Here is a 576716-nt window from a genome sequence, read left to right on the forward strand (position 1 = left end):
TTGAATTCTCACTTTTTTAAAAAAAAATTTTACAAGAGATGTTCTATTCTCTTTGGCTTGGCTTCAAATGATTCTTTCCTTTCTTCTATGTAGCCACTTCCTCTACTCTTCCTTAGTACCTCTCATCAACATATCAAGCTCCAGTAATAACAAAGTTGAAAGCTTTCGTCATCGCTTGGAGCCGGATTCTGCTCTTCTGTGTTCCTTTTCCATCCTGTCTACACATGTATTTCCCACCTATCACTTCACCAGTAAAATAGTTATCTTCTCATTTACCTCCACTTTCCCCACAATTTTTTTCTTATCAGCATGCAGGCTTACCTACTTTTCTGTTTTACGGAAATGCTTCTATCTTGGTTTTAGGCTAATCGACTTTTGTTTTATATCCTATGTTCTCTATTTCCCTATAAATTACCCTCCTCACTGTCTTAAATTCCATCATGATCCTGGCTCTACTCTAGTATCAAAATTGCAACAGAAAAATAATATTTACTGATTACATTGCATCTCATTCAGACCCCCGTCTCTCTTCTCTCCGTTAACGCCAAGTTAGAAGGGTGGCATGTACTCACTACGTATTCATTCCCCCAGATCACTCCAACCTGATCAACAATTGCCTCCACCACTGCACTGAGGCAATCCCAACTTAGGCCACCAATAACTTCCTCACTGATAAATCTTAATGCTAACTTTTATTTCTTATGTTCATTAAAGTGTCCACCACATTTGACATGATTCTCTCTTTACTATTCTCTCCTCTTGTTTTTCTGTGATTTCTTACAACTTGTATTTTTCTTTTTCCTTGTACTTCGGTATTCTTTCCCAGTGTTCCTGTTTTTCTGAATTGTAATCGCCCATTCTGTCCCTCTAATGCAATATGGTGTACATCCAGATTATGATTTTAGCATACTTCTTTTCTTCTTGGATTCAAGTATCCTCATTATAAAATCTAATCTGGTGACTTTAAATGCATAAATTAATTATGTACTCATAATTTAGGTATATATATATGTATATATATCTGCAGTTTAGAGCTCTCTGTCTTACTTTGACTGCTTCATGAATATCTTATTTGTAAATTTTACCACTGTAATGACCAGAATAGACATATTTCCCTATGGTGAAGCCAATTTTCCCTTTGTTTTTTAGTAAGTGATATTACCATCCAAGGCGATGTGCTTAAAGAGAACACTGAGTGTCCTTCCTCTGTGGGTCCTCGAAGCCCTACAGCTTTCCTCCAGTATTTCCCAACACCTTAATTTCTCCCTTTTGTCCCAAGATCTGCATTTTTCCTCAGTTCATGACGTCATTTCACCGTGTCATGTTCAACTAATTCCTAAATGAACTCTCTCATTCACCCTATCCCTTTCATTTGCAATACTTTTCAAATAATTGTACTAAGCTAAACATACTTAATTCATTATACATCATTTTTGACCTCCCAGAATGGCATTGAAAATATATATTAATATAAATGGAGTTTATAATTTAAACTTTTTAGATCACCATTTCTCCTATAAAGTTAATGAGCTATATTATGCTTTCACCATTTTCCCCATCATTTGATAAGTCTTGATTTTTGCAATGAATCCTTAAACAATACCTAGCATTTGACTAATTTTATAACAATTGGTTGCACTTAAAAGGATACTTTTTATATCCTGTACAAATTGCAAATGTTTAGCCTAAAACTAAAGATGGCATTCTACTACTAAACATGGATGAATCTCATTCTCCTTGAAGGACTGCATGTCTTCTATTATTATTTATATACCTTGTATTATCTGATATTGAATAGGAGATACAGTTATGCCTCAGTATCTACTCAGGATTGGTTCTAGGACTCACATTTATACCAAAATCTGCAGATTCCCAAGTTCCTTATATAAAATGGTGTGGCATTTGCATATAACCTATACTAATCCCTCTATATACTTTAAATCCTCTCTAGATTGCTTGTAATACCTAATGGGATCTCAATGTTATTTAAATAGTTATTATACTGTATTTTAAAACTTTTTACATGTTTTTTCAAACATTTTTTATCTTTGGTTGATTGAGTGCCCAGATGGAGAACCCATGGACACAGAGGGCCTACTGTAAAAGGCACCCAAACTGCCTGCCTGACTGGGATTTTTCTTTTCTCCTCTTTCAAAAATAAACCAAATTTGGTTCTTTGAAAGGATTAGTAACATTTGTAAACCTCAAGACAAATTTGAAAATAAGATTTGCTAAATTAAATAATGGAAATATAAAAGAGAACTGAATATTGAATAGATATTAAATAGAAATACTTCTAATAGTAAACTTAAAATTGATAAGTGAGTAATTTCCAGGAATGTATAGACTGCCACATCTTTTCAATAAAAACATAAACCTAATTTCCTTATCTTCTTGACAATATTGAATCATCAGTTTCATTAGTAGACACCAAAAATTTCAAATACTCAGTCAATTTTATAAAATAATCAAATGAAAATAATCTTAATCTTATAAAATTATTTCAGTATACATAAAAGAGGAAAATGCTTACCAGCTCACCTTATGATTCTGGTAAAATCTTTGCCTCATATTCTCTAGATGCTTGTTAATGACTAATGTGAATGAAGAATAAAATCTTAAAATCCTAAACTCACTGTGCCAAAGACAAAGTTAAGCTTGGGAATTGTGTCATGCAGAAAACTGCCTTCTTTTTGTTCCCAAACAGATAGCTATGATTTTACACACTTAGTTTATCTTAACTAAAATGTAGATCTACTGCCAATGAGACTAGTGCATAATAATCGACTCCCCTCACCCCTTTCTTTTCATATGTAAAATGTAGATTCACTGGGTGCTAATCAAAGTCTCAGAAGAATATAAAAACTTGCCTCAGTGCCTACCCTCCGCCCTCTTTATTTATACTTATCTATGTATGTTTTCGCTTTCACTTTCCTCCTCTAGCTTGTTCTTTTCCCTTTAAACATTGAAGTTTCCAAAACCCTCTTTGGAAAAACACAGTGCACAGATCCTGCTGTAACATGTTTTTCTTTTTCCTAGGCACATCTTCAACACTTGAAAAATAATCTTGAATCAGTTGAGATCTACTTCAGTTACATTTTGATTTACACTAGTAATCACACTCAAGGTAAAAGAAAGGGGAAGAGAGAAAAATGAAAGGGATACTGGAAATCATGCCTATCCCCTTTTCCCAGAAATTCTGCTTTCTCACATGCCCCACAGAACATTTCATCCTAGGATTCACTGGCCAGCATATCAAAATAATGTCCTCTAGCCCTCTCAAGTTGCAAGTGATGTTGGAAAATCCTGTAATGGAAGAGTCACCTTAGATACAATAAAACTTCAAGCATATTTGAGAATATTTTGGCAAGAAATGAAATGCAAATATTATAGTCATACCACCGCCTCTTCCATAGTCACCAAGCTTGAAGTAGAGTTAAATTAAACATTGTAAATGTGATGCCGTTTAATTATGCCTCCACCAAAGCACTTTGATATAACAAACAAAATATAAATTAATTCTTATTCTACTCAAGTGGACAGCACCAAAACATAAATATAATAAACAAATTGTTTCAACAATACCTAGCCAACCATTATTTATTTATGTATGTATTTATTTATTCCTTATACATATATTTGCTAAGTGCATTATAACAATGACAATAGCTGGTCATTTTTAGTGTCCACCTAGTGACAGACACTCTTTACACTTTTTGTATATAATATTTTAGCAAACAACATATTATGTATCTTTGAAGAGATAGAAAATTATTGGGCCAAAAGCGGCCCCTACATTTCTACGTCAGGTTTCTTCATATTATAGTGGCGTTAGCAGCAGCAAATCTATATAGGTCTACAGCAACTTAATTCTTCCCTCTTCGAAGGAAAGAATTTGTCCAAGGGCATAAAGCAGAATGAGAGACTGAGGCAAGTTTCCGAACAGGAGTGACCGTTTATCAAAAAGTTTTAGAACAGGAACAAAAGGAAGTAAGGTACACTTGGAAGAAGGCCAAGCAGGCAACTTGAATGTTCCAAATATGCCATGTAGTTTTTGACTTGGGGGTATTATACAGTGGTATGATGCTGGGGTTGTATTTCTTCTTCCCTTATTCTTCCCTTGGGGTGGGCTATCTGCACAGGCAGTGGCCTGCCAGCACTTGGGAGGGGCTACATGCACAGTGTGGTTATGGAAGTTGTGTGCATGCTCGTTTGCGGTGTTTTTCCCTTACCAGTCGAGTATCCCTAGAGGAATGTCATAGACCAGTTAAACTCCACCATTTTACCTCTTAGTGCTCATGCTTGAGTCCACTCACCTCACTCCTGTGATCTATCAGAAAGTTGCTGATCACTAGCTTCAGGTGTTTCTTCTTCTATGGGGAGACTGTCTTTACCTACCACCAGCTATAACCAATTATTATTTTAGAGAGACAGTTTAACAACCACCTGACCATCACCTGATAGTCACCTGATGTTCCTGGGGGTGGAAGGGCACCTCCTGGTTCATGTTGGCCTATCTACCTACTTTAACAGTGGGAGACTTCATCTCATCATGTTAATGCATTTTCTGGCAATAATTGAAAACCTATTTATTTTCCTATTATTGGAAGATGATGTGATAATTGTACTCTGGAAGATTTTTCCATGATAAATTCACATATTAACTCTTTTATAATTTTTACCTATGTCCTGCTACCAGCAGCATACTTATGTTTGCTATGGCTGTAGACGTCACTTAAGAAAGATTTCAAAAATCATGCCCCATTTACACAGGTATGAGTAAATATGCTTTTAAGTAAAATAATGCTAAATTTCTGGAATTCTGGACAGAAAAATATCCTACACATCTTGAGAGTTTCTGATTAGATTAATATAAATAAAAATATTTTATTGTAAGAGTTTAGTAATTGTTAATTGCTAAATGCTTACTCATTACTTATTATTAGTGTTCATTGAATGTTTATTGCATAGCAGGGCTATGATAAACCCTTTAATATATTACTTCCTTTGATTTCATTATTCCATCTGGACTTGAGAGCAAATTCATTTATGGTGATTCTTTTCAGCAACTTGTTGTAAGTGACACCAGTAGGAATGAGGAGTGACTGTGTTCCCATACTGTGGTCACTGATTCTGCTACTGAATTCCTCTCCTAAACACAAATATGGGCCAGCTCTGCCTAAAACTAGATCACCATATCATCTCCAGATTTTACAGGGAAATTCTTAGAACCTTTTAATGTCTCATTCTACACCGATCATTGGTCATTGGACGCTAAGAAAACCCAAATTTAGGCAATGTACTTAATTTTGGAACATGCCTTTTTAAAAGTATATAAAATATGCCATTCCATCCCTCCATGAATGAGGTGACTGTGTAAGGAGTTTGGATGCACAAAGTGCTGCTGTAAATCGAATGGTTTACTTTCCTCTCTGTCTTTATCTTATTAGTGAGAGCATAGTAGAAATTCCAGGAACAGAACAGAGGGAGCCAAGGTTTTGTCTATATTTAAATATTCAAATTAAAGTTGTCCACTTTACATCTAATTTTTTTTTTTTTTTTTTTTTTTTTTTTTTTTTTTTTTTTTGAGATGGAGTCCACTCTGTCGCCCAGGCTGGAGTGCAGTGGTGCAATCTCGGCTCACTGCAACCTTCACCTCCCGGGTTCAGAGACTCTCCCCCTTCAGCCTTCCGAGTAGCTGCGATTAAAGGCACCTGCTAAGATGTCCAGCTAATTTTTGTGGTTAACTGCAGTCTGAAAATAAGTGAGTGCGGTACAATTAGATATTTTGAGAAGAAGAGCACATTCACATAACTCTTATTATAGTATGTTGTTATATTGTTCTGTTTTATTATTATTATTGTTAATCTCTTACTGTGCCTAATTTATAAATTAACCTTTATCATAGGCATGTATGTATAGAAAAAGAAAACCTAGTACTGTATATATAGGTTTGGGTACTATCTGTGGTTTCAAGCATCTACTGGAGACCTTGGAACATTTGCCCTGCAGACAAGTGGAGAACACTGTATTTGTTCTCATTTCTCATAAGAGAAAAAAGTGGCTCAGAGAAGTAAAATAGTATGACCAAGTTGAATAACTTGTAAATACAGCCAATATTTGAACTTACCTCTGCCTAATTCCAAATCATATGCTTGTCTGTAATAGTATCTTTTTTTTTTTTTTTTTTTTTTTTTTGTGAGACGGAGTCTCACTCTGTCACCCAGGCTGGAGAGCAGTGGCGCTATCTCGGCTCACTGCAAGCTCCACCTGCCAGGTTCATGCCATTCTCCTGCCTCAGCCTCCTGAGTAGCTGGGACTACAGGTGCCTGCCCTCATGCCCTGCTAATTTTTGTATTTTTAGTAGAGACGGGGTTTCACCATATTAGCCAGGATGGTCTCGATCTCCTGACCTTGTGATCCACCTGTCTCGGCCTCCCAAAGTGCTGGGATTGCAGGCGTAAGCCACTGCACCTGGACAATGTAGGCCAATATAGGACCGGCGCGATGGCTCACTCCTGTAATCCCAGCACTTTGGGAGGCCGAGGTGGGCAGACCACCTGAGGTCAGGAGTTCAAGACCAGCCTAGCCAACGTGGTGAAACCCCGTCTTTCCTAAAAATACAAAAATTAGCCAGGCGTGGTGGCCCATGCCTGTAATCCCAGCTACTGGCCAGGTTGAGGCATAAGAATTGCGTGAACACGGGAGGCAGAGGTTGAAGTGAGCTGAGATTGCGCCATTGTACTCCAGCCTGGGTGACAAGAGTGAAACTCTGTCGCAAAATAGTAACAATAATAATAACAATATATTTATTGTCCTTATTTTTACATATAAATTGAAAACATTTAAATATATTTTTAATCTTTCTGCATGTTTAGAGTCTGAATTACTGAAAAATGATTTTTTAGATATGTTTGGATTTTTTATAGTGTTTTACATGAAAAATACATGTGTACAGGCTCTACTCTCCTCCACAAATTCACAATGCCTTTCAAGTTAATAAATAAACTATATAGTTTGATGATTTTAATTGTCAGTAAACTACTTTTTCTGAATAGTTTTGGAAGTATTAAGAACTCTTACTCAGAACCAGATAAAAACTATTGCTAACAACATCATGACTGTAGTACTTCAATTGAGCAGATGAGATTTATGCATGATAATCTACCTTAAACCACTTTAATTTTTTATTATGACCTGCCAAACCCTGTTGATGACAATATAATATTATTTTCAGCATTCATTTATGTTTTTTAAAAAAATCTTTGTCCTCTTGGACAGGCATTACTTTATATCAATTCTGCCTTGACTCCTTAAGTAGAAGTTTCTCTAAAGAAAAACAAATCATCAATCAAGATTATCAGGAACAGTCCCTCAACAAATCAGAAAATTGGATAATAACAGGTAAAACATGGAATAGGTTTATTTCCATTAGATATGTTCCCACGTTAGACAGAGTCACAGTTAAAATGTAGAACTATTAGCATTCACTAGCTGCTCAAATCACCTCCTTTCTATTACAAAACTGTGACTCTAGAAACCAAATGTGTGGATTGCTCTTCTGTTTTCTGCTTAATGACTGTGCCAACATCGGGAGCATTCATGCTTTTCTTTTGGAATGAAATAACAACAGTTGCTTTTCATGTACTTCTTGATGATTTGCCAGACTGTGTAAACCCAGCCATTTCTATAACTTCTGGAGAGATAGATGTGTAAAAATTCTGTCTTCAGGCATCTAAATGATTATATAAAGGTATTTTCAGAAATTTTCCAGGCTTGCCTTCCTTTGTGGCTTTTATTTCTCTGTATTCATTTTTACATCAGAGTCCAAAGATCATCAAATGTTTCATGTAACACCAACATAAAATGATTCTGGTATTCTGTTGAATATATGAATTTAGAGGCTCAATTTAGTGTATTTCCTTATGGAGCTGACCCGTAATTATTTGCTGAAGAAAACTTTTGGATCTGCTGATAAGAACTCCCTTGGCCCACTTTCGCAATATGGTTGAATAGCAGTCTACTCAGGGAGAAGTAATGGTTAGACCCTTCAATTCTCAAAAGAGGATTCAATCATTCACGCAAAAAATATTTATTGACTGCCAGCCATATGCCAAACCCACTGTTCAGGTCACTTGGATCGTATCAGTGAATAAAAACACAAAAATGTTTGCTCTTGTGAAGCAAATCAGAAAGACTGCAGAAAGTTAAAACAAAACATTGAATCTGCAATTATTTTGCAACAAAAAACAATCATTTCCAGGTATTTCTGAAAGCCTACCTTCTCACAGTAGCATATTTATAAAAAGCGTGGTAAATAGAAATTGTGTTTATATAGGTTTTTTGTGATTGCCATAACAAAATAAGAAAAACTAGGTGGTTTAAACAACAGAAATGTATTATCTTGCAATTGTAGGGGCTAGGAGTCCATGATCCAGGTGTTAGCTGGATTGGCTTCTTGGCTGATAGAAATATCACTTCAATCTCCTGTCATCTTCCTATGACACTCTCCCTGTGTGCTTCACATAATCTTCCCTCTATATGTATCTGTCTCTGTGTCCAAATTCTCCCTTTTTTTTTGTAAAGATACCAGTTATATTGATTAGTGCTCACCACAATGACATTTTAACTTGACTAACTACAACTGCAATGACTCTATTTCAAAATAAGGTCACATTCTGAGATACTGAGAGGGAGGGCTTTAACAAATGAATTTGGGTGAAACAGATTTAACCTATAACAAAGTTTATTACAGAATGCCTAGATTAGGATTGAATCAAACCCTCAGACCTATTTACTTCAACCATATAAGTTGTTACCCTCCATCTCTGTTACACTTACCATATAAAAATATTGTCTTAGAATACATTTTGACTTTATGGCATTTTTAAAATTTTCATTTTAGGTTCAGAGGTACATGTGCAGGTTTGTTATATAGGTAAATTGCATGTTACAGGGTATTGGTATGCAGATTATTTTGTCATGAATTTAATAACCATATACCCAATAGGTAGTTTTTTAGTCTTCTACTCACCACCCTTAAGTAGGCCCTAGTGTCTATTGTTCCCTGCTTTGCATCCATATGTACTCAAAGTTTAGCTCCTACTTATAAGGGAGAACGTGTGGTATTTGGTTTTCTGGTCCTGTGTTAGTTTTCATGGGACAATGTCCTCCAGCTCCATCCATGTCACTGCAAAGGATATAATCTCACTTTTTGTGGCTGCATAGTATTCCATGGTGTATATATCCAGTCTACCATTGATAGGCATTTAGATTGATTTTATATCTTTGCTATTGTGAATAATGTTGTAATTAACACACTTGCACATGTGCCTTTATAGTAGAGTGATTTATATTCCTTTGGATATTTATCCAGTAATGAAATTGCTTGGTTTAATGGTAATTCTGTTTTAAGTTATTTCAGAAATTTCCAAACTGCTTCTACAGCAGTTGAACTAATTTACATTCCCACCAGCAGTGCAGAACTGTTCTCTTTTCTCTACATCCTTGCTAGCATCTATTATTTTATTTTATTTTTTTACTTGTTAATAGCTATTCTGACTCCTGTGAGATGGTATCTCACTGAAGTTTTGATTTGCATTTCTCTAAGAATTAGTAATATTGAGTATTTTTCATATGCTTATTGGCTGTGTGTATGTCTTCTTTTGAAAAGTGTCTGTTCTAATCCTTTGGGTATATATCCAGTAAACATGCACACGTATGTTTATTGCAGCACTATTCACAATAGCAAAGACTTGGAATCAATCCAATGCCCATCAATGATAGGCTGTATAAAGAAAATGTGGTACATATACACCATGGAATACTATGCAGCCATAAAAAAGGATGAATTCATGTCTTTTGCAGGGACACGGATGAAGCTGGAAACCATCATTCTCAGCAAACGAACACAGGAACAGAAAACCAAAAAACGCATGTTCTAACTCATAAGAGGGAGTTTTACAATGAGAACACATGGACACAGGGAGGGGAACATCACACACCAGGGCCTGTCAGGGGTCAGGGGCAAGGAGAGGGATAGCATTAGGAGAAATACCTAATGTAGATGATGGGTTGATGGGTGCAGCAAACCACCATGGCACATGTATACCTATGTAACAAACCTGCACGTTCTGCACATGTATCCCAGAACTTAAAGTATAATAATAAAAAAAGAAAAGTGTCTGTTCATGTCCTCTGCCCACTTTTTAATGAGGTTGTTTGTTCTTTGCTTGTTAATTTGTTTAAGTTCCTTATAGATTTCGGATATTAGGTTTTTGTCAGATGGACAGTTTGTGAACTTTATTTTGCATTCTGTATGTTGTCTGTTTACTCTGTTGATAGTTTCTTTAGCTGTGCAGAGGCTCTTTAGTTTAATTAGGTCCCGCTTGTCAATTTTCATTTTTGTTGAAATTGCTTTTAGTGTCTTCATCATGAAACTTGAGCCAGGGCTTATGTCCAGAATGGTATTTCCTAGGTAATATTCCAGAGTTCTCATAGTTTTAGGTTTTACATTTAACTATTTAATCCATCTTTTTATAAACTTTTATTTTAAGTTCAAGGGTACAAGTGCAGCTTTGTTACATAGGTAAACTTGTGTCATGGGGGGTTGTTGTACAGATTATTTTGTCACCCAGGTATTAAGCCTAGTACCCATTAATTATTCTTTCTGATCCTCTCCCTCTTCCCACCCTCCACCCTCCAAAAGTCCAAAAGGCCCAAGTGTGTGTTGTTCCCCTCTATGGGTCCATGGATTCTCATCATTTAGCTCCCACTTATAAGCAAGAACATACGGTATTTATTTTTTTGTTGTTGTTGTTACATCTTGAGTTGATTTTTGTATATGGTGTAAGGAAGGAGCCTAGCTTCAATTGCATATAGCTATCCAGTTGTCCCAACACCATTTATTGAGTTGGAAGTCTTTTACCCATTGCTTTTTTTTTTTTTTTTTTTGTCAGTTTTGTAGAAGATCAGATGGTTGTAGGTGTGCCTCTTTATTTCTGGGCTCTCTCTTTTGTGCCACTGCTCTATATGTCTGTTTTTGTTCCAGAACCATGCTCTTTTAGTTACTATAGCCCTGTATTATGATTTGAAGTCAGGTAACGTGATGCCTCCAGCTTTGCTCTATATTAATTTTGTATCCTCAAATTTTGCCAAAGTTGTTCATTAGCTTGAGGAGCTTTTGGACAGAGACTATGGGGTTTTCTAGGTATAGAATAATGTCATCTGCAGACAGGGATAGTTTGAGTTCCTCTGTTCCTATTTGGATGCCTTTTATTTATTTATTTTGCTTGATTGCTCTAGCTAGGACTTTCAGTACTATGTTGAATAGGTGTGGCGATAGAGGGCATCCTTGTCTTGTGCCAGTTTTCAAAAGGAATAGTTTTTGCCTATCCAGTATGATGTTGGCTGTGAATTTGTAATAGATGGCTTTTATTATTTCGAAGTATGTCCCTTTACTACCTAGTTTGTTGAGGGTTTTTAACATAAAGAAGTATTGAATTTTACCAAAAGCCTTTTCTGTGTCTGTTGAAATGATCATGTGGATTTTTTTAATGTAATGAATCCCATTTATTGCTTTGCATGTCTTGAACCAACCTTGCATCCCAGGGATAAAGCCAGTTTTGTTATGGTGGATTAGCTATGTAATGTGCTGCCGGATTTGGTTTGCTAGTATTATGTTGACAATTTTTATACCTATGTTCATCAACAATATTTTCCTGAAGTTTCCTTTATTTGATGTGTCTCTGCAAGGTTTTGCTATCAGGATGATGCTGACCTCATAGAATGGGTTAAGGAGTGGTCCCTCCTCCTCAATTTTTTGGGATAGTTTCAGTAAGAACAGTACCAGCTCTTCTTTATATATCTGGTACAATTTGTCTGTGAATTCTGGTCCTGGGCTTCTTTTGTTTGGGAGGCTTTTTATTCCTGATTCAATTTCAAAACTTGTTATTGGTCTGTTGAGGGATTCAGTTTCTTCCTGGCTCCATCTTGGGGGGTTTATGTTTCCAGGAATTTATCCGTTTATTCAAGGTTTTCTAGCTTGTGTGCGTAGAGGTGTTTCTGCTGGTCTCTACTGGTGTTTTGTATTTCTGTGGAGTTGGTGGTAATGTCCCCTTTGTCATTTCTAATTGTGTTTATTTGGATCTTCTCTCTTTTTTAAATTAGGCCAACTAGCAGTCTATCTTATTTATTCTTTCAAAAAAACTAACTCCTATATTCATTGATCTTTTCTATGGATTTTTATATCTCAATTTTCTTCAGTTGGCTGTAACTTGGGTTATTTCATGGTTCCTGGCAGCCTTGGGTGGGTTTTCTGTTTCTTTAGTTCCTCTAGCTATGATGTTAGATCGTTAGCTTCAGATCTTTCTAACTCTTCAATGTGGGCATTTAGCGCTATTAACTTCCCCCTTAACACTGCTTTAGCTGTGTCCCAGAGATTCTGGTATGTTGCATCTTTGTTCTCATTAGTTTAAAAAAAAATATTTCCGCCTTAATTTGATTGTGTACCCAACAGGACTTTGACTTTTGACTCCAAAAGTCATTCAGGACCAGGCTGTTTAATTTTCATGTAAATCTATAGTTTTGAGGGATCTCCCTAGCATTGATTTCTATTTTTATTGCCATGTGGTCCCAGAGTGTGCTTGCTATGATTTTATTTATTTATTTATGTTTTGAATTTGCTGAGGTTTCTTTTATGGCTAATAGTGTGGTTGATTTTATTGTAAATGTCATGTGCAGATGAGAATGTAAAACACATTGTTTCGGAGTGGTAAATCCTGTAGATGTACATTAAGTCTATTTGGTCAAGAATTGAGTTCAGGTCCTGAGTATCTTTGTTTTCTGCTTCTGATCCAATACTGTCAGTGGGGGTGTTGAAGTCTCTTACTATATTGTGTAGGAATCTAAGTCTCTTCGTAGGTCTCTAAGAACTTGCTTTATGAATCTGCGTGCTGCTGTTTTGGGTGCATATGTATTTAGGATAGTTAGGTGTTCTTGTTGAATTAAATCCTTTACCATGACGTAATGCCATTCTTTGTCTTTTTGAGAGCTTTTAGAAAAAAGCAAAAACAACTACAAAGAACCATATCTTTGGCAAATGTACCACAAATCATTGGGGACCAATGAGATGGATTCCTCTACTTTACAAATCTTTATATATATCTACATGTTTGACTCAAAGGTTACAGGTGAGCCTTCAAATTACAAAATAGCAATAGAAACACTTAAATATAAGCATGAGAAACCACTCATGTTCTCAATCCCATTTAAATTATAACCAAACTCAAATTATATCATTACTATCCCACAGATATGCATTATTAGATACTATAAGCTAAAAATCATATGCCAACAAGTATAAATATATCTTTTGTTTAAATTAACTTTTTTCAATGTGAATATAACATATATCTGCATGATCATTGCAAAATAAGAGAAATACAGATGTGTCTGGGGCAAACATTTTGTCCCTATTCTTTCTCTCTTATTTCTGAAAGCAGTTTAAGATATACTAATATTAAGCGTTTTAATTTTTGTGATTAGTTTTATGTGTTTGTATTTAAAAATTATATGTATAAATGTCTATATACACAATACATAGTGTTTCATAATATTAATAGTGCAAAACCACTAATTGTCTTTTTCAAGTAGCAGAGTATGTCCTGATTATTCCATTTAAAATATTTAAATGAAACTATTCCATTCTTTTCATCAGCTGCCCAGTTTCACTGTCTTTTTGTTTAAGATCAATTGGCTTTAAAAAGCATCTAATATGGTTTGGATTTGTTGTTTCCACCCATACCTCTTGTCAAATTCTAATACCCAATGTTGGAAGTTGGACCTGGTGAGAGGTAACTGGATCATGGGTCCAGATTAATCATGAATAGTTTAGCACCATCTTCTTGGTGCTATTCTTGTGATAGTGAGTGAGTTCTCATGAGATCCGGTCACTTAAAAGTGTATAGCAAATCCCCCACTCTCCTGTTCCTGCTCCTGTTATGTAAGAAGTATCTGTTCCCGTCTCAAAAAAAGAAAGACAGAAAGAAAGAAAGAATATGTTAAGTACATAATCAGTGTGGTGTCAGAAAGTAGGAGACACAGTTGGAATTAATTTCCTGCTTCCCAGGGTTGGTCTGTCTTTCTATCTCTGTCTTTCTGTCTGTCTTACTCACACAACACACACCCCGCCTACACTGCTATCTTTACTATACCACTGGTTCACAGATGTTCTGGAGTGCAGTGGCGCAATCTCGGCTCACTGCAACCTCCGCCTTCCAGGTTCAAGCAGTTCTCCTGCCTCAGCCATCCAAGTAGCTGGGATTACAGGCATGCGCCACCACACTCAGCAATTTTTTGTATTTTTAGCAGACACAGGGTTTCACCATGTTGGCCAGGCTAGTTTGGAATTCCTGACCTTAGGTGATCCGCCAGCCTCGGCTTCCCCAAGTGAACACTTAACATACATAAAAGTTAGTACTGCCCTTTTTCTTCTCACCCTAATGCCTGTGCTGGTCAGCCATGGAGCTTGTGGTGATTATACATGCTCCTCCTCCACTTTCTCAGAAATCCACAGAAGCCTGGCAAATGAACACACCTATATGAGTGATGCCTGTTATAATGAAATCAATACACTTTTAATAAAAGTCTTAACATCAAAGTTCAAAAAAAAAGGAAAAGTATCTGTTCCCTCTTTGCTTTCCATCATGATTGGAAGCTTCTTGAGACCTCCCCAGAAACGGAAGCTGCTATGCTTCCTGTACAGCCTGCAGAATTGTGAGCCAATTAAACCACTTATTAAATAAATTACCCAGTCTCAGGACTTCATTACAGCAGTGAAAGAGCAGATTAATACAGCACCTATCTTAGTTTCATTTTCGTAGAATTTTATTGTTATATCATCAAACAAAAGCTTATTTGTGTTTATCATTTATTGCCCCAACTAATTTTATGCTTAATATTTATCGTATGTTTACTATTTAACATGCTGTCATTATAGTAAATGACATTTTCTCTTTTTTATTATTTTCTTCTTGACCCATCAAGTAATTTCTAAAAATTCTATTTTGCCTCCATTTCTAATATATGGTAGACATTTTATAATCAAAATGCCAAATTAAATGAAAGTAAACTTTTACTTCCAGGTCTCCAAATGACACTCCTTTGTGTGTTTAGTTAGAAAAATTATATTCTAAGCTAAGATTATGTTTCTGAGCTAAAATTCTGTTTTAATTTGTCTTATTTTTACATTTTTTTACCCTTAGATTCCAGCATGTTATATGGTTTCTTTAGATTTAACTGCAAATTTCTCTGATTTTTGCTTACTTTTTTTTGCATTTTTCCTCCCTATTATGATCTTTTCTGGTTTATTGTTATACTGAGTAGGGTTTTTTCCTCTCTATCATCTTCCTCATAAAATAAGGTGTGTGTTTTTTTTTTAATCCTTCCATAACAAAAATAACTTTCTTTGTCCTTTTCATTTCTGGTATAATACCACAAATGACATCTTTAGGGAAACAATTATTTTTAGCTGAATAGGCAAAATTAACTAATGGGACAGTCTAGTGAGGGTAATGTATTGTACAGGTGTAAAAAGCTTATTCTAGTTAGACATTGAGAAATAAGTAAGTAAAGATAGTATATTCAGGAAATATGAATAAAATAACAAGATCTTACACAGAAGAGAAAACATAATTAAATAAAACCCATAAAAAGACAAGGCAAGGAGAAGGGAACAGACAGGCAGAATCATTGCCTCCTGTGTATTTTTCATTTTCCCCTATGCCTAGTATTGCTTACATAAGCCAAGAATACAGCAGGAGTGTTCAGATACGACTTTAGGTGTGTTCTTTACTCTTCATGGTTCATCAGAGGAATAGCCTCAGATATATTATGTATGTACTTACACCAACTGCAGTTGACCAGTCATTCCATTTTCCAGATGAGAAAATTGAAGTTCAGAACTACTTAACAACGACTACTAAGTCATCCTGGTGAGTGGAAGATCAGCTACTCAAAGCAGTACTATTCTTAGAAAAAGCAGCACTCTTCTTAGAAAAAGCAGCACTCTTCTTAGAAAAAGCAGCATTTAATATAAACTTTCACTTCCACAAGGTCACATAATATAGTTTCAAACAACAATTCACCTTCCATCCTTTCTGCAGAACAAAGCCAACATTTGATGGGAACTCTCATGTTGCCCAGTGAGATCAGTAGCTTACTGAATAGTTGGAAGTTTGGGGAAATCCTGTAACTAAAGGAGAGCAGGGATATGTAATGTAACATCAGATGAAATGGAAAAGTCTGCTTGAAACAAATTGTTTCAAAATATGAGAGGTCTGTTGGACTCTGCCTGTGGCTTGAAGAATTGCTTGAGGAAAAGCGTGGTGATGAAAAACGATGTTAGTTCTTTCTTCAAGAAAGGCTCAACAAGTTCAAAACTGAAGTCAAGCCATTCTTACCAGAGAGGTTTCAATCAGGGAGTATGTCAGAGGTGCTTGGATGCAGTCCCTATTCTCACCATCCTTTTTTTTCAGTAAAAGTCTTTTATGAATGATACAGATGCTGAGGAGACTGGGGAACACTGTATCAAAAGGCTTCAAGTGTCAATATACTTGTTATTCAAACTTTAAATCTTACTAGTTACAGTGCAACCTCAGTATACTGCAGTAAAATATATACTCAGGAATAAATAAACAACCTTCATACAGGCATGCTGTTATTCCTATTTATTAGTAGTTCTATATAAAACTCCACCTGTATTGACATTTCACTATTTATATAACTCATCATACGTATACACACATGCAAAGTTCAAGTGGTACCGTGGCTTATCAAATGATTGCTTGACGTGGCTAAATAATAATGTTGTGAACTTTGGGGTGGGAGTCATACATTGGGACTTGGGGGAAGTGAAGCCTGATACCTAAGCCGAAGGTAAGTTTATCTCTGTGTTTTTGTTTTGTTTTTTGTTTGTTTGTTTGTTTGTTTTGTCTTGTCTTGTCTTGTTTTTAGTCAGATCACACTCATCCAGGAAATGTACCTTTTCTTGCAAAAGAAGGAATTAAGTATTCTACAAGACTAGAAAGCTCAGAGAGAATACTGAACAGAAACAGAGAGTGAAGGAAGAGAAGTTCAGCCACAACAGAAGTAGCAGCTTTCTGTCCCACAGAAAAAAGGAGCCATGCATTTTACACAACATAACTGTCTTAAATGTCAGTATGGTATGTACTAGAGAAAGCTTTAATAAAATGTGTTACTTCAACAAATAGGGATTAAAATGTTCAGGGACTGAAATCAAAACCCTAATATCAAACAGAAGTGGCCATGTTGATGGAGATTGCTAGTGGACAAAAACACAGCCATTGTGGAAGACAGTGTGGCGATTCCTCAAGGATCTAGAACCAGAAATATCATTTGATCCAGCAATCCCATTACTGGGTATATACCCAAAAAATTATAAATCATTCTACTATAAATACACATGCACATGTATGTTTATTGCAGCACTGTTCACAATAGCAAAGACTTGGAACCAACCCAAATGCCCATTAATAATAGACTGGATAAAGAAAATGTGGCACATATACACCATGGAATACTATGCAGCCGTAAAATAGGATTAGTTCATGTCCTTTGCAGGGACATAGATGAAGCTGGAAACCATCATTCTCAGCAAATGAACACAAGTAGAGAAAACTAAATAACGCATGTTCTCACTCATAAGTGGGAGTTGAACAAAGAGAACACGTGGACACAGGGAGGGGAACATTACACACCAGGGCCTGTTGGTGGGTGAGAGGCTAGGGGAGGGATAGCATTAGGAGAAATACCTAATGTAGGTGACGGGTTGATGGGTGAAGCAAACCACCATGGCATGTGTACACCTATGTAACAAACCTATATGTTCTGCACACGTATCCCAGAACTTAAAGTATAGTAAAAAAATTTTTTTTAATTATATGTGCTTAAAAAAAATAAACCACAGAGGATGCAACAAAACCTGATTCATGTGCAAAATGACTAAATAGGAGAAAAAAACACACATACATAATCAATGTATATCACTTGGGCAATTAATTTTGCTAAGTCCCTCTACTGAGGGCTTGGACATTAAAATTAAACCAACTTTATATATAAATGATATACAGTTAATCTGTTTTTTGTGTGTGATATAATTACTGTTTTGTCTGTGTATACATGTCAACAATTACTGATATTGTTGCAGCAGTTATTTCTAGTCATTGAAAAGCACCTCCTTTCATCTATTCTACAAGCACTTATTGAGCAATTATTAAATATTTTTTTGGAAGACAGATGCTAAATTCTATGCCAAGCAGACCCTAATTTATATTTTTTTAAGATTTCAATGCCTAGAATAGGAAAAGAAAGTAAGCAATATCCTTAAGGAGATGTTGCCTTAAAATATGTTCTGTCATAGTGGATAATATATTTATAGTATCAGAAAAATCCTATTTTAAAGGTTAATGGGAGAATTTTATCTCAAATTAGACACTCAAGAACTTAACTAAATTCCAGCTGCACACACATAGTAAAATTCATGAATGATCTCTTTATACATTTTAAAATCCTAAATAAATGTTTGGCAAAGAACGCTACGCAGTCATTTTAATAAGATGATTCTAATACCTTGACTTCTTTTCATGGTGCCTAAATTCCAAATAAAAGCAAAACATTGCCACAAGCATATTAAGAGAAAACACTGCCTTTTAAACTGGCTCTGTGGCTTTAAACTGAGAAAAAAAACCTATTCTCTAATATATGGTTTGACATATTTTTCTGCTTTGTGAAGCACTGAAAAGTAACAGAATCAAAGCATACATGGTGAGTTTTGCCTATACTGTTGAGATTTGTTAAGACAAAATACTACTTATTAGAAATGAAGGGGAAATTAAAAACAACTTTTTGCTCCCGGTGCAGTGGCTTATGCCTGTAATCCCAGGACTTTGGGAAGCCCAGAGGGGCAGACCGTTTGAGGCCAGTAGCTCGAGACCAGCCTGGCCAACATGGTTAAACCCCATCTCTACTAAACATACAAAAATTAGCCAGGCATGGTGGAGTATGCCTGTAGTCTCAGCTACTCGGCAGGTTGAGGCAGGGGGATTGCTTGAACCTGGGAGGCAGAAGTTGCAGTGAGCCGAGATCGCGCCATTGCACTCCAGCCCTCCAGTCTGGGTGGCAGAGTGAGACTCTATCTCAAAAAAAAAAAGAAAAAAAAAGGTTTTATGTTTAAACCAAGAGCAGTTAAACTAATGTATTGATCAGTTAACAGCATCAGTAAAACCAAGGGCACCAAACTCAAAAGAGAGACAAGTTGGGGATCATGGCATTAGAAAAGACTCATATAAATGGACAGAGCCAAAACAAAAGATGAGCTTATTGTTACAAAGATCTGCTTATTACGGCATTGTGGCAGTGAGGAAGAGATAAGGAGTAAGATGAAGAGTAGATACATTTGATCAGAAACTTAGCTGTAACATGGCAAAGTCTTGAAACTTGAACTTTATTTTATTATTGTTTCCACCTGAGTTTCTGGACATCCACTGGGACATGTCAAATTACAAAAATGACTGACTACTACTGGATATTTAGCCAGTGGATCTGCTAGTAGAAAAGCTCTGTTACACGAAGAGAAATAAAACAGCCCACAACTAAAACATCTAATAAAAGTAAATCTCCATGGATCAGCCGCAATCATTTCTAATACACAAAAAATTGATGTATTAAGTGAAAGAGTTCAGGTAATGGATATGTCAGAAATTTACCATTTGATTCACTTGGAAATATTCCTGTCACCTTCTAACTAAAAATCCCAACTGAGTTGTTATTTTGGAATGACAACACCATGCTGTATCTCTTGCTTTTAAATTAGGCTCCTATAATTCATGTCTGACTTGCTTATTTTCTTACTAGATCAATAGAATAGAAGTAATTCTGGAGCAAATGTACTCTGTAGTCTGAATGTATGGAATTCAAAGCATGTTTATTGAAAATTTAGTTAGATTCAATATGTTTTTGGTGGATAAACTGGTTTGGAATTCAATATTGTTAATATGAACTATTTATAATTTTGATTATAATTTTTTCACATTCAGTTCATCCGTTTGAGTAAGATCAATTTCAAGATACTATAAAACTGACTGAGCATTCCTTTAAAGGCTTGAATATGTATTCTCTTTCCTTCTAAATTTGGCTGTGCCATTTGGAGTTTTATACTTGATATTCTGTAAAATAAAATTGAAACATCTTTAGCCATCTGGTAGTTTTGTGGATAATTTAGCATATATCCACATGTGGCAGTTTATTGCAAAGTAGTTCCTATTAAACAGTGATCTTTAAGTATTGGAACTCTATTTGTAAATACAAACCCTTTGTAATTATCTATCTCCAGTTGTCCATAGGCTTTACTATATTTGAGGTAGCTACAGTCAATGAATACATAATTTGAGATTCTTTCTTACTATGAAACTTCTGTTTCCTACATGTGATAGGTGCAAATGGTTAACCAATAGATCCCTAGTTGCTGGAACCAAGGGGTGATTTGTGAGGAATACACAGAGATGGCTTTTTATCAGGTTGTACTTTGATTAAATTTGCTTTTCCATTGTCAAAAGACTTTGCAGCCTTTGTAAACTCTTACAGCCCCTTGGTAACTCTGATAGTGAGTGAGACCTGAGTGAGAAACAACCTAAAAAGAGCTAGTGAGGCCATTCACAATGGATAGACAGTAAATTCACTGTGACATGTTTGATCATATCTAGAGTAGAAAATTTTTTAAAAGTGATGAGCAACAAAAAGCTTCTGAAATATCAACCGAGGAATTACAGGGACTTATCATTTTTCCTAATGAATAGAGAGAGAGAGAGTGAAGCAAATGGCCATTTTATTGTCAATTGCTCTAGCAGTAGATCACATGGAGTAGTAGAGCATAACTTACTGGATAATTATGACTGAAAATGAGGTTGGAATAAAATCCTTCAAGTGATATTAGGAATGGAAGACTTCTGCTTAGGAGCATGAATATGGACTTGATACCAGAACCACACTGCATATTCCTTGTAGTAAAAACAGCTATGTAAAAGATAAGGTATAGATATGCACTATATCTATATATCAAGCTCCATATTGAATATCTATATATCTATAATATCTCCATATATATATATATATCATGCTCACCTATTCATCTGCAAACATTTCTCACCAGTAATCACTAGTGATATCACTAGCACTGTGATTATATTAATAGAGTGGAGTATGTGTGTATGTGTGACTAAGGGTGTAAATGTCCAGTGACTATCATGACTATTGATTAAGTAATTGAAAGCTCAGAGTTTAGTTACCTAAATATCTCAAATCTTCTAGGAGTAGAACCAGCAGTTGAAAGCAGATGAATCCATGTTTTTTCACGAATATACAGACTTTTTGATGTATGTATGTGTATGTGGAGGGGGGGAAGTAATCATATAAAGGCATACTTATCATTTTTGCATTTTTGTCTTGGATAGGTATAAATATAGGTATCTGTTGACCTTTGAACAACACAGGGGGTGGTACATTGTCTCCTGTGCAGCTGAAAATCCACTATAACTTCTGACTTACCCAAAACTTAACTACTAATAGCCTACTGTTGACTAGAAGACTTGCCAATAACATTTAACAGTCAATTAACATATATTGTATATGTTATATGTATTATATACATTATTGTACAATAAAGCAAGATAGCAAAAATCTAATGTTACTAAGAAAGTCATGAGGAAGACTATATATATATGTAGAGTCTATAGAAGACTATACAAAGACTATATAGAAGACTATAGAAGACTATATATATATATATTATTCATTAAGTGAAGGTGATCATCATAAATATCTTTATCCTCATCGTCTTCATGGCTAGTGGACTTAGGAGGAGGAGGAAGAGAAGGTGTTGGTCTTGCTTTCTCAGGAGCAGCAGAGGCAGCAGAAAATTCATGTATATGTGGACCCAGGCAGTTCAAACCTATGTTGTTCAAGGATCAACTGTATGTTTGTGTGTATATATATTTCTCCCTTATGTATGCACTATACCTATATATCAAGCTCCATGTTGAACATCTATATATCTCCATATCTATATATCAAGCTCCATCTATTCATCTGCAAATATTTCTCGTGAGTAATCACTAGTGAGATCACTAGCACTGTGATTATATCAATAGAGTGGAATATGTGTGTGTATGTGTGACTTAAGGGTGTAAATGTCCACTGACTTTTATGACCTGTATATATTTATTTGCAATAATGATGAAGACCGTTATATATGATTTAAAAAAAACAAATAAAACTCTAAATGCAAGCAGAAAAAAAAAATTATAAAATGAAAATGCAACTGGATTAGAAATCAGACGCCTGGGGTTCTTACTCTACTTGCCAGTTGCTAGAAAGATAAAAACAGAAAGAAAATGGCAATAACAAACCCTTACAACATTTCCTGAATATTAATATACTACATTGTCACTCATTAAAAAACAATACTTGTAAACAATGGAAGATAACTATTTATAGGCATCGTGGCTTATACTGTTGTTTTGGGGAAACTAGTGCTTGGAATTACTATAAACATTCTTTTGTATATAGTAATGAATGCAGGTTCAGTCCCTCGCCGCTTGCAGACTCTAATTAACAAGAGTGGCATACATTAGAAAGAAAGTGACTTCACTAACCAAAACTAGTAATGGGGAAGTAGCCAGATTCTCATCCAAATTAACCATGTGTCCTGTTCTAGAGGCTATCTTGGGGTCCTTCATGGACTTAGATCTTGGGCTAGCATCATCTCAACAATGTCCAGGTTGATGACTAGCCACATTGAAGTAATCTCAGGAATTTTGCAGCCGAGTCTCTAGGCTTGTTCTGTCTGTCTCAAGATTAGCCCCTGGAACTTCTAGGAAGGCAAATAATTGGATACTAGCATACAGTCAGATAAATGTGAAGGAAGTATATATGGTGAGAAAGGGAGGGATGTAGAATCTATTTTAAGCCTAAAGGAAAAGGCTTCTGCAGTTTACTTCAAGGTTGTATGTTGAAACCCAACAGAAAGGAAAAAACAAGTTTTAAAATGCATCGTGAGGTAAAGCTGCCCAGTTACATATACATAAATACAAAATTATAATTATTTGTGTGTCTGTGTGTATGTGTATTCTTATATATATTTGCATATTGACACCAAATTTGCTTTTTAGGTAAAATACATCTCTATAAATTATATATTTAATAGAATATTGCTATAAAGTATATTGATTTATAAATTTGCTAGAAAAGGCTCTTAGATCTTGTATAAACAAAAAATATGGTTTGATAATTAGGCAACTATATTTTTTAATACTTAATAAACTCCAGGTCCCCACATCTTTAGTGTATTAAGCATATCTGAATAAACTTAATTTCCTTTTATGGTAGTGTATAGGAAATAGGCCATAAAATGGCAAATTGATAAATGTTCGTTACATTTATTTGTATGGATATCTAAATGAGAAAATCTTTGTATCCAAAACAGGATACAACTACTTGAATACAGGGAGGTAAAATTCTAGAAATGAGTTGAGGTATAAATGTTTATGTATTGTCTAATGATGCAACATTATATTAAAATATGTACAATCTGCCCAATCAATTAATTTGAAATTTGGGGGACTATACACAATATCAAAGCAAAGTCATTAGATTTCCAAACCTAAAACTTGCCGAAAAAAATTACTCAAATTCATGCTTTAACCTTGTTACTGCTGACCTTTGCCCACAGAGCCAAAACTCTGAATATCAAATCTTTGACTACTGAGAATACTATATTAAAACTCCTTTGCATGCCAATCCATTTTATTTCATGCATTTGAACTGGAAAGTTTCTGGTTTATCTGACTGAAATCTGGTCATCCTGCCCTTGTTCAGTTAATAGAGTTGAATAATTTATTTGGCTTTCAATCTCCTGGGAAAAAAAAAGACAGCTATCCTTTTAATATTTTCCAGAACTTCTAGGGAAAATGCAGCTATATTTTTCCATAATTTTATACATGCCTTTCTATAATACATCTCCTCAACAAAACATGCTTCTCTATTCTTCCTGGGAACATAAGTAGATACAATTTTTCAGGATTTTTACAATTACACATAATAATATGAATTATTTCTACCAAATTAAATTTAAACACATGTGTTCATGCTTGTGTTCTTTTGCATTTCTCTGTGCAAGAAATTCTTTAGCATTTCTCTGTAATCTTCTTTCCTTCTAGATGAATGAAATCGGGACAACTATGGTAAAATCATAATTATAAATTTAAGATGACAGAGCCACTGTCATTCTTGGTCCTTGAATAACTGTGTCCAGAAAAGTAGTTACCCCTGTCAAATAGTACAATTTTATTTTGACTGTGAAAGTTGAAACTATTTTTATATTTTATTTATTATACTTCTTGTAGGTTATCTGTTACAGCAGCATGGATTATCCTATACAATAACAAAACTATTGGATCTCATTTTCATCTTATCCTCATTGTGGAATTTTTAATCTGTAAAATATTCCTTAATAAAAGAATAATCATATAGAAACAGTTGAACTATAAATTTCTGCAACTGAAGATGAAAAGTAGGTTTAATAGTATCAGATCATAAAGATGATCAACTAGTCCATCAGTGAATGTCACTTACGTTAGATATAGATTTGTGTTTTACATATATTTACCTGCATACCAGAGATGATATTTGCAATATCTTACAATTTAAAAACTTATCAGAGATACTTCAACATTTGGGTAGATAAAGTAGGTCATGGCAGGCCAGTGCTCCTCCTGCAAGAAATAGAAAAAATTGTATTAATTACAAATACACATGCACACACGCACACACACACATATATATGTTGTATATGTATATACACACATGCAAACACACACACATAATTTGAAGGTACCATAGTGAAACAAGATAATCTTTAATTGTAGATGGAAGGTACATAGTTTCATAGTGAAATAATGATCTTCTGTCTCTTTTTTCCCATTGTATGGGCATTCTAACTAGTGAAATAAGTAAATTTAAAAGGTTATTAAAGCCTTACGAACTGAAATACAACTAAAGCTCCTTTTAATCAAACAGTGCGATTGGGTTTCTAAAAAATGTAAAATAATCTAAATAGATTATTACTTTTAATAAGTCAGTTTAGTAATGTTGCTGGATATAAGCTCTCTAAAAAAATCAATTTACTTCTATATACCAGCAACAAATAGTCCAATAACAAAAAAAAAATACGATGCTATTTACAGTAACATTAAAAATGCAAATCCATCTAGGATAGCATAGCCAAATACACTTTTTCCCTTTTGCCTCCTAATTTAGTAGATTAGTTTTCAGTAGTTTTAAACACAGATGTGAAATAATCTCAGCCTATAGGGAACAACATTAGTGGGCTTTGCTGACTTGCAAAATCTAATTTGTTATACAGATGAGAAAATTGGCAAAATCACAAAAATTATTATAAGCGTGTTGCATTAACCATTTGATTTGGATGGCATAACCTTAGTATTTTACTATAATCGGAGAGGCAAAGTGTCAAATCAGAGTGCTCACCAATTACCAGAACATCCATAGCAATTTATTTTATTTTTAATTACAATTTTTATTTTAAATTCAGGGAGTTGTGTGCAAGTTCATTACAAGGGTACATTGGATGATGCTGAGGCTTGGGGTGTGATTGATCCCATCACCTAGGTAATAAGCACGGTAGAAAATAGGTAGTTTTTCTAACCTTGTCCCCTGTTTCTCGTTCCCCCCCTTTGTTTTTTATAGTGATTAGTGTCTATTGTTTCCATCTTTATGTCCCTGTGTACTCAAGGTTTAATTTCAATTTATATGAGAGAACAGGAGGTATATAGCTTTCTGATTCTGTGTTAGTTTACTTAGGATAATGACCTTCCAGTGCATCCATACCTCTGCAAAGGACCTAATTTAATTCTTTATTATGACTTCAGAGTACATATGTATATATGTAGCATCTCACCCACTTTGTTCATTGTTGCCAAAGCTCACTGATTCCACACTTAAAAACTTGAATCCAATTTTAAGATTTTTGATCAACATAGTTGAGATATACTTTACATAAAACAAATTGAAACATTTAAATTATCCAGTTTGATGAGTTTTGACAAATGTATGCACCATGTCACCACTACCCCAATAAATACATAAAATCATTTTTTGCTCCAAAAAGTTATCTTTTGCCACTTTGCAGACAATTCCCTACTGTCTTGCACTCCCCACTCCAGGCAGCCATTAATTTGATATCTATCATCATAAACTGATTTTACTTGTTCTAGAACTTCCTATAAATGGAATCATAGAGTACACATTTTTATTTATCTAGGTTCCTTTGCTCAGCAACTTTTTGTGATTCATCTCTGTTGCTGTGTGTATCATTAATTTGTTCCTTTTAAATTCCAAATAGTGTTCTATTGTATGGAAGTACCACAATTTTTATTATTTATTCAGCTACTGATGATTTGTGTCCAGCTTACAGCTGTCATAAATGAAGCTACTATGAATAATTTTAAAAATTAAATACTAAGAAAAATATCTGATAAAATGCAAATATTTACCTCAGAAACTACATAACTTTATTGGTAGAATTAAAATATTTTAATAAACAAAGAAATATACCAAGTTCATGAATTACAAAACTTGATATTGTAAAAAGATAATGTATTTTCCCCCAAATAAATATACTTAACATGATTCTTCATCAAATCCCAACAAGCATTTGCTAAAATTTACCATCTAACTCTAAGTATATGGAAATGTCAAAGACCAAGATTAATCAAGGCAAATTACAAGAACAAAGTGGGAGATCAGACACTACCTGATACCCAGACTTATTATAAAATTACAGTGTATAAGGCATTGTGGCATTGTTGTAATTGCTGTAAGCCTAAATACACTGAGCACTGGAATAGAATTGAATCCCAAAGACAAGCACATATATGATTAATTAATTTACAACTAAGACAACAGTATAGTGCAATGAGAAAAGGATAGTACTTTCAATAAATTTTTCTGGAAGTATCATTGGGCATCCATATAAAAAATGAATCATGTTCCATACCTTACACCATCCATAGTAATACATTCCATATATATTTAACATGTAAACATTAGAATTAAAACTAAAAAGCTTTTAGAGGACAACATCATTGTGAACTTGAAGTAGACAAATATTTTTAAAACAGAAGAAAAGCACTTTTTCTAATTAAAAAAAAAACAGATAGAGTATACTGAAAATAAGCACTTCAGACTATGACAATAATATTAGTGAGATGCAAGCCACACAGTGGAAGGCAATCTTTATAATATAGCCATATTTAGTATAAAGAACATGCATAAATCAGTTTTATAAACCAGATAAACCAATGGAAACTTGGCAAAATTTTAAACTTTTGAAACTGCACATAAGAGAATGTGGAGATGGCCAGCAAACATGAAAAAATGTTTGACTTCATTAGCTTTCAGAGAAATGCAAATTTTTCCCAAAATGCAATACATCTACATCCTCTCCAGAATGATTAAAATGTAAAAAGATGAAAAACACTAAACGTTGGCAAGGTGGTAGAGCTACCGGAATTACCATAGTGTCAGAGTGTAAATTGGTTCAAAATAAAATTCTACACCTATGATAATGTAAACCAAGCCAGCTAGACTCTTTGAAATGTTCTTTGGCAATATTTACTATGGTAAAGTTAAAATTATATATATATATATTATATATATGCATGCACGTGTGTGTGTGTGTAAGCCTGAGGGCCAATTGATTCTACTCTGGATTTATACCTCATAAAATTAAGTTCAGATGTTTACCAAAAGACAGGTATTAGAATGTTCACATCAGTAGTATTGCAATAGCTTTAAATTGAAAACTTCTAATATTCCAACAAAAGTAGAATGGAAACAAATGTGGCATATTCACAAAGGAGAATATATAGTACTGAGTATGAGTTACCTGCAACTACAATGACGATGATGAATCTTTCAAACATAATAGTAATCAAAAATTAACAATGTGCATAAACAAGTACATAACTTCTTTGATTCAAAAATACACATTAGGAAAAACTAATCTATGCTGATAGAAGTCAGGAAAACGGTTACCCTTGAGAAGTAGTATTGACTGGACAGGAAATCAAAAGGCATTCTAGGGTGTTGATGGGTCTGTTTATCGATCTGGCTCCTAAGTATATAAATATGTTCAATTTTTAATACCTCATTTAATTATACATTGGGATACATGTAATTTATGAGTGCTTGTTACAATCTAATATAAAGTATAAAATTATTATGATAGGTTATTTAACTGAATTATTTAAGTAAATTATAAAATGATGTTATAACTTGGTTATTATAATTAAAAATACTATAGCCCAATAAGCCAACACAGGCAACAGGCAGAAAATGAGAAGCGGAACACAGTTATTGTGATTTACTATACAGTTATATTTAAAACATAGTATTTCTCCCTTTTTACTTGGAAGATTCATTTTTTTTGCCATTGTCAAAAGGCTTTTTGTCTGACAATTACTGTTTTTAAATATTCAAGGTTTGAATCTTTGTTGTATCTGAAAATCAAAGAAATGCCAACATACATTCTCTCTGCTTCTAGAGAAATCTGCATTTTACCCAGTTTCTGTAAAGTATGTGATATTTTACCTTATTTGAAAGGTCACCATTTAGCCCACCACCGTTTTATATATTCTGGAAGAAGATTCTGGAGTTGGAGACACAGGACTTTTTTCTTCATGGCATAGCAAGAAGCATGAGCTTCATTCACATTGGCTCACCTTTCCCCAGATCCTGCGGGGAGCAATTCAGAATGGTCCTGGAGGAAGCTGTCTACACACAATGAACTTGTGTCACAACCAAGGCACCTTGAGTTAGAAAAGCCTTAGTGTTATAAAGGAACTGTTAACAAACCTGCTCAAACTTTGCCTTCAATGTGTTATTGTCTCCATTACTCTGGACAGCAAAATACCTTCTACTCCAGACATGCATTATCTTCATCTTCCTAGGCTGACTGCTATAGAAATACACTTGAAGGCCGGGCGCAGTGGCTCACGCCTGTAATCCCAGCACTTTGAGAGGCCGAGGCGGGCGGATCATGAGATCAGGAGATCGAGACCATGCTGGCTAATACGGCGAAACCCCGTCTCTACTAAAAATAAAAAATAAAAAAAATAAAAATAATAAAAAAAATTGCCTGGTGTGGTGGTGAGCGCCTGTAGTCCCAGCTGCTCGGGAGGCTGAGGCAGGAGAATGGTATGAACCCAGGAGGCGGAGCTTGCAGTGAGCTGAGATATCGCCACTGCACGCCAGCCTGGGCGACAGAGAGAGACGCCGTCTCAAAAAAAAAAAAAAAAAAAAAAAAAGAAAGAAAGAAGAAATACCCTTGAAAAGAAAGCTAGAAATAAAATAAAGTCAGTTCCTCTGCCTGAAAATTGAGCATAAATGCAAAAGATGCATATGGGAAATGGCATCCAAAGAGATTTATCTGAAATAGAAATAAAATATGAGTAAATTTTACCAAATTGACTTGAAAAATGAACAACAATATGACACAACTATTTCAGAGAATAGAAAATGCTGTAACACTTGCTAATTCATTTTTTGGAATTTGGCATAGCTTTGAAATCAAAATCTGGCAAGGGCATTACAAGAAAGGAAAATTACAGGTCAACATCACTCATGAACATATACATTTATATCTTAATTGAATCTTGGCAAAACAAACCCAATGATATATAAAAAAAGGTGCATCACAGCCAATTTACATGCATTCCAGAAAAGCAAAGCTGATTTAACATTCAAAATTCAGTGTAGTTCAACACGTTGTCATAATAAAATAGAAACATTATGTGTGCCCAAGATATGCAGAAAGAGCTCTTGATAAATTTGAATATCTATTCCTCTCAGTGCTGATGTCAGAGATGTACACTGTTTCATAGTGCAGAAATAACTTGAGCCAGAAGGGTTTAGGAAGGAGGAAGGACAGCATTATTAACTTTTCAAATCCTTCTCAAATATCTAATTTGCCATTGGTTATTTCATAATTGAGTATGTTCCAATAGTGCTTAATATTTGTCAGCTTTCTTTTCTTTTATCTCTAATTTGTGGTTCCAGATGTAGATCTAGATATAGCAAAGATTAACTGGGATAAAATTCTTTACATGGGTAACTAGATAGAACTGTAAATTGTAAAAAAATCACTAGATCTAAACATTTAATAAAATTTAAATTTTGCATTTTAGATACTGAATAAAATAACCTTTATTTAAATAGTTTATATTTTTATATTTATTAAGCACAATGCCTACATGTTTTAAAACTTATACAAACTTTGAATGTCTTAAAAAATCTTTGTTACAAATGAAAATATATTTTACTTTAACATTCTGTTTATTAAAACTATATATAAATTTAGAGTACTGTGAATAAATTTTTTATCTTTTTGATATTTTAAAATGAGTAAGAGTTGATTATTTTTGTCTACTTTCAATTATATAAGATACTTTAAAAACAATTTTGCTTCTCTGAAGGCACACTTGTCAAAGATTTTATTTGTTTGTTGAATCTATTTTTTTAAATCAATACATAGATTATGGCAGGTGTGATCCTGATTTGTCTCTTGATGTGAGGCCCACAAGTGTTATGGGAAGGCTTGTTCTTTATTCCTCAGTTGTCCTTTTCCTTATTCCATGACACATTAGTAGCTGCTAAGCCAAGATAGAGGGGCTTAAGGCCCCATGCAACTTATGAATACATCCAGCAGCCTGACCAGTGAACCGTTTTAAAAAAAAAATTCTTTATTAATTTTTATTTTTATTTTAATAATTTTTGGGGTACAGGCCATTTTTGGTTACTAATATGGTTTGGCTGTGTCCCCACCCAAATCTCATCTTGAATTGTAGTTTCCACAATTTCCACATGTCATGGGAGGGACCTAGTGAGAGGTAATCGAATCATGGGGGTGGGTCTTTCCCATACTGCTCTTGTGATAGTGAATATGTCTCACTTGAGATCTGAAGGTTTTATAAGGGGGAGTTTCCCTGCACAAGCTATCTCATTTTCTCTTGTTTGCCGTTATGAAAGACGTGCCTTTCACCTTCCACCATGATTCTGAGGCCTCCATGGCCACGTGGAACTGTGAGTCCATTAAATTTCTTTTGCTTTATAAATTACCCAGTCTTAGGTATCTCTTTATAAGCAGTGTGAAAACACACTAATATAGTTACATAAATATATTTTTTTCTTTTTTCTTTTTTTTTGAGACAGGGTCTTCCTCTGTCACCCAGGCTGACACAAGCTTGGCTCATCCAACCTCTACCTCCTAGGATCAAACAATCTTCCCATCTCAGCCCCCTGAGTAGCTAGGACCTCAGCTGCATTCCACCACACCTAATTTTTTCTTTTTTTTTTGGTGTGGTTTTTTTTTTTTTTTTTCTTAGAGATGGGTTTCACCATGGCTAGGCTGGTCTCAAACTCCTGAACTCAAGTGGTCAGCCCGCCTTGGCCTCCCAAAGTGCTTGGAATTACATGTGTGAGCCACCATTCCCAGCCAGGATAAGTTCTTTAGTGGTGATTTCTGAGATATTAGTGTATTCGTCACCTAAGCAGTGTACACTGTACCCAATATGTAGTCTTTTATCCCTCACCCCCTCAACCATCCCCCTTCAGTCCCTGAAGTCCATCGTTCTTATGCCTTTGCATCCTTACAGCTAAGCTCTCACTTATAAATGAGAACATACCACATTTGATTTACCATTCCTGAGTTACTTTGCTTAGAATAATGGCCTTGCGCTCCACCCAAGTCACTGCAAAAGGTATTATTTAGTTCCTTTTTATGGCTGAGTAGTATTCCATGGTGTATATATACCACATTTTCTTTTTTGTTTGTTTGTTTGTTTTCGAGACAGAGTCTCGCTTTGTCGCCAGGCTGGAGTGCTGTGGCGCGATCTCGGCTAACTGCAACCTCTGCCTCCCAGGTTCCAGCGATTCTCCTGCCTCAGCCTCCCAAGTAGCTGGGACTACAGACGTGCACCACCATTCCTGGCTAATTTTTTTGTATTTTGGTAGTGATGAAGTTTCACCATCTTGGCCAGGATGGTCTCTATCTCCTGGCCTTGTGATCCACCTGCCTCGACCTCCGAAAGTGTTGGGATTACAGGCGTGAGCCACCACTCCCGGCCATTTTCTTTATCTGCTCATTGGTGGATGAGTATTTAGGTTGTTTCCATATCTTTTTTTTTTTTTTTTCTGAGACGGAGTCTCACTCTGTCGCCCAGTGGCACGATCTTGGCTCACTGCAAGCTCCGCCATATCTTTGCAATTGCGAATTGTGCTGCTATGAACGTGTATGTGCATGTGTCTTGTGCATATAAGATTTCTTTTCCTTTGAGTAGATGCCCAGTAGTGGAACTGCTGTATTGAAATGTAGATCTTCTTTTTGTTTCTTAATGAATCTCCATACTGTTTTCCATAGTGGTTGTACTAGCTTATATTCCTGTCAGCAATGTAAAAGTGTTCCCTTTTCACCACATCCATGCCGACATCTACTGTTTTTCAACTTTTTAATTATGGCCATTCTTGCAGGAGTAAAGTGGTATCTCATTTAGGTTTAAATTTGCATTTCCCTGATAATTAGTGATGTTGACCATCTTTCATATGTTTGTTCGCTATTTGTATATCATCTTTTGAGAATTATCTATTCACATCCTTTGCCCACTTTTTGATAGGATTATTTGTTTTTCTCTTGCTGACTTGTTTGAATTTCTTGTAGATTCTGGATATTAGTCCTTTGTTAGATGCATAGTTTGCAAATATTTTCTCTCACTTTGTGGGTTGTCTGTTTATTCTGCTGATTATTTCTTTTGCTGTGCAGAAGCTTTTTAGTTTAATGAGGTCCCATTTATTTATTTTTGGTTTTGCTGCATTTGTTTGTGGAATCTCAGTCATGAATTATCTGCCTAAGCCAATGTCTAGAAGAGCTTTTCTGATGTTTAGTCTAGAACTTTTTTTTTTTGAAACCAAGTCTCACCTTGTCACCAGGCCGGAGTGCAGTGGCACGATCTCGACTCACTGCCACCTCCGCCTCCCAGGTTCAAGTGATTCTCCTGCCTCAGCCTCCCGAGTAGCTGGGACTACAGGCATGTGCCACCATGCCCAGCTAATTTTTGTATTTTTAGTAGAGTCAGGGTTTCTCCATGTTGGCCAGGATGTTCTCAATCTCTTGACCTCATGATCCTCCCTCCTTGGCCTCCCAAAGTGCTGGGATTGCAGGCGTAAGCCACCACGCCTGGCCGTATTCTAGAATTTTTATGGTTTCAGGTCTTAGATTTAAGTCTTTGATCAATCTCAAGGTGATTTTTGGATAAGAGGGATGAGGATCCAGTTTCATTCTTCTACATGTCCTTGCCAGTTTTCCCAGCACCATTTATTAAAGGGGGTATCCTTTCCCCACTTTATGTTTTTGTATGCTTTGTCAAAGATCAGTTAGCTGTAAGTATTTGGCTTTATTTCTGAGTCCTCTCTTTTGTCCCATTAGTGAACATGCCTATATTTATACCAGTACCATCTTGTGTTTTTAACTATAGCCTTGTAGTATAATTTGAAGTTGGGTAATGTGATGCCTTCAGATTTGTTCTTTTCAATTAGTATTACTTTGGCTATGTGGGCTCTTGTTTGGTTCCATATGAATTTTAGAATTTTTTTTTTCTAGTTCTGTGAAGAATCATGATAATATTTTAATGGGAATTGCGTTGAATCAGTAGATTGCTTTGGGCAGTATAGTCATTTTCACAATATTGATACTTTCCATTCACGAACATGGGATGTGTTCCCATTTGTGTCATCTATTATTTCTTTGAACAGTGTTTAATAGTTTTCCTTATAGCGATCTTTCAACCCTTGGCTAAGTATATTTCTAAAGAAGTACATTTAGAAATTTGAGTTCTTGATTTGATTCTCAGCATTGTTATTGTTGTATAGCAGCACTACTAATTTGTGTACATTGATTTTGTATCCTGAGACTTTACTTAATTTGTTTGTCAGACCTAGGAGCTTCTTAGATGAGTCTTTATAATAAGTTTTCTAGGTATACAATCATACCATCAGTGAACAGTGACAGTTTGACTTTCTCTGTCAATTTGGATACCCTTTTTTTCTTTCCCTTGTCTGACTGCTCTGGCCAGGGCTTCTAGCACTATGTTGAATAGAAGTGGGGAATGTGGGCATCTTTGTCTCGTTTCAGTTCTCAGAGAGAATGTTTTCAACTTTTCCCCATGCAGTATGATGTTGACTGTGGGTTTGTCATACATGGTTTTTATTACTTTGAGGTAAGTCTATTTTGTCTATTTTGTTATGGTTTTTAATCATAAAGCAATGCTGCATTTCTTAATTTTTTTATTTTCTTTTTATTTTTTTTTTTTTGAGACGGAGTCTCACTCTGCCGCCCAGGCTAGAGTGCAGTGGTGCGATCTCGGCTCACTGCAAGCTCCACCTGCCTGGTTCACACCTTTCTCCTGCCCCAGCCTCCCGAGTAGCTGGGACTATAGGCACCCGCCACGACGCCCAGCTAATTTTCTGTATTTTTAGTAGAGACTGGGTTTTACCATGTTAGCCAGGATGGTCTCAATCTCTTGACTTCGTGATCCACCCACCTCGGCCTCCCAAAGTGCTTGGATTACAGGCGTGAGCCACCGCGCCCGGCCAATGCTGGATTTTAACAAACGATTTTTCTGCATCACATAGTTTTTGTTTTTAATTTTGTTTACTTAATGTATCTCATTTATTGACTTTCATGCATTACACCATTCCTACATCCCTGGTATGAAACCCACTTGATCATGATGTATATTATGTTTTTGAGATGCTGTTGGAATCAGATTCAGTTAGCTAATATTTCTTTGAGGATTTATGCATCTATGTTCATCAAAGACATTGGTCTGTAGGTTTTTTAGTTCTTGTTGTTATGTCCTGTCCTAGTTTTGGTATTAGAGTAATGCTGGCTTGTTAGAATGATTTAGGGAGGATTCCCAATTTTCCTATTGTTTGGAATAGTTTCAGTAGGATTAGTACCAATTCTTCTTTCAATGTCTGTTAGAATTCATCTGTAAATCTGTCAGATCCTGCCTGGGTTTTGTTTTGTTGGCAATTTTTTAAAATTGCTGACTTAATTTTGCTGCTTGTTATTGGTCTGTTCTGGGTATTTATTTCTTCCTGATTCAATATAGGAGGGTTGTACATTCCCAGGAATGTATCCATCTTCTCTAGATTTTCTAGTTTGTGCGTATAAAGGTGTTCATAGTGGCCTTGAATGATTTTTTGCATTTCTGTAGTATCAATTGTAATGTCTCCCATTTTCATTCTAATTGAGCTTATTTTGATCTTCTGTCTTCTTAAACTCATTAACAGTCTATCAATTTTGTTTATCATTTCAAAAAACCAGTTTTTGTGCCATTTATCTTTTTGTTTGTTTCAATCTCATTCAGTTTTGCTCTGATTTTTGTTATGTCTTTTATTCTGCTTGGTTTGGGTTTAGTTTGTTCTTATTTCTCTAGTTCCTTGAGGTGTGACATTAAGTTTTTGATTTGTGCTCTTTCAGACTTTTTGACATAGGCATTTAATGTTGTGAACTTCCTTTTAGCACCACTTTTGCTGTTTCCCAGATGTTTTTGATAACTTGGTCAGTATTTGTTTATTACTCTTCATTTCAAATAATTTTTAAATTTACATTTTAAAATCATTATCAACTCAAAATTCATTCAAGAACAGATTATTTCATTTCCATATATTTGTGTAGTTTTGAGGGTTCCTTTTGGAATTGGTTTCCAGTTTTATTCCACCGTGGTCTAAGGAGATAGGGTTTAGATCCAGGCACAGCCTGCACACAGAGTTCTGACCTGCCCCAGGTCATAAACTTCCCCACAGGGACAGCAAGCAGGGATCTCTGTGTCTGCCAGCAAGCCTGGGCACCCAGCTCCTGCGCTCACTCATGTTTGCAGCACACTTCCCACTTGCCCTCAATTCTGTTCAAGGGAGTTTGTCTCCACTTATGGTTTGGCCCTGTGTCCCCACCCAAATATCATCTCAAATTGTAATCCTCCTGTGTTGAGGGAGGGACCTGTAATCCCCACGTGTCGAGGGAGAGAGGTGATGGAATCGTGTGAGCAGTTTCCCCATGCTGTTCTTGTGATAGTGAGTTCTCATGAGCTCTGAAGGTTTTACAAGTGTTTGGAAGATTCTTCTTTTCACTTCTCTTACCTGCTGCCATGTGAAGAGGGTCCTTGCTTCCGCTTTCCCTTCTGCCATGATTGTAAGTTTCCTGAGGCTCTCCCAGCCATTTGGAAATATGAGTTAATGAAATCTCTTTTTTAAATAAATTACCCAATCTCAGGCACTTTTTTATAGTAATGTGAGAATGAGCTAATACACCACTCAAAATTATATCACAAAATTCAGCTGGGAGCTTCTTTCACCCTGCAACCCCTCCCTAAGCTTGTTGGCTGACTTCCTCAAGGACTGTTGTGAGACATAGTCAGGAATGGTTTCCCTGGACTCTTGCTGGAGGCTGGGAATGCCTACAAGGCACTTCCTGCTGCTGCTTCTACTTTTATGTTTCAAGATGCCCCCTAAATTCAACCCAGCTGTGGGTAGGTTGTTATGGCCTTCTCCCGTGCTCTGGATTTTCAGATTCCTTGGTGAGGATGTGTGCTCAGAGGTAGGTTCATCCTATCTCACTCTCTGGAAACTTAAGAGTTTTCTGCCTGTCTCACAGAGCAGGCTGCAGCCTGCTGTTTCTTTCAAAGGGTCTGTGAATTCTTTCTTAGGCTTTGTCTGAAAGAAAGTCACAGTAGTTCCCTTCTTAGTGGAAACATTTCATTTAGTACATCTCAATCTCTTATGATGGTTTTTTCTCCTTAAGTGTTTCCACAGGGATTCTGTAAGTTATATAGCAAGGGTGACCTAAATTCCAATTTTCCGAAAACAGTCCTAGTTTGCACCTACTATTTTCGCACAATTAATAATACTGTTGCCATTTTCTCTGAAAAGTGTTCAGTTTGAATGATTACTTATACAGCTCTTTTAAATAGGAGACACTATATTCATAAGTGCTTCATCAACATTTTCATTCTAGGTGGTTTCCTTTATATGTGGTAACTTCATATGAACATGCACATGAGTATCATAAATATTAAGCCCATGATTAAATTTTGGGATGGTTGTCCTATATGGGGAAGAAGTCTTTATTGAATCAATTACATAGAATCCAATGCCTTGCCTATTCTCTTATTCTTTTTTAAAAGTGATCAGTCCATTTTGGGATGGTTTGTACTATGGGCAATATCTGTGAATGAAGGTAAGATATTTGTGAGCATTTTTAGTGCTGTAAACTATCTACAAATTTTTTAGGATCAGAGTGTATAGCTGTAGCATTTATTTGGTTCATGTGTCCTAATTAAAACATGAGTCATGTCAATAGTGACTTAAATTATTTTTTTCAGATATCAAATCTTCAGTAGAGATCCACATTGAGACAGAAATGTAGGTGCAGCCAAAAGCAGAACTGTTCCAGATGAGTTGACAGCTTTGCTTGTGAAATTGATCAAGACCTCAAATATCAAGTATGGTCCATGATGAGAAATGCCATTTCCATTTATCAAAGGAACTGTCTGATGAACATAGAACCATTATGGGAAATGGCTGTCATTTGGCTAAGTCATCAGTCTCTTTTTAATGAAACAATTTGCTTCACTATTCTCCATTAATGAACTAGCAGTTGTTGTTTAACATCAGGCAGAAGCACTCAAGTTCAAAAGTCAGAGGCTACACATATTTGTTTTATTCTTGTGCTCAGTGGTTCCAATGAGCTCTGCCATTTTCACAGATACATCACATTCCATTGCTTCTGAAAAAGAGAGGGGTCCCAGGACAGAACTTGTTTTCCTGCTTCCTAAACTTTTTCCAAGGATTCTTGCTGTAAAGGTCTCCATTCAAATTTGACTGTTTGATAAAAAGACTTCAGTTACCTCTCTAGATGTGACATGCAATGTCTCTAATATACCAAAAATAAAAAATAAAAATAAAAAAATAAATCAAAAGCTAAGGATTTCTTTTTTGCCTTGTTATGCACAGAACCAGTTTAATGGTTCATGGAATGTCTTTGTTGAGTGTAACCCAGTTAGTCCTCAAGAGAAAATTACATTTTTTTCTTTCCATTGCCATCCAGCTTTTGTCAACTAATTTGATGTAGTATGCAAAGCCATCCTAGTTTTCTCAGTGGGGTCTCTTGTAATAATGTAATCAATATAAGAGAATGCTTTAAACCTACAAATACTTCCATTAGAAGGATTTGGGTTTTGTAGAATAAATGTCTCAGGTTGTATATTGTGAATTTTATCTATTAATTCTTTGGTGTTACAGCTATTGTGATATCTATTTTTATTTTATGGCTCATTTATATACCTTTAGTATGCATCTATTATAAATGTTTAGTCTTCCTATTGAGATTTAAACAATCATTTAAAATTTTCATAATCTCTATTATGTTTGCATTTAATTCTAAAATAAGCAGTGCCTTATCTGAAAAGATTGTTGATTCTTGATTGTGTATTTTAAAATGGTCTTGAAATTTTCTCTTCGTTGGCTTAGTTTTCTTTTTTTTTTTTTCATAGTGTACTTAAAGGGAAGAGGCTATGGTGCATTGATGGGATTGGTGGTTATTCAGCCTGCTTTTTGTAAGAGTGGATAAAAGTAAGAACTCCTGCCTTGTTGATCTTTCAATACCAGTCCTAGCTATGGACGCTTCCTAACACTTATGGCTATTATCAGATTCCCAGGGAACTGCCTTTTTTTTTTTTTTTTTTTTTTTTTTCTGACCCAGGGTTATATATTCAGGGTTTGATCTAGTGGTAACTGTGGGAATTTCTGTCCAATGCAAAGGTGGCTATGTGGAGCTTCATGGGACACTACTTTGACTTTCCTAATGAGTCCTCTCCAGATGTCAAAATCTTTCATCCTAATTTGTAAAGCATTCTTGGTCAAGTCCACTGCTTCTAGCACAGCTTTGCCTATGTCTAGACTGTGTTGAGTTCAATTTATTTAATCACATCTTGCCTATTACTCTTATATGACCATTTATAGTATTGTCTATGGTCATTTTTCCTTCTTATATTCTAGTACAATTATAAATTAATAATAGTATTCTAGGCATTTCAAAGATCTAGGGCTGAAGTTAAATTTATAGATTGTATTTAGCCTATCCTTTTGAAAAATTAGCTTTTGAGGTTCTTCTTTTGAGGTTAATCCTATGATAGGAAGTTGTGTATGTGAGAATATATAGGTATATGTGTTTGTGTTTGTGTGTGTGTATGCCACTTAAAAAATTATCCTGTTCTTTGTTTTACCCAACTGTTCTATCTCTATCGTTCAGAGGCTCAAATTTGTCTTTTTCTTTATTCCCCTGTTGCCTTGTATTGTCATTTATTGTATCTATGCTTTCTCACATTTTTTTTTTTTTTTGAGACAAGAGTCTTGCTCTGTTGCCCAGACTGGAATGCAGTACCGTGATCTCGGCTCACTGCAGGCTCTGCCTCCTGGGTTCAAGCAATGCTCATGCTTCAGCCTGTCAAGTAGCTTGGACCGCAGGCATGCCCACCACACCTGGCTAATTTTTGTATTTTTAGTAGAGACCGAGTTTTGCCATGTTGGCCAGGCTGGTCTTGAACTTCTGACCCCAGGTGATTCTCCTACCTTGGCCTCCCAAAGTGCCAGGATTACAGACATGAGCCACCACTCCCGACCTTATTTTCACAATTTAAAAATTATTTTTCTTAAGTTTCTTTTAGTGATAAGGGAGCTGTCTCTTGAGTTTGGAGACCACTGCTCTAGACAAATGTTTTCCAACAACAAAAATAAATAAATAAAAATAAAAAAAATAAAAATTACTTTTCAGCCGGGCGTGGTGGCTCACGCCTGTAATCCTAGCACTTCATGAGGCCCAAACAGGCAGATTTCCTGAGCTCAGGAGTTCGAGACCAGCCTGGGCAACATAGTGAAACACTGTCTCTACTAAAATACGAAAAATCAGCCAGGCGTGGTGGTGGGCACCTGTAATCCAGCTACTCAGGCGGCTGAAGCACGAGAATTGCTTGAACCCAGGAGGCAGAGGTTGCAGTGAGCCGAGATCTTACCAAGACACTCAGCCTAGGCAACAAAGCCAAACTCGGTCTCAAAAAAAGAAAAAAAAATACTTTTTTTCTGTTCTAAATTATGAAACATTTCCTTAATGTTATCATGTATGTAACTGTTTTATGTATTATTCATATAGATTCTAATATGTGCTTTTAGGGTAATTTTAGGTTTTCTAATTTAACTAGTCATATGTATTTTTAATAACTTTCTATTAGGTGGCTTCCTTTTTCATAGAAACATGTACTTGTTTAATATTTTAAATTACATAGTGCTTACCATCATTTGAATATCTTTGGAGCCCATCTAATTATAATCTATTAAGGTTTTTTTGATAACTAAATTATTTATATTTAACCTTAAGTAAGATTTTCTGAAGGTTAATTTTGTCTCATTTTGTGTTGTTATATTTCTTAAATATATAATAATCCTTAGTGATTATCAGTTCATTAGTACAGGAAGCTGACAAGGTTTCCTCTGCACATGTGCAAGTCTACCTACTAAATAAACTTCTTTGTCCAATGAGAGGTTTGCAGTACAGCCATTTTGAAGTTCAAGCTTTGAAACAAAATGCAAGAGCAAGGACCAGAGAAGAAGGCTAGGTGGAGACCTTTTACACCCATCAAAGTAAAGAAAGTTTAGTTTGATTGAGTCTTTGATTTTTACCTTCTCTTACTTCCCACACGTCTGCTGGGAGGTCAAGAGTTGTCTCAATCTCTGCTCTGTTTCAATATTTTTCTCTATTAAAAACAAGAGCCTTTTCCAAGAAGTTTATTCGCTTTGGAAAATAGTTCTCCAAACTTTCAGCAAGAGAAAAACTGGCACTTCCTCTACATCTAGTAGACCTGCTGTCCCAAATACAAATCTTTTAATTAACATTTGATCACCACAATGGTTCTTTCCTAGTGTTTTGCATACATAAAACAGGGTTTGTATTTTAACCTAAACTCTTTGTAATCTAAGAACATTCTCCAAGATGATATGGGATATTGTTGAATTAGTTCAGTCAAGAAATGGAGGCCATGTTAACCTTGTTTAAGGTATACACAACTTGCTTTTCCTCTCTTTCTCTTGAAAATACAGACAAGATACTGATGTGATCTTACATTCAAACAATTAGAAAATGGGTCTTGTACCATAGAGTAAATACTTGTACCTAAAACATCTCCAACATCTCTAACATCCATGACATGATTAAATGAGCAATATAAGTATTTTGTGACCCAAGCAGGGCATTCATAATTGGAAGTGGGCACTTTCTACAAGAGAGTTATTAATTCTCCTTACAACAAAGGGAAATGGTGAACTTTCAAAATGTATGATTAAAATAGGCAAAAGTGAAGTATGAAAACCAAAGTCCTTGATATCTATATTCTGGTTTTCACCAAATAGTGTTGGAACTGTCTCTAAAATTTCTGTTTGAATCCATGAACCACGTAAGAAAGTATCTGCATTCTGTATTGGTTTTTTTCATCTAAAATCAGATAACAAATGGTCTTGATTTTAAACAAGATGTGAAAACATTCTATCATATATTGGTAGAATAGAGAGGAGATTCAAATGGACAGAAGTCAGTATTGCCAGAATAAGTTATTTGGCTCAGTTTTTTTCAGTAAGGAAAAAAAAAATGACACCCTTCTAACACTCACCTAGCTCTGATAACTTACAATAAAACCACATTGAAGGAGTTGTTGAACTTGTCCTAAAATAATTTAAATTTGAAAAAAAATCATGTTCAAGTCTTCCTAAAGTTAAGGTTATGGTTTTGTTTAACAATAAATTATGTTTTTGAAGTCAATAAATAAATGTAGTTTACTTTAAAGGCCTCTATATTATAACACATTATCCAAAGTAAAATTTCCTTCCAAATGGTATGTTTTAGTTAAATTCTAGTACTCTCTTGATATTATGTGTCTGAAATAGGTAATGAATTTAAAAATTCTAGAGTTGGAGTACGATTGTGCTTACAAGTATAACAGTTACAGTTTATACAATAACAATAATGTTACCATTGCATAAAATTCACTTCATCCTATGCAGAATGTCACTAATTATTTTTGCTACTTTTATGAAAAATATTATGCATATATCAGTAAACAGAATTGTATAATGAAAACCCATGTCCCCATCATGTGGGTTCAATAATTACAAACTCATTGCTAATTTTGGTTTATCTCTACCTCGAGACTTTGCCTCTTATAATATCTGAAGTAAGCCACAGGTGTCATTTCTTCTACAAATATATTAGTTCACATCACTAAAAGGTAAAGATTATTTTTTAATATGCTCAAAATTTCACTGTCACACATGGAAAGATACCAATTGTCTGACCTCTCTGTTTCCTGTAAATTGTACTTGTTGTACTTATATCTCACCTAGAAGCTTGACCACATTTTTCCATTTTTTATTTTTCTGGCAAGTCTCCTTCAGTAGACAGTCTTTTGTTTCCAATAAGAGTGACATGATTCCTGATCATCTTTCTTTTTGTTAAGTTAGCTGCTGTTGATGACTAACGATAGATCAATTCATTAAAGTTTGTGTAATTCTGACATTACTACTATAATATTCCTCCCTCCTTTATAGGCTGAAATATGCTGTAAGAAGAATTTTCCCATCTGCTATTTGGTTACTATTACAATATTGTCTTTTCAAATTGGCTGTCAAGCCCATTTAATACATGGCTAGTAGTTTTTGGCAATTTCCTTGTTATCTTATATGTTTCCAGGGAGCCCCTTTTTCATTTGGTGAAAATTCTTATCTAAAGGCCATAATTTGAATGTTTGGTGTTCTGTTTGCTATTTGGTTGATCACTTATTCTATCGTTTATCCATAAATGATCTATTATTTTATTTAAAGATAAAATACATGAGCATACACTGATAATTCCAATTTATTACTAATTTTATTACTAAATAGTATTTGTCGACTTTGATCTTAACATATATTTTCCTCCATGTTTAAAAATTATGCGCTTAACAGCATCAAAAATTATAGATTTACTATTTCACATAACTTTTCATTTTTGTTATATCTCAATATAGCTGAGTTTTATTTTCTAATTTTAAAATATTGATGCTAATTTTTGTTTTTTCAGGTTTTTTCCATCATTTTTGGAATCCTTCAATGGGTATACATTCAAATTACTATTTTAAAAATTACTTAAAGCACTCCTACTTTGTACAAATATACTGCCAACTAGTTCCATATTTAGTTTTGTTGTTTCCTTTCATTTTCTAAGTCTTTGGATAGTTTAAATTCAATAATTGTAAATATATAAAATATTTAACAGACTTAAAAGCAAAACCTGTAGAAATAAATATTCAAGAAGACACTTCTTATCCCTTCTTTCCCTTTATATACAGTTAATTATTTTCTTTTTTATATTTATGGTTATTATTTGCATTTTTATATAAACACATATGAATACTTTTTTTATATTTTAACTATCTCCTTATGTACCCTTACTTTTTTACGTGGTGTGTGTTTGAAGGAATAGGCTGTTAATCATCTCACCATCAAGGTCATTGCAAATTATCTTGCCATCAACACATTCAAAAGAGTGTCTATCACATAAAAGGTGCTTAATAAATGTTTCTTTTCTTCAAATGACTGAATTGCTAGACAACTTATGTAAAATACGTTATGTTGCAAGAGGTTTTATTAAGAGTTTTCAGAGGATGTAAAAACCCTTCCTCACCCTCTTTTTACAACCAGGATAAATTCAGCCAATTTGGTGGCCAAAGTGAATGGCTCTCCTCACTGGGCTTGGCAGCATTCCTGTACGTAGGAATGAAAACATCTTCTGGGGCTGGAAAAAGTAGTAGTTTGACCTAGAGTGGGAGAGTAACTTTGTTCTCTTCTAGGACATAGTTGAAAATATAAACATAAGTAAGAGATGCCAGAAGAGAGGGTTCACCTTTACGAAACGACTTGGGAAAATTATGCTCGGAACTGCACTGTAACTTTTTTTAAAATAAAAAATTTATCTGAAATAAGTTTAGATGTACATAAAAGTTAAAAAACTACTGCAGATAATTTCTGTATACGTCTCACACATTTTCCATTAATGTTAACTACAACTTAATTTCAGACTTTGATTTTGAAACATTATTATGTTTTAAAATCTTTTTCTACAATAAAATGTGTGTTTGTGTGGCCGGGCACGGTGGCTCACACCTGTAATCCCAACACTTTGGGAGGCCGAGGCGGGTGGATCACGAGGTCAGGAGATCGAGACCATCCTGGTTAACATGATGAAACCCCATCTCTACTAAAAATACAAAAAAAAATTAGCCGGGCGTGGTGGCGGGTGCCTGTAGTCCCAGCTACTCCGGGAGGCTGACCCAGGAGAATGGCGTGAACCCGGGAGGCGGAGCTTGCAGTGAGCCGAGCCGAGATCATGCCATTGCATTCCAGCCTGGGCAACAGAGCGAGACTCTGTCTCAAAAAAAAAAAAAAAAAAAAAAAAAATTAAATAATCAGGGTATATAACAATCATATCATATATAACAAGCAGTGAAAATTTCTTATAAAATGTCAAAAATAAAATTAATTTATAATAAAATCTTACTTTTCCATTTAATAATGATATAATGATCATCCTATTTATTTATATCATAGATTCCAGGCTATCTACACTGCCTCCTTTGTCTATGAGCCAAGACACTTAATGTGAGCAGAAATTATATATTGGGAACATCTCACGCTCTATCATTTATGATTTTTTAAAATCCACTCTCTTCCAATAATACCTGGAAAAAATATATCTTTATTTTCAAAGGCTGTTTGTATATAAGGTGCTGTGGCATTTTTTTTATATGTAGTCTCACTCTGTCGTTGAGGCTGGAGTGCAGTGGCGCGATCTCGGCTCACCACATCCTCTGCCTCTCGGGTTCAAGTGATTCTCCTGCCTCAGCCTCCTGAGCAGCTGGGACTACAGGAGCTCACCACCAAGCCCAGCTAAATTTTGAATTTTTAGTAGAGACAGGGTTTCACCGTGTTGGTTAGGCTAGTCTCAAACTCCTGACCTCATGATCTGCCCTCCTTGACCTCCCAAAGTGCTGGGATTACAGGCATGAGCCACCATGCCTGGCCTGATATTATGTTTTTATACAGGCACAGCTGCTATATCTACCACTTATCAAATCTCTACTCCCCTTATAATAACAATAATCTCTGGCTGGGGATCCAGTAGCAGTTGAAAAAGCACTCAAATAATTTTGATTGAAAGACCGATGACATAATTTGAACAAAAAACAATGGACAAAAGTGCTCAAATTAGCAGTAGAAACAGAACATCATCACATCAACTCATAAGCATGTTATGTTTTCTTTTTATAGCTTCAAAGGGTACAAGCGTAGATTACTACATGGATATATTACATAGTGGTGGAGTCTGAGATGTCTCCTCAAGAAAAGCAAACGTATATATAAAGGATACTCTTCACCAGAACAATTCTTTTTATGAACAATTCCATTTACTTGGAATAAACAATTATTAGGAAATCCCTTTCCAGTGAGTAAACTCTGTCCAGAAATAATCAAAGATTAATTCATAAATGCTTTGATTGTTTTTCTTCCCTAATGGCGTTATACCACAACATACATAAACCTAGGACTATAAATATATATAATACATTGACTGTATATATATATACACACACACACTTGTATATATATACACATATACATGTATATGTATGCACACGTGTATAGATATACATACATATACATGTATGTATATACATGTATGTATATATACACGTGTATATATACATGTATGTATATATACACGTGTATATATACATACGTATACATGTATGTATATATACAAGTGTATATATGTACATATATGTACATATACATGTATGTATATATATACACGTATGTATATATATACACGTGTATATATACATAAGTATATGTACATATACATATATACACACGTATATACACACATATGTGTATATAAGTATATACATACATATATGTGTATATACATATGTATATACACGTGTATGTATATATACATTTATATAGGTATATATGTATATATGTATCTATACATGTATATATGTATCTATATACATGTATATATGTGTATATATGTATATATGTATCTATATACATGTATATATGTGTATATATGTATATATGTATCTATATACATGTATATATGTATATGTATACATGTATATATGTATATGTATACATGTATATATGTATATGTATACATGTATATATGTATATGTATACATGTATACATGTATATATGTATATATGTATACATGTATATATGTATATGTATACATGTATATATGTATATATGTATATGTATACATGTATATATGTATATGTATACATGTATATATGTGTATACATGTATATATGTATGTGTATACATGTATATATGTATGTATATACATGTATATATGTATGTATATACATGTATATATGTATGTATATACATGTATATATGTATGTATATACATGTGTATATATGTATACATGCATTTACCCTATTTAAAACCTTCAAGGAATGTAGCTCTCTTAGGACACAGATAGCCTTTGCTGACCTTGCCATGTCTGAGAAGAACTAAGATGAAGGTTTTTAGGGCTGTATGACTACATTCTTAGCATTGCAAGCATTACCAAGATTAACAGGTATTAAGTTAATCAGGTGACAGAATAAATAAAATTAATGTTAAGATATCAAAGATATAAAACATACTATGTTTAGGTATAAGACTTATAAACTTACTTTTTCAAATATATTAGTGTTGTCCACCCGGAAATAAAGCTATAATATCTAAGACACAGTCTTGGAGTTATTAAATTTTTCCTGGACTAAGACTTAAATTCAGTTGTGAGCCCTGTGTGTGAATGAATAGCAAGCAATAATTGACCCAAGAGCAGACCAACACCTACCTGAATGCCCTGCAAATTTGGTATATGAGTGAAAAGCTAGGGTTTGTTTTCCATGGAAAAAACCTCACAGCAGCAACAAATCCCAAACTGAGAAACAGTAAGTGCTTCATTAATGCAATCATGGCAAAGGAGTTAATATTGTGGTTCAGTTTCCTTCGCTTCTTCTTTACTAAAATATGTGTGTTGCTTTTTAATGTCTTTTGTTTGATGTTACCATAGAAGAATTTGTCAAAATTGTTAACTTTCTTCCTGTTTGGTCACACCCTCCTTACTTCTTTCTGTACTTTTCATTTTTCTAATGTGGTTATATGACTATATTATGCAAAGGTTTTGAAAGACTCTGGAATTGTGAAGTTCTGAGAAAACTTGTATATTATTCTCTCACTAGCACGTACGATTTTATTTCTTAATGTTCTTGTAATCCATTAAAGATGTCGAATTTGAAATATTAGGAAGTCTCATTTATTACTTTTAAAAATTCAAGTTTTCAAACTTATTCTTGACATTCTACTGCACAAATGGTAATAATAAACTAATCATTTTGTCTTTATGTAAAAAATCATAAATATTGAAGAATCATAAAGTTATGGCAAAATGTAGTCAAAGTTTCAGAAGAAACTCACTGAGTGTAGCATGTATGACTCATGTGTAAAATACCTGCCTCTGACTACCGATTGCAAAGACTGAATTTTCAAGACCCTTATTAGGTAAATTTAAAACAAGGAAATCTGGAAATGAGCATATTAATGAAAGAACTACAGCTTCTAGATATGCATTCTTAGGAATATCTATTCTCTTTGATACAGATCATTAAATGTTAAAATAAAAATAGCTTAAATTGAGTGAAGTCAGAGAAGGGAATGGGAAAAAAAATAACTGTGAAATTGTTAAGGTGTGTACTAAGTTAGGGGCCACGTGCATTAATCAATCTTTTTTGTTACAGCATGCAGCTTGTCTTCAGGCAAGTTACTTATTCTGTTCTTATTAAGTTCCTTGAATTCTATTCTCCAAAACCTCATGTAACGAAAGCTAACCATGAAAGGGAGACAGTATACCTAGACAGTCTTGTTTCCTGGTTTCAGTTTGATACACTTTTCACTACCTCATGCTGCTTAGTTATCATTGTTTGATCACTAGGCAATATAGCGTCTGTCATTAGGCATTTGGCCATATATATCGTATGGCTTGTATTTGTATTTGGAAGCTAAGTTAAATTTGAATTGAAGTTAGTGATGTGGAGAACATAGTCCATGGTAGAAGAATGAAAGTGTTTTTCTCTAGCCGAAACACCATTAAAAACTGTGCATTTGTTTCACTATTGACTTTCAGTTTCCTCTTGCAAAATTAAAAACAAACAAGCACAATTTTTTGCCTACCTCAATAGCTGTTAATCAAAAATAATTTGGGAAGTTGTAAGGAGCTAGAAAAATGTTATAATTTTTGCTATAATGATTATATGACATTTTATATAACTTGTTATAACCTAATGTATTGTAAAATAAGGGATAGAAGTAACTGGGGTCCTGAAAAGACATAAAATACAGAATCATTAGAGCAGTCTCTAATATACATGTATATATTAGAGACTTTTGTATAAATATACACACACAATGTTACATACATACATTTATTCAATAAAATTTTTAATGAATCGAATTATATGTGATTCTACACAGAAGTCTATAGAATAACATTTCTCATTGTGTACTTCCACTCTTATGGTATCCCATTTTCCTTCAGAATGAGTATCTTCCAAGCACTTGTGGATTAATATTGTCAATCCTTGAAATCACATAAAATGATATCTCATACAAGTTTGACTTATTTTGCCAGGGAGCCAAGTTTCTTACCTGTCATGATTTAAGTGCCTTGAATTCTATTCTCCAAATGCTCATGTAGCCTAAGCTCACTATGAAGAGGAGGGATGATATCTGAATGAAATTAGCTTTGGTTGACAGTGCATTACTTTCTAACTCTTCCATATGCTGTAGTGATTCCGTAATTATTCCAAGCGTTGGATTCCAAGCGTTGTAATTATTCCAAGCTGAATAATTGGATATATTATTTACTGACATTATTTTATGTCAGTAGTGAAGATATTCAGTACCTTATACTGAGAGAATTGTAAAAATGTAAAATTGTAAAATATCTAACTTCCTACTTCAGTTCATTTTCTGCCAAAGGTATGGCTAAACTCTAGTAAAAAAAAATTGACATTTTGATTGCAGTAATAGTTTTAAGAATATATGCATACATCAAAACTTATAAAAATTAACATTTTAATTATGTGAACCTTATTTTGTGTCAGTTATGTCTCAATAAATTTGTAAACTTAAAAAAAATCTGTAGCCACTTGGAACCAAGTGATGTTGAAGTTCCCATGGCAGTGATTGTTGGAGAAAACAAACAAACACAAAAGAGAACATAACTACGTTTATTTTGTTTCAAACTAAATGATTTCTTTCAATTCATAATCTGTATATACTCTAAATGAGGACACATTGGTTCTGCTCTCCCAATAAACAAAATTATTATTGTTTGCCCTTAAGGAGTTAATTGGCTCATTTATTTAGTGAGCCTCAGTAAGAGTACTTGAAGAATACAATAGTCAAGCTCAGTCTATTTTAGGTTGGAAAGAAAAAACTTTTTCCTTTTGATCTATGAATAATAGAATTATTTCCTAAAAGCTGACCAGAGGACACGTTTTTAGAGTAGATTAATGTCTAAATACAGAATACAATAAAAGACATATTTTAATAGCTATATTGATCTATAACTTCTATTTAATAGAATAGCCACTGGCCACAAACATGACTATGTAAATTTATATCAGTTAAAATTAAATATACTGAAAATTCATTTTATGGTTTGTACAGTAGTTACATGTGACTCATGGCTGCTATATTGGAAAGCATGGATTATAGAAATTTCAATGCTCAGTGAATATTTTATTGAGCAATACTATGATACAGTATACATAATCAATTACCAGATAAATTATTGCATCATTTATTTTATTTTTTGCTATGTTACGATGTGAAGACAATGGCTGAAGCTGTGGATTCAAAGAAGAAAATATTAATTTATCCATCAATTAAGAAGTGAAAGGAACAGAGCTTGTCTTTCCATCAAAGCAGTGTTCAAAATTAATAGTAAAAGCCAAATGGGATAAAAATATTGCTAAGGGATTAATCACATTTTTTAAAAATAAAACTGCTTAGAAACCAAACCAAAAATATGACAGTTGATTATATGCTTCCTTCATGCATACAATGCCCCAAGAGGTATCTTTCTATGCATTATGATATAGAATTATCTGCCTGTTAATTTTCATTGCTATAATTAGTTGTTGAAGGTCAAGTGTATGTAGAATTCAAACATCAATTGCAAAATGACTAATCCATATTCCAGGTAATATAGACAGAAAAGTATGAGAATTATGGTTTTTATTCAGAATAATACCTTCTTTTAGTAGTACTACACTCAAAACTGTTGTTTTCATAAAAGAAAAGAAGAAATGTACTCATTTATCCCCAGTAAACTTGAGTCTAGCAATACGATTAATCTCTTTTTTCCATTAATAAGTTGTTTCCAGATTTGCTCAGATGTTCTACCTGGAAAATCAAATTATCTCAAACAAAGGCAGTTTTTTCCCTTCAATTCTTACTATTTTTTCTTTTCTTTTTTTATCTGATCATACTTTCTCTATATTAAATAGCAGACTCAACAATGAGTGTTCCACTCATTTTCCTAATAGAGTTCACAACTAAAATGAGAGTTCTTACCTTTATTTGTAGTGGAGAGGATTTGTTAAGTTATATCTTTTCTGTTATTGGTTTCCTGAAAGTTTTTATTATGGAAGACTGCTGAAGTTCATAAAATTCCCGTTTATCTTGTTTGAGATCATCATGCTTGTGTGTGTATATATATCTTTTCGTAGCTTGGCCCTAAGAGAGCCAATATATTGGTTTCCTGTCATAATCTCTGTTATCTCTGGCACCAAGTAAGCCAAAGAGAAAGAAACTAAATGGATTCCTGAGGTATCCCTTATTGTAACACTGGTAGAGGGCAACGAAAATTTTTGCATTTTATCTTTGTGTTTTCTAAGAACCAGGACTAAACACAAAGAAAAATGTGAAATGTCATATTAAGGCAGCCAACTGTCTTCACATTATAACTGATGAATATTTGATAACCAAAGACTGAGGAAAATTTGGTAACAAAAGTGAGATATTCTTTAAGTGTAAAACATACAGCAAGTTTTAAAACTATAACAAAAATAAAATTGATATGCTATTAATTTTTATGTTGATTGCATATTGTTGTAATACTATTTTGATATATTGCACTAAATAAAATATATTATAAAATTACTTTTATGTGTTTCTCTTTACTGGTTTTTAATGTGGAAACTAAAAAATATTACTTGTCTTCCCATAAATGTATATGCTCACATTTATAAAATTATCTAACATCTTATTTCACACCGTGTTTGTGTTAGATAGCACTACTATAAAGAAAGAGCTAAATATGATGCCTGAACCAAGAAATTTGTTCTGAAGAGCCTATATTTGCATGTAAATGATTTTGATAATATAAGGAAATGTAAGCAGAATCACATACTTCCTAGAGCTACAAATTAATAACCAAAACCACAGCACAAGTAGATAAATTTAGAGGGTGGATCGTTACTATTAGTATCTCCAAATTAGTGATCTGTGATACCAAACAGCAGTGTCTACCACCTCAAAGAAAAATTCAAAGAAACAGAAACCATCAATGAATAAGAGTTCCAATAACTCTTAAATGCTAGTCAAAATATTGTCGCGATAAGAAAGAACAGATGGAAGAGAGAAACAGTTAAACAAATAGTAGAAGACAATACCCACAAAATCAGAAAAAGCCCTTTAATTTGAGAAAGTGAAATTGTGAAAAGCCAAGCAACTTTAGACATTTTTAATAAGCATCCTGAATTCAAGAAAAGTGGACAAGCTGCCAGAAATAATAATTACGTAATGAAAACATAAAAAAGAAAATACTTAGTTTCACAATTCTCACCTAAAATATTAGAAACCGGAATTGAACAGACCATCCTTTAAGGTCATTAATGAGAAGAAAAAAAGTACTTTTTATATTATACAACCAACCACTTTAGATATATAAGACACTGCATTTCTTGGACAAATAATATATTTTCTTACATATCCATAGATTATTTAAAAGAATGTTGATTGTGCCACTTGTATACAGTTTTTTAATATCAAAAATTAAAAATATTTACAGTTTAACATACCCCTAGATCATAGGATAATAAGTGTAAAACTATAATAATAAAAATATGACAATGAAAATATATCTCTTACAGTTCTGAAGGCTGGAAGCCCAAGATCAAAGCACCAGCAGACTCAGGACTCAGTTTCCAAGGAGAGACAGGTTTATGGTTCATAGATAATGCCTGTTCATTGGGTACCAACATGGTGGAAGTGGCAAGGCAGCTCTCCAGGGCTTCTTTTATAAGGGGGCTAATCCCATTCATGATAACTCTGCCTTCATGTCCTAATTAATTCCCACCTAATAATACCGTCACATTGGTGATTAGGTTTCAACATGTTAATTTTGGATAACAAAAGTATTCAGACCATAACTGGTTCCATAGCAAATATGAATAATACAAAACACTGATGAACAAAATCAAAGTTCTCAATAAATGGAGAGAGATTCTGTGTTCATGACTTAGGAAACTCAATCTTTTTAAAAAATTTTAATTCTTGCCAAATTGATCTAGAAATTCAACATAACCTGCTCCCAATCCTAGTAAACCATTTTGTAGATAAGTACAGACTGATTCTAAACTTTATATTAAAAACCAAAAAGAAGATGAATATTGACACAGATTTATACCCATTACTAAATTAACTCAAAATAAATCATAGGCCTAACAATAAAATGAAAGACTATAAAACATTTAGAATATAATAGGAGAAAATATAGGTTACCATGAATTTGGCAATGTATTTTTATATAAAAAACCAAAAGCACAGTCCGTGAAAGAAAACATTAATAATCTGGACTTAGTTTTAGTTAAAAACTTCTGCTCTGTGGACAGCATTGTGAACAAAATGAAAGACACAGATTGGGTAAAATATTTGCAAAACATATACCTGATAAAGATTTGTATTTGAAACATTGAAAAGATCTTTTAAAACTCAACAATAAGAAAACAACATCCCAACTGTAAAAATGGGCAGAAAATTTGGACAGATATTTTACCAATGAATATACAAGATGAAAATGAAAGGACATGCAGAAAATACATGAAAAGATACTCAATGTCAGTGTCATTAGGGAAATATACATTGAAACAACAAGATACCATTAGATACCTATAAGGACAGCCAAAAATCAATCAGTAAATAAAATACACAATTCCGTCCAGGATCAGGAGTCAGGGACCTCTCATTTATTGCTGGTCAGAATGTAAATTGACACAGCCACTTTAGAAGATAGTGAAAGTTTGACAGCTAAACATAATTTTCCAATGCAATCTAGCAATCATGTTCCTAGATATTTGCCCAGCTGATATGAAAACTTATGTCCACACAAAAACCTTAATGCAAATGTTTATGGCAGCTTTTATTCATAGTCTTCAAGTACTGGAATCCAGCAAAAGAGTCTACAATACGTGAACAAACTGTGCTACACCCATACAGTGATATATTTGATTGTAGAAAGAAATTTGTTATCAAACCATGAAAAAATTCATGGAAAATATATTACTAGATAAAAGAAACCAGTCTGAAAAACCTCAATATTTTATTATTCCAATTATATGACATTCTGGAAAAGGCAAAACCACAGAGCTAGGGAAAAAAGATCACTGGTTACCAGGGTTCCAGGGAGAGCTGTTTACTAGGTGAAACATAGCATTTTCAGCACAGTGAAACTATAATGTGTAATACTCTAATGGTAGGTATATGATACTATATATTTGTCAAAACCTATAGAATTTTACAGCACAAAGTGTGAATCTTAATAAGATGCTAATTACAAAAACCACTTAGGAAGTTCAAGGAATCCACGGATAGAATGTTGAATAGATAAAATAAACTAGCATTACTATAAATGTATGAAGCAATCTCCCTGAGGCTCAAGGGGATAAAATTTGCTGACTGACCTAAGTGGCTTGGGAAAGGTTTGAGTTTTGTAAGACAAAAGGCAAAAGATACTGCTAAGCATTGTACTCTGGATAATAACGCTGTTTCCTACAGGTATAGATGTTAACAATCATGATATTGCAATTCATGTGTGCTGGAATTAATCAATTAAGTAAATGAATGGCAATAATGGAAGTCAGATTTCTCATTGTCAGAAGGGGAGTTTATAGCTAAGTAAGCTAGGAGAATAGACTGATCCATGTGGTCATGTATCAGACTAGAGACAACAATGTTAACTTATTCCCTTAACTTATGTTAACTTATTTTGCCTTGATAGAGATGGTTACATATATGTATATTTATGTATATGTATATATAAGTACATTATTATTTGAATGTAATTTCTTTTTACTCCGACACCTGAAGGCTGTGCAGCAATAGCATTACAGTAGGAAAGAGAATACTTTGAGGCCAGGCGCGGTGTCTCATGCCTGTAATCCCAGCACTTTGAGGGCTGAGGTGAGCGGATCACTTGAGGTCGGGAGATTGAGACCAGCCTGGCCATCATGGGGAAACCCCTTCTCTACTAAAAATACAAAAATTAGCCATGTGTGGCCACGTGTATCTGTAGTCCCAGCTACTCAGAAGGCTGAGGCATGAGAATTGCTTGAACAGGGAAGAGAAGGTTGCAGTGAGTGGATTTTGCACCTGGGTGAAAGAATGAGACTCTGTCTCAAAAAAAAAAAAAAAAAAAACCTATCACCCAAATCTTGGTTTCTGATACTATTTTACAATAAAAGAGTCCTTGAAAAAAGTGCTAATGCTACTACAGATATAGGATATATACAAGATGGGTATGGAGCATTGTGTAGAACCACAAATAATTTTTTTACTAAAAATTCTCCACAACAAAGCAAACACATATCAATTGTGGAAGGCCAAAAGCACACAGAAGCCTGTTGAGAGAGAACTGATGATCAAAGGTGGAACAATTTGAGGAATGAAATAAATAGTGTTAGATTATAATACAAATTATAAAGTAAATATCATAAAATTTGCTGATATAAATAAATGATTGAATATATAAACACATGGGAGAGAAAAGACAAATTCTCATAAAGAAGGATTCCAAATAATTTATGTATCTCCTTTATCTTCAAGAATGTAGAGTATGACTCATTATTTCTTCAATATGGGCTTCCTTCCTAACAGTATAGTACAGAAAGATATAAAAGAGAGTAAACTTGCAGCAGAAAAACCTATTAAGTGCTACCTCAGCCAAGCACTCAAGGTCAGTATCAACCATGGTTAAGTCATGTATGTCCATGTAATATGGTTACATGGGTAACAGTGATATGGGTAACAGTGACAACAAAAAGAGTCAGCATTTATGTTTATAGCACAGAAAGTCAAGCTGTTGGAGAAACGGGAAAATGGTGGCCATGTGAAACATCTTCCAGGAGAGTTTCATGTTGAAATGACCACCGTGTATGACCTTAGGAAACAGAAAGATAAGCTATTGTCCATATGAGTGACTGAGATGGTTACACCTTTGCTTTCTGATGGTCCAATGTATACACACTTTGTTTCATGAACAAAATTATTTAAAATATTGTATAAAATACTTTCAGGCTATGTGTATTAGGTATATCTGAAGCATAAATGTATTTCATGTTAGATTTGAGTCCCCTCCCCAAGATATCTTATCATGTATATGAAATATTCCAAAATAAGAAAAAAATTCTGGTATCCAAAAATCTCTGGTCCTAGGTGTTTCAGATAAGGAATTCTCAATCTATAGGTATATACCCAAAGGATTATAAATCCTGCTGCTATAAAGACACATACACACGTATGTTTATTATGGCACTATTCACAATAGCAAAGACTTGGAACCAAGCCAAATGTCCATCAGTGATAGACTGGATTAAGAAAATGTGGCACATATACACCATGGAATACTATGCAGCCAGAAAAAAGGATGAGTTCATGTCCTTTGTAGGGACATGGATGAAGCTGGAAACCATCATTCTCAGCAAACTATCGCAAGGACAAAAAACCAAACATTGCATGTTCTCACTCATACATGGGAATTGAACAATGAGAACACATGGACACGGGAAGGGGAACATCACACACCGGGGCCTGTTGTGGGCTGGGGGGAAGGGGGAGGGATAGCATTAGGAGATACACCTAATGTTAAATGACGAGTTAATGGGTGCAGCACACAAACATGCCACATGTATACATATGTAACAAACCTGCACGTTGTGCACATGTACCCTAAAACTTAAAGTATAATAAAAATAAAAATAAAAAATAAAAAAAAAACAGATGTATTAGTCTGTTTGGGTTGTCATAACAATATACTACAGACTAGGTGGCTTAAACAGTATCAATTTATTTTCTTACATGTTTAGAGCCTGGAAGCCTAAGTTTAAGATGCCAAAATCTAGTACTTGGTGAGGGCTTTCTTTCTGGCTTGGAAATGGCTGACTTCTCATTAATGTATCCTTACACGGTGGAGAAAGAGTAAGAGAGAGAGGGAGTAGAGAGGGAGAGAGGGAAATATGGTAGATGGTCTCTCTCCTCTTTTACAACGACACTAGTCTCATCCTGGGGGATCTACCTGCATTAACTCCCAAATGCTTCATCTCCAGATACAACGCATTGGGGCTTAGGGCTTCAGCATATAAATTTGTGGAGGATACAACATTCCGTTTATAGCAACAGGAGAACCAGAGTGTGAGATATATGAGAACCCTCCATAATATTTCCACAATTTTCCTATAAATCTAAAAAGTGTTCTAAAAATAGTTTATTTAAATAAAAATGACAAATCAACTGTGAGAATATTGTAAAATAATTTTTGAAATAAACAATATAGTAATACAAATGAGAACTCAAAGGATAGCTTTCAGAGAGGGTAAACAAAAATGGTTACCCTCACACATAGGTTGCCATTAAAGAACTAAGGGATAAATTGGAAAACCATTATCCAGAATACAGAACAGATAGATAAAATATAAAAACAATATTAAAGAGTAGTTAAGACACTGGGAAGTGAAAGTGAAATCTAAAATACAAGAGGGTAAGGTATAAGAAATACAAATAAGCCAATATTTGAAAAGATAATTAATGGTGAATACATTTATGTAAATGAAAGAATAAATTATCATCTTCAAGAAGCATGGCAGGTCCCTAAAGTTATAAATACAAACATGTTTACAGGTAGATACATGATATGCAAAATTCAAAATTTATAATTCAGGAACACCAAAAACAAAAATAAAGAAGTTTAAAACAGTCAGAGAAGAGCAAGTTATTACAAAAAAAAAAAAAAAGCCACGCTGAGTGTGAACTCACTTCTAGTGAGAAGCAAGAGAAGCAAAAACACAGAGAAATATTGCATAAACAATATCAAGTCAGTACATTTCCATTTCCCTAACTAGAAAAAAAAAAGGTAAAACTTTGATTCTAAAATCACAGCAAAATCAAGACATACTGAACACAAGTCAAAGATAACTTATCAAAAATAAAAATCTTTTAGAAAATTGATCCCAGTAATATATTTAAGTTTCAGTGATTTTTTTGTAAGGAAAATGGCCAACATGGGGTTAAATATAAGGTAGGTATTGTGAAAACTCAGACAAAGATTAAATATGACCAACAGAACAAATTAGAAGTAAATATTGGGTACAGGACAGTATAAGTTGTTAGGATAGTAATTTTCATAAAATGTTCTGAAATTTATGCCAACAAATAATAATTTTTATTCATTTTTCAACTTCGTTGAGCAAAGCATACATGTTACAGGTCAAGAATGTCATTATATATTTTTGAAAAAGTGAAAGCTATGATTTCTAAATATGTCATATAAAATATAGCAAGAAACATTCAAAACCAAATGGAATTAAAAAGATATTACTATCATTAACAATAATTAAAAAATTAAGATTGTAAAACTAAAACCAAATATGACAAAAATCACGATATGCTGTTGATCAATGTTGCTTGTTCTCTTTTTTTCGCAGATGAATGAACTTAGTAATTAGCTTCAGGTTGGTATAGTTTTGTGACTTATTTTGTTTGATAAAATATGAAAGAAAGTGAAGTGTGCATGGAAGTGAATGTGTAATTATAAGTATATATAATTTACAAGATCTACTCATAACATATAAGGGCAAAAAAGTGAACGCAGAAGAGCATAAAATATATCACTTAAATGGAGAGTAGAAAAGCTATGTAATATGAAACAAATTATACTTTAAAATAAAAACCACTACTAGAAACAGAAAATGTTACTATACACAAATATCCAAATTGAAGCTATGATTCTAAAACTGTGTGTAAAAATGTAGTACAACATTAAAATATATGTGGCAAAATGAACAATATTACAAAGAAATTAAAAAATACATAATTGGAATGAGAATATGTCCACTTGTGTCACTACTTGATTTTTTAAGCAAAAATGTGATTAATAATTGATATCTTTGGAAACACTTACTCATGAGATGAAGAATGCACAATGTTTTTAAGATAATTCAGTGTCTTTCTAAAACAGAGCCCATACTTTGCACAGAATGAATTTCAAAAAAAGGTAAAAAATGCTATAATTCAGACAAAATTATTTGCCCACAATGCAAGAAAATTAAAAACATAAGGCAAATACAATTAACAAATGAAGAAAGTTTAGCAATTATTTTTTAAGTTTTGATTATCTCTTTGTTCAAGAGAAAAGCCTAATGGCAAATGAAGTTGTTTAAAAGTGAATCGTGATGATTACCGTACACACAGTTTTGGTGCATATTGTGGCAAAGATTAAGCGCTGTCTGCCGAATATTCCTGCTCTCTTTTCCAGAAGGTTTATTTTTGGTAAATGGCTACATAATCAGTGACATTTTACACTCTTTCTTGCCTCTAGGTGAGCATGATCTCACCAAAATACCAAGATCTCACCAAATGGAATATGAGTGGAAGTGATGAAGCAGTGGGTCACTTTTTTCTCCATGGAAGCAAAGGATCTTTGGTGAAATCAGAGATATAAAATGGAAGGTAGCTGGATTCATGAACCATTGCTTGGGGGAGATCCAACTACAAATCAGGGCGACTTATTTAGATTACACCCAAGCAAGAAATAAACTTCTATTCTGATAAACACTGAGATGTAGGCTCCTGTGAGTTATAGGAGACACTAATGACTTAATGAATATAAATGAAACAGTTACAAAGAGGTGGGGGAAATTAGTATCCTGGTTAGTATTAGAAACTAAGAAAATCTGAACATATTAGCTGTTTCAAACTAGGTATTTAATAAAAGTCAATTAAAGAATCAAAATAAAGCAGTAAGAAGTTGAAAGTGTGTGAAGCTGAGAATAGGAATCAGAAAAATTTTTAAAAGATGTTATGTCAAAATTGATATGTATTGTAATGTATTGATTGAAAAGTGATAAAATTGACAAATTTCTTCCATGTGTGAGAAAAAGAAAACAGAAGAGGCTTAAAACATTTTAGGATAAAAAGGGAGAGCTAAATGCAGAGGTAGTAGATATTGAAAAAATAGTAACATAATAATAATATCTAGTAACTAAAAATGCTTAAATGTTTTTACAAGAAAAAATATCGGCCAGGCGTACTGGCTCACGCCTGTAATCCCAGCGCTCTGGGAGGCCGAGGCGGGCGGATCACGAGGTGAAGAGATCGAGACCATCCTGGCCAACAGGTGAAACCCCGTCTCTACTAAAAATACAAAAATTAGCTGGGCGTGGCGGCGCGTGCCTGTAGTCCCAGCTGCTCAAGAGGCTGAGGCAGGAGAATGGCTTGAACCCGGGAGGCGGAGCTTGCAGTGAGCCGAGATCACGCCACTGCACTCCAGCCTGGTGACAGAGCGAGACTCCGTCTCAAAAAAACAAAACAAAACAAAACAAACAAACAAACAAAAAAAGTGGAACAGTTTAATTTTACAGAAATTGACTAAAAAAGAATCAGAAAATCTAAATGTGCCTGTAAGCATTGAACATGTGACTGTAGTTAGTACTTTCACTCTTGTTTTCTTTAGGTCATTCCTACAATATAAGCCCAGATAATATTTCAGATGAACCCCAAGAAGTTTTCAAAGAACAATTTGTTTTAATCTATAAAGTATCTCAGAGAATAAAAATATGCTAAAAGTCCCTAAATTCTATTTTGATGCTAGAATAACCTTGACACCACAATTAGAAAAAATAGTGTGAGAAATTATATTTCACTCATGAATACAGATATAAAAAATAGGGCAAACATATTAGCAGATTGATTTCATCAATTTCTATTAAAATAATGTATACTATTTGAGTCCTTTTTAGGAGTGCAATGTTTTTATAAACATTAGAAAATGTGGCAATTAACAGTCTGAAGGAGGAGAACTCACAAGCCAGATACTGTTGGTGGCCCACCTAGATTCCCTTTACTGGTGGGTGCACTATTTCAAGCTGTCGTGGGTGCCTTTTTTGCATAATTATCTTTGACATGAACCACTCTTCTGGGAGATTCCTGAGAACTCTCCAATAGCAGCAGATGACTGACTAATACTACTGTATGAAATCCAGAAACAAATGCTTCAACTAGGGACAAAACATTTAAAAATTCAAAAAAGACTAAGAAAAAGAAAATCACAGAATACCTAAACTATCATTCACTTGAAATAAGGTGCAAAAATACATGCTGCAGAAGTTGTAAGCAAAAGCAACAGTCAAAAGAGTGGCTACCTCTGGGAGAATAGAAGTTAATATAATTAAGGATATGCTCAAAGGGAAATTCAAATATATTATTTTATTTTTCTTAATTCATACATGCATACATAATTAGTTATAAAATTTAAGTGTATTTTATGACTAAATAATTAAACTATTTCATCTGATTTTCATCAGTGGTAGTAGTTTCTGTTTGTTTGTTGATTTGTTTTTCCTCTAAAGACAGTTTCTTCTTTTCTCTGTGGAATTCAATGACTGCGCTGACAATAATCCAGCAGCAGCCATGCTTTGTAGATTGATCTACTTTATGATAATACATGCATCTGATAAACAATAATCCCAATTTAAGTTTGAGAGCTCGTTGGAGAGATTACAGGGACTCTATAATAACACTATGTCATTATACCATAACTAATAATGAACATCTAAGTATAAACACTCAAACATCACCCCATATGTGAAAATCCTGACGTAGACTAGGTATGATGCAGAATCTAGAAGAAAACCTGGCAACTCCTTCAGATTCTATTTTCTCCTCCATTCTAGCCACAACTTATGGATACCTGAGAGGTAATTTTTATTCGTAACTTTTTAATTGTGATAGGGTTTATCTACTGCTATTTTTCTAGATTAAAATATTTTGAAATACCTCAAGGTACTTAAGGTCAGGGTTTACATTTTTCAACTATCTTTTCCTGGAAAAGCTTAATGTTCTCAGGAATGCAAATATATATATATTCACAACTTCACATGGGATGCATCCAATACTCATATGGGACTGATAAACTTTGCTACTGTTTCTATGTTTGCCTTAACATGTTTTCTATCAGAAGCTATGACCTGGACTTCAGATCTAGCTGTATGTCCTCAGACTGATGATTTATTCCTCCTATACTAATTTGGTTTTGATCCCTGAAATTTTTCCTCCATATTATATTTGGGTAGTTTTACTTCTTCTGCCAATTTCTATCTGAAAAACTAACAATTGTGAACTTCCCTAAGAAGAAACCCATACTAAGTCCCTTTTCCTGTTACCAAATATTTGTCTTCTAAAGGTTATACAGAAAATGACTGCTATTAGTCATTTAGTCTCAATTGACTAAGTGTTTTGTTGCAATCATTTGGGCAATATAAAGCATTTATTTTCGTGTTTCAACTCTTTGGTCTTTTTATGCCTCTTTTCTCATTTGATTGGCCAAACTGGCCTTCGTTGGTCTCTGTGCTTTGTGGTAGGCATGTATTCTTATTTAAAAGTGTCACTGAACAGAAGGAAATAAGTTTCCCCAATGCCATTTGAAAACAAAAAAAACAAATAAAACAAAACTCTTCAACCTCAAATTTTCTAACCTCTTTTTCTCTACCCCCGGCCTTAAACTTCCAGGCATGGTCCCCAGCATTTTATAAAACAATTCTTTATTTACTTCTCTTCCCTACTGTCATGGTCTGTTTCATAGTAAATAAAATTGTTATAATCTTTATGTTGAGGATAAACATTCAGTTCTTCTATTTTTAAACTTGTTCTTCAAGAAATTAAGTATAACCTAGCTAGACTGTTGATCATCTTTAAGAAACCACTGGTAAAAATAAGTTATTAAGCGCACCAGGGAGTGATACTCTTAGAAAATGGTGCAATTTCACCAATACTCTGATTTTTTTCTAAGTAATTATTTTTAACATCTTCAGTGGTCTTCTTGGGATAAGAGCTGAACAAAAATTTGACAGAACAATTCTTTAAGTAACTGAAAGAAAACAAATGTAGCTAGTGAAGCAGACTTCAGTGGGATCTAGGAAGACTTGTAGATGTCAAAGTTGTTCATTGAAACAAAGTAAGATTTGGAAAGGTTGAAGGCAAAGATGTGGAATTCTGTTATTTTACTTACCTTGTGATTTCTGCCTTTTCAGTAAACAGGGCTAAGCTGTCATTTGACAGAGAGGGGCTGAAATTTCTTCAAAAAATATAATCTTATTTCTCATAAGACCTGCTTTAAGTCACTGTGTGCTGACCAAACGTACTTCATCAAAACAAAGCTATGTTCTATGAAAATAAATTATGTCTTTTTCTATATGTGGAATATGAAGTTTTATTGCCTGGTGGGTGAAACCATTTTTATTTTGTCCAAATGGTGTTTAAAATAGGAACATATTTCTTTGATTAAAACTGAAGAACAGACTCAAATGATATAGAAGTATGTTTCCTTGAACATGCAAAATATAGTTCATGACTAGGCTCATGAATTCTCTTTCTCTTTAATATTTACAGTTTTAACATATCCCCAAATATTATTGCTGTAAACATTTCAATTATATTTTTCTTTCTTTCTTTCTTTCTTTCTTTCTTTCTTTTTTGAGACATGGTCTCAGGGTCTTGCTCTGTCACCGAGGCTGACGTACAGTGGTGCAATCATGGCTCACTGCAGCCTTAACCTCCTGGGCTCAAGCCACTCTCCTGCCTCAGCCTTCTGAGAAGCTGGGACTACAGGCATGCGCCACCACACCCGGATACTTTAAAAAAAAATTTAGAGAAACAGGGTCTTACTATGTTGCTCAGTCTGGTCTCATATTCCTGGGCTCAAGAAATCCCACCACCTCAGCTTCCCAATGTGCTGGGATTACAGGCACGAGCTGCCTAGCCCAGCTAAATTATATATATATATATATATTTTTAAAGTCCAAGAATGAATTTTAATTTGCCTTTAAATAATTATCTCAAGTGGAACTGATTTTTATATACATGCTAAAAAAGAGATGAAATGTAAAGAGCATAATTTATAACACAATTCTAATTTGTCTGATTTTATATTTAGATTTTGTCTTACTAAGTCTGAAGGAAATTCAATACATATGGTATAATTGTAAAATTTATACTTTCCTTTGTCCTTCGCATGGTGAAAAGATGAATCAAATGACCTAATCCTGGAATGGCTTGTTTTCCTTGCTTACACTTTGCAGACAATTGATTACTTGTTAAATATAACCAAAGTCACAATTTTTTGAGGCTGGGAAAGATTAAGGGAGCAATAAAGAAGCCATAATAATATAGTTACCAAATTTGCCAAAAACTTTACTTTTTTCTGTGTTTCACACAGACAATTATATCTGATATTCATAACAACCCTGTGAGGTCAATATAAAGATATTATTTCTGTCTTAAATTGAACGGAAGTGTACACAATGTTTAAATTAACATTTAAAGGTATGAAATTAGTTATAGTCACAGATCCCGGACTACAAGTTCTGAAGCTCAGACTCCTATACCTTTTTTCCCCTACAACCCCTTTTAGGTAAAGATTATTTCTATTAATATTATCCTGCTCCATATTTTAATTCAAGACACAGATTGGAATCAAGAAGCTGAATCATGACCTGTTTATTTTCAAAACTGTTTGTCCTAGTAAACATTCTACTTTTCGGTATTCACTCATTCTCTCAATCTGAAACTGAGACAGCCAATGGCAAGGGGGATGCTAACTTAAGACTTGGCAAGGGAAAGAAGATAGTGATGAAGGTTGATGGGAAGGCACAGGTGAGAGGAGATGCCTTTCCACAGCTGGGAAATAATATTCTGGGGAGAAGTTACCTCTGTAAAAATTAGAAGAAGGTTTTGCATTGTACCTTAATCAAAACTAGAAGATACAGTTTTTTATTGTTGTTTTTGTTTTGGTTATCTTTTTTGAGACAGGGTCTTGCTCTGTTGCCCAGGCTGGAGTGCAGTGGTGTGATCACCACTCACTGGAGCCTCAGCAACCCAGTCTCAAGCGATCTTTCTGCCTCAGCCTGCCAAATAGCTGAGATTACAGGCGTGCACCACCACACCTGGCTAATTTGTAAGTCTTTTCTCACTTTCTTGCCCAGGCAGATCTTGAGCTCCTGAACTCAGTATACACTTCTAAAGTTTTTTTTAATTGTGTTATTTTATTGGTGTATCATAAGTCATCTACTTACCATTGTGTGCTCAATGTTGTAAAATTTACGTGCAATGGAAAAGGGAAAATATCACTTAGGTGATGAAACTTGGGAAATTTATTCAGTGTTAGGACTCCTGAAGAAACAACTTTGCAAATTTTCTTTTACGTAAAGAAATGGGCATCTGTAAATTCATACATATTTTTTAAAATTATGGTTATAAGTAAAACTTTTATAACATGGTACTGAAAATGCTTTATAAAGAGTAAAGGACTATTTTAATTTCAGTTATAATTTTAGTGGCTTACAAAATGGATCATCAAAGCCATTTTGATTTTTAAAATTTCATGTGAAATTTAATATATTTCATATGAATAAAACTTCCCCCCCAGCTATCTTTGGAAGACTAAAAGCAGGATTATTTACAGAAGATTAGAAATATACATTGTTGTGAAAGCTACAAAGCCAAACCACATCATTAAATAAAACCTCAGGCTCACAGGAAAGTGACTGTCACAGAGCATTTTTATGAACGCAAATTTTTTATTACTTTTTGGTGAGGAAGAACATGATTAGTGACAAAGGGTAAGAAACTGAGTTGAAAAATAAAAACTCTGAAAACAACATGATGACTACTTTCTATTTCTGAAAAACATTTTCTTGAATTTGTTCTGAAAAATACATGAAATATAGAAAATGTTCAAACATAGCTTTCAAAGGTTGTAAAAAGTAAGCACGTAAAAATGAAACAAGAAAAAGTGAGAAACAGAAGATATAAAAGTTGGAATTTCAGGCTAAGTATACCTGTTATATTAATAAATCATTGCATCTTCATATTGTATGATTGATGCTTTTTGAAAATAAGTCTGAATGTAAATTATTATATAATGAAACACAAAAGTATGTGATATTTGTGTTAATGTGCATTAAAAATAATTTATTAAAAATAACAGATGTAGTTATACTAAGGCATCAATTTGGTCTTTGGTATATGAATTTTTTTTTAGTTCAAAAATATGTTTATATCTAAAACAATGATTACAGAAAATAGACACATTTATCCAGTTAAGAATAAATTTATGTGAATAAATGTTGCTCTTAAAATTGTCTCTCTTCATTTCATTTTTGTTAAGATGAACAAATTAATAAAATTCTATTAATCCAACAATCTAAGCTGAAATATATAATAAATATGCCGATACCTAGAGAAGTTAAAAAACTTCTCTAGGTATAGTCCTAAAATAGGTAATTATATTTTAGAAATAATTAAAATAGTCTAATATTTTCTCTGTAGGTACACGTAACTCTAGACTCTTGAATATATTGTCACTGACAGGTAGATGCTAATGAAAAATGCAGTTTTCTAAAACAGAGATCAGGCCACGGTCATATTCCTGTTTGGTGATAAAATAAACTCAATGACATTGGCTAAAGAATGAGTTTTATCCTATCTAAAATCTCAATCCGACTTCTCTTAACATCTCACTTAATTTCCATGCATGAATCCTCTAATCCATATCAAATAATCTACATTTGGATATCTTATTAAATGGTCCTCTAGGCTTCTACCTCCTCCTGCAGTTTCCCCTGCCTCTTGCATCACTCCTTGGTCCTACAGGATACAAGTTTACTCACACAGTTTTAATATGTTCCTCAACCTTTCATTTCATTGTATCTATCTCTTTTAGAACACTTTTTACCACTTTTTGCTTTATGTTGCATTGTTCACAGCTTTTTATGTGCAGGTTGTAACTCTTAAATGAGGTTTTAATATCATTGATGATGAAAACTATCGCCAGGACACTTTTTTAAACATCCTTCTGAATGTCTGGAACAGCAGCTTGCATCTATTGCATATTTAGAACACCTTGCTCAGTTAATAAATGTTAGGATGTATTAATTTCGGTTTGAAACTAAGGCATTTCAGATGGCACTTTGAAATTGCCAGTAGGTAATTTAGAATAAGAATTTGATGATTGTTGACATAAGAAAAATGGCCTTGATACAATTATTAGGGTAACTCTAACTATTATTACCCATTTAAAAATTTTTAAAGTTAGTATTGGTGAGCAATAAGACTAAACCATGTGATGAACCTATTATAATCCATAAATGTTACATGCCTTCCTCATAGGACATAATTCCAAGAGCCCTTCAATGCCCATTTTCTCTATTCACTTTCACCTAAGAGTTTGAGAAAAGAATTATTACTAAAATAGTTTTTGATGTCTCTGAAGTGTTTAAGGGCAAAAATATTTCATTTCCATGAACTTAGCAAAATGTATAAATGCAATCCATTCCTCCCTTGACTAACACCTTTTTTCCATTTTTTCATCTGTGCTTCAAAGAATATGTTGTTTTTTTCTGAACTCTTCTTTTATTAAAAAAACTGCATCACTACATCTTCCATTGGTACAAGTCAGAGTAGTATATATATCTTTAAAAGAGTGGGAACCTGGTAAAAAGCACTGAATTTAATATTTTCATTTTAAATTTATGTATTTAGAAACTGAAAAAGGGATTGGGTTCTGAGTGCTGGTCTTATCTCCAAATGGTTGTGAGTTACATTTGGCTGTAAGGTTTATGCGATTTCTAATCCTATATTGGAAAAAGATTTAACTTCAGCAGATGAGGTTGAAAATAAAAATTTCAGTGGTATTGTTTTCTTCAGATAATATTTAATTTGGCTTGAATCCCAAGGGGTGAGAGAGAGAGAGAGAGAGATAATTCAAATTTGAGTCATATATTTCCCAGGAACTATTCTGAGATTTGACCTATTTGTGAAACTGGAAGCCAAGTAAGTCAGTGGCATAACATACATAAAGGCTAAGTAGAATTTGACCTTGAGACATGGGAGTTTTCCCTCTTTCCATAATACTCAGCTCTAGAGTCCCAATTTTTGAAAAGCTGATCAACCACTGTCCACACTAATAGATAGATAAAGACTTACACCAAATGTTTTGCATTCAAACATGTTCCATTAACATGCTCAGTTAACTGGCACTTCTTGATGACTCTGATATGAGTTCAGATATATTTTTGTATCCAAAATATATATTCAGCTAAACCAAAAAGAAGACACCAAATCAGACTTACGAGTAAAGTTCTGTAAGAAAATGATGATTAATTTTGTATTAAGCTTGTTGCATTGCCAAAAACAATGGACTCAATACACTTCCCTCCTTCTACCCAGATTTCTGATCATTTTCTCTGCTCTTTGTGTAAATACATCTGAGCTGCAATCAACTGACATCCCAAAAGATTAGACTGAGCCTGGATACAAAATAAAGGCCAAAGGTCATTAACTTCTAGCTGAGTGTTCCATATGCTGGGTTCTACAAGTCTATATACATCAGATATTTGGATCACATCAATATCTAAATCCCTGTTTTGAATATCATTTTATCCTCCAGATATTGTTCAAGAAGATATGTGCATATAAGTGTGTCCATCTATGTGGTTAAATGAATTAAATTCCTCTCAGAATATTTTCCTTCTTGTACCATGTTGTAGAAAAGTCACAACCTAACTCTGTATGGAGACTTATCTTTTCCCCTCCAATCTTTTCTTCATATCTGTGTTTGTACAGATTTGTCATAGGAAGAATATCTTATATAGATATTTAAGTAATTTCTGCAAAATTATTAATTTCTCAATGTTTGCACAAGGAGTATTTTCAATTAATAAATCCTGCTAAGAAAAACCTTGGATAAGAATACTATCATACTATCAATTTTTTTAAATTTAGCATCCAAGATTTTGTACAGGGTCTGTATGTAGAAGAGTATCTTATTCGAAGGAAGTAAATTGATTTCAAAGCTATATTTTATTTATGTCTGTAAATAGCAACTAAGGCTTCCAAAATGTGCTGGAACACATTAATGACTTGTGATTTCATATTTGATTATTTGTGGCCAGCGAAACTCAAAGTCAACAAACTCTTGGCTCATTACACTCTAAGGGAACTATTTTCTAATGCTGATAAAACTAGAGATTTTAAAGTAAGATATTGAGTGTTCAATGACTCTGGTCAATTTGCACAGCATTCATATGTTGTTACTGTTTTTTGGCTCAAAGAAGCAAAACAAAAAATATGAGAAGCAATCCATACTTATATAATTGCTTAGTTTTAGAGTTTACATAAAAATAGTACTTGGAATGCTTTCATTAATTTTTTTTAATCTACATGGACTACAGATGCTCCATTTTGCGTTATTATTTAGATTTGATATAAGGGAGCTTAGAAGCACACATTAAAAGTTATTTTAATGTGTGATTAAAAGAAGATAGATCTGAAGTGCCTAGTTTTACAAAATCAGAGAAATATTTTGGTATTCAGATCCATGCAGAGGACCTTAAAGGTTACATGAACTGTTAAATGTATACACACATTTTATTTTTCAAATCCCCATCTGTAAATTTATTGTGTAAATTTTTTTAAAATATGTGCTGAAACATATTAGTGATATGTGATTCCATAGTTTTCTTCTATGGATAGTTTATCTGAAGCTTAAATCCAAAAGCCTCATGGAATTTCAAAACCTGACATTCCTGATACTCTTTGCAGAGAAAAGTCAAAACACCTGTACCCACAATAGTTGCCCATGCTTTACCCTCCTTTTAGGGTGAATGTAATCCAGAAGTAGCATCATCAGAGCTTGTATATCCAGAGGTTACTCCCCACACCCCTCAGTGCCTCTTCAGATTTAGCCTCACACTGGAACACACACCATTATGAGATTAAAAAGGATAAAGCAGCATCTGGAAAACTAAAATGTTGCAAAAAGCTTAAATTACATTTTATTCCTCAGGCTTAAAACACAAATTGAGAATTATTCAAATTAAGCTTACTTACTTCCCATACCTCAAATTATAATATGATAGCACAGGGCAATTGCAAACAGAGGTAAAATCCAAAATTTTGCACATGGGTAGAAACAGACAGAAAATGTCATATAACTTTTGGGGACACTAGATAATGATAAATTTAAAGAGCAAAGGAAAAACTCCAGTTTCAACTAATTCCTATTTCATGTATTTAAGAATTCCAATATTTCTGAAATATATAGATGTGGCCAGTTTTAGAAAATAGGACCATTATGGTATGAATTCTTACTTCAAGACCAATAGCAACAACAAAACATTATCTAAAACAATTTGAAAAAAAAAAGCTCCACCCAAATTCTCAGAAATTAGTTTATGAAAATATTAAAATAATTGGAATTGTGTACATATATTTAAACAGTAGCTTCACTGTTGAAGATTTCATGAAATTCTCCCATGATAATATAATATTTTATGTCAGATGCATGTAAATATATATTTATAAGCTAATGAAACTAGAAAATTAGATAAGCGTCTGCAAGCTTTTATGCAATTGAATACTTTGCAGCTGGCAAAGCATTTTACAGATGCTCATTTAATCCTCACAACAACCCTGTGAGGTGGGCAGGGAAGTCATTGCCATCTCTACTTTGTGGTTTGGACCCTGAACACAGAGACTTTTGGGAACATATCTGAGGATAATAACTGTGAATCTCCTTTTTTGCTCCTAGTCCTACACATTTTCCTGTTGGTACCAAACTAATTATCAGTGAGATGGAAAAAATCTGAACCTGTGTAAGGAATAAATGTAAGTCAACTATGATTCTATGACATTTACGTTCATTGGAGGATAGTCTTTCAGACTACATTGTTATTGTGTGAGGTACTTATTTTTGATTACTGCTCATGTTGAAAATAAGTGAATTAGACTGAAGTACAAACCAGCCAGCAAAATGTTTGACAATTAATTTTAAATACAGAAATGATCAAAATTGCTGATTTAAATATAATAAAACAAGTGGAAAAAAAGGAAAAAAAAAGTTCCCCAACATTTGGCAGAAGATAAGGTGTGTGGCTATTTTTAAAATTAAATTATTCCCTGACATATCAGATTTTCATAACATACCTTAAACTATTCTTTCTGTCCATTTAAAAATAGGAGTATCCCATTAAAATAAAAGGGGGTGTACGGGATAGAGACAATAGTCTCGTGCTCAGTACAGCACACAACCGGTGCACTGAAGTTGCATACATTATAGTGCAGGCAGCAAATCCCCATGCTCCATCAGTTTCGTATGGAGAAAAGAACTGGGGAGGGCAAAGGGAAATGGTACATACAAGTCCATGATAGAGTGGAAATACCTCATGTAATATAAACACAAGACAAGGCTAATGAGATCTGTTACAATAACAGAGTGTGGTTCTCAAGGGTTCACCCAGAAAAGTGATAAAAGAGGTTGTGATTACCTTCACAAGTTTCCTGTATTAGTGTTACCACCCCATAAGTCATAACCACCAGTGATCTTGAGCCTTTCTGTTTAGTTTTGCTTTTGAAAAAAATAAATCACAAAATATTGAACAAATATCATTGTTTGGCTTAATTCAGGTATTCTTAATAAACAGTACCACAGACTTTATTGAGCAATTGAAAATATACACAAGGAACAATAACTTTTTCTTTGTATTGTCTTTTTTTTTTTTTTTTTACTTTCTTCCAATTAAATAACCCAGTTTCAATCATGAAAAGGGCACTTGTTTCTACAGGAGCTGTGTCCAGCTTGCTCAGTTCCAAGTACTGTTTCCACACTTCTTCCTTGTCATTGCTGAGGTTGTATCTCCACTTACTCAGGAAGCAAATTCCACAAGTTTGCAAGAACTGACCCCCTAAGTTGTTCTTTCAGATTCTATTTCTCCATAGAGTTCAGCTAACTTTTTAAACTCGGGTCCCCAGTCTCCAAGGTAGTGATAATCCTGGTCTGATTGTGTCGTTGCTGAATCCAGCGAGCTGATAGACCCAGCTTCTGATCTCTGACCCTCATAGGCATAAGTCTGAAGAGAGTCATAAGGGGGAACGCTAGGGTCTAGGTCTGCTTCTGCCAGTCTTTGCTTAATAAATTCCTGAACATCTATACTTTCCAGGGTGGACAATGTCTGGTGCCTGGGAGTGAGCTTCACTTCAGGTCTGATATCTCTCCGGTACTTGAGCTCCTCAGCAGCAGAAGGATTCCTCAAGGCTGTGATGTCAAAGGCCTCCGTGTCTTCCTCTCCACCTCCTTCATCATCATAGGTGACCACGTTCTCCCGTACATCCTCTTCTGAAATGATCAAGGGCTCTTTTTTGCTGCGCCTCAGGGTGATAAAAAGTACCACAATTGCTGAGGAAGAATGGAAAAAGGATGAAGAATTAAGAAAACAGGAAGGAAATTCTTAGAGATTTTACAACAGCAATTTCCCATTTTCCCATTCATCATTAACCACATTCCAGAGTTAGGCTGGCATTGCAGCACAACCCACTCTGTGCTCTCTGAATAACACCACAAGGTACTGTAATGCCTCAAATAATGTAAAAGATGATTACCCCAGGAGACATTGCGAATTGCTGATCTTCTATAGAAAACCACAATACTCTCAGTTTGCTAAGATGTAGGTTTCTTGGCTCATATTTCAGTAAAACCATTTAGTGATTAAAGTGAGATAAACACATGATGAAAAAATAATATGAAATTTTAACTCAAAAAATAATGTAGTGAGCTGCTCTCTCTATAGATATTTAATCCTTCTAGGTAGATACACTAAAGATGTTTTAAGTTTCTGGAATATTGGAAGAAGGAGCCTTAACGTTAAACCCTTTACATTTTGATGCTTTGTAGAAAATCAAAGCAGAAATATTTTAATGTTGATCTCTTTTGTCAATTATCCTTTAAAATTATAATATCATGCATTAATAATTGCATTTTCCCATTCAGGGGCAAAATAATGTTTCATTATTTGTACACAACTTGTTTCATAGGAATTTTTTGATTTATGAATGTTCTTTATATAACTTATTTATTTAATTCTCACAGCAGAGCTGTGGCTTTACTCTATTTTTAACCCATTTATGCCTGAGGTTGCAATTTTTTGTGTGTGAAAAATCAGACTTTGGCGATAACCTTGAGCAGTAAGATATAAATAACTCCCACAAGCTTAGTGTTCCAATAATGGAACACTAGGCATAAATGAGAATGAGGAATCTGAGACTCAGGAAAGAGTATCTAAATAACCAAGATCAAAAGATAAGATCACACAGATGGCACGTGGAAGAGCTTGTACCATAATGTGATTTCTCGCATCACAGGTAATGATATTTCTACTATAAAAATATTCTACTTCAGTATTTCAAAGACATGAAATAATAAACTGAGTGTCCAATTGGACATGTGCCTTAGGATAGCTCTTGCTAAATATGGTGGATTAGTCTTTATTTGCAATAATGCTGCAAACATTAGAAGATGTGATAGAAATGTGTCTTGGGAACTTTGCTTTGGCCATTTATCAATATTTTCAACTGTTTCTATGTGATGAGATTAAACTGTTACTAAATAGAAATAGTTCTCTCACATCAAATTTGTTATAGGCTGTGTTATTAGGCTGAGTATTATTTACTTCAGCTCTATAGACTGTTCTTTTCTTGCTCAGTTGATATTCCAGGCTTTATGATAGTGATAATGATGCCCATTAATATTTTAAACATTCTTTACTTCATAATAATCAGGGAGGTACATTCAATTGACATTTAAGGTTGTTGTATTTAGCAAACAAAAATAAATGGCAGGATTCTCTATTAAACATGAATTTGAGATCAATAACAGCACACATGCACACACACACATATGCTTCTCAACCTCCAGTGAGCTTACATTCCTATAAACCCATTTGAAGTTGAAACTATCTTAAATCAAAAATGCATTTGATACACATAATTTAGTAAACATTATAGCTTAGCCTAGCCTACCTTAATTGTGCTCAGAACACATTAGCCTATAGTTTGGCAAACGTATCTGACACAAAACATATTTTATAATAAAAGTATTATAAATAATTTTGAATCAGAATTCAAAATATGGTTTCTACTGAATGTATATTGCTTTCACATCCTTGTTAAGTCAAAAAATCTTAAGTCAAACTATTATTGGTTGGAGACCATCTGCAACACACACACACACACACACACACACACACACACACGGTATTGTGTCCCATAAAATATTTGAGATACATACACACAGGCAAATATTGTGCTAAGCACACATGCATATGTTCCAAATATTATTATATTATTCCATGTGACATATTTATGTTACATATACACATATATACCTATATATAGATATAGATATATTTCTTATTTATCTGAAATTCACATTTATCTGGGTATACTGCATTGTGTCTGGCAACCTTGATTATATGTGAACTTCAACAAGTGGTTGTGAAGCAAACACCAGGTTATCTAACTCTGATAAAGAACATACTTTCCCCCCAGGAACTGCCCTTTCACTGCTTACCTCTGCAAAGTAACTTTTATCTTTCCTTTTATCATTATTGTTACTTTGTTCTTCTTTATAGCTTAACCATTTTAATGAATACCTCTAATCGATATGGACTAGTTTTATCTGTTTTAAAAGTAGAGAAAACTTGAGGAAGAGGAGTAGATTTTAAAGCCAGAGATGGAAAGGATAATGAGAGAAAGGGATGGTCACTGTGCACTGGGAGGTACCCAGTTTTTCAGAGGAAAGGCAAATGGGAGACTATGAAGGAACCAAAAAGACAGGAAAAAAACATCTGTAGAGAAGGTCATAGAACCATCCAGAAAAGTGTGAAATGAAAAGATATTCGCATTGGGAAGGTAGTGAGAAAATTCAATGAGGGTCACTACAGCAGACATGGGAAGCATTGAATTACTGTTGTTTAAAATGAAGTGGTTACAGAAAGCTGAAAATAAAATGCTGATGCTACACATGTCCTGATCTACAAATATTATGCACAGAATTACAGATTTTCCCATATATGTTGCCTATACTTCAAAGACATTACTTAATATATGCCTTTATTTTGGGGTAAAAAAGGCTTTTGCTGAACATAGGAAATATGCATTTAATAACTCCCTGTGTATTTTAGCATAAATCCACCTCACAGTTTTCTCATCCAAAGCCCCAAACAACATCCTCAAGTAACTCAGTCCACTGTATTCAGAAGTTTAGATTTATCATGCACGATAATATATATTTCTGTTCATCTTTATAATTAAATGAGGAGGCTGTTCTAGATCAAAAGACCTATTTATACAGACTGCCTAATTTATTATAATACAATTTCTTACCTTCGCCAATAAATCAAGTTATTTTCTTTTATATTGAATCAGTTGGTGGTTGATGTCAATGGAATTTATGTGCAGGCACAACAGGGAATATGTCATCAACACTGCCATATAAGTATGGAGGTAATTTACATCCTTCAATATTTGTGCAATTTTTCAAGCTTTGCATTATGTATCATATTCACTTAATGAAATACAGGAATAATCCTGGCTTTTTAATTATCATGGCATATAGTTTCTTATTTCTCAAAAGTTAAGAAAATAATTCAGATAAATTATGATTCAAAATACAGAGACCATTTACGTTTGAACATTGAAGGTTTACATCTACATTTTCCCCAGAAAAGGTAGTATTTGCTACCTTTCTGGATATTATTTGCTAGTATTCAGTGATTCCTACATACCTATTTAATAAAAGGAGATATATATCTATATATATAAAATAATCAAAATCTAAGACACTTTTGAGTGAAAGGGGATATAGTTTATAATTATCTCAGGACATCAGGGCAAACGCAGACATAGGATCCCTCTAGTTAAAGGTAAATTAAATCAACTCAGAGAAAAATGTTGTACATTGCATTCCTGATGAACTTATTTTCATTCCTGTTGGTTCCACAGATATTTCTGGAGCAGATGGCACCAGGTAGATAGTCCATAAACAATTCTCATGTAGACAAACAAAAAAAAAATCTCTGTGAAAGTGGTAATGTGACAGTGTGTTAAGTGAATTATCCTGAACAGTAATAGCCTCACTAGGAAAATAATTTTAAAATATTTTTTAGAAATTAACTTATGGTTACTAACAACACCAAACTCCTAATTGTACTAGAGAATATGTCTTACTGTTTGAAAAACAAATAAAATGCTTCCAAAAAATCCTAAGACCAAAGTATGTTTAAAAGAATGAGTGCAGATAATAATTATACATATAAACAGTCAAATCCTTATGTAAAAACTGACAGTCAAAAGAATGTATTCAAATGACCCTGAAAATCTATCAAACCATACACATTGGCAAGGTACCTCTTCTTATAGTGGGTCATCTGGTAAAATACAATATGAGATAACCAAGGCAGTGTTACAAAAAAAAGATATATAACTTGTTTTTCTTTATATAAAATAATAAATAATTTCTGATATAATTTGAAGACAATTTTAGTTGTATAACTTGGATTGAAACGAATAAGCTGTAATATTTTTTAGATGTCTTTAGTCTAAAATAAATATTTTATCCTTGGTTAGTAAATTTTTTTTCTTCTGTTCAAGTTTGGGCAGAATTGTAAACGCCCCTGAGATTATCATTTTATATCATAAATTAGAATAAATTTGTGGAGTTTTATGAACTAATTTTAGCATCAAGTAATTCAAAATTCGGGAAACATTTTTTGTATTTGTTTTCTCATAATATATATTTTTTCCTGCATATTACGTATCATTCCAGTGCTTGGCATACTAAGTGTCATAATATAAACTGTCATACAACTTGCATTTGAACCCGTTCCATACTGAATCTCAACATACTCCTCCCTAAGTAGCTCGCATAGCAGAATCTTTTAAACCTCAAGTATTATTTGATTCTTTGTCATACCATCACATGTTGGTACTAAATATGCTAGAATTGAGGTGGCCTGAGTCAGGGAGGTTATTTTGATCAGCTTAGGGAGTGTGACTTGCCACACTTGGGAGTGGCATCTCTCTCTGAAAACTTTGTTTTTTTTTTTTTTTGAGACGGAGTCTCGCTCAGGCTGGAGTGCAGTGGCGCGATCTTGGCTCACTGCAGGCTCTGCCTCCCGGGTTCATGCCATTCTCCTGCCTCAGCCTCCTGAGTAGCTGGGATTACAGGCACCTGCCACCACGCCCGGCTAACTTTTTGTATTTTTAGTAGAGACGGGGTTTCACCGTGTTAGCCAGGATGGTTTCAATTTCCTGACCTCGTGATCTGCACACCTCAGCCTCCCAAAGTGCTGGGATTACAGGCGTGAGCCACCGCGCCTGGCTGAAACCCTAGATTTTTAAACCAAGGGTAGCACACAAAACCATTTGAAATCGCTCAAATGAAAAGCAGGCTGATCTTTATCTCCTCACCAATTCCATCTTCTTCTCTTAGTTCACCACACGTTCACACCAACTCCATTCTGATCCTCATTTATCAGGAAATTTATATCCAATATTAGGGAGCAATCCATGCCTCACGTATGGTGGCCTCACCTAGGTCACCTGCTTTTATGTGAGCTATGGACTGAAAGGGTAACTGGAAGATGTTCCAGTCAGATCCCCACTCAATGGCTTATGCCAAGTGTGATCAAGGTTTACCTTGCCAACTACTCTAGTCACTCTGGCAAGAGATAGGGTAAAGTTGGGAAATAAAAGTCAGGCCTCTGGGAGGGAGAGAGGACTTCAGCTACCTCTACTGTCACAGTAAATTCTGATTGCATCATAAAGGTTCACTCTAAATTCTCTTCCATCCATCATATGCAATAGACCTGAAAAAGGTAACCTCAACAGACAGTAACTCAGCTCGTAATGTTTATATCTATCATTTAAAGTTAGCCTCTTTGGTTGACAAGCACCATTCAACGTATACACAGATGGATTCCGACCATGTTGTAAAATGTTGAACCATATGCAATCTTTAATAAAGCGAGAATAAGCATTTCAAAATTCTACAGAATGACTCTAAGGTCCTTTCAACTGAAATGTCATTCTCACAGGTTTAGAAATAGAAACAAGAAAAACTGAATGTGTGGCTTTAGATCACACAGTTATTGGCAAAACTAGAGCTGGATTTGTACAATCATTGTCATTTTCACAAACAAGAAGCTGAGAGGGAAAATTTTTTAATATTAAAATATTAATTTTACAATTTGTTAAATATGCTTTTAGAGCATCTTTTCACCAATTCCATCTTCTTTTCTTTGTTCACCACATGTTCACACCAAACCCACTTTGATCCCCATTTATCCGGAAATTTATATCTAGGATTAAGGAGCAGTCCATGCCTCATTTATGGTGGCCTCACCTAGGTCACCAGCTTGTATGTGAGGTATGGACTGAAAGGGGAGCTGGCAGAGGTCCCAGTCAGATCACGGCTCAAATATGCTTTTACAGCATATTTGAGTTTCAACTAATAAAAATGAAAAAGTAAACACATCATATAGTAACTTTATTAGTCCTGAGGGATATCATAAAATTTACAAATGTTCTATTACCCAAATAAGAAAACATTTTCACAAAAACCAATTAAAATGAAGTATCGTTCCATGAAAACATAAAATATTCTTTCAATAATGCACCTCAATATGTACCTAGACATTTAACACATTAATTACATTTTTGATATTTATCTTAGTAAACAAAAATAGTTTTATGATGATAAACGAGCTCAAAATTTGAAAATAACATGCTTCACCTAAGTGATCTACTTTTAAGCGTAAGAACGCTGGAAGAACTCTCATTAAAATCCCTGCGTTCTATTCTCTATGACTTCAGTTAGGACTCTAGAGAGATCCGGGGTAATTGTTGTTGTGCAACCTTGTTTTCACTTTCTGGAGTGTTTGTGCTCTTTTTCTTTTCAAATACACACAAAAAAGAAGTATGTTAATATCTAAAGAAAATAGCAGTTCTGACCAATAAATATATAAAGTTTATTTTATTTATTTATTTATTTATTTATTTGAGATGGAGTCTCGCTCTGTCGTCCAGGCTGGAGTGCAGTGGTGCCATCTCAGCCCACTGCAAGCTCTGCCTCCTGGGCTCACGCCATTCTCCTGCCTTAGCCTCCCGAGTAGCTGGGACTACAGGCGCCCGCCACCAAGCCTGACTAATTTTTTGTGTTTTTAGTAGAGACGGGGTTTCACCCTGTTAGCCAGGATGGTCTCCATCCCCTGACCTCGTGATCCGCCCACCTCAGCCTCCCAAAGTGCTGGGATTACAGGCATGAGCCACCGTGCTCATCCATATAAAGTTTCTAAAGGTTCTTTTCCTGACTTTCCTCTCCACCATACATTTACTGTACATATTTATTTTTTATTTATTTATTTATTTATTTTTGAGACAGAGTCTCACTCTGTCACCTGGGCTGAAGTGCAGTGGTGTGATCGTGGCTCACTGCAGCCTCCAACTCTCATATTCAAGGGATCCTCTCATCTCAGCCTCCCAAGTAGCTTGAACTACAGGTGCATGCCACCATGACGAGCTAGAAATGACTTGAATGCAGTGAAATAGTTCTTGCTCTGGTGCACCAAACTTCCATCCTTCGTTTTGCTAAGTGCAACTGAGCATTTTGGTGCTCAATTTATTGAACTTGTAAACATCTTTTGACTTTGTTGACAAGATTTACTACACAGCATACTGCTCGTTGATACCCTCTTTTCCCTCGACGTTTGTGATATTATACTTTACTTTCTTCCTACTCTCACTTCTTCACTGTCCTCTGCTATCTCATCCTTCCTATTTAGCAATCACATTGTAGTTTCTCACTGTGTAATCCCAGTCCATTATCTCTCTACATATATTGTCTTGCTGGGCAACTTGAATGAAGTGGACTTCCAATGTCCTCTAGCTCAGGGTAGTTCAGGATCTACATTCAGCAACATATAAGAAGTTATATTTGATGCCATTCTAACTCATGCAGGTATCTACATTATCAAAGATCATTTTTCTGAGTCCATCGAAAGTACCTAGATATTATTCACTTTTCCTCAGGTCTGTTATAAGTATGCTACTCTAACACGTGCTATGTCGAAGGGAGACAAGGGCAGAGTTTTCCTAACTGGTTTGCCTACATGCCCTCTTGTCACCAGGAGTTCTATTCTCCATTTCATTCACAGTCATCTTTTGCAAATTGAAGATTTTATAATGGGACTCTCTAGCTTTAAACCTTTCTTTACACTCCTAAAACAAAACTCACCAGCTTTGCCATGTCCCATAAGTCTCTGGGTGCTCTCACCCTTTCCTACAAATCCCTTCTCCTTTCCAAGCTCATTATACTTTAATCTCCACTCCATCTATACAAGTTATTTGTCTTCGACCCCAGGAACAAAACAAGGAACATATTTGTGCAAGAATACCTCTTTCTCAGAAAAACAGCCAATTATCTTTTCATGTATGTCAGTACCATAAAAGGAATAAAAAATAGGCTGCTAAGAGAAAGAAAAAAGACTTTGGACACAGGTCCCCACTTTATGAAGCAGAAAGATTCCTTACATCCATCTTTCTTGTTATTACAATACAGATTTGCTATATTGTTTCAAAGAGCATTCTAAAGAGTTTATAGTTATACGAGCTCCTCCTGTAGCTGTGAAAAGATTTAGATTATTACAACAGATAATATAAAATTAGAGAAAGTGTGTTTTTTAATAAACTGTAATGAAAATTTCAAATAAAAATTTTATTTTATTTTATTATTTATTTATTTTTTTGAGACTGAGTGTCACTTTGTTGCCCAGGCTGGAGTACAGTGGCGCGATCTCGGCTCACTGCCAGCTCCGCCTCTCAGGTTCATGCCATTCTCCTGCCTCAGCCTCCTGAGTAGCTGGGACTACAGGTGCCTGCCACCACCCCTGGCTAATTTTTTTGAATTTTCAGTAGAGACGGGGTTTCACTGTGTTAGCCAGGATAGTCTCGATCTCCTAACTTCGTGATCTGCCCGCCTTGGCCTCCCAAAGTGCTGGGATTACAGGTGTGAGCCACCGCACCTGGCCAAAAATTATTGTTTTTAAGGGAATATAATTAAATTCAATAAAATGTAATATCCCTCTAAGACCAAAACATATTTAGTCAGTATGTTAACAACTAGCTAACATTAATGATTAACTAATTATTGTGAACTAGTAGAAGTTTCTACAAGGTATCTATTTTTTATTTGGTTTTCAGATTCGTTGTGTTTTATGATTTATTCATTTATATATTTAAGGTGTGCAACATGATGATGTTTTCCCAATAATAGTTTTCACTATTATTACACAGTGAAATGCTTAGTGTAGTCAAGCAAATTAATGTTTCTGTCATCTCACATAGTTACACTCTTTTTTCACGTGAAGGGGAGAAAGCACCTAAAGTTTACTGTCTTTGCAAATTTCCAATACAACACAATATTGTTATTAACTAAAGTCCTTTTGTTGTATATTTGATCCCTACATTTGCTCACCTTATGACCGTGTGACCCTCACCCTCACGCTGAATGAATGGGTGACCTCCTCTGATCTCAGAAGCTAAGCGGGCTGGGGTCTTGGTCAGATTCATTTAGAATGATGCCGCTTAGATTCTTGCAAAAAATTTTTAAAAGCTCTTTCACAGTGGGATTCTGAATATTTTAATATTAATTCTTTCCAAAATATACACTTTCAAAAGCTATTTCTTTCTGATTTCATCCTTCTTCTGTTATTTCAGTTCTTTCAACACATTTGAATCTATCTTGAGATTAATGATAGTATTGAGAAAATTAATTCATAGGAAATTGGAGCAGCTGTTTCCTTACCCACATTATGGATGCTTAATCCTTAAGATTTGTCAAAATGATTCCCTCTCATTCAGAATTGCCATCATGCAAACTTAGGGTTTAGAGTGACTTACCCAGGAGAATGAGAACACAGAGAAGAATAGCGATTAAGGCTCCTGTACTCAAACCAGCCGAGGACAGGAAGGCTTCTGCATGGCAGGTCCGCACGCGCCCATCTCTCTCGCATGCACAAACCCTGATGGTGAGGGTGCTGCTGCTGCTGAGAGAGGGGATTCCACCATCAGAGATCATAATGGGCAGATAATACACATCCTGAACAGTTCGACTAAATCTCCTCCGCCTTGTCAGAATGCTGGCTGTGTTATCTATGATAGACACAAGCAAAACAAAATACACTTAGTCAAGCCGCCATTCAAGATTCACATTTCCTTTAATAGATAAAACGGGGATGTGCATCTTTCTTGTTTCAGTTTATGAAATGGACAAGGGAACACGAAGGGGCAATTATTAACGAGAAGCTAATATTGGTTCTCCAATTGAGAAACCTATTTAGAAAAATTAATACAGCCACACTAAAGGTGAAGGAAAACAGTGGGAAGACAAAGGAGGAGGAAGCAATGAGCATTTTGGACATGGACCTAATAGCTACAAGATTTAAAGGGATGTGGACGGCCTGAAGTCATACACTTAGGGTCCTATACTTTGAAGTGAGCCAGTGAGACTTTCTCCAAACCTAGAGGCTCTGAATATATGTAATAGGAGCACAAATCTGTATTTTTAGCAAACTACTGAGGTGAAGTTGATGCATAAACAGGTATAAGAACAACTGGTTTAGATAATATTTCTATGGAGACAGTACATCAAGCAACAAACTGTTTTAGACTTAGCTGTGATTTGAAGCCGTATTGTTTGACCATGGGGAAGTTAATGATGAATAAAATAGCTAATCATCTTTTTAAAAATGTGTTTATTAAATGCAATGTACTATAATAAATGACTGCATGATATGTTGTGTTCAATCTATAAAACTTTATGAGCGACAGGGTGCTAAATTCTTTAATTCATAGCTGAAAATAATTTTTGTTATAAATACTAATTTAAAAGTAAATAACCCTAGTCCCAGAGTGTTAGTTGCCCAAAATCACAAACCTAGTAAATGATAAGGATAAAACCTCTATTCTGGAACCTTGCTCAACACCACAATGCCACATTGCCTCATCTCCAATTCACTGCCAAATGGTATTGATGTCCGCAGTGCGTATAGTATATGTTTCATTGTACTGTTATTCCTCGTCCCTGAATGCATAGCTGAAAACCCACATGGTCCATACTTGGATGTACTGTTCAGATCCTTTCATAAAATTACCTGTTGCCGTAGCTATAGATTGCCACCTGCCCCCAGGTCACACTTCTGGAATAGCATATAACTAACGACTCACTGCTGAAAGGTTACAAACGTTGGGCCGTCCCCCTTCCTGCACTACTGACAATACTGATGGACAACTTTAGCTCCAGAGCTTTTACATGGGGTCAGCCATTAAGAGACATTAAGAGTGAATGGCAGCTCCATTTGTCACTCTACCCAGTCATTTTTCCTCCTCCTGTGATCCACAGATGTTGATCCCAATGGCATACTCCACTGACACCTGCACTCCAAATGCCAATTCAACATCTATGAGTTAATTATTTTGCACTAAAAAGTAAGTGGGTCACTAGACAAGTACAATTAGGACTTCTTTTTCTCTTATCAAATGTCTTTTATTCTGAAAATAGAAATTATATTTTATGTAGGTATGTTTATAACAGTCACAGTGCAATATCCTAAAATGATATTATCTATTGTACATTGCTAAATTAACATAATAAAAAAGCTAACTAATTTTTTAAATATTCAATGTACTACACATAATAAAACAAGAAAATATGCATATACATACATATATGATTGAGTTATTGAAAATCAGAAATAAATAATCTAATGAGAAATTGAAGATTTTCTTACCTAGTGAAAGAGGAATTTTTAAAAACTACATCAGCTGTCTATTCTTTTTTTTTTTTTTTTTTTTTGAGATGGAATCTTGCTCTGTTGCCCAGGCTGGAGTGCAGTGGTGCGATCTTGGCTCACTGCCAGCTCCGCCTCCCAGGTTCACGCCATTCTCCTGCCTCAGCCTCCAGGGTAGCTGGGACTACACTTGCCCGCCACCACGCCCGGCTAATTTTTTGTATTTTTAGTAGAGACGGGGCTTCACCGTGCTAGCCAGGATGGTCTTGATCTCCTGACCTTGTGATCCGCCCTCCTCCGCCTCCCAAAGTGCTGGGATTACAGGCGTGAGCCACCGCGCCCGGCCAGCTGTCTATTCTTAAACATGTTATAGGATAGAGAAAGAAGAAGTGGAGAAATGACATCATGTGTATTATACAATAATTTATCAGTCGTGTTTACTCTCCCAGAAAACCTGACCTTTGTGGGAGCAGATCTATCAGCTGTAGGATGTTGCATCATAATTAATAGAAGTCTCTAGTCTATGGGAAATGTGTGAAATAAGTATTCACGGGCACAAACATGTCTGACAATCTCACAGCTGCTCCTCTGAAGGAGAGATGTGAGACACTGGTCCCTGAATCTCAGGAAACACGAATAATAACATGTGAAATGACAGAACATGCAGTGTAGATGGCGGCTCGTTCATGGCTCAGGCCTGGCATACATCTCATATTAATAATCTTGAAGCATGCTATTTTCAGGAAAACTATTGGAAATGCAATCAGAAACAAAACAAATGCCAGAATATGTTTCTAGTGCATTTTAAGTCCTGAAATAGAAATCTCTAAGACATAAAGCCATAAAAATGTTCATTCTTTTTTTTCCTGTTAAAGTTTTGACTTTTGAAAAGAAAGGATGATTCAGGAGGCAAAGAGCTTCCCACCTAGAAAGGCTTAGCACAGCAGAATACTGAGCTCTTGACAAGGGATATTCTGTACCTCCCCGGAACAGCAAAAAATGTACTTGGCAGAAGGCTCACTGAACTTGAAAAACAAAATTTTGAACACTGAGGAAGAACATGAAAGGAAGAAGAAATACATATATTATATAGAAATATATATATTATATAGAAATATATATATACACACATACATATATACACATACACACAAACACAACACAAATACACACATGTACATATATATGTGTATATATTAGACACAATAAAATACGTCTTGCTGAAACTGCAAAATTAGGCAACAAGACCGATAACAAATCTCTAACACGATATACAATGGTTAAAAAAGAAATGAGGGCCAGGCGAGGTGGATCCCAACACTTTGGGAGGCCAAGGCGGGTGGATCAACTGAGGTCAGGAGTTCGAGACCAGCCTGGCCAACATGATGAAACCCCGTCTCCACTAAAATATACAAAAATTAGCTGGGCGTGGTGGCGGGCACCTATAATCTTAGCTACTTGGGAGGCTGAGGCAGGAGAATTGCTGGAACCTGGGAGGCAGAGGTTGCAGAGAGCCGAGATCATGCCATTGCATGCCAGCCCAGGCTGTCAGCAGCGAGACTCTGTCTCTAAATAAATAAATAAATGAGATATTATAGAAAGTCTCAAATGGCATCCAAATGAATAAGAAAAATTAATATAGGCTGAATAAAGAGCAGACATAGCAGGATAGAACATCTGTGGATGAGAAGTGCTAATTGTCAATGTCAATCTCTAATAATGTGCACCATTATTAGAGTTAATTCTAACTCTCTATAGCTTGGATGAAGACAGCAGATTATAGAACACTTGGAAGCCAAGCTAGTAAAGCTAATGTATTAGATTAAATTCCAGGAGATTTTGTATAGCTAGAACAAAGAAATTTAACAATAAGACATGAAATAAAGATGCAAGTTAGAGGGTAGACTTTGGAAAGTATCACCTAGGGAGGATCTTGAATAGCAGCTTTATTTTAAAATATAGATAGATGATTGATAGGTAGGTAAATAGGTGCACAGGTAAATGATAGATAGATTAGATAGATAAATATAGACATATGGTCATGTCTATAAAGCTGTCAAACAAGCCAAACAATCTGAGAGCATTCAATAAAGATAAGAAATTTCTGCTTCTCTTTATTGAAAGGACAGCTGCACTGGAGTACTGGGTATAGTTTTGGGGTCACTACATTAAAAGTGAAATTTTAAACGAATAATATGTGTTTAGAAGACTTTGGGACATTAAAAAATAGTTTGGAAAATATTTCACATGAAGAATTAACAGAATGTTTACTTGTCGTATATGAATTTTGTTGACAAAAGGGTCCCTGAAAATGTCCAGAAAATTTCGGAAAACTTTTTAATACCTTTTTCATTATAACCAATATGTTCCTAGTATTTTCATAAACCATACCCTTAGTTTAATGCAGAAATAGTTTTGCATATATTTTAATATTTAAAAATAGATGACAATGCGTTATTTATTTTGTTATATGATCCCATTTCTTGTTCAAAAAGAATATGGACACAAATAGGATGAAGCAGGGAGGTTGTCACACACATATATAATATCAGACTCATGCCTACATTCTAATAATACCCTGTGATGACTGTGAAATAATTGAAATTTCATTTATTTGAAAAGCAATCATAATAATAAATATAATTTCTCCATCTTTCTAGCAATAAATATTCCAAAGACGTTTATAATTGGTAATAATTTTGTGGGGCTATTTCACAAAAATATTTGTCATAAAATACATTGTTAGGTAGTTGTGCATTCAACTTCTGTATTTCTACAGGCCACAGAATATAGTAGTAGAATACAAGTCACATGTTTCTGGAGATCAGATGTAGTTTTCTTGAGCTACTATTACGTGTCTCTTTTTTCGTTCAATAATTTGAAAGACCTTGCAGGGTAGACTTTAATTTTTGTGTCACTGTAGTAAACTATAATACAGTTCAATTTAAAATAAGGCATGCCTTTAAAATAGGTTTTGGGGCAAAAATAAATCCTATTTTTTAGTCCGAAATTACCTTATAGCTTAGAAAATATTAAAAAGTATGCATTTTTTGAAACTGAAATTATCAGACACCTATGTACTCTCAGTTATATCAGCAAATTTCTTTTTTGATAATGCAGGCAAAGATATATTTTATTTCAAGCATAGCCTGCCAGACCATTAAAGTAATATTTCCAAATCTATCAGAACAGCAGAAACGTTTGAAATCCTCAGATGGGGATCTCTAATTAGACCAAAAAAATTTTTGATGTGTATGAAGAGAAAGCTAGGAAATACAGCTCAACTTCCACCAGACAAATCAATAGGCATGGTTTCATATTGTTTCTGAGTTTTTTTCAGTCTTGCAGCAGAAATAGAATCTATTCATAATTTAACCATTATCAGAGTGCATGCATCAAACAATGGTGTTTTGCATTCCCGCAAAGCACCTTTTCCATAATCGGTACTTGATTAATAATGATTTGAACTACACTCAGCAGGAACTTGTCTTCTGTTACAGTTTTATTATATTGACATGGAGAAAGAAATTGAAAGCAAAATGAACTAATATATCTTGTAATACTTCAGCAGCATGATCTCTTTATGCTCTCTAACGAAGGTTTATTTCTTCGTATTCTCTGACTTCCCTTTCTTTGAATCTTATAGTGGCTTAATCTCCATTTTCGGACTCTGGATTCTGCTTGTTCATCTAAGTTTGCAAACATCCTTGTGGCCTTACTTGTCTTTCTGCCAAACTACAAATGCTGATCCAATATGTCATTATGTTCTGATTTGCACCCTGGAATGTCATCCCTTTGACCATCTGCCACACTCCTTCCTACTTGATAATCTTAAAATCCTGGATAAATACAATGTCCATTGTCTATTTCTGCTTTGGATTCACAAATAATGCTGATACAAATGATAACCATCTTAGCTGATTCCACCTAGTATATAGAAAAATTTAAAATAAATGTACTTATTTTATAATCTCTGAGGAGATTAGTAATCAATCTGTTAGTGTTTGTTCTTTTTTTTTCTTTTTCTTTTTTTTTTTTTTTGAGACTGAGTCTCTCTCTGTTGCCCAGGCTAGAGTGCAGTGGTGCAATCTCGGCTCACTGCAACCTCCACCTCCTGGGTTCAAGCGATTCTCCTGCCTCAGCCTCCAAAGTAGCTGGGACCACAGGCACCAGCCACCACACCTGGCTAATGTTTTGTATTTTTAGTAGAGACAGGGTTTCACCATATTGGCCAGGCTGGTCTCAAACTCCTGACCTTGTGATCTGCCCTTCTTGGCCTCCCAGAGTGCTGGGATTACAGGTGTGAGCCACCGCGCCTGGCCAATATTCGTTCTTTTATCAGATGCTACACAGTAGCTCTTCTAAGTTTCTTTTGTCCTTTTTCTTCTGAGCTGTTTTTCCACTCTCGGCATGAAAACATCTCTTTCTGCAAAGAAGCTGCCATCTATTACCAAGATTTAAAAAAAAAAAAAGCATTTTACGTTGTTCAATCTTTCTTTGCCATTACATCTGTATATTCAAGACTGTATTTCGGGCTTTACAAAATAAGCACAAATACACATGAAACAACTATGTGATTCTTGAAGAATATCAGGAAATGTGCTTATGAATAACACAAATTTGTTGAAGTGTTAATTTAGAAAGGAGGGAAATGAAGAAAAAGGGAACTTTTAAAATAAAGTCCAAGCCAAAATGTAAAATAATTCATAAACATATAACAATAATATAATAACAGCAGAAGTAGAGACAAGAACAGCTGTTTTTTTAAACAAAAATAGGAGTATAAACTCCAAGAGAAAACCTCTACCCATTATTTATCACAAATCTTTAATAAACAGTATTTTTTTAGTAGAGAATGAATGAGTTAAAGCAGAAAAAAACTACGTTTGGAGTCACTAGATTTATAAACACTAAATAAAAATTGTAAGCATAAATCCTTAGAGAGTTTTAACAAGTGAATGTATAATTCTATTTTTAAAATAGTTTTTCTTCACCTGCATTAATGTACATGGTGGAGCAGGTGACTCCTGTAGCACCATGTGGTTCTTAGCAAGGAAAGAATTAAAGCAGAAGAATGGAAACTACATTTTCACAAAAGGAAAGCAAGTGACATGCAATGATAAAATTAGTTATATATATATCATATATCATACATATATATCATATATATGATATATCATACATATATATCATATATATGATATATCATACATATATATCATATATATGATATATCATACATATATATCATATATATGATATATCATACATATATATCATATATATATCATATATCATACATATATATCATATATATCATATATCATACATATATATCATATATATATCATATATATCATATATCATACATATGATATATATATATATAAATCTTTTTTTTTTTTGAGATGGAGTCTTGCTCTGTCACCAGGTTGGGGTGCTGGAGTGCAGTGGTGCGATCTTGGCTTACTGCAACCTTCACCTCCCGGGTTCAAGTGATTCTCCTGCCTCAGCCTCCCAAGTAGCTGGAACTACAGGCGAGCACCACCACACCCAGCTAATTTTTGTATTTTTAGTAGAGACAGGGTTTCACGATGTTGGCCAGGATAATCTCAATCTCTGGACCTCATGATCCGCCCACCTCAGCCTCCCAAAGCGCTGGGATTACAGGCATGGGCCACTGCGCCCAGCCAAAATTAGCAATATTTTTGTTTTGTTTTTCTACTTCTATTTTTTTGCTTAGTGAATATGAGTCAGTTTTCTTTCATTCGTGAGTAGGATTAAAAAGGTGAAAGGTGATGTGGGCTGGCAAATCCATAAGGGGAAACATAATTTTATATATAGGTAAAACAACAATCAATGTTTCTATGTTTTACATATATATATAAAACAACAATTAACAGAGTTTGAAATAACCAGAGAGAGAACAAAGTGTATCTTTCTACCTAAAGCAAAAGAGCCACTAAAATGGATCACTACAGTTAATCCACAATCTTTTACCTTTTAGGGTCAAGATTGTATACATGCTCTTTAATTTCTCACTAGTCAAGCTTGAGTGTCTGCATTCAGGTAAAGGATGGTGTGATTCTCTCAAGGTGCATCTGGATAAATGTTAGTATTTGACTGATAGGAGAAAGGAGAGCCACCGCAAAATAAAATCCATGTGTTCCAACCTCGTCCCTGACCTTAGATAACTGACTCAGATATCTAATGACTTAGATAACAGTTGCAGCCACATCCATTAGAGGATATATGAGGCTTGATTTGCAACTTAGGGCGGATTATATGTGCGTTATTTTGTTTAGGAATGTGAGGAATCACTAAATGGTCTCTTGAAACCATGTGGATAAAAACAAAATTTTAAATGGTTATATTCTGTAGAGAAATTAAGCATATTACAACACCAGCTGTGAGTTCTTCGTTGAAGGACAAAAATAAACTATGGGAATGTTGACTGCTACAAATCTGGCAATGCCAAAGAAATACAAGATAAACTTTAAAAAATTCCCTTGATTTCCAATGTGTATCAAACTACATACCTGCATTTCCCTACCAATGGAGTATGAAATTTGAAAAGACTCCAAAAGACATCTTTCTAACAGTTACATAGTCAACACTGAAAATATCCCTTATTGTAACTTCTATGCAACATAAGCTTAAAGTTACATCTTCTTTCACCAACCCCAAATAGCCACAAGAAAAAAAAGTTTTCCTGTTTCCTTTTAAGTGTTTTGTTAAAAGTTATAAAGCAACTCATAAACCTTATGATCATTTTTAGAAGAACGGATGCTGCAAAAAAATAAAAAAAGTAATAAAGCCAAAGAAAACACTAAATCTTCAGAATGCCACCAACAAAGTAATAATGACACTCCAAGAAATCTTGTTTCATAGGATTAAAAAAATTAATTTCCAGTGCATTTTTTCTTGTTTTAGAAACAATGTGTTATGTTGACTCATTTATTTTTAAAGAATTCAAGTATCTATGAGAATGGAAAATACATACAAAAAAAGAGAACATAATAAAAACCGATGTGAGTAGTAGATATTCCCGATAGCAAATCATCAAAAAATAATAAGCATTTTCAAATGTAAAAGACAAATGAAATGTGATTTAGAACCCTGTAAATAGAGATAGAAATGCACACACAATTACTAATAATCTTTTGCCCTAATAAAATCTGTAAGATTTACAAATGTACCTTACAGTTAGAATTAAGCCTAAGAATTAGGTTGGCAAATCTCTTTACATCAAATAAAGCACATTCCCTCAAGAAAGAGCACGAAGATCTTGAAACAGAATGGATTTATCTTTGTAGACTAATGATGGTTTCATATTGGGGGATTAGGTTACACTTGCATATTACAAATGAATGAACATGGTTACTGTATTCCTGGAAGTCTGGCTCAAGCCTATATTCCTAAATTTAGTGATAATATGGCCATAGTTTATTCGCTATAGATGTGAAGTTAAGCAGTTAAAACTATACAATGAAATTATTTGATGTTAAAATTAAAAGTTGACATCACAATTTAAAGAGAAGTAAGAAAAAACTACATTTTAATCAGAAAACATTTCATACTTTTTTGTTGTTTTAGAAAATACAACTTTAAATGCTCTAACTTAAAAATTATCTTTGAACTCTGGTTTTTAAATTTTAAATAAAGTTATGTTATTACCAACATATTAATTAACAATAAAAATAAGGTCAATATTAAGCAAAATTATGTATTTTACAATATATATTATAAAAGAAAAACCCTTCACTTGATTATTCTGACTCAATGTTAAATATTTAATAAATTGGGAGAAATGACTTTCCAGATAAATATGGAAGATTTCTTGGAACAATTTTTTCTAGCCACCACAATTTGGTACTAAAGCGACTAAAGAATGAATGCCAGAGTATCTTATATTGGAGTACAGAATAAAGCACACTGCTTAGTCATTAGTATGTTCTCATGAGTGAATTAAAATGCCATTGAGTCTCTTCTTTGCTACATTTCCCTCTCTAGATTTTTCCAACCAAGTAATTGATGCTGCATTCTGTCATCTCTATGTTGTTTTAATCCACTACTTACTGAAAAGTAATCTCTGATTCACTCTCCCTGGTGGAACAAACTCCATCCTTAAAGTCAAACCATGTTCTACCACTTTTAACAATACAATTTGTAGTGATCTGTCTAAAGTAGCTCACATTTCACCTCCATCAACTGTAAATTACATAAGTACTTTTCATATCATCCTCATTTCCCCAACTAGACAGCAAGCCCGTTAAAAGCAGGACCTGTGTCTTTGAATTCCTTGAATCAGGACAGTTTAAATAACTGCTGTATACCCAGCAGACAGTATATAACACTGAAAAAATTAACTAGCAGAAGAAAAACAATGTTAAGAACTGTCTACAGAATTTCTCTTAAGAGGAAAGGCATTCTTTCCAAGGAACATAAGGAAGGGTGATGATAAATAATAATTTGATGTGAGGCTAGAGTGGTACATGCTGGACAGATAGCTTAAAATGTCAGCTCGAGGGAATCAGGGTGTGTGTGTGTGTGTGCACGCGTGTGTGTGTGTGTGTGTAAAGTGTTTGTCTTCATTTTGAATTAGGTCCAATAAGTGAATATATTCATATTGACAAAATGCAAAGTGCATTTAATAGGCATTTCATAAGAAATACTATATTTTCTATCAATTTATCATTGTTTTGATATGTGATTATATTCAACACTTCATTGTTTCTGATAAATGTTTAATCACATTAGTTTAGATAAAGTTTATTTTACACTTCACCTTTGAAAACTGTTCATTCTTATTTCATCTTATTTTCATTTGGCAATAATAGCTCCAACAGTTACACAGTCAATGTTGGAAAATCCCTTATTGTAACTTTTTGCCAAATGAATTTTATTATAAATAATACAGTTGTTGTTTTCTGTAACATTCAGTATTTTGAAATACCATTGCTTAATTGCCATATGAGTGTTATCTTAGAAAAGGATTCTTTTATTGTAGTTCTTTCTTTCAAATATCACTAAAAGAAGATCAACTGGCTGTTCACTTCTAATTTTACAAATGAGTATTTTGACACTATCTACTACTTTTACAATTTAAATTCACTGTGTGGAAATTTGTAACATTATTTCATCATCTGTCAAGTTAGAAGATTTTCACTCTTAAATCTATATTTTTCTTCAATCAGGATAATTTCTTTAGTTATTTCATTATTGTTTTTCCATCCATTTATTTATGTTTTAGTTATCTTCAATGTGCCTATTATGATTCATTACATTTCATGTGTGTTTTCAAATTCTTTATTGTTTCATCTCTATGTACACTGATAAAATAATAATTGCCTATATATCTCCATTTTACAAAAGAGAAAACAGAGATCCCGTGAACATAAGGATGTGGCCATAGTTTCACCTATAATTAGTAGAGAAGCCAGGTTTCAAACAGTAGCAAGCTGTTTCTAGAGTCTAACTCCAAAACATTCTATTTGCTTCCCTTTTTGAACTTTCTGCTCACCGATGCAGTTTTTAATAGTGTCCATTTGAATTGTATCATCTTATCAGATTTTTTTAATTTACAGTATTTTCATGTTAGCTCAAAAAGTCTCACTTAGATATATAATCACGTTCAATATGTCCTAATTCACAATAACTGCCTCTGTCCTTGAACTAACTTGACCCCTGCCATGTCCTCTGATCTTTCTCTAAGAAAGGTGTTTTGAGCTCTGATTCCCAGAGATTCCTCCAACATAGTAAGGGATAGTAGGTAGAATTGAGTCAGCATCTAAATATCTTCTTTTAAATTTCAAAGTCTCTCTGCCTTGGAGGTGACTTTTGGGATCCATCCATAGGTCAAGTTTATTTAGCTGTCCATGTTATCCCAGTTAAGATTTGGAAAAGAGAATGAGTTGGAAATCGATTCTTAGGCTATAATTTCTGTCACCTGATATCCCTTTTCAGATGGCTACTAAGCTGGCCTTTCATTTCCCTGCAGTCTATACACTCAAACTTTCATTAACAGTTTGTAGTGTGAGAACACAATTCTTTGGGAAGGATATGTAGCAGGCATGTAAAAGTAATAGAGGCAACAAGTGCCTGAGAAACAGGGGATATTGGTTGAAATGGTGACTAATCCTCAGAAATTTTGGAGAGAAACTTGGATTTGCTCGGTACATGAGATGGGGTTTTAACCCAATTTAATTAAATTTGAAAGAGCAAATATCTGTAGCATTCAAAGGAATATCCTGGCAGCAATCATCTTCATGATAATTAGACTATCATTGAACAGCATCCTTTCTCTAAAAGTCCATTTATGTCCCAATTACTTAATGAAACTTTTCTCAAACAAATGGTTCTTCATTTATAAAATGTAGGTCTAGGTAAAATACGCAGTTTTTGATCGACAAATTCTCCCACTAAAAACAAAGAGAGAAGCTTAAAATATCAATAAAATCTCAGCCGGGAGCTGTAGTTCACATCTGTAATGCCAGCACTTTGGGAGGCCGAGACGGGCAGATCACCTGGGGTCGGGAGATTGAGACCAGCCTGATCAACATGGAGAAACCCTGTCTCTACTAAAAATACAAAATTAGCCGAGCATGGTGGCACGTGCCTGTAATCCCAGCTACTCAGTACGCTGAGAATTGCTTGAACCCGGGAGGCTGAGGCTGCCGAAAGCGTGCCATTGCACTCCTGCCTGGGCAACAAGAGTGAAACTTGTCTCAAAAAAAAAAAAAAAAAGAAAAAAAAAGAAAGGAAGGAAGAAAAAGAAAAAAAAAAGAATATCTCCACTTATGGGCATCAGAAAACTGCTGAAGTGAGATAACTAGAGGAGTTAATATTCTAGAGAAGGCAAAACTGTGGAGATGCAAACCGTTGGTTGCAAAACAGCCTTTCTTCTACAGGTATTTACTTATATTAGGAATTAAGAAGAGGCTGGGATTCTAAGCTGGGGACAGAGAAACGAGGGGAGTTTTTGGAAGTTTCCTGCATCTGCAATTAAATTGGAAATCGAGGGACATGGCTGATTTTCCCTAAAGACATTTGTTACATTCAAAATTTAGGTTGAAAGTTAAATTGGGAGTTTAACAGAATGCTAAAACTCTAAGCTGAAAAGCCCTGGAAGACAAAGAAAAGCTTTTTGTTATATCTTGGTGTTGAACAGTGATTAAAGCTAAGGGGCACTGTGAGTGCACAAGGAGGCTCTCAGTCTAGAGCCCTAGAGGGTCGTCCTCTAGAAACAAAGACAAATCAGAGACAAACTGAAACTAAACAAAACTGCAAATCAGCTGTGACTCAGTTCAGACTCCCAGTGGATTAAAGTGAATACAATCCTCTCTAATTGCTTACCAGAGAAATGGTGAATACTCTGTTGAGAAATATACTATCATTTGATCTTCTGTTAGTGCTATAGCTTGAATGTTTTTGTCCCGTCCCAAATTCATGTGTTGGAATCTTAGTCACCGACACAATAATGTTGGGAGGCGGGGCGTAATGGGTGGTGTTTAGGTCTTGAGAGCTCCAGTCCCATGAAGGAATTAATGCAACATTAAAAAGGGCTTTCAGGCGGGACACATTGACTCACGCATGTAATTCCAGGATTTTGGGAGGCCAAGGCGGGTGGATCACTTGAGGTCAGGAGTTCAAGACCAGTCTGGCCACCATGGTGAAACCCTGTCTCCACTAAAAATACAAAAATTAGCCAGGTGTGGTGGAAAGTGCCTGTAGTCCCAGATACTCGGGAGGCTGAGGCAGGACAATCGCTTGAACCTGGGAGGCGGAGGTTTCAGCGAGCTGAGATTGCGCCACTGCATTCCAGCCTAGGCAACAGAGTGAGACTCCATCTCAAAAAAAAAAAAAAAAAAAAAAAAGGCTTTCAGGAGTGAGATTTTTTTTCTCTTCCACTGTCCTGCCACATAAAGAAAAGTGTTCCTTCTGTCCAAAGGTGTCATCTTGGAAGCAGAGACCAGGCCCTTACAGACAACAAATGATCTTGGACTTCCCAGCCTCCAGAACTGTGAGAAATAAATTTTTCTTCTGTACAAATTCTCAGTCTCAGGTGTTCCACTATAGCAGCACAAAGCATGTGACATTCAATAAAAAATTCTATATATATCAAGAAATAAGACCAAGTGTTCCAGTCCTGTATCCCCTTTCCCCTACCGCCACCACAACAACAACAACAAAAAAAGGCAAACAAACAAAAAACTGGCATTTGTTCTGGATATTAGAAAAGGCTGACAATGATTGTAAAATCATTAAGAATAAAATGCTAAAGAAAATGTTAAAAATAAAGAATTTCACTAGTGATTTACATGTCTATAAAATAATCAAATGGATATCAACCAAAGCTGTATGTGTATAGACCACATTTTCTTTGAATGGATGTATTTGTTCTCATAGGACTGTTGCTTGCTTAAGCAGTTCATTAGCTCCATGCTAGTATTTCCACCAATATATTCCCAGCACATGTCACAGTAATAAAACCTAGGTCCAAAATAAAGAAACTTTAAAAATAAACATGATGGAACATTAAAGAAGACATTTGTTCTGCAACGTTCAGGTGAATCATCAGATTCCAAATTCAAGAGGGTTAGAACATATGTCGGGAAAGATCCCATGGGAATGGGAAAGGTCTGATAAAAACATGGAACACTGTGTTACATTTAGTTACTCAGCAAAGCAGATTTAGATATTAAATAGGAGAATTTCATCAGAGTATAGATGGGCGAAGATCTTCTTGGTATGAGGAAATTAGCTACCTTATGTGATTCTAGGCATAAACACTGCTAAAGTATTCTCTGGTATGAACTTAGAATGCATGCATTAAGAAGTGATAATAAGAACATAGGTGTTTTTACAATAGTTGCTGGTAGAAGTTACTTCCATAAAGTGTCAAGAAATGCAAAGGGTGTGAGCTGAGATCCTACCTACTTACACGCTAGTCAGTTAGCCTGACACAGTGTTATAGATGCTGGAAGAAAACACAAGCCTCCTGAGTCAAAGCTCCTTTACTTACATCACAGCAAGGAGCCTAAGTTCCTCTTCAGATTTGTTTCCTTATACCTTAAGGTGAAGAGGAGTGATGTGGAGGCCCCAGGTGGTGTGCAGCACACAGTGGGTTTGTGCCTCAGCTAAGGAATCTTAAATTTAGGGAGCCTAGATCTTTGATAATAAATTGTAAGAAAACATGCCCAATCTCTGTATCAGAGAGTATCATTATCCTTATTAATACTATACATCAAATAAGTAAGTCTTTTCAACCTAAGGAAGACACTGTATCTTCCAAGGCTGATTGTTATACAAACATTGCAGAAGAGATAGTCTGGAAGAAAATAAAAAATTAATGCTTCTGCTCGCAAGACATGAAGAAATGCAAGAGTTTCATGAGAAATTATGCCCCAGCATGAATATCCTGAGGAGAAGAATTGAAGATCTGAAGAAGTCCTGGTATTATAGTTCACAAAGGGAAACTGTTCCGTAGTCTTAAGGTATTTTACAATAGTTACAATTAAAGATGATTGATACCACTGCACTTCCTTGCTCACAATCCATTATCTACATATCAGCCAAAATATTTCTTTAGGAATCATACTACATCACTCATGTTCAAAAGTTAGTTTCCATATCTTCCATTGAAATTATGATTGATTTTTTAAAGAAACAAAAACTGAGATTGACTTCTCACAGCCTAAGAAGTCAAGCTGGCTATAGACTGCCTCTCCAGACAACTCTTTAATTTCCACTTTTAATACTTATGTTAACTTTATATGGAACTTTAGCCAGTCCCTTAAGCTCACTCTGCTACTCTTCCCCATACCTCAGGGCCTTTAGGCTTGCTAAACTTCCTGCCTATAAATTTTAGCCATTCCCTCTTTTCTTGCTAAGCTTCATTCATCATTCAGTTGTCAAGTTAGATATCTCCGTCTTTAGGAACTAGTCCTAATTCCCCATTTCAGGACAGACACATCTCTTACATGCTGGTTGAGCAGTATGTTTATTCTTTGCTCCATTGCAGTGTGTGCAAGATGTCTTTGAGAACAATAGGTCCTGACCACGCCTGTGATGAGATCATCACTTGCCACAGAAACCTACAGGAATAGTATTTACTTGCACGCTGGTTGAATGAATACATGAGCTCCAATTTTGTGCCTGGAAACATGCTAAACTTGTTTTAGTGAACTCTGTCCCTCATGTAGAAATTAAAAGAAAATATTAGATTTGAAACACATTATTATGCCACATTTGTTTCAGATTTCTTTTTAAGATATAAGACATTACAGTTACAGTCTTTGCTTTCTATCTGATCCCACTTCTTTTCTACCTAACTACAGATTCTTTCCCAACTATAGATTTCAATTGTACTAAATATTTATACAATTCTATGTAGTTGTTCAATAGCTATAATTGTATATAATATATGTGCTATATATACATTTGTGTGCATACATATAATTAAAATTAAAATTTCTGAACATATATATATAGCTACATATATATCATTAAATTTCTACATCTCTCTACGTGGTTCTATATAGTTCTCTATATATGCCATAACTATAATTTTATTTTGATACGAATTTTCTAATTTTTTATACATATTTATTTTCTTTTACTGTTGCCTCATTTTGTCTAACCGATTTATCTTTTTTGTAAATATGTTATTAATTTATTTCTGTATTTTGAAGTTACAAAAGCATTTTTGTCGTAATTTATGCATTTTTCATTAGTCAGAGCAAATTCATTTTTCTGATTTCTTTCTCAATTCATTCACTATCTTAAATTTTTGTTTCTCAGGCTTACCATGAACAACAATATGCATCTCTTTCTCTCTCTCTTTTTTTGAAAAATCTGTTTCTGTGCCCTTGCTTTTTGTCATATAGCAATTTGGGAGATGTCACTAAACCAATAGCTTTCTGATCACTCATCTTGGTTTTGGGGCTATGTCTGATTTCTGTTGTTTCTCTCAATACAGACTTTCATGTGAGAAGTAGGCACAGAAAGTAATAATTTTTTTCTAGATTTATTTCTTTATATTTTGGGGCCTTGTAAATGTCAGTTAACTTACATAGGCACAGAAAATGATAAATTTTCTTCTAGTTTTTTTTTGTTTAATGTTCTGTGGGCATGTAAATGTCACTTAACTTACATAATACAAAGCCCAAGCACACAACACCCTGCAGTCCAGCATTTTCTGACTCTTATTCCGTTGTATTTTCTGGTTCTTATTCCACTGTATTTTCATTTTAATTGATCTCCAGAGTACATGAATAAATATATGTATGTAAGCATGTGTATATGCATATATGTATACAGTTTGGTAGGGCTATTTTATTTTTAATTTCATCTTTATACAGTATTATCTATAATTGCTTTGTCTGTGGAGGCAAGACCATTTGATTCTAATATATTTATATATGGTATTATTAATTCTTCCAAGGGTACTAAGTCAGTGATTGTAATCATGGAAAATGGATTTAAAAACTGAGGCTCAGGAGGTTTAGGGGTTGAATTTATGGAGGACAACCAAGACTGCTAAATCATGTTTAGCTAAATCAATAAACTTGAGTTATCAAGTACATGTTTTCAGCTATGTGTTAATATTTCCATCCAAAAGAATTGATGCTTTTTTTCTATCCAAGATAAATTATTTCTGTTATTTACAATTTCAATACTCAAAAATTATAAAAATATTCTTACAAAAATTTTAAATATCTTTACCACTATACAACCATCCACAGATTTCTCACACTCAAGCTACTATAGCTGATGTAAACTTCATTTGCATAGTTAAATGTTAAAAAATGTACACACAAATTCTTTTAAAAGCGTGTATGTATTTTTTAGGAGAAAACCTATATGTGTGTTGACACTAGTAACGTTGTCAAATCACTTAATTAAGACATTTCAAATACAACAGGTAATTAGTGGCCAGGCACGGTGGCTCACACCTGTAATCCCAGTACTTTGGGAGGCCGAGGCAGGCAGATCACCTGAGGTCAGGAATTTGAGACCAGCCTGGCCAACATGATGAAACCCTGTCTCTACTAAAAAATACAAAAAAATGGCTGGGCATGGTGGTGGGCACCTGTAATCCCAGCTGCCTGGGAGGCCAAGGAAGGATAATCACTTGGACCCAGGAGCTGGAGGTTGCAGTGAGCAGAGATCACACCATTACAATTCAGCCTGGGCAACAAGAGCGAAATTCTATCTTAATATATACAAATATATGTAATTACAATTACATATATATATATAAACATATATATATATAATTACATATATAATTACAATTACATATATAAACATATATATAATTACATATATATAATTACAATTATATATATAATTGTAATTTAATTCACAAATTCCAGCTATAATAATCTTTTATGAAGAAGTTTTCATTAAGAATGTGGGATTTGGCCAGGCGCAGTGGCTCGTTCCTGTATTCCCAGCACTTTGGGAGGCTGAGGAGGGTAGATCACCTGAGGTCAGGAGTTCGAGATCAGCCTGGCCAACATGGTGAAACCCTGTCTCTACTAAAAAAACAAAAACAAAAACAAAACAAAACAAAACAAAAAAAAACTAACCAGGCATGGTATGAGAGCAAACCTCCCTCTCAAAAAAGAAAAAAAAAAAAAGAATGTGGGATTCAATAATAGCAAACTTATTCTGTTTTTCTAAAATACATTCAGAATTATACCTATGTAGGTTAAACAGCCTGAATTGAACATCTCTTCAAATCAAAGTCAAATTTTCATTGTAATGTTATCAAATTTAAATTATTTTAAAACATAAATTTTTTACTGGAATAAAAAAATGCAACTGAAACATAAGTACATGGATCAACATATGATTCCAATCTCCTAAGGAAGCAAGTTAAATAACCTCTGCCAAATTTTACAATTCTTTGAAATATGGAAAAATATGATTTTTTCACAAGTTTCACATATTTAATCATACTAAGTATATTTGAATTATAAGACAGCCTGTTCTAATGTAAGTAAATGTACAATAGTCAGTTAAATGCAATTTGTCATACACAAACATGCACAAATATTGATTCCCATGAGCAGAGCTGACATAGGGCCACTTAAAATGTGAGAGACAATTAAGCTTTAAATGTTCATATAAATCTTACGGCTTTGTGCACATTTGGATACTTTGTTATATTTAAAGATGTTTAGGGAAAATGGGAAAAATGCTTTTGGCAGGTTGTCATTTAGTGACTTGCATTTGAAAATCTTCTCCCGGAAGTGAGGAGAAAGGGAATTCAATGTCTACTTCAAAATGTATGTGCCACTGTTTTCTGCATGTGATTCTGAGGCAAGTGTTAAGTTCCAAATAGCAGCATATTCAGATAAACATAATCAAATATATAGTTTGGAGAAAGAAAAAGTTGATCCTAATCAGAAAATTGTACATACCATATGGCTTAATGTTCCCCTAATGTATGAAGAATGACTTATATGGAACCTTGAGAAATGTACCAAAGAGGACATCTAAATAATGAAGAAACTTCCGCAGTTACTAAATTATGGGATTATTTTTAACCACACAATACAGAAGGCTAAATAAAAATGATTCAAAAATTTCCAAAATACGCTGCATACTTGTGCATATCTTTCTACCCATATTTTGGACAATGCTTATGATAACAAGAGGAAATATAATTTGTAAAGCACATCTTGATAGCCTTGCTCATACAAGATGATTGCAAGCATTGCATTTCCTTTGGTAACTGTCTCTAGGATATATTTTTCATTTTTTCCTAATTTGAACATTTTCTACCTCCAAGCAGTGGCAGCAGCTCTCATAAACAAGTTTGTCAGCTAAGATTTCTCTTAAAATTTGCCCAAGAGCATATTACATGTACATTTCTTGTTTAAAGAGATGCTTCTGAATAAATTCAATGAAAGTTATTTGTACATATGGCTCAATTTTAAATACAAGCTATTCACAGATTATAACACAGTAGCATCAAACAGACTTTGAATGCTGATTTGCAAGATGTTTGTGAGTATATAAGAATAAAGCCTATTACATATAAGGTCAAAGCAGAAACCACATAGATAAACAAATATGTGTACATATGTTCACCTTCATTGTCCTTCAGAGTGAAGTTTGGATTTACAGGCAGGCGTTCATCAAGAAAGAAGTTAAACCTTGGTCCATTGGCAAAATCATCTTTATCAGTGGCACTGATGGTGTGAATAATCTAAAGAAAAGACAAACACTAAATCGTAAATTCAATTTTGCTTGTTCTCTTGATTTTAATTACATTGTATTATTTCTGTTTAAAAATATTTTTAAAAGATCTTTTCTTCCTACTTGAGTTATTTTTTCAAATTCAGGTTATTAAACGATCAATTAAATTGCTATACCCTACATTAGATTTTAGGAAAAACATGGTATATAATTTTTAAAGATTCATGACACTTTATTTTCTAGCATTGCAAACACATTGATTTTTTTTTTCTTAATCAGCCATGGTACTGTGGGGTCAATTAGATGCAATGTTTTCAGATGAATACCTGTTGGAGGAGACATAAAGTATTGTTTGCACAAATATAAATATCCCAGTGTTGATTCAGAATAGCTTATCACTGTATGTTGGTCTAAGTAGTAAATGCAAGAACAGTGGAGTCTTGGTTTTATTATTTTTTTCAAGAGGGCTTCAAGATCATAATCTTGATCTTGTTACAGACGAGGAGCCTGAATCCTGGAAGGATGTATGTTAGAGACGAGGAGCCTGTTACAGACGAGGAGCCTGAATCCTGGAAGGATGGTGATGTGCTCCAAATCTCTAAAATAATGGCAGAGGCTAAACAAGACCCTCAGTGATTTATGAATAACTTCTCCTCTCTAGTGCTCAGGAGAAAGCAATTCTTTAGAATCTGGACTTAATGTACACTAAAAAGCAGAGTAAGTTAGAATTTATGGTGGCCCAAGAGAAGAACATGCACTTCAATAAGTATGGCCAGTCTGCTCTTAAAAAATAAATATCAAAATAAACAGACAAAAGGATATTTTCCTCTTTTGAAAATTATTATCATAATGCTTAGGTGTCTTCATTCAACCCTTTCCTTAGAAAAACGAGAAACAAAGAGAGAGAAGATAGAGCTGTGAAAATAGTATTTCCTGCTTCTAAAATACATTGTATCCATTTTAGAAAATAATATCATTTCTTAGAACATTATACTTAATTTCAACTAGTTCAATATTTTACAAAGAAGGTAATTCACCAAAGGATATCACAGTTAAAACTAAATTTCTCTCCGTGTTCTGAGCCCATTAGTTTGTCAGAAAGATGAGGAGGAAAATAAAAGTACTGAGAAGTGGGGGTGAGTGAGAATAACACCAGAAAAGCGTGTGTTTTCTTTGTTTTTTTTGTTTTGTTTTGTTTTGTTTTGTTTTAAAGCATGTATTTTCATGAAGTGACAGTGAAGAAAGTACTTCAGGATATAGAAGAGATCAACTTCCTCATTATGTTTACTGGGCTCACTCTTTCACCTCCTTTCCATCACTGCTCAAAAGATACAAGTTTAGCAAGATCCTATGTGCCCCTAACCCCTGCCTCCCACTCCAAATAAGTCTCTATACTTCTTGATTTCCCACCATATTTATTTATAAGCTGAAAATCTTATTTTTTTTTAATTTGAAGTACAACTAGTCTCTGGATAGATTGTTTTTCCCCTTGTTTTCACTTACAGTAGGGGAATATATTGATGGATAATGAGATATATTGTGACAATTCCAGTGCTGCCTCATCTGAGGAACATACATACATTGGCTAGACATTAGTTACTTAATGTAAAATTGAAATTAAATGTCAATATTTTAAGTTTTTTTAAGGGTTAAATAAATATTTAAGCAGGCATCACATACTCCCTCACTTCCTCCAACACATACAAATATATAATGTTACCTCTTTTTTTTCCCCTTCTGTATAAAACAAATGTTCTCTCACCTTGCTCTTGAATTTTAGTGATTCTCCAGTGTGTGACCCTATTTTCTCCATCATGCTTCATAACATAGTGATACATTTGCAAGTTTACTTTTTATCCAAGAATCGAATTTTGGAGTAGATTGGTGAAGAACATTTCATTTGAGTTAACTGAGCTAGTTTATGATTTCTGTTATCACTGCTGTGGGAGTATTATTTTCTTTACTGTTCATTTTAGTTAGTATACAAATTATTTAAATTCTTTCTTAATACTTTTACAAATATAAGCTTATTATATCTGTTAAACTCTGATGTAATTCCTATTCTATTGTGTTTGTAAGGCATCTTTTTCACTTTTATACAGACAATTTCAAACGCGAATTAAACAGGAAGCTCACATATGACAATTGTGTTTTTTTTAAAGAAATTCCTAGTCTCTACATAAAAATGAGGATTTGATTATCATGTTTTGTTTAACAATGTCCCAATCATCTTGAACTCTTATAGAATTGTTGATAATGTATCGAAGCTTATATTTTTATTAATCATATTTCTGAAAAAAAATGCTTCCAAAAACTAGAATGTCAGTCTGACTTTGTCCAAAATTCTGTAATATTTGCTTGGTCTGGCCTTGTATTGGCATATTCAATTTTTCTGTTTTACAAATCACCTTGTCTCTTTCATCAGGTAATAGAATTTGCATTCATTGTTACCTTAGACTTTGTTTAGAAAATATACCTGAGAAGTTAACATGTTTATGGTTTTTAGAAGTTATAAACTTCTGGCAGATATCTAGATAATTGCCAGGTTTCTATCACCAATATTTTCTATCCCTTTGTCAGAATTGTGATTTATATCCACTGTGTTACCTTGCTATCTCTTTGTCCAATTGCTTTAGTAATGTAAAATCCCTAACAATATCTTTTTTGATTCCTGTGTCTTCTAATTGAACCCAAATGTTATTTATCATATATACATGATGTAATTAGTGCAGAGAATGGTTATTCATTTTGAAAGATATCAAATAAATGATATTACAAATTTAGTCTACATTACAAAAGCAAAGGGTGAAAAAAATAGACAGTTGCTATTTATAAATAATTACTGGGGAGTATTTTTGATATCTACAAATAAATGTATCCACTTTTAAAAATATACTTTCAATTGTCTGTTAATAATAGAGTACTTAATTAGGGAAAAGTCAGTATCACAAATATATAAAATTTGTCTAATCTAATACCATAATGTTAGTTTTGGCAAATGAACTTGCTTGGCTTGAGCATTTTACAAAGAAAGTTCTTTCTTTCTTTTTTTTTTTTTTTTTTTTTTTGTGGCAGAGACTCACTCTGTAACCCAGGCTGGAGTGCCAGAGGCACCATCTCTCCATCTCAGCTCACTGTAACCTTCACCTCCTGGGTTCAAGTGATTCTCGTGTCTCAGCCACCGAGTAGCTGGGATTACAGGTGTAAGCCACCATGCCTAATTTTTGTATTTTTGGTAGAAATGGGTTTTTGCCATGTTGGCCAGACTGGTCTAGAACCCCTGGCCTCAAGTGATCTGCCTGCCTCGGCCTCCCAAAATACTGGGATTACAGGTGTGAGACACTGTGCCTGGCCAAGAATGTTCTTAACTCAGAAATAGAAAACCAAATACCGCATGTTCTCACTTATAAATGGAAGCTAAACAATGGGGACAAATGAACATGAAGATGAAAATAATAGACAACAGGGACTCCAAAAGGGCAGAGAGTGGGAAGGGGCGAGGGTTGAAAAATAACCCGTTGGGCACAATATTCACTAATTGAGTAATGCATACACTAGAGGCTCAGTCCCCACCAGCATACAACATACCCATGTCAAAAAACGCCCATGTAACCTCTCAATCTAAAAGAATTTTTTTAAAAATACATAGTGTCCTGTTTAATCAATGCATCTGCTTCATAATATAATCTTTAATAGTATCTGCATCCATTTATTTGATAACATCAACTTTTGCTATTTAAATAAGCTTGATTTTTGACAGTAAAGAATCTCTATTGGCCTAGTTAATTTTTTCATGGAAAGTTATATGGTTAATAATTGTATGTGGTGGAAGCATAGAATGTTATGCAATAAAATTTCTTTTATGTGCTATTTTTGTACATTTATTTCTAATGAAAGAAAGAATACAGATGAAGTTTAATATGCATAAAATAGAATAGACTCTTTATTTTTTCAATGTTTCCACTTTTGGCATATCTAAATTTTTCTTAATTCATTCTACTTTGGGGACTGTCTTCAAATTTCATGCATGCATGCCTTTCTTTTTGATATTTTCCTCAGGCAATATACTAAAATATTTTTTTTTCAGAACAGGAAAATACACTAACTTAGAGAACTATATTGTTGCAGTTTACATTAGTATCACGATTTACCTGAACTCTGCTGTTATATGGGGCTTAAACTTTCATAAAAAGCCAATCTCCTTGCCATAGCTACACGCTGATACGTTTGGATGTGCAGCATTCATAATAGAAATATCCGTAATTCGAAAAGCAATTGTCATTGAAAGAGGAACTGTCACACAGCCTGGCAATACAAACACACTTCAGAAAACTGATTTCACCACTTGTTGTTTAAATAGAGTTTCTTATTCCAACTCTGCATCAGAATGCATCAGATTTCTTCAAAAGGGTTTTCAATATATGGTTAAAGGAGTCAAACACTATGAAACTAAAGAATACAGATTCAGGCCATTTCACTCTGTAATGGGTTAATCTCACAAGCAGAGCACATACACTGGTAATGATTTGTCTAAATGTGGGTGCCACAAGCTACACTTACAAACAATCTTTTCTCCCATCAATTAAAGCTTAAAGTTATTTTGGTGGAAGAGGCAAAAACAAATACACAAGCAACAGCATAATAAGTTCAATTATCTTATAATCACACCTAAAATTATTCAATGTTAAAGGCAACAATTGTAGCTAAATGTATAGTGTTTTAAAGTGCAAAAAGGAGTAACCACATAATCAACTTACAAAACTTAATCAAAATATTAGAAGTGTAGTAATGTCAAATGCTAAGTGTAGTAATTACCTTTTTGATATGGTTAGGTTTTGTGTCCCCACTAAAATCATGTTGAATTATAATCCCCATAATCCCCACATTATAATCCCACATAACCCCCCACCTGGAGAGACGAGGTAGAGGTAATTGGATCATGAGGGTAGCTTTCCCCTATGCTGTTTTCCTGATAGTGAGGTCTCAGGAGATCTGATTTTTTTTTTTTTAAACTGAGTTTTGCTCTTGCTGCCTAGGCTGGAGTGCAGTGGTGCAATCTCAGCTCACTACAACCTACGCCTCCTGGGTTCAAGGGATTGTCCTACCCCAGCCTCCCGAGTAGCTGGGATTACAAGCACCCTCTACCATGCCTAGCTAATTTTTTGTATTTTTAAAGAAATGGGGTTTCGCCATGTTGGGCAGGCTAGTCTTGAACTCCTGACCTCAGGTGATCTGCCTGCCTTAGCCTCCCAAAGTACTGGTATTACAGGCATGAGCCAATGCACCCAGCCGATCTGATGGTTTTATAAGCAGCTTATCCCCCATCTCTCAGCACTTCTCTTTCACGCAGGCTTCTGAAGAAGGTGCCTTGCTTCTCCTTGGCTTTCCCCCATGATTGTAAGTTTCCTGAGGCCTCCCTAGCCATGCTGAACTGTGAGTCAATTAAACTTCTTTCCTTTATACATTACCGTGTCTCAAGAAGTTCTTTACAGCAGTACAAAAACAGACTAATACAGTAAATTGGTACCACGGAAAGTGGGACACTGATATAAAGATAACAAAAAATGTGAAATTGACTTTGGAACTGGGTAAGAGGCAGAGGTTGGAACAGTTTGGAGGGCTTAGAAGACAGGAAGATGTGGGAAGGTTTGGAACTTTCTAGAGACTCGTTGAATGGCTTTGACCAAAATGCAGATAGTGATATCTAAAATGAAGTCCAGGCTGAGGACGGAGATGAGGAAGCTGTTGCAAACCGGAATAAAAGTGACTCTTGCTATGCTTTAGCAAAGAGACTGGTGGCATTTTACCCTTGCTCTAGGGATCTGTGAAACTTTGAACTTGAGAGAGATGATTTAGGGTATCTAGTGGAAGAAATTTTTAATAGCAAAGTGTTCAAGATATAACCTGGGTGTTCTTAAAATCATTCAGTTTTATGCATTTCAAAGGGATGGTTTGAATTTGGAACTTATGTTTTAAAGGGAAGCAGAGCATAAAAGTTTGGAAAATTTGAAGCCTGACAATGAAATAAAAAAGACAAACCCATTTTCTGAGGAGAAATTCAAGCTGGCTGCAGAAAGTTGCGTAAGTATCAAGGAGCCAAATGTTAATCACCAAGACAATGGAGAAAATGTCTCCAGGGCATGTCAGGGGTGTTCTCGGCAGCCCCTCCCATCACCAACCTAGAGGCCTAGGAGGAAAAACTGTTTTTGTGGGCCAGCCCAGGACCCTGCTGCTTTGTGCAGGCTTGGTGCCCTGCATCCAAGCCATAGCTAAAAGGGGCCAATACACAGCTCAGGCCATTGCTTCAGAGAAAATAAGTATCAATTGAGCCAAGAGCAAGGGCTGGGTGTTATTGGCCCAGATTTGCAGCAGACTACATAGGTAGCATGGGACTAGCAACCATTGTTGTGCCACATTATGAGAATATACTTTAACCTTAAAGCTTTGAAATGATCTTGAAATTTAAAAATACAATCTACATGCTTATTAAATGAATTTTTAAAATTATAATTAGTCAGAAAACAATGTCTGATGCAAACATAAGCCCATGTTTAGTTCTTTAAATCATATTTCAAATGATATTTTTAATTTACCAATTTTTAGATCTCTGAGTAATCTAAAAATCATGGAAATAAAGATCCATTGAGGCAAAGGACCTAAGTTTTAAGAGTTGCCCTCTAGAGAGACAGTACTTGAGTGCTAACAAGGGTAACATTTACTCTTAGGTGTCTTGTTTTTAATGTAATGGCAAATGGTCTAGTGTTTCAACTTAATTTTCTAATTGTTTGTGGTATGAGAACTCTAAATAACATGTTTATATTGACCTGATATTTAGCAAATTTGTTAATGTCATTCAAAAATTCTACCTGTGTATAGCAGCATTGTCACGGTTGTTGCTATTATTAACGGGTGTTGAATTTTCACAAATGCTTTGGATTCTCCTGATTAGGTAGGTTTTTATTTTTCATCGTCTCTTTTAAAAATACTATCCTTTTTTGCTTTATATGGTTTACAAATATTTTATTTACGACATTTATTATATCTATGATCATGCAGAGAATAGCTATAATTCCACTTATACCTTTTGATGTTAAAGTTACGCTGGCATCATAAAATGTGTACAAAAATGATGCTGCCACCCTTTTTCTGAACTCTTGAGTACCTTTTACAATTACTCTCATGATTTTTCTTAAAATTTTAGTAGAATTCACCATTAAAGCCATGAGAAGATAATTTATTTGTGGAAAGGAAATGTTTTTATTTATATATTTAATGAATTTAATAAATACAACTTTAATCAGTCCTTATTTATTTATTTATTTTTTGAGACAAGGTCTCACTTTGTTACCCAGGCTGGAGTGCAGTGGCAGGATCACAGCTCACTGCAGACTTGAGCTCCAGGGCTCAAAGGATCCTCCCACTTAAGACTCCCAAGTAGCTGGGATTATAGGCATGAGCCACCAAGCCCAGCTAAATCTATTCTTGTGTCAGCTTTGACAAACTTTACTTTTCTAAAAATATATGCATTATGTCTAAACTTTCAAATTTTAGTAAAAGATGACATTGTAATATACAATTGGCTTCTGATATCTGTAAGGTCTATAGTTACCACTTCTTGATTTTTTCCTAATATTCTTCATTTGTTCTATTTCTCTCTCTTTTGTTTTTAACAGTTTACCAGGGACTTATCCGTCTTTTCAAATAACTAAGCTGTGAACTTTTCAATGTTTTCTTTTGGTTCATTTCCATTTCATTAAATTCATCTCATAAATTGTTATTCTATTTCATTTAGATTAAATTGATTTATTTTTCTAACTTCTTAAGAATAATGCTTAGGCTTTTAATTTTCATTATTTTATCTTCTTTATTATATGCATTTAAAATTATAAATTTCCTGTTAGTTATAGCTGAACTCTTTCCTAGAAATTTTTATATGGACTTATTTACATTATCATTTCATGTAACTAGTTTTTTCATTTAAGTTTGTTTTTCTTCATGGAATCTTAGGTTACTTAGAAGTGCATTCCTTTATTTGCAATATGATTTTTTTTTATACTTTAAGTTCTAGGGTACATGTGCACTACATGCAGGTTTGTTACATATGTATACCTGTGCCACGTTGGTTTGTTGCACCCATTAATTCATCATTTACATTAGATATTTCTCCTAATGTTATCCCTCCCCCCTCCTCCCACCCCATGACAGGCCCCGGTGTGTGATGTTCCCCACCCTGTGTCCAAGTGTTCTCATTGTCCAATTCCCACCTATGAGGGAGAACATGCAGTATTTGGTTTTCTGTCCTTGCGATAGTTTGCTCAGAATGATGGCTTCCAGCTTTATCCATGTCCCTACAAAGGACAGCAACTCATCTTTTTTATGGCTGCATAGTATTCCATGGTGTATATGTGCCACATTTTCTTAATCCAGTCTATCATTGATGGACATTTGGGTTAGTTCCAAATCTTTGCTATTGTGAATAGTGCTGCAATAAACATACATGTGCATGTTGTCTTTATAGTAGCATGATTTATAATCCTTTGGGTATATACCCAGTAATGGGATGGCTGGGTCAAATGGTATTCCTAGTTCTAGATCCTTGAGGAATTGCCACACTGACTTCCACAATGGTTGAACTAGTTCACAGTCCCACCAACAGTGTAAAAGTGTTCCAATTTCTCCACATCCTCTCCAGCACCTGTTGTTTCCTGAATTTTCAATGATCGCCATTCTAACTGGTGTGAGATGGTATCTCATTGTGGTTTTGATTTGCATTTCTCTGATGACCAGTGATGATGAGCATTTTTTCATGCATCTGTTGGCTGCATAAATGTCTTCTTTTGAAAAGTGTTTGTTCATATCCTTTGCCCACTTTTTGATGGGGTTGTTTGATTTTTTCTTATAAATTTGTTTAAGTTATTTGTAGATTCTGGATATTAGCCCTTTGTCAGATGGTTAGATTGTAAAACTTTTCTCCCATTCTGTAGGTTGCCTGTTCACTCTGATGGTAGTTTCTTTTGCTATGCTGAAGCTTTTTAGTTTAATTAGATCTGATTTGTCTATTTTGGCTTTTGTTGCCATTGCTTTTGGTGTTTTAGTCATGAAGTCCTTGCCCATGCCTGTGTCCTGAATGGTAATGCCTAGGTTTTCTTCTAGGGTTTTTATGGTTTTAGGTCTAACATTTAAGTCTTTAATCCATCTTCAATTAATTTTTGTATAAAGTGTAAGGAAGGGATCCAGTTTCAGCTTTCTACATATGGCTAGACAGTTTTCCCAGCACCATTTATTAAACAGGGAATCATTTTGCCATTTATTGTTTTGTCAAGTTTGTCAAAAATCAGATGGTTGTAGATGTATGGTATTATTTCTGAGGGCTCTGTTCTGTTCCATTGGTCTATATCTCTGTTTTGGTACCAGTACCATGCTGTTTTGGTTACTGTAGCCTTGTAGTATAGTTTGAAGTCAGGTAGTGTGATGCCTCCAGCTTTGTTCTTTTTCCTTAGGATTGTCTTGGCAATGTGGGTTCTTTTTTGGTTCCATATGAAATTTAGTTTTTTTCCAATTTTGTGAAGAAAGTCATTGGTAGCTTGATGGGGATGGCATTGAATCTATAAATTACCTTGGGCAGTATGGCCATTTTCAAGATATTGATTCTTCCTATCCATGAGCATGGAATGTTCTTCTATTTGTTTGTATCCTCTTTTATTTCATTAAGCAGTGGTTTGTAGTTCTCCTTGAAGAGGTCCTTCACATCCCTTTTAAGTTGGATTCCTAGGTATTTTATTCTCTTTGTAGCAATTGTGAATGGGAGTTCACTCATGATTTGGCCTTTTGTTTGTCTGTTATTGATGTATAAGAATGCTTGTCATTTTTGCACATTGATTTTGTATCCTGAGACTTGGCTGAAGTTTCTTATCAGCTTAAGAAGATTTTGGGCTGAGACAATGGGGTTTTCTAAATATACAATCATGTCATCTGCAAACAGGGACAATTTGACTTCCTCTCTTCCTAATTAAATACTTTATTTCTTTCTCTTGACTGATTGCCCTGGCCAGAATTTCCAACACTATGTTGAATAGGAGTGGTGAGAGAGGGCATCCCTGTCTTGTGCCAGTTTTCAAAGTGAATGCTTCCAGTTTTTGCCCATTCAGTTTGATACTGGCTGTGGGTTTGTCATAAATAGCTCTTACTATTTTGAGATACATTCCGTCAATACCTAGTTTATTGAGAGTTTTTAGCATGAAGGGCAGTTGAATTTTGTCAAAGGCCTTTCTGCATCTATTGAGATAATCTTGTGGTTTTTGTCTTTGGTTATGTTTATGTGATGGATTACATTTATTGATTTGTGTATGTTGAACCAGCCTTGCATCCCAGGGATGAAGCCATCTTGATCTTGGTGGATAAGCTTTTTGATGTGCTGCTGGATTTGGTGTGCCAGTATTTTATTGAGGATTTTCACATTGATGTTCATCAGGGATATTGGTCTAAAATTCTCTATTTTTGTTGTGTCTCTGCCAGGCTTTGGTATCAGGATGATGTTGGCCTCATAAAATGAGTTAGGGAGGATTCCCTCTTTTTCTATTGATTGGAATAGTTTCAGAAGGAATGGTACCAGCTCCTCTTTGTACCTCTGGTAGAATTTGGCTGTGAATAAGTCTGGTCCTAGACTTTTTTTTGGTTGGTAGGCTATTAATTGTTGCCTTAATTTCAGAGCCTGTTATTGGTCTATTCAGGGATTCAATGTCTTCCTGGTTTAGTCTTGGGAGGATATATCGTCCAGGACTGTATCCATTTCTTCTAGATTTTCTAGTTTATTTGTGAAGAGGTGTTTATAGTATTCTCTGATGGTAGTTTGTATTTCTTTGGGATTGGTAGTGATATCCCCTTTATCATTTTTTATTGTGTCTATTTGATTCTTCTCTCTTTTCTTCTTTATTAGTCTTGCTGGTGGTCTATCAATTTTGTTGATCTTTTCAAAAAAACCAGCTCCTGGATTCATTGATTTTTTGAAGGGTTTTTTGTGTCTCTGTCTATGAATTCACCACAGTTTGCTTAACCATTCACCTATTGAAAGATGTCTGTGTTGGTTCCAGTCTGGGTTTATTATAAATAAAACTGCTATAAATAATTGTGCACATTTTGTTGTATAAACATAAAATTTCATATTTCTGTGGGAAATGCCCAAAAATGCAGTTCTGAATTTTATGGTAGTTGCATATTTAATTTTTTGTGAAACTGTCAAAATATGTTTCCCAGTAGCAGTGCCATTTTCCACTTTCACCAATGATGTAGAAATGACCTAATTTCTCCAGAATTTACCACAAAATTTAGCTCTTATGATAGGCCTGTAGTGATATCACATTGAGGTTTAATTTCTATTTACCCAATGTAAATAGAAATAATTTTTTAAAAATATGTGGAATATCTTTTTATATGCTGGTTGGCTCTTTCTACGTCCTTGTCAGTAAATGTCTGTTCTTGTATTTTGCCCATTTTCAAATTGGATTTTATCTTCCGTTTTTATTGTTGAGTTTTGAAACTATAGGACTATAAGTAGAAACTCTGCAGTTCGTCTTTTTTATCATTGTAACAGACTTTTTCAAAGAGCAAAACTTTTAAATTTTGATGAAATTCAATTTATCACTGTTTCCTTTTATGGATCACGCTTTTTGGGGTCAAGTCAAAGAATGCTTTGCTTCATCTTAGGTCCTGTGATTTTGATTGTGGTATCATATCTTTTTTCTCTTGCTGCTATTAATTTGCTAATGTTTTACTTTAGTGCACTGAGGCAAATTTACCTTTGTAGGCAGTATGCTTGGTGGTTTTGTTTCTCTTGTTTCTTGAGTGTTTATCTTGATATTTCCATCAATTTGGAATAACTTTCAGCTATAATCATGTTAAATATTATTTCAGTCCCATTCTCCCTCTCACACGCCTCTGAGAATTGAATAACTTGTGTATTACACTTGCACGTCCCATATGTCTCTCATACTCTTATTTATATTTTCTTTTTCTTTCCATGCTTCAACATGGATTTTTTAATTCTGACCTATTTTCCAGTTCTCTTATTTTCTCTTGCACTATGTCTAAGCTGCTGTTATTACCAACAGTTGAGATACTGTATTTTCTTAAATTTAAATTTTCCATTAGAATGTTTAACATTTTTTTCATCAACTGTGCTTTCGTAATGTATTTCAAGAACATTATGTTAGGATATATGCATCCATTTTTAACAGAATTGAAATAAAATTTGCTGAATATTTAATAATATATTTATACTATAAAAGTATTTACTGGTTTTGAAATCAGTGCATAGAACACTAAGCATATAAAATAATAATCTTAATATTTTAAGTGAATAAATTATATAAACTGCACAATGCTTTCAAATATAACTTTACTTTGTCCTCATTCATATTTCTAATTTTCTCATGGGAAATGTTAAATTAATTAAGTAGGAGGCCATATCAGTCTGAGGCTATCACTGTATTTTTAGTTTCTGTGTAACAAAATGCTACCTAAATATGTTTGATGGTTAATATTGAGTGTCAACTTGATTGGACTGAAGGATGCAAAGTATTGTTCCTGGTGTGTCTGTGAGGGTGTTACCAAAGGAGATTAACATTCGAGTCAGTGGATTGGGAGAGGCAGACCCACCCTCAATCTGGGTGGGCACCATCTAATCAGCTGCCAGAGAGGCTAGAATAAAACAGGAAGATGGAATAAGACAGAAGATGGAAGAGCAGACTTGCTGAGTCTGCCGGCCCTCGTCTTTTTCCTGTGCTGGATCCTTCCTGACCTCGAACATCGGACTCCATGCTCTTCAGATTTGGATTCTTGGACTTACACCAGTGGTTTACCAGGGGATCTCAGTCCTTTGGCCACAGGCTGAAAGCTGCACTGTTGGCTTCCCTAATATTGAGGTTTAGGGACTCAGACTGGCTTCCTTGCTCCTCAGCTTGCACACGGCCTACTGTGGGACTTCACCTGGTGATGGTGTGTGAGTCAATACTCCTTAATAAACTCCCTTTCATATATACATCTATCCTATTAGTTCTGTCTCTCTAGAGAACTCTGACTAATACATTATGCCAACTAAAAGAGACCTAATTTAGGAATATAATTTTAGTAACAAATAGCTGGGTTTCAGGCAATTACAAGACAGCCAACTGGTCACTAATGCCCAAATAAAGCAAACACCTAGCTGCAGCCGGTCAGGTAATTTCTCTACTTGGCTTCTGTGTTCAGCCTTTGAAAGCCTGTTGCTCACACTGCTGGATGGAGCTCTTTAAACTTCTTCTGATTGTGAGTGTAGTCCAATTTGTTACTCATTTTTTGCTTAAATAAACCCTTTTAAATGTATTATGTCTAGAGTTTTTTATTTTAACAACAGTGAACATGAAAAAAGCTTTATGTTACAAAGCCAGCCATTGAGATATACATATATTTTTCCCTGACGGTACTAAAAACAAATAGGTAATGATTACTTTAGCAAGCCCCACGATTGTCCCTCATACATAAATACAAAAAAGGATGCTTCTCAGGAGCATAATTTCAGCACAAGTTTCAAAATGACTTGGCATGATTTGGGAAGGTATACTCATTTGGTTTCACTAAAGACAATAATAGAGTACTTTTGACTCAGAAAGGGCATATTTTGACATATACCCTTTCCACTTCTGGATTCATCCATAGCAGATAGATTTTAAGGTGCTGCTCCTGGAATGCATGCCTTCCTGTAATCCCTCCGCCTTCAGTGTGGGTATGACCTGTGTCTTGGTTCTGAAAACAGAATATGGCAAATGTGTTGATGCATGACTCACTTGATTACATTACATTATATGAGGCTGTTTTGCCTGCAGGCTTGCTCCTCTTATTTGCTTGATGAAATAACTGGACATATTGGGGAGGTCCAAATGGCAAGCAACTGCTGGTGGTATCTCAGAGATACGGGCAGCCTTGAGGAGTAAAGGAAAGTCTTGACTTTCTCGGGTCTGTATCAGAAAGAAACTGAATGCTCCCAACAGCCCTATGAACTTGGAAGAGATCCCTGAGCCTCGGGTGAGAAAACAGCCCTAGCAGACACCTTGATTATAGTCTTGTGAGACTCCTGCAAAGACCCAGCTAAGCCATGCACAAATTTCTGACCTATAGAAACTGTGAGATAATAAATACATTTTGTTTTAAGTTGCAGATTTTGTATAATTTCTTATACAGCAGAAAAACAAATGCACAACCCCTTTCAGTCTCCTACTTGCTCTATTTGCTATAGGCAACCAGCCTTCCAAATTGCCATGCTTCTTTAACTAGATGCACATGACATCCAGCCTCTTGCCCCATGTTCCAGATCCATCTTCATTCTCACCACCATATTAATACATATATACTCTTCATGTTTTTAAAATTGAATCATCGTTTAGCATCAGCATCACTCAATCATCATTCCTGTGTCACTCCTGCAGATCCTCCAAAATAGACAGAGCTAGTCCCTCTGACACAATCAAGTCCATCAACCTCATTAAGAAAAAAACCTTTGCTATTTCCTCCTCACTTAAAGTAGGGTTGGACATAAAGCATTCAATATCATTTTATTGGTATAATTCGTGCAGCATTCATGAATGAATTCATTTTTCTGAGTTACATTTCAGATCCAAAGAAAATTCAATTGCTATGATTCTCCAAAAATTATTTGGTACTTAAAATAAAGCTTTATGAAATTATTTCCACTGAGTACAAAATTACACTGTGGGCTTTGGGGGATTATACCTAAGAATAATAAAAATAAAGCCGCTTGCATTTATTCCATTCAAATGAGGAGGAAGGAAACAATTAACTTACCTGGCCAGGCTTAGAATTTTCACATACAACAATATCATATTCCCTGGCAAGTTCGGGTGGATTGTCATTGACATCCAGAACTCTAATACCCACTGTGACATGGCTCAGCAAATCAGGATTATCTGCAAAATACACAGGAAAGTATTTAGTATTTCCATGCACACTTTAGAGGCTCGGTTTAAAACAAATCTCTTTAATACTGTAGCTTGTCACTGGTTCCATGTGCCGTAGCAGGACTTTTGGCAAACGACAACTTTATGAAGGCGCTGTTTGCTAGAACTCATTAACTTACAGGAAAATGAAAAATGAACACCATGGCATGACATGAATGCCAAAATGATATTTTGTCATATCAAGGAAATTACATGTTATCAGGAACTTGAGTGGGAGAAAGTTGTCAGAATTCATTGTATGCTGTCAGAGTCTACAGGATGAACAATTGGTTTCATCATTAATCTAAGAAAAACACAGCAGTTGGTAAAAAATAATTACATAATCTTTAAAAAAGTTTAATGTTCAAATCTAACTAAACTCAAAGAAAACAAAAAATAAATTTCTTTACACAAAGAATCATTTTCTTATGGCAGAATATATGTAGTGTGTGATGTTAAGTCACACTCGGGGAAAAATAAAGAATAATTGAAATCAAAATTTAGCATGAGATTCATACATGCAATTTACATGTAACTCTCGTAGATATCAAAATATATTCAATAGTTTCAAAACATCTTAAACTAAGACTTTTTATCTTTTCAGTGGGTTTATTAATTCTGAGATGTAACAAAAACGTAAATGTCTGGTATATTTTACAAGTCCAAGCTAGAGATTCAGAATACATAATGAACAAATCAAATCTCTCTGTCTGGCTTTCTCTTTGCTAATGTATCTGTCATTCTCTGTAGCAATTCAAATTTAAATTGTAACAACATACTAATACATTAATAATAAGACTAGTAAAAAGGATACAACAATATTGGGAAAAAGGGAATAAATACTTATAGAGAAGTTATTCATGATAAATACTTATAGAGAAGTTATTCATGATAGTAAGAAAATAGATAGGTTAAAAAGTATCTTAAGTAGCTCTAACATAAATAGAAAATCTAAGTAGCGCTGTATTAAAGTAACTAGAGAAAATAAATTTTTCAGTAAAAAGTTAATTTTTGCAAAGAAAGAAAAAAATTTGTCCCAGATTTTTTACTTAAAGAAACAGGTAATTACAGTCTACACATTTTTCCCCTAGAAAATACAAGAAAGAGGAAATATTTCAAAATTTTTATTTATTTATTTATTTATTTTGCTTGTGAAACTTAGGAAGCAATACTAGACACTACTACTCAGGACACATATTAAGTGTCAACTACCTAAACAAAATAATAGTAAACACACTCCACTGAGTTGTTTTTGATAATTCTTGATCAATTTTGTCCCAGGAATGTTTGTTTAGCTCAACAATAAAAGATGGAAGAGGTACAGAAAAGAAGTAAATTTTTATAAAGATACAATGAAAGTTATTCATAAGTTAGTGAATTAAAGGAAGGATGATAAAACATATACATAATTACTCAAGAACATATTAAGAAATACAAAAAATAAAATGCAATATTCATATATCCTAAAAACCATCCAATAAAACAACAAATGACAATAAAAATTGCATCATACATCATTCTTAATGGTGAAAAATCTAAGAATTAAAGGAACCTATGAATAAATCTAACAAAGTATATGAAAGACCCATATGCAGAATACTTTACTGAATTTCATTAAAAAAGATATAAAGATATTAAGAGCCATATTATGTCTGCAGTTAAAGAGACAAAATATCACAAATAAGGACATACCGTCCAGATTGATGGTATTTTCAATGTAATCTAATACAAATCCAATGAAAGTTGTTCATAGCAATTGAAAACTGCTTCTAATATTTATAAACACTAAGATAATTCAGACTTGTATGAAGAAGAAGAATAAAGCAGAGTTGCACGCCAGGCGTGGTGGCTCACGCCTGTAATCCCAGCATTTTGGGAGGCTGAGGTAGGAGGAACACCTGAGGTCAGGAGATCGAGACCAGCCTGGCCAACATGGCGCAACCTCGTCTTTAGTAAAAATACAAAAATTAGCCAGGTGTGGTTGTGCATGCCTGTAGTCCCAACTACTGGGAAGGCTGAGGCAGGAGAATCGCTTGAACCTGGGAGGCGGAGGCTGCAGCGGCTGAGCTCATGCCACTGCACTGCAGCCTGAGTGACAGAGCGAGACTCCTTCTCAAAAAAAAAAGGAGAGTTGCTGTACCATTTGTCAAGGCTTACTACACTTAACACTCTATGACTATGTCACAGGGATAGACAAACAGAACAGAAACACAAAAGAGAACCCAGCCAAAGACCCACTATACATAGAAATTTAATATATGGTGATGATGGCATTACAGATCAATGGTGAACATATGGGTTAACCAATAAATAGTACAACTTGTTATTCACATAATAATAATAGTAGTAGTAGTAACAATAAGAATAATGACATTGATCTTATGTTACACTTACACAAAAACATGTTTTAAATTATTAAAGACAAGTATATAAGGCAAAATCATACATATTTTGGGAAAAATGGTTAGCATTAATATGTGCACTTAAGTTACATGCACAATTTCAAAATACAAAATTCACTAAAACAAGAAGGAAGAATTGATAAATTTGATTGCACTAAAACGTGATTTCTTACTCAGTTTCTCCAAATATATCATGAAGAGGAAAAAAATTACAATTTGGGTGAACACATTTGTGGCACACATAACTGACAAAGGACTTGTATCTGTAATATATAATTTAACGTATTGAAACAATTTTAAAAGCCAACACAATATAAAAATAGGCAAATATTAATGGCCAACAGTTAATAGAAGAGATAATATAAATAAAAAATAAACATGAAAAAAATTCAGTCTCATTAGTATGAAAAAAAGTAGGTTAATCAAAATAAGTTAACATTTAACATAAGCCAGACTAACACAATACTAAGTTTGGCAAGATTTCTCCAAATGCTGGATTGAATATAGACAAAGAAAGGTCTATAAAGTTAACTCATAAGGAATAACTTGTATATTCTCATGCTCTAGATGATGTAATTTCTCTGATTTATACCTATAGGAAAACTCTTGAATATACATACTATCAGTAAAATTAATGGCTACAATGACAATAGGAAAATAAAAATATTCAACAACTCCTGAATGGATACAAAGCTTTGATGCATTTATGTCATACAGAAAATAAATAACAACACAGCCACTATGTGAAGCAATCTTAGAAACAAATTGTTGTTCTCAGAACTGTGTCAGAAGAGTGCATTCAAGTATTGTAAAATTTTGTAAAAATAGAAAACAACACGTAAAAGTAAAATTATATTGTAAAACTGATAAGATAATGTTTAGGATAATGCTTTTGTAACTCTAATTCTTAAGTACAGAGATGTGTTAAAATCTGTTTATTATTGTATTTTGCAACATCTTTGTAGATATCAAGAATTACATTATATATGTTAAAAAGTTATAAGACATCTTGAAAGTAATATATTAATACCTTCATATATAATTTATATTGGCATGGTTAATAATGGATTATCTACTTATAGTAAAAGATAATATGATGCTTGTATATTATTATATTAATTATATATTATATTGATAAATGAATATATACATTAAATTAAATTACTTGCTTTAAATATATGTTTACTTATTATGAAAATGCTAAAACTTCTTTTAGAAACTAATATTGAGTATCACTTTATTTTTTTATTACATTATTTTAAAACTAACATAATAGTCAAAACGCTTATTTTATAAATTATAAAAAATTGAAATTGACATAGTTTAAATGATTTATCTCAGCAAAGGGTTATATTCTACTTCTTTTGACTCTCTATTACCACTACATACGTATATAGTTTCTATTCTACATATCATAAATGATTTTCTTATGTATTCCTGTATCTCCCAATTTTAAGCAGACAAAAGCAATCTGTTTTAAAAATCTGGGGTAAGAATAATTTTGTAAGCTCTAGTCATAGGTATCAGCAACCTTACTTGTTCCTGAGTAAATAACTCTCTGCTCTTTTTCTTTTTTTGAGACGGAGTCTCGCTCTGTCGTCCAGGCTGAATTGCAGTGGTGCTATCTCAGCTCACTGCAAGCTCCGCCTCCCGGGTTCACGCCATTCTCCTGCCTCAGCCTCCCGAGTAGCTGGGACTATAGGCGCCCGCCACCATGCCCGGCTAATTTTTTGTATTTTTAGTAGAGACGGGGTTTCACCGTGTTAGACAGGATGGTCTCCATCTCCTGACCTCGTGATCCACCCGCCCAAAGTGTAATCCCAAAGTGCTGGGATTACAGGCGTGAGCCACCGCGCCCGGCCAGCTCTCTGCTCTTTTTCTGAAAAGGCAGGGTTAAAAGTAACTCCAGTGAAGTAAGAAACTGTGTTTTCTATGAAAGGATTCTGGAAAAACCATATCTTGAGGAGGAATTTGAATAAAAGAACAAGCAAGCAGTTGACTGCTATCAGCTGTCACCTCTCACTGTCCTACCTCTGCCTTGTTGCAGCTTTCCCCTGGGACTGGAATGCCTTTTCCTGCATTCCACACTTGGGCACAGGAAGCTAAATCCTTCTACTTCAAGATTCACTCTTTCCATTATGATCCAATATTACTTTACATCCCTAATGTACAATCACTATTCTGTAACAATGATTAAAAGCATAGCATTTGGGATCAGGCTAATACCAGTTTTGTCTATAGACCTACTACTATTCAGTGTCCTGTAGGAAACCGAATTTAATCTTACCTTATTAAGCATGTGACTCATGATACTGCCTGCCCTGTCAGGGGCAACCACAGGAATTACGAAAAACAAAATGTTAGAGTAAATTTAAAGTAATTTCTGGTGCAAATTCAATAACTGCTGTCTGTTACTAAAAGTAGGATGATGTATAAAAATGTGGCTGTGATTTCAGACAATTAGGGGTGAAAACTCAGTATCACTTTATAGCCACTCGCAGGCTTCTTGCAGAATTCTGGTATTTTATGATATGAGATATTTCTGTATTTGTGAACTGAAAACTACCCATGGGTCTCTATATACTATTTCTTGTGTCCTTGGGTCAATATTTTACCCTTTAAATGTCAATCACTCTACCTATAAAATGTAAACCTATTCATGGGATTTACAAGCATTTTGCTAAGGCTAAAATAGGATAATTCCCTAAGGTCTTAAAACAGTATTTCTACTATTGTTATTATAATTTTTATTTTTATGCTTCATTTCTGGAAAACAATTTTCATATTCTTTTGACAGCAGAGTAAATAAAATATATTGAAATCATACAAACATAAATATAAATCATATTCTCAGCACTCTTCAGGAGCAGAACTTCAATAAATTATTTGCAATTTATTGATGTGCCTTAATTATTTAATTTGTAAGCCTATAATAAGAGTTATTTAACTTGCCAAGTTGTGTTTTTGAGAAACAATTAACGTTAACTATGTCAACTTTATAATACTGAGCCTGGGAAAAAGCAGAATTCACATCTTAATAATTTCTGAATATTAAAATAGAAACAAAGCCAAAATATACGCATGTATTTTCCAGCACCAACTATGCTATATAAAAATCATCTGTGCTTTATGCAACATTAATACAATAGGGACTCATGTCATCAGAGTGCCCCCTCCAGAGATAGTGATACAGAGAAAGTGCTATTCCAGTGCAAGTGGAAGCTGTATGCTACAATATGTAGAAGATCTTTTATAACTTGAGAAACAATACATTTTATCCAGTGATTACTTTTGGAAAGACTGATATGTGCATAACACTATGATGGGCTCTGGAGAACACAGAACAACAAAATATGCCATTCTTCCAGATTTCCCACTTATTGACATTGAATGGAAAAACTAAATACTAATTTTTTCTTAAATATCATGACTTAAATGTTTAATTTACTTTTAGCCCAAAGCCATTATTATTTAAATATGTGCCACCCAAACAATCTAAATCATGTCTATGAGTGTATGCCTTCTAGGGAATTTGGTAGATTTCTAATCTGATTATTCATATTCTAAAATTAGTATTAAAAATATTTGTCAAATATATAAATAGGTTAGTATAATATTGTAGATTATTTTCCTAAAAATGTGCTTTTATTGCTTTCATTATGAAAATTCACTCAAAATGAAAAGCCTTATCTACTACTATAATAACAATTTACAGGGAATATGAACTTAAGTAATCACAGTTATAGCTATCTAAGTTTCATAAATGCCCATGAGAATAAAGATGGTTTATAAATTGTATTTTTGGTCTGTCTGATTCAGATTTCTATGAAAAGATTTCCTTATAGGAAAATTTATAACAAAAATTACTCTCACTCTTTTGAATACTTACCGTGGGATGATGCTGGAACATTTTAACGTGCTTGGTTAATGTTTTGTTTGTTAACAAATATGTTTCCATTATTTTCTTTAATAAATATGTAACAATAAGTTTTGCAAACAGGTGATCAAATGAAAACAAACTTTCCACTTAAGTGTATTTGTTTGATTTGAAATGAGAGTAGTTTTTCCATTGTAAAATCTTGTATATGAAAGTCATATTTAAGTTTTAGGTAAACAAAAGTGAGCTAAATCAATTAATATATATTATAAACTACTTTATAATATTATTAAGTCTACTTAAACAATAATTTATGTGTAAAACTCTCTCAATGCCTGGTACATGCTGGTGCCACTAATATGCCTCTTTTTCTCTTTATTTTTTATGTATTATTTAAATATCAGTAAAAAAAGAAATCAAATATTGTATCCAAAATAATTTGCTATAATTTATTCGAAAGGTGTATATCATATATAATAAATTACTCCTCAAATATCTCTTTACTGTATCCACATAAAAAGTTTTAAAATTAAGCATTCTGTGAATTTTATGTGATAGAAAATTAAACCAACTCTGTGTTTAAGGTCTGTTATTTCATAGGAAGGAGCATAACACATGTGTAGAAATATTTCAAAAATTACAAAGCATTTAGAAACACATCACACAAATCTTATCCCATATATTTATTCAACTTTTGTCAGTTTACAGTAAGTGCTCTCATTTATTACATAGTTATCATACAAATTCTAGATTGAAGTGAATTATTTAAAATGAATCTTGACTCTTTTCAGTACATTATTTTGTTCCAGTTGCCTATAAATCCTCCAACAAATCCTTATATATCATTAATATTATTACCTGAGAGTAACATGAGTTAGCTTTAAAATTAAAGCTGTGCCTTTGCTGTTAAGAGCGAACACTTTGTTCCGTTAACCAGAACTACAAAGTCAAAGTAATTTACCTCTAGTTGAAAGTAATTACATTGAGAGAATGTAAGAAATTTTACTGATTATAAAGTAAATGAAAAATATGTATTCTATTCTTGTGAAAATGTCACAATTGGCCCACTCAATTATATAAGAAAATCTACCAAATATAACATTTATTTTCTACTTTTTGTAATCATTCAGTTTTAACATTTTTTTAAATATCTTAGCCTATTTGTGTATAATGCCTGTGAACTTTTCTATCTTTCATCTTTATAGAGTATATAGGATTTACCTTGTGGTGAACTTTTATGCTGTCTTTTGCACTTATAGTTACAATCATATTTTTAATGCTGCTTAGAACTTTACTAACAAAATGGATTATAAGTTTATTCTTTCTTTTTCTGGGTGTGCAGTCTAATTATAATAAAAATTTCCTTATCAGATAGAATCAACATCAAAAGTGATAACGTTAATTAAAGCAAAACAGCTACTATGTAAAATAATTAATAAAAATAATGATATATATATTTTAAATGTTTGTATAAAAATATTGAAATGCATAATTATTCATCAAACTGCAGTCTCTCAATGTCAGAGTATGGACCTAACTCTGAGAACAGATTTGTTGCTGTTCAGGGTTAACGCCACCATTCTTGTAAAGATAACACACTGAGTTATTTATGAAGTTATTTATGAAGCCCAAAATTGATTGATTCTAAGTGAGGGAAGAACTTGAAGATTCTTTCAAAACACTAAGCGTGGCAACACTTCTAATTCTATAAAATTACCTGAGATTTTATAATTGACTAACTGTTCTCTTTAATTGGAATATAATTTTAGCAAATGACTTTTATGAAGTCTTGGGAAACTTTCAACTTAGAGTACATTACACAAATTCTGAATCCATTATGTGCGTATATCCCATTATTTTGTTTAATATTTAAATAAACTACATAATTACAATAAGAAGTTTGACTGGTTTGGAAATAGAACTTAAAAAAAAAATCCATCTTAGTCAGGAAAGAGCAACTGATTAAAACTGGCCTGCCATCACAAAGGATGGTAAAATGGAATAAAATATATAAAATAGAAAACAGATAATGCTAAGAATGCTCTCTGGGAGAAGAGACTTACATAAGCTGAGCCCCAGGACTATCTCAGGCTTTGATAATACATTCATTATGACCAAGTGAGGGATATCCTAGGAAAAGAAGACTGGTTGTTTAACATTTAAAAATCAGTGAATATAATTCACTGCACACATTCAATACACACATAATAAAAGTTAACAAATATGACATTTTTAACAAGAAATAAAGAACACTTAGCAAGTTACAAATAGAAGGGACTTTCTCAACCTAAACAAAACTATAACTATGATCACTCTTATCAGTGAATATTGAACGCTTTATCCCAAGGATCAGAAATAAACAGAAATGTAAGGATATATGCTCTCAGAACTTCTCCTGAACACTATCTTTAGGTTTATAGTTAGAGTAAATAGTAAAAGAAATAAAAGTTATGTAAATTGCAAAATAAAAACCAAATTCATCTTCCTTCAGAGCCAGAATGATTATCTATGAAGAAAATACCATATAATATACAAAAAAAATAGAATTATTAAAACAGTTTAGCAGTACCACAGGATACAAGTTCGGTATTTACATATATTTCTATAAGAATGAAAATAAATGAAGATTTTAACATCTAATTTATATAACATGAATAAACATGAAAACAAGTATGTGAAATATTTGTATGCTGAATTCTACATATGTTGCTTTGAGAAATGTTTAAAAGACCTAGATAACTGAAAACATACTGTGTTTACTCATGGATAAAATGCTCAATGTTGTTCATTGAGGTGTCCATGCTCCCAAATTGAAACTTAGATTCAGTGTAATACCAATCAAAATTCCGATATTGTTGAATAATTTGATAAGCTGAGTCTAAAAGTTATATGCAACAAAAACTGTTCTAAAGTAATGCAAACAATTTCAAAAAGAAAGAAGAAAAATGTAGGAGAACTCACACTATCTGATTTTGTGTCATTATAAAACTATAGTAATCATAGCACCGTAGTATTAGTATATACATTGTCAGTGGTACCAATGAGAGTGCAGAAATTGATAAATACACAAATGCTCAAGGGTTTATGGACAAACAAGCCATAGCAATTAATTGAGAAAATGATAGCATTAAAACAAATGGTGGATCCATTGTAAATTCATATTAAAGAAAATTAAACTTGACCCTTACCACTCATCATATATAAAACATGGCCCAAAGGAAACCATGGATATAAATATAAAACCTCGAAGTTTAAATATATAAAACTAATAAAGGAAATTTTTGTTACCTTTTGTTTGGCAAAGAATTATTAGAAAAAGACACAAAAGAAAAAACATAAAAGAAAAAAGCCAATAAATTGTAATTTTCTTTTTTTCTTTTTTTTTAAATTTTATTTCATTATTATTATACTTTAAGTTTTAGGGTACATGTGCACAATGTGCAGGTTTGTTACATATGTATACATGTGCCATGCTGGTGTGCTGCACCCATTAACTCATCATTTAGCATTAGGTATATCTCCTAATGCTATCCCTCCCCCCTTCCCCCACCCCACAACAGTCCCCAGAGTGTGATGGTCCCCTTCCTGTGTCCACATGTTCTCATTGTTCAATTCCCACCTATGAGTGAGAACACGCGGTGTTTGGTTTTTTGTCCTTGCGATAGTTTGCTGAGAATGATGGTTTTCAGTTTCATCCATGTCCCTACAAAGGACATGAACTCATCATTTTTTATGGCTGCATAGTATTCCATGGTGTATATGTGCCACATTTTCTTAATCCAGTCTATCGTTGTTGGACATTTGGCTTGGTTCCAAGTCTTTGCTATTGTGAATAGTGCCGCAATAAACATACCCTTGTGCTTCTCGAGTGAGGCAATGCCTCGCCCTGCTTCGGCTCGCGCACGGTGTGCTGCACCCACTGTCCTGCACCCACTGTCTGGCACTTGCTAGTGAGATGAACCCGGTACCTCAGATGGAAATGCAGAAATCACCCGTCTTCTGCGTCGCTCACGCTGGGAGCTGTAGACCGGAGCTGTTCCTATTTGGCCATCTTGGCTCCACCTCCAATAAATTGTAATTTTCAAGAAAATGTTCCTTGAAAAACTCACTAAATACAGCGTTCATTAAGAAAATGAAAAGATAAGACACAAATATGTGAATATATTCAAAAAAATGAACATCTGATTAATGCATATATCTGCATATATTAAAATCTCAAATTCAAACAATAAAAATCTAAACAACTTCATAAAATTTTGCAAAATGCTGAACAGAAAATCCACTAAAGAAGAAAATGCAGATGACACATGAAAATATTTTCAACATCATTTCTCTGTGGTGAAATGCAAATAAAAACCACAATAAGATGTCACTACATACTTATTAGAATGACGGGGAAAAATACCCTGGCAACATATGCGGAAGACGTGAAGCAACTGCTGATGGTAATGCAAAGTTGTATAGCCAGTTTGGAAAGCAATTTGGCATGTTTCCATAAACTCAAACATGGTATTTTGTTTAACAATCCCACACCTGGCTATTTACCCAAGACAAGTTAAAATGTGTGTTCTCACACACACACACAAAAACAAAATTGGGCTGGACATGGTGGCTCACACCTGTAATCCCAGCACTTAGGGATGCTGGCGTGGGTGGATCAGCTGAGATCAGGAGTTCGAGACCAGTCTGGCCAACATGGTGAAAGCACGTCTCTATTAAAAAAAAATGCAAAAATTAGCCAGGCGTGGCTTCCTGAAAATAATGACTCATAAGCTTGACTCATTAACGCAAAAGCTTCCTGAAAAGAATGACTCAAAGGTGTCCACAGTGTCTACTTGTCATTCTCATTACATTTGAAAAAGGCAAAACTATAGGTAGTTACCAGGAGTTGGAGCTGAGAGAAGAGAAATCACTTTAACTTTAACTTTTGTGGACAAAGGTTGTGGAAAGTGACTAGATGTCTCTGCAAAATTCATTATACTTTACACATTAAAATGGTAATTTTACTATGTAAATTGCTCTCCATGAAAGCTGACTTGTTAATAAGAGTGATGTATTCTGAGGCATTAAATTTGCAGCCAGTGTATTTTTTTATGTCTTTTTTTCAAAATGTTAGACTTCCATTTGACAACATTTTTCTAATGCATCATTCTAAATTTCTTTCCAATGACCTTTTAGTAACAACATAAACTTTATCAATGTATTGCTTCTATTGAAATACTAAATATTATAAACTATTGAAAATATTCTGCATTTATGCTTGTCACTGGGTTGTTGACACCAAGATGATCTGAAGCAGTAGTTAAGAAGTGTCTTATACATAATTTCGGATGATTAACATTTTTATATTTTCATTTCCTCTATCCAGAACTAAGGTGAAAAGAGAAGACATTCCTTATCTTTAACTTTTGACAAGATATTTGTATATGTGTGAGTGCCTGCGTTTGTATCTTGGTTCATTCATTATGAGTGTCATATTTTCATTTATTTGAGAGTATTTGATTTGACTTAGTAGTATGTAGTATCACTTATGATTTAAAAGGCACATTATGACAGTTGGGTGAATAACAAGAAGTCTAAGATTAAGACACAAAGCCCAAAGGAAGCTAAGGTTAGGACCCAAAAAAAGCTCTTAAAATACCCCAGGTAAGGGGTGAAAGTTATTCAAAGTGTGGTGGAAGTGAGACAAATGATAGGAAATAGTTGACTTATAAATAGTTTTTAAAGGTATAGCTGACAAAAGTTTCCAATGGATTGGATGTGGAATATGAGAGAGAAGAGACAAATGACTGCATGGTTTATATAAGCAATCTGGACTATAGTCATCATTCTAAAGATAGATAAGACATCTGAAGAAGATTGTGGGAAAAATCAGATTTTACAGATATTTACTTGCAGCATGTTGAGTTTGAGACCTCCAGGAGGAGATATTAAAGTGGCTAATATGGAATTCAGGGGAAAAATAACATTGCAGCTGCAGATTAAAATTTGAGAGTTATCAAATCCATGAGATTGAATGAAATCACCTTGGCAACAACTCAAGACACATTTAAAGTGTAAAACTTGGTGTCTCACAATTCAATACATAGAGAAGTGAGGAGGAACTAAACAGCATGCAGAAAGAAGAGCCAATGAAGGATGGAGTTAATCAAAAGGATATTATGTCCGTAAGCCAAAGAAAGAATCTTTTTCTTGAAAGAGTTGTTAATTGTATCAAATGCTGATGCTTTGTTGAGTAGAGGAATAGGATTAGGCTTTGGACTCTGGGACATGGAGATTGAGAATGATTGTGCTGAAGTAGCAAAGTCAAGAGTCTTGTTAGAATGGATTTAAAACAGCATGGAAGAAAAGAGAGTACAAACTATAAGCAGAGTAAATTATTTCAAGGAATGAAGGATGGAGTTAATCAAAAGGATATTATGTCCGTAAGCCAAAGAAAGAATCTTTTTCTTGAAAGAGTTGTTAATTGTGTCAAATGTTGATGCTTTGTTGAGTAGAGGAATAGGATTAGGCTTTGGACTCTGCGACATGGAGGTTGAGAATGATTGTGCTGAAGTAGCAAAGTCAAGAGTCTTGTTAGAATGGATTTAAAACAGCATGGAAGAAAAGAGAGTACAAACTGTAAACAGAATAAATTATTTCAAGGAGTTTTTCAGTCAAAAGAATGAGATAACAGAGATGTATTTGGAGGAGAATGTTAGATCAAGAGATGTTTTCAGGTTTTGTTTGCTTTGCATGAATTAATTTTATTTTCAGATAGAAAATAAAGAATGTTTTTGAGGACAGGGGCATGCTTTAGACAGTGAAAAAGTAAGAATTCAGGAAACCGGATAAAATAGAAACAGCATTGTCTCACAGAAGACAAATAAGAACAGTATAAGGTCCTGTGAAGGAGTGGCCAGAGACTTGGCATGGACAGTGCGTTTCAGGAACCTGAAGAAAGCCATATTTATAGATATCAACATCCACTAGCTAGGCTGATAGATAGGATGGCACAGGAATATGGAAACCCCTTTCTGATTGTTCTTATTTTATAAGTTTTTGGAGAAGCAATGTTATCTGATACAATACATGTAAGGAAATTGGAAGAGGTATTAGAAATTTAATGAAAGGAAACCTATAAAATAAACATCTAGCAATGCTGTATAAAATTATTTGAGTGATTTGAAGTTTCTTTTGAATAAAGAAACTTGTTCTAATTGTCCTACAATATGATACTAACACTGGGATATTGCAATTAATAAATCATCAAATGTATTGGCACATTAAGTAAATGTGGTGGATACTGTGATTGTTTCATCAAATTGCTGTAGAACCTACAAAGGTATGAAAGGAGTTAACCATGAGCAATAATAAAAATATAGGCCTGGTGGTCCTGAGTCAGTGTCCACATACCTTTCATTTTGCCACAATAATTCATCCACTTATGGACAAAGTTCATGTATTAAATACATTTTTTAAGGCAGTGAAAGGAGATTAATACATAAAAAAAAACTGAAAGCAGCAACATTTTTAATGGCTATGTAATATGACAATTTATCTCCCCAGGTTGTGAATGAGAATGCATGAACCCAACTTTAGCGTCACTCATCTTATTACCATGTTACAAGTTAACATACAATTTGTTACTTGTTACTATACTACAGCAACATGAAGGAAAAAGGTGACGTTAAAAAATTCAGAAGATGAAAAATCAGGGAGAATTGGAGACAGAGAACTGATCAAAGCAAACTCATAGCTTAATTTACCTATGAACTTTACAGATACATGAGCCAATAAATCTCTTTTAAATTTGAGAACAAATTCAAGTATTTTTACTTGTGTGCTTTTTTACATATAAGTGAAAACATTCGAACAAATTCTGGCAGCCACCTCCAAGACGACACCAATTATTCCAGCCTGGTATTCATATCCTTGTATAATGGCTTTCCATATTTAACAAGGTTTTCCATATTTAATAATATTAAGTACAATATTGCAGAAGTAACAATGTGTAATTTCTGAGGCTAGGTCATAAAGAAGATGGTTACCTTCAGGTCACTCATTCTTGAGTAACTCACTCTGAGTTGGCCAGCTGCCATGACAATCAAGACACTCAGCAGTCCTATGAAGGAGTCCACAATGTGAAAAACTGAGTTCTTTGCCAAAAACCAGCACCAACATGCTAGCTATGTAAGTGAGACATGTTGGAAGCATCTCCGCAGGGCCCAGTCACATTTTGAAATAATTACAGCCCTAATCAAAATCTGGGTGACAACCTCTTGAATACCTCTGAACCTGAATCACCCACGTAAGCTGTTCCTGTATTACTGACCCAAAGAAACTGTGTAACACACTATTGTTTATTGATGTTTTCTGTTACTACAATATGAAGTAATCTGTTATATGGCAATGGATTGATACATATATGTATACACAACATTTCTGAAAAGCATTTCGTTTGATTACTTTTGATCATTGGTTAAGGCAATACTGATTTCTTTCTGTGCTATTCCCTCCACGAGCTAAGAAAAAGTGCCAATTAGGATCTCTTTGTGTGCTAAGGGAAATTGGTAATACAAACACATTTGTGGAAGACATATTGCATACATCAAAATAAGCACATTGATAATAACAAAATAATGTTTATAAGCTACAGGGACTTAAAAATACTCACTCCGAGGTAATGGGTTTTTATATTGCTAGATGCAGCTGCTAACCAAAAATAACTTCATATTAAAAGGCAACAAGGAATACACTCACAAACACTAAATTTCATTTCTATTATCTGACATTAACAGTTGGATTACATTTGAAATTTGTGGATTCTAGTCTTTGGATATGTTTGCATGAGAGTCGAGAAAAAAAATAACCAAAAAGACTCAATGAATAAAGATAACACAAACATTGGTTTGTGGACTCTTATGTATATAATCTTTATAAAGAAAAAGTAAAAAAGAGAGCTGAAGCAATGTATACAATACGCAATTTTTGTTGTTTCATTTGTAAATTCCGGAAATAGCAGAAGCTTTCAGACACATTGAAAGTTTCAATAAAGTATCATCTCCCAAACTTTGGCTCTTTTGGAAATTTATCTATTATACAAGCAATGAATGAGTAGAGTTTCCTTTTGGTGAATTGATCAGGTCAAAGAAATTTTTACATTTAGTGCACAGAACAAGGTTAAATAGGATATTTGCATTAAATGAAGAATAAATTGTGTAGTGAATCATGAAGTTGTTGAGCTGGTATGACGGGTGGAGACACTAGGAGCAAAATATATTTATGTATTTAACAAAATTTACTAACCACATTCTATACACCAAGACATTCACTAAGTATTTGACAATACTATGATGAACAAAGATAAGTTAGACCAGATTTCTAAACTTGACATGGTTACAAGCCCACAGAGGTGAAAAAATACTACAATGAAATGCGATAAGTGTTATACTTAATGCATGCACAACATTTAACTGTGGAAGAAAAGAAACTGTATATTTGTCTAAGTTGTTGAAAAACTTTTACAGTTGTGACATTTGAAACAGTTCTTACCAGTAAATAACTTTGGAAAGAGGAGCAAAATGAAAACAGGTCACTGAAAGATGAAAGGATTATGAAATTATTGAAAAAACCTGGCCTGTTTGGGGACTATGACTAAAAGGATAATACACATTTTTCAGAGGATTAAGCTGAAAACAGAGAGAGCTGAGTCTTGTTAAGGAAATTGATACACGTGGAGTTTATTTCTTAGACAATGAGGAAATGTGTATGTATCTCTGTGCATGTGTTTGTCATAGGATTGGAACTAAATGGAGCTATGATTTAAATCAAATTGTGGTTAGAAACAATGTTTCTTAACCTTAACTTTACATTAGATTCATATAGGGCAATGGTCCTTAAACTTTAGCATGAATGAGAAACACATGTAAGGCCTGGTACAACCAGGGTTGCTGGGCCTCAACCACAGAGTGTCTGATTCACTAGATCTGGGCCAAGGCCTGAAGATCCGCATTATTTGTTCCCATGGAACACACTTTGAGAGCTACTGGTTTGGAATGTAAAATGCTGAAGACCTTCTCCAGGAAAAAATGAATCTCAGAATCTCAGTTGAGCAGTGGGTATGGCACTCGAGGTGATTCAAAAATATAATGTGCAGTCAGGTTTGAGATCCAGATATTGTGAAAGATCACTCAGATAACGGTGCAAATGATACAGTCTACGGTACTGTGATGGTTAATTTTATGTGTCAACTTGACTGAGCCATGGAGTGCTCAGATATGTATAGTTACACATTATTCTAGGTGTTTTTGGATGAGATTAGCATTTGCATCAGGAGACTGAGTAAAGCAGATGGTCTTTCATATTGTTAGTGGGCCTCATTCAATCAGTTGAAGGCCTGACTAGAACCAAAGTAATCCCCCTGCCCAGTGACAGAGAATTCTCCTGCTTCACAGCTTTGCATGAGCTTTTTCTGGTTCTATAGCAGTCTGCCTGCCTTCAGACTCAAAGTGGGATACAGAGTCTGCAGATTTGGGATGTGACAGCTTCCATAATCATGTGAGCCAATTTTTTACAATGAATCTATCCATTCCCCCTCTCTCTTTCTCTCTCTCTTTCTCCATTTATCAATCTATTTCCATATCTCAATATATGTACATATATAAGTGTGTGTATATGCATGTACACATTACACACACACACCCACACATCCTTCCTATGGCTCTGTTTCTCTGGAGAATCCTAATACACAAATTCAGACACATTTGGAATCAGAAGAGAATATGCAGGGCAACCTTTACTTATCCCTCACCTCAAGACTGAATCCATGCATTATCCTCTCTATGAAACCTTCACTGATCCTCTTAGAGTGATTAAACTACCAGTTTTGTAGCCCCTAAAAAATCTCTCTTATCTCTAAAAAATCCTCTTTCTGCAGTAATTTTCCATAATGCAATTATCTACTTACCTTGTCTTATGAATAACACTCAAATGCCACAAAGGCAAAATAATATTCTCAATATCCCCAGTGTCTAAAATACCACACTGACTAGCAAGTATCATTTATTAATATATTCTGTATGAGTTAATTGAAAGATACATTAGGATAAAGATTATAAAGTACCCAATACCAACATACTGGAATGGTAGCTAAAATACAGAAAATGTTGAGAGGTAAAAGAATGATGAACATAGTCAAATGTCACAAAGAAATGAGGGAAAGATAAAAGGTAAAAAGTACTGATAGGTTTTGGTTATTAGGCAGTCACTGATGCGTTATTTGTAGGTCCTAACAAAGAGTTGGAATGAAAATATGCATAATATGCATTACACCAGGGATGCATAAAGGGAAAATTGAGTGATAGCACATAAGTTTGAAGGAAAGTTTACTATCCAGTAAGAATCTCATAGCCATTGGAGAAGAGCTCATCCCAGCTGGCACATGATCTCAGCATTTTGAGACCTTAAGTAGAGAACCCAGTTGAGCCCACCTGGACTTCTGACCTATGGAAATCATATTATTGTCTGTTACACAACAACAGAAAACTAATTCGAATTACCAAATAGCTGTATTATAGATTGCAGAGAGGGAAGATGGTGTTACCCACCACAGAAATGTTCTATAGGTCTTTACTTAGAAAGTACTTTTTCCCAAAAACTGTGATGTATGATGAGAATACAACACTTTCTAGGTCCCTGACCATAGACAGTATCTTGAATTTATCATACTCATAATGTCATCTTTACATTTGTAAGAGTTAATTTACTTCACAATATAAATTTCAAAAATAAATAACAAAATAAACGTTAGTGAGCTAAAATAACCTGACCAACGATTGGGCTCACCAAACATCAGCTTCCCTACAGGGCCATATTAGAATAAGCACAGATTTAGGAACTGGAATATTTATATTGATATCTTGTACGACCCTGAAACAAGGCCTACTCACAAGAAGGAAGGAGCACTGTTTTTCCCTTGCCCTCATTCATTCCTAAATTCTACTGCAATGCCTCATCTGCCCAGAGGAGGCACCTTTTTCCTGTTGGCATAAATCCCTAGGTAGCCTTAAAAAAGTACTTACAAACATTCACTACTAAATGTCACTTCACAAAACAACTGGCTCTTCAGAAACTGTACATTAAGAAGATTTTTAAAAATACAATTTGAAAAAGTATCAGCTACCCTTCCAAAACAGAATATATCAGAAAATACTTGGGTAGCGTGGATGATGTTGAGGTTAAGGTTGACAAACAATTGTACATGGCAATGTTCCCAATGACATTAACAGGCAATTAAGCCAAGCAATCGGTGCATGCATTTCATTTCTAAATACAGTCTCCCGACATGGCTATAACATCTTTACTAGTGCTCTTTCTTTCTATACACCTGTTTATGATTAGAATTAAATTATATTTTAGTAATGCTCATTGAGGTGTTCTCCAAGGTTGTTTTATTACCACCTAAAAACTCAGAACATTACAATTTACTGTACTGCTTTATTTAGTAGATATAGATTAACTCAAACCCCGTATAAAGTATTGCACATAATAAAAATATACCTATATTTTACCAAGTAAATATATAATTAGGATGTTACTTGGTAAAAACAGGCATTTATTTTGTTGATGATTGCAAATAACATAATTTTCATGAATGCATGAACTCATATATATTCATAAATTACATTCTACTTAATTCAAAGATTATTTGGAGTGAGGTAGTGAATAAAAATTAATCTAAAGCATGGCTTCTGATTGAAATGCTTCTGGAGTTGATTCTCTTTTCTGAAGAATTAGCTCAATGCCTTTGTATTAGTCTGTTCTCACACTGCTAATAAAGACATATCTGAGGCTGGGGAGGCCTCACAGTCATGGCAGAAGGCAAAGGAGAAGCAAAGTCACATCTTACGTGGCAGCAGGCAAGAGAAAGCCTGTGCAGAACTCCCCTTTATAAAACTATCAGATTTCATGAGACTTATTCACTATGACCAGAACAGCCTGGAAAAGACAAGCTCCACGATTCAATTACCTCCCACCAGCTCCCTCCCACAACATGTGGAAATTATGGGAGCTACAATTCAAGATGATATTTGTGCGGGGACACAGCCAAACCATATTATTCCACTCCTGGCCCCTCCCACAACTCATGTCATCACATTTCAAAACCAATCATGTCTTCCCAACAGTCCTCCAAAGCCTTAATTCATTTCAGCATTAACTCAAAAGTTCACAGTCCAAAGTCTCATCTGAGACAAGGCAAGTCCCTTCTGCTTATGAGCCTGGAAAATCAAATGCAAATTAGTTACTTCCTAGACACAGTGGGGGTCCAGGAATTAAGTAAGTAAATATAGCCATTCCAAATGGGAAAAATTGGCCAAAACGAAGGGGCTACAGGCCCCATGCAAGTCTGAAGTCCAGCGGGGCAGTCAAATCTTAAAGTTCCAAAATGATCTCCTTTGACTCCATGTCTCACATCCAGCTCATGCTGATGCGAGCCCATGGGCTTAGGCTGGTCCACCCCGTGGCCTTGCAGGGTACAAGACCCCTCCCAGTTGCTTTCAGGGCTGGCATTGAGTGTCTGTGGCTTTTTAAGGTGTGCAGTGCAACCTGTCAGTGGATCTACCATTCTGGGGTCTGGAGGACATTGGCTCTCTTCTCACAGCTCCACTAGGCAGTGCCCCAGTGGAAACTCTGTGTGGGGGCTTGCACCTCACATTTCCCTTCTGTACTGCCTTACAGGTCCTCCATGAGGATGCACCCCAGGAGCAAACTTCTGTCTGGGTGTCCAGGGGTTTCCATACATTCTCTGAAATCTAGGAGGAGGTTCCCAAACCTCAATTCTTGACTTCTATCTACCCTCAGGCTCAACATCATGTGGCAACTGCCAAGGCTTAGGGTTTGTACCCTAGGAAGCCACTGCCCAAGCTATACCTTGGCCCTTTTCTGCCACAGCTGGTGGGACTGGGATGCAGGGCACCAAGTACCTAGGCTGCACACAGCAGGGGGCCCTGGGCCCAGCCCATGCAACAATTTTTCCCTCCTAGGTCTCTGGGTCTGTGATGGGAGGGTCAGCTCTGAAGGTCTCTGACATGCCCTGGAGACATTTTCCCCATTGTCGTGGTGTTTAACATTTGGTTCCTTGTTACTTATGCAAATTTCTGCAGCAGGCTTGAATTTCTTCCCAGTTAATGGGTTTTTCTTTTCTATCTCATCATCAAGCTGTAAATTTTCCAAACTTTTATGCTCTGCTTCCTCTTGAACTCTTTGTCGCTTGGAGATTTCTTCCACCAGATACCCCAAATCATCTCTCTCCAGTTCAAAGTTCCACAGATCTCTAGGGCAGGGGCAAAAAGCTGCTAGTCTCTGCTAAGGTACAACAAGAGTCACCTTTGCTCCAGTTCCCAAAAAGTTCCTCATCTCCATCTGAGATCACATCAACCTGGATTTTATTGTTTATATTGCTATAAGCATTTTGGTCAAAGCCATCCAACAAGTTTCTAGGAGGTTCCAAACTTTCCCACATCTTCCTGTCTTCCAAGCGCTCCAAGTTTCTAGGATGTTCCAAACTTTCCCACATTTTTTATCTTCTTCTGAGCCCTCCAAACTGTTTCAACCTCTGACTGTTACCCGATTCCAAAGTCATTTCCACATTTTCAAGTATCTTTACAGCACTACCCCACTCTACTGGTATCAATTTACTATATTAGTCTGTTCTCACACTGCTGATAAAGACGTACCTGAGACTGGGTAATTTATAAAGGAAAAAGGTTTAATGGACTTAGTTTCACATGGCTGGGAAGGCCTCACAATCATGAAAGAAGGCAAAGGAGAAGCAAAGTCACATATTACATGGTGGCAGGCAAGAGAGGGCGTGTGCAGGGGAACTCCCCTTTATAAAACCATCAGATCTCCTGAGACTTATTCACTATCATGAGAACAGCATGGGAAAGACCCGGCCCCATGATTCAATTACCTCCCATTGGGTCCCTCCAATGACACGTGGGAATTATGCGAGCTACAATTCAAGATGAGATATGGGTGAGGACAACCAAACCATATTAACCCTCATAATTTTTTTCTTGGATATGTTTTTCCATTCATCCCTTTATTTCTTAACCAATTTTTAATGAGTCCTGATTATTTAACTGCCATTTAATTTGTTCTTACATTACTAAGGATTCACAATTGCTAACGTCTGGCTATTTTGAAGATGAAAATAACCAGAAATGATTACAATTGAACTCACTCATGGATTCTTTAGAGAACCCCTTTAAAAGTAATTAGTGAAAGGTTACTTTTACAGAGATATTATGTTGAAAAACTACTACAAATGGAAGCCACTTGAGCTAATATTGCAGACACCAAAATCCAAGTAGAATCAAAAACACTGAAGTGGCCTCATGACTGCTACATAACTAAGGGCAATAGAAGCATGCATAAACTACTGTGCAATACGACCTCACACCCACTAGAATAGCTATAATAAAAAGACATATAGTAACAAATGTTGGTGGAAATATGAAGAAATTGGAAACCCTATTGCTGTCGGAAATGTAAAACAGTGCATCCACATCGGAAAACAATCTGCTAGTTCATCAAGTGGCTACACATAGAGTTACCATATGAGTTACCAGCAATTTCATTCCTAGGCATATACTCAAGAGAAATGGAAACATTTCCACAACTACTTTTACACCAATGCCTATAGCAATATTATTCATATTAGGAAAAAAATGGAAACCAGATGAATGTTTGTCAAGTAAAGAATGGATAAGTATGTGGTATATCAATACAATAGAATAATTTTGGCAATAAAATAATGAAGTACCGATGACATATACTATAATATTCATAAACATTGAACACATCATGCTCAATGATACAAACCTGTCACAAAGGACTACCTATTATATGATTCTTCTATATAACAAAGCAATAGCAGGCAAATTTATAGAGACAGAAAGTCAATTAATGGCTTCCTGAATTAAGGTGAGAGAGTGTGGGGGATTATGAATAAGTAATGCAGAATTTCTTTTGTTGTAGTAATAAAAATGTTTTGAAATTGGTTGTGGTAATGGATGTACAACTCTGTGAATATTCTAGAAACCATTGAGTTATACACTTTAAAAGGGTTCATTTTATGCTGTATGAATTATATATCAATGAAGTTGTTAAAATTTTTAATGTTTTAGACCCTCTGAAAGAAAAACAGAACGTGATTTTACTTTACATGGCACTATTTTCAAATGTGAAGTATTCTTAATCTCTAATATATTCATGGTTTTTTCATGAATACATCAAAACATTTCCTAAATGTATGTATAACCTCTTCGTACACTTTTAAAGTGAGGATAATTGGTACTTTTGGTCTACTTACGAATATGTTAAAAAAACTTTATTGTTATGAAGATGGATTCATTTTCTTAGAATTATATTCTAATTTCATTTAACACAGTCATATCTACTTTATGATGCCAGAAGTATTACAGATATATTTTTTTTATGTTGTTTCCTGAGCTTAGGTGTTTATCACAATGGAATATTCTGGGTGGAGGTAGAACAAGAGTCATCCTCAGCTGTAGATCATGTATTTTACTTGAAGAGAGCCTAGACCTGGCTGTTGAAATTCCAAGAATTATTCTTTTACTGTAAGTTCTATAAGTGTTTTTGAAACTTGAGCAGAGGTATAATATTGACAAAATACTCAATGTGCAATTATACATTTTTCTTTCTTTCTTTTTTCCTAAACTATCACACATATCAAGTCATTCCAATGACTTGATAGTGTAAGTAAGGCAAAAGCAAATGAAAAAGCAAGTCTCCCAATTAGAAGGAGAACCAAATGCCCTTGACTCAAGGATGAGGCATAAGTGTTCTGTGATGCCACTTTTCCATCACCATGCCAGAATTACAGTAAGGAGGAAGGCATAAGACTTATTCATGCTATCTGATAATAAGAAATTATATCTAATACACTCTGCTTACTCTCCTAGATCCTGATATCAAAAATAAAGATTATGAGAGCCCTGCTCCTAAGGAAATTTCAGTATGTCTTCTTGTACAAGTGACATCTTTTACTATGATACATAAAGTAGTTTACCAATTTCTGAAGCAGTGACTGTGATGTTGTACCACGGAGTTTCTTCTCTGTCAAGAACCTTTGTAGTCTTAATGGTTCCAGTATTGGCATCAATGTTGAAAAATCTGTCATCTTCAACATTGTAGTTGATGAAGTATCTAGAGAAAAAAAGAGAAGTTTTTACTTGATGTTATAATGAAGAAAATACAACTGAACCAAGGAAAGTATTATATCTAAATACATTAAAATATTCAAATATACTTTTAAATTCTATATTTGATTACATAGCAACTTTATATTTTTATAGAACTTATATCAATTATTCTTATCTGTCAGTCTTTAATTCTAAGTTCAATTACTAATTCAAAGAATAATTTTATAAGGTCTTACCAAATTCCATGAATAAAAGTAGATAGCAGAAACAGCGATTAATAGTGGAGAGACCAAAAGAACTCACCTCTTGGAAGCCTATAATACGTTTAATGAAAAAAAATATTAAACCTATAATAAGACTTCTTGTTGCTATTATTCAAAAAAATTTAGAATCCTTGAAGTCAGAGATGAATTTATCTTGAAATTTCATTGTAGCTAAGGTTTAAAGATAAATATAAAATGAAAAACAAAACATTTACATTTATTAACATTGTACCTCCATCACAGTTCAACTAAACCCTTGTTTAGTCAAAGAATGAGATACAAAAATAAATAAAGATAGGTTGAATTATAGGCCACAAATTATTTTCTCTCTTCAATTCATGTAATTTTGTAGAATTCTCTTATACTGGGTTAGGTTTCAGCTTACTTTTGTAATCAAATGAGCTGAAAGTGATGGTGTCTGTCTTCTTTCTGGGTCTAGGTTTCATGAGACTTTGTATGTTTCCTTGTATCCTAAGCCACTGCCACAAGAAAAGCATGCTTGGGCTAATTAACTTGTCCTAGCAGGAGAAAGGGAAACACACGGGGCAAAGTTGTCCCAATTAAGGTTCCCAACCTAGCATAGATCAACCTAGTAAATGTGCAGATGCATGATTGAATGCCCCAGAGATAAACAGAGCTGGCACCGAAAGCTAGCCTAATTCAGCTAGCCCTCAGCTAACCCACCAACTCATACAGTGTAGTTAGACATAGCTTTTTTTAAGACCCCTGAGTTTTGAAGTTATGTGTTATTTAGCAATAGCTGATTAACATGTCTCTGAATATATACTATTAAACAATTATCATATGTTCTAGAAAAGCTTCAGACTATTTCTTCAACTATTTAAGGAGAGAAATATTCTCTTCTCTCCTAAAGCCTCCAATGCTTTTTTCTCTTTTTAAATCTAAGCTTAAGTAATATTTTATCTAGACCTGAAAGATGAAATGGACTAATTCTGTGAAAAGTGCTAGGGAAGAATATATGAAACAGAGAAAACCAAGATGCAAACATCCAAATTAAAGAAACAGTTTGAATTGGTTAGAAAACAAATCTATGTCAACGTGGCTATGAAGACTGAATGACATGAATCTCCAAGAGTTAGGACAAGGTAGGACAAGGTATCTTTTGTGAAAGCAATGGGAAGAATTTCAAATTCAAGAAAATAAAAACAGATTTATTAATGTTCTGAAAAAAACAGTGGCTACTTTTTATCATAGACTGTAGAAAGTTGAAAACAATTTATAAAAAAAAATGTTTGTCAACTTGGACAAAGATGGAAAGATAGAAGATAATGGAAAAAAGTGTACAACATACTGTTATATATGAAATGCAATTCATAGCCTTCTTGTTGCAGTGGCGTTAGTAAAGCAATTACATCACAGGTGACTCCATTTGCACATGTGTGTTTGACCTACTATTTAATTGATAGGCCCTTTACTGAGGTGGATAAACAGAGCTAGGGAAAGGTAGTTTGGGAAAAATTAATGATTATGCCTTAAATGCCCATTAGATACCCATGTGGAATAAAAAGCAAAAGTCAAATATGGGTATGGAATTCAATTGTCCTTTCTAAACAGGAAATATAACTTTGAGATGATATATCAGCATAAAGGTAAGGTAATGGGAATGGTATAATCTCATCTGGAACAGAATTATCAGAGAAAAGAAATAAAAGATTGAGCACTAAAGTACACAACCTATTGAGTATAGAGCAGGCCAGTATCTGTTCGGAGATGGTGACAGCCAAAGGAGAGAGGGAAAACTGGGAAGGGGAGTGGCGTGCAGCCAAGAAATGGCTTACCAGGAAGGAAGGAGCTAACAACTGGGGTGAATTCTGTTGGGAGATTGATTGAGGTTAGTGAGGGTTAATTGGATTTGGCACGATGGACAGTATTATTAATAGTTAACTTGTCAAGAATAACATCAGAAAATATATCAAAGGATTGGAGATTTATTACAGTGGCTTCAAGAGTATACTGAATGTGAAGATACAAAGACCATGAGTTAAGACAATTGACTGATATCTTTTCCTGAATGAACAGCAGAAACAAAAGCATTTTGTGTCATCAGAAAAGTGGGTTCAACGAATTATTTTCTTTTATATGGGAAATAAGAAGCATTGTCTTTGCTGAAAGAAATGATGCTTTTGAAAAAGGGGACTATCAAAAATTGTAAAACTCATGAGAAGGTGAAAATAATTGGATTCCAGGGAACAGATGTAGAAATTTCCCATTGAAAGTAACAGGGATGCTTCTTCCATTTTAGTATGAGGAAAAGATGAAAAGCTGGGTAGAAATATAGGGTAGGTGTGGTGATGTAAATATTACAAAATTCATCATACTTTCTAGAACAGACTGTAAGTGGAATTGCAATACAACCAACCCCATGCCTCTCATAGGCATAAGGTGTTAGAAGGGTATGCAGAGCATATTGCTAAGGTGTGAAATCTTCTAACCTCCTGTGGATAGGCATGAACACACATGGCAGAAGATATTAATAGCAGCTTGGAGAATGAAACTACAGAGCAAGGAGCATGCCAAGAAATCTAACTTATCAGCAAAAAACACATAAAAAGAGACAGATCATATCACTTGGAACGGTGTGATCAAAACAAAGAACTGACCATTGTACATTAAATTTTCTAATAATAAGTATATGTTAATTGAAAAAAGTTTAACATAGAAAAGAAATTTAAAGAAGAAAAGTTACAACTCTAAAGTAAATCTTATTCTGAGACACAAAAACCAGATGCTACAGAATAGTGGGAAATCTGTATGTCATTGGGCTTCCCAAAGCATAAAGCCATGCTACAGTAAAACCATTGTACTTTATTCAAATTGAGTCTATACTAGAAAAAAAACAAAATCCTTCTTATAATATCCCTTTCCCAGAGGTAAAATGCTGAGGATGAGGGTTGAACTGGTTAGGAAATGACAGATGTCTTGTCATGTGGAAAGGACAGCATCCTTTAACATGTAGTCAGTAGGCTTTCTGGCTATTTTATTATCTAATGTTAACCTGTCTTTAAGAAATTGTCCATTTTTGGTTACTGTAAGAAAATCAGCTTCTGTATCTGAAATTTGGAGGATTCAAATTTGGAACTTATTATTCAGCTTCAAAGTTGCCTGCAGCAACTATCAGAAAAGCTCAGATTGTATTGCTACATAGATCCCTATGAAATATGGCAGAGCATGTCTCACTTTAGAAATTTGATCACCTTACAACTGTCAGTCTGGAAGAAAATAGGTTTTGTTTTGTTTTGTTTTCTGAAAATATGCAGTCTTTTTGCCAGAGCAATCTCCTCTTTTTTAGCCACTTCACACTGGGCTTTCTAACATAAGTGCTAATATCAGTGGCTTAATATTTTTAGAGTTACACATTTTAATTTATATAGTTTTAAATTATGTTTATATATTAGAAAAATGGTAAGCATACTGCTAGGCACGCATCTTTAGACTCATGTTATTTGCTTCCGAGTTTCCTAAGCTATCTAGCTCTCTAGGGAAAACAACATCCTAAGGGCTAGATTTTGGGCGATGCTTGGATCCAAAGAGTCTTATTCATGAAGTTGCAATTGAATTTTGACTAAAGTAGAACTAAAGAGTTCTGCCTAACCACCTTTGGCTTTCTGCCCAGACATGGAAATAAAAATTCAGAAGTAAATAAAGTGGAAATGTGAGAAAAGAGAAACTATTCAAGACTATTTTGAAGATTAAATGTAGAATCATTCAATGCTAATTATTTAGAATTCAGAAGTGACATGGGTCCATAAAACTGTTAATCAAACAATTAAAAAGAGATGAGAATATTCTCAGTAAATTACTTTCCAAATAATTTTTATAATAAAATCTGTTTCATAAGCCCTAAGTAAAAAAAACTTAATACTTTACGAATGTATATATCAATATTTAGATTTTTTAACAAATAATTAATTTGACATTTTTCAGGAATATTTAGAAAATACAAAATCAAGTAACTATTTGCCTAGGTGACATAGGTCCTAAAAGAGGACTAATCATAAAACCCGTGGAATTGGGATTTTAAATTAAAAAAAAAAAATTCTAGGTACAGCTACCAAAAATGAACCAGAATAAATTGAGGCTAGAAGATTTATAGCCAGATAAGACATTTTAAACAATTCCTTCAAATTCTAAGTTGGCCATTAATATAAACCTTTGAGTATTGGCATATGTGTGAGGCAGAGAGGAAATACTTAAATGTGTATATGAGTTATTTAACAAAGCTACCTAGTAAGAGGTAAGAAAATCTAACATTTAAGGAGCACTTGCAATATACTAGATGGGGTTCTAAGTGCTTTATAAATATTAGTTCATTAAACACTCAAAACAGCTGCATGAGGTAGGTACTATTACTAGCTCCCTTTTGCAAATGAAGAAATGAAGGGATAGAGTAATGGAGAATTTTGTCCAACATTAAGGATATAGTGCAAGAGCTTAAAATACAGTCTAGGTCTACTGAGTAATATTTATCAGCTTTTTTTTGTTTTTGTTTTTGATGAAGTGTCACTCTTGTTGCCCAGGCTGGAGTGCAATGGCACAATCTCAGCTGATTGCAACCTCTGCCTCCCGGGTTCAAACGATTCTCTTGCCTCAGTCTCCCGAGTAGCTGGGATTACAGGCGTTTGCCACCACGCCTGGCTAATTTTTGTAGTTTTGGTAGAGACGGGGTTTCACCATGTTGGCCAGGCTGGTGTCTCTAACTCCTGACATCAGGTGATCTGCCCGCCTCGGTCTCCCAAAGTGCTGGGATTACAGGTGTGAACCACTGCGCCTGGCCAGCTTCTTTGTTTTTAAAAGGAGAAAATTTTAAAGGGGGGATAATATTGTTTGAATATTTTTCCCTTCTGAATCTCATATTAAAAGCGAATTCCCAGTGTTGGAGGTGAGGCCTGGTGGGAGGTGACTGGATTATGGCGGTGGATCCCTCATGAATCCACCTCCATCCACTTGGTGTTGTGAGTTCTCACTCAGTTAGTTCATGCAAAATCTAAGTGCTTAAAAGCCTGAGACCTCCCGTTCTCACTCCTGCTCCCACTCTCACCATGTGACATGCTGGCTCCCCTTCACCTTCTGCCATGACTACAAGTTCTCTGAGGCCAGAGGCAGATGCTGCCACCACGCCTCCTGCACACCCTGCAGAACCATGAGCCAATTAAACCTCTTTTCTTTATAAATGACCCAGCTTCAGGTATTTTTATAGCAACACAAGCACAAACTAATATAATCTTTATCCATTCATTCAGAAATACTCTCATTTGAAAGAGTACAGAAAAGGAATGAAAGATATATATTAAAAAAGAGAGAATATGTCAAACAGTTTACTTTGGGAAAAGAAGAAAATAAAGAAGAAAGGAAGAAAAACAGAGGGAGGGAGAGAGGGAAGGAAGGGAGAGAGAGAAAGGAAAGAGGAAGAAAGAGAAAGGAAGAAAGGGAGGGAGGAAGGAAGGAAGAAAGAAAGAGAAAGAAAGAAAGAGAAAGAAAGAGAAAGAAAGAAAGAGAAAGAAAGAAAGAGAAAGAAAGAAAGAAAGAGAAAGAAAGAAAGAAAGAGAAAGAAAGAAAGAAAGAAAGAAAGGAAGGAAGGAAGGAAGGAAGGAAGAAAGGAAGGAAGGAAGGAAGGAGAGGGAGGGAGGGACAGGCAACTGATTATAATGATGGATGCCAGAGAATTTAATGAAGAGATCAGAGTATAAAATTCGAAGGCATAAAAGCTTCATGGAGGACATGGTATTTGATCAGTTCTGAAAGATGAATAACAGTTAAATAGAGATATGTGCACCAGAGATCATCCAGAGAGTATGGAATTTGATGATTTCATATGATATATTAGAAAAACAGAGAGAAAGAAAGATCTTAGATCTGGTTTGGAATTCCTTCAGAGGTGAGATAGCATGTAGATAGGAAAAAAACAGCAATTTCCTCCCTCCCACACATCAGCGTTCCAGTTAATATGGCTGCCCTTATTCACCATGTTAGACTTGAGTAGTAAGCTCTCTTTTTCAAATAAAATATTCTAAGGTACGAGACGAGGATTGACTAAACTGTAATACCTAGTATAGCAAATGAAAGAATATAATTATTCTCTTTCTAGATGAAAGGAGTACAGACACTTGGTAGAGAAAGATAATCTCTGTAAAATTTTGAAGATGAGAATGCATAGATTGGAAAAAAATGTCAAGAGTGTTTGGATTGTAAGAGCACAGACTTTTAAAGATACACAAAGAAGCAAGAAGAATTAGGGTGAAGGATGTGCTGCTTACCAAGGACAAATTTCCCAATTTTCAGATATCGGAGGTAGTAACCTCTTTCAAGACACTTAAAAACATCTACATTCTTTCTCTCTGTGTATAATAAGTTACAGATTCTTAGCCTTGTTTATTTAGAATGTAAAGATCAATTATAGGAAAAATTATTTCTAAAATAGACCCAGCATATATGTGAAAATTATATTGAGCCATAGTAAGATAATCAATACAGGTTTGAAACCAAGCAAACCTGTTAATCACAGCTGTATCTCTTAGCACTGTGACCTTAAGAGATTTAGTTTCTCTGAGCTGTCTCCATGAGCAAAACGGAGAACCATTTACATAATAATTTTCTTGTGATGATTAAGTGAAGTGATATGTGAAAATCACTTATGCTTGAGGGTTAAATGATAGGCCCTCATAGAAAACAGCTATCACTTGTTTTAAGGCTTCTCAGGAAGACGTTTTTCTCCCTTTCTTTCTTGGGAAGCTTCAGTCTATTTTGATAAGATAGTTCATAAATTGTTAAGTACTGGTTGTTTCTTTCTCCTACGACTGCACTATAAACACAGCGGGATATGAATAAGGGTTACTACTGAATAAACAAGAGTCTCTATATAAACAGCCAGAACTTCAGCCTGTTTCTGAAAATTTTCTGTCAGAAAATTAATTTTTAATTTCCTGCTTAATTCACATAGAGCAATTTTTATTTGGAAAGTGTATGAGACTAAGCTCTTTAACTTCTACCAATAATAACATAGATGTATGGCTTGGCCTCACAAGTGAATAAGTAAGCCAACCAATCAATCAACAGTTATAACGGAGACTCTGATAATATTTCATGCAACTGAGAGTAGTCTTTCACTTCTATTGTAAATATGTTGGTAGCATTAATCATGCCAAGAAATCATGTCTTACCTATCCAGGCCAGTATGTTTTCACATCTAGATAAGATATTCATAGATTCTTAATGTCATCCTTCATATGGATTTCTAATATTATGTTTAAAATTGGTTAGATTTATTTGGGAAATAATTGTTTTCTCTTTATGGTGTGTAGTTGGCTTATTCCCTCTGCCATTGAGTAATATCTAAACATTGAACAAAGAACAAATAAATTTGTGCCTCACCCAAAACTTCATAGAACCATAGTTCTGGAAATAATTTTAAGATGTAATACAATTATTGACTGTGAAAGCCCATCTTTTAGACTTCAGTTTAAATCTAAGAAAAAAAAGTAAAGCAACTACTTCGTGGTATATCTTGTTAATATCCTGTACTAATCTACAAGCATATGTGGTCAAAAGGGTTAATATGAGGGAGAAAACGTTGAAATAGACTCAAGGGCTACTCTTATAATTGTGACACATAATTCAAACCCTATCACCACTACATGTTCACTATATTATGTGTGAAATAAGCATCAAAATGGTATCTTCACTAAACGCTACTGTGAAAGTTGTATGATCAATGATCAATAAGATGTCTCCTAGTTATAGATTAGAGAAAGTACAATTAAGTTACTGACAGCTCAAATTTGCTCAGTGGTCTTTATTAGCCCTCTAACTGGATAAGTCTCATAGGTAAACCTTAACTAATTTCACACTGGCAGATAAATGGATCCATTCATGCCTCACCCACTACAGGAGATCTTGCCAAGTTCCCAATATAACCTACAAATACTGGCTATAATTTTTTATTTCTACACTGCTCTCTGTTCTGTCATTCAAATTCTGCACCATTGCATATCTCTAGTAAATATGTTTTAAAGCGATGATGAAAGTATAAAGAAAATGCGTTATATTGAAGTGAGATGAAAATGTATTATTCAAATTAGCACTTTAGGGACCAACAAACAGACAGAAAAGTTATGACCATAGTAAAAATTCAATCTCAATAATGATTACCTTTACTCAAATATTTTCTTCCACAGAAACTACTTTAAACAAACTATGCAGGTCATCATTTGGCACTCAGCTTCCCTTTGATTATGTTAGGTATACATTCTTGATAATTAATACTCATATTAAAGTGTATTAGAAATGTTATTTTTCATTTCAATAACAACTCTTCAGTCCTCAGTCGCACTTATTTTCATTATATTCTGTCCATTTCACCACAAGAAATTAATTTAAAACTTATATAACAGAAATCTATTTTTACAGTGACCTACTTAGCGAAATGTCATCTGGTTTAAAGTATAGAAGACCTCTTTCAGTTGTCACTTTGTAAATATTTGCAGGTACAAGACATGAATGGTAAAGCAAATTTATTTAAGATTTTGTCATCCAAGTAGTTGTTTTGTAAGTTTTATTGAGAATAATCAATAGTTGGGATAAAGTTTAATCAACACATACCCTGTGAGATATTACAACTTGGTCTCATACTTTTTTTTTTTTTTTTGAGACACAGGGTATTGCTCTGTTACCCAGCCTGGACTGCAGCAGCAGGAATACGACTCATTGCAGCCTTTGCCTCCTGAGCTCAAGTGAGCCTCCCACCTCAGCCTCTGAAGCAGCTGGGACTATAGGTATATGCCACCCTAATTTTTGTATTTGCTTGTAGAGACAGTATTTTGTCATGTTGCCCAGGCTGGCACTGAACTCCTGAGCTCAAATGATCCTCTCGCCTTGACCTTCCAAAGTGCTAGAATTACAGGTGTGAGCCACCGTGCCTGACCTTGGACTCACCTTTAGCTTAACAAAAAGTCACACACCTGAAGTATAGCTTAGATTCACTTTAAAAATTATGATTCTCTTTGCTAACATTGGGAATGCAATTTAATACACAAGCCATACATTGAGAAAATAATCTTTCTAAAAAAAATGAAGGTACAATTTCTCACATAAAGTGAGTATTGTGCTTATGTGCTTAATAAGATGGACAGCACACATGGCACATGGATATTTGTGGATGCTTTTTAACCTGAATCAAAACTTCCATCCAATGAAGCAAAATTAAGCTAAACCTCTTCACATGCAATTATAATGTTTCTTCCTGGTATTTATGCCTCTAAGTAAGTAAGATATCAGAAATTGCATTAATCCTGAGTTCTAGAAATGCTACAAAACCTTATTAGAATTTTTTATTCAGAACCAGCCTGACCAACATGACCAAACTCTGTCTCTACTAAAAATCCAAAAATTAGTCAAGTATGGTGGCACATGCCTGTAATCCCAGATACTTGGGAGACTGAGGCAGGAGAATCCCTTGAACTCTGGAGGAGGTGGTTGCAGTGAGCCAAGATCATGACACTGCACTCCAGGCTGGGCAACAAGAGTGTAACTTCATCTCAAAGAAAAAAAAAAAAGAATTTTTTGTTGTTTTGTAAAATTCACATGAAATACATAAGCCATTTGGATATTATTCCCCTGTTATGGGATACATATGGGATCTACTGATCCACAGAGTATCACTAAGCTAGGGCTAAGGTATTTATTCTAATTATGCACATCTTCCCAGAACATAGGTTCCCTTCCTGGAGCTAAGCCTGATTTGGTCATGAGATGGTGACACTAGGCTCTTAGACAAATTTTAACAAAAAGTTGAAGATTTTTAGAGGTCTTCTGTATCTTTAATGAAACATGAAAAGGTGACCACATTCTTGTCCAGTCTCAATTATTAATTAATTATTTAATTATTTTAGACTTCAGGTTGAATCTAAGGGGAAAAAAAAGCAACTTTGCGGTATGTCAAGTAAACACTTTGGAACAATCAACAAGCACATGTGTCCAAAAGGATTACTATAATGGAGGAAATGTTCAAATAGATCCAAAATCTACTCTAATATAATAACCATGACACAACATTATAACACCCTTATCATTGTATATTCACTTTATCCTGTATGAAATAAGCATCAAAATTGTATTTATACCAAATGGTACATCAGATGTTGTATGACTAGAGCCGGGGAAAATGGTGGAGAGGAGGCAGCTACCATATGGACCAACAGAGCAGCGTGTGGAGACTCACAGTGTGAACTTTTGCTCCAAGAACTATCACAGGAACATACCAGGAAAGCCAAGAGAATCCACAGACTCTTTGGAAGAGGTGGACTGCAGCTGCAGGCTCTGCGGGATAGCTGAGGAATCCTGAGTTGGCTTGCTTTCTCAGCTGGGAGGCTTGTAGCCTGGGGCAAGTTCTTAGCTGTCTCCAGCTTCCTGGAAATAAACTTGGTGCTGTTGGGAGTGAGACCAGCTGTTTGGGCTGTGGGCTGCATGGGAACAAGGTAAGGCCTGGAGCTGCCGGCTTTTTCCCACTTCCCTGGTGAACTATGTGATACAGCAGAGAGAGCCATAATCCCCCTGGGAACATAACTCCGTTGTCCTGGGAACCACACCCCCACCCTCCACAGTAGCCACAGCAAGACCTGCCAAGAGTCTGAGCTCAGAAAAGCCTAACCCTGCCCCAATCTGATGGTCTTTCTCTACCTACCCTGTTAGCCCAGGACAAAGTACATAATCTCTTGGGAGCTGTATGACTCTGCTGACTCCCTGATCCTCCGTATACAACCACAGCTGATGTGCTCTTGAAAGCACTACCTCCTGGTTGGAGGCCAACCAGCACAAAACCAGCACACGTAACAAAAATACAACCAAGGACCCTCACAGAGTCCACTTCACTCCCCTGCTACCTATAATGGAGTAGGTGCTGGTATCCGTAGCTGAGAGACCTGAAGATGGGTCACATGACAGGACTTCTTGAGACACTCTCCAGTATCAGCCCAGAGCCTGGTAGCTCCACTGGGTGGCTGGAGCTAGATGAGAAATAACAATCATTGAAATTTGACTCTGAGGCAGCCCCATCCCTAGAGGAAAGGGAAGAACACCACATCAAGGAAACACCCTGTGGGACAAAAGAATCTGAACAGCAGCCCTGAGTCACACATTTTCCCGCTGACATAGTCTACTCAAATGAGAAGAGACCAGAAAAATAATGCTGATAATATAACAAAATAAGATTAACACCCCCAAAAATCACACTAGATTACCAGCAATGGATCCAAACCAAGACTAAATCTCTGAATTGCCAGAAAAAGTTTTCAGAAGGTTGATTATTAAGGCAATCAAGGATGCACTAGAGAAAGGTGAAGTTCAATTTAAAGAAATCAAAAAAATGATATAAGATATGAATGGAAAAATCTCCAGTGAAATAGATAGCATAAGTAAAAAACAACCACAACTTCTGTAAATCAAGGCCATACTTAGAGAAATGCAAAATGCACTGGAAAGTCTCAGCAATAGAATTGAACAAGTAGAAGAAAAAACTTTAGAACTTGAAGACAAGGCTTTCAAATTAACCCAATCCAACAAAGAAAAAGAAAAAAAAAATAAAAAATGAGCAAAGCCTCCAAAAAGTTTGGAATTATATTAAATGAACAAACTTAAAAATAACTGGTGCTCCCAAGGAAGAAGAGAAATCTAAAAGTTTGGAAAAACTAATGTCAAGATGAAGGAAAGAATCTTAAGAAATATGTGGAAAAACAAACAAACAAAAACACCAGGTAACCTATAAAAGGAAAACCTATCAGATTAACAGCAGATTTCTCAGCAGAAATCCTACAAGCTAGAAGAAATTGGGGTCCTATCATTAACCTGCTTGAACAAAACAATTCTCAGTCAAGAATTTTGTATCCAGCAAAACTAAGTTTCATAAATGAAGGGAAAATAGTCTTTTTCAGACAAACAAATGCTGAGAGAATTTACCACTACCAAGCCAGCACTACAAGAACTGCTAAAAGGAGATCTAAATCTTGAAACAAATTCTCAAAATACACCAAAATAGAATCTCCTTAAAGCATAAACCTCAAAGGACCTATAAAACAATAACACAATTAAATAAACCAAGGTATTCAGGCAAAAAATAGTATAATGAATAGAAAAGTACCCTACATCTCAATACTAACATTGAATGTAAATGGCCTAAATGCTGTGCTTAAAAGATACAGAATGGCAGAATGAATAAAATCTCACCAACCAAGTATCTGCTGTCTTCAAGAGACTCACCAGACACAGGACTAATATACTTAAGATAAAGGGGTAGAAACAGATATTTCATGCAAATGGACACCAAAGGCAAGCAGGAGTAGCTATTCTTATATCAGACAAAATGAACTTTAAAGCAACAGCAGTTAAAAAAAGACAGAGAGACTTTATGTAATGATAAAAGAACTAGTCCAACATAAAAAAAATCACAATTCTAAATATATATGCACCTAACACTGCAGATCCCAAATTTATTAAATATAAAACAGTTACTACTAAACCAAAGAAATAGATAGACAGCAACACAGCAATAGTGGGGACTTCAATATTCCATTGACAGCACTAGACAGGTCATGAAGACAGAAAGTCAACAAAGAAACAACAACCTTAAACTATATCCTAGAACAAATGGACTTAACAGATCTTCAAAGAACATTCTACCCAACAACTGCAGAATATTCATTCTATTCATCAGCACATGGAACATTCTCCAAGACAGACAATATGATAGGCCACAATACAATTCTCAACAAATTTAAGAAAATCAAAATTTGATGTAATTATCAAGTACTCTCTCAAACCACATTGGAATAAAATTGAAAATAAACTCTAAAATAAACCCTCAAATCCATGCAAATACATGGAAATTAAACTGCTTCTGAATGATCATTGAGACAACAATGAAATAAAAATGGAAATTTAAAAATTGTTTGAACTGAATGACAATAATGACATGACCTATCAAAACCTCTGGGATACAGCAAAAGTGGTGCCAAATGGAAAGTTCATAGCATTAAATGTCTACATCAAAAAGTCTGAAAGGGTACAAATAGACAATCTAAGGTAACATGTAAAGGAAGTAGAGAAACAAGAACAAACCACACCCAAACACAGAAGAAGAAAAGAAATAACAAAATCAGAGCAGAACTAAATGAAATTGAAACAAAAAACACACAATACAATAGATAAATGAAACAAAAAGCTAGTTCTCTAAAAAGATAAGTAAAAATGATAGATCAATAGTGATATTAACTATAAAGAGAAGCAAGAAGATCCAAAAAAGCTCAATTAGAAATGAAACAGGAGATATTAGAACTGATACCACAGACATACAAAAGAGTATTCTAGGCTATTATGAACAACTTTATGCACATAAAATAGAAAACCAAGAGTAGATGGATAAATTCCTGGAAATACACAACCCTCCTAGATTAAACAAGAAAAAAAATAGAAACTTTGAACAGACCAATAACAAGCAGTGAGATTGACATGGTAATTAAAAAGTTACCAACAAAAAAAAAGTCCAGGACCAGACAGATTAATGGCTGAATTCTATCAGACATTCAAGTAAGAATTGGTACCAATCCTACTGACACTATTCCACAAGATAGAGAAGGAGAGAACCCTCCCTAAGTCATTCTATGAAGCCAGTATCATTCTAATACTAAAACCAAAAGGTGACATAACAAAAAAAGAATACTACAGACCAATACACAGACCCAGATGAACATATATACATCAGACCCTTATGAACATAATCTAGGAGGGTTGTATATTTCCAGGAATATATCCATCTCCTCTTGGTTTTCTAGTTTACTATGAACAAAGTTGTTCATAGTAGCCTAGAATGCTCTTTTGTATGTCTGGGGTATCAGTTGTAATATCTCCTGTTGCATTTCTAATTGAGCTTGTCTAGATCTTCTTGCTTCTCTTTTTGGTTAATCTCACTAATGTTCTATCACTTTTATTTATCTTCTTAAAGAACTAGCTTTTTTTTTCATTTATCTATTGTACTGTGTGTTTTTTGTTTCAATTTCATTTAGTTTTATGCTCAGATCTTTGTTATTTCTTTCCTTCTGCTGTGTTACAGACCCTGATGAACAAATATGCAAAAATCTTCAACAAAATACTGTCTAACAGAATTCGACAGCATATCAAAAAGATAATCCACCATGATCAAGTAGGTTTCATACCAGGGATGCAGGTATGGTTTAACATCCATGAGTCAATAAATGTGGTACACCACACAAACAGAATTAAAAACAAAAATCACACAATTATCTCAATAGATGCGGTAAAAACATTTGAACAAAATCCAGCATCCATTTATGATTAAAACATTTATAAAAATCACCAAAGAAGGGGCATACCTTAAGGTAATAAAAGCCATCTATGACAAACCCACAGGCAACAGGGAAAAGTTAAAAGCATTTCCCCTGAAAACTGGAACAAGACAAGGATGCTTACTCTTACCACTTCTCTTCAAGCACTAGAAGTCCTAGCTAGAGCAGTCAAATGAGGGAAAGAAATAAAGGGCATCCAATTGGTAATGATGAAGTCAGATTGTTGCTGTTCGGTGATGACATGATCCTATACCTAGAAAATCCTAAAGACTCACGCAAAAAGCTCCTAGAACTGATAAATGAATTAAGCAAAGTTTCAGGATACAAAAATAATGTGCACAAATCAGTAGCTCTGCTATACACTAATAGTGACCAAGCTGAAAATCAAATCAGGAACTCAACCCCTTTATAATAGCTGCAAAAAAAAAAATACTCAGGAATATATTTAACCAAGAAGGAGAAAAACCTCTATGAGGAAAACTACAAAACACTGCTGAAATACATCATAGACAACATAAACAAATGGAAACATATCTCATGCTAATAGATGGATTCAATCAATATTGTAAAAATGATCATACTGCCTAAAGCAATCTACAAATTCAATGCAATTCTTAACAAAACACCACCATCATTCTTCACAAAACTAGAAAAAAAATCCCAAAATTCATATGGAACCAAAAAAGAGCCTGCATAGCCAAAACAAGACTAAGCAAAAAGAACAAATCTGGAAGCATCACATTACCTGACTTCAAACTATATTATAAGGCCATGGTCACCAAAACAGCATGGTACTGGTATAAAAATAGGCACATAGACCAATGGAACAGAAAGGAGAACCCAGAAATAAAGCCAAATGCAGCCAACTGATCTTTGACAAAGCAAACAGAAATGTAAAGTGGGAAAAAGATACCCAATTCAACAAATTGTGCTGGGATAACTGGCAAGCCACATGTAGAAGAATGAAACTGGATCCTCATTTCTCACTCTTATACAAAAATCACCTCAAGATGGATCAAAGACTTAAATCTAAAACCTGGTAACATTGGAAAAATCCTTCTAGAAATTAGCTTAGACAAAGACTTCATGACCAAGAATCCAAAAGCAAACACAACAAAAACAAAGACAAATAGATGGAACTTAAAGTAAAAAGGTTCTGCACAGTAAAAGAAATAATCAGTAGAGTGAACAGACAACCCACAGAGTGGGTGAAAATCTTCACAATCTATACATCTGATAAAGGACTAATATCCAGAATCTATGAGGAACTTAAGCAAGTCAGCCAGAAAAAAAAAAAAATCCCATCAAAAAGTGGGCTAAAGACATGAATAGACAATTTTCAAAAGAAGATACTCAAATGGCCAATAAACATATGAAAAAAATGCAACATCACAAATTGTCAGGGAAATGTAAACCAAAATCGCAATGTGATATCACCTCACTCCTGCAAAAATGGCCATAATAAAAAAATCAATAAATAATAGGTGTTGGCATGGATGTGGGCAACAGGGAACACTTTTACATTGTTGATGGGAATGCAAACTAGTACAACCACTATGGAAAACAGTGTGGAGATTCCTTACAGAACTAAAAGTAGATCTACCGTTTGAAACAGCAATCCCACTCCTGGATATCTACCCTTAGGAAAAGAAATCATTATACAAAAATGGTACCTTCACAGGTATGTTTATAGCAGCACAATTCGTAATTGCAAAAATATGGAACCCCAAATGCCCATTCATCAACGTATGGATAAAGAAAATGTGGTATACATATACCATGGAATACCAGTCAGCCATAAAAATGAATGAAATAATGACATTTGAAACAGCCTGGATGTAATTGGAAACTATTATTCTAAGTTCAATGACTCAGGAATGGAAAACCAAACATTGTATTTTCTCACTCATAAATCGGAGCTAAGCTATAAGGATGCAAAGGCACAAGAATGATACAATGGACTTTGGGGACTTGGGGGAAAGGGTGTGAGGGTGAGGGATAAACACTACACATTGGGTTCAGTATATACTGCTCAGGTGATGGGTGCACCAAAATATTAAAAATCACCACTAAATAACATATTCATGTAATCAAACATCACCTGTTCCCCAAAAACCTATTGATTTTTTTTTTAAATAGGCCAAAACAGAAAACAAGTAGTTGTATGACTAAATGTGTTATAATTAAGTTTGGCCTATGGAAAAAAATCATTTTATATCAGATAATATCTTTAGCTATGTGCTCTTGGACCATTCAGCCTTCAAAGTCTAAAGACATGTTCATCTATGAAAGAATAGAGTTGTCTTAGTCATCTTTATGTCCCCTTGAGTTCTCAAGTATCATGTGTTTATGACATTGAACAATAAAACCATTAACCAATTTCAGTGTTCTAACATCAGCAATATGTAACGTGATACAATTCCAAAACACAGGCTAGAGACAAAGACTTTTGATTTTAAGCAAGAATTTACTTGCTGTCTGTCTCTACTGGATTTGCATTAAATGTCCATAATGGACTGTTTCCTTTGGATCAGAACACAATGGCTGAGTTTTGTTGATGATACATTGAGGATTGCCATGAAGAGAACATTGAAATAATTTTATATTATCAGTAAGGTAAACTTTTATAACTAAATTTGGTCTATGAAAAAATGTTCTTGTATATTAGATATCTTTAACAGGAACACAGTTTAAAACATATTTACCAGTTATTTTTCATCTTTGTTTTCAAAAATTTAAATCCTGCATTCAAACTCTTAATAATTTCTTTTCACTTTCACTCTTGAACTTTGCCAAAAGACCTTATCATTATTTTAAAATCTCTCTTTTTTTTTTGCTGTTATAACATCCAAAATAATTTGGCATTTCTAATCCAACTCATCATCAACTATGTGAAAATTTCAAAAGTAGAGAAGAAAGCAAACAAAAAACAAAAAGAAGTGAATGCTTCCAGTATATTCACTGTACCATTATTTACCAATAAATTCACCTCACCAAGGTCACAATAAATCTCTGAATAGGCTGAGAAAATACTTTTAATACTTTGCATCCATTTCTTTAAAAGTATCCCTTATGTTCCAAAAATATTTTTAAATCTGGCTAAGTTTCCAATATGTTCACAATACATTTGGGCTACAGTTTATTTTATAGGTAGTATCATCATAAGCATTTGAAACAATTATGGAAAATGTTTAATCATTTATTGCCTTAAAGTTATCATTCAAAGAAAACATTCACATCCTCAAAAAGAAGTAAATGCATAGATACATTCAGGTTATAAATCAGATGCAAAAGAGGGAAAGATGGGGCATATACTCATTCACATAAATTCAGCTGCTAAAGCTTCTCATCATATAAGAAATGTTGATTCAGGGACTCCAACTTCTTTTATACTAAATCAAGTAATGTACATCTTTAACTACAATATGGAGAAACTATAAAATTAAGAGCAAGTTTATTACTAAGATGCTAAAGTCAAAAAAAGACTTGCCAGTTAGCATCCCCTTTTCCAATGTGTGGAGTAAACCCATAAAAGGGAAGGCCCCAGGTAATGGCATTTGATTAATGGTTCTCTGAGCATTTATAATATACATTTGTTTCTAATTTTTGATACTTGATTTTTGTAAATGTAGTCATTTAGTTTGTTTGTTTTTATTTTTTATTAGCTATAGTATATAAGAGGGAGCACATTGGGCTATAAAAAGAAAGTTTTCAGAGTAAAGCAAAATTGGATTTGCATTAAAATATCATGTTATCACTCTGAAAACAGAATCAAGTTAGTTAATTTTTTGAACTCTAGTTTCTTCATCCATAGAATGGAATCAATAATACAGACAGTTTCAGTGTTGTAAAACAGTTTATGGAATGATATATAAAGTCCATGGCCAACAGACAGAAGACAATGAATGGTAACTATTTAATAGTCATGTGTCATAAAGCCACATTCTCAAAAGCTCTCTAGCTTCTTGTTTTCAACATGGGATTGCTCATCTCTCAGTAGCTAATCTGTGAAATTCCTGAATTCTATTTGTAATTTGTGAGCAAATGGTGTAGCCTGTTTAAATGAAAGACTTCACTGCTGGTAAACAGCCAGCCTCTAATTTTATTTTTTCAAAAAGGTGATGATTGGAGAAGAAGGTGGAGCAAGATAGCAATAAAGAACCCTACAAAGATTGTCAACCCTGCGGGAACACTGAATTGAAGAACTTTCCACAAAACACCTTCATAAGGACTAAAAATCAGGTGACTGATCACAGTACTTGGTATTAACATTATATTAATGAATGGGGCACTGAAGAGCACAGGAGAGACAGCCTTGAATGGCTTACACAACCCTTCCCTCATCCCCTGGTAGTGGCAGCAGAGCACAAAGAGAGAATCTGTGCACTTTGGGGAGGGAGAACACAATGATTATGAGACTCTGCATTGGAACTCACTACTTCCCTGTTATGGCAGAAAGCAAAAAGGGACGGAACGCAGCCTGCACCTATGGAGTGGGCCTTTAGACCAGCACAGGCTAGAGAGAAATAATCCAATCCAGTGGTTGAAACCTGAGTTCTGGCTAGCCCCACCACTGTGGGCTAAAGCACTCTGGGTTCCTAAATGAACTTGAAAGGCAGTCTGGGCCAGAAGGACTGCAATTCCTGAGTAAGTCTTGGTGCTGTGCTGGGTTTGGAGCCAGTGGACTTGGAGTGCAGGCGACATAGTGAGAAGCCAGCTAGAGTGGTCAAGGGAGTGCTTCTGCCACCCCTCCCCCAACCCCAGACAGTGCAGCTTGCAGCTCTGGGAGAGATCCCTTCCTTCCACTTGAGTAGAAGTGAGGAAGGGGTAAAAAGGACTTCATCTTGCAACTTGGATACAAGTTCAGCCACAGTAGAATAGAGCAGCAGACAGAATCCTGAGGCCCTAGCTCTCAGACAACATTTCTAGATACACCTGGGCCAGAAGGGAACCTGCTGCCTTGAAGGGAAGAACCCAGTCCTGGTGGAATTCATGACCTCCTTACTAAAGATCCCTTGGACCTTGAGTAAGCATCAACTATAGCCAGACATTACTCATCGTGGGCTTTTGATGAGAATGAGACTCAGGTGTAACCCAGGGTATTCCCAGATATGGTGGCTATGGGGAGAGACTCTTCCTGCTCAAGGATGGGAAAGGGAAGTATAAAGGGGAGTTTGTCTTGCAGCTTGGATACCAGCTTGACCACAGAGGGCTGGAGCATCAAGCAGGCTCCTGGGGTCCCTGATTCCAGGCGTTGGCTCAAAGGAGAGCAGTTCTAAACCTGCCCTGGGCTAGAGTGGAGCTAACTGCCCTGAAGGGAGAGACTCAGTCAAGGCAGTGTTCAGCACAAGCTGACGGAAGAGCCCATGGGCATTGAGGGAAGATGGGTGGTACCCAGGCAGTACATACCACAGCGGGAGAAACTCCTTCTGCTTGAGAAAAGAAGAGGGAAGAGTGGGAAGAACTTTATCCTTGTGGCTGGGGTGTCAGCTCAGCCACAGTAGAATAGAGCACCAAGTAGATTCCTAAGGTTCTCGAATCCAATCTGTGGCTCCTGGACAGCATTTCTAGACCTGCCGTGGGCTGTGGAACATGAGAGCTAACATCATTGAAGGGAAGGACACAATCCTGGCTGGATTCACTACTTGCTAACTGAAGAGCCCTGGGTCTTAAGGGAATATCAGTAGTAGCCAGGCATTAGTAATCAGCGGTCTTGGGTGAGATCCAGTGATATGCTCATTTCAGTTCTGACCCAGTGCAGTCTTGGTATTGATGGCTACAGTGATGCTTATGTCACTCCTCTGCTGAGCTCCCGGCAGATCAACATGGACAGAGAAACTCCATTTGTTTAGGGGAACATAAGGGAAGAGAACAAGAGTCTTTGCCTAGTAATCCAGGGAATTATCTTAGATTTTACCCAAGACCACTACAGCAGTACCTCCACAAGTCTTCAGAGTCACAGCATTACTGGGCTTGGCACACCCCCTAATGCAGATATAGCTGCAATGACCAAAGACTTAGATCATAACACCCAATTAATCCCCTCTGAGTACTTGGAAGAGTCCCCAAGAATGACAGGCACAAATAAGCCCAGTCTGCAATAACTACAATAAATGACTCTTCAGTGGTGCTGGGAAAACTGCATATCCATATACACATAATTGAAACCAGACCCCCATCTCTAGCTATAAGCAAAAATCAATTCAAAATGTATTAAAACTTGAGTCTATGAACTCACACTGTGAAACTCTGAAGAGAGTATATTGGGAAAACTCTCCTGGACATTCATCTGAACAAAGATTTCTTGAGTAATATGCTGCAAGCACAGTCAACCAAATAAAAAATAGATAAATGGGATCACATCAAGTTAAAAAGCTTCTGCACATCAAAGAAAACAATAAACAATGGAAAGCGACAACCCACAAAAATGAAAGAAAGTATTTTCAAATTATCCATATGACCAGTGATTAATAACTGGAATATAATTGAAGCTCAAACAAATCTATAGAAAAAAAATCTAATAATCTGAATAAAAAATGGGCAAAATATCTGAATAGACATTTCTCAAAAGAAGACATACAAATAGCAAACAGACATATAAAAAGGTGCTTAACATCACTGATCATCATAGAAATGCCAATCAAAACTACAATGAGAAATCATCTCACCCCAGTTAAAATGGCTTATATCAAAATTACAGGCTATAACAAATGATGGCAAAGGATGTGGAGAAAAGGGAACCCTCATATCCTGTTGGTGGGAATGTAAATTAGTACAACCACTATGGAGAACAGTTTGACAGTTTCTTAAAAGCTAAACACAGAGCTACCTATGATGCAGCAATCCTGCTGCTATGTTTATATGAAAAAGAAAATGTATTAGTCCGTTTTTATGCTGCTGATAAAGACATACTTGAAACTGGGTAATTTATAAAGAAAAAGAGGTTTAATGGATTCACAGTTCCACGTGGTTGGGGAGGCCTCACAATCATGGTGGAAGGCAAAGGCACGTCTTGCGTGGGGGCAGACAAGAAAGAATGAGAGCCAAGCGAAAGGTGAAACCCCTTATAAAACCATCATATCTTGTGAGACTTATTCACTACCATGAGAACACTATGGGGGAAACCGCCCCCACAATTCAATTATCTCCTACCAGGTCCCTACCACAACATGTGGGAATTATGGGAGCTACGATTCAAGATGAGATTTGGGTGGGGACACAGCCAAACCATATCAGAAAGGAAATCAGTACACTGAAGAGATATCTGCACTCCCATATTCACTGCAGCACTAATCACAACAGCCAAGATTTGAAAGCAATCTAAGTGTCCATCAATAGATGAATGGATAAAGAAAATGTGGTACATATGCACAATACAGTAATTCAGCCATAAAACAGAATAAGATTCTATCATTTGCAACATAGATAGAACTACAGGACATTATGTATGTTAAGTGAAATAAGCCAGGCAAAGAAAGACAAACTTCACATGTTCTTACTCATATGTGGGAGCTAAAAATTAGAACAATTGAACCCAAGGAGGTAGGGGTAGAATAATGGTTGTCAGAGGCTAGGAAGGGTAGTGGTGGTGGGGCGGGTAATTGGGGATGATTACTGGGTAAAAAATATAGTTAGAAGGAACAACAGCTAGTATTTGATAGCCTGACATGGTGACTACACTCAACAATAATTTATTTTACATTTTATATATAGTTTATATTGCTGCAAATTACACATCTTGTTTAGAGTTGAAACAGACAAAACCCAGACATTATATTTTCTATGAAATCTGAAGAGTCTTACTAATAATTTATAAAAGGACAATGGTAAAATACAAAGACTGAAGTACAAAAGTACAATAGCAAAATACAAAAGACCGAAGTCAGGAAGCTTTTCACAAATGCTTGCAAAACTCAAACTCCCTTTCATTACCAATTCTACAAACTTGGAGTTAATTGCATTTCAGGGCACATTGCAAAGTACATCTTTTCAATGTGCTTTTCCTTAATTAGTACAAACATTTGGTCCCTGAGAAAGGTGGAAGTATAGGCTTGCTTTTGTTTTTGTTAATGTTTTCTGTTTTTTTATTCACTATTTGCACCCAGAGACTCATGTGAATGACACATTTATGTTAAAATCAAGCATAAATATTATGTAAATTATGCCCCCAAACAGCAGCTATGGAGTCTAATTATTTTAAGGCAGCTTTAGCATGATTCATTTTAGTTCTCTAACCAAAACAAAGCAGAAAGAATATTTCACATGCTAATAGATTTATGCTTCCCTTCTTAGCATTTGGAAACTATGTACCAATCATCGTTGCATCCCAACAACCAGGAGAGTGCATGTTTCATATGAGTGTTCATTTGAGTGCTCCCAATGATATAGGACAATTACTGAGACAATTAGTGACATCATATTTTAATTGATTGAAAGTACACATTGAAACATTCACATGACTATTCATGTATATGATTTGTATATATAGACACCTATCTCTGAAATATCTTTTCAAAATTTCTTCCCATGAATACAATTAGTACTCCAGTTTTACCAATTTGTCAGTCAGTTTGTTTTACTCTACGTCAGGTTTTCTCAACATTAGCACTATTGACTTGGGGCCAGATAATTTCTGTGGGAGTTGTCCTGTGAGTTTCAGAATGTTTAGCACCATCCATGACTTCCACCCCTAGATGCCAGTAACACCCTACCTGCTACAAGCTGAATGCTTTTATCCCCCTCCCCCAAATTCATATAGTAAACCGTAATGCACAATGTAATGGCATGTGGAGGTACAAACTTCTGGAGGTGATTATGAGGTCATGAAAACGGAACTGTCATGAATGGGATTAGTGCCCTTACAAGAAGAGCTTGGAGCTAGCTACCTTTTTCCAAGATGTGAGAATACGAGACGTTGGCAGTCTGCAATCCAGAAGAGGGCACTTACCACAACCCGACAATTCTGGCAACCTAATCTCAGACTCTCAGACTCAAGAACTGTGATAAATAAACTGCAGTTTTTAATAAACCACCAAGACTATGATCATTCTTCTTAGCAGCCAAACTGACTAAGGGAGAAAATTGGCGGGACATTCATTATGTGATGTGTGCTCTCATAAAAAGAAATAGAAGAGTTTGCTTTCTTTCTTTCTGCTCTTCACTATGTGAAAATATAGGGAGAAGAGGGCTTTCTGCAAACCAGGAAGCAGACACTCACCAGATACCAGATAGGCTGGCCCTTTGATCTTGGACTTCCCAGCCTCTAGAACTGTGAGAAATAAATGTTTTTTGTTTATACCACACAGTCGAAGGTAATTTGTTATAGCAGCCTAAAGTGACTAAGACACTATCCCAAGATGTAATAACTAGGTATGTCTCCAGACATTTTCAACTGTCCCTTGTAGGGGGGTGGATTTTGCCCCCATGTGGGAATCACAGTCCTATGTGGGAAAGGGTGTTTTCATACATGTTGGAACATAGAGAATAATGCCAAAACATGTTTGTCCTTGACCTCAATTTTTCCCCCTTGGCCTACATTTCACCACATATATTTTACCTTTCACATGATTTTAAATATTGTTATTGTTTATTTTGAAATGCAAATTTTCCTGTCATTGTTTTGGTTATAATTATCAAAGTTTCTCTCATTTCTCTCCCTATTGGCACTGCTGCCAGGATTAATTTCAAATACCTTACCATTGCAGAAAGCCTCTTCATGATCTGTATCTAATCTATCTCTCCAATCTCATTACTTGCTATTCCCACAGGTAACCCAAGCTCCTCATGTACAACAAACTACGATTCTTTCCTTCATTCTTCATTTCTCTAATTTCTAATTGGATTATGAACCTCAATTCAATTTTCCTCAGCTCATTGCCTCCAGAAAGTTTTGGAATACATTCTCCATGCACACCTCCCTCAGACCATTATTACCCTAAACACAGTGTGATGGTTAATTGTACATGTCAACTTGGCTGGGCCACAGGGCCCAGATATTTCATTCTCTTTCGTGGAGAATTATGCATGATACACAATGAATATTTTTTTCCAAGTCTATTTCTTCCCTGGAGTTCAAGATGCTGTGTGTGTGTGTTGTGTGTGTCTGTGTGTGTGCGCACATGTATAATTCTTTATCATGAGGACTACTATAATATTGCACGTTACAAGTGATTAAAACATAGTCTAAGAGTGATTGCTATAGTCACCCTACTGATCTATCAAACACTAGGTTCTATTTCTTCCATCTAAATGTATATATTGGTACCCACTGGACTGTACATTTTAAAACAGCTAGAAGATAATGATTTGAATGTCCTCAGTGTAAAGAAACAATACATATTTAAGGTGATGAATTTCATAACTACCCTGATTTGATTATATGAATGTGTCAAATTATCACATGTATCCCGCCAAATGTACAACTTTTTTGTATTAATAAAAAATAAATTAAACAAATGGTTGCACTTCCTATTTTTTTAAATAATTACAGAAATTATCATTAGTATCAACTTTAATTTAAAAAATTATTGTCAATATTTATTTAATATTTTCACAGCAAACTTATATCACGACCTATCTCTATTCCCAAAAGATATTGGATGCTTTTGGTAAAGAAAGCCTCATTTGTACAGATCTTTTATGATGCTACATTTTTTTAAAACCTGAACAAATTATACTTACTGTTTGGGGTCAAAAGTGTAATTAAAAATGTGGCATTCTATGGAATGTTGAAGCAAAATGGGCTTTCCTTTGGTTGAGCAACGAAATATGTTAATTTTGATTTCTATTCCTTAGAGATTGATTTCTGTAACTTGGTTTATGCGTATTATTTTGCATAGTTTACTGATCTTCCTTCTTCAAGCATTATCTAGCTCTTGCTGTTAGTGTGACAGGATACAGTTTCTGCACTTGCAGATGGAGTAGGATTGTTGAATATCTACATTTGTGCACAGAAATTGCTTTACTACATGTATGGGTGCTAGGGGGATTATTTTTAACTGAAACAGTCATGCTTTTGAAAAAGAAAATTCAGAGCTCTTACAAATATCCCATAGATAATGAGGAGACTATTTAGCATATTAGCTTTTGTTAAGTGAATGAAAACCAAGGATTTCATGGTAAAAATTAGAAAGATTATTAAGGATTTTAACCTTTCTAGGGACAGGATTACCATGTGTATAAATACAGGATATCTAAGAAGTTTTACACATGTACACAGCCTTTCCGATTTTGTTATAAATGAGGCACACAAAAAAACTCTTTTGATAATGCAAAAAAGCTTTAATTATCTCTCCAGCATGATGTACTAAAATAATACAAATATTATTTAGTGAGCACTTATTATATACTGGGCAAAGTGTTAAGTCCTTTATTTTAATCTAACTGAATTGTATCAACATATTTATGTAGCATTATTATTCTTTGCTCACATATTTGGAATTTGAGATTCCACATGGTTGAATGACTGTAAAAGATCATTCTGCTAGTAAGTAGACACAATAGAGTTCCCACACTGATTTTCCTGCATTCAGAGTTTTTTGCACCCTATACTGTCTTTGACAAGTTAGCATTTATTGAGTGACTACTAGGTGCAGGCCGCTTTGCTGAGTGCTTTATGCACATTGCTTCATACATCCTCACAACAGCTCTGAAACATAGACATTATTTTTCCACTTTCACATATAAAGAGAAAGCCACACAGCTAGGCTGACCAAAGGAAACAGAGTCAGTTAGAGATGAATGTTATCCCCAAATCATCACGTTTTGTGCTATATCTATACTTCCTATCATTAAGGGAGCAATAGATTCTCTAGTTTGTGATTAAATAGCTCTACAACAATTTTCTCAATCAATTACGCTCACATCCATTAAGTCAAATGGAAAAATTAACGTGTGGTCAATAAGATATTCATGGAGACAGCAAAATATGTTCTTAATGTGACAAAAACCCATCTGCTAAGTTACACAGTTAAAAATCAATTAATATTATAATTTAATTATATTAATAGAAAACAACATAGAAATAAAACATTTTAAGTGTAATTTTATTCATGTTTAATTAATGTGAGAGGCAATAAAATTCTTTATATGTCTAAATGATTGAAGCATGCCATACCTTACTAAGCTGTTAGTACTGTCAGGATCTTGTGCCAAAACTGTACCAACGACGGTCCCAATCTTGGCATTTTCGTAGACTTCCATGACATAGGAAGGCATGGAAAATAGTGGTGGTTCATCTACATCCCCAACAATGATCTTCAGCATAGTAGCATCTTTAAAAGGACCCAAGTGAGAAAAGCGAAAATCAAGATGTGTATTTGCTCCTTCTATGTTGAGGGTATATGACTTCTTTTTCTCATAGTTCAGTGGCTGTGGGGAAAAGAAAAATAAGATTATGACTTTCATAAAAAAATAAGATTATGACTTTCATTATTTTTCAAATATGCATTATTTTTTCCTTTTTAGAATAAAATAATTGAGATAGAGATAAGTCATTCTAGCTTTGTTCTAAAACGAACTATGAAGATTATTTTAATAATAACATCTAAGGCATAAATGGAACCTCAGCATTTTGTATTTAGTGCAATAATATGTATTTGGTGTTATGGACATCAATAGGAAGAATACAAACTCAGATTCAGGAATGTGTGAGGACTGCTAGGTAATGTTTTCAAGAGGAAGTGCTTTTTCAGATAAGAACGAAACATTTGGAAAGTGTTTAGCCTGATGGATATAAAAGGCTGTGTGAAACTAAGATGAACAGATGTAGTTTTAAAAGTTAAAAGCTCCCATGGTGAGGTGAGTGAAGGTGATTCAGAGACCAGTCTTCCATTTTAAACTGGGTGAAGTATCCACTGATGCTGATCTTCCTGTTAAAGATCTGTGAGAAACAGCAGAATAGAGAATTTTCATTTCTATTTATGCCACTGATTTTGTACAAGCCTGCTTCAATCTCAAAGTGTCTTTTCTTGGCAGGAACAGAATGGTCATTCCCTGTGGAGAAATTGAGGCATTGTCCTTTACATTAAGGGCCAATATCGTAGTCAATTCAGGTTGTTATAACAGAATACCATATACTGGGTGGCTTAAGCCAACATCAATGTTCCTTTCAGAGCTGGTGTCTGGCAGGCGTCCTCTTTCTGGTTTACAGACAGCCTCTTACTTGCTGTATCCTCACACAACAGAGAAACCATCTCTCCCTTGTCTCTTCTTATAAAGACACAAATCTCATTCATGAAGGTTTCACTCTAATTACCTAATTATGTCCCAAAGAACTCACCTCCAAATACCATCATATCACACTGGGGATTAGATTTCAGCATATGAATTTTGAGGGAAGAAACATCCCTTCAGTTCATAGCAACCAAGCAAAAGCTAACTAGAAAGAGGATCCTTATCAGGATCCTGTAAACAGAATGATCAGTACTATAATATTTATAATAAGTTCTCCAATTTTTCCGAATTGCCTTGGAAAATTGGCCTTCCCAGGGGTTGGAGATTACACAAGAGGCAAAATATCATTCCATTTCCAAACCATATATTAAGAACCTGAAAAACTAGGGTCACAGGGACATTGATGAGGATAAGCCACTACAATATTTTACCAGTTTCCAAAAAATATGTATCTTTATATCTTAAAAATTCAAATTATCAGAAATTGATCATATACACAATACACATGCATTTATATATGACATAAACATTATGAATTTCAGATTATATATTTTTCAAGGAGTTATTTGCTTCTTAAGTTTATGACCTATCAATTGGAAGCCATTTTTTCCCTAAGGTATCCACGCTAGAAATAAATTGCCAAAAAAACTAATACCTATCTTGTTTGAGGAGTTGCATACTCTTTTTTTTTTTTTTTTGAGACGGAGTCTTGATCTGTCACCCAGGCTGGAGTGCAGTGGCGAGATCTCAGCTCACTGCAAGCTCTGTCTCCCGGGTTCATGCCATTCTCCTGCCTCAGCCTCCCGAGTAGCTGGAACTACAGGCGCCCGCCACCACGCCCGGCTAATTTTTTGCATTTTTAGTAGAGACGGGGTTTCACCGTGTTAGCCAGGTTGGTCTCGATCTCCTGACCTCGTGATCTGCCCACGTAGGCCTCCCAAAATGCTGGAATTACAGTGTTGTTAAATTCAGTCATTTAAACTACTGGATGCCCAATTAAATGTAAATTTAGGATAAACTGTAGGGTTTTTAGTATATTAATTGTCAATTATCACAAGAAACATAGTTGTACAAAAGTTTATTGGTTATTTATTTAAAATTAGAATGTAATTAGATGTCCTGTACTTTATTTGACAATGCTAATAAAGATGCATTCATATTCCAACATTCACCCTGGTGATGATGGTGGTTGGTATCAAACTCACTTGGTAGGGAAGAGAGAAACTACCAGCAAGTATAACATGGGTATGTATTCGCAACTCCTGTCCTCTAAATTTTTTAAAAGTTAGCTTTTACTCATATGAAATTGTTGATATTAAAAATGTATGATGACATATACAAAAGATAATTTCATATGGTTCAGTCTAGCATAATTATTTATCTCCCAACTATCTGAGCATTCCTGGAATCATCCCACTTGAAATGTGTTTTGTTTTACTGGAATGGTGCTTAGAATTGTCCTGTGGGTGCTGAGAAATGAAGCTGCTTAATGTTGCTTAATATTTGTATTGGCTAATTATTTTCTGTTAATCCTACTATATTACTTTCGTAGGGATGACATAATAAATTGCCACAAACAGGTTGGGTTGTAACAACAGAAATTCCCTTGAAGTTCTGAAGTCACTAAGTCAGAAATGTGGCAGAACCACACTCTCTCTGGGAACTCTAGACAATCTATTCCTCACTTTTTTCAGTTTTTGTGGCTGCCCTAGCCTGCCCCAGAAGAAAGATACCCCTACATGATTGGACACTCAATTTATATTGTAATTCAACCGCTTGCAGGATGAAACTCCAGGTTTAATATCCAGAAATCATAACTTTGCAGTTATAGGTGATAAAGATTTCTTCCAGAGGAAACATAGAAGACTTTGGGTACTTTATGCACAACGTAGGGGCAGTGGCAAGCAGAGCTACAGACTCAGAGAGCAAAGTATTGAGCCGTACAAGAATCAGCTCAAAATGGATTAAAGACAATGTAAGACCTAAAACGATAAATCTACTAGAAGAAGAAATTGAGGGGAAACCTTCATGACATTGTTCTAGGCTGAGATTACTTGTCTATAACTCAAAAAACATAGGCAAAGAAAGCAAAAATAGACAAGTGGGAATGATCAAACTAAAGAGCTTCTTCATAGCAAAGAAATCAAGTAATAGAGTGAAGAGATAATACATGATTTGAAGAAAATATTTGAAAATTGTACATCAGATAAGGGCCAATATCCAAAATAATGAAGGAACTCAAACTACTCAATAAAAAAAAAAAATACAAATCACTCTATTCTAAAAATGGGCAAAGCACTTAATAGATATTTCTCAGAAGATGACATATAACTGAGCAACATATATATGAAAAATTCCTCAATATCTCTAAACATCAGAAAAGTGCAAATTAAAACCACAGTGAAATATCATCTCATGCCTTTTACAGTGGCTATCATCAAAAACATGAACGATAACAAGTATTGGCAAGGATGTGGAGAAAAGGAAACACAGGATTGTGGTTTTGTAAATTAGTACAGCCATTTTGGAAAAAAGTATGAAGGTTCCTCAAAAAACTGAAAGTAGAATTCCCATAGGATCCAGCAATCCCCCGACTGGGTATATAGCCAAAGGAATTGACATCAGTATCCCAAAGACATGGCTGTACCCTTATATTAATTGCAGCATTACTCACATTAGACAAGATATGGAAAAAAACAAAGTATTCATCCACGAATAAAAGGACTTTAAAAAATTGTGGTGTAGATACACAGTGGAATACTATTTAGTCTGTTATTTAAAAAAAGGCTCTGTCATTTGTAACAACATGTGTGAACGTAGAGAACATTATGTTTAGTGAAATATGCCAGGCACAGACAGACAAATACCATATGATCTTAGTTATGTATGGAATCTAAAGTCAAACTCATTTAAGTAGAAAGTAGAATGGTGGCTACCAGAGGCTGGGAATAGAGAGGTGAGTAGGAAAAGGAGAAACACTGGTTAATGTGTACATTGCTACAGTTAGGTAGGAGGAATCAGTTCTGGTGTTCCATATACAGCACAGTGACTATACTTAATAATAATGCATTGTAACTTTCAAAATATCTAAAAGAGAGAATTTTAAATGTTCTCATCACAAGTAGATGATAAATATTTGAAGTAACAGATATGTACCAATCACATTGTACATCATAAATATTTATAATTATTATTTGTCAATTAAATATTAAATAAAACTTATGAAAAAAAGAAACATAATGGAACTTTCCATGCTGGGTTTTAAACATATTTGGAACTTGTGACTTTTTTATTTCTTCCATTTTCCCCCTGTTGGAATGTCAGTGTCTATAACTGTTATCTTATGCCTCTCCTACCATTGTATTTTAGATAAGGATAATTTGTTTTCTAATTTCACAGGTCCACAGATGAAGATTTTTGTCCTAGGATTCAAACTATCTAGAGTTTCACCCACACCTGATTAAGATAATGAGATTTAGATTGAGATGATGAGTTTAGAAATGTTGACCTGTTGATAAATAGATAAGGTTTTGGACTTCGAATTGATTTTGTAATAGATTGATACTTTCGGGATGTTGGGATGGGGTAAATACTACTGTACACATGGGAAGGAAATGGCTTTCGTGGAGACAGGCTATAGTGGCCTAATGGCAACCCTGCAACAAATATGAATATGGCAAATCATGCAATTAACTTATATAGTAAACTATAAGAAGAGGTGATAATCCTCCACTATTTAGGTAGGTTTTAAATTTAATGACAAGGGTCCTTATAAGAGTGGCCAAGGGAGATTTGGCAGAGAAAATGTGATGAGGTCATATGACCACAGAGGCAGAGAGAGGAGTGATGTGGCCATGAGCTGAGGAACAACTGGACCCTTCAGAAGCTGGAAGAGGCGAGGAATGGACAGGTCCTTAGAGTTTACCAAGGAAAGAGGAAGTGCAGTCCCACTAACTCCTGATTCCAGACTTCCGGCCTCCAGGACTGTGAGACAGCACACTGATTTCTCGAGTTCCTCAGTTTATGGTCATTTGTAAGAGCATTCCTAGGAAACGAATGTAAATTTGTCTGCTTTATATAGAAACATAGTAGAAATTTTCTTTCTTTTCAGTGTGTTGAAAGCTTTAAATAGTATTGCAGTTATGTGCTCTTTCAGGTTTGATAGAATTCCTTAGTGAATTATTGGGTCTGATGTATTTGGGGAAAATTCACAAGCTTCTCATTTTCTTATTCAGAAATCAGTTTATGTGTGTTTTCTGTTTCTTCGAAGTTTCTCTTAGCAACCTACCCTCAAAATCCTGCATATTAAATGTATTTGTGTAGTTAAGAAAATATTGTTATAATGTTTTCAAGCTGCTTATTTTGTCTTTTATGTATCTTAATAAGATTAGCTTAGGTTTATTTTTTAAACTTTCCTTCCAAAAAATCAGGTTTGAATCTATATTTTTGTTTACTAGTCTTTATTCATTTTCTTCTTTTATTCTCCATTATTAGTTACATATTTAATTCATCTAATATTATTCTTTTTAGTCTATGTCTTTGATATGTTTAGAATTACAAGTATTCTTTCGGAAGCACTTAATTTGTATCCCACAATTTCCATATATGTTCTTTCTTATTATAGTTTTTTTCCTAGAAATTGTGCAATTTGTTGTGCCTTTTTTTTTCTGTGATTTGAGAATTCCTGAAGTAGAAGGTTGTGGTCGTTGCAGTTAATACATTTTCAGATTAAGGTCATTATTTGTTTTCTGATTTTTTCACTAATTTTTAGTTGTATTTGGAAAGGAGCATTTTATTTGTACTATTTTAACTTTGAATCCTTTAATGAGATAGTCTTGAAGACTAATACGTAGTCAGTTTTACTAAATATTCTATAGGCACTTGAATTAAATGATATAGCACCAGAATGCAGAGAATGACTTATTAAATATATCAACCTCCTTATTAATTACATTATTTGATTATTCACATTTTAAAATACTTTGTCTATCATGGACTGAAATTTGTGAGCTATAACCCTCTACAATTCTGTTTATAGACATAGTTCTTTGTATATATTGTGATTTCTTCTTTGTGAATGTTGGTGAATAACATGCAACAGAGAGATTCATACTCACAGTGAATGGCTCACTTTAGGATTGTAAAGTGTTTTTCTGTTCCTTCTTTTTATGATTTCAGTTTGGATCCCATCACTGTGGGTGCTGAAATCATATCTCTTACTTTCCTTTTTATGTATGTGGATTTTTATTATGATCTTTTTTTTTTTGTTTTAGATACATCTGGTTTCCTTGTGTGAAGTTCTATTTTTGTTTATATTTTTTTCTAGTGACTACCTCCATTCTTATAAATTTAGATAATATTTTGTTATCACCATACAATAAACAGCAATTAAAATAAAATAGACTGTTTCCATCTCCTCCCATTTCACGTAAATATTTGTAACTTTTAATTTTTATTTACTTTTGTACTCTTAGTAATGCTTATAGATCTAATACTTGACTTATTAGCTCGGACTTATATTCTTTCATTCTTAGTTATTACTAATAATTTTTTTTAACTTACAATCCTATTTTCTTAGGAAAAGAGGTATTGTTTCTACAGTTTTTAAGGTATATGTTTACATTCTGATAAACTACCCTGATCCTGATGTTAATCACAGTCAGTGTTCCTGCCTGTCATTACCCTTTAGTACCCACAAGTATTTCTTGGTAAGATACATTACTTCCCAATAAAATATCCTTCAATCCACCCCCCCAAAATAAATATAATTATTTATTGTTTCTAAATAATTATAAAATTTAATTATAAAAAATTATAAAAAATTACAAAATTTTACATTGATCCCAATTAAAGGTGCTAACTAATATTTAGGTAGATTATTCCATCTGGTCAGAAGTTTGTTTAGTTTCATTTTATTTTTAATGACACAATAATTATACATATTTACAGAGTATGGGATAAAATGTAAACTATTGACATATGCATACAATGTGTAATAATCAAACTAAGGTAATTAGCATATTGTAATGTTCAAAGTTTTTGGTTGTAATTTCCATACTTGAAGGACAATGTGGGTGGATATAAATCCTTTGGCTGAATTTATTTTCTTGAGTATCCAAAGTCCACACATGTTTAAAAACAATTTCCCATGCAAATATTTCACTGACCCCTTCCCATCTTTGAAAAGTTGGTTCTTTTTAATTTCTAAACTCATAACAATTAAGGCAAACCTATATCATTAACAGTTGGTATGGACTGACATCTTGTATTATAATAATATATCATGTCTACCCAGTTTTCTCTAACAGAAAGAATATTATCTAATTCATTTCATAGTCATGTATCCAAAATAATTCCTAGCACATGGCATTTCATTAATAGCTCTTTCTCCATCTCAAATACAGCTGTTCTCAGTGTACAGAAAGGTGCTATTACATGGTTTAGATTTGATGGATAAAAAATTTAATATTATTTTTGAAATATAATACTTAACACTGACCTGTGCCCTAAACAATTAACATATATTAATTTATTTAACCTTCACAACACCTCTGTGAGATATAATTGTTCCCATCTACAAATGAGGAAACTAAGGCATAGGAAAGTTAAGAAACTCCTTATGGACAATAGTCTGTAAGTGATATACTTGGGATTTAAACTCAGGCAGAGGAAGTGTGTAAGTTGTGTCCTTAAGCACTATGTTATCCTGGTGGAAATCTAAATAGCAAATAAGTAGTGTAATATAATGTTTCATTTTGATGATAAAGATAAACAAATTTTTTAGTGGAATATAATAAATTCACCATTAAAAGATACCTTCATCATCTTTCAAGTATTATTATTAAGTTAAAAATGAACTGATACGTTCACTAAACTTAACTACTACAACTCTGAGTACCTTTGTAATTTCTTTAATTCTCAGATGCATAAGCTAAGAAACTAAAATGCTATTGATAAAATTGTTTATCTTCTCAGCCCTTGCTAGAAGTGTTTATTCTGGCATAATTTTTTACTTCCCCAGGCAATTGGGCTTCTCTTACTTTTCTTTAGCTACTGCTCTATATCCTAATTTAACAGCTCACTGTCAACGAGTTGACACTGATTTTCATTTTAAATTTTAGTTTCTTAATTTCATCCTATAACTCCTACCAATTACTTTTACATATCATTGCTCTTTCTAACTTGTAAAGTAGTACTTTTTCCTCTAATATTAATCCATTTCATATTACTATAGTTAGTTATCATTTTCCCATCAATCGTTTCCCAGCCAGATTTACATATTCAGGACTTTTAAATTGTTTCTCATTAATCACTTCTATTATTCCTTAAATCACCCTATTATATTCTTCTCTGGAACTATATAACCATTATAAATACAAGGATATTTAAAATACTGTTTAGCCAAGTTGCCATATGAGTCAATTATTCTTAGAGTTTAGAGAGGTTCTAAAATTCTATTCTCCTAACTAATAAGAGAAGAGACTCTTTATGACCTCTTCTTTGTCTGATTCCTGTGCTTCACCAGCATCCAGATTTTAGTTCCATGATTGGGTAGATAGGGTCGATATCAACATTTTCATACATAAAATTGTCATCTTAATCACTAAATAAAATGGCCTAGACCGGGAATAGTGACTGACATCATTATTAATTTTTTGTTTTCTGGAAAAGTTATATTTAACTTATATTATGGTATTTTGTCAAAACACAGGAAAAATTGTATGAATTTAAGCAGTGTTTCTCCAGCTAGGCTTTTGTATTATAATATGCTTTGTGGCCCTTGTCAGAGGTCTGGCCTGGATGATGGACAGTCTGTGGAAACTGGAGTATATGCATAAGCTTTCTCATCATATATTTCTCTATACAGAAGAAAGTAATTCTTATTCATTGTGTATAATTCTAAGGACACTGATAGAAATAAATATTACATGTTTGCTTTCTGTCATTTGAACACTGGACAAATAAATGCAAAGATCTTTCATTGCAAATAGCTTAAGTATACATTATATTATATAGGAAGTATGCTTATTATTATTTATATATAATTATACACAAGCTCATATATGTGTGTATATGTATATCTATGTGTTTTGTGCATGTGTGCATGTGTATGTGTATATATGACATAAATAAAATAATTAAAAATATCCACACATACACAAACTTAGCAACAGCCCATGCATATATATATAGCTTAATTCATCAAGATGTTTCATCAGATCATGAGTTTCCAAATACTGCATAAACTGTATTTTAGGAATATATGTGTCAAAACAATCAATTAACTTTCAATGAAGTTTCAAACGATTTATTACTCCAGGCTCATCATTATGCTTATAGAGGAACAGCATGAAAAATAATTTACCCAATAGCATTTCTTCATCAAAGTCATCCAAAATATAGTAATAGATATTACTGAATTGAAACTTGGATTCCTCTCTCTATCAGCTGTGGCTGAAAAGAATAAATTTTCAGACTTTAGAATCTTATAAGAATATAAAACAGAAACTTAGTTGACTTGTTTTTGATAATGAAATTCCTAAGGAATGTTCATATTTTGTAAGCAGTCCATTAGAATTAGAAATCTACTGTTTCTTATTTACAGTGTGTAATTATGTGTTTGCCTGTGTGTGATTATTCACAATGGGTTGGGATGACTTATTTATTACTCTTTGTGGTTCAAAGTCTAAAAATGTTAAAATCTGTTAGAAAACAACATTCGATCCTTATTCTGTTACTAAATGTAAGTCAAAGGAATGACAATGTAATCCTCAATAAACACAATCCACTAAAAGACCAGAAATATAGTATGTAGAATAAATCTAGTATGGTTGTACCTGAACATATTCCATGTTTTTATCTTATAATTTACTTAAACTTTAAAAAACAAATTTATAACTTTTAGTGTTTACTCTTAAGATCCATCTCAAATCATGTGTTAAATAAAAGGTTTAATAATATTTTACCCATGGTGGGGTATGGAAATCTTAAAAATACACAGTACTTGGTTGTGAAAGTGTTTTATGTCTCCTACAGGCAGGGATACACTCAGGAAAATTATCAGTACATTCACAGTAAATTAATTTTTAAAAAGTCTTATCCTATTAGAAGCTACAACTTTAAGAGGAAAATAAAACTGATAGGCTTTCTACATTGAGAAGTTATAGAAATGCATATTTTGATAAGTGAAATCGAAAAGATAATCCAAAATATATTTATGACTGAAATATACCTGGAAATGTTGTACTACAAATACGATATTTAATGTAAACTTAAAAAAATTCTTCTCTTGAAGAAGCAGGAAGAGGAAGTTGATTGCCAAGAAACATGAAGACAATATGTACGTTGTGTTGTAATATACACACGGTATTTCATTCTTAGTTTGCTTCCAGTTAAATCAAGTAACATGAAATAAAGATGGCAGCAAAATCATCATATGGATTGGTCTGGAAGTATAATTAAAAACTGGTGCAAAAATAGGAAGAAAAGAAGCCAAGAAAAAGTATTGAGGTAGTATTAGATAGTAGTCATTATTGAGGTAGTAGTAATTATTAGCCAGACATAGCTTAGAGCACAATTTTCACCTCATTTCATGTTTTCCATAATCACCCTGTAAAGTGCTTAAATAAGAAAACTGAAGCTTCAAAGAGTTGAGATAATGTCATAGATCTCCTAAATGACAAGATCAAGATTTGTATTTCATTTTACAGTAAGGTTATATCTTCAAGCACCCTTTGTTGACCTGAAGGACAAGTTTAAAATTTTTTGGCTTAAGTTAATTTGCATTGTATTTACAGTTGAATTAGTTAGAAGGGAATGACAACACAACGGTATCTGCTGAAAATCAGAAGGCCAAATAGAATCAGAAACCTAAAGAAAACATAATATTTGGATCCACTTCTGTAAAGTGTGCAAACAGGAGCCATATAAGAAGAGACTTTGAGAAAGGCTGCTAAGGAGAAGCACATCTCTAGCTACAAGAGGTTTATGTCAGAGGAAAGAGAGTACATCCAATTGCATTCATCCTTATCTTTTTTCCCCTTTCCACCCAGCCAGGCTTCATTAAACAATGAATGAAAGTTATCAAAGTGTATTTACAATGTACCACACCATGCACCAGTGAATTCAACTTGGCAATTTTCTGATGAAGGAATGATAGAGACAGGAACGTGCAGACAGTCCTGCTGGCGGATTTATAGAGCAGTGCTGATTTCTATCTGTGAGGAGATTAGCTGTTCTGCCTAGCTGGCTAAAGTGAACTGCCTTAGAGATTAAATAAGGAATAGGTTTTTAAGAACTGTTTTATCTTTTTTCTGCCATCTGAATGAGTATCTCTTGAAGGTTAAAAATCCACTGAGGTACACAGGTTTTTCAAATTGCAATTATTTATGCCCTAAAACATACAGCAATTAAATAACTCTGAGATTGATAATCCTAATCAGAAATATCAAAGAATTACGTGAATGCAACATGTACATACCTCAGAGGAAATCTAGACTACATTAAAAAATATGCTCAAGGGAGGCCAGGTGCAGCGGCTCACACCTGTAATCCCAGCAGTTTGGGAGGCGGAAGCTGGCAGATCGTTTGGGCTCAGGAGTTAGAGACCAGTCTGGGCACATGATGAGGCCCCATTTCTACTAAAAATACAAAAAAAAAAAAAAAAAAAAAAGAAAAAGAAAAAAGAAAAAAATAGCCAGGAGTGGTGGTGCTCACCTGTAGTCTCAGCTACCAGGGAGACTGAAGTGGAAAAATCACTTGGGCACTAGGGACGGAGGTGGCAGTGAGTCGAGATCACACCACTGCACTCCAGCCTGGGTGATAGAACAAGACTCTATCTCCATAAAAAAAAAAAAAAAAAATTCAAAAAAAAAGTGAAAGACAATTTGAACTTATTAAATGTCAACAATATTTTTAGTACATCATCACTTACCATTTATAGATTTGAAACAATTCTGATCTCGAAAATATGCATTGTGTGTATATGCACCAAATAGAATGAACTATTAATATTAAATTAATTAAATATGTGCACACACATTAACATATATAATTTTACCTTTGTTTTTCAGACGTCTAATTAATTGTAGCCATGTAAGGTGGTAAGATATGCGCATTGCCCTTAATTCTACAATTGATAGTTATACTTCAGATTACGTGTGTAATCCAACCATCCACTGCTACTTTCACTTTTTGCCAATATGAAGTTGTTTTCTATTTTATAAAGACAATAGGACTTAATATACAGGAACGCCACCACTGCACACACACACATCCTCGCTACATCATTGCAAACTTACCCGCAGTCATTTGCTTCTACCTTCTGTCCTATGGTAACCTCAGAGATGGAGGCATACTATCCTAGGTTGTTTCCTTGCACTTGTGATTCAAATTCTGTTGAGGTTCATCTCTACCCACAAGGCATCTTTTAAAATTACTTATCCTCTCTTCAGTATCCCTAGACTACATCAGTATCCTTGATGTCTTGTCTGTATTGAGCTTTTTATCCCTGTGCATAGAAACACTCTTGTCTCTCAACTTAAAATTAAAACATTTATTTCATTATGTTCTTGGTTTATTTGCTTTATAATCTTTCTCCACCACATAGGTACTAACCTTCTCCAAGAAGACAGTGTTTTTCTATTTTTTTCCTCCCATATTTTTGCTTCCCATTCTGTCTCCACCACATCACAATTAGGTTCTCTCTCCATTGTAGCAAAGAATAATCACATATCTTCCATCTGAATACATAACATGAGTAAGTGTTCAGACTCTGAAGACAGACATCCCAGTTCAGTTTTCTGTCAACTTTCTACTTGGGCACTATTTTTATCGCTTAGTGATTCAGTTTCTTTAGCTATAAAGCAGGGATAATAACACTCTCTTTCTCAAAATGTCACAGTAAGAATTAAAAGGACAATTATGGGTATATTAACTCAATAAAGACATCTCAATGTGCTTAAAATCTGTCTTGATACAGAGGAGATACTCTAACAAATATTAGTTGCTGCTACTATTTTTTTCTTCTTAAAAGTATTTTATTTTATTTTTTATTTCCAACTTTTATTTTAAGTTCAGTGGCACATGTGCAGGATATGCAGGTTTGTTACATAGGTAAACATGTGCCATGGTGGTCTGCCGCACAGATCAACCCATCACCTATTTATTAAGCCCAGCATCCCTTGGCTATACTTCCTGACCCTCTCCCTTCTCCCACCCCGTACTCCTATAGGCCCCAGTGTGTGTTGTTCCCCCCATGCGTCCGTGTATTCTCATCATTTAGCTCCCTCTTATAAGTCAGAGCACATCGTATTTGGTTTTCTGTTCCTGCATTGGTTTGCCTAAATAATGGCCTTCAGCTCTATCTATGTCCCTACAAAGGACGCTAATCTAGTTCCTTTTTATTGCTGCATAGTATTGCATGGTGTATATGCACCACATTATCTTTACCTAGTCTATCATTGATGAACATTTAGGTTGATTCCATGTCTTTACTATTGTGAATAGTCCTGCAATAAACATAGACGTGCATGTGTCTTTATAATAGAATGAATTATATTCCTTTGGGTATATACCCAGTAATGGGATTGCTGGGTCAAATGGTATTTCTGCCTCTAGGTCTTTGAGGAATTGCCACACTGTCTTCCAGAATGGCTGAACTAATTTACACTTCTACCAACAGTGTAAAAGCGTTCCTTTTTCTCCACAACCTCATTAGCATCTGTTGTATTTGACTTTTTAATAATAGCCATTCTGACTGGTGTGAGATGGTATCACATTGTGGTTTAGATTTGCATTTCTGTAATGATCAGTGATGTTGAGTTTTTTTCATATGTTTGTTGGCTGCACAAATGTCTTATTTTGGGAAGTCTCTGTCTGTTCATGTCCTTTGCCCACTTTTTAATAAGGCTTTTTTTTTCTTGAAAATATATTTAAGATACTTATAGATGCTGGATATTAGAGCTTTGTCAGATGCATAGATTACAAAAATCTTCTCCCATTCTGTAGGTTGTCTGGTTAACCTGTTGATAGTTTCTTTTACTGTGCAGAAGCTGTTTAGTTTAATTATTAGGTTGGTGCAAAAGTAATTGTGATTTTGCCACTAAAATGCCAAAACCCGCAATTACTTTTGCACCAACCTAATAGATCTTCTTTGTCAGTTTTAGCTTTTGTTGCAATTGCTTTAGGCCTCTTCATCATGATATCTTTGCCTGTGCCTATGTCCTGAAATCTTTGCCTGTGCCTATGTCCTGAAAGGTATTACCTAGGTTTTTCTTCTAGGATTTTTACAGTTTTGGGTTTTACATTTAAGTCTTTAATGCGTGTTGAATTGATTTTTGTATGTAGCATAAGGAAGGGGGTCAGTTTCAACTTTCTGCATATGGCTAGCCAGTTATCCCAGCACAATTTATTAATAGGGAATCCTTTCTCTGTTGCTTGTTTTTGTCAGGTTTGTCAAAGATCAGATAGCGGTAGGTATGCAGTCTTACGTCTGGGTTTTGTATGGTTTTCCACTGGTCTGTGTGTCTTTTTTTTTTTTTTTTTTTTTTGTACCAGTGCCATGTTGTTTTGGTTACTGTAGCACTGTAGTATAGTTTGAAGTCAGATAGCATAATGCCTCCAGATTTCTTTTTGCTTAGGATTGCCTTGGCTATTCAGGATTTTTGGTTTCATATAAATTTTAAATTATGTTTTTCTAATTCTGTGAAGAATGTTAATGATAGTTTCATGGAAATAGCACTGAATCTATAGATTGCTTTGGGCAGTATGACCATTTTCACGATACTGATTCTTCCTATCCATGAGCATGGAATGTTTTTTCATTTGTTTCTGTCATCTCTGATTTCTTTGAGCAGTGGTTTGTAGTTCTTCTTGAATAGGTCCTTTGCTTCCCTTGTTAGCCATATCGCTAGGTATTTTACTCTTTTTGTGGCGATTGTGAATAAGAGTTCATTCATGATTTGTTTTAGCCTTGCCTAATGTTGGTGTATAGGAATGCTAGTGATTTTTGCATATTGATGTTGTATCCTGAGACTTCCCTGAAGTTGCTTATCAGCTTAAGTAGCTTTTGGGCTGAGATGAGGAAGTTTCCTAGATATAGGATTATGTCATCTGCAAACAAAGAAAATTTGATTTCCTCTCTTCCTATCTGAATACGCTTTATTTTTTTTCTCTTGCCTGATTGCCCTGGCCAGAAGCTTTATAAGTGAAGGAGAAATAAAATCCTTTCCAGACAAATAAATGCTGAGGGAATTCATTACCACCATATCTGCCTTACAAGATCTTCTGAAGGAAGTATTAAATATGGAAAGAAAAACTTGTTATTGGCCTAAAAAACACACTGAAATACACAGACCAGTGACACTATGAAGCCCTCATATAAACAACTGAGCAAAATAACCAGCTAGCATCATAATGACTGGATCAAATCTACTCATAACAATACTAACCTTAAATGTAAATAGGCTAAGTGCCCAAGTAAAAAGACACAGAGTGGCAAGCTGGACAAAGAGCCAAGACCCATTGGTATGCTGTTTTCAAAAGACCCATCTCATGTGCAAAGACACTCATGGGCTCATAAAGGGATGAAGAAAAATTTACCACACAAATGGAAAACAGGAAAAAGCAGGGGTTGCAATCCTAGTTTCTGACAGAACAGACTTTAAACCAAAAAAGATAAAAAAAGACAAAAAAAGAGCATTACATAATGGTAAAGGGTTCAATTTAACCAGAAGTAACTACACTAAATATATATGGACTCAATACAGGAGTACCCAGATTCATACGGCAAGCTCTTAGAGACCTTCAAACAGACTTAGACTCCCACACAATAATAGTGGGAGACTTTAAAACCTCACTGACAATATGAGACAGATCAGCAAGACAGAAAAGTAATAAAGATATTTAGGACCTGAACTCAGCTCTGGCTCTAGAAGATATCTATTTAGTAGATTCTGATAGTTATCTATTGAACTCTCCACCCCAAAACAACAGAATATACATTCTTCTCGTTGCCCCATGACACTTACTCTAAAGTTGCTCAAATACAACCTGCTAATGACAATCACCCAGCCAATCCTGTACGTCCTTTAGCCAAATCCAATTAATGTTTATAATCCAAAATTGTTTTAAATTTCTAGAACAGTTTACTTTTTTGATGACTAGCTATCTCCTGAACAGCATCCCTTGGGAATATTCAATGCCAACATTCTCTCCTATTATTTGAAGATTTCCTCTAAGATTATATTTCCTTTGTTTTCATGCTTGTTTCTTAAACAATTAGCTGTCAGATTAATCTTTATGAAAAAATTAATTCAGTTTACCTGAATTATTTTAAGTAAAGAAGCCACCCATAAAATGAAAAGCAGGCAATCCTCTTCTCACCTTTGTATCCACATCCTCAACCATTAATTACTCTAATATTTATTGAATGCCAACTCCGTGTCAGAAAAAAATGCTAGATGTCGGGAATGCAGTGATAAGTTAACACACAGCCTTGGCATCATGTTGCTTAATTCAGCAATCAGAAATCTTGACATCAAATTAGACCTAGTCACTTCTTTCTTACATCTCTTCAATGGCTTTCCATTTGGCAAAATTCAGCAAGGCCTTGTGTGCGCTTGTACCCACTGACTGCATTCCTCATTCCCTCTACTCTGGATTCAGTCACATTATTTTGATCCCTTAAATGTGCCATGTGTCACTCACCTCAGGCACTTGGTACATTTTCTGCCTTCCTAAAATAGTCATCCTTACAGTCTATACCTAATTCACTCCTAGGCTTCTTTCAATTCTCTCTTTATTGCTGAATACCTGAAAGGATTAAATATTCTAGATTTTTCTCCTGTAGCACTATATAACTCTTCTTCATAGAAAACATATTATTGATCTAGGAATGTATGCGATATTTGATTAACGTCTGTCCACGTCCATAGATTAGAAGCTGTGTGCCTGTAGAGGCTGAGTCTGCCTTTGCTCCAGACTTATCCTTTTTATTCTTTGCATAGCTCACGTGGAACATAGCAACTGACACACTGAAGGAACTCAAAATAAATACATTTGTTAAATAAAGATATGCAAATTGTCTCTTTTCATTATCACCTTGACCTAGGTTTGACAATTTGAGAAAAAAAATTTACAATGAGAAAATATTTTAGCTGAAGACATCGATATTTTATATATACCAGTGGTGATTATTATTCTCTAAGTGTTTAAAATCAAGTTATTCTTAGAACTTCCCCATGGTAGTATTCAACAGACAAGTTAATATTCAATTTTAAATCAATATAAAATTAAAATTACTAGAAGAAGAATTAATGAGATTTCATACAATCCAAATAGAAAAGTGTACGTATACAAGTATCTAATTAGACAGATGGATAGATAGATAGATAGATAGATAGACAGACAGACAACATGCTCAAATCAACATCTACAGTAGGTACATTAGAGTAAAATATCTCAGCCTGTTATCTAAATAGTTCTACTGCAGAATCACCTGGAGTACATTTTAAAATGGCAAATATCTCAGCCCCTTGGTCATCCTCTCTGGCTATAACAGAATCACCATAGCTTTATTAGGATGATGCTTTGATTCTTTCCACTTCATTGAAATTACTTTTATTTAATTCTTGACTATTAACATTGGGACATTTCAGGAAGATTAGAGCAGAGACAAAGCGAACAAAGATGGAGAGCAACATTGTTAGTGTAGTCTACATCAGATCTTCCCACCTTAGCAAAACATATTTTCTGAAGAAAAGATCTACACAGTTGACAAACAATAATTAAAATGTAATTATATCGCCAAGTGACAATATTTTATCATTTTAATGGCCTGACAGCATGGATTAGTCATACCTCTGCCAAATTTCCATTCAGGAAAAGATGAGTGAGTTGCCTGAATCACAAAAAGTATGTTCTTTTTACCTTCTTTAAAGAAAGGATTCCTTCTCTGGTCTCTTTGTCAGTGGAGATTGAGAATATTCCCATGCCATCACCATTTATGATGGAGTAGGTCATGTCAGCATTTGAGCCAGTGTCAGCATCATTTGCTTTGATTTTCCCAACAGCTGAACCAACTTGCGCTGACTCAGGAACATATAGCTGATAGTGTTCTGGAAGACATTTCATATTAAACGTATTTAAATACAATGTTCATGAAATAATCTTACAAGAAAAAGACAATAAATATTTAGAGCACATATTCAAATGAACATTACATTAGGTAATGCATCAAATGGACTTTTTTATATTTTAAAAGTAGACTATTTCGTAATTAAATACTAGATTTATATAAACTTTAAAAGGTATGTAAAATACTTTGCATGAAAAGAATTTATATATTTGAATATGAAATATTTTATTAGCTCTAAACCCTTAAGCTACAAACAATTAGAGGAGAGGTAAAGTTTTCATTCTGATTTTGAGCCAAAACTGAATTAGTCAAGCATTAGTGTAATCCCAATGTATTCTTCCCCCCATTGTAAATGTGAAGTTCAAATATAAAAATGTGGAAACAAAAAGTATGGAAATGTGGGATTCAACAGAAAAACAAGATAAAATATCATAGCCTATTTGTGAATATAGATAATTATTTTTATCAAGAATAGTGAGATATACAGTCATGTCAGAGAAAGTGAATGTGTTTACATATTTCTTTAGCATAAATTCCCTATCGGCTTCTAAAAAGGATTTGAGGTGGCTTCATAATAAAGTTTTAAATAACATAAAGTTATTAAAATTTTTAAAAATCGATACAGAGTTGAAGCATGAGAAAGTAAATGGCTATAGAAAATTAAACAGCATTTGTGAATTAGCATTAATTTTGACACCTAATATTTTAGGTGAAGACATTGATATTTTATATACACCAGTGGTGATTATTGTTCTCTAAGTGTTAAAACCAATTTATTCTTAGAACTCCCCTGTGGTAGTATTCAACAGACAAGTTAATATTCAATTGTAAATCAATATAAAATTGTAATTACTAGAAGAAGAATTAATGAGATTTCATACAATCCAAATAGAAAAGTATATGTACACAAGTAGCTAATTAGACAGATGGATAGATAGATAGATTAGATAGATAGCCAACAATTTTAAAGCACTGTTAATTTTATATTCTCATTGTCTCATAGGTACAAATATCATTTTTCCAAAGTTTATCCTGATATTAAATGTCGAATGGAACCATTTCTATAGTGCTTATATTAAGAAGCATAATGAACATTTTTTAATAATTGTTTTATTGACAAGTTAAAAAAGCTTATTAGAGCAATTTATTATAGAAAATTCAAAACATTATAAATAACAGAAGCTCAGGAATCTTGAATTAAAATGTAATTTGGTAAAATAATTTCTACCAAGATTAAATTAATAGTGATTCAATGCTATACAATGATATAGTTAGACTATATAGATAAGTGAATGCACAATCTCTACAAAAATAATTTCAGTGAGACAATCATTTGTCATTAGTGGTATGATACTGAAAACAAAAGTCTAATCTAGTGAATGTTGAAAATATCATTTTTTATTATTGTGATAAGAACACTTAATATGAGATCCATCCTACAGACAAATTTCTACACAACACAGCATTGTTATTCATAGACACAGTGTTTTTCAGCAGATCTCTAGGACTTATTCATTTTGCATAATGACAGTTTTATATTTGTTGATTAGCAACTCCTCATTCACCTTCCCTAGTCCCTGGTAACAACCACTCCATTCTTTGATTGTATGAATTTTACTATTTTAGATATCTCATCTAGTTGAAATCATGCAGTACTATATTTGCCCTTCAGTGACTGGTTGATTTCATTCAGTCTACTGTCCTCAGTATTCATCCATGTTGTTGCATATTGCAAGATCTCTTTTTTTAAGGCTAAATACTATTCCATTGTATGATAAACCACATTTTTCTCTACATTCTCTGTCTATGGACATTTAGATTGTTTCCACATCTTAGCTATTGTGAATAGTGCTGCAATAAACATAGGAATGCTAATATTTATTTGTAATCCTGATTTCAATTTTTTTAAATAAATACTCTGAAGTGTGGTCATTAGGTCCTATAGTAATTTCACTTTTAATTTTTGAGGAATCTTTATACTATATTCTGTAGATGCTACACAAGTTCACATTTCTACCAACAGTGTGCAAGGGTTCAACTGTCTTCACATGCTCAACAATACTTTTCTGTCATTGGCTTTTTTTATAAATAGCCATCCTGACAGGTATGAGGTGTTATCATACCGTAGTTTTGATTTGCATTTCCATGATGACTGGTGACATTGAGCATCTTTATACATATCTATTGTCCATTTGTATGTGTTCTTTAGAGAAAGAGCTATTCAGGTCCTAGGCCCATTTTTTAATCAGGTTATTGACGATTTTTTTTCCTTCCTTCTTCTTCTCCTTCTCCCTCTCCTCCTCCCTTTCTCTCCCACCTCCATCTCCCTCTCCCCTTCTGCTTCACCCACTCCCCCTCCCCTTCTTCTTCCTCCTTCTCCTTCACCCATTCCCCCTCCCCTTCTTCCTCCTCCTCCTCCTCCTCCTTCTTCTTCTTCTTCTTGTTTCCTTTTATCATTGAGTTGTAGGAGTTTTATTTTGGAAATAAGCCTTTTAGCAGACATGGCTTGCAAATATTTTATTCCACTCCACAGGCTGCTTTTCACTCTGTAGATTGTTTCCTTTGTTGCATTAAAAATTTATAACTTGATATAGTCCCATTTGTCTATTTTTGTTATTATTTCCTGGGATTTGTGGGTCATATCAGATTAATCATTATCAAGACTAATGTCAGGAAGCTTTACCCCTATTTTTTTCTTTTAAGAGTTGTGCAGTTTCAGATTTTATGTTTAACTTGTTAATCCAGTTTGAATTGGTGTTTGTGTATGATGTACAAAAAGAAGTCATTTTCATTCTTCTATATATAGATATTGAGTTTTCACTGCATTTTTTTGTTTGTTTGTTTTGTTTTGTTTTTTGACACAGAGTCTTGCACTGGCTGGAGTGGAATGGTGCATCTCGGCTCACTGCAAGCTCTGCCTCCCGGCTTCACAGGATTCTTCTGCCTCAGCCTCCGGAGTAGCTGTGATTACATGCCCGCACCACCATACACAGCTAATTTTTTGTATTTTTAGTAGAGACAGGGTTTCACTATGATGGCCAGACTGGTCTTGAACTTCTGACCTCGTGATCCGCCTGTCTCTGCCTTCCAAAGTGCTGGGATTACAGGCGTGAGCTACCTCGCCCAGCCTGTTTTTAAAGAGACTATCCTTTTCTCATTGTGTATTCTTAGCAACCTTGTTGAAGATGATTTTACTACCTATGTCTGGATTTATTTAGAGGCTCTACTCTGTTCCACTGGCCTACATATTTGTCTATATGCCATTACCATACTATTTTAATTACTGCAGCATTTTAAAATATTTTTAAATCAGCAAGTGTGATGCCTCCAGCGTGTTCTTCTTTTTCAACATTGTTTTGCTTCTTCAGGGCCTTTGTCTTTCCACATATATTTTAGAATTGTTCTTTGCTCTCTCTGTAAAAAATGTCATTTGGATTTTGATAGGGATTTTACTGTACTTGTAGAGTTAAAATGTAGTACAGACATTTTATGAGAGTGCCACATATAACATTATATACAGAAAAGCTTAATGCTTTTCCATTAAGGTCAGGAACAAAGCAAGGATGCCCACTCTTACCACTTCTTTTCAAAATAGTACTGGAAGACATAGCCAGAGCAATTAGGCATGTAAATAAAATAAAAGAGAACTAAATCAGAATGAAATAAGTAAAATTGTCCTTGTTTGTAGATAATATAATATTACATATATAAAAAAATACAGGCTCCACAAAAAACAAAAATTGTTATAACTAATAAACAAATTCAGTAAAGTTGCAGACATAAAATCAACAAAAAAATTAGTTGCATTTATACACACTAATAAAAATTATTTGAAAAAGTTAGAAAAATAATCCCATTTATAATAGCATTGAAATGAATAAAATCTGTATAAATAAACTAAGGAAGTGAAAGTCTCATGCACTGAAAATTATAAAACATGGATGAAAAATGTAAAAAGACAAAAGGAAGTGAAGGACTTATATTCTGTAAACTAGAAAACATGGATGAAAAATGTAAAAAGACAAATAAATGGAAAGACATTCAGTGTTCATGGTTTAAAATATTTGTTTGAACCAGGCACGGTGGCTCGAGACCTGTTCGAGACTAGCCTGACCAACATGGTGAAATCCCATCTCTACCAAAAATACAAAAATTAGCCGGGTGTGGTGGCACATGCCTGTAATCCCAGCTACTTGGGAGACTGAGGCAGGAGAATCGCTTGAACCTGGGAGGCAGAGGTTGCAGTGAGCCGAGGTTGTGCCACTGCACTCCAGCCTGGGCGACAGAGCGAGACTCCATCTCAAAAAAAAAAAAAAAAATCATTTGATAAACTTCTAAAGACAAAAATGTATAATTTTAAATGTATATGTATAGCTACTAAGGGTTGACACACGTGTTCATGTATGTGTTTGTGTTTACTCAATGTTCAACAAATATTTTTCTCAGCTCTCTTTCATAAGCATTGGAGAATACACCTGACATAAACTCACAGCAAAGTAAGAAAGACATTAGCTTTTAGTTTAACTAAACTAAATGTCCAAATAAACTGTATATTCAACCAACATATCTTTTCCTGTGTAAAGCACCCTCTTCTTTTAAACAAACAATCCCTTGACCTTAACCATATGGTTTTATCAAGATCTACTATTACTAAAAGATCTGTCTTTCTTGATTCTGTGAATTGGCACGGGAAGAGCATGAGACCCAAAAGTTATAGGATCCCTCCTTCTTTCTCACGGTTGATTGGTCAAGGGTAGGCAGTTGTTTCAAACATCTCCAAAAAGAGTATATTTCTCAAAAATGTTGAAATGGAACTAGAAAATAACTTTCATCTCTCTTTGGTGGCACAGCTATGAAATACTAAGAAGAGGATTTGTCAATGGTCATGTTTCCAAAATTGATGTTGAAAGGCCAAATCTGAGGGCATAAAATCAGCATCAAAGAGAAGCCATGTGATTTGCACTGGCCTTGAAAATATCATGATGTTCCTGAAAAGTCACATCTATAATGGGACACTGTTTTGTTCAACAAAATGTATAGACATATTACAAAATAAATTGGTATAAATTATCTAAAATATTTTGAGACAGAGACTAGAAGGAGTCAGTTTTTTTGGATGTTGTGGTCTCCAAGGTGCAACTAAACCAGAATTACCCACAATTATGTAAGCCTTCAAAAACCTGTCAAGTAGTTAATACTAGGATGGTAACACTAGAGAACCAAAGATGTCTGCATGCACACATATGTTTATTGCGACACTACTCACAATAGCAAAGACTTGGAACCAAGCCAAATGTCCAACAATGATAGACTGGATTAAGAAAATGTGGCACATATACACCATGGAATACTATGCAGCCATAAAAATTGATGAGTTCATGTCCTTTGTAGGGACATGGATGAAGCTGGAAACCATCATTCTCAGCAAACTATCACAAGGACAAAAAACCAAACACCACATGTTCTCACTCACAGGTGGGAATTGAACAAGGAGAACACTTGGACACAGGAAGGGGAACATCACACACCGGGGCCTGTTGTGGAGTTGGGGGAGGGGGGAGGGATAGCATTAGGAGATATACCTAATGTAAATGATGAGTTAATGGGTGCAGCACACCAACACGGCACATGTATACATATGTAACAAACCTGCACGTTGTGCACATGTACCGTAGAACTTAAAGTATAATAAAAATATATATATATAAAAGAAAACCAAAGATGTCTTAGTTAACAGAGATAAATAAATACATTATAGAATTACTATGATGATAGCATTATAAAGAAGGTTGCTTTTACAAAGTGGATTGCAAAAAACTGTTCAAATGGGTCACAAAAGACTCATGGCCCAGAAAACATTTAGGCTGGGTCTTAAAATATGAAACAGATTCCTGGTACAGGCAGATTATGTTTATAGAAAAAAAACCTGTAATTTTTGACACATTTTAAGAATTGCAAGAATAGTAATTTCCCCATTCACTATGTCCCATTAAACAAAATGAAGTACATTCAGATTAATATTTTGTAAACTGTCCATTGACTTGAGAATTATAATCTGCAAATTATGAGTCAATTTTTAGTAGACAGCCTGCAAGGTGACCCTATTTTATCCATGCATCCTGCTGATCATGTCCTTGAGTAATCATTTCCTCTTGAATGTTGGCTAGATATAGTGGCTCACTTATGATGAAGTGAGTTCAGCAAAAGTAATTGGACATCTCTTACAAGACTAGGTTACTAAAAGACTGTGGCTTCTATCACGGGAACACTTTCTCACTCCCTCTTGTATCACTCTCTGGGGCAAGCTATCTGTCATATTTTGTTGCAGCCCATAGAGCAAGTGACTGATGCCTGCCAAAAGCCATGTGAGTAAGCTGCAAGCAGAAACCAGCTCCACCTCCCCTGAGGTAAGCCTTTGGGCAAGACCTCAGCCCCTGCTGACTTCTACACTGGAATCTCATAAGCATGAACCAAAGGCACTCAACTAAACCATAGCTAGATTCCTGATCTACAGCAATTGTGAAATAATAAATATTAGTTGTTTTAATATGCCAGTTGGAATGCTTTACAACACAGGCATAGATAAACTATACACAATTTTGCAGTAGTTGCCAGTGATTTGCTAATTCAAATGGATTCTTTTATTATTCTTGTCCTCCTGGGGCCCTGTGAGTTATGTTGAGGAAAACTGAAAAGCAAAATAAACAAACAAACAAAACATGATTCTATTACACCCTTATTGCTGATTATTTCTCCTCCTATGATTTTATACTTTGGTATATTTGTAACAGAAGAAAAAAACAAATAAAAAATATCATGAAACATACATGTATGCTGTCAAATCAATGTTTTTGTGTATTTGCTTCAGTTCTCATTTGATAAAGTAATATATTATTGAAGGCATAGGTGATGCCTCTAAGTGAGCCATTTGCTATAATCAAATTCTCAGCTCATCTTCCCGGGAACCATGATCATCCCCTTACATATCTTAAAAATATTAATGTAATGTATTTCCACAAATACATATTCAAATACTATAGTTATTTAGATTTTGTATTTATATTCATCATTTTTTGTATTTTTTATTCAAAATCATAATTTGAGATGTAACTAAGATGTTGCATATACTTCTAGTTCGTTAATTAGAATGTAGTATTTATTTTAATAATATGCTACAAGTTATCTAATCTTATATTTTTCTAATTTCAAAACAGTCAAATGAATTTTACTTTACATATCTCCTTATCCACACGCAGGAGAATTTACTTAGGCTACAGCTATAAAAAAGGCCCTCTCTAGAGTTTTAGAACACAGACCTTCCCTGGTTGTATCATTACTTTGCTAATATCTCAGTTTCATTACAGACTTATCTTTCACTTTTTTCTTAAAAGAGAGTATTGTCCATAACTTAGTACCTCATTTCTATTCCTCATATACACACTCTAAAAAGGTACATTTGTCCCTGTGGTTTCAACACCAACATATAAACTTATGGCTCCCAAATGAATAGTCACTTCTACTATATCCTGAGTTTCTGTTAAAATATTCAAAGGATGGTCATCTCCAACTTTACGCTGGGCATCTACAATCTTGTGTCTTTTTTAAAAAAAAGTAAATTGAAACTATTTGGAAAATTTAAAATGTAGGCCAATGAAAAAAGAATAAATTGTTTAAAGTTACAACAAAAGAAGGACATAGGAAACTGAATGAACCAAATATGAAGGTTAAACTTCATATAACCCTCCCCATCTGCTGATATAAACTATGTTGAAAACAAAACAAGTAATAAACAAGAAATGAAAAACTAAATGATAATTGTACTTTTAGAATATCAATTTGATATCAAAATTAAATTCTCTCCTCACTTCCCTAAAATTGTTTATGTCCATGAAACTTACAACTGTTAAATAATTATGTTTAGTATTAAAAATTACTCAAGTTGGCTGTAGCAAAGGACATCCCGCAATGAAGAGATGTGTTATCTGTAGTAAATTCTAGCTATTTAAGCCACATAGAAACAGTAATGGTAATATAACTTTCAGAATCAGGTTGTCCAACTTCACAGAATTACTAAAATTTGCAAATAAAATGTCAAATTTGTATTTATAACAAAGGGTTACTTATAACTACGCACTAATATGTGACTGTTAATGAAAAATTGGAATAGACAAAATAGAAAAAAGGCAATTTGTTGTTTTATCACTAAAATAATTTTTTTAAAAAATCATATGACTCAATTGATAATGTTTATTGCTTTGTGATTGTAGTGATAGCATATTTAGTATTCTACCATAAAAGATAATAACTTTAACCTTTCAGATATAATTTCCATATGTGTGTGTATACATATTTACATACACAAATATAAGTACACACAGTGTTACATAATAGACACAAATATTCATAGATGTCTTAAGATTATATAATCTAAAAGACATGGATCATGAATCTAGTTGATATAATAAAGAAATTGATGTAAACAATATCTGTTATATAATGGATTATGTGTCTTTTTTATAAATATTCAAGTCATTTAACATGTATTTTCAAAATGCAAGAATTTATTTTTCAAGTATTTACTAAGTAAAACAGATATGATGCTGCTTTACACATAGCTCTGCTATTATGAATATAAAAATATTCATATTTATTATGCTGGCCTAGTACACTTACAGTATATATTTTGGTCATCATATACATAAGTGAGAAAAGAACACCCCCAGTTATTAATAGTCATCAGATCTGTGACGATATTTCATCTCAAAAAAAAAAAAAAAAAAAAGAGTGACTGAAAAAACACAGAGCCGGCCGGGCATGGTGGCTCACACCTGTAATCCCAGCACTTTGGGAGGCCAAGGCGGGTGGATCATGAGAACAAGAGATTGAGACCATCCTGGCTAACATGGTGAAACCCCGTCTCTACTAAAAATACAAAAAATTAGCCGGGTGTGGTGGCAGATGCCTGTAGTCCCAGCTACACAGGAGGCTGAGGCAGGAGAATGGGATGAACCCAGGAGGCAGAGCTTGCAGTGAGCCGAGATGGCACCACTGCACTCCAGCCTGGGCGACAGAGCGAGACTCTGTCTCAAAAAAAAAAAAAAAAAAAAACAGATCCTCAATAGAAAGAAATCCAATTCCCATAATGTTCTCCATGTTTTCAGGGTGGGAGAGACAGTGAGCACCGGAGCACCTATTTAGCCATGCAACAGGGGAGCTCTTTAACTGTAAAGGTCACTTTGTTATGGATGAAGCTGAAAACCATCATTCTCAGCAAACTATTGCAAGGACAGAAAACCAAGCACTGCATGTTCTCACTCATAGGTGGGAATTAAACAATGAGAACACCTGGACACAGGAAGGGAAACATCACACACCCGGGCCTGTCGTGGGGTGGGGGGAGGGGGGAGGGATAGCATCAGGAGATATACCTAATGTAAATGACGAGTTAATGGGTGCAGCAAACCAACATGTACATGTATACATATGTAACAAACCTGCACGTTGTGCACACGTACCCTAGAACTTAAAGTATAATAATTAAAAATAAAAATACAAGAAAAATAAGCCTCTAGAGTTTTTCAGCTGGTACCAGCTTTTAATCTCTTAAGTTAACTTACATCTACTGAGCCAGCTGTTCTCTAAAACACTAAAGTCGATGCTTAGGGTCACTAAGGGTTGTCTCTCCCCACTCCTCCAAATTAAATTATTTTTTCCTACTAGATACCTAATTATTTTAACAGTAAAATATCAATAATTTATACACTTGAATTGATTTTTCTGTCCTTTTTCTTGAAAAAAGAAGATAGCTTTCATGAAGGTCTGTTCATTCTTGGCAATTATTAGATACTTTCATGAAAAAAATAGAAAGTACATGGGGAAAAATTTTTTTCCTTGAATGAAATATCCACAACACTAATATGTACTATAGGATATGTAGTATTTTAGTGCCTTACATTGTTTTTAAGGTGGAATTCTTTTCTTATCTGGAAAAATTAAATGCATTGGTAGCAGTTATGATTTAAATGCCTAAAAAAATAAAGATGGGACTTACATTAGAAAAATGGCAGATTACAAAGCTCCAAGCCTGTACACATTTGAATATTTCCCAGAGTTTTTATAACTTTAGCTCAGCTAGTTTTAAGTTGCTTTTTGATGTTTCCATGAGGGAACAAAAGCCACATGGAAATATCAAAAAGTGACTTAAAACTAGGTGAAATAAACTTATAAAAGCTCTTGGAAACATTCAAATATGTACAGAAAGCAAGAAAATCCTTAACTAAGGAAAAAATAAATTCAAGCATTAAGCATCTGTGGTGTTTCAACTTGCTCTTGCCCCATTCCCTTCCCAGGGCATGGAGATCTTGGTCTGCAGGAGGTTACAAGCCAGTTCCAAGATCTGTTCTCGCTGGGAAAAGATCAACAAAATTGATTGGCTAAGAAAGAGAAAGAGGACTCTCAAATAATTACAATCAGAAAGAAAGTAGAAACACTACCCTGATTTTACAGAAATAAAAGGATTTTACAAGGAAGTCCTGCAAACAAATACCAACCAATTGGATAATCTATAAATAATGAATATATTTTTATAAATATGACTTACCATGACAAAATTAGGAAGAAATGAAAATTCTGAATAGACATACTACTAATAAGGAGAGTCAATAAGCAATCAAAAACTTCCCAAGAAAGAAAAGCCTTGCAACAGATGGCTGTAGTGGTTTAATTCTACTAACCATTTAAAGAAGAATTAACACAAATTCTCAAAATCTTGCAAAAAGTTAAAAAAGAAGGAAAATTACCTAATTTATTTTATAAGACCAGCATTCTCCTGAAACCAAAAATAGACAAAGACACTAAAATAATAGAAAATTAAAAACCAATATTCCTTATGAATATTAATACAAAAATTATTAACAAAATACTAGTAAACTGATTTTGGCATAATATCAAAGGAATGTACACCATGAGCAATTGGGATTTTTTTTTTCCTGGAATACAAGCTTAGTTCAACATATGAAAATCAATTAATTTTCATTTCCATTAACAGAATAAAGACAAAAAATCACAAGGTCATGTCAATTCTACAGAAAAAGCAATTGACAAAATTCAATTCCATTTTATGATTAAAAAGAACATAAAATAGAACTATAAATAAAAGAAACTTCCTCAACATAATAAAAGCCACATGTCAAAACCCCACAACTAATATCATTAAAATGGTGAAAGACTAAATGCATTTACTGTAAGATCAGGAACAAAAAAAGATGCCTACTTTTGAACTTTTATTCAACATAATACTAGAAATCCTAGCCAGAGTAATAAGGCAAGAAAAAGAAATTAAAAGCATCCAAACTGGGAAGGAAGTAATACAATTATCTCTGTTCACAGATGACATGATCTTATACATAGAAAGCCATAGGGATTACACAAATACACACATATACATACACACCCCCACCTACAAACATACACAAACTTTTAGAACTAATAAAGTAATTCAGCAAAGTTACAAGATAATGAATAATTGCAAAAGAAAATAAAGCAATTCCATTTTTAATACCATAAAAATGGTAAAATATTTAGGAATACATCTAACAAACAATGTGTGCACTGACAATGACAAAATATTGTGGAAATAAATTAAAGACATAAATAAATGCAGACTATTACAAATTAACACTGCAACACACACACACATACACACACACACACACACACACACAATCCAATATTTTAAATGGGCAAAGAACTGAAATAGACATCTCTCCAAAGAAGATAAAAAATTAAAAATTAAAAAAAAAAGAAGACAATGACTAGTGTGGGTGAGGATGTGGAGAAATTACAACTCTTGTGCCCTGTTAGTGGAGCAGTGAAATGGTATAGCCATTGTGGAGAACAGTATGGAGGCCTCTAAAAAAATTAAACATGGCAGGGTGTGGTGGCTCATGCCTGTAATTCTAGCACTTTGGGAGGCTGAGGCAGGTGGATCACCTGCAGTCAGGAGTTCAAGATCAGCCTGGCCAACATGATAAATCCCTGTCTCTACCAAAAATACAAAAAATTAGCTGGGCATGGTGGAGGGCACCTGTAATCCCAGCTAATCAGGAGGCTGAGGCAGAAGAATCTCTTGAATCCAGGAGGCAGAGGGTGCAGTGAGCCGAGATCGCACCATCGCACTCCAGCCTGGTGAAGAAGAGTGAAACTCTGTCTCAAAAAAAAAAAAAATAAATGAACATAAAATTACCATATGACATAGCAATTCCACTTGTGGATATATACTTAAAAGCATTGAAAGTGGGGTGTTACACCCATATTCACAGCCAGCTTACTCATGATAGCCAAAAGTAGAATCACCCCAAACATGCAGCAACAGAGGAATTGATAAAATGCAGTATACACATTAAATAAAATATTAATTATGATTACAAAAGAAGTTAAAATTTGATACATCTTACAGCCTGGATGAACCTTGAAACATTATGTTTACTGAAGTTAGCCAGGCACAGAAAGACAAATATTGCATGATTCCACTTATATAAAGTACCTAGAACAGTAAAATTCATAGAGATAGAAAGTTGAATAACCAGAGACTCAGGAGAGGGAAAATGGGAAAGTACCTGTTAAACACTGGGTACAAAGTTTTACTTCTGCAAGATGAAAAGAGTTCTGTAGATGAATAGTACCGTTGGTTGCACAACAATATGAATACACATAGTGTTATTTAAATACATGCATTAGAATTGTTAAAAGGCTAAATATTATTGTATATATTTTTTAACTACAAAAAATAAAATCAAAATGAGAAGAACTAGTAATTGAGCTGTTCTTCAGAATAAGAAAAATGAAGAAGAGATACAACAAATGCTGGGAATTTATGATGAAAATCTGACCAAAATCACAAAAAGTAATATTACTGCCAAAATATATAATTATCTTCAAAATGCTAGTTTTGCTTGGATTTTCAGTGTGTGAGGCTTAGATTTTCTGAGATACAAAGTAGGGCAATGTGCATTTTTCAGCTTTAGGCACCGAATTGTTTATAGTATGTTAATAAAATCTTTTTTTTTTGTATTTCAAATATATGCGAATAATTTACAAATTATATTCTAACTCATTAGAAGTTTTTTTTTTCCTTTTTAATTTCTTCAAGTAGTGCTAGAATAATTTATTCTGGTTTTAAGACTACATAATTTTACACAGCTTAGGAATACAGATCTCACTGTGTAATAGCTTTCTATCTGGATGCACCATAATTTTGTATGCCATATGTGATCCTTTCACATAATTTCTTAGACCGCATCATAAAATACTACTGATTATGTAAAGTACATTTAAGGAAGGAAGACATGGTGGGAATAATAAAAGGGCATTTGTCTCACTGAGTCTTGTCCCTTTTAATATACTTTCTTTTCCTCCAGGACAGCATTGATGCTAGTTGCTTTTTAAAAGACCTTGTGTCTTTACTACAGTAATTTTGTCAGTTACTTGAATAAGTCATTCCCTATGATTACCCCAAGGCCCTATCCTACAAAAGCTGTAATAAATTTAATCATTACATTTGTTAGAACTATTCACTATTTTATAGTATTTACTTGAGAAAGTGAGATGCTTCTCGGGGAAAATTGACTGACACGTGAGAGGTTAGGAACCATGATGTCTGACTTACAGAGTTTGCCTGTCTTTCCTGATAAAATTAATCAGAGAGTTTTTATAATCTCCACGTTAAATGTTTATGCAAATACAGTTTATGCTGAGAATGCTAATTTCAAATTAAAACACACACACACACACACACACACACACACACACAAGTATTCTGAGAATTTCCTGCATTTAAGAGACTTATGTTGAATATTGATTATTCAGCATTGTAGTTGGCTCTACGTGCAATGCTTTTTACAACATAAATAAAGTAAATTTAAGTACTACTGCCATTTGAATGCCATAAATAAAAAGGGCAATTTTCCTCTATCAGAATCTTTACTGTTCTCAGAAATATCTTTAAAATTGTTTAACTCAATACATTCTGTTTCTATGTGTCAACATGCACTATAGGAAAGCTGATTATTCTATAGAATGTTTTTTTTTCTTCCAAGTATTATAGTGGAACACTTTCTTTGTTTTCTCTCACTCTTAATCATAAATAACACATAAATGCTTGAAGAAAGAGTATTAGAAATTTTAATTGAAATTCAGTCCACTTTTTAAGCATTCTTTGAAGGTGTGCAAATTGATTTGTAATGCCTAACTATAAGAATCAGATTATTTCCAAGAAATATATGCTTATTACCATAAACATACCTACCTAAACAAAATATTATGTAAAGGAAAAGGAATTATTCTGTAACTTTATTATAGTACATAACCACACAGATTAAAAACAAACCGTAATACAATTGAAATGTCATGACCAGTACGTTTCTAAACAGAGAACTCCATATAATTTCAAAATATTCAACTCTAAAATCAGAAGAATGTAATACTATTATTTATTTATAGCTGTTACTTTGTCAGAAAGAATATGATCTACAGGTGTATGTGTCTTATTTAATATAATAAATATAATAAATTAATTTTCAATTATCTTTATAAACTAAATATCATGATGTAAGATACAAATATTGTGTTTCTATGTAGGCTAAATGAAAATAAAATAATAATATTACTCATTTAAAGTTAATTTAATAATTTCATCTTTATTTTAGAGTTCATCCTTTCAATTTAGCCACATGGAATACAAATTGATATAGAATACATCTAATTATCTTCCATAATCTTTCTATTTAAACTTAAGTGGAATGATCTTTCAAATCTGGATATGATGGAGGGGTATATCTAACTCTGTCATATAAAACAGCTATAAAAGCTGCACAGTATACAGAAAGTGACCGTTTTAAGGCATTGAAGAGCAATTAATGTAGGGAACTCAGGATGGAGTATGATTCTTGAGAGAAAGAAACCATAACAAAACAAATTTTATATGCACATATACTGAGGGCATTTAAAAATATGTAGTGCTGGGTGAAAGAGTCCCAGCAAAAATTGTGTAGCTTTTGAAGACAGGTTGGAGTTCAGAGCTGGCACAGGGGCTGAGAAATTGAGGACAAAAGCACAGAGAAGAAGAAACCTCACATAAGTGAGGAAAAAAACAAATGCAATTTTTCTTGTGGTAATTGTAGACACATCCACTACTTGGACACGTGTAGAGGCTCTGAGAAACCAAGAGAAAGTGCATCTGGAAGGCAAAGGTGCTAGGCAGAGATTTCAGCAGCCATGAGTTACTGGGGAGTCAGAAATTGGTAAACACTTGAGACCAGTGGAGAGTAAGTGAAGAAAGATCCGGATTTCAGGAGTAAGAGCTACTTCCTGGAAGTAAGGAGAGAAATAAAGTAAGCTAGTACTAACAGAATCCAACTGATTTAAGTAATCCACACTCTATATGTCTGCAAGAAATAACTCGCCCCTCTTTGAAAGATTGCATAATCATGAACCTCTGCAACTCCTTTATGTAATGTTCAATCAGTAATTCAAAGCCATGATTAAAAATGAACATTGGCTAAAACTAAGAAGGAAAATATTTAAAAAATGACCCAGGCATGATTATGATATTAGAATTCTACAAAAAGTTTTGAAATAAGTATGGTTAATATGTTTAAATAAAGAAAAGGGTGGGGAATTTCAACAGACACCAACAATCTGTATCTACTAAACCCAATAAAAATTTTAGAACAAAAATGTCAATGCAGAAGTGTGTACTTAATAGATTTAATAGATGGGTTTAATTGCTGAACAAACAGCAGAAGAAAGGATTGGTGTACTACAACATAGGTTAATATAAAATATCCAGGTTAAAGAAGACTGTAGAAGACTGTAGAATAATAATTATTATACAGCAAAGACAGTAATAGATGAATGTTATGTAATTGAAAGACCTAGCTGACATAGTTTGTAGAACTAACAGAAAAGAAGTGAGAAAATGAAGTCGAAGAAACACTTGAAAAAATTCTGACCAAGAGTTTCTCAAAACTAACAAAAGATAACTTAAAAAATCTTTACAACCATAAGTCAGATTTTTAAAAAGTAAATACCTAGGTGCATTGTAGGTTAAATTTTTGAAAACAAAATACAACAAAGAATATCTTAATAGAAGAAAGGTCCATTAAACTACAGTAAACTATTGTACAGTAAAGGAATTCTACAGTTGATTTTTCAATGAACAAAATAGTAAACAGCAAATTATATTAATAATTATTGAAACAGAGAAAATCCTTCAAACTAAAATTCTATTCTGATTGGAAATACCCTCTGCAAATAAAGGCAAAATTATAAATTTATATAGAAAAGCTGAGAAAATTCATTGGCAGTTTTCTGTCACTAAAAATGGGAAAATAATATTTTAAGAAATTTATAATTCCCTTTAGAAAACAATAATTCTAGAAGGAAACACAGAAATTCAAGGAGAAATAAATAGTACCAGGAAGGGTAAATTATTACTGACTTAAAAAATAATTATTTGCTATTTAACACAACAGCAATAATGACAATTTCATATAGGACTGAATATATAAGATGACAAAAATAGAAAAAAAAAAGGGTTAATGACATTAAACAGTTTTAAAGTTGTTCTATTTTCAAGCAATGAAATTATAATTTAAGGTAGAGTGAAATAAATAATATCTACAGTATTTTTTAAATAGAAAAAAGTATAAAAATGTAAAATTTTAAAAAAGTGAATGGAGGACAAAATGAATGAAATTAAATAATTCAAAGAATATGAGAGAGGGGAAAAAAGGAGAAGAAAAGATTAGACAAATAGCAAATGATATACCTAAATGAAATTATCAGTAATTAAGGTAATTATAAGTGTAGTAAATCAACAAAAGCAAGAGAAATTATAATGTCATTTTAAACTAAACAACAACAAAAATATTAGCCAAGTGGTCACAAGAAACATTTATAAATTGAGAATGAAAAATTAAGAACAATAAAGTTTGAAAGTACAATTATAGAAAATATTATACTACACAAACCATAACCAAAAAGAAATGAAGAAAAAAAGAGAAACCTCTGGAATAGCTATAGGAGACAAATTAGACTTTAAGGTATGGAGCATTATTAGAACTATAGAGATATATTTCACAATAAAACAATTTTAATCAAGAGAAAGATATCAAAGCCTTCGATCTGTGTGCATCCAATAGCATGGTTTCAAACTGCATCTAAGAAAAATTAAACAGAGGAAAAAAAGAGAAATGGAAACATCCAGTATCATCTTGGAAGACTTTAACATCTCTCTCAATAACAGATGAGCAAAAATTCTATAAGGATATAGAAAATTGGAATGGTACAAGGAATAAACCTGAATGAAATTTACATATGTAGAACACTAAACATGCAGCTGCAGAATTTATCTTATTCTAAAGTGATTAGGAACAGTTGTCAAAATCAAATATATACTGGCATTTTAAAGAAATGCTCAAAACATTTCAAAATATACACCTGCAACCATAATAAAATGACCCAGATATCATTTTCAAAGACTCTAGAAAGACCTCAATTCTCTGATAATTAAAAAAAAAATCCTGCACATTTTGATGGGTCAAGGGAGAAATTTTGTTTTTTCTCTTTTGTTTCAAACAAAATTTTAATGATAAAATATTATATAAATTCATATTTGTACTCATAACAATGAAAATAAAAACAGCTCTCCCCCTAAAAAAAATCACATCAATGCCAATATCTTCAGCAATATTTTCTTTCTCATTAACATTAGAAATTACCCAAACCAGTTAAACAATTGTGATGTTTACTAACTTTATGGGAAATACTGCCATCTATTGAATTTTTATAGCTTGATCCTCCAATATTACATGGCACTAAACCAACTGCAGTCACAAGTGAGTTTACGTTCTTGGCAATTTGCTATCATTTAAGTTCTGGAGAAAGTTATGTTAGATTAAGCTAACATAATGATAGCAAATTTCCAAAAACTTAAGCTCACTTGTGGCTGCAGTTGGTGCAATGTAATATTGGAGGATCAAGTCCTAAACATTAATTCATTGTGATTATTTGGCATGTGTTATGCTTCTTTCTGTTACTAGATGATTTACCTTACAAGAGCAATCCTCAATACAACAATATAATTCCTTCCATTTAGGACATAGAAGGTTTGTTTTGTAAACTTTCATGTAAGGTATTGAATTTTATATGTATATGGTTTGTGCAAAATAATGTCAGTGACTTTTATCTATCCAAGAATAAGTTATGCAACAACCATCACCCAGAATACAGTTTTTAAAAACCAGAATAGGATTACCTTTCTGTAATCTGTAAAAAAAAAAAAAAAACCTGTAAAAATACAGTTTTTAAAAACCAGAATAGATTACCTTTAATGAAAGAACTAACACTAGGGAATTTTATGTCTTTAGATAGATGATTTTCTCTAGAAGGAGAAGTGCACATCATTTGTGTACTTTGAGTAGAATTTCAAGCCATAGATGGGCTGATTTTTTTTCTTTCACTATGAGTCCTTTTGTTTTGTTTTGTTTTGTTTCAGTGGCTCCTTTTCCAACACCATGTAGCCCAGAGGTAGGCATCAATTCGAATTAAATAGTAGCTATCCTTGTAGTTGGGCATGCATTATCCAGTCTCTATGCTTCTTTTTCACATTCCTGATACTGACAAGCAGCCTGTTTCCTCCAAGACATTTATCTGACTTGTATCCTAAGCTACTGAGTTTGTAACTCTCTAGAGTAGAGACATTGTAAATTATTAGCTCTAATTTACTACCTCTCAAACACTTACTCAAAGCCTATTTACTTCAAGACAAAGTGATAACTAATTACCATGCAATATAACTAGCCTACTCACTTTCTCAAGCATGGTAGATTAAGCATGGAGGAAGAAATACTTTGAGAGAATATTTTTGCAAAATTTGTAGTTAGGGATGTTTATTCAAGTGTCAATTGTAAGAAGTATAACTGTCTCAGACAGGTGATGAGAGAAAGAAGTAGAAAGGGCAACTGTAAAAACCTCACATTAAGAGAAACAATTCAACTAATGGATCCATTTGATGACAGGATGTGAACTTTATAGAATTTGAGCTGTGTATAGACTTGCGCACGTCATGGTATTTTGTGAATACAAGTCCTTATATCATTTCTTTTCTCCAAGCAGTTTACAATACTTCCCCACTAGGTACATAGCTGTTTAATAAGCTGCAATTTATGGATAAATTAAAGAGCACTTTACTACAAGCTACTTTTGTCATGGTGACACCAAACTGTTGCAAAAGCAGCATTGTTTTGTTCAAATGGAGTGCAAAATAAAGTATCTTTTAAGAAACCCCAAGTGTAAGCTTCTGAATGTGTAGTGTCTCCTTTTCAAAACTCTAGGAACACCTTGAAATGCAGCAGGATTTACATCTGTCAATCATTCTGCCAGAATGTTACTGACTGAAGAAAGATATAATTCATTAGACACAATGAGTTAACTCAGAGAGTATACACTTATTCTGTTTGTCAGGTAAAGTGCTTATTTTCATTGTACACTGATGCTTCAACAATGACACTATTATTGATCAAAATAATAAAATTAGGAACAAATATCTCTTTATTATATATCTATATTCATCTATATGAATAATATTCCTTATATCCATCACAATTAAAATTTTCTGTAAATCTGTAAAGTCAATCTTAATAAACCTGTAATTTTAATAATTATTTTAGGAAGAAATGGAGAAAAAGAGAGAGTGGGAGATGCTATATTTACTACAAACTAGCATTTACTGAATCCTATGATTTACAACCTGAGTTTTCTGTCTATTAAGGCTATAATATGAATGTACATCTTAAAAATAGTGGTGGTAGAATCTATTTGAAAACAAGATAGGCAAGTTGGTATCCTAAATTATAATAAAGTGTATATTCTGTTGGGTCTGCATTATCGCTTATTATCTTTTTTTAATCTTCAACTTCAATTGTACCAATCTATGAAATAATAACATTTACCTCATGTATATGCATATTGTTGAACTAAGTGATAACATTGATACAAAAGTTCATCCTAATCTGTAAAATGCTTTAAAATTTAAATATATTTTATGGCTCAATAAAATATGGACTTACCTATGATATATACTTTCTTCACAGAGCAAACGCCACATGAATGCACCAGGTAACACTATCTTATCTCTGGCATCAACATTTTAAAATGATTTTTATTTAACTATGACTATGATTTGCATGTATTTAATAATAATCTTTTAATAATGATGGTTTGACAGAGTATTTAAATTCAACCAATTTACTCACTAAGAATCATTTATCAAATGCTGGGCACTCACTGGGCTGAACACCTAAGTTTGCAAAAACAATTTAGTGTCTTCCTAGAGGATCTCATAAGTAGAAGGAGATCTGTGTACCTGCAGAAATTAGTATAACATGAACAAGCATGCAAAAGTGCTGTGCAAGAGGGAAAAAAGGTGAGTAATTCTGCAACAGGAATTAATTGCAAAACTGTTCTAATTCTGCAACAGGAGTTTCAGAGAAACTTGTAGCAGGGATTTTAATAAAGGGCTGTGAATAAGGAAAGATTTAGTTGAAGTAAGGATGTACAAAGTGTTATATTTTAGGAGGAGGCAGTATTCCATTGTGTCTAGGCCTCAGGTGTACTGCAAATGCTATTAAGAGACAACAGATAAAGCTGAGAAAGGCATTTCGCGCTGACTTGAGAAGAGCCTTTAGGACATACCAAAGCATCTAATTTATGACAGTTTTTAAACATCGTTTGTAAGGTGAACGTAAGAGAAAACTCCTCTGTAGGATATTTGTGATTATTAGTGACTGTCGTATAAAATGTTATCTATAGTATCTTCCATTTTTAAAATACTCAAATATATTATAATTATATCCTTTACATTCGGAGCATGTCATAAACACCATCTCCCTCCAAACCCACAGGATTCATACCTCTCCTCTCTCCCAAAATTGTCTACTGAATTATGCTTTCTGTTTTCAAGTCTTATGTTTTACTCTGAGACATCATCTTATCATATTAACTTCAACTTGTTTTGGATGATTGTGTGTGTGTGTGTGTGTGTGTGTGTGTGTATGTGTGTGTGCTTACATGCATGCATCTGTATAGAGCATTTATTCATAACATGAAGAGTTTTTTTAAAAAATTCAGTCACAGAATGTATGGAATAATGTTGCATGAAAAGAATGTTCACATCAAAATACCTTTCAACATCTCCATGAATACTTTAAGAATACACAGATACTTCGCCAAAGGCAAGACGCCATTTTTTAGTACCACCACACCATTTTTAATATTTAACTTGATGCCAAATGAAACTCCGACTCTGAACACGTTCCCAGTTATTTCTTAGGTTCAGAAGACAATAGCTGGAGTGATTTCATGAGTCTTACACGAAGAAGGGTGATCATATAGCAGAAAAACAGAACAATTCCACTTAAGAAAACAGTAATAGAATCTTGTTCAAGTATTTCATTTTGCTTTACATAAAAAATAATGATAAATTCAAATCATGGAAAACAAATACGTACTTTGAGGAAAGCGTGGTGGGTTGTCATTGACATCGGTTAAGGTGATGTTGACTGTTGTAGATCCTGAAAGCCCTCCAACTTGCCCAGCCATGTCTTTGGCTTGAATGACCACGGAGTAATGTTCTCTGGCTTCTCTGTCCATGTTATGTAAGGCCGTTCTAATAACTCCTGTAATAGATATGGTTTAATAAACAGTATGAGCTATATAATAAGCAAGTATCAACAAACATACACACACATATTTTAAGAAATGTCTGTTAAAATAGCATGTTTTTGGGATAAAGCCACACGTCTGAGAAAAACAATACCTTACCAGTGCACGAATACTGTCTCTTTGAAAAATTTACTTATTATCCCATGCCCCAAACATCCTATTAAGTAAATTAAAATGCCTATCTCTCTGCATTCCTTAAAGTGGATGGTCCCTCAGCCGGAGGCGGTGGCTCACGCCTGTAATCCCAGCACTTTGGGAGACCGAGGCGGGTGGATCACAAGGTCAGGAGTTTGAGACCAGCCTGACCAATATGGTGAAAACCCGTCTCTACTAAAAATAAAAAAAAAAAATTAGTTGGGCATGGTGGTGCATGCCTGTAATCCCAGCTACTCAGGAGGCTTAGGCAGGAGAATCGCTTGAACCCGGAAGACGGAGGTTGCAGTGAGTGGAGATCACGCCACTGCACTCCAGCCTGGGTGACAGAGAGAGACTCCAACTCAAAAAAAAGAAAAAAAAGTACATGGTCCCTCAAAGGCAGTCCTGCCACCCTATTCCTAGTGCTAGTGTGCTGAACATTTTACAATTTGAGCTCCTCAGAAGTGTCAACTAAGGTGGTCATATTGATTTAAGCAGAGGCTAATTTTCCTCTTTATAGAACAATTTACATAGCTTCCTGGCATAGTTATCAATGTTTAATGATGGAAAACATTTCAGGAGTTTGGACACTTAAACAGAGATTATAGGCAGGAGGCATATTAACATGTATCAAAGACTAAGAAACTCACTATTTTTGTTAGAAAACAACTTTAAGGAGAACTAGATCTAAGTATTTAGGAAAAATAAAGAAACTGATAAGGTTTATTCTAGAAATCATCTGTAAAAAATCACATTTTTTGTCTTAGTAGTGCAAAGAGGGACGTTTAACACTTTTGCATGATGAACCCTTGGATTGAATAAAGAAATGAAAAATATTAAATACCCATCTCTGATTACACATACATAAACACCCACCTCCACATACATAAATTAAATAGCTCTGTTAATAGAGTCTTACATTTTAAAGCTAAAAACACATATTCTGGAGGATAAAGTTTACTCAGGGTATATTAACTATGCCATAACATAGAATATTGTCCTCGTGTCCATGAGACAGATTATAAACATGTGTATAAATATATGTATATTTATGTGTATATATGTATTTATATGTTCATTTATATATGCATATAATTATAAAATATAAACATATTTGATGCTTCAAACATAAGTCATTTTTTCATAAACGTATTTTCATTAAAAATATTTAAAGCATGTCATCTTTAATAAATACACCAATGACACTTTCAGTCAAACTTGCACTTGATTAGTTACAGTACAATTCTTTTTTTTTATTTTATTATTATTACACTTTAAGTTTTAGGGTACATGTGCACAATGTGCAGGTTAGTTACATATGTATACATGTGCCATACTGGTGTGCTGCACCCATTAACTCATCATTTAGCATGAGGTATATCTAAGAAGTTGTCAATTATAACTGTTGCCTATAGGCTTTACCAAATACTTTTACAGGCAATACCTTAATCTATGAGAAGAAAGGAGTTTTATATTTATGTTAAAAATAGCCTTTTAAAAGCAGAAAGGAGTATTCAATGACTTGTTTTGTCACATTTTGAATATAAAAAATAAATCACTATTTTCTTTTTTTTCTGAATTGATTGGCTAAGTAATAACGACTTTGAGAGGAGAGCCTCAGGTATCAGAAAAGAAGATCCTATAACTTTCACATATTGTGAACATATAATTGAGGGAATTCAGAAAAATTTTCCTGAAGCTAAATAGAAATGAAAATTATTCTTATCAAAAGAAATTATAATAATATGATAATAAATGATTCATCTAACTCATGCATATGAAAAAGCCTCAAGCACCCTTATTAAAAAAACAATGTTTTATCATATGATAATTACATTAGTAGGAATTGAATTGATACAGAAATGAACAAGCAAAGAATTTATGAAAGAAATTTATATTTTCTACCACTTGAAAAAAGTAAAGCTGTCTTTCCTAAGGAGAATTAATTATAAATGGGACTTGTTTTTGGTGGGGAGAAATATGAGATTATTATCAAAGATAAAACTTTACAATAAAATCATTAGTGAGTTTTGCAAAATAGATATGTAAAGGTAAAACTAAGTAGTATGAAGTGAATGACACATATCTACAACCACCTCCAGGATGAAATGGGAAGAAATTTGCCAGTCAAATTTGCTCATGGATAGAAAAGACCATATCCAAAATGGACACATACTTCTCTGAAACGATTGTCTCAGTATTAATTTAAAATCACAACTCTTGGCTGGGTGCGACGGCTCAGGCCTATAATCCCAGCACTCTGAGAGGCCTAGGCAGGCAGATCACAAGGTCAGGAGATTGAGACCATTCTGGCTAACATGGTGAAACACCGTCTCTACTAAAAATACAAAAAATTAGCTGGGCGTGGTGGCATGAGCCTGTAGTCCCAGCTACTCAAGAGGCTGAGGCAAGAGAATTGCTTGAACTTAGGAGGTGGAGGTTGCAGTGAGCCAAGATTGCGCCACTACACTACAGCCTGGGTGACAGAGCCAGACTCCATCTCAAAAAAGAAAAAAAAAAAAATCACAACTCTCTCTTCAGGATGGCCCAGCTGCATGTGCTTAGCTATGACCCCTCCTGGAGACATATAGATAATCAGAAAGTGTTACAGTCAAATTGCCATAGCAACATGATTTCAGTAAAAGATGATCACTTTCTAACCTGGAACCCAGATGCATTTTCTGGGATCACTTAAAGTACAACTGATACACAGTAACTTCTTATTTCTCCTCTTAAATAGACTATATTTAGAGCAGTTTTAGGTCCTTTCACAGTAAAATTGGGCAGAAAGTACAAAGAATTCCCATATACCCCTTACTTCCTCCATGAGCACAGCCTCCCCACTAACAGCATTCCATACCAGAATGGTACATTTGATACTATTGATGATCCTACATTGACACATCATTACTCTCCAAAGTCCAGATTTTACAATAGGGTTCACACTTGGTGTTGTATATTGTATGGGTTTTGACAACTATGACAACATTAACCTACTTCATAGTTTCACTGCTCTAAAAATTGTCTCTTCTCTACCATTTATCTCTCCCCTCCCCCAACCCCTGGCAACCACTAATCATTTTACTGTCTCCATAGTTTTGCCTATTTCAAATGTCATGCAATTGGAATCATACAGTTAGCCTTTCAGATTGATTTCTTTTACTTAGTCATATGCATTTAAGGTTTCTTCATGTCTTTTCACAGTGTGGTAGCTCATTTCCTTTTAACTCTGACTAATATTCCATTATCTGCATGGACCACAATTTATTTATTTACTCACTTACTCAAGGGCATCTACCTGCTTCCAAGTTTCAGTGATTAGGAAGAAAACTGCATAAACATCTACATATGGGTTTTTCTATAAACACAAATTTTCAACTCATTTGGGTAAACACAAATAAGTTCTAGATTGTATAATGAATTTATCTGAAATTGTGAACAATGTTGAAATAAGTTAGGGGAAAATGGCAAACATTTATATCTTACCAATATTGTGATAAAAATTATTTTAATTAAATTCAAGATTAATTCACAGCCTACGTTCCATTCTCAATGCTTAGCATAATAGCTGTCTTTTTTTAACAGAATGAAATGTATATTATGAGTAAACACACGCCTACATCCTCACCACACTGATACATACATTGATTCCCCCCCACCCAAATTTTATGCACGAAGCTACATTTGAACATAGTGAAAACATCAAGCAGAATGATCGTTTTAATAAAAAAATTGGTTAAATGTGAAGCTATACAGGCAAAATGATCATATATAACGGTTTTCTCAGGAAATTTTCAGATTACCTTGTCCTAGCTTCACTATTGCAGTGCTCCCTTTCATTTTAAACGGTTTGGCAGTTTGGATGATCAATTATTTTGTCATTCTAATTTTTAGAATATTGCTATTGGTCTTCAAACTTGTGTTTACAATTATCCTGAAGTTTCCTCAAATTGCTCGTATTCAGTCTCCAGAAATTTTGATTTAGTAGTCTGAAGTGGGACTGGCTTACACATATCTCCAATAGACTATTGCATTAATCTCTTCAGGCTGCCAGAACAAAATACCATAGGCTGGGTGGTTTTAAAAACAGAGATTTATTTCTCACACTTCCAGAAGCTAGAAAGTCCAAGATCGAGGTACCAGATGATTTTATTCCTGGTGAGGTGTCTCTTCCTGGCTTGCAGATGGCCACCGTCTTCCAATGTCCTCACATGGGCTTTCTTCTTTGCAAGCACTGAGAGGAGGATGGGGAATTTCCTTTTCTAAATTTTTTTAAGCCACTATTTTCATCATGAAGGTCTCATCCTCATGACCTAATCTAAGCCTAACTACATTCCAAAGGCCTCACCTCCAAATACCATCATATTTGGGGTTAGGAATTCAACTTATGAACTCTAGGGAGGTCGGACACAAATATTCAGTTTGATTTGTGTGCAAGTGGTTCAAGACCATATGCTGAATAGAGAACAATTAAAAAGGCAAAGTCCTGCCATTATGTTTCCATGCATTTCTTCATATTTTATCTTCATCACGTCATGCCAACAAATGCATGTGTATGGGGATCACATAGGCACATAATATACAAAAGTGATGTGCATTTTTCTCAATTGTAAAAGCTAAGCCAATGGATAAAGATAGAATAAATTATATATACATAGTCCAAGGAAGAAAGTATGTTTTATTTGTTTGGTTGGCCATTTCTGTCATGTATCCATGTATCCAGTATTTGCAAAATAATTTACTCTTGTCTTTGATAAAATCTTACTAAGGGAACACTGTGTAGCCTTTTCATTTAGTACATTTTTAAAGCCAAAAATACAGAGCAGTGAAATTAATTTCCATAAATTACTGCATTGTGCATTTGTTCAAAAATAAAGAAAATGCTTCTCTTTTCAGTACATCCTAGGTAAATGGTTACGGCATATTCTAAATGTTTGTCGGAAAGGCTTCACTGGCAATGTTTACTTCAAAAACTTTAACTTGAATTGTTGCCTCTTATTGTCTTGTGATGCTGGGTTGAATCAACAAGATGTGATTACCTGTGTATCATTTTGTTTTGTTTCTTATTACTTCCCTGGTAAACAACTGTAGGTGCCCGATTGCCTGTTTCCCAATCACCTTGATATATAGGGGCTTGTAACTGGGAATTACTCTCTGCTGTACACAAGTTCATAACATTGAAAATGCATCTGTGATTATAAACATTACTTGTTGAGCTTGAGTCACTAGCCTACCATATGTTTATGCCTCCTGACTAATAATATTCATATAGCAGTAGATCCTCCAAAATGTTTTCTTGCATTTTTACCCACTAAAAAGAATCCAAGATGAAAATGTTGTACACATTTTGTTTATTAGATAATACCACAGAAGACTGCAAAATAAAAATGTCTAACAGGCTAGAACAAATAAACAAGCCTGTACATTTAAATTCTTACAAAAACCTCCAAGGTAGACACACATATTTATGAGAGAAAATGGTAAGTTTCCTTCTATGTCTAAACTACACATGTGTACTTTTGCTTATTTTTCTTTCTTTTTTTTGAGACAGAGCCTTACTCTGTGACCCAGGCTGGAGTGTAGAGGTGCGATATCTGCTCACTGCAACCTCTGCCTCTCGGGTTCAAGTGATTCCCTTGCCTCCACTTCCTGAGTAGCTGGGACTACAGGCATGCGCCATCATGCCCAGCTATTTTTTGCATTTTTAGTAGAATTGGGGTTTCACCATGTTGGCCAGGCTGGTCTTGAACACCTGGCCTCAAATGATCCACCCACTTTGGCCTCCCAAAGTGCTGGGATTACAGGCATGAGCCACCACGCCTGGCCTACTTTTGGTTCTTTTTCTTAATTTGTTCAGTTTTTCATTTATTCATTTAACATATATTATTTTACAGAAAATGGGTAGGACTCCCAGTGTTTCTCTAATGGGACATGTGGACCACTTAATAACTAAATCATGTAAAGTGCTCATTATCATGCAAATCTACTCACATCTTCGACCTACTGAATTAGAATCCAGGGCAGTGGGTCCCAGGCATAAGTTTTGTGACAAGTTGCCCTAGAGATTCTTGTGAATGTACAAATTTGAAATATCTACCTATTTAATGACATATGGTACCTGGCCTTAAGGTTCTCATATTTCATTGGAGGATCTGCTTATTCAAATTAATATGAGTACTATACTAAGAGATTTAGATATATGTAAAAGTTTCATTAACCATTTTCTAAATGAAGGCACTAAACATCTTGGCAGTAATAAGTCTTCAACTGCCTGATTGTGGTGATTTAGGTACCTATAAAATTCTTTGTTATCTACACAATTTATATTTAAGTATTTTAATATTTAGTATATTATATGCTATATATATTACTCATTCTGAATTTTCCCAAATGACTTTATGAAGATAATGCATCTTCCATAAATTATCGTCTGTATAGAAAACAAAAATAATTAGACATTTAACTGATGCATATCCAACAGCAGCATAATCCAGAAATCTGTTTTCTTCATTCATCATTGCCAATTCAATGTGCGCTGAATGTGTTTCTACTCTGTATAAAATGTGGGGTATAAACACATATAAGATACAACTTATGAAGTTGAAATGCTATGATTAGAATGTTCAATGATATGGAAACAGATATGCAAATCTGTGAAGTAATACAGAAAACATTTTACTAAACACAAAACACAGACTTCAGAGGCCATAGTGATCACAATGGAAGCAGATGAATGAAGAGTACCCGTCGGGGAAGGCCATGTTTGTAGTCTGTGAGTTGTATGGAGAAAGCAGGGTATTCATGGAAAGGACACTTGACATGAACCAAGGCTTAGGGTCTGGAATATGCATGGCAATATTGGACAGTGCACAAATTTAGCTTCAGTGGAAAGTGTTAGTGAGACAACAGCAGAGATTAGGTACTCAGTGATTAAAATACACCTTACATTTAAAGGTTAATTTTAATATTTACAAACATTCAATATTTTGTTTCTCAAGTGGCTGAAAGTTTGAATAATTCTACCGCTGCCCTTGTGGAAAGTCAAGACTGACCAAACTTCCCTATTTGTCGGTCACTGTTACGGCCGCCGTTTAGCCAGGGTATGGTTGTCTCTATCTCTACTGGTAAATTTAACACATTTGTGACTCCAAGCTTCCAGTGGGTGATGGATTAAAACCTCAGGTTTTATTTTACTTATAAAGAAAAATATACATGAAATTATATGAGACACTGGCATCTTAAAATTTCTTCTAAAACACAAGACTTAGCTGCAAGCTATGACTCATGGAATTAGCAATCATAAATTCATAGAGGTAGACATTTTTATGCTTTAGTAGGAAGATTCAATACTTCTCTAAGTGTTTTTTCTCTTCCTACCATGAAAATTGATGGTGAAGTATTTTATTTCTGCTGAGGAGAAAAGGAAGGATAATTCACATATTTTCTGTAGAGAATGTGAATTAAGAATTCCTTAAGGGAATTCCTTTAGCGTGTATACCTTGTGTATTTATTTCCACACACTCTATTAGAATGTGAAAAGAAAAGCTCGAAATGTCAATAACTCCTCTCAGATCACAAGATTACCAATCTGGAAAATTTGAAATCATACCCGGGATTTCCTGACACTAAAATCTTAATGCCACAGTGGAATTAGCTCAAGGAATTTAGCCCTTATAACTTGCAGAGTTTATAGGACAGAGTTGGTGTATTTTGAGAGGGAGAGATAGAGAGAAAAGAGAAATAAATAGGAGGAGAATAAGGAGGAAATGAAGAGGGAGAATGAAAGAGAGAGAGGGGGGACATGATCATAAAAGTGGTCACTATCTAAGAATTTGAAAATATGCATCAGGCAGATGTAGTTATTTTAATACATCACTAAAGATGTTTCAAACTTAGAATGCTTTTTTAAATTTTTGTTTGCATTTTATTTCTGTTATTAGTGTTCAATATGATCTGTGTTTTCAAAAGCTCTGTCTTTCTTGCTGATATATTTAATAATCATACTGATAAAATCATAGGGCTGCCCAGGGATTCTGCAAAGGGCTACTCTTCTCCAGATTGCCAAACCTTCAGCACAACTACTCCATTCAGCAAAATGGAATTTACTAACAAATTTAGAGAATTTACTAATAGCATAACAGATGCTCCTTGACTTATGATGGGGTTGCATCATAATAAACCCATTACAGGGCTGAAAAATGGTAAGATGAACTATCCTGGGTAAGAGACCATCTAAATATGGCAAAAAAGAAAATTAAACTGTAGACTTTCACAATAGGTTTACCTGTGAGTAAATATCATTAGATAGCACAGAAAAATATCACTTTTCTGCTTAAAGAGGTGTGATTTGCCACTCCCTGTTGATATGAAACTCATTGCACATCGTCAGCAGCCCTGTGGTTTAGCCTAAACAAAAACCAAGTATTTTTTTTTTTTGGATATAGAAATTGATGTTTCTGGATCATAAGGCAGTTCTATTTCTTAATATTGTGTTGAATTCCTGTGCTGTTTCATTCCCACCAACAGTACGGCTCTCCAACCTCATCAGCACCTGTCTTTTGTTTTTTGATAATAGCCATCCTAGCTCGTATGAGGTGATATCTCCTTGTGGTTTGGATTTATATTCTTCTGATGATTAGTGTTCTTGATTATCTTTTTATATACCTGGTCCACATCCAATAGAATTATAATTGGGATCTCATAGAGATACCTGCACTTCTATGTTCACTGCTGCAAGAACCTTGAAGACATTATGTAATGTAAAATAAGCCAGTAACAGAACAAATACTGCACGATCTTACTTACATGAGGAATCTGAAAATGTCAAACTCATAGTGTCAAGAATAGAATAAATGGTGGCTTTCCAGGGGCTCAATGAGAGGGAAACGAGTTGTTGCTGTTTAATGTGTATAAAGATTTAGATGTGCAAGATGAATAAGTTCTAGAGGCTGTATAACATTGTGCCTACAGTTAATGATACTGTATTGGACACTTAAAAAATTGTTTAAAAAGTAGTTTTCATTAAGTGCTATTACCATAATTAAAAAAAAATAAAATAAAACAGTAAATAATGCAGCCAGTAACTATATATTGAATAGGACATTATTATTTGTGCTCTCAGTCACCTCCTTCCCCTTTCCAGAGTTGATGGAGCATATAGAATTCTGTTGGCATGTGTGCATTCATGAAATCATTTACACATTTGTCTTAATAATTGTTGTTTTTGGATGAAAAAATAAGAAAGAAACAGCTATGGGATCCTGCTTCAAATATTTCTCTACTGTTGGCTAACAGACCCTCAAATAGACTTTGAAAGGATGTCTGTACCTTGGCAATGTGATTTCAGAAGCAGCCTCTCTTGGCCAGGTTAGATTCTAATAGCATTGGAATCAAAGGTCCCCATTGTAGGGAATTTCCTTCAAGAGATGGCAGAAACATGATAAGTAAACTTGGGTTACTGAAAGTTCTGATGCCAGCTGCTCAGGATACAGTCTTTTGCATATCAGAAAAAAAGAGTGAGAATTGGAAAAATAAGGTTCATCTTGTTTCAAGTGACCATTAGCCCTCAGGATCTTCTCTTTGTAGAGAACCAACTATCAATGCTATAATCGCTACCATTTAGAGAAAATGATCATGGCTTGAGGGATTAATGAAGCCTCCTATAAATTCTTTGACAATGGTCCCATCAGTCATCTGGGTCTACTTGCCTTCTCCTTAAATTTGTGCTGGCCTGTGACTGCTTTAATCAAGGCAGTACAATGAAAGTGACCTTAGAAGTTTTTGCTCTGTTCTTGAGGGGTTTAGAAGCCACTGCCTTGATCTCTTTAGCCTGTGAGCTTTCTTGTAAGTGATCTAGCTAGATTGTTAATGACACCATGTAGAGAGGCTCTGCAATCACATGGAGAAAGTGAGGCATCCAGCTGGGCCCAGTCTCCTAGCTGTTCCTACTAAGGCACTAGGCATCTCACTGCACCTATCCTTGAACCTCCCTGGACCCATCCTTGAACCTCCACACAAGTTGATATGTCTGATGGATGCTTTACCCAGTGTTCCAAACCAACATCATATGGATTAAGAAATTGCCTAGACAATCCCTGCTAAATTTCCTGACTCCCAAAATTCTTGTTTTGAAAGTTCTCAGTAGTAGTTTGCTACACGGAACAATGGCATTGACATTTGGAACACACACACACACACACACACACACACACACACACACATTTACCCCAAAGGAAAACCAGTGATGTTTGGCTTTCTAGATCAATTCCTAAGACCATTAAATCATACTATATATTGTGTACCTACTATGTTCTCTTGCCTTCCTCTCTTTCTGCCTCTCTTCCTCTCACTGTCTCTCTCCAGAAATGGAGTGCATGACACATAGAGAAACAAACATAACTCACAAATGTAATATTTCAGCTATGGTCCATTGTAAGCATATTTCATGAGTTCAGGTAAATGTTGTATTCACAGGATAAGCAAATGAAGGAAAATGAACTCGACCTCCAAATAATTGCTGTTTAGTCAACACATAGAACACGAGTTCCTGTAATTAATGAATAGTTATAAAGGTTTCTAGCATCAGGAAACTTACACTCTATAGGAATTATTGAGATTATCTATGCTATTTATGGGATACTATTAATCAAGAAAATTAGAAAGATAACTAAAAACATTTAAATATCATATACAAGTTATATTTCATTTCTAGATCTAGTTAAGTATGATTTCCCAAAATAGCTTCTTCATGTGGCTTATAAAAAATTTGTGTGCTGAAAATGCAAACCCATATGAGAAATATTATCATATAGACATATGATGCTTATTTATTCATTGGCATATTTTTCTCTTATTCTGTTTTTTGTTGTTGTTTTTGCTTTGATGGTTTAAATGAGTTCAAAAGATGAGATGCTTTATATAGAATTTTTTTAGTCACAGTTACTATTAGAGAAAGGGTATTTGATATGAATGTCACAAAAACATTTGGAATACGTGTTGTTGAGACAACTATACTCAGAGTCATATAATTTTAAATATATTTAAACACTACTATATAAGTATATACATATATCAATGACCATCTAGGTCCATTAGTAATGATACAATTGACAACATAGGTCCATAAGTAACTGAACATTGACGATTTCTCCTGCATTACCAATTCAGTTATTGTGACATCTGGTTTCCTAATTTATAAAAAATGATTTATTTCTGTTTTATATCATGATTTAATTTATAATGCATTATGTCACACTCCGTTATTATTATTATTATTATTATTATTATTATTGAGATGGAGTTTCACTCTTGCTCCCCTGGCTGGAGTGCAGTGGCGCCATCTTGGCTCACTGCAAACTCTGCCTCCTGGGTGCAAGTGATTCTCCTGTCTCAGCCTCCCGAGTAGTTGGGATTACAGGTGTGCACCACCATGCCCAGCTAATTTTGTATTTTTAGTAGAGACTGGGCTTTGCCATGTTGGCCAGGCTGGTCTTGGACTCCTGATCTCAGGTGATCTGCCTGCCTCAGCCTCCCAAAGTGCTGGGATTACAGGTGTGAGCCACCACCCTGGCTATCATACTCATTAAGCTAAAAAGACATGGCCATTTTCCAGCAAGTTGGCTGTCATGTTATGCATGCTATATATATATATACAATATATGAATATTAAAGCATGCCTACATATCGTATACATGTTATTTATGTCACATGTAGCAAATATGCAGCACTGAAGCAAACACATATATCTGATTCCTAAAATTATTAAGATTTCAGAGATATGTATATGCTTTGTTCCTTTAGCATATAGTTTTAAGTAGAGTCCAGAATTGGGCCAAAATAACCAGAACTTTGTACACCCTCCTTCATTCTGTCACTGGATGAGTGCTGTCCTGGAAATGGTGCCACTTCAGGCAAGGTTGAGATAGCTCTGAAGGAGCTGACAGCTGGAAGTGTGCTGCTGAATGCACTCCCCATGCCGGAGAGCAAGTTTTTCCTTAAAGGAAGCTCAGGACCATGACTCTCTATGTCTACCAGACAGCAAACCTGCTTTGTTCCCCTTAATCTCTAGTACAAGCCCTTCCAATGTTGATTAAGGTTGCATGCTACGTTGAAAATACTCACATGCTCTTATCTTCTGTGATTCTCATGTTGCCAAATCCAACAGGTAATTGCTGTCCTCACACCACCCTCAGTAATACTGGCCCCAGGCAATTATGCCTGTCCTTCTGAGAGATTATTTCCTTGTCTTTCTCAATTCTACTGTCTTGTTTTGTATTGCCATTACATTTACTTATTTTCATGCAAATTTAATTCTTGTTTTTGACAAATTCTTTGTTTTTTTTCCCCACTAGAACAAAAGCTCCACAAGGCCAAGCATCTTTGTTTACTGTGTTTTCATTGCTGTGCCCTCATTGCCTAAAACAATCTGCAAATCAAATTGTCCTGAAATACCACAAACTGAGTGATTACAAAAAAAAAGCAAAAAAAGTATTGTTGCGCTGTTCAGGAATCTAGAAGTCTGAAATCAAGGTGTTGGCAGGGTTGGTTTCTTCTTGGGGCAGTGTGGGATTGTTCGGTCCCAAGCCTCTCTCCCTGGCTTGTTGTTGGCTGTTTTCCTACTCACATGGACTTTTCCCCATATGTTCAAATCATCTTTCCTTTGTGTGTATCTCTATGTTCAAATTTCCTTTTTTCATAAGGCACCAATCATAATGGATTATGGCCTACTGAGACAGCCAGATGGGAGGGGGTCCCTGGCAAAACTCCAACTGGCCTGTGCACTGGGGTAGAGCCACAGAAGTTCACCCCATTTGCAGCAGGGAGGAGGAGGCTGGCCCCTCCTTTTCCTGGGTGGAACTTGGGATTCAAACAACGAGGCAGAAAGCACTCTAGCAGGGACTCTGGCCTTGAAGAGAGTCCCTTTTCCCCGCTTTTCTTCCTTTTCACTCAATAAAGCCTTGTGTTACTCACCCTTAAAAGCATCTGCCAGCCTAAACTTTCAAGGCTGTGGGACAAGGACCTCTGTCTTTAGCTGAACTAAGGAAAAGCCCTGTAACACCATGGCATGTCACTTTAACTTGATAATTTCTGTAAAAACCATAACTCCAAAGAAGGTCACATTCTGAGTTACTAGGGGCTAGGGATTCAATATACGACTTTTTCATAGGGGAGAGGGACACCACTCAAGTGACAACACTAAGCAAAATAACAAATAGCACCAAGAAAAAAATAAAAACATATTGACTGTGTAAGTTTGTTGTTTGAGCCCATATTAAAGATATTAGTAAAGCAAAATCAAAAGTGTTGACTTGACCAAAAAGGGCCTGAATTCACTCAGGAAGAGCATACAAGACGTGAAAAACAGATGGAAGTCAGTGTGGCGATTCCTCAGGGATCTAGAACTAGAAATACCATTTGACCCAGCCATCCCATTACTGGATATATACCCAAAGGACTATAAATCATGCTGCTATAAAGACACATGCACATGTATGTTTATTGCGGCACTATTCACAATAGCAAAGACTTGGAACCAACCCAAATGTCCAACAATGATAGACTGGATTAAGAAAATGTGGCACATATACACCATGGAATACTATGCAGCCATAAAAAAGGATGAGTTCATGTCCTTTGTAGGGACATGGATGAAATTGGAAATCATCATTCTCAGTAAACTATCGCAAGGACAAAAAACCATACGCCGCATGTTCTCACTCAGGTGGGAATTGAACAATGAGAACACATGGACACAGGAAGGGGAACATCACACTCTGGGGACTGTTGTGGGGTGGGGGGAGGGGGGAGGGATAGCATTAGGAGATATACCTAATGCTAAATGGTGAGTTAATGGGTGCAGCACACCAGCATGGCACATGTATACATATGTAACTAACCTGCACATTGTGCACATGTACCCTACAACTTAAAGTGTAATAATAATAAAATAAAATAAAATACAAAAATAAAAATAAATAAAAAATGAATAAATCCTAGAAAAAAAAAAAAAAAGAAGAAAGATCGCAACGCCAGAGAAAACATGGAGATGGAGAAAGACTTTTGTGTGGGTTGCCTAAGGATAGAGGGTAAGCAAGCGTGAGATCATGAAGAGGGCCTTGGATTCCTTTATCCTGAGGCCTATAAACAGTTATTCATTCCTTCAATTGGTAGCTATAGAGTGCCCCCTTGAATCCAGGCACTGTTCTAGGTGGAGAAAATTGCTGCCCTCATAACGCTGACATTCTAGGAAGGGCAGATTAGTAAAAAAAAAAAAAGATAATTAAATCATACATAATAATACCATATATAGCAGATTAGTTGTTGTTAATTGCTGAGGAAAATTAAACATTTAGTTTGGGCTTATGGTTTTAACCAGGACTATAATAGTGATATGCAGGAATTAGCTAGTTCTGGGTCACAAGTGCTGATTACCATGCTTTCAAAAATTTCGAGAGCTGGCTCATAGATATAACTATTGTTAAACATTAAATTATGTAAACTTAAAGTTCCCTTTCACTTTAAAAAGTAATAAATACTGAAAACTCACTACTTTCAAATTGTGTTACTATATTTTACCATTATCTATAATTTTGATGTTATTTATGTCTACTTTATCTGTATGGTGTAAATACTATAAAAGAATGTGTTCATCTTTTCCCAACTCCATGTTCAATCGTGTCACCTTGGTAACTTGAAAATCAGTGGCAGTGGATGTATTGATCTGGTGATTGTCTAGACTTGAGAAAGTAAAGGAGAAAACAACTAAAGCAGTTTAAACCCCAAAGTAACCATTACATTGCAAAGAACACAAAACATTGAAGAAATAGTATCCTAAATAATAAAAATGATTTTTAACTTAGCAAAACGCAGCTCATATTGATGAACAAGTGAAATTGAGACAAACATCATTTATCTACACATTTATGTAAGTAAAAATATTAGCCAATACCTAAGCCAGAACTAAACTTATTTGTCAATGAACTGAGCAACTTCTTTGCTGAATCAGATAGTAATCAAGCATTTATTTGCAATAAAATATTGTCAGTATTCAACAGATTGCAACAACTGATTGGTTATGGATGCAAGAGTTCAGCAAAAATCAATGTAAATATTCTGGAAAAATCAATTGACTGTGTGGAATTTCCAATCAAGTGTAATATATATTCTATAATTGCTTGTAAATTGTGTGCTACACATCTTTTACATCTGTAAAATTTATATAAACATACACTTATATACATGCATACATATTTCTGGTTGTTAAATATTTACTGGCATGCCACTGACTGCTAGCAATAAACAGGCTTACTTAAAAGAAGTGATAGAGAGGTGTAGGCAAAAAAGAATCATATGCACAAATGCCCTAATGTGGGTGCTTTCTAGGCTATTTCAGGTACATTCATGGGACCAGCATATCTAAGGTAAAAGTAACAGAAAGAACCGGTGATGCTATCAGAATGATGATGATGGGCCAGGTAATTAAGAGCAGGCACATCACTATCATGCTGTTAGCTTCGGTTGTAAGTAAGATGGGAAGCCACTGGCAAGTTTTGAGCAAAGGAGTGATGATATGGTTTGGCGCTGTCCTCACCCAAATCTCATTTTGAACTGTAGCTCCCATAATTCCCACGTGTTGTGGGAGGGACCTGGTGGGAGATACTTGAATCATGGTGGTGGTTTCTCCCACATTTTTCTTATGTAGTGACTAAGTCTCACGAGATCTGATAGTTTTATAAGGGGTTTCCTCTTTCGCCTGATTCTCATTCTCTCTTGTCTGTTGCCAGGTAAGACATGCTTTTTGCCTGACACCATGATTGTGGGCGCTCCTCAGCCACATGAAACTGTGAGTCCATTAAGTATCTTTTTCTTTATAAATTACACAGTCTTGGGTATGTCTTTACCAGCAGTGTGAAAACAAACTAATACAAGTGACATGATTCTATATATTTTAACATAATTGTTTTGAAAGTTGCTTTGGGAATAAATTGTGTGGGACAATGGTAGAATTAAGGAGATAGGTTAAGAGATAAATGAAATAAAGTTAGTTAAAATAGAAGTGAGGAGATGTGGTCAAATCCTGGATATATGTTGACGGTAGGGTTTCCTGATGTCATAGTTTTGTGGTGTGAAAGGAAAACAGGAATGAAGGATGATCCAAAGTGTTTGACCTAGAATACAGAAAACTGTGAGAAGAACTGTTTGTGGGGAGGTGGCTGGAAATCAGGAGTTCAATTTTGGATTTACTCTGAGATTATGTCTCAGAGACTCAAGCAGACATATTCAGTTGGCATAACATATACTGGTTTTAAGAGAAGCAAGCTATAATAGTAATACAAATATGACAAGCATAAAGGTACTACTTAAAGCTGTTAACCTTATGAAATTAGCATAGAAATGAGTATGTATAGAAAGAGGCTCAAATACTGGATACTGACACATAAGATTGAGAGTAAAGGTAAAAGCAAAAGATGCCCACTGATCATTCAGAAAGGAAAAAGAAAAAAAAAACGAAGAGGGTGTGGCATTCTAGAAACCAACCACTATTTCAAGGGATAGAAATTGTTCCCTTGCAACAAATGCTGTTGCTAAGTAAAGTATGATATGGCCTGAGCAGTGTGAGGAATGGAGTCAGAGACATCATAATGAGAACTGTGGCAGTCTGCCCTAAATTTAATAGTGGATATGAAATGCAGAAAATGTTATGTTAAGTGATTTTTTAAGGATAAGAAGACTGGTTGGAAGTAGTGTGTGAGGAAAAGGGAGTGATTCTAATGACACTCAGGTATTTGGCTTAAGTATCTGGGTCAGTGGGGAGACCTCTACAAGATGAGAAGTATCAGTAAAGATCAGTGAAGAGAGTGTTAATTTGGGATATTTTGACTTTCATGTGCTTAAGAGAGATATCTACGTGAAAGTCTGATGGAAAGTTGAACACTTGACACTCTACAGAAAGGTCTGGGTTGGTGAGTCTAGATAATAATGATAACTATGAACAAAAAGATGAAAATGAACTCATTCTTGCCCAACATAATGAAGAAAGGGCCACTTACTACAGTTAATGGTCTAAATTGCTCCCTCTTGAATCTTCATTCTCTGAATCATATACTAAAAAATTACCAATCAGGCTGCAAGAGTTATCTTTTTAAAGAGGCAAGTGAGAAAAAAGTCAATCTATCCAATCTTAATGAATATAAAACAATCAAAGACTGGATATTTCGACTGCGTCTATTACTTTGTCTGTTTACATAAATATGTCTATTGGTTGAAAAAATTAGCTGAATTACTCCTTTAGGTTATCAAAGTATACTTCAAATTTAATCAGATAGCACAATAAGAGGTTGACTATATAAATTTTTTTTCAACCAAATTTGAAAGACTTTTCACACTATATAGGGATCATTTACATATAATTAGAAAAATAGACAACATCACAAAAGTGAAGAAAAAAATGTAAAAGAAAATTAATTTAAAAGAGTGGGAGGACTTTTTTTAATTTTTATTTATTTATTTATTTTCTTGAAACAGAGTCTCGCTCCATCGCACAGGCTGGAGTGCAATGGTGCGATCTCAGCTCACTGCAAACTCCACCCCCGGGTTCAAGCAATTCTCCTGCCTCAGCCTCCCAAGTAGTTGGGATTACAGGTGCCCATCGCCATGACTGGCTAATTTTTTTTTAATGCTTAGTAGACACAGGGTTTCTCCATGTTAGCCAGCCTGGTCTCAAACTCCTGACCTGAGGTGATCCACCAGCCTCAGCCTCCCAAAGTGCTGGGATTACAGGTGTGAGCCACTGCGCCTGTCCAGGATGTAGATTTTTAAAATTTTTTATGGAGTTACTGATTTAAGATATCCATCCTTATCCCCCTTGGCTACTCATTTATTAGTTATCAATGTGGCCCTTCCTTTGTTAATCTATATCCTATGTGAACTAATATTTTATATAAAACATTTGCTATGGTAGCTTTGTGTTCTTCATATTTCAATGTTTCCTGAAGTTAGAAATGGAATAATGGGTTTAGCAGGGATCCATTGGGGTGTGTGTGTGTGTGTGTGTGTGTGTGTGTGGTTTTGGTTTTGCTGTTAAGAAGGCTTGCATTTTGTCAGGTGGTTCACGATAGTAGTTTGGAAGTGGCTACTATCTAATTCTCAGGCCAAGGCCTTGCTTCGCCCACTCACTAGTCATTCAACATTTTTCTATTTTATTTCTTAGTAGGGGTATCTAGCAGGAAGTAATAGAAGTAGGCACCTAAGGCAGTCTATAAAGTAAGTAAAACAAAGGCTGCATTAAAGAAAGTAACATAATGCAGACTGAATAGAATGAACGGGTCCCCTAGATGTATTTGGAAATTCGCATAGTTATTTAAAATTTGAAGAATGAGCTCTATTAGAGAACAGGGGAATAACCCGACAGGATTATAGAGCAAGACCTGAACTAGGAAGGGAATTAACATGGCAAATAATGGCTAAGGAAGAAGGGCTAAATGAGGCATTGATTTAGTTATTTAGAGACTGTTTTTCTTTTAAAATAAAACCAGAAATCGTATCACTTTTGTTGATTTAGCACCTTTCACTGCTTATTTTAATGCTCTTCACTCTTAGGGTTCCAAAGAACCTATAAATGTCTTTTCACTGACTCAAGCACCATTTATCAAAGTTATTGCATGATCTCACCAAGCAGGAGTTTAGGCATCTTCCTCTCTGCTATTTCCCTTTCAGAGATAATTCTAAAGGGAATTAACTAAAGAGAGAGCACCACATTTGAGTACAAGTCAATCATAAGCCTGAAATATTTCACTCATATGAATAATTGAGAAGATGTAACAAATGTGAATTTTTACATATTCTCAGTTAAAATGGAAGCAGTGGCACAATAGTGAAACATAATGCTTTTCCATTTTGCTCCCTTGTTATGGCATTTGAGAATCAAGCTGACTCTCAATTTGTCAATTTCTTCTTTGATCATGTATTAAACTGTAGCAATGTATTTACTTAAGTCCTACATTTAAGAAATATATTTTTATTTCTTAATCTTTCCATTAAGGTATCTTTGGCAAGGTCACTTAACCAAACAATTGGCAAACTCTGAAGCGATTTTCAAGTTATAGGCTTGGTCAAGAAGCTTTACTATATGCCACAAAAAAAAAAAAATACTTAAAGCTTTATTGAAAGACTTACGAAGTCTGTTAAAAATCCTAAAATTAATTTATAAAAATTAAAGACAAGATAATAATGTAGTTTTGAACTATGGAAGATATTAACTATCACCCAATAACTACATTTAAAATCATGGAAAGGTACTATCACATCTTATCCTATCATTGGCATTTATATGTGTAATGAACTATTTAAAAATTTCTATTTCCCTTTATTATTTGGAAGGATTTCTGTCTCTTTTACTTGGCAACTCCACTTTACTTGGTTATTAATTGCATGTTTTAGCCATTTTTTTCTAGGTTATATTTGTAGACTAATTTCATAAATGATTTATTTTGGTCATACAGTATAGTTGAGGGTTTAGAGTAGTAGAGCCAATTGTCTACAATGAAACTTTGGTTCCACCATTTCCTTACATAATTTTCCTCAACTCTATATGAAAACACCTAATAATTCATATTTATATGATCAATGTGACACTACATTAGTCAGTTTATGAAAACATTTTCCAACAGTGTGTATCACACGGTAAAAGCCCTGTATAATTATCATCTGCTTTTAAAAAAATAAAGGGTATTTTCTGTTTTTTAATTTTGTTCAGAAATGGACACATTTTCTCCAAAGCAGACATATAAGTCTGAAACTTCACAATTCCTGAACCGTTCTCTGATTTGTATTCCTTCCCCACCCCCAGCCAGTGAATTAAGAATGGTGAGCTATTTGTTTTGTTCACCTTAGCGTTAGCAGTATCATTATTTGTATTAATAGTTCTAGAAGTGTGTCTTTTTTTGTTTACAATTCCAATTGGATGCATTTATAACTACATTTTTCACAGGTTGACTACTCCACACTTTCCTTACCCAAATGTGCAGTTATTTTGCCTTAATTCTTTTCGGGTTTCTTCCAGCTGATGATTCTAAAGTTTTCATGTCATCGTTATTTCCAAACACAGGGCTATCTCTTTTTTTCTTGAATATTTTCTTAAAATCCTAACTATATTATCAGACCCTTATTACCTGTTATCATGAGTCTTACCCATTTATCTCTAAGGTATACGCATAATTATGAATACCTTCCATGTACCAGGTAATATGTTAAAGTGCTTTCTGCAACTATTTCATTTAATTATCCTGTGATCCATATTATTAGTTATAAATACCTGGGATTATAGAACACTTAAAAGCTTACTCATTTTCTATCTTTCCTCTTTAACTTGGGCACTGTGGTTCAGGTGAAGAAACTGATATTATTTGTGCCCTCTCTGTGTTCTACAGGTGCTTGCTCTTCCACTGAAGCATCACACATCACACCCATGCTCTTGTTTGTATACTCCAACTGGCTGCTGTTTTGCATCAGCTGGCTGCAAAGATCGTTTTCAGACTCTTGGAGGAGGTCACTAATTAGAAAATACAGTGTGGTGGTATGAGTAGTGGCCAATGTAGTGTGCTCATTCACACTACATTAACTGGCCTTCAGCCTGCTTATTTAGTCCCTTGTTGTATTCAAAGAAAATGTTTGAAAATTCCTATATATACTGATTTCTGTGATGCTTCTTTCTTCTATAGTGGATTTATTACATAGTGTCTTCAACTTTTACACTTCATTCTTGCTATGGAACAGAATTTAATAATGATACAGATATCAGCATAATCTGTATATGTCCACAAATATTAAATACAGCTTATTTCTCCCAATTGCATTTTGCATGTTAAAAGAACAAAATTCCAACAAATTAGAAATCACCAAAATAATTCAGTTACTTCATTTAATGAAGTCATTAATTCAGTGAACGTTGATTGCATTATCAAGTGTGAAGTGCTCAGAATACAAATAAGTACAGAAAACAGTTCCCAAATGGATATTCTCACCGATAGCATGGTATTACTTTTTTATATTATATAACCATATTAATTCAAAAGAAATTATTACAAACATTTCTTTATAAAATTATTTTGACCATGAGGCATAGTGGGGTGGGGAGGGAAGGGGAAGTGTCTCCCCTAATTTGTGTTTAAATTACTTTTCTGGCTACCGAAACTTGTTTTTGATTTGTTTATACATTTTTTTTAATTGAGACAGGGTCTCTCTCTCTCACCCAGGCTGGAGGGCAGTGGTGCGATCTCGGCTCACTGCAACCTCTGCCTCCCAGGCTCAAGTGATCCTCCCACCTCAGCTTCCAGGAAAGCTGGGACCACAGGTAGGCACTACCATACCCAGCTAATTATTTAGTATTTTCAGTAGAGATGGGGTTTCACCACGTTGCCCAGGCTGGTCTTGAACTCCTGAGCTCAAGGGATCCACCCCCCTCAGTCTTCCAAAGTGCTAGGATTACAAGTAACAGCCACCATTCCTGGCCACTGCCAAACCTTGTAGGCCCTGGTAGAAATGGTTGAGAAGATTCTGGGTGTAATGATATCACTCTAGTAACTTCTTACTTGTAATTTGGAAACATTGGCCACCTAATATCCAACTAATGGGAATTTGCTAGTGATCAAATTCAAGAGAAATCCCTTTTCCCCAAAATAAGCTTGTGGTGGCATATAGAAATTGAATTGAAAACCTATTTTTGTCTCATCTAATATTACATTAAGCTATATTTGCAGAATTGTTTTAAATGTGTGAAAGAAAATGCTTGTAAATAATTATATTTTGATGAATAACAATTTTATTATTTACTAAAGTCAGATGATTCTTTCTTTTCTTTTTATTTCCCCACCAGATAACTAGGTTGTATTGAAAATAATTTAATGATTAAAAACACGGGCTCTGCAGACAGACTGATGGGGTCCAAATCCTCTTCTCACTGGATTAACTGTATGGCCTTAAGGAAATTACTTCCCTATGACTCAATTTCTTCCTTTAGAAAAATGTGGGTCATGAGTTCTCATTTTGTCGTAAGGCTATTATAAAGATTAAACAATGTAATATAAGCAAAGCATATAAAAAACTGCCTAGAGAAGCACAAATAACATCATAAGCAAAAGTTCGCATTTTTCTTATTGTTTTATGTTATCGTGTGCCCAGATGACTAAATAATATAATCAGCTTAGCAAGAAATATTCTCCCAAAGAATGTATTTGGATAGGCTGGGCGCAGTGGCTCATGCATGTAATCCCAGCACTTTGGGAGCCCGAGGGGGGTGGATCACCTGAGGTTGGGAGTTCGAGACCACCTTGACCAAAATGGAGAAACCCTGTCTCTACTAAAAATACAAAATTAGCCTGGCGTGGTGGCGCATGCCTGTAATCCCAGCTACTCAGGAGGCTGAGGCAGGAGAATCACTTGAACCTGGAGGTGGAGGTTGCGATGAGCCGAGATCACGCCATTGCACTCCAGCCTGGGCAGTAAGAACTGAACTGCATCTCAAAAAAAAAAAAAAAGAAAGAAAAAAAAGAATGTATTTGGCGGGTGCTCATAATTTTTATAGTGGTTTAAAGCTTACCAAATTTCCTAACATAACCTTATTTTCAATTCAAAATACTCCTGTGAGGTGATAGAACACAATGTTTACATATTATTACTAATTTACTCATGAGAACAAAGACAAAGAAAATCAAATATCTAATCTAGAATAGCTAATAAGTGCTTAGTGATTTTTCACTGTCTATTGATGCTAGTTTTGCTTTTTCAATAGAAAGAATATGTATACCATGTTCCTTACGTGGATTAGAAAATCCATCTAATCACAGTTGCCTGTAGGAGTTCTTTATATCTTACTACTGGGAACCTTTTTGACATAGATACATCAGACATGCTTACTGATGTTTGATTACTATGGATTTCTTAAATTACATTAAACAAAATGTACATACAAAAATACATATGGAAACTCTAAAAATCGTCTTCTCATAGTTTAATGATCATGCCAAAACTGTTACCATTTTTACTAGAACCATTCTGGCAGATCAGAAGTGAGAGATGGTTGTTTTGTAAACCCTTGATGACAAAGTCATCTTTGGTTGGAAACATGTAGCAATTTGTAGTGAAAATGATTAATAAGTGATTGAGGTAAGTGACGACACTGTATTTTGACCAAAACAAACAAACAAAGAGTATACATTCTTAGAATGCAGACTATATGTTATTTCTCTACATATCATCTATCTTCCTACTCATCTGACTAGATATCCATTTTTATATTCTACTTTATTTAGTTACAAACTGTTTCTAAACCCAATTTTGAAAGGAGAGTTCAATGATATGTTTAACAAGTTTAAGACGGTTGTTCAGGATCATATTATCCAAAGTAACTGCACTGCCAGGTAAGCATCATTGTATGTGTTTTGGCAGAAGAAAAAGTAGACATTCCTGTTAATTTTTCTTCAACATGTATATATATTATAGGTTATGGCAGTCAAGAAAATGTTGTTGAAAGTAAAGAAAAATTTCATCTTAGTAAAGTGCCAATGAATTGTGAAATACTACCCATAAACCACTATTTGCTGAAATAGACTTGGCTCAATCAATAATTTTCAGTTATTAGGTTAAAAAGCCCTCCCCTAGTGTTTATACAGTCTAATTAAGTTAGGGCAATAAATGCTACAGAAAAAGGACTATAAAATAAATTTGCAACTATACCTAGTTTTGGAATTTAATACATATTAATTACACTTCTTTTTATTATTTTATTTTTTCAATTGACATAAAATTGTATGTATTAATCATGTACAGTATGATGTTTTGAAGGATATATGCAAAGTGGCATGGCTACCTCTGCATAATTAACATATATATTACACCACATAGTTATCCTGTTTTAATGGTTAAAAAAACATGCACCAAAACGTTTTTTCCAACCAAAAATACATGACATAGTTTTATTCAAATAATCTTGTGGCTAAAATGTTGTACTTTATTTTCAATTGTTTGTAAATATTCAGTTCACATAATCTATTTTGAGTGTAAAAAATAATTTGTTTAAGGTTTAACTTTTGATTGTTTACCTTTTAAAATTTTGACTCTTAATTTTCATATATACTGCTACCTCTAATCCCCAACATTTATTATCAATATAAATTAAATCCAAAGTATTTTCATTTATAAAGATCAAAAATATTTATATAATTTTTTGATATCACTATGGTCACTAAAAATAAATAACTGTACTCTATACATTCTTTATGTCTTTCACATTCCATCAGAATTTTCTCATGCTATGTTCACAGTTTCTTACAAGTTAGCAAAAAAAAAAAAATGCCTTTGGATGTTAAGAATGAAAATAAAACAAGCTGAAATCAGGATGAGGTATATTCTTTGTCACATCTCTAATCCTGTTGGCATTTTGCAACAGTTTTCTTTCGTATCTTATTTACATAACAATGGATTTACCTTTTATAAGTGGTTTGATTCTTCTCTTTAAGCCAGAAATGACAGAATACTGTCTCCTCTCAAGCAAAACTGAGAGAAAAAAATTGAATCCAAACTATCTGTGCTTTTCTCTAATGAAGTTTTACTCCTCAGGGAAAAATTAAACTAGCGCTTTTGGAAATCTACATATCGCAGGTAGATTTCTGTTTGTTTTCCTTTTTCTCTTTCTTTCTTTCTTTCTTCCTTCTTTCCTTCCTTCCTTCCTTTCTTTCTTCCTTCTTCTTTCTTTCTTCTGTTTTTTAATTTATAAATTATAATTGCATATATTTATTGCACAGAGTATGTTGTTTTGAAATATGCATACATTGTGGAATGGTTAAATTGAAGTAATTAATATATGCATTTACCTCACCAGGTGGATTGTTTAGAAATGGACACTGTAATATCACGGCTGCCATGCCAACTTGACTCTCTATTTAATATCACACATTTCCTTGTTCTGGTAACTACACTACCGATTCCTATTTCTACTTCTAATTGCACCTTTTATTTCACAGCAGTTACGCCTGACAAAGATTCTGTCCTTGGCCAAAAGCTAGTTAAGCTGTTCTGAACTCTCCTTTAAACTAGCCAATGATTTTGGGCTTTTGTGTTTGTCTCTGCATTTCCCAGTTTTAGCAAGAATCCTGCTAAGTCAGTTTCGCTGAAACCCTCTGTCGTCAATATCTAATCACCCTTACTGTCTCACTGAGTTCCTCGTCACTCACCACTCACCAGTCAATGCCTGCTTATCCTGGCCTGCCTGTAGCAAGAAACTTCACCTACTCTTGATGTCTCCTATTAGTAATTTTCCATCCAGTGACCTCCTGCTTTTCCTCACCCAACTCCTTGGATATAAATTCCGAATTTTCTTTGTGGTATTCAGACTTGACTCTAATCTCACTCCTAAGCTGCAGAAACCCAATGCAATGGTTTCTACATCTATCATAATGATCCTGAATAAAATCTGTGTACCATGCTTTAATAAGTGTCATAAATATTTTCTATCATCACCTTCTAACATTCTCTATAATTCTTTTTGTATTATCTGTTATCTATTGCCCATCTTCTCTTCACAACTTCTGACAGCTAGAATGTAAGCCAGGTGTTTGTGAATATTGGTTTGTTTCGTTTGCTAACAAAACCCAAATACCTTATATGAATGCTTATTCATATTAATACATAACAAGTTGACAGTAAACATTTGTTAAATGAAAGAATAACTGAATAAAATACAAGATGATCATCAATGTTGCATACAGCCTAATAGTCAGAAGTACCATAGTTTCTCTAAAATTTCTAGAATTACGACACTGAGACTATAACTATTAAAGTCAGACCTCAATCCTCACCAGAGGATTTTAAACAGACATTTTAAAATCTGCACTTTCTTAAGGCTTTCCTGCCATAAGTGCATGCCATCTAATAGAACCACAACTCCTCATGTTACGCAGTAAATATGGATTATTCGTTAGTTTTCTCCTCTTTTCCCGTGTTTTGTGGGAAGCAATTCCACTTCATCCTATCTTCCATAAATATTGAAGTCAATGTGGTAGTTAGATGAAGAGCAAATGTTTCTTGAATGTGTTTAAGTCTTTACTAAGTTTTTTTTCTTTTTTTTTAATGAGCTGCATAAGTTAAAACAGTTCCTGTCCCAGCATGAGGTGGTATCAGCAAGTGGAACAGTAAGAGGTTCCTGCCTTTCCCCCCGCCCCACATAAAACAATTATCCAGCCATCCATGAATGAAAACTATTTCTGGATAGCTCAGGAGTTCAGTTAAAAAGCTGCAGCAACACAGTAAAGAAAAAAGACTAATTATATTAAAAGGATAGGATAAGGAGTTCCATTTTGCCCTCATCATCTCATCACACAGCCCAATGCAAAGAGGGATTTCCCAGTCCACAAGTCTCCTTTTCAAGAACAAGGACAGCAGTCAACAATTAGTTTCTTCAGATTTTTTGGGCAATATTCAAAGGACGTGCTTTCATCCTACCCCTCCCAGATTGTTGGGAATTTTTTTGTTGCTGTTTTTTGTTTTGTTTTGTTTTGTTTTGTTTTGTTTTGAGACAGAGTCTCGCTCTGTCTCCCAGGCTGGAGTGCAGTGGTGCAATCTCGGCTCACTGAAAGCTCAGCCTCCTGGGTTCACGCCATTCTCCTGGCTCAGCTTGCCGAGTAGCGGGGACTACAGGCACCCGCCACCATGCCTGGCTAATTTTTTGTATTTTTAGTAGAGACGGGGTTTCACCGTGTTAACCAGGATGGTCTCGATCTCCTGACCTCGTGATCTGCCTGCCTCGGCCTCCCAAATACTGGGATTACAGGCGTGAGCCACCGTGCCCGGCCTGATTGCTGGCAAGTTTAACATAGTAGGGAAATGTGAAGATGGCTAGAAACAAAGAGGAAGAGTAGAGGTTATTAGTAGCAGCCACTGGGTGGATGCCCTAACAGCCTGCTCTGCAGAACACCCAAGCAATGTTTGCTACTAAAGACATCAAGAGCCATAGCTGTCCCAAACATTCTAGAAAGGGAATGCATCTTTTGAGAAAAGGAACTGATGCTGCATCACTATGGGACAAAGCGACCACACCCTTGTCCCTCCCACAACCACTTGCATGCTGGGATCTCAGAGGCACAGTCTCTCCATGAGCAACTGCTCCTAAAAAACTGGTGCCATTTCTTCAGAGAGCACACAAGCGCTATAAACATCACAGCCACTACCACAACGAATAGCCCTGTGCTCCAGCCATTTGCTCCACAAGCACACGCCCTTTGCGTGCTACAGCCATGATTGCAGCAGGCATGCTGACATATCACATCCTATTGCAATCTTTCTATAATGCTGCACATCAGCATTGCAATCAAATTGTACAATGCCAAGGACAAAGGTATAATTTTGAAAGCAGCAAGAGAAAAGCAATTCATCACATACAAGGGAATTACCATAAGGCTATCAATGTCGTTCTCAACAGAAATCTTGCAAGCCAGGAGAAAGTGAGATAATATATGCAAAATACTGAAAGAGAAAATCTACCATTCAACATACTATACCCAGAGAAATTATCTTTTAAATGGATAGAAATAAAGTCTCTTTGAGACAAACAGAAATTGAGGTAGTTTATCACTTCTAGATCTGTCTTATGAGAAATGCTTCAGGTAGTTCTTCAAGTTGTAACTAAAACATGCTAAACAGCATATGAAATAATATGAAAACAAACATTTTACTGGTGTGGCTAAATATACAGTCATATGCAGACTAATGTAGCACTGTAATGGGGGTGCATAATTTCCTTTAAAAACTAATCATTAAAATATAAAAATCTATCAATAGATACACAATATAGAAAGCATCAAACTCTGATTACAAGAGTATTATATGTGGGTGAGGAGTAAGTGTAATGATTTGGTATACAATTGAAATTAAGTTGTTATCAACTTAAAATAGAAGATATTTTATGTAAGCCTCAAGCTAATCACAAAGATAAAACCTATAATCAATTCAAAAACAGATAAAGAGAAAAGAATCAAAGTAAGCCACTACAAGAAATCATCAAATAGCAAAGGAATACAGCAAGACAATAAGAAAACAGAAATAACCAGAAATATGTGGAAACTAAACAGCATTCTTTTGAACAACTATTTGGTTAAAATGAAGTCAAAATGAAATTTAGAAAATATTTCCAGACAAAGATAAAATCACACTGTATCGAAACTTTTGGGATACAGCAAAATCAGTCTCAAGAAGACAGTTTAAAGAAGTTAATGCCTACATTAGAAAAGATGAAATATTTCAAATAAACAGTATAACATGAAGCCTCAAGAAACTAGAGAAAGTAAAACGAAACCAACTAAGCCTAAAGTTAGTAGAATAAAAAAAATAAGGATTATAACTAAATAAGTTGGAGAGAAAAAATTGACCAAATCATCAGAACTAAATTAGTTTTGTAAAAGATAATATTGACAAACCCTTAGCTGGAATAAGAAAAAAAGAAAGATGACTCAAATAAATAGCATCAGTAATAAAAAAGGAGATGTTACAATTGATGCCTCAGAAATGAAGGGGATCAAAAAGCATCCTTTTTATGGTTATTGTGCACAATTATAGGCCAGCAAACTGGATAATCCAGAAGAAATGAAAAAATTTCTAGAAATATATACAACTTACCGGATCTAAATTTTTCAAAAAAAAAAAAAGCCAGAATTGATCAATAACAAATGAGGAAATTGAATTTTTAAAAAGCCCAACAAACAAAAGCTCAGGAACAGGTGTCTTCATGGTTATATTCCACCAAACATTCAAAGAAGGATTAATATCAATCATTCTTAAACTTGTACAAAAATAACAGAAGAAATAGGAACACCTCTAAACTCATTCTATAAGGCCTGAATCACCCTGATACCAAAATCACACAAAGGCACTGCTTGAAATGAAAATGATTGGTCAATATTCTTGAAGAACATAGATGCAAACATCTTTAATAAAATGCTATAAAAAGTAATTTAACAGCACATTAAAAGGGTCATACACCATGACCATGTGAGATTTATCAATTGGTTTGCAAGAATGGTTTAACATATGTAATACAACAAATTAGCAAAATGAAAAAGAACTATATGATCATCTCAATAGATGCAGAAAATGGATTTGACAAAATTTAGCATTTATTAATCAGTAAAATTATCTCAACAAAATAGGTATAGAAAGAAGCTTTCTCAACACAATTATGGTCATATATGAAAAGCCCACAGCTAAAATCATAATTTATGGAAAAAATTGAAATCTTTCTAAGCTCCAGTACAGAGCTAGGATATCCACTCTCATTATTTCTTTTCAACTTAGTACTCGAAGTCCTAGCCAGTACAATTAAACAAGAAAAAAAAATAAAAGATATCCAAATTGGAAAGAAAAATTAGATTTGCAGAAACTGCCTTTATTTTCAGGTCCTCTGCATATATGTAGAGGTACTAAACAACAACAACAACAAAAAAAACTGTTGGAACTAATAAATTTAGTCAATTTGTAGGATCCCAAATCAGCACATCAGAATAAATTGTGTTGCTATACAAAAACAATGAATTATTTGAAAAAGAAATGGAAGAGACAATATTCACAAAAACAACACAAGGAATGAAATACTTTGGAATAAACTTGAAGAGGCAAAATATTTGTACACTGAAAATTAAAAACATGATGAAGGAAATTAAATAGATAGATAAAGGAAAGACAGCATATACCCATGGATTAGAAGAATCAACACTGCTAGAATGTCCATGCCACCCAAAGTGGTCTACAGATTCAATGTAATCCCCATCAAAATCCCAATGACTTTCTTTACGGAAATTTTTCTATTTCCGTAAAAAAAAATCCTAAAATTCATGTGAAACTGCCAATACCCTAATATCCAAAGCAATCTTGAGTAAGAAGAACAAAGGTGGAACTAACATGCTCTCTGATTTCAAAATATATTTCAAAGTTACAGTAATCAAAACAGCATAATACTTAAACAAAAACGGATATACAAACCAATGGAACTGAATAGAGAGCTAAGAAAGAAATTCAGTAATCTATGGCTATCTGATCTTTAAAAAGGATGCAAAGAAAATACAGGGAAATTATAATCTCTTTGAAAAATAGTGTTGGGAAAACTGGACATTCCATGCAGAATAATTTAAATGGTCCCTTATTCTCACTATTTACAAACATCTACCCAAAATGGATTAAAGATTTAAAGGTGAGACCTGAAACTATAACAGTACTAGAAAAAAAAGATAGGGGGAAGGCTTCGTGCTATTTGTCCAGGAAATATTTTTTTTTTTATAATTACCCCAAAGACACAGGCAACAAAAGCAAAATAGGTAAATATAGTTCCATCAAATTAAAAATTTGTTGCAAATAAAACAATAAAGAGAATGAAATGACAACCTAGGGAATGTGAGAAAATACTTGCAAACTATATATCTGATAAAGGGTTAATATCCAAATATATAGAGAACTTACACCTAAATTAATAGCAAAAAACCAACAAAGATATAAACAAATATATGATTAGCTGAATTAAAAACAAGTAAAGATTTGCACAGACATTTCTCAAAAGACGAGAAGTTGCTACCAGATTAATATAAAGGTACTTAATTTCATTAATCATCAGAAAAATGAAAATTAAAACCACAAAGAGATATTACTTTAGCCCTCTTAGAATGGCCAGTCACTGTCACAAAATAAATGATAATTATTGGCGAGGTGATGGAGAAAGCAAAACCCTTGTACACTATTGGTGGGAATGTAAATTGGCACATAAATTACGAAAAACAATATGAAGGTTTCTCAGACATGTAAAAATAGAACTGCCATATGATCCAGCAGTTTCAGTTCTGGATAAATCCAATGGAAATGAAATCAGTATTTTGAGGAGATAAGTATAGTCCCATGTTCATTGTAGCATAATTCACAATTGCCAAGATAAAGAAACCATCTAAATGTCTATTGATAGATCAGTGAAGAAAATGTGGTTTATTTATGCAATGAAGTGTTATTCACCCTTTAAAAGAAGGAAATCTGCCACTTCCAATAACGTGGATGTACTTAGAGGACAGTATGCTAGGTGAAATAAGCTAGATGCAGAAAGACAAGTACTGCATAATTCCACATACATGTGGAATCTAAAAATGTCAAGCTCACACATTCAGAGTGGAATGATGGTTACCAGTGGCTGTTCACAGGCAGGTTGGGAGTGATATGGGAAGATGTTGGTCAAGGGCTACAAAGTCTTAGTTATGCAAAATAAATTAGTTCTGGAGATCTAATGTGCAACAATGTGACTATAGCTAAAATGTTGTATACTCAAAATTTGATAAGATGATAGATCTTTAGTGTTATCAACACACACAAACACAAACACAAAAGGTAACTTTCACATGATGAATAAGTTAGTTTGATCGTGATAAATATTTCACAATGTATACATACATCAAATTATCAAGTTTATACCTTAAATATATCCAGTTTTTAATTTTTCAATATACCTCTAATAAAGTTGAAGGAAAATATACATAGTGGCTCTTCTTCTCACTTCACTGATGAGGAACAATTAACTAGTTATATTCCCTATTTGGGTCGAAATTTAATTTTGAGCAAGAGACTTTTAGCTGTGGCTTTTGGAAAAGAGGACAAATTAAGCAAACCACTCACTTAGAACCCAACTGATTTGACCAAATTAATGTTGTAATAAGAGAAAAATCTACTCAGCATTGTAGCTGAGTAGAAGTTATCCAAGCAGCATAAGCTTCCAGTAATTTATCAAGGAAGCTAGAAAAACAAATAATAGAAAAGTTCCTAGGGCTAAAGTGTGAATTACTTCCTAATACTGTGGTCTGTGCCGCAAGAAGCATATAGATCCCATCATGGTGTGATTTCACCCTGCCACAAAAAAAAATGAGTAAAGGATTAATATATGAAAGCAATGTGTTCAAAACCTGTTTCTTGTGGTGTGTATCTAAGTCATTCTGAAGCACCCATGTCTGAAAGCCTAGAGCTAGCAAAGCAACAGTGAACAGAATTTAGATAATTCTGAGAACAGTTGTTCCTTCCCCTTGTACAGTGGAGCTCTTTCTGACAATGCGGGTCATAGCTAGGAAGAAGTTTTGATATAATTATACTAAGAAAGTTGTGACAGACTAGTTACTTAAATGCATATTCTCCATATATGGATCCTAAAAAAAAATTGAACAGGATGTTTGTTTTCTGTGCTGGGGCTTGGTATGACCCCTGAAGCATCTGTACCTCTCTCAGGCTGCTGAACTTCTGAAATGGTAATGCCAGGTTACATCAAACCACGTTGCAACTTCTGATGTGGGCAAAGAATCCCAATAGATTTCAGATGGATAATGTGCAGCCCCAAGGAGAAGGCATCAGCACATCTGAGACAAGCTCAGGCTGGCCAACCATACTGGCTAAATGTGCATTCCCTGAAAAGAGAATGCCCAGTTTTTTCCAGGGACTTTCACTTAATCCTATGTGACTGTGATTAAATTTCTTTTTCTCCTTGTCTTTCACCTTTCTGCTTTGTAAAATAAGAGAACAGTAATGCCTTCATAGTATTAGGGGGAAGATGAAATGAGATGATACATCAAAAATGCTTAGAATAGTGGTTGCATGTGGTAACTACTCAATAAACGTTATCTAATACTGCTGTTGCTTTCAAAGCTGTAACTAATGGGTTTTATGAAGACAAAATGGAGTAGGAGATACATAGTTGATTCAGTTTGAATATTATGTGCAGTTATAGGAAAAGACATTTAATAAAAAGTAGTATTTATCAGAGAATGAGGGGAAGGAATGAGCCATGTGCCTACGTAAAGAAAGCCTTCCAGGCAGTAGTGAAAGTCAAAGCAAACTGCAAAGCTAGAGGGAGCTAGTGGACTTCAAGAACCTCAGGAGCGAATGTGGCTGGAGCGGAATGGATGGGAGGTAAAGTAAAGGGAGAGCAGAGAGGTAGAGAGGGCTAAATAACAGATGGTCTGCAGGCTCTGGCTATTGACTTCCATTCTGCAGGAAGCATTGGGTGGTTCGTGGTAGCGGAGGTAGAAGAGGTCTTATCCTGTATAGACTAAGCTGTTTTGTAAAGAGTAGTGATTTATTTCTTGCTTATATCATACATTTTTGAGTTTTGGTCAGCTGCAATTTCACTTTTTGTGTCATTTCATTCTGGAATCAGTGCTGAATAAGCATGTCCTAAGGCAGAAAGGGAACACAAGAAAGATGGATAAAATTTGCTGGGAAGTGACTCATGCGACTGCCATTAACATCTCATTACCCTATAAGCCATAATGCCAACCCTATCGATGAGGTGAGAAAGTGCACTTTCTTCTGTAAATCTTAAAGTAACAGGTATACAGATACATTTACTTTATAAAAAGGAAGAAGTAGATGAATAGAAATAATATCATCTATTAAAATTATTGTGATTGTGAACATTTTACAAAGATCCTTCTGTTGTTTTGTGAAGAATACAATATATGGAAGCAAGAAAAGAATAAATAGAAGAAAACGACAAATGATGACATGGAGATCTTCAATGTGAGGCCATCACGTCTCTACCTAAGACAGCAGAAATAGAGGTGAAAATAAAGTAATTAGATTCAGGATGTATAACATGTTGAAGGAAAAGTTGAGAAGGTTTATTGGTGAACTGGCTGTAAAGTGAGGAGAGAAATAAAAATGTCAGGAAAGGCTAGTTTGTTTATTTTTATTTTTTGACCTGAGCAATTACAGCACTTACCGAGATGGGTAAGACTGGGATGCAGATTAACACACAGCCTACGTGAGAAAAAAGTACATTTAAAAAAAATACAACATTCATCAATAAACTTAAATTATTATTATTATTATTTTTTGAGATGGAGTCTCACTCTGTCACCCAGGCTGGAGTGCAGTGGTGTGATCTTGGCTCACTGCAACCTCCACCTTCCGGGTTCAAGAGATTCTCCTGCCTCAGCCTCCTGAGTAGCTGGGACTACAGGCACGTGCCACCATGCCCAGCTAATTTTTGTATTTTTAGCAGAGATGGGGTTTCACCATATTGGCTAGGCTGGTCTCAAACTCCTGACCTCGTCATGATCCACCTGCCTTGACCTCCCAAAGTGCTGGGATTATAGGTGTGAGCCACCACGCCCGGCCTTAAATTAATTTAATAAAAAATTAGAAGTAAGATACTAAAGAACCAACACTGAAAAATCTAAATGGAATAAAGGATGTAGGAAAAATATTGAAGTTTTCTTCTGGAGAACAGTAAAGAAAGCAGGAATGAGAGAGCAATGCTAATACAGGGGATGGATTTCAGTATCTTACAAATGACAACAAAGTTTTAAAAAATAAAATACAACATGTAGTGGTCAAAGATAGAAGAAGGGATAGAAGAGAAAAAGATGGATGAGGATAAGGTGGAGGAGGAAACTTTCTCACTGAAAAATAATGACCGTTCAGATTTTAAAATGCTGTTAATTGGAAGGGAGAACCATAATGGAAGGAAATAGCACTGAAACACATTGTTGCATTTTTTTAAATTGCAAAGTTAATCATAGATTTTAGCATATTTAAAACTCACCAGTCTGGGAAAGAACTATGAGTTCATAAGATAAAGATGCAGGAGTTATGGTCTTTACTGACTTAAGATTAAAAAAATAAAAGTAGACATCCCTAACATAAGGGCAAGAAATGCACAATTTTGGATCCCTTCTGGTATTAGAAAATAATGTAATTTAAAGATGCCTATTGTAAGGCCGGGCGCAGTGACTCACGCCTACAATCCCAGCACTTTGGTAGGCCGAGCCAGGCGGATCACGAGGTCAAGAGATTGAGACCATCCTGGCCAACACGATAAAACCCCGTCTCTACTAAAAATAACAACAACAAAAAAAATTAGCTGAGCATGGTGGCACAGAACTGTAGTCCCAGCTACTCAGGAGGCTGAGGGAGGAGAATCACTTGAACCCGGGAGGTAGAGGTTGCAGTGAGCCAAGATCACGCCATTGCACTCCAGCCTGGGTGACAGAGCAAGACTCCATCAAAAAAAAAAAAAAAAAAAAAAAAAGATGCCTATTGTAGTGGACTCTGGAGGCTAGCAACAAGCACATAAAGGCAATTTAAAAGCAGTAATGTCATCTCTGCTCCCTGTGGAGCTTACACAGGAACCACATCCAGTAGAATCAGAGGGTCATTGTGTCTGAAAACCTAGATCAGCTTTGCCATGCAGCAAATTGATCACTTCATACTCACCCTGCATTTGTATTCTCTTTTATTCATTATGCATACACCCTAGAGGAGACTGAAGGTGGAATAGAGGAGGTGTCCACCAATTATTTTGAAAACCCTACTTTCATTTGTCAGTAGGAAAAAAATTGAGAAAATCAATAGAGAAACAATTCATATTAGATAGTTTAGGTCTGCCTTGGTAATCAAAAATATTTGAAATCCAAAAATACTTGAAAACAGAGCTATGTAGGCAGAAAAAAAATAAAAATGTGATTTGTTTTCAAGCTAATTGAAGGCAGAACTGTCAAACTTACCACTGAGGTAAAGTCTTAGATTCTACAACCATATCGAAGCATATTTCAGCCTTGGACTTTCAGTTAATGTTTCAGTTATAAAGAGAAGCAGGCTGGGTGCAGTGGCTCAGACCTGTAATCCCAGAACTTTGGGATGCTGAGGCAGATGGATCACTTTAGGTCAGTAGTTCGAGACCAGCCTGACCAACATGGTGAAACCCCATCTCTACTGAAAATACAAAAATTAGCCTGGTGTGGTGGTGCCCAGCTTTAATCCCAGCTACTTGAGAGGCTGAGGCAGGAAAATCACAGAGCCCAAAAGGTAGAGGCTACAGTGAGCCGAGATCATGCCACTGCACTACAGCCTGGGCAACAGAGCACAATTTGGTCTCAATAAATAAATAAATAATAATAATAATAATAATAAAGGGAAGCAGTCAGATTAGATGATCTAGAATGTCTCCTAAGTAGTTAAATATCAGTGATCAATTTTTATGTTTTGTTTTATTGTTTGTTTTCAAATTCAACTTTTGAAACAAATATCAGGGTCTGCCTAATTAATTCTATTTTTGTCTTTTACCTGTTAGCTATTCTATTGATGTTCACAGCTTTTTTGTACATGAAATCTCTTTGTCTTTGATGCTGAATTATTTATAATCAGGTGTTGATTTCCATTCAGTCATTTTAACAATGAATCAAAAAAGCTTAGCTTTGAACCAATATTATAATACTTTTATTTTTATGACCCCAAATATCCTCCTTTTCACTCTTACTCTTCACACAGTACATTAAATTTTGTATATGGAGAGGTTTTTTTTTTCATGTAGAGTTAGACAAAAACGACATTTATATATTTATTTAAATGTAATGAAGCTATTTGCTTTATTTTGTGGCTCTGGTTGTGTATTCTTGATAGGCTCCATATTTCCTTCCTCTCCCAGGAAGGATAGTTTTATGGCAGAAGCTATTTCTCATCCATCCCTGATAATTTCTGTAACTCACAATTTTCTTAAGATATTTCAGGTAAGGAGGAAAGAAATAGACATGCTAGAGGAATCTATAAATCAATTGTTCAGACCTAACCATTTTAGAAATCCATATAATAATAAAGATTAATATTAAACCAGCTTCTCACAAATCTTGAGATATCCATATAGAAATGCCTGTGCTCTCTAATATATTTGCAATTGTAGAACAGAAATAGTCTTTGAATGCCAATAAACTCAATAGCATTTGTTTGTCCCTTAAGTGAAGGAACTAGGCTAACATGAGATGTCATCTTACATACACCCCTTTAACATAAGAAGCAAAATATATCCAAATTAAAGATATGTGTTCAGCTTCAGTCCAGTCTCTATCATTCTGAGATCTCAATATTTGGCTTCATGTGGGTTAAATATCTGGAAGATTTTTTCTAACCTTGCATCTATTTAAGAAATATCCAAAAATATTTACTGATATGTAAATATTTCCTGTTCTTACTTACAGCTTTTAACCAACTGACTTATGTGTTTGAATTCTAGCTGAGGTAAAAGGCATCGAAACAAGTGGTTTTCCCTTCACAACTGCTAATAACTGCAATAGACACTTTAAAAAGGAATAAAATGGTCAATATATCGAGGTAAAATATTGGGTTTCAACACCCACAGTTCTTCTAAAATTCTCATCACAAAGGTCTTATCATAAAAAATATAGGCTTTTGAAAAAATGGTATTTTATTACATTATATATTATATAATAAAGTCCAACATTAAATGGCTACCTTTTTTTTTTCTAAAACTTCCAGGGTTCCTCTATGTATGTATGTATTTGTTATTTTGCTTAACTTTTTTTCTACAGAATGGGTCAAGGAATTTTAGAACTTTTATGCTTTCTTGTGGACATACTGAGTAATGGTGGATGACTGTGAGTCAATACTGTTTTCTCATCTCATCAGGCTATATGTAAAAGACGCACATGCTTGAATGATTGACAATTGGTAGTGACTTATGGCTCAAATTAAAAAAAATTCTACTTTTTGCAATTGGAATTTTTGCTATTAACTCCATTGCCATATATAACAATATACTAATATAATTTTCAATACTTACTGTACACACATATACAATATGATATATATGATATGAAGCAATGTGAAAAATGAAGGAACACAAAAGCTGCCTCTTGATGGTGGGAGAAAAAGCATCATATAATGTTTAATTAAGGTTGCTTTCTTTGTAGTACACTTTGGAAGAAATCCCTCTTTCCCAAAACATTGGGCTTAAAATTTCCTATCTCCGTAAAAGAAAATACAGATACAATAGACAGATAAAGCACTAATACTAGAAATATAAATAACCACAACAGTCACTTTTGTTAACTAAAAATTTTGGTCAAAACATTTTTAAATTTGTATTGTAGATTCACAGATTTCTGTACAAATTGATAGGGCTCAATAAATAAGACAAATTGAAAAGCAAAAGCTAATGTTAATAATAGGAACCAAACCTCCTCCCTACATTGTCTGAGCTAATGGAGATAAAGAGAAAATAAAGAGGACACTCACACTTGGAAAAATCTGTTGGATTTCCACAACAAGCAAGCGAAGCATATTTTCTCATGCCAATCCCTGTACAGGTGTACTTTGTGACATGACATTGAGTACCATGTACCATACTGCCATGAAAGAGATAATAGGGGTCCTAGTCACAAGGATCTTACATTCTATTAGGGGAAAATTAAACATATTTCCCCATCTTTTCTAAGAAGCCCTATATGGGAGTAATCACAAATGTACTAGGGAAGAATAATGAAAGAATTAGCTCTTTTCAAATGGTTTTACACAAACTGTATAAATCACAATGCATTGAATTCTCATTTCAAGTCAAACTATATTTTAATTTTGTTCCAGTTCTAGTATAGAACTTATCTTAAAATTATCATATTTAAATGGTTGAACTTATGATAATTATTACTATCAATATGCTTATGCTAAAAGTAGACAAAAGAGTATATTTAGTAAGCTAAAAATACATAAGAGCATATTATGTGTCAACTGATTTGTTTTAATATATTTTTCAAGCATATCTAATAATAGTTTAGTAAATTAGCCTCAGTCTACAATCAAAGACTATGTGTGTGTATTTCTCAGACAAGTTATTGTGGATTCATAGGTTCAAGTTTTTTAGGAAATCACTCTTTATGTAACCACTGTTTTACATGATCTCTTTAGTATGTGCCTCCTAAATGTGTCTGAGAAGAATAAATAAAATAAATTAAAAATTTTCAGAAAATATTGTAGAAATAAAATTGCTATAAAAAAATCTCTGGATTTAAAAAAAATGTGTTCAACAGAATTGCTTGTCAAAGACGTTTCTTCATAGGTAGTTGAATATGTAGTTCTGAAACATTATTAAAGATATCATAACATAAACCTGGCCTTCCAGAGCTTCAAGATCAGCCAATAACTGGTCAGAGGTCAGCATACACTATTAGTATCAAAAGCATAACAACTCAAATTCTGTCAAAGAAGACATTAAGGGAGACAGATAAAAGTTTAATCAGAGACAATATTTCATCTAAAAGACATTCCAAACTGGAAATTATTTGAGAATCTCATTGAAACTATAAGATAAAATTTTCCCTGCTTCCCTAATTCACCATGAAAAGGCCCCTGAGAACACTCAGAAACTAAGCTAAAAGTATTAACCTGCATTTCTGTTTTCATTTGAAGGGGTAAATGCCTATGATAAGCAGGTACAGTAAAAACAATAATTATCAGTCTAAATAATCATTTTTTTGAAAACTAGAATTTAACTGCAAAAACTTAAGAATCAGAAATAGGGTTCACTCTCAGTCTTACTTTTTATTAGCTCTGTGAATTTACTTAACCTCTCAGAATAGCAGTTTCCTCACTTAGAAAATAAAAGAAAAAGATACCATATATACATATTAACACTTGTAAGTTTCTTTGCAAGGATATAAAACGTATCCAGGCTTAAGTAGATGATTAACAATTCATAGCTATTAATGCTATTCATGTTACTACTAACATTTTATGTAATTTTTATACAGTTAAGTAGAACAGCCTTTTATTTAATATTTACACTTTATCATTAATGTTATTGCTTAAATTTTTTTCTTTTTAATATAATTATTATATTCACATGTTGTTTAAACTAAATGATTAAAATGTGATATTCTTTAGAAGTCATATTTTTCTGGGAATTTTTATGTTATTAGGTGTGTCTAATTTATTATTTTTTTTACTATTGCTGTGACAGACCTAGTGCTATGAGAGAAATTAGCAAGAGGGTAACATAGCAAAATAGGAGGATTTAGCTCAGCATGATGGTTTTAAGAAGCTAAGGAAGTCACTAGGAGAAACCAGAGGTTACCTTCTCATTTTCAAAGGAAAAACAGACATTTGCCGGCCAAAAAATCATGGGGAAGGAGTCAGCCAGTAGAACTGCTATATTCTATTGATATGTGTACACATCATATTTATGAGGAATATCAGAGCAAAAAGAGGTTTTTTTTTAAAAAAGAATTTAAACATGAGGATACATCATCCTGAAAAGTAGGTAAGAAGACTAATCACAAAATGAACGCTGCAAAATAGTTGGCCTATATTCTGAAAGTGTTGGGGTGGTGAGGAGGTGAAGATTGGCATTTATAAAGAAAAAATGAAACAATTGAACTCTGAATTCTCAAAACACCAGTCCGGAGGAATTGTGGAGTATAGATTGCAGAACCCCGAGACCACAAGAAACAAAACTAGGCATGATGCTAAGGGAGGCATCAGAAATGGCAAACAGGGGGTAAACTATGCCTATAATTAAGATTATAAATAAATGTTTTCTTTAAATTTAGAAAAATGATGCATTTGTTTACAAGGACAGCTGTTAGATATTGAAATGGCTTCATATTGGAGGGTAAAAAATCTTTGCAGGTTTAGCTGGTTTACTGAATGACCTCGACTTGGCTTCTAACCAGAAACTGACCTACTATTAACCCCTTGATTTATTTGCATATGCTCTGTGGGAAAATACATTTTTTTTCAGCTTCTGAATAAAACCTCAGACATCTCTTAGTTTTTTAGATACCAATATATTAGGTTGTCGCAAAAGTAATGGCAGTTTTTGCCTTTACTTTTAAATGGCAAAAACCGCCATTACATTTATGCCAACCTAATAATACTTCTTCTTTGCTTAGGGATTAAAAGTTCTGAACCAGGGTAGTCATTGCATAGCAACAATCCAGTCTAGAATAGCAGACCCTGAGCCTGAGTCTTTTCTTTCTCTCTCTAATCCCTAGTTAGCGGCTATTTCAGACCCATCCAGAATCAGACCTAGAAGAAGGGGAGGATTTGCTGAAAGCTGCACACTCAGACATGGCCGAGTTCACTGTAATCACGGGTTGGCACTCTCTGTGGTTGATGCATCCTTGCTGAATCTTTCTCAGGTATCATTTTTGTGGATTCTGACACTCCCCACTAGTGAACTGTGACTGCATTCACCTTCACCCAGACAATGTCCAGCTCATCATTGGCACCTTACTGAGAACTTCTTAATCATCTTTTACATCAAAGAAACCTGGCACTTCTCTCACTGAAGGTTCTTTTAAACTTCCAGGCAGTCCCCTAGAGAAAGATCCCCCCCGGCCATCTCATTTTCCTGGCGGTACAACACATACATCTTGTTGCAAGTCAAGCCTGGGCTTTCTGTCTCTTCCACTATAGCCTGTGCTGTGTAGCCTCTCCTATCAACTCCTAGGATCCTTAAGCTCTAGTGAGCACCACGACATTCTTGTCGTGGTGGCCTGCACTTGGCTCAAGGTAAATGGGAGAATTCCATGCCTTTGCCTGAGAAGGGACTAGAGGAAGTGAGTGAGTGATGGGCAGTATGCTGCCACTTCTCACCAATAAGGCCCTCTTTATCACATTTTCAAGCATAATCTCTCATAGAAGAGGCTGGAGTGTGACTGGTTAATGTTTCCCTAATTAGAGTTGAGTCACTTATTTTGTCCATAATGTTTATAAATCTCACACTTCTCATTACAGGGAAGTACAACAAGGCACTATTATTTCGTTTAGTCCTCAGCCTTTCTTTAGAAGCCTCTGCAGAAACTTTGAGGGAGAAGGATGGGACTCACGTATAGCCCTGTGACAGAGAATTTTAAAAATAGAATGGGTGCATTTTGGTCTTGGGTGCATCAAAAATTGCATGTTTGATGGAGTTATGATGATAAGAGCAAGAAGAGGTGATAGCACTTCTATAATACTCCTTCTGTTGTTTTGTATTACTTAACTAAAAAGCGAAAATCCTGTCTATACCAGTATATTTGAAACTACAATATGTAAGTTAATGTCAATATATGAAATCTGATTATATGCATGCATGCATGTATAAATGTATACGTGAACTGGAAGAGGTCCTTGACTCCCTTTGCAAGACGTGTCACAGAGGTGTGGCTCATCTGTTCAGTCACTGTGCATTCAAACCCCTTACAGGAGAGGGAGCACGCAGACAGGCGGGTTTAAGAGCTGGGGAAAGTGCTTTTGGGCTCCGTCCCCATGGTAGTGTCAAGGGGTGGTACCTATGACTCCTGAAGCTCCAGTGGGTATGCTACTGTGCTCTTTTAGCTTCGCTGCTCACTGATGGCTTAAGTGATAACCAGCTCAGTGCCCTCTTGGTACCCAGGTTCTTGTCTGGTGTCCAGGAAGAATCAGGTCACAAGACAAACTGAAGGTTGGTAAAGGCAGGGGATTTTATTCCCGGAGGGAGGTGGCTCTCAGCAGGATGAATGGGAGCTGGAAAGGAGATGGAATAGGAAGATCTTCCCCTGAAGTTTGACCATCTCACAGCCGTTCTCCCCTCCAACCATCCCCTGCTGAATTACTCTCGACATTCAGACACTCCTCCGCCATGCTGCTCTTCTGCTTCTGTGCTCATCTGTTCATCCATGCATCTGCTTATGGAGCCTGGGGCTTGGAGTTTATACAGGTGCAGGATGGGGGGGTGTGGCAGGCCCAAAGGCAACATTTAGGCACAAAAGCTGGAATGCCAGTTCCCACTTAGGGCTGCAGTTTTCTAGGCTTGAGGGTGGGGCCTTTGCCAGTATTTTACCCAGTATTTCCCTCTTTTACCCAGTATTTCCCTTCCTCTTGTCTGGATCATATGTGTCTAGATTTCAATATATATTGATACATGTATATGTATATGCATACCACACCCTGCATATGTGTCTATGTATATGTACATATATCTATATACACACATTCCATGATGATAAGATATAAATATTATCTACCCAAGAAGAATTGCATTTGAAATCATCTTTTAACATCCATCTTTGCATTTAATAATTATATGCATTTGTGCATTATAGACATTAGAGTTGTTAGAGTTGTTGCATTAGTGAATATATATATATTCACTAATGTATCAGTAATATATATATATTTAAAATAAGGAACAGTTTCTATCTAAACTATCTAAGATTGATTTTATTTAATATTTGTGGAATAAATGTATTGTTTTGTTTATTAATATATTTGGAAATATTTAAATCCTGTTGTCATATTTGTCAATGTTTTCTTTCTCTCATATTTAGTAAACTAACTCTGTGTATCATCTACATACAAGCAATGGCATTTGGATATGTCACACTAGTTAAGTGCCACATTGGATGTCTCCTCTTAAGATTTCCTCCTGAATATTTGATATAAGCCTTTCAAACTGCAGGGAAAAGTGACAACAAACCCCAAAGCTACACTCTGTGATTGAGAGAATCAGTTATCCCGGTGTCTCTGCAAGCAAAATCAATTCATGTGTTCTGTCATCCTTAGAAAGCACTCTCTAACAGGCTGTCAGCAATAAATTTTACAGGATTTCCCCAAAGTCAATTGCTTCTTCTATTTGGGATTAAGATGAAAGCAAATTGATTCTGCTCATACATAAAGGAAGCACGAGAGAAGAGATACTTTTAGTCTACTCACTTCTTTTTTTTTTTTTTTTTTTTTATACTGACAGATTTCTCCTGCCGCACTAATGTAAGGTCCTTAGTAATTGAAATTCTGGCTGTGAAATATACTCAGGCATAACCAACTTGAATGCAATTTCCCTTAGAGTTACCTTCCATGCAAGTAGGCAGGAAATTTACATCTGAGTAACTTATTTCTGAACACATTAAAAAATAATCATACGGCAACTGTTTTCAGTATTTTAACTGGAATGACTGCCAGGATATCATATTCAATTTGATTTCACTATATCTTCTAAAGTCTAGTGATAATAATAATTTGTGTTTTTTCTTTAATCAAATTTAAAACATTCAGAAGCAACATTTAACTTTTTTAAATCATTTTTTTCTTAAAATGTAATTTTGTAATTTTTGTAGTAGATAGAGATGGCATATTAAAATTAAAACTAACATAGGTGGATTATGCTGGCATTTAATCAAGTATTATTGAGTCTGACTCTAGAGAAAGTGTCAGTTTAGAAATACATTTTCTTATTTCATTTGGACAGCTTAGAAATGTAGATGAGTTTAAGAAAATTATTCCAGCTGAACTAGAATTAGAACTTGTTAAATGTCTATAAATACATAAAATGTCAGGTGGGAGTGACCAAAAGTTGCACTTTTGGTGCAAACAAGCAAACAAAGAAAAATAGAAACTGATGACATATTGTAGAAACCCCTAGGTTTCTGTTGACAAATATTTATACAGGTTTCTGATCTCAATTTTGATGTTTATACATAGAGTAACAATTGAAATGTATGTTTGTGAAGTACTAAAGGTGCCCAGTGCTAGGTTAAATTCCAAGCAGAACATTATCTGTCTAGATTGAAATGCCAGTTTACTCTCTCTCTCTCTGTCTTTCTCTTTCTGTGTGTGTTTGTGTGTGTGTTGGTGGGAGAAAACCATTTATTTATACAACTACCTACTAGCAAGTTGGGATAATATTGAAATATAAACAACACGGTATGGGAATGAAGAAGCAGGCAATTAACTATATTGTGAGGTTTGGTGAAAATAGTATTAGTCTTAGGTCTTATAGGATATATTCCATATTAAAAGTCAAGGTTAGGACAGTGCTAATCATTTCTTGTAACATTTATAAAATCTAATCAGAATCTAGTTAATTAAACTTGTACTCTCCTGTGTCATCAATTACAGTTTGCTACCAAATTCGTTCAAAGTTTTTGTGTATACATATAAGCTTTTCACTTGGGAGGGAATGTGATAGAACAAAGAAGAATAAAAACTTGTGTTTATAAATAATCATTTAACATTCAAAGTTTTAAAATCAATTAATCTGTATTATGTGAAGATAAAAAATATATAAGTTTTTCAGTAACATTAACTCTCCAATAAAACTTCAAAAAATAAATCACACAATCCAAATTTGGTAGAACCAACATCTTCAAATGTCTTAATATAAAAGCATTATAAGGAATTCATACATCCTTAGAAAAGAAGTATTTTAGATATTATTTGAAATACAGTTTGAAATTTATAGAAATATTTATCAATTTGTTTATAATAAATAGGTTTTTACAGTTGCTGTTACTAATAATCCATGGTCTCTAAAGTAATTTAAAGGTTTCACTTTTTTAAATTGTAAAATTGAAAACACTTGATCTACAAATACACACTTTTAGTTTTGCTGAATTAGATTTAAATGTATTTTCCAATTGAAAAGCAAAATATCATTAATTTCTATAAAACATCTTCTCTTTACAAGAACTAGGCTCTAAAACAACCTGAAAATCCATAAGTTATTCCCCTCACTCTAGGAAGCACATGTTTCTCGGACTGGGTGAGGAATAGTAATTTCCCCTGAAGGAGTTTGGTTCTCTTCATTCTTAACAGAAAGTCTGCAGTTTGCCTTTAGGAACTGTGTGCCAGCAGCTAAGATTTTGAACATGAGGGCCTCCTTCAATGGACAACTCTTAGTCCTGGCATAAGAGCGCCACCCCAGGATAAATTACACTGGAGGAAATTGACGATGCTTTGTATCTAGAATTTAATCTCTCTGATCACTGAAACAATTCTTATATTCAAAATTGATGCTGATATTATAAAGATTTCTAAATTAATATGATTAATCTCATATATCAAAGCTATTTCTTTATTATTGCTTTATTCAATTTTCTTGTATATTTTTAAAATTTAGCAGCTATATTTGCATTTTTATATAGATATTATCCTTTTTATATGCAACAAAGAGCTAAAAAGACAATGATCTTTCCTTCAAAGAATTATAGGATGTCTATCTTATGTCAACACATAAAAATTATTTTTAATTAAAACTCATGGTTTGTTAAAATGATGATTTACTGCAACATTGACTCTTGAGCAAAGCAGGTTAAAAAACTGCATTGGAATTGCAATCTGTGTGCCTCTAGACAAGTTTTCCAAAAAGATCAAGTTTCCCAGACTCTAAAAGGAGAATAACAGTATTCTATTTCCAATAATTCAGAGTACTTATTTACATAAAGTATTCAAAGTGTGTGTGAAACTGTTTGAGACATCTGAGGCACCATGGTAGTTGTTGTTAATACTTTTAATTTTATAACTGCTTATAATAAAAAGTACCAAGCATGAGTAAATTGATTTTATCTAGCACACTTATTTGATACTTTTAAACTTCTTTTTTTTTCTTTTTGTTATTATACTTTAAATTTTAGGGTACATGTGCACAACTTGCAGGTTTGTTACATATATATACATGCGCCATGTTGGTGTGCTGCACCCATTAACTCCTCATTTAACATTAGGTATATCTCCTAATGCTATCCCTCACTGCTCCGCCCACCCCACAACAGGCCCTGGCGTGTGATGTTCCCCTTCCTGTGTCCATGTGTTCTCATTTATTCACAATAGCAAAGACTTGGAACCAACCCAAATGTCCAACAATGATAGACTGGATTAAGAAAATGTGGCACATATACACCATGGAATACTATGCAGCCATAAAAAATGATGAGTTCATGTCCTTTGTAGGGACATGGATGAAGCTGGAAACCATCATTCTCAGCAAACTATTGCAAGGACAAAAACCCAAACACTGCATGTTCTCACTCATAGGTGGGAATTGAACAATGATACTTTTAAACTTCTAAAATATTTATAAAATATATTAACCTCTGTATTTTAGAAAGTCGTTTATATTTATAAGTCAAATCCATTGTCCTTCTACATTCTATAATTAAATAACTGCCACCACCATCAAGAGAAGTAATTGTGGAAAAAATGAAAACGCAAATGCCCTTTTCAATGCCTTGTTAAATTACGTTCAATTAAAATGATTCTGAACGTTTATGGCATGGCTTTGGATTAATGTCAAATGATTATCAAAGCAAATGACTATCAAAATAGTTAAATTACTATATGTGGATCTCATATTAAATAAATAGTAAATAAGAAAATCTAAAACACTTGGGAGTTTGATCAGTATGAGATGTGTCTGTATCTGCAGTACCAATTCTAAATTTTTAAACACTGTTGAAAGTATTAAATATGATAGTACCAAATTATTATGGTTTGAAAGTTTGTGTCCCTCCAAAATTTACATTGAAATTTAATCTCTAATACAATAGTATTAAGAGGTGGGGCCATTAGGAGATGATTAGATGATGAGTGCTCCACCCTCATGAGCGGGATTAGTGCCCTCATAAAAGTGTTTTCACACAGCTTTTCCTTCATTGGCCCTTCTGCCTTCTGCCATGTGAGGATGCAGCAACAAGGCACCATCTTGGAAGCAGAGTACTTGAGCGCTCACCGTATACTTCACCTGCTGCCACCTTGATCTTGGACCTCCTAGCCTCCAAAATGGTGATAAAATAATTTTTTAAAATAAATTACCCAGTCTCAGGTATTTTGTTACAGCAGCACAAATGCACTACGACAAATATGATACTAGTTCTTTAGCAAATTTATAAATTATCAAGCTGTTGATGCTGTTGAAGTGATGTTAAAAGAATTTGAGAATCTTATAACAAAATCATGAGCTAAAATGTTTCAATTTTACCCTTTACCCTGTCAACATGAATAAAAATAAGCACCAGTTTTCAAATTTCTAAGCATTTATGTCATTCTCTTCACAAGAATACGTGTATGTTCAACTGTTTCAGTTTCTATACGTCATTTTAAAATGTAACTAAAATAATTTTTTGCCTCATTATGAAGATTTCTCATTTTTTGCAGTGAGACACTGAGAATGAATAATAAATATGTTGAATAGGCAACATACGTGAACGTTCAACTCTTTCAGTTTCTATAAGTAGTTTTAAAATGTAACTAAAACAATTTTTTGCCTCATTATGAACATTTCTCATTTTTTACAGTGAAACACTGAGAGTGAATAATAAAGATGTTGAATAGGCAACATACGTGAACCTGCTAAAGAATTACCAGAATCAGTAATTTTATATTTCCCTAAGGAGAGATTAACGCATACCCAGTCATGCCTACTGAAGGATGCCATCAGTTCTGTCACACGAAGCTAAAATTCTCAAAGCCAGTGTATAGTATTTACAGTTTCTTTTACTTGGTTGTGCTTAAATGTGTAATAAACTGCATATACATTTTGGGCTGTGCTATAAGCTCATTTGTCTTCAATTTTTTTTTTTTCTGACGTCCTCAAATATGAAGTTAAATGCTTAAAGAATCATTGGGAAAATTATCAAGTTTAGTTAAACCAAAAAGGCAGAGTCTATAGAAGCTTCTGTGTTTTGGTTTATTTATTTTTAAAATCACTGAGGCACATGCATCAGTGTAAGTGTATGTGTGTGTGTGTTGTATAATACATAGCTAGCACTTTGATTTCAGCTGTGTGAGAGGCTATGCGGAGGTCTCAGTGTAGCCACCTGGACTTCTAGCCTTCAGCACTGGGAGGTGAGAGATGGGATTGTTTCAAGCCTGAAAGTGTGTGGTAATTTGTTAAGCAACAGTAGAAAACTAATACTAATACAGTAATGGTGAAAAAAAAAAAAAAGAGAAAATTGAGAATAAAAAACTCATTTTCAGTGGGAAGACAAAAACCAACCAACCAAAGAAAGAAAAAAACAAGACAAAGATAAAACAGTAGATATTGTGACAAGCATATCGATTACACCATTATCAATTAGGCTTTGAAAAAAAAAGTTACTATTACACTTACATAGCTAATTAATTTTATTAGCACTTATTTTCTGATCCCTTTAATTTTCTTTTACTTTTGAGTTTCCAAATAAACATCCCAAAACATATTAGAGCCAATTATTTTAAGTTTATAATAAGATTGAAGTTTTTGGACAAATTTTATTTCTTAAGGCACTTTTGTAAAGAATAAATACTAGTGATAGTATTTACCCATCTAATACTGGTGATAGTAATGTACTGGTGATAATCTTGATGTGCTTGTAAATCAAAAAGAAATACAATATGCTAAATATATAAATGCTATTTGATAGAACAGAATATTTTTCTTTTAAAATAAAATAATATTTAACTTTCTTCTCCTTTTCACATATTGCCTTTTAACAAAACTAGGGAGAGGGTATATGCAAACAAAGATAATTAGTAAAGTAAGATTTCAAAGCAAATTCTAATATTACCAATTATTTTGTGAAACTCTCATATTATAAAATAAAATAGAAAATATAGTGTAATATCAAGAATGACCTGTTCTTTCTCTTTTAAAAAGTGGAACAAGGTTTTGAGGACAAGAATCTTATCAAAGTTAATGCCATATTTTGGAGATGAGAAAAACTCTACAGGGAAAAATGAAACCTTTCTAAGAGCCTGACCCATGTACACTCAAGCTCAGATAGAACAGTGAGCAATGAATTTACCCTCCACTGTCTATCCTTAAATTTAGGGAATCACATAATGTTTGGTCACCCATTTAGAAGTGCTGGGTCTAGACTGCAGGTTTGTCAGAAGCCATAACTCAGAGGGGAAGACACAATAAGTCAGCCTTTTTCATCTACTTCACCTCAGGAGAACAAAATAATTCATAACAAGCATGTCTCAGCTCAAACTGAAATTCAACTGTGTTAACACGACCATGCCCATAGGGTGAACTAATGACAATACGTGGGTTCTACTAAAACATAGCCACCATGAGGCTTACCTTTTTCACTGATTTTTTTTTTTACATTTTTTAAGGATGACTTTTTTTTTTAAACACAGCATATATGTACAAAGGTTCTAAATCCCTAACAAAGATATATATTCTTTTAAAAATTGGTCATTTTACTTGCGTCCCATTTTTGAGATGCTGATATTGCATCTTTAGAATTTATCTTGATATTCTGGCATTTATTTTAGGCCAACATGTACTTCATACGAACAGGGGTGCTGATGAAATGCATAAAATATTTTGAGGGCATAAAAAAGAAGAAAAATTGGGTCATCTAGTCTCTCAGAGTGTTTTTCTCACTGTGCATAAAAAAGGTAAATATAACCATACAAAAATTCTTGCTGTGACTTTATGCTTCAATACCATAGATATGCAGTTTATCACCTGAAAAGTACATAATTGTACAGTTTATATTATCTCTGCATTTTAGTTCCAGTAGCTTGGGATGTCTTGTCCTGTTTGATAAAATAATTAAAATGTCTTTTCTTCTAACTATCTAGTTTGTCTTTACTATGCAATTAATAACAATCTGATGAGCCACAAACCACATATGTGCAGCACTACATCTGGCCTATTTTTCTGTATCTGCGCAGTAATTATGAGCTTTTCTTTTACTCATGACTTGTATAGTGTGTGAAATTAAGGCAAAAATGTGCAGACTAAAACAATGTAAAACTGAATTTAAAATTATAGCACTCTGTACCAATTCTTTCATTTCCATAACAAATAAAATACTATGCATGTGCGAATAATAAGTAGATAGGCCTAGCTTATAATTTAAGCTAAGCTGTTATAATGTAAGAAACAATACAAAGTGAACAAAGGTGACTGAATAAATTGGTTAAGAAAAGTTTAGGAGAATAAATATGCCCGCTTAAAATTCTTGTTTTTTGGTAACAGATAAGAAAAGGTCACATTAAACTCTAAGAAACTGGAAATTACACAAAAGTACTCATTTAACAACGTTTTTTCCCAAATATTTACATATTACAATAATGCAACTATGCATTAAAGATAATAAAATTAATGCTTTCAAAAATGTTTCCCTTCACATTTGTGGAATCTTCCAAATAACGATGGAATTTTATCACAGGAAAATGCTTTAATGAGAAAAAAAAATGTTCTATCCCCCTGCAAAATTCTATTTTTAAAGTTTTATCACGTATTTTTGCAATAATTTCCAATATATAAAACCTATACTGATGCTAACTGCTATTTGTACATTTGTATGAACCCGTTTATTCCTTCTGTTTTCAAGTTTTGTAATAATGATCAAATCTTCTTAAATATATGGAAATTCATTCAGAGTGATTTGAGTTTGAGTGTCTGTATACATACATCTATATTTTTAGCTTGCTAGAGAAGACCTGAAGGCAATTTTAAGTTAATACTCTTCTAAGCCAGAATTTTCCAAGTGAAATTTGGAAAAACCAAATCCTGAGAGATAATCTCTGAAGGAATGAAAAGGAGACCGTTTTTCCATGATTCCTGGGTTCAGTAAGGAAAATGGAAACTACCACATCTCCTGCTGGATGATTTCACTTTGTATTACTATTACAGGCACTGAAAATCCTGCACAGACGAAATCTGTTTAACATTGCTTAACTCTAATTCTCAACTTATTTGACTAGTGTACATATTTTTCATTTAAATAAATTTATTAATATTTCACATGTAATATTTTTAAAAATGATATCCTGTGTTATAGGATGGGATTATTCCTTTGGGGGAAAGATTATCTTTATCCTTCCATAAGATACACTTAAAAGACTTTTTTTTTAAATTTAGATATTCCAGTACCATAAGTTATACATTTAGTTTAGGAAATTGTTAAGAAGAAAAAAGTTTAAATAGAAAAAATATTTTATAAGAAGATGACATGGGTTTATATAACAGTAGAGTAGGTTATTAAAATAATACTGTGCAAAAATGTCTATAAAATGCATTAATCCCTGTGAACTAAATTGGATTCAGCAACACTAAATTATTAATCATGTTAATCTAATTATAATATAACATGAAATCTTCAAAAATGTAGTGACAATTAGTTTAAATTTCTATTTGACATTCACTCATAGTAGCCCTTTCAACAATCAGAGAAATTTGTTCCAGAGAAAATAATATTCATGGACACTCAACATATCCTTAATTAATACTCCATGATCAAATGGTTCTATGGGAAAAGTAATGTGAAACTCAAGATAAATTTCTAGCAAAATTTAGAAGCGCTCTATAAACTCATCACCCCTGTAATCTGTGATTATTGCATTTGTGATTCATATGATTCATATACTGACATAGAAAGCTGATCAAATACGTATATTAAGCAAAATTGAGAGAAATCATGGGTTCACTAAATCAAAATTCAATCTCAGTAATAAACAAACAAACAAACAAAAGCCTGACTGTAAGGACAAAAAATATTGTGAAATACCAAAACCTGGTATAAATAACTCAACTACATAAATTGTATTAACAACCCAAATATATATGCAAAGACATTAAGAATATTTAGTTAAATAAAAATTCAAATGAGTCTCCCCTATAATTTGGCCATCAAAAATCCTGGTGCTCGTTCAGGTTGCATTGGAATAAGCTAACATTTATTCAATGTATTCTATGCATGAGATAAAATTCTATGCCCCTCACTGCATTAAATCAGTTGTTACTCAAAATAAACTTACGGGGTTGGTATCATGATCTCCATTTTAGAGCTCTTAAAACTAAGGCATAAAGAATCTCTTTAATTTTCCTGCAGGTCAAGGACCATGTCAGTTTCATTTATATCTCTGTATATCCACTTGCAGAATAAGGACTGACACAGAGTTGTGGACTTCATAAATATATTTGAAATTATACATGGCTTGAGGAAATCTAACTTAAGCAAGATGACTTCCACACATAGACAGCAATTATGATAAGTAATAATTGGTAGAATTTTCCCAGTACAATAATTGTCAACATAATTATAAAAATAATTTTAAAAAACCTTAGAGGAATATCTGTTGGAGATGTTTAGAAAAAAAATTATATTACATTATTTCATTATGGTGATTACTATATATTTAACATTATGAAGTATGAAATAATACATTATAAAATTGTATAAACCATGTCAAAACTAAATGAAAGATTTATTAGACTCATTTGACCTAATGTTAGATTCCTGTTTATTTTCTGGAGGAGAAATTATTTTCTGTATAAGTAAAAAAAAATTGGCAATAAGTTGCAAAATTACCAGATGCATTTGTACTTTATTGTCTAAATGTTTTAATATTAAAATTATCAACCTATATCTACATAGATACTCCATGCTCTGTGTTATTTTTTGTATGTGGAAAACTGAAAGACAACTGGTAGTTAAAGAAATGCTGCTTCTTATCAGTAAATTTCATTCATGTTGGTTAGACAGTATTAGCATATATGAATAGATCTGAGAATAGATTCCTTGCTATCAATTAAGATATTATAAGTTTTCATTAAAAAGAGTAAATTTCTTTGATCTTCAAAATGTTGAAGGTTATTAAATATGTATGTAAGTTATAGATGGATAGAGAGAATGGATCAGGGTATTAACATAAAAAAGGATATTCTTCTGGAAATGAAAATCATTTCTCATGGAAAGGGGTAATTGGATAAGAGAAGTGTGAGTAAGTTGACCTATGAGGGAAGTGTGTTGTTACAATGGGAAGAAAGTTAATATTGTGGTGAAAGTTTAAGAACATTTAAATTTAAGTTCTTAATAACACAGAACTTTAGATTTTTAATACTGAGCAATAAGATATTGTAACACAGAATATGTGACACAGAAAGCACTGATTTAATATTTTTCATTGTATTGTTATGCAGGAAGAGAAAAAGACTGTATTCAAGTAGATCTTAGACTAGTGAGAAAAGTTAAGTAGAATGTAATAATGACATTTAGCAGGACTAGAACAAAACACAAGTATTATTCATCAGTATTTTACAGAAAATAAAATGCATTTTTTTGACACAGGGTTTTGCTCTGTCACCCAGGCTGGAGTGCAGTGGTATGAACATAGCTCCCTACAGCCTCAGCCTCTGGGGTTCAAGTGATCCTCCTTCCTCAGCCTCCTGACTGGCTGAAACCATAGCCATGTCCCCAAGCCTGGATGATTTTTTTTATTATTATTATTTTCTTGTAGAGACAGGGTCTCATCAGGTATCCTAGGCTGGTCTTGAAGACCTGGGCTCAAAAAATCCTCCTGCCTTGGCCTTCCAAAGTTTTGGGATTACAGGCATACACCACCACACCTGGCAAATAATGTAAATTTTGATGATCCATTGTAAAAGACAAAATGATGAAAATGATAAAACATCTCCTGATGTCTGTCCTGGGGTAATAGATAAAATATTACACCACCAGCCAATGAAGAACACGTGACTAAAAAAGGATTTCCCGAGGAAATTATGGTCATTGAATCTGGACAGGTTGAATTTGTGGTATAGATAAAAATTTTAAGATAGTTGTTTTATAAGTAGACAGAAACAGCACTATGTCTGTCCTTCAAATATCAATTTCACTCAACTAACCTCCCAAAAGACAACTGATTTTTGGTAAAGTGTTCCTCATCCAAAGAGAACTAGGATATTTCAGTGTCACAGAACTAATAGTAAGGGTCAGGGAAGAGATTCAAGAAGTGAGTGCAAAAACTGGGAAATAGAATTGAGATTAATAACTTATACAAGCTATTATATTATAATTAATAAAAAAGTTATTTGTGGCCTTGTCTAAATTTCTGTTGGAGAATGGAGAAGAGATATATAAAGAGGACAAATGTATCAAAGGAAAAATTAATTCAGCATCAAATAAATCATTAAGCTTTAAATTATGGTGAGAATTCGGCACCTAAACATATTTGGTGTTTTTTAAGTGTTGAAATAATCTCAATAAAGTTTTTAATTCAATTACAATTGCTTAATTTATTATGCTTGCCAAACATATTAACATGTGTTTGTTATTAAATGTTATTTATAAATTAGCAATTAAAATTTCAGCTAAGAAAATTATTTTATTCCCCAAAACTAAATTTATAAATGACAAAAATAAATACTATGATGTATATCTTTATGTTTATGTTGACTCAAATATTACATGATATTTTATCTGTATAAAACTGATCAAAATATACTTTATTATGTAAAATTACAGTTGAACAAATTAGTGATGGCATACTTTATAGTCAATATTAACTTTTATGTGGTAGTAAATAAATATAATACTTAATCAGTTAATTATTAAAATAGATTATGTATTGTTTTATCCTTAAAACTATAAAAACATATTTAAGCAATTTAAAATCTAATTAATTTCATGAGACTTATAATCACAATGAATATATGTTATATATATATATATATATATATACACACACACATACACACATATAAACTGATTTGCTAATCATGAGCTACAAAACCACAGGAGTAACATTCAAAGTAGTTAAACAGGCTACATAAATATTATAACTGATTATATATATATTAATTGCCAGTTTAAACAGATAAAATTACACAAATGTTTATACTAACAAAAGATTTAGGTATCTTTCTACTCAAATATTCCGTTTTACAAAGTCTTATATATTTTCATATCTTCATAATGATGAAATATTTTACCAATATATTAAGATCCAGTTTGATGATTTTCTAACCTTCTGATATACCGATGAAGTATCAACAGGTATCATCTGATATACCAAATGGCATCAAACAAATGCCATTTACCATTTATTTTCTATGCTAGAGAGATATTTTAGTTGTATTTCTTACTCTCTAGCCATGTGGCCTGCCCAATAAAAAATAAGTTTAAACATATTTTCAGATATTTAGTTTAACCAATAATAATAGAACTAATTTAAAAAACTATAAAAAACTCTTCAATTTTCTCTCAAAATCATAGTTGGTATACATATTTCTGTGGGATAATGACAAAGCCTTTTTCACTGTAAAATAAAAAGTCACATATTTGAGATGGGACAAATCTGAAATAATTGCTTGGGCAGTTACAAATGAAACAGCATTCTATGCAATTACAATTAATTTTAACTATTCATTTTGAATGAGACAATATTAAGCTATTCTCTGTGAGTCTGTGAGTGTCTGGTATTTGAACGCTCTTGTGAAAGTATTTATTTGAATGTATATTTTTATATTATTTTCACTCAAACTTCTAAAGTGGCATAAAGTCCTCATTAATATTCTATTAGTTTCTATGACTTTTATTAGCACTGAAAAAACAAATAATATGATAATAAACATCCACTTATTTTAAAAGTTTCTGTGTTCTAGGGCACTATCATCAAAAGACCTGTTATAGGAATTTAAAATGTAAATGCTATGCATTTAATTAAGAAGAGATTACTGTCTATTGAGCATGGCTGCAGAGAATTATCAAGTCAGTATCATATAAAATAATAAAAAAGATGTATCAGCTTCACTTCATTTTGAATAAAGTAAGTGAAAGTCAAAAGATCTCAGTGTGGTTTAAAAGATGTGTGAATAAGTTTTTATTTTAGTAATTGAAAATAGTCTTGCAATGAATAATGTTTGTTAATTCATTGCGAAAAATAAGAAATGAAGGTGACTTCAGGGTGCATTGTCATGATGTTCCCTGACTGGATGACATCTCAGCCATGAAACATTCATACTAGTGCAAGCATTTATATCCTTGTGTTAACACTTCATCCATATAAACAAGTACTTTATCCATATAACTGGTTTCAGAGCAGGCCATTGTTCTACACTATATTATAATTTTTGAGATTATATTAAAATAAGGAATAAAATAATATACGTAAATCTAAATCTAAATCTAAAATATGGTTCCTTTCCCACTTAGTCAGCTTTCCACACTTCAACTTTAACACGCACTCTGTGTCTATGTGGACATTCATACCATAAAGTAACTAAATATTCAGAGCACAATGATTACTTCCAACTTGATTTGTACAATCTCGTTTATATATATCATATATATGATATCATATATATCATCTATCATATATATGATATCATATATCATCTATCATGTATATCATCTATATCATATATATGATATCATCTATCATCTATATCATATGATATCATATATATGATAGATGATATATATGATATCATATATATATTATATATACGATATATATATACGATATCATATATATACAATATAATTATATATATGTTTTACTATATAATATATTATATATAATATTATATTATATATTATTATATTAAATATTATATAACATATATAATATTATATTATATATTATTATATTAAATATTATATAAATATATATATTTTATGAGACGGAGTTTCATTCTTCTTGCCCAGGCTGGAGTGCAGTGGCATGATCTCGGCACTCTACAACCTTCACTTTCCAGGTTCAAGTGATTCTCCTGCCTCAGCCCCCCGAGTAGCTGGGATTACTGGCACGTGCCACCATGCCTGGCTAATTCATATTTTTAGCAGAGACGGGGTTTCTCCATGTTGGTCAGGTTGGTCTCAAACTCCGGACCTCAGGTGATCCTCCTGTCTCAGCCTCCCAAATTGCTGGGATTACAGGAGTGAGCCACTGCACCCAACCTCTCATTGATATTAATGTTCACTTTGCCTGAGAAAGAAGAGAGGCAACATTTGTTACTGGAAAATTTAGTATCTCATTAATAGATCTATCTTTATATCTGTTTATCCATTAGACAAGAGCAAAGAGGTTCCAGGATAACAAGAAGGGCAAGGAAATACCCAGCAATGACTTTACTCATGTATTCATTACTCAGTAACTATTTCCTCTGTGCATTGTACATACTATATGCTAGGTTTTTTACAATTATACCAAATACAATGGTTAACACAACAGAAACAAAGAAAACAACAAAAACAGAATCAAATTTTATGTTATAGATCTTAACAACTAGTGGGGATGTGAGTGAAGACTCATGAGTTTGCATTTCTATCAAGTTCCCAGGCGATGCTGACGCTACCAGTTCAGGGTCCCAGAACTGAAAAGGGACCTCAACACATCTGGAAGTCCCATTTGACATGAGGTCTTTAGAATGAGTGGGAATGAACTAGGAAAAAGGTGTAGATTGCCCTATAGATCTGGAAAACAATATTCATAGAGAAAATTTTGTGCACAGGACTAGCAGGAAAGGAAAAAATAAGGCTTATATTGGTAACTCTATGAAGATAATGTCTTTCAGTAAAAGTTGCTAAACAATTTTTTTTTCAGATACAACATGGAAACGATTCAATGGCATAAGGTAAATGAAGAGTAAAATATGTTGTGGTTTTCATATGAAAATTCTAAGCAACAGAAAATTCTCTTAGTGAAAAGAGAAAAGTACATTCAAAAACAGCGTATCTGCATAGATTTTAAATAACACAAATACTGGTTATAAATGAAGGCAAATAATGGAAGACAAAATTTTGTGTTACCGCACTGAGGCAAAGATCAGGAAATGAAGGGGCTTGTGCCATGAAGGACAAATGTAACTTTTATCTCTAAGGATTGGAGAATATTGAAGAATTGTTTAAGTAGCTGTATAACATGATCGATTTATATTAAAAAGCTCATTCTAGCTTTGTGTAAATATGAAGGCTATGGCTGTGGGTAGAAATAGCAATACTTTTTAAAAGCTTCAAGAGATTATTATATCTTTTGAAGTCTATCCCAGGACCTCTGCTCACCAGGTAAGATGAATTCAGGAGACCAAGCTGAATGACAAGATCAGTTGGGGAACATTGCAGCACTTCTGGAGCAAAGTGACAAATGACCATTAATGTATTATTAATGGGAATAAAGAAGAGTTGACAGACTCAAAATGCATCGCAGAGATTACACCATTTTTGATGTTGCTAGACTAAATATAAGGAAGTGAAATAAAATGAAAAGTCTAGAAGAATGTCTAGTTTATTTTGTGGCTAAACCAAAAGTATAAGTGATGAAAAAGAAAATTTTAAAAACAGGAGATGAAGAGTATCTAGTTATTAGTGCATGTCATGATTTTCAGTATTTGTATATATGTATGTAGAGATAAGTAGTATATATGTATGTAGAGATAAGCAGTAAGCACTTAGACACCACCAGAAATTTATTAGAGGTTTATAGGCAAGAAATAAAAATTTGTTTAAGAAATTATGTTATTCAAGTAATTTATCAAACTGAGAAGAGGGTAAAGTTCAGGGACAGGGACTGAGCAGTCAATTAAGGAGAATTTATGTGCTCTCATTTCACAACCTTCTATGCTTTTGTTTCATCCAATCTAACATTATTTAAATAGAATTTGCTCTTCCAGTTAAAGTAGAAGGTAATTAAGAAAAAATAACACAATACATTGTAATGGGTAAAAGTATTGTTTTCCATATATTTCATATAAATATACCATTGATAGTCAACTTGTTAAATTAGTTAAAAGATGCTTTTTCATTTGCTGATATTTTACTAGAATTCTAATTGTCTACAGTTGATATTAAGTTAATTGTGTTTTTCATATCTGACTCTTCTGTGGCTCTGTTTAGAGTTCCAAATATAGATAAAATGCACCTGATGAGAATTGCTGAATCTTGTATTCTTAGTATTAGGTTACATCATTTTGACATGGGAATTTGTCAAATAGGATTTTTAAAATCTAATCAATTTAATTCTCAGTAACTCAATATCTAGATTTACCTTGGCTGGATATGATGGATAAATTGGATCATGAAAAAGAAAACAAATACAATCTAGGAAAGATAGTAAAGGCAGAAGAGTCATGTGTACAATGGAGAAACCTAATTTTGGAAATTAAATGCAAAGACCTAGAAACGGCTATTCATCTAGCCCAATTCATAAGGCAGGCCAAAAGCATTACTTGAGATGCCCTTTATGCACAATGCACCTGATTTCTTTGTATCACAAGATAGTCACCGCCAGTGATGGAACAAGAAATACTGGCATGTAGGAACAATTCCTAGGTATTTACAGTCAATGCACATACAGATGATACATTATTATTTCATGGTGTAGACTGAGCTTCCCTCCATCTCCAAAAGCTAAACAATATGTTGTTTTTGAAAAGATTACAAAGCATTAAATACTCGTAAAATCTCAGTGATTGGAGCTGTGTTCACAAAGCCACTGTAGAATCCAATTCCACAGCTGCATCCTGATACAGAACAAACAATATTTAGGCTGATTTCTTTGTGAGAATATCAACATCCTCTAGTTATAAGAGGCCAAAGGCAGAGTTTGCTGCACAGCCACTACTGATTAGGTGAGAGAGGTCCAGCAAGTGTTCTCACTTTTTTATGTTCCAGTTTACTCATCAATAAAATACAGATTATAATCTGCTAACATTTACAGAACTTCTGTGAGAACTGACTTAAAGCACTTAGAAAAGGACTTAGTAAATTAACAATAACAGTTTTATTAGTGGAACTGGATTACTTCATAAATCTTATCCTGATGATGACTTTGTGACTAAGAAGTTTAAGAATAAATTATAACTCATTTTCTCTGAAATAAACTGATTTGTTCACACAACTTTTTATCTATCTAATTCCTGTAAATATTCTAATCCTCGCAAATGTTAAGGAAGGACCAAACAACTTAGTAAAATCTTCTCTACTGGTCTATGCTTTTAATATCCTAACAGCTTTTAAAAAAAATTTACAAGAGTTTATGAAAAAATCACCTCCATAGGAATAGTGATGTCAGTGAAAAAGAACAATATAATAATAATAGTATAGGTATTATCTGTCAGGGACAGGAGAAGCTGTAAGAAATATTCTGTCAATAACTGCTTTAAAAAATAAAAATATAATTTTATTGGGATAGAAATATTGTCAATAATAATATTTGATGGTAGTGTTTGTTTTCCATCTCTTGGTCAAAAATGTTTTACGTGTCAGATTTTGAAACTTAAATCCTATTATCATAGACAATAATAAAGACCTCTCAATCCAGTTATTTTCAGAAATGACCTTTTCTTAAGACACATATTCATTTATAATTAAATCAGAAATGTCTTTAGGTGATGCTCACCTGCATTCAATCAAGGACAAGAAAATATTTATTTCATTTAAGATAAAACAATGGTTTGTGACATTAGTGAATTACTTTTTTTCTGATTTGAGACATTGAGGAAATGACAGATAATCCAGGGAGAGTTGTCTTTGCACCATGCTTTATTCTGTTTTTGTTGTTGAGAAACTTCTTAGACTGCCAGGAATTACTAGGAATTGTCAGGTTAAATATCATCAGAAACTAAACTATTGACTAAGGATTAAGAGTTTATAGGTTTGTAAAATATTTAAAAATCACAATAACCATTTAAAACAGATAATTTACATGTTTGTAAGCTATTTATTTTAGCAAATAAAGTTATATTTTATTAATAAGTCTTGATAATGAGAGTTTGGAAATGTTATAGTTCTAGACTATATCCAGACTTTATCTGATTTTAAGCTTTCTTAATTTAGGCCTAAACTAAGGTAAACCTTCAAAAATAAAAAATAAAATCTTTAAAGTAAACTAACGTAAAGCATAAATTTGGAAAGAATTATAAATCATCAGATATATTTAGTGGTTGTTTCTTTAGACATTAAATCCAACTATCTCTATAAAATGTTTTACTAGAATATTCTTTTAATTAAATCAAGTAACTTCAACCAGCTTTCTGTATTTTATATTTTCATTCTTTGAATTACAAAAGCATATCATATTTTTGTAATCAGAATGTTTAAAATGTATTGATAATGTACCCTGCAACATACTCTTTACAATAATAAACACATTTAATTCTCATAATAAAGCTGTGAAAGGGCTGCTATCATTGTCTCCTTTTTACAGGGAAAACTGACCCATTGACAGGTTAGTAAGTTTCAGGCTAAGTTGACCTAGCCTGAAAGTGTGAATTCAGATGAGGGTCCAAGCAGTCTTACTTCACAACTATTATATAAACCACATCTCTATTTTTTAAATCACATCTTTAAAGAAATAAGTCACCTAAACAAATCAAATTTAACACAATCCTCACAAACTGAATAGAAAATTGAGATAAAAAAGATAATTTTTCTAGATTACTACCTTCATTTATTTTTGTCCCAGGTAGCAATAGAAAAAACAATGATAACCTCCTACATTTACGTGTTAGTGAATTTGGTGAGGAATAAGGACCAAACTTAATGGATAAAAAACAAGAAATGTTTTTCACTAGAATATGCAAATGAGAGTTCAGTAAATTAGAAGTTGACTTTGCAAAATGAAAGACCTGTACTAAAACTTTCTGTCACTTAAGGAATCAGTAAAAAAATTTGCAAAAATTTATTGTCAAATCGAAGAAATTTAAAAAAGGAAATAACAAAGAAAAAGAGAAAACCTATTGGCATTTCTCCACAATTTATCTAAATGTTTAGCTTCTGCAATAAAATATTTTGTCTCACTTTCTTTCTTTTTTAAAATAATGTTTAGGAATTTTTTCTAACAATTTTTCCTTCGGATGGAGGTTATTATTTGGACCTGCTTGTCTTAACATTAACTATATGCATCACTAGTCTATTGACTCTTAAATACAATAAATCTAATGGTAAGTAGTCAGTTGACATCACAGACTTTATACATACAACAGGGCATAAAAAGGGTGTAAGATGTGTCAACTATTAATATGCATCAAATATAGTTAAATATGTGATAATTCAGTATAGACATATGCATATAAATAAAATTTTATTGTTGATTTGAAAAGTCTAGAAAGCTTCCAAATAATATTTTATAATCTGTTGGTAGCAAAAACTTAAATTTGGAAGGATTCTTAGCTTTTTAAAACACTGGTTTATCGTTACACAAATCTAGACCATTGACATTCAAGAGAAAGTAAAAATCCAATCCAGAAAATCGAAGGATGGCAATAAAACAATACAAGAGATAAAAGAAGAAATGGTCATTTATCAACGGAAATTCAGCCCCCGATATTTCACGTGGGTCCTTTTCTATTTTCCCTAAGTGTCGGCTGGTCTGAGAAATAAAGGGAAAGAGTACAAAAGAGAGAAATTTTAAAACTGGGTGTCCAGGGGAGACATCACATGTTGGCAGGTTCCGTGATGCCCCTGAGCCGTAAAACCAGCAAGTTTTTATTAGTGATTTTCAAAAGGCGAGGGAGTGTACGAATAGGGTGTGGGTCATAGAGGTCACATGCTTCACAAGGTAATAAAATATCACAAGGCAAATGGAGGCAGGGCAAGATCGCAGGACTGGGGTGAAATTAAAATTGCTAATGAAGTTTCGGGCATGCATTGTCATTGATAACATTTTATCAGGAGACAGGGTTTGAGAGCAGACAACCAGTCTGACTAAAATTTATTAGGCAGTAATTTCCTAGTCCTAATAAGCCTGGGAGCGCTACTGGAGACCGGGGCTTATTTCATCCCTTATCTACAGCCTTAAAAGACAGACGTCCCCAAAGCGGCCATTTCAGAGGTCTCCCCTTAGGAATGCATTCTCTTTCTCAGGGATGTTCCTTGCTGAGAAAAAGAATTCAGCAATATTTCTCCTATTTGCTTTTGAAAAAAGAGAAATATGGCTCTGTTCCACCTGGCCCACAGGCAGCCAGACTTTAAGGTTATCTCCCTTGTTCCCTGAACATCGCTGTTATCCTGTTCTTTTTTTAAGGTGCCCAGATTTCATATTGTTTAAACAATTTGTGCAGTTAACGCAATCATCACAGGGTCATTCGCAATCATCACAGGCGACATTCATCCTCAGCTTACGAAGATGACAGGATTAACAGATTAAAGACAGGCATAGGAAATCACAAGAGTATTGACTGGGGAAGTGATAAGTGTCCATGAAATCTTCACAATTTATGTTCAGAGAATGCAGTAAAGACAGGCATAAGAAATTATAAAAGTATTAATTTGGGGAACTAATAAATGTCCATGAAATCTTCACAATTTATGTTCTTCTGCCATGGCTTCAGCCTATCCCTCCGTTCGGGGTCCCTGACTTCCTGCAACAGTCATTAAAAAAAAAAGTAAACAAAAGCAGTAATCTGATAGAGCTGAAAAACTTCAATAATTTCATAGCACAATCACAAGTACTAAAAGCAACATGGACCAGGATGAGGAAAGAATCTCAGTGCTTGAAGACTGGTCTCTGAAATAACACAGTCAGACAAAAAATAAAGAAAAAAAAAAGATAAAACAAAACCTATGAGAAATATGGGATTACATAAACCTACTAAATCTATGACTCATTGGCATCCCTGAAAGAGCAGAGAAAGCAAGCAACTTTAAAACTTTTTTGAGAATATTATTCATAAAAATTACCCCAACTTCACTAAAGAGGTAATCATTCAAATTGAACAAATGCAGAGAATCCCTGTGAGATACTATATAAGATGACTGTTCCTGTTATGGGTAGTTAGACAGGTAGGAGCAGGACAGGAGAGGACTCTTCCCCAAACCTAGGAATGTCAGCAATGGTTTGGCAATTACCACATTGCCTCTCTAAAAAGTCATAAATTGGCAGCCAGCACCAGGGAGAGGCCATTTCCTGATGATCCACAGCTGTTAACATTAACGTGTTAATTGAATTCAGGTGCCAGGGAGTAGCAAAAAGGGCTTCCAATAAAATCTCAAGTAATGGGCTAGTGATCCCAGGTATGCACATTAAGAGACAAAATGGCAGGGTATGACCTTCTATCAGCAATCCACCAGAAAAGCAAGGAGCATCTCAGATGAACACATATACAATTTCTTAAACACACTGCATGCTCACTTCTCAAGGGCAAGAAGCGCACTGTGCATGCAGGCTGCCCACCCTAAGGGAAAAATCACAGGAAAGGGGCCAGCCTATAGAGTCCTAGGATCCAAGTTAAACACCACACTTGTTATTTAAGCTGTTCACTGAGTCTCTTCCAAGCGTACTTTCCTTTCTTTCTTGTTCTAAAGCCTTTTAAAATAAACTTCCACTCCTGCTCTAAAACTTGCCTTGGTCTCTTTTTCTCCCTTATGCCCCTCAGTCAAATTAAAAAATCTGAGGAGGCAAGAATTGAGGTTGCTGCAGACACGTATGGATTTGCCACCGGTAATTTGAATATTTGCCACTGGTAACGTTCCCAAGACACAGAGTCATCAGATTCCCCAAGGCCAAAATGAAAGAAAAAGTGTTAAATGCAGCTAGTGGGAAGAGTAAGGTCATCTACAAAGGGGACTGCATCAGGCTAACAGTGTAACTTTCAGCAGAAACCATACAAGCCAGAAGCGATTGGGGATGTATTTTCAGTATTCTTAAAGACAAGAAATTCCACCCAAGAATTTCATATCCAGCCAAACTAAGCCTTATAAGCTAGGAAGAAATAAGATCCATTTCAAAGAAGCAAATGCTAACGGAATTCATTACCACCAGAACTGCCTTAAAGACGATCCTTAAAGGAGTACTAAATACAGAAATTTAAAAAAAGACTATTACTGGTCACCACAAAAACACATTTAAGTACATAGTCCATTGACACTATAAAGCAACCAAACAATCAAGTCTGTATAACAACCAACTAACAACACAACAGCAGTATCAAACCCACACATGCCAATATTAACGTTGAAGATAAACAGGGTAAATGCCCCAATTAAAAGGAACAGAGTGGCAAGTTGAATGAAGAAGCAAGTCCAAAGTATCCTGTCTTCAAGAGACCAACGTCACATGCAATGACAATGATAAACTAAAAAAAAAGGAGAAAGAAAAATCCACCAAGCAAATGAGAAACAGAAGGCAGGTGTTAGCAAAGATATTTGAGACCTAATTACTCATATTTTAGACCTAAAAACTAACAAAGATATTTGATAACTAATTTCAGATAAAACATATGGTAAAGCAACAATGATCAAAAGACAAGAAGGGCATTACACCATGGTAAAGAGTTCAATTTGACAAGCAGACCTAACTTCTCTTAGTGTGTGTAAATCAAATTAAATGTATATGTTATATATATAAAACACAGGAGAACCAAGATTCATACAGCAAGTTCTTAGAGACCTACAGAAAGACTTAATAGTGGAGACTTCAACACATCACTGACAGTAATAGACAGATCATCGAGGCAGAAAGTTAACAAAGATATTTGAGACCTAAACATAATAGTTGACCAAATGTGACTAATGGACATCAGTAGAATGCTCCACCCCAAAACCACAGAATATGTATTCTTCTCATCTGCAGATAGCACATGCTGTATATTGATCACACAATCAGACATAAAACAATCCTCAGCAAATCAAAAAAAAAAAAACACTGAAATCACAGCAAACACACTCTCAGACAACAGTGCAATAGAAGTATAAATAAATACTAGAAAAATCACTTAAAACCATGCAATTACATGGAAATTAATCAACTTACACCTACCTAAAGGACATTTAGGTAAACAATACAATTAAGATGGTAATTCAGAAATTATTTGAAACTGATGAGAAGATACAACATATCCAAATCACTGGGACACAGGTAAAGCAGTGTTAAGTGGGAAGATTATAGCTCTTAATGCCTACATCAAAGAGCTAGAAAGATCTCAAATTAACAATCTACTGTCACACTTAGAGAAACCAGAGAAAAAAGATCAAACCAATCACTGAGCTGGCAGAAGACAAAAAAATCACCAAACTCACAGAAATACCAAATACCTTCCGAGACTACTATGAACACTTCCATGCACACAACCTGTAAAACCTAGAAAAAAATTGATAAATTCCTGGAAACCTACAACCTCCCAAGACTCGACCAGGAAGAAATTAAATCCCTGACCAGATGAATTATCAGTTCTGAAACTGATTCAGTAATAAAAAGCCTATCAATCAGAAAATGTCCAGGACCAGATGGATTCACAGCCAGTTTCTACCAAATGTATAAAGAGTTGTTACCAGTCCTACTGAAAGAATTCCAAAAATTCAGGAGGAGGGACTCTTCCCTAACTCATTTCATGAGGCTTGCGTAATCCTGATATCAAAACCAGACGGAGACACAATGGAAAAAGAAAACATCAGACCAATATCCTTGATAAATATAAATGTTAAAATCCTCAACAAAATACTAACAAACCAAATTCAGCAGCACTTCAAAAAGCTAATCTGCCACAATCATTAGGCTTTACCTCTGGAATGCAAGTTTGGTTCAACATATCAATACAAATCAATACATGTGATTCATCACATAAACAGAACTAAAAGCAAAAAACCACATGATCATCTCAATAGATGCTGAAAAGTCTTTCAGTACAATTCAACACCCATTCATGTTGAAAATTCTCAACAAACTAGGCATTGAAGGAACATACTTCAAAATAATAGAAGCCATCTATGAAAAATCCACAGCCAACATCACACGGAATAGGCACAAGCTAAAAGCATTCCCCTTGAAAACCAGAACAACACAAGCATGCCTGCTCTTGCCACTCCTATTCAACATAGTACTGGAAGTCCTAACCAGTGCAATCAGGAAAGAGAAAGAAATAAAAGGCATCCAAATGAGACTAGAGGAAGTCCAATTATCTCTTTTTGCAGATGATATGATTCTATACCTAAAAACCCCTAAAGACTCCACCAAAAGGCTCCTAGAACTGATATATGACTTTGGTAAAGTTTCAATGTACAAAAATCAGTAGCATTTCTATATATCAATTATGTTGAAGCTGAGAGCCAAATGAATAATGCAATCCCATTTCCAGCAGCCACAAGTAGAATAAAATATCTAAGAATACAGCTAAGTAGAAAGGTGGAAGATCTCTACAAAGAGAACTATAAAATACTGCTGAAAGAAATCAGAGATGACACAAACAAATGGAAAAACATTCCATACTCATGGATAGGAATAATTGATATTGTTAAAATGGCCATACTGCTCAAAGCCATTTACAGATTCAATACTATTTCTACCAAACTACCAATGTCATTTTTCACAGAATTAGAGAAAACTATTTTAAAATTCATATGGAGCCAAAAAAGCCCAAATAACCAAAGCAATCCTAATTAAAAAGAACAAAGCCAGAGGTATGCCATTATCCAACTTCAAACTATACTAAAAGGATAGAGTAACCAAAACCGCATGGTAATGTTACAAAAACAGATACATAGACCAATGGAAAAGAATAGAGAGCTGCACATGTACCACCACCTGATCTTTGACAAATTTGACAAAAACAAGCCATGTGGAAAGGATTCCCTATACAATAAATGGTGCTGTGATAACTGCCTAGCCATATGCAGAAGATTGAAACTGGATTACTTCCTTGCACCATATAAAAAAATCAACTCAAGATGAATTAAATACTTAAATGTAAAACCTAAAACTTTAAAAACCCTGGAAGAAAACTTGGAAAATACCATTTTTGACATAGGATCTGGCAAAGATTTCATGATTAATATGCCAAAATCAATTGCAACAAAAACAAAAATTGGCAAGTGGGACTAATTAAACTAAAGAACATCTGCACAGCAAAACAGAATAAACAGAGTAAACATACAACTTATAGAATGGGATAAATATTTGCAAACTATGAATCTAATAAATGTATAATAGCCAGAATCTATAAAAAACTTAAGTAAGAAGCAAAAAACACACAAACCCTATTAAAAAGAGGGCAAAGGATGTGAACAGATACTTTTCGAAAGTGGACATACATGTGGCCAAGAAGCATATGAAAAAAATACTCAAAATCACTCATCATTAGAGAAATGCAAATCAAAACCATAATGAGGCACCATCTCACACCAGACAGAATAAAAAAATTACAAAGTCTAAAAATATGCTGGTGAGGTTGCAGAGAAAAGGGAATGCTTACACGCACTGCTGCTGGGAATGTAAATTAGTTTGGCTGTTGCAGAAAGCAATTTGGTGATTTTTCAAAGAACTTAATAAGGAATTACCATTCAACCAACCAATCCCATTATTTGGTACATACCCAAAGGAATATAAATTATTCTACCATAAAGACACATTCATGCATATGTTCATCATAGCACTATTTATAATAGTGATGACATGGAATCAACCTAAATGCCCATCAATGGCAGACTAAAAAAAGAAAATATGGTACATATACGCCATGGAACACTATGCCACCATAAAAAGAACAAGATCATGTTCTTTGCAGCAACATGGATAGAACTGGAGGCCATTATCCTAAGCAAACTAATGAATGAACAGAAAAGCAAATACTGCATTTTCTCACTTATAAGTGGAAGCTTAATATTGAGTACACATGAACACATGACTTAAGAGCGCAAGGTGGGAGTAGACAGAGGATCAAAAAACTACCTATCGGGTACTACGCTGATTGCATAAATGATGAAATAATCTGTACACCAAGCCCTCATGACATGCAATTTACCCATATAAAAAACCTACACATTTACCCTTGAGCCTAAAACAAAAGTAAAAATAAAAATAAAGTCCTTTTAGTTGAATAGTTTTATTACAAATGCAGTCCTCTTTATTTATTATTTATTTTAACAACTAAATACTACTTTCTTATATTGTGGCAGTGTCTCAAAAGCAACCCAAAGATTAGCTGCTTTTCCAACATTATGATATCTTTTACCTTGTCAATAGCTGAAATGCCAACCAGGAAAATACCTTAATAAATAACTGAGTAATAAGGTAAAGAAATGTGAGAACCAAAATGATCCTTTGATGTTAAGTAGCTCTACAAACCCAATCTAGCTGGTCTGTTACCTGAGAGAGGGAGATAATCTTCTCTTATTTAATCTGCTATTTTTTTCACTTATTGTGCTGCATCATATAAATATTTACCCTAACCTGTTATAGAATATTCACCTTTACCTCAATTATTTGTCATATCATAAAAAAAAATCTCTGTGGTCATCATTTCTAATGATCATGTAGTATCCTATTATATAAACATGTGATAAATTATTTTGCTACTTCCCCTTGTTTAAAGATTTAGGCTGTTTTTTAAGTCTTTGCTCTTATACTCAATACCATAGAAAGTATCTTTGGTCATAAATTTTCTTTAAGTTTCTGAGTAGTTCTTTAAGATTGAGTCCTAGAAGAGGTGTAAAAGAACTGAGGACACTTGATACATATGACCATTTGGAAGCTATTATTTCTCAACTCCTAATCTCTCTTTATTTAAGCCTTTATTTATACTTTGATTCCTGAAGCTAAGACTTAGACTTTGTAAACCATATTTCTTCTTTGACAGCTGCTCCCTCCTCGATTCTGTCAACAGGCACACTAGAGGGGGAAAGGAACACTGGAGGAGGGAGAAGTATTCGCTCCTTCTTGTTTCTTATTCTCATCAGCATCATTTATCATCTTGACTGCACTACTTTCCTCCTGTTTCCCTTTCTGTTTTTGTTTTTGTCCTTTGGCACTCTCAGAACCAGCTCATTGTACTCCTCAAAGACATCAGCCCCTGTAAGGTAGCACTACTCCTTAGAGGTCAAAGTCACCCTCCATGAGGTCCTTCTTTTTTGCTTCTAAGACACCACCTTCAGCTGAATGGTACCCTGTCCTTTTCCCATTGCTGAGTCACAGAGTGGGCTGAGTCCTCTCTCTTCTAAGTTTTTATGTTCTATTAACTCCAATCACTTTTTGTTGTTGTTGTTTCCCAGCTCCAGGAAGCAGAGGGCAGAGAGTGTAACTGGTCTCTGCTTTTACTCTTTGTGAGTTACTCAGTGTCTTTTGGTTGTTGTTGGTCTTTTCAATTCTCTAAAACGTCTTTGACAGACTCCTTATCTTACTTTCTCTCTGTTAAAATAACTGATGGGATAATATCTGCCCCAAAAGCAAGGCATTGATTGATACTATCAAATTCCTTTATATATGCAGGACAAGAAGTGTTAGTTTCATCCAGCCATCTTAAGCAGTATCAGCTAACTAAATTGATAAATGAAAGGATGGTAATTATATAGGTGAGGAAATGCATCACTGTTGCTTTGAAGTGACTTTTACTACTAAGGGAGTTAATTATCTTTTATACACGTATTATTCATCATATCTTCCAATACTTTACTGCTTTGAAAGTTCTTTCCTTTTTATAGATTTGAACAATATGCACATATTATCTCCATTTTTACAGAATATATATATATATTCAATGTATAAAAAGTTCAAAGTTCAACATATAACTCTATCTATCTATCTATCTATCTATCTATCTATCTGGACTAAATTTTCTGAAATTTGTGTTGTGCAGGTGATCAATAGACCTCTGTGTAAATAGGGAACAAAGCCTAATCTGACATCGTTGCTTAAAGGAATTTCTCATGGTTTCTTAGCAATTCTGTTTCATATTTTATGTAATCAAAAACCATACTGTAGTATTTTAATAGTTTTTGCCGTACACTATTTTTCTATTGTATGCTGTGTTTTTTAGACAGTTGATTACTATTGTCATCCATATGTTCTCTTCTGCAGCTTCATAGATATCCATGCAGGTTTAATCCTGATAACAGTTTAACTTTTTCTCCTCCTTATTATATGTTTGTGATTGCGGTCTCACTAGGATGGGGATTAAATAAAAGAAGGTAGTGTTTGACTCTGGCGAATGGACTTTAAGATGTCAGATTGTTTTAAAATTCCACTTTTCAACCTTACTTGTTTTGTGATTTTAAAGGGATCATTTAAAGTCTCTGATTTCAGGTTTATTTAAGAGTAATCTGATAATTGGCAAATAGTAAAAGCAGAATGGGTGGTAGTTATTAAATTATTTGATATGTTTGGAAACTTTGAATTCATCTGGCTTCATCTTTGATGACCCTCAACTTTGCACTTGAAATGTCATCGGTAAGAGCTTTCCAATACACACTCATTACAATTTTACTTAGGCACATTCTCTAATCTTCCTCCGAGATAATTCCTCTCTCTATATATTGTTCACACTGTGTCCCCTGTTTCACTATTTCTCAAACCACTATGCAGGTTTCTTAGGCAGTGCCTGCATCCCCAGGAAACTTGAATGCCTGTAGGTCAACTAGACTCTCTAGAGAACTAGGAACTGGCACATAATGAATGAGTGAGGAAAGATTATTGAGTTGCTCTAATCCTTTGAGTTGTTTTATATCTTTGTCATCAATTCCTTTTATATCAACTCCTCCATGCCCCCAGTTCATTTGATTTTCCTTTCTATAGTTTCTAATTGTTTGTTTTTCATGACATTTCCCCATCCAGTTGAGAAATCTCTCATATTTTTAGCAAAAAATCATAGAAAAATGTCTACTGTTTTTACTTTAACCATGGGAGAATTTAGGCAAGAATATAAGCTGCATTTCACACAAATATCCATTAATCATTTTCAAAATTCCATAAATATATGATCTTGTTTAAAAATCACAGCATTTAATTTATACATTTTTCTACCAAATATATATGAATTAAAATTGTATTTAATATTTAATATTTAATATTGGGTATTAACATACACACCAACATGGCAATTAAAAGAGAAAGAATTGAGGGAAAAAGAAAGTGTCACTAATAAAATATTATTTTTAATATAACTTAGCCATATAACTAAATTTATATGTATAATACATATTAAAATATATGTACAGAAATAATAAAATACAGAATAGTAATATGTAAACTATAGCTTTTTTTCAGATAGAAAGAGATTTTTTTAATTTAATTTTTTAATTTAATTTAATTTTTTAATTTAATTTTTAGAGTCTTCTACATTTTTTAGATTTTCTTCAAAAAACCTACATATTTAAAAACAATGTTAATTTTTAAAAAGAAAACCCTGTAATTTGGAATTGGATATATTTTTACTCTGAGAAATAAAAAGTGAATGAAAGAGAGAGGCAGAAAGAAAGACTATTGCCTTAAAGAATAAATAATATTTATTGATTTCCCACAATTGAAGTTTTGAGAGGTAGATCTTATTTTATTATAAAGCTCAAAAATATGTCATCAAGTATCTTTTATCTTTGCATTCCTTATTACAGCTTTTTTGTAGACCTGACGCTTCTCAGGTTGTAATGTGGCTGTCAAAATTTTCCAGACTCACATTTTTTCATTCATGTTCAAAAGGAAGGAATACTGTAGGGATAAATTAAAGATTCTGATTGAATGGCTTACGTGACATGCCCTGACCTGAAACAACTGATGGGATTCGTTAAGATCATGTGCTCCATAACTGAATCTTGCACTTTAACCTAATTCTGTGGAACCAAAGAGAAATCAAGGCCCTCTCAGAAGCAGATATTTATACTAAGATACAAATACAAATGTCAAGTAGGGAAAATGAAATATCTCTATGAATTACAATAGCTTTAGCCAAACAATCAGAAACCTCAGTGACTTAGCATGTTGTTAAATGCTTTTAAATATATTTATAGCACAGTCCAGTGCTGATCAGGTGACTCCACTAGACACCTTCCCTCCAGAGACTATAATTGTCTTTATTTTATGACTACACAATCTGGGACACATTGGTTCCAAAGTCACTCTGTACAGGTTATTATTCCTGTTGTTTTCATTTCCAGCCCTTCTCTGCCTTGGTGCGTTATTAGGAGCAACTTCCTTTCTGACTGTCTCCCACCCTTTCCCTCCTGGGAGGTACTGTCAGAAGACTGATGTGTGGGAAAATATTAGTTGCCAGGATTTTTTCCGCATCTCTTTGTGCTTTGGGTGGCATCCTCAGGAGGGCCACATTTCCTCCACAGATATAGACGCATCCAGGCAGCATGCCCCGGTTGGATCCAGTTTCCAATTCCCTGACTCATGAGCTCCTTCTGCCTTGGTTACTCCAGCTCTCTCTTACATCATTGTCCCATTTGGCTTTGGTGCTATTACATCACCTGTGTAAACAATGTTTGGGGGGAGGAGCCAAGATGGCCGAATAGGAACAGCTCCGGTCTACAGCTCCCAGCGCGAGCCACACAGAAGACGGGTGATTTCTGCATTTCCATCTGAGGTACCGTGTTCATCTCACTAGGGAGTGCCAGACAGTGGGCGCAGGTCAGTGGGTGAGTGCACCGTGCGCCAGCCGAAGCAGAGGCGAGGCATTGCCTCACTCGGGAAGCGCAAGGGGTCAGGGAGTTCCCTTTCCAGGGGTGACAGACGGCACCTGGAAAATCGGGCCACTCCCACCCGAATACTGTGCTTTTCCGACGGGCTTAGGAAACGGTGCCCCAGGAGAGTATAGCCCACACCTGGCTCAGAGGGTCCTACGCACACGGAGTCTCGCTGATTGCTAGCACAGCAGTCTGAGATCAAACAGCAAGTCGGCAGCGAGGCTGGGGGAGGGGCGCCCGCCATTGCCCAGGCTCGCTTAGGTAAACAAAGCAGCCTGGAAGCTTGAACTGGGTGGAGCCCACCACAGCTCAAGGAGGCCTGCCTGCCTCTGTAGGCTCCATCTCTGGGGGCAGGGCACAGACAAACAAAAAGACAGCAGTAACCTCTGCAGACTTAAATGTCCCTCCCTGTCTGACAGCTTTGAGGAGAGCAGTGGTTCTCCCAGCATGCAGCTGGAGATCTGAGAACGGGCTGACTGCCTCCTCAAGTGGGTCCCAGACCCCTGACCCCCGAGCAGCCTAACTGGGAGGCACCCCCCAGCAGGGGCAGACTGACACCTCACACGGCCGGCCAGGTACTCCAACAGACCTGCAGCTGAGGGTCCTGTCTGTTAGAAGGAAAACTAACAGAAAGGACATCCACACCAAAAAACCATCTGTACATCACCACCATCAAAGACCAAAAGTAGATAAAACCACAAAGATGGGGAAAAAACAGAGCAGAAAAACTGGAAACTCTAAAAAGCAGAGTACCTCTCCTCCTCCAAAGGAACGCAGTTCCTCACCAGCAACGGAACAAAGCTGGACGGAGAATGACTTTGACGAGCTGAGAGAAGAAGGCTTCAGACGATCAAATTACTCCGAGCTACGGGAGGATATTCAAACCAAAGGCAAAGAAGTTGAAAACTTTGAAAAAAATTTAGAAGAATGTATAACTAGAATAACCAATACAGAGAAGTGCTTAAAGGAGCTGATGGAGCTGAAAACCAAGGTTTGAGAATTACGTGAAGAATGCAGAAGCCTCAGGAGCCGATGCGATCAAATGGAAGAAAGGGTATCAGCCCTGGAAGATGAAATGAATGAAATGAAGCGAGAAGGGAAGTTTAGAGAAAAAAGAATAAAAAGAAACGAGCAAAGCCTCCAAGAAATGTGGGACTATGTGAAAAGACCAAATCTACGTTTGACTGGTGTACCTGAAAGTGATGGGGAGAATGGAAACAAGTTGGAAAACACTCTGCAGGATATTATCCAGGAGAACTTCCCCAATCTAGCAAGGCAGGCCAACATTCAGATTCAGGAAATACAGAGAACGCCACAAAGATACTCCTCGAGAAGAGCAACTCCAAGACACATAATTGTCAGATTCACCAAAGTTGAAATGAAGGAAAAAATGTTAAGGGCAGCCAGAGAGAAAGGTCGGGTTACCCACAAAGGGAAGCCCATCAGACTAACAGTGGATCTCTTGGCAGAAACCCTACAAGCCAGAAGAGAGTGGGGGCCAATATTCAACATTCTTAAAGAAAAGAATTTTCAACCCAGAATTTCATATCCTGCCAAACGAAGCTTCATAAGTGAAGGAGAAATAAAATACTTTACAGACAAGCAAATGCTGAGAGATTTTGTCACCACCAGGCCTGCCCTAAAAGAGCTCCTGAAGGAAGTGCTAAACATGGAAAGGCACAACCAGTACCAGCCACTGCAAAATCATACCGAAATGTAAAGACCATTGAGACTAGGAAGAGACTGCATCAACTAACGAGCAAAATAACCAGCTAACATCATAATGACAGGATCAGATTCACACATAACAATATTAACTTTAAATGTAAATGGACTAAATGCTCCAATGAAAAGACACAGACTGGCAAATTGGATAAAGACTCAAGACCCATCAGTGTGCTCTATTCAGGAAACCCATCTCACGTGCAGAGACACACATAGGCTCAGAATAAAAGGATGGAGGAAGATCTACCAAGCAAATGGAAAACAAAAAAAGGCAGGGGTTGCAATCCTAGTCTCTGATAAAACAGACTTTAAACCAACAAAGATCAAAAGAGACAAAGAAGGCCATTACATAATGGTAAAGGGATTAATTCAACAAGAAGAGCTAACTATCCTAAATATATATGCACCCAATACAGGAGCACCCAGATTCATAAAGCAAGTCCTGAGTGACCTACAAAGAGACTTAGACTCCCACACATTAATAATGGGAGACTTTAACACCCCACTGTCAACATTAGACAGAAAGTCAACAAGGATACCCAGGAATTGAACTCAGCTCTGCACCAAGTGGACCTAATAGACATCTACAGAACTCTCCACCCCAAATCAACAGAATATACATTTTTTTCAGCACCACACCACACCTATTCCAAAATTGACCACATACTTGGAAGTAAAGCTCTCCTCAATAAATGTAAAAGAACAGAAACTATAACAAACTATCTCTCAGATCACAGTGCAATCAAGCTAGAACTCAGGATTAAGAATCTCACTCAAAACTGCTCAACTACGTGGAAACTGAACAACCTGCTCCTGAATGACTACTGGGTACATAACGAAATGAAGGCAGAAATAAAGATGTTCTTTGAAACCAACGAGAACCAAGACACAACATACCAGAATCTCTGGGATGCATTCAAAGCAGTGTGTAGAGGGAAATTTATAGCACTAAATGCCCACAAGAGAAAGCAGGAAAGATCCAAAATTGACACCCTAACATCACAATAAAAAGAACTAGAAAAGCAAGAGCAAACACATTCAAAAGCTAGCAGAAGGCAAGCAATAGCTAAAATCAGAGCAGAACTGAAGGAAATAGAGACACAAAAAACCCTTCAAAAAATCAATGAATTCAGGAGCTGATTTTTTGAAAGGATCAACAAAATTGATAGACTGCTAGCAAGATTAATAAAGAAAAAAAGAGAGAAGAATCAAATAGATGCAATAAAAAATGATAAAGGGGATATCACCACCAATCCCACAGAAATACAATCTACCATCAGAGAATATTACAAACACCTCTACGCAAATAAACTAGAAAATCTAGAAGAAATGGATAAATTCCTCAACACATACACTCTCCCAAGACTAAACCAGGAAGAAGTTGAATCTCTGAATAGACCAATAACAGGAGCCGAAATTGTGGCAATAATCAATAGCTTACCAACCAAAAAAAGTCCAGGACCAGATGGGTTCACAGCCGAATTCTACCAGAGGTACAAGGAGGAGCTGGTACCATTCCTTCTGAAACTATTCCAATCAATAGAAAAAGAGGGAATCCTCCCTAACTCATTTTATGAGGCCAGCATCATCCTGATACCAAAGCCTGGCAGAGACACAACAAAAAAAGAGAATTTTAGACCAATATCCTTGATGAACATTGATGCAAAAATCCTCAATAAAATACTGGCAAACAGAATCCAGCAGCACATCAAAAAGCTTATCCACCATGATCAAGTGGGCTTCATCCCTGGGATGCAAGGCTGGTTCAATATACGCAAATCAATAAATGTAATCCAGCATATAAACAGAACCAAAGACAAAAACCACATGATTATCTCAATAGATGCAGAAAAGGCCTTTGACAAAATTCAACAACCCTTCATGACAAAAACTCTCAATAAATTAGGTATTGATGGGACGTATCTCAAAATAATAAGAGCTATTTATGACAAACCCACAGCCAATATCATACTGAATGGGCAAAAACTGGAAGCATTCCCTTTGAAAACTGGCACAAGACAGGGATGCCCTCTCTCACCACTTCTATTCAACATAGTGTTGGAAGTTCTGGCCAGGGCAATTAGGCAAGAGAAGGAAATCAAGTGTATTCAATTAGGAAAAGAGGAAGTCAAATTGTCCCTGTTTGCAGATGACATGATAGTATATCTAGAAAACCCCATTGTCTCAGCCCAAAATCTCCTTAAGCTGATAAGCAACTTCAGCAAAGTCTCAGGATACAAAATCAGTGTACAAAAATCACAAGCATTCTTATACATCAATAACAGACAAACAGAGAGCCAAATCATGAGTGAACTCCCATTCACAATTGCTTCAAAGAGAATAAAGTACCTAGGAATCCAACTTACAAGGGATGTGAAGGACCTCTTCAAGGAGAACTACAAACCACTGCTCAAGGAAATAAAAGAGGATACAAACAAATGGAAGAACATTCCATGCTCGTGGGTAGGAAGAATCAATATCATGAAAATGGCCATCCTTCCCAAGGTAATTTACAGATTCAATGCCATCCCCATCAAGTTACCAATGACTTTCTTCACAGAATTGGAAAAAACTACTTTAAAGTTCATATGGAACCAAAAAAGAGCCCGCATCGCCAAGTCAATCCTAAGCCAAAAGAACAAAGCTGGAGGCATCACACTACCTGACTTCAAACTATACTACAAGGCTACAGTAACCAAAACAGCATAGTACTGGTACCAAAACAGAGATATAGATCAATGGAACAGAACAGAGCCGTCAGAAATAATGCCACATATCTACAACTATTTGATCTTTGACAAACCTGAGAAAAACAAGAAATGGGGAAAGGATTCCCTATTTAATAAATGGTGCTGGGAAAACTGGCTAGCCATATGTAGAAAGCTGAAACTGGATCCCTTCCTTACACCTTATACAAAAATCAATTCAAGATGGATTAAAGACTTAAATGTTAGACCTAAAACCATAAAAACCCTAGAAGAAAACCTAGGCATTACCATTCAGGACATAGGCATGGGCAAGGACTTCATGTCTAAAACACCAAAAGCAATGGCAACAAAAGCCAAAATTGACAAATGGGATCTAATTAAACTAAAGAGCTTCTGCACAGCAAAGGAAACTACCATCAGAGTGAACAGGCAACCTACAAAATGGGAGAAAATTTTCGCAACCTACTCATCTGACAAAGGGCTAATATCCAGAATCTACAATGAACTCCAACAAATTTACAAGAAAAAAACAAACAACCCCATCAAAAAGTGGGCGAAGGACATGAACAGACACTTCTCAAAAGAAGACATTTATGCAGCCAAAAAACACATGAAAAAATGCTCACCATCACTGGCCATCAGAGAAATGCAAATCAAAACCACAATGAGATACCATCTCACACCAGTTAGAATGGCAATCATTAAAAAGTCAGGAAACAACAGGTGCTGGAGAGGATGTGGAGAAATAGGAACACTTTTACACTGTTGGTGGGACTGTAAACTAGTTCAACCATTGTGGAAGTCAGTGTGGCGATTCCTCAGGTATCTAGAACTAGAAATTCCATTTGACCCAGCCATCCCATTACTGGGTATATACCCAAAGGACTATAAATCATGCTGCTATAAAGACACATGCACACATATGTTTATTGCGGCATTATTCACAATAGCAAAGACTTGGAACCAACCCAAATGTCCGACAATGATAGACTGGATTAAGAAAATGTGGCACATATACACCATGGAATACTATGCAGCCATAAAAAATGATGGGTTTATGTCCTTTGTAGGGACATGGATGAAATTGGAAATCATCATTCTTAGTAAACTATCGCAAGAACAAAAAACCAAACACCGCATATTCTCACTCATAGGTGGGAACTGAACAATGAGAACACATGGACACAGGAAGGGGAACATCACACTTCGGGGACTGTTGTGGGGTGGTGGGAGGGGGGAGGGATAGCATTGGGAGATATACCTAATGCTAGATGACGAGTTGGTGGGTGCAGCGCACCAGCATGGCACATGTATACATATGTAACTTACCTGCATGTTGCGCACATGTACCATAGAGCCTAAAGTATAATAATAATAATAATAAAAAGAAAAAATAAAAATAAAAAAAAAACAATGTTTGATGTTAAGTTCCATCTTTTTGAAGAGAGAGAATCTCAGAATGGACACTGACAAATCAACCAATGGAAGCAGGAGCGGTGGCTGGAGGATCACACAGGATATTTTTAAGTTCCAGTCTCGGAAATAATATACAGACTTTCTTCCACACTCCATTTGAATTATAGCCCCAAACTGACTGCAAAGGAGAATGAGAAATTTTACATGTGCCAGAAAGAAGAAAGTGGTATGGTGAGCATAAAGTATTGTATGCTATATCTAATAAATTCCTAGAAGTGTGGGTAGTCAACTGACAGGATACTTGTAATATGAATAAATTACTTAATTCATACCAATATGTATTTGATATTATTACTGTTAGTTCTGATATAATGCAAAATATATACAAATTCTTAAAAACCAGCATGCAATAAAAAATTTCAAAGTAAAAATCATAGAACTTATGGGGAAAATAGAGTCAAGGGCATGACACTAAAAAACTTTGTACTATGATAAATAAGACAAACTTTAAGAACTTAGTAAAAAGAGTTTCCACATGTTAAACGATTTAAAAATTCATCAATATTACAATAAATATGATACCTTACCTTGCAAAAACCAGAAGTTTTTATGTGATAGTAGGTTTTGGAAGAGTTGCAGCTTGTGAATTGTTAAGTAATGGAAGGAAAGTTGTTCAAAATTTGATGGAAAGTTGGAACACCAGATGTGGATGTTGGTGGCTCATTACACATGCAATGAGATAGCCAGCATAGATGTTTAAAATGCCTATTTGTGTGCACACACATACAAATACATACATTTTGTGTATTCAGTGGGATGCAGTTGTCTGTGTTCACCTAGTGTTTCTTATGGATGAAATTGTGTGTAAACGAATGTAGAATTTTGTGGCAAATGTGTTTTGTGTTCTGCAACTGTGGAACACATTTTGTTTTCAGAACAAGATTTACAGCTGAACTCATTGTACTTCAAGGTCATTAAATCACTACTTTTCACAATGTCACAGTAAAACATGGGACTTGTAATTGCAACTAGAAATATAACAAAATATCTTCCCAACCAAAAAAAATAAAAAATTATTATATGCTAGTATTGAGAATTTGTGAAGGAAACTGTGTTAGAATTTAATAACATTACAACACGAGAATGGTTTCAAAATGGCTAAGACATCTGGCACTAACCTCCTCCACAAAGAAAAACCAAAATAACAAGTGGACGATCACTTTAAGTAGAATATCTAAGAAGTAACGCTGGAATTCAGGAAAGAAGTGACAGGAAGCACCTGAGACATTGAAAGAGAAGGAAGCAAAGCAACTAATTTGGCTGTGATCAGCTGGGAGCCTGGAAAGGCTCCCCAGTATATGGAAAGTGTATGTGAGAGATGCACAACAGTCCAAATTCCCACCATGAACTCCTGCAGTTCCAGACGTGGAGAGGTCCTTGATGCCTGCATGCTGTGAGACTGGCTTGGGGAGCTACCTGAAGGGAGTGTGATGGCATTGCTCCGGGAGAGAGTGATGCTCCAATTGGTTCCAAACACCCGCTAAGAGATAAGAAGTTGCAATCCAGAGCCATTTTGAAAGACCAGCCTCCATCAGAATGCATCCTCTTCTGAGGCCAAATAGTCCCTGCATCTCCGTAACTGGAGTTCACTGACATTCTTCCCCTTGCACACTTGTCTTACATTCACACAGAGGACTACAGTGGCATGACATCATTTACACCCACTGGAATGGCAGGGTCCCCGGCACTCTAGTATACACAGCATCCTGTATCTTGGGGAATGGGCCATGCAGCAAACTTGGTTGGCATAGGACAAGGGAGCCATAGCACATGCTCCCCAGAGCCTGAAACCCTCCTGCCTGGGACTGCTGCCACTGAAAGCAAGCCCACCTCCACCAGCAGTGGCAGGGCCACAGTGCAGTTTCACATGCCTTAGAGACTAGACGTCCCTGTTGGTGCCACTGCTGCAGCCACTGCCGCCATCTCCAGAGAATGAAGTGTGTACTTCCCACAGCCTAAGAGCTGACTACTTGTGGCTTCTGCCACAGAAAGAAGACCCAATCCTCCAGAAGCGAGGTCACAGCACATTCACACATTCCCTGATAACAGGCTCTATCTGTCCACACCACTGCTGATGGTGGGCCTGGGGTCTACCCAACCCTGCCTGCCACAGCTGACACCCATGAACAGTAGTACCAAGAGGCCTGAGGACAATCCCACCCAGCTTGGCACCACCTGTCCAGTACCAAAACATACTGCCCAAGGGCCTGGGAATCACCCTGCCCCATCCACCACTGCTGGCACCTGTACACTCTTTCTGAGGGCCTGAGGATGGCCCTACCCAGCTTATAGCAGCCACCATTAACACCAGAGCATGCTGCTTAGGAGCCTAAGGGTTTTCCCACCACCATTACTGCCGTCACTCATGCCATGCACACTACCCAAAACCCAAAGATCCACCTACCCAACCAGCCCACCACTGTCACAGGCTCAAAGAAGGAAGTGGCCTAGAGGATCAAGAACTGGCCCACTTGGACTGGCTAACCCTACTGACTACATACACTGCCTGGGAGCCTAGTGACAGTCATGCTTATCCTATCATTGGAATCACTAGGGCTGAGGGACTGACCCATCTAGAATCCTCTTCCCCAGCAAAACCTCACTATAGCCCTCCAATTAAACCTAAGCTACTGGGGAAATCACAGACATCATTGCTGTAATTTACAGCTGAAGAAGCCATGTGAAGACTATACTACTTAATGCACCCATAATCAAATTTAAAGTGCCCTGCTCAACCAACAGCATAAACACATCTCTATAAAAAAGTCTTCCTCTAAGAAAGAAAATCCCAAAAAGTGTAAGAAGTGACTGTTACACCATATGTACAAATATCAATATAAGAACTCAAGAAAAATAAAAAAGCAAGGAAATATATTTCATCCAAAGGATCCCAGTGATTTTTCAGCAACAGATTTCAATAAAAAAGTATGAAATGCCAGAAAAAAGAATTCAAAATAATATTAAAGAAGTTCCATGAAAACAAAAAGACAGAGACAAAATAATACAAATAAATTGAAAACTTATTCATGACCTATGTGAGAAATTCACCAAAGCAATAGATATTATAAAAAAGAATAAAATAGAAATCCCAGAAATGAAGAATTTAATAAATGAAACAAAAAATACATTTAAGAGCTTCAACAATAGACTAGATTAAGTAGAATAAAGAATTTTAGAACTTAAAGACAGTTTTTGAAATAACCCAGTCAGATAAAAAGTATTTAAAAGAATACACAAAATCTATGTCATATATAGAATATCATAAAGCAATAAAATATTTAAATTTGGGGTGTTCCAAAGGCAAAGAGATACAAAGGGCATAGAAAACCTATATAACAAAATAATAGCTGAAAACCTCCTAAGTCTAGCAAGATTTAGATATCCAGAACTAGTAAACTTAGAGATTCTCAAAGGGATACATTCAGAAGGTCTTTTTCATGGCACATTATAGTCAAAATGTCAAATGCAAATACAAATAGAAAATTCTAAAAACAAAGAGCAGCATGTCTTGTTATATATAAGAGAACTCTCAGCAGATTGACAGTGGATTTCTCAGAATAAATCTTACAGGCCAGGAGAGTACAGGATGATATATTCAAAGGGCTAAAAGGAAATTAAAAAAATTGGCAATCAAGATTACTATACACAGCAAAGTTTTGCTATATGAATGAAGAAGAAATAGTCTTTCCCAGACAAGCAAAAACTGAAGGAATTTATAACTATTAGATCATCCCTACAAGAAATGTTTAAGGGTGTCCTACACCTGGAAACAAAAGGCTTATATCGATCATTGTGAAATATATGAAAGTATAAAACTCAGTGATAGAGTTTTAAACATACAAATGAGGAAGAGAAAGAACTCTAATATTACCACTACAAAAAAACCACCAAACCAAAATGATACACAATAAGAAAGAATGAAAGAAACAAAGGATATGCAAAACAAACATAAAATACTTAACAAATTTACATGAATAAGTCCTCAAATATCAATAATAAACTTGAATATAAGTGAACTTTTTACTTAAAATATTTAGACTGAATAGTTTTTTTTAAGTGATATATGATATGCTGCCTACAACAAACTCACTTCACCTGTGAAGACTCATATAGACTGAAAGTAAAGGAATGAATAAAGATTTTCCATACAAGTGGAAACCCAAAGTGATCAGGACTAGTTATAATACTTAGATAAAAACAGGCTATAAGTCAAACACAGTAAAAAGAGAAAACGAAGGTCATTATAAAATTATGAAGAGATCAAATATATATATGTGTGTATATATTATATATGGGTGTGTGTGCGTGTGCGTGTGTATATATATATGTGGTATATATATGTGGTATATATATACATATATACATATATGTATATATATACCACAGTGTAATGAAACTACTAGCTGGTAACAAGAGGAACTTTGGAAGTTATACAAATGCATGGAAATCAATCAACTTGGTCCTGAATGACCAGTAGGTCAATGAGAAAATTAAGAAGAATAATTTTAAACCTATTTTTGAAACAAATGAAAACGAAAAAACAACACACGAAAACCTATTGGATACAGCAAAAGTAGTGCTGAGAGGAAAGTTTGTATCAATAAATACCTATATCAAAAAATAGAAAGATTTTAAATAAACAATCTAACAATCAACTTCAAGAAACTAGAAAATCAAGAACAAAAAAAACCCCCAAACTTAATATAAGGATAGAAATAATAAAGGCCAGAGAAGAATGAAATGTAATAGAGACAAAATAACACAAAGTCAACCAAATGAAAATTTTGTCTTTTAAAAAGATAAAGTCCGTAAACCACTAGCTAAACAACAACAGCAAACACCCAAATTAATAAATTCAGAAACATAAAAGGATACATTACAACTGATACCACAGAAATACAAAAAAAAATCAGAGACAACATGAACAATATATGCTAACAAAATAGAAAAACTAGAGAAAACAGATAAATTTCTGGACACATACAACCTACCAAGATTAATTCAAGAAGAAATAGAAAACCTGAACAGGCCAAGAACAATGAACAAGATTGAATCAGTAATAAAAAAGTCTCAAAAGAGAGAAAATCCCAGGACCTAAAGGTTTCACTGCTGACTTCTACCACATGTATAAAACAACACCAAAATTCCTCAAATTATTCTCAAAAATTGAAGAGTAGAGAATTCTCCCTAACACATTATATGAGGCCAGCATTATTCTGATATCAAAACTAGAAAACGACACAGTAACAACAAAAGCTACAGGTTAATATCCCTAATTAACATAAATGCAAAAATCTTCAATAAAATATTAGCAAATTGAATCTAACGGTGCATTAGAAAGACAACATACCACGATAAAGTGGAAGGCATGCCAAGGATGCAAGCACAGACTGTTTAACACACGCAAATCAATAAATATGATACATCACAATAACAGAAGGACAAAAACGGAGAGTCACATAAGAGGAATTTGATAAGATTAACATTCCTAACATTCCTACAGGCATAGAAAAAAACACATGTTATAGGTCATATATGACAAACCCACAGCTAACATCATACTGAATGGAGAAAACTGAAAGCCTTTCTTCTAAGAACTGGAAAAAGACAAGATGCCCACTTTCACAACTCCTATTCAACATAGTACTAAATGTCCTAGCCATAGAAATCAGAAAATAGGAAGAAATAAAAGGCAGACAAGTTGGAAAGGAGGAAGTCAAAGTGTCCTTCTTTGCTGATAAGGTAATCTTATATTTAGAAACACTTGAAGATTCTTCTAAGAAACACTTAGGCCAGATTAAAAAAAATTAATTTGCATGATACAAACTCAACATACAAAGAAACAGTAGTTTCTAAACACTAATAACGAGCTAGCTAAAAAAGAAATTAAAAAGCTAGTCTCATTTACGATAGCTATAAAAATACCTAGGAATAAATTTAACCAAAGAGGTGAAGGACTTCTAAAATAAAAACCACAAAACACTAATAAAATACATTATAGTAGACACACAAAAACATCCCAAGCTCTTGGAAAGAAAAAAATCCATATTGTTGAAATGACCATATTACTAAAATCAATCTTGACTGAATGCAATTCCTATCAAAATACCATTGCCATTTTTTACAGAAATAGAAAAAAAAATCTGTCCTCATATTCATATGGAACCATATAAGCAGCCAAACAGATAAAGCAATCTTGAGCCAAAAGAACAAAGCTGGAGGCATTATATTACCTGACTTCAGAATATATTACAAGGCTAACAGTAACGAAAATAACAAGGTATTGGTCTAAAAACAGGCACGTGGACCAATGGAACAGAATACAGAACCCAGAAATAAAACCACTTATTTACAGCCATATGATTTTTTAAGAAAGGTACCAAGAACACTGATTGAGGGAAAGCAGACTGTCTTCAATAAATGGTGCTAGGAAACTTAATATCCATATGCAGAAGAATGAAACTAGACCTCTTTCTCTCACCATGTACAAATATCAACTCAAAATATACTAAAGACTTACGCTTGGGACCCAAAACTATAAAACTACTATAATGAAACATAGCTGAAACATTTTAGGACATTGGCCTAGGCCAAAATTTCATGGCTAAGACCTCAACAAAACATGCAACAAAATCAAAAATAGACAAATGTGACTATATTAAACTAAAATGCTTCTGCTCAGCAGAAGAAATAATCAACAGAATAAAGAGACAACTTGTTTAATAGGATAAAATATTTGCAAATTATTTATCTAACAAATGACTAATAGTCATAATATGTAAGAAACTCAAATAATTCAGCAGAAAAAGCCAAATGATCTAATTAAAAAGTGAAAAAGGAGAAAAATATACATTTCTAATAAAACGATATGCAAATGGCCAACAGGTATAAGAATAATGCTAGATATCATTAATCATCAGGGAAATACAAATCAAAATGATAATCAGATAACATCATACCCCAGTTAGAATGGCTATTATTAAAATGGAAAAAAAATTATAGATTTTGTTGAGGATGCAGAGAATAGGGAACTCTTATATACTCTTAGTTGGGATGTAAATGAGTAGATTCATTATGTACAACAACATGGAAATTTCCCAGAAAAAAAAACTTAAAAATAAAACTACTATATTATCCAGCAATCTCACTACTAGGCATACATTTCCAAAAGAAAGGAAATCAGTATATCAAAGGTATAACTACACCTCTATATTTATTGCAGCAAATAACTTCACAATAGCAAAGCTGTGGAATCAACCTAAGTGGCTCTCAATGGATTAATGTATAAAGAAAATAAGGCTTATATACACAATGGAATACTATTTTGCCATAAAATAATAAAATTCTTTATTTTTGCAGCCACATGGACGAAACTGGAGGTTATTATATTACATGAAATAAACCAGGCACAGAAATACACATATTGCATGTGCTCACTTATATGTGGGATCTAAAAAAAGCTGATCTTGTAATTGTAGAGAGTAGAATGATAGTTATCAGAGGCTTGGTTAGTTATAGCCTTACTACTCCTCAATCTTCACTTTTAGAATTAATAAGATATAGTCCATAATTTTACATTTAAAACAATAATATTAGAAATTGTGTGAAAGAATTAAATCAACTTAATTTTTTGAAGATTTTAAAAAATTCAATTATTACAACCATCTGAAACAACTGAAGTGCATCCTTCTTGGACATTTCTAATTGGGAAACATTTCATTATTTCTACCTGCTCCACTCTTCATATCCATTCTGGAAAATTCTTGGTGCCTGACTTTGGCATCTTATTTTAATCTTTTCCAAATTGTACTCATAATTAATCTACAAACTAAGGCATTGTAAATGCTTTAAAAATCATGAGAGGAAGGCCGAGTATGGTGGCTCATGCCTGTAATCCCAACACTTTGGGAGGCCAAGGCAGGTGGATCACTTCTGGTCAGGAGTTTGAGACCAGCCTGGCCAACATGCTGGAACTCTGTCTCTACTAAAAATACAAAAATTAGCCAGGCATAGTGGTGCTTGCCTGTAATCCCAGCTACTTGGGAGGCTGAGGCAAGAGAAGCGGAGGTTGCAGTGAGCCAAATTCAGGCCACTGCATTCCAGCCTGGGCGACAAAGTGAGACTCTGTCTCAAAAAAAAAAAAAAAAAAATTATGACAGGAGGCCTCTAGATAATATTAAGGGAACTTGAAGATAAAATCTGGGTCAAGTTCCATCTCACATTATATTTAATTCATCTCAGTGAGACCATTATCATCTACTTACCTCTTTTGTACATTTGATATCCATAATTATGTGTGTGCACGTATATACACAAAAAACAGACGCACAAACACAAACTCAGCCTCCACAAATAAAAGTGCTTTCCAAAAACATCAATAGATCTAATTTCCTCAATAGTGTACGGTATATTTAATTTTTTTATATACGTATAAAGGCAAATCTAATTTTTTAGTCTTTCTCAAACTGCTTGTTTCTCCACAACTCTCTACTATTTTAAACTCTGTTTTGAGCATTGGTTACTGAAAAATAGATAAAAGAGCCAATCTATAGGGTTCAAAATTTCTATTAAGGGACCTGAATGTTTTAAAAAGAGTATTAATGATAAAATGGTAACTAATAGGACTGCCTTCATATGCTCACATATTGTGAAATTATGGACTCTCCCTCTGTTTCAGAGACTCCCTCTGCCAAGACAATAAGAAAAGCAATTTGGACATATCTTAAATCACACTTACAAAGCTTTAATTAAGGCTAACTATAAAGTTTAGTCAATAATAACAGATACTTAATATTTTTGAGTTCATGTATATATTCACTAGTTTTAAAATCTTATTACGATATTGTCCAATACATAGATTCTCAAGTTAATTCAGAATTAAACTCAGTGTGTGTGTGTGTGTGTCTTGTGTGTGTTTATTTTTTTGTTCCTATTGTCTCCTGGAGTTTCCAGCACTTTGTAAAAGCTAAAAATTGTTTATTGAATGTTAGTGATGATTTGTTGAATAAATGAACAACAAGGACAACTGTGCATGGTGGATCATAGCTGAGATCGTGCCACTGTACTCCAGCCTGGGCAACAGAGTGAGACTCTGTCTCAAAAAAAAAAAAAAAAAAAATGATAAGGTTAGATGGCTCAGGTTCCATTTCAATAAAGATTTCTAGAAAATGTTAAGATGAAAGCAGACCTTTCCATAGCTGGGGAACAGTGTACAGCAGTACCTAGGATAGTCTCTGAAACAGAGGGAGGGTCCATAATTAGTGCGGACTGAACTCAGAGCTTTGCCCTCTATCCCACTTGATTGCCTGTGGGATCACACGAGTTCTCTTTTCTGGTGCAGGATTGTGTGCACCGAGTGCGTACCTGTATGTGTGAAAGGGGGGATGGGAAATAGAATTATCATTCCAGGTCTCTGTGTGTGTGCATAGAAAATAATGCAGTAATTTGCTGGAAGGATACACTCATATTTTTTCTTGCATTGACCTTCTGTCTCCAAACTGGTGATTTGTTTATTGAACAAGTACACATTAAGGGCATAAATTGTGGTTATGTTGTTTCTTTGCTACAAAGGATAATTTTTAAAATATCACTGCAGAGTTAAATCTAAGGATGCAGGGCTCTTGAATATTAAGTATCAACTTGCTACCCAGAAAGGGACCAAATGAATGATTAGTGATCTGCTTATACAGCAGAAATAGCTAGTCTACTTTATGTAAAATTTAGAAGGCATTAAGAGCCTAAAAATGCATTAGAGGTTTTTTTTCGCTTGACATACAATCAGTAATAACAAATAGTCATAAAATCACAATTATTTTTCCAAAGTTCTCTGACAATGACACACAGCCCTTGTCCTTTACAAAGTTTTCTACATTGCAATCAGCATCCTGGGGGGCTGCAATCAGGAATGGGTTAGTGCTGTGTGAGTTGACACTTCCTATAACTTCAACTCTAAGGATCCAATCAGAATTTATTGCAAGAACTATGTATAGCAACCTTTGACTGCTACAGCAACCAGAAGTTAAATTTCTTTATGTGTGTGAGGAGAGTGATTAACTTCAGGAGCAAGTTCATCTTCAGTATCAGCAATCAAAACTGGAATGCAGCCTCAAACCTAAAAATCAAAATAAGGTTGATTGCACTGCTCTATTATCAAATAAGATTATCTATTTTGCTGGTAACAATTTCATGAATTTAATTAGTTTTTAATAAAACTATCAGCCTAAGCATAGGGTTTTTTCATCTCTCTAAAGTTTTCAACAAAAAAATTCTCCAGGTAATTTTTAAAAAAACTTTAAAACATATCTTGACTTGACGGTTAAAATATATTCATGACAAACCTAGAAAGAACTGTGTAGGTATACTTTATTGGCAAAGATATGCTATAGAGAATATAGGTATATTATGTAACCAACACAGAATTTAGAGGAAAAGAAGGCTGAACGTTTATATGCAAGATAATATGTGTGTGTGTGTGTGTGTGTGTGTGTGTGTGTGTGTATATATATTTTTTAAGACGGAGTCTCGCTCTGTCGCCCAGGCTGGAGTGCAGTGGCTTGATCTCTATCAGGAGTTCAAGACCAGCCTGGCCAACATGGTGAAACCCCTTCTCTACTAAAAATTCAAAAATTAGCCGGGTGTGATGGCACAAGCCTGTAGTAGTCCCAGCTACTCAGGAGGCTGAGACAGGAGAATGGCGTGGCCCCACAAGGCGGAGCTTGCAGTGAGCTGAGATTGATCCACTGCACTCCAGCTTTAGTGACAGAGTGAGACTCCATCTTCAAAAAAAAAAAAAAGTTAGCCCGGCTGATGTTTTTGTATTTTTAGTAGAGACGGGGTTTCACCATGTTAGCCAGGATGGTCTTGTTCTCCTGACCTCGTGATCCTCCCGCCTCGGCCTCCCAAAGTGCTGGGATTACAAGCGTGAGCCACCGCACCTGGCCAAAAATATTTTTCAGTTGAATCCTATTTTGAACATGATTTATCATCTATGATGAGAGTATGGGAACCACCCAGTTGTTCCCCATAGGACTGAATGCATTTTCCATTTATAAATGTGGCTTATGATAAGCTCAAACACATTTTTCCTATTCTACTGGAGAAATATGATGGGCATAGTTCATTTGAATAACATGAGTGCTAGTTTGGAAGTTTTGTTTAATGTTCTAAGAAGGGGAGATATTGTTGTCTGCAATACAATCATTTGTTTTATTCCATTAACCAAACAATACTTAACAGAAAGTCTTGCACATAAGACGCAAACAACAAATACTAGCTCAATGAATCAAACAGTTGAAATGAATCTTATGAGTGAGTTTGCTTCTACATGAGCTATAAAAATAGTAGAAGCTCCACCTGAAATAAATAATTTAATGCTTGTATTAAGAAAAACAGAAAATATCTAGAGAAGTGGAAAATATCTTGTTCCATGTTCTAAAAATAAGACCTATCTCCCACATACATCCCAATATTTTGCAGTTGCTGCAGGTGATTCTCTGACTTTTCAAATATGAAACAAAATTAAGTCATATGGGCTATTTGGAATGAGAATAATTAGCTATACATCAATCTCAGTTGCATATTTAATATAGCTCATATAAATAGAACTACATAAAACTGATGCATTATTTAAATTGGGTATTGAAAATATATTCATCTTGACTGTAGGCATATTGGTTATTGTAAGTGGTTTATATTTGAATCCGTAATGTATGATTTAAAGAATTTCATTTAAAAACTCAGAGTACTAGTAAAACTGCAAAATGTAGATTATTTTATGCAAAGTTTACACATAAACTCTGACTATACTTTCTCACAATAATATAAAAAATCATCAGAAAAAATGTTTAGCAAAGTGGCATGATTGAATACTCCTGACAAAAGGCTCTAGACTTTCCATAAAGGAAGAACATATGAGAAGGAAAGTTTAATATTTCTGGAATAAGTGAACAAAAAACACTTTGTTAGGGTCACAAGAAGAAAAACTGAAAGCCTTTCATCTTAATGACACCTATGTCATTAAGAGTGGCCAATGACAGCCTTAGGTGTATCCCATGAATTTTCAGAAAGAGCAAATAGAGTTAATTCCTCTAAGTGTTCATAGTGCCTGCCCAGGCATCCACCTCTATCCTCTTCAGATGAACATGGGCTCTGTCTAGGAAGGCAGTTTCTAGTCTTGCCTGCTCCGGGTCTCTTATTCAGGTATACTTTACTGAAATTCACATGGAATCTTTCTCTGTCACTGGCAAATGAGGCTACTTTTAAATACTGTAAATGCTGCAGCTTCTCAACTTCAGATAAATTCTATCTGTAACTGTTTATATGCACCTATCTTAGCAAATTCAGGTTCCATTAAATCATTTTACAAAGATCTGTATCATATGGCAATCAGAAAGTGTAGTCTGTATACAAGAATAGGTCACATTCTTGATGATAAGATGATCTTAGTGAAAGGATTAATGTTCTCCTGTGATTTTAAGATATGGATGTTTTTTTAAATAAATGATTTCTTTCATCTATTTTTATGAAAGCATTATCATTTTATGAGCTTGCACATTGAGATCAAAGGCTTGCTATTGTTTTGTTTATGGACCATATGTTACAATTTAATAAATACATAGAATTATAAAATCTATAAAACTAGGCCTTGGAATCCAAGCATCAGGAGACAGGTGGTTCTCAATATTATAGATGGATCTTGACTATATCAAAAGCTAATTTGGCTCAATAAAAAAATAAAATATCTCCAAACATTTGATAATGATCTCTAAAACAACTATGTGTTTTAATTATAAAATGAAACTTCAAAATCACAATAAGTTAAAAATTATGATATAAGTAGATAGAATGTTGTAAAATAGGAATCAATGTAATAAAAACTATAAATAGGCATAATTTCTACTCTTAAAAATGGAATAGTTTAGGTATCTGTATGTGAATTAAAAATAAAAATATGTATACATAAATGACACCTTTGAAAAGGGAGAGAAAAGATGTGGAGGAGAGAGAGAAAGAAAGAGATATTCAATATTCCTGTGTCTTGGAGAGATTGGGATAGGTGATTACACCATTTAAACTTCAGGAACGATCACCATCTCAGGTTTGTTTCAAAGTCTGAGTAGCAACTGCAGGCCCTCAGCATAAGACATAATGATAATTTCTTGCATAAGTATTTCTTAGGATGTTTGTGGCAGTCTGTTTCTCTTCCCTACAGGTTCCCAAACATAATTGAGGCCCCCCTCCTTTACAGTAACTGAATAGAGCACTAGCTTAACCCTAATCAGCATTTCTTCTGTCCTGAAATATTATCTGAGTTATATTCCATCATGATCCTTGTGTACATTTCTAATTCTAAAATACTTAAGTAATCAGAATTTTTATGTAATAGGTTAATTCAATGTCTATTAAATACACACACAAGCACAGGCATACTCACTGATTATATGCACATCATTAATTTCTTATTACACTCATATTTTGCATTAGGTTATATATGCTCATCCATATTGTCTTATTCTATGTTCCCAAATAACCTGCAATTGATCTATGAAAGGCTAGTTAGAGTTTCCAAACTATATTTCAAAAAATATGTAGTCAGGATCCAAGGAGTGTGCAGAATCCAACTTTAGTGTTCAACTATACAACACAGCTCATATTCTAAGATATAACTTTATACCTGTTATGGACTGAATGTTTGTTTCCCCCAAAATTTTATAAGTTAAATCCCTAATCCCAAATTTGTTAGTATTTGTAGATGGGGCCTTTGAGAGGTAATTAGTTCATAAGGGTAAGCCCTCGTGAATGGGATCAGTTCTCTTATAAGAAGATGAAGACACATGAGAGAGATGATGTCTCTCTTTCTCCGTGTGTGTGTTCGTGTGTGTGTGTGTGTGTGTGTTGTGTGTGTTTCTATCTCTTCATCTCTCTCTCTGCCATGTGAGGACATAGCAAGAAAGTAGTCATCTATAAATCAGGAGGAGATTCCTCATCACAATAGCGCAATAATCTTGGACTTCCCAGTCTTCAGAACTGTGAGAAATGTTTGTTGTTTAAGCCACCCAGTCTATGATATCATTAATAGCAGCCCAAACTGGGGGTGGTTGATGAGATATTACTTATTGGGTACAGTGTACACCATCAGGGTGACAGTTACACTGAAAACCAAGACTTCACCGCTAGGAAATATACCTATGTAACAAAAGTGTACTTCTACCCGTTAAATGTATACAAGCTTTATAATATATTCAATTAATTTGAGATATTTATGTATTATTACAATTTGTTTCTAGAAATACTTATGCCCTTTTTGTCTTTCATCTTTGGAAAGAGTAAGATACAATTATATTTTTGTAAAGTAGCAATCATCTTATACTCCATAAAAATTAATTTGCTTCTGAGTGAATACAATTCTGTACAACTTATACTACAAACCAGGGTTCCTAACCAGACTTCATTTGTTTAATAAGAGTATCTGTGCTGTATTCGCATGAAGCAAACAACATCAATGTGTTCAACGACACATATCTAAACAACTGAAATATCGTATCTAGACATTTCTACAAATAAAAAAGTATAGTAAAATCAGAATGTTTCAATCTTATGTGACCACAATTGTATTATGGTGCATTGCTGACTGAAACATAGTTGTGTAGCGCATGACTGTGTGTGTATATGCCTGTGTGTCTCTCTGTGTATACAAACTGTGTTTGGGGAGATAGAGAGAGAGATTTCATTTTTGTTTAAGTTATTTAAATGGTTATTACCTTTTCCTTTAATTTCTGGGGTTTTCATGCACAGTTTCTATACAGAGAAGGATTGGGAGCAGAAAGCACTCTCTTTTAATATGTGCATTTGCTCTTGCTTCGGATGACTGCTTCACAAACTAAGAATGACAGTCTCCTGTGGGTCTTTTGCAAGCACAGGTATGCTGATAGCAAATCCATACTGCCAATCAATTTCAGTGGACTCCCAGGCTTGTACACATATTTGTATCTAAACATTCCCAGTAGAAATGGCTTTCATTTATCTCCCAGGAAGTCTATGGGCCTTGTTTCCATCATAGTTTCTTTAAAATCCATACTTGTGTAATTCTTTAGTTACTAGCTGATTCAGAGAAAAAAATTAGGAAATAGAAATTTTGTTATAAAAGTGCAAAAAATTTAAGTAAACAAAGTGTGGAAACAAAGTGAGGAAACAAAGTGATAAAAAAAAGAAAAAAAAATGAGCAAAAAAAAACATCGATCAAGAAATCCCAAAAAGACAAATAGTAATTGTGGTCAGTAAAATTATTGTAAATGATAAAAAAAAATTAACTAGGGATACAGATACAGAAAAAGATAAAAATATGGCTAAAATATCACATTTTAAATCTTGTATATTTGGGAAAATCTCTAGTTAGCAAAGTGGGAAATTTATGTGTTTTAAAAAATGACTGAGGTTTAATCAGATAGCTCTGTGAAGGACAACTTCTCTCGGAGGAAAAAAATCCCTGCTGTATATATCTCTTGATAAAGGATAAAATATCATTTTTGTGTCAGTGTGTCAGTGAACAAAAGCCAGGCAAAGAAGATTCATATTTCTCTGCATAGTAATATTTGAGTTTCTGTAAACATTCTGGAAGACACTGAAAAGATAGAAACAAAGAAAAAAATATGGCCCAAAGAGTGAGGGAGATGAGACCCTTATGAAATAAAAACAGGAGCTTTAGTCTCCTATGACACAGAGTTATGAGGAATTTGGAGGTATTTAATTTGTTTCAAGTTCACCCCTTTGTTCATAGATCACAATTATCTCCCACATTCTCTCAACATTTAGAAAAAGTCTGGTTCCCCCAAACAGTGTTTGGGGGCAATGAAGGCATATTGGCTCTATTGTCCAGCAAGAATAAAGAGAAGATAGTACCCATTAGAGATAAAATTGATTTATGACTGGGCAAGCAGGGGACAAGTTTCTTCTCAGCTCTCCTTTCTGAGGAGAGCAAAGATCACCTGGTGGCCATCAAGCAGACCAGACAGAGACAAAACTCTTTATCTGAGGAATTTAGAAATAATGAGACTTCCCTATTATCTAAAACCAGCATCTGGTACCAGACTTCTTTCCCAGAAAAGTATAAGTAACTAAAATTTCTATACATCTACGGAATGCATGCATGTTGAAACGTATTGTGCAAGTCTTGCTCACATCAAGGCACCAAAATGTCTACAAATATAACCATTTGTCAAGACCTAAGTGGTTAATATGGTCCAAATTACCCTTAAGCTCCTGCTTTAAGGCCTACAAATACCCCTAAGGAAAAATCCACCACGGTGCACTCAGTCCTGTGTTGCCAAAGCTCTCCGCTGCACTCTTCTGCAGCGTTCTTTCTTTCTTTCTCCTTTTTTTTTTTTTTTTTTTTGAAATGGAATCTCCCTCTGTCCCCCAGGCTGGAGTGCAATGGCACAATCTCAGCTCACTGCAACCCCCGCTTCCCGGGTTCAAGTGATTCTCCTGCCTCAGCCTCCTGAGTAGCTGGGACTACAGGTGCGTGCCACCACACCTGGCTAATTTTGTGTATTTTAGTAGAGAGGTGGTTTCACCGCGTTGCCCAGGCTGGTCTTGAACTCCTGAGCTCAGGCAATCAGCCCACCTTGGCCTCCCAAAGTGCTAGGATTACAGGTATGAGGCACCACACCCTGCTGCAGCATTCTTTCTAACTAACAAAACATCCCTTTCAGCAGGGCATGGTGACTCATGCCTGTAATCCCAGCACTTTGGGAGTCCAAGACAGGTGGATCAGCTGAGGTCAGGAGTTCAAGACCAGCCTGGCCAACATGGTAAAACCCTGTCTCTACTAAAAATACAAAAATTAGATGGGTCTGTAGTGGCATGCACCTGTAATCCCAGGTACTCAGGAGGCTGACTCACGAGAATCACTTGAACCCAGGAGGTGGAGTTTCAGTGTGTTGGGAACAGGCTCCCAAATCTGGCCATAAGCAGGCCCCAAAACCGGCCATAAACAAAATTTCTGCAGCACTGTGACATGCTCATGATTGCTATGGCAGCCACACTGAAGGTTGTTTGTTTACCAGAATGACAGCAAGGAACACCTGGCCCACTCAGGGCAGAAAACCACTTAAGGCATTCCTGAACCACAAACAATAGCATGAGTGATCTGTGCCTTAAGGACATGTTCCTGCTGCAGATAACTAGCCAGAGCCCATCCCTTTGTTTCCTGTTTTAGTTAATCTACAATCTATAGAAACAATGCTTATCACTGGCTTGCTGTCAATAAATATGTGTGTAAAACTCTGTTCGTGGCTCTCAGCTCTGAAGCCTGTCAGCCCCTGATTCCTACTCCGCACTCCATATTTCTGTGTGTGTGTGTCTTTAATTCCTCTAGCGCCACTGGGTTAGGGCTCCACGACTGAGCTGGTCTCGGCAAGTGGTGCCTATATATGGGGCTTGAACTCCGGTCAAAGGGTTGCCAGAGCGACGGTTGGAGAACGCGGAACTAAGCTGGAGGACACCCGAGTACTCTTAAGCAGTCCCCATGGTGAGTAAGAAGGGGAGCTCGGAAGCATCAGGGTAACAATGGGCAAGTGTGGGCTCTGGTTCATTCCACCTTGGAACCTTTTCACACTGATGATAAGGAGGAAGGAGAGTATAACGAAGTAACAGAAGAGGTGACAGAGCAGGTTTGTTTGCCAGCCAAAGTTAAAGCGGCAAAGGAGGGAAAGGTTTGTCCCTACCCTTCTGCACTCCCTCATTATTTTGAAGAAAAAGAGTGGCCTGACCCTCCAGATCTTTCTTTTGCGGAGGGCACAGGGCAAAAAGTAGTTGCCCCAGTGACTGTTCAAGCAGTGCCTTGAGCGACTCCTCTCAGTTCTATTCAGCCAGGAATTCAGCAAGCTAGATGAGAGGGTGATACAGAGGCTTGGCAGTTCACTGTTAGGATACACCCCTCCTCCCCGATCAACAGGGAAATACTATAGCTACATTTGAGCCTTTTCCTTTTAAAATACTTAAAGGATTTAAACAAGCTATCAATCAATATGGACTAGGTTCTCCTTTTGTAATGGGACTGTTAAAGAATGTTGCTGTCTCCAGTCAGATGATGCCAGCAGGGGCTATAGGATTACTTCTAGGTAGATCTAGTTTAAATTTAAAAAGAGTGCAAGTACATACAGGAGTCATTGATTCAGATTACAATGGGTAAATTCAAATTATTATATCTACTTCTGTTCCCTGGAAAGCAGAGCCAGGACAGTGTATAGCACAGCTCCTGATTGTGTCATATGTGGAAATCAGAAAAGTGAAATTAAAAGAACAGGAGGATCTGGAAGCACAAATAAACAAGGCAAAGCAGCTTATTGGGTGAATAAAATTACTGATAAATGTCCTACCTGTGAAATAACTATTCAGGGAAAGAAATGTAAAGGTTTGGTAGATACAGGAGCAGACATTTCAATCATTTCTCTATAGCGCTGGCCGTCCACATGGCCAATTTAACCTGCTCAGTTTAACATAGTTGGAGTTTGTAAAGCTCCTGAAGTATATCGAAGTAGTTATATTTTGCTTTGTGAATGGCCCGATGGATAACCTGGGACTATTCAACCAGTCACAACTTTTGTACCTATAAATTTATGGGGAAAAGATTTATTACAATAATGGGGAGCACAAGTTCTAATTCCAGAGCAATTATACAGCCCTCAAGGTCAATATATGATACATGAAATGGGGTATGTCCCTGGTATGGGACTAGGAAAAAAATTGCAAGGTTTGAAGGAATTGCATCAAGCAGAAAGACAAAGTTCCTGCCAAAGTTTAGGATATTATTTTTGATGGCAGCCATTGTTAAGCCTCCAGAACCTATACCTTAAAATGGTTAACAGATAAGCCAATTTGGATAGAACAGTGGTCACTAAGTAAAGAGAAACTGGAGGCTTTAGAGGACTTAGTTACTGAACAATTAGAAAAAGGTCACATAGCTCCAACATATTCCCCTTGGAATTCTCCAGTCTTTGTTATTAAGAAAAAATCAGGTAAATGGAGAATGTTGACAGATCTTAGAGCCATTAATTCAGTTATACAACCTATAGGGGCATTACAGCCAGGATTGCCTTCTCCTGCTATAAGTCCAAAAAATTGGCCTTTAATAGACATAGATTTAAAAGACTTTTGTTACTATTCCCTTAGCTGAGCAGGACTGTGAACGGTTTGCATCTACAATTCCTGCAGTAAACAACCTGCAGCCTGCTAAGCGTTTTCATTGGAAAGTGTTGCCACAAGTCATGTTAAACAGTCCAGCAATTTTCCAGACTTATGTAGGGCAAGCAGTTGAACCTACTCGTAAAAAATTTTCACAGTGTTATCTTATTATGTGGATGATATACTTTGTGCTGCCCCCACTTGAGAAATATTACTTCAACGTTATGATCACTTGCAAAATTTGATTTCTCACACTGGTTTAATTATAGCTCCAGACAAAATTCAGACTACTACTCCTTACTCCTACTTGGGGACCTTAGCAAATAACACTATAATTGTGCCACACAAAGTAACCATATGTAGGGATCAATTGAAAACATTAAATGACTTTCAAAAATTACTAGGGGATATTAATTGGATACGACCTGCCCTAGGCATTCCTACCTATGCCATGAGTAATCCATTTTCTATCCTTAGAGGAGAGCCTAGTCTCAGTAGCCCTCAGCAATTAACTAAGGAGGCTGAGGCAGTGTTACAGCTAATTGAGAAGCAAGTGCATAAGACTCAAATAAATAGAATAGATCCAGGGAAGACTCTAGATTTGCTAATTTTTTCAACTCAGCATTCACCTACTGGTTTTATTGTTCAAGAGCAGGATCTTGTAGAGTGGCTTTTTCTTCCACATACTAATTCATGGACTTTGACTCCTTATTTGGATCAAATCACTACTATGATAGGAAATGGGAGAACTCGGATTGTTAAATTACATGGATATGATCCTGGAAAAATTATTGTCCCTCTCAAGAAGGCACAAATACAGCAAGCTTACTTGGCAAACCCATTTAGCTGACTTTGTGGGTATTCTTGATAACCATTTTCCTAAAATGAAACTGTTTCAATTTTTGAAATTAACTAATTGGATTCTCCCTAAAACAACTAAATTTATACCAATTGAAGGTGCTGAAAATGTCTTCACAGATGGGTCTAGTAATGGTAAAGCTTCTTATTCTGGCTCGAAATGTAAAGTTCTCCAGACGCCCTATACTTCAGCTCCAAAAGCAGAGCTTGTAGCTGTAATTGAGGTATTGACTGCTTTTGATATGCATATTAATGTGATTTCTGATTCTTCATATGTGGTTCATTCCACATAATTAACTGAAAATGCTCAGTTATGATTTCATACAGATGAGCAACTGATAACTTTGTTTACCCAATTGCAAACAACAGTTAGGAGTAGAATGTACCCTTTTTATATCACTCATATTAGGGCTCATACACCTCTTTCAGGACCTTTGACTGCAGGGAATCAAATGGCTGATCGCCTAGTTGCTACTGCAATATCTAATGCCAGACACTTTCACAATTTAACCCGTGTTAATGCCTCTGGTCTCAAACACAGATACAGCATTACCTGGAAAAAAGCTAAAGCTATTATCCAGCATTGCCCAACTTGCCAAATGGTGCATTCTTCTTTTACAGGAGGAGTTAATCCTCGAGGATTGGAACCTAATTCTCTTTGGCAAATGGACATCACACATGTTCCCTCATTTGGGAGACTAGCTTATGTACATGTATGCGTAGACACCTTTTCTCACTTTGTCTGGGCAACATGCCAATCAGGAGAGTCTTCTGCCTGTGTTAAATGTGTCACCTTTTGCAGTGTTTTGCGGTGATGGGCATTCCAGCTTCTATTAAAACAGACAATGCCCCAGGCTCTACTAGCCAAACTCTAGCTACATTTTTCTCTATAAGGAATATTAAACACATTACTGGTATCCCATATAATTCTCAAGGACAAGCCATAGTGGAAAGAATGAATCTCTCCCTGAAACCGCAGTTGCAAAAGCAAAAGGGGGGAAAAAGGGACTACGGGACACCGTATATACAATTGAATCTAGCATTATTGACTTTAAATTTTTTGAGCCTGCCTAAAGGCTAGATGCTATCAGCAGCTAAAAAGCATCTACAGAAACCAGCTGTAAAGACAGAAGCAAAGCAACTGGTTTGGTGCAGAGATCCAATAACAAAAAGTTGGGAAATAGGTAAAATAATAACTTGGGGTAGAGACTATGCTTGTGTTTCTCCAGGACTGAATCAACAGCCAATTTGGGTATCATCAAGACATCTAAAGCATTACTATGAGCCAGATACCCAGGAAGAGGTTTTGGGAGGATCCCAAAGACCCACCAGTGGCAGCGTTGTCCAAGTTGATACTGAGGACGACCCCAACTGTCACGAGCAACACCCACTGAACACAGCCACCTACCGGGGGACAGATCAAGAAGCTGTCACAGATAGTGGAAGAAAACCTGAGGAAAGCAGGACAACCAGTCACAATGAGTAACTTAATGATAGCTATGATAGTGGTGATCACCATTGCCATGAGTATTCCTTTAACAAGAGCTGACACAGAGAACAATTATACTTATTGGGCACATTTACCTTTTCCACCACTTCTACGACCTGTAATTTGGCTGGACCCCCCAGTGGAGGTATACACTAATGATAGCTCTTGGATGTTTGGTCCTACAGATGATAGAGGCCCATCTCACCCACATGAGGAAGAAACTGTTATGAATATTTCTTTAGGATTTGAACATCTGCCTATCTGTTTGGGAATGGCCACTAGTTGCCTACCCCTTTGCTATCAATCTTGGCTGGCAATAATGCCTGGATATAATCACTCTATGACACAGTTACACTTGCTTTCTGGTCTTAGTATTTACTATAATAAATCTGCTCCTATAATTGAGGCATACCACCTCAAAAACCTATTTGTAAACAGGATTGGACCTGGTCCAAAAATAAATGTGCTTGTTTGGGAAGATTGCATTGCAGAACAGGCAGAGGTGCTGCACAGTGATTCCCATGGAATCATTACCGAACGGTCCCCTAAGGGGATGTTTAGCTTGAATTGCACCTCTCCATCTGCAAGCCATGGCCACACTATGTTCAGCTGGTCTGAATAAAACAGTCAGATGGTAGAAATGGTAAGAAGTATGGCAAGAGTTCCTATTATCTGGAAACACAGTGGTATAGTGGCACCTCAACCTCAAATGATATGGCCCACTCTAGGAGCTAAACATAAGGATTTGTGGAAACTAGTAATGGCTCTTAGTGAGATCAAAATTTGGGAAATAATGAAAAAGCATCTAGAAGGACACTCTACAAACTTGCCTTTGGATATTGCAAAATTAAAAGAACAAATATTTAAGGCATCCCAGGCACACCTGACCTTAGTGTCAGGAACTGGAGTGCTTGAAGGAGCTGCAGATGCATTAGTAGCTATTAACCCATTGAAATGGATAAAAACACTTGGAGGCTCTATGATTTCAATGATGATTGTGCTTTTAATTTGTGTTGTTTGTCTTTATATAGTCTGCAGATGCGGATCGCAATTCCTGTGAGAAGTAGCTCATGGAGATAAAGCTGCCTTTGCTTTTATCATCTTGCCAAAAAAAAAGGGGGACATGTTGGGAACAGGCCCCCAAATCTGGCCACAAACAGGCCCCAAACTGGCCATAAACAAAATTTCTGCAGCACTGTGACATGCTCTTGATGGCTATGATGCCCATGCTGAAGGTTGTTGGTTTACCAGAATGAGGACAAGGAACACCTGGCCCACTCAGGGCGGAAAACTGCTTAAGGCGTTCCTGAACCACAAACAATAGCATGAGCAATCTGTGTCTTAAGGACATGTTCCTGCTGCAGATAACTAGCCAGGGCCCATCCCTTTGTTTCCCATTTTAGTTAATCTACAATCTATAGAAACAATGCTTATCACTGGCTTGCTGTCAATAAATATGTGGGTAAAACTCTGTTCGCAGCTCTCAGCTCTGAAGGCTGTCAGCCCCCTGATTCCCACTCCACACTGTATATTTCAGTGTGTGTGTGTCTTTAATTCCTCTAGTGCTGCTGGGTTAGGGTCTCCATGACCGAGCTGCTCTCAGCATCAGTGAGACAAGATGGTGCCACTGCCCTCCAGCCTGGGCAACAGAACTAGACTCCATAACAAAATAAATAAATAAATAAATAAATAACTTTCCTTTCAAACCTGTACTGTTGGTAAATTCCTCTTATTACCCATGAGCCAATCACTTGCCATGGCAGTGGCTCTGATACCTCACCTGGCACTTACCCCTCAACTGGCACTTACCACTCACCTGGCACTTACTTTGGAAATATGGGAAGGAAGGGGTTTGGGGGACTTTCTTCTGATACTGCATAGGATGGGAGCTTGAGACATTTATTTGTATTTTAAATAAAAGGCTTGGCCCAGCACGGTGGCTCATGCCTGTAATCCCAGAACATTGGAGACCAATGTGTGTGGATCACCTGAGGTCAAGAGTTCAAGGCCAACCTGATCAACATGGCGAAACCCCGTCTCTACTAAAAATACAAAAATTAGCTGTGTTTGGTGGCAGACGCCTGTAATTCCAGCTACTCAGGAGGCTGAGGCTGGAGAATCACTTGAACCTGGGAGGCGGAGGCTGCAGTGAGCTGAGATTTTGCCATTGTATTCCAGCCTGGGCATCAAGAGTGAAACTCTGTCAAAAAACAACAACAAAAAAAGAAAGTAAAGAAGGAAGGAAGGAAGACAGAAAGACAGAAAGAGAGAAAGAGAGAGAAAAAAGGAGAGAGAGAAAGAAAGAAAAAGAAAAGAAAAGAGAAAGAAAGAAAAGAAAAAAGAAAAGAAAACGAAAGAAAAGGCATACCCCAAAATGTTGGGAGAGTTAGGCACATAAGACCACAGCAAAAAGAAAACGAAATTGAGATTTTAACAATAATAGAAAAAACATAAATCTTCTTAAAACCATAAGTTTGGCTGGGCTCAGTGGCTCATGCCTGTAATTCCAGCACTTTAGGAGGCCAAGGTGGGTGGATCACCTGAGGTCAGGAGTTCAAGACCGGCCTGGCCAACATGATGAAACCCTCTCTCTACTAAAAAATACCAAAATTAGCCAGGCATGGTGACAGGCACCTGCAATCCCAGCTACACGGGAGGCTGAGGCAGGAGAATTGTTTGAACCCAAGAGGCAGAAGTTGAAGTGAGTCAAGGTCATGCCACAGCACTCCAGCCTGGGTGACAGAGTAAGACTCCATCTCAAAAAACAAAAACAAAACACTCGTAAGTTAATGATTCTTCTCTTATTCAGATATTCAGCCTTTCTAAATTCAATATATGGAAGACGGGAATATTTTTGAGAAATGAAATAAGGCAAAAAACCATGAGCATTAATATTAGAAATGGTATTATTTTGAATAACTGCCTTCCCAAAGTCAGATTTTATTTCTATATAAACAAATATTGTCTTCCATGTGTCACACAATGCACTAACCATTATGGAAGATACAAAAATGAGTAATGCAAGGTCTCAGTGAGCTTGCATTCCAGAGATTTATTTTTTAGTTATGTACATGTAAAACATGTTGTTTTCGTTTCTCAGAAATAATTTACTTTGTAAACTTGTAAATCAAGAATTATTTTATTTATCATGTTTCCAAAAATATTTAGTTTTCTATGAGCTCTGAAATACTACTGTTTTGGCAATCATTTGGAAAAATCCTAAACTAGAATATTACAAAATTGATAGAAGTAGCAAAATAAAAACTGTTTACAGAAGATCAGAGATGTGACAAATGTTACGTAAAATACAAATATTACTAATATTTATTTAAAAATAATAATCCACAAGTCATTTCTTCTACAAAACTTTTATAAACTTAGTTTTGTAGCTAAAGTTAGATAATGTAGGCCTTCAATAAAGATAATGAGATATAATTTGAAGTCAAATAATATGATGCCTTCAGTTTGGTTCTTCATACAAGGCTATCATAACCAAACAGCATGGTACTAACATAAAAATAGACACATAGGTCAATGAAATATAATACAGAACTGAGAAATGAAGCCACGTACTTAAGGCCAACTGATCTTTGACAAAACCAACAAAAACATACTCTGAGGAAAGAATACCCTATTCAACGAATGGTTCTGGGAAAATTGGATTGTCATATCCGGAAGAATGAAATTGGACACCTACTTCTCATTATATATAAAAATTAACTCAAGGTGGATTAAGAGTTAATATCTGAATCTATAAAAATACTAGAAGAAAACCTGGGACAAACTCATCTAAACATTGGCCTAGGCAAATAATTCATGATTAAAACCTCAAAAGGAAATGCAACAAAAACAAAAATAAACAAGTAAGACTATATTAAACTAAAAAGCTTCTGCACAGCAAATGCAACAAATCAACCAAGCGAACAACTTTCAGAGTGGGAGAAAATACTTGCAAACTATGCATCTGACAAGAGACTAATATCCAGAATCTACAACAAATGCATACAACTCACAAACTACAACAACAATAACAAAAATCAAAGAACCCTATTTCAAAGTGGGCAAAAGACATAACAGACATTTCTCAAAAGGAGGCATACAAAGGGCCACCAAGCACGTAAAAGACATTTCTCAAAAGGAGACACAAATGGCTATCAAGCATATGAAAAAAATGCTCAACATCATTATTCATCAGAGAAAGGTAAATTAAAACCACAGTGGAATAACAGCTTACACAAATCAGAATGGCTGTTAGTATAAAGTAAAAAAAAAAAAAAAAAAAAAAGCAAATGTTAGAAACACTGCAGAGAAAAGGGAATGTTTATACACTGTTGATAGGAATGTAAATTAGTACAACCTCTGAGAAACAGCATGGAGAATTCTCAAAAAAATTCAAACCATTTGATCCAGCAAACCCACTACTACTACTACCCAAAGAAAATGAAATTATTGTATCAAAAGCATATTTATACCCATATGTTTGTTTAGAACGATTCACAATAGCAAATATACAGTAAGTATCCACCAATGGATGACTGGATAAACAAAATGTGCTATATATACACCGTGGAATATTACTCAGCCATTAAAAAGAATGAAATCATGTCTTTTGCAGGAACATAGATGGAATTGGAGGCCATTATCTTAAGTAAAATAATGCAAAGAGAAAGTCAAATCCTACATGTTTTCTCTTATAAGTGAAAGCTAAATAATGTGTACACATGGACATAGAGTGGGGAATAATAAATATTGGAGACTCTGAAGGGTGGGTGGGAATGAGGAATGGGAAATTACTTATTGGGTACAAAGTACATTTTCTGGGTGCTTGTTATACCAAAAGCCCAAACTTCACCACTATATATCCATGTAACGAAACTGTACTTGTATCCCTCAAATTTATAGAAATAAAAGAAAATACAGATAATTAAAAACTTGCTACTGTGTGTAAAGCACTCAGGGAGGCCTGGTGTGGAAAGCAACAGTAACATCTATAGTATTCAAGCCCTTATAGAGCTCTCAGAGTAGAGACGAAATGCCATATGAACAAAAGGGCTACTGTTATGTTTTAGGAGGAATGTAAAAATGTTATCAAAGATCAGAGATTAGTTCTAAGAGTACAGGGAATCAACCATTGAAGTGTAAATTTGCCTGGGAAGGGCATGCCAGGAAGAGAAATAGACTAAGTGAAAAAATAACATAGAAGCAGTGCTTGGTTGAAATACAGAAGTAAGTATGAGCTTAAAATTTTTATATATGTATGCACATATATTTATATATATGTATGTATTCTACATATATGTATATATAATAGGAAAATTATATGTGTATTTTCTATATATATGTGCATATATAGTGGTAAAAATTGTGGAACATTAATAATATTCTAGTGCTTTCTAGATTTCATTGTACATATCTAAGATACTGGGTTAGAGAAGAATCTAGGGAAATCAACGGGATTGCAGTATATTTAATCCTGTGGCAGTAGGATAAATGACCTCAGAATAAATTTAAAGTAATGAAAGAAAAATCAAATTGCTTGGTAATTATATAACATGAATTATGTTTAATCAGGCTTAAAGACTGAAGAACACAATCGCAATGTTTCCTATTATCTATTGATTTAATATTTGACAATAAATTAACTAGTATTAATAGCTAATATATTTGCCAGGCTATTGGCCGAACAATAATTCCCAGTATTTTTTTTTTCTCAATAGTTACTATTGAGATGCAGGAGGCATAGAGCGAGGTCACAAAAAAAGAAGATTAAATAAATTTATCTTTTATTAGGAAGAAATAGTATAAGACATGCTACAATTGACCAACATTGGTTCCTATCTTTTTGATATGTAAAGGTATAACTACCATTTTATAGCGAATTAGATGATTTTTTTACTCTCCTGGTAGGAGCTGGTCAATTTTTTGACAAACAGTTGACATTTTTGAAGAAGTACATTCAATTTGTTTCCTTACTCTGTTTGCTTAACAGCTTTATGTAAGTTTAATTTACATACCATAAAATTTACTTAAGTGTACAGTTCAACCTAATTCCATCTTAATTGTTTCATCTAGGGCTACAATGAATAGTTTGACTAGCATAGAACACTGATCTATAATTGTATTTTGTTAGAACTATATGCAGAGGAATTAAATTTGATAGATATTATTCTGTTCATGTCAAAAGGACACTATGATCTTCCCACGGAGTAGGGGAGTTATCTGATATCTATAGTGTCTGTAAAGTACTTTGGTACTTTGTTTTGGCAATAAAATTATTTAATAAATATGCATTCTCAGTGGAGTATCAGAGAAAAATGCATTTAGTTTCATTTTGATTCCCCCAAATAGCAAACCTAATATATCTTTTGATATTTCATTTAAATCAGTGTGAAAATGTCCTTTTGCAGTTTGATATTGCACTGAAACTGTAAAGTGGTTACTCACGGAGAGAGGGCAGTGTGCTCTCTCTGGTTCATAGATTTCAGGTTGAAAGTAATGAAAGTATTCTCAGGAAGCCAACTCAACACCTGCCTGGGCAGTGCACTGTACTATGACGGTGATTCATATGTCTGCAAAGCACATTTCACAAAGGTCCCAGGTATCAGTTAGCGCAGGTTATGCATCTGAATATAAAAATAACGTAATCGGAGTGACTTCATTGAGGTCCTTTTCTTCAGCAACCTCCATGTAACTTTCTGTTTGTGTGCTTGTTGTCACAAATACATGTTTAAATCCAGAAGATGATAAAGCCAATTGAGGAAGCATTGGCACCTTTATAAAGATTTCAAAATTTTCCTAAAATACCGCAGTGGCATCACTGGCCGGAGCAGTGTCGATGGATACAGGGAGGCTGGAAAAATCTAGATTTTTAACTGCATATGTTGCCACCCTGAGTAAAATCAGAGCTACGATAACGACAGGCAAAATGAGAAATTGATATTAAATAGACAACCACTAATGTCTACTATAATTTAATAACTCTTTATTTCTTAAATGCTATCTAAAGTTGACTTTTTTTCTGTGTTGTTATCCTCACACAATCTGCTGCAGTTCAGGAACTACTTGGAATTCTTCCCTAAAGTAGACAAAGTGAGATTTATTTATTTATTTATTTTTTCGGTAAATGGAACCTATTTATTTTTTTTCCAAGATGAACAAATTACTTAGCTTTGATGATGACTACCTAACCATTTTTTTCTGTTAGTCAGCTATAAAAGAATTATTTTTAAATGTTTCTACAATAAGTTCTCAATGACCTTAATAGGTTCTTTAAAATGGTGATTGCAAGAGAAGGGACATACAGCAGGTCCTCAAATTATGTCATTTCCATTACTTCATTTCCTTGTAACATTGACAGAAACAATATATACTGTCATTATACTTTATTTTGCTTAAAAATTACAGTTTCCAAGAATCTGTGAATGATAAGTGAGGACATACTGCAAAATTGTTTGTGCAAGCAATTATTATTGTTATTATTATTATCAATAGGAATGGGCTATAAAAAGATAAATTGACAAAGCATATTCTATCGTGAAATCTTCCTTATCTTCTGCAGATATTGTAAACCACAATTTAAATATTTTATCGTCTTAGCTTTTAATAGATATAAAATATTGACTTTGGAAAGTGAAAACTATTGTCAAATAGATTTTCATATGAAATTATATAAAATGAAATTTAAAATCTATAGGACTTCTAAAGATGCTTTATATAGTTTTTTTAAGCATATAGAGAAATCATTCCTAGACTTAATATTTTTCCTCACCGAGCAAAAATGAAACCAAATAAATTTGGGGAGGTAATAGAGAACAAAAAATGTTGATGAATTTAATTATGCAGACTGAAGAAATAATGTTGAAAACCTTGTTTTCAATTACATCCTATGAAATTCATTGAGGTCTTCAACTGAGTTCATTTTTATAGCTGATTGAATTCTGTTACAAAATTTTAAGAAAAGGTCATCTTGAAGAATCACAGTTATTGCCCATCAAGGGCTCCGCATTAGTGACTGTTGTTTCAGAAAGAGCATGGCAGTTTACCTCATCTAGAGACACTATTCTGAGTCAAGACTGTCAATTCTGAAGACAAAAGGTTGGTTATTTTATTGTCTAACTTTTATCTCCTTATAGATCATCATTCACAATTTTCTAATGGTATATTTCTCTTATTTATCATGTTTGTAAAAGATTTCTAGAAAATGTTTGGAAGGAATTTAATCGCATTTAAGTTCATAACGTATCTTATCTTTTTAAAATTTATATAACTTTCTACTAAAAAATTCTTTCAAACAAAATAATCATTTTTTACTACTTCAGATAAGACTATTTCAAATTCTCATAATCATTCAAAATGTAGTAATTTTGGAAATTCTTGTCAATCTCTTTTTTTCTTTTTCTTTTTTTTTTTTTTGAGATGGAGTCTCTCACTCTGCCACCGAGGCTGGCGTGCAGTTGCGCGATCTTGGCTCACTGCAACCTCTGCCTCCTGGGTTCAAGCAATTCTCTCTGGCTCAGCCTCCTGAGTAGTGGGGATTACAGGCACGCACTACTATGCCTGACTAATTTTTGTACTTTTCAGTGGAGACAGGATTTCACCATGTTGGCCAGGCTAGTCTTGAACTCCTGACATGATCCGTCCACCTTGGTCTCCCAAAGTGCTAGGATTACAGGCATGAGCCACTGCTCCTGGCCTCTTGTCAATTTTAAAGAAGGAGACAAGATAACTTGAGTCCTATATTTTTCCAAGGACTGGGCTAAGAGCATTGCCCTCATTCTCCCATGGGATTTAGGCATTATTACCATTCTAAGTTTATACACATGGAAACAGAAGCAAAAAACTTAAGTAATTTGATTAATTTATCAAGCAACTAAGTAGTATTCTAGGATTTGAAAACAAAGCATCCCCAACTTCTTTTGCAATAAACCTTAGTATTTCAGAAAAATATTTACAATTTATGCTATATTTATATTACATTAAACTATAATGTGACTCCAAATAGTATATTAATCTTTGGTAGAAAGGCCAAGTAAGCAGTTTCTTCATTATATTTATAATAATGCCATGTCAAAATAAATAATAATCTGACTGTGTCTTTGAAACTGATAGTCATTATTAGGTGTAGGGAATTTTACTTGATGCTAAGTGTTCTGTCCCTGTGAGATAGATGTTATTAATGCAAAAGAATCTGACTGACAAAATATTTGAAGTTCAATGTCTACTCCTTTTTAATATCATGTAACACAAAAAATTAAAATACCTAAATACATTAGGAGTGTTGATAAAAGAATATGTGGTATGCTCTTTGTATATAAATAAAGATAGCCTGTCTGATCTTACTATTTTTAAGTACCTGACAATTAAATGTAGAATGTATCAATGTAAATGTTTTCAGCCGCTATATTTTATAAATAAATATTCTTACATTAAGATATGTAAAGGCTGTATGAAAAATGATACATGAGTTTAAAACATAAACACGCAAATATGAAAATAAAAAAATGGCTTAGTAGTATCTACTGGGCATGTGAAAAAAACCCACTATGAGAATCATTTATACAAATGTATGAACTCCATTACTGACTTTCAATGATTCATACATTTCATGTTAATTATAGTCAAAAGAGCTGATATTGACTACTAACTATAAACAATTGTAAGGGAGGCTTCACTAGGATTTTGTAAAACAGTATACTCCTTTATTTTTCCTGACATCAGCTTTTAATTTACGTTTTCAGGCTTCCTGAAGATTCAATATACTTGTATGAAATAGACACAGGCATGACTTAAATTATATGCACTAACAAAAATAATATTAAGTAGTTCATAAGTTGTTAACTATGAAACAGCAATCAGAGAATCATCAAATGGCCATGAAAGTAATGAGCATTAAGAGATTTTCATGTCCAGTTAAAAACTACACACTGGTCTTCCATTCTGTAATGAAATGGAAAGTTTCCATTCTGTTTCTAAGGCCTGGAATGATACCTGGTAGATTTCTGGTTCTGTCTCCAACCTATGTTATGGTAACTAGTTCTTTTGTGTAGGAATTTGATCATTCAGCTTTTGTAGTCACCACCTGACAAAAATTTTATGGTTTCTGAAGAGGCATAGAAACCTTGAAATATTGATTTATTTTTAACTCAGTTTACACTATATTAACTGAAGTAAGACTGAGATTTGAGTTGTGCTAATAAACAACCATCATCCCAGATTTCTCTTGAATTTCATTTTCTGATAACTCAAAATGACTTTCTCTCTCAGTGGCCTTCCTCAAAATGCATTGCTTAGGTTTAGCTGTTTCCTTAGATAGTAAAATGTTTTCTTTAATAACTGTAAAAAATGTTTTCTTCCTATGAATCTAGCCGGAAATAGCATATGTATTTTATATTTTATCATCGTAGGCCCCTGTACCTTTTAAATGGTAGTTAATGTTAAATCATCATTTTTTAATGCACATTCGTCCTTTGTTGGTACACACTGAACACAAATCATAAAATAATTACCTTAACAAAAGTCATTAAAAACAATAAATTTTTTTCACAAGATGTTTCACCATACTGATAAGATTTCAGTGTAAAAAAATTCAGATATTATTAATTTAATTCTGTATCACATAGTAACTCAACAGCCACACAATTCATTTTCTGGATACAGCTACTCAGAGATGGTTTATAAAATAGGAAGCCAAGGTCTCTGGAAGAGCACAATGGTTAATAAAATGCATCTTTCGTGGAAACAAGGCAATTGAAACACTGATTTTAGTCATAAGCACTCACAATCCACATTTTGAGGGGTCAAAAGTTATGTTTTATTATGATTGGTCTTCAATGAAAATAATTGGAAACATGCTGAGATGGAGTCATACTAATTAGGGGAATGGAATTAAGTGATACTATTAATATACACCATTATAAGTGACTACTATTTCCATGCTTCTTATATAACATGCCATCCAACGTAACTGATTCTTTGATTTTCAGTATGTTTGTATTTTATTCCATTCACTTTTCTGCACAATTTCAACTAAATTCATTAGTTCTGAGGATGTTTAACAGCATCGTAATTGCGTTTTTAAGCACAAATTGCCAAATTTGTTGTTTGTGAAGACTAATGAACATTTTATTTTATACCCCACTTAGCACTTTCTACTGATACTGTCTAACTCTCTAAGACACTTGCATATTTAAAAGATCTTTAAAAACACTTTTGTTCCTTAATGACCTAGTAGGACAGATATCCATAGGTTCCCATGATGCATTAGCCAGTATAATACTGATATTAACACATATCAAAGTGGAGGCATGTACTTTATTCAATATATTAAAGCTCTGAAGAAAGGAACAAAGAAATGCAAGAGCAAAGAAAATTTTGTAGAGTAGCATTTGAATAGCAGCCTATTTACACTTGAGATAAACTTATTTTTGTTGTTTAATAAGGTACTCACTTAAACTATAATATATGTACATAAATGAATGCACATTGTATTTACATATTATGTTACTGATATATTTGCTTCCCCCAAATCACAAACTACAGCAGTCCAACACTATTAGAGCTTTGGTCTCAGGGACCTAATTTATCCATCCAAGTGCCTACACATACGTGTATTTACTCACACAACATATGCAAACATTCACATTCAGACACATGAACACACAAAATTGATGTTTGTTAACCAATTGCATGCATAAAAAGTGTAAAATAACTTTTTAAAAAAATTTTATACAGGCTGTTTATATCACAGCAATATTCTATTAGGTAACTGTAACATTATTTATAAATAAATGTTTGGCTTTGTATGGTACCATTAATGGACTAATGTCATATATTTGTGTGCATATGTCTTTATGCATGTATGCCTTTGTGACATGTGCATGCATGTGTGTTAGTATAATTCTAAAAAAAGGCAGTTGAAACAGTATTCCTGTTACTTTCCTCTAGGGAGATGTGTATTTTAAGGTAGGATTTATATTTATATTTGAAGCAAATATTATTATTGGGAAAATAGAACAAAATGTGAAATATCACCATTAAAGAATGATGAGCTTTTCAACTAATTCTAAGCTCTTCTAATGAATAATAATGTGTAATCATAAATATGTACATTTTTGTGCCACCACTTAGATTACTAGATTAATAAGCATGTTTTCCTAAATATTAAGTGATACCTTGGAACCAACAGAACCTGCAGGTCTCATATTCATTTTAAGTTGCATTATGTTATTTATTTTATTATATCCCAATATCTATTTTTCACTTTAACTACATATTACAATCTATTCTATAATTATAATGTATATAAGGATATTTATATATATTCATGTGTATATTCTTCATTTCTATATCTATATATGTCCTATGTTGTTTTCTTTTTAAGGTAAAAGAAAGAGAGAAAGAAAGAAAAGTAAGAGAGAGAGAGAAAGAAGGAAAGAAAGAGAAAGAAAGAGAAAGAAAGAAAGAAAGAATTAAGCAAGAGAAAGAAAGAAAGAGTTAAGCAAGTATGTCTGAGATCCATTCATGCCAGTGTATTTCCATGTTGGAGCACTCCAGGAAAAGAAAGAAGGCAAGTGACCCAATCAAATCCTCTTGTAAACATGATAATGACAAAACTCTTGGTAAACAGTCTAGTGGTATTAGCTAGAGAGAAAGTGCTTATCTGTACCATGTTTTTAGTTGGATGTGCCTCACATAACACACTGGTAAACAAATCTATAATCTGTAGACTTATGGAACAAGGTTCCCTGAAAAATGGGTTATATGCTATATAGTTATAGAAGTATAAAGAGATATTTATGATTAAAAAATAGCTCCTTTTTGTATTAGTTATGTGGCTATGCCATTTACTTGGAGATGCCAGATGTTGATCTGATTCAGAATGCATCTCATGCTCAAGAAGGATGTATGGTGCTGCTGGAACATCCTAGATCTCTCTCTACTTCATCCATCTCATAAATATGTACATCCTTAAAATTTTAGAAAAACTTGAGATTTGTTACCAAACACTTGTCTAAATTAAAAATGAGTTTTACTCAGCCAAATTTTTAGCAACAAATTGATTGTCAATGGGGACATGTGATTTTTTTATGGTTTTTGGATTATGCTGCTGTAGCAAATCCTGTAATACATTATTAAGCAGGCTTCATTACCATTTTGGCCTGATATGACAGGATATAATTGATGTGATATAATGTCATATGTTATGATTGACATAATATGTTTTGGCCAGTAAAAAATAAAAGGAGAGCAGAATTTATATTTTTTCCTAAAAAATGTTTATGTCTTTGACATCATTTTAATTCTTTTTTGGTAACACAATATTTGAGGGCTGAATAATCTACTCATTAGAAAAAATTGCCAACCCAAGAAATAGAAATCCCCCAGTACAGTACAATTTTATATATATCTGTGTATGTATACCTAACAATTTATGTGACAAGCAAAATCAATGTAGGAAAATTTCAAAGAACTATTTACCCTCTTCAGCAAAGAATTAAAACTAATATACAAGCGGAGCAAATAATACATTTGAAAATCTCATTCAATGTTTGTAATATGCCATATTTGTTTTAAACAGAGATTATTTATTTAAGTATTACAGAAATACTGAAGGATAAGTAACCTTTTCTTGCATGGGTATAAATAATGGATTATCAATATAATAGGGAAAGCATAATATATGTACATTAATTTATTTTCAATTATTACATGGTTTTAGAAAAAGTGAGGATATGTTTAAAATATGGTAAAATCACACTATCTGATGGAAAAGAGCATATGGAAATAAAAACCATTGCTTTGCAACTTACTGTAGCAAACGCTTGCATGCGAGTTATGTGTAAACGCACTAACCTGTTTTAGGGTCGACAGAGAAGTAGGGTTGTCCCTGGAGAATGCTGTAAACCACCCGAGCGCTGTTTCCATAGGTAGGGTCATCTGCATCAGTAGCTGTCACCTGTAGAACAGAGGTACCTGTGCATTCAGGAAAACAAATTTTAGTGTGTGATGGCATTTAGCATATGATTAATTTGAACACAGAAAATGGGTATGCTGAAATAGCTATGGAGATCAGTACTGGTTGTGTCCTAGTAAATTGAATTAAATTTATGTATAAAACATATTACTTGCTTTCTTTCCCTGCCAACAACTGTAATGAAAGAGAGTCTAAAATATAATATTGGTCTCAGACCTTTTAACATGGCTCTTTATGTGTTGGTAACATTGTGAATGATGGTCTCTTTTGATTTTCATTAAAAAAGCAATAAAATATAACCAAGGTTTGGTTGGCTTGCACTCATATATCAAATTGCTACTAATTTTGCAGTTAAATCAGAGGTATGATAAAGCTGTATATAGCATGTTTCATGACTGTTCTGAAAACTGGAGGTGGAATGATTTGTGATTAAGTTGGGAAGGTGGGTGAGTTGATATTAAATTATCAATGACATCACAACACTCCATTCAAGTCATTTTCTGTCTTACATATTCTTTTTATTTATTACCTGCATAATTAATGAGTCACATAACTGGTCTCCTTTTTTTGTTTGTTTGTTTGAGACATGAGATGGAGTCTTGCTCTGTCATTCAGCCTGGAGTGCAGTGGCACAATCTTGGCTCACTGCAACCTCTGCCTCCCAGATTCAAGCAATTCTCCTGCCTCAGCTTCCTGAGTAGCTAGGACTACAGGCACCCTCCACCATGCCCAGACAATTTTCGTATTTTTAGTAGAGACAGGGTTTTGCCATGTTGGCCAGGTTGGTCTTGAACTCCTGATCTCTGGTGATCCGCCCCCCTCAGCCTCTGAAAGTGCTGGAATTAAAGGCGTGAGCCACTGCGCACAGCCAACTGGTCTACTAAATTCAAATCTCATTCCTTTAGTGTCTTGTACACAGTGCCAACATTGCACTGGATTTTTTAAAATGAAAATGAATTGTAAATTCATTTATAACATTTAAAATACTGTATTTTGAGGTAATAAAATTATTGAATTAGTATGCTCATATCTTTGTGCTTACTTTTTAAAACACAATTTGCATAATTAGATATACCTATATATTATTTCAATTGTTTCTAAATGAAAACTTAATCTAAGTATAACATGACAACCATATATTAAGGGATATACAACTTCATTGCAGAATTAGTGGGTAAGAATGCTCATCTGAGAATTCACATCTATTCATAAAATGTACCTGATGAATCATCTAATGGTGCATACTTGATATCTTATTCCACATCACTAGAAAAATTCCACCTATTAATTTGGGTTATCTATCAAGTAAAAATATTTTTACAATCAATTGATCTTGTATGGAATTTTGTATTCATTTTGGTATTTGAATATGGAAGCACTGACAATTAATAGTTTTTTATTTTAGTAATTATGTCAATGATTCAGGACCTAATGTCTGTTCAACTAGAAAATTTGTACTTCTAGGCCTGGGCATGGTGGCTCGTGCCTGTAATCCCAGCACTTTGGGAGGCTGAGGCTGGGGGAATCACCTGAGGTCAGGAGTTTGAGATCAGCCTGGCAAACATGGTGAAACCGTGCCTCTACTAAAAATACAAAAATTAGCTGGGCATGGCAGCACATGCCTGTAATCCCAGCTACTTGGGAGGCTGAGACAGGAGAATTGCTTGAACCCGGGAGGTGGAGGCTGCAGTGAGCTGAGATTGTGCCATTGTACTCCAGCCTCTTCAACAAGAGCGAAACTCCATCTCAAAAAAAAAAAAAAAAAAAAGAAAATTTGTACTTCTGTGTTGAACTTCAGACACAACTTTAGGGAAAGCTTGTTCTGTGTCTTCAAGGGATCCTAGAAAATAGAATTAATATGCCAAGTTCACCTAACAATCCTTATTAGCATATCATAAATATGTATAATACATTAAGGATTCTGGCCCCTAAATAGTATTTTAACAGTGAGACTCTAAGAAGAAATATGACTTGCAATTATCCATCCTTAGAGGATGAGAGCTGTGTTATGTCTAAAAGAGATTTCAAATTACAGACCAATAAAATAGCATGGTGACAGTAACTGCTGTTTAGAATGCTGAGAAACTGGGTCACTCATACACTGTGGATAGAAGTGTGATTGTTTGGCAATTTCTTATATAACTAAACACACTTTTACCCAATAAATAGAATAGGGCATTTCATTTTTTTTATTTTTTTATTTTTATTTTATTATTATTATTTTTTGAGACAGAGTTTTGCTCATGTTGCCCAGGCTGGAGTACAATGGCTCAATCTCGGCTGATTGCAACCTCCACCTCCCAGGTTCAAGCGATTCTCCTGTCTCAGCCTCCTGCGTAGCTGGGATTACAGGCACCCGCCACCACACCCAGCTAATTTGTTCTATTTGTAGTAGAGATGGGGTTTCACCATGTTGGCCAGTCTGTGAACTCCTGACCTCAGGTGATTCATCTGCCTCAGCCTACCAAAGTGCTGGGATTACAGGTGTGAGCCACTGTGCCCAGCCGTAGCATTTTAACAAATAAATAAAAACTGATGTTCACAGAAAAACCTGCTTACAAATACTCATAGTAGCATTGTTTATGATAGCCCCACACTGGAAACCATCCTGATGTCCTTCAATGACAGACTTGTTAAACGAACTGGTACATTCATACTATGAAATATTACTCAACAATAAAAATGAATAGACTATGGGTACATGCAATCTTCAGGGAATCTTCTATGTATGAATCTTCAGGGAATCAACTAAATGAAAATTAAGTAAATCCCAAAAGGTTGTATACTATGATTCCATTTATATAGCATTTTTGAAATGAAAAAAATTTAGAAATGAATAACAAGTTATTATTTTCTGGAGATTTAGGGAGACAGACTAGAGCAAGGAAGTTTAGTATAGCAGGGATGCATAACGGATCCTTATATATTGGAGCTGTTCAATATTTTGATTATGGTAACTGATGCATAAATAGGCACAGCTGATAAAATTCTATAGAACTGAGCACACTCATACACACAGACATACACACGCACACAAATTTATACAAGTAAATCTAGGGAAACCTAATGACAATCAGTAGATCGTACCATTTCAATAACTTGGTTATGATATTGCTTTATAGTTTTGCATGATGTTACCATTGTGAAAAAAAAATTTGCAAAATATTACCACTACATGCGAATCTACAATGGTCTCAAAATTACAAGTATTAAAGACAAAGATGTGTTCTTGCCTTTGTGCACTCCATTCTTAGAGAGGTAGTTTGGGTTTGTGTGTCCTGTGAGTTTTCTCAATATACCACTAACCTTTCTGGCTTGATTAAATCGATTCCCACCACAAACTGTCCTGAGCTGGTCACATATAGACTGTCTCTTCCACTATAAAGTATAATAATTTATTAACATAACATATTAAGGACTTTTTTTTTTTGAGACGGAGTCTCCTTCTGTCGCCCAGGCTGGAGTGCAGTAGCACGATCTCGGCTCACTGCAAGCTCTGTCTCCCAGGTTCATGCTGTTCTCCTGCCTCAGCCTCCTGAGTAGCTGGGACTACAGGCGCCCACCACCACGCCCGGCTAATTTTTTGTATTTTTAGTAGAGACGGTTTCACCGTGTTAGCCTGGATGGTCTCGATCTCCTGACCTCGTGATCTGCCCACCTCGGCCTCCCAAAGTGCTGGGATTACAGGCGTGAGCCACTGCACCCGGCCCATATTAGGGACTTTTTATGTGATGGCACAACACTTGATCCATAACCAATATTCAACCCTCCAGCTTATTCAGAGAATACCACTAGGTAGGCATCTACAACTAAAAGTTGGTTTTGAAGACATTTTCACTGGTACCTCACTGAAAAAAATAAAATAAAACAAAATCTGTTGTTAGGTACCCAGATTAGACTTTAAATGTGCAGCAAGCTTAAAATATGGCTAAAAATGATATAAAATTATTTCAATTAAAGCTTTCTTTGAAGGCCAGGCACAGTGGCTCACGCCTGTAATCCCAGCAATTTGGGAGGCCGAGGTGGGTGGATCACCTGAGGTTGGTGGTTTGAGACCAGCCTGACCAACATGGAGAAATCTCATCTCTAGTAAAAATACAAAATTAGCTGGGTGTGGTGGCGCATGCTGTAATCCCAGCTACTTGGGAGTCTGAGGCAGGAGAATCGCTTGAACCCGGGAGGCAGAGATTGTGGTGAGCTGAGATCACACCACTGAACTCCGACTTGGGCAACAACAGTGAAACTCCGTCTCAACAACAACAACAACAACAACCAAAATCTTTCTTTGATCTGATAAGAGGAGTGTTAACAGTTCTAGGCACATAGAGATTACTGGGACTCGGGAAAGGGAAAACGACAGAAAACAGTAGAATAACGACCATTAAAAAACTAGGCTTATAAACTCCTCAGGTTTTAAAATTAGCTCTGGCCCTGAAATAGCAATTTAAGCCTAAATAGTTTTTAATGTCTAAATAGCAGTCCCTGGGCAACCATTTCATGGAAAAAGCTCAGAAGTACAAACAGTGCAAGATCATTCCTCATTTGCTGTAATAGGCTAAATTGCCACATGAAAGAAGGAGAGTTGCTCTGTTTAGCTTGGGGTGTCTATAAAAGTCCAGCCTTGTTAAGTGAGAGTTGAGATACACGAAGGCAGTGACAAGTTGAATAAGGAAAAACAAGAAAAGGAGATGAAAAAGGAAGAAGGGTAGCATGGTGATACTGACTAAGTGATTGTTTAAAGTAACAAACGAAAGTTAGTAGAGCAGACAAGAAAATATATATAGTAACTCTCTGCCCTGATCCAAAAAAGAATGGTCATTAACAGCTACATACATTTCTGCACAGGAAGTCTCACACAATTCTCTTTGTGTGTGAAGCAAAGAGCAACAAATCGCCTCGTGTACTATGTGTACTGTACTTCGGTAGTGCCTGAAGGCATCAGCATACCACTTTGAGTACACAGATTGCTGGTTGAAGGGAGCACACACACACATGAACAGCAGAGCCCAACTAAATGCCAACCCATCAGAGAACAGAACGGGGTGGACATAAATAGCAGGGATGGAAAAGAAATCTCTTGCCCTACTGTTCAAGGATCTTGTACTAGGTAGGACTGGAAAGAAAGCTTAAGGCTGAAAGAAAAATATATTCGTATCTTAAATTCTTGTTTATTTGAAATCTAGATGGAAAAATTATAAGACTTGGTATTTTCAGTAATTCTTTATATGAGACAAAAGTGAGTGCTTTTATTAACGCTATAGGCTAAATGTTCATGTGTCCCTCAAATTCATATGTTGAAATCCTAACTTCTAATGTGATGGTATTTGAGGGTAGGGTTTTTGCAAATACCTTGTGAGAGCAGATCCCTCTTTATTAAGAGATTAGTAAGTTTATTAAGAAGGCCCCAAAGAGCTTCCTCATTCCTTCTGCCATATGATGACACAGCAAGAAGATGGCCTTCTGTGAACCAGAAAGTGTGTCATCATCATGGAATCTTCTTGCACCTTGATGTTGGACCTCCCATCCTTCAGAACTGTGACAAATAAATGTTGTTTAAGCCACCTAGACTATGGCTTTCTGTTATGTGAGCCCAAATAAACTAAGACAATCAATTAATCAATAAACAAAAAGTAAATGAATAAGTAAACTAATCAAGGTATATGTCATGGGTTAAATCATATCCTCCAAAATTGATATGTTGAAGTCCTAATCCCCAGTACCTCAGAATGTGACCTTCTTTAGAAATAGTACTTTTTAAATGAAATTAGTTAAGAGAAGATCATGTCAGAGTAGTGCGGGCCTCTAATCTACATTGACTGGCATCCTTTTAAAATGAACAATGTGGAGAAAGGTACATATACACAGGCATAACATCATGTGAAGATGAATGTAAATATCAGGGCGATGTGTCTACAAGCCAAAAACACCAAAGATGGTCAGCTAACCACTAGATGCTGTGGGAAAGCTGTGAAACAGGTCCCTTCTCTGTTCAGAGAGAACAAACTGCTGACACCTTGTTCTCAGACTTCTAGCTTCCAGACTGTAAGATAATACATTTCTGTTGTGTCAGCCACCCAGTCTGTGGCACTTTTGTAGGGCAACTCTAGCAAATGAATATGGTGTGCTAGAGTTTCAGTGGGAAAAATTGACATTTATTCTCATAATTTATAGTTGCTTTTTAATCTGGGCAAAACTATGACGTTACAAGTCAAGAAAAAAATATGTGTAATTGTGTATTATGTTTGAAACCAGATACATCATAAGAGAGATAAAATAAAAAGTCATTGTTACAAGTAGATTACAGTAAATAAAGATGAATATCTAATATTTTTGAACATCAGGCGCTTCTAATGATCTGCCTGCTGATATTTTTAAAGTTAGTTAATGCATTATATTGGGCACTTTAATAAAGAATTTTATCACTCGTTAAAATTTCAAGTGAAACAGATTATCAGTATTTATATCTCTATGTCTGAGCAATTCCTCTATTTACACTGTGTGCCCAAATTTTCTGCATAGTAGAAAAGAAAAAAAATCATTACCCTCTACAGTGCTAGACTTCAAAATGGAAATATATAATGTCTAAAATTCCATTCTTCCACCAGAATATTAAAACAGGAATCTAATTTTCTCTGGGAATTATTATATAGATTTGATGAATAGATATTAAACCAACAGTTCCTCTCCCTAGATAATTGGTTTCTTAATTAAAGAAAAATCTTTCAAAAGTGCTTTAGAAGCATTCTTAAATTTCGAAACTGTTTCCCTTAAAAAATATAATCACAAAAATATTGTATTTCAAGTTTCATTGGTTTTTGGTATACAATATTTTCATGTTAAATACTTCCTACGGTACACAGTTAGCTGTTCCCATGCTGAGGATTAGTTTCTCTCAGCTGATGTTTTATACAAATCTGAGAAAGATTTAAGTACATGAGAATGCTTTCAAGATATCTTTTCTACAATAAAACTTAAGTCTTATTTTCTTTAGGGATTGCCCTGTGTCATTCTCATTCTTTTCATTTGTTTTTTGGTACTACTGCTTTATAAATAGCACGTATTTTGCAAAGATGCATATCAATGAGAAGCAGAAAGAGTAGACTTCCTGGTAAGTTTCTAAAGACGAATTTGAAATATTTAATAAGGCATTTTTATACCAAGCAAATATTCTCTGAGACTGCAAATTGTTATGCATGACTTGTCAGGGTTAACAGCTCTGTTAAAATCTCAAGAGATTCTATGTTGAATAAGAACTTTGAGTAAAAATAAACTGGAGATTTACGAAGGCTCAGAGTACCTCTCTGAAGGAATCTCTCAGGGCTTAATTCTCAGAAGATTTTCCCAGGAAATGTGAAAAAGAAATAGTCGTCAAGATACAACTTAAATTTCATTCTATACAGGAGAACTGTAATTTCACCAACAGACCAATAACACTGCATTCTAGTCACTGTGTAATTTAATAAAGTCTTGAGTATTAACTCAAGTCATTGAATTGAAAAGAAAAAAACATTTCTGCAAGTACACATATGAAACATCTGGGCTGAGCACCAAAACAAAATTCACTATTTTGTGTACTAACTATAAAGCCACAGCAATTGTTAATTTCTGTGCACTTTCAATAGGATCTTATTTATGGCACTAACTAATGTGAAATTTCACATTCACATGTACAATTTGTATTCTGTTCCATAAATGGAAAAAATAATAATCAGGGAAATAATATGTATTAAGTGCCAATGATGTGGAAACCCTCTGTTATAAGCCACTGAATTTAATAAAATAATTAAGTTAACAATAATCTATTGAGAAAATGACATTTAATACTGTTTTACCCATAGAGAAGTTGAAGTTCAAAAAAGTTGTATAGTTGACAATTAGAGAAGGCAAAATTGAAGTCCAGCCCTATCTATTTTGATATGTAGCAGTCTTTCTTATATACACTATTACTTGACCCAGTCAAGATCTGCTGAATCTTGTTTAATAGTTACAATATTTTCTGCCTTTTTGCTTTGTGTGGTCCTTGTTGGAGTATAAGGACAGTCCAGATGCATCTACTTGGGCAGAAGAAGCTTTCTATCACATTTCCCATAGTGAAAGGCCCAGGCGGTAAGTCCATTTTGTCAAATAAGAGTATGTGGCAGAATACTTAGAAGGGAGTAATATCCAGGTACTAACAACACTGTTGTGCTCTTCTGCAGCCTTGTGGAATGCTCATAATTCTCTTCATAGTTGTACAGAGTAAATGGCTGTAGTGAAAATTGACTGGACTGATCGTATGCCCACTAGTCTTACATATCTTACAAGTATATTTGCATATTATCTCAAATTGATTTCCTACCCTGTCCTGCTCTGCTCTGCTTGCAGAAACTTAATACCTGTCATTGACATTGACACGCTTTCCTTACCAACAGAATAAGGGGAAGTTATAGATGGAAACTGAAAAACAAGAATAAGTCAATCTCTCTGTCTCTGCCTTTCTGTCTCTCTCTCTCACCTTCTTTCTGCTTTGGATGATGTCTCTGGCTAAGATTGCAGTACTGCAGTGGTTCCAGCTCCCTTTCAGCTGCCCCCTACCATAGTCCATTCTATAAGATCCAGGTTCTGGGCTTAGGTAATACTACTCCTCTCAGCCTTAAGGGAGTCATACTGCTGCAGTGATTGTTTCATAGGATACTATTTGACTTTTCAGTCCCTCCATTTTTGTAACTTGTTCTCAATTTTCTCTATTTGTCTAAGTGCCAGTTGATTTGTTTTTCTGCTGGAACTTTGATTGACACAGAAGGTATTAACAGATTTCTCCCCATTGCTCCTTTACCCATTTTGAAAGTAATGACTACACACTACCAAACATAAAGGTTAGGTTCTATATTTGATGCTAATATAGTGAGTACAAGTTGAGTATCTCTTATGTTTGGGACCAACGTTTCAGATTTCAGATTCTTTTCAGTTTCAAGTATTTGCTTATACATAATGAGATACTTTGGGGATGGGACCGAAGTTTAAATATGAAATTCATTTAAATTTCATACGCATCTTATTTCTATGGACTGAAAGTAAGTTATGTTTTTAATAATTTTGTGAATGAAACAATATTTGTGTACATTAAACCATCAGAAAGCACTATCTCAGCCACCTACGTGGACAATCTGTGGTTGTTTGGCATCACCACTATTTCTACTCTGAATTTATATTGCTACTGATAAACAATCATTTTCACACAGAAGTACTAAATGGTAAAAAAAAAAAAAAAAAAAAAAGAAAGCATGCAATTAATGCAGTGAAAAAGTAATGCATTTGTAGTAGCTAAGTAAAAGAACAGCATCACCAGAATACATATATTAGCCATTAAACAATAAACTAAAATGTTACTGTCTACTGTATATTTTTTTTAGGAGAGAATAAACATCAGAAGCAATTGAGGGAACAGGAAGTGGTTCCTCTGGAGATGAGGAGGCTTTCTGCTGGATGGCTATTTAAAATTTTCTCTCTAGAGTCACTTGCCTTATTAGCAATGGCTTACATCTTTGATTTTATAGATGGACAAGATTTTTTGTTCTGTTACAATTGCACACTACTCTAGTCCTACAATGAACCTATCACATATGTTCATCATATAGGCACTTTTCCTCAGTGTTAAAAAATGTCATCTTCAGCCAGGCGCAGTGGCTCACGCCTGTAATCCCAGCACTTTGGGAGGCCAAGAAGGGCGGATCACGAGGTCAGGAGATCGAGACCATCCTGGCTAACATGGTGAAACCCCATCTCTACTAAAAATTAAACAAAAATTAGCCGGGTGTGGTGATGGGCACCTGTAGTCCCAGCTACTCGGGAGGCTGAGGCAGGAGAATGGCGTGAACCTGGGAGGCGGAGCTTGCAGTGAACCGAGATCGCGCCACTGCACTCCAGCCTGGGTGACGCAGCAAGACTCCGTCTCAACAACAACAACAACAACAACAACAAAATGTCATCTTCATCATCACGTGAGCATTCAGACAGTTTTGGACTTTGGAGCATTTTGAATTTCAGATTTTGGAATCAGGGATACTCAATCTGTTGCAGATTCTCATTTTAAAACAAGAATCTGGATGCCTTTGCATTCAAAAACTTGAATTACTCAGCATATTAGAACCTGACAAATACATATATATGGAGAGAGAATGTTTAAGAACTCAAATAATTGTCGAAGTATTCTATCAATTATCTCTCTAATGTGTGATATGTTTTAGAAATGGTTTCTTGAGATAAGCTTCCATTTTACTTAATGAAGTTGAAAGTAATGGTGTCAGCATCAAGAATTAATGCATAAGCCTGCATGGTGGCTCACACTTGCAATCCCAACACGCTGGGAGGCTGAGGCTGGTGGATTGCTTAAGATCAGTAGTTTAAGACCAGCCTGGACAACATGGCAAAACCCTGTTTCTACAAAACACACAAAAATTAGCCAGACCTGGGAGTGCACACCTGTAGTTCTAGCTACTCAGGAGGCTGAGGTAGGATAGTCAATTGACCATCACAGGACAAGGCTGCAGTGAGCCCTGATTGTGCCACTGCACTCCAGCCTGGGTAACAGAGTGAGACCTTGCCTCAAAAAATTAAAAAATAAATTAATGCATTTTTTAAAACTATGAGAAAGGCCTAGTGCCTTCCTATAATTTAAAAAAAATTATAGGCTCATACCTATAATCACAGAACTGTGGGAGGCCAAGTTGAGCTCAGGAGTTTGAGCCCAGGTATTCAAGACCAGCCTGGGCAACATAGAGATACCTAGTTTCTACAAAAAAAAAAAAAGGTTTTAAAATAAAAAATTATACAGATGTGGTGGCACACACCTGTAGTCCCAGTTAATCAGAAGGCTGAGGCTGGAGGGTCTTGAGCCCAGGAGTTCAAGGTTGCAGCGGGCTATGATCATGCCACTGCACTCCAGTCTACGTGACAGAGTGAGACCCTGTCTCAAAAAAATAAATAAATAAATAAAATAAATTGTGACACAGCTATATCATCAAAATCAAGCATTTCTTGTTTAGCCTTTATAGTAATGAAGCCCATAAGGTATCTTTATGAAGGACTCCTTAATCCTGAACACCCATGGGAATATCTGCTTCCTTAAACAGTTCTCTCTCTTGTAAAGTTTAATTGCTCCCATCTAAGATTTAATTTGTTTCACCAGGGTGAAACAGCTTGGGACACAATATTGTTATCAGAATGATTAGTATATTTCATCTTTTATATCAGTCATCTTCGGCACTAGATTCTTTCCTTTTAACTCTTCTTTGTGTGAGGAGTTAATATTTGATCCATGCATACTTAACCTTGTAAAACTTGTTTCTTCTCACCTACAGGCTGTCAAACTTTAAATGGTCACACAACTGGAGCCTCTGATGATAGCTTCCTTTTACCAGGAACCCTCAGATAGGCCTCTGAGGGAAATCTGAGTTCCGGTTTCCCAAAACAGCATCCCCTGTCAGCAGGGAGTAGCTAATATCAGTCATGATCCCTATTCTAACAGCAGTTAGATGCACCTCTTCAGAGGAGGAAACGACACAGGCAGGAGGCAGAGAAATCCTAAGCATACCAGGGGCGGGTATGCCATGAAACCTCATCTTCAAGCTAAAGACAGTTCAAAGCCTGAAGACCAAGCTACAAGTCAAATTCACAGACCAGATTGAGAACCTGTCTTCCTCTTTGTGGTGCTTTCCTTTGATTGAGCTTCACCCTTCACCTATTTTACATATACCTACCCTTTCCTAATTGTTTTTACACTGTTCCCACCTTTGACTGGTGCCTTTGTTTTAACCTTTTTCCAAACTCTTGAATGGATCAGTACATACTTCTTTATCCTATGCCTATAAAAACTGCAGACTCAGCCACACAGATGACCTGACTTCAGGAGAGACAACTCAACTCTCCCATCTCTTCTCCACTGAGAGCTGTTTGGTCACTCAATAAAATTCTCTGCCTTCACTACCTTTCAACTATCAGTATGACCTCATTCTTCTTGGATGTGGGACAAGAGCTTAAGACTCACCAAATGAGGGTGCCCAGAAAGTCTATAACACTGGCCCTCTGACCTTGCCGATGGAGGGCAGCTGCCTCGCATGACAGAAGCAGCAGCGGGTCCAAGCCAGTCCCGGAGCCATGCCAGTCCTGGAGTTGTGGGCAATAGCAGGGTAAAAGGCTGACTGAGCTGCTAACATGCCTCTTTCCACTGGACAGCAGACAGCTAATTAGCATACTGTAACATCCGCTCTGGGGCTTGGGTGTCTCAGGCATCACTGCCTGGGCATCATCAAATTCCCTTCAGGGTGACACACCTGATCTGACTGCAGCTTCACACAGAACTTGCTCATGTGTTGATGCTCAAAGCAGTTGGCCAGACCCCACACTTGCTCGCTTACATGCTCCCTCCTGCCAGGGGCTGAGCCCAGTGGGCTGAGTAGGTGGGGTGTTCCCTGCTGCAGGTCCAGCAAATGGGGCAAGAAAAGTCCTGTGCCAACTTTATGCTGTTCTTGTTTAATGAATGCAACAAAATTTCACAGTGTTCTCTGCAATGAATCATTATTCTGTTTGTTCATTTTAATCCTTGTCTTTTATCTTGTTGCTTTATTTCCAAAAAAAATGAAAGAAAAAAAAGCAGCTGGTTGATTGAAAGAGAAATAGCACATTATCATTTAAAAACTCAGTTATGTTTTCCCCTTTCAATTGGAATGCTACCTCTTAGTAAGTGTGGCTGGAATGCATTGATATTCTTTCCAAGCTTGTTGAATACTCTTCTGTTTCCAAAGCAGGAGTAACTGCATCAGAAGAGGGGGACTTGTGATATTTGTCTATTGATAAGACTGTTTTCTTTTATTTTGTTTTTGTCCCCCTGTGGTATGGACGTTTTGGTTTACTGGAAGTTAATTTCTGCTTAATTCTTGTGTCACAATATTCCTTTTTTGAGCCATCCTCAGAAAAATTCACCAAAGGCCTTATGGTAGAATAAAAATATTTTTTCTTGGATTGCACAGAAGAGATTAAAAAAAATCTCTTCCTTATTTTGAAAGCTTCAATTTAATAAGTTGTCCAGGTGTCTTGTATTTACAAGGACTTTCTTGGACAAGATAATGTTCTCCTTTAATGTTTAGGGCTATACATTTGATCTATCTCCCCGTGCTGCCCACCCCCTGCCCATTAATCCAATTTCAATGTCTTCAGTGCTCTAGGAATTTTTGGAATCTCTTATCCACTGTTGGTACCCTATCTTATTATTGTGGTTTCTTTTTGAAATATTTATGGTTTCTTTTTGGAATATGGTCTCTGACATGTCAAGGGCTAACATATCAGAAAGATATATCTAAGGGTAAGTTATATTGCAATAACAAACAAACCCTAAATCTTAGAGTCTTTAAGCAATAAAAGTTGATTTCTCACTCACATACTCTGAAATGTGGTTGGGCTGGTGTGGCTTTGTTGCAAGCTGTCCTCCCTCGGAGGCAAATGCTGCTGAGTCACTACCCTCCATAACACAGGTGAGTGTTTGCAAAGCATCTAACCAGGTAAATAAAAGTATAGACAGTAGAATATTATTGGCTCACCACATTATATAAATGTATATTTAAGACAAAATTAAACATGGTGGAACAGAGTTCATGAAACGTCGCTTGGAATCACTAAGTTCTTTATGTCGCTGTCAACTGGTCTCAGTGGTTGCTTTAATCACATGGAATCTGATTCCAAGTGTATTTTTAGTTATAAAGCAGTCGCAACATAAGTGCTGCTCTTATATCTCTTTGCTGAAAAGACAATAGGGAACCACTCCCATTCAATCTCTTTTTGTTAAATGTATTGATGATACTGGATTTTTTTTTTTTTTTTTTTGAGACGGAGTCTCGCTCTGTTACCCAGGCTGGAGTGCAGTGGCGTGATCTCCGCTCACTGCAAGCTCCACCTCCTGGGTTCACGCCATTCTCCTGCCTCAGCCTCCCAAGTAGCTGGGACCACAGGTGCCCACCACCACGCCCAGCTAATTTTTTGTATTTTTAGTAGAGATGGGGTTTCACCATGTTATTACCCAGGATGGTCTCGACCTCCTGACCTCGTGATCCTCCCAACTCGGCCTCCCAAAGTGCTGGGATTACAAGTGTGAGCTACCGCGTCCGGCCGATATTGGATATTTTAAGTTAGAGAAGTCACACCTATACTTTGTAAGAAAAATAAATACAAGTCCAGTGCTATTTCTCTTAATGAAAGCAACCTGAACAGTGTCTTGCATGCCTTTCTATAACTCTATCTCTGCTCATTCAAAGGGCTATAATATCGTTTTATGCATATATACCTACACTAAACAAAACACTGTGCATTTTTACCCCACCCAATAATTTTTCATGGATATCTACATGACAGTTATGTAAAAGATTATTTTTTTGAAAATTCAGGTAATTTAATTGGAGGAAAGAATTAAAAGAATTTTAGAAATAATCAGATGAGACATTTATGATTTGAGTATGTATGACAACCATGAAAATTAAATCAACAATTTAAGTTGGTATCTCTGAATAAAGCACTTGAAATACTGGACCAGGACATTTTTATTAAGATACAACACAAGAATTCAAAATCCGCTAATAAGGAACACTTGAACGTAACAATTAAAATTTTGTTCAGTGTGGGCAACATTGTAAAACCCTGACTCTAATAAAAATACAACAATTAGCCAGGCATGGCAGTACACGCCTTTAGGTGGGAGGCTGAGGTGGGAGGATCACTTGAGCCTGAGAGACCAAGGCTGCAGTGAGCCATAATCGTGCCACTGCACTCTAGCTAGCCTGGGGAACAGAGAGAGACATTGCCTCAAAAAAATAAAAAATTATAGATAGCTTCACATGTGGGGGAGACATGACACAGAAGAATCACTACAGAGTAATATTCTAGTAAATTATTGATCTTGAAAGATAAAGAATGATATCTTCTTTTATAATATATATTCTTATATAATTAAAATAACAGATGTTTAATAGAATTTCTGTAGCTATCTTACATTCCACATGGCTTATTGTTGCATATTTAGATTTTTCTAGTTTTTGTGTGTGTGTTTGTTTTCTACAGTACATAATAAATTACCACAAACATTGCGTATAACAAAAGCCATCACATTTGCTTCTATGTGTGGGGGTGCTTGTTTCTTGGTATCTACATGGACTGTTGTGATAAACTTAGAGAGTAGTACCCCCTTTATGAAAGGTCACAACTTCCACAATATTCCATGGTGTTTCTGTGTGGCACAGCAGCAGAAGATTTAAATTGGCCATTTAGCTTGTACAGGACAATAATATCCAAACTGGATTTCAAAGTTTTCTCCTTGCCAGAGTATGAGTACAAGAAAATTTCTCTATATACTAAAATAGGAAGTGAAATTGGCTGAGAGAAACTCAGAGGATTTCAAGAAGATGTGCAATTACAACAGAGAGAATGAATTCATGATGATCAAGGACTATCACTGAAAACCAGTGGGAACACAGAAGTCTGGTAGAAAGCAGTAGGGACCCGTGATGGCACTGCCAGTCCTCTTCCACACTGGGCCTTCTCTCTCCGTGATGTGCCCTCACCTTCTACCTTCACAGTGTTTTTTTCTCTATCCAATTGCTGTGTCTCCCCTCTATCCTGACCATCGTGCATTCACTCTCTATCTGATCATGGTGAATTTTCTCTACACCCAATCACTGTGCATTCATTCTATACCCAATTGCTGTATCTTCTCACTATATCTGATGCTGTACTTTCTCTCTAAACCTGATCATTTTGTCTTCTGTCTATACCTGACCATTGCATCTTCCAGCTATACCTGATTGCAATGTTTATATCTGACTGCTGTGCCATTTTCACTCTAAGCCTGGTCACTATGCCTTGACCCTAAACCTGGTCATTTTGTATGTGTGTGTTTTTTTCAGATTACTTGGTGCCTTCACTCTGTATCTAATCACTGGGCCTACTCCACATCCCTGACATTGAGCTTTCACTCTGTGCCTGATCACTGAACATTCACTGAACACCTGACTCCTAGGAAATGGACAAAACTATCCAAAATTATGCCCCCCCCCAAAAAATTATCCAAACAGAATTAGAAATCAGGTTCAATTAAAAGTGAGGGGGATTATCACATATCCTGATTGTTTAAATAAAATAAAATTTCAGTATATGTCCTAATACAGTAATTTCAGCGTTTGCTTAAAATCTTTTTCAACTTATAAAATGATACAAACAATTTTAATTTATATGCTTTGATTAAAAGATAGGGACAACAACGTCGAATGATTAATATTTTTAGTGATATTTGAATGATGACAAGTGTCAATTTTGAGATTTTTTGCTTTATTCTATTTCCTCAGTAAGAAAGAAACAGCATAAATTATTATTATGACCTATATATGTGACATTCCAGTCAATTTATGTAATTAATAAGAATGATTCTAATGAGAAAATCGACTCATGAATGGATATGATAAATATAGGAAAAATGTCACATTTAAGAATAGTCCTCAGTCTCTGTGAAAATGTATATAATTTGGGTTTACTCATTCTATACATATTTTATTTATTACCTATTTAGTTTTAGACACTTTGTTAGGTGCACATGATACTGAGATTTCTAAAATATATTTTTAAGGGACCTACAGACCACTATAATATCAGGTGATTTCAAAGTAATTTATAATTAAAGGTGGGAGGTGCTAAAATAATAAGCCAAGGTTGCTCTAAGATCAATTGTAGTAAATATTTTGTTGTTTATTTTCTTTAAAAAAGACATTCTCTACTTTAGAGAAGTGCTACATTCCAAAGCCAAATTATACACCTCAATGATCCATTGATCACTGTAATAATTTCACTTATTATATTTTTTAGAATTACCTATGCATAACCTGCTTCTTTAAACTGCCAAGAATCTCCAACTGGTTTGTTTTGTGTTTCAGTTTTCTACATTGAGGCCTATACACGTGAAAGTCATTCTTTTGCTATCATATTTTTTAACACATGATGTACCAATTAAATCTGTATGAATGTGGCCCAATTTATCCAGAAAAATATGTATCTTCTAGTCAAGTATTTTCTCTTACGAATTGACCAGTTTTATCAGGGAATTCCACGTCTGGCCTACATTCATAAAAAGTAAGTGATAAGAGGGTAACCACGTACTCTGGGGCCTACCAATGAGCAGAGGGTGGGAAGAGGAGAGGATCAGGAAAAATAACTAATGGTTACTAGGTTTAATACCTGGGTGATGAAATAATCTATACAACAAACCCCACGACACATGTTTACCTATGTGTCACATAGGTATATGCACATCCTGTACATATACCATTGAACTTAAAATATAAGTTTAAAAAAAGTAAATGGAAAGACTGAGGAATCACTTGAAGAGTAAAATGCAACCTAGTAAATCACATCAATCATTGAATAAAAGTTAAAAACTCCGTTGGTTTATTGGGCCTTTTTTAAATTTACAACAACAAATTTAAAGATATGTAAAAAAAATAAAAAGAATCTTTACCCAATGAAACAGATATTGGAACAATTATGTTCCAAAAATTAAGAGCCAATATTTCTACAAAATCTTTCCTCTAGATGTAACTGTAGGTGGAAAGGGTTGTCATGTACTTGTTCAATAAATATTTACAGAATATCTTGCTTCAAGTGAGGCGATACAATAACAGAATGCAGCAAAAGTGGAAAAACAGAACTTCTGAGCGTCCTCTCTAAAACCCTTAGTATTTTTGCTCTTATCCTCTTGAACTACCGCCCTAAGAATGCACACGAAGCAGGTCCCTAACTGGAGGATGAGATACCACGGATCAGAGACAAGCCACCCAGCTGAGACCCCAGAAAAACCAGCTGATAACCAGCATCCGCCACTGCACGTGAGGGAGGCACCTGCGCTGCTCGAGCTCCTAGATGACTACAGTACAATGTATGACCCTAGCGGAAGAGCAGCCTGGCCCACCAAATTATGAGCAAATAAAACAATATTGTCTGTGGCTACTAAATTGTGGGTGGGTTGGTTTGTACAAAACAAGCTAACTTACACAGAAGAATAGTTACGCAAATAAAGAAGAAAATTATGAAACTTGCAAAATTTTGTCTACTTTCTGGTTTGTCAGTTGTCCAATGTGTCTCTTCATGAATACGACAATGTTCCATGTAGAATTAGAGTGCTGGCTGTACTTTATTGAAATGATCCCATTCTGAACATCATGCCCCAGGGTAATGATTTTTAAACGGCTACTAGAATCTTGGCAGATGTCCAGGGTGAACATCCCAAGATATTTGGGCAGAACTAAATCAGCGCTCCAACAAGAAGCACAATAAAGTCAGCACAGCTGGTGTCTCTTCTTGTTGCTCTGCAGCAAGAAACACAGCTGCAAATGGAACAGCCTGGGGCCTTAGAGATTGGAGGTGAAAAAAAAAGACATGAAGAAGATTAGAGATGTTTCAATACATTTCCAAGAAAAAGGAACTTTGCAGTTAAACAGTCTCCTTTTTGTAGCCGCAAAAATACGTTTGTTATATTGAACCTAAAGTTTATTAAATGTATACTTATAATTCTGTTAAAATACAATATTTTATTCTCTCTCATACATTAAAAATTACTATTTCTATAACCTGTCACTACCTGTTAAATGCTTTTAAATGGTATTTAATGATAGGTATACTTTACTAATACACAGAAGAGTTAAAAATTTGTACATTTTCATACAGAAATATTTATTTGAAAAAGAAAGTAGTAAAGTTTATGTTCTGCCAAATTACATTGTGATCTGTTATATGATTTTTTTGAAACAACTTCTAGATTTAAAACATTTTTTAAAAAAATAATGACTGCAATAGAAACAAATTTCAGTTAATACAATTATAGAAACTCCCGATTCTAGGTGAAAGCAAGACTATAATTGCAGAAATTTGAGAATGTCTCCATAAAAAGAGAAGAGATAAAATTATTCTTGTTTTAAATAAAAGAGATATGATACACACAATTAAGACAAACACCTTTACCAGCTTTTTATTGCTAATTTTATGTCTGTATTATTGCTAAATTTCTTAGTCAGTTATGATGTGCTTTTCATGTGAAAAGTGTAATACCGTTTACAAATACAATTTTATTCATCTTAATTTCTAAAAACTTTCACTTGATGACTGACTGGAAAACCAGGTATCGTTTCATCTCATGGTCATTTTCATCTTTGCATCGTGATAAACACATTAACTCATTATCTCATATTTTAACTGTCAGTTCTGAAGACTATACAAATGAGACATGTAATGTAACTATAGAGAAAGATATTGAAGTAATTCCATAAAATAATTGATAGAAGGTGGTAAAGATCAAGACTGACATGATAATGTACTGCATATCACAAAAAAAGGAAAATTTAAAATCTCAAATTTGCATTGATCAAATATGTACATCTATTATGGATTAATCCAGGTTACATTTGCCCTCAATAATATTATAATTATAATGCCATTCTGTTCACATATGTTTACTCTTGAAATTAATTATTTAGATAAATATATATAGTGTATGTGTATATATATACTTATCCATATGTATACATGTAAATATACATCTATATGTATATGTCATCTATGTATCTATGTATATATGTCATATATGCATATATACACACATACATATATACGTGTATATATACATGACACACACACACACACACACACACACACACACACACACACATATATGACATGCAGTACCTTACTAGGAACCAAACATAATTCAAGGGGTCTTCTAAATGCAGGCTATACAATACACAATTTTTTTTTTAATGAGAGCCATCATGGCTCCCAAGTAGCCACGCCATTACTCTTCCTTCTATGGGTGCAAATAACTTCATTTTATTCCACGACTTTCCTCAGTGTTTTCATACTATTGTGCACTTCAAGATGACAATTAATATTTAAACACCGCAATTTCTTACCTAGCCAGAGAGAACATATTTCTGTTTTAAAGTTCATGGCGTGAGCATTCTGGCACTATGAAAGTCTCTCTGGACAGGATTATAAATTTAACAAATATATTATTCAATTTGTGTTTCTACTTCGACATTTTTATTTCTTTATATTACATGTTCCCTAGGGCAGTAGTTCTTAACTGAGAGCATTTTTGTCACCCAGATGACATTTGGCAATGTCTGAAGACATCACCACTTTGTGGTTGTGGGAGGAACACTACCGCATTTATTAGGTACAGGCCATGACTGCTACTAGACATCCTACAAGGCACAGGGAAGACCTTCACAACAAAGAATTATCCAGTCCAAAATGTCAATAGCGGAAAGATTGAAAAACTCGTTCCTAGGAGTATATAATTCCCTAGATAATTGGTGAAATTACATTGTGTAGATCAAAAAGATACATACAAATCTTACATTAAAACATGCTTTAGAAACCACTTCAGTTTATTTTTGCATCTTTCTGTACTGAGCCATCCGCAATGTCTCAGACTTTGTCGGCAGATTATTGCCCACCGACAAGAAATATACAACCACATTATGCTTTTCTCACTGGCAATATAGCACACTGCAATTACTTGGAGTGGCTCCATAATCATTACTTAGCGAGAGATGCAAGAAACAATAATCTGATAAAATCTTGCACACCAAGGAAGTCTCTGGTACTGCCTTTTCTGTATTCTTGTTACATATTTGCAAAGCTATATAGAAAATCTATTATTTGCATGATCTTCCTGTTTATTTCCCCAAAACACACAAATGCACACACATGGGTACACACACACACACGCACACATGAACACATATCCCAAGCTGGACTATATTTTTTAATCATTTTATGCTGTATGTCAAATGTCCATTTATTTCACCTTTTCTCACTGATAAATCACCATTCATTATTTAAGATTCACTGAGGACGTCTTCTCTCATCCACAAGCGGGGCCCCCTGTCCAAGTCTACGGTTCCCCTATTTTGGTGCTTATCAGACACCATATTGAAATTTTCTATTTGTAAATCTGCAGTTTGTTCAAAGATAGTGGTCTTGTTTCATTAACCATTTTATTAGTAGCCACTATCACAGCTCTCAGCACATAAAGTGCATTTACTCTCTCTCTCTCTCTCTCTCTCTCACTCAAGAAAGAATTGAATAAATATGAGAGAGATTGTTTTAATGATTCAAAACTGAATTAATGAGTATGTGATAAAAAAAGTAATTTCATCAGGCACCACATGTTGATAAAAATTTTGTTGTCACCTGCTTACATTATTATTAGTCTTCAGTTAGCGTTAGAAACCAGTATATTTTTAAGTGTTAGTGTTATAAAAATGATTTTTATTACATATTTAGAACCACTTATTCCTTTCATACCATATAAAGCCACAACCTAGTGTTTAGAAGCAAACCTTCAACAATGTGTGTGTGTCTATTTCCTTTAGATATTTTCTGTGCATGTACATGCATATTCTGCAACACATCTGTATTCTCTAACAAAACTAGGCTATCTTAGTATCACAGAAGGGAAGCCTGGATAGTCATTAGATAACTAACAGTAACTACCCAAAGGGAAGAAGCATGATCCCATATATTTGTAACAAACGCTATATTTCTGTCTATATGCATATAGTCCAGTAGGGCTGGCAGAACACTAACTGCTATAGATCAGCAGATACCTTGTCTATCAAAACTATGACACCATCCTCTAATTGTTCCTTGCCTCTGATCTCCCTATAGTAGCTTACAATGAAGACTGGCAAACTCTTTTTTTTAATAAAAGAAAACACTGTAAATATTTTGGGCATTGTGGGCCAGCGATATGACCTTCATCCCAAACACCCAGCTCTGCCATTGCCGTGCCAAAACTACCACAGACAATCTGCAAGTAAACAAGTGTAGCTGTGTTTCAGTAAAAGCACAAAAACAGAGAGCAGGACAGATTTGCTCCCCCTGCCATTGTCTGCAGATCTTTGCCTATAATATCATCAACTTTTTGTTTCTAAAATCAGAGTTGGCCAGACACAGTGGCTCACACTTCTAATCCCAGCACTTTGGGAGACCGAGAAGGGCGGATCATTTGAGACCAAGAGTTCAAGATCAGCCTGGCCAACAAGGCAAGACCCTGTCTCTACTAAAATTACAAAGTTTAGCTGGGCCTGGAGGCACAAGCCTGTAATCCCAGCTATTTGGGAGGCTGAGGCATGAGAATTGCTTGAACCTGGGAGGCACAGGTTGAAGTGAGCCAAGATCATGCCACTACACTTTAGCCTGGGCGGCAGAGCCAGATTCTTGTCTCAAAAAAACAAAAAACAAAAAAAAACCAAAGAAACAAAAATCAGAGTTAATGAAAATATCACCCATTCTTACGAACACAATATAAAGTGAGTTTCTCCCTCCACTTTCATATCATCCTCTATGCGTTCATGTTACAATATCTATTATATGTTATTACCATGAATGTTATGTATTTGTTTTCCTACAGTAATGAGTGTATATATACACACACACACAAACTTACTGATAAAATATAATTTCCAATATTCAGTTAAGGTTTCCCATAAAATAACTCTTTCAATAGAATCTTGCCTGAAACCACAGTAGCACAGAGAGTTGAAACTTACTCTGTCTTGTCCTTTTTCTCTACTACTTTCAGATATTAAATTTTTGTCCCTCAACCATACTCATCTCAGTAAGAAAACTTAAGAATATTAACTTTTCACCTTTCCCGTCTTTCTTCCCAAACCCCAGATGAGGACTTTGACTTGTTCCCAAGTCCTCAACTCACAGCCTTTTCTGCAAAAATTACTTTATGCCTTATGATTCTCACATAGATTATGTGACATCCTTTTACAATATTTCAAAAATATCCATTCGTATTAACTCAGTGTATACACACACTCACACACACACACACACACACACACACACACACACAGACACATCTATTCCAGAGTTCACTGCTGATAACATTTTTCCTCTCTGTTATTTTCCTTGACTTTTAGATCTCTGTTCTGATTTATTTCAACTATTTTTAATTTCAACTATTTTCTCAAATGTTTTTCTAAATTAGGTAGGAGAATAATAGACCTTCCAGATCCTTCTCCAAATATTTATTTTGCCCTAGCTGATGGATCATATTTGTCTGAACAATAGATTTGGGGCTTCAGTGTTTTCTCTGTAGGCTGTAAATGGGACTCAACTCTCTATCAGATTCCTCTATTTCATGTAATAAATGTGAGGGTAACATATTCATTTTTATTCACACCTAATTTTTTAAAATCTGAATGTTTTTAAAATTTTTTTATTTTAAACTTTACCAGGATTTTCCTATGTTTGATTCTTATTTTACTTACTCTTCCTGGAACTTGGAAAGTCTACTAAACTTGTAAAGTCAGTATATTATTCAAGAAAAATTATGATTGCTCCTTTCCTCCATTTGCTCTTTATTTTTCTCTAAGAACACATGTTATTCACAGGACAGGTCTAATGAATATGTTCTCTAAATCTCCTTTCTTTTTCCCACAATATCCACAATTTTCTGTTTGTTTCTGTGGCTATTAGCTACTTCTTCTAGTCAGTTATGATTTTAGGTACCAGGACAATAATTCAGGTCTAATCAGTTACCATTCATGCCTTCAATCCATAGATTGATTTTCTTTGTTGTTGTTATTTACTTATTTGTTTAAAGCAAAAGGCTCTGAGTTACAGAAATCTGTTTGTGGAGTCTGTAAAAGCCCTCCAATGCTCATATTGGCTACTGTTTAGTATACTGTCTTTCTGGGTAATGCCTGCTTTGCCTGTTTTTCTCTCTAGCGCTTTACCCCCTGTGGTTATGACAGTTTCCTTTGTGCTCCTTGGGGCCCTTACTTGTCTTGCAAATAGCTCACCAGGAGCACTCTCACAGGTGGGAGCACCATAGAGCTCTTTGCCTTCCTGAGGCAGAGGAGATTAGGTTTGTGGGTATCAGTTCCTTGATGTGGCAGAGAGAATTCTGTCCTTGAGTTCCCATGCAAACTCTCACCCACCAGGGTTAAAAAATGCTAAAGGCTTTAATTCCCCCTCGACTCTCCTTGGAGATCAATAAGCCCGAGAGTATTCTGGGCCTCTCTTTGGCTCCTGCAGGCTGGTTCCTGTGTTCTGCTGTGGTCCAGAGGGAAGGAGTTTGGCAACTGCTTTCTCCTCTGAGACTTCAGCTAAGGAAGAAGACCTCACTCTCTTCCTTACCTGCTCCTACAGTGGCTGCAGGAGCTACCTGCCAGCTCAAGAAGACTAACATGGGCTGAAATCTGGAGTTGAGTGAAAAGATGCTACCATCTTCCATTTTTAAAAAATATATATACATATATATATATACACATATATATATTTCAAATTCACAGACTGATTTGATTAGTGACTAAGTGACTATAAGAACCTCAATCTAAAACAATACTCATACATATGCAGTAAAATTAAATATATTAAATCTTTACTCAATAAATATGTTACAAACCTTAGAGTCTCATATAGTCGAAAAGTATTATCGTAGAAGAACCATTTTTAAACTACTTTTTAAAAAATCATCCCATGAAATGAAAAATAAACAAAATAAATTCAAATAGCAACACCACAGAAACCAGTGAGTGGTGAAAAAGCCCCAGATCATTAGGGTGGCTCAGGCCCTGGATCATGGTTCTATTGGCTGCAGTGTAGGCTTTGCATTCAGCTGAACCTGGAATAATGCCTCCTTGGCTATTTTCTAAACATCTGAATTTGCAAAAGTGGCTTAATTATTTATGCCAGTTTGCACATCTTAAAAATGATATTCAAAATACTTCACGGGGCTCTCATATATTTTTAAATAAATAAGGTATATAAATGCTTAGGAATATCTGAAAAGTTTTATTGATTAATGTAGCAACATATATTAACGGTATTATAATTTGGTCATACACTGAAAGCTTAAAAGACCTGGAGACAAAAATTTCAGACATTCTAGAATCTTTCTTCTGTGCAAATAATCAAATTGTGCAGTGCTGGTATGTTCTTAACAATATACATGTAGAATTCATGTGATAGAAGAGCCATATCAATTAAGCAAGTATTCCACGTGTTTTCAAATTTATAAATGTTTCTTTCCCCTTGAGACCCAACTATTACCTACACTTATATGATTAGAAATCAATTTCAATGAATATTATAATTGCTAGACCCAATAGTCTTTAACACTTCATGCCACAAAAAATACTAAAATATTTTGAAACTTCATATTTATATCCCCTCCAGATATATATACAAGTAAAAATTGGTGTTCTAAAGATGACTTTTTGGTTTTCAAAATATGTTAATTGCATAATCACAAAAATGATTTTTCTTACCCATGTCTGACATTTCAGGCACAGTAACAATGTATGGTCCATCTGTGAATTTTGGAGCATTGTCATTGATGTCTTGCACTTTGATGATGAACTCGGATTCAGGTTCAAGAGGTTTGTTTGTACGTCTATCAATAGCTTGAGCATGAAGCACATAGTGGGTCTTCTGCTCTCTGTCTAGGCTTTTTGTTGAGTGGATATCACCCGTGGTATCGTCAATGATAAATATAGTCCCGGCACCCTCTCCAGTAAGGATGTACTTGACAGATCCATCACCTTTGTCAGAATTGGAGTGCAGCTGTGAAATACACATGGAATAATTTAGCATATATTTATATTCCAACCTCACATTATGTTCTCTGAAAACTCCCTATCTATAATTACTTTGGCTATGACTTTTCTTCCCTTTACAGTGTGCCCTGTGTGTTACTACTATCATTTACTTTTCTGCAGTTTTTTTTTTTTTCACTTGGTTAATCATATGGATATTGTTATCATGATTCGTCTAAGAGACACAGTTATTGATCTAAGAAAAAAACAATAAACGATATTTATTAAAACAAAAATAGCCCTTGTAATTTTACTAAATCCACATTCCACTAACTGCCATAAAGTTGGGAAAATAAATTCCCAGTAGATTATTGTTGCCTTCCATACTTGTGAAAATAATATATTTTGTTTTAATTATTTGACATTCTATTTCAACTTTATGACTAGAAAAAAATATCTACTAGGACAAATTGAGGTTGAAATTAATTATTAAAATTTTCACAAAAGAGTCACATATTTAAGTCATAGTCACAGTCATGTGTTTAATAATTTGAAAAAAAAATGAAATCGCCTCTAATATAAAGGGCTTTGATGTAGAATATTAAAAAATAGAGTATTTTTGGCCAGGCACGGTGGTTCACGCCTGTAATCCCAGCACTTTGGGAGGCCTAGGTAGGCAGATCACAAGGTCAGGAGATCGAAACCATCCTGGCTAACCCGGTGAAACTCCGTCTCTACTAAAAAAATACAAAAAAAAAAATTAGCCGGGCGTGGGGGCGGGTGCCTGTAGTCCAAGCTATCAGGGAGGCTGAGGCAGGAAAATGGCGTGAACGCAGGAGGCGGAGCTTGCAGTGAGCAGAGATCGCGACACTGCAATCCAGCCTGGGAGACAGAGCGAGACTCCATCTCCATCTCAAAAAAAAAAAAAAAAAAGAGTACTTTTTTAGAGATAGAGTATTTTTTTAGTTAGGGATTATAAAACTTTAACTCAAAATTTAAATAGTAGTAATATATTTAGTTGATAAATAGGCTCTCATTTTAATTACTGAAATACAGTAACAAATCTACACTTACTAAAATTAAAATTATCAAATATTATTTGAATAGATATTAGAAAAGTAACAATAAATTAGAGAAGAGGTCTTCAATAAGAAAAATACCTAAAATATTGAGATAATACACCTTGTTGTCATTTAAACTGCATATAGTTTTTGTTAAAGATTCTGCTGTAACACCAAAATGCACTTAAATAGTTCCAAGAGTGCCAGTGCTATGTTTCTAGCTAGAAATAACAGCAGTATTTTCTCAGTTCACAAATATATTTTTAAGGATTGTTTCTCCCAAGAGGTCTGAACAGTTATCCTTTATATTAAACCTTTTTGGGCACATAACCTCAATGACTTACCTTTTTCTCATTTCTGACACGTAGAAACATTGAAAAAACAGAACCTTGTTCACACAGCATTTCAGTTTTCTTGCCATAGTAACATGAACATTTTCGAGGTTTTAAAGTCTCTGAACTCTCAGAAGACATTTGGAAAAGACAAAATACAGAAAAAGACAATGCAATATGAGAAAAAGACTTTTTCTGGGAAAATTATGGCAACTGAAACGTAAATGATAGTATGGGAATAATTTCACTTCTTTCTTGAAAACATGTAAAAAATTACCAGGACAAAATTTTGACAGGAATCACAGAGTAAGATTCAACAGATGAAACCATTTAAAAATGCTTATTTAGCTCTTTTGTAAAAATGAGCAAAAATACACAGCTTTCAAAGATTCACACTTCATTAGTAAATTGGATACTAAAAGAAGAATGCAGAATGAATTGGGTGATACAATTGTATGCTTGTATGAAAATGTGTTTATTTATTTATGTCTCTTAGCATATCATTTTAGTATCTAGAAGAAAAGATTCATCTTTCATGAAGCAGACACCTGCAAAGTATCAATAGAGCAACCTATTTCATATTCTCTAACTTCACATCAATCCATGACCAAAACGTAGCAAAGTAAATCAACAAATTCATTTACCAAATGTTTCTAAAACCTTTTCTAGAATACTTGTCATTAAACTAACAAAAGGTGAGATAGTTTGGTAATTAGTATGTTGTTATATGTAAATTATAAATCTATATATTGTACTTATAACTATATAAAACATTCTTGCAGAATGTCTTATGTCTTTTAACAATTTCTAAAAGTTTAACAATGATGAAAATTGGCATTCATCTTCAGGATATGTATATGTGTGTATATATATATACATGAAAAACATATGTTTAGTGAAATTAATTTGATATCATTTAGTTTTTTTATTACTAACAAAATGTAGCAATATAAAATTATACTAAGTGTACAGTTAGGTTCGTATTACAGACACTTAACTATATTTAAAGAAGAATAGGCTTAGGTATATAAGAGAAATAGTAAAGTTCTTAACCTATAGCGTCTATTAAATATATATATACTATATACTCTATATAGATTCTAGTAATTCAGATATAAAAATAAAAATTTCAGTAATTTTAGGGCTATCAATTTTAAGACTTGAATCTGACTCTACATGTATAACATTATTATAATTCATATACACTTTTTATAATTAATAGTTTTTATAATACCTAATAAACAGCATAAATGCTTCTGAAGATATGACTAATTTGAACCTAGAATGTAATAAGATTAGTGAATTATAATTCAGTAATATTTATATTTTTGGATAACCTTACACCAAATATTATGAAACTTACACAAAAATATCATGAAAATGTATTTAGATTACATTGCTTTCTAAGAATATTTAGCATGAGTTTTTAAATAATGTAGATGATCATTTTCTTAATGAAATTTTAGTTTCTTGGCCAGCTTGGTTAAATCTTGAAATAATCAGATTCGCATGTAACACTAATGGGAAACCATTGTAGTAGTTATTTAGTAGATTGACTAATAGTTTATATGATTATGATGATAACCACTGTGAGATAGCAAAGTGGTTTACTCTCAAGATTCCCTCTCCTCCACCACATCTGTTCTCAAATCTCAGTTCTATTTGCAATATACACTTTGCAACAGGAATGGAGCCTGAGAGAAACCTTGAGTATTTTGTCTTGAATTTTTTAATAAAAGGGTTTGAAGACTCTAGAGAAGTATTTGATTAATTTTTGTAAGCCAAAAATGATGAATGAATGAAATAGGTGAAGAATAAGGGTAGTTGCAGACACAGAAAACTTGAGAAATGGAGAAAAAGCTCTTGAATAGAGATAATCAGGAATATTATGATGGTAGAAATATGTCATCTGTGAGTGGGGTCACCAATGAGGCATCAAATGAAGGAGATTGGAAAAGAGTATGGAAATTAGAAATACTCCATATATAGACATGGTAGTGACTCAGTAACCAGTTAAATGTAGGTTACAAGCTTAGCTAGCCACTATACTACTTAAGAGAGATGCCATGATTTTTTTTTTACAGTGAAATAAGTAAAAATATTTGGAAGATAAATTCGATTTTGGTCATATACAGTGGAGGCCCCCCCCCCTTTTTTTTTTATCAGTTTAGTAATACCAAGGGCATTGTAGCAGGGTCTGAATGTAACACCTTATATATACTTTTAGAGCCATGGGATTTTGCAAAGTAGGCTGTATTTTCATGCTGAAAGACAGACATTATATTGTCCTAAAGCAAGAAGAGATAGTCTTTGGGTATCTCATCACATAACAAAGTAGGCTAAATTAACTGCTCTTTAGAGAACAGCAAAGGAATGAGGGGTGAAAAAAATAAAAAGAAAATTCAATCACCCTAGTGAAGCAAAATGCTAGTAATCTCTAGCATTACTTTAATCAATTGTCACTTTCTTAGCATTAAGTAGTAACCTATGGCACTTAGAAAGCCAATGTGACTCATATGAGTTCACTCTAGAAAACTATTTATTCACCCTGGACTACATTAGGATCAGGACCTGAAAATTTATAGCTTTCACTCTAATGCAAAGTTCCTCAATAAAATAATATTCTATTCCTTGGGGGAAGAATAACTTTAAAAGGTTAAGAAGATGGTGGCGGAGCCATTCATTTACAAAGTTGAGTTTAATTATGTTAAAAAGATAGGTCATTGACTTAAAACTGTAATATTTTGGGATACATAATTTATACACTTGTTTATAAGTAGAAAACATATTTATAATATTTCAGTGAAAGCCAAAAATAAAGGCAGAAATATAGTAATTCCACTATGATTGATCATTATCTCCAAAACTTGCATAAAAATATGTGACACAATGTGAAAGAAGTGTGAAAACATAGGGAATACACGTCCCTGAGAAGTATTATGTATCCTTCATTCCAGAATGTATTATATTCTTAAAGTATAGGCAAATGAAACAAAAATCAATTGAACTCTTGAAAAGTAACTGATGTGAAATAAAACACATTAAGCAGTAACAGTCTCTTGCTAACTGATAATATATTAGTCTCTGTGAAAAAGGGACATGTATTAACCATAATTTTTAATTACACACCAATAAATGTGTAAGAAGTTATGTTAAACAGTTAAATAAAGTTTTATTTTTAAAAATTTAATCTATCAAGGTGGATGGGAGTCAGGACTGGATTGCAGCTATAACTCAGACGGACAGAGCAGGATGTGGAGGCTCACATTGTTAATTTTGCCCCAGAACGACCGCAGGACTATCAGGAATTTTGAGAGTACTCGCAGACCCTCTGAAGGAAGCAGATTGCTCCTGCAGGGCCCCCAAGATGCCCCAAATACTCTAAGTGGCCAGGCTGTGAAACAGGGAAAGGGAGATCCGTTGCCCTTGAATACACACCCCCACTGGGGACACTGAAGGTCTAGTTTATGGGAGAATATTCTGATCTTACCTGGAGCTGTGTGAATGTAGGAAGCCAAGCAAAATACAGGGGTAGAGGAAGCAGTGTACATTCCTGCTTGGACTCAGGGGAGGATGCAAATCCTGCATGTAGACTCCACAGACAGTGGAAGCTCTAAAGCCCTACTTTCTTTTGCAACTGGGAAGCGGGTTAGCCGGCGGTAAGTTCTCAGCCCTGCTTGCCCATTGCCTGGAAACAGACTCGGTGCTATGATGGCACCATGGGAGGAGTAAGACCAGCCCTTTGGATTGTGTGGGAGCTGGAAGAAGCCTGTGACTCCTGGCTCTCCCCCACTTCCTTGAAAACCTGCACAACTCAGCAGAGGCAGCCATTATCTTCCCAGGTACATAACTCCATTGACCTGGAAATCTTGCCCTCATCCCCCACAGCAGTGGCAGCAAGACCCGCCCAAGCAAAGTCTGAGTTCAGACACGCCTAGCCCTGCCCCCACCCAATGGTACTTCCCTACCCATCCTGGTAACTGAAGACAAAGGGCATATACTTTTGGGAGTTCTAGGGCCCCACCCGCCATGGGTTCTTCTCCATACTAACACAGCTGATCTTCTCTGGAAAGCACCACCTCCTGGCAGGAGGCCAACAAGCACACAAAAAAGAGCATTAAACCACCAAAGTTAAGAACACTCACAGGGTCCATTTCACCTCCCTGCCACCTCCACCAGAACAGGTGCTGGTATTCATGGCTGAGAGACCCACAGACAGTTCACATCACAGGACTCTGTGTGGACAACACCCAGTATTAGCCCAGAGCCTGGTAGACTTTTTGGGTGGCTAGACCCAGAAGAGAGGCAACAATCACTACACCTTGGCTCTCAGGAAGCCACATCCATAGGAAAAGGGGGAGGACACTATGTGAAGGAAACACCCCATGGGAAAAAAGAATCTAATCACAGCTTTCAGCCCTAGACCTTCCCTCTGACATAACCTACCCAAATGAGAAGGAACCAGAAAACCAACTCTGGTAATATGACAAAACAGGGCTCTTTAACACCCCCAAAAATCCTACTAGCTCACCAGCAATGGATGCGAACCAAGAAGAAATCCCCGATTTGCCTGAAAAGGAATTCAGGAGGTTAGTTATTAATCTAATCAGGGAGGCCCCAAATAAAGGTAAGCCCAATGCAAGGAAATAAATAATAATAAAAAAAGATACAAGAAGTGAAAGGAGAAATAGTCAATGAAATAGATAGCAGAAACAAAAACAATAAAAACTTCAGGAAACATTGGGCACAGATAGAAATGCAAAATTCTCTGGAAAGCCTTAGCAATAAAGTTCAACAAGTAGAAGAAAGAAATTCAGACAAGTTCTTCAAATTAACCCAATCCAACAAAGACAGAAAAAAGAATAAGAAAATATGAACAAAGCCTCAGAGTAGTCTGGGATTATGTTAAATGACCAAACCTAAGAATAAACAGTGTTCTTCAGGAAGAAGAGAAATCTAAAAGCTTGGAAAACATATTTGGGGAAAAAAATTGAGGAAATATTCCCTGGCCTTGCTAGAGACCTAGACACATTGTTATGTGTTATGCCAATGCATAGGTCATCTAAAGTTAAGACAAAGGAAAGAATCTTAAGAGCTGTGAGACAAAAGCACCAGGTATCCTACAAAGGAAAACCTATCAGATTAACAGCAGATTTCTCAGCAGAAACCATACAAGCTAGAAGGAATTGGGGCCGTATCTTCAGCTTCCTCAAACAAAACAATTATTAGCCAAGAATTTTGTATCCAGTGAAACTAAGCATCATATATGAAGGAAAGATACAGTTTTTTTCAGAAAAACAAATGCTGAGAGAATTTGTCACTACCAAGCCACCACTACAAGAACTGCTAAAAGGAGCTCTAAATCTTGAAACAAATCCTTGAAACGCATCAAAACAGAACCTTTTTAAAGCATAAATCTCACAGGACCTATAAAACAAAATACAATTTAAAAACAAAAAACAAAACAAACAAAAAACCCCCAAAAAACCAAGATACACAGGCAACATTATGAATGGAATGGTACCTCACATCTCAACATTAACATTGAATGTAAATTGCCTAAATGCTCCACTTAAAAGATACAGAACTGCAGAATGGATAAGAATTCACCAAACAAGTATCTGCTGCCTTCAAGAGACTCACCTAACACATAAAGACTCACATAAACTTTAAGTAAAGGGGTGAAAAAAAGACATTTCATGCAAATGGACACCAAAAGGAAGCAGGAGTAGCTATTCTTATATCAGAAAAAGACAAACTTTAAAACAACAGCTGTTAAAAAAGGCAAAGAGGGACATTATATAATGGTAAAAGGCCTTGTCCAACAGGAAAATATCACAAAGTTAAACATATATGTACCTAATACTGGAGCTCCCAAATTTATGAAACAATTACTACTAGATCGAAGAAATGAGACAGACAATAACACAAGAATAGTGGGGGATTTCAATACCCCACTGACAGCACTAGACAGGTCATCAAGACAGAAAGTCAACAAGGAAACTGGATTTAAACTATACCTTGGAACAAATGGACTTCACAGATAAACACAGAACATTCTATCCAACAGCTGCAATATACACATTCTATTCAATCGCACATGGAACTTTTTCCAAGATAGACCATATGATAGACCACAAAATGAGCCTCAATAAATTTAAGAAAATTGAAATTATATCAAGCACTCTCTCAGACCACAGTGGAATAAAATGGAAATCAACTTCAAAAGGAACCTTTGAATGCATGCAAATACATGGAAATTAAATATCCTGCTCCTGAATGAGCCCTGGGTCAAAAACAAAAGGATGGAAATTGAAAAATTCTTCAAACTGAACAATGATAATGACACAGACTATCAAAACCTCTGGGATACAGCAAAGGTGGTGCTAAGAGGAAATTTCATAGCCCTAAATGGCTACATAAAAAAGACTGAAAGAGCACAAACTGACAATCTAAGGTCACGCCTTAAGGAACTAGAGGAACAAGAACAAACCAAACCCAAACCCAGCAGAAGAAAGGAAATAACCAAGATCATAGCAGAACTAAATCAAATAAAAACAAACAAAAAAATACAAACAAAAAAATACAAAAAAATGAAATAAAAAGCTGTTTCTTTGAATAAATAAATAAAATTGATAGTCCATTAGCAAGATTAACCAAGAAGAGAGAAAATCCAAATAACCTCGGTAAGAAATGAAATGGGAGCTATTACAACTGACACCACAGCAACAAAAAAGCTCATTCAAGGCTATTGTGTTAGTCAGTGTTCTCTAGAGGGACAGAACTAACAGGGTATATATATATATAAAATATAGGATATATATATATATAGATAAAATATATATATAATATAGGATGTATACATAAAATATATATATAATATAGGATATATATAATCTCCTATATAAATATAAAGGGGAGTTTATTAAGTATTAACTCACATGATCACAACATCACACAATAAGCTGTCTGCAAGCTGAGGAGCAAGGAGAGCCAGTCCAAGTCCCAAAACTGAAGAACTTGGAGTCCGATGTTTGAGAGCAGGAAGCATCCAGCACGGGAGAAAGACGTCGACTGGGAGACTAGACCAGTTTCCCCTTTTTACGTTTTTCTACCTGCTTTATATTTGCTGGCAGCTAATTAGACGGTGTCCACCAGATTAAGGGTGGATCTGCCTTCCCCAGCCCACTGATTCAAATGTTAATCTCTTTTGGCAACATCTTCAAAGACACATCCAGGATCAATACTTTGTATCCTTCAATCCAATCAAGTTGACACTCAGTATTACCCATCACAAGTACATCCTTTGTCAAGTTAAACCCATACACATCTCCTGAGATCATGCATAATCTTCAAATGAAGACAATAATAAGGTCATAATTACACCTAACATAATATAACTGTCCTCCGTACAACCGGAAACACACCAACCCCCAACCCAAACACTGGCACATAAAGTTAACAATACTTAAGTGCTGATATGAAGTCAATAAATCTTATGTCATATGATAAAGGAAATAAAATAAAGATATTTTCTTCATACAAGTGTATACATGTACAAATATTTTTAGCAAAAGAAGGAGGAAATACTCATGACAATTACAGTCCCCATTGCTGCAGAAGGTCATGTGGTCATAGCTGGTATTGACGACTACTTTCTTCTACTACCTATTCTGTATTTCTTTGCCTTCAGCAAGCACCTCAGCAGGTCGTGATATTTTCCTGGTGGAGTGACCCAAACCTTCACTCCTGAGGGGTCTGGACCATTTGTAGTCCTGCCTGGATTGGGCTATTGTAGTTTCCATTAACCTTAATCACAGGGAATGATAATACTAAGAGACACCCAAATGGATCTCCTGTATTCCATGCATACTGTTCTTTACCTCTGTTGTGAAGTAGTGGACTGATTTCATCTTGATTAGTCTGGGTCAATCACCCCAGCCAACACTGTAACTCCCTCCTTAGCTTGTTGGCTTAAAGGTAGGAGAAGCCCAAAGTGGCAGTCTTAACTTCTAGTTCAATGGAATTGTTGCTATGTCTCCTGGTGGCAATGTTCCTCCCTCTGGAACTAAGGCCTCTAGGCCAGCAGAATGTAATATCACCGTAACAGGAAGCAAATATTTTGCTAGTGGATCACTAGGGGTGATGGTGTGTGGTGCCACTTCCACTTCTATTCCTTGATTCCTGGATCCATGAATCTTTGCTATGGGAGAAACACTACAATATAGTGGATGCTGATTCAGAGCATACCCAGCCTTCTGGATACCTTTGCCTCAGCCCTGCAAAGTATTGTCACCTAGTTGGTGTTGTAATTGTGACTTCAAAAGGCCATTCCACCATTCTATCAATCCAGCTATTTCAGGATGATGGGAAACATGGTAAGACCAGTTAATTCCATGAGGATAAGCCCACTGCCACACTCTTTTGTTGTAAAGTGAGTGCCTTAGTTAGAGGCAATGCTGTGTGGAATACCATGATAGTGGATAAGGCATTCCATGAGTCCATGGATGGTAGTCTTGGCAAAAGCATTGCATGCACGATAGGCAAACCCATATGCAGAGTAAGTGTCTATTCCAGTGAAGACCAACCTCTGCCCTTTCCATGATGGAGGAGGTTCAATATAATCAAGCTGTCATCAGGTAGCTGGCTGATCTCCCCGAGCAATGGTGCCATATTGAGGGCTCAGTGTTGGTCTCTGCTGCTGGCAAATTGGGCACTAAGCAGTGGCTGTAGCCAGGTCAGCCTTGTTGAGTGGACATCCATGTTGCTGAGCCTGTGGGTAACCTCCATCCCTGCCAACATGACCACTTTGTTCATGGGCCCATTGGGCTATGTCAGGGGTGGCTGGGGAAAGAGGCTGAGTGGCATCCACAGATCAGGTCATCCTATCCACTTGATTATTAAAATCCTCCTCTACTGAGGTCACCTATTGGTGAGCACTCTCATGGAATACAAATGTCTTCAGTTTTTGACCACTCAGAGAGGTCCACCCACGTACCTCTTCCCCATATTTCTTTGTCATCAATTTTCCGATCATGCTTCTTCCAAGTCCCTGGCCATCCAGACAAACCATAGGCTACAGCCCAGGAATCAGTAGATAATCACACATCTGGCCATTACTCCTTACATGCAAAGTGCACAACCATGTGCACTGTTTGAAGTTCTGCCCAGTGGGAAGATTTCCCTTCACCGTTGTCCTTCAGGGATGTCCTTAAAAGGGGCTGTAGTGCTGCAGCTGTCCACTTTCGGGTAGTGCCTGAATATCATGCAGAACCATCTGTGAACCAAGCTCAAGTTCTCTCTTCCTCTGTCAACTGATCATAGGGAACCTCCCATGAGGCCTTCAGTGCAGACTGGGGAAGAGAAGGCAGGGTGGCAGGAGTGGAGACCATTGGCATTTAAGCCACTTTCTCATGTAACTTACTTGTGCCTTCAGGACCTGCTCGAGCTTGATCATATATATAACCACTTCTATTTGATGATAGAATGCTGCTGTGTATGACCCACTTTATGGCTAGATGGGTCAGAAAGCACCCAGTTCATGATAGGCAGTTCAGGTCGCATGGTGACTTGATGACATATAGTCAAATGTTCAGTTTCCACCAAAGCCCAGTAACAGGCCAAGAGCTTTCTCTCAAAAGCAGAGTAATTATATGCAGAAGATGGCAGGGGGTTGATCCAAAATCATAGAGGCCTGCACTGTGATTCACCTATGGTGGCCTGCCAAAAGCTCCAAACAATATCCCTGTCTGGCACTGACACCTCAAGCACCATTGGTTCTACTGGGTCATATGGCTTAAGTGGCAGAGCAGCTTGCACAGAAGCCTGGATCTGTTGCAGAGCCTTCTCCTGTTCTGGATCCCACTCATAATTGGCAGCCTTTCGAGTCACCCAATAAATGGGCCAGAGTAACATGTCCAAATGAGGAATGTGTTGCCTCCAAAACCCAAATAGGCTCACTAGGCATTGTGCTTCTTTCTTGGTTGTAGGAGGTGCCAAATGCAGCAACTTATCCTTCACCTTAGAAGGAATATCTTGACAAGCTCCACACCACTGGACCCCTAGAAATTTTACTGAAGTAGAAGGTCCTTGAATTGTAGTTGGATTTATTTCCCATCCTCTGGCACGCAAATGTCTCACCAATAAGTCCACTGTGTTTGCTACTTCTTGCTCACTGGATCCAATCAGCATAATGCCACCAATGTAATGGACCAGTGTGATATCTCGCAGAAGTGAAAAGCAATCAAAGTCTCTCTGAATAAGATTATGACACAAAATCAGACAGTTGAAATACCCCTGAGGTAGGACAGTAAAGGTATATTGCTGGCCTTGCCAGCTAAAGGCAAATTGTTTCTGGTGGGCCTTATGGACAGGAATGGAGGAAAAGGCATTTGCCAAGTCAATGGATGCATACCAGGTACCAGGAGATGTGTTAATTTGCTCAAGAAATGAAACCACATCTGGTACAGCAGCTGCAATTGGAGTCACCACTTGGTTAAGCTTATGATAATCCACTCTCATTCTCCAAGATCCACCTGTTTTCTGCACAGGCCAAATGGAAGAGTTGAATGGGGATGTGGTGGGAATCACCACCCTTGCATCTTTCAACTCCTTGATGGTGGCACTAATCTCTGCAGTCCCTCCAGGGATGCAATATTGTTTTTGATTTACTATTTTTCTAGGTAGAGGCAGCTCTAAAGGCTTCCGTTTGGCCTTTCCCACCATAATAGCCCTCACCCTACCAGTCAAGGAGCCAATGTGGGGGTTCTGCCAGCTGCTAAGTATGTCTATGCCAATTATGCATTCTGGCACTGGGGAAATTACCACAGGCTGAGTCCAGGGACCCACTGGACCCACTGTGAGTTAGATCTGCGCTAAAACTCCATTAATTACCTGACTTCCATATTCCCCTACTTTTCAAGTGTAGTGCATGTCCTCATGGGTCATACTCTCAACCTCACCCTCTATCGGCCTGTGGGGACTTTAGTCTAGTTATAGGTTTAGAAGCAAACAGAGATGTTGCGGGTGGCTTCTGAGGATGATCAACATTATCTTGCCTGGCAACTGCCTCAGGGGAGGCCATTACTGTTGCCTCAGGCAGCACAGAGTTTATCTTCTCAGCCAAAGGCAGAAAGGCTGACAGCAGCATGGGTTGGGGAGTGGATGTTGCCACTACTGGGGGTGGGGAAGCTCTTGATTCTGGCCAAAAAACGTTCATCAGAGTTTACAAAATCAGCATCCCCAGGTTTATTGGGGTCCTCCCACATGTCCCCATTCCGAGTTTCAGGGTCCCCTTCTTTTCCAGTCAATGCCCTCACTTTAACAGTAGATACCTGGCGAGGTCGTGCATGCATCTTTCATTGCAGGTCAGCCACTCACATGATAAGAGCTTATGTCTGTTTTTCCACAATTTCAGCTGTTTCTTTACAGGAGAAAAGAATCTCACTCAGGGCAATCTTAGCAAATTTGAGGCTCAGTATCTGTTTCTGAAGCCAGGAGATAGAATCCCTCAGTTCATAGTTTTCTTTCATCGCTTTGTGCACTGAACTTAGGAGCAACCGACCAGCTTCATTATGTTCCTTGGATCTCCACATATAGTCAAAGGTATTACGTATAGAGTCACTAAACTTCTTGCCTCTTACGAGCGGTAAATCAGGCATGTCAAATGCATTTATTTTACATAACTCTCTAAACAGTTTCTGTAAAGGACTATCAGTGTTCTCCATACTATTAGAAGTAGAGTCGTTAGCATTTTGGGGTCTAGTCTTATGAGGCATCTAACTGCAGACATCCAAAAACCACTGCTCAATGAAATAAAAGACGACACAAACAAATGGAAGAACATTCCATGCTCATGGATAGGAAGAATCAATATCGTGAAAATGGCCATACTGCCCAAGGTAATTTATAAATTCAATGTCATCCCCATCAAGCTACCAATGACTTTCTTCACAGAATTGGAAAAAACCACTCTAAAGTTCATATGGAACCAAAAAAGAGCTCATATTGCCAAGACAATCCTAAGCAAATAGAACAAAGTTGGAGGCATCACACTACCTGACTTCAAACTATACTACAAGGCTACAGTAACCAAAATAGCATGGTACTGGTACCAAAACAGAGATATAGACCAATGGAACAGAACAGAGGCCTCAGAAATAATACCACACATCTACAACCATCTGATCTTTGACAAACCTGACAAAAACAAGAAATGGGGAAAGGATTCTCTGTTTAATAACTGGTGCTGGGAAAACTGGCTAGTCATATGTAGAAAGCTGAAACTGGATCCCTTCCTTATACAAAAATTAATTCAAGATGGATTAAAGACTTACATGTTAGACCTAAAACCATAACCCTAGAAGAAAACCTAGGCAATACCATTCAGGACATAGGCATGGGCAAGGACTTCATGACTAAAACACCAAAAGCAATGTCAACAAAAGCCAAAATAAACAAATGGGATATAATTAAACTAAAGAGCTTCTGCACAGCAAAAGAAACTACCATCAGAGTGAACAGGCAACCTACAGAATGGGAGAACATTTTTGCAATCTACCCATCTGACAAAGGGCTAATATCCAGAATCTACAAAGAACTTAAACAAATTTACAAGAAAAAAATCAACCCCATCAAAAAGTGGGCAAAGGATATGAACAGACACTTTTCAAGAGAACACATTTATGCAGCCAACAGACACATGAAAAAATGCTCATCATCACTGGTCATCAAAGAAATGCAAATCAAAACCACAATGAGATACCATCTCACACCAGTTAGAATGGCGATCATTAAAAAGTCAAGAAACAACAGGTGCTGGAGAGGATGTGGAGAAATAGGAATGCTTTTACACTGTTGGTGGGAGTGTAAACTAGTTCAACCACTGTGGAAGACAGTGTGGTAATTCCTCAAGGATCTAGAACTAGAAATACCATTTGACCCAGCCATCCCTTTACTGGGTATATACGCAAAGGATTATAAATCATTCTTCTATAAAGACACATGCACACATATGTTTATTGCAGCACTATTCACAAGAGCAAAGACTTGGAACCAACCCAAATGTCCATCAATGATAGACTGGATTAAGAAAATGTGGCACATATACACCATGGAATACTATGCAGCCATAAAAAATGATGAGTTCATGTCCTTTGTAGCGACATGAATGAAGCTGGAAACCATCATTCTGAGCAAACTATCACAAGAACAAAAAACCAAACACCGCATGTTCTCATTCATAGGTGAGAATTGAACAATGAGAACACTTGGACACAGGGCAGGGAACATCACACAGTGGGGCCTGTCATGGGGTGGGGGAATGGGGGAGGGATAGCATTAAGAGAAATACCTAATGTAGATGACAAGTTAATGGGTGCAGCACACCAACACGGCACGTGTATACATATGTGACAAACCTGCACATTGTGCACATGTACCCTAGAACTTAATGTATAATAAGAAATGAGATAATTCTACAGCAGTAAATAGAAGATTGTTGATGGGAGCGTGGACCAGGGTGTTATTCGTGAAAGGAATAAGAAATTATCCAATCAGAAATATATTTTGAAAGTTGCACAAACAAAGGCTTCTCAAAGAGTAGATATGAGGTATAAGACAAACAAGAAGTCAAGCACAAATGTTTGGTGTTTGGCCATAGTTACTGCATAATTGAAGTTGCAATCAACCAAAATGTGGAAGAATCCAGGTACAGAAAGTTTGAAAGTCATCAAGAACTCAATCTGAGGCATGCTAAATGTGATATTTTTTCTTGAAGGTCTCAGCAGATATATAGAGAAGTCGTTTGTACATGCAGCCTGAAGTTCACAAGAGAAGTTTTATTGGCCTTATGAACTTAGAGAACATCGACACAAAGATGACATTTAGAGCAATGAAACTGGATGAACTGAACACTAAAATAAGAACAGGTGAGAAGAATTTAGTTTAAAAGCCTGTAATCATCAAAGTTAAAAAGCCATGGAGACCACAAAAATATTGAGAAAGTGCAACCAGGAAATAGAAAACAAAAGCATATTAGTGTCCTGGAATGAAGTAAAAATATAGCACATGAGGCTAGGCCCAGTGGCTCACACCTGTAATCCCAACACTTTGGGAGGCCGAGGCGGATGGATCACCTGAGGTCAAGAGTTTGAGACCAGCCTGACCAACATGATGAAACCTCGTCTCTACTAAAAATACAAAAAAAAAAAAAAATTAGCTAGGTATGGTGACAGATGCCTGTAATCCCAGCTACTTGGGAGGCTGAGACAGGAGAAATCGCTTGAACCCAGGAGGTGGAGGTTGCAGTGAGCCAAGATCGTGCCACTGCACTCTGCACTCCAGTGTGGTCGACAGAGCGAGACTCTGTCTCAAAAAAAATAAAAAATTAAAAAAAATGCAGCACATATATGCAAGGAGAGTTATATAGGAATAATCATTGTTGATTATTTGAGAGAAAAAAAAGAATGTAAAGATCTGGCTGGAGGGTAAATACTTAAGGAAATATGAATGATTATTAAAATAATAGTATAAATGTGTTAGCTCTGAAGAACTACCCGTAATTTGTTGGTAATTGACAAAATCACATTGTGTCAAAATATGATATAATGAACAACATAAGGTTGTATTTTGCTAAAAATTATAAATAATAAAAACTCCACATATGCAGTATTCATATTTATTAATATACACACATATGAAGTTAGGGAAGAATATAACGAAGGCATGAGTCACTTGAGGAAAGGTAGAGAAGGAAACTATGCTGCAATGACTTAGTTCCTTTTATGCATCTTTCATAGTTTTAATTGATTAAGTAGGATTCTATTTCTTCATATATATATACACACACATATACATATATGTATATATCTTTATAACTATATGTGTGTGTATATATATATATATATAGTTATTATCTTTTAAAAGGTTATGGGTTTTATTTGAGCCAGTTATGTGAAAAAGTCAGAATGTTTTACCACTCTTTTTCAGTATATTAAGAGTCAACAGAAAAATAAGGTAAAATCTCATTTCCATGCAATCTCGAAGCTTTGCTTGATTCTCATTCTGCATTGCATAAGAATTTGACTTTCCTTGTGGTCATTCTGGCTAAATTCTGTCCTTAATTTGGCTATACTTACCAGGCCATTTCATCAAGTTTTCTAGGTATTTCCAGTTAATATTTTCTCAAATGACTACATGGCTTACAGAAGTCTTTCTTAAAATTTTTTTTGGATTTGTATCCCTGACCATCTCTCATGTCTCCCACCTAAGCCCTGTCATTTCTATACCTTTATTCAGCCATCGTTCTGGCCTGTATCAATGTGTTCTCATGTGTATTCTCAGCTAAAATCCAATTCAATATAACTGAATGGAAGAAAGAATTAATTGCATCCCCACTGTGTATCAAGCGATGTGCTAAGGTGAATCAAACAGGGGCCATTGTCCTCAAGAAGTTTTTTAGCTCAGTGAGCAAGAAAGGGTGAGATCCACAGAATAGTTGATATTCCAATAAAGGCATTAAGGGAAACTCACTTTCTCTTGAGGGAAAATTTTCCCAGAAAAAAAGACAATCTCAATCTACAGTTCTGTTTCTCTTTGTTTGTTTGTTTGTTTTTTTTTACAATATAAAAAAGCTAAAAGTTATTCAAAAATTATTTGTTTGGGGATTTCCCATCACATTTTTTCTCTTAATTATCCACCTTGTGAATTAAACCATATTATTTGACAGAAACTGATCTAATGTCACCAAACATCTTCTGGTTATTGAATAACATAATTTTATAAAGAGGGAGAAATTTAAAACCACGATGAAGCTAATTCAATACACAAAAAAAACAAAATGCAAAACTCTGACCTATTGAGTCCTCACACTGGGAATTCAGGGAATGGGGAGAAGCTGTGGGTTGAGGCAAACTAAGGAAGACAGTTAAGAGTGTCTTTTTAAAGTTTTCCTGTGCTAGAGAATGCGGTTACTCAACCCAGGGTTGAGCCCGTATAACTCTCCACATTGAAATAAAAATCCTGCAAAGTCTGCTGCTGTGCACAAATTATTTTCACAGTTAAGTTCATTAAAAATGGAAATTTTATTCAGAAATTTTTTGTTTGTTTGTTTGTTTGTTTTGGGTTTTTTGTTTGTTTGTTTGTTTTTGAGACAGAGTCTCACTCTGCCACCCAGGCTGGAGTGCAATGGCGTGAACTTGGCTCACTGCAACCTCGGCCTCCCAGGTACAAGCAATTCTCCTGCCTCAGCCTCCCGAGTAGCTGGGATTACAGGCGCCCACCACCACACCCAGCTATTTTTGTATATTTAGAAGAGACAGGGTTTCACCATGTTGGTCAGGCTGGTCTCAAACTCCTGACCTCAGGTGATCTGTCTGCCTCGGTCTCCCAAAGTGCTAGGATCACAGGCGTCAGCCATCGTGCCCGGCCCAGAACTTTTTCAATCATAAAGTCCAAAGTATTCATTTATGAGTCTGAACTCATTCTGCGTCTTCTCTTGTATCAGAGTAAGAAGCTGACGCTTTCTTACTCTTCTTTCAGTAACCCAAGATTGAAATTTTACGGTTAATATCGATTTTTCTTTCATCATTTCTTCTCACTATAAGCTTTCCAAGTTTTTGTGATTCTTTCTTCTTAGAAGTCTCCTAAATCCACCCCTTCTCTCCATCACAGTTACCACTGGGTTCATTCATACATCATGCTTTCTTACTTAGATTGTCGTGGTTATCCTGCAAGTGGTCTCACTACCTCTGTTCCTGTTCATCTCTCCATCCAGTCCATTCACACTGCTTGTCAATGTGTTATTTCTGAAATTTCAGTTTGATCCTTCTCTGCATAAAATACTTGAGAGCTTCCCCACAGTCTCAGAAGGAATACATCTTGATTTGATGCCTCTCTAGGTTTCTTACTGAATCATTTGGCTCTTCATTCACTCTAAATTTCAGCAAACTAAACTGTATAAGCTGGCTTAAAAGTGCCAACCCATCCACATCTAATCCCCTTCAAACTAGATATTTTCTATTTATCTGCTCAGAGTTTAGTGGTTTTCCATCCTCTGTGAAGTTGCTTCTGAACTTCTCATCGTAATAAGCTGCCACTCCATTCTGATGCCAAAGAATGCCTTGTCATTCAATGCTTCCATATTATACTATCTTTTCTGTTAAAGGTTTCATCTTTCTACCTTTACTCTCATTGAGGGGAGGAGCCAAATTTCATTCATTTTCATAACTCCAGTAACCATGCACATCTGATTTTTAATAAATATTATTAAAAAATAAAATATAATTGAAATTTTTATTATTAATTTCAATAAGGCATATCAAATAAGCAAACAAAAATTTAAAAATCACAAAAATGTGTAAAAATATTAAAATAATGCCAGGAGAAAATGTGGCTCAGTGGAATTCTAAAGTGGTCAGTCAAGAGATCAATATAAGAAATGTGTTTTTTTGTAAATCTCAATTTGAACAGACAACCTACTATTAAAAGCAAAAATAATAACATTATAAGCTGGGTTTTATAAGGTCACAAATAATAGGTATGGCAAAAGTAGAAAAAAATGGAAGGGATAGGTAATTGTTATTATATTGTCATAAAAGCAGAGTATTTGTGAATAAGGAGGCTTGAAGGGTAAAGTAAAAATTGTAGAAAATGCCATGAAGGAAATAAGCAAAGGAAATAGCCTAGCAAATATAAAGTATCAGATGAGAAGTGGTACAATATTTACTCCAAATATACTTCAATATATTATTTTATTAATGGATATTAGTAGCATTTGAATAAACGCTAAAATTAATAAAGTGATGCATAACTGAGAAAGTCATAGAGAAATTAAAACAGAATAATGAAAGTATTTGAATAAACCAAGATAAAGCAGAAAGAAACATTAGAAAACAAAAACAGAGGGGACACAACTGAAATAAAAACAATATTGTAGACATCTACCAAGCCTTATAAATCATCATATTATATATAATTGTATGGAGACTTCAGTAGAAATGGTGGAAAAATAACCTCCAAATTATTTCTTCCATTAAAGCAATGAAAATACTGCCAAAAATTGTAATAAGTAACTTTTTCCAAACTTGGGAAATTGACCAAAATCTTGCAGCATTCCAGGGATGTATAGAAGAAAAATGTATATGAGAAAGAAATGTATATAAGAAAGAAAAATGTCTGAATCTTCATATCTTCAACAATGAGCTTTGAGGTATGTTAATTTGCTCTATTCTCATCCCTCCACCTCCACTGCAGCCTTGAAAACCAAGATCCCCAAATCAAGGTCAAAATCAGCAGCCTGGTAGCCACTGGAGGGAACAGAATTGAACTGAAGTTCCTTCAAGCTACATGCCCCTAAAATTCTAATTATGTGAATTCTGTGATGGTCCCTTGGAAGACCCCACTCTCACATTTGTTATTTGATCTGACTCAGAATTTACCTAATGCAAATAGCTTTTACCAAAGAGGTTTTTCAAAAACAATCAGAGGAAATTCTTGAATAGCAAAGCTACCTGAAATGGTGAATAACAAAACAAACAATAGAATAACTAAAAAGCTTAAAAGGAAAAGCTAGGGAATTAGAGGTTTATAAGGAACTTTCAAAAGCTCTGACATGTTTCAGAAAATCTAGAAGTCACAGGCATTTGTAGATTTTGCAAATATCTGGAGAATTAATTAAAGTTTAGAAAGATATACAAAGAACATAGATCTAACTTCTAGTTAAACTTGGGGTCTTTGCAAGCAGAAATGTATGGCAAAGGTGGAGTTCTAAACTTTCCAGCTGAGTGTTGAAGTATACCTCAACATATACAACACTGCCCCACAGTAAATATTAGTATATATATATTGGTTCCAGATATTTAAAACTCTCTTTCAAATCATTAACTCACTGATAATTAAGGCAAGCTGAGACTTCCACAAGCAAACACAACCAGAAATAAACATTTTACAAAACTATTGCAGAAAACTCATTAAACAAACAACAACAATAACAACAAATGGCAGCAACAACAAACACCATAGACAGGGGAGAACCTGATTTCCAGATTTGCCACATTACAATATTTATAACAGAAGTATAAAGACAATATCTCAGGAAATAGAGAAAATCAAAAATGAAATAAACATTATAAGACACAATTAACATATCTGAAAAAGTATAATAATGGAAATTGAAAACTTACTAGAAGGGCACAACAACAGATTTAAAAGAAGGCAGAAGAAAGAAACAGCAACATTGACAAGAGGTCAATTGAGATTATTCAGTCTAATAAACAGAAAGGAAAAAGAATGACAAAAAACTAAACAGCATATAAGACACCACCAAGCCTAAAAACATATGGATAAACAGCAAACATTTTGCTGTTTTTGAAAAGGAATAGCTGTATTCATTTTTCTGTGCTTGTCCTAGCATTGCATTTTGTATTGTGGGGGGCAAATAACATTTCTTTGTCGCTTCACAGAACTACAGATGAAGAGAAACTATATACAAGTACATGTGCTTAAATATCTAGAACTTACAAATAGCACAACTCAACAAAAAGGCAATTAGTCCAATTAAAAATGGACACATCAACAACTGGGCTTGAAATACATGATAAGATTCTGGACTTTGAGATAACACTATAATGGGATGATACTTTTGGGGTACTTGGGTGAAGAGAAGTGTATTTTGTGAGAGAAACATGAATCACTGAGGTGTCAGAGGGCAGGCTCTAGTAGGCAGCTATTGGAATTACCTGTAATGTGTACTGTCTCCTGTCATTTACACCCTTATGTAATGTCGACTTTTTGAGTTTGGGTGGGACATAGTGACTCCTTGTAATAAGATAAAAGTGATGGATGCCACTTTGAAATATAAGTTATAAAATGACATTGGCTTCTGTCATGCTTACTCCCTCTTATCATCTATCACTCTTTGTTGCTCTCTATCTTGGAGCCTTCACTCAGGGCAGGAAGCTGCCATGCATGAGAAGCCCTAAGGAGAGGCTCACGTGGCAAGAAAACTGATGACTCCAGCCCACAGCCAACATGAACCTGAGGCCTGCCCAGAGATACAGGGGTATCTTGGAAGATTTTCCACAAAATTTTGTCTTGAAATGAGTGCAACCCCAGCTAACACCTTGATCACAGCCGTGAGAGTTCCCGAAACAGAGGCACTTAGCTAAGCCATGACTGAATTCCTGACTCACAGAAACTGTGAGATAAGGAATGTTTGTTGTTTTAAGCCACTGAGTGTTGGGGAAATAATAAATTCACTAGTGAGGCATTAGATGTATCTCAAAATAGTATGCTGAATTAAGTAAGCTGAACTCAAAAAAGCACATCGACTTTGGTTCCATTTGTATACATTTATAGGCCAAACAAAACTAAGCTGTAGTAAGAGAAATCAAACAGGCAGTTGTCAGGGGCAGAAGTGTACCAATTAACTGCAATATATTCTTTGCTTCATTTGGGACAGTTTATAAAGTTTTCAAATGTCTCCACATTATATACTTATTAATGCAAAATGTACCTCTATAAAATCAAGATGAAGAAATTTACATTTAAAAAAGGATTGTGATATTTTTATAGCTTACTGATAAAGAAATGTGCAAATTATTTTCCATTCTATATGTTTTTGGGAACCACTGACAGAATTTTTCTCTAAGATGATCGAACACTTTTTACTCTCCTGTCCTTACAAAATAATTACTTAATATCCCAAACAAACTTCAGAGCCTGATTGTCACTCTTTCCTACCCACCCCCCAAAATACTTATTTTGCATTTACAATATTACCACCTCCTCAAAAATGTCTATGTCTTAATCTACAGAACTTGTCAATATGTTATTTTGCATGGAGAATAGGCTTTGCTGATGTGAATAATTTAAGGAGAGTTAATCTGGATTATCCAGATATGCCCAATAAAATCCTAAGATTTGTTATAAGAGAAAAGGGGAGGCAGGCGAGTCAGAAGAAACCTGTGAAGACATAAGCAGGTGTCAGTGTGACAGAGAGAGAGAGAAAGAGTTGAAGATGCTATAATACTTGCTTTAAAGCTTGAAAAATGGGTTACAAGACAAGGAATTCAGGCTTCGTAAAGCTGAAGAGAAACAGAATCTCCTTTAGAGTCTCCAAAAGAAAAGCAGCCCTGTCCAAACCTTGATTTTAGAAATTGTGACGTCTAGAACTGTCAGATGATAAAATTATGTTGTTTTAATTTTGTCAGATATTCTGCTAAAACATTAACATAGTTTTAGTACCACTTTGAAGTATTATTATACTCATATTTTTAAATTAAGGAACTGAATCTTATTGTTGTCAATAAATTTGCTCAAGATTACAAAGCTGCTAAGTAATAGAATGTAGATTTGAACTACACTAACGTCGGAGCTTGAGTTCTTATAATTTAGCCAAATAACATCATTGTGTATGCACAGACATAATTACTGAAAAGTCTAAGTGTACAAAACTGTAAATACGTTTTTGCATCTTCTGCATTGGTTATACATTAAATGGCCAAAATTAAGATTAAACATTATGTATGTTTCCCTTCTTAAGTAAACATCAATAATTAAGAGCTGGTGAATTATCGTGTGATATTTATAAGTGTCTTATATTTATCTTCTGATATTCATATTCATAATGTTTCTGATATAATTTTATATAGATATTACCTACATACATAATCATAGGATAAATAAAGGGATTCTTATCTCTGTTTCATATTTTAGCAGCTATATAGTGAACAGTTACTAAGAACCTACTAACTGCAAATACTATTTAGGACTATACCATATAAAAATACGTAGAAATCCAAAGACAAATGGAATATCATTCAGAACAAGATCAGATCAGAAGTCTGAAAAGGTAAGTAGAGTTAAGTCCCTTGAATGGCATGCCTTGTAGTTTAAAGTTTTTATGTAAAAAAGATATATCCATGCAATTATTTTAATCTAAAAAGAGAGATGAAAAGAGAGGGATATAGCAGAAGCAAAATTGAACTTTAGAAAGGTAAAACAAATTGTAATTTGACTTACAAGGGACAAGCATGGAGAAAACCTCACAGTTCAGAGGAGACTCTGAAGAAAAGTGAATCCTATTCAGGAGCACATTAAAGAGACAATAAATAGGCATTTTATTTAAGAAATTAGAAACATTGATTTTAGGACATAAGGAAGTAGCTGAGTCAAGGAAGTATCAAGAATGGCAATTTGTTTACTATCTGAGAGACTAAGGAGGTGATATCTTTTATAGGTTAAAAGTAATATAGGAGACACTAAAATGTAGGTGAGAGTTTAAAAATAGAAGATGATATAAATATAATGATAGTTGGGGAAAACTGAGTTTTGAGCTACCTGTAAATTCAGTGGATGTGTGCAGTTGACACATAAATGAGACATCAGAAAATAAAAGACATAAACTATAAAACCTAAAAGGATTCACACATTGTAGTTAAAGTAAAAAAAAAAAAAAAAAAAAAAAAAAAAACAGGTGGGAACACCAAGAACACATTTAAAAACTTGGAATCATAAACATTTATGAAAAGAGAAGATAAACACATACACCTATGAAAAGGAAAGAATGGGAAAAACAAAAAAGCACCTTCTGGAGAATTCTGAGGGACTCTACTATTTCTCTATATAGCTAGATCCAGGTATTAATCACTTTTGGACATATTACTGGTCTTTGAGATTTGCTCCAAAATAACATGGGTTTGGAGCACTGAAGAGGTGACGAAAAAGCTAGCATAAATAAACACCTACATTTTAGAGCTCAGAAGCTAGGGCTCACAAATTTTGGAGCCTGGGCAGAAATACCTGGGTGGCAGGGTGACAACTATTATGGACTGAATATTTGTGCCCCCTTAAAATTTATATTAAGCGGGGCTGGGCATAGTGGCTCATGCCTATAGTCCCAGCTATTCAGAAGGCAGAGGCAGGAGGATAACCTGAGCCCTAGAAGTGGAGGCTGAAGTGAGCGTAACCACGCCACAGCACTCCAGCCTGGGCAAAAACCTGAAACCTTGTCAAAAATAAAATAAAATAAAATAAAATAAATAGATCATATTAAGAGGAAATACTGATATTAGGTAGAAATGGAGCCCTCATGAATGGGATAAGCACGCTTATGAAAGGGACCTTAGTCTGGGCGCAGTGGCTCACGCCTGTAATCCCAGCACTTTGGGAGGCCAAGGCGGGTGGATCACCTGAGGTCAGGAATCCCAGACCAGCCTCACCAATATGGTGAAACCCCATCTCCACTAAAAATACAAAAATTAGCCGTGTGTGGTGGTGTGCACCTATAGTCCCAGCTACTAGGGAGGCTGAGACAGGAGAATTGAGGTGGAGTTGCAGGGAGCTAAGATCACACCATTGCACTACAGCCTGAGTGACAGAGCAAGACTCTGTCTCAAAAAAAAAAAAAAAAAAAAAAAAAAAAGGCCAAGACTGCCATGGGAGAGGATACAAGTGTAAGTCGGCAGTCTACAATTCAGAAAATGACCTACAACAGAACCCAACGGACCATGCAATACCCTGATGTTGGACTTTCAACCTCCAAAACTATGAGAAATAATTTTTTCTGTTAATAAACCACCCAGTCTATGGTACTTTGTTATAAGAGCCCAAATTGACCAAGAGAGGAACCCTTCAGAGCCAAAGCTGAAGAAGCTGGAAGTCCCAGCGGGGGCAGCAGTGAATGGGAAAAGCAAATAGCCAGTGGGGACAATGTACCATATTGGAAAAGCAGGTGATTTTCCATGAGAAGCCACTGCTTGGAACGTTTACGCTACCAGCTCGCTACCAACATTGGAGAAAGAGTTGAGCGAAAGTAGTCCAGAGACAGAAACATGTATTTTACCAGCTGTCTTAGGCCATTCTTGCATTGCTATAAAGAAATACCTGAGACAGGGTAATTTATAGGAAGAGATATCCAATTGGCTCTCAGTTCCACAGGCTGTACAGGAAGCATAGAGGAATCTGCTTCTGTGGATGTGGAACCTGCTTCTGTGGTTGCCTCAAGAGGCTTACAGTTGTGCCAGAAGGTGAGGCAGGAGCAGGCACCTCACATAGTAAAAGCAGGAGCAAGAGAAAGAGAGTGGGAGGGAGATGCCACACACTTTTAAATGACCAGATCTCAGGACAACTCACTATCAGGAAGACAGCACTAAGCAATGAGGGATCTGCCCTGCGATCCAAACGCCACCTACCAGCACCACTTCCATCATTGAGGATTACAATTCAATATGATATTTAGACAGAGACAAATATCCAAACTATATCAGTAGCTGAGGGAGATGTACATCAGCAATATAAGATAAATAAGGCCTACAGGAACACTACACATGAAAATTAAGGCTGTCTTCACAATAAAACGGATTAGAAACACATGAAAACGAAGGCCATGGTAAGGGAGAACGAAGTTGAGAACTCATAAGCCAGGGTTCACAAATTTTGGAGCATGGGCAGGAATATCTGGATGGGAGGATGGCAATTATTATGATAAGGGGAAACGAAGGTGAGAAACCACTGATTTTGATCACCAAAAATGCAGATGTACAATAAGACTAAAGAAAATTATACTGTACACAAAATTATCAGAGAAATAATGGATGCAATTAACAAGATGCTCAAATAACAGGAAACCATCAAGAATGAGCAGAAATTTGAAAAAAATACTATCTGGGAATAATAAATATTAAGGGGATCAAAATTTTAGTGAATGGATTAAACAGCAGATTTGACACAATAAAGAAAATTAGAGTAAACTTAAACATTATGGTCATAATTGTTAGGATCAAAGGAGGACAAATGCACGTTTTCTTTTCTACCTACTCAAAATGTTTCTTACTTTGGGGAGCCACTACAACATTATATTTCAGATTTTAAGAGACACATTCTTTATGCAAGGAGGACAATTGGCAAGAGTGAGAATACAGGAAGAGATTCAAAGCATTGATAACGGTCTGTTTAATTCTTTATGCAAATTATGTATTTACAGGCACTCAATATTGAAGAAAGAAGGAGGAAGGGGATGGAAAGAAAGAGGGATGAATGTAGGGAGGCAGTAAAAGAGGAGAAAATAAATTCATACAGGGAGCAATGATAGTACTATGATCAAATTAAAATGGGAGGAAAAAAGGGGTAATGACAGTGTCATACATTGTCAGTGGGTTGTTTTAGAAAATGAGTAGATATAAAACCATTGGATTTTCTTAACAAAAGTAAGCCCATAGACTTCTTTTATTCAAATGATTGTTATATACATTTTTTTTTAGTTGAATGGCACCATAGTGAAATAAGACTATGTAAGTGGGAGTTTTGGAGAGTGATATCTTTGTAACACTGAACAATGTAAATGTCTATAAGTTTTGGTTTTGTCATTTGAAAAGTAGAAATAATAAGAACTAATAGTCAAAGTAGTAATAGGGATAAAATGGAATGCCAATAAATCACTCATCATTATGTCCAGTAACAAAAACAAGTGTTTTACAATGAAATATTACACAACATAATCCTTGAGTCTCATAAGTTTTTATACAAGTGTTGAGAAAGAAAATGCAAATATATGGCTCACACCTGTAATCTCAGCACTTTGGGAGGCCGAGGTGGGTGGATCAGTTGAGGTCAGGAGTTCAAGACCAGCCTGTCAAACGTGGTAAAACCCCGTCTCTACTAAAAATACAAAAATTAGCCAGGCGTGATGGCACATGCCTGTAATCCCAGCTATGCAGGAGCCTGAGGCACAAGAATTGCTTGAACCCGGGAGGCAGAGGTTGCAGTGAGCCAAGATCGCATCATTCCACTCCAGCCTGGGCAACAAGAGTGAAACTCTGTCTCAAAAATAAAAGAAAAAAGAAAATGCAAATACAAAGCAAATACAAGTTTATATGTATTCCTGAATTTTGTTTGTCTCTTTCTCCTCAATGCATGTTAACAATGACACAAGATAACAGATGGAAGGCAATCCAGTTTGGGTAGGTTAGCAATTATACATAGAGCTCAGATGGATTGTTATGCCAGTACAGCAAACTGTCTAAATAACCCGAGACAACCAACAGAAGAAAGATTCACACAGTTGGCCGGCCACACTGTGCTTGTGAAGAATCAGGCACTATGTTTGAAAGAGAATTAGGGCCTAAATTGTTGGCATTCTTGCAGATGAATTAGAACAAACTAGCCTTGAGATGAAAGTTCCATTCATCCTTGATCAAAGAAGAAGTAGGTAAAGAATTGCCAAATAAATATCTTACAGCCTTAAGTTGTCATGGAGATTGATCTTAAGTTTCTCCGAGATTTTCAAAGTAAGCTAGTTTTATATCTGAAATTTTTCAGAATGCCTGAGTGCTTTTATGAAGATTATTTGAGAAAATAATTAAAATTACTAAAATGAATAGAACTTTTGCCAGACAGATCAGGAGAACCAAAGAACAGAAATTGTGACTATTAGGAATGGGAGAGAGGGAAGATCATTAAATTTGTGTAAGTAGTAAAAAGGCAATCAGAGAATAATATGAATAGCTTTATGCTAATAAATTCAACAAATCAGATGAATCAAACAAATTCCTTGAAAGACCCAAATTACTAAATTTTAATCAAGAAGAAAAAGATAACCTGAATAGCCCTGTATTTATTAAGAAATCAATTTATAGTTTAAACTTTTCCCCACAAAAATCTCAATAGACACAAAACACCTTTACCAAACCCAACTCTGTTTGTTACAAAAACTACAAAATAGAAACAAAACAGAACATAATTAACCTGAAAAAGGGCATCTATGAAAAAACTACATTGAACCTACATGATTAAATATAGGAGACTGAACTTCCCCCTCCCCCCGCCAATATCTGAAACACAACAAAGTTATCTGCTTTCACCTCTTGTATTTCATATTTTGATGGAAGTTTTAGCCAAGAAATTAAAACAAAAGATGAATTAACAGCGTCTTTATCAGACAAGGAGAAACAGAACTACCTGAATTCACAAATACTACTGCCTATGTAAAAATTGTATTCAATCTACAAAAATACTATATGAACTTATAAATGAGCTTAGCCAGATGATGGAATACATGATCAAGATGAAAAATGATTTTATCTCTGTATCCTAGTAACAAATAAACAAAATTAGAAAGATAGACATACTACATAAATAATCTCCGGTTTTCCTCTTTACCAGCCTTGAAAAAAGACTCAGGAAACTGTCACCATGTGGTATGGACTCGTGTTATTGTGCAAAGTCAAAGTAAAGAACAATTTTGGATGGAGACACAAAAAATACAGTGGACACCACAAAACCATAATAAAAAAAAAAATGTAAGGTTTTCCCTGTTCCTTCATGAATTGGAGAGTCAATAAGAGCCCATCTCCTCATGCTGATATCTCATCCCTGGACAGGAGAATGTGAGGAAATTTAGCCTAGCTCTGCAGCTCCTGTTTCTTTTTTCTACATGTATTATGCTCAGATACCTTCTCCTTGCACTGGATCTGATGCTGGCTTCATTTGCTGGCCAGGAAGGATATTCAAAACTCTCTTTCACAAATTATGCCTCTGCACACACACAAGATTTCATCCACCTGGCTAGGAATAAAATACAGTTTGCATTATGTAAAATAAGTTTAATAATATATGTGAGAATACTTTAACAGTTTTTATATTAATACATGAGGTAGATACTACTCAAAAAAAATACATGAGGTAGATACTATGCCATTTAATAGAGGGAAAAATGAGACTATGGAAAGATCAATAATCTGATCGAGGTAGGACAACAAATTAATAGCAGAGAGAGACTCACATTAAGGATTCTACAACACATACATCTATAATATTAATTTTATAGAATAATCACTGAATATAAGTTGAATAATGTCCCAGATTAACTATTGCAACACTATAAATTGGTTTTATGTTTTATTTTTTCTAATGAAGAAACCTAATAGTGGAGACATTAAGAAAATTGAGTTAGTTTATTGTTTTAAGTGGAGAATAAATTATTGTAACAAATAGACAGTAAAATACAATCGAAATTGAACTCTTTCTCTCATTAGAGAGCAGCGGTAAGCAATCTATTGTTACCAAGGCAGATCTGCTATCCTCAATTCATGGTTTCCATGTTTGGATGTAGGACTTTCTTTCCTGATTTTGCTCTGTTCCAGCCAAGAGGGAGAAAAAGAAACAGGGACAAAGTGGAAGGAATTCTGAATTCACCACAGTTTTTTTCTTAATGTCCTGTACCAAAGTTGCACATCTTACTTACACCAACATCCCAGTGGGTAAAATATGGTCATGGTTATACACAGCTACATAGAAGGCTGCATAGGGCTTCTTTACAGACCAGTGTGTAGAAGATGTTATTACTAAAATGTTCAACAGTTGGCAATGAGACCTTGGGTACAACTAGCAGTCTCTCAACAGGGTCATATAGCCAGTAACAAGTGGCTCATATTTGAACCCATGTTCATTTGGCCTCAAAATAAGACATAGACTAACAAGTTTAGTCCACTTTATATGAATAATATATCAATTAATACATGCTTCCATATATCAGTGGGAATTTTAAAATTATATATCATGCTAAGAATTCAGGCATTCTTGGGAAGGATGTAGGAAGGGCCTGTTAATATCTTTCCTTATGTAATCTTCTTAGCTTAAGGTACCCTTCATTATAACCTTCTTAGAATAGGGCAGTATCTGTTTATTCCATATAGTGAGCTCCATCCACAGAAGAGTGCATAACTTCAACTGAAGTCATTCATGTCTTTATACACCACCTCCACCTTCAAAAATACAGAAAGTATTCATCATTTAACTAAACATGGTTATGGATACAAACTTACCTGCTGTATTAGATCTTGAGCCTAACTGTATAAATCTAATTGTCTAAGTATTTCCTTGTCGATAAGAGACAGCAAAGAGTCCTTATTATGCTAGTATTTTTCCTGACACCATTTTTCCATTCTTTGTAAATCAGCATCTCACTTACTTTCACATGTTAATTTTATGTTTTGATTTTATCAATAAATTGTATCCTACTGTCACTTTCTTCTACATTATTCTTCACAAAATATTTAAATATATCTGTTTAGTCTAAATTAGGAACAAAAATGACAAGAAAAAATATTTTGGAAATCCTTCACACTGCTTCTAGATACTTTTTTTTCCCCCTTGGTTATCTAATCTCCCAAACAGCAGAACATCACAGCCTGGTTCATGTTGATTCTTTTTTCATTTCTGCTTCAAAACCTTCCCTGAGAGCAAAATGATTTTCCGTTACTAGCTGCAAATTCACTAGAGACAAAAGGTATTTATATTTTCCTCTAGTTTTAATATAATTTTTCCCTTCTTTAACTTTTGTATATGGCCACAATTTTCAGATTTTTAATAATGCCTCCTTACTTTCAAGTCAGATTTTCTATTGGCTTTGGACAAAGGTTTGGTAATGGAAACTGTTATAACACTAAGAAAGGAGCCTATACTTCCTAGCAAAGAATAATGCCACAGGTGATCAAATAAGGCCTGCTGAAGTGGTTTCCTATAGAATAATATGAAATTAAATACAGCAAGTCAAATGTTTAAAATGCCTGTAGAAGCAAAGAAAAACTCACAAATAAATGTGTTATTCCAACGAATCTAATATGCGTAAGGCTAGATTTATTTCCACAACCAATTTAAAACTACAATTAAAATTTTGTTCACTAATATTTTTCACGACATTAATTATGGCTAAATATAGGCCCATAGTTCAAAAGTAAATGATGTATCATTCATTAGCATACGTAAAGTGAATATTGTTATTGCAAAGAAAAAAGTAGCAAATTATTTGCAATCATCAAAGATGAATGCAATTATAAGAGTATTGACATTTTTAATTTCCTCAATTCCTGTGTGAAATAAAATCACGTAGAAAAAAACACTCATTTAAAATTTACATGTAAGTACAAAAAAAAGTACCACTAGCCCTACAAAAGATATTAGAAAATGGAAATATGTGTATGACCTACAAGTGTACTCCTTGAAGATTAATTATAATCATAACAAAAGAGAAAACAACAAAGAGCAGGTGTAAGCAGTATTGAAATTTTCCCCAAACCAGGCACCATGTAAGAGTCAAAATTATTGAGGAATAAGTTCTAACTAATCTTGTGGGGTTTTTTTAATTATATAGAACTAGATTTTATTGAAACCACTTTAACATAAGATTTTATTACTGAGTAAAGAATGATTATTAAATGATTTGGTATTTTCATATTTTTGTTCTTTCTCAACATTAGAATGTCTAGCATACAAATTAAACACTCACATAGTCTGAGTCCAGAGAGAATTTCAGGTGAAAATGGAAAGCACAATGATAATAACGGAGAAGGGAAGATTGGTGGCAGTCCCTTGTCTTGAATGAAAAGTGAGAGAAAACATTAAGTTTTTGACATCCATAATTTTTGGATAATTTCTGCTGTGTCAAAGACATCCTTAATTAACATATACAGATATCATATTTCTATTATCTAGTAAATCAGTTTCCTCTTTGGCTTTATAATCATTTATTTTCTGGAAAGAAAAATATATATTCTGGCCAAAAAATCTATTTTCAATTTAAGTGTTAGACTAACATGGGATATAATAGGGACATATGGATGCAAAAAGAAAAAAAAAAAGCAAACACACCTGTATTAATTTGTTTTCAAACTTTTATACAGTACTGCCAGAGACTGGGTGATTTATAAAGGAAAGACGTTTAATTGACTCACAGTTCCACATGTCTGGGGAGGCCTCAGGAAACTTACAATCGTGGTGGAAGGCACCTCTTCACAGGGTGGCAGGAGAGAGAATGAGTGCAAGCAGGGGAAATGCCAGACACTTATAAAACCATCAAATCTCCTGAGACCTACTCATTATCATGAGGGGAGCATGGGAGAAAACAGCCCCATGATTCAACTACCTCCACCTGGTTCCGCCCTTGACACGTGGGGATTATGGAGATTACAATTCACAGTGAGATTTGCGTGGGGACACAGAGCCAAACCACATCACACTTTTCCACAGAGATGAGTAAGGCAAAAGGGATTTTCCTGTGTGGTGTAGTGTGGCTTGGTGGATTGTGATGTGGAGAAAAGCAAATTCAAATGTATGTAATGAAAAGACGTATACTTAAGGAAAAATTAGTCTACAATGCAGGCAGGGCAGCACGATGGTGATTAGGAGCCTAATTTTGGTGGCAGAATTTCTGCATTTACATGAGCGCACTTAGACTTATTTATGCTGTGATTTGGAACGAGTTGCTTAGACTCTCTGATTTGTCTCCTGCACTGTAAAATGAGAATGATAGCAATACTCCCTAATTCTTAGGTATGCTTGGCCAAATTCCACTGCTCATGATGTGAATGTTTCTTCTTGTTTTGATAAAAACTCTGCATGGAGAAGACATTCTAAATCTTTCTACAACTTAAGACATTGCTCTGTATATCAGAAAAGCTAATGAGGACTAGATTTTTATTTTGTGTGGCCTACACAAAGCAATAATATATCAATATTTGTGGATATAAAGTATTTGATTTCACCAAATGTCTCTCCACCCTTGGGAGAAGTTTAATACTTTGTGTAGTCTGAGACTTTTAAATATGACATCTGTTTCACAGATGTAAAATGTATTTGAATGAAAGTTCTTTGCTGCTCTAAGCTGCATTAACTTTGTTTCTGCCTAATTAACATGAACAAATCCTGATAAAGCCTTTTTGCTGGTCCATGTGTCGCAATTAGAAATTAATCTGCTGCACTATTATGCAACACGAGGCAGGATACAGCAGTGGAAAGAACATGAACTTGAGATTGTGATAGGCTTCTTTTCACATCCCAGTTCCACCAAATATTAATAAGGTACAATTAGATAAGATGTCTCTTAACCTCTCTGAAATGGGTTCTGCAGAGAGCTGTGGATGTGGAAAGAATGGATCAAACAGAATAAAATAATGAAGGACATCAATTAACATTTATAAAACTCATATATTTCCATTTTAATATATTAGATTTTTCTGCTTTCAAAGCATCAAAAGTGATAAAAATATGCCTGACAGGATTTTAAATAACTGCATCTCATAGTCACCTGAGCACACTAGTGACAGCTCTTATATTCTAAACTTATTTCAACCAGGAATTCCTGGATGATAAAGCTAAACATTCCTTCTCTCAAGGAAAGCTCTGTCACCACATGGGGACATACGTGGTTCGTAGTTTCTACCCTCTTCCCTCCCTACATTTTCTAAGGAACAATTTGTGTCTTTCGTTGGGGCTTGCTATGAGGTGGAGTCTCATCTCCATGTGTTATGATTATCCTGAAACATTAATACAATGTCTGATATTGAGTACTAACTATTAATTCTCATTTATAGCCTATAAGACAAGAAAACATTTACTGTAGGAACATGGGACTCATACAAACGCTTCATGAGTAGTAGTGGCTACTACACATTTTAAATTATATTACCAACATTAAAATGCCCTGTATTATTTACTGAATGCCTACTCTGCACCTGATACATTCCTCTGCCCTTTATATACAAAAATCCCATAGGTAGATATTATTTTCTTCATTTTAGAGATGAGTAAAAACATTTTATTTTAAAATTTTGTACAAAAAAGTAAATTCATTTCTTCATTCCATAATTCATTTAACACATTTTAGTTATATGCCATGTGCAAAAAACTGGACAATTTTGAGCAAAATTCTGCTTTTAGAAATGTGTAGCCTATGTTTTTTAAAGATTACAATATAGTTAAATGAATAAAAATATACACAAAAATAAGAAGAGGGAAAAATTCAAACAGTTTACGAGTATGTTCGAAACTTGTAGAACAGATGATAATTCGGAAACATCTAGAAAAGTTAGATTCTTATGTTCTTGAAAATAAGAAATCCTCTTACCATGATCTGGCAAAGTAACTCTTTCTGCAACTTGAAATTTTTAGTTAACACTATCTTTCCGATACTGGTCATGTTGAGACATGACAATTAGACTCTTAGATATGATCTTTGCTATAACAAGACTATTATATAACATTCTATTACACAGGCATGCCACTTTTTAAAAATTCCATCTCCTTTTCTTTGTGTGTTTCAATTTTTTGGCTATAAAACAATGCTTGAAATTTTTTATGCATTCATTCTTGTGCACATGTGATTTTTTTCTTACAAGTACATTATAGAACATGAGAATCTATAACTTTATTAAATACTGCAAAATAGCTCTCACAGGTAATTCCCAATTTATATTCCACATTTAAAACTTAGCAAAGTAATCTTACTTCATTTTTTAGAGCTTGCAAATATTCACAATTTATCCTATAATTCAGTGATAAATATGAAAAAGAACGTCAAGGACTTCAGAGAGGTTGTAGTTTCACACACATCTCCCCAACCACCATGGCCACCATCCATTTAATAAATGTGACTTATTTTCTTCAGTTTTTAACTAAGTCTTTCACTTTACTGTTTCCCTGTAGTACCTTTCCCTTAGTCAGAATACCAATCCCTTTCTGTTACAGATTTAAGCTATACACTGTATAAAGGTATACAAAGGTAGATATTAAACTGTGAAATTAATGCACTCAAAAATGAAAGATCTCAGCTAAGTTAGAGTCCAAGCGGGGTGGGTGTAGCTTCTTTCAATAACTTTCAATGCGGACTTAGATTAGCTGATTCTGCACAGCCTCTCTAACCTAATTTTGTCTCAATTCACATTTCTCCAATCAGAGTCCAGCCTCTGGGCTTTTTAACTTTCTATTTCATATGCCTGCATTGCCTTCATGGCAAACATGTGCTTGGCTCCTTCCCTTCGAATCTCTGTGTAAAGATCATGTATTAGTGGATTCTTCTCTGAACATCCTATTAAAAATAGCACCTCTGGCTCCAGAAGCCCATATCCCTCTCCCCTGCTTAATATTTTCCACGTATGTTATCACTTTTTGTTATACTATATGCTGCTTTTTATTTGTTTCTTATCTGTTTCCTACTGGAATATACGTTTCCTAAAGATATCCTGTATTTTCTTTACTGCTATAGAAATTATAAACTAAAAACGAAATCCCAAGCCCCCCAGCCAACTGAATGGATCCTTTCTTGATCAACAGAATCCCAGAGTAACCTAAAAAACTAAATTCCAGGCCACAAAGGAAAAGGAAATCAGACACATCTCTTTATATCCCCTCTTTTTGGGAGTTGAGGCACAACTGACCCATATTAACATGAAAACAGAGATCGTAAGACTGACAAGAGAGACTCTTTATGGCAATATGATACCAAATTCCAACCTGACTCTGGTATGACATCACATGATAGATAGAAGACACTGAAGAAAATACAGATATTTTATCCCAAAATATATTTCTTTGATATATTTTTAAATGGCCTTGCAAAGCCATCCTTTATGGGGGAAATTTGCATCTGTGGAGAATCTTCATTAATACAGCAGGCCTTTCTTGGATCTAGGAGAGACTAACTAGGAGTCTGACACCTTTTAAAATCTAAAAAGACACATTTACCATCTATTCTCTCTGAAGCCTGCTACCTGGAGGCTTCATCTACATAAGAAGAACCTTGGCTTCCACAACCCACCTTATCTTACCTCAAGCAATTTTTTTCTACTGACTTCAAGTCTTTACACAAATCTTAACTCATTCAACCAATGAGAAAATCTTAGAATCCACCAATGACCTGTAAGCTTTTGTCCCCAAGTCCTGGAGCTTGGAGATGTCATGCCTTTCTTCTTCCTCTCTGTAATATATAAAACCAAACTGTAACCCAACCACCTCAGGCACACATTCTCAGGACTTCTTGAGACTCTTCCTGGGATACATAGTCACTCATATTGGCTGAACGTAAACCTCTTTAAATATTTTACGGAGTTTGAGTTTTTAGTCTACAAAAGAATGGTATCTGTCATAGAATATGAGATAATAAATATTTGTTAAATGAATACATGTCTCTAGCTTTCAGGACTGAGCCATCACATAATATTTTTCAGGTTGAGGGACATAAAGCTAATTACACAATTAGTACACCGCCCAGCACATAGTAGCCACTCAATATATGCATCTGTAGGCCAGGTGCGGTGGCTCACGCCTGTAATTCCTGCACTTTGGGAGGCCGAGGCGGGCGGATAACCTGGGGTCGGGAGTTCGAGATCAGCCTAACCAACATGGAGAAGCCCCATCTCTAATAAAAATACAAAAAAATTAGCCGGGCATGGTGGTGCATCCCTGCAATTCCAGCTACTCGGGAGGCTAAGGCAGGAGAATCACTTGAACTCATGAGGCGGAGGTTGCAGTAAGCCGAGATCATGACATTGCATTCCAGCCCGGGCAACAAGAGCAAAACTCTGTCTCAAAAAAAAAAAAATATATATATATATATATATATATGCATCTGTAAAATGCAGAATAAAATAGGTAGATCATAGAGGTTTCGTGAAGATTAAATAAGTTGACATATAAAATAAAATGTATATAATATATATAAACATTTATCTTAGGCTGTAGTAGACACTGAATAAATGGTAGTTATTGTTAAAATCTTGAAAGACTGAAACTAATTTAATTTACATTTTCAGTAAATGTTTATTAAATTGAATGACTGATTAAAGAGAGACAAGGGAAGTGATGGTAAAAATAAAATTAGGCCAACTATTGAACTTTGAAGCAGCAGTAGGAGTGCAGTAATGAGACATATTTCTGAAATGGTACAAAACGTGATTTACAAATTATTACTTCATTTTATTTCTGCATTTTAAAAACATTCCTATAATGAATGCATATATTACTTATGATATAAAAATGAATAGCATGAATAGAAATCTTTATATGGTAGCATGCCATCACTAACATAGTTCTCACATTTCTATTCAGCAATAATGAATAATTTTATATTTAAGTCCAGAAACTCAGCAATAATGCCTCTCAATTTCTGGTTTTGTATTTCAGTAAAGTCAAATAACTCAACAATAATGAATATTCAATTTTTTTATTTCTAAAAGCAGTACACCCTAAACTTGCTATTTGATATGTTAGTTTACTTCGTATGTGGTTTTAGAGAAATAAAGTAATTGCTTCACCTCCATTTTTAGGCTAAACTACTGAAGTGAAAATATTATTTTCTAATTTGTTAATGAGCTTTAAGGCTGCTATTCCAATATGGCTAAATCAGCTCTACAAGATATCGATCTATATCTTCAATCAGCTTCCTTGAATATACAGAGTACTAGACCTAAAAGATAAAAATAATATCATAGAATAGGCTTTCACTAGTTCTAAAGTATCATTCTCCAATGTTCCTGATAATATATATTTGAACTCTGATTCTTCCATGTCCTCACCACACTCCTCATTGACATGACACTTAACCACACATTTTACATTGGACACAGTATTAATGTGCACATAGAGAAAACCCTAGAGTCTTAGTAGGTTACCATCAGAAAGCCATTCTTTAGTTCTTCTAACTTACACAAAATCCAGTGTCTGTGTGCTAGGCATGGCTGGGGGGGTGTTGGGGTAGGGGCTCTGGGGTTGTACAGTAATGGATTCTGTTCCAACTGCCTCCACATTGGCAGCTTTGCTAACCTCTGGGATCTCCAGACCCTTAGCTGGAATCTAAATTTCACAAGCCAAAGAAAGAAATGAGAGAGGACAAAATCCCCTGCAGATGGGTCATTTGAGAGAAACTGATACAACTAGAAGCAGGACTGGGAGATGCCCGCTGAGAAGGTGCCTCTATAGAAAGGAAGAAGAATCTTTGTGGAGAGCTAGCTGTCTCTTCACAACTGTGCCACAACTCTGAGATATCTTTGCCTTGGCCTGAACTCAGAGTCATTTTATTTTTGTATATATCAAATTAGGACAGTGCCTGGCAGAGCCGAGGCAGGTGGATCACAAGGTCAGGAGTTCAAGACCAGCGTGGTCAACATAGTGAAACCCTGTCTCTACTAAAAATACAAAAAATAGCCAGGTGTGGTGGCACGTGCCTGTAGTCCCAGCTACTAGGGAGGCTGAGGCAGGAGAATCACTTGAACCTGGGAGCCAGGGGTTGCAGTGAACCTAGACCACACCATTGCACTCCAGCCTGGGCAACAGAGCGAGACTCTGTCTCAAAAAAAAAAAAAAATTGTTTAATGAATGAGCAAGTCTTTTAATCTTTTAATATAAAACAGCATTATTTTTATAGTTTTCTGAAACTATATGCATGTGTTTACATAGGACGATACATGTGCATATAAGAAGACTAAGTTATTGTGACCCAAGCTTGGATCTAAGACCACATAACAACCAGAAAAGATAAAAGATAAAAGTTAATCATGAGACACAAATAAACAGACAACTAAACAAAGTAAACAAATCAAGCAAGGAGAGAGAGAGAAACCCAGTACAAAAGCAAAATCAGACGAAATCCAAGATAGAATTTAAAAAAATAATGGATGTAAGATGCCACTACCAAGTGTCCAATGAATAGCAGTAATTTACAGTGATATATATATATATGTTTACATGTATATATAAGTATACATGTCTATATATACTTATAAAACCACTGAAGAAAGAATAATTAACTCCCCAGAAGTATATCAGATAAGTAATATTTATTTTTATTGGATAAAGCACCTATTAATATTTACCAGATTGTCGAACATATTCTCCGCCTTTTCTTTCTCTTTCTCTTTCTTACTCTGTTGGATCTATAAAAATCTCTGCCTAAAATTAACTAATGCCAATGGGAAAACCTGTTGCATGTGTTTGCCATCTTGCTTATAATAGGGTGTGAATAAGCAGCTGAAAAATTAGACGTTGTTATTTTCAAATCCTCAAATGTCCTGTTATTATTAAGGTGTTGAGAACTGGTAATTAAGCAATTACAGTAAATGTTGGAATTTTTCTATATTAAACGCACATAGACTGACTTTTCAAGATGGTAATGATGGAGACAACTTGAAACAAAAAAAAGAGAATTCATTCATGCAAAAGATTTGTTGACATTTGTATCAGCTAATTCATTTATATCATTAGTTTCCACATGATAAAGATACTTCAAGTGTTTAATGAGAAAGGAATTTAAAAATACATGTAGTTGGTGGAATGTGAGGTTCTTACAACATTTTAATCTAAGAATATATTCTGGGCTAGTTCCACATTTCACTTGACTATGAAATGGATGCTGTTAATTTGCCATAATGTATATCCACTCAAACTTGCCCTTAGCATGTCTGCCTATGAGATCCATCTCACATGTCCTGTTGGCTTTCATAAGGTGGGCTTCTTACAAGATTATATATTAGTGTTCTATCATTGACAAGATTGATGTCCAGCACTCAAGTTATAGAAGACACATAATTTTGTATAATGAAAATATCCAAAACATTCAATGGTGTTAATGAAGCATTATGCCCTCCTTTACATGAATGGTATTAAATACCAATACATTATAGTAAAAAATTGAAATGGTGACTTGTTGTTAAAGGAGGTTTGAACCCTTAGGAATTGATTTTTTAAATAGATTCATATCCCAGCGTTCACCATGGCCTTTCTCTTCTATTTTCCCTAACTCTGGTTTTAGCAGTTGCTGCCTTATTAGTTAGCGATAGGGGATTGATTTTGGGGTGTCAGTAAATTTGCATTCAAGGGCGAAGAGCTTGTTTTTGAGGGAAGAGCCGCCTGTACATGAAGCATGCATGCCGTCTTCTCCACCTTTCTGTATTCTCACTGGAGTTCAAGCATCTAAGGGAACAGTCTGGAGTGTTGTAAAGTTGAAATGATGATTGTTCTTTCCCCACTAATTGTCACAGGCAATTGCCTTTACAAAATATTAATCTCCTAGGGCTGTGAAGCTACACCATGTCTGCAAAAGCTGACTATTTTCTTTGTAAGTTGTATGACCTTAGGCAAGTTACTTAACCTTACTAGGTTTCAGTTATTTTATCTGTAACGTAAAAATAATAGTACTACATCTCTCAAAGTGTTTCAATGAGATAGATATGAATTAATGCATATGAAGGAATTAGAATAATGCCTTGCATATGATAATTACTCAGCAAATGTTAGACTAGAAGTGACTGTTAATAATTTATAACTGAAATAATAATTGAAATTTATAATTTCAGTTCTTCCATGTTCCTCAGCCATTAATTAAGTAGAAACCAAAAGTCAAGGAAACAGAAAAATAAGTCAATAGAACTTGGCTACATCATATAGACAAAACAAAATAAAAATTGCTTGCAATATCCCTTTGATGACAACAAAAAATACGTCAATTATTAAGAATATAAAATTGAAAAATAGGCAAGAAGAGAAGACAATATGAACTTCTATTCCAAATAAATATATGTAAAAATTATAGAAAAAGCACAAGCTCACTGGCCTTTTCCCACTCTTTGAACTGCTGAAGTTATTGTCTTAGAATTGATGTTTGCTAATAGCAGTACTTGTTTCAAAGCTCCATCTAGAGTTATAAATTAGCAATGTGAGTAAAAACAATAAGCAATAGTAGTAATTACATATATGAATAACAAATGAATATACAGTATGTAATACAGGTGTATATATTGTATATATTTTATACGTAATATAATGTGTATGTAAATAATATATACAGTTTTATATATCACAAGTAAACATAATTACCATTATTGTTATTATTCATTTGTACATGTAATACATATATAAATATAACATAAATGTCCCCATCACTAGGGCTCATTGTACTATATTTGGTTTTGACTATTTCAAGCTCTTTCATGGGCTGATTATATGCTCACAACACCCCTGCTATCAAGAGACTTTTTTATACTTCTCTCTAAACCTTTCTAGTTTTCCAAAAATCTAATCTTCTTAAACTTTCCTAGTCAATATACTATAAGGGATAACATCACAAACAATGGAGACAAGGATGCTCTTTCAATTCTGATTTTTTTTTATTACTGCATGTATAAATTTTGAAATTCTGTTTCATTCCTTCCTTCCTTTATATATTTAATGATTTTTAGATTATATACTGTGTGCGAGTGCTTGGCTATTTGCTGTCTATACAGTGGCATAATGATGAACGAAAGGTATATTATATGTGCATTTAAGCAATTTAGAATCTAGTGATGAATCCAGCTGCCGACACATAGATAATTAAAATATGAATTTGGTAAATTCTATAAAGTAACAATAGGAGTGTCTATGAGAAGAGATAAAGAGCAAGTAGAGCTGTAAAAGATAAAAGGAGTAGTGGTTCATGTTGCTTCATCTGTGTTGAGGATTTGGAGTTTAATCTAGATGCAATTGGAAGCCTCTGAAGGATTTTAAGGGCTAGAATGACATGACCAGGTATCTGTTTATAAAGGATCAATCTGGATGCTGGATAAGGAAGAGTTTATACGGTGCACAGGGGAAAGGGGATACCAATTAAGAGCCTACTGCAGTGTTTCAGGTGAAAAATGATGGCAAATAAAGTAGAGTGGAGAAGGCTGAAAAAAACCAGACAGACTTGAGATACATTTCAGATGAGGAGCTGACAAGACTCACTAACAGAGTGGGTTTAGGGAGAGGTGAGCGTGAAGGAGGTGTCAAGAACGATTCTCAGGTGTGTTACTTGAACACCTGGTGGATGGAAGGATAATTACTGAAAAGAAGAGGCTGTGGGGAAACCAGATATGAGTCACTGGGAGAGTGACTTAGAGTCCAAAACTTTGAGTCCAGTTTTGTTCAGGTTAATTTTGAGATTGCAGCAAAGCCTCCAAGTATGTATACTGTCTATCTTAACTACAGGAATCAGAAGCTTCATAAAAGAGTTTGAGATTAGAAATATAAATCTTTCAATCACCACCAGAGCACATCTAAAGAGTTGGCTTCCTCATTTGAAAATGAGAGTGGCAGTGCGTGTGGTAGTAAATATTCGTATGTGTAAAATTTCAGAGTCATGACACTGAGCAGGTACTCATGGAACACAGATGTGTGGGCTCCTAGGAAACCTAATGATATTCTTGCAATTCGACTTTTAAACACACACACACACACACACACACCTGTTCAGCACATATTTAGTAGGGGCAGAAAGAAAAAAGATTTCTCTTGATAAAGTTGTATGCAAATTCAAAATAAGAAATGTATTACATATATAATTGTATTATGTAAGGATATGTTAACTTTCTGGAAATATCTTTCCTTTAGCAGCTTTCTCATCACTTGTAACTGGATGAACTAGTCACTCATGCTCGCTGAGTGGAAAGGTAACTTCTAGCAATATCAGTCAAATCCTGTAGCTGCACATGACAGAATTTCTGTTTCACAGGAACAAAAACACAGTTCCAGTCCCAATTGGCTTTCAGTTACAGAATTTGGAAAGTAATTATCTGACACAGCAGAAGCCAAACAGTGCTCTATTTTTATTTTCCATTTCAAACTCCGAATGTGATTCAGATTCTCACAAGAAATGTGACGGAAATAGGAGGAAAAGAAATGGATTTACTTATTCATTTACACTAGCTGAAGTAAGTCTATCCTCTGAAAAATTCAGTAAGATATTTTTCCACATTTCCACAGCTCTTATTCCATTTTTTCTTTATTATGCAGTGTTCCATAACAGACTACTTTTTAGAAGAATATTACCAATTTTAAAATGTATGTATTTCTTTTTACCACATATGATGATAGGTAAGCAGTAATCTGTTAGGTTTCTGAGTTTTAATTGATTGATATAATGGTTAATTTTATATGTCAACTTGACTAGTATAAGGAAGGCCCACAGAGCTGATAAAACATTATTTCTAGATGTGTCTATGAGAATGTTTTTTTGAATCAGTAGATAGAGTAAAAAAGATCCTCCCTCCCCAGTGTGGACAGGCACTATCCCATCTTTTGAGGGTCTAGATAGAACAATGAAAGCAAAGGAAGGGTGAATTTTTTCTCTCTCTTCTAGAGCTGGGGCGTTCATCTTCTCCTGCCCTCAGACATCAGAGCTCCTGGTTGTTGAGCCTTCAGCCTTCGTGACTTACACCAGTAGCTTTCCTGGTTCTCAAGTCTTTGGACTTGGAATAGGAGTTACATTGTTGGCTGGCTTAGTTGCCAGGCCTTCAGACTAGATTTAAATGACACCACCAGCTTTCTTGGTTCTCCAGCCTGCAGACAGCACATGGTAGGATTGCTCAGTCTCCATAATCATGTGAGCAAATTCCCACAGTAAATCTCCTCTTACCTACCTATCCATCTTTCTATCTATCTATCTGTTGATCCATATATACTTTGGTTCAATTTCCCTGGAGAATCCTAACTCAATTAGAAATAAAGGTAATTTTATGTTACAGGGCTTTTAGAAGTATTGTCATTGCACCAAAGCAATCTGACCCACTAATGAATGATGACAACTTCATTTGTTAAACAACTGCAAAAAGCATGAAAAAAGTATCAGAATATAGAGTTATAAATAACATACAAAAAAACCGTACATTAGTGCAGACCAACATTTTTTATACTCCTCCATAAAGATAAACCAGCTATGGTAGAACTTTACTTCTACTTTAGAAGAAGGACAAGTTATTTAAACAACTAGGCACAGAGGCATTTGTGATTATGTTAGATAGCAAGCATGATTCTTCCAAATGTATTACCGTTGTTGTCATAGCCTTTATAGCTTGGCATTTGGGACAGTGAAATAATTTGATGACATTAGAGTCTGACCCTGGGTAATCAATGAATGATAATGCCTGTTCTTCTAGAGCTAATACTCCTCCTCCTCCATCTACTATGACAGAAAACCCTATGATTCTATAAATCTTCACCTACCCTACTACCAATATTTTGCTGTTTTCTTCTAAAGACAAAGTACTTAACTTGGATAAGAGTCTAAGTTCAGATAGTGATTCAGGGCTGTTATTTTTTTAGTAAAAATATTTCACTTATTACCCACCTTAAGCCTAGAGCTAAACTAATGTAGTCACCAGTAATTAACATTTTTCTAATTTCAACATAAGTAGTATAACCATTAAAGCAGTTGTATGGAACAATCTGTAATCTATTAAGAGGTGTTTTAAGTCATTTTATCAATATTCCTGGAACTGCATCAGAAGCAAATATTTGTTGCCCCAGAGCTAAGGTGATCATAAGGTTCATTATTAAATGTACACTGTATTTTATTATGGGAAATCAGATATAGTCCAGGGATGCCAGGAATGAAACATACCATGGCTTACTCACACAAATTTTAGAATACAATCTTTCTAGTTGCCTTTTACACTGTAAAATTAATTGTGGATTTTGTTGCTATTAGAAACAAGAAAATGAAGAGTTTAATGAGTGAAACTTAGAAGGATAAGAGAACAGATATAATATATGTACAGCTTAGCCTTTGGAGAGATAGACAATAAAACAAATAAAAACCAGGGTCCTTGTACTATACTTCTGAAAGGTAAGAGAGGGTCTGAGAATAAGGGGTTATGGAAGGAGGGTAGATAACCTGACTCCAGCTTCAATATATTCTGGGAGGGGATTAATCTCTATAGCTATACAGTTTGAAGAGAAGGATTAGATAAACTTCTGTACATGTGCGAAGGAATCACCTGTATAAAAATGATAAGTTTGGTAATATAATTTTCCATATCTTAAGTTCCAAGATGCTGCAACTAAAAAAGTGGCTCAAGTTGAAATACCCTCTTGAAAAATATTTGATTATTTATGAATTAAATAATTAATATCCTCTCTAAAATTTCAAGTTAATTATCAAGATTCAACTACAATCTAGTGAATTCTGTTTTATTTGAAATAGTCCCACAAATAGCATTGCATCATGAAATATAACTATGTGGTGACTAATTTCATGTATCATCCTGACTGGGCTAAGGGATGTCCAGAGAGGTAGTAAAATGTTATTTCTGAATGTGTCTGTGAGAGTATTTCCAGAAGATATTAGTATTTATATCAGTATTTGGGATTAGCACTTAATTCAACATGGGTGGGATCCATACAATCAATTGAGAGACCAAATAGAAGAAAAAGATGGAGAAAGGGTGAGTTCTTTATGTCATAGGTGGGACATCCATCAGTCTTGCTCTCCAAAATTGGCACTCCTGATTCTCAGGTCTTTTTACTTGTATTGATTTACATCGCAAGCTGTCCTGGTTCCAATGTTGAGATAGAAGATAATGGGATTTCTTGGCCTCCATTAACAATGTAAACCAATTCCCATAAATCGATCCCTTTTTTTCTCTCCCTCTCTCTCTTTCTCTCTCTCCCCTAATATTCTATAGGTTCTGTTTTTCTGTAGAACCCTAATATAAACTATAACTGACCTATAATGTATTTAATAGCATATGTAACTACCATTTATTTTTTAAAAGCCATGCATGAAATATACAGGTATAAATCCCCTTCAGTGATATAATTTGATAAATAAGACCTTCACACTGTTAAATATGATAATTCAATGGGTGAAATATGTTCTAGACTTCTAGTTCAGATAAGATGATATACACTCATTTTTCCCTATTCCTTCCTGACAAGTACAATTATAAACCCTGGAAGTCACACAAGGGACAAATGTAAGTGATTTCTGAAAGGTATGAAAAAGAAGGCAAGCTTGTTTGCAGCCTTAGGTCTGGAAAAATAGGTCAGCAGCAGGGTATCTTGTATCCCCTGAACCAACAGAAAAAGGCTACCCAGGCCTAGTGCTTCCTGTCCCACAACCTGACAGCAAAAGGCAGCTCAGCTTCTTGCAGAGAAATGAGCTTACCCATTTCAAACAGAAGTGTCTCTGAAAACATCAGGCAAACATGACAACTTTGCCAAGGGATACTGCTTGGGAGACCCACCAAGAATAAGCAGTCAGTAGAAGCATTCTGCTTCTTCATGAATTATGAGACTTCCTTTATCACTAAGAACTACTGAGGCAGGTTGGCTGGAAAGAGTTGAAAACAGTTATCCTGGTCCAGGAGCATGTTTGACTTCGTGGTGTCATGATTCCCCATCCTTGTCCAAGGACTGTCCAAGGACACCAGGAAAGCCCTGTCCAAGTACAGCAGGAAAACTGAAGTTCAGCAGTAATGGAATTGCTCCACATGATGACTCCACCAAGCAACATCCACAGAATGGCCTAAGGGAAACCCATTTTGTGCCATCATGCAGCACCAGTGGCTCCAGATAAACTTAGTAAGACTGAAATAAATATAGGCACTGAAAATACCCTGCCATTTAAATCACAGTCCACAAAAATTAGGCCAAGCCCCACATGCTAAACCTAAACTTGGTGAGTGACTTAAAATAGACTTTAACAAGACTAATTTAAACAAGACTCTGAATCTTCTATCATAATAAGAAAAATGTCTGGGAACTAAAAAGAAAATCACCTACGATACCAAGAACGGAGAAAACTGTAACTTAAATAAAAAAAAATAATCAATTGATGTCAACACCAAAATGAATCAATTACTGGAAATATCTGAAAAGGGTTTAAAAGTAGCTTTTATAAAAATGCTTCATTAATACATTAAGAACTTATTTTGAACTAAGTGAACTATACATAATCTCAGCAAAAAATAAAAGTTATTTTAAAAATAACTAAGTAGAATTATAGAACAAGAAAACAAAATAACAGGAATGAAAACATTGCTGGATAGGTTGAGTAGTAGAGTGGAGATGACAGAATAGAATCAGTTAACTTGAGAACAGAACAATAAAGTTCACCCAATCTGCAAAACAGAGAGAAAAACTGTTTCAGGGACACAAGGGACAATAAAAAAGGTCCAATATTTCTATTACTAAAATTCTGGGATAAAATGGAAAAATGACTGACACTAGAAGAATTTTAAAGATATAATGACTGAAAACTTTTTCCCAGATTTGGTGAAAATCAAAACCTACAGATCCAAGAAGCTGACAGAATTCCGAACAGGTTAAATTCAAACAAATCCATAACAAGATTTCACATAATTAATCTTTTGAAAACTAAAAATATAAAAGAACATTTTTTGAAAGCAGCCAGAGTAAAATGATGCATTATCTGAGAGGAAAGGCAATTCAAATGACAGTAGATTTCGCATGTAAAACCATGGAGACTTAAAAAACCTGGTGCAGTATTTTGCAAGTTTTGAAAGAGTAGAACTGTCAACTACAGATTCTGCATCTGGCAGAAATGCTCTTCAAGAATGAAGAAAAATAAAACTATTCTCAGATAAAGGCAAACTAAAAGGATCTGTTGATGTCACACATACCTTATTGGTTGGCTAAAGGGAGTTCTTCAAATAGAAAGGAAATGACACACAAAAGAATACTGAAACTGAAGCAACAAGAGGAAGAGCAGAAAAGTGAAAAAATGCAATAGGCTGTTCTTTCCTTCATGAGTTTTATCTATCATATTTAAATATTGAAACAAAAATTAAAACACCATATGATATCCAAGGCTATAATTGAAGAAAGTCACAGAACCAAAACGGAAGTGAAGCTTTCACACTTCCTTCAGAATGGTAAAATGTTGATATGTGTAGATGGTTAAAAGTCACCTATGTATGTGGTAACCCCTAAAGCAACCACAGTGAGAAATATACAAAGAAGTACACTCAAAAACAGAATAAATTATTTAGGACAGAATCTTTAATAATGTTCACATAACACAAAGAATAGCATAAAAAAGAAAGAAATGAGAAACAGAGAAAACAAATGTAAGATATATAATAAAATAGCACTCCTCATTAACATATTACTAATTATCTTAAATATAAATGATTTAAATAAAATAATTAGAGAAGGCATACTGAACACACAAATTACTATCCAACTGTATGCTGCTTTTAAAAAAATTACTTCAAATTCAATGACACAGGTAGATTTTGAAAGTAAAATAATGGAAAATACTATACCATGTAAATATTATTTTTTACAAAAGTAGGAATGATTGAATTAATGTCGGACAAAATACAATTTGGAGCAAGGAAAAAACATGTCTGCTCTAGTAACTCGTATCCAATGTAGTAACTTCTACTCAGTGCAACTATAAGGCAGAAAAAGAAAATAAAATACTTAAAGATCATAAAGGTCAGAATAAAATTATTTCTATTTTTAGGTAATGTTATTTTCTATGTAGCAAATCCCAATGAATCTACAAACAAACAAAACAAAACAAAGAAATTAACTAAAACTCGTACAACTAAGTGAGTTCAACAAGTTGGTAGGATAGAAGATCATCAAACACAAATCAATACTAACAATGAATATTCAAAAACTGAAATTAAAACAATTGCATTTACAATTACTACAAAGAACTGCTGACACATGTAATAAAACATGCACATAATGTTTTATGCACCGAATGCTGAAAATTACAAAATACTAAAGAAAGAAATCAAAGACAAACAAAATAAATTAAGATGTTATATTTATTAACTGGGAGACACAACAGAATAAAATGTCAGTTCTTCCTAAATCTATAGGTTGAATGCAATGCCTTTCGAAATCCCAGCTTGAATTTTTTTTATAAACATAGGCAAGTCTATTCTAAAAATTCTATGGAAAGACACAAGCCTTCAATTAATTAAAACACTCTTGATGAGGAAGAAAATCATAAGAATTACTCTTTGATATTAATGCTGGTGATACAGCTACAGTGAACAAGACAGTGTGGTGTTGGAGGGAGAAACATAGATTAATGGGACAGAATAGATGACCCAAAATAGAACTCCACAAATAACTTCAGCTGACTTCTGACAAAGGTGCAAGTGGGTACGTTTATAAAATGCCAATGAAAGATCCTTGTGGTGTTGAAACTGTTCAGTATCATAACTATAATTTTGGGGATACATGGACCTAGGCAGTAGATAACATTGTTATACAATTTAATGCCCACATATACACATAAAATGGGACAAGGAGACGTGGGGGAATCTGAATAAGGTTGTTGGATTTTATCAAGGATAACATCCTGGTTCTAATATCAAACTCTTAAAATCTAGTTTTGAAAAATATTACCAATGAGGGGTATTGGGAAAATTTGCAAAGGATGTCTCCGTATTATATTTTACAAATAAATGTGAATTTGCAATTATCTCAATAAAAATCTTCATTAAAAATTATGCTCAATTGAAACAATGTAAATAATCTGTGATGAATTTCCAGACCTTTGGAAATACTCATACCTGATAAGCATTTTTATCTTTGAATTGGACTTGGGTAGCAGGGTGTGGGGGGTATGAATAAAATGAGGCTCTGCTTACTAGCAAAAATAAATGCTTTGTTTCCCTCATATTTCATATTATAAAGCAAGTTTTACAAAAAAATCTCAAAAAGTTACTACCATTTATCTCCATGCTTTTAACATAATTAATTTTAAATTATATTAGACGTTGAAAATCAACTTCCACTCATTCTAAAACTACAAGATAAATCTTAGTGTTTCAAAGCTTAGTGTTTTTATTCTGCTAATTATTTAATTCAAATATTGATTAAAATATATTACTGGATGTTTAGATAAATAGATTATAAAACATACCTGACATGATAACATATCTTTGGAAATTAGGGAAATTGGGTGGAGTATTTCATTATTATATGGCATATGTAAACACAATTATACTGATATTAATATAAATTAAGATACCTTTTTAAAGGCTAAACAATACATTATTATATATTAATACTACATTTTCTTTATCCATTTATCTGTCGATGGACATTTGGGTGTTTCCATATTTTAGGTATTACAAATAATGCCAAAATGGACATAAGCAGGCAGGTATCTCTTCATGATGCTGATGTCACCATTAGCAACAATATGGATGAACGTAGAAGACACTACGCTTAGCAAAATGAGCTAGTCACAGAAGAGCAAATACTACATTATTTCACTTATATGGGATATCTAAAATAATCAATCTCATAGAAGCATACAATAGAACTGTGGATGCAATGGGCTGGGGGAAGGGAGAAATGTGAAGTTTTTGTTCAGTGGGTGTGAAGTGTTTTGTTCAATGGGTATGAAGTTTTCATTATGTAAGATAAATATGTTCTGGAGATCTATTGTACAACATAGTATCTATAGTTAACAATATGGTATTGTTCACCTTAAAACATGTTAATAGGAATGTTCCCATGTTAAATATTCTCAACACACACACATGCACACACACACACACACACCACACACATAAGGAAATTTTGAGGGTGATGAATGTGTTTAGTAACTAGATTGCTGTTGATTGTGGTGATGTCATGAGTATAAGCATGTGTCCAAATTTATTTAAATGTATACATTATCTAGGAGTAATTTTTGTATATCTATTATACCTCAATAAATCTTTAAAAAGATAACTTTGCTGCTACACTGCTATTCCAGAGGATTATTTTTTTCCTGTTGTCTAATATCTAACACAATGAAGAACAATGAAGTTTAATATGTTAGCTAAAATTGGTGACTAGTTGACACTAAAAATGAAGTTCATATCATGCATTATCTTTTATGTGCTTGATAGCCCCAATGCTTAGCACATGCAAACTTTTCAAACCAACTAGTCTAAAGGCCAGTGGTTCTCAAAGTGAGATATTAATTCAGTATAATTTCAGTAGCTTTAGAAAATATTGATCTCCAAGTCCTATTTTCAGATTGGTTTACTTAATTGATCTGAATGTACAATTTGGGCATCAGGATTTTTTAAAATCTCCTGATGTGATTCTAACATCCAAACAAGGTTGAAAACAACAGACACATACTTTATTCATATTTTTCCCAAGGGAATATACACCAGATCAGAGCTTTGTTTTTAATATATCAGCCCAAATTTAGCATATTCTTATTTCTTTGTTTTCAACATTCTTTACAGACACTAAGAAAACTGCAGCTGCAAAGTCTAGAATAAAAAACAACTTACATGCAAATTAACAGCTCTCCAGAAAGAGCTTTTGGTCTCCCACAGCTGCATTACGTATTGACAGTTCCCCCCAACACCATACAAATATTTACTTACTTAATGTTGTTTGTGCCAATAATTGATATGTAATTAGATATTATTTTGCCATTCTCTATCTAAATGTTTACTAAAATAGTAACAAAATTGAAAAATCACCCTCATCAATATAATTCAATGAAACACTAATAGCAGGGTTCAAAGAACAAGCATAACAATGACAATCATACATTAAGAAGTAAAAAAAATTAGCATAAACTCATAACATAAATCATATGTAAAAGAGAAATGTAATCCTCAGCAAAATATATATGATTCCCTTATATCATTTTCTTTCTGCTTGGTGTTCTTTTATTTTAATTAAAAATAGTTTATGCGCCTCAAATACTATAAATGTGTTCAATACTTCTCATAATTTTGATATAACAATAGAAAGACCTCAAGCATGCAAAGTAGCTAATGAACTGAACAAGCAATTACCGAACAGACAAGATGTTCCAGAACAAGTTTATGAATCACTACATTTAGTTTTATATATATAACCTGACAAGCAAAATCTCTTTTTCAAAACAGGTTGGTGGACACTGGAGTAAGTTTAAAAAAGAAAGGTAGTGACCTCTAATTCTTCTGAGATGCTGTTTACTTTAAAATAAAATGAATTATATTTAATATATTTTGGTGGCATAATGGAGAAGATAAAATAACAAAGTAAAATTCAAATGTGTTAAAATTTCCCAAAGAGTTTAGGCATTTTGCTAAGTATATGCTGGGCATATGTGTTTGTGTGTGTGTGCGTGTATGTGTGTCTTTCATGTACACCCATCTTACTTTTGAAAAATCAATACTCTATTGTGAAACTTTTGGTATGAAACCTTCAAGGGGCAGATTTTGCCTCTTCCTTTCTTAATGCTGCCAGATCACTGGCTCATGACTTAGGCTGGGCCAAAAAATGCTCTTGTCTGGAGCTTTGAAATTTGACCAAGTGACACAAAGACCAAGGGAAAAATATTATTTACGGTTGTGTTATCAAGAACAAAGTAGTAGCAGCAATAATAGTTTAAGTCTGGTGACAGAAGCGTGATGGGCAATGGTCTGGCCCAATTGTTCCTAAGGTGTCAGCGGGGCTGCACTTTCAGCTATTCGGCCTCCCTTGGTTTCTGTTTTATTTTCACCCTTCCTCATTGGCCTTTCTGCCAATTGTGAAAACTATTCAAAATCCATCCAAAAAGTCACTTTTACGCTTAAATTACTCAGAGCCGGATTCTGTTACAGTCAAGAAGGTGATCTACTGAACCATGCCTTTGGGTGCAAATATTCCACAAACTCGCACATTTATAAATACAGTGAACAATAACAATGCAAGCTATCTGAAATCAAGACGAAGTGAGTCTGGCTTAACTCTCCCAGTCTTCGTAACGTCTTTACATATTAGAGTTAGGTATTAGATTCATAATGTCCCACACGCATATGAGTTTATGTGACCTTTACAGACTCATAGCTTTAGATCCATTTTGCAAATGTGGCTACATTTTCTTCCTAATTAGTCTAAACAAGTACTGTCCGATATTGTAACTGATAGCTTAGACACGCATTTAAATTTAAAGTAACGAAATCTAAACGTTCAGCCTCTCAGTTGCACTAGCCACATTTCAAATGTGCAGTAGTCACATGTAGCTAGTGACTATCATAATAGTGCAGATGTACAACATGAGCATAACTGCAGACAGTTATGTTGGCAAGCACTGGTCTAAACCCATTATGGTAATTCAGCCTTTTTCCCAGCTGACTTCAGTCATTTGGCAGACTTCAGTCATTTGGCACAGGTCGACTGTCATTCATCAAGGTAATCCAGTAAGACTCAAAGCAAGAATGTTTACATTTTCAATAAAATACATTTCTTGTTTTACATTTTACTTTATATTTCTGATTAAGCTAGCTAATAAATTGTTTTCAACCAAAAGACATTGATAGATAAACTGGTACCTAGAAATGATTGATAAACTAGTACCTACCTTAAAAGATAAATCCTAGGCCGGGCGCCGTGGCTCAAGCCTGTAATCCCAGCATTTTGGGAGGCCGGGGCGGGTGGATCACTAGGTTAGGAGATCGAGACCATCCTGGCTAACATGGTGAAACCCCGTCTCTACTAAAAATACAAAAAACTAGCCGGGCGCGGTGGCGGGCGCCTGCAGTCCCAGCTACTCGGGAAGCTGAGGCAGGAGAATGGCGGGAATCCAGGAGGCGGAGCTTGCAGTGAGCGGAGATCACGCCACTGCCCTCCAGCCTGGGCGACAGAGCAAGACTCCGTCTCAAAAAAAAAAAAAAAACAAAAAAACAAAAAATTAGCTGGGCGTGGTGTTGGGCGCCTGTAGTTCGAGCTAGTCAGGAGGCTGAGGCAAGAGAATGGCGTGAAGCCGGGAGGCGGAGCTTGCAGTGAGCCGAGATCGCGCCACTGCACTCCAGTCTGGGTGACAGAGAGAGACTCCATCTCAAAATAAATAAATAAATAAATAAATCCAAAAATGTGTAATTGACAACTATTGGGCACTTAACATTCTCCCATACCTGGGTAATCCTTTCTATAATAAAATATAGAAACTGACTGAACTATAGCCTGTAAATCTAGGTACTTGGACCTCACATAATTTGTTAATTTGCCACTTTCGAGCATTGGTCAAAATCCTAATCAAATTATTTATATCTCTGATTCTACCTGTGCCTACACCCTGTTCTACTCTTCAGGTATACAAGCTCATAAATTACTTCCCATTATTAAGCTTGTTTCAAATGGTTTATTCCAGGGCCAGCAGGAAATTACTAACCAATATAAACATCATTAAAATAGATAAGAGATCAGGATGATTAGCATGTGTAGAAACATGTAAATTTTCACATGCCCTGGATTATTAATGAGGGCGATGACTAAAACAGTTGAAGAAGATACATACGTCTACTACAAATAAGTAAATAATCCATGGATTCCCATTAATTTATAGTCTTCTTCTATCACTAGTCAATATTCTTAAATATGGCTCAGCCTCTGAAGATTACTAAGGCTCTTCAGGAGAAAATAGCCACCTAGGCATAAAATCAACTATGGAAAAAAATCATTATTATTATTATGATTTTTTTTTTTGGACAGGGTGTGGCTCTGTCACCCAGGCTGAAGTCCCATGGCACACAATCTCAACTCACAGCAGCCTCTGCCTACAAGGTTCAAATGATCCTCCCACCTCAGCCTCCCAAGTAGCTGGGACTACAGGTGTACACCACCACACCTGGCTAATTTTTGTATTTATTGAGGAGATGGGATTTTGCCCTGTTTCTCAGGCTAGTCTCAAAACTCCTGGGCTCAAGAGATCCACCTGCCTCAGCCTCCCAAAGTATTGGGATCACAGACATGAGCCACCATTTCTAGCTGAAAATATATCATTCTTGTATTATTCTCACTGGAGCATCAGATTTTGTTATCTGCTTCCTCCTTGAAACTTTCTCCTTTGTCTACTATGATTTCACTTCCACTTGATTCTACGCCCTCTGCAGAATTTTAATTTCAAACTCTCTGTGAAGTCCCAGTTTTCTCTTTCCCCTTTGAACTTTTTGTTCTTCAGAATTCCAGTCTGAATAAGATATCCATATGTGTTTTCCTAACTCTTTCTCCATGGCTTCAATTACCATCTAAACTCCAGTGTCTCCCGATGCTACTCTTTAGCCTACAACTCTCTGTAATACTTTGCATTTTTCTATACCTGCCTATCTGCAGGCCCACAAATACCCAGATGAAGCCTGTCCAAATAACTTCGTCACTCTCATGCCCTTTACTCACCAGTCCTTTAATACAAGCCGGAGCCTGCCAACCACCTTCAAATAGTCCTGCAGCCCTTTTTTTCCCTTTCAATAGACACAAAGTCGTGTCAATTCTACATCTTAAAAAATATTTAATCAATCTATTTCCTTCTCTCAATTTCTTCTACAATTGTCAAATTCCTGTCTAGATCTGTGCAACAAGAAAGCATCCTCTCTGACGCCAAGCTTGTTCTAAATGTCACAATTTCATTTACCACTTGGTAATCTCCCAGTGGATTCCCAAACACTTATGGCTAAACTATATAGCTATATTCTTCTTTGAATCTTCTACCAGGATTGTACTCAGTCGCCATTCCACGTTCTCTGGCATTATTCTCAGGCCCACTTCTAACACATGCACTGTGCTCTAACCATTATCCCTGTTTGTCCTTGAATGTGACACATTTAACCTTTGGATATGTAGTTCCTAAAATTTCACTGGAGTTCCTTCTTAACAAACACATTTTACCCGTCTCGTTTTCTACTAAGAGCGAAATATATTAGTGCAAGTTATTTTTCTTCCAAAGCCTTCCCTAAATTCATCTCAGTCAAATGCATCTCTCCTCTTGCACCACTGCCTCTGTGTTCAGCACTGCTGTTGCACTATCAGCACTGTGATACAATTATTTCTTCACAAAACTGCCTCTGCTTCTTGTCTTAATTTCACTAATCATTGAGGCTACATATTTTATCAATGTAATCTCCAAATCTAACAAAGCAAATGGCATTTTGTTAGTTAAATTTATGTCAAAGCCACAACTTTTGAAGTGAAATAGGGTTTTAGCATTTGTCTTGTTCTTCCGCCTTATCAATGTACATAATAAAACTCGGCTCTAGGAGGCTGGATTTACCAATGTCAAGATTTATATAGTAAAAACTGAAGAATACCAGTTCAGTATTCCTTCTTCGGTTTCTAGATACTTAGTACATGTTACAAGTATGTCTCAGGGGAGTTGTCCTGAATTCATAATGCATTATACCGCCCATACTTGTATTGTCACTTCAATCATTATGTTAAAGTAAGCAAACTTTGCTCTGCTACTTTCTTTCCTATTGCCTATTAACTCTTTACAGAAATTAACCTACGTTTGATTTTCTGAAAACTTTTCTTCCCTGAAACCAGTTGCTCACAGAGAAGCAAGACTGATTGTATAACAATATATATATGTCAATAAATACAGTAATTCATTGCTTAATGTGTGTCATTATCCTATTTCCTCACTGGAGAAACACTGTAAAGTGTAGTTAAACTAGATGGTACAGCCTACTACACACTAAGACTATATAATATGCTCTATTGCTCATGGGCTAAAAACCTGTACAACTTGTTACTGTACTGATTACTATAGACAATTTTAACACAATGGTAAGTGTGTGTATCTAAATATATCTAAACATAGAAAAGGTACAGTAGCTCTCTAGTTTAATTAGATCCCATCTGTCAAGAACACATGGATGCAGGGAGGGGAACAAAACATAGGGACCTGTTGGGATTGGGGTGGGGGTAGCGAGAGCATTAGAGAAAATAGCTAATGTATGCTGGGCTTAATACCTAGGTGATGGGTTGAGAGGTGCAGTAAACCATGGCACATGTTTACCTATGTAACAAACCTGCACACCCTGCACATAAAACTTTAAATAAAAATTAAAATTAAAAAAAGAAAAGGTACAGTAAAAATACATTATTATAATTTTATGGAATCATCATTGACTAAAACACCATTAATATGTCACATGACTGTACATTGCTACTACATACTTTTCTTCTTAAAAGTAAACAATGTCTTCAGGTTTCTCAAAATATTAAGTCCCTAATTATTTCCTTAAGAGGCCCTGTAATGTCGAGGTTCTACTGAGGAGTGTAGCTTTCTCTCTCTCCTCACTACATCTTCTTTCCTAAACCATAGGTAGCTGAGTCTTTGAGCCTTCACTGCACAAACTTATTTCCATCTCAGGATTTTTACATATGTTAATTCTCCACCATGAGCACTTACCCATTCCCAATGACCACACGAAACACATCATCATTTTGGGCCTGATTGGCTCATTTTCATTTTTAGATCTCAGCTCAACTATTCCTTCCTCAGAGAGTTCTTCCCTCATCCTCCAACTAGGTTTTACACTGTGTATGTAGTAAGCACAAAGTTTTTTTCATAATTCTCTTAATTGTTTATACTTGAATATTTATTTGTACGAATTTCCATTTAATGTTAACCTCTCCCAATATTATCTGCTTTGTTAACTACTGTATAAACAATGTGTAACATAGTGACCAGAACACAGGTCACTGTGCATTTTAAATAAATGCATTTTGAGTAAACGAATATACCCTAAATAGTATTTAACTTTGTCAAAATAAACTCAATTGTAGTCAAGCTAAAGCATCAAACACTAGAAAACAAAGAAAAGGCCGTGGCTTACTTAGTATACTATTATATTTAATGTTATTCTTTTGTTTTTAAGGTAGAAAAAGATTTTACAGCATATATTGTTTAATCTCTATGAATATAATGACAAGTATGTTGCATAAAAAACAAAGAATTCTAGCTGAAAATGATTGATTATATTTAACTTTGTAAGTTTTGTAACGAATGCCTAGAATTTTCTTTACAAAAGAAAAAACAACCAACAAAAAAACAAAAATTAGACTGAATATATTTGAGGCCCACTAGGCTCAACTTTTAAATTAAATGTCTTTGTTATGTGAGGTCCAGTGCAATTAAATGTTCATACATTCATTGGATAAAAATCAATAAAATAATGGAACATACCTTCTGAGAATAATCTAATACCAATGTTAAAAACAACTCATTTCCTTAAAGTAAATACATGTTGAAATACATCAGTCTAAGCCTGGGTGTGGTGGCTCACACTTGTAATCCCAGCACTTTGGGAGGCCAAGGTTGGTGAATCACCCAAGGTCAGGAGTTCTAGACCAGCCTGGCCAACATAGCGAAACCCTGTCTCTACTAAAAAAAATACAAAAATTAGCAAGGCATGGTGGTGCATGCCTGTAATCTCAGCTACTTGGGAGTCTGAGGCAGAAGAATTGCTTGAACCCGGGAGGCAGAGCTTGTAGTGAGCCACAAGAGCGCCACTGCACTCCAGGCTGGGTGACAAGAGCGAAACTCTGTCTCAGAAAAAAAAAAAAAGAAAAAAGGAAAAGAAATAGAAAATCAGTCTACAATTAGTTATAAAGAAAAAGAATTTTTGCAATATATATTTCCACTTTATATTTGGCAATATTTTAGAATTTTATCTCTATATCTGTGTGAAAGTATCAAAGCATGATAAAAGAATACTGTATGTATATCCAGAAAGGATATTAAAAATATTATTTAATACAAATCCTGCTTTTATACAAAACAAAACCCGAGGAAAGATGTGGCCATAAAAATGGCAGACAAAGCTGATCTAGGCATTTCTCTTACTATGAACAATTAGAAAAGGTATATAAAAATTCAAACTAAAATATAATACAAGTAATCTAGAAACAGTAAGAGATAATCCCCAGGGGAGAAAGAAGGGAGGGAGGACTTAGGGACATGGAGGCCATTCCCAACTGTCAGATAGCCCAGTGCCTCTGGGGGAAATTAACTGTGTACATGCTCTAGGCACCAATAATTTGATTTTTACACCTCCTGAAGACTAGAAAAAATAGACTTTCATTCTCCTTAAGGTATAGAATTAGAATGGAGCTATCTGAAGAAAGCCAGAACACTTAAAAACAACTCCATGAAATTAATGGGTGCAGCACACCAACATGGCACATGTATACATATGTAACTAACCTGCACATTGTGCACATGTACCCTAAAACTTAAAGTATAATAAAAAATTTAGACTATATATATATATACTCACCAGCTTTAAAAAGTAGCAAAGAATTTTGTGGTTATTAGGAGTTCTTGGTAGAAAAATAGTTTCATGTGAGAAATTGAAACTCAAACCTACAGCCCAGATAAAAGGAAATATGTTTTATATTTTAGTGTTGTTGTTTACATTAAATGTATAGATAAGAATCAGTAGTTAAGAATCAAATCCATATTTATGAAACCATTTGTTGACAGCAGATAAAAAGATAAGTGGCTTTCTATGAATATTTCTCAAGTTAAAGTTTAAAGGGATTCCACTAAGAACCCCATTTTTTCCCATCATAAACCACTGGAGACCAGTGAATATAAAAACGTTAAAGATGTACCAGGATCAAATCTCCACGTCCAACAGTGGATAGACAAAGGAAATATGAGAATGGGAACATCGAGCACACACACAGAAAGTAGAAAACTTGAAAAAGACTGTTATTTATGTGGTTTGGAAGAATTAAAGTAAGAAAAACTAGATGTCAAAATGAGGCCCGGTGAGGTGGCTCCTGCCTGTAATCCCAGCACTTTGGGATGCCGAGGTGGGTGGATCACTTGAGGTAAGGAGTTTGAGACCAGCCTGGCCAACATGGTGAAACCCCATCTCTACTAATAATACAAAAATTAGCCGGACATGATGGCACACACCTGTAACCCCAGCTACTCGGGAGGACTGAGGCATGAGAATCGCTTGAACCTGCGAGGTGGAGGTTTTAGTGACCCAAGATCACACCACTGCACCCCAGCCTGGGTGACAGAGTGAGACTCCATCTAAAAAAAAATAAAATAAAATAGGAGAAAATAAAGCAAAAGGAAACAGACATTTTAAGACATATTCAAGTTAATATTCATATTTAATTCAAAGAGCATAGGATAATGATTTAATTTAGTTCAAGACAGCATTAATACATTAGAGATAAAACTTAAGTTATATCAATTAGAGGTTTCAGAATGAAACAATGAGGATGAAACAAGTTCAAATAATTGTTCAAATAAACAAGAACAAATCAAATCAATATATTTGATTAAGTAAATATATTTGATTAAGTAATTAAGTAAATGTAATATACTTAATTATATTTTTCTAATTAGGTGTAAAAATCCTAATCAATTAAAAAGTATTGATATTAGATTGTCTTGGGCTCAATAGTGCATATGAAAAATGCATATGTTGGCTGGGCACAGTGGCTCACAATTGTAATCCCAGCACTTTGAGAGTCTGAGGCTGGTGGATCACTTGAGGTCAGGAGTTCAAGACTAGCCTGGCCAACCTGGTGAAACCTCGTCTCTACTAAAAATGCAAAAATTAGCCAGGTATGGTGGCACATGCCTGTAATCCCAGCTACTTGGGAGGCTGAGGCAGAATTGCTTGAACTCAGGAGGTGAAAGTTGCAGCGAGCTGAGATCCTGACACTGCACTCCAGCCTGGATGACAGAGAAAGACTCTGTCTCAAAAAGGAAAGGGAAGGAAAGGGAAAGGGAAAGGGAAAGGAAAAGGGAAGGGAGAAAGAGAAAAAGAAAAGAAAAAAGAAAGAAGGAAAGAAAGAGAAAGAAAGAAAGAAAGAGAAAGAGAAGAGAAGGAAGGAAGGAAGGAAAGAAAGAAAAAAAGAGATAAAGAAAGAAAGAAGTATATGTTAAGGCTCTGAACCCCAATACTTCAAAATGTGACCTTATTGAGAGACAGGGTCTTTACAGGGCTAATCAATGTAAGGTAGGGTCATTAAGGCAGTCCCTAATCCAACATCTGTGATGTTCTTATAAAATGGAGGGCTTTGGACACTAGATGCACATACAGGAAAAAAACTGTGTGAACCTGAGATGGCTGTCTAGGAGAGAGACCTAGAACAGATCTTTCCCTTCGAAGGAACCAACCCTGCCCACCTCACGATTTCAGACTTCCAGCTTCCCAAACCGTGAGACAATAATAAATGTGCTGTTTAAGTCACCCAGTTTGTGCTACTTTGTTACGGCAGCTCTAGGAAATAAATACACAGACCAAAAAATATAAAAAGAAAAAAATAATCTGAGCCAAGGTATATTAGTGAATCCAGAGAACACAAGGGACATAGTGGTAATCTTGAAATAAGCCTAAGAGAAAGAAAGAAAATTTTAATGAAATTACAGCAGGCTTATCAGCAAAAATAGAATCCAGTATACAATATATCTTCAACAAAACAATAGTGGAAAAACTCGTCCTAGAATCCTTCACACACAGAAAAAAAAATGGTAATTCAACAAAGAAGAAAAAAAGATGACCATTCAAGATCAAATACAAAAATAAATTAGTAAAGGTACTGCATAAACAATAAGAAAATCAAACTGGGAGGAAGAAGGGGATAGAAGCAATCAACAACAAAGATATTGATAAATGTATGTAAGTCTAAGCAAGAGTGAATGTTTAAATGATTTTAGCAATAAGGACCCATCTGGAAAGTACTTTATAAAACAAAGAAACAAAATGCTAGACAAAAATAACGTGAACAAAGATAAAGTAATTAGTATTTAAATATCCTAAGGTTTTTGTATTGTTTAGGACAACTGTAAAGGTATCAGCTTTAAACTTTATGAAGTATATTTGTTAAAAATAAATAGAGTACAGTCATAGTTCAGTAAAAAGCAAATTGAAACCAAGAAGAAGAAACTGAATATAGAAGCAGAGCAAAGCAAAGAAAGTGTCAAATATGTTACAAATATAAGTATATAATTTATACATTAATACTAATAACAATAATTATTATTATTTGGAGGCTCAAAAATAACTTGGTGTATTATGAAAGTGCATGTAGAATGTAGAAAACACAATATGTAACTGAAATTCGAACATTCTATGTCCTTGCTGTTGGAGAGGTAGAAAGAGATATTATGTTTTTACATGGAAGTAAAGAATACATGCAAAAAATTGAGAGCAATCACAATTGCAAAAAGCATAAAACATAAAACCACCAAAGAGATAGAAACTCCAGTAGAAGTCATTACAGGAGAACAAAAGAACAACAAACAAAACAAGAAACAACCTAATCAACAAAAATTTGTTAAGCAGAAAACACAAAATAAATCTGTAATGGGTCCAAATGCATTAAAAATTACAGTAGAAATGCTTTTACACTGTTGGTGGGAGTGTAAATTAGTTCAACCATTGTGGAAGACAGTGTGGCGATTCCTCAAGGATCTAGAACCAGAAATAGCATTCCTAAAGGATTATAAATCATTCTACTATAAAGACACAAGCACACGTATGTTTATTGCAGCACTACTCACAATAGCAAAGACTTGGAACCAACCCAAATGCCCATCAATGATAAACTGGATAAAGAAAATGCGGCATATATACATCATGGAATAATATGCAGCCATAAAAAAGGATGAGTTCATTTCCTTTGCAGGGACATGGATGAAGCTGGAAACCATCATTCTCAGGAAACTAACACAGGAACAGAAAACCAAACACTGCGTGTTCCCACTCATAAGTGGGAGTTGAACAATGAGAACACATGGACATAAGGATGGGAACATCACACACTGGGGTCTGTTGGGGGGTGGGGGACTGGGGGAGTGATAGCATTAGGAGAAATACCTAATGTAGATGATGGGTTGATGGGTGCAGCAAACCACAATGGCATGTGTATATTTATGTAACAAACCTGCATGTTCTGCACATGTATCCCAGAACTTAAAGTATAATAAAAAAAATTACAATAGGCACAATGGAATAAAACCATTGCTTAAAAAAAGAACTGTCAGATTCTATAAACAAACAAAAAGTTAAAACTCATTTCTATGTAGATAACAAAAGAAGATAAATATGATATATATCATTATAATGATATAATTGCTTGGAGAAAATATTTAAGAGCATTTTTACCAAGAGAATCTTTTTATCAGAATTTTAATATCTGATTAGAGAGACTCTTCAGAAAAAAGACATTAGGCCTATATATTATTTAATGATAAACTAAATCATTTATCTGCAACCTATAATTCTGAACTAATAACTATTTCAGAACTTAACTTCAGAAAGGGAAATTACAAAATTACAAGAATATTGACACCTGTAGTCATAGTAAACAATTTTATCATCTATTCCACAAAGGGAAAGCCAGGATATTTAAACATATTTAAATTGAGAGTGCCATAAACCATTAAAATATACTGAATATACATATTTTGAATATTTAATTCTATTTCAAAACTACATTGTTATGATAATTATTAACACTAATGTGTCAAAATATAATTTTCATATTATCAAATGTGGAAAAATCTATGATTTCTTTGGAAGCTTTCATTTATATGTGTGTTGAGTCTATTGAGAACAAATAAAATAAGCCAAAATAAGTCAAAACCAGCTCCTGGTCATATAACCAGATGTATTATCCGGAAGACGTAACAACCTTAGGGATCAGGAGGATAGGAGAATATTGTCTTTTTTGTGTGTGTGCAGATTTTTTAAAAAATAAATTTAATATGGGAGAAGAAAGACGCTCTCTTGCTAGCATGACTTTAACATTCGACTCTCAATAGACTTTATTTATTTATGTTTCAAAAATTATTTTATTATTAAAGTAATATAACAAATGAAATTTTATTGTAAAAATACCCAATAATATGAGCAAATCAAATGTTTCCCTTGTTGCTTAATGAATATTACTCCCACACTCACAGAAACAATCGATAATACTACTGGTTTTGGTTTGGCCTTCCAGGCATGAATTATGCCCTAACAAAAAACACTCTTGCATATGCACACAAATTGCATATACATACAAATGCAATATACACATAATTCCTCAACCCTGGCACCATTGCAATTTTGGGCTGGATGATTATTTGTTGGTGGCTGGTTGTTCTATGTGTTATAGAATATTTAGCAGGATCCTTGGACTCTACAAACTAAATACCAGGAGCACTACACCTTTAGTCATTTAAAACCAAATCCCAGGAAGGCGTTAAAACTTTCACGAACCCTATACCCTTTTGCATTTGTAGGTCCTTCTATCAATTAAAAAATAAATTTGATTTACAAAGAAAACTGATAGAATAATAGAATGCAGGTTGAATAATATTCATTTTCATTTTTTATTCTGATAAAAATGCATTAAAACATTTTCATTAAAATTCATAAAAACATTTCATTAAAATTCATAAAAAAACATTGCATTAAAACACACGGACACACACACATAGATTAGTATGTTTGTATGATAATATAAAGTTCACAATGTGAGTAAATATATACACTGCGCCCATAATGTGTATGTTGAACTTTAAAAATTTGTCAGTGTAGACTTAGGAAATGCTTTCATTAAACATTTGCTGAATTATTCAAATAAAACATCACTTATTCTCTAAAAACATAATTAACCTTAATTAAATCTGATTTATTAAAAAAACTCCTAAGTTACTACAAACTAAATATAATATACCTCAAATAAAATTCATTTTCTCTGCATCCAGTTTGTTGGAGGACTGTATCTAAATAGTTATTTTCATGATGACTACTGGAAAAGTTATATATTCACATAGAATTGTGTGCTATAATTAATTTTACATGACACCATGTCATCATGTTGTCATTTGTATAAGATTCAGATGTCACATTTTGATTTAAAAGCTTTCTCATTTCAAGGAAGCTATGAAAAAATGTTTATATAGCTATCATCTTGACAATATTGGATGACAATTGAGACCTTTTCTTGTTGTACATTTAATTTTTAATTCAGAGTTTATGATGATATAAAAGCTATCTTTTTTTTCTAAAAAGCTTGAAACTTTCTATTTCCTTTTACATGATTTATTCTCTCTTTAACCTAAAATTCATTTCTTTAATTTGAAAATGCATACTAAATATCTTCATATTAAAAAAAATTGAAGGTTGTCTTCTAAGTAATGAAAAATATAGAATAAGGGCAGTGATAGTGATGATGAGAGAGGTATTTCATGCCCTGTATATTGGAAAGTGATTTTCATTAAAGAACTGGATATCTCAATTTTTTTAACCCCTCCATAACTAATCCTATGAACACGAAGAGGCCTCTTAACTGTTTTGATCATCGTTCCTTTCTATCACTTGAGGAATTCAGCAAAATAGTTTCTCGGTTTTTTTATTTCACTGGAATTTTTTCCTTGCCCTCTGTTTCTTGTAGTTGTTTCTGTTTAATAAAGAAATCTATGCTTATTTATTCACACATGATAGGACACAGGTAAAGAGTGAGTGGGAGAATTTTAGTAACCAAGTTCTTAACAGTTGTAAGCAAAATCTTCAACATATGATTTATATCTAGAGAAAATTCTAACAGTTATAAACAGATACACCATAAATACAGTGAAGATAGAGAACGTCATTCTTTTGTTTATTCAGAAAACAATGTTTTTATTAACTTTTATTAATGAGCTATTTTTAACGTCAATATAGCCAAGATTCTAAGGCAACATTGGTAATAGATTAGATTATTTTAGCCTAAACGATGTGGCACACTATTTGGTCTCTTATCTATTCTTTTTAATTTTTATTCCTATCCTCTTTAATGGTCAAATAGTGCAATGTGGACAAGATCCACTTACAAATACTTGGAGATAAACATAGAGTTTCTTAATTTGCTTAAGAAAGACTGTTTAGTCAGTTAAAAACATCATCTATGGTGGTTTAAAAATGAAAATAATATGCATTTATGTAGCACAACATCTAGCTAATCACAAGGACTTAGCACTTGAAATTTATGAAGCATATTGCCAGCAGCTTTGCTTTAGCAAAACAGACATGATTTTAAATGTCTCCTTAGTTAAATTATATCAATTGCAGGTGTTTAAATATTCCTAACGTATTACATTAATAACCCACAAACTTCACAATAACAACCTTCACCTCTAGAATATTTCATTGGTAAATATGAAACATAAATCCAATCTAGTCAATAGCTAATGACTAAAAATAGGAAGTCAGGTGTATTTTAAATTATAATTTCTAGTCCCTAACATAAGCAATTTCACTGTTGCATCATTCTTTTTATTTAATAGAAAGAAATTTTAATACAGGTGTTAAACCGAAGATAAAAAGGGCTAAGGAATTCACTTTTCTCAAGTGCTATTAACTCTGAAAACCAGTACCTTCATGTCTTAGAAAGTTCTAGGTCAAACAAAATATAATTTCAGTCAAAAGAGTGCAAAGCATTACTATATTAAAATAATAATTTTATTAAACAAAACATCATGAACAAAGTTAAAAGACAAATGTCAACTGTGAAAAATTATTGATAACTTTTATCACTGACAAAGAACTACTGCACCTATTATGTAAAGAATTAATAGGGCTGATAAGTTAAACAGACTAGAAAAATAATGTAAAATAAAGGCCATAAATAGGCAGTTAATAAAAAAGAAATAATTACATCTCCTCAAAATTGGAAAAGATCATCAATTTTACTCATAATACAAGAAATATAAATTTAAAGTACATGGGGATATCTTTTTTCACCTATCATATTTGCATAATTTCAAGTTTTAAAAACAACCCTATGTGTTGTTATCTCTGTAAAGAAACAAACACTCTTACACATCATTGGCAAAGGGAGATACTACAACAGCTATGGAGGAGGCTCTAGTGATAGCTATCAAAATTAAACTTACTTATCTTTGAATCAGAATCCCACTTACAGAAATCTCTCCTACAGATATACCAATATGTGTGCTACATGATATGTGTACAAGGACATTCATTACATTATTACATGTAATAGCAGAAAAGTAACAAGAGAAAATAAATACTCATTAAGTTAATAATGGGAGAGGGGTAAGTATATCAGTGAAAGTAGTGAGGTAGAGACTTCCAAAAACTCATCAATAAAAGTACTGATTAATAAGACAGAATTTGTTTAATCATTTTAAATAATCACTGCAATCATTAATATGGCTATCAAAGTTTATAGTTTGTGGCAAACTTTCTAGTGAATTACAACATTTGATCATTCTACTAGGCAGGCACCATGATAGGTACTGTGTTTATAAAGATACAATAATTCCAGAACCTGATTCCAAGACATTTATGATATATTTTTTGAGGTAGACTTCTTATCCAGGAGCTCAAAAACATTTCCTGTGAATGGTCAATACTGAATATTTTCGAATTTGTGAGTCTTACTCCCTCTGTTGCAACTACTCAGTTCTGCCATTATGACATGAAATTAGCCATAGATAATACATCAATAAATTTGTGTGTCTATGCCCCCATAACATGTTATTTATGGACTCTAAAATATAAATTTTATATAAATTCCAGGTATCACAAAATATTATTTTCTTTCCATTTTTTTCCCAAAATTTAAAAAGGAAACAGAATTGTGTGTAGGCAATACAAAAACAGACAATGGGCTAGCTTTGACACACAGACTGTAGCTTAACTGAACCCTGATCTAAACCATAAACCAAACTTTATAATATACTTCAATTAGTAATCAAAATGTCAACAGTATTTTTCAATTTTACAAAGATGCAAGGAATTAAAGAGACATCAATTGTAATACAGGAAGTAAATGGATGACTTATAACTCAAGCTTAGCTCCTCACTCAGTAATTATTATTATCTCATGAAGACAAGAAGTCTATTATAATGAGCATTAGGATGTATGACATGAATTGTAGGATGTGTGTAATATCTTAAGTAAAATTATACTCTATTTACAACATGATTCATTCAGCACTATTCAACTTTTGAAAAATGAAAAATAGACTAGCTAGTCTGTTAGTTTTTACATGATTTTTTAAAAAGAACGAACAAATTGTTTTAAAATTATAGTGACTAATTATTATATACAGTTGTGCTTCATTTAACGATGGAAATACGTTCTGAGAAGTGCATCGTTAAGCAATTATGTGTTTTTGTGAACATCATAGGGTATACTTACACAAACCGAGATGCAATAGCCACACAGGCACACAGGCTATATGGTGCAGCCTATTACTCCTAGGCTAGAAACCTGTATAGCATGTTACTGTACTGAATACCATAGATAATTTTAACACAATAATAAGTATATGCATATCTAAACATAAAAACAGTACAATAAAATATGCACTATAGTCCATTATATATTCTTTCCATAGTTGACTGAAATGTCATTATGTGGCACATGACTATAATTCGTTTCAGGAGAAAATTAGTTACTTTTTACTAAATTTGCTACCATTATTTTCTTATCCTAATCCTTCAATTATTTTAAAAGATCTTTAACAAGTAATCAGATCTATGAGATATATCCCTCTGCTAGTTTGGATACTTGAACTCTAATGGCAATTACATTTTGGAAAAAAATGTGACTTATGGATTATCATATATTTATATAAGTAATACATGTATATATACATATATGTGTTTATACCTCTGTATACAATTAATCATTTATTATTACAAAGTTCTCTAGAATCATGGCTTTAGCCACATGTATATATATTAGTAAAGAATAATATATATTGACTAATGTCAACAGAATTAATTATATCATAATAAATCTAATCATTGAGAAAATTTTTAAAAATTATTATAAGAAACATAAGAGAAGCTAGTACATATCAAAATACTTGGGCTTGAACTCTTATTAAAAATTTAGTAATGTAGAATAAGATGGCCAACTAGACACAGCCAGGAGATGTCTCGTCCAACAAGAGAAGCTAAAATATCAAGTAAACCAACATATTCTGAACAGATTTTTTGAGAGAAAACACTCAAAGTCAATGGAGAAGTGATGCAGACATCGAGGGTGAATAGGGATGAAACTAGGAAGCCTATATGGAGTCTCCAAGTGTCAAGAATGGCTCCCAGTCCCGACCAGGTCCTAAGGAAGGGGTGAGTGAGGGAACTGTGAAGCACCACACTCCCATTGTAGACCTCTGGGATCCCAGCTACAAGAGATCCCATGAACCCCACAGATATTTGAATTGGCAAGGGGAACTTCCCAGAGAGGAGGCAGAGGCTGAACTCAAGCTTGCACAGAGCCCAAAAGGTTTTGTGTGGGAGGCAGCTGCTGCAAAACACAACCATAGGTGTCCATCCCCCAAGGCTCTCCATCCTGCTCTGAGTGGCTCTGGCTCCTGTGAATGGCCAGGTTGAGAGAACAGGGCTGTCTTTCCCACAGGACAATGGTGCATCTGATTTGCAAAACCCCTTTTTAGCTGGCCCCTCCCGAGGCCCCTGCCTGGCCACTCCCATAAGAGGAGGCACACAGCACAGCCTCCATTGCCCCAGCTGAGTGTTTTTCCAGTGGCCTGAGAGCAGTTTGCCCCTCCCCAGTAGAGTCAGGGGTCCCAGAGGACAAAGCTTTCAAAGCTTTGGGCTTAGTCCCAACCCTCCAGGGTTTGAGCAAAACACCCAGGAGTATCGAGGTAAGATCTGGGGCTTGTGCTCAAGTTGGGGATGAGCCTCCGCTCTCAGAACATTGAAACCAATGTCTGATGTATGGGTTTGTGTGCTGGCATGGGAGTTGGTCATCCCTCTCTCCACAAAACCAGACAAGAAAGAGTGCAGCAAGTTGGCCAGCTGCAATTTCTCCCTAAGGCAGCCCTAGAGCCCAGAACACCTAGAATGACCTAGCAATCCGGGTACGGAAGGTTTGGCACAAAACTAGCTGTTCAGACCAGCTCCTGGAGTAGACAACAGAGGGAGAAACCAACAGGGGAGTGACAGCTGGGCAGTTCCCACAGCCATCTGTTTGACAAAATATCCTGGGCCATAGGTGCCACTACAGCTACACACCAATGGCACCACTTCCTTGTCTAGGGATCCTCCACCCTGGGCCCACCACATAAACAGACAACTTGTAGACATATCCCACAACACACTTTGATTCTGCCAAACTCAGAAGACCAAAAGGTCCCCAGGGAATGGCATGTCCCCTGGTGGACTAACCTTTGACTCAAGTTGCCCCTGGGAGAGAGTGCAGCCTGCCAGGGACCTGTTTGAGCCTAAAGAAATGGGGACCTAGCACCAGTGTTTGGAAGGGGTTCTCCCAAGGCCCAAGAATGGAGTTGGTGAGGGTCTCATCTACTGGATCTCACCCTGAATTGTACCACCAAACAAAAATAAATTTCTCTACCTGGACCACCTGTGAAACCCAAGGCAGGAAGCCAGCTACAACTAAGTAACTCATACAGAGCCTTGGACTCTAAAAGCACAAAGAAACACAACCAATCCATAATACAAAACATTCATCTCAATCAAACACACAACAGGAAAAAAAAAATAAAACCAAAAAGCTTCATTGCAATGACAGAAACTTCAAAAAAATAAAGAAACGTTACTCATCTCAGATGAGAAGACATTGGCACAAAAACTCCATTAATTTAATCTTTGGAGTACTCTCTTACCTACAAAGATTACACTAGCTCCCCAGCAATGGATTCTAAGCAGATTGAGATGACAGAAGTGACAGACATAGAATTCAGAGTTTGGATGGCAAGGAAGCTCAACAAGATTCAAGAGAAAGTTGAAACCCAATCCAAAGAAGCCAGTACAATGATCCTAGAGTACAACAGTGATGTAGCCATTTGAAGAAAGAAACATACTTGAACTTCTGGCATTGAAAAAGATACTACAGGGAATTTCAAAACACAGTTTGAAGCCATAACAGTAGACTAGACCAAGCTTAGAAAAGAATTTTTGAGCTCAGAGACTGGTCCTTCAAATCAACCCAGTTAACCAAAAAACAACAAACAAAAAAAAAAGGAAAAAGAATTTTTAAAATGAACAATAACTTTGAGAAACATGTGATTATGTAAAGAGAACAAACCCACAATTCCTGAGAGATGGAGAGACAGTAAACAACTTGGAAAACATATCTGAGGATATAGTTAACAGAAATTTTCCCAATCTTTCTAGAGAGGTAGACAAGCAAATGTAAAATAAAATCTAGAAAATCTCTGTGAGACACTATACAAGATGACCACCCACAAGGCCCATAGTCATCAGGGTTTCCAAGGTCAAAGTGAAAGAAAAAATCTTAAAGGAAGCTAGAGAAAAGTGTCAAATCACTTACAAAGGGAACTCCATCAGGCTAACAGTGGACTTCTCAGTAGAAACCTCACAAGCCTGAAGAGATCAGGGCCCTATTTTCAGCATCCTTAAAGAAAATTAATTCGAAACAAGAATTTCATATCCCAGCAAACTAAGCTTCATAAGTAAAGTAGAAAAAGTCTTTTCTTGACAAGCAACTGCTATGGGAATTTCCTACCACTAGACCAGCCTTACAAGAAACCCTGAAGAGAGTTCTAAATATCAAGACAAAATAATGATACCTGCTTCCACAAAGACACACTTAAGTACTTAGTGACAGACCCTTAAAAGCAACTATACAATTGAGACTACGATATAAACAGCTAACAACATCACAACAGGATCAAAACTTCACCTTGAATGTAATATCAAAATTAATCTTGAATGTAAATGCTCTAAACACTCTCACTTAAAAGACACAGAGTGGCAATTAGGATGAATAACCAAGACCATCCATCTTTCGGCTTCAAAAGATCCAGCTCACATGTAATGACACCCATAGGATCAAAGTAAAGGGAGAGAGAAAAATCTGTCACGTAAATGGAAACAAGAGGAGGCGTTGTTATTCTTAAATCAGACAAAGCAGATTAAACCAACAATAATAAGAAAGGACAAAAAGGGGCATTACATAATCATAAAAGATTCAATTCTCTCTGGGGAAATTCAGCCAGATATCGGGCGAAATTCACCCCCGATATTTCACGTAGGTTCTTTTCTATTTTCCCTGAGTGTCGGCCAGTTTGAGAAATAAAGGGACAGAGTACAAAAGAGAGAAATTTTAAAGCTAGGCGTCTGGGGGAGACATCACATGTCGGTAGGTTCCGTGATGCCCCACAAGCCACAAAACCAGCAAGTTTTTATTAGTGATTTTTAAAGGGGAGGGAGTGTATGAACAGGGTGTGGGTCACAGAGATGACGTGCTTCACAAGGTAATAAGATATCACGAGGTAAATGGAGGCAGGGCGAGATAACAGGACCACAGGACTGGGGTGAAATTAAAATTGCTAATGAAGTTTTGGGCACGCATTGTCATTGATAACATTTTATCAGGAGACAGGATTTGAGAGGAGACAACTGGTCTGACCAAAAATTTATTAGGCGGGCATTTTCTCATCCTAGTAAGCCTGGGAGCGCTATGGGAGACTGAGGTTTATTTCATCCCTACAGATCGACCATAAAAGACGGACACACCCAAGGGGGCCATTTTAGAGGCCCACCCTCAGGGACACATTCTCTTTCTCAGGGATGTTCCTTGCTGAGAAAAAGAATTCAGTGACATTTCTCCCATTTGCTTTTGAAAGAAGAGAAATATGGCTCTGTTCCACCCGGCTCACCGGCGGTCAGAGTTTAAGGTTATCTCTCTTGTTCCTTGAACATTGCTGTTAACCTGTTCTTTTTTCAAGGTGCCCAGATTTCATATTGTTCAAACACACATGCTCAACAAAACAATTTGTGCAGTTAACACAATCATCGCAGGGTCCTGAGGCGACATACATCCTCCTCAGTTTACAAAAATGATGGGATTAAGAGAGTAAAGTAAAGACAGGCATAGGAAATCACAAGGGTATTGATTGGGGAAGTGATAAATGTCCATGAAATCTTCACAATTTATGTTCAGAGATTGCAGTAAAGACAGGCATAAGAAATTATAAAAGTATTAATTTGGGACACTAACAAATGTCCATGAAATCTTCACAATCCACATTCTTCTGCCATGGCTTCAGCCGGTCCCTCCGTTTGGGGTCCCTGACTTCCCACAACACAATTCAACAAGGAGACATAACTCACCTAAATATACATGCGTTCAATATTGGAGCACGAAGATTTATAAAACAAGTACTTCTAGACCTAAGAGAAGACTTAGCCACAATAAAATAGTGGAAGACTAATCACCCCACTGACAGCTTTGGACAAGATCATTGAGGCAGAAAACTAACAAAGAAATTCTGAACATAAATTTGACACTGAGCCAATTAGAGATAATAGACACCTACAAAATATTTCACCCAACAACCACAGAATACACATTCTTCTGGTCTACACACAGAACACAAAGATCAACCACATGCTTGGTCATAAAGCAAGTCAATCAATTCAAAATATCAGCACTGTGTTAAACATACACTCAGATCACAGAGGAATGAAAATAGAAATCAAAACCAGATGATCTCCCAAAACCACACAATTACATGAAAGTTAAACAACTTGCTCCTGAATGACTTTTGAGTAAATAACAAAATTAATTAATAACCTTAACATCACAACTAGGGGAAATAGAAATACAAAAAATAAGAATAAAAAATAAAAGAATCCCAAAACTAACAGAAGTAAAGAAATAGCTAACATCAAAAGTTTCTGCAGTGTGTTGAATTCACATTTGATGTAGATGCTAAGGCACAGTAGAATAATATACACGGTCCAATAATTGGATAGAAGATGGCAGACTGGAAGCAGCTCATGTGTGCTCCTCTCTCACAGAGGGGGAGCAAAACAGGCCAGTGAATACTGAGCCTGCAAGCTGATCATCTGAGAAAACACGTCAGGACCCATCAAGGCAGCAAAGTGACACAGAGAGCAGAGAGGAGTAGAGCTAGACACCAGCCTGTCTGGGCTCACCATGGAGACAGGAGAACCTCCCCAGTATGGGAAAGGGTGAGTGATCAAGAGCTCCTAGGGAATTCGTATTCACCACAGGAACTTGTGCAAGACTGGAAACGAGAGAATCCTCTCAAGTTCCCCATGCCTTCCCTACTACCATGCTTCTAGACAGGCAGAGAGCCACCTGGACATTTTGAAGTGGCAACTTTGGAGTCCAGCAAAACTTTTACAAGCCTTGGGTCCCAAAGCAGATGAGCACCAGCACCATATCCCCAGTAGAGGCCCCAGTTTTGGGCCTGTGAGCAGTAAGATTGCTTCACTCCTCCTTGCTGGATGGGGCTTCACACCAGCTTCAGGCCCAGCAGTCCCACTTCTGTGTGAACTCAGCCAAAGGACACAACCTCCTGTTGTCTTGGAAAACACCCAGATGACAGGGTGGGTGACCCCATCCAACCCTGCAACTGGTAGCCGAGTGGGCAACTTGCTAGAGCTTCTGGCCCTAGCAAGTCCTTGCATCTGTATGGATTTAACCAATGGGTACAACCTTCTATTGTCCCAGAAAGCACCTGGACAGAAAGGCAGATAACCATACCAATCCCTGGCACTGGTAACCAGGTGGGCAGCACCTGCTAGACCTTTTGACCTGGTGGTTTTATTTTTTTGTGAACTCAACTGGACTGCGCAGCTTCTGATTGTCCCAGGAAGCACCCAGATAGCAGGGCAGGTGACCTCACACACCCCTGCCACTGGTAGCCAGGTAGACAGTGCCTGCTAGAGTTTCCAGTCCAGCATTCCCACTTCTGTGTGAACTCAGCAAGTGGGCACAGACTCCTGTTGTCCCAGGAAGCATCTAGATGGCAGGGTGGGTGTCTCAACCCACCCCTGCCTCTTGGAGCCAGGTAAGCAATGCCAGCTAGAGCTTCCAGCACACTGGTCTTATTTCTGCTTGTATTTTCCAAGGGACACAGCCTCCTGTTGCCTCAAAAACACACAGAGAGCAGGATGGGTAATTCTACCCACTCCCGCCTCTCAAAGCTAGATGGGCTACACCCACTAGAGCTTCCAGCCCAGTAGACCCACTTCTGCCTGAACTCTGCAGGCAGGTGCAACCCCGTGTTTCCCTGGGAAGCACTGGACAGCAAATTAGGGCTGACACCACAAGGATACAGCCTGTCTGCCAACTGTTGCTCCTATCTGAGGGGGCTGCATAGACCAGAACCCCTAACAAAAGAAACATGGACACAGAGACAGTAATTGGAAGGAGTACGTTCAAGACCCAGGGGCAAACTAGATTCAAAGCTTGTCAATAGAACCCACCTTATACAATAATCAAACTCTCAAGGGCATCAAAGAAGATAAAAGCAAACAAAACTTATCCAAAGGACAGCAACTTCAAAGATTGAAAGAACAATAGCCAACATAGATGAGAAAAAAACTAGCACAAGAACTCTAGTAACTCAAAAAGCCAGAGTGTCTTCTTGCTTCAAATGACCATGGTAGTTTCCGGCAAGAGTTCTTAACCAGGACGAAATAGCTGAAATGTCAGAAATGCAATTTAGAATGTGGACAGGAATGAAGATCATCAACGTTCAGGAGAAAGTTAAAACCCAATCCAAGGAATCTAAGGAATATAATAAAATGATACTGAGATAAAAGATGAAATGGCCATTTTAAGAAAAAACCAAATGGAACTAACAGAGCTGAAAAACTCCAAGAATCTCATAATACAATCTCAAGTATTAACAGCAAAATTGGCCAAGCTGAGGAAATAATCTCAGAGCTCAAAAACTGGTTCTCTGAAGTAACAGGCATGAAAAATAAAGAAAAAGCAATATAAGAAAAATGAACAAAACCTTCAAGAAATATGAGATTATGTAAAGAGACCAACTCTATGACTCAGTGGCTCGCTGAAGGAGAGGAAGAGAAATCAAGCAACTTGGAAAACAGATTTGAAGATATTATCCACAAAAACTCCCCCAACCTTGCTAAGGAGGCCAACACTCAAATCCAAGAAAGGCAGAGAATCCCTGTGAGGTACTATAAAGATGACCATTTCCTAAGACACAGTCATCAGATTCTCCAAGTTTGAAATGAAAGAAAAAATGTTAAAGGCAACTAGAAAGAAGAGGCAGGTCAGCTACAAAGGGAAACTCATCAGGCTAACAGTGAAACTTTCAGCAGAAATCCTACAGGATAGAAGTGACTGGGGGACTATATATATTTAGCATTCTTAAAGAAAAGAAATTACAACCAAGAATTTCATATCCAGCCAATCTAAGCTTCATAAGCAAAAGAGAAATAAGGTTCTTTTCAGACAAGCAAATGCTAAGAGAATTTATTACCACCAGACTTGCCTAACAGGAGGTCCTCATGGGAGTGCCATAGATGGAAGGGAAATACCATTTCCAGCCAGAACAAAAACACACTAAGTGCACAGATCACTGACACTATAAAGCAACTACACAATCAAATCTGCATAATAACCAGCTAACAACAAAATGACAGGATGAAACCTGCACATATCAATAATAACCTCGAATGTAAATGGGCTGAATGTCCCAGTTAAAAGGCACAGAGTGGTAAGTGGAATGAAGAAACAAGACTCACCCTATGCAGTCAAGAAGTGACCCTTCTCACATGCAATGATACCCATAGTCTCAAAGTAAGGGGATGGAGAAAAATCTACCAAGAAAATGGCAAACAGAAAAGAAGTGAGGGTTATTATTCTAATTTCAGACAAAACAGACTTTAAACCAATGAACAAAAAAGGCAAAAAGAAAGTGTTACATGATGGGAAAGGGTTCAGTTCAACAAGCAGACTTAACTATCCTAAATATAAATACACCAACACAGGAGGTCCCAAGTTCGTAGAGCAAGTTCTTAGAAATTTACAAGAGAATTGGATAACACCACAGTAATAGCAGAAGACTTCAACACCACACTGACAGTATCAGACAAGTTATCAAGGCAAAAAAAAAAAAAAAAAAACTGTTAATATACTTGGGACCCAAACTTGACATTTGACCAAATGAGTTTAAAAAATATCTACAGAACTCTCCACCCCCTTGAAAAACAGATTGTAAATTCTTCTCATCTACAAATGACACAAACTGTAAAATCACCCACACAATAAAAAAATACAACCCTAAGCAAATTCAAGAATGCTGAAATCATACCAAACATACTCTTGGACCATTGCACAATAAAAATAGAAATCAATACTAAGAAAATTGCTCAAAAGCATACAAAGATGTGGAAAGTAAACAGGCTACTCCTGAATGACTTTTGAGTAATCAATGAAATTAAGTCAGAATCAAGAAATTGTTTGATATTCATGAGAAAAAAGATATACCATATTAGAATATCTGGGATACATCTAAAGCAGTATTAAGAGAGAAGTTTATAGTACTAAGTGCCCACTTCAAAACGTTGGAAAGATATCAAATTAAGAATCTGACACTGAAATAAGAGCAAACCAACCACAAAGCTTGCAGAAGATAAGAAATAACCAAAAACAGAGCTGAGCTGAAGGAAACTGATATGGGGCATGCCATACAAAACATCAGCATATCCAGAAGATGGTTCCTTGAAAGAATAAATTAGATTAATAGACTTCTAGCTAGACTAATGAAGTAAAAAAGAGAAAAGATCCATATAAACACAATTAGAAATTACAAAGGGTACATTCCCAATGACCCCACAGAAATACAAAAAAACCCTCAGAAACTACTATGAACACCTCTATGCACACAAACTAGACAACCTAAAAGAAATGAATGAATTCCTGGAAATATGCAACCTCCTAAATTTGAACCAGGAAGAAATTGAATCCCTGAATACAATAATAATGGAATCTGAAATTGAATCAGTATTGAGAGTCTTACCAACCAGAAAAACTCCATGACCACACAGACTCACAACTGAAAAGATGTATAAGGAAGAGTTGGTACCATTCCTATAGAAACTATTTCAAAAAATTGAGGAGGATGGACTTCTCCCTAACTCAGTCTAAGAGGCCAGCATCATCCTGATACAAAAATCTGTCGGATACACAACAACAACAGCAACAATAACAACAACACTGCAGGCCAATATTCTTGATAAATTTATATTCAGAAATTTTTATATTCAAAAAATACTAGCAAACCAAATCCAGCAGCACATCAAGAAGCTACTCCACCATGATCAAGTAGGCTTTATGCCTGGGATGCAAAATTGGTTCAACATTGCAAATCAATAAGTGTGATTCATCACAGAAACAGAAGTAAATACAAAACCAAATGATCATCTCAATAGATGCAGAAAAGGTTTCTAGTAAAATACAACATCCCTTCATGTTAAAGAAACCTCAACAAACTAGGCTCTGAAGGAACTTACTTCAAAATAACAGGAGCCGGCTGGGCGCTGTGGCTCATGCCTGTAATTGCAGTACTTTGGGAGGCCAAGGCGGGAGGATCACTTAAGGTCAGGAGTTTGAGACCAGCCTGGCCAACATGGTGAAACCCTGTCTCTACTGAAAATACAAAAATTAGCCAGGCGTGGTGGCATGTGCCTGTAATCCCAGTTACTCAGCAGGCTGAGACAGAAGAATCACTTGAACCCAGGAGACGGAATTTGCAGTGAGCCAAGACCATGCCGCTGCACTCTAGCCTAGGTGACACAGTAAGACTCTGTCTCAAAAAAAAAAAATAATTAATAAGTAAATAACAGGAGCCATCTATGAAAAACCCATAGTGATCAACATACTGAATGAGCAAAAGCTGGAAGTATTCCCCTTCAGAAATAGACCAAAACAAAGATGACCACTCACGCCACTGCTGTTCAATACAGTACTGGAAGTCCTAGCCAGAGCATTCAGGCAAAAGAAAGAAATAAAAACCATCCAAATAGAAAGAGAGGAAGTCAAACTATTTCTGCTTGCAAATGATATAATCCTATACCTAGAAAACCCTATAGTCTTTGCCTAAAAGCTCCTAGGTTTGATAAACAACTTAAACAAAAGCTCAGGATAAAAAAATCATTGTACAAAAATCACTAGCACTTATATACAAGGACAGTGTCCAAGCTAAGAGCCAAAACAATAATGCAATTTCATTCACAATAGTCACAAAAATAATAAATTTTATAGGAATACACCTAATTAGGGAGGTGAAAGTTATTGACAATGAGAATTTCAAAACAATATTCAAAGAAATCAGAGATGACATAAGCAAATGGAAAAATATTCCATGCTCATGGATAGGAATACTTAATATTGTTTAAATGGCCATACTGCCCAAAGCAGTTTACAGATTCAATGCTATTGCTATCAAACTGTCAATTTCATTCTTCACAGTATTTGCAAAAGCTATCTGAAAATTCATATGAAACCAAAAAAGAGCTTGAATAGCTTGATGCAGGCATCATGTCACTCAACTTCAAACTATACTACAAGGCTATAGTAATGAAAACAACATGGTACGAGTACAGAAAAATGGACAAAAAGATCAATGGAACAGAATAGAGAGGCCAGAAATAAAGCCACATACCTACCGTCATCTGACCTTTGACAAAGTCGACAAAAAACAAGCAATGGGGAAAAGGCTCGTTATTCAATAAATAGTGCTAGGATAATGGTATAGCCACATGAAGAAGGTTGGAGTTAGACCCCTTCCTTACATCATTTACAACAATGAACTTAAAATGAATTAAGGATTTAAACATAAAATCTAAAGCTATAAAAACCCTGGAAGATGACCTAAGAAATATCATTCTGGACATAGGTCCCAGCAAAGATTTTATGATGAAGCTGCCAAAAGCAATTGCAACTAAACAAAAAATGACAAATGGGACCTAGTTAAACTAAAGTGCTTCAGCACAGCAAAAGAAACTATCAACAGAGTTAACAGACAACTTATGCAATGGGAGAAAATATTTCAAAACTATGCATCACACAAAGGTCTAATATCCAGAATCTATATGAAAATTAAACAAACTAGAAAGAAAAAATATCAAATAACTCCATTAAAAAGTGGGCAAAAGACATAGACATTTTTCAAAAGAAGACGTACACCCAGCCAACAAGCATATGAAAAAACACACAACATCACTAATCGTTAGATAAATACAAATTAAAAACACAATTTGATACCATCTTACTACAGTCCGAATAGCTATTACTAAAGTCAAGAAATAAAAAATGATGACAAGGTCATGAAGAAAAGGGAGAACTTATACACTGCTGATGGGAATGTAAATAAGTTTAGTCATTGTGGAAATCAGTGTGGCAATTTTTCTAAAAACTTAAAGAAGAGGTACCATTTCACCCAGCAATCCAAGTACTGGGTATATGCCCAAAGGAATATAAATCATCCTACCATAAACCCACATACACACATATGTTTATCACTGCACTGTTAACAATAGCAAGTTATGAAATCAATCTAAATGCCCATTAACAGTAGCCTGGATAAAGACAATGTGGTACATATACACCATGGAATATTACACAGCCTTGAAAATGTATGAGATCACATCCTTTTCAGGAACATGGATAGAGGTGGAGGCCATAACCTGACACAAACTAATGCAGGAAGAGAAAACCAAATACTACATACTCTCATTTATAAGTGGTAGCTGAACTCCAAGTACATATAAACACAAAGAAGGGAACAACAGATACTGGAGTCTTTGTGAGAGTGAAGTGTGAAAGGAGGATGAGGACTGAAAAAGTACCTATCAGGTACTATGCTTATTACCTGGGTAATGAAATAATCTGTACACTAAACCCATGTGACACACAATTTACCTATATAACAAACCTAAAATAAAAATAAAAATTAAAAAATAAAATCAGAGCAGGACTGAATGAAATTAAGAACCAAAATCTACACAAAGAATCAACAAATCCAAATGTTACTTCTTTGAAAGGATAAACAAAATTGATAGATCACTAGCTAGATTAAGAAAGAAAAAAAGAGAGATGATCCAAAGAAGCACAAGCAGAGATGGCAAAGGCGACATTACAACCGATCCCACAGAAATGCTAAAGAATCTCAGATACTATTACGAACAGCTTTATGGAAATAAAATAGAAAATCAAAGGGAAAATGATAAATTCCTGGAAATACAACCTCCCAAGAAATTTTAATCCCAAACAGACCAATAATAAGTCCCAAAATTGAGTCAGTAATTAAAAACCGATCAACCAAAAAGAGTCGTGGGCCAGATGGATTCACAGCCAAATTCTAGCAGATGTACAAAGAAGAGCTTTGAGCTACCAATTTTACAAAAATTATCCCAAAAGATCGAAGAGGAGACACTTCTTGCTAGCTCATTCTACTGTGCCAGCATTATCCAGATATGAACATATGGCAAAGATATAATGAAAAAATAAAACTACAGGTCAAAGCCCTGATGAACCTACATGCAAAAATCCTTTACAAAATACTGGCAAACTTCATCCAGCCCCACATCAAAAAGTTAACTCACCACACTGAAGTAAGCTTTATTCCTAAGATGCAAGATTGGTTCAACATACACAAATCAATAAATATGAGTCAGTACATGAACAGAATTCAAAGCAAAAGAGATAATGATTATTGCAACAGACACAAGATAAGCTTTTGATAAAATTCAACATCTCTCATGATAAAAACACTCATAAAATATGTCTTCATGGAATACACCTCAAAATAATAAAGAGTCGTCTATGACAAACCCATTGCCAATGTCTTACTGAGCAGACAAAAGCTGTTCAGTAAGCTTTTAACCTGGAACAAGACAGGGCTACCCACTCTCACCACTGCTATTCAATATAGTACTGTCTAAGTCCTAGCAGAAAAATCAGGCAAGAGAAAGAAACAAAAGGCATCCAAATAGGAAAAGAAGTCAAACCATCTCTTTTCAATAATCATCTGATTGTATACCTAGAAAATCTAAAGATTCTACCAAAAAGTGCCTATCATTGATGAATGGCTTCAGTTAAGTTTTGAGATACACAATCAGTGTACAAAAAGCAGTAGTATTTCTGGACACCAATAATGTTCAAGCTGAAAATCAAAACAACAAAAAAAATCCCATTTGCAATGGCTGCAATAAAAATAATGAAAAGCATAGAGAAACATCTAATGAATGAGTGAATGACCTCTACAAGGATAACTACAAAACACTGCTGAAAGAAATCAGATATGATGCAAAATAAATGGGAAAACGTTTCATGTTCATGGATTTAAAGAATTATTATCATAAAGTGGCCATACTACTCCCAATCTACAGATTTAACATAAATTGTTTCAAGTCACCAATGTTATTTTTCACAGAATTAGAAAAAAACTACTAGACAATGTATGTGGAACAATAACAACAAAAAAGGCCCAAATAGCCAAAGCAATTCTTAGCAAAAAGAGCAAAGCCCAAGGCATCACATTACTCGACTTCATTCTATGCTATACTATAAGGCCACGGTAACTAAAACAGCATGGTAATGGTACAACAACAGAAACATAGGCTAATGGAACAGAATGCAAAAGACAAAAATAGAGCCACACACTCATAACCATCTCATCTTTGACAAAGTCAACAAAAACAATCAATGGGGAAAGGATTCCCTATTAATAAATGGTGCTGGGATACTTTGCAATCTATATGCACAAGAAGAAAACTGAACCCCTATCTCTTCTCATATATGAAAACTGCCTCAAGATGAAGTAAAGAATTAAATGCAAGACCTCAAACTACACAAATCCTAGAAGAAAACCATAGACATGTCTTTCTTGACATAAGCCTTGGCAAATAATTTACGGCTAAGTACTGAAAAGCAATCACAAAACAAAACAAAAATTGACAAGTAACATCTAGTCATACTAAAGAGCTTCTGCACAACAAAAGAAACTATCAACAGAGTAAAGAGACAAACTACAGAATGGAAGAAAATTTTTGCAAACTGCATCCCACAAAGGTATAATATCTAGAATCTGTAAGGAACATAAAAGAAAAAGCAAAAAACAACCCCATTAAAAATGGGACATAAACAGACACTTCTCAAAAGAAGACATACAAACAGCCAACAAGCATGTTAAAAATATTTATCACCACTAATTATCAGAGAAATGCAAATCAAAACCACAATAAGATACCTTCTCACACTAGTCAGAATGGCTATCATTAAAAAGTTAAAAAATAATAGATGCTAGCAGGATTGTGGAGAAAAGGGAACACATACACTCTTGGTGGGAATGTAAATTAGTTCATCCACTGTGGAAAGCAGGTTAGAGATTTCTCAAAGAACTAGAAATAGAACTACTGTTCAAACCATCCAACCCACTAATGGATATATACCCCCTCCCTCAAAATAAATTGTTCTAACAAAAAGACAAATACACCCATATTTGCAGCACTATTCACAGTAGCAAAGACATGTATTCAATAACTTAGGTGTCCCTCAATGGTAGATTAAATAAAGAAAATGTGATACATATGCATCATGAAATACTACACAGCCATAAAAAAGAACAAAATCATGTCCTTTGCAGCAATGTGGATACAACTGGAAGCCATTATCCCAAGTGAGCTAACACAGAAACAGAAATTCAAATACGTATTCTCACTTGTAAGTGGGAGCTGAACACAAGGTATTCATGGATATAAAGATATGAACATTAGACAGGGGACTACAAGCGGGGGTGAAGTAGAAAGGGGAGGAAGGGTTGAAAAACTACCTATTGATTACTGTGCTTACTACCTGGGTAATGGGTTTGATCACACACCAAACCTCAGCATCACACAATATACACATGTAACAAAAATGCACATGTGCCCTTCGAATCTAAAATAAAGGTAGAAATTTTTTCAAGTCTACTTAATATTATTTTATAATGTAAAATATAACTATAGATACAAAAATTTCAATCGAGTTCAAAGATAATTTGGAACAATCTTACCTAATTCATCTATTAAAAAACATTCTTTTAATACCAGAACTGCATTTTATGAGTATTATTTTATGTCTGTTGACAAAATGTTTGCTGGCATTTCTGTGACAGGGAGGAATAGAAAAGGTACTTTTCAGCTTTTTGGAGTTATCCCTTCTCACGTTCACGGTGATCACAATAATTCTATTTTTTATACAAGAGTGCTATGAAATTTCTTTTGGTGTTTTTGTCATGACGTCTTAGCACATGCCTATGTCCTGTATGCTATTGCTTAGGTTTTCTTCTAAGATTTTTATGGTTCAGGGTTTTATATTTAAGTCTTTAGTCCATCTTGAGTTAATGTTTGTATAAGGTGTAAGGAAGGGGTCCGGTTTCAGTTTCCTGCATATGTCTGGCCAGTTTTCCCAGCATCATTTACTGAATAGGAGATCTTTTCCCTATTGCTTGTTTTTGTCAGGTTTGTCGAAGATCAGATGGTTGCAGATGTGTGGTGTTATTTCTGAGGTCTCTGTTCTGCTCCATTGCTCTATATGTTTTGGTACCAGCACCCTGCTGTTTTGGTTACTATAGGTTTGTAGTATACTTTGAAGTCAGGTAATGTGATGCCTCTAGCTTTGTTCTTTTTGCTTAGGATTCTCTTGGCTATACAGGGTCTTCTTTGATTCCATATGCAATTTAAAATTTTTTTTTCTAATTTTGTGAAGAATGTCAATGGTAGTTTGATGGGAATAGCATTGAATCTATAAATTACTTTGGGCAATATGGTGATTTTCATGATATTGATTCTTCCTATCCATGAGGATGGAATGTTTTTTCATGTGTTTGTGTCCTCTCTTATTTTCTTGAGCAGCGGTTTGTGGTTCTCCTTGAAGAGGTCCTTCACATCCCTCGTTAGCTGTATTCCTAGGTATTTTATTCCCTTTGTAGCAATCGTGAATGGGAGTTCATTCATGGCTCTCTCCTTGCCTATTGTTGGTGTAAAGGAATGCTTGTGATTTTTGCACATTGATTTTGTATCCTGAGAGTTTGCCGAAGTTGCTTACCAGCTTAAGGAAATTTTGGGCTTACATTATGGGGTTTTCTAAATGTAAAATCATGTCATCTGCAAACAGAGACAACTTCAATTCCACTCTTCCTATTTGAATACCCTTTATTTCTTTCTCTTTCCTGATTGCCCTGGCCAGAACTTCCAATACTATTTTGAATAGGAGTGGTGAGAGAGGGCATCGTTGTCTTATATTAGTTTTCAAAGGAAATACTTCCAGCTTTTGCTCATTCAATATGATATTGGATGTGGGTTTGTCATGAATAGCTCTTATTATTTTGATATATGTTCCATCAATACCTAGTTTATTGAGAGTTTTTAACATGAACAGATGTTAAAATTTTATCAAAGGCCTTTTCTCCATCTATTGAGATAATCATGTCTTTGGTTCTGTTTATGTGATGGATTACATTTATTGATTTGCATATGTTGAACCAGCCTTGCATCCCAGGGATGAAGCTAACTTGATCTGGGTGAGTAAGTTTTTTGATGTGCTGCTGGATTCAGTTTGTCAGTATTTTACTGAGGATTTTCTCATTGATGTTCATCAGGGATATTGGCCTGAAGATTTTGTTGTTGTTGTTGTGTCTCTTCCTGGTTTTGGTATCAGGATGATGCTGGCTTCATAAAATGAGTTAGGGAGGAGTCCCTCCTTTTCAATTGTTTGGAATAGTTTCAGAAAGAATGGTACCAGCTCCTTTTTGTATTTCTGGTAGAATTCAGCTGTGAATCTATCTGGTCCTGGGATTTTTTTTTTTTTTTTTGATTAGTAGGCTATTAGTTACTGACTCAATTTCAGAGCTTGTTTTTGGTCTATTCAGGGACTTAACTTATTCCTGGCTTAGTCTTAGTAGGGTGTATACATCCAGGAATTTATCCATTTCTTTTAGATTTTCTAGTTTACTTGCAGGGAGGTGTTTATAGTATTCTCTGATGGTAGTTTGTATTTTTGTGGGGACAGTGGTGATATCTCCTTTATCATTTTTTATTATATCCATTTGATTCTTCTCTCTCTTCTTTATTAGTCTAGCTAACAGTCTATTTTGTTAATTTTTTCAAAAAAAAAAAAAACAGCTCCTGGATTCATTGATTTTTTTTTGGAGGGTTTTCATGCCCCTATCTCCTTCAGTTCTTCTCTGATCTTAGTTATTTCTTGTCTTCTGCTAGCTTCTGGATTAGTTTGTTTTTGCCTCTTTAGTTCTTTAAATTGTGATGTTAGGGTGTCGATTTGAGATCTTTCTAGCTTTCTGATATGTGCATTTAGTGCTATAAATTTCCCTCTTAACACTGCTTTAGTTGTGTCCCAGAGATTCTGGTGTGTTGTCTCATGGGTCTCATTGGTTTCAAATAACTTCTTGATTTCTGCCTTAATTTCATTATTTACACAGGAGTCATTCAGGAGCAGGTTGCATGAAATTGAAATTGCATGATTTTGAGTGAGTTTTTAAATTCTGAGTTCTAATTTGATTGCAGTAGATGCTGGCAAGGCCCTAGAGAAACAGGAACATGTTTACACTGTTGAAGGGAATGTAAATTGGTTCAACCATTGTGGAAAACAGTGTGGGAATTCCTCAAGGATCTAGAATTAGAAATACCAGTTGACCCAGCAATCTCATTACTGGATATATACCCAAAGGACTATAAATCATTCTACTATAAAGACACATGCACATGTATGTTAATTGCAGCACTATTTAAAATAGCAAAGACATGGAACCAACCGAAATGTTTATCAATAATAGGCTAAATTAAGAAAATGTGGTACATATACACCATGGAATAGTATGCAGCCATAAAAAGGAATGAGATCATGTCCTTTGCAGGGACATGGATGAAGCTGAAAGCCATCATCCTCAGCAAACTAACACAGGAACAGAAAACCAAATACCACATGTTCTCACTCATAAGTGGGAGTTGAACACTGAGAACAGATGGACACAGAGAGGGGAAAAAACACACACCAGGGCCTGTTGCGGGGTGGGGGTGAGGGGAGGGAACTTAGAAGACAGGTCAATAGGTGCAGCAAACCACCATGGCACAACCCTGCACGTTCTGCACATGTATCCCATTTTTTCATTTGTTTGTTTCTTTGTTTTTTTTTTTAGAAGAAATAAAGAAAAAAAAGAGTACTATAAAAATAATTGATTCACTATGAATGCATTTATAAATGTGAGGTTAAATTAATTTTCTAAGTCCAAGTTAAAATAATGGCACAGAAGGGAATTATTTTAAGCATATAGTAATTGCTGAGCTTTGCAGTTTTTAGTTTTTAATTTTTAGTTAAGCATTTATGTTACAGGGGGTGTGTGGGAGAAAAAAAATCTGTACAATTAAGTTAGAATTGCCCATAAAGGCAAATTAGAATAAAGTAGACAGACTATGAGTGAGGTGTCCCTGGGTCAGATGAGGAATAAGAGGACACACTTTCATGTTTGACCTTTTATACCTGTGCATTTGTCCATCCATACTACAAACAGAATAGACAACAGTTTCACAGAACCTCCACAAACCTGAACAGCATCACAAACCTCCATCGCCTCCTGATATGTGAGGAGCTCTGAACCATATGTTCATTGGCACCATATGTTCATTCAATTCCAGAAAGATTGTTTAGAACTGATCTTCCTATTGAGGCTTCATCTTTTACTAAAACTGTGCGAGCCTGAAAAACAAGTTGTCTGAATTTCCCTCCCTTTTCCAGAAAGTTTTGTTTCTGTTTCTTAGTCAGATTAAAATTTTAAGAAATATGCATCATAAAATATTTTTGATAATAAAATAGTTTTCCTCTTGGTTTATTCCAAAAAGGGCAATTTTAATGATTTTTTCTTGTGCTAATTTCAAGGATGGAAAGGATATAGAAAAAGGATTTTGATCGAACTAATTTACACTCCCACCAACAGTGGAAAAGTGTTCCTATTTCTCCACATCCTCTCCAGCATCTGTTGTTTCCTGACTTTTTAATGACCGCCATTCTACCTGGTGTTAGATGGTATTTCACTGTTTTTTATTTGCATTTCTCTAATGTCCAGTGATGATGTGCGTTTCTTCACATGTTTGTTGGCTGCATAAATTTCTTCTTTTGAGAACTGTCTGTTCATATCCTTTGCCTACTTTTTGAAGGGCGTGTTTGTTTTTTTCTGGCAAATTTGTTTAAGTTCTTTGTAGATTCTGGATATTAACCCTTTGTCAGATGGATAGATGGCAAACATTTTCTCCCATTCTGTAGGTTGCCTGTTCACGCTGATGATAGCTTCTTTTGCTGTGCAGAGGCTCTTTAGTTTAATTAGATTTCATTTATCAATTTTGGCTTTTATTGCCATTGCTTTTGGTGTTCTGGTCATGAAGTCTTTGCCCATGCCTACATCCTGAATGTTATTGCATAGGAGTTCTTCCAGAGTTTTTTATGGTTATAGGTCTTAGGTTTAAGTCTTTAATCCATCTTGAGTTAATTTTTGTATAAGGTGTAAGGCGATTCCTCAAGGATCTAGAACCAGAAATACCATTTAACCCAGCAATCCCATTACTGGGTATATACCCAAAGGATTATAAATCATTCTACTATAAAGACACTTGCACACCTATGTTTATTGTAGCACTGTTCACAATAGCAAAGACTTGGAACCATCCCAAATGCCCATCAATGATAAACTGGATAAAAAAATATGACACATTTATACCAGGGAATACTATGCAGCCATAAAAAAGGATGAGTTCATGTCCTTTGCAAGGACATGGATGAAGCTGGAAACCATCATTCGCAGCAAACTAACACAGACACAGAAAACCAAACACCACATGTTCTCACTCGTAAGTGGGGGTTGAACAATGAGAACACATGGACACAGAGTGGGAAAAAACACACACCAGGGCCTGTCTGGGGTCAGGGGCTAGGGGAGGAATAGCATTAGGAGAAATACCTAATGTAGATGACGGGTTGATGGGTGCAGCAAACCACCATGGCACGTGTATACCTACGTAACAAACCTGCATGTTCTGCACATGTATCCCAGAACTTAAAGGTATAATTTTTTTTTTAAAAAAAGGATTTTGAAGTTCATAACCCAGATAAATTTCTACTAATCTAATATATTATGCTTTGATGTTATTACATTTTTAAAAATTTATTTTATGAAATACTTGGTAGGGAAAAAAGCATACAATGAAGACAGTTCTTCTGTCTCATTTTAATATGCATATGAGAATATGATACAATTGTTTTAGATCTTTTTTTATGTTCTATATTCTGACTCCACAGCTCCTGCCTTGTATAGAAAATGCAGCTGTAACCCAGTCCCTGTTGGACAAGGGGTGGAACAGATGGCTTGTGATCCTGTACTGCCTACACATTAGGGAAGCACCACGGCTTAGATGGAATACTATTTTTTTTAGTACTAACAGTGCTAAAGTGAGAATAAATCATCAATCAGGGGGATAGAAGCCACTGAGCCTGCAGTCACGGATATTCTACTGCTGTGCTTGCTGTTTCTCCCATAGGTTCTGAACAAACTGAAGTGTGGCTACTTCCAAAGACCAGTAATTAATCAGAAGAAGGCCTCTCCAATTCCCACTTCGTTCTCAATCCTAGAGCCTAGATGATACATGCTTAAACTCTCCCATGTTACTGACCACAAAATTTCCTGAACAGTTTGATCAGCCATTAAGTTTTCTTGTCTGCATTTTTGAGAGAAAGGGAACTTGACCTGAAATTACTGATCATTTTGTTAACTTCATTCTATTGTGATTTTTTTTCAAAGCCTGTATATCCAGTGCATACTTAATCTATATTAAAAGATTTCAATGTTTTTATGAAAATTAACTTTGGGGTTGGAAAAATATTCATATGATTTTAAAGGCTAACTTAAGAGTACATCTCTAAAAATTAATAGAGAATATTAGATATTTTCTAATATTTAATTATGATATTAGAAAATACGTGTGATGTTTTCATGATAGAGTGTCTTCTTTTTAGCCACATGTGCAGGAGCAATATATGAAAATAGCAGTAAATATCAGTGTGCCAATAAGTGACATGTGAATTCCAATATACCTTCAAGGTAATAAAGAAAAAATTATTTACTTAATTGTGTGTTCCATTAAGTCTTTCCAATTTACAAGAAAGAACAGAAAAAGTAATATGCTTGTTATGAATATGCAGTCTTGTATGTATGGGCCAATGTTTAGAGAGGTATAATATGACGAATAATGTTTTCTTTTTACAATTATTATTTTGAGCTCTCTAGTATAAGTAGTAGTTTCTATAGCATAATTCGCTCTACAGCATAATTTGCTTCATTTGTCTATCTCTTCAAATATTTCTCCAACATGAGCTCATCTTACCCCACAATTTCTCAGGATAGAAAAAACAGCAAAATAAACAAAAATTTACCTTTCCAACATACTGAGGATCTGGTCCCATATGTTCTTCTAAAACAAAGAACTGATTCCATACCCATCCCCTTTTGGGACGATGATGGACTTCGGTTTCACCTTCAATGTGTTTGGTTTGGTTTCTCATCACCTTGATGGAGCTGTGGTGAGCAGTTCCATAACACCTCTGCACAAAACAGAGACACACTAGGACTGGACAGATGCAAGATGTGCTCGTAATTTTCATTGTAAGATAACTTTCCAGTTCACAGTTTTCCTTCCTTTCCTTGTCAGGTACAAATGCTTAGTCAGCATTCAAGAGAGAAGCCAGAGCATCTTTAGGAAGGACAGTCCAAAGTAAATTGTTTAGCGTGTCCATGATTTAACTGTCCATCAGGGAAAGGTCAGATCATATTTACATTCTGAACCACTTGGAAAATCAAAGCTGTAGTTGTCTGATTCCAACTCTTCACAGTAGTGGAACACAAGCAACCATTTTCAACCTAATGGAAAGAGAAAATTATATGTGTTACAAAACATGGTTTTTTTAACTATTTGCTCTGAATACAAATGATACTATTTTGCAATGTGATACTGATAGGCAAAGAACATATGCAAAATCTTTAGGACACATCCACAAACTTATATACCTATATGTCTACATGCATTTTTACATGAACCTTCCTGTCTGTACCATTAATTCTCAATTACAAATATATGTATAATTCTTGTTTTTGTTAGACATAATACAAATTTGTTATATATACTACACATTAATTACCTACTGTTTAAGACTCATCAAACTTTGACAAAATATCCCAAGGTCTGAAAAATTGTCACAGACCATAACAGCAATCAAATAGTTACTTAAAGTGCTCAGTAAGTAAAATGGAAGAAAATAAAAGATCAAAGAAAAAGGTGGCTGAAAAAAAAATGAATGCAACTTAAAATCACTCCAGGTTTGGGGAACAGATTGGCAGAGTTGAGTGTGAGTGACAATGTCAATTGGCTGAATTATAGATTGTGTACATTTTGATAGGTCCTGCATATCTACCTGGGGTATGGACTTCATACACAGACAAGGCAGATTTTCAAGTTTGGGAATTACATTACTAGGCTTGATTTCTAGTACACATAATTCTAGCAATTATCTAAAGACAGGATTAAAGAAAGAAAAAAAATAGCAGTAAGTAAACAGAGGAAAAATGTTTCGATTTTTAAAATAAAAAAAAGTTGAAGGCCGGGTGGGGTGGCTCACGTCTGTAATCCCAGCACTTTGGGAGGTCGAGGTGGGCAGATCACGAGGCCAGGAGATGAAGACCATCCTGGCTAGTACAGTGAAACCCGTCTCTAGTAAAAATACAAAAAAAAAAAAAAAAAAAAAAATTAGCCAGGCCTGGTGGCGGTCACTTGTAGTCTCAGCTACTCAGGAGGCTGAGGCAGGAAAATGGCGTGAACCCAGGAGGTGGAGCTTGCAGTGAGCCGAGATCTGAGATCGCGCCACTGCACTCCAGCCTGGGAGACAGAGTGGGACTCCGTCTCAAAAAAAAAAAAAACAGAAAAGAAAAGAAAAAAAACGCGTTGAAGACATGGGTGTAGGTTATACTATGATTGGGCAACAAAGTAAAACATGAAAAACATTTCTGAAAAACTAATGACAGGATATGGGAGAGACAAGAATGACTGAAATTTGGGCTGGGTGTGGTAGCTCACGACTGTAATCCAAGCACTTTGGAAGGCTGAGGCAGGCAGATCACTTGAGGTCAGGAGTTTGAGGCCAGCCTGGCCAACATGGTGAAATCCCGTCACTACTAAAAATACAAAACTAGGTGGGCGTGGTGGTGCACGCCTGTAATCCCAGCTACTCGAGAGGCTGAGGCAGGAGAATCGCTTGAACCCCAGGAGGTGGGTGTTGCAGTGAGCAGAGATCATGCCATTGTAAGCTTATTTAAAGAATATAAATTTTGCATCAAGTTTTGCTGTAGTATTATATATGTGTGCTTGAGTATATGTTTAGGAAGATTACATTGATTCAAGAATATGGCTATTTCATTTAGTAAAAAGTACTAAATAAATCACTTTCTCATTGCATGCAATTCATCCCTGCAAATCAGCACAAACTGAAATGTAGATCTGAATAAATAACAAATTGACATGACAGTATAATTAACTTATAATACTGAATACAAATAATCGGTTACAGCATGATTCTCTTACACAGTTGAGGAAAGATGCTGCACAGATTTGGTCACAAAGGAAAAAAGTCACGTGAGACTCAAGAGCAGGGCATTTTTCTCTGAGTATTTCTCTCCTTAAATGAGGGTTAGTAATAGTGCTTACTTCACCATTGTGCAACAATTGTGTGGGATTAGAATAATTGGAATTTCGTTTTTATCATTTGACAAATATAGAATTTATGTTTTCAAATGTTTTGTGAAAGCAAAGTATCCTTCCCTCTGGTTTAAATCAAAACAACTTCAAAACTCTCCTAAAATATGAGAGAGCAATACTATTCTAGCTCCAAAATGGCAAGAGCATTGGAAAGAGAGTCAGAAATCACAGGTTTTATTTTTTGATAATTTACTTACTATATGAATTTATGTGAACTATCTCATTATTTTCAGTCTCACTCTCCTCATTTATTAAAATTTGTGACTAGAATAACTGTATTTAATATTCTTTCCAACATTTGTAATAAAGTATTTGAATAAATTTATGTTAAACTTTTTATTTCCCAAGAGGTTCTTAATTTTCAAATCATGAATTTCAAAAAAAAAAGGAAACTTTATCTAGCTTTTCTTCTTAGAGGCCAAGTTGTTGAAGACATAGAAGGTGTTGTTATTTTAATACTTTCACACCATTTGGTGTGATTTTCAAATAAAATTAACATCTTTGCCCTTCATGCTAAGTTGTTTAACAAAGCATAATTTATGAGTACAAGGTGAAGAAAGTGGCTTTTGTAATGCATTACAGATATGTAAAATGAGTGTTTTCTTTACAATACTGATTGTGAGTCATTCCAAAAATATATAAATGCATTTTGATCTACATATACTTTATATGTTTGTGAATCTCAATTATGACAATTATGAAAAGAGATAGATATATACTGTGCTATGGAATAAAAGAACAAATGTAAACATCACTACAGTGCTTATGGAGATAATTTTATTTACTGTATAATAAGAGGACATAACTTCAAATATAAAATTTTTCTGCATTACTGCAAGAAATCTGTCTCTGCATAGGTTAGAAAAAATTGAAAGGCAAATAATAAGAAAATAAACCAGTGATTGAGACCAATACAATAGAAATGTGTGGTAGGCATTTTCCATTTAATGACTGAGCAGTGTTCAAAGACCCTTCTGCTTTCATGGAACATTCCAATATGTGAATTTTGATAAACCGAGCCCTAACTTTCACCACTAGTCACTTAGACACTGATACTGTCTGGCTCTGTGTCCCCACCTAACTCTCATCTTGAATTGTAATCTGAATTGTAACCCCCATTTTGGGAAAGGGACCTCATGGGAGGTGACTGGATCATGGGGGCTGTTCCCCCATGTTGTTCTCTTGATAGTGAGTAAGTTATCACAAGATCTGACGGTTTTATAAGGGGCTCTTCTCCCTTCACTCTGCACTTCTCTCTCCTGTTGCCTTGTGAAGAAGAACATGTTTGCTTCCCATTTGCCATGATTATAAGTTTCCTGAGGGCTCCCCAGCCATGTGGAACTGTGAGTCAATTAAACCTCTTTGCTTTATAAATTACCCAGGCTTGGGTATTTCTTTATAGCAGCATGAAAATAAACTAATACAATACATTTTACCAGTAGAGTGGGGTGCTGCTATAAAGATACCCAAAAATGTGGAAGTGACTTTGGAACTAGATTAACAGGAAGAAGTAGCAACAGTTTGGAGGACTCAGAAGAAAATAGGAAGATGTGGGAAAATTTGGAACTTCCTAGACACTTGTTGAATGGTTTTGACCCAAATACTGATAATGGATAATGATGTGGACAACGAAGTCCAGGCTAAGGCAGTCTCAGATAGACATGAGGAATTTTTTAGAAACTGGAGAAAAGGTCACTCTTGCTATGTTTCAGCAAAGAGACTGGTGCCATTTTGTCCATGTACTAGAGATCTGTGGAACTTTGAACTTGAGAGAGATGGTCTGGCATTGGAACTTATGTTTAAAAGGGAAGCAGAGCATAAAAGTTTGGAAAATTTGCAGCCTGATCGTGTGATAGAAAAGAAAAACTAATTTTATGGAAAGAAATTCAAGCCAGCTTGTGAAATTTGCATAAGTAACAAGGAGCCAAATGTAATTCACCAAGACAATGGAGAAAATGTCTCCAGGGCATGTCAGAGACCTTCATGTCATCCCCTCCCATCAAAGGCCCAGAGTCCTAGGAGGGAAAAAAATGGTTTCCTGGGCCAGGCCCAGTGCCTTGCTGCTTTGTGCAGTCTGAAGAGTTGGTACCCTGCGTCTCAGCCATGGGTAAAAGAGACCACGGTACAGCTCAGCTTGTTGTTTCAGAGGGTGCAAGCACCAAGCCTTCTATCAAGTGCTTGGAAGCATCAAGTGGCTTCTACCTGGTGTTGGGCTTGCGGGTGCACAGAAGTGAAGAATTGAGGTTTGGGAATCTCCACCTAGATTTCAGAGGATGTATAGAAACACCTGGATGTCTAGCAGTAGTTTGTGGCAGGGGTGGAGCCCTCATAGAGAAACTCTGTTAGAGCAGTGCAGAAGGGAAATGTGAGGTCGGACCCCCGAAATAGAGTTGCCACTGGGGCACTGCCTAGTGAAGCTGTGAGATGAGAGCCACCATCTTCCAGAAACCAGAATGGTAGATCCACCAACAGCTTGCACTGTGCATCAGAAAAGCTGAAGACACTCAATGCCAGCTGTGAAAGCAGTCAGAGCAGGTACTTGTATCCTAAAAAGCCACAGGGGTGGAGCTGCCCTAGGCCATGGGAGCCCACCCTTTGCATCAGCGTGCCCTGCATGTGAGACATGGAGTCAAAGGAGATTATTTTGGAGCTTTAAGATTTAATGACTGTCCCGCTAGATTTTGGACCTGCATTTTGTTTTGGCCAATTTCTCCCATTGGAGAAGAATTCTAAGACTGATGCTTATTCAAAACTATTCCCATTTCAGAGAGCATTTATCCAATGACTCTATCCCCATTGTATCTATGAAAGAACTAACTTGCTTTTGATTTTACAGGCTTCTAGGTGGAAGTGACTTGCCTTGTCTCAGATGAGACTTTGGACTTCGACTTTTGAGTTAATTCTGGGAAGAATTAAGATTTTTGAAGGACTGTAAGGAAGGTACAATTGTGCTTTGAAATGTGAAAAGGACAAGATGTGTGAGGGGTCAGGAGTGGAATAATATGGTCTGGCTCTGTGTCCTCACCCAAATCTCATCTTGAATTATAATCCGAACTGTAATCCCCATTTTGGGGGAGGGACCTCATAGGAGGTGACTGGATCCTGGGGACTAGTCCCCCATGCTCTTCTCATGATAATGAGTTGTCATGAGATCTGATGACTTTATAAGGGGCTCTTTCCCCTTTGTTCTGCAATTCTCTCTCCTGTAGACTTGTGAAAAAGGGCATGTTTATTTCTCCTTCCACCAATATTGTAAGTTTCCTGAGGCCTCCTTAGCTTTGTGTAACTGTGAGTCAATTAAATCTCTCTCTTTTATAAATTACCCAGTCTTGAGTATTTCTTTATAGCAGTGTGAAAATGGACTAATACAGGCACCAAATACTTTCTTTCTACATCCTTTCATTAGAAATTTCATCAATGACATAGACACGTAAATGATATGCTCAAACGATGGAAAGATGTAGGAACAGTTGAGAAATTTTCCACAGCAGCGGCAATTATTTCAAGACCCAAGTATAGTGGTGGTGGGTTCTGCAGATATGACAGACAGAATCCAGTGGCATAAATCAAAAGGGTTCTAGCTACATTGTTCTAGTGACAAGTACTTGATATGCTTTCTAGCTGTCTAAATTCCATTGTTTCCTACTTCTCCCTAAACCTGATTTGTAAACACCCTCATCAATTTAATGGCTATCCAATACAATTCAAACAAATTTATTTGCTGCTTTTTATGCCCAGAGTTGACTTCTGGTGTTTGAAGAAAAGAACCTTCTCTAATGAAAAGCATTACTATTATAATAATCCAAAAAATAAGTTTCCAAATAATGCATTATGTGAAATAATGTATAATATAGACCTCTGCTTTCTGCTAAGTAATGAATCTAAACGATTCAACACTGCTTCCTGAGACTCATTGCTTTCCTCTGTAACTATTCTCTTTCATTAGTAAAGTTAATAAAACTGTACTGCAAGATAGAGATGTGACCTCAACTGTTCATTTACTGGAACACTGTCACACTTGTATTAGCACTTCATTCTCTGAGTTTCACATTTCTCATTTATAAATCAAGGGCTTTCGGCTGGGCGCAGTGGTTCACGCCTGTAATCCCGGCACTTTGGAAAGGTAAGCCAAGCAGATCACTTGAGGTAAGGAGTTCAAGACCAGCCTGGACAACATGGTGAAACCCCATCTCTACTAAAAACACAAAAATTAGCTGGGCATGGTGACGCATGCCTGTAAGCCCAGATATTCTGGAGGCTGAGGCAGGAGAATCCCTTGAACTTGGGGGGTAGAGGTTGCAGTGAGCCAAGATCGCTTCCCTGCACTCCAGCCTGGGGGACAGAGCAAGACTCTGTCTCTAAATAAACAAATAAATAGATAAATAAGTAAATCAAGGTTTTTCACTGAATTATGTTTAAAAATGTTCACTTTCCTAAATCTTTGTATTTAGTATTTAATAATTGTATCACTTTCAAATGACTTTCTTTAGTGTGCTGAGTTACTCAAATCACTAAAGATTATATCCTTAGCTATACATAGCTCTTCAGTACAGGCATTCCTTCAGAGATTTCTGAGGAAATACCATTCTCAATAATAAAAATAATTCTCATATGTACCCCAAATATTATTACTTGTCACTAGAGTCCTCGACTGAATTTTGTTACCCAGTTGGTTCCTAATTCATAAACCCTACACTCCAAGGAGATCTGGAGAATATTTTCTGCTAGATTTTATAAACAGTTTTCCTTTGTTCTTTTTATTGATTTAAAAATTGTCAGTGTAAAAAATATTCTGGCTACATTATTTCATGAATGGGTCATTCCATTCTCCATATGGGTGGGATGACATATCATTTCTCATGTTCAACAAACATAGAATTATAATTACCATTAACTTCTAAAATGTAGTATTATGTATTGTTGGTAGGAATATTATCTGGTTTTGTGTAGAACAAGCCTTTCTTAAATAGAAAGTGTCAAAGAAGATACACTTTGATAGAAAGATCTTATTTTTTGGAATGACCTTCATTATGAGATATATAAGGACCTCTTATGTGGAGAAAGACATGCCAATGAGATCACGAGGCTCATATACAGAAAGTGACTTGTCAACTGTCAAAATGTAGATCCATCAAATGATAAGACTGTTTTTCTGGAGAAGATGATTAATTTTGAAAATAACAGAACTTACTTTCTCCAGGATGAATTATTTAAAGCCATCATACTGTCAGACAGATTTAAATACATAAAATTTTCATTATTATTGATTGCTGGGGTACTTACATAAGGTGAAAGTTACAGGTATTGAATAAAAGCTCATAGGTTTTTTTCCAGGTTTAACAAATAATTAACTATTTGCTACCTAAGTATATATATTTTTTTCATCCTCAGAATGTTAACCTATATACCTGTCCTCTAAATGCTTAAAATTATCTTTGAATTGGTGGTTACAGGCATAACTCCCATTGATGGCAAGATACATCCTCAGGTATATGTCTGACCTTGAAGCTATGGTTTCCATTATTTTGGTATCTAATGATTAGCAGTAACAGTTTCATTCTATCATTCTAAGATTAATTCTTATTCAATTTCCAGTGGCATTGGCTTCTGAATTTTTGTTTTGCCTTCTTGTCTTTTACTCTCAAATTTTACAATTTTCTCTATAGCTTTGTTTAATTTCAATCAACAATTTATCAGCTTAATAATTAATTTTATTCTTCTCCATCTGTGTCCCTTGGCTTAAGTATCTCTTGCTTACTGTTAAAATGCAGATATCCATAAACCACAGGGAATTGTAGAGAGTCTCATCTAAATTTATTGCAAGCATCATTTCCAGATTGCTTTCCAAATCTATATGTTCAATTTCATTTTGACCATTTCAAGATAGTGGTATAACCTTAGGGTTTTGAATAATTTGGGTAAAATAAATTACATTTGCTGAAAGCAGGTATATATATATATATATATATATATATGCATATATAGATATACATACACTTGCATACATATATATATAAAACAGCTATATATATTTAAAATTATCTTAAGACATGGTTTTCTCTGAAAGATAATAAAATGTTAAAACAATAAATAAATCACAAAGCATGAACTTTTGCATATAATGTTTTCCTGTTGGAAATATTCATTTAAGTTTTATGAAGACAGCAATAAAAAGAATGCATTTGTATGTGCATGCATTACTTTCTGGCATGACTGATTCATCTATGTTTGCCTTGAAAACCATAGTCTTCAAACTCCGTTTAATTCAATATATCCTCCACGGTCTACAAAAGATTCTCAGTTTGGGGAGATAATTCTCTTTGGGTCTTTGCATTTCTGCACACCTTCTGGACAAGAGGTACTGACAGCTTTATTGCATATTTTTTTTTCGAGGATGTTAGTACAACAAACAGCCTTGGAAGACAGATAGAACCTTTTTGGGGGACAGAGGGCAGATTTGTTTTCTGGCTAGATTATAAGGATAACGTCTTCCTCCAAGACAAAGCTGGGGAAAGTGTGCTAGCAGATCCTGTAAATATTTAGGATTCTAAAGCTCAGAGTTTCTCAGATGTCACCTACATAGACTGTGTGTGTGACATATATTGGGGCTGCTTCATGTTACTTCATAGGATGTGAGAAGCAAGGAGAATTTATGCTGTCTGCTGTGCTATGGGAAATAAAATCTTCTGTCTGTGACCCAGGAGTCTCATATCTTTTGCCAGCATCTATAAAACTATGGCAGCCTAACTTGTTAGCTTGCAGCTAGGGTAAAAATCTCAAATTCTGCCCTTGAAAGTTTATGTAACACAGCTCAGTGTAACTGTTCTTTCCTTTAAATTACCATAGCATGTATCTAATCGTTTCTTACTATTGCAGATCACCATTCTAATTATTTCATAGGTAATATTTTATTTTTCTTTTGTATCACATTTTGTTTTCAGTTCTCACACCACATCTGGTGTATTTTCCATCTCTTGCATTGGCCGTTAAAGTGTCTTTTATATTGCAGCCAATAAGTAAACATTTGTTGACCGAGAGAGTAAGTAAATGGGAAATAGACAAATCAATTTAAGTTTTGTGCAGCTAGAGTGGTGTTAGGATACGAAATTTTAACTCTCCCTTTTAAATCTGTTCTTGAGCTACATATAATATTATCACATCCCTGCTTGAAGTTTCCCAATTTTTAAAATAATGTCCAAGATAGAACCCCAAATCTTTTATATGATATTCACAACCTTTCAATATTTGACTCCTTTCTACTTCTCCATGCATCAATGTTTATTCAGGAACTATCATGATCCACTCATAATTTCTGTGCTTACTGTTTCCTGACTATGCCTTCATCTCCAGCCCTCTATGCACTTGAATAAGCTCTTTCTTCTACATAAAAAGTTCATTTATCTGTTGTAATGACTAGCCATTACATTACCATTCCCCAAGTGAATCTTCAGAGCTCATCCAATCTATTTCCAAGGTTCTTGTTCTCTCTCTGTGGTCCCATGGATCACATGATATGGCATGAATTCATTTACTTGTTTGTCTTTCAGACTAGACTGTAATTCTCTGCCAAAATTTAACTCTAATGTCTATGTCTTGTGTGATTAGCACAGACTGGTGTTCATGGTCAAGACTAAATTGAATGAGCAAAGAAACCCATGTTTGTATTGGTATAAGTTTTTATTTTCCCATTTTTTACTTATGTGACTTTGGGTAAAGTTTCTCATATGTAAAATGGGTGTAATAACCTCACAAAATCTTTGGAAGAATTAATCAAAAATTGGGGGGGGTGGTCAAGAGTACCTGGATGGTTCAGTCAAAATATACCACAAGTCCTGGAAAAATGAAAGTCAAAGTACATCCCTTAAGTAAGTTACATGGTTTGGATCTGTGTCCCCACCCAAATCTCAGATTGAATTGCAATCCCCAGTGTTGAAGGTGGGGCCTGGTGGGAGGTGATTGGATGATGGGAGTGGTTTCTCATAAATGGTTTAGTATCGTCCTCTTGGTACTGCCCTCACAAAAATAAGTGAGTTCTCCTGAGTTCTGATTAAAAGTGTGGGGCACCTCCCCGCTCTCTCTCTTGCTCCTGCTTTCTCCATGCAGTGTGCCTGCTCCTTGTTCGCCTTCCACCATGATTGGAAGTTTCCTAAGACAGTTTCAGAAACAGATGCTGCCATGCTCCCTGTATAGCCTGCAGAGCCGTGAGCCAATTAAACCCGTTGTCTTTATAAATAATCCAGTCTCGGGTATTTCTTCATAGCAATGCAAGAATGTCCTAATACAGTAAGAATAGCCTGCTCTTTGCAAGAGATATAATGTTACATGCATCATTTATGTGTATTCGTTATTTTTTAAAATTCTTTGAATTATTCCATGAACTGGATCAAAGAAACTATCTTAACTATAATTTAGATTTATATTTTTTAAATGAAACTAAAAATGATTAAGAGACAGTATTCATTAACATCTTGGTAATATTTAACACTGTGCATTTCTCCTTAGTAAGGGCTAATGGTTTTTATTCATGTAATGTACAGTATATGTATAATTTTAAAATGTTTCTCATATAAGTTTTGAAAATATTTTTGGAAACACACATTTTACAAAGTAACCACATTAATGCAGGCCTCAAATTGATGCATACCCCCAAATAAATTCAATATTAGGTATAATAATAAACCTACAATGGAACTGAAATAATTTAGTTTTTCTTTAGAGTATTCTTTAATAATTTATACAGTATACTAGCTTACCTCTCCTATAAAACTAGAAATATGACTCCTCTCTTTTGGGATAAATCATTTTTCTTAATTTATATAGAAACTTGGTGGCTTGCTTCAAATATAATACTTAATGTTATTATTCATATTTGTAAGAAAATTGTGTTAAATTTTTCAGCATGCCATACATATTCCAGAGTTACACATGAAATATTGAGTGAGACCAACTTTGAAGTTAAAACTATGTTATAAGTAGTTTTTCTTAAAAATGTAATTCCATAGGAGCCACATTAAGTGTAACTCTGAGGCATTGCACTTCTAAATTTCAATTAATGGGTAAGTTTGATAAAATATTCCAAACAGAAAAAGACATGAGTGGTGTTTTTATAAATATATGTAAAATCCTAGCTTTAAATGGTCTGATGATTCATTGTTCTTTATATTTCTATTCAGGATCAACTTTACCTTCCACCATTACACTCATACACTTGTCAATATTGTCCACTGTGAGACCACACTGTAAGCCTATTTTATCAACTTGACAACACTTTTAACCTAGGACTATGCCATTATATGCCATCTATGTGATGAAGAAAGACAAAAAGATCTGTACTGGTGCTACCACAACTTCACAATCTCTAACCTTGAATTGTTCTCAGTGTTCTTTTATCCTATTGTATCACATAAAGTACATCATCCATGCCATGTTTTCAATTAGAACCCATTTCTCAATTTTAATAAACCACACTTAAACATCTTAACATGAGAAACAAAACATTTTATCATAAGTTATACCCTCATAAAATCTCATCATCTATATGCTGAATAATCACAGTACTTTGAACACATAATGTTTGATCACATGCCATTGCATATTATTTGCTTCTTCGGAGATGCCTCTCACAAGTTTAATGCCTGAAAATTTTACTTATTCTTTAAGCAAAAGTACCATATTTTTTTATTTCCTCAAATTCAAATCCTTGCCATGCTACATGTGTTAAATACTCCCTTTTCTGTGCACCCATAACACATGGTAAACATCATGTGATTTTGTCTTACAAAATTTCATCACATTATTTTCTCAAACTACACTATGTGCAGGTTCACTAATAATCTGTCCCAAAGGGTGATTTCCACTGTGCATGGGACAGCAAAGATTGTCTCTATGCCAACCACCAGGAACAGGAGTCTGAACGTTTCCACCCCAACATCCTGCCTGAATCCCGTGAGACAGAACATACTCACACACAATAAGTTATATGAAATGGATTTATTACTTGGAGATACTCAGCAGGAAGCAAAAGAACTCTGGGGTTCATTGTGAGCTGGTCTGCAAAGGCTCAGGAAAGTTGTCTGGGGTAGATGGAGTCTTGACTCCCTTGTGCTCCATCGCAACTGAGGGACTTTGAAGGAAGCCAGTCCATCTTGGGTTGTATGCCTCAGGGGCCATGTGATACACTGCACAAAATTTTGAAGGGAATTCTGCTTCCAGGGGAAAGAAGAACAAAGCCTTGGCTGCCCAAGCAGTTCGTTTTTAATTCAAGATGTTCCATTATCCAGGAGGGACAGAAGCAGAGCCCATTAGGCAGCTTCTCCCTCTCAAGGTACTACATTCCGACCACATTCTACAGTTATTCTGAAAACTACATGCAAGAGAGGGGGCAGTGACTGAGTCAGCCCAGGCTACCCAGGGACCATCCAGCAGACTGTGAACTTCCTAAAAAGCAAGACACAGATACATTGTTGTTTCTCACATACTTGGAGTAGAGTGGGCATAAAAGCTGTCACTTGAATGAATTTCTGAATTGTCTAATAACATACATAAACTTAATCTAATAAACACTTAAAAATAATAGCCTAAGTGAACTAAACTATAATTGAGGCTTTCAATAAAAATTAAATTTTAATATGGCTTGATGATTTATAATAACATCTAATAATGCCGATATAAACCAAACTATTGCAAATCCAATATTGCAGGCAAATTTGCTGTCTCTCTGTTACGTTTTTAATAAAAGTTCTTTATCATAATCTATTACATTCAAATTACTGTACTATGGTCTTTCAGGATTTGAAGAGAAAAGTCTAAAATTAAGGCAACATATAAAGTAACTCTAAACTGATAAGAGAAATATATATATAAAAATAACAAAAATTCCATGTTGCTGTTACATTTGTATACTTTATTATAATGTGAAAGTTATTTTTATATTATATATCATTTTATTTTCACTGTATGGTAACTGGAAGATGATAAAATAAGAGCTATGCTAGTCACACACAAAAAGACTTGAGATGAAAAGTAGTATTCCTGCACACTTGAAAGTGTCCAATTTTTAGAAGAGGACACCATTTTACGTAAGTTTTGAAGGTTTTACTTAAGGATTTTAATTTTCTATTATTATTATTGTTATTATTATTTTGAGGTAGGGTCTTGCTCTGTCATCAAGGCTGTAGTGCCATGACACCATTATAGCTTACTTCAGCCTCAATCTCCCAGGCCCAAACAATCCTTCCACCTCAGCCTCCTGAGCAGCTGGGACTTCAGGTATGCACCACCATGCTCAGCTAACCTTTAAATTTTTTGTAGAGATGGCATCTCCTTATGTTGCCCAGGCTGGTCTTGTAATCCTGGGCTCAAGCAATCCTCCTTTCTTGCCATTCCAAAGTGCTGGGTCAAATATTATTAAACCCACTTAATCAAGACTTCTTTCATCTTTCAGCAAAGATTTATTGAGCATCCATTATAGACTAGTCACTAATGCGAGAGTTTACTGATTAATTACACAATGGACATTCTTGCTGTTATATTATGTGAAAGTTCATAAAAAGTAAACAAATAAATAGACAAATATTTTTAAGCAACAGTATGTGTGATGGCAGAAAACGAGACAAAACAAAATAAATGAAACACAAATAAAACATTTGTGTTTTAAGGATAAGTGAATTTAGAACATTTCAAAATGAGTAGTCAGAGAGAAGGAATCTCTAAAAGGCCTAATATTTGAAAAGGCATTAATCACAGAGAAGCCCAACATGAAGATGTGACGTAAAATATTTCCAGAGAGGGAAAACAACAAATGAAGTGACCCCTTATTTCAAGATGAGCTTATCATGAGCAAGAAAATAAAACCCAGCTCTGCTCAAAAACGGTGGAGCTGGCAGTGGTAAACGGTGAGAGACAGCATCAAAGACAGGCAGGATTCAGAACACCAAGAGCCTTTGAGGATATTGGGTTTTATTTTAATTTTTTTGTTGTAAAAGACGTATACCATGCAATCTACCTACTTAACAAAATTTCAAGTAGAAACTATAGTATTGTTTGGTATAAGTGCAATGTTGTTCAGCAGATCTCTAGAGGCCTTTCATTTTGCATGATAGAAACTTTTTCCCCACTAAGTAGAAACTCCATGTTTCTCCCTCCCGCAACCACGGGCAATCACCATTTTACTTTCAGCTTCAGTGGGTTTGATTACATCTGATATCTCATAGAGGTGGAAACATGTAGTATTTGTCCTTCTGTGACTAGCTTATTTCACTTAACCTAAAGACTTGAAGATTAATCCATATTATAACAGAGGACAAGATTTTCTTCTTTTTTAAGGCTGAATAATATTCCATTGTATGTACATAACAAAATTTCTTTACTATTCATCTGCTGATGGACATTTAAGCTGTTTCCACCTCTCTCGGTTACTGTGAACAATGCTGCAAAGAACATGAGAGTACAGACACCTCTTTAAAATCTTGATTTAATTTATGTTGAATAAATAAAAATAAGTTCATTGGATCATATAGTGTTCTATTCTGAATTTTTAAAGGGAACTTTATAATGTTTACATTGGAACTGCATCATTTAACATTCCCATCAATAATGCACAAGGGTGCCAGTTTTTCCATGTCTTTGCCAACAACTGCTATTTTCTGGGGTTTTTTCTTTTGTTCATTTTGTTTTTTAAATATCTAATGACTATTTCAACAGGTATGAAATGACATATCATTGTGTTTTTACTTGCATTGCCTTGATGATTAGTGATGTCGAGCATGTAATACACCTTTTGGTCATTTTTATGTGTTCGTTGGAGAAATGTCTACTCAAGTATTTTCCCTAGTTTTTATTTCTTCAATTCAAATTTCTACTTAAATAAAAATATTGGCCAGGCACGGTGGCTCACGCCTGTAATCCCAGTACTTTGGGAGGCCGAAGTAGGTGGATCACCTGAGGTCAGGCGTTCGAGAGCAGCCTGGCCAACATCTCATGTTAAGATATATATATGTAAATATATATAATTTTATTTTTCGTACTTGAGTTGTGGAAATTCCTTACATGTTTTGGATATTAACTCTTTAAGAGGTGTATGGTTTGCAAATATTTGCTTCCATTCTGTAGGCTATCTTTTCACTCTGTTGATCATTTCCTCTGCTGTGCAGAAGCTTCTTAGTACGATGTAGCCCCACTTATCTATTTTTACTTTTGTTGCCTGTGCATTCATAACCAAAAATTTATTGTGAAGACCAATGTTATAAAGCTTTTCCTCTATGTTTTCTACTGGTAGTAGTACACTTTCAGGTTCTGGAAGTAGTACACTTTCAGGTTTTATGTTTCAGTCTTTAATCCATATTGAGTTAGTTTGTATGAATAGTGTAAAACAACAGTCCACTTTCACTGTTTTGCATGTGGAAATCCAGTTTTCTCAACATCATTTATTGAAGAGATATACCATCTATTTCCCATGGTTTCTTCTTGACATTCTTGTCAGCTCCTACATGTATGACTTTACTTCAGGGCTCTTTGTTCTCTTTTACTGGTTTGTATGTCTATTCATGTCAGTGCCACAGTGGTTTGATAATTGTAGATTTGTAATATGTTTTGAAGGAAGTGTGAAGCCTTCAGCTTCGTTTTTTTCTCAAGACTTTGTCTTATTTATGTAAAAAAATGTAATTGGGATTTTGATAGTGGTTTATCGAAATCATAGATAGCTTTAGATAGTATGAACAGTTTAACAATATTAAGTCTTTCATGCCATGAGCCTTTCCATTTATTTGTGTTTTCTTTATTTCAGCAATGTTTTGGAGTTTGTAGTTTACAAGTCTTTTGTACATTGGTTAAGTTTATTTCTAAGTGTATTATTCTTTTTGATCATAAATAGTATTTTTTTCTTAATTTCCTTTTTTGATTGCTCATTATTTAGTCCATAGTAACACAACTGATTTTTGAATGTTGCTTTTGTACCCTGCAACTTTTCTGAATTTACTAGTTCTAACATTTCCATGTGGAATCTTTAGGTTTAGCTACATATAAGATCATGCCATCTGTGGATACAGATAATTTTACTTCTTCTTTTCCAATATGGATTTATTCGATTTACTTTCCTTGCCTAATTGGTCTGACTGGAACTTCAAGTACTATATCAAATAGAAGTGGTGATAGTAGGTATCCTTGCCTAGTTCCTGATTGTAAAAAATATATAATTTCAGTTTTTCACCATTGAGTATGTTAACTGTAGGCTTTCAATACATGCCTTTTTTGATGTTGAAGTAATCTCCTTCTATTTATAGTTTCTTAAGTGTTTTTATTATAAACTTTTTCAACTGCCTTTCTGCATCTCTGAGACAGGCATGTGTTGCTGTTGTTGCTGCTGTTGTTTGTCAATCTGTTACTGTGGTATATCACATTGATTAATTTTTACATATTGAACAATTACTGCATCCAAAGAAATAAGTCCCACTTGTTAATGAAGTATGATTCTCTTAATATGCTGCTGAATGTAGCTTGCTAGTATTTTGTTGAGGGTTTTGGATTTATGTCCATTGGAAATACTGGACTGTAGTTTCCTTTTATTTTAGCATCCTTGTTAGTTGCTTTGGTATCAGAGATGGTGGTTTCAATGCAATTAGTTTAAAAGTGTTCCCTTCTTTTCATTTTTTTGGAAACATTTGAGAAGAATTGGCATTAATTCTTCTTTAAATATTGGAAGAATTAAAGTTCACCAGGGAAGCCATCAGATTCTGACCTTTATTTGTGGTTGTTCTGAGGTTTTTAATTACAGATTTCATTTTTTTACCAGTTGTAGGTTTGTTCAGATTGTTTATTTATTGATAATTCAGTCTTAGTAGGTTGTATGATTCTAGATATTTATATCATTTACTCTAGATTATCCAATTTGTTGGTATACGTGTATGAATGTTGGTAGTAGACTCTTATACTCATTTATTATTTCTGTGATATCAGTTGTAATATTCCTCTTTCATTTCCAATTTTGTTTAATTGATCCTCTCTTTTTTTTCTTAGTCTAACTAAAGGTGTGTCTATTTGTTTATCTTTAAGAATAAGAAAATTCTTTTTTTCTATTCTTTATTACACTTATTTCTAATTTAACTTTATCATTTCCCTTTTCTGCTACTGCTGATTTTTAGCTCAGTTTGTTCTTTATTCAATTCCTTGAAGAATAAAATTAGGTTATTTAAGATACGTATTTTTTAAATTTATGCTTTTACCAATATAAACTTCTCTCTTAGAACGGCTTTTGCTGTATCACATATACTTTGGTAGATTCTGTTTCCTTGTTGGTTGGCCCCAGGATATTTCCTAATTTCTCTTGATTTTTTTCTTTGACCCATTGGTTGTTCAAGAATGTGCAGTTTAATTTCTACATATTTACAAATGTTCTGTTTTTATTTCGCTATTTATGTCTACCTAACTTCCATTGTATCTGGAAAAGACACCAGCTATCATCTTACACTTCTTGAATTTGTAAAGATTTGTTTTGTGGCCCAACACGTGATCTATCCCGGAAAATGGTTCATTTCTACTAGAGAAGAATGTGTGTTTTGATGCAGTTGGGTGTAATTTTCCATATGTGTCTATTAAGTCATTTGGTTCATAGTGTTGTTCAAGTTCTCTGTTTCTTTATTTATTTTCTGTCTGCATGTTCTACACATTATTGAAAGTTTAGTATTGACAATTTCTACTATTATTGTGTTCCTCTCTTTGAATTCTGTCAATATTTGTTTTATATATCTAGGTGCTCTGATGTTGGGTGCATATATATTTATAATTTTTTTTTCTGCTGAGTTAATACATTTATAATTATATAATGTCCTTATTTGTCTCTTCCTACAGTTTTTAACTGAAAGAATATTGGGTATGATATAAGTATAGCTTTCCTTTGCTCTCTTGTGGTTAACATTTGCATGGAATATATATGTATGTATTATCCTTTCTCTCTCAACTGATATGTGTCCAGAAATCTAAAGTGAGTCTATTGTAGAAAGCATATAATGTGAGCTTGTTTTTATTCATTCAGCCACTATTTTTTGATTTGGAAATTTAATCCATTTATATTTAAAGTAATAATTGACAAGGAAGAAATTACTATTGCCATTTTGTTACTGTTTTTCTGCCTATCTTGTAGCTATTTTTATCCCTGTTTTCCTCTCTTGCTACCTTGCTTTGGGTTTTTTTAAATTTCTTTTAATTACATCCTTTGACTTCTTTCTCCTTTTTATTCATGTGTCTTCCACAGTATCATTTTTTGTGCATACAATGGGACTTATAGAAACCTTCTTATAGTTATAACAATCTATTTTAAGCTGATAACAACTTATATTCAATTAAATATAAAAACTCTACACTTTTACTTCTCCCATACAAACATGCTTTATGTTACTGACGTCACAAATACATTTTATGTTGTGTACCCATTAATATATTTGTTATTTTTATACTTTTGTCTTTTATCTTCATACCAGAATTTAAAGTGATTTACACAACACTGTTACATCATTCCAGCATTCTGTTTTTGCCTATATATTTACCTTTACTAAAATTTTCAGTTTAGTTGTATTATTCAGATCCCAAACTCTTGCTACTTTTTATATGTTTAATCTCTTTGTTGATATTTTTATTTTGTTTATGCATTGCTTTACTGAGCTTCTTGACATTTTTAAGATGGTTATTTTGAACTCTTTGTTATATATTTCATATACTTCCATTTTTGGGGTCAGTATCTAGAGATTTATATGCCTCTTTTGATTGAGCCCTGTTTTCCGGTTTGTTCATTTTCCTCTTACCTTTGTGTTGGTATCTGCATATTTGAAAGTCAGCCACCTCCTCCAGTCTTTACAAAATGGTTTCCTACAGAGAAAGACCTTCTCCAACTAAACTGAGATTCTGCAGGTCACTCAAACTTTCTCTGTAGACATGTCTTCTTTTGACTTATGTGTGTATATTCCTAATTAGAGGAATCTTCTGATTTCCCTTTTTTGAGATCTCATAATTTCTTGCTCTTTCTGGTGTCTATATGGTGTACCGCACATCCGCTGAAGAACCAGCACAATGCTTGACTCTCTTTTGTTCTCATTGGCTCCCATGCATCCAGATTATTGTGGGCCCGTCAGTGCTTTCATTGGGCTATACAAAAGGCAGACCCTTAGGCAGCCTCTTGATAAGGGTAGAGTATTTGACATACTCTTTACTCTTCTCTTTATCCCTTGAGGCAGAGGCCACTGAGTTGTATCAGCCTCTGTCTTCTGTGGCACAAGTCTTCTGGAGCAGGCAGGAAACTGCCTGGTTATTTAATTTTCTCAGGAGACATTAGGCATGAAAAGTGCATCCAATTCCATCAGTGCTCTGGGACAAGTGAGACAAAAATCAGTCTCTCAGGTAGCTTCCATGACAGTCTCTCAGGTAGAATGTTGGACACATGGTCCAATATCTCTCCTTCCTTAACTGGTGTGAAACCAGGAGGTTACAGTTTCCTTCAGATCACATGATACTTTACCAGGGTGAGGTATTATGATGAGAGGGTGCCACACTTTCCTACCAGCTTAGATTCAGCCGTTTTCACACTCACCTGATATGGAGGAGGAGCCCCTTAACCAGTTTCTAAATTTATCTGAAAGAGAATTGGTCCATGTATTGTTGAAATAATGTCTCCATGGGAAGTAAGAAGAGCCTGGGGCTTTCTATTCCACCATATTGTTAATATAACTCAGGATAATGGATTTCATGCTAATTGAAATACGAAGACACTGCAGTGGGTTGAGAAGTGTATAACATAAAATGATTTTAAAAGTCATTCTAGCTTCCATGGGGAGAATGCAATATAGGGCACCAAGAAGATTAAAAGAGGTAATGTAGGACTGGTTTGAGGACTACTGCAGAAGTGCAGGTGAGAAATGATAGTAGCGAAGATAAAGATGATAGCATATATAGCATACATATATATCATATAAAATGCTATATATATAGATGATAGCATATAAAATGCTATATATAGCATTTTATATAGGCTATATTATATACATACATGTATATAATGTGTATATATACATTTTATATAGGCTATATTATATATATGTGTATATGTACACACATATACATATGTATATAATATAGCCTATATAAAAGCTAAGGCTATGTGTTAAACTTTATGATAGATGGATTAAAAGAAGAATACAACTCACAAAGTCTCAGAAAAGGTAGGAGGTAACACATAAATCTACTATTAACAAATAAATAGCTCTGTCTTCAAATTTAGTAAATGTTTGCTATTCATAAGGGATTTGAAAGGAAATGTGGAGCTTGCAGCCAATTAAACTAGTCTCAGCTCAGTGGAACGGTCAGGACTAAAGGTATTGGCATGAGAGTCAGCAGGATACCTTGCAAAGTTAAATTCATGGAGTAAAAAGATCATGTTGGCAGAGATTAACGTAGAGAAGAGTATAGGGCATAAGGCACAGTTCTGGGCATCAAACAACTAGAGTTAATAGTAGAGGATCAGGAGCCTATAAATAAAAAGATGAAATGTGCAGTGAATGGGGTTCGGAAAGATGGGGTAGCATAGAAGCCTAGAGAACAATGCGTTTTAAGGAGGAAAGAATTGAACCACCAATTAAATCAATATATTTATTCATACAATACCCAGATACCATAAATGTATGCTTTGTGTTGAATTTATGTTAATATTTATGTACGAATGGAGTATACAAATTAGCATTTCAAACATATATATATATATACACACATACACACACACGCACACACACACACACAGAGGCACTCTATATTCCATATACTCCACTAGATGCTTAAAACCATTATCTTATTAAAGTTGTTTTATGACCATTTTCGAGTTGAAGATACTAAGATATGGCATTGAAGTCATTTGTCTCAGATGAAATTTGAGTACAGTTCTGTTTTAGTGCAGCATTTTTTCTAACACAGGATTTAAATTGACAAGGATTTGAATAATGATGCTTTTGTAACCTTTTGTCATGGCCTTTGAGACATAAGTTAATATCAAAAAATTTCAGTTCCCTGAGTGCTGAATGAATATGACAACAGTATTTAAGTCCTAGATAGAATTATATGAAGTGAAAGAAGATAAAAGACTGATAAATCTTCCTGATTAATAATAAGCCCTTAAAATGTATGTAATATTTTTGTTATATAGATACACCATTTCAGCATTTGACTCATATTTATTTTTATTACATGGTACTTTTTGTCCCTTTCATAAAATGTGAAGATAAAAATGAGGCATGAAATTTAATACCATTTATTATAACTAGTATACAATCTTAAAATTATAAAGTAAATGTATGCATGATTATAATCAACTACAAATAATGTTTAGACATGATTTTTATTTCTACCACATTATCATTATCTTTCCACCAGCTTAGAAAAATCAAAGTCATGCATATTCAAATGTCTTCTAATAGCCTCAATGAGATAAGAAGCTTACAGTTTAAATGAGTCTGATTTTCCTGTCCTTGCAAACTAGGATAAACTCTAGGATCAACCTCCGTATAGTGAAGTTTCTTATATGACCGATAAATTGTATTTTGATAAATTGATCTGTGGCAAACAGAAAGAAAGTAGGGAGATTGTAGAGGACCTTAGTCATCTATTTTGCTTTCACTCTCCTAGACCTATAAAAGGAACATTAACCCTATTTTTTTAAGGTGTTACTAAATTTTGAGATATTAATAGAATGACATACATAAACTAATTTTCTGAGGTGGCTTAGAAAAGTAACAGGTTTTTACTTTTACTATCTGAGAACTCATTGAGATTTTATTTGCAATGTGCTGTACATATATCCAGTTCTTACATCATCCTGTTTATGCTACTTTATAGCTTTTAACAATTAGGGAACAAATAAGGCAACATATTTGCATAACATAGTCATTCAAAAGACTGAATATATCTCCTGGTTGCAAAAAGGTCCTGGTGGATATTCCAGTGAATTTTTATTGGGTATTAAGGTATAACTTTGTTGAATACTAGTGAAAAGTAATAATAAGACTCACAAAAACAACAAAACAGTACAATGTCCTCGAGTGTACTATTAGATAATTTGAAGATCCATTTACATGGGGAATTTGCCATGTTGTTAATATAACGGCTGCACTGTGGTCCTATAAAAATAAGGGCTTTTCAGCTGATATAACTTTGTCGGGAATATTTAGAAGGTTTTTATATCTGCTTTTCCAGAGAATTAAAAGTATATTTTCTAGGTCTATATTTTTGTTCTTAAAATATTTATTATTATGTTTCTATTATTTGCTCTTATTATAAAAGTTTTACCAGTTTATGTAATAAAATAAAAAAAAACAATAAAATTGAATATAAAAAGAAAAGCCAAAAAAAACCCCAAAAAACTCAAAACTCCCTTCTTCCCTTCTTCCCTTCTACCTTCCAAATGAATATGCATATATAGTCCTGGAGATAAATAAATAAAATAATTAACAGTTGTATCGACAAGCAGAATAAATGAAAGAAGAAAGCTAAATTGATCATTATTTACACTGAGTCATATTAATATTATCGAATTGTTTTTGCCACGATTATAAATGCATTTTATGTCTCTTGTATACTTAACTTATTTTTTACTACCACATACCACATATTGTATGAATGTAAAATAATTTAATATTCAATATCTTACTGGGGAATATATGTGTGTGTATGTGTGTGTATATATTCCCCTTGAAAACCATATATAGTGTCAAGTAGACAATAATCTCTTTTGGTTCAAAAGATTAACTTAAAATCTGCATGTTTAAACTCCAGAGAAAGCCAGGCTTTTAGTTCATTAGCTGATAAAGTAGAGTTTTCTATGTTACACAAGAAACAAAAGAAATGTATGTATAGAATGTGTTTCTAATAGCATTGTTTTGTGTATGTGGATAATTGAATGCATCTCAGAAAAGGTCAAATAGGAATAAAATGGATTATTTGCAATATCTCACCTGTATCATGTCAACTTCATAAATTATCAAAATAGAAAAATTATTCATTACACAATTTGTCCTTCCTGGAGAGACTATCTTGATTGACCAGGTGGTAGATTAACCAGGTAGTAACCAGGACTTTGGGGTCAAGCTGATTTCCGTTTCAGTTTTGGTTCACCACTCATTATTAGTTGACTGGTGTTACCTAAGCAAGTCAAACTTCTGCTAGACTCTTGAGTTCTCATGCTGGAAAAGAGCATAATGACAACTGCTCAGTATGAAAAACTAAATTGTTATATAAGATATCTCCAAGAGCCTAGCCTGCATCAGTCTCTGAAGTGTACTTAGCAATAATATTATTATTAGCATCATCAGTAAAACAGTAACCATTCTCATTGTTTCCTTTTGGGGAGGGCACCCAGACATTTGTGAAGCATTCGCTTGTTAGGTCTGGGCCATGAGGATTTATATGTGTGCACATACATCCAAAGAGAAAGTCATGAGGTTTCTAAAGTCCTTTTGTTTCACATCCACTGAATAGCTCTATTGAAACTCTTACCAAATATTCTCTACTTTTCATTATCTGGATAGTATAAGCCATGGCATACCATGATGTCACTGTTTTGGTGATAAATTAGGGAGGTTGCAAATATTCCCTTTTTATTTTCTCACTGAAAACTTATTGAGTTGTCCTGTTCACTTTTATGAAAACCCATACTCTACCTACTCATCCTCCAATAACTGATTTTTAAAAGTGAGAATTCGAATACTGGTTTCTAGGAATCCATTTGGCCAAACAGAACACATGTATTCTTCCTGTATAATCCAGAGCAACTGGCGGCCTTCAGGAGTATTGAAAACTGCACTTATAAATGGAATTATCCCAGAAACATCTGGTATGAAATTGGATGTGTACATCAGCATTACTTCCATATCCCACTGAATTTTACTAAAAAGCAATGAGTACAAGATTGTGAAAAATAAAGAATAAAAAAAAATACTTGTAATGCCTCCCCCAGTAAAACTGTGAGAGGCATGTGCATTAGTCTTTCGGGGATGTCATAACAAAACACCATAGTGTAGGTGGCTTAAATAACAGAAATGTATTTTCTCACTGTTCTGGAGACTAAAAGTCCCATATCAAGGTTCTGGCTGACTTGATTTCTGATAAGGTCTCTCTTCCTTGCTTGCAGATGGCCACTTGTTCCCTATGCCCCACATGGCCTTTCCTCAGTGTATGTTCTCGGGCAGAGAGGGAGGAAGCTCTCTGCTGTATCTCTAATAAGGACACCAATTCTATTAGAGCAGACTGATCTTATGACTTCATTTAACCATAATTATTTGCTTAGAGGCCCCATTCCAAGTACAGCCACCCTGGGGGTTCAGCCTTCAGCATATACATTTGTGGAAAACACAAACACTCAGTCCATAATGGGACATATTCTTACAATCTAAGTTACATGTAAGAGCTTCCAAAAGCTACAGAAATGAACCACAGTAGTTTTTATTGTGCCACATGGAACAAAACAAGGGCGAGAAACCACTGAAAGAGACTTCAGAAGCAACTGAAGTTATTAAGAGTAAATCACAGCAAAAATACACTTTCTAAAGGTGAGAGTGCATGCTCAGGTCTGAAACCTTGTGTGCAGTTGGAAATTAGGTGAGTGTAGGAGATATAAGTTTGGCTGCAAACCTTTCTGGACCTAGTATCGTTCACCAGAGTAGGCAAGATTGCACCCACAATAACAAAAACACAGCAGCTTCACTGAAAGCAATCTCTCTCTGACAAGACAGAAAATGCTTACATTGTGTAAACCAACTGATCTGGACAACTATAAATAGATGAGGGTGGATCGTGGGAGAACTCCTTTTTTAGCCTATGAAATCATAGAAGAAAAGATTGTTAAAAACCACTTCATAAAAACGGAAAATGTCTACGTGGCACAAATGTGATAAGCAAAGTAGGCAAAGTGCTTAAGAATGCCACCCTACAAAATCTGGCAGTGTCCACCCAACAACTCACAGAGAAGACATGCAGGGCTTTTAAACATATTACAAATACCATCAACTTTACTCATGAGACATGGACATTAGGATAATTTTGGAAGGGCTTTTAAACATATTAACGAATACCATCAACCTTACTCATGAGACATGGACGTTAGGATAATTTTGGCATTCCATTTCTCATTCAACGGAAAATAAAAAATCTAAAGGTCTGATATCTGATTTGGCAAGACTGTGACTGGAGATGTGAACCCTTACACGGGGCTTATAGCTATATACAACAGGCCAATCATTTTGAGGGAAATCTGTCTATTTCTATCAAAATTTCAAACTTTATATTTGATGACTAATAAATTCTACTTCTAGGAATCTGATCTACAGATTGCTAAAATATATAATTTCAGTAGAAAACAAGAATAAAAGGTGGTCAGCATGTTCTTTTCATGTCTCATGAAGAACAATTTTTATGATATTGAATCAGATTCATGGAAAATGACATATGTAGCTATTTATGTAATACTTAGCACTATGTAAAATGGAAATGTTACGGAACCATAAAAATTCACCTGTTAACATTTACAGATGACTAGTAAAAAGGATTACAGTGGGTCCATTAATAGAATACTAGGCAGCTTCTTATGAATATGGAATGAGCTCCAAGACACTGTTTAAAGATAACAAGTTTCATAAGAGTGTATAGTGGGCTACTATTTTTATTTATTTATTTTAACTTTTTAATTTTTTTAGCACCCTAATGTGCTACTTAATACTAGATCGTATTCATTCTATCTAACTGTATTTTTGTATCCATTAACCATTCCCCCTTTATCCCCCTCTCCCCACTATCCTTTCCAGCCTCTGATAACCATCATGCTACTCCCTAACTCCATGAGTTCAGTTTTTTTTTTTTTTTGGTTCCCTAAATAAATGAGAACATGAGATACTTGTCTGTCTATGCCTAGCTATTACAACTAACATAATGTCCTCCAGTCCCACTCATGCTGTTGCAAATGACAAGATTTCATTCTTTTTTATGGCTAAGTAATAACCAATATTGACTAGGTGTGTCCCAGGACTGAACGTACCATTCACTGAATCTCTGCATTGTTCCCCGAACTTTATTTCATATCTCTCTTTCATCTTGTTCCTCTGCTCTTCTGTTTCCTATGTGTTTATAAGAAGATGATTTAAAATGAATCACCTTTCAGGTACCAATGATTCACAGACTTTCAGAGCTGGGAAAGACTGCAAGTCCCATCTAGTGGGCTACTATTTTTAAAATGAGATAAAATAGCCATTTATAGCTCCTTCTTTATGCATAACCATTTTCAAAAGAATATATGATAAATTTATAGTATCTTTGATTTGGGGGTGGATGAAAATCAGGGAGAGTGCATTGGATAGGAAGGAGCCTTTTCTCTGTGTACGTTTTATTTTTATTTTTTTCCTTGTTTTAAGCAATACATTCTTATTATCTGTAAAAAATCAACAAATTTGGAATAAAAAGACTGTTTGGCACCTCCCCATCCCGCTGCTCACTCATCCATGTGTGTAAATAATTCTGAACAAATGACAGAAAATGGAGCAGCTGGTGCTTGAGGTGGTGAGAAGCTCCCAGCTGTGCTTGATCCTCAAAATGCAATATGTTTTCCAGTAGTAATGGTTAATAATTATTACCCTTTTTAGCTACAACAGATAAAATTGCATGTTGATTTAATGCCACTAAAACAAATAAGAGCTTATCAACTATTATGTAGATTAAGAAGTTACTATATTTGGAAAGTCAGACTTGAAACAAAGGGAAAAAAACTTCTTTTTCAAAATAACTCATGTAAGATATTTTCAAGGTGGTTTTTAGAAAAAGGGAAGGATTTAGAAGAAAATGGCAGAAAAGACAGTTATTATTTTCTCCATTGAGAGAAATTCCATGTGCTTAGTTAAAGCCAAGGGAATGCTTACAGCAAAAGACTTTTCCTAATAATTATCTAGAGCTTCTACTTTGTTTCAATAAACACGTTAAGTGAAATCATCACATTTCTCAGAAGAAAGAGCAATAAAAAGTAACTTGAGTCAGCGTGCTTGCTTTGGAACTGTGCTACTTACATTTTGGCAAGCAGAATCAGCTTCAGCTGAGAGCTGACTGGAAATGCAAATTCCCAGGCTCAATTCAAGACCTACTAAAACTCTGAAGATAGGGCTAGGTGTCTGTGTTTTTCCAGGTTCTACAGTTGATGATGGTACTAATGTTTATAATGTACTGTCCTAAAATTTTATACACCCAAGATGACAGTGTACCGTACCTGTTTTGAAGAAAAATTATGAGCAATATTCCATCAAGAAAATATAAAAGTCCGGGCACATGTATAAGTTTGCATTCTAATTTCTAATGATGATGGATTGCACATCTTTCCAATATTAGATATCCTTGAATTACTCTGGCTTCAATGTTGGGGTAATGGATAAAAAGATTTTTAAATTATCACTGTCATATGTTGAAGTCTCAATCTCCAGTACCTCTGAATGTGAACGGGTTTAAAAATAAAGTCTTCAAAGAGGTTATCAAGTTAAAATGAGGCTGCTAGCATGACCCTTACTTCAATCTGATGAGTGTTATAAAAAGAAGGAATTGGTTTTTCTATGTAAAGAGGCAGAAAAAAAAATCTGCAAGCCAAGTAGAGAAACTTCTGGAGAAAACTTCGTCGAGACCTTGATCTTGGACTTCCAGCTTCAAGCACTGTCAGAAAATAAATTTCTGTTGTTTCAGCCACCCACTCTTTGGTATTTGTTATGGCAGCCCTAGCAAATGAATACACTCACCAACTTGATTTTTTTTTTCTTTCTAAAAGTAGTAAAATAGATCTAAATTAGAAACTTGAGGCAGGTTGGGCAAGGTTGCTCACGGGTAATCCCAGCACTTTGGGAGGCTGAGGCAGAAGGATCACTTGAGGCCAGGAGTTTGAGACCAGCTAGGGCAACATGGTGAGACCCCATCTCCACAAAAACTTGAAAAGAAAATTAGCGAGGTGTGGTGGTGCATGCCTGCAATCCAGCCACTTGGGACCAGTGCTGAGGCAGGAGGATCACTTGAGCCCAGAAATTTGAGGCTGCAGTGAGCCATGATTGTGCCATTGCACTCCAGCTTGGGCATCAGAAAGAGACCCTGTCTCTAAAATAATAAACGAATACTAAAAAAAAAAGTTGAAGCAATTATTTGTCACTAGTCACAACTGGAAAGCATAAAATTTAAACAGTGTGATTTTGTGTGTGTGAGGCCAATTTACCACTTTGAAGAGATGTGACCATAGGCTAGTAAACTGACTTATTTGCATCTTAACTTCTTCAGTATAAATGATGATATATAGCTGACATAGACTGGATGTTATAATCATTTAAAAAATAATGCCTTTAACACACATAGTACAGTAGTTGAGAAACAGACATACTCAGAAACAGTCATATATATGTCTGCTTGGTAGAATGTTAACAAAAAAATATAAATCAGACTACTAGGGAAGTAGCATTCAGGATCAGGTTTTTAAATGACACTGCATTGTGAATCATGATTTTCTTTATGATAAATAAGTATATAAATTGAATATCTGACCAGCTTAACTAAAGTATCAACAACAGAATATATGTTAATAAGGCAATTTCCAAATTCCTGTAAGTGTCTCTTAAGCAAACTTAAGAAATTCAGACTCAATGCTACATTTTATACCTCAGTTAGATTAGGGAAATAAAAATTCTGCATGAAAAATGTTATTTTCTCTGTTAAAGAAAACCACTTTCAAGTCAGAAATTTTTAAAATCTTGACCAATTTATTTAAAGAGCATAAATAGACAAATACCTAAAAATCTATCTAATATTAAGTGGTATGATATTTAGGTTAGTATAATACTAACAGTCATTTGATTTCCTTGTTTGGGAGAATTCAAAATCTGCAGCAAGTTCACATTATCACTGAATAATTCTCCTGGCTTATTCATTTCCGATACATGATAACGTTAACTCAAAGCAAAGTACATTTTAGGGAAACATGGACATTTATCAATACATTTAAGATGTATATTGGTTTGGTCCAGAAAGGCAGGACAACTGGAAATGGGGGCTTCCAGGTCCTAAGCAGATTTAAAGATTTTGATTGGCAATTGTTTGAAAGAGTTATTATGTACAGACCTGGAATCAATAGAAAGAAATGTCTGGGTTAAGATAATGAGTTGTGGAGACAGGTTTCACAGGCTTCAGAGCTCTTATCAGACCTAAAAAGTTGCTGGACCCAGTTATTCTCTCCCAGATCAGGAAAAAGACCTGGAAAGGGATGTTTAGGTTTGTCATAAACTATTTTAGGGACTTTTTGATAAATTAAATGATAAATCAAGTGGTGGCTAGATAGCGCCAATATCATTACAGATCAGGAGCATATAAATGAACTCAGAAATTATGTTTTAATTTTTTTCCTCATGGGTATTGTATTAGGAATCTTTGGTTATCAGAAATAAGTAGATTTATGCAATTAGTAAAGTCTATGCTGTGAGAAAGTGAAGATAAAGTTTGATGAACATTTCAAAATTAATTGGTCCTGTTTTAAGTTATACTATATCAATCCATGATTCTTACCAAACTGGAAAATGTTCTTGCAATAGAACTCATTTATTTGATCTAAAATGAAATTATTAAGGACAAACAGTGCAAATATTAAAGCAAAAGATTATTGCAATATCACAAAATGCAGAAAAACTCATTTGTTAGATATTACTTTTTTCTATTAATGCTACTTCAAAAAGTAAACAATATATTAGATCTATTAAAGCACAATGAGCATACAACTAGGGTTGCCTGATAAAATATAAGGTGCACAGCTAAATTTAAACTGAGCATGAAAAATGAAAAAAAACTATTTTATTGAGATATTAATTATGTATAAAAAGTGGCTTGTATTTAGTGTGTACAATTTGATGAGTTTACAGAAAAGTATATGCCCCCAAAAAAATCACCAAAATCAATGCCATTGTAAACCACAAATAAAATTTTAAGCCCCACAACTGATTGATGGATGCTCACCTCGGCCAAGGGCATTCCAAAGTTAACCTGAAAAACTAGTTCAGACCATGATGGGAAGTGGGGGTGGGACGTGCCTCATTATACTCTCCTCCCTTTGGAATGCAGGCACAGTTGGGTAGCATTAATATTAAAATAGAGATCTTAAGACTGACAAAACAGACTTTTTGTAGCAATAAAACACCAAATTCCAGCTGACCCTAGTATAGCATCAGATGACTAATACCAGGCCCTGAAAGGAATCGAAGTATTTCACCCCCAAATATATTTCTATGACATATTCTGAAATAACCCTGAAAAGCTCTCTTGTGGGGAAAATTTACATTCTGTAGAGAATCTCCTTCCCTTTCCAGGTCTTTTTCCTGATCTAGGAGAGAATTAACTAGGTCCAGCAACTTTTTAGGTCTGATAAGAGCTCTGAAGCCTGTGAAACCTGTCTCCACAACTCATTATCTTAACCCAGACATTTCTTTCTATTGATTCCAGGTCTTCACATAATAACTCTTTCAAACAATTGCCAATCAAAATCTTTAAATCTGCTTAGGACCTGGAAGCCCCCATTTCCAGTTGTCCTGCCTTTCTGGACCAAACCAATATACATCTTAACATATTGATAAATGTCCATGTTTCCCTAAAATGTATAAAACCATGCTGTAGCCCAACCACCTTGGGCACATGTTCTCAGGATGTCCGGAGACTGTGTCTTCGGCCATTGGTCATTCATATTTGGTCCAGAATAAACCTCTTCAAATGCTTTACAGTTTTTGACTCTTTGTCACACCATAAACATATCCATCACCTCCTAAGGTTTCTTTTTGTTTTATTAATTTATTTGTTTGCTTTGGGGGTGTGTGTGTGTGTGTGTGTGTGTGTATGTGTTTAAGAGTATTCTTAAGAATAAATGTATCCGATTTGGCATTTCTCACATTTTACTCCTAACTGGAACTTTATAGCAATCTGTTTATTATCATCCATTGAATAATTTTAAGTGATTCCAACCACTGGCAATTTAAATTCATTTTTTCCTGGATTTTGAGAACCTTCAGAATATGACTGGACAGTAAATAGCCTTATTTTTTAATATTCCTCAACCAGAGCCTTTGCTCTGCTCTGTGCATTGCATCCAATGTTGCTAATATGAGCTGTGATCACTTTGATGATCACTTATTTGCTTATGTTTTATCCTTTTCTTATTTTCATTCTACATCTCCAAATCCTTCCAAGTTTATCTCAAACCCATCACTTCTAAATAGTTTTCCCTTATTCTTTCTCATTGCCTTCTTCTTCTTCTTCTTCTTTTCTTCTATTATGGCACTTTTCAGGAATTTCCATGTATTTGCAGATAGTTTTATTTTAGTTCATATCATTTATTTTGTAAAAAAAATATCATTTTTATATTGGTCTGACTTGTCCCTCAAATATATAATATACTTTAAGGTACATAGTATATTTATGCTTCAAGGTTCTGTACATGAATTTTTAAGTTGAAAGTTTTTTCAAAGACTTAGACCAATATTTTTCATATTAGTGTTACATTAGCTTAAGTTACTTAAACAGCCCACTGTAATTTATAAATAAATTAGCTTCTTAATAAAGATAATTACCATTAAACATGATTCTTGTGGAAATACTGAAAAAAAGTGAACCTAAATACACATAACTGAAAATATTCTTCTGAACATCTTTTATTATACTTAGCATACAATTTAAAAGAAGAAATTGTTTCCTAAATTACTTGTTTCTCTTTTTCACTCATAATTTTCTCTCTAAATACCTCTAAGTTTGTCTAGTAAATCTTGATGAAAACCAAAAGTTCATTCCATCTGAATGTAGGACTAAGATTGTATTCTATATCTCATGAACACATGAGTTGAGATAACTAAGATAGTAAAGAAAATCATTATTTCATCATTTTTAAGAGACACAAAGTATACTATCTTACAGAACATTATTAAAGTGTTCCCATTGAGGATCTAGATTCTTAGCAATTGAAGGTCTCAGTGCCTCATGCATTTCTATACAAACTTGCAAATTCAGTAGTAGTAATTGCCTCCCATTGGACAGAGAGAATATTTATATAAATTAACTATTGGATTTTAATTTTTCCGTTGGCATCAATTTAGGTGCTGTAAGAGGTACAGATTTTTTTTTTTTTTTTTGGTATATCTGGGGACAGAGAACGAGGCTGAGGACAGGAATAGGCAAATGCCCCAAGTGGTGTACCCAGGAGCAGGGAGGAGGCTGGTCTGGATAAACCAGAGGGGGCTGTGTAAGAAGACAAAGTCCAGAGGTAAGAAGGGGCAGAGAAGGATCCCAGTGTGAACTTTGCTTTGGTTTTGTGTGGGATGGATCTGAGGCAGGGAGGTGACATCATTTGCTTTTCCTCAGGAAGTCTTTGGATTTTTGTTGAGAATAAAGAGGGGCAAAGGCAGAAATGTGGGAAACAATTGACAGAGTAGAGAGAGTGGTACCTTGGACTTGAGATAATGAGAAGGGTCAGATTCTATATATATTCTAAAGGTCAAACTAAGAGAGCCTCTTAATAAATCCAATATGGAGAGTGAAAAAAGGAGACGATTCAAAGACGGCTCCAATAATTGTGAGGTGAACAACTGAAAAAATTGCACTTCCAATTATTAAGTTGTGAAAAATTTCTGAAAGTGAAGGTTTTCTTTACAGTGGGTGGGAGGAAACATGAAGAGTTCAATATTCTACATGCAAAAATTGTGCTATTTGACTAGGTATTGAAAACGATGAGTGAGCAGAAATCCCATTTAGAACTAAGGGTTCAGAAACAGTTCTGGCTAGAATGATATATTGGTGCATTACCAGAAGAAAGATGATATTTGAATCTTTGAAGCTGGATAATACATTATCAATGAATTAGACATAGGTGGAAAATGAAGAGAAGCCCGTGAGGTCAGTAGAAACATGTATATCAGGGTAGCCCAATAGAGCAATGAAGAACATGCCCATGGAGGAGAACAGTCACTATTTCAAATGTTGGTATTAATCTAATAAGTTGAGAGTAAATTATTACTATACATTTGATGTGAAACAAATACATTATAGAAACATTCAAAATAATCTAATTAATGATCAATTTCTTTGTTTGAAATGTTTATATATGTTTGTAGCACTGAGGAAAGTGTTCTGTCAGGTATCTCACATTTCTTTTGCACTGTATTTTATTTTCTCAAAAACACACCTTTGTGTCCATAAAATAGGGAAACTGTATCAACTGTTCCTGTTCATTCAGTCTCTCAAAAGCTGTGATGTATGTCAAGTTGAGCAGCGGTCTTCTGTTAGTACAAACATACGATTCAAAGCCATCAAAACAAGGTAATATACTATCCCACCAGAGGTAAAATCGTAATGTTACATTTTACTGAAGGTCATTTATGAAATAGGAGGATTCTCACCTAATGGTGAACAGCTTACATTATTTAACTTCTTCTTGGGTAAACAGACCTCAGTACTGCAGGTAAAATGGTATAAGCACAACAAAACCTCAGGGTTAGACAGAGTCTGAGTCCTGTCACTTAATAGAGGTGACTTTAAGCAAGAGACTTAAGCCTATCTATATTCATGTTTCCTGAATGAATAATTTGCTACTAACCACAGGTCCTAGTCCAAATTAAAAATGCAAACTGGCTCCAGCCAGTGGGATTTTAGTTTTTAAATCAAGTATGGTGAGATCAACAGATGAGGAGACACCTGACCCTGAAAAGACAGTTTATTATGCATAGTTGCCAAGAGAAGGGGATATGCCAGGCCACCCCTGGCAGGGTCACACGAGAGAACACCAGGGTTGGTTGGTCACAGGCAGAGAGAAAGCAAGAAAAACTGTAGGAAAGATTGTACTGTGGTTTTTTTAATGGGGAAAAAAATGGGAGAACAGGGTAAGCAGGCGAAAGAGATTTAGGATTGACTAATTTGAATAAGTTCAGTGGGCTCCAGGGAATAGGGGTTGTCCCTGGTTGTCTTATGCCTGGCCCTGAGATAATTAAGGTAGGGAAAGAGAAAATGATGTCACCCAGTGTGAGAGCGGGATAAAGCATGTGGGTTGGGGGATTGGTTAGTTTAAGTATAAAAGGCAGAGAGTATTTTGCTTTCTCTAGAATCCGCTAACCCTGGGAGGGGCCGTCCCTTTCTAGTCAACAATGTCCGTGATGTCAAAATATCAGATACACAAACTAGAAAACCAGGTTAATACAGTGGAGGAGTCAGTGTCCCTCTCCTATTGACCCAACACACTACAGATGAGTGAATCTCAGATACTAGCAATCTCTTCCACACTGAGCTGTACTTGATATCTAGAATGCCAGTATTCTAGATATCTGTCAAATTCCCCATGGCACTGACACAGGGGAGAGGACAGTCATTGCCTCATCCTCCTCCCCATGACACCGTTAATTGGGCTTGACCCTGAACTTTCTTGTGCCCATGCTCAGCCCCCACTAAGAGAAACTGCAATAATAGAACACGATCCTCCCTTCTCTACCCACCAATGCAACCTGGTTATTGCCCCTGGCAGCAGGTGGCAGTGGCCCCAGGATGCAGAAGGGAGGCATAAAGCCTAATCAGGTCACCAGAGAAAAGAGACTGGGCAGCCACCAATCCAGGCAAGAACAACATAGACAGGCTGTGAGAGGTGAGACTCAGTGTGAGGAGATGATCCAAATCCCAGTGTGAGCTCCATTATCCCATCTGACTTCACTTATAAAACACAAACTCAAAGATAACATTCATAAGACTTTGCACAGAGCATTAAATCTCAATTGCAGGACCCTTCTGATCACAGAATCCCATGCGATCATCCTGGTCACACATGTGCAAATTTTGGCCTGGATCTTGGGACTTGTACACCACACCTCACATCCTCTAGGCCTAATTTTATACTGGCTCCTGTATGGCAACCAGCTGTGCTCAAATGTAACCCAAGCAGCATCTTTCTTTCAATGCCCAGCATATATCTCATTTTCTAGCTAACGATTTTTTTTGCCACTCTTACGTGGGACCCTATGGGAAACAAACAGCTCAGTGATTCTGATACATGGATGTGCAAGGGACTGCAGAACCAACAACCAATGAGGAAACATTAACTGATGGAAAATACTCCCTTCTTTGGGTCCCGGGACAGACAAGTCTGAAGAATTTCCTCCACAATCTCTTAGCTCCTCAATGGGTGAAACCTCTGCTGTCCACAATGACCAGATACACAGACACCTTTTTTACTTGTGTTTCTTTCTGCCCTAGGCCATTTTCCTAGAGCCCTCCCAAGTTCCTGAGGATGATTTCGCCTTACAGAATAAACCATCTGCATGCAAGCCTTTAAATAAAGCCACACTTTCTGTGGGAACTCTGAATAAGACTGTAAATAAATGAGTTATTTGGAAGAATAAATGAGATAATAGATGTCAAATACCAAGCATGAGACCTGGCAAATTATAAGTCCTCAATTTTGTGAGTTCTTGATCCTTCCTTTCTCTTTCAACTTGAAAAGCTGCTTGATGTACATTTTACAACAAGATGCACAAAAAATATAGTTTTGTTACTTAAAAAAAACCTCAATCTCTATTTCAATATTAAATTATTCAAATGCTGGTAAATTCTATCCGGGCAAATTTAAATAGTCTTTTCAGTATTTTACTCTTCTAGATGTGACAGGCGGGGGCGGTGGAGGAGTACCAAGAGTGTCAGTACCCAGGAAGTCATCTCTCCCCTACAGAGACAACCATCCCTGCTTGTTCCCACTGAGAATCCCACATGGCAACTCGGTCCCAGCACCCAGGACCACCCAGGTGCTTAATGCTCATTAGCATCTCTGGGCTACTTCTTTGCCCCTTTCAGGGGTTTGGGAAATTCAGTTAATTTCTACCAGCTCTCTTGAGCTGCAGGAGACTGGAGAAGAGGGCGGTTCCCTCCAACCCTCTTTGTTGTTTATGCAATACTGCCATTTATTTTCTCTTGCTGCTAGGGTATGGTGGTGTTTCATGGACAGAACTTTTTCCCCAGGTTCTAACTAGGGAGTACATTAAGTTCTCTCTGCTTTTGACTATTAAATGTATTTGATTCCTTAGCTGTATTGTCTAGACCTGATTCAGGGATCAGGAGCATTTTTCAAATTCCCACCAGTGTCTAACACGATGCCTCCACTTATATTCTCCTTCCATCCTCAGCCAGCGATATTTTTGTCAAATCTGGATACGTAGGGAAAGAAAAACAACAACAAAAAAAAGCCCTGCTCATTGTTTAAGGCATAAACTTGTGGATTAGAGGTCACCAAATATTGCTTCTGAAAACAGAAACCAAGTCTCTTAAAACACATGAAGCATTTTCTCGCTACAAAATGAAGTATGCCTTGAGGCGTTTCTATAATAAAACTCTGAGAGCAATCAGCCTGGAATGGGGGTTGTGCATGAAGAACACATAATCAGTATAATCAAATTATTATCCTGTCAAGAAGAAAATGTGTCCTTAGAGAACCCAGCATCTAGGAAAACTCAGCAGGCTTTTAGTGACTTTTCCATTCAGCCTCAATGCAGAAGAAAGGCAGTCTTTTGCTCAGAGGCACAGGAAAGTGAAGCATCAAGGAAGGAATTCTGAAGAAGTTTTTACAACTTTACATGCAACTGGGTTTTGTCAGATAAAGAAGGAAGAGAACACTGCAGGTGCAAAGACAAGATGAAGAAAGCAAGAAGGCGTGGCGAACCTATCTGGTAGGAAGTAAGTAGGGCAGTTTAATTAAAGTGCCAGGGAAAGGTGCGGAAAAAGAAATCCCTATTCTGGGGCGAGATTTCTCAGTAGGTCACTCACATCTCAGTTCGTCCAGAACAGTCTCATTTTGTCTCTATCAACCTGGCACAATGATTAATATCTCCCCTTTCCACTCTTGAAAGTAACTAGATCTGGGCAATATAGTCATTCCACTCAATAGGCAATTCAAGCATGCAGTTAGGGCATTAAAAAAATGCACTCTTGGCTGGGTGTGGTGGCTCACACCTGTAATCCCAGAACTTTGGGAGGCCGAAGCAGGCGGATCACAAGGTCAGGAGTTCAAGACCAGACTGGCCAAGATGCTGAAACCCGGACTCTACTAAAAATACAAAAATTAACCGGGCGTGGTGGTGGGCACCTGTAATCCCAGCTACTCAGGAGGATGAGGCAGAGAATTGCTTGAACCCAGGAGGTGGAGGTTGCAGTGAGCTGAGATCACGCCACTGCACTCCAGCCTGGGTGACAGAGCAAGACTCCATCTCAAAAATAAATGAATAAATAATGCACTCTTAGCCAACACCCACTCATCCCCTGCAAAGAAAATATTTTTGTAATATAATATGACATTTAATAATTCTACAGACCATTAAAATTGATATCAGAAAAATATCAGATTTTATTTTACTCATCACTTATTTGACAACTAAAAAAGCATTATGTGGGACATTTTAGGAGGAACTAAATCTTACCTTCATAATCTGACCCTGGCAGGAATATAACTGACATAAAGTTTATATTGAATCAAATGGAATTAGATATACAGATATAAAATAAATAGAAGCTAAAGAACACACAATAAAGCAAAAGAGAAATATTTAATATTTATATCAATATCTATTTACCCATCTATATTGTTATATTTTATAAGCATCATAGAATAAGTGACATTTGCTACATACCTCAAAGCTTTCATGTAAAGCAAAAACTTGGAATATAGGCTATTCAATGATGACTTACTTGCTGATTTTATGAATGGCATATTGCTTGATTGATGTAATTTTATTGGAAAGGGTCTTATTTTAGAATATCAGACTCTAAATGTATAATAAGATATGCATATAATGATACAGCCAACACAAATTTACTGATTGCAAAAAATCACTGTTTCTAATTACATATTTTGGCATTCCATATTATTATAATTATGTTACCTATTGATATGGTTTGGCTGTTTGCCCACCCAAATCTCATCTTGAGTTGTAGTTCCCATAATCCCCACATGTTGTGGGAGGGACCCTGTGGGAGGTAATTGAATCGTGGAGGTGGTTACCCCCATGCTTCTGTTCTCATAATAGTGAGTGAGTTCTCAGGAGATCTGATGGTTTTATAAGGGGCCTTGCCCGTTTTGCTCAGCACTTCTCCTTCCTGCCATCACATGAAGAAGGATGTGTTTGCTTCCCCCTCTGCCATGATTGTAAGAATGTGGATCTGTGAGTCAATTAAACCTCTTTCTTTTATAAATTACCCAGTCTCGGGCAGTTCTTTACAGTAGGGTGAGAATGGACTAACAGACCTATATATAAATTATTACATTTCAAGTGAAATGGAATAATATTAGTATGTGTTAGAGGAATAAATATAATAACGAATGATTATCTGCAAAGTTTCCTCCATCCCTCTCCCAATTTCACCACCACCTCCTATCTCTGTGGGGATCCAGGTCTTCAGCTTTATTTCGGATGGAGTGGGTACTGATCCAAGTGGAACAAACTACAGAAGCCATTATAATTAATAACCTTACACTCAGAAAATCACTATCAAGAGATACACTATAAAAATCTGTCATACTCCAGGTCCTCAGAGAGATGCATACTAGAATACACCATGAAACATATGCTTAAAATTGAATGTACTGTATTTTATTCTAGGGCTTTATCACTTACCTATAGTGCATTGATTTAAAAACAAATTATGGTTTGACTCAGACTCAAACTTACCACTTCATGGAAAATACGCATGTCAAATGAGTTGAGACCACCAACTCCTCAGATTCCTCACATGGAAAGAGACTGAACCATCAAAACCTTAGGGATATCCCTCAATATAAGAAGGAACTCATTTCTATAAAATGAACCCTATCTTCATGGGCATTCCTCCCCAGTGCTCAATCCTGGAGCGTACAGAGTTCAGAACATAGCATAAAAGACCATACACCTCCTCATTCACCCAAGGAATGAGGGTCCCAGCTCATGTCTGTGCTGCAAGTGTGGGGAATGTGAGAGGGAAAAGAGAAGAAGAAACCAGAGGAGCAAGGATGGGCTAAGGAAAAATAGACTTCGTTTGATTTTTGAGCTTGATATTTTCTACTGGACTTTAAAATAAAAGATTGTATAACTGAAAGCGGACAGACACTTATGAAATATGACCATAACATCATTAAGGGACAAAATAGTTAGAAGTGACAGAGCCATTATGAAGGCAATGTATGGAGAAAATAAAACAAAATAAAATAATTTTGGTTTAATTTATTATACTGTGCTATATGCACACTAGAATGCCTTCTTAGTTTCTGAAGATATGCAGGATGTCAATTAATTTATTAATTAAGCACATGCATTAAAACTCAGCATTATCATCCTATGTTTAAGGAGTAAACACATTAATCATCATGCCTGTTTTCAAAAAAATAATCTGAGTTTCAAATAATATAATGTATCTCAGGTATTTTTCCCTATCATGTAATAATTTACCCAAACAGATTTGGTATGCAGTTTTCAAGACAACTTGGTGTTAATTTCATTGTACCCACCCTGAGAACCAATGGCTAATTTTCAGCATCTTATAATCTCACCCAATAAAATGATCCACTAAAATGAACATAATAGGCATCTTTTAAGTGTAAGCATTCTATACAATGAGTTGGTTTTTATTTTCTCTATCAAGAAAATAAAAATCTTCTTTTGTAATGTACTTATTTGTACTATTTGAATGATAATAATTCTACACAGAAATGCCTCAAAAAAACTTCCAATGTCACTTTATGACTTCTTGTTCTTGGAAGAAGCTGTGAGGATTAAATGAGATCATCCATTTTCTCAACTACAAAGTTATTTTATATAAGGCATTAGTGGCTTTGCTCAATCTGTTATTAGACAATGCTATATTTACATTATTGGGGCTAAAGTACTTGGGACAGCTAATGAGTAGTTCCGTTTCAATTCACATTTCTAGATAATTCTGTTATACTAACTCCCAAAATTCTAGTAAGGCAAATCTCTGCCTACTTTTCATACCAGTTCACAGTTCTTGTAAGTCTTATTAGAACAACTAACATATCAACATTGCAATTTCAAAGTTATACAATTTTTAATGTTATTTATTTCTAATTTTTCATGTGGGAAATTCAAGTTGTAAACATCATATAAAATGTTCTACCATTAAACTCCAGTATTTTAAAGGACTGTAGCTTTGCCATTTTATAAACCAAATGAACATATTATTACTAGCAGTACAAAAATACGCCTTAGACAAATATGTGTGAGATCTTAAATAGGTAAGAGAGATGAGTTGATTCATAGCTCTTTTTGACAACCAATATATTCCATGTCCTTACTTTGAGTCAGTTGCATAACACTGTGAGGAATGTCAACATCACTTTAGTCCCTTACGGGTCATGTAATTCTTGTCAAAAAAGAGAGTGGATTCTCACTGTCTAAATACATGTCAGTAGTTACACATGGGAGGATATATTTTGTTGCTCTAAACTTGTTCTACTTTGTGCTATCCTAATACAGTTTGGGGAGAAAAGATAGTTTTCTCTAGATATTGCAAAATCAGAAGGTTATATTAATTTTTTCACCATTATATATTTTTATGAGTGCACTTAATGTCACCTTTGATGTTTAGCTATGACTAATTTTGATATCTGTACGATAATCTCTTGCTTATCTAAAGAGTATCTTTGTGTTACAAGATGCTGAGACTTCCCCAAATGCTTGCAGAGAATAAGATTTCTTCAACTGGAGCCACACCTCCCCTGAGCAAGTTTATGTTTTCTTGTGCTAGAGGTCTAGGCACCATTAAAAACCATTAATGGCTTCTATTTCAAGAGTTATAACTCAAAATGCTTAAAGGTCTAGGCAAATATAGAAAAACAAGCAGCGTGAATGTAGACGGTGGAGATTAGATGCTACATGGTCCAAGGGTTCAGTGTATTGTTACTCTGCATAAACGCAGAAATTATGTTAGCTCAATAATACACACCTCTGGGCCAGATATTTACCCACGTGGACCACCAGTTTGTGGCCTTCACTGTGAATTCAGTCATCTTTTCTTTGCATGCTTCTACAACATAGCATACATTTTAGATTTTCCATTTATTATTATTATCATCATCTTTACCTGACATCATTTGATCACTATATCAGATGCAGGACACTAAATACTTAACCTGTATTATCTCATCTAAGCTTTATAATATTTCTATGAGATGAGTACTAATATTTTATCCACAGATGTGCAGAGGTCATATAACTCATCAAAAGTTCTAAAATTTGTGAGTGGAAGAGCTGTTGTTGTATCTCAGAATTAAGTACCTCCAAAATCCAAATTCCTAAGCTTTTTAAAAAAAATTCACTAATAGTGAGAATGATAGCATCCTTTTAGTATTTTCAGAATTTAAGGCACTGCCTGTCATAGAACCAGCACTCACCAAATATTAAAATAGCAAATAAAAAGCTGAGCCTGTTTCTACTTTGTTTTACAATTATGTAGCTCAATTCATATACTATTCTAAAGTCTATTTTTACTATTCATAAACTTATCACATCATTTTTTTATTTCTATAAACTTCTATTCAAGACCCCTTTGATTTCTTTGTCACAATGACAGCAAAGCAAAGCGAAATGAAATAGCACATAGTGTTTGAATGTAGACTCCAGAAAAAAGAAACTTTTGATTCCAAACTTTTTTAGGATATAGCATATTCCTAAATATGTGCATGCTTTCTAACCTCTTAATATTTCCTAATATGAAAAGCTATTTGGGGTTTTTATAAAGATAAAATGAGATAAGGATAAGTCTGCTTCATACTGTCAATTAGAGACCAGAGTCCTTCCATCTTGTATGTCTCCCCTGCTCTGAGGCATGAATGTCTTCTGCATTCAGCCAACAGATGGGAAAAGAGAGGATGCAAGATCCTGTGGGAAGTTTCTATAGAACAGGTCTGAATGTAGTTTTTGCTACTTTCAGCCATGTTCCTTTGGCAAGAACACAGCAATTACAGCCGTGAAGCTTGTGTGGACCTTACTAAGATGTCCAGTAAGTATCAATACATTTTAGTTAGGATTAATGTTAATAACACTATACTTTATGCCTATCAACAAAATGACATGTGAGTTTCTTTTTTAATCTGGTGTTAGAGAAATCTTGTCTCCCATTGGGAACTGGTGAGCCAAATCCTTTCACTTAGTGGAAACTCTTCGTTTTATACATATTTCCTTAGAGTTTACACAATTATGTCAACATTTAATTATAATCCTATACCATAATGTGTTCAAAGTCTTATTCAAATGAAGATAAAAGACTATGTTACATTTGGTAAACAGCCTGCTGCTAAGATTCTATTGGCAAGTGAGATTAGTCATCACAGGTATTGAAATGTATTCAGGTAGAGATCAGAAGCTCCCTTGGAAGAAATACCCTAAGATGACCTTAGGGTATGTGAGCTACATACTTGTATATTCTCCTTCCTCTAAGGGCAGAACCTGTAGCTGGTTTCTAGTCAATAAGTGATGGAAACGGTTTATTTATATAGTAAATGTTTAAAATTTTACAAATTTAATTGAGGTTTCAGAAATCGGTTGACTGAGGCAATCAAAAGGGAGATTCTCATTCATTGGCCTGGCTTAATCATATAAAAGCCATTCAAAGAAGGATTGGGCCCTCCATGAGGTCAGACAAGCCTCCTACTGGCCTTGAAGATGCAAGCTGCCACGAGTTCTGCAGCCAGAAAAAAAGAATTCTATCAATAACCTAAATGAGCTTGAAAGCAGATTCTTCCCCAGTCAAGCTTCCAGATGAGAACACAGCCCAGCTGGCAACTTGATTGCAGCCTTGTGAGATCCTGAGCAGAGCTTCAGTTAAGTCAGTTAAGTCAGTTAAGGCTGACTCTTAATGAATAAAAACTGAGATGTAATAAATAGGTTTCAAGCACATAAAAGCACAGTAATTTGTTATGCAAAATAGACAATTAATATATGCCCAATCCCTCAAGTATACAGGCCTAGAGGACCTCTCTGGAGATGAGAATCCCAACGTTTGTACTTAATCTTTCCCAATGGTATTGATCTTCTGAGTTCCAAAGATTTAAGAGTCTATCTAAGATAATTGGATAAGTGCAAATGAAGGATAATCTTATCAAAGGACAGAGGTTCTAGAGAGAAGTATATAAATAGTGAAGGGGAATCTGGTCTGGGACTCAAAGTAAGTACTAATTTTTATGTTGCTAGAAGGAAGTGTTTATTCTGGTTACATGTCATGGCTAGTTTTGTCAACCTAGGTACCACGGTTCCTTGTGGAAAACTTGGGGAAAAGCTCATGTATATGGATGTAGAGGACTTTGAAATTCAGGTAATTATCTTCTGAGAAGAAAAAAAAAAAAAAAAGCCTGAACAAGCATGGCTCAAGAACAAGAGAAAGCATGGCTCAGCTTAAAGTACCATCTTTGTCCTGATCTCATATCTCATTGAAAGTCTAAAATGGGCCTGTAATAGTAACAGCTCATCTGTGGTGGCTACAGCAAAGGGAATGAAGGCACTATCATCTGAAGAAAAACATAGTCGGTGAGGGAAATTCTGGTTGTGTTAACCATACCATAAAATATAATATAAAAATAATGCTTGGTGGAAGAGAAGAGGCCTAGGAAAGGCAAGAAGTTGAAAATGAAAAGGCACATAGAATGAAATCCTTAATGACATATACATTCCCTAGTAGTTGATAAAAAATGGAAGCTAAAGATTTGAAGCCTTTGGAAACCTAAGTTAAAAATGATGAATTATCAACTTTATGTTTTGTACTTTCAAAATATCAAAAAAAACTTTTTTTTTTTCTTTTGAGACAGAGTCTTGCTTTGTCGCCCAGGCTGGAGTGCAGTGGCACGATCTTGGCTCACTGCAACCTCCACCTCCCGGGTTCAAGCAATTCTCCTGCCTCACCCTCCCGAGTAGCTGGGACTACAGGAACATGCTGCCATGCCCGGCTAATTTTTTGTATTTTGGTAGAGATGGGGTTTCACCATGTTTTCCAGGCTGGTTGCGAACTCCTGAGCTCAGGGAATCCGCCCACCTCGGCCTCCCAAAGTGCTGGGATTACAGGCGTGAGCCACTGTGCCCGGCCAAAAAAAATCATTTTTGATACACAAGCAGAAATAATTTTCTCTTCAGTTTCCACAAAGAACATGTTGCAACACAACACATAATTTGTATACTGGCAGGTGCTCAAGGACATGTATTCACTCAGAAGTATGTCATTTCTCCAACACAACATTATAAAATGTAAATTATTTTAAAATATTAAAGCATGTGTAGATTTTACCTAAATGTCCAAGTTTCTATGTTCTCTTGAGAAATGTGAAGATCTGGTGAAATGTGATCTATATTCTGTTTGGCATTGACCTCTCTGACCTGGGAAATGCATTATCAATTCAGAATGGCCTGTTCCGCACATCACCGCAGTCTACATAAGCCAGTCCTCATTTTATTACATCTGATTCTAATTGCTTATTTAAGTTATCTGCCTGACTCCTTTAAGCTATTAAGTTTAGGATTTCTAAGGTCTTTAATAATATCTTCCACAACAACTTTATGAAACTATAACAAAGCATTTTATATGTTTCTATAGTAACCATCCTAACATAACTAATCATACTTTGTTTTTAATCTTTGTTCAAAGATAACAGTGAAATCTCCTTCTCAACCCTATAGTCTACATTTAACATCATAGTTTATAATAGACTTGCTTTCTTCCCCTTATGGTCTTGACCTTGAATTTAGATTTGTTCCTTATTAGTAGAAAATGTCTTTAATACATTTTAGAAAAATAAAGAATAGATTTAAAGAGAGGTAAATTGAATTAAATTTTACTATATCATTTTATTTTTATGTGTCTGCTTACTGAATGCTCGCAAGACCTTCTCTGCTGCAACTCATTTATAGGAATACTTATTTTTGTAATGTGTAAAGGACATAACACTAGTAAATGGAACATTAAGTGCTGTAGCTCAGTTTTTACACATTTTAAGTTTCTGGTTGTAATTTAGAAAAATGCTCAGGATGGGGCAGAGGTAGCGGGGAGCATATTCTGTCACACACCATAAGTGCCCTTAAAGGACAGCACTAGACCAGCCATAGTCAATCTTTAGATTGCATCAGAATCACCCAGAAGGCTTGTTAAAAACAGATGGCTAGTGGAGTCTGAGAGGATTCTGGTCTAACGAGTTCACAGGTGATAATTCTTCCCATCTTGGAAACACCATTTGGTAGCCACTGCATCCAACCATAATCCTCTTAATAGTAGATGCCTGACTTTTTTTTATTCTTGAATCCCTGTTAAATCACACTTTGTCTCACATATGGGAGATGCTTATTACATAAGTGTTAAAGTAATTAAGCACTTGATATTTTGACATAATAATATTTGACTAATAGGATTTGATGGGCCCCAACTAATAGAAAAGTCAGCAACTGAGAGAGAAGTGACTAAACTTAGCTTTCACTTTTGCTTTTTACCTACGTAACTGGGGAATCCCAGGCTTTGTGCTTGAAAATATTCTTCTATTTCTTCCATGTGTATAGATAGATAGATAGATAGATAGATAGATAGATAGATAGATAGATCTATAGATAGATAGATGGATAGATAGATTATAAAGATTTAAAGCCATTGGAAACCCAAGTTAAAATGATGCATTATCATTTTTATGTTTTGTACCTTCAAAACATAAGAAATCATTTTTGATACATAAAGCAGAAATAATTTTTATATATATACATATATACATACACATAGAATCATAATTTTGCCTATTTTTAAACACAAGTAATCAAAATAGAATTGAATCTTTTAAATTGTTGAATCTAGAAAGAATTTGTTTACTTTTTCCTTAATTTTTATCAGTGTTTTATTCATAATTACATTTCAATTCTTTGTATTTTTAAAATATTGTAGCCAAATTATAGTTTATTAATTGTCATTGAAAAATAAAGAATTCCAGAAGATACAAGTTTTTTATATTTTTAAATTTTATTCCTTGGTAATTTTTTTTTAATTGTAACTTTATTTTTTTATATACAGACTACATCCAAATTTCAACAGGGCAACTAAAATGAATCAAAGTTATTCCCTAATATAGAGGTTTTTTTATTTCCCAATAATTAAGGCAACAATAGGCTGATGTTTACCAAAATTGTCTGCTCCTGGCCATCCAGGTTTGGCTATAATCGCTGAGTCCTTGCCAAAGGGACATGGCTAAAAGTAGTAAAAATTACATTCAGGTGTGGTCCATAAAAGCCTCCCACAGGAGCATTTACTATCATATGGGACTGATTTTTTAAAAAATCAATCAAAAGCCTACCCCTTTGTGAAGAAATCTTATTGACAAAGAAATAATGATCCTGGATGATAACATTTTGATAACTTGAGTCTCAGATAAACCTTTGGATCCTGAGGCTTGAACATACAGGTGGAAGGTTCTAGGAGTCAGTCCCAAAGAACGGCTTATTTTTCACTGCCTACTCCAGATGTAGTTATGGAAGAAAAAAGTCCAAGAAATATCAACTATAAGGTACAACTAGATGGTTTATAAACAATAACGGGCCAGAGAGTTCCTGTTATCTGGAAAAATCAGTGTCTCATCCCCAGGAGTATTTAAATATTGATATGAACTGGAAACATCTGTTTGCTTCTTATTTCTCCTTTTCCCAGGAGGGAATTTTTGTTGTGGTTACCCTGTCTCAGTTCTGCCCTTGATTTGGGATATCTGTAGGGGTGAGGTGGGATTGCCTTTTAGATCCTGACCATTTGGAGCAGACTATTATCCAGGAATCTTTAACTTTTACATATGGGATACATGTTTGTCTTTTTTGGGGTGGCATGAGTAGGTTTTACGTAAAGCATGAAGATTCAGTTATTTAGTGACCAGAAGGGAAAACTCAGGTAGGGATTGGTTCATTGTTTGCTCAACCAATGCTCCAGTTTTCCTGGGCACAGAGCTATGCTAACTTCCTAACCTCCCTTGAAGTTAAAGGTGGCTCTACAACTCAATTCTGGCCAATGAAATCCATGTGGAAATGATTAACTCACTTCTTGGCATGGCTCATAAAATCTTCCCTTGTGATCAATCCTCCACTTGCTCTACCCATCTGGTGGATGAACACACAGAAGAAATTGAGGCCTTCGAAGAAGGCTGAGCCTCAGTAGAAGAATGAATCCTCCAATGACTATGAAAACAAAGACCCTCACCATGCGCAACAGACTTCAAATCACCTGTGTGAAGCCATGGAGACTTGGAGGTTTGCCTTTTAGCAGTATTACGGTACCACAAAGCAAGTGTGCTACAGTTTTGGTAAGATTTCATTTTGGCTAAAAACTTTCAAACTGTAAAAAAAAAAAAAAAAAACAAACTATATTAAATGTTGTTAAAAGTGGGGAAAATCGTTACTTTTATTCAACATTGTGAAGGCAATACTGGAAAAATCTCCCTAAGTAACTGTACTTTACAGTATGCTTTGAATTTTAAATGTGGGTATGCTTTGATTGAGCAATTCTAATTTGGGGATTTTTTTCCTAACAAGAAAAATGTGAACAGTTGCACAAGAACGTAAATACGAGGATAGTCATAAAGGTAGAGATTACAGGCACCTAAAAGTATAGATGAAAAGGGGCTAGTTACATACTTCACAGCATGTGCACATGAAAGAATTCAGTGTAACTATTAAAAGGGTGTCATGTAATTTTTTTATTGACTTATTCAAAGCTGGCTATGTGTGAGACATTTATGTTTATAGTAACATAGACTGAAAAAATAGAACTGGTCCTTTCCTCTTGGAACATTACAGCTTGGAAGTAGGGCCTAAAACAAGTAGATAGAATTATGTAACTGAGATTACAGAAAAGAGAATTTCAGTGTCATTCAAAGGCACCGATGTAGGAAAATAGAAGCATGTTCTTCAGCCTTAAGAGACAGATGTTTGAGGACAGGCTGTGCTACCTACTTCACTTAAGATCTGGGAAAAGTTGTTTAGGAATCAAAATGATAGCTATTCACAAAATCATTTTGCATCTCATATATCATAATACATGTAAAGCATTTCATATAATATCTGACATATATTAGGTGCTCAGTAAAACTAGATATTGTTAATAATGTTATTATGATGATTCATTACCACTTCCATTATTGACTTGGAGAGCACTGCATACTAACTTCGTTGTAAGAAGGTAGTTGTAGAACCAAGGGTTCAATATGTTCCCATTTTTGAAAACCTAGGTGGATAAAAAGGAGAAAAAAAGTTTTCCAAAATACTTTTCCCTTTAGGTATGGCAATTTGAGGGGAATTTCAACTTATTCTTTATAAATTTAAGTGTTTTAATTGTCTATGATTGCCAATATTTTTGAGAGACAGCCAGATGTTATCCTATTGTGATTAGATTGCTAACTTTATAAAACCTACATGCTTAAAACACATGACATGGCAGACCTTCAACCGTAATTCTAAAATATACAAATTGGAGTTACTACTAGAACTTATTTATATTATTCTTTGTTACAATGTCAGAATACAAAAATACGGCACACAAACAATTATTAGGAACTTAGGCAATAGATCTTTTCATGCTGCCCTGGTACAATGTTCCACCTAGAGAAGAATAGCCTGTGAATGTTGTCTGCTTCCTGAGTTATTTCTGTGGCTGATGGAAAGGAGATAATTTTTCTACCTAAAAGAAACAAAGTTCCTACAGTGTGGCAGGCACAGTGCTAGACAGTTTATATCCATTCTCTCATTCTCTCATTTAAGGCTTACAATTATTCAAATAGGGAGGTATCACAGAGGCTCATCTTATCCATGAAAAAAATCAAGGCTCATAAACATTAAGCAACTTAACTACAACTACATAATTTTTAAGTAGCAGAAAAATGTAATAAAATAGTAACTTACATTACATAAGTCTATGATAAATGTACTCTCATACCAGAAAGTCATTTTCGAAAAAAATCTTTTTTTGTGTGGTACAAAGTAAAAATTTAAATTTAAATTTTTAAAGACTTAATTTTTAGAACTAGTTTTCGAATGTTGCAAACTTTTAAACTATTCAATTTAAATACTATTCAATTTAAACTATTTTAAACTAATTTAAACTAAACTAATTTAAACTATTCGATTTAAATACTATTCAAGGAGATCAAATAGAGGCTAAAAAATGTCTCTAGCTTATTACTAAGAATTTTTCATTTATTCATGCATTCAAATATCTACCGTTATATACTCTCATTTTTATAAACAAAATATAAATTATATAATTTAAAGCCTCTTTCAAGTCCAATGAACAATACTGTAATCTAAGCTTTCTAAGCTTTCTTCAGCTAAAGTTATCTTAACTTGCTCATTACACTTAGTGCTTTAAGCTAAGCAGAATCAATTTTTTTAAAAAAGCAAGTGTAATGTTGCAAAGAGAGATTTTTATGGGGTGGTAAGAATGCCCTAAGTGATTGAAAGGTTGTGTCAATTCTTAAGGTAAATAACAAGACTTGTAAGCCTTTAAAAAGAAGTTTGCCAAATAACTGCTTGTTTTTCTTAACTCCAGTATGGGGGAGTACGTATTAATACATTAAATACTGACTTTACAACAATTTCCATATTTATAAGGAAATGATGAAAAGGGGAAAAAAAAGACCTAAATGTTCTAGTTCACTGTTTAAGTTCTGATATCTATTACTAGTATGATATTGGGTAAGTTTATTGAAATCTCTGCTTTATTATTTCCTTAGGTGTGAATTAAATAGAACTTAAAAACATGGATTGGTATAAGTATACCTACAGCAGTAGATATAAAATATTCATCAAAATAATTGGAACAACACTGTGATTGTAGCAAGCGTTTGGTAAGTTTCAGTTGAAGTATTTAGAAATACCAAAATATGAAAGGCTTATATAGGAAATGGGATATGTGTGCATCAGAGAGAGATAATAGATATTTAATTAAATATATTTGAGTTGTTTAATTAGTTGTTTCTTTCAAAGACATAGTTGGAGTCTCCTAGTTTGGGTCTAACATGCTTGAATTAATCGCCGTGGCCTCCTCTCAGGGTTTCATTTGATGTCATGTCTACATACATGTTAAGAAAATACTGATTTATATCTTTTAAAGGTGACTTAATGAATTGTTTGCTTGAAATCCTGTTCTGTCCTACCAGGCAAATTACAGAAAACTACGTACACAAAGCCAAATCCTAATGTATTTCTATTTAGGGGCATTACATATACCATGCAAACATACATTTGACATTGTAGAAATAATATCTTCCCAGAGTGTAGTATGAACCAGGCTTCTATTTTGGGAAAATGCTCAAACAAATCATCACGTTCAGGTAAACGCCTATACGTACTTCTATCTCTTTTCTTTTCTTCTATCTAACTGACCCACAGACCACACACTGAAACTCCCTTAGATGGATATAAGACATGAAGTCATTCAAAAGTTACCAAAAAAAGTCCGCAAGCAGAGGCCTAGCTATATTAGAAACTTAAGTATATTAAATTAAATTTTATTTAAATTCAGCTTCCAAACAACAAATACCATTTACATATACAGAGGTGAATGCAAATCGAGTAATTTTAAACAAGAAGAAGCATTTTTAGAAACCCTAAAATGAAGAGTAATTACACTCATTTAGATAACCATCAAATCTATAGGATTTAGCTTTCAAGTGAATTAAGCATTGAAGAAGGATAGATTTATTTGACAGTTTGTTGAAGAGCTCCTCTGAATTGCAATATTTTTAGTTGATACGCATGTGTACAAGACCAGCTACTTTGAAAATGAAGTGCTGTGAAAAATGTCAAGAGATCAATTTGGTGTAATCATTGCTCTGGACTTAAGCACTGTGGAATGAACTACAGTAAATTATTCAAGTATCTCATTTTGAAGGGCACATTAAATAGCATTTAATTATGTCTGTTCAAAGCATGAAGGGATTTTTTAATGCAACATCCAAAATCTAAAATTAGTTTGAAAAATCTGTTTGAAACACTTGTATGCTCATAGAGAAACACTAAAAATCTCAGAAACTTTCCAAATAAAGATGCCATTAACTCTCAAAAGGAATGTTTCCCATTTGGTCACTTATCTATTGTTAATCTTATCTCTAAATTCTTATTGACTCTGTTGGCTGTAACTGTTGACACTGCAAACAATTTCTATTTACTCTTACTTAGCATGAAGCCTATAGCCCTGCAGGGAGTCCCTTCGAATTCACACACTTAATTACTTCCTGCTCTCCAGGGAAGTGTTATTCTGGCAAAAGGAGAGGTGAGAGAGTTTATTAAATGGTGCCATAAACTAGACAATCATATTATGAAGGGATATGTATGAAGGCAGAGGGCAGATACAATATTAGTAAGAAAAATTACTAACATTTGGAAATGAGGAAAAGGGAAGAGAGTTAAGTCCTTTCAATGCTTTATTTTAATAGAGGGTCCAAAAGTTATGTAAATATCTAGACAAATATTTCTTTGTCTTATGTGCTACCCACTATTGATTAAAGGTCAATACTCTGTTGAGTTACATAATAAATAGATTTTTTTTGTCAAGACTAATGCAAATGGTTCAGCCTAGTAGAAACTATAACATCAAAGGTCATGGTTTTATTTTCATGCAGAACATCAGTTTTGTATCTGGTCAAAGAGATTTACTCTAGTCTAATGTTCATTATTCAAATGCTGATAAATACCCAGGTCTTCAAGTGCATTTTTTTTTTTTTCTTTTTTTTTTTTGAGATGGAGTTTCACTCTTCTTAACCAGGCTGGAGTGCAATGGCGTGATCCTGGCTCACTGCAACCTCCACCTCCTGGGTTCAAGCGATTCTCCTGCCTCTGCCTTCCACGTACCTGATTACAGGCATGCACCACCATGCCCAGCTAATTTTCATACTTTGAGTAGAAACAGGGTTTCACCATGTTGGCCAGACTGGTCTCAAACTCTTGACCTCAGGTGATCCACCCACCTCGACCTCCCAAAGTGCTGGGGTTACAGGCATGAGCCACTGCACCTGGCCTCAAATGCCTTTTGAATTACCTTTATTATTCTGCTGGTTCCCTACCTGATGGGCTTAATTGCATCTTATACATGTTCATTCTGTATTCTATTATAACCATGTTGAACTATCCTGTAGTTCAATAGGGGAACAAATTTTTGGTATTTTTTTACATGGAACTTCATGGTGTACCTCTACTAATTGTAATGTATTTTGAAAGTCTCAACTTAGATGATGTCACATACAAATGTGACTATTAAAATTTTCAACAACACATTATCTTTGTGAATTATTGCCAGGTTTGATCTCCTTCCATTAGTATTCTATGTTCAAAAATCATCTGTGCAACTCATAATACATGTCTTACAGTATTATTTTATTCATTTTTGGGAAGAAAATTGCCAACTCAAAAGCAATGTTCACAATTTACAATGCTTTCCTTGTGATTCTTTGACTCTGTGTCTCATTACTTCACCTAGAAAATATTCTGAGTATAGGAATAGTTTATTATTTTTCATAATTCATTGTATATAACATTTAGGTAGATGTACATTCAGTAATAAATTCATTTTTATTATAAAATGCAAGCATAACATATAAGCCACATTATCTTGTGGCTGTTTTATTTTTAAACTTATGTCAAAAAGTTTAATTTTCTTAGGATCATTAAGTCGAATCTTAAGAGATAAAGAATTTCATACACACTGTTTAAAAATTGGAAATATTCTGAGTATTATCTAAATTAAAATAATAGTTTGGATTATTATATATTAAAAATACTAAGGACAAAGATTCATTTCACTGTTTTACTTTAGTTTCAGAAAAGTTTTGTATCCAAACTCTCTGAAGTATTACTGCAGTGAAGGCATGGCATCAGTATGTGCTAATTGTGATGTGAATGAAGATACCAAACATTAGAAAGAAGTCTCAGAAAATTTTTCATTAATATGCAATCACTGTCATCTTAGAATTAACGCCCTAAGAGAATGCCAGAAAAAAATACCTATGTATGATTATGGAATAGATATTACTATATTTACATCCTCACTGATAAATGAAAGAAGAAAGAAATACGAAATTTAACTGTAAGTTATCAGGTGTCCAGATATCTTTGGATGCATTTTTGTTATCTTTATAAAATTACTATTATATTTGTATGACCAGATGACTTTCAAATTAATAACAAGAATAATATATGCTATGAAATATATTTAGCCCTTTAAAGGAAAGGTGTGGTTGGGCTTTTCAAGGTAGTTTAACCCTGAAACAGAAGAAATAATCTGTGCAAGATACTCTGCTTGCCACATGCTTCAGACAGCCCCAAATGCTGGTTCGAGAGCACTGACATTGACTTACAGAATCAAAATCTGTGGGCATTGGCTGAAAACTACATTTTAAATAAGCTTTTCAGATGATTCTTATGACAGTTTGGAATGTAATGTTAGGAAGCTAATGCTTAGCATCACTGGTCTTGAGAAATGACATAAACAGTTCTTTGAAGTGAAGACTGAGTTCAAATTGTGTTAGACTCTGCGATACCATTAGAGTAAAGCACTCAAGTCACTTTGACGAAATCACAAGCAGTTTATACACTAAAACCTACTCTTGGTCATACAGGTTTTCACACAGTGACTATCCATTGAGTGTTTACTACATCAACATTTCTTTTTTTATTTTGGTAGGGCTTTGTGATATATTTGACTTCTAAGCATGAGTTTTGCCCTTTCATTTCTAACGATTTAGAAAAAGAACCATAATTGTTTTGTCTAGTATTACATTTTCAAAGTGATTGTTTCTCTTTTATATTTGTTTATATAGTTTAAATATTACATTTTATTTGTTCAGTATCATGTCTTAAATGTAAAGATTATATTCTGAATATTAGCTAGAATTTGAAAATGCCAAGCGAATTGGATCTGAAATAAAAAGGGGTTTGACGTTCTGTTTTTAAGGCAAATGTGTATTCTACTTGAATTTTTACTTTTAAATGCAGAACTAAATCTCAACTTGTAAATATACAACGATAGATGAGAGTTTACTGAAGCAATGTGCTTACTCTTTTCAATATTAAAATAATACTTTTGCTTAGTATAATGCTAATATATAATATATAATATTAAACTATTATTCATGTCATCTTCGTTTAAATTACATTTTACTTTCTGAAACATGACTTAAAGAATACAATTTGATTTGTGTTTTACAGGCCATAAAGTGTTTATATCTTTTTAATGTGTGATTATTTTTATGTGCAGTAAAGCATGGGTTGTCATTTGGATATGTTGAAATGTATAATCTTTAAGCCTTTTATGGAGATTTCTGTGAATAGCACATCTTTTTCTATATATTTTCAACTGACAGTCAATGGGAAGTTAAAATTATAGCTACAGTTAGAGCCCCATGTTCTACTAAAAAGTCTGAAAACAAATTTTGCAGCAAGGTCGCCTACTTCAGCTCATTTCTTGCTATAAAAGACTGTTAACAAAATTGTTTTCACTAAAACTTTGATGATTTTGGCAGTTGATTCTCTGAGGTAAACTTAAGACCTATTAACGGAACAGAATGAGAACAATAAAAGGAGAACTAAAGAGTCCTGAAATAAATTAGAAATATTGAAAAGTTATTAAATACTGCCTAACAGAGCATTATTTTATCCTTGAGGCTAATTTCTGTTTTAAGTTGAAATCTATCATTTCATTTCTTACCGAAAAGAGTGCCTATACAAAACATTAAAATTATAAAAAATACATAAATCATCCAAAATAGTATATAAGTATATTGTACAATATTATTATTTACATTATAACAGATACATAGGTTAAAAGAAATATGGAAAATAAATAATATAAATGTTTTATGTACTTATAACAACTCTGTGTTTTAAAATAATATAAACGTTTTAAATACTTGTAACAACTCTGTGTTTTAAAAAAAGTATTGGTGTGAATCATCTTTTATGTTATTTTATCATTTTATTGTTGCTTGAAAGGACAGGATTATTTCTAGCAACTTTAAGTAAGAAATTTCAGTCTTTAAAAAAATTTTTTAAACAATCACTCTCTTTCCACTGAACTAGTATGATATGTAGTACAGCAAGGTTATCAAATAATAGCATTTATAAATAACAGAACAAAAGCAAACTAGGGACATTATAATTAATTGATTATAGTTAATATTTCACACTATCAAGACATTATACATTTTTGCAAAGTGATATTGGTAGTTTGAGATGTTACAGCAGTTCAAAAAAATAATAATGTATCACTAAAGAACATACATTTATCCCACTTCCTGCTTCCTTTTTCCACTGTCTTCCATATTATGGGCAAAAAATGATTTCAAAATTAGATAACTTTGTGGTTAAGGGAATGAACTCTGGTGCCAACATATCAAAGTTCAAAATCTAGCTCTATCTTTGACTATCTCTCTGGCTGAGGCCAAGTGACTTAATCTCTAAAACCTTCATCTTAACTTGTACAATGTATATTAAAACAGCATGTACTTTGGAAGGTTGGTGTGACCGTTAAGTTATGATGACATCCAGTTTATTTTAAATGCTGTCAAGAGTACTAGCTGTTATCAAGCAAATCAGATTTGCATACAACATTTGGCATGATGTCTAAAAAGGGACAGTAAATCTGTAATGTGATTTCATACATCTAAGAATAACTCGTTAGGTTTTATATTAGTGTAAAATACGTCAGTTAAAAAATGCATTAACATTTGTTGTTTACATCTTAAATTGCCAAACAAAGATAACAAACTATAGTTAAGAGCAAGAGATCTGGCTTTAGAAAACAGATTTCTACAGGGTCTTGATCTGTTTGCTCAGGCTGGAGTACAGTGGTGCAATCATAGCTCACTACAGCCTAGAGCTTCTGGGCTCAGGTGATCCTCCCGTTTCAGCCTCCTGAGCAAGCTAGGACTACAGGCATGCACCATGACACTCAGCTAATCTTTGTTTGCAAAAATGTAAAACAATGCAGCTCCTCTTACTATTATTTTTAAATACAGCTATTTTTCATAACAACAGGTGACATGCTAATCTGCAATGAGTTGTTATTGTTATTTTAGAAAATTAAAAGGAATGTGTTTATAATTTCTTAGTTTTAATTTCGTATACGGTGAGTGTTGATAGATCTAATCTACGGAAACAAAATCTCTTTATGGTCCTCAATACATTTGAGAGTGTGTGAGACCAAAAAGTTTGAGAACTTCTGTATTATGCCATTTTATTTCCATGACTACAGAGGTAGCAAGGAATTTCAATGAATTTTTCACAACCACGTTTCTTCTTAAAGCAAACAAGTAAAACAACAATAAAACTGATTAACTCACATACTTTGGTTGAAGCGTCTCTAATTATCACACCACTCAATCCTTATTACTTGACACTGGGCTCAGAATTGGACCCTGAATAAAGCCAGCTAACAATCATCTTTCTTAGATCTAGAATTTAGACTCTGCTTGGTGAAGTACATTAGATGACTGCAGTACTTAAAATGAAAATGCACCCAGTACCTGATTTAGCTTTGGTGACATGGTGAGTCAAAGCCACATGCAAGCTAAAAGCTATGCAGTAGAGGAGACTGCATGAGTAAGCAAAGAAAGCTAGCTGGCAGAAAGAATCAAAATCACAGAGAGGACAGAAACAGAGACAAGAGGCAATCATTTCAGTTGCCAAACACGAAGAAGCAACCCTAATTTCTGACATCCAGTCTGAGTCTCCACAAGCCAGTTAAACTTTTATTTTCTGACTTAGGATGTTCCTGAGATTTGCTGTGTTTCCTCGCAATCAATCTTTCTCTTTTGAGTATGTGTGTTACTCCGGTAATGTATCTTTTATTGTAATAAACTTTCATAGAAATATATCACATATATAGCAGGGTGGCCACATCTGTTTAAATATACACTTCAGTGATGTTTATAAAGTGAAAACACCTGTGTAATCACATCCAGCTCAAAAATTACATCCCCAGTATCCAGATGTCTACACGTGTCCCCTTCGGTCACTGGTTTTCAACAAAGGTAACCTACCTCTGCTGTCAATTAACTTGAAACAATTGTCATATGATATACTATTATTTTTGTGTGAATTCGTTCATTATGTGTGTGGGATGTATCCATTTCACAAAACATAGCAGTAGCTTGATTTTTACATTGCTATATATTATTGCATATGACAAATTACCAATATTTATTTATGCATACTGTTATTGATGCATATTGGGTTGATTTAGTTGGGGACCATAATAAATAAGGTCAATATAAATACACATATACTTGGCTTCGGGTGCCCACATGTATATGCATTATTTATGTGATACATACACAGAGCTAAGAGAAGAATGGCTAAGAATTTTTTTTTTTTTTGCTATCCTTGGCCATTTACATTTTCACATACAACTTATAATTAGCTTATACCAAAAACATAACAGTGCACACTCACTACCAGTTTATTCCCAAACAGCTTTCCAATGTAGCTATTTCTCCTTATCTCATTGGTTTCTATGAGTTATATTCTGAGATAACCACATTGCCTAATATATATTTTATATATATGTGTGTGTGAGATATATCTCCTGTGCTTTATCCCTCTCCTCATGATCTGTTTTGATGAATAGATTATTAAAATAGATTTATTAACTTTTCTTTAATAGTGATTTATGTTCTATTTAAGAAACAAAATCATGATGTTATTCTCATGTGTCTTTTTCCCCAAAAGTTGTACTGTTTTAATATTCACCTTTAGCTCTACAATCCATCTGGGACCTGCTTTTTTCCTCTAGAGACAGTGTCCAACTCTGTCTTCAGCCTGGACTGCAGTGACATGATCATATTTCACTGTAGCCTTAACCGCCTGGGGTCAAGTCTTCTTGCCTCAGCCTCCCAATGTAGCTGTGACTACAGGTGCACACCACCATGTCTTTTTTTTTTTTTTTAATTTTTTTGTAAAGACTGGGTCTCACCTTGCTCCCCAGACTAGTCTAGAACTCCTGGACTCAAGCAAGCCTCCTGCCTCAGCCACCCAAAGTGTTGAGATTTACAGATGTGAACCACCACACCCAGGGTCTTACTTTTGTATATGGTGTGAGACAAAGGTCATGGTTCAATTTTTTGTGAATTGAATATCCAGTTGATTCAGAAACATATGTTAAAAAGGCCATGCATACACAATTGCATGGTGTAGCCACCACCCATATCACAAATTATATGGCAGTATTTGTATAGGTAGGTTCTAATCTCTCCATTCTATTCCATTATTCTATTTGTCTCTTCTGAGATTTCTATCACACTGTTTTACCATGTTGCATTATAATTAGCTTTGATATAAACTAGTGCTAGCCCTCTAACCTTTTCTCTTCAAGATTATTTTTGCTATCTTTGGCTATTTGCATTTTCACATACATCTTACAATTAGCTTGCACACAAAAACATACATGTGCACACACTGACAGTTTATTTTTATTTTTTAAATGGATGTTACAGACCTATTTTGAAAGAATTCACTTCTTCACAACACTTAAATCCTTAACATGGTATATATTTTCTTTTATTTATGTCTTCTTTCTTTTTTTCAGTAATGGTTTTAGGAATTTTGTATGTGTGTAAGTCTTAGATATCTTTCATTAGATTTATTTCTAAGTATTTCATGTTTTCTGATACACACACACCACACATATATATGGTGTGTTAAATTTATAAATGTTTATAAATTTATATATATATGTGGTATTTTAAATTTTAAATTTCTAATTTGGGGCTGGTCTATAGAAACAAAATTAGTGTTTGCATTGTGGCTTTCTAACAGAAAATCTGCTAAAATTATTTACTAATTTCAATTATTAATCTGTAGAATCTGTGGAATTGTTTATGTGCATAGTCATCCTCCTTTAAATATCACGTTTAAAAATTTCTTCTTCGTTAGATGTTACACTTATATTTCATTTTCTTTGCATTAGCAGAGGCCTCCTGTACAATTTTAAATAGAAGTCCTGGTAACAGACATTTTTTTACTTGTTCTTGATTCCTAGAAGAATGTTTTAATTATTTTTGCCAATAAATATGTTTGTTTTCAATACATTTTTACCTGGTAAAGGAAATGCTGTTTTACAGCTTCCCTTGATATCTGTGAGGGATTCATTCCAGGACCCACCAGGGGTACCATAATCTGTGCATGCTCAACTCTGTGATATAAAATGACATAGTATTTGCACATAATATACGCACATCCTCCCATATACTTCAAATCATCATTAGATTGCTAATAACCTAATAAATGTAAATACTATGTAAATGCTTGTTATATTGTATTTTTTAGGGAATAATGACAGCAAAAAAGTCTGTACATTTTCTGTACAAAGCCAACCATCAGGTTTTTTGAATATTTTCTATCTATAGGTAGTTGAATCCAAGAATGTACTACTCATGGATATGGAGGGCCATTTGTATATCTAGTCTGCTAATAATTTTACAATAAATTGACATTAAATGTTAGCCAATTTTTTTTCTGTACCTCTTGAGAGAAATGTGTAATTTTTCTCCTATGTCCTATAAAATTTTTGAAATTTATTGAGTTTCAAACTTAAATGACCATGTGTTTCAGAAATAAGTTCAGCCTAGCTATTTTTATAGTTCTTGTATTTTTGTGTTAATACTTTTATGAGTTTTGAATTTATATTTAGGGGAGACTCTGGCGTTTGTTTTTCTTTTGTTATAATATCATTAGTTGATCTCAATAAACCATTATTGTCCTATTCTGCAGAAGAATTTATCTTAAAATGCTGTTATTTTAAATTAAAATATTGTAAAGAATTTCCATCTGATGCCACCAGGCCTAGGGTTTCCTTAGGGGAAGGTTTTTATAGTACTTGACTTTTAAAATCAAAGGATCTCTGATTAGAAAAATGAGATCTAGCAATTTATATTAATTTTTAAAAGGCCTAAACACATACATGGTCACAGCCAAAAAAAGTCGTGATTTCAAAATGTACTCATAAAATGCATTATCTAATAACAATAAATGAGAGATATCAGATTGTGTCCAAAATGCTGTTTGCTCCAGAAGAGAATTACATGTGATATCATATAAATATGTACACATGAGAAAAATCTTGCAATGCAAGATGAGGCTATTAACAGGAAAAGGCCAAATGGTTACCATCTAAGAATCTTCTGAAGATGAATTACTGTATTTGTTTCCAATCTCCAGTATAATCAAATTACCACAAACTTGGTAGCTTACCACAAAACAAATTAATATGTTTACAGTTCTGGAGTTCAGAAGTCCAAAATGAGTCTAACAGGCTAAATCGTCTTGGCAGATCCATGCTCCTGGAGGTTCTGGGGGTTATCTGTTTTCTGTGCTGTTACCAGCTTCTGGACGCTGCCGGCATTTCTCAGCTTGCAGCCCCTTCTGCCATATCAGAGCGCATCACTCCACCTTCTTGGACTGTCACATCTCCTCTCTCTGTTTTACCAACACTTGTGATTACTTCGGGCCCACCCAGATAAACCAGGAGAATCTCCCATCTCAAGACACTTAATCACATCTGTAAAGTACTTTTTTTCCATGTGGTGCATTTAGAAGTTCTGAGGATTAGGATGTGGAAATCTTTCGGGGACTATCATTCTGCCTGCTACAGTGGTCTCGTTGAATACATAAATGTACAATGGCTAAGCTCCATTCAAAGATACTTGGCTTGCTGAGAAACAACACAATTTTGACACTGCACAGAAAATGCAGACATTTCACATTAATCAAACTCAGAACAGCATTAGCCCAAACACCAATTTTTTTTTTTTTTTTTGAGACGAAGTCTTGCTCTGTCGCCACCCAGGCAGGAGTGCAGTGGCACAGTCTTGGCTCACTGCAAACTCCGCATCCCGGGTTCAAGTGATTCTCCTCCCTCAGCCTCCCAAGTAGTTGGGATTACAGGCACCCACCACTATGCCTGGCTAATTTTTGTATTTTTATTAGAGACGGGGTTTCACCATGTTGGCCAGGCTGAACATCAACGTATTTTAAATGTCATATAGGTTGCAATACTTTTTCCAGAATAACCACAATGGTCACTTCTTATAGACAGATCTGCGTAGAAAACCAATTTAAAACCAGTTTCTGAGTGAATGTGGAATCAGAAAAAGATTTAGTTACATAATAGAAAACTTTACTATTAATAGGTGAACTACCTATTTCCACAGTAGTGGATAACATCCTTAGTAAGATTATAATATCCAAAATTCATTATGTAATTCTTTCTTCCTTGTGAATTTCTACCCTTGGCACTGGCAGTCTTTGGCCTGGTCCACTCTCTATCATTCCATTTTACCTATCCCTGTTCTAAATGATATAGTCTTCAATATGCCTTTATCTGTGGATTTAAGAACTTTTCTATCTCATTAAATTGACAGTGCATCTCCAAAATAAAATGTGCTGATTTTATAGTTTCACTTTCTAATATCAGTAGAATTTTATTTATTTCAGAATTCTTGTCTGAATGGCAGAGGAATGGGGATAGGGCTAACATGTGAGTAGAAACCTTTCCTGAATCAAAGGCTCATGACTAAGAGCATAATCCTGAATCCTTACAAAAAATATTTTGTGGAAACTAGAACCCTTCAACTTGAATTAGTGTTGCTTCAGAGATTATGTTATACACAAAATGAAAGATAATCAGGTAAAAGATAATTTATAATTTTTTTACTCAGTTTAAGTAAGAACTCACGAAAAAACTTATAACAGCCCCAAATTGATCAAGATTCCCAATTCCCTGTTATAAGTGCCTCAAACAACATTAACTGAATTATATTTAGGAGAAGATTCTAGTCTCAGATTGGCGTGAGATCCATGTAACCTTTGAATTTCTCCCCAGGCTGAGATACTCTGTTTTCAGAAAAGAAACATCAGCTTTGGAAATGATACAAACCTCCAGCTTGGGCAGATCCCATCTCCCTATTATATATGTTTGCTTTCTAACTGGCTCACACATTTACCAAGAGAATGGAATGTAATTACATATTTCATGTTTAAAAGCGTTTCCTAGGAGCAAAGCAGGAGAGAAGGACACTTCGAGAAACAAAGATCAAATGAAGAGTTGCCACAGATGAGATGTCTTTAAGGGCACTGTCTTGCTGACTTTTTATTTGGCTGTGTTTCAAGCTCATTTTTCTGCTCTCTTAGTCCTAGCACTTTGCGGGAAATGAGGATGAGTGGTAAATGTGCAATTGGGTAGGTGTCAGGGATGATAAAAATGCAAAATAAAAACTAGATTTAATTTGAAAATTTAATGCAATAGGAAACAATAGAAATAATTAAGATTTAACTCTATTGAAAATAAAAGTTAGAAGACACTGTCTAACATAGCTAAAGTATCCACAGAGCTAAAATTCGACTTGCTTGGTTAATAAAGGACAAGCATATCTTTAAAGTGCTCTAGCTAATGTTAGTTTACCTTTGGGAGGAAAAATAATGCTGTGACATATGATACTCATTACTTTTTGATATGTTAAAATAATAAATAAGGAAATTCAATCTTACTTTTTCATACTGAGAAAGGGTTGGAAACAAGAATTTGTGTAGGGCATCAACTTTGTAATGTTATTACCCTTATAATCATCAATTACATTGTCTAAAATTCTTAACACTGGAATGAGTTATTTAGCTAACAGAAAGTCTCCAGTGATCTGTAACCCTCATGTGCATTTCCTCCTGGTATTTATGTACCTGTATAGTCCTCTCTGACATGGAGTAGGGTCAACCTGTGACCAATAAGAATACTGTAGAAATCATGGAGTGTGACTTCCAAAGAGGCTTCACCTTGTGTTCTCTTGGATTGTTCACTCTGTGGAAAGCCAGTTATCAGAGCACATGGACATTCAAGCAGAGGCCCAGATAGAAAGGTACCAACTCCCAGAACACATGGGTGAGCTCATTTTCTAGGCCCAGTCGATTTCAGAAGATGACATCCCTGCCAACACTTCTTGAAAGTGACCTCATAAGAGACCCTGAACCAAAACCACCCAGTTACGTGGCTGCTAATTTCTTGACCCACAAAAGCGATGCAACATATTAAACATTGGTTGTTATTTAAGCTGTCAAGTTTTGGAGTAATTTGTTATGCAGTGCCATGGCCTAAATGCTTTTGTCGCCCCAAAAGTCATATGTTAAAACCTAATTCCCAATGCGATAGCAGTGAGAGATGGGAAATTTGGGAGGTGATTAGGTCATGAGGGTGAAGCCCTCATGAATTGCATTAGTGCTTTTATACAAGAGGCCTCCCAAACAGCTCCCTCTGCCCCTCTGCCTCTGAGGACACAGGAGAAGGTACCAGGAAGTGAGTTACAGATACCCCAGCTTCCAAAACTGTAAATAACTATTGTTTGTAAGCTAGCTAATTCAGGGCATTTTGCTATAGCAGCCTGATTGTACTAAGCTATGCAGCAAAAAGAAACTGATACAATATAAAATATATTTGTGTATGTTAATATTGATATGAATGGTATTAATAAGTACACTAGAATTAGTACCATAGTGAGAAAAGTTTTCCCCAAATAGCGTTTGCATATATCCACATTATTTCTAGACACAAGAAATTGCTGAATCACACAGAGGGGCTTTAAAAAGAAAGGACCAAATTGTGTGTTTAGGACCACATAGACAGACACGGCTTGATAATGACTTTAAAAAGCATTCCTAGTTTGTAAGCAGAGGTTATTTACACACATATACATACATTCATTTTCTCTCTCTTTCTCTCTCTCTCTCCTACAAGATTGTTTGAGCCTCATATTACAACAGATTCAGGGGGAATATGAGGGAGGGCACAACTGTAGGAGAACTTCAGTCTTGCTTATTTGTACTGAGTGGTAGAGACTATTTAAGGAAGATTTATGGAAGTTAATGTGACTTTTCAGCACTTGTTGTTTGTTATTTTTGCTCACCTAAATTCTCTTTTAGGAAGCTATTGTTGCTAGAATTTGGTGGAAATTGATTTCCAGTGAAAATATATATTTAGCCTCCTGTTATTTTTAACTCATTATCTCATATTGAAAAACTCCTATATTAAAGATCAGAGGTGGGAAAATAAAAAAGCATGTTCTATGATTTTACAGAAGTAATTTGCATTGTCAAACCTATCATTATTATCGTGCATACCCGCTATCTTTTTGCTTTTCTTGCATTTTAAAAATTCTTTATCTTAAAATAGATGGATCGTACGGATTGAAAAGTAAGAGATTTTATATTTATTTCTTTTTTAAAGAGAGATGCAAGGGCTCTATAATTTCTAATAACCCTCGAACACATTAAAGAATCAAGAATCACTAGAAAAAATCCACTGATATTTTAAAATTGGATCTATTTTAGTTTATAAACTTCCTCTTTTAGGTGAAAGACTACAGTATTTCAATGTAAACATATAAAACATTTAATAACCACTTGAATATTTGAATGCCATTGTTAATAGAAGTGATATGTTCATATGAATACAGGTTTTTCTACAAAACTCAGCATACTTTAACCAGTTAAATAGATACATTTCACATGTCTACTGAGTATTCTAATACATATTTAATATGAGAAATAGACAAAGTAAACAAATGGCATATTAAGAAAATGACAAGATAATAAGTCACTACAATTAAGTAAATGTCTGGCTACCTAAAAAAAAAGATTTCTAAATTTATAAATTGGATTATTTAAATTATTAAAATAAACATATACTGAACTTCCTGTAATAGCAACTTATTCTTTATATTTTTGTGAAGATGTTTTCTATTATTATAGAAAATTAAGAAACCGTATGTGCATTGTGAGCTGAATAAAATTGCATTTGTTTTGGTTGTCATACAGCATTTTTCAAATGAGTTCCCATTTATCTTCATAGCTGTTTGTACAAGCATTTGGGCCTGGAAAGTCAGTAACATTTGACCTCTGAACATTTCTATCTTTTCTCAGACTTGTTCAATATTAGTGAACATCAAAGAGTAATTTATCACTATGTCACACTTGCCTGAAGAATTTTTTAGGGTCTCAAGAAGAATGATGAGGTTAGTCTTTAAGTCCTGAAAATTCCTGAAGGTGAATTTTTCTCTCTGATGTACACAGATAATTCTGTCTTTGCTGAAGATCTGCTCCTGTGTCTTTGTTCTCATTGCAAATGTTTAGGTTTTAGGTTGCCTATTTAATATTTCCTTTTTAATAGAACCTTGGATCTAAATGCTCACTTGAACACTGCTCTACGTAGTAGGTATTTTGGCCTAAATCTGGATTATGTTCACTGCTAGGATAGAGGCATGTTGGCTGAATTTATGAGAAAAATCCAGCTGAAATTATTATTATAGTGTCAATCAGAGAACAGAACTGAGATTCTCCCTGAGAAGAAACTTGAGTTGAAATAGGTAGATTTTTGATGGAATGTCTTGCAAACTGCTAAGGCTTTCAATAAAAGTCTGTGTTGCCCGGGAGTATAAGAAGAAGCCACAAATGCTGAGCTTGATCTTGTTTAAGCATAATTTTTATAAAGGAGTAGTTTTTCTGATGAAAGCATTGGGCTTACTTGAATTTGTCTTAGCTGTAAAACTGTGAGTCTTAAAAGAGCAAAGGGTCTGAGAGTTAAAAATGATCAAGTTCTAAACCTCCCAGCAGTTCCAAACGACCCAGCAATTTCACTCCTGGGCATTGATCCCAGAGAAATGAAAACTTATGTTCACACAGAGACCTCTACACAAATGTTGATAGCAGAGTTATTTGTTATAACCTGGATCTGAAAAGAACTGAAATGTCCTTCCACAGGTGAATCACTAAATAAACCATACAGCCATACCACAACAAAATGGCTCAGCAATAAGAAAATAGACTATTTATAAACACAACACTCGGATGAATCTCCAGAGAATTATGCTAAATGAAATAAGCCAAACCCCAAAGGTTACATATTAGATGACTTTACTTACATAACATGATTGAAATGACAAAGATACAGAGTTGGAAAACAGGTAAGTAATTTCCAGGGGTTAGCGGACCGGTGAAAAGCAGTTGAGACTGAGGTAGACATGGTAAAAGGGGCTGTTCTGTATTTTGACTGTGATGGTAGCTACACAAATCTAAACGTGGAAGACTGAAAAATGGTCCCCAGAAAATATCCATGCTTCAATCCCTGCAACCTGTGTCGCATTATTTGGAGAAAAAAAAATGGTCCTTGCAGATATGGTTAAATTAAAAATTTTTAAATAAAGAGCTTGGCCAGATGCAGTGGCTCACACCTGTAATCCCAGCACTTTGGGAAGCTGAGGTGGGCGGATCACCTGACGTCAGGAGTTTGAGACCAGCCCGGCCAACATAGTGAAACCCCCTCTCTGCTAAAAGTACAAAAAAATTATCAGGGCATGGTGGTGTCAGACTGTAATCCCAGCTACTCTGCAGGAGAACCACTTGAACCCAAGAAGCGGAGGTTGCAGTGAGCTGAGAACACACCATTGCACTCCAGCCTGGGCAACAAGAGTAAAACTCTGTCTCAAAAAAATAAAAATAAATAAATAAAATAAAGATCTTATCCTGGATTACTTGGGTGAGACCTAAATACCGTCATAAACATCCTTCTAAGAGAGACGCAAGGGGCTAGGTACACACATAAAAGATGCGGCTGTGTGATCACAGAGGCAGAGACTGGCATGCAATGACACCAGCCACTGGGAGCTGGAAGGCCAAAGAACAGATTCTTCCCTAGAGCCTCCAAAGCGAGCACAGCCTTGCAAACACCTTGAATTTGGCTTAGTGATACTGACTTTGGACTTCTGGCATCCAGAGCAGTGAAAACCAATTTCTAGCGTTTTAAGCCACTGAACTCATGGAAATCTGTTAATAAATTACTATATGTGTGATAAAATTGCATAGAAACACAAATAAATACATATGTAAACGAGCACATGTAAAATGAAGGACATCTGAGTTAGATTGGTGGACTATATTACTACCAATTTTCTGGTTTTCATATTGTACTATAACTTTACAAGATAGAAAGTTAGGAAATTAGAGAAAATGGGTTAAAGAGTACATGGGATTTCTCTGTGTTACCTTAGATTTGCATGTGAATCTATACTTATCTCAAAATTAAAATTTAATTTAAAAGATGATAGAGTTGTTTCACTGTTAGAAACAAACAAACAGTAGAATATCTTCATGACTTTAGTGTTTGCAAAGATATCTTAAAAGCAATGCAGAAAAGCGTATTAATCATAAGGAAATATGTTAAGGTAAAATATATTAAACTAAGAAATATAATTCCTTAAAAGAAACACCCATTAATAGAATGAAAAAGCAATCTAAGGGTGAAATAATATATTTGCCATACAATTTATGACAAATTGCTCATATAAAGAGTTTCTACAAAACAATTAAAAAGCCACAATGAAAAAAAGAAATGGGCAAAAAGTTTAAACCAAATACCTTCACTAGAGTGATATCCCAAATTGTTGCTAAACATATAAAACAATGATGAAATTTATTAATTATCAAGGAAATGTGAATGAAGACCACAAGGTGATACCACTATATATTCAGCAGAATGGCTGAAATTTAAAAGTCACATAATACTATATATTAGTCAGGTTGTGGACAAACTATAATTTTCTTACATTGCCCACACATTTAAGTTGGTGTATGCAATATGAAAAACTACTCTGCAATATCTAATAAAACTGAATATACATACACACTATGATTCAATAATTCTACTGATGAAGCCAACAGAAATAAGTACATATATTTTTCCAAAGGCACATACCCGTATACCTAGAGCAACAATTTTTACAATAATCCTAAACTGAAAAAAAGCCAAATGTTCATCATTTGAATAGTTAAATACTCCTGTATTCATACATATCAATATTATACAGCAATAATAATGAAATAATTACAACTATATGCACCATTATGAATGGTGCTAAATCAAAGAAAAAAAGAGAGTCCATAGTGAACATGACTATTTATTTGAAATTCAAAATCTGGTAATCTATGAAAGTAGAAGTCAGGAACCTTGTAGGGGGTGAGCAGTAATTAGCATAGCATAGTTTTGTATTTTGATGCAATTCTGTTTCTTTATCTGGATGAAGGGAACATGGGTGAGTTTACTCCATGAAAAGTCATTGAGCCGTACTTATGATATGTACGCTTTTCTACATGCATGTGATGCTTCAATTTTTAAAAATGTGTTTCTTTCTGTACCTATTCTGAATGTTCTTTAGTTCCAGAAACTATACTAAAGAGATTGCAATGCATTTATAGACTTGGGAATTTTTCTCTATATTATTTTATTTATCTCTGTATTATTTTCTCTATGTTATTTATTTCTCAATAGTATTTTAATATCCAAGGGTATGCCATGTCTTTACATTGTGTAATATTTATTCCTTTAAGAACAGCTTTTCAGTATTTATTTAATGTAGGTCATACAAAATTGGTGGTCACATGATTTTCCTATTTTACATGTAGTCCAATCATTGTTCCTATAGTTACAAAAAAAAAAAAAACTTTTTAATTTATCATGTCTTCTAATTGGTTAATAGTGATATATAGGCAATATTTTCCAAATTTCAGAGTGCCTTTTATAAAATTAATCAACGATGTTCTTCATGAACATTTAGAGAGATTCATCCAGCTCTGCTTATTGAAAATTTAGCAGAAGGGATTACTAATAAAGGGTTAGTTTAAAAAAAAAGGGGTATGTCCATGTAAAGGAATAATATGCAGTGAGTAAAAATCATTCAGTATATGAATTCTTGGCTGGGCATGGTGGCTCACGCCTGTAATCCCAGCACTTTGGGAGGCCGAGGCGGGCGGATCACCTGACGTCGGGAGTTCGAGACCAGCCTGACCAACATGGAGAAACCCCGTCTCTACTAAAAGTACAAAATTAGCCGGGCGTGGTGGCGCATGCCTGTAATCCCAGCTACTCGGGAGGCTGAGGCAGGAGAATCCCTTGAACCCGGGAGGCGGAGGTTGCGGTGAGCCGAGATTGCGCCATTGCACTCCAGCCTGGGCAACAAGAGTGAAACTCTGTCTCAAAACAAACAAACAAACAAACAAAAAAGTATATGAATTCTTAATTATATATGCAAAATAAGAAGAAATTATATGTGGAAAATAAGAAATCATTACTAAGTGAAACAGCAGATTACAAATTAAATTTTTACAAGAAATCATAGGGGAAATGTTTCATGACATTGGGCTTGGCAGTGATTTATTGGATGTGACACCAAAAATATAAGCAAAAAAAGTAAAATTGTGTACAAGTGGGGATACATTAAACTTAAAAGCTTTGGCACAGCAAAGGAAACAATCAACAAAATTAAAAGACCACTTATGAAATAGGAGAAATATTTGAAAATCATATATCTGTTAAGAAGTTCATTACAAAATACATTGGGAACTCCTACAACTCAAGAGCAAATAACCAAATAACCCAATTAAAAAATGAGCAAAATACTAGAATGGTAATTTCTTCAAAAAAGACACACATATGTGGCTGAAAGGTATAAGAAAATTTGCTCAGCATTGCTAATAATCAGCAAAATGCAAATCAAAGCCAAAATAACATATCATCATCTCAGGCCAGGCATGGTGGCTCACGCCTGTAATCAGCACTTTGGGAGGCCAAGGCAGGTGGATCACCTGAGGGCAGGAGTTCGAGACCAGCCTGACCAACATAGAGAAACCCCATCTCTACCAAAAATAGAAAAATTAGCCAGGTGTGGTGGTGGGTGCCTATAGTCCCAGCTACTTGGGAGGCTGAGGCAGGAGAATGGCTTGAACCCGAGAGGTGGAGGTTGCAGTGAGCCGAGATTCTGCCACTGCACTCCAGCTGGGTGACAGAGCGAGACTCCATTTCAAAAAAAAAAAGATATCGTCTCACATCTATTATGATAATTATCTAAAAAATAGGTGTTGGCAAAGATGTCAATAAGTTGAACTCTGTGTAAACTGCTGGTGGGAATTTCAAATGATGTAGCTGCTTATGGAAAAGAATGAGGAGGCTCCTCAAAAATTAATAATAAAATTACCATAGAATCCCGCAACTTCATTTCTGGACCACAAAACTGAAATCAAGATCTCAAAGAGATAATAGCACTCCTATGCTCATTGCAGCACTATTTATAATAGCCAATATATGAAAACAACCTAAATATCCATTGATGGATGAATGAATAAAGAAAATGTAGTATATACATACAACAGAATAATAGCCATAAAGAAGAAAAGCCATATGCCACAATGTGGGTGAATCTTGAGAACATTATGGTAAGTAAAATAAGCCAGTCACAAAAGGACAAATACTGCATGATTCCACTTATACGAGGGATCTGTGATTGTCAAGCTCAGAAACAGAGAGTAAAAAGGTGGTTTCCAGGGCCTGGAAGAGGGGGAAACAGGGAGTTACTCTTCAATAAGGACAAAATTTCAATTATGCAAGATGAGTACATTCTAGAGATCTGCTGTACCACACTGTTCCTATAGGTAAAAATACTGTATTGTGCAGTTAAAAATTTGTGGTAACGGTAGAATTATGTAGTCATACATTCTTATCACAATTTAAATAAAATGATGTTAAATGAAATAAGCGGGCATAGAAGACAAATATCAGGTAATCTGACTCAAATGTGAAATTGAAAATGTTGTTCTCACAGATATAGAGAGTAGAAGAGTGGTTACCAGAAGAAGGGGAGGGGAGGAAGGAGAGAGGGAGGGAAGTGATCTGTCAATGGGTACATACAAAATTACAGTCAGAAATAAATTCTGACATTCTATTGCATAGTAGTATGACTAGTGTTAACAATAGTGTATATTTTAAATAGCTGGAAGAGTGGTTTTTGAATGTTCTCATAATAAATAAATGATAAATGTTTAAGCTGATGGATATTTTATGATTATACAATGTATATATGTATCAAACCCTGATTCGATCACTGCACAGTGTATACATGTATCAAACAACAATTTGACAATTACACAATATGTACAATGTATTAAAACATCATCTTGCACCTCATAAATATGTACACTTACGTCTATAATCAATTTTAAAAGTTGAGAAATAATAAACAAGATATTGCCGAGCTTTCAAAAATTATGTATAGTATAATTCCACTTAAATATACATAATTTTTAAAAGTATGAATGGATATATACCAAGTTTTAACAATTATAAAATATTAGTGTTTTGCTTATGGTTATTTTGTCTTACTATTTTCAATTATTTGTTCTCCTGTGTTTTAAAAATAAATTTTAGTACTAAGATTTTATAAGCTATTATGTTTTCAGTGGAAATCTGCCTTTTTCTCCTCTTTGAATAAAAACATGAATTTTTAAAAATATCAGTAAAGATGAGCCTTCCAAGAATATCATGTGTCTAAGTGGAAAAAATTAACAACTTCAGAGTCAAGCAAAACAGGTTGAAATCCTGACTTGGCTACTGCGGCCTTGTGCCCTGGGAAATCTATTTAACTTCTCTGAGATTTAACTTACTCCTTTATAAAATTTGGAAAATTAAATTGTCACATTGGATTTGGTGAGTATATCATTGTCTGATCTTGAGCAAATTGTAGTTTATATTATTACTATTTTTCATTATTATTAATATAGTGGAGGGACTTTTGAGAATGATGTTTTGATATAACTCTGACTACTTTAAACATAAATCAATGTATTATACTTTTAAAAGTAGATATTTTATTTTACTCTTATGTAATTATGTTTTAAATGCCATTGATAATTTTAGTGAAGAATAAACTTTTAATAATTTTATAAATTTTAACATAAATAACAAGAAAATATATAATTCAGTATTTTAATTTTTGTTGCATGACTAGTTTTCTTGTTCACTGTCTCCAAGACATCTTTCTTCATGAGCCAAACTAATAATCCCTTAATTTATCCACTTACATTTGAATCTCTTACATTAATTACATTGGAAGCAAAAATTAGCTTTTGAGAATGTCTTAAAACTCTACTATGGGTAGTCCCAAGTTTCAAAAGGTCTGGACTTTTCACTGAGTTGGGAACAAATAAGTCTTCAGGTATGATGTGATGTATCTTAGAAATATATTTAATAATATTCTAAAAATAAATGTTCACATAGGCATTAAAATATCTATGAAGCATAAAGTTGGAATATATTTCCTGATAGAATTTATGATATTAGATTCAGATATTTTAAAAATAAAATGTTAGCCTCAAAATGAAACTCAATATTTATATTTTCCATATTATGGCAATTTGTGAAATAAATAGTAACTCACCATTACCGCCCAATTATCGAATACTTTTTTTCACTTATGATATAAAACGTATAAAATGGTTTAATATACATCTCAGCATCTCATTCAATAACTAACTAAATAAAAATAAAATTATTTTAATCAAAAGAATACTAAGTTCCTTTGTCTCTCAAAACATCATGATACTCTAAGTAAATTTTTACCATGTGTATCATTACCTTAAATAACTCTACTATTTTTTCTGGTATCAAACAAAACGTACATTAAATCACCTCATGTTAATTATTTACCTGTTCTTATAAAAATGTGAGAGCAATACCGACGTCAATTTTAACATGTTCGTAATACTCAATGAATAAATGTGGTACTTTACATGTGACAAAACATATATGGAAGCAGTCTATAACGGTAGCATGGTCATCTTAAAAACAGAACGACACATTTTTAATCTAGCCTCACTGAGATGGTGGAGATTCATCCCTCATCCCTTGAGTGTGGGTTAGATTTAGTGGCTCCTTTTTAATAAGAGAATATGGCTGAACGGATGGCAAATCACTTCTGGGATACCTACAAAAGACCGCAGCTTTCATCTTGGGTCTCTCTTCCTTTCTCCCTCCCTCCCTCTTGAAATCGCTTGTTCCCAGGGAAGCCAGCTGCCCTTGTGGGAGTGGCCTTACAGAGGAGCTCATGTGTTGAGGGGCAGTGGAGCTCAGTCTGCAAGCAGTAACAGAAGCCTGTACACAAACCGTGTGAGTGTACTTGGATGTGGATACTCCAGCCCCAGCTAAACCTTCAGATAAGGACAACCAACTCCAGCCAACGGCAATCTTGTGCAAGACCATGAGCAAGAACCCAGACACGCTATTCCCAGATTTCTGACCCTCTGAAAAGGTGTGAGATAACCATTATTGTTTCAAACTGCCAAGTTTGGGGGAAACTAACACAGGTAGAAAGAATGCAGAATTTGGCAACATAATCTTGGCTGGATGCCCACTTGCCACTGCATGTGTCACTTTATATTTCAGAACTTTGGTTTCCCACTCTCTAAAGTGGGCCTTATCTATCTATATCTTGCAAGGTAATTCTATTGTTTAACTCTTATGAAGCACCCCGTATTGCATCAAGTAAATGGGCATAAGAAAAGTAATCCATAAGTGACATATAGAGTCTCATGATGTTTTACTATCATTTTTATTGTAAAGTATTATTATTTTAAAAGCTTTGTTAAAATATTCAAAATATAACAATACATTATTTAATTAAAATAATTATTCTATATCTCTATACAACAGATTTGCCCAACCACAGTTTATTTTGGAATAATTTAAATATGTCTTCCAAACTTGTACAAAACTTAGACAAGCCAAAACTATAAATCCAGTCATATAATGATAAACATCTTCACATCATAACAAAGTATTCCACATTTTAAATTTAAAAATTAAATTAATTTTTAATTAAAGGGGAAGTGTTAATTAATTTTTAATTAGTTAATTAAATTAAAGGGGAAGTGTTAGATCACAATATTTTTAGCTTTAGAATTTCCACTACCAGAAAATTAGAATTTTTTTGTAGGTTATTAACCTTACCACTTGAAATAGTGTTCTTTCCGCCCTCCCTCCAGAATAATGCTTGGAAGAGAGAGTACTCTGTTATCTCTGAGCTTCTAAGTGCTTTTTGAAAAGGAACAAGCTGATACTTAGTATAAAGAGATCAATATGTAATATTATTTTAGTAGTTACCACTCAAAATAATGACTCTGTGTGTGTGTGTGTGTGTATATATATATATATATATATATATATATATATATATATATATGATGAGCCTCAGCCCTCATGCCAGTCCCTTCAGTAACAAGCAAAGTGGCTATTTTTTTTTTCTTCAGGACTATAAATATAAATCCTCTGAGCAGCACTTTGCAGCATGTGGATAACACTCAATCAAGCACCTGAAGGAGATTCCACTTGTCTCTGGGAGAAAAACAAAAAATGTGTCCATTATTTCATAGGACACAGAGCGTTCCTTCCAAAGTGCATGCTGACAGCTAGGGCTGTGCTGCAGAAAAAGTTACAATGTTTGTCAGCAGCGATTTCCTCATATGTTGCCTAACACAATTACGATACATGATACTTGGATTCTTTTTGTACTTGATAATTTAATGCTTCCATTTAATAAGAAGATCTATCCAATAAAGCCACATAAACTAATAGCATATATGAAATCAGACATCAGGCCAGGCGCAGTGGCTCACGCTTGTAATCCCAGTACTTTGGGAGGCCGAGGCAGGCAGATCATCTGAGGTCAGGAATTCAAGGGCAGGTTGGCTAACATGGCAAAATCCAGTCTCTACTAAAAATACAAAAATTAGCCGGGGGTGGTGGTGGGCGCCTGTAATCCCAGCTACTCAGGAGGCTGAAGAAGGAGAATCACTTGAACTCGGGAGGCGGAGGTTGCAGTAAGCCAAGATCGCACCATTGAACTCCAGCCTGGGCGGCAGAGTTAGACTCTGTCAAAAAGAAAAGAAAAGAAAAGAGAGAGAAGGGAGGGAGGGAGGGAGAGGAGGGGAAGGGAGGGGAAGGGGAGGGGGAGGAGAGGGAAGGGGAGGCAAGTTGTTAAGGGGAGGGAAGTTTGTGGGAAGTTGTTAAGACTGGGAATTGGAGAGACACTTGAGGGTATAAGATTTAAGTATCTGTGCCTGCCTTAGGGAAATGTTATTATCAGAGAAAAAGAAACCCACAAATCTCTTTATACCTAAGTTCTTGGGTAATATGAAAGATCGTCATCACTCTGTGTTTAACTGTGGCTCTGTAAATTAGCTAGACACATAAACTTGGCTAAATGACTACTATATTTGGTGATAGCTTTTCTCATCTGAAAAACAAGTGTTGGATTTATGATTTGAAGTACCTTGTTATATTCAATTTTATCATATATTGATACAGAAGTATTATAATTTGATTTTGATCTAGCTTAGCACATGTATTACTTTCCCAAATTTATAAAAACGTATGTTCATATTGTGGGAACAGGAGGAGGAAGGTCCTTAATTTCTTCAAAAATATCATGACAGTTGCAGATTTGCTTTCTTGAAAAATGCAGATATTCAAAAAATGACCACAAAACAGAGTACAGTCTTAAACGCATGTCTGAGAGATAACCATGGGATTTATGAGGATCTTGTAACTGCAAATGGTTTCTTGCTGAGAGATGTTTCTCCATACTGATAAAGAACCTCAATTTATATTATTGAAGTAGGAGCTTCTGAAAGGTGGGGCTAGAGTAAGGCTGGGAGAATTCTGCAAATAACTAGAGATGTGAAAAGAAAAATGAAGTTCAAGCATTCCAATTTCCAAGTTAGAAATTGGAAACTGTTTTCCAAAGAAGCAGCTGGATAAATAATGGCCAAGTTCTGCAATAATACTGTTGCTACATTTTAATTACATTTTGATTTAGGTAGAATCTTGCAGGTTGGCTTTATATCCTAACCACATTCATCATGCAGGTTTTATGGAGAAATATGTTCCAAATTCTAACAGTGGCTTACAAATGAACTTGTAGAGCACAACCTGATTGCAATTTGGAAATGGCTTGCAAATACTTTATTTTTATTAATATTTTATTTAAAATATTGGAAGGGAAATTGTATGATCAATGATTTATAAAACATTTAGATCCATATCCAATTCCTTAAAATATATATAATTTATATGTATACTTATGATTAGTAGTTTAATATAATAGCCACTTTTTAAAAACTTTCTTACCTTCATTCATCAAAAAGAATTGGTCAACACTAGTTACAGGTAAGCTAAAAAATATGATGATAATATTATTTTTTTACTTATATATACTTGTTTTTAACCTTTAAAATAATTGTTAGGCTATAGGAAGTGTCAGTTGGGGGTGACTTAGCATAGAGCATGTGAATCTCAGTCTGTGAAACAACTTTATTAAAATCAATTTTAAAAATCAGAAAAAAAAATCAGGAGGATTTGCAAATGATCTAAAATGAAGGCTGACAGAGAATCAAAGAGAAGACTGACAAGTCATGGCTGAGTTGATATAGAATTTACTGCAATAGATAATATTAGAAAAATTCTGAATTGAGAACAACTCTAGATGTGAGTTAGCCATCCTCAGTAATACCATCTTTTCTTTCTAGACATCCTGAAGCTAGTTAACAAGTTATATTTTCTCCTCTAGCCATTAACAAACATACTTTTCAACAATGTGTGTTTTCCGAAATCAAACTTCAATTGAATAATATGCAGAGATAGTGAAAAACTAATCCATTCATTAGTGATTAGCTAATTATCTGAAAAATGGAAACTGGATGTCCACAGTTCCCATATCTAGTGAAAGAGGTTAAAAAAAGGAACTTGACATGAATTCCATGACATCAGGAATTTCACAGGACTAGTAAATGCAATCTGTAGACAGTAATTATGTAGGTCTCATAATTTTAAAAAACAGCCTTCAAATAAACACCTTCTACCCCAGATCTTTCCCATTAATATTACATCTAAATGAGTAATACAGGTTAAAGTTTAAAGATTCATGTAAAGATACCTAATGATGATTTTCAATTTATTAAATTGAATATGTCTATACTGGATTTATATCTATTTTTATGTCATCTGTCTATTTAAAATGTATAAAATAACAATTATACTAAAGATATAACCTAAATGTAACAATATTACTAGTGAAGATGTTCTACATCTTGATAACATACTCATTGTAACCCTTTCTTCTGGGCTTCTTCTTATTGCATGTGTTAGCATCAAAACGAAGGACGCACAGAATCCAAGTTACAAAGTCTTTGTACAAGATGGTTTGAAATGCTGTTCAAACTTGTGTAATTCTGACGAATGTATTCAGAAAAGTATCCCTGCTCATTCACCTATTCAAAATAGCAAGAGTGCTATGTAAACAGAAAATATGGTTAACATTGCAACATTCCAAGGTCAATTATTAAAGACTAATATAAATATATCCATGATTGGGCCACGATAATAACAAATAAATAAAACCCACAACCAATCAAGACACAACTATCACCTGCCCAAGTCTGTGTCTGTCTCTCTCTCTCTAAGCTGTTGTATATATCAGCTATCATAAGCTGCTAAACAAAATGAAGCGATATATCATTTTATAGATAAATAGAGTTTAATGAAATGAAAGATAAGTTTCAATGTTAAATGATAAATAATAAAATAATAGTGTTTTGTCTACTCTAAGGTATCTAAAATGTAAAAAGAACATGATGATTGCTGAAAATTGTCAATTAACTTAAAAGTAAAATTCCTGTTTTATGGTTATCTTTGTGGCAACCATTATATAATTAGGTTTCTTAAAATGTCAATAATGCAAGATATTGCCATATAAAAAATTCATGGTTATGTGTGTTTCAGAAATGCTGTCTATCTACTGACAAACAATACACTTTGCACTTGGGTTAAAAATCATAGTACAGGTTGAGTATCTCGTATTTACAATGCTTGGGACCAAAGTGTTTTGGATTTGGGGTTTTGTTTTTAAATATTTGCAAATGCATAATGAGATATGTTGGGGATGGGGCCCAAGTATAAACAGCAAATTCATTTATGTTTTCTATACACCTTATACACATAGCCTGGAGTTAATTTAATACAACATTGGTAATAATTTTGAGGATGAAACAAAATTTTGACTGCAACTGATCATGAGTCCGGGTGTGGAATTTTCTGCTTCTGGTGTTATGTCAGTATTCACACAGTTGATTTTGAAACAGTTCATGTTTTGGATTTTTGAATTAAGGATGCTCAATCTGAGGTATAAAAATTTAAATAGCCTCATAAGGCTAATGAAAATCATGATGATAAATATATTTTTATTGACTTTTTTCACCTATAATTTCCAACTGATCTGAAAAATTTAGGAAAGGCATATTCATGACATTAATTTCTATAAAATATTATCACATCATTATATGTTGTCTGTAGTTAATTTACTTAGTGAATTTTCTAAGTTCAAAGATTACTTTCTTGATCTTTACAAACATAATTTTCAATCAACCACTCATTTAATATTTAGCAGCAGTATTTCCAGCTTTTGACTTAAAATAAAATAACATCTTACATTTAGTAACCTGGTATATATACTTTAAAATCCTTAAATGGGGATACGGAAGAGTTAATCAGACATTTCTGACGAATGTATAATTTCCCTTTATTATTTCTCAATGTCGTTTCCTAGCAACATTAAAAGGCTAGTCTTCTATTTGCTTTGTGTTTGTATTCTTCTTGCTAAGGAAGTAAAAATCATATTCAGAAGGCTTATTTACTATCATTATAAAAATGATCAGAAATACTTAATCATTCATTTACCTTGTTTTGATGGGGAAAAAGCCAGTGGAACTAATATGATTGCTCCTTCCATGGAAAGTGAAGTTCAGGTACTTTCATGTTTCAAAGCAAGAGAATTTTGGCATGTTCTAGTATTGAAAATGACATGCTTCTTATTTATATACAGAAATGAAAACTTTTATCTCATTTAATTAAAAATGTTTTTATTAGATGAACATCTCCCATAATCTTAAATTAAAGTTAGATATGTACTATGATGAGTTAGGTAGGAGGGAGAAAAAGGTATACTAAGAAAAATATAGACAAACTTGAATTTCAAATAATTATGAGAAACATTAATATTTTCCAAAATAAAATTCTATCCTTCTAAAAATAATTTGTATAGTTTTATAAACTTTTCTTCTTGGCAAGTGGGGGATATTGAACTGTTAGAAAAATGTTTTAGAATTTATTCATCTTTTTCCAGGTTTTGACAACTATTCCTTATACAGTATATTATCCGTGCATACAAAATATGTTGAAAACAAGTGATCTGTCATCTGGCCTATTTTCATCTGAGCTGAGATTTCCATTGCTTCCAAGTAAGCAGTGGTATGAGGATGAACATTCATAATGATTAAATTAATTATATTTTATCAGGCCTGAATGCTAACATAGAATCTAATATTGAAATCTGCTTGGTAAAGTGCAGGTTTCCCTAAATCCAAAATGGAATAAAAATATTAATGTCTGTTTATTAGGACATTTACATTAAGATGTAGATCAGTGCAGTGAATAAGAGCCAAACTTTTGGAGTCAGTTGGTCAGACTTGATTTCATATTTTGGCCCAGCCACAGGACCAGCCATATAAGCTCTACATTGCTCATTTACTTGGGTGCACATCTGCTATCCTCAGATACATTACCTTCATTAGCTAAAAAATGAGAATAGTAACAGTGCAGAGAGGAGAAATAGGTGTTTTCTACATTTTCTACATTTATGGAGGAAATGCAAACTGCTATGACACGTTTCCTGGGGAACCGAAATCCCAATTAGTCAGCAACTCCACAATGTATTTTTAAAAGTGTCCTTGGCACCTAAATAAAAACAGTTCTATAGAGAGGTTGGGAAGGTAAAGAAAACAATGCAAGTAAAGTGATTTCCTTCACTTTTTTTTTTTTTTTTTTTTTCTTGAGACGGAGTGTTGCTCCTTGCCCTGGCTGGAGTGTAGTGGTATGATCTCGGCTCACTGCAACCTCCGCCTCCTGGGTTCAAGTGATTCTCCTGACTCAGCCTCCCGAGTAGCTGGAATTACAGGCACACGCCACCACACCCGGCTAATTTTGTATTTTTAGTAGAGATGGGGTTTTACCATGTTAGCCAGGCTGGTCTCAAACTCCTGACCTCAGGTGATCCACCCTTCTCACCCTCCCAAAGTGGCATGAGCCACCGTGCCCAGCCAGCCACTTCTGCTATGTAGGAAACTTCTGGTGAATGCTTTTATTATATTAATAATTATTACAGCATTAGAAGTCTGAAGCCAAAGTTGCCCAGTAGGTGAAATGGCAAAAAAATCTATACACATTGATGTCTGTCTGCAATTATTATTCTTATTTGGCACTATCATTTCCTTCAGGTTTGCGGGAAATTATACTAATGACAAAGAATGTTAAACGTATTTGGTAACAGATTCAGTAAGCCAAATAAAATCAGTATGGTGTGATGATTACTGGTGCTTTCCTTTATTCTTTTTTGGTGAGTAATTACTACACTTTTAAACTCAAAAAATACATGCATTGAATTGTATGTCATTTTCATCTTTTTTACCCATGAACATAGATTAACTTCAGTTTAGTCTGTGAGTTCATTCTTGCCGTAATAAACATTTTTATGGGTCTCCCAAGTAGATTTTTCTCTTCTGTTAATGTATCAGTTAACCTTCAGAAATGGATATTTTCTTTTCTTTTCAGGAAATAAATCAGCCCCAATGTGGCTCAATAACTGTGGCCAAAATGGGAGGTGATAAGGAGGAAATGTGGAAAGAGCTATTTGCAAATTTGTGTTATTTACATTTATTGAGAATATACAATATATTATGATATATATTCTAGTGAACTAGAGCCCAAATTAGTCAGCAACACTACAATCATTCTTCTAAAGTGTCTCAGCTACCTAAATAAAAGCCACTCTGTAAAGGTTTATATTACTCCAGGGTGCAAACAAGCACATTTTCCTTAAGGACACAGCAGCAGGGATGTACGCTCCATTAAGCTCTGTATTATGAACTGATGTTGTGGAGATTTATCTGCTTTTCCTATTTTCAGAATTTAGCTCTATTCAGTTGTACCCTTATATGTAAGTTCACTTATAATGGATTCACAAATGCATATGGTCAGAGATATTTCTAGGCAATCAATCAATCTTTCTTTACTTCTATTAATAATTAATAAGATTTATAGGCATTATGGGAAAGAAACTATGAAACAAAATAAGTACTCTAAGAATTCATTGTAGCACAAACATCAAATAAAAATAGAAATGTGTCTGAAGGCCATACATGATAATCATCTATTCAAAACATAGTTATCTAAGTCTTACCATGTGTCCGAGACATTGGAGATGAAATGGGTACCCAATCAAAAAAGACCCTTCTCTTTTGGAGCCTATAGCCTAGGAGGTAGGGTAAAGACATGAATCCAATAACTGCATAAATAATAATTATTATAAATACTCTAAATTCTGGAAAAGATATATACAGTAAGGACATAAAAAGTAGGACTTACTCTGGCCTGGGGAAGGCATTCACTCTGAAGTGACATCTGAGCTGATGTGTTAAAGCTAAGTAGGTACCTATTGAGTAAGCAGACTGGAGGTAGGGGAAAATTTTCAGGTAGAGAGGTAGTAGATCATCTTTCAATGCCTGTAAGCAATAGGAAACTGAAAAAGGGCTACCATGGCTGCCACTGAAAGAGCAAGGAGTTAGGTGGAGAGGGTAATTTGGGCATGGAGTATGGAGACCTAAGTGCGTGTCAGCCTGACTTTCTATTTTGGATTATGCTCCTCTCCCTGAACAGTGAGAAGCCATAGAAAGGTATTTGGTGGCTGAGCATCCTGATCCGATTCTCATTCTTATTAAAAAGCTCTTCCTTCCCTCTGTTTAGCAAGGGAAGAGGAGGAGATTATGAGTCCAGATAAATAAGATAGAATAATGGTTTAGAAGAGGGTGTTGATGGTAGAGTTAGAAAGAAGGGGAAAGATTATATTATTAGGAGATAATATCTGTTATGCACTGAATGGTCATGTGCTATCCACACACCCTCACCCATATGTGGAAGTTTTAACTGCCAATTGGATGATATTTGGAAATGGGACCTTTTGGAGGTAATTAGGTTGAGATGAGGTTATGACGGTGATGTTCCCATGATGATAATAGTTCCCATATAGAAAGAGGAAGAGACACCAAACGTCCCTCTCCCTGCTATGTGAGGACACCGAGAGAAGACAGCTGTCAACAAGCCAGGGAGACAGCCCTGGAACCAAATCCACCAGCATCTTCTTCTTGGACTTCCCATTCTCTAGAACAGTGAGAATCAATGTTGGTGGTTTAATCCACCTACTCTGTGGTATTTTGTTATAGTAGTTCACACCTACTTAGACAATATCCATAAAAGAGGTGAACTGAATAGAAGAATAGGGAGTGAGTTTCAAAGTGTTATTTTTAGATAACTTGCTTGAGCTTTTGCGTAAGGCATAAAACAGGGAACCATGGAACAGCCTATATTTGGGTTGGTGGATGAGGATAATTACACCTTTAGATGTGGTCAAAGGGAAGATAAGCTGCTTTTGAGATGTTAAGTAGTGGTATCATTGAAGCAGCAAGATTGACAGCTCTGGAAATCTGAGGAGTCATCTAGGTTACATGTTACTCTTTGGGAGTCATCGATTCCAGGTAATAATTAAAGGCATGTGTGAAAGTGCTCAGGAAGAGAGCATAGAGGAAGAAAAAATAAAGACACAAATTGTTTAGCTATTAACAATAATTAAAGAAAAACACTTAACAGCTTCGTAAAAGCAAAGCCAATGGAAACAAATCAGTCTCAGAGGAAAGGGCTGAGGAAGAGAGGTGTGTTTCATTCACATCACATGAAGTTTCCTTAAAGAAGATAAATGAATACATCAGTGACTGAGGCTCTGGGAGTTTAAGGGAGATAAAAATTGAAGAGCATCCATGGATTTAGTGACACAGAGGACATGTTTCCCTGAAACAGAATCATTGTATTGGAGCAATGAGGCCAGATATCAAACTGGAGTGGGGAATCTTGTCAAATGTAGAGAATAAAATCAAACCATTTTCTGAACAAAACTTAGTTGAGTGATCATCTACTAGTTTGTCTATTTCAAGCTTCCCTTTTATCCCGTGAATGTTATTCTGTTTGCAAGTGAAGAGGAAGAGTTTATTTATTTATTTTTCTGCTAATGAGCTATTTCATCTTACAAATTCATAGGCAACTGATGCTATGGGAAAGATAATGTGTGCACAGAAGAATGATGAAAAACTGCTTAAAGGCAGAAAGATTTGAGTTTAGCCTGAAGAATGAGTGACATCAAATGAAATGCAGGAGGAAAGAAGGGAAGCTAAAAGTGCTCTGTGTCAAGAGTCACAATAGGAGAGGGCAGGGCTTTCTAAGAGGGAGAAGACACCCGCCCATGAGGACAACTCAAAGCAAAGATAGGACACTGAGGCTGAGGAAGCAGTGGGGTCTGGGTGATTCTCAAGTGTCTTGAATAGGCATTCAACTGCCAGAGGAGTTAGCCATTTCTTAGAGACTATGAGGAGCCTTTGAAGCATTTGGTCCGAAAAGGGGCAGAAAGAATATGGGTATTTTAAAGAAAATCAATTCCTTCTACCCATCACTGTGGAGAGAAAGAAAGAATCAAGAAAAATGATAGAAAAGAGGTACCGATTTTTTAAAAGCAAGAATTGACGTATTGAGTGTGTACACTAGATACTTTTATGTTTTATGCTAAAAAAGAATCAGGCCCTCATATTAGTCATGATTATAAGAACCTCTAAAAACATGAATAATTTAAGTGAGATGATAAGATTAATAAATATAATGCTTTTCATACTCTTTTTTCTTATATATGTTTTTCTCTAGGAAGAAACAACACAAACAAAGCATATCTGTTGACGTAATGGTTATCCTTGTGTTTTTTAGAAGGAATTGGTGTGTAGAGGTAAAACAGGAAAGCGAAGAAGATATTAAACTTGCAACAAGAAAGAGTTAGAAACTTCAATCACAAATGCTGAGTTCCCAAGGTTGTAAATTTTCAGTTAACTTTGACTTTTCCCGGACTCTTTGATCAAAACAAACAAACAAGTAACAGACTAAACAGTTTTTCTATCACCGTTGCAAACCTGATATGAAATCAGAGAGTAGGTATGAATCCATGGCAGTTCAAGTAGGTATGAATCCATGGCAGTAGGTATGAATCCATGCACGAGGTCAGGTGCATGTGCCTGTAAGAATGGAAAGTGGTTCTTCAGAGATGTGTGTACTTAGATTAGACATGATGTCTATCAAAAAAAAAAGAGAATGATGCTGAGCTAAGATGGAGGGGAGACCTCCACAGCCCAGAAGTCTGAAACTCTAGAGAAGCATCTGAAGTAACATATTAAAATGTTATCTCCTTAATACGTGATAATTATGCCACCATTGAGAACTCCTCTGTTCCTCAATTAAGCTAGGAAGGTGCAGATTTAGGGGATGAGGAAGGAATTGACAGTATTACAGGGATGAGAAATAAAGCAAAACTACCTTCATGTGCAGTGGAATAAGTATGCTGAAAAATAATATAGAAACAATGCGATTCTTTTAGCTTCTATCAAATATGATTCTCTAAAAATGAGACCATTAGGATCATGGAGCAGATAATTTGCTTGTATTGAGGTTATTTAGCTCACAAAAAGGAAACTAAAATAGCTTAGGCATCTATTTTGTTTCCTTTTTGAGATGCAAAATAAGATGGAGTGATATAGTGAATGGGGGAAAATGGCGTTCTAGGATACATGTGTGTTGTTTGATACAAAATTTAACAGTGTCTTATATGCAGTAGGGTAAAAATAGCATAACCTTTAGTATCTTTTACTGCTGAAGGAAAGAAAACCATCCCATTGTATGCATTTACAGTAATGTAAAATCTCTGGGCCTAACTCAACTGTATAAAGTTATATACTCTCCCCAGAGCCATGAGACACCCTCTATACTTCCAGTAAAAGGAAAAAGAAAATGCAATTAGCATGACATTATTAGGTCAGGTAGTCAATTGTTTGCTTATTTTTATATTTGGACCTATCTATCTACGTATACACATAAGTGTGTGGATATATAAGTGCATACACACTACTAAATTGTATACATATTTATATTGTACATATATGTGTATATATATTCTCTTTACATATATGTATGTGTGAGTGTATATGTATATATCCACACACTACTAAATTTTTGGCTTTTAGTGTATGCGATTATTGATTGTAAAAGTAGTGAGAAATATGAATTTCTAGTAAGATAAAAGAATCAAATAATCAATTTGAATTTTATGCATTTTGAGCACCTAGCAATACTGGCTTCTTTAGGGCCCAGGAATCAATCACTATTTGCCAAAGGAAACAAAATGAAACATCAAGTCAATAGTTTCTTAGAGCTGTAGACAACACTTCTAGAAAGAAACGCACAAATACAAAAAAAAAAATTCTCCCCAAAATTTGTAATATAATAATAGAAGGAAGGTGGTAACTTAACAATTTTTTTGTGGTGATATTATCAAAATAGTTTTATTCCAACTACTAACCTTAATTACTTTATCTCCTCCCCAAAGGAAAGAATTAACCTTACTAAATGTCCTATGTGATAGAGTTCCATAAGGAAGGAATTATTTGTGCTTAACACTCTCTTAGAAAATAAGTGGTATGAGGGAGTTTTGATGTTGCACTAAAACATACTGCTTTCTTTTAAGAAATATATTAAAAATGACTCTTTTTTTTGCCTCAATCTGTCTTTGATTTCTTAGTCTCTTTAGAGACTCTTCAATTAATTTGCTTTTGAAAGACAGTGCTGTCTTCCACTACTCCTTCCCAGTTCATTTCTCAGTTGTCTTTCTTTTCTTCAAGTTCTTCCCTGATTAGCAATTTACATTCTTTCTTCTGTTGGCAAAGTTTGAGACCTCAGACTGCTTTGCTTTGATAGTTGACCCTTGGACAAGGTGGGGTGGAGGCACCAACCCCTGCACAGTCAAAAATCCTACTATATAACTTTTGACTTTCCAAAACTGAAGTATTAACAGCCTACTGTTGACTGGAAGCCTTCCTCATAATTTAACCAGTAAATTAACACATTTTTGAATGTTATATATTTCTATACTGTATCTGTACAATAAAATAAGCTATTAAATGAAAATGTTACTGAGAAGATCACAAGGAAGAGAAAACTCATTTATAGTATTATACTGAATTTATAACATACATTTATATCATTGTTTGTTTACAAGATAAATCATCCGTCTGAAATGGCAGGCAACATAGATAGATGGATAGATTTTTTTTCTTTTCATTTTCTTTTGTTTTGTTTTTCTAATTTTCTATTTGTATATATGTTTATTAAAGGAGGCGACGCTTACTAAATGCGTGGTCCAGCGACCGGATCATAGTTAGGATCCAATAAACAGATATTTTCTAATTAATCTATTAAGAGAACTTATGTGTTGGACTCTAAAAATTACTCCTTCCCTTATTTTAAAGTTCTGTACTAATACTCAGACATATTCATGTCAAATCCTTTAAGTTGCTCCGGCCATTATTGAAGGATTCTAGACTTCCCTCTTTGGCACCTCACAGTAGCTTTCTAACTGACCTTTCTGCTTTCACCTTGTCCCCTTCCACTGTCTAATCTTAACACAGAAGCCAAAGGGATCCTTTTACCAGAAATCAGATTCTATCCTTCCTCAGCTTAAAATTATCAAGAGCCACACGTCCTTTATGCCAGCCCATAGAGCACTGCAAGATCTGGCCTCTAGTTACTTCTCTGACCTCCTGTCTTACTAGTTTCCTCAAAAACTCCATGCTCACCACTCAGTCCTTTCCCCTTAGGCACAACTGTAGCTATTCTTCTGCAAGAAAGCTTCCAGTATCCACAGGGATTATGCCCTCTTCTCATCCCAGTTCTTGCTCAATCCCTACATTCTCAGTGAGACATCACTTGACCTTGGTATTGAAGACTACAGCCTGTGGATCCACAGTTACACCAAAAACCGACCTCATCCTCCTCTTCCTTCTCCACATTTTCTAACCTGCACATCTCTATTGCCTTCCCAATATTGTTTACATTTCATTTTCTGTGTCTCTCAGCTACAGCATAAGATCTGTGACCTGTGAATGCAGCAATAGGGCCCCCTATGTCATTGAGGTAGTCCAAGTCTCTGCAATAATGCCTGAAATTTAGTAGATACACAATAGTGTTTTATTTTTTAAACTGGAATTTGACATTTATTCTTACATATTTTTTTCTGTTAAGTTCTAGCAATGACTCAAGTCTGTGAAGGGCTTTTAATTTTTTGATCTTCTCACCCAACATATAAAATAAATGTAGCTACTTTGGTTAACTTGGATATTTATAAATAATGCGTCAACAAAATTTGCTGCTAAGATTCTGTTTTATACAGTTAAGGCCAATTAAAGAGCTGTGGAACATGCCCCATTAATCAAGATGTCACTGATTCTATAAGCATTTTTGCAAATATTCCATTAAAATGATGACACATTAAAAACTGGTGCAATCTACACTCCTTTAAACTGTCCTTAAATTATTTTGAAAAAATCTGTTAACTGCATGTTTGAACTCAACATACATCATGTCTAAATATTAAGTTCATTTTACTAGTTTCATGATAGCATGTTTTTGTAAATGAGTTCAGTTTGAGAAAAGTGATACATAGTGACTTTTAAAAATTATTTTCTAAGAACTCACAAATTGTGGATTTTTTAAAAAAGGAAATTTTTGTTGTATAGTAAACAGAATCCATTTTTCCATGTACTTTAACCATTGGGGGATCTTTTGTGTCAAATGTTATTCTGGGCTTTCTTACGTTCTCCTCCTATCCTCAATTTTTTCTTCCCCCCACCCCTTTTTTTTTCTTTTCTGATCAGTGAAGGTTTTAGAGTCATATTTGCATGTTCTTTTAGAACCATGGTCCTTAAAATTTAAACTACTTTTAGCAACTAGGTATGTTAGTTTCCTGCAATATGGTCTAAAAGAGTAGCAAACACTATACATTAAGAGTAAAACTGCCTGGTTTTGCATTTTTGTGTCCCTGCTTAATGGTCCTGAGATGTGGAAAGCATTGTTTCCACTCTCTTAGGTGCAACTTCATCTATATAAAGATAGGAAGTGGTATTCATTCCGTGTATCTCTCATGGGTCAACCAGAGCTAATGGATGCAGATGCACGTAATACACATCATATTAAGGCAAGAACCTATTGTGAACTCTTCAAAGGTAGAGCATTGCATTATTTATTGTCACACTTCCTCAGTAACTCAAAGAGTGTTTTGAAAGTTGATACTCTAAAAATATGTGCTGAGCTAGATTGCATAACATAATGTGGTCAAAAATTCCATTTTTATTATTTAGCTCCTTGATGCAGCACAACAAATTTGAATTATACCTCTACGACAGGTAAGTAGTAATAAATCCTTATTGGGCAAATACCAATAAATCCCTGGGTAGCTGGAGCAGAACATGAGATGTGGGAGATGAGTAAGGTAACCTCTGTCTTCAGGAACTCATCATTCTTTCTGAGCATTATTGCTTAGAAAACTGGGCAATATTATAATTCTCTAGAAAATATGTCTCAGTGTTTTAGTATTTCAGGTGATCTTTCAGGCAAAGTGAATTTTATGTACTGATCAACACTTATGTACATCCTGTGCCACAAATATACTCTGTCAAATTATGTCAACATCAGCCTTAATCTCTGACTTTAAATAGGATAACTTTGAAAAATGAAGAACTTCCAACATGACAACAATTTGACTGTCGCAAGTTAATACACTTCAAGACAATGTGAACACACATTTATCTTAAAAAATGGATTAGCATTTTACTGATTGAATTTAATTGCACTCTATCATCAGACTTAATTATTTTATATATAAGAAATAATGCTTCAAAACTTATCATACATAGAACATTTGGAAAAATCCAGGGAACATAAAACATGCCTCAACAATTTCTCTGCAAATGAATAAACATAATTCATCATGACATCATGACATGTGCTAAGGTCACATTGTAATATTTTAAGATCCATGGACATATTAATGCAGAAATCACATTTGTTCACTAGTACATTAATAGTGGCACTATGTCCTTCAACAAAAATGAACCTCAATAATTCTAGTAGATAATGGATAAACAAATACTTACAACTAAATGCTATGAGAGGTGTATTTTATAGCTACTTTATTAAAATTCCATTTTTAAAAAATAGAAAGAGATCTCAGAAGCATGAAGTAAGTTGTGATATTTTGATATAATAATAAATACATATTTAGTCATCATTCCTGGTTTCTGATACACTTTCCTTCCAAAACTCTTGGAATTTCACCTCTGAATGACAGAGGTGATAAGTGTATCTTTTATAATTTATAAGAAACCTCTTTCATGCACATCCCAGTTTATGCTAATGAGATGTCTGGTGGGAAAAAACCTAGAGATAGCTTTAGATTGAGGACTGGTTGCCAGAGGAACCAAACATATGACCAGAAGATTAGAACGTTCAGCCCCACCCAGACTGGAAATGGTTGAGTGGCCGGAGATTGAGTAAATCACTAATGGCTAGTAATTTAATCAACTCTGACTATGTAACAGAAACCCCATAGAAAACCCTAACTGAAAGGGTTCAGAGAGATTCCAGGTTGGTGAATGCATCAATGTGCCAGAAGGGTGCTGCACCCCCACTACACAGACTCAGAAGCGCCTGCGCTCAGAACCCAGCCAGGCCTGCCCTGTGTCCCTCTTCATCTGGCTGTTCATTTGTATCATCTATGATATTATAATCCTTATTATATGTATAATAAATAGGTCAACACCAATTAAATATTTCTTTGAGCTCTGTGAATGGTTATAGCAAATTATTGAGCTTGAGGAATAGGTTGTAGGAACTCCCAATTTGCAGCCAAGTTGGACAGCTGAATACCCACTACTTGTGACAGGTATCTGAAGTTTGGAGCAGTTTTGTGGACTAAGCCCATAACCGGTGGGATCTGTGCTAACATCGGGTAGCTACTATCAGAATCAAATTAAATTGTGGAACATCCAGTTGATGTTTGCAAAGGATTGGAGAATTGCCTGATGTGGAAAACCTACATATTTGATATCGGAAATATTGTAACTTGAAATAAATGATAAGGTAGTAGACATGGAATTTGTCTTTGTAGTAGAGGACCACTTATACTATTTAATATTTTACAGATATCAACTTATTTGATGGAAGAAATAACAGTCGTTTCTACTTTAAATATGTGATGAAATTTCAATTCACTGTGAGCAAACAAATAATGGTGATAATGTAATAATAAAGAGAAAGGGACTATTATATAGTGTGGACATACAATTGGCTTTCTGCATTAGGATTTTTCATATACAAATAAAAAAAAGTTGAAAGAAGAGGCAGTCCTGCAAAAGACTAACCATATTAAAGTGTCATATCTATGTTAATTATCTTCTCTTTTGTACTATATCTAGATAGTGGTCACTTCTACACTATAAAGGAAGAAGAAGGCCTAATAAATTGCAAAATCTGTATTAATAGATCACTTTATGGCTCAATTTTTATCATTCAGGAACATGTTAAAGTAATAGCAGACACAATATTAGGAAACACTGTTTTTGAATCCCATAATATTTTCAGTACTATAACATTATTTTGTTAAAACCTGGTTAAAATCTTGCTATCTTTGAAATTTCGAAGTTATAATTCATATCTTAGAGAAAATCCTATTTTGACTTTATTATATAATTTAGACATTAGAAATTAATAAGTAAACCAATCATTTAATTTCAGCCTTTCTAAATAATCAATAACAGAAACAGATGTTAATTCATTGGGAATAACATAGGAACAAGTAGGACTTGAAAACTGGAACTGGATATGAACAGACAACAGTTTTGGCCCAAGCTATGCAGTCAGGTCATTGCTGTCACTACCATCAATTCCTTTAGAATCACCAATTATCTGATTTGCATTCCTACAAAAGGATGTTTATTAAATGACACAGATTAGACACGACATTTAACCTTATTTTTTTTTTTTTTTTTTTTTGAGTCGGAGTCTTGCCCTGTTGCCTAGTCTGGAGTACAATGGCACGATCTCGGCTCACTGCAACCCCTGCCTCCCGGTTTCAAACAATTCTCCTGCCTCATCCTCTTGAGTAGCTGGGATTACAGGTGCCCGCCATCACGCCCAGCTAATTTTTGTATTTTTAGTAGAGACGGGGTATCACCATGTTGGCCAGTCTGGTCTTGAGCTCCTGACTCCGTGATCCACCCGCCTGGGTCTCCCAAAGTGCTGGGATTACAGGCGTAAGCCACCGTGCCCGGCCCCATTTAACCTTACTTTTCTTTTCTCTGAAGTTTAGGGGTAGAGGACAAACTAAGCATAATATATGTGTACACCCACAAGAGCACATACACACACACACACACACACAGACACACATTACCACAGGGGGATTGAGTACATGATAAAAATATCATTTCCAAGCAATGAGGGAAAGATGAGTCATTTAAAAAATAGTATTGTGATACTTGGTTAGTCATGTAGAAAAAAATAAAATTAGATTACTACCTCAACCATGATATGAAAATAAATTCTGGAAAGACCAAAAAGCTAGACACAAAAAAATGCACTTGAGGAACCAATAGAACAAACTTTTTGTCCCTTAAAGTCAGAAAAAAATTGTAATTATGAACTGGATGTGACAAATTAAAGATTGATAAATCTGATTATATACATTTCAAAAAATTCACATTAAAAACAACAGAACAGGCCGGGCATAGTGGCTCACGCCTGTAATCCCAGCACTTTGGGAGGCCAAGGCGGGTGGATCATGAGGTCAGGAGATCACGACCATCCTGGCTAACACGGTGAAACCCCGTCTCTACTAAAAATACAAATAATTAGCCAGGAGTGGTGGCGGGCACCTGTAATCCCAGCTACTCGGGAGGCTGAGGCAGGAGAATGGTGTGAACCCGGGAGGTGGAGCTTGCAGTGAGCCGTGATAGCTCCACTGTATTCTAGCCTGGGCAACATAGCGAGACTCCATCTCAAAAAAAAAAAAAAAAAAAAAAAAGCCAAAATTAAAGACATAATGGAGAAATATCTGTAATTCATATCAAAGTCAATTGTTAATTATATTGAAAAGTATAAATCCTGTAAAAATGAGGAAAACTTCAAATCTCAATATAAAAATGAGAAAAGTATATAAGATTTTAACAATAAAGAAACACAAAGTCTTAAAAAGGGATATGCAACATCAGTCACAAGTAGAAACGTTCAAAATTAGCATATTTTTCACTTGACAAATTAGTAAAGATAATTTTTAAAACTATGTTGATAATCAAGTATGAAGAGAGAAATTCTCATAATTCCCCAGTTTTAATTTCTAATACAATAAATGTCACTAGATACAACCCATATAACCAAAGGCTAACTCGATGATTTTTTTTTAAGTATAAAGTATTCTAAATCGAAAACCTTTGAAAACCTCTGGCCTAGAGGGTAGGTCTGTCACACGTCTCTTTGGTTTTAGTAATGGAGAAAGTTAATACCAACATCAGATCATTTCTGAGAATGTGAAGGTGGAGGGGTTGGAAGATGGAAAGCATTGCTGAATTAACAGTTTCGTGAATGAATGATTTTTCTCTTAGTTGTCAAAACGAATCTCAGTTTGCAAGGAGACTGAATTTTTTCATTTGAGCAATTAATCCAATCCCTCTAATATAAAATAAACTGCCAGTGATAATAATTTAACAGAGGGCTATAAACAAAACCGTTTCTTGTTTTATGCATGTTTCTGCTTTAGCTAGGTGAACTGAAGCAATATTAATATTTTTATCCATCAGGTTGTGAAATGGTTAAATTAGCTTGAAATTACTACAAAATGGTGCTTTTGAAAAAATAATCAAAATGTTCACAAATGTTAAATATAGGAGCATGAAACTTATTTCACCAAAATAGTTTTGTGGATATTACAAGAGATCAAGCCTGTCATATAAGCATCGAATGCTATCAGGCAGCTTAATATTATATCTTTGATCCTGTCAGATTTATATTTTTGACATGAAAATCAACCCAAACCTCCTTTCTCTATCTGCCGTTAACAAGATCTTTGTTGGCTTGTGACAAAAAATGTAAAATCACTAAGCTGCTATGTACTTGGGTGAATTTACTTTTAATCGTTTTTCTATACCTGGAAAGTCTTTCATCCCTGGACATTCGTTTAAACTCTCTGTGTTTAATTTTACTAGCCTTTGAGACATTTATTTTTCCATTATTCTACTGGAGAACACATGAATAATTATTAAAGAATAAAAGAATTGAACAAGAAAAATCATACATCTTCTTCTTGGTAGCATACTCAAGATGCTCCTGCATTTCAAGCTATTTTTGGAGGAAGGAAAGGAAATTGACTTACCTGAAAACAAATTATATATTAGTTTAATATCTCCTCTCCAATATCCTTTTTAAAAATTTAGATTCAATGGCATTTTTAATTTGAATTATGTGACCATCCTCTAATGATAAAGTGATGTCTCTGTACCATCTATTTCTATCTGGTCAGACCTGTGATTTCTTCGAGCAATAGGGTACATTATAAGTGACACTGTGTCTTTGAGTCCTGAGACATAATATAAACCCTACTGCTGTCATGTTGTAAGGATGCCCAAGACACATGAGGCTGTTTAATTGACAGGCACATCTAAGCCCAGTTTTCAAACTGTCTCAGCCCCAAGCCAAATATGTGAAAGATGAAGCCTCCAGATGATTTCAGCAGCCAACCAATTAGATAACCCTGAGACTTTTACATTTTTTCCTTATAAGGCTCCAGAAAACATGAAACAGAGACAAGTTATCCTCTCTGAGCCCTGTCTGATTTCCTGATCCACGGAAACTTTTAAGCGTAAAAATAAAAGTTGTTGCTTGATACCAGTAAGTATGGAGTGGTTTGTTACACATCAATAGACATCTAGAAGAGATCATTTCCATTAACTGTCTTTGTCATTTACCTACGGATTTAATTTGCTTTTCCATTCTTAGTGCACCTCCAATTTCACATGTGTAGCAGAAAAAATGCAGAGAATATGATTCTAGACTCTGGCATCTAATTAAAATATAAGAATACATCCTTATGGAGTAGTCATGGAGAAGCTGAATAGTCTCTCCTCCTTATATTTCTTATAATCATATCTCTAACTCAGGACAAACAACTGAGCTAAATAATATGTAAACAGACAGTGTGGTTATTTGTAAAGCCCTAAATATTGTGCTCAAAGCCTTTTAAAAATCTGCAGCCAAACTTAAAGGATTTCGTATTATATCAAAATATACTCTTCTCAAAAAGATAGCTTGTGGAAGATTCACATTTAGGCTGCAGAAATTCTGACAACTGCCTAAAGCTGTTGTTCACCTCTTGTGGAAAGTGGCTGCAGATCAAGTGCCACCCCATCCACCGGTGAGATGCGGCAATCAGAGGAGCTGTATTGTGTGCTGAAAAGGCAAGAAGAGTGTGTGTTTTAGTGAAACTATGACACAGTTACCTTCTTGGAAGCATTGTCATAGCTGGCTTACATTTTATTGCATGGAATATAACCCATACAATGAGTAAAGCTATAAATATCATAGTTTTCAACTATGAATTTATCATAAACACATTATTAAACAAAAACTATATTCAGTTGAAAAGGGCAACAATTAGGGGAGAGGTAAGCTTTGAGAGTCATGATCCTTTGGCACAGAAATCCTATCTCTAAATCAACAATGCAGCATGCAGTCTGTCCTCTCCTCTCCTCCTCAGTGCCACTCTCCATTTTTTTTAAGATATTCTTTTGCATTACTTTCTATTTTTCTTTAGCTTTTTTAAAATAGGACTTTGGCCAGTTGTGGTGGCTCATGACTATAATCCCAGCACTTTGGGAGGCTGAGGAGGGCAGATCACCTGAGGTCAGGAGATCAAGACCAGCCTGGTCAACATGGCAAAACCCCATCTCTGGAGTTTAGCTGGGAGTGGTGGCAGGTGCCTATAATCCCAGCTACTCCAGAGGATGAGGTGGGAGGATCACATGAGCCTGGGAGATGGTGATTGCAGTGAGCCCAGATCACACCACTGCACTCCAGCCTGGGCGAAAGAGCAAGACTCTGTCTCAAAACAAACAAACAAACAAACAAAACAATAGGACTTTAAATTTTGACTGATAGGGCATTAGGAATCATTTCATACAAGGTAAAATGCCAGTGAATTCTATGAAGTAGACAGGTCATGTGAATGGAGGCACCTGGCTAAGTATAAGAGCACAGAGCAGAGAGTGACCAAGGAGAACTGTGGAGCCCAGGAAGCACCCACAGTGTGCAATAGATCAACTCTTCAGGTGGAATTAAGCTTCAACATCCTGTGCCCTCTTCTCTATTTGATAAAGTGGCATTTAAAATACAATTGACCCTTGAACAAGGCAGGGATTGGGGTACCTATGCTAAGCCATCAGATTTCCACATATAACTTTGCAACCCCCAGAAACTTAGCGACTGACAGTCTACTGTGAACCAGTAGCATAAACAGTCAGAGAAGACCTATTTTATATGTTATATGTAATATATACTGTATTCTTGCAATAAAGCTAGCCAAGAAAAATGTTAAAATCATAAGGAAGAGAAGACACATGTACAGTAATTTCCTGCATTTATCGATAAGGTAAGTTTACATCACCCATTTACAAGATGAGTCTTCCTGAAGAGGAGGACACCCACAGCAGCAGACCTCAAGCTACAGTACATATAAAGCAATTCATATAAGATTTTATTGTAATGTGAGTGCTTTGTTTCCAGAAGTACTTCCAGGATCATTAGTGGCACTCCCTGTGGGTCTTATGGAGTTATTCAAGGTGTATGGTATTGCAGTAAAAATGATGAAAAATATGCAAGAACGCAAGACATCACTTTTTACTGTGATCTGCAATTTATTGGTGAGACCAACTCATCACGTGGGGATGATTAGCATCACAAAGCATTTTTTTTTTTTTCCTTTTTGAGACAGTCTTGCTGTCACCCAGGCTGGAGTGCAGTGGCATGATCTCGGCTCACTGCAACCTCTTCCTCCTGGGTCCCAGGTTCAAGCGATTCTCTGCCTCAGCCTCCCAAGTAGCAGGGATTACAGGTGTCTGCCACCATGCCTCGTTAATTTTTGTATGTTTAGTAGAGACAAAGGTTCACCATCTTGGCCAAGCTGGTCTTGAACTTCTGACCTTGTGATCCACCCACCTCAGCCTCCCATTACACTGTATTTTAAGTGGATACTCACAACAATTGAGCTCACTGAAATAAGCCACATGAAGTGGCTCTGAAATTACTACAGTAGTACAGTATGTACTATCATTTCTTTTATGCAGTTATGATTTAATTCTGTATCTTTACATTTGTTGAGTCAACTGGGAATGGCACCACGTATGGTCCATGTGTGCGTAAGTTTTGATAAATTTTAAGTTTTATAATAGATTCATGTTTATTTTATAGTAGCAAATAATAAAACCGAATAGTATCAACTTTTTTTTTATTCATGACATATCAACTTTAAAAATATTTTTACGGTACTTCTAAGCTACGTGGTTCAACTACAAATTTTTTTCAAATTGTTGCAAATCTCCAAAAATTTGTTCCATGTATTTACTGAAAAAAATTGCATATAAGTTGACCACACCGTTCAAGCCTATGTTGTTAAAGGGTCAACTGTGTATTCACTGCAGTCTGAAGGAGCTTTAGAGGCTTAATAAATCAGTGATTTTAATTTCACTGGTAATATGCTTGAAATACTTTTAAAACTATAAAACAAATAAAATGTCAAATATGTTTTATAACAACTTTTAACACATCAGCAACCATCAATTTATTGTATTATCCAGTTAACCAACTTTTGTACAGACCTCAGGGCAAAGGTGTCTCTATCTGAACTTGCTAAGTGAGTTCTTAAAACAGGGACTACATGTATTTACTTATCTTTGGAAATCAAAATATTCTCAATTTTGTAAAAAGAAAGTGAAACAAAATAAAAGGAGACTGAAGTTAATATAAGGCTAACATTTTGATTCGTAAATTCCAGTATTTAATTTTTGTATCAAGCAAAACAGCTTCATCTTTCTAACTAAATAATGTAATATATATTATAGGTAATAAAATTTTCTCTCAAGTATAATTTCATTGTTTTGATTTATTTTCCATTAGATAGTCTACAAATGATTTGGTAAGGCATGAAATTTTCTTCTGCTACCCAAATACAAATCAGTGTATCAATTTCCAATTTTGTTTTTTTCTGAAAAGCTATGCCTAGAAATTTCACAATTTCATGCCTAGAAATAAAATGTACCTATATAGAGATACAAATATGTATATAGATATAAATATATAACTTGTATTTTCAGGATAGAAAAGGTTTGCATAAGGGTATACCTCAATGAAGGAGTCAAATAGTTAAACTATAGTCTAATTAAATTAAACATTCTGTCATTTATAAAGAAAAAATAAGCATTAAAGAATTGCTACAGAATTGTTTTAGTCAGTTGCCATACTGCTGGCCGTGACAGTGTCGAGAATTTTTACATTAAGTACTTCTTGTTTTATGATTTCTTTTGATTATATTTATAATAGTAATTCTAGATAACATTTATTGGGTACTTACAATATGGTCAATAACTTTGAAGGGTTTGAGATTTTATCCCGCTTGTATGCTATGCTAACCTACTCATAAAGTATTAGAAATGGTGGCACAAGACAGGAGATGACATTCAGAGAGCAAGGACATCATTACTCAGGACACAGCAGGCGGCATGAGCTTCTTACGTGTTTGGGTGAGAATATATTTCATTTCATTCTCACAATACTCTATGAGGTAGTTTTGACTCTTGCCCTCACTTAAAAGATGACGTTACGTAACTTGCCAAATTCAAAAAGCTACAAAGCATCAGAAATTGATCTCAAAAGTCTCCAACTCCAGATACTGAATTCTTAATGACCACACTGTACTGACATTTTAAATGTATATAGACAGTACCTTAATAATAGTAACATATTTCTTTTAATAACAAAGATGTATGATTCTGAAATAAAGTATGAAAGCACACATATATAAATTATTATGATGTATATTATTTTAGCAAAATGATATTTTTATGAATGTTACTGCAGGTCAGCTATTTTCTAATGCAGACATGTAACTTTTTAGAGATTATGTATAAAAATATTTCATTTCTTAAAGAAAAAAGTTCTCAATCTAATATGTGTCAGAAAAAATCTGAGAAATGTGGTCTCAGTTTATTCCCAGAATACCAAACAACCAATATGATGTTACATTTATTCATTTAGGGAGCTTGCAAGTAAATTGCACTCTCTGTTCTGACAGACCCTGGAGATGGCATAAGCCTTTTCCAAATTTTGCTTCATTGTGATTCTGAGTCTTTAAATAGAGAATTTGGCTGCTAAGCCTACAAGACATTCCATGTCTATTAAATCCATTCTATCTTGTTGTGTTTATTTGAGGTAAATCTATTAGTTTACACAACTTGCTCTTTGGTCATGCAGAGCTCTGAAAAACACAGCCTTCCAGGGCTCCGTCCTGATTCATTGTCATGGAGAAACTCAAACAAGAACCAGACACTGTGAGGACAAAAGATCCCTCAAATTACCTGCAGAGAGTCGCCCTGGCTTTCAATGGCTGCAGTCCAAAGACACTTAGACCAAATTGTGCCAAAACATTTGAAAGCAATATTATTAAAACAGAATTCTTCTCAATATGCTGCTCAGCCACATGTTATTTGTATTTTTTGTACTAGAAACTACTGACATAGATGAATTAATGTTTGCAAACACTTAAAACAAGGTCCGGCCCACAGAAAGCATTATACAAAAACTATGTGAGACTTTGCTAAACAAAATAAAAGATGGGAATCCTACGCATGGTCAAGATGACTTACTTTTGTATCTGATTTAGAAATCACCAAATATGTATAAATTTCACTTGAAAGAAATAAATGATCATCCTGAAAGTTCTATCAGTACATGGAACGTAGCATGTATATCCATACATGCTACACAATACAGGAATGTAGCATGCATATCCATACAGGATACACAATACTCCTGTGCGAGCTTGAGAATGTTTTAAAAGAAAGAAATGAACAATGGGCTAAGAGTAGCAAAAGAGATCAGAACACTGGGAGGATTGGCAGGAATGAACCTGGGAAGAAAACAGCCCAGAGTGTGTACTGCCGCAAATCATCAGCTGAACTTAAACCTTGGCCCTCAGGATCTCTGAATAAATGCATTGGCTGCACAGTGGGGCTCAGGCACTGCTAAGCTCTTCATATATGTTATCTTATTTAGTCCCTACAACAGTCTTATAGATGAGGACTAGCAATATCCCATTTTACAGATGAAGAAATTTAGTCAGAGGCATTCCTGGAGACTGGGTTGGAAGAGACCTAAATCATTTTTATTTTATTGTTTTTCAGATTTTGGCCACACATACACGTCGTTTTCATCCTTAATTACATCATGGGAGTGAAGCTTCCATAATATTCCTTGAGAGTTTATAAATAATGTAAACAAAATTTTCTAACTTTTCGTAATTAATGAAAGTCTCTAGGACTGCAAAGTACACATGTGTTCATGTTTTATATGATCAATGGAAAAGAAAACTGGTCCTGACTCATCTTCGTGACTAGCAATCTCATGGTTATGAGTCATCACTTCTTCCTCTCCTCAGTATTAGACAACACAAAAGACATGCCTTTTAATCAAATGACTTAATCACTTAGGTTTAGTTTGGCATCAGACATAGGTATTGATGGCACCTAAATGCTCCATGCTCCATAAGAACAGAAGAGCACTACTATATGCAGAGGACACAGCAAGCATTAGGAAACAGACTGACTCCTCAAGACTGAATCAAACATTTTCTGTGCAAAATTAGTGCATGAAATCACAAGGAGGAAATACGAAATGTTGAGATGAAGAATAAATATTTAGATGGCATCAGCCCAGAGTAGACAGGAGGCATTATGGACACCTTCGGAGTATTTTCATACCCTTGCGATTGGCTTTGTCAAACAATTTTTAATTTTGATGTACATGTGTTATGCCTCCCTAATAATATATAGAAATCCAGAATTTGGGACTATTCTGCATGGTATTTAGGATGTGACTCGCAAGGACTTTAAACACAAAAAAAGGCCTCAATACATCAATGCCTTAAATGTTGGTGTGTGAATGTAACCATCTTAAGTTGATTTTTGTAGGCTAGGCTTTACCTCTCACTTGTATTCATTATAGTAAAAGGAATCAGCCCAACTTATTTATATATGTTGAACTTTCATTTTATATTCATAAATGGTCATCATTAGATGACTGTATTTCCAATGATTTACTGAAAATTAAAACACAATGGCTTTCTGCAGCAGGAAAAATGTTGGTTTAGGCTCCTGTAGAGGTTGAAGTAGAAACTAAGAAAAAATAGGTTCAGATGTAGAATGACAGTGACAGGGTAAAAGACAAGAATGGCAGCTAATACCCATCGATAAAAGGTTTAGCATAAGTTAGGCAAATATTCAAAGCTCTTTGAAACACTAGTTCATTTAATCTTTAAAGAACCTTAAGGGTCACAGCTTATAATTATCATTCTCAGCATACGGATGAAGAAAACGGAACAGAGGGAGGATAAGTGGCATACTAAAGGTCACATACACACATCCCTAATTAGTAACCCTGGGATTCCAACTCAGGGAATCTACTGCCAAAGTATGCATTCTTAATTACTATCAAATATTGCCTCTGGACTGTGTTAAAAAGCTAAATGGAGAGTGAGCAAGGAGAAACATATGCGTACACACTGAAGAAGCAGAGTTACAACATAGGACTAAAGAAAAAGGTGAAAAGAGAAGAAAAATGACTTGGAGATGGAAATAACCATTATTAAAATGAAAATTAAAAACAAATCTCTCTCATATTATGGAAGTGTGAAAAACAACAGAGATGGCTCTCCTATATTTTCCACAGTAGCATTTTGTGTTCTACAATCATACCAAAATATTGATCATGTGGTTACCATGGGAGAGGCTCCGCAAAGCTCCGGGGGACACTTGTACGTGAGAAGAGAAATAAAAGGGTAAGGTAGCAAGTGCAGAGTTCAGAACAGCTCAGTAGCAAGAGGCCTAGTGTGCTGTCAAGGAAACAGCTGGCTGAAAATGAATCATAAACTCTATCTCTAAGCTTATGAAACTGCCCTTCCTTGTAGTGCATAAGATCCGTAAAATATTTAAAGATGATCATGTCTTCATTTACAAAGGAAAACAAATTAAAAAATCAAGAAACAGCCAAACCAAATAAACCAAAGTCTTAAGATGTTTCTGCAGCTTAATAACAGAAACTCAGTTCGAAACAAATAATAAAGAATTATAAGTCTTTATAAACTTGAGAATGAAAGTGTTATCAAGATTCTCAGTTGCTACATCTTGGCAGATATAATTTAGATATACGTTACATGGGTTGGTTCACAATGTACTCAAATATTGAAATACTTAAGTAGACAAATAGTATTAGTCAAACAATGCCAGTGAGCTCACATGAGGCATAGCATTTAAAAAAATTACATCACTAATTTCGTCACATTTAAGAATTATTTAAGAATATCATAACCCTTCATATTATCTATTTGATTAATAAAATTATTCCTCTTAGTTCAAATACAAGATTCTTCAATGGCAATTTTATGTCTCCTCAATCTAATCTGAGTTGTGATTTCATCTGTCAAAATAGTGTCAAATTAGTTAACGTGCTAACACATATCTACAGCTAATTTTTTTCTGTCTTACAGTTCCTAAATGAAATAAAAGTCATTTCTGACTCCAACAATGAAATTTTATTTTCCTTTGAAGTGAACATGCATTAAAACATTTGGAATAAATATTTTCCCTGTAATGTGGTTAAAATTGAGCCCTAAATATTTAGGGCTATTGCTGTTACTACCTAATAACAATTTTTCTGCTATAAATACAAGTACTGACTCCTTTAACTTCTGAGAGACACAGCATTTCAAAGTAGAAAGTCTAAAAATTGTTGGTGGTGTCTGGTTAGAGATCAGATAGAAAAGTTATCTTATTAATATTTGTTTATTGGGCAAATGCATGAGAAGTGAAAAAGAAACTTTTCATATATAGAAATGGGATAATACAACAACTAATATTTTCCTTTGTTTAACACAGAATGAAATATAAGACTTGCTCCAAATTTCTCTTTCTCCAAGTCCTTTATATATCTCTCTGCTTTATATTAACTCCATATCCATCTCTCCCTTTGCTTATGTACCTCTTTAACTGGCTTTTTGACTGTTCATCTCTCTGTATACATATCTAAATTTCCCTGCCTTTTAAGTTTCATTTTCCCCTTTTCCTCTCATTGTTCCCTCTATCCTGTGCCACCTCTCTTTATCTTTAAGCAAAGATCACTCCAACTTCCTCACTCTGTTCTCTTCACTCAATCTTTCACTCCACTAAAGTATATTTTCTATAAGAAGTTAAATTTATTGAAAGAACATGTATGAACTAAAAGAAAAACTTGAATACACCGCTTTGCAAACCAATGAGAATGAAGTGTAGATTCCATATGTGGCATATGGGATATCTTATAGGTCTCTGAGAATTGACACGTTGGCACTTGGGGGATGAGAAAACAATAAACACACAAGCCCACACTACTGGAATGCACAAAGCTTTTCACAGAAATGTATCAACATGGGAAAGCCTGTTTTATATTCATGTGCAGACATATTTTGCAGAGAATCTAAACTTATTAAAGTATGCATGTTATTTAGCTCCTTTTTAAAAAACAATCTCACTCAGATATTCTCTACAACAATCCCATCATAAATCTATGTAGATGCCCCTCCTAACATGCTGGGTTTCTCAATTTCCTTACTTCCTTTTCATCAAAGATAGCTGTCTATCCCCTATCTCATTCCCTCTCTGCAACAGTACAATGGTCATCCACTAGGCCTTGTCTTAACAATAATTAAAATCCACCCCTCTCCCCACAATACACACACGCTGAATTTACAAGCATCACCTTTTCCCCACCTTCTCCAATCTTTGCAGTTCATTCACTTTGTTATACTAATTTTTAACAAATCTTTATCTGTCCCTGACCCAATAGTCCAATGATCCTACTACCTTTTCATAGTACTTTATATCTATCCTGTCTGCCTTTTTTTTCATCCCATGCCTAATTATTAAAAATATTCCCTTGCATACATGCTCAAACCACTTGTCTAATTAACTCTTTACATACCTAAATATACCATTAGACTAAATTGTGACACTGATAAAGTGCAACTGTTTACTCCATGTATCTGTACATACAACTGAAAATGACTGAAAAAGAATCCACATAGTAATTTTTACTTGTTTCTTATTAAATACGTGGCCCTTAACATAGGTTTCTAATACTGTATTACATACAGTAATAGGTAATAATAATACCTAATACCTTATAGGTAATAATAATACCTAATCATAACTGTAATGCAGGTCTTTATTCAATATCCTTCTCTACTGTCTGGCACTTGTGTGCTTTGAACTATCTTAAACCTTCACCAATTCTCCCCTTTAATCCTTATTCTAGGTTGATGATCATATTTCCCATTTAACCAGGATAAGAAGAGACAACCGTAAGTGAAATTTTTATAGGCTTGCTCTACCACATTTGCCCACCTACTTACACCTCCTCTAGTATTATCTGCCTTCTTCCTCTTTTAAAAATTTACCAGTAGACATATCTGTGCTCTTGTACAATTTCATGTAATTTATTTGTGCATTAAGTTCCATTTCACTTATATTCTCAAGAAAAGGATCCCATCAATTGTACCCCTTTCCTCATCCATCATTATTTTTCTCCTTTTCTTTACATATTTTTACCAGTATATGAATGTATTCAGTATTGACCTAAATTCCTTCTCCAGCTATTGCCTCAATTTTTTCCTTGAAAGCAAAACTTTTGGAGTTACCTGTATTTAGTATCTCAAATTTTCTCTTTTGCACCAATTTTAATCAGTATTTTGCCATCATAACTCCACCTAACGTGCTCTTGGCAAGATCAGCAACCTCCATTGTTCAATCCAATAGTTAATTTTTGCTTTCATCCATTATGACCAAATAGGAGCATTCAAATTTCTCCTTATTGTTTTCTTCCCAGTTATTGAAATACTCTGAATTTTCTTCTTACTTTCTGGCACATCTTAGCCTCCATTTCTGATGCCTCCCTTGATCCTTAAAATGGTGAAAAGGACCATTTTCCAGGGTTCTTTCCTTTTTTGTCATTTAGGAAAGAGATAAAATATCCTCTTGTGGCTTTAAATAGCAAATATATAGTATTTACTTGCCAATTTTATCTCTAGTTTGGATCTATCCCTCGAACTAGACTAAAATGTTCAACTTGCAACAATTCATAGCTACTTGGATGTCTAAGAGCATCTTAAATTTCAATATTCTTTATTCCAGTTCCGATAGTTCCAAAAGATATAAATTCCATGACAGCCAGGATTATTTTCCCCACTTGTAAATCCTAGTACTTAGGACAACAAGTGGTACAAATGTGTTATCAAAGAATACAATAAATAAGAGAAGAAAGGAAAGAAAGAAACAAAAGACAGAGAAAGAGAGAGAGAAAAGAAGGAAGAAAGGAAATAAAAGAATAAATGAATTATTTCATGAACATTAGATGTGAGAAGGACTTAATGTGCTGAATGATTTCTGTATCCTTCATGGACATGCAACGACATAAGTCTGAGTTTATGTATAACTGTCAACTGCATTTCAGATTTCTGGGTCTAAGCATCCCTCTTTTAGGGATAATGACAACCCAGTGGGCTCTCATTCTACCTTTCCTAAATGTTTCTGTTATATTTATGCACAAGCCTTCCCTTTCTAACAGGTATGGGGAGGTCATTCACAGACAGATGGTTCCCTAAAGAATTCTTGCTAACAATGAAGCCTAAAGCAGGCCAGAGGAAATGTTTAAACATGTTTTTTAAATGCCCACTTTTACTTCCATTTCATAAAACTAAAAAAGAGCTTTTACATGCACTGAGAATATGCACTAGGGGGTCTTTGATTAAATTTGGCTTTGATGTAAAGATACAGGGGTCTTAGTTAACTCCTTCAGCAATGCTATGTGGTCACACTGAGGATTGCCTTTATTTATAGTTATCATCTTTTTGCAAATGTTTAGACAATGGATTTCATTTTATTAATAACCTTGCACAGAATAATAGAGTCAAAAAGCTCTAGATCTATCAAAGTAGGCTAGTTACGGTCTTTCATATTTTATTTTATCCTAAGTCCTGATTGCTTTGTTAAAATAAACCCAGATAAAAAGAGAAGAAAACAATGGGATCCATACATCGTGTTTATTTAGCATATGTCCTTACGTATAAGGAGGTTTTGAAAAGTTTGTTTTCTTGGCCTATGATTATGTCTCAGTCTTCAAATACCACTTTTAGTTTGGAAGCAGAGAAAGAAGAAGCAAGTTGTTATTTCAGAGGATGTCTTTTCATTGTTAGCTGAATCTTTGTCCGGCACCTCCAGAAGAAAATGCCCTCAAAAACTTTAAGGACTCTTACAGTTCATTAGAAATATACCTGTTCATGACCAGCTTCTTAGATCTTAAGGCAACTTTACATTTACTTGTCCCAACTTGGAAAGATGAGTATTAATAGGCTTTAACTTCTCTACTTTAAGTATGTTTCCCTATATTTTCTATAGACATTCTTAAGTAAGCTACGCTATTTCAGTTATAGTTCTGTGTCCCATATTGAGGTTTCGGTCACCAATAGACCACTTATATGACAGTGGTCCTATAAGATTATGGTATTAATACTGTATTTTATTATACATACTTTTTCTATGTTTTGATACATCTGGATACACCAATACCATTGTATAGCAATTTCCCATAGAAATTAGTACAGGAACATGCTGTACATGTCTGTAGCCTAGGAGGAATACGCAATACCGTATAGCCTAAGTGTGTAGTAGGCTGTACCATCTGGGTTTGTTTAAGCACATTCTGTGATGTTAACACAAGGACATAAAAACACCTAACAACGCATTTCTCAGAATGTATCTTCTTTGTTAAGTGATTCATTATCCCCTTTGTATTTAAAAACTTTTTAAATTTTTTTACTGTGGAAAATAAAGAATCTTAATGTATTGGTTGTTCATAAGCACTGAGCTAGCTTTTAAGTGCAGTCAGGAACTCTCTCTCTCGCTCTCTCTGTCCCAATGTCTTCTCAATGCTCATTTCCAAACTTGTGATCTTTTTTTTTTTTTTTGTTCCTGATGTGTTTCGCTTAATTGTTTAGTCACACCTGTTAGCACTGTTGTTCCAGATTGTACGCTTCAAATAGCTGTTATTTTCCCAGTTTCTGCAGATCACATATAAGAAGTTCTACATAATCATAGCGATGAAAACTCATGTTTAAAAAATCCATATATAATTAGCGTGATACAACACAGCATCTTAACACTGAGGCTTTAAGTTTTAATAATTCTGTTATTCTCAGTAACACTGAAAGTTGCTTATGCTCTTTCTGTCACACAATTGATTCCAATGTATTTTAAAATGTGTTTTTCTGAGTCATTTGTTGCCTTGTTAGTTTTTTAAATTTCCCCTTAGGTATAAAAAGTGCAACAGCCTGTTTTTGTTTTAGCTTCGTTTTTCAACAAGAAATGTTTTGAAAGTTAAAGAGCATTTTCTTTATTTAAAAAATAATTAATTATAAATGATGTTTGTTTCTCTGGCTAAAAATTAGGACAAAATGTTGAGGAAAACCATGGGAATGTTCAAACAGAAAGTCCTTTAACCTGAACTACTCTGAATTTTATGTTTTTAAACACTGTATACCATGAATTTAAAATTTTTAAAGCAACACAACAATGATTAAAAATAATGTGCTGTATACTTTTGCAAAAAGAGCTGTCAAATAGGTACTCTAAGGCTTTCATTATAATTAATAGATACTACAAATATGCCACAATTTTGCTTCTTGGATATCATGTTTTTCTTTAAAGAAAAAAAATAAAAACTAGAAGCTCTGGTATAACATAAATTTTACATTTTGGGTAAAATGTTGAGATTCGGAATATATTTCTTGAAGTTTTAAACAAAATAGCCCTAAACTTATCTTTAGAACACTCTCCGCTTAAAATCTTCTCAAATATATGTCCAATTCACTTTCTTATTTTACGTGAATAAAATTTTCATGTTTCAAGATTTAAAAATAAAATACAGAAACTGACAAATAAGTTAAAAAAATAGGTTAGAAATGAATATAGATGTAATAATATTATAAATATAGATACAGATATCGTAATTATTGTGATTTTCAGTTTCAAAAAATGCTTCTTGGAGTAATAATACCACTGTAATTACAAGCATGGCCATATATACTCTTTTCAGGTATTTATTTACACTTATATGTTACTGTAAATTAAAGGTTAGAGCAATTTTTTGAAAACCAATGTTATAAATCAGATGACCAGTTTTATTAGTTTAAAACATTATAGACATTTAGAAAATTATTATATCCTTCATGCTTACACTGTTGAGGGACAGAAATTTAAGAAACTGAGGTGGGAAGGGTCTTTTGTAACTATATAATTATGGTTACAGAAAAGGGCCAGTTCTGGACACCTATCACTCATTCATTTGGTTAGGCAATTATTCTTTCATTCTGTATACTAGTGTCTCTTGAGCACTTGCAATGTAATATGAACTGGCATTGTCAACAAGAAATTAACAAGGAGGTGTTATGGTGGGGTAGCGAAGATGTGATTTACATATGGGCCTGATGTGTGTGAGGCACAATGGCTGAACAGGATTAAACTGAATACCAATATTGAAAACACAAACTCTAAGTAATATCTGTAGAAAATAAACAGACATTACAATGGAATTTTTCAATTAGTTTTGATTGCAAATATGTTTTATATAGCAAACGAATGCACACAAACATATAACCACACATACACGCATACAGACTGACCTGCATACACAGAAACACACAATGTACAATTTCAAAGAAAGTATAACCAAACAATACCTAGCCTCACTACGGGCAGTACACACTTCCTATTCTATTGCATTATATATACATATTTTTTTTTTCAAAGAGGGCTTGAGAGAAATGAGACTTCCTCTTAGAAATACTACATCCTTGAAGAACAAAAACATTCCAGCAGTTATATATATATATATATATATATATAGACATTTTTAGAAATTAAATAAATATATAATAAAGGGCTAGACTGCCTTTATTGGTTGCTTGTAACATTGAGAAAGGAAATTTTTTAATTGAATTTCACAAAGACAAGAATCACATTTCAAATTATGCCACTAAACTTGAAAAAATATATTTGCTACATATAGATTATATATAGCATATATATATAGCAAATAAAATATATTTGCTATATATATATAGCATATATATAGCAAATAAAATATATTTGCTATATATATAGCATATATATATAGCAAATAAAATATCTTTGCTATATATATAGCATATATATAGCAAATAAAATATCTTTGCTATATATATAGCATATATATAGCAAATAAAATATCTTTGCTATATATATAGCATATATATAGCAAATAAAATATCTTTGCTATATATATAGCATATATATAGCAAATAAAATATATTTGCTATGTATATAGCATATATATAGCAAATAAAATATATTTGCTATGTATATAGCATATATATAGCAAATAAAATATATTTGCTATGTATATAGCATATATATAGCAAATAAAATATATTTGCTATATATATAGCAAATAAAATATATTTGCTATATATATAGCAAATAAAATATATTTGCTACATATATAGCATATATATATAGCATATATAGCAAATATATATTTATAGCATATATATAGCAAATAAAATATATTTGCTATATATATAGCATATATATATAGCATATATATAGCAAATATATATTTATATATTTAAATATATATATTTAAACAATGGATACACAGACTTTTTTGGGAGAGAGATATATATATATAGCAAATATAGATTTATATATTTATATATATAAATATTTAAACAATGGATACATAGACTTTTTTTGGAAGATAGTGTTTAAAAATAACTGAATTTAGAGGTTTAGAGGGTGTATTCTGTGAAGCAGTGGAGTCATTGAAATGTAATGACCATGTTCCATGGAAACTTGTGAAACCTTCCAAGATCGTGGAAAAAGGAAAAGAGAAATTTTAGGGATGAGGGATTCAATGATGCTGGGTTATGGAAAACTTACTCTATTGTCATGGCTAACTTCTGCTCATATCCTTTAGACTTCAGACTTCCTGACTGAAACAACAAGTTTATTTATTTTAATTTTTTTATTATTATTATGACATCTGATATCCTAGATTGAGCATTTAGCAATGGCAACTTTCAGCAGTTAGACACCTTCTCATAAAATGCACTCCATATCCCAATAAAGTACATACATTTATAATCTCATGTTATAGCTAGAATAATTAAGTAAATATTATCAAAATAAATCACATATGTCTTCAGAAATTTCATGAATATGACTTGTTATTCTTCTTATTCACATTTTCTAGTCACCATATTCAATGTCTTGGCTAACTTTGACTTTCCACTTCATGCTTTGTTCCTGAAATAATTATCAGGACATAAAGTATATATCTTGGTATTTTTAGATGATGTTGACCAAAAAATGTAGAAAAAATAAACATGCTTGCCTATTATATGCCTTTTAAAGTTATAAAGGTACTCTGTATACAGACATGTTCTCATTTAAAAAAATCACTAGTAGTTCAATAGTTATAAAATATAAATTTAATTTTTAATGTACTTAAATACATTTGGAGCATTTCTTTGTTTAATTCTAATTTAAACTTTAAAATAAGTTTATAAACAAAGAAATGCTCCAAATGTATTTAATATAAATTCAATTTTTAATGTACTTAAATACATTTGGACCATTTTTTTGTTTAATCCTATTTTAAACTTCTAAGAAGTTCATAAACAAAGAGATGCTCCAAATGTATTTAATTACATTAAAAATTGAATTTATATACCAAGAAAGGTAATTGATATTTAGAGGATAGAACTAATACTTTCAGATATAATAGGTTATTTAACTGTCCTTTCATAAATGAAAAATATTTTTTGTTAATTTTACCAATGAGGATCAAAACACTTTGTCAGTAAATTTTATTTGAAATGAATTCTTCAACAACAGTTAATAATCACACTTTTTCTTTTTCTTTTCTACTTTAAATCTAGCAGTAGTCTATAGCAAATATATTTTTTCAAGGTTAATGGCATAATTTTAAATGTGATTCTTGTCTTTGTGAAATTCAATAAAAAAAATTTGCTTTCTCAATGTTACAAGCAACCAAATAAAGGCAGTCTAGCCTTTTATTATATACTTATTTAATTTCTAAAAATGACTATTTTTTGAAATTATAATCCAGGTTTATTTAGCTTTAAAGCTGATTTCACCACTGCATCACTGATCAAAAAGTGTCTAATTTTTTATTGTACTTAAGTAGACTGAAAGTGCAGACAATTTTTGATACAATTTTCTGTCTTAATTATATTTGCAACTCTGTGTTCACTAATTATGAATTAAAGCATACTGCTGGAAAATATATTTTGTCTTTTATAGAGTAATTAGACTTAAGATATTCTCTTTCCATTCTTGAAACAGAATGAAATTTATATAATGTAAAGCAAAGCTTTCATCTTATAGTAGGGAATGATGTATACTGGTGATCATTTCGATTTGTTAAATTGAGAACTCAATAATAGTTCATAATACCATAAAATTTTCATCAGTTTTTGGACTGGAAAAACTCATCAATTTAAAGGAGATTTTACTTAATTTAAATGCCTTATATATTTGTGAGGTGATAGATAAGAATCAATAGGCTTCTGAAATTTGGGAATTCTTTCTTCCTTTATGTGACTTCTCTAGTTGTACAAGCAAAAACGCATAGTTCCTATTTTAACAAGTTTTTAGTGATTGTGCAAGAAATCCTGAATGTTTTCAATATTTGCATCTTCATGCATCAACCTGTCACTTTTTTCTTACTTATGTACATAGAGATTAGTACTTTTCTTTTAACTTTATTTTTATACCTCAAAAAAGAAAGCCTCATAACAGAGGCTTAGCATATTTAACTTTTTGAAGATAAAATCTACTATTCATATGATTACTGAGCAATATTAAAGATAAAGTAAATATTTATAGTATTTATAGTAATAATAATATATATTTTCCACCAAGTCAATAGGTTCTAAATATTGTAAAAATATAGCTTACATATGACTCTATCTCCTCTACAATCTTCCTAATTTAAAGCAGAAGCTTCTCTGTCCTAACTCATTGCACTGTTCTCTTAACTGATCTTCAATTTTCAGATATTGCCTCCAGCTCATTCTCCATACATCAGTCAGACTGCTATTTCAAAAATGTGTATCGAAGAGACCTACACTTAGGAAAAACATCCAAATTTACTATTTGGCTTATGTAGCTCTGTATAAATCATTTCCTGCATAAATCATCATCTGTGTCTTATTCACACAATGTTTTTTTCAGTACCTACCACTGACCAGGAAGACCTTTGTTGAAATTTTCACTTACTGGCCTACGTGGATCTAGAGATTATTTTTTTCCTAGTTCCTTCTCAGTTTTCATGGTTCCTGTCAATGTCATCTCTTCAGAGAAGGGTCCTCTAATCACCCCGATTAAGATAGAGCCCTTCCTCTAGTATCTTTTCTCCAAGTATTAGTTTATTTTCTTCATAGCACTTACCACCACCAACAATAGCAACAAAAAGTCTCCAATTATTTTGTATTGTTTGTGTATTTGTTCCCCAAGTAGAATTCAAGATACAGAATGGAACTATATTTTCCTTGTTTAGTTCTGTATTTTTAATGCCTAATAAAAGTTCCAATCTATTATTTAAAAAATAGTATCCCCATCCTAAAGGGGGAGGGTGAAAGAAAAGTTTAGAGAGAGTAAAGTCTTTAAACTAAATGTTTGTGCTTCTCCACAATTCTATGTTGAAACCTAATCCCCAATATGATAGTATTTGGAGGTAGGACCTCTGGGAGGTGATTAGGCATGAGGGTGGAGTCCTCATCAATAGGATTAGTGCTCTTATAAAGAGACTCCAGAAAGCTGCCTTGCCCCTTGCACCATGCGAGGAAAGAGTGAGAAGTCTATAATCCAGGAAGAGGGTGTCCACTAGACACGGAATCTGCTGACATCATGACTTTAAACTCCTCAGCCTCTAAAACTGTGAGAAATGAATTTCTGTGTTTGTAAGCCACTCAGTTCATGGTATTGTCATAACAGCACAAATGGAATAAGATAACTAATTTGTTAAAATGCACACAGCACATGTTTAGTTGAGACAGGACTGAGTAGAAGTAGTCCAACTTTACTGCCAGTGAGGTGAACATGTACTCTGTACTGTTTGCTAATTATGTTTTAAGAACCTCCTTGGGCCAGGTGCCATGGCTCATGTCCCTAATCCCAGAACTTTGGGAGGCCAAGATGGGTAGATCACTTGAGCCTAGGAGTTTGAGAACAACCTAGGCAACATAGCGAGACCCCCATCTCTACAAAAAAGAAAAAAAAGAGTTAACTGGGCATAGTGGCACATACCTGCAGTCTCATCTACTTGGAAAGCTGAGGCAGGAGGATCACTTGAAACCAGGAGATGAAGGCTGCAATGTGCCGTGATTGTGTCACTGCACACCATCCTGGGTGACAGAGCAAAACCCTGTCTCTCAAAAAAAAAAAAAAAAAAAAAAATCCTCATCTACCCTGCCTAACTCCTAAGGGATAAAAAATGTGATTCATTGACAGACATATTTGTCTAAGATCATAAGTGAAGCTAGTTGAAAAACTGAGACTAAAGTGAATGTTCCATCTTCTCAATCATGTTCATTTCATTGCACACTACTGTCTCCCTTCAAGTTGACCTTCTGGAGCATCATATGAGCCTAGACATGGCAGATATGTTTAGGTCCAGGTCACAAAGAAGACGTAATCAGGAAAGCAGATTTCAAAAAAATAAGACATAAAGAGCAGATAAATAATGGTTCAGGGTCAAGAAGTATATTAAACCAGAGATCAAGATTATGAAGATGTCTGACAGGGGAAGATGTTCCATTCCCAACTAGTACTGAAACATCAGGAGGATACAGACACCCTTTTGGAAGAAGAATTTCAGTGAGGTCATATTCCCTACACTGAGGCACATATGATTTTCCTTCAATGGATTATCATTCTTTCCTGAAATATGTTAAATTAGCATCAAAGTGCTTAAAGTTTGGCCCTTGCCAATAAGTACAATCTACTTCAGCTGTGAATTGCTGATGGCTGAATGAAGAATGCTACCATTTAGAAGTGTCTCTTTGACTCTCAATTCATATACAAATAAAATATCCTTTTGCTTTTTATCAAGGGAGCGATATTCCTATAAAATATTCAAATTTACCGAGGAAAATATGTCCATTCTACAGATCCCTGGAGGGTAACTTTGATCCTTGACTTCTGGTTTTCAATCTGCCATTTTTACTCATGTTTTCCTGAAACAAGTAAGCCCACAGGTTGAGTCCTTCCAAATGAATTCCACAAGCTGATAGATGTCACCCTTCTTATCTACTTTTGACCTATCTCCTTTAAGGCTTTCTGGAGACAGATTAAAGAATGAGGCTTTGGTTTGACATCAGTTCAAAAGATAGGGCAAAGTGTGAGCAGAAAATAGACGTCAAGGTAGAAGTATGAGGCAAACCTCAGGAGCATAGCCCCTGTCAAGAAATGCCCCGACTCTCAGCAGCAGTCAAGGAAGCAGCTGGTCTAGATTTCTTGTCACTGTTAGGGCTTAATTACTGGCACAGAGCAAACCCAGGCCTTGGAGATGGGACCGGGTGACCCATGTCGGGGGCTAAGACTGTCTTCCGATATACTCTCTGCCAGGTGACCCTCATGCCTCATGACAGCATGATGCCTCTTTGAGCTTAGTTCTATCTAGCTGCAAGTTACTTGTAAAGAGACAGTTTTAGAAACAGTGATCATAATATAATAATTCCCAAAGTGTGTTTACATCATATCATCCCATATTCATCTTCCTGACAAGACTGTGAGGTACCCAGAGGGAAAATGATTGTAATAATCTTATATTTGTTGTTGTTGGGGGTGGGGGGTAAGAAAAGTAAGAATCAGAGAAGTTAAAGGATTTGACAAGCATATACAGTTGCTGTATGGTGAAGTTAGAATTCAAATGTGGTCTCTTGAATCTAAATGCCATTTTTATGCCACTACACCATATCAATCTAAGTAATTCAGTTCTCAAAGCGAATTGGGAGGAAACATGAAGCTAAATGTAATATTTTCAAGGAGATATAGAAGGAATCCAAACATATGAATCCCAAGATAGAGCTCAGATTGTAAATAACCAATCTTGTCAAGATATGAAAGCCATTGCAAGCTCTAAACTGAGATGTGATTTAAATGTCATATTTGAATAACAGTCCTCTGATCCATCATCTGCCATAAATTTTAAGATCTCATTTAGAGAAAATAAAAACAAACAAGTTAACCTTTTTTCATACCAACATATAAAAACTGTATAATATCCTATGAGTCTTTTAGAGAGAATTGGGACCTAAGTATTCCAGTCAATGAATAATTAAAAAAAAACTCGAATATACTGACACCTGACCCTTTAGAGTATTATAATGTTCTATTTGTAATTAAATCTTAATATGAAAAAGCTAGCAAAATAAATATTTAAAATCTTCCCTTAAAGAAATACACCCAATGCTGTGCTATTTGGGGAGATCTTATTATTTGATAATTTATAAAAAAAATTCTATAAGCAATGAAATATAAGCAGTTTTTTTCTAATAGCTATTTTGTATTACCAAAAATCAGTAGTTACATGTATTCATTCTGACTTCAAATATACCAAATACCAGGAACATAAATACCAGGTTAACTAATTCAACCAATAAGATGAAACAAAATGTTATTCACTTTTAACTTAAAGAGCTAGGTGAATTGAAGCGGTCAGGATGAATGTACCTGCTTGACATCTTCTCCTTTTTCCTTTTCCAATTTAATATATTTTTTCTAATCTCCAGATGATTGTTCGTTTCCCACTACTCCTCCGGTTTAGTAATGAAATTTCCACCAAAACATTTGCTATCAATTTTGTTTTGTTTTTACCTGAAGTTTAACTGTCTTATATAATTTAATATTATTACATTTTACCAGAAATAGAAACAGCTAAAGTCTACCTATTCCACTTAATTTAACATTGAGGGGAACAAAGAAACTATATACTTAATTGGTAAAACATAAAACTCAGAAAAACCTAAGTCTCTAAAGTGTATATATAATTTATTAAATGTACTAGATTCACCATTCCTAATACTAAGTTTTTGATTTGAGTGGTGAATGTTTACTGTGACTGGCTGAGAAGATAGAGATATAAATCTTCAACTCCCTTCAATATTGCACATGCCTGGAGAAATGCATTGTACTTTATGATAGTAGTTTCTGTTTTTGTAGTTCTTTCTGTCCTCTGCCTATTGCACTCAATATCATTGTTGAAAATGAGCTACCTGTCTTATTAATATTGGCATATTAAGCTGGTATGTTTATTGATATGGATACATACATGCTATGTCCATTTCTTCAATATGTATTACACATGCCCAGATGAGATGGTATAGATTCACTTTTTTTGGTTGCTCCCTCTAACTTATAACTACTCAAGAAATGATAGAATAGACAGCCATAAAAGGACTCCGAAAGCTGGAAAGACAAAGGGTACCAGGCTGGGGACTTCAAGATTCAAGGAATGGGATTGCAGTGGCTTGTCTGGGATTTCTGTTCATTTACCATTACATTTGAATTGGGCACCAGGGAGGCCTACAACCTCAAATCATCAGCACCAAAATAAAAACGGCCTGCCTCTCTGGCCAAATGACAAAGAATGGAGTAGCCCAATAGACACTAAGTGTGGATCCCCCAATCTCTGCTCCACATCCATGGTGGTGGTAGGGCTGATTATCCCACAGTGGTAAAGCCTGGTGTCTCCAAGCCCTCCATCTAGAGGTGTATGGATATCCAGGCCCAATGTCTGCCAGTCCTCTACTAGTGAAAGAGAGTTAGCAAGCCCAGCAGCTTCTTCCCACATGCTCCCTTCCACCTCCAGGAGGTAGCTCAGGAAAGCACTGAGGAAAACTATAGGCAACACAAGCAGGGATCAAGCTGAGGATGCAGCAGTGCTAGGAAAATGAAGCAGACAGGCAAAGAGTATAAGGGATCTGAAAACTACATTGAAATTCTGACACAAAAAAGAAGGCTAGAATCTACACACTAAGCCAAAGAAGGGCAACTGAATGCTGAAATTGATGACTTAAATAAGATCAAAAGTCTCCTAATATAGTATCTAGAAGTCCAGGATTTAATCCAAAATCTCTCGTCATACCAGGGAGGGAGACATCCACAATCTGATGAGAAAGACAATCAACTAACATCAATACTGAGATGAATGAGATTTTAGTATTATTTGACTAAGATCTTAAAACAGCCATAATGAAAATGTTTCATCAATCCATTATAAATTCTCAGAAATAAAAGAAGAGATAGAAAATCTCAGAAAAATAACAGTTTTTGGAAAAGAAACAAATGGTTTTGGAAAAGAAATAAATGTTTTCCAAAAACAAACAGTTTTTGGAAAAGAAACTACAACAAACCATGCTGGATGTCCTTAGAAATGAAGTGGAAATGATAGTGGATGGAATCAGTGAAATTTAGAGCCAGTCAAAAAAATTTGGTCAACACATAAAAATAAAAGACTAAAAAACTAACAGACTCAAAAATCATTTTTTTTGGACAACACAAAAAGATCTAATACTCATGTCATTCGAGTTAGAAAAATAAGGAGAAAGAATATGAAACTGAAAAATTACTCAAAGAAATAATTTGCTGCATGCTCCACCAAATATGTAATACATCAAGAAAGGGAAAGAAGTTCACACAGGATAAAACCAAAAGATACCCACACCAAGACAAATTAGAGTTTAAAAAGTAAAAGGTAAGAATGTGGAAAGAATTCATAAAAGCAAAGAGAAAAACGGTGTCTTACCTAAACAGAATACCAGTTTGAATGACAGCAGATATCTAATCTAAAGCCGTCGAGGCCTGAAGGAAGTAGCATAATATATTTCAGGTGATTAAATAAAAGAACTATCAACAGTGAATTCAATATTCAATGAAAACATCCTTCCGGAAGGAAGGGGAAATGAACACATCCTCAGAGCAAGTAAACTAAGATAATTTGTTCTCAGTAGACCTACCATTAAATCATAGCTAAAGGAACCGCTCTAAACAAAAATAGTATGTTAATAGAGGAAAGGAAAGAAAAACAATGAGATGTGTAAAAACAGAGATCTATGCAATAGACTGTGTTACTCCTTATGAGTTTTTTAGACTCTATTTCGTTGCTGAATCGAAATGAACACCATCTAATGTGGTGCTAAATGAATCCAAAGGAAATACTTGAGAAGATTATACTTTAAAAATGGGGAAGATAAAGAAACTTAACCAAGTTGGAATATATCACCTGAATATCTAACATGCTCGGAAACCTAGATGGCTTTAAGAAAATTACCAAACACTTAAAAGTTAACACAAATTTTATGCAATCTCTTTCAGGAAATAGAAGGGGAAGGAACACTTCCCAACATATTTTATAAGGCCAGTATTGCCTTGATACCAAAACCAGAAAAGGAAAGTATAAAGCAAGAAAATAACACACTGATCTGTCTCATAAACTTAAGAGTAAAAATCCTTAACAAAATATTATACAATTTGCTGAGGAGAGCTTTACCTCCAACTATGTGGTCAATTTTGCAATAGGTGTGGTGTGGTGCTGAAAAAAATGTATATTCTGTTGATTTGGGGTGGAGAGTTCTGTAGATGTCTATTAGGTTCGCTTGGTGCAGAGCTGAGTTCAATTCCTGGGTATCCTCGTTAACTTTCTGTCTCGTTGATCTGTCTAATGTTGACAGTGGGGTGTTAAAGTCTCCCATTATTATTGTGTGGGAGTCTAAGTCTCTTTGTAGGTCACTCAGGACTTGCTTTATGAATCTGGGTGCTCCTGTATTGGGTGCATATATATTTAGGATAGTTAGCTCTTCTTGTTGAATTGATCCCTTTACCATTATGTAATGGCCTTCTTTGTTTCTTTTGATCTTTGTTGGTTTAAAGTCTGTTTTATCAGAGACTAGGATTGCAACCCCTGCCTTTTTCTGTTTTCCATTTGCTTGGTAGATCTTCCTCCATCCTTTATTTTGAGCCTATGTGTGTCTGTGCACGTGAGATGGGTTTCCTGAATACAGCACACTGATGGGTCTTGACTCTTTATCCAATTTGCCAGTCTGTGTCTTTTAATTGGAGCATTTAGTCCATTTACATTTAAAGTTAATACTGTTATGTGTGAATTTGATCCTGTCATTATGATGTTAGCTGGTTATTTTGCTTGTTAGTTGATGCAGTTTCTTCCTAGTCTCAATGGTCTTTACATTTTGGCATGATTTTGCAGTGGCTGGTACCGGTTGTGCCTTTCCATGTTTAGTGCTTCCTTCAGGAGCTCTTTTAGGGCAGGCCTGGTGGTGACAAAATCTCTCAGCATTTGCTTGTCTGTAAAGTATTTTGTTTCTTCTTCACTTATGAAACTTAGTTTGGCGGGATATGAAATTCTGGGTTGAAAATTCTTTTCTTTAAGAATGTTGAATATTGGCCCCCACTCTCTTCTGGCTTGTAGAATTTCTGCCGAGAGATCCGCTGTTAGTCTGATGGGCTTCCCTTTGTGGGTAACCCGACTTTTCAGCACTAAATGCCCACAAGAGAAAGCAGGAAAGATCCAAAATTGACACCCTAACATCACAATTAAAAGAACTAGAAAAGCAAGAGCAAACACATTCAAAAGCTAGCAGAAGGCAAGAAAGAACTAAAATCAGAGCAGAACTGAAGGAAATAGAGACAAAAAAACCCTTCAAAAAATTAATGAATCCAGGAGCTGGTTTTTTGAAAGGATCAACAAAATTGATAGACCACTAGCAAGACTAATAAAGAAAAAAAGAGAGAAGAATCAAATAGGCGCAATAAAAAATGATAAAGGGGATATCACCACCGATCCCACAGAAATACAAATTACCATCAGAGAATACTACAAACACCTCTACGCAAATAAGCTAGAAAATCTAGAAGAAATGGATAAATTCCTCAACACATACACTCTCCCAAGACTAAACCATGAAGAAGTTGAATCTCTGAATAGACCAATAACAGGAGCTGAAATTGTGGCAATAATCAATAGCTTACCAACCAAAAAGAGTCCAGGACCAGATGGATTCACAGCCAAATTCTACCAGAGGTACAAGGAGGAACTGGTACCAATCCTTCTGAAACTATTCCAATCAATAGAAAAAGAGGGAATCTTCCCTAACTCATTTTATGAGGCCAGCATCATCCTGATACCAAAGCCGGGCAGAGATACAACCAAAAAAGAGAATTTTAGACCAATATCCTTGATGAACATTGATGCAAAAATCCTCAATAAAATACTGGCAAACCAAATACAGCAGCACATCAAAAAGCTTATCCACCATGATCAAGTGGGCTTCATCCCTGGGATGCAAGGCTGGTTCAATATACGCAAATCAATAAATGTAATCCAGCATATAAACAGAACCAAAGACAAAAACCACATGATTATCTCAATAGATGCAGAAAAGGCCTTTGACAAAATTCAACAACCCTTCATGCTAAAAACTCTCAATAAATTAGGTATTGATGGGATGTATCTCAAAATATTAACAGCTATCTATGACAAACTCACAGCCAATATCATACTGAATGGGCAAAAACTGGAAGCATTCCCTTTGAAAACTGGCACAAGACAGGGATGCCCTCTCTCACCACTCCTATTAAACATAGTGTTGGAAGTTCTGGCCAGGGCAATTAGGCAGGAGAAGGAAATAAAGGGTATTCAATTAGGAAAAGAGGAAGTCAGATTGTCCCTGTTGGCAGATGACATGATTGTATATCTAGAAAACCCCATTGTCTCAGCCCAAAATCTCCTTAAGCTGATAAGAAACTTCAGCAAAGTCTCAGGATACAAAATCAATGTACAAAAATCACAAGCATTCTTATACACCAATAACAGACAAACAGAGAGCCAAATCATGAGTGAACTCCCATTCACAATTGCTTCAAAGAGAATAAAATACCTAGGAATCCAACTTACAAGGGATGTGAAGGACCTCTTCAAGGAGAACTACAAACCATTGCTCAAGGAAATAAAAAAGGATACAAACAAATGGAAGAACATTCCATGCTCTTGGGAAGGAAGAATCAATATCGTGAAAATGGCCATACTGCCCAAGGTAATTTATAGATTCAATGCCATCCCTATCAAGCTACCAATGACTTTCTTCACAGAATCGGAAAAAACTACTTTAAAGTTCATATGGAACCAAAAAAGAGCCCGCATCGCCAAGTCAATCCTAAGCCAAAAGAGCAAAGCTGGAGGCATCACGCTACCTGACTTCAAACTATACTACAAGGCTACAGTAACCAAAACAGCATGGTACTGGTACCAAAACAGAGATATAGATCAATGGAACAGAACAGAGCCCTCAGAAATAACGCCGCATATCTACAACTATCTGATCTTTGACAAACCTGAGAAAAGCAAGCAATGGGGAAAAGATTCCCTATTTAATAAATGGTGCTGGGAAAACTGGCTAGCCATATGTAGAAAGCTGAAACTGGATCTCTTCCTTACACCTTATACAAAAATTAATTCAAGATGGATTAAAGACTTAAAAGTTAGACCTAAAACCATAAAAACCCTAGAAGAAAACCTAGGCAATACCATTCAGGACATAGGCATGGGCAAGGACTTCATGTCTAAAACACCAAAAGCAATGACAACAAAAGCCAAAATTGACAAATGGGATCTAATTAAACTAAAGAGCTTCTGCACAGAAAAAGAAACTACCATCAGAGTGAACAGGCAACCTACAAAATGGGAGAAAATTTTCGCAACCTGCTCATCTGACAAAGGGCTAATATCCAGAATCTACAATGAACTCCAACAAATTTACAAGAAAAAAACAAACAACCCCATCAAAAAGTGGGCAAAAGATGTGAACAGACACTTCTCAAAAGAAGACATTTAGGCAGCCAAAAGACACATGAAAAAATACTCATCATCACTGGCCATCAGAGAAATGCAAATCAAAACCACAATGGGATACCATCTCACACCAGTTAGAATGGCAATCATTAAAAAGTCAGAAAACAACAGGTGCTGGAGAGGATGTGGAGAAATAGGAACACTTTTACACTGCTGGTGGGACTGTAAACTAGTTCAACCCTTGTGGAAGTCAGTGTGGCGATTCCTCAGGGATCTAGAACTAAAAATACCATTTGACCCAGCCATCCCATTACTGGGTATATACCCAAAGGACTATAAATCATGCTGTTATAAAGACACATGCAGACGTATGTTTATTGCAGCACTATTCACAATAGCAAAGACTTGGAACCAACCCAAATGTCCAACAATGATAGACTGGATTAAGAAAATGTGGCATATATATACCATGGAATACTATGCAGCCATAAAAAATGATGAGTTCATGTCCTTTGTAGGGACATGGATGAAATTGGAAATCGTCATTCTCAGTAAACTATCTCGAGGACAAAAAACCAAACACTGCATTTTCTCACTCATAGATGGGAATTGAACAATGAGAACACATGGACACAGGAAGGGGAACATCACACTCTGGGACTGTTGTGGGGTGGGGGGAGGGGGGAGGGATAGCATTAGGAGGTATACCTAATGCTAAATGATGAGTTAATGGGTGCAGCGCACCAGCATGGCACATGTATACATATGTAACTAACCTGCACATTGTGCATATGTACCCTAATACTTAAAGTATAATAATAACAAAAAAAAAGAAAAAGAAAATCAAAAGTAACACATATAATCCTGAACTGGAACCTATACCAGGGGAAACAGTTTCTCTTTTATTTAAAAGGAAATTAGGAAATACTGCAAAATTTAAATAAAGTCTATAGAGTACTGCAAAAAAAAATTATACAATTAATTCAGCAACGTATAAAATTTACATCGGTCAAGTGGGGTTTACTCAAGATATGCAGGCTGGTTAAATGTTCAAAAATCAAACCATGTAATCCACCATATTGACAGAATATAGAAAAAAATTCTTTACAATCATATCAATGATACAGAAAAAGCATTCAATAAAATCACAAAACATTTATTATATAAACTTGTAGGAATTCAGAACTGGAAGATACTTCCTGTATTACATAAAGCATGTATACAAAAACCCTACAGACAACATTGTATTTAATAAGGTAAGACTAAGTTCCTCTTTTATCCTAAGGTCAGGAAAATTGCAAGGATGTTTTCTCTTACAAGTTTTATTCAACATAATACTGGACATTCTAGCTAGGGAAATAAGAAAAATATTAAAAGCATACACACTGGAAATGACCTAGTATAAGGTTCACACCTCATATGAAAATTAGCCCACAAAAAATCAAAGGCTCAAATGTAATTATAAAATCACACTTTTATAGGAAAAAAGACATTGAATGAAATCTTCAGGATATATATAGGCATGATCCATAATAGAAAAAAAGAATAAACTTGACTCTTTTGAAAATACAGGCCGAGAGTGGTGGCTCACACCTGTAATCTGAGAACTTTGGGAGGCTGAGTCGGGCAGATTGCCTGAGCTCAGGAGTTAGCAACCAGCCTGGGCAATATGGTGAAACTCTGTCTGTACTAAAATACAAAAAAAAAAAAAAAAAATTAGCCAGGCATGGCGGCGTGGGCCTGTAGCCCCAGCTACTCGGGAGGCTGAGGCAGAAGAATTGCTTGAACCCAGGAGGTGGAGGATGCAGTGAGCTGAGATGGCGCCACTGCACTCACTCTAGCCTGGGTGAAAGAGCAAGATTCCATCTCAAAAAAAAAAAAAAAAATGAAAATACAAACTATTGCTTTTCAACAGACTCTGTTAGCAGGCTAAAGAGACAAATTACAGACAGTGAGAAAATATTTGCAAACAACACATCAAACAAAAGGCTTTTATGTAGAATATATAATAAACTCTCAAATCTTACAGTAAACAAACAAATACATCTAATTAGAAAATGGGCAAAAGAAATAAACAGACCTTTCACTGAAGGCAATATACAGTGAGTACCTAAGCATTGAAGATGTTCAATATCATTAGCTATCGAGGAAGTGTAAATTAAGGCCATAATGCAATATCACAAACACCATTTAGAATAGTTAACGTAAAAATATGTTGAGGAAGATGTAGAAAAACTGGATCATTCATGCATTGCTGGTACAAATGTAAAACAAGATATCCACTTCTTAATCTGTCAGGATTTTTTTTAACTTATAAATAGGCTTATCGCACAAAGCAGCAATTTTACTCAGGAGTATTTATCCCTGAGAGATGAAAATTTTTGTTATGTAGAAATCTGTACACAAATGTTTATAGTAAGTCAAAAGTTAAATCAAATGTCCCTCAATGGGTGAATGGTTAAACAAACTGAACCATCTATGTGATGGAATACTACTCAACAATAAAAAGAAATGATATGTTGATACACACAACAACTTGGACAAACCTTGTGGAAACTATATAACTATATAACACTTTAAAAGTAAAATAATCATAGAGATGCAATACATAGGAGCGGTTGCCCTCTGTAAAGGTTTCAGTTTAGTGTAGCATGAGGGAGGCTTGTACTAGGGCAGTTCTGCATCTTGATTGTTGTAGTTACATATAGCTACATGCATGATAAAGTTGCATAGAACTATATATACATGCACACTCACATACACACAAATAAGTGCACAAATAACTTTAGAAATCTGAATAAGCTTCGTAGATTGTACAAGTATGAATTTCATGATATACTGTATTTATGCAAGATGTTATTGGGGGAGAAAGAATGGAGAGTATATGGGATCTCCCTGTACTTTTGTCCAACTTTCTGTGGATATCTAATTATTTTAAAATAAAAGGATGAAGAAAATATATTACATGTGCCCAGAATTTGCTCAAGAACTCAAGCAAGTTAAGGAAAGCTAGTGTATTAGGAAAAATGTAATTATATTGAAGTGGCCAAGACTGCTTTTTTTTCACAACGCCTAACTCTAAACAACAGATCAATTTAAGCATACATTTTCAAACATGATTGAAAGCTTCACCTGCTTTGTAATCATAAGACAGTTACATGTAACGAATAAAAGTAAGCACAGCTACACGTGTGGAATCAAATATTACATTAGCCATAGCCATCACACTATATTTTCTCAGGATGTTTCTTCTCTGGGCACAGAAAAATAACATTAAGTCTATTCTCAATGTCTCCCAAAAGACTCCAAAATGGGTTTTCCTTGATCTGGTACTTAGATCTCAGTGGTGTATTCAGAATAAAGAAAACAAGTTTTGAGATATGTGTATTTTTTCCTTTCAAGGCTTTATAACAGAAACCCATCTAGATATAAGACAGATTAGGGTTCACTGTCACGTCCCTGCCTCTGGACATAATACTTCATGTAGAGGCAGAAACAAATAATATTTCCCTCCTATTTTAAAAGGCTTAACAATATATAAAGCAGACCTGTGCCCTCACAGCTCAGTCTTGTCCATTTCGAAACCAAATATAAGTTTTGGATTGGAACAATATGCCTCCAAATTTCTAAAAAGAATGTAAGCAAGCCAACTTAGTATTATCAACTTTTGAGAATTTCAGTCTGGAAATAGAATATTCAAACAAGTACATCTTTCTTTTCATAATTGAACTTTTCTTTTAATTTTTCTGGAAAGTGCAAAAAGATTATTAAAAATTTTTGCTAAACAATAATTCATTTACTTGTCTGAATAGATAAAATATGATGGCAATGTATTTGGCCGGTTTTGGCCTACCACCTGCTTCGAATTACAAAAGAAAATGAATCCCTGGTTTATAACATTTAAAATTTTGACCTACAATTTGATCCAGGAATCTCACTACTGGGAATCTGCCCAGAGGAAAAGAAGTCATTATGTGAAAAAGACACTTGCATGCGTGTGTTTAAAGCAGCACAATTCACAATTGCAAAAATATGGAACGAGCCCAAATGCCCATCAATTGAGTGAATAAAGAAAATATTATATACATACATATATATATAATAGATAACGTAAATATCTTACATTGGTATACTACCAAATATCACATTGAATAAATGTGAGATATATACATATATATGTATATATCCAATGTGATATATACATATATATCACAGTGGAATAATTGGAATACTACTGGAATATCACATTGGAATAAATGTGATACACACACACACACCATGGAATACCACTAAGTCATAAAAAGGAATGAAATAGTGGCATTTGCAGCAACCTGGATGGAGTTAGAAACAATTATTTTAAGTGAAATAACTCAGGTATGGGAAACCAAACATCGTTGTGTTCGCACTTATAAGTGGGAGCTAAGCGATGAGGACACAAAGGCATAAGAATGATATAATGGACTTTAGGTATTCAGGGGAAAAGGTGGAAGTGAGTTGAGGGATAAAAAATTGTACATTAGGTAAGTGTACACTGCTCAGGTGACGGGTGCACCAAAATCTCAGAAATCACCACTAAAGAACTTATCTATGTAACCAAACAACACCTGTTCTGTAAAACCTATTGAAATTTCTTAAATTAAAATAAAGAAAATATTTTAAAAAGGAACCATTAAGATATTTCTATCTCATGATATGTGAAAAACATTAACTAAAATTGAGAAAATATTTTGCAACCAAATTTTGTCTTCTTACTGATTATCTTAACTACTATCTGGAATTAAAGTTACCAAACAAAAGTTGATATTGAGAAATAATTGAAAGTATTTAATGATAAAATTAAGAACCTAACCACAAATAGCTATTGAAAATAACAAATATTTGACATTTAATGTTATGTTACATTGCATATAAATATTAATGGATAGAAATGAAATATTAATTTTAATATGAAGCTTAAAAGTGTTTTTCAGAACTTTGTCAGTGCACAGCATTTATTTTAAAACCCACACTTCTCTGCTAAAATCTTATCAACAGGAACCACACAAAATAAACAGGATACTTCTCCCTCACTTAGATTAGGTTATTCATTGCTTTGGTTCAGTGGCAGTGATTGGCTATTTTAAGAATGAATCAGTTTATCTCATGCTCTCATGGACCAAATATATTTGATTAGATCTGGGGTGAATAGGCTTCAACTTCAGTGTCAGTTCCATTCAATTGGCTGTGGCAGACGTGAGCACAGATTTGGGAAGAAATCCAAGACTCAATGGAAAAGACTAGAAATGTCTTGCAATTGTTTGAGACCCAGAATGTCATAGTGCATCAGCTAAGTATTTTTCTTTTTGGGTAAGGCACTTAAATTCTCTACAGATAAATGAGAATAAAAGCTTATATATCTGTGGCATACTAAAACTTCATTTTAAAAGTATATTTACAGTAGAAATCATATAACTAGAACAAGCAGAACATCCTTTAAAGGACGTTATCTCACAAGCTTTAGTATTTGTATTTTCTCTAGTATTATTTTTCTCTAACAAATATGTAGATGAGTAATTGACAATACCTATTTGAAAGAGGGCACTTTTAGCATTATCCTCAGGAGTTTAGAAAGCGTTGGGTATCAGTCTATCCAATTTGGAACTTGTGTATATTTTCCCAAAGAAACCTAAACAGAGTCAAGTAGGACTCTGATGCCATAAAACTGAGTTAATTATGATACCTTATTTTATAGAGTATAGAACTCTGGGATTAATACATATGTTTTTCTAGAAGTATTAAAATGATTGCATTTTAGGAAAATCTGGAAGCTTTACCTAAGAGTACACATTTGCATTATAGGATACTCAGGGTTTTTCAACTATGCAGGTGGGGAAGAGGAAAGGTGCCAGCTGTTTGTTATCATTATTCTATTTTGCTTTTGTCTTCTCCCCACTTAGGGGTATCCAGATGGTTATAAATATTTAGGAATCTGAAGGCATTTCAAAAATATCAAATCTGTTACATTCTAAATACAAAATTAGCAAGTCACTAATTCTCAACTCACTTATCCCTTACTTGAACATCTAGAGAAATAGAAGCCAAAAAGATAAGTACTGTATCGGAAAAGATTCTTCCTTATTTTTCTATATAATTATCCTAATTATACTTTTCCAATTTATTTTATTTATTTATTTATTTATTTATTTTTAAGACAGACTCTCACTCTGTCACCCAGGCTGGAGTGCAGTGGCGCCATTTCAGCTAACTGCAACCTCCTCCTCCCAGGTTCAAGCGATTCTCTTGCCTCAGCCTCCCAAGCAGCTGGGACTACAGACACCCGCCACCACACCCGGCTAATTTTTTGTGTTTTTACTAGAGACGGGGTTTCACCGTGTTAGCCAGGATGGTCTCAATCTCCTGACCTTGTGATCCACCACCTTCGGCCTCCTAAAGTGCTGGGATCACAGGCATGAACCACTGCACCCGGCCTATACTTTTCCAATTTCAAGTTGCAACAGAGGCAGAACCCTAACCTAATAACTCTACTTCCTAGGTTAGTGCGTGTTCCAAGAGTCTGGTTAACTGATCCTTTTATGTCTCTGTTGCTCTGCTGTCAATCCAAAGCCAAATATATATAAGATACACAAACACACATCAGTCCAGTACATTATGTGTCTTTCTTCCTAATACTCTTCATTCATTATTAGCACATAAAATCTCTTTGGTTTACTTCACAGAATAAATAAACATATTAATATCCTTACAAATAAAACCATTTTGCTGAAGTAACTTGCGAAATTATATTTCATTGCATTTTAAGCTATCAGCATTTTTACAACACATAGAACTGGCCACTATATAACACAGCTAGTAAATCCATAATTCAAAACATTCAATATATATTCAAACCTCATATAACATATTCATTGATATGGGAGGCATTTAGAGGAAATATTTGGGAGAAATGAGGATTTGTCACAATAGTAAAATGTAATTGTACAATTGTTCAATTGCTTGAAACTACAGCCTCTTAAACAGAAAATAAATTTATAGAAACTTTACCATCTGAATTCAGTCTCAATTATCTATTTTATTCATTTCACTTATCTGACAAGGAAATTAGACTAGCAAACACATATTTACCTACACAATTATGGAAAGCAATTACTTGGGTGATATTTTAAGACTCAACTTCTAAGAAAACATTTGACATGAGCTGCTGTGCTCAAAGTATCTATTTTGGGGTTCACAGGAGGAAAGACATGTAGTGCTCACAGAGCACATTGAAACAACATACAATCTCAACTAGATCCCAAAGTCTAGAATACCTATGGTGAAAAACATATTCACAAATATTTATAAATTATTTAAAATGAGGATGTTGTTAAATACAACAAAAATACAGGAAGTCTGTGTGCAGAATCAATATTGAATATGTTAAAACTGAATAATAAATGAGTTTAGTACTTACATAGAGGAAGATTTATTAATCAATTAAAGAACTAGAGTACTGTTTATAGTCTCTCTATTGGTTTCTGTTATGTTGACTGATGCAGTATAGGGTAACAATGAGCAATCCTTAGAATTTCTGTTTGTTTATTATACTGGTATATTTTTATTATTATATTTTATTCATTGGCATTATTGGTAGGCAGGAAAGTTCCAATTAAATAAAGTAAAAAACAAAATGATTAGAGTTTAAAAATAATTATAGACAAGACTTAAAAACTAATGAATATCAAATACATGTTTATCTGCCAGAAAAATAAATCCATTTTGTGGTTTATCTTTAGTGTTGACATAATGATATACAGTTTGTTTCCTGAAGTAGATTTAATGGTGTTGATTATTTTGTGGACTAGAAAGAAGCAGAGGAAATCAGTATATTGCTTTATGTCATTCTTCCATAGCCTTTTTCTTTGAATTGGAACACTAAATAATAGTCAAACTATGAGGTTGTTTTACTGCTTTAATTTTTTTCTGTGTGTTATCTTTATGGGGAGGGGAGTTAAATGGAAAAAGAAAAAAGATTTAATTAAGCTAGTTACCAGAGTTATAATTTTTCCTTGAAAAAGGAATATATTTTCACAAAAAAGTTGAAGAGATTTTCAAAATGAAAAACTATTAAAATTGTAGCCATACAATTCAGATTATTTTTAGGAGACAGTAATTGGTCATTTTACAGAAGTTGATTCTACCACATCTTTGCATTCATTTCAGGATCTATTATATTTTCTGTACTTAGTAAATATCCTAAAAATACTACTCAAATCTAGCACTTGGATCATCTGTGATTATGAACTGATATTATGAACAATGTGTGCTGCTTTTCAAAAAGCAATTTCTAATCACTTTTATCTTTCATGCTGATTTTTGTTAATATAATAGATCCAATTTTAGGAAAAGAACAGGTGAAAAGACTAAAAACAGTATCAAACTGTTTTTCTTTGGTTTAATTTTGTAGATGTATGCATTAATACTGTGAATAAAAGAGAAGCAATGGTTAAAATTTAAGTGGTAAAAAAAAGTATATTCAGGATGAAAATTCAGAGAAAACTACATGTATCAATTCATATTTGAAATATGAGAAATTCCTATTGAGTGCTACAAAATATCCCAAATTAGACTGATGTATTTGGAAAATAGCCCAATGAAATTACAGATAAAACCTTATAGAGATTTATATTAAACATGTCTTTAATCATAAACATGTTGGAACATCAAAAATTGCAAGGTGTGTTTATTTAAAGAAAGCACACAGAAGAAGGAAGAGACCAAGATAACCAATCTGAATAGGTGTCAAAAAGTAAATAGGAAAAAAATGCATACATATTTTTCAGTATATATTCATGTATATATTTTCAAATGTTCACGTTTTCAAATACAAACACACACACGCTCACACACACACAATGCACTCACACACAAACATACATTTCAAAATTATGTCAACCCAAACAAGAAGCACCTGTTATTAAAAATAACAATCTCAGGGAAAAAAAAAAGAGTTATTGGGACTGAAGATATGACTGCACAAGTGGAGTGAAGTTTAGGAGATAGTGAGTGATATCATTTGGCTGTGCCTTCACCCAAATCTCACCATGAATTATAATAATCCCCATGTGTCAAGGGCAGGACCACATGGAGATAATTGAAACACAGAGATGGTTTCTCCCATGCTGCCCTCATGATAGGTAGTGCGTTCTCAGGAGAGCTGATGGTTTCATAAAGGGGTTTTCCTCCTTAGCTTGGCACTTCTCCTTCCTGCTGCCATATAAAGAAGGACATGTTTGCTTCCCCTTCCACCATGATTGTAAGTTTCCTAAGGCCTCCCCAGCTATGCTGAACTGTGAGTTAATTAAATCTCTTTCCTTCATAAATTACCCAGTCTCGTGCACGTCTTTATTAGCAGTGTGAGAAAGACTAATACAGTGAGCTAATGTGCTCATCATTTCACAATAGCATCAAAAATGATAGTAAATGTAAAAGGAATGAGAATCAATTGCACCAGTACAACAATAAAAGCAAAAAAAGAACTAAATACAAAAACACTGGGTATTTTAACAATAGAATTCTGATAAAGCTGTGAGATGATGAATTTAAATTTTATTCCCTTCCCTGTATGAATTTATTGGAGCATGTACTTGTATAGATTTTAAACCACTTAAAGAATACACATTAAAAGGACAGTTAAAAGATAAGTGCTGCTCCTAGTTTTAACTATAATAGAGTGCCCAGGCAAACTTAAAAACAAAGGAAGAGGTAACACTTAAAATGTATAGCACATACTGGACATTCCTAGTTGCTAAAGAATTTAATGGAATATGTAGATAGATAGCAAAGTTAAAAAAATAGAGTACAATGTGAGAAAAGTTAAGAATGAACAGAAATAATAATAAGCTACAAATAACTACACATTCCCAAAGAGTAACTGCCAGGCATAACAGGTGTGCAAACAGATTTGTGGATCCCATCATCCAGTAAATTAAATTGCTGACCAGGATGTTACTCTCACCAAGAAAATATACCAATTGAAAATACATACATTGCAAGGTATTTTATCATAAGGAACTAAATTTACACGTAAAGTTTCAGATATCCAAGTATAAATACACAGTTTAGTTTCCTCTAAAGTATCAAATTATGAACATATGGAATAAGGGGCCACCTCAGAACAACATGATATTTTCAAAGTAATTAGTGAAAACTGATTTTTTAGTATCTTTATTTACATTACTCTGGCATAATTGTAAGAAACATGTACTTTAAATAAGCTAAATTTTATTCAAATCAAGGAAACAAATAAAAAGGTATCATTGCAAATGGAGAACGTTTCTGCAGTTGAAAGCCAATTCTATGTCTAATTTAGATACCAAATTGAAATTAACCTTGGTTCACTCCTTCCATACTTTCTAAGTAATTTCATTTATGCAGTGAAAAGTATATATGTTCAATTTTAATCTTTTTGATCTATCCATTCTCTAAATAATTTATTTGTGGGAGGAAAATCTAAAGATAACACTTTGATTACCTTTCTTAGGCTAAAAGAGTAGGTCAACATAATTCCTAATCATCAGCAGTTAGTGTTAAATATATTGATTACTGGTAAATTCTTTCATTACAGAGTGACGCTCCTTATAATTTTCTGTACAGGATTGCCAACAAAAAAGGTCCTAAAATATTTAGTGATAATTTACATTCAATACTGATTGTTTCAGTTATGAATACTAAGAACCATTTCTTACCAAATTATCCTGCCTTTAAATTCTTTATCAAATACTTAACAATATATCTAACAAGTCTCTTGTAATATAAATAGTTACTGCCTTCCAAATAGTATTGATAATACAGTATATATTTTACTTCTTAAAGTGTTATAGAATATTTGTGATGGTCAGTAAAATATATAAGTTTTTAATTTATCTTTTTCTCCTGCACGATCACTGTATTAGAAAAATGTTACCATTGGTTAACATTTTCAGTTGTCATGCATAATTCATGTAAGAATCTCAAGAGCAGAAAACTGTGAACTAAGAGTACCTTAGTAAATTCCCAAGTAGTAAAGGTGGATGTAAATCTATGTGACTTATTTATAAACTTTATGTTTCCATATAGCTATCTATAATTACTTTTAATACCACTTACTTACAATTCTAACAATTTCTGCCCTGGTAGGTGTTTGGAATATTCTGGGAAAAATTAAAATCTGTTTCTCAGTTTAGTAAAGTGCTGCAAAGTCCTTTTTGTATGTTTCACGTCCCATATAATTGAGCATCTCTAATCTCTTTCTCTGGCTATTTTAAGGAGAAATCAGCCCTGGGGCATCTGGAGAATCTGGTTTATTTCACCAAGCATGGACAAGAGAATCACTGATAATCATTTTTGTACTTTCATAGTGAACTCAAACATCTGCAAACATAAACACACAAACATGCATATATGTATGTGTATATATATGTTTTATATATGTAATTATAATTTATATTTATGTCATATACATCAATAATATCATACACATAGAAGGAATAATATATCAGCTATATGGGTTATGTATATCTGTGTGTGTATATGTGTTAGGTACATATAAGGGTATATTTAAAAATATCTACATAGCCTTTGAATAATCTTTTCTAAGTTTTCAATTAAGATGTACATTGCAGTCAGTATGACCAAAATGTTTCTATTTAGAAACATGGAGTTATTTTAGTTATTGTTTATCAGTTGGATATAAAATGTTGGGTACACTTAGAAATAAATTACCATCAAAACTCCAATAATCTAGTATTTGGTTTTGAGCTAAAAATATGTTTGCAATTTATTTAAGAGTAGACATTGGCCTTACTCTTTGTCCAATTGAGAAGAATTGTATACATTTTTTTCTTTGCTTCCATCATCTGTTGTAATTTATGAGCTGATGTACAATAGAAGACAATTTATTTTCAGAGTTGAAGGATTCTGCTGAGAAAATAACATATATATGTTTTTACTAAAGAGCTATTTTCTACAAAAATGTAATCTATAGATAACTGAAAAATATAAAATCTATGTTGATAATTTTCATGCCAAAACATCACATTGATGAGTGCCTTTTATGACCAAGTATAACAGATATAGCTGACACTTTCTGAAATAAATCTTTTTCTCTTCTTTCTTGGCTTACAAATAGACTACCATTTTCACCTCCTTTGTGTTTGGGGATGAACTTATGATGGCTGGTCCAGCCATTACATTTTCCAAGAGATCTCTCTCATTGTTTTTCCCCTTCAGCAGACTAGATAGTGATATCCAGTGTGAACGAAGCCTTATGTTGATAATGGTAGAGCTTTGAGCACCCTGGATCCCTAAATGCCTGGAGTAGAATAAACACTTTCCACCATTGACCTAAGCCATGTTTGGATGCCCAACAACTAAACAAACAAACATATAAACTTGTATTATATCCAGCTTAGAATGTTGGAGCTTATTTCTTATACTAGATGAAGAAACTCAATAGGATGATCTTTCCCTCACCAAAAAAAAAAAAAAAAAAAAAAAAGGAGAAGCCAAAAGATTCTAGTTAATGTACTTTGAACTGCCATCAATATCATTATGAACTGCCATCAAGGTTACTGTATGAACTGCAAGTGACCTGTGGCCAGGGGCCAGGTGTTTATATCCTCAGTACCTAGCACACACCAGGAACTTGATAGGCACTATGCAATATTGGCTGAATGAATAAATATAAAATAAAACATGTAAAAGAGGAGAAGGCAGGTAAAGTAGTCTCTATACCATACCAAGAGCCTGTTAGTGTCAGCCTGGGAAGCCCCAGGTAACTGATACTCATCCTTTCATCTCTATATCCTGGAATATGCTTGAACCAGTTTGTGTAAGTTTGGAAAGTCTGGGAGTAACAAACGAGACATGACAATATATGCGATGTTCCATGTTGCATCTCATTCCATGGTTCTACCTTATGGAGAATGTTTGGACTTCCAGAGCAGTGTGAAGTGGCATCACTTCATCAGGTCATTGGTGACAGTGGCCTTGAAGAAATGTGCTGACCATTCTGCTAGGTATCCTCACTGCCATACCTTCTTCTGCACCATTAAATAATTTACTCTTGTTTGATTAACTCAACAATGTCTGTATCTGGTCTTTCTGTTATTCTGAAACAACAGTAAACGTTTTCTAAAATATAGCAGTCATGAAGGAGAAACAAAGAAAGATATTTGTAAAATGGAAAAAGACAAGGCAAAGAAGGATGAAGGGAGGGAAGAGTGAATGAAAAAGAAAAGTAGAAAAAGATTGAAGATGAGAAGGGAGACAGAGAGTCCTGAAAGCAGTAAATATTTTTCCTGGGCTTAATATTCACACATCTTCGTTAGCTTGTGTGTATAACTGTAGGTGAGTGTGTGTAAAACTATTAAATATCTTTATTTATTTAAAAATATTACTTAAGATGCCATTAAATATAAACTCAGAAGTTATATTAATATATATTTAGTTATGGGAATTTTAAAAATGCAAATAAGGGGTACAATATTAAAATAGGTTTTAAATACATGTTATAAACATAATTGTAATTATACTGTATTTAACATTTGTATTTACTTTCCAACTTGTTCAGTCTTTTCCATGTTTAGTTGCAAGAAAACTCATTTTGTGAATTCTGCTTATAACATTCTACCTACCATTTATTTAATAATGCTAAATTATTTAATAATTTAGATTATCTCTAATGTTATGTTAGTATAAATACAGGTGGTTTAAATATATATTTTCCATATTGAGGGCTATGTCTTGGAGATAGATTTCCAGAAGGAAAAGGGCCAAGAAAAATGATTTGCAGTCATGCAGCCCTTAATGACAGGAATGTGTTCTGAGAAATACACCCTTCAGTGATTTCATTCTTGCATGAACATCACAGATTGCGCTTACACAAACCTAGAGGGGATAGCCTACTTCACACCTAGGGTATATGATATAGCCTATTGCTCCTAGGCTACAAACCTGCACAGCATGTGCAGATGGACAACTGTAATACACATGGTAAATATTTATGTATCTGAACATTTTAAAAGATACAGTAAAAATACAGTATAAAACATAAGAAATGATGCACCTGTATAGGATGCCAAAAAGGAAGCTTGTGGGACTGAAAGTTGCTCTGAGTGAGTCAGTGAGTGAGTGATGAGTAAATATGAAGACCTATGACATTACTCTACACTGCTGTAGTCTTTATAAACACTGTATACTTAGGCAACACTAAATTTAAATATTTTCTTTCTTTAACAATAAATTAATTTTGGCTTACTATAAGTTTTTGCATTATCAGCTGTTTAATTCTTTTAAAACGTTTGAGTGTTTTAAATAACAATTAGCTTAAAACACAATCACATTTTATAGCTGTATAAAATATTTTCTTTATCTCTTTATTCTACAAGCTCTTTTCTATTTTTCTTTTGTTTTTACTTTTTAAACATTTTTGTTAAGAACTAAGACACTAACATGCACATCAGGCCTATGCTAGGTCATGATCACCAAAATCACTGTTTTCCACCTGCACATCTTGTCCCATTAAAAGGTCTTCAGGGGCAATAACACACATAGAACTGTCATCTCCTATGATAACAACTCTTTCTCCTGGAATATCTCCTGAAGGACCTGCCTGAGGATGTTTAACTTCATATATATATATATATGAAGATATATATATGAAGATATATATATGAAGATATATATATGAAGATATATATATGAAGATATATATGAAGATATATATGAAGATATATATGAAGATATATGAATATATGAAGATATATATGAATATATATGAAGATATATATGAATATATGAAGATATATATATGAATATATATGAAGATATATATATGAATATATATATGAAGATATATACATGAATATATATGAAGATATATATGAAGATATATATATGAATATATATGAAGATATATATGTGAAGATATATATGTGAAGATATATATATGAGATATATAACTCATATATATGAAGATAATATATTATCTTTCTAGTTTTAAATGTGAAACAAAAAATATATATTTATATATAATAAATATAATATATTATATAATATATAATATATTATATATTATACATTATTTATATATAATATATATTATATATTATATATTATATATAAAAATAATATATAATATATAATATATTAAATATATATTTATATTTAATATATTATATAATATATTATATAAATATAAAAAAATATATATTATATATTTACATATAAATATATATTAAATATATATTATATATTTATATTAAAATATATTTATATATTTATATATAAATATATATATAAATATATAAATATATTTATATATTTATATATAAATATATAAAATATATTTATATATTTATATATAAATATATAATATATATTTATATATAATATATATTTAATATCTATTCAATATATAATTTATATATAGATATATAAGATATATATTATTTATATATAATATATAATACATACACACAAATATACATACATATATGTAAACACTGTATATACAATAACAATATGTTTTATAACACTGTATATAAAATAACAATATGTATTAATATATGTAAACACTGTACATAAAATAACAATAAAAACTCTACTGCAGTAAATACATAACCCAATAACATAGTCATTTATTATCATTATCAAGCATTATGTTGTGTACATAATTGTATGTGCTATGTGCTAGGCTTTTATAAGACTGGGAGTGCAACAGGTTTGTTTATACCAGCATAACCACAAACGTGAGTAATTCATTGTGCTATGATGTTACAATGGCTATGATGTTACTAGGTGATAGGTATTTTTCAACTACATTATAGTTTTTTTTTTTTTTTGAGACGGAGCCTCATTCTGTCACCCAGGCTGGAGTGCAGTGGCGCGATCTAGGCTCACTGCAACCTCCGCCTCCTGGGTTCATGCGATTCTCCTGCTTCAGCCTCCCGAGTAGCTGGGGTTAGAGGCACACACCACAACACCACCACGCTAATTTGTTTTGTATTTTTAGTAGAGATGGGGTTTCACTATGTTGGCCAGACTGGTCTCGAACTCCTGACCTTGTGATCCAACCGCCTCGGCCTCCCAAACTGCAGGGATTACAGGCGTGAGCCACTGTGCCCAGCCAACTACATTATAATCTTATGAGACCACCATAATATGTGAGGTTTGTTATTAACCTAAACTTCATTATCTGGCACATAACTGTATATATGTTATTGGTCAATATCAGTTGTGAAATTGTCATGCCACTGGCAATGATGGAGTGTGCCCACTTCAGCACAATGTCACCAGCACTGGATTTTGTTTCACACTTAAAATTAGAAAGATAATATCTTATCTTCATTATGAATATAATTATTGTAATTTCACATAAGCCTGGAATTTATAGTGATTACATTACTCATGATTACATTATTTTGTCTGTTGCCTGTTGTCTTTCATGATTCTCTTAATTTTAATGTTTTGATATATACCATATCCAATAATACCATTTTGTTGTCCTGATTGCAGCTCAAAAGGCTTTTTAAGTTTTTATTATGGTCATGTAATAAAATAATTGGCCCTTAATCTAGATTGCAGTAATTATTGCATTAGCCTTCTTTAGCTTTTTTTTTTTTACTTCTAAGTTTGTATTTTTTAAACCAAACAACTTTTTCTCTGCAAGTTTTTTAAATAAAATTTGGAAGCTTTTGTTAACCTTCTCTCCTGTAGATATTATAAATATTCTGTTATCATTCCTTTTGATATGTTATGATCTTTTTATAATTGATTCTCAGTACATTATTTTGTTTGAAGAAATAGAGTTTTAATTGATTTCCCCAATACTGTCATAATTTAGTATAACGTCTCTTCTTTAACCTTGAGTGGGAAGTCTTCTCCACTGTTTGATAAATGCTTTTATGTAAATTATTTATGGAATATTCTTTTATCTCTATTTCTCTCTCATATTTTACATGAGTATCAAATTTTGGGTTTTAAAGATGGAAAAATATATTTGCCAACCAGATTTACTATTTATAAGCATTTAATAAATTAAATTGAAGAGATAATATGAACAAGTGATTACTTCATAATTTGGAGAATAAATGTCAAAAAGCAAAAAAAATTAGAAAATTCATTTCTTT

The 576716-nt window shown here is 34.8% G+C and overlaps 1 protein-coding gene and 1 long non-coding RNA gene across 3 annotated transcripts; one reads left to right on the forward strand and one right to left on the reverse strand.

Moving 5' to 3' along the window:
* Positions 1-71460: 71460 nt before the first annotated feature.
* CDH18 (cadherin 18) lies at positions 71461-438136 on the reverse strand. 2 transcript variants are annotated; one of them, XM_024247646.3, is made up of 11 exons: positions 437870-438136; positions 347641-347935; positions 322165-322284; positions 206842-207009; positions 185065-185252; positions 167078-167331; positions 140198-140334; positions 116687-116808; positions 101744-101861; positions 81750-82001; positions 71461-72192 (listed from the first exon to the last, which is right to left on the reverse strand). In XM_024247646.3, exons 1-11 carry the CDS (start codon positions 438095-438097, stop codon positions 71702-71704), a joined length of 2373 nt encoding a protein of 790 aa, XP_024103414.1. In that variant the 5' UTR covers positions 438098-438136; the 3' UTR covers positions 71461-71701. The 2 variants fall into 2 exon arrangements, with proteins under 2 accessions (XP_024103414.1, XP_024103418.1); XM_024247650.3 differs by having other exon boundaries at positions 72077-72192; positions 81750-81895.
* LOC129059348 (uncharacterized) lies at positions 304314-321822 on the forward strand. Its single transcript, XR_008525165.1, has 3 exons — positions 304314-304453; positions 316269-316407; positions 320693-321822. It is a non-coding gene; the product is annotated as an uncharacterized LOC129059348 (long non-coding RNA).
* Positions 438137-576716: the final 138580 nt, after the last annotated feature.

Source organism: Pongo abelii, chromosome 4 (genome assembly GCF_028885655.2).
Source record: "Pongo abelii isolate AG06213 chromosome 4, NHGRI_mPonAbe1-v2.0_pri, whole genome shotgun sequence".
Lineage (NCBI taxonomy): Eukaryota > Metazoa > Chordata > Mammalia > Primates > Hominidae > Pongo > Pongo abelii.

What these genes read in the sequence shown, in the direction of transcription:
- CDH18 (XM_024247646.3), bottom strand. Translation starts at nt 438,097, where the DNA reads ATGAAAATTACGAGCACATCTTGCATCTGTCCAGTCCTAGTGTGTCTC. An exon ending in ATCCTCAGTATGTTGGAAAG is followed by an intron (nt 347,936 to 437,869) that starts GTAAATTTTTGT and finishes TGTATTTCACAG; the next exon opens with CTGCACTCCAATTCTGACAA. An exon ending in GCCTGAAATGTCAGACATGG is followed by an intron (nt 322,285 to 347,640) that starts GTAAGAAAAATC and finishes CTGAATGCACAG; the next exon opens with GTACCTCTGTTCTACAGGTG.